This window comes from Lynx rufus, unplaced genomic scaffold, assembly GCF_022079265.1.
Source record: "Lynx rufus isolate CCGP_SWC_20201006 ecotype Redwood Valley unplaced genomic scaffold, mLynRuf1.p SCAF_7, whole genome shotgun sequence".
NCBI classification, from domain to species: Eukaryota; Metazoa; Chordata; class Mammalia; order Carnivora; family Felidae; genus Lynx; species Lynx rufus.
The window spans coordinates 67,359,810-67,893,053 of record NW_025814889.1 but is presented as its reverse complement, the minus strand read 5'-3'; the positions used below and the strand labels follow the sequence as shown (position 1 = coordinate 67,893,053).

The window sequence follows — 533,244 nt, the reverse complement described above, 5'->3', positions numbered from 1 at the left end:
CCGCCTGAGCTCCTTCTGCCCCTCGGAGGGTCTGGAAACTAGAAAAAAAGGAAAATGAAAGCCTCCGCCTATCTCAGATCTAAGAATAGAAATCTGGGCGTTGGGAAAGGAGGACACCGCCCAGTTGGCCCCTTTTAGGAAAACATGTTCCCCCTATAGGGAGATGAGTAATTCTCTACCTCCCCCCCTCCCAGGGATGGAGAGAGATTTTTGCAATCAAAATGAGCCCAACTGAAGACTTTTTTCTATGGTTGTTGTGGCTTTTTGTAGGGAAGGAAATAATCACACACACACACACACACTTATCTAAGCTCTGTTGGCTTAGTAAGTAAGCTCTGTTGGCTTAAGTAAGTCCACTAAACTTTTCAGGAAAATTTCAGTTCGCACTCTGTAGGGTCTTCGTAAACAGGGCACTCCAAAGTAATCAGTCCTCAGCACTATTAAAACTAAAGAGAAACACTGGGGAAATGAAAATAAAAACAGAAAACCAGAAAGGGTGAAACATACAACCCTATACATTGTTCCGTTGGTACTGAAAAACACTTAGTAGTGTCTGTAACCCTAAAGTAGAAAAAGAAAAAATAAAAAGTACCAAAGTAAAGTGTTTTTCAGGAGGAGAAACCTAAGCAAGAAAGCAAGAGCCGGTGTCGACAAGGCTAGACAAAGATGAACTACTGCCTTCAGATGATCTGTCCTGGGGGTCATTCACAGAAGTTAGCTCTGCAGCTTTAGACGGTTTCTTTTGCTTTAGTTGCCTTGTCCCGATGACAATTCTGAAACGGATAAGAGGACTACTTATCCTTCTTGTACTAATGAGGACATTGAGATTTAGAGTTGATAAGATAAGACTATTGTAAGAGTCGCACTCACGGATAGGAAGCTGAGAGCCTTGACCCAGGTAGTTCTCTTAATGCCAAGCTGAAGGTTCTTTACACTCTACCCCTTTAATCAAAATGAGCTAGGTTTCCTAATATGTTAGTAAATTTGCAAATTCTAATTCAATCTCAATATTGTGAATATGCTATGTTGTCATAAAAACTTTTTTATCTTTCACAGACACATGCTAAAATTTCAGTTCAAATGAGAGAACCGCTAGGATTTGCTTCAGAGTAATCCAGGAGTGAAGAAAGGGGTGATATAGATTGAGGTAGAGATGAAATAATACTAACTTTTGAATTGACAGTTGTTGAACATAGGTGGTGGGTTCATGTGGTCTATGGCACTATTTACTCTGTATAAATTTTCCACGATGAAAACAAAACAAAAAACTCTCAACATTGTTATCTTTATCTTACCTGCATTACATCCTTTTCTAATTGGTTTCTGAACTTGTTTCAACTTCTGACTAACCAATCAATATCTCCAACCATTCCTAAAAATTCTCCCTTCCATGCCTTCCTCCCCTTTCCTCTGATTCTGTTTCTCCTCCCCAGTCTGCTGGATATTTTCTTGCAAAAAATCAAAAACTACCTCCCTTCCAAAGAAAAATAAATCTAAATAAAAAAGTGTCTCCTCTTGTCCGCAATTCTTTCATCCACCTCTTGACTATTGAATATTGTGTGTTACCCAGATTGTCGGAGAGGTAATACAGAAACATAAATTCTCTGCTGCAAGCATTCTGTCAAACTACTGCAGTGGTCAGGTAAAGTATCTGCTTAGCTTTCAAAAATGTTAAATTGATTAACTAAAATCCCAAGACACATTAACTCTGCAGATAGTTAATAGGACTGAAAAAGAAGGCTACAGGCAAAAATTCTTGATAGGGGTGGTGTTCAGTGGAGAATAAAATGGTGCTGGAATATTTGGCTAACTTCCTGGGAAGAAAAAAATGAAATACATGGCTAATTACAGCAAACACTAAAACAAATTCCACGTGGATAAAAATGTTAAATGAAAATTATTTTAAAGAGAAAATATAGATAATAGTTATTTAATCAAAATTTTATGGGGAAACATAAAAGCTAAGAAAAAAAGCACAAAAGATTAGTATATGTGACTCCTTAAGAACTTAAATTTTCTACTGTCAAGGAAAAAAAATAGGAGTAAAAAGCAAAGGATAAACTTAAAAAAGGGGACAATACATATAAAAAAAAAACCAATTAGACTTAATCTTTTAAAAGTTCTTACAAATCACTGGGGGAGGGGGTGGCAGTGGGAGGAGGAAAGACACTCCACAGATATCCCAGGAAAAAAATGGGTTAAAGATCTGACCAGGACATTCACTATGAATGGACAATAAAAAAACTATGTTCATAACTATACAAAAAATTGTATTCCTCAACATTAGTAACATACAATGATACAATGTAATCCTCTGTGTATGTGTGTACAATAACAATAGTGAGAAAGTAAGAGAACTTGAGAATAGATGTAACATTTTTTAAATCACTTATGAAGAGGGGCGCCTGGCTGGCTCAGTCCGTTGAGCTTCTGACTTCGGCTTGGGTCTTGATCTCACAGCTCCTGGGTTCGAGCCCCGCGTGGGGCTCTGTGCTAACAGCTCAGAGCCTGGAGCCTGCTTCGGATTCTGTGTCTCCCTTTCTCTCTCTGCCCTTCCCCCACTAGCGCGTGCGTTCTCCTCTCTCAAGAATAAATAAACATAAAAAAATAATAATAAATAAATCCTTATGAAGAAATTATTAAACTATGTTAAAAGGCATTAATAAGGGATAAATAGATGGACCATGTCAATTAATGAGAAGATTAAATATCAAAAGGATGGTAGTTCTCCACAAGGTAATAAAAACAATGCAGGTCTAATGAAAATCTCAGCAAAAAAAAAAAATGTTATAGATTTAAACAAGAATGAAGGACCTAGAATATCCAAGACACTTTTGAAGAAGGACAAAGTGAGAGAATTGCTCAATTAAACATTGAGTCAGGACCTCCATTGCCTTTTGTTAATTTTCCAGAGGAAAAAAAGTACCAGTGATTGGGTGGGATATGGAGCAACCAGAATACTTACACAGAACTGGTAGGGGTGTAAATCAGGACAATCACTTTGGAAACCAATATGACAGTATCTAGTAAAGCTGAAGATGTGTGCATCCTATGACCCAGCACTTTCTCTCCACAGATATCCCATGGGGACACTCACATATGCGCAAGGGAAGTTGTATAAAAATGTTCAGTGCAACGGTGCCTGGGTGGCTCAGTCAGCTGAGCATCTGACTTCAGCTAAGGGCATGATCTTGCTGTCCGTGAGTTCAAGCCCCACATTAGGCTCTGTGTTGACAGCTCTGAACCTGGAGCCAGCTTCAGATTCTGTGTCTCACTCTCTCTCTGCCCCTCCCCTTCTTACTCTCTCTTTCTCTCTCTCTGTCTCTTTTTCTTTCTCTCTCAGAAATAAATAAACATTAAAAAAATTTTTTTAAAAGACTAAAAAAATGTTCAGTGCAACATTTTTGCTTATAATGAAAATGAAAACCACTTGAATGCCCCATCAACACTTACATTGCATATATTTATATAACGGACTTATATAAACCTGTGAAAATTATTGAAGTAGAGCTCCATGTATCAACATGACTAAATAGCACAAAGTATAATACTAGGCTTTTATAAAAGTTACAGTAGGATACATATTCTACTATGATATCAATACTCTAATGTTATAAAACATGCAAAGTTGCATCTACTTTAGGGATATATACATATGTAGTAACAGTACAAAAATTATACATGGGAATAATAAATTCTAGCTAATGGTTATCTCTGGGGAAAGGAAAGTAGAAACACATCCAAGAAGAATTGGAAGCTACAATTATGTCTGTAACCTTTTTCTCTTAAGCTTATTATTGGATACATGAATGTTCATTATATTATTATCTATACTCTATATTTCTAACTTATTTCATAATAAAAACAATCAGATGTATGTGCAACTTCCCTGGTGCTCAAAATAATCAATAAAGCAACAGATTAATTCTTTTTACTCACCAAATTAACTAATAAGTCTTTGAAATTTGTGAGCTTGTACATGACGACATAATAACATAAAAGTATGACATAAATTTATAGAATTTTGATCCAAATTTTGCTAACAAATAATAAAAATGTACCTGCCTAATGAAACTGCTGAAAGTAGATAAGATAAACTCATGTGTAACAGCGGTTCTTGTTAGATGATAGAATTACAAGTGATTTTTATGGTATTTATACTTTTTCTGTGTTTTTCAAGTTCTCCACAGTAAATGTGTATTACAACAAGAAATAGGGCAAAGAAATTTACAAAATACAATTTTTTACCTTAAAAGTAGAAAACTTATTTGGAGAATATGACTTACTGAAGTCCAGTGGACTCATTGGATATGTGCTGTAATTCAAAAGTCTACATAGCCCACAGATGATAACCCAAGTAATGTAGTCTAATTCTCAGAAATATTTCATGGATGTCGTATATTCCACAGAACATCTTGGATTTCGTTCTATACCCACACCCTGACAAAAGAGTCTCTGGAACAGAACAACCCTTCCATGAGTTTCCGGTACTTGGTGGAATAAGTGAATGAATGGCAATGGCAGACCAGAGGAGTAAAATGATCTTCCCAGAGTCATCACTAGAAGGCAGAGCTGAACTGCATCACATTGAGTTCTTAGATTCTGTGTCCAGACTTTTTCCATCACTTTGTTTTTTTTCTTGTTTTTTTTTTTTTTTTTTTAGGTGAGTTTCATTAAGCCAGAGACAGGCTATCTAATCACTGAACCCGCACTTACCCTTTATCATTTGTGCCTTATTTATTCAGAAAGCAACTTTCTTTTCTGGTTTCTGAACTACAGATAAAAATTACAGCTGTGCTCATGATATGATATTTTCCTATCAGTTGAAATAATCTCTCATTAAAGTCAAATCTGATACTCTGAGATTATAACAGCAGAATATCTGTAGTCTTCATGCTTGGTTTGCTCAGGAAAGCAGCCTTCCAAATTTATATGCTGTTATCATATCCTTGTTTAAAACTTTTAGAAGTGCATATATATATTAAGAGTGTCATAGAAAAACAGAAACAAAAGCATAAAAAATTAACCCAATATCTATTTCACCCACAATAGATCATTGTCCATATGATGCTGGGCACCTTATAAGTAATTAAAAATATTTGGGGGATTAAATAAAATAAATTCTTGATCACAGTACTTAACCTCTGCTGGTAAAATAATGCTAAGAATAAAAATAATGAAATGATTAATATTTATTATTACATTCTTTTATAAGAAAAAAAAGCTACTAAAAATTTCATTTTAGGAGAAACATTGTTTTTACCACCTGATAAATAAATGGTATCTTTAGAAAATAGTTTCATGGGGCACCTGGGTGGCTCAGTCGGTTGAGTGTCAGACTTCAGCTCAGGTAATGATTTCATGGTTCATAGGTTCAAGCCATGCATTGGGCTCTGTGCTGACAGCTCAGAGCCTGGAGCCTGCTGCTTGGGATTCTGTGTCTCCTTCTCTCTCCACCCTTACCCCCACCTCTCTCTCTCTCTCTCTCTCTCTCTCTCTCTCAAAAACAAACATTAAAACAAAAAAAAAAAAAAAAACATAGTTTCATATCCCTAACAAAGATAGTTATAATATAAAGGCACATACATACTTGGGTTCCAAATGAAGAGATACATATTAATCTTATCTTCCACCACTAATACTAGTTTCTGGAAAATTTAGATGACTATCCTAAGTGGATGATTTTTTTTTTTTTTTTTTTTTTTTTTAAGTAGACTGCATGATCAGCATTGAGCCCACCGTGGGGCTTAGAACTCACAACCCTGAGATCAAGACCTGAGCTGAGATCAAGAATCAGACACTTAACCAACTGGGCCACTCAGGTGCTCCCTAAGTGAATGATTTTATTTAAATCTGTTGTAAGGAGCATACATCTTTCTACACTATTTAAAAATTTTTATTGTCGAATGAGTTTGCAGTAGTTTTTTGAGATTAGTAAGAAGACAAATTTGGACCATAAACAGAAGAATATTCCCGGATATTCAGTCAGTAAGTCAACAACTACAGTAGGCCCCTTTAATCTGCAGTTTCACTTTCCACAATTTCAGTTACCTATGGTCAGCTGCAGACAGGAAGTAGAGGATCCTCCGTGGGTAGGTCAAAAGCAGCCTAAGGGTACATCACAATGCCTGCCTGAGTCTTTCACTATACTTCATCTAGCCCAGGGGCATTTTATCTTCCACATTAGCACAAGAAGACAGTTGAATACAGTAAAATAAGATATTTTGAGAGAGACCATATTCACATAACTTTTATTACAGTATGCTGTTATAATTGTACTCTTATAGTTAGTATGCTGATTTCTTACTGTACTTAATTTATGAATTAAACTTTACATAGGTGTGTTACCTCAGAGATATTGCAGGTTCAGTTCCAGACCATCACAATAAAGTTAATATTTCAATAAAGTGAGTCAAATTAATATTTTTGTTTCCCAGTGCATATAAAACTTACATTTATCATATACCACAGCCTATTAAGTGTGCAATAGCATAATGTCTAAAAAAATGCACATACTTAATTAAAAAATACTCTATTGCTAAAGTAGGTTTACCATCATCTGAGCTTTCATCAAGTCATAATCACAGATCACCATAACAAATATAATAATAATGAAAAAGTTTGAAATGTTGGAGAATTACGCAAATGTGACATAGAGACACGAAATGAACAAATGCTGTTGGGGAAATGGTGCTGATAGACTTGTCTTTGCAGGGTAGCCAAAAACCTTAATTAAGGGGAAAAAATGTAGAATTTGTGAAGCACAGTAAAACAAGGTATGTCTGAATAGAGGGCTCAGTAGTATTTGCGGTTTTAGCCATTCAGTGAGTCTTGGAACATATCCCCCGCAGATAAGAGAGGACTGCTATATTGTATACCTACCCAGTTTGAGCTCTGCATTGTGTCTTAGGGACCCAAAAGACACAATCTGTACTCTATAGTAGCTCATAGTCTAGTGAGACCAATTTTCAGACAATTGTGAAGCAATACAACACAGTAATTATTCTAATGGAAGAAAGGAAAGGACCAAGACTGCCTAGCAAATGTTTGAGGCTTGACGAAATCACCATGCATGTAAACAGAGGAAGAGAGGGAACCCTGGAATGTGAGGAGTGAAAGAGAAACAAATGGCCCAGGAGGTATACAGTGAGGGAGTGAAAGGAAAAATAGGGGAGAATGGAGGAAAGTATGTGGAAGGGGAAGTGTTTACCAGTAAGGTCAAGAGCAGGAAAGACTTAAAAGTACCCTTTGAATTGGGCAACACCGGAGAACAGTTCTGCACAGTGGTGAAATCTAAAGCTCAATTACAGAGATGGGAATGCATGAGTGTTTTACAAGTGGTGTTAGTCTTCAGGTATTATTTGGATATTACTGAGGTGTTGTTTTTCACATTGTATATGTCTGTAAGACGACTCTAATTCTTGCCTCTGATTATCTCTATGTTGGAATGTTAACCTTTCCCCCAAATTAGCATTTCTTTCCATTTACAAGTAAAACTCCTGCTTAAAAAAAAAACAACAAAAAAACACAAAACCTAAGTTGCCACCAACAGTTGGAAAATTTATTTGTTTTATTGTGAGCTAGAAAAAGAACCAAGAGAGAAAAATATTGACACAGTCCCTTACACCCCAGGGGTATGTTGTTACTGGCAGCCAGAACATGGGAACCAGAGAGGGGAGCTCCCAACCCCCTTAAGAACTTGGGGAAAAATGAGGCACAAAATCAACAAAAGCAGAAAAGACCAAAATAATACATGGAAATCATTTCAGAGAAACACCTTCACCCAGATTAGCAACACTATATTTACCTAATGAAATATATTAACATATCTAAAGAACAAATGTATTTATCTGATTGGTATTGGAGGTCAACTAGGGAAATATAGGTGAAGAACAAAATAGGTAAACTTTAGTGCTCATCCAGGAGAAGTCCTTTTTCGGATAAACTCTGACAGAACAGTGAAGCAAAAGCAGACTGCCCTGTTGGATATCATGTCTTGACCATTAGCTTTTGAACCCTCTGATGAAGTTATGCTATCACCAAGATGAAGGCAGGAAGGCAGAAAGGAAAAAAGGAAGGAACCTATGAATAAATAAATTACTTCAACAGTTGTTTAGTGAGTATCTGTTATGTGCTAGGCATATAACATAACTGTTTAGTTAAAACTAAACATAGAGTTTACAATCTAGGGACGTTACAGTGCTGAGTAGCAAGTACTGTAATGAGGGATGTATAAGTTACTATAAGAATATATTAAAAAGAAAAACTTTTTGGATAGAAAAGTAAGATGACAGAAGGCCAAACAAACCCCCCAAAAGCTCTGGAACTGAGATGGCCCTCAGGGTTTTTGTGAGTTGTGATAATGAGACCAAGTCTTTATTACTCTATGTGGACCAGCCATTGGATAGAGGCAATTTTTGTAGTGGAGAGTGCTGACCTTGTGTAAGAGAATTCTCTTCAGCTAAGATAATTCTGAGAAGGGACTACAGCTGAGGGCTGTCTGCTAACAATAGTCCCTGTAGCTGGCAGAATAAAGCTTTCCAGTCCTCAAGGCAGATCTAGTAGTTTAATCACAGCATGATCACAAGAGAGATGGGAGATAAATCTGGGAAGGTGAGCCAAAACCACATCATGGAGGGCCTTGTAAGTCAGCGACTTCGGACTTAACCTAAGAACAACAGAGTGGGTACTGCAGAGTTTTGCTTAAAATAGTGATGTACAAAGATTTGTGTTTTCGAGTGATCCCTATGGCAGGGTAATGTTTTAGGGTGGAAAAGAGATTGAAGGATCAAACTGGAAGAAAGAAGATTGTGTTTGGAGACTTGTGAAGGAAACCAGGAGAGAGATTATGGTAGCCTGAATAAGGCCATGGCAGTAAGGATGGATTTGATGAAGGATGGATGGATGGATTTAATGGATTTGAAAGAAGTTTTCATCACAGAATAGATTGAATTTGGTTATTAATTTGATGTAAAGGTACAAAGGAGGAAATATGAAACTTTACCAATTAAGTGAGAACAGTGTTGGGGCACCTGGGTGACTCAGCCGGTAGCATACGACTTCAGCTCAGATCATGATCTCACGGTTCCTGAGTTCAAGCCCCAGGTTGGGCTCTGTGCAGACAGCTCAGAGCCTGGAGGCTGCTTGGGATCCTGTGTCTCCCTCTTTCTGTCCCTCCCCTGCTCGTGCTCTTACTCTCTCTCAAAAATAAGTAAACATTATTATTTTTTCTTTAAGTGAGGGCAGTGCTATTTATCAAGCCAACAACCACCAGAAATGGAGCAAGGCCTAGTGCGGAGGAGAAAGGAGGCAGGGAACAAGTTCAGTTTTAGAATCATAGTTGTTGTGTGTCTTTAGCAACATACAAATGGTAAGTGGTTATACCTATGGGTCAGAAGCTAAGAGGAAAAAGTGGGCTATAGATAGGTTTCCTTTCAACTTAAAAATAATAAATGACTCAGAGAAAAAAATGAAATCTTCCAGGAAAAAATAAAAATAAAAAGCTATATAGTAGCAAAGGAGCACTTAAGAAAGGAGGAGTCCAAAAAAGATGATAAGGAGTAGCCAAAGAGTTAGGAGGAACATGCCTGAAGAATGAGGAGTGAGAGACCAGGGAGACAATGAGCTCAAGGGACATGTGTGCCACCATGTGTCTGCATTCATGGCAGGGAGATCAGTGGTTCCCTTCTGAGAGTGATGCCAGGAGAGTGGTGTGGGCTGAAGCCAGACCACAGGGGTCAAGAGTCAGTGAGTTCAACTCAAAATTCAACTCTGGCCAATAAAGCATATATCCTGGAGGTGGTGTTGGGGTGGCCTCAAGGGTAGTGTACTTCAGGGACACCTGGGTGGCTCAGTCAGTTAAGCATTCGAATTCAGCTCAAGCCATGATCTCATGGTTCATGAATTCAAGCCCCTCACTGGGCTCTCTGCTGTCAGCATAGAGCCTGCTTCAGATCCTCTGTCCCCCTCTTTCTCTGCCCCTCCCCTGCTTGTTCTCTCTCCTTCTCTCAAAATACATAAAAATTTAAAAAACATTTTTTTAAAGAGTAAGGCACTTTGTATTTTCTTATGATATAGAAAGTTAGAGCAAAGGGCTGAGGGAATAATCTATTGAACGAACTCCAAGTGGAGGCCCTATGGGCATGCAACTTGGAGTATAAATAACAGGGTTAGAATTGATCTTAGGAAGGTTTTAGAGGAATCTAAAGGAAGGAGGAAGGGGTACCTGTGGAGACAGGTAAGTTTGTAGGTGGAGTAATAGGAAATAAGAGTTCCCACTGCAAAAGTAGGAGATGAATGAGATCACTTGTGAGTATGAAGGATCAGGGAGGGTTTAGAGCTGGTGATTAGAAGAAAGAAAGTTTGAATTTGTGTTGAATGGGAAAACACCTTATGGAGGTAGCCTGTTGCTTCTAAACAAATCACCTACTCATTTTTCTGATTCATGCTCATCAAGCAGCTAGGGTTACACGACTTCCTAGAGTTCTCTGAAAAAATTTTGCTATTCCGGTGCCTGGGTGGCTCAATCACTTGAGCATTAATTACACCCTTGATTTCAGCTCAGGTTAAGATCCCTGGATCATGATCCCTCAAGCAGTATCGAGCCGGCTTAAAATTCTCTCTCTCTCCCCAGGCCTCTCTCCTCTGCTCTCACTCTATAAATTAATTAATTAATTAATTAATTAAAATTTGTTATTGTTATGGTGGTTGTTATTATTGCAGGGAAGAAAATGCCCCATGCAGGATGATATGTGTATTCTGGCACACATAGCCGTTGTATTTCTTACTGTAAATCAGTTTTTGTTTTATACTCCTTGGAAGGAATGATGAGTTTGATTGATGTGAATGTCCTTGAACAAGTTCAATGAGAATGTGTTGACTAGAGAGGGCAAGTATCAGTGCCATCAGGTCCAGGATCACATGGGACAATATCAGGTTTGCCATGCGCCCTGAGGGAGGTGTCTGGGAGGACGGCCAACCAGACTATTCCTTTCTTGACTTTCCTCTGTCTTGAATTTCATATACTGCTCAATGATGGGAAAACCCCAAACCAGAGCCAAACTAGGGTAAATAGAACTGGAAGTATCACAACAAGATACAGAAAACAGTTTAGGTCCATTCCAAAAGCAAAGAATCGCAAAGGGAAAAATTTGGTAGAAAACAGAATAAAATGGCTGATGTAATCACAGTCAAGGCAGCCATCTTCTCTAAAAGGCACATTATAGGGGCACCTGGGTGGCTCAGTTGGTTAAACGTCTGACCTCAGGCCATGGTCTCACAGTTTGTGGGTTCGAGCCCCAAGTCGGGCCCTGTACTAACAGCTCAGAGACTTGACCCTGTTTCAGATTCTGTGTCTCGCTCTCTCTCTGCCTCTCCCCTACTGTCTCTTTCTCAAAAATAAACGTTTAAAAAAAAATTTTTAAGCCACATCAGTTCATCAGTTTATTTTCTCATTCAGTAAGTATCATTGATCACCCACTACCTACTGGGAAGATGGTAGGAGCAAGTAAGATTAGCTCCATTCCCTGCAGCATCTGCTCCAAATATTGCCAAGATCAAAAGTTTGCAGAAGGAATAATAGAATAGGACAGACTAGAAAGGATATCCAACTGCATCTCTCTTACTGACAAAGTTCTGTGACTCAATCCAGTTGCTGAACAATTGACAGAGATTAATGGAAAAGTCTTGTGCCATATTTACCATAGAAAATAACATGAAGGTACTGAAGAATCTTGTAAAAAGGAAATTATGTTGCTTAAAAAGTAAGTTGGATAGGGGCACTTGGGTGGCTCAATCAGTTAAGCATCTGACTTCGGCTCATGTCATGATCTTTCGATTGGTGGGTTCAAACACTGCAACAGGGTCTGTGCTGACAGCTCAGAGCCTGGAGCCTGCTTTGGATTCTGTGTCTCCCTCTCTCTCTGCCCCTCCCCCGCTCATGCTCTGTCTTTGTCTCTCAAAAATAAATAAACATAAAAAAAAGTTGGATAAGGCATCGATGAATTACGGCCTTTATTTTTCTGATGTGAAGAATAGAAGAGAATGATAGAAGACATGTAAATACAATGTTGCAACTGAAAGATAAATCTCAACAAAAATAGTAACAATAATAATAATAAATTAATATAAGCCTCCAGAGTGGGATTTTATCATCAAAATGTATTAACATTCTTTAGGGATATTATAACAAGATCTCTAGCCACAAGGCTAAAAAAGGACTACTAAAAAAGCAAGTAACAAGGGATATAATACTAAAACACACATACCACCATATTCTATAGTAGAGCTCTGGTACCAGTAAGAAATAGAGAAGAAGAAAGAGAAACAGTATTTCTACTAGCTATCAAAACCAAGTCAGGTTTTTTTTTTTTTTATTGCTATGCATTCTACACACACACACACACAGTCTACAATGACCCTAAAGAGGGGTAAAAATTTTTTAAAAGGCTAACATCTTAATGCCCAAAGCACTTGCTACAGCAGAAGTGGAAAGAGAAAGAGAAACCACACCTTGAAAATGTAGAACTATGTGAGAGAGTGACAGTGCTTTCCTAGTATGATATTTCTTCATACTTCATGGACATACTTCATACTTCAAGGACATTATGGAAACATCCTTGGTAAAGCTTAAAGCCATTTTCTTCAATGTTCAGCAATGATTATGTAGGGCAGGAAGGATTTCTTGCTACAGTTTAGATGGCTACATAGAAAATAAAGGGGGATGGGCAGTTGGAAATAAAGGGAAACAAAATTTATTGAGCACCTATGAATACTACTTTACTCAAGACATTTTATATGTATGACGTGTTTAAGCTCAACAACCCTAGGAGGCAGCTGTTATTCCTATTTTTAAAGAAGTAGTGTTTGAGAAGTTATACATTGTCTAAGTACGATACCGGAAGCTGGTACTCAAACACATAACTGTGTAACTTGGAAACAGTTCTCACCATGAAGGACCAGGCCGTATAAGGCCATCACTGTATAGAGACAGAAAGGAAGTACCCAGTGATGTGGCAGGTCTGGGGTCTAGATCATAATTGCAATCAAGATTTGCTTTGGCTGAGAGCATATCAAAACCTTAGATAAGAGTCTCTTTGACTTTAACTCATGACTTAGAGACAACAAAATGAGCTTTATTGTAAAAAATGAGATTGAAATTTGGATTCCTACACAGTTGATTTACGTATCATAAAATGTAACTCACATTTTGTTGGCCACACCAGACTAGGGATCCACAGAAACTCACAGCAGGCAAACAGCAGTTTTCTGGAGCGGTCACCCATATTCTCCCATATATGCCTTGGGTCCCCAAGATATTTATCTCATGTACCCCCCAATGTATTTTTTTTGGCTACCAAGTAGGATTTACCTGTATTTTTTTCTGTTCTTCATTGATTCAACTATAAAGTCCATGATACTCAGTGAGTTTTTTCTCACTCTTGCATCCTCAGAGCTTAGTCAAATTTCTTAATTCATGAAGACAATCCATAAATATTAAGTGAATGGGAACCCCTGTTTCTGACATGGCAAAAGGTAGATGATTAATTCTCACTACATGACTGAGGGCACCATGGCCACTGCTGCCTGAGCCCAGGAGGCCATCTCTAGTCCCTCTGAAACAGCAGGCATGTCCTCTTACTGTGGCCAAATTCTCCTGATACTAAAGCTACAGACACCCTCTGTATGCAGTGAATACCCCACAAATAATATTCATGATACTGTGATTTTAGTTTTTATTTACCTGATTTCTGCAATCCTCTTGTTTTCTGCTTCAGTCTAAAGGCCAGGCCACAGATACTGTGCTATTCTCAGAAAAACCTCACCCTCTAAATTTTGTGCCACTAACTTTGAATAGTGGGACATACCTTTTTCCTCTTAGAATAACCATTCTTAAGTCTATTATAAATGTACTTATTATATATAAGCTTTTAAACACATGCATATATATGTATATATTCATATGTGTCTACAATATAATAACATATGTAGTACCTTTTGCATTTATTTTATTATATATAATATATAACTTATTATTTTTATATTATATATTTATATATTATTCATAATATACCATATTTATATACTTATATATTTATATTAATTTATTTATATATATTTATTATATATATTTATTGATATATTATAGTATGTTATATATTATATACAATATATAATATTATTATAATAACATTATATATTATATATAATACATAATGTTATTATATTATCATGTATATATTATTATATTATAATATACTATATTATATATTATTAATATATATTATATAATATATATCTATTAATATATTTATATTAATATACCATATTTATATTTTATATATTTATAATTCTTATATATATAAGAGAAAAGAGAGAAAACAACTTTAAATACAATACAGTGTGCTTGGGGTTTTAATTTCCAGATATTCCTTTCTAGAAATTGGTGCCCACCTTAGCTTGTACCTGAGGGAAATAGTTCCTATATCTTGCACCTGAGGGAAATAGTTCCTATCGTCTTTGACCATCTGCATTATTGAGTAATCCTGTATCTATTGTTATTTACATCCTGGGTCCCCTGGCCCAAATCATCACCTAGGTGGGTCAAGAGGTAGCAGGATTTTGTAATCGTCATCATTGTTGGAAATTATGTTGGAATTTTGCTCTCAGTATTTTTCCTTCCACTTTCCATTTCTAACTGGTTGTTTATGCTCTTTGTGTTTCTTGCACAAGATTTATGAGCTCAGAGAGAAGATTCCTTCCCAGCTTTCATTATTCTAAGGCTGTCCTCTTTTAAGAGATTAAGCTAAGTGCCAAGGAAAGTGAGGTATTATCTGAGGGGAAAGGGGAAAGGGGAAAGAGTGGGGTAAGTGCAATTTTCCTAAGATTTAAAAGAAATGTCAAAATTGAGGGGTGGGAGAGTGGGGACAGAGGAGGCATGATCAGGCTTCAAAGCAGATTCCTTTTGGGAGTGACTAGGAAAGCTGGGCTCTGGTGTGGGGACTCCTAAAAGCAGCTCGGACTCCTGAATGCCTGTGGAACCCAAGAGCAGGGACCGGCAGGACATCTGTAGGCTAGGACTGGGCAGCCCCAGAAGGACTCCCAGAGCCCTTTCTGCCATTTCCTTGATCACATATAAACCTCCTGATCCTGTGCAACCACAGGGCTGGATCCAGGCCCTAAGTGTCAGAGACTGACTTTTCTGCTATCTTGTAGAACTACAGTTTGGAGTTAGAATTCAGTTGATTTAAAGATAATAAAGACAGTCATAATGTTTGCCCAACCTGAAATCTGATCCTGCTATTATTTGTAAAATTTTAAATGTAAAAATTCTTTAATACATCTGCAATGAATTCACTCATTGAACAAACACTGACTGAAGCACTTCTAAGTGCCAGGCATTTGGGATACAATGGCGAATGGGACAGAGAGGCCAGAGCTTGCAGCCCAGCAGCAGGTAAACCAGTAAATGGAATTCAACACAGTGCGCTAAGAATAATGATAGGGTAAGGTAAGCTAATTAGGGGAGATATAGGAGTCTACTTGAGTCAGGGAGCAGACAAGAGAATGTTCCTTTTGGAATGGGGCGTGCGCAGGAGAGAGTGCGCTGAGTACTGGAGAAGGGGAGATAATCTGGATTTCCAGGTGAGGGTAGTAAGAATGGAGCCCAGAGAAGCCACCAAGTGATTAGTCCAAATTACCAATGGCTTTGAAAGCAATGTGAAGGGACTTGGGCTTTCAAGTGATTGCTCAAACTTGTCATATCTAGGACAAATTTTCTTCAGGTTTCTGAAAGAGGTTTTCTTTCTTCCACTGCATTTTGCACACATAAGTGGCCACAGCTATGGAAGCAACCAGAAGCGCCTTTCTGATTTGCAAATTTCCTAGTTTGTGTCTTCGTTTCACTCAGAGCTGTGCTATGCAGTAAATAAACAGTGAAGGAAGTTTTATGAGTCACAAATGTTTTTAACGAGAAAAGGGCAGTTTGCAATCTGGCTATGACCTGAAAACAGCCCCTCCTTGCACAGGATTCCTTTATCTCTGTTTTGCTTCCTTTGTTGCAACAGCGAACATCCCCAAGATTGCAGCAGCTCGGGTCCGCTTCTGTATGAAATAAGGAAGGGAAAAACTGCTTCTACTTTCAGTTTAGGTTTGTGCCCTCACCTTTTAATATTTCAGTTCTGAAAAACAGCTTGAATTTAAAAACTAACCGGATTAACTGATCTATGCAACTAGGCAGAAGCCTGACGACCCACCCAGAACTACAGAGGCTCAGGCCCCATGGGCTTAGCACTGGTGAGCAGTTTGCTCAAGGGCAGGATAACTAACATACACCCTCCTATGGTAAAAATGTTACATGGTCATATTTGTGTAAATCTTCTTTCAACTATGCCACCAGCACTTGAAAAGTTGAAGATAGCTTAAACATTAACTTTGAAGTCACTGGGTAAAATGCTTAAGAGTGTCGCCTTACCCATCACTAAAAATTTCCATTTTCTGAGGGCTGGAAAGATTCCAATGAATGCTCGACCTGTTCAAGGCAGTTGGATGAACAAGCCGTCATTATTCAGCTGAGTTTATATTCACCGTGCGTCACAGAGTTGCAGCTCAAAGTTTAAAGAAAGTTACAAACATTTGAGAGCAGACAATGGATGCAAAAAGGTATCTCAAACTTTTTTTTTTGTACTTCTGAGTGTCAAGAGGCAAATTGAAAAAAGAAGTCAACCTATACGATAGTATCCTAGCCAGGGAGAGAGTGAAATTAATGTGAAAGGTGATAGGCTTTTGTGTCCATTTAGCTTGAAAACTTATCTAATACTTTGTTATATTTGAACTTTACCAGCATGGGTGAATTCCGTATGGGATTCTTGATGTGGACTGCTAGAGTTTACATAAATACCTTATGTTCCCTGCTCTGTAGTATCCAGCCGTGCCATCCATTAGGTCCTCATGACAAAGGCCTATACTGTGTAACTGTGCCTAATATCCACTAACACATGGTCTGGTCTTCTGTGAGGGGACTAGGCAGCCTGTGTGAGGGGCCTGCGTGGCCATGGACGCTTCACGTGTTTCAAACCTTGAAAGCAGTGAGTTTACAGTTTTGTTGGGGTCACTGACATAACCTAGCAACTCTGATTTCAATTGTGTCGGTGAGGTGGGAGCCATCACACACTCTGGCCATCTTCCAGGATAAGAGACGAGACGGAACACTTGATGCTCACTACTGGGTGGTAAAGAAGCGCAGCTTCCAACCACAGTTGTTCATGACTTCGCTGTGGCTCTCCTAATGGGAGGTCCTTCTAAAGCCAGAGTTTGAGGAAAGTGGTCATTGTGATCTCTTACATTAATAAACAATGGGGAAAAAAGGGGGGGGATCTCTCATTCCAACAAAGTATAAGTTTAGAAACCTCTGGGCGAAACAACTGGAAGCCAGGGGTTTATAGAAATGTAAGCAAAGAAACTGCTAAGTTAGACTTACGTTAGAGTTGAATGCTATACAGAAAGAAATAATTATGTTGGAGTATCATTAGAGTTTTATTAAAAAGGAGCTTTCGGGGCGCCTGGGTGGCGCAGTCGGTTAAGCGTCCGACTTCAGCCAGGTCACAATCTCGCGCTCCGGGAGTTCGAGTCCCGCGTCGGGCTCTGGGCTGATGGCTCAGAGCCTGGAGCCTGTTTCCGATTCTGTGTCTCCCTCTCTCTCTGCCCCTCCCCCGTTCATGCTCTGTCTCTCTCTGTCCCCAAAATAAATAAACGTTGAAAAAAAAAAAATTAAAAAAAAAAAGGAGCTTTCTCTAAAGCTGAGTTAAAATATAGAGCTCTTGAGTAAATCCAACCCAAGAAATTTATTGACACTAGGGATGCACAAAAAGATCACAAAACAATTATTAGTCACAATGCCCATCTCTACTGCATCTGTCTAAAATACATGGGTTTACAGATTTTCATTTACCTGGAAGAGTATGAGTCTTTTGAAGACAGCTTTACAAAAATGGATCTACAGGTGACATTTAAAAAGTAGTTTAAAATCTCAAAATGTGTTCATCACAGTCCTTTAATGAAATTAATAACAATAACAAAAAAATAACATTGGTAAAACACCCAGAATAATATCTAAACTATGCTTAGAATGATGGGGTGCCTGAGTGGCTCAGTCGGTTAAGCATCTGACTTCCGCTCAGATCATGATCTCATGGTTCATGAGTTTGAGCCCCACATCATGACTTCTGCTGTCAGCGCAGATCCTGCTTTGGATCCCTCTCTCTTTGCTCCTCTCCCATGAGCACTCTCTCTCTCTCAAAAATAAATGAAAACATTTCAAAATATGCTTAAAATCGTTGTGGTCATTATTTATTTATTTAAACCTGAAAAACTAATTATATTCCTATGTCATTGGGCAAAGACATATAATCCTTCAATCTATATTAGTATAGATTACATTACTGAAGACTGAATGCATCATGAACAAAGCATACGTGTATTAATAGGTACTTAGTAGATTTCTTTTTATTGGCATAAACTCCTACTGTAAAGTTTATCCTAAAAAAGAACATGCAGATTATCTATATTTTAGTGAATAATTCTCTAATCAGTTCTGGCAATTCCTACTCTTGTAATTAGGAAGCTTTTTCAAAAATATCACTTAAAAAACAAACTCGTAAATTTGGGAATAGAAAGATATACCCTTAATGTGGATCATAATCAATGGGGAAACCTTATAGACATTCCTATTTTTTTTTTAAATTTAAACTTTAAAAACTTTCTTAAAGTTTTTATTTAAATTCCAGTTAGTTAACATCCAGTGTCATCTTAGTTTCAGGCATACAATGTAGAGGTTAAACACTTCTATACATCACCTGGGGCTCATCACAACAAGTGCGCTCCTTAATCCCCATCACCTATTTAACCCATCCCCCCACCCGTCTTCCCTCTGGTAACCATCAGTTTGTTCTCAATAGTTAAGAGTATGTTTCTTGATTTGCCTCTCTCTCTCTTTTTTCCCTTTGCTCACTTGTTTTGTTTCTTAAATTCCACATATGAGTGAAATCATATGGTATTTGTCTTTCTCTGATTTATTTCATTTACCATAATATTCTCTACCTCCATCATGCCATTGCAAATAGCAAGATTTCATTGATTTTTATGGCTAAGCAATATTCCATTATATATAAATATACCACTTCTTCTTTATCCATTCATCAGTGATGGAAACTTGGGCTGTTACATCAAAACAAAATGCTTCTGTACAGTGAAGGAAACAACAAAACTAAACAAAACTAAAAAGCGACCTATGGAATAGGAGAAGATATTTGCAAATGACATATCTGATAAAGGGTTAGTTAGCCAAAATATATAAAGAACCGATACAACTCAACATGCAAAAAAAATGAATAATCCAAATAAAAAATAGGCAGAAGACATAGACATTTTTCCAAAGAAACATACAGATAGCCAACAGACCCATGAAAAGATGCTCAACATCAAACATCATCAGGGAAATGCAAATCAAAATTGTAGTGAGATATCATCTCACATTTGTCAGAACGGCTCAAATCAATGATGCAAGAAACAACAGGTGTTGGCAAAGATGGGGAGAAAGGGGAATCCTTTGGCACTGTTGGTGGGAATGCAAACTGGTGCAACCATTCTGAAAAACAATGTGGAGTTTCCTCAGAAAGTTAAAAATAAAACTACCTTGTAATCAAGCAATCGCATTGCTAGGTATTTAGCCAAAGAGACATACCTATTTAAACAAACTTGTTGATGAAAATTTTTTATAGTGCACCTCTCTTATTCTAGGTGTTGTGATGGGTGCTGAAGCTTAAAAAAAAAAAGCATGAGTTCTTCTCTCAAGGAATTCAGAATCCCTTATTTTTTTTTTTTAAATTTTTTTTTTTTTCAACGTTTATTTATTTTTGGGACAGAGAGAGACAGAGCATGAACGGGGGAGGGGCAGAGAGAGAGGGAGACACAGAATCTGAAACAGGCTCCAGGCTCTGAGCCATCAGCCCAGAGCCCGACGCGGGGCTCGAACTCACGGACCGCGAGATCGTGACCTGGCTGAAGTCGGACGCTTAACCGACTGCGCCACCCAGGCGCCCCCAGAATCCCTTATTATTTGTTATCAGAGGCATACTTCAATGTCTAATGAGGAAAACAGCTAGCATCATTTAGCATTCTTTTGGAAATTTTGGATACAGTGTAGGATAAACAGAAATTACAAAAAAATTAACTATTTACAAGAGTTTCATTATTTGCAAGTAATACATTCACAAGTCTGGAAAACCTAAGTGAATAATTACAAATCTTTTAGAGTTGGTAAGAATTTATTAAAGTGATAGAATTAAAGCTTTATGTTAAAAAATAGTTTGCAATATAACAGCAGTAAAGAGTTTGTATACATAATAGAAAAAAAGAGTTTACATAAATAACAACAAAACAATAAATAGAAAAAATTAAAAAAAAAACCCTAGGGATTTCTCTAACAGATGTGTACAGGGTCTATTAAATACCTAAATACGTATATACACACACATACACACACACAGAAAAGACCCTTAAAATTACTAAAATATATGATGAGATGGAAGTAAATGAATATTTTATGTTTCTGGATAAAAAAAATTAAATAATAAAGATCTGTGAAGATATTAACTCATCCCAAACTAACTTACAAATTTAACATAATCTCAGTCAAAATGTCATTGGTTTTATTCCGTTAGTGGAATTAAATATGATGTTTCTAAAAGTTCAGTAAGCAGGCAACTTTGTGAGAAAAACTAAGAAAATTTTGAAAAGTGGAAATTTTGGGAGATTTGCCCTATTAGACCTGAAAGTATATTATAAGGCAAAAATAATAGAAGAGTAGACAAGCATTGCAAATATTGTTAGACAATGAAACAATTGATCTAAAAGAGAGCTTAGTGTAGATGAGAGTTTAGCAGTGATCAGGGAAACCATGAAAGGATAGGGAAGAAACGAATTATTAAATAGCTCTAAAGAAATTCAAATTACTGAAGGAGGGTATCAAGTTTATTTCTCGCAATGTACATCACAATAAATTCCAGATGGATTATCGGACTAAATGTAAAAACTAAAAATGCAGAACTGCTTTCTAATTGTACATGTTTTTTAATTCTACCATAAAAAGGAATATTACATTTAATTGAATTTAAAATTTTTTAAAATCCTGTACACAAAAATACACTAGAATTTTATTTGGCAAAGGACAGAGGGAATATATTTGTAAAATACGTGGTGGGTAAAAAGTTGATTTCCTTTCTTCTTTTCTTTCCTCCTTTCTCTCCTACAATAAGCATGTATTCAGCTTTGGCCAACAACGAGTAGAAATTGAAAATGCAATGGCAAACAACATAGATTTTGTCCCTGCGACTGCTGCTACCTCAGGGTACCCCAGTGGAAACTGGAGTAAGAGGTGCCCTGTTGGCAAATTGTGGAATTAAGAAGGGCTGGATTTCAGGCTTCACTGGCTTTGCTTGTTGGTGCCCCCAGGGCAAAATACATGTACAGCTCAATCTGAGGACCCTCCACTCGCCCATTCACAGCTAAACAGGCAAAAAGCTCAACTGAACAATTCCAATATAAGGATGCAAGGCAGAAAGGAGTAGGGAGTACTTAACCTGAACGGAAGAGTGTAGGGAGGCTAGCTGGGAGAAGTGGCCATTAAATTGAGAAATGAAGAATGAGCAGATTTACATATAAATACACATGTGCAAAGGCAAGATATTCACTTTATAAAGAACTCTGACAATCAACAACAACAAAAAATTGGCGGTCACAAAATAAAATTAGGCAAAATACACTAAAATTCACAGAATATGAATCAGAGAACATAACAATTGCTCAGCCTCCCAAATCATCAAAGAAATGCAAATTGAACCAGCAGTTGAGATATCAATTTTGTTCTAAAAACTTGACATACTTGACATTTTGTGTTAAAAGCCCTGAAAGAACACATACCCTTGATTCAAGTAATTTTGCTTTTAAAATTCCAGTATTAAAAATAACAATAATAGTAATGCCAAGATCTGAGTGTAAGATGATTTATTTTCAAACATTATGTATACCACCAACTGACAAGTGGATAAACGCAAAGTAGTACATCCAGTGGAATAAAGTTCTAATACATGCTACACCTTAGATGATCCTTGAAAGCATTATACCAATTGAAAGAAGCCAGTCACAGAAGACCAAGTGGAGCATTGGTGGTTGTTTAGGATTGGGGAATGAGATGGTGAACTTTCTTTTATGATGAAAATGTTCTCAAGTTGACTGTGGTGATGGCTGCCCACACTCATAAATATTCTAAAAACCACTGAATTGCACAATTTTTTTTAAGTTTATTTATGTATTTTGAGAGAGATAGAGACAAGGTGAGTTGGCGGAGGCAGAGAGAGAGAGAGAGAGAGAGAGAGAGAGAGAGATTGAGAATCCCAATCAGGCTCTGCAGCACCGTCAGCCCAGTCTGTTGAGGGCTCGAACTCACAAAACCACGCGATCATTACCTAACCCAAAAAAGAAGAGGCTGAGGCTTGACCGACTGAGCCACCCAGGCGCCCTGTATTGCACACTTTAAATGGCTATACTGTATCGTATAGTATTGAGTTATATCTCAATAAAGATTTTAAAAACAGTATGTTTTAAATTTAAATGGTTAGACAAATATCATATTGCAAGTATAAGTTGAAATAGTATAAGTGACACAGTGCATAATATGATGTTGAGGTGTAGAAACAGTATTATTAAATCTACCTATTATCTATTATATAGCATTGACATCTGGTTATTTTTGGATATTGGCATTTGTGAATTATTTTATCTCTTCTGCTTATTGTTGTTGTCATTTATTAAAACTTGTCTGTAGCATAGACATCTCATTATTTCTACAATTAAAGGGTGTGACACATTAGGAAAAAAAGGTTAAAACAGATTTGTAAAATTTAACAGAATGCCCCAAACAAAACTCTGGAAGAAAATATAGGACTTGGAAGTTAGAACATTAAAAGCTAGAAGCTTATTGTGTTTCTTTTCTGTTTGTTCTCTTTTTTGAAAATGCGTGTAATATTTTACACAATTAACTTTATTCCCCACACTTCCGGTAGGGAGCCACAAGCTAGTTAAAGCTTTTTTCTCTCATATTAGTCATTCAGAAGAAAAAGGAAGCTGTTCACAAACGGTATACAGCTCTGAAAATCCTATGTTTTTCTTGCAATTCCAACGTAAAAAAGGCGGGGGGGGGAGTAATTCAATGAATACTTAATAGTAAGATTTCTAAGCTGTTGATTCAGTTAGAAAAGAAAAAAATATTAAAAACTTTTTAAAAATTCTTCAAACCATGATACAACTTTTAGAAGTATTTAAGTTGAACTTTCTCCCAAAGTGTGGAGTTTAAGCAGCTTAGAAGCAATCTTTTCCAAAATCAGCTTCACATTTTCAAAATGGAAAGAACATATTGTGACTATGTACAGTAATATCTATAATTTTATATGTAGGGCTGGAATGACAAAATGTGTATTATTTGCTTTAAAAGACTTAATAGTAAAAGAAGGGAAAATGGATGGACAAAGCATATGTCGCAAAACTTTGATAATTATTAATTTTAAGTTACTGATACATTTAGTCTTACTGTACATTTTGAGAGTTTTAATAATGAAATTTTTACTTTTTTTTAATTTATTTTTTTAGTTTACATCCAAGCTAGTTAGCATACATTTTTGAGATAAAGGGACATTTTAAGTTTCTTAAAAAGAGTATAAATATAACCTAAAGTAAGGGATCAATAAATCACACAAGGCAGAGGAAGCTTACAAATCTTAGTTAATATAAATGTGCTAAAGACACTTAAATTCATCTTGTGATTCCAAACATCAGTAAGTCATGTGAAAAAACAGAAGTCCAACTTCATTTTCAGTTGTAAATTAGAAGAGGGAAGAGACTTTATATTGTCCTGAGAGGTAAAACTCTGACCAGTGGAGATAAACTCAAGGAAGACAAATATTCCAGAGATGGAATAGGTTGCCTTGGGAAGCTGTAATTTACTCACCCCTGGAAATATCAGCTAGACATTCTCTCAGAAAGGCAGTTAGAGGAAGACTTCAGGCATCAGCTGTGGGGCAGGACTAAATAAAAGTCCTTTAAGCTAACTTTGTTATTCAACCAAAGAGTGAGGTATAATAATGAGCTGGTTGCTAGTTCCGTGGCTCTGGGGGCAGTCATGCTAAACCCCTAGGTGCCAATGAAACAGTATCCATCTTTCAGGGTTGTTGTGAGGATGTAATGATAATACATATAGGAAGCATTAGAACAGTGCCTGGCATGTAGTAGGCACTCATCAATATTAAGTTTTATTACTATAATGATTAACATTGGAAGCTCTGGAGTCAAACATCTGCTTTGTAACCCCAGCTTTACTATTTGCTACACTTTGTTTATTTATTTATTTATTTATCAATATCTGGCAGCTTATTCAAGTTTTTAAAAATTCTTTTACACTAAACTTTGGGTAGTAAGTGCTGGAATTGATTAAGTAATGTATATAAGATTGACTTAATAAATGACATTTATCTTATTTTAATGACACATAGTAATTATGTTAAAGTTTTATTTATTTAAGAAATCTCGGGGCGCCTGGGTGGCGCAGTCAGTTAAGCGTCCGACTTCAGCCAGGTCACGATCTCGCGGTCCGTGAGTTCGAGCCCCGCGTCGGGCTCTGGGCTGATGGCTCGGAGCCTAGAGCCTGTTTCCGATTCTGTGTCTCCCTCTCTCTCTGCCCCTCCCCCGTTCATGCTCTGTCTCTCTCTGTCCCAAAAATAAATAAACGTTGGGAAAAAAAAAAAAGAAATCTCTACATCCAAGGTGGGGCTTGAACTCTCAACTTCGAGATCAAGAGCCACATACTCTTCTGACTGAGCCAGCTATATAATAATTAATTAATTAATATTAATTATTATTAATTATTTTAAAATTTCATTTCCAACCATGTTGCTTTTGAACCTACTATGTATTGTCCTTGAAATTACTTTGAGAATGTAAAACTAACTGCAGTCAGCATTTGCTGACAGTCATATTGGCAGCTGGCAGAGCTGAGGAACCCCTTGAGTTTTGTTAGCTGGAACTTCCACCAGAGGCTGCCAATGCCACAACAGACGACTTATTCTTTCCAGTGCATCCACATCTCACCATCAGGAGGCTCTTCCAGAAGTAAAATCTCTTTAGTGTTTATGACTTATTTTAAGATCTTTGGAAGAAAAGAAATGTAAAATATGAGCATCGCAGCACTTTTTAAATAGGCTGTTACAAACTCATCAGCATCTAAGGGGGAAAAAGCTATATTTATCATTCTGACTCCTGATTGCTGTTTGACAACAGTTTAAGATTCACTGCTTTGTTGTCAAAGAAATATTTTCAAATAATGTCTGTATATTTCTCTCTATATCTCCGTAACTAAACAAGGAGTCCAAAACTGAAGGCACTTTGAATCAGTTTTAAATATGAAGCATGAAATTCGGCATCAGCATTTATCATGATGTTCTTCCTATAGTAAGTGCTCAAAACACATGTAGAATATAACTGAAAAAAATTATTGAAAATAAATGCTGTTTGCAATTTAGCGGTATTAAAGATGTATTATGAAAGATGTAAGAAGGCTTAAGCCACTGTATCAAGTAGTTATTTCTAAGTCTGGCAAAAATTGTAATGTATAAAGAAGATCTTAAACATATTACTCATCGGAGTGCCTGGTGGCTCAGTCAGCGAAGGGTCCAACTTCGGCCCAGGTCATGATCTCACAGTCTGTGGGTTTGAACCCTGCACTGCCAGTGTGGAGCCTGTTTGGGATTCTCTCTCTCTCTCTCTCTCTCTCTCTCTCTTTCTCTCTCTCCCACCTCTCCCACTTGCACTCTCTTATCTATCCCAAAATAAATATTTTTTTAAAAAGAATAAAGTTTTATTTATTTTGAGAGACAGAGAGAGAATATGAGCAGGATAGGGGCAGAGAGAGAGGAGGAAAAGGAGAATCCCAAGCAGGCTGTGAACTGCCAGCCAGCTCAGAGCCCAACGTGGAGCTCAAACTTACAAACCATGAGATCGTGACATGAGCGAAAATCAAGAGTCAGACACTTAACTGACTGAGCCACCCAGGTGCCCCACAAAATAAATAAAACTTTAAAAATAACAACAAAATCTTACACATTATTATGTCTGTGCATATTAACTCAGTATTAAAGTAAAAGACAATTGGGGCGCCTGGGTGGCTCAGTCGGTAAGCATCCGACTTCAGCTCAGGTCATATCTCACGGTTTGTGAGTTTGAGCCCCGCATCCAGCTCTATGCTGACAGCTCAGAGCCTGGAGTCAGTTTCAAATTCTGTGTCTCCCTCTCTCTCTGCCCCTCCCCCGTGCTCATGCTCTGTCTCTCTGTCTCTCTCAAAAATAAATAAACAGGGGCGCCTGGGTGGCGCAGTCTGTTAAGCGTCCGACCTCAGCCAGGTCACGATCTCGCGGTCCGTGAGTTCGAGCCCCGCGTCGGGCTCTGGGCTGATGGCTCAGAGCCTGGAGCCTGTTTCCGTTTCTGTGTCTCCCTCTCTCTCTGCCCCTCGCCCGTTCATGCTCTGTCTCTCTCTGTCCCAAAAATAAATAAACATTGAAAAAAAAATTTAAAAAAAAAATAAACAAATAAACATTAAAATTAATAAATAAATAAATAAAGTAAAAGACAATTATGATGTCAATATGTAAACTACAATATCAATCAGGGCCTGTTTTATTAGATTTTTTTTCTAAGGCAAACCATTTTAATTTTAGATGAACATTTTCTCTAAAAGGTTTCTGAATGTAAACATTTTGGATAAAATTAGAGATGAAAATTTCTTGGAAATTTCCTTAAAGTAGAAAGTGTATGTTGAGAGATTAAAATTAATTTTTTTGGTGGACACAACTCAATTAGTATATTATGATTTTATAACATTTTTAATTGTAATCTATCAACTATGTCTTGAAGTTTTAAAGTTTAAATACTCTAAAACATTCTGCAATGTGTCAACCTTTAAGATTTTAGTGAGTGTTAAAGAACCACATAGAATATGGACCCCATCCATACCACAGAGAGGTCAAATCCACAAGTAAAACTCAGCTAGGTCTCCATGATGCCAAAAGCTGACCTGGCTCTCACAGCTAGGCTTTGCTGTTCTGTTGAGCCTAAAATGTTATAGAACATCAACATCAGACAAGGCCACTCTGTGACTATGATAGATCAAGGCAAAAACTAGACCACTCTGTAATCAGGTTTGAACACATACAAAAATATGAACAACTTTGTCCAATTCACAAAAAATGACCCAACGTTCCCTTTCCTGGCTGCTGTAGACTGTTGTGATTCAAATGTTGAAACCTAATCCCAAATGTGACATAGTAGGAGGTGGACCTTTGGAAGGTGATTAGGTCATGAGGGTAGAGCTCTCATGAATGACATCGGAGTCCTTATAAAAGCAACCCTAGACAGTTCCTTTTGCCCACCATATAAGGACCCATCAAGAGGATGCCATCTAAGAACCAGGAAGCAGGCTTTCACCAGACACTGAATCTTGGACTTCTCACCTACCAGAACTCTGAGGAATAAGTTTCTGTTGTTTAAGCCACCCAATCTGTGGTATTCTGTGACAGCAGCCTGAACATAGGAAGACACTGGCTCATAGGAACGATTTCTACTTCTTTATAAATTACATCTTCAACCTAGATTTAGCCTTTTCTTCTAGACAAGATCTATTTAGATATCTAATCATTGAATTACCCCCCACTTCCTAATAGTATTCAACCCAAAGCAAAACCCCTTTCCTTAGACCCTACCCAAATTACCTAATTCAAGCAAAAACTCTGTAAGTATTTTCTACAAGCCTCTTACTACAATCCCCTTAGTTGCTCAAGGTTTGCATTTTCCTTTGTTGCCAAAAGTAATAAATCCAAAGTTTTATCACAGGTGTGTTCCTGGTGGTCTTAGCTGGAGGACAATGACAAATGTAAAACAGTCCCTTTTCTTTCTGGCATTGCCAAAATTTTCATCTTCACCCTCTCCTTGCTCTTAGCATACAAACTTTTAAAATAATAGCAAAATAATTTTACTTTGCTCTGCTGAGTGCTGCTTACGTGTTCTCTCCTCCAGTGTGTAGACTGATAGAGTAGGCACACAGGAACTAAGAGAAAAATGATTGGATGTCAGCTTTTTCATGACACTTCTCCCAACATGGGTGAATGCTGCTGGGTCCCCTACCTCCCATTGTTTACAGGCTTCTCATGTAGGGTATGGCAAGTGGCACTTACTACTTCATAACAGGAAATGGATAAATACTTAAAGCCTTGCAAGGGTGTGTGTGTGTGTGTGTGTGTGTTTGTGCCCGTATGTATGTGTGCACATACATGTGCACAGGTGCACAAGAGCCAAGAGCAAAGAGTGAAAGAAAGAATTACCTTCAAGAATTAAGATAACTTACGGACAATGACCTCTAATACATTAACTTGGCCAGTAAAGAAATTTGGGCCAGTGGATATCTGAGACTCCTGCAATTGTCCCAGTTTTCATTCTATGACAAGAAGGTTAAATTCAAACCACAATGGGAGGGTAAGGAGCCCAGCAGCATTCACCCATGTTGGAAGAATGTCATGAAAAAGCTGACATCCAATCACTTTGCTCTTAATTCCTATTTGCCCACTCTATTAGTCAAGACACTGGAGGAGAGGACAGGTGAGCAATATTCCGTAGAGCAAAATTAAAACTAAAACATCATAGTTTATGTGTTTCTTTGCATCAAGAGAATACAAGTTTCTTCTTATAAGTGCTTTAGGTAATTAAAGACTGCAGAACACCAAAACTATGAGCTTCACATCACTACTGGGCAGAATTCACAGGTGACCACAAAAGCTACACATAATGCAGTGTTTTTCAGTTGTGACCCACAACCCTTTAGTGTGTCAAGAAATCAGCTTAACAGATTATCACAAGGATTTTTGAAAAGCAAAATAGAATATAACAAAATTTCAAACTGCATTGGGATTTTGGGGAGCGAAAGGGACAAAAAAAATCTCAATGTGGTTAATGGTCTTATTAAGATCTTAAAAAATTTACAGGTCTGAAAGTAGGGATTTGAATTCAGACCATCTGAATCCACCATATATGCTTTTGGGTGTACGATGCCTCTCAGTTTTGCTGATTTCCAATAACTTATCTCCTAAATTCCTCAGCCAATTGCTTTCTTAAACATGACCATGGGGATTAAATGCATAGATCTTGGAGTTCAAATCCTAGGCAAGTTACTTTACCTCTCTAAATCTCATCCATGGAGATAATCACTGTACCAACCTCATAGGATTTATTATAGGCTGGACCGTTTTCCCCTGCCAAGTTCATGTGTTAAGGCCCTGACCCTCAGTTCCACAGAATGTGACTGTATCTAGAGATAGGATCTTTAAAGAGGTAATTAAATTAAAAGAGAAACTAAATTTCTGTTATTTAAACTACTTGGGCTGTGGTATTTTGCTATGACAACCCTAGCAAAATGATGTGGGGTTATTATGAAGATTAAAAGTCTCTCTCTCTCTCTCTCTCTCTCTCTCTATATATATATATGTGTGTGTGTGTGTGTGTGTGTGTATTGATATGTATAATATAATATAGTAAATATGAATGATATAATAATCAATATATATATATATATAAAATGATTGGTAATATGAGTTTTCTATTGTTATTGCTTTCTTCAAAGTCAATTTCTCAGGGCGCTGGGTGGCTGTCGGTTGAGCGTCCAGCTTCGGCTCGGGTCATGATCTCACCGTTTGTGAGTTTGAGCCCCGCGTTGGGCCCTGTGCTGACAGCTCAGAGCCTGGAGCCTGTTTCGGATTCTGTGTCTCCCTGTCTCTCTGTTCCTCCCCAGCTCCGTCTCTCTCTGTCTCTCTCTCTCAAAAATAAATAAACATTAAAAAAAATTCAAAGTCAATTTCTCTATATCTTCAATTCTTAAAATTTACTTACTTCCTTCTTATATGTAATTATATTTACTTATTTAACATTTGCTCCTTTGGTTCATTTGTAAGCCCCCCAAAAGAGTAGTTGTTATGTTGGCATGTGCAAATAGAAAATAGTTTAGAACATATTAAGTACTTACTAAATATTTACTAATATTGATGAAGGCCTCATGATCAATGTAGGTGCTCTGCTGAATTATTTTTCTAAAATTTTGTGAATTTATTTGAGAATTTATTTCTTCACACCCATCTCTGTATTCTTGCCTCATATTTTTAAAAAAATATATACTTAAGGGTATAATGCAGGGTACAGACTTAAACCTTATTTTCCTGCTGACCTTACAAAAAGATGTTGAAAGAGGAATAGAGGAAACAGTGACAAAGAGTGTGATGACAGTGCTTCAGTAACCATAGGAAACACATCAAGGAGGCATTATGACTGGCCTCACAAAGTGGAAATCACATTGGCTATAGATACCCCTCCCACTCTCTAGTATGGATAAATTTTACCTCTGTGACAGGAGAACATTCAGGATAAGGACAGGAGTCATCTATGATTCATGACTTTTATGTAGCAATGTCAAAGCCATTGATATAAAATCCCCAGTCCAGTGCCAGAAATGCAGGCACCATTCACTAATCTCACATACATCAGTGTTTAAGCCCTAGAGCTCATAGTGGGGGATAGAATCCTGTTTATGACTCAGGCCCTGTAGAGACTCTGCTGAAGTTTATGTTCCTGAGCATGAAGTAGGAAGAAACAGGAAAAGACACCATTTAGTTTCAGGAAAGGTTTCTATTCTTCTTATTTTCTACTTGAGAACATGGCAGTGCCTAAGAGGTAGCAAAGACAGTATCTGTGGATTGTGCAATATAGCCAGGCATTAAAGGATCAGATAAGATTCAATAGAGACAAAAGCAACATAACCTATTGTGGTAAAAATAAACCCTAGTCTATTAATAGGACAATGACTATGACTCACCCCTTAGTAAAGACAGGAACATCATTAAGCCTTGAAAATATCAGTGTAAGGTGCTATTTGCTCACAAGAGTCAATATACTGCCAGTCATTTTTAGGAAGGAAGCAAACTGTGAAACAGGAAGCTTGCCTTTAGTTTCTTTACTATGCATCTTGTCTCTTAGGCAGTGAAAAGAAGTTTGGGGTCAAGAAACTCTAAAGATAACAAATTTGGTCAAGGTAAGAGAATAACACATAACTAGCATACTATAAGAGGTAAAGCAGCTTCTGTATGTGAAAATACGTATGACTGGTTAGTCTAAAAAGAAGAAAAAAAGGACAAAATCAAAGTTCACAATATGCTGACAGGTTTATATAGGATACATGTAGACTTCTTTCCCAATCACTAAGTGTTAGAATGGGAGAGGACAGACTTGATAGAACATCAGGACCATACAGGAACTTAGAAGTCATTCTAATCCAATCTCCTTATTAAAATTCAGGGAATTGAATTTGGTGAATTTTTCATCCAAGTGAGGTGACTTTCCTGAGAACACACTGATAATAGCTGAGCTGAGACTGGGCCTTATTTCTGTATTCAACCACCTCTTCTGACTCTATTTGGAGGCCTCATAGAGCACTCTGGCTGGTAAATGATGCTTACTATGGAATCTCTTTGAGGCCTGTTCAATTCATTCTCTTTTTGCAGTCCTGAATCAGACAACAGATGAAGTAATTTATTCTAAGGTGAAAAGAGCAATAACTGTATGCCTTATCTCCTCCATGGATTTCTTTTGAGCACTGTTGAAGAGGGAAGGTCATAAACCAAGGAGTCAAATGCCTACCTCAGAAACACTATGATGTGGGAGATAATGAGAGCCAGGGCCACTCTCTTGGACTTTCTAAAGTTACACAACCCAGAGGCCCACCACTAAATCCTGTTAAAAACAAGACAACAGGCTCAAAATGGAGTCACTTATGCTAAAGCCCATGTCATGAAACTGAGAGTTAATTACAGTTTTGATTCTCCCAGAAATGGAATCTTAAATTCATCAATCAGGAATCACCTAATTAGCATTAGTTAGGTAATCAGCCCAACAAATCCTTGCCATCCCCTATCAGGAAAATAACTTTTCAGTAATCAATCTGCCTTTTTGTCTAGTACTACTTCCTTATTCCTCCTTCCTTCTGCCTATAAAATCTCTTAACCTTGTATAGCTTCTCAGAGCTCTTTTCTATCCGCTAGACTGGATGCTGCCTGATTCATGAATCACTTAATAAAGCCAATAAGACCTTTAAAACTTACAGTTGAATTTTATTTTTTAACTGTTTTGGTGGTAGCAGTGGGATCTGAAGTTTCAGAGACCATAAGAAACCTAGGCATCTGTACCCATTTAACACTTTGTGATTTCTCTTTCTCACCATATCAGAGAGCCATACATAAGTTCCTCTTGGATCTGAACTCCTTATTTGTTTTTCATCTGAACTCTCTGCTTTTATCGGGTTTCCAGTCCAAATTTAAGAGGTCAATCTACACTGATGGGAGTCTCTAATAGAGCACCAATCCTTATCAGTCCAGGGCTTAGCAGGTCAGCTTGAGCTAGCAGACTTGGAACTCCAGTCCCCAGCCCTTGCCGAGTCCACAGTGTCATTTCTTTGGTTACTGCTGGTATCCACAGTACCATTTCCTTGGTTATTGTTAGATTCTGCAAATGTGCACATCAAGTAAAGGAATAATAGACCTATTGTTAATGGGAATCCTGGTAGCCCAACTGCAAAATTGATAGGGGCAGGTCAAGCACTTTGAAGCTGTTAGAGCACTGGTCATGTAAACCTACAATTCCCGTCCAAGGATAAGTTGGTCTCACAACAGGTTAGATTGACACTAAATCACAGGCCAGCCTCAAGAAAATTTCCACGTAATGAGGTACACTGTAAAACGCCACAAAATCCCAACTCATATCCCTTTGGGGTATTAATTTGGTTCTGAGAGACCTGAGACTTAACTAAAAAAAATAGGATCCTCAAGTGCCAAAGAATTTAGTCAATGGGCTAAAGAAGTGCACTTGAAAGCAAGCATTCTTAAACAAGGAGAAGAGGATGTCTATTTTAACTGGCATGCAGAAGCATCCCAAAGGCTTCAAGATTCTACACTAGCTTATTGAAGGATTCATTGTAAAAAGCTAGTGAGGGGCGCTTGGGTGGCTCAGTTGGTTAAGGGTCTGACTCTTGGTTTTGGCTCAGGTCATGATCTCACAGTTAGGTGAGTTCAAGCCCTTCATCAGGCTCTGTGCTGGCAGAATGGAGCCTGCTTGGGATTCTCTCTCTTTCCCTCTCTCTCTTTGCCCCTCCCCCACTCACACTGTCTCTGTCTCTCTCAAAATAAATACATAAACTTAAAAAAAAGCTAGTGAAAAATTAAAGATACCAGATGTACCCAAAATGAAAGACTGTAAGACTGATGTAACTCCTATTGTTTTCCTTTATCCTCCTTTATCTGAGTACTATTAGTCCTCTGTCTGAGTTGTCTTTCCACTCTGAAGAGACTACTAAATAGTTACCTTTTAAAATAAGACCATCCAAGACTGCAGGTGATCCCTTTCAGGGAACTTTTACTTTTTGGTCAAAAGCTAAACTAAGGGCTTTATTTACCTAAACCCAGGAAAGAGCCCTAAAAGTTTTCTGAAGAGCTTACAGTCTTCACTGGGACCTATGACCCTGGGCTGGCACTTCTTGCAGCCCAAAAGTAGATGTGGGAAGCAGAATGGCATAACTCCAAGAGTAAAATTTGAGACAGAACAAATATCACAAGAAAACAACTGGTCTTTAAAAAGCTACTCCCAGAGTCTTTCCTTGGCCACACTGATTGGTCTATTATTCAAAACTGCAACTAGAAGAAAGATGAATCTGTAGCAACTTTGAAGCCCGTCTGTAGTTTCTCTTCCGACAGCATGAAGAAAGGGCATGGAAAGGTGGGCAAGGGCAGGCCTCAAGAAAAATATCCTATTTCTCCATTGTAGCTGGGTCTCTTACACTCTTCTTATTGTTGACAAAGCCATTGTAGCCTTGGAAGCAAAAGCTGTCACCATTCTGCCTTTTCCCACAGCGAATGCTTGCCTTTAAATTTCCCTTCATAGGTTCACCCCCTAAGAATGTTACTCTCTGAGACGATCCTGGATTGTTTGGAATGGTACTGTAGAGTAACAGAATTTGCCATCCCAAAATATGTCTCCTTGGCATAAGGATTCCTTTAGGCTGACTTTTTTTTTTAACATTTCAAAAATTTTTAAGTATAAATAACCTGCAGTTTTAGTTTCATGTATACAATATAATGATTCAATAATTCTATATATTTCTCAGGGCTCATCAAGATAAGTGTACTCTTTTTTATAAGTTTGTTTTATTTATTTTGAGAGAGAGAGTGTGAGCAGGGGAGGGGCAGAGAGAGAGAGAGGGAGGGAATCCTAAGCAGGCTCCACCGTGTTATCAGTGCACAGCCTAAGGTGGAGCTGGATCCCAGGAACCGTGAAATCATGAGCCGAAATCAAGAGCCAGACGCTCAATGAACTGATCCACCTAGGTGCCACAGGCAAGTGTACTACCAATCCCCTTTTATCTATTTCACCCTCCCCCTCACCTACCTCCCCTATGGCAATGGTCAGTTTGTTCTCTGTATTTGAGAATACAGATATATATAGATAGATGATACAGATGTAGAGACAGATATAGATATAGATATACATATAGATATACATATACATATACATATACATATACATATACATGATATAGATATAGGTATAGATATATCACCTTATTTACCAATTCATCTATAGATGGATACAGGTTGCTTCCATATCTTGGCCATTGTAAATAATACTGCAATAAATGTAGGGGTGCATATGTCTTTTTAAATTAGTGTTCTTGTTTTCTTTAGTTGAATGCTTAGTAGTGGGATTATTAGATCATATGGTAATTCCATTTTTCATTTTTTGAGGAACCTCCATACTGTTTTCCACAATGGCTGCAACAATTTGCATTCTTACCAACAGAGCCACAAGGGTTCCTTTTTCTCCACATCCTCAGCAACATGTTATTTATTCTGTTTTTAATTCTAGTCATTCTGACAGGTATGAGGTGATATCTCATTGTGGTTTTAATTTACATTTATCTGATGGATTTGTGATGTTGAGTACCTTTTCATGTGTCTATTGGCTGTCTGTATGTCTTCTTTGGAAAAATGTCTATTCAGGTCCACTTTCCCCTTTTTTTTTTAATTTTTTAATGTTTTTATTTATTTTTGAGACAGAGAGAGACAGAGCATGAGCAGGGGAGGGGCAGAGAGAGAGGAAGACACAGAATCTGAAGCAGGCTCCAGGCTCTGAACTGTCAGCAAAGAGCCCGACATGGGGCTCAAACTCACAGACTGCAAGATCATGACCTGAGCTGAAGTCGGACGCTCAACTGACTGAGCCACCCAGGCACCCCCACTTTCCCCTTTTTAATTTTATTATTATTATTATTTTTTTGGTGTTGGGTTGTATAAGTTCTTCTTATATTTTGAATATTAACACCTTATTGAATATATCATGTGCAAAAATACTCTCTCAATCACTAGGTCATCTCTTTTGTTGATGGTTTCCTTCACTGTGTAGAAGCTTTTAATTTTGGTATAGTTCCAATAGTTGAATTTTGCTTTTGTTCCCATAGCCAGAGGAGACATATCTAGAAAAATGTTTCTATGACTGATGTCAAAAAAATTACCACCAATGTTTTCCTCTAGGGATTTTCTGGTTTCAGGTCTTAAATTTAGGTCTTTAACACGTTTCAAGTTTATTTTTGTGTATGGTGTAAGTAGGTGGTCCAGTCCAGCATCTAGCTGTCAAAGTAGCTGTCAAGTTTTCACAGCATCATTTGTTGAAGAGACTTCTTTTACCCAGTGTATATTTTTGCCTCCTTTGTGGTAAATTAATTGACGATAAAAGTGTGGGTTTATTTCTAGACTTCTACTTATGTGAAAAAATGCTATACGTATTTTGATTTACAGTCCTTGTTTTTAAGTCTAGTTTTGTCTGATAGAAATATTACTACACCAGCTTTCTTTATGCCTCCATTTGTATGGTAAATGTTTGTCTGTCATTTTACTTTAAATCTTCATGTGTGTTTAGGTCTGAAGTCAGTCTCCTGTAGGCAGCATGTAGATGGTGTTGCTTTTCTTTTCTTTCTTTTTTTTTTTTTTATCCATTCAGTCATTGTATGTCTTTTGATTGGAACATTTATTCCATTTACATTTACAGTAATTATTGACAGGTATGTACTTTATTGCCATTTTGTTACTTATTTTGTGGTTGTTCTTGTAGTCCTCTGCTGTTCCTTTCTTCTCTTGCTCTTGTCTCACAATTTGGTGCTTTTCTTTAGTGGTATGCTTGGATTCCTTTCTCTTTATGTTTTGTGTATCTACTACAAGTTTTTGATTTGTGTTTGCCATTAGGTTTATACACATAAAGCAGTCTATATTAACTTGATGGTTAGTCAGTTTGAACTCATTCTAAAAGGACACAATTTTTACTCCTCCATTCCACATTTTGTGTATATGATGTCATATTTTACATCATTTTATTTTGTGAATTCCTTGACTGCTTTTTATACATATAATTGATTTTATTGCTTTTGTTCTAATTGATTAACTAACTACATCTATCATGTTTGCAATTTACCTGTAAAATATTGTCCTTTCCTAATTTTCTTGCTCCTGATTAATGTTTCTTGTAAGGATGGTTTGGTGGTGATGAACTTCTCTAACTCTTGTTTGTTTAGGAAATTCTTTATCTCTCCTTCTATTCTGAATGATAGCCTTGCTGGATAGAGTGTTCTTGGTTGCAGGCTTTTTCCTTTCAGCACTTTAAATATACCATCCCACTCCCTTCTGGCTTGCAAAGTTTCTGTTGAAAAATCAGCTGATGGCCTTCTGGGGTTTCCCTTGTAAGTAACTATTTTCTTTTCTCTTGCTGCTTTAAAAACTCTGTCTTTAGCACTACTTTTTGCCGTTTTAATGATTATGTGTCTTGATGTGAACCTCCTTGGGTTGATTTTGTTGGGGGCACTCTATGTATCCTGCATCTGGATTTCTGTTTTCTTCCCCGGATTAGGGACATTTTCAGCTATTATTTCTTCAAATAATTTTTTTGCCCTTTTTTTCTTCTTTTTTTGGTATTCTTATAATGCAAATATTATGCTTGATGATGTTGCTGAGTTCCCTTAACCCAACTTCCTTTTTTATTATTTTTTTCTGTTTGCCATTAAGCTTGGTTGCTTTCCCTTACTCTGTTTTACAGGTGACTGATCCATTCTTCTGCTTCCTTTAATCTGCTACTAATTGCCTCCAGTGTATTTTTACTTTCAGTTATTGAGTTCATCATCTCTGATTTGCTCTATCTCTTTGTTAAAGGTGTCACTGAAATCTTCCACCTTTTTCTCAAATCCAGTAAGTATCTTTATGATCGTTACTTTGAATTATTTATCAGGCATATTGCTTATCTCCATTTTATCTAGCTCTTTTGTTGTGGTTTTGTCCTGTTCTTTCATTTGGGACATATTCCTCTGTTTCCTCATTTTATCTAACATTCTGTGTTTGTTTCTATGTATTAAGAAAGTCAGCTGTCTCTCTTGATCTTCAAAGTAGCAGCCTTATGAAGAGGTCCTGTGGTGCCCTATAGTACAATGTTCTCTGTTCACCAGACACTTCAGGGGTGTCTGCTATGTGGATTCCATGTGCTCTACTGTTGTAAATGAACTGCTTATGCCTTCAGTCCAGTCAGCTTCAATGGCCCACTTTGCCTGTTATTGGTGTATCGGGTGGGGTTTGGTCCCTGCGCTGTTAACTGGTCAATCTAGAAATGCCTTGGGTTTGTAACTGAGTGCGAGCCAATTAATTTTAAGAAACTGCAGACACTGAAGCTCAGAAATCTGAGTAGAAGTTACTTGTTTTGTCTGAGACACTTACATTTATAAAGGAAATCTCCATTTGTAAGAGTTGTACCAGGAAAAGGGGAATGACTCAATCTCAAATTTGTCAATGGAGAAGCAACAACTTAAATCTATATAACAACCTTACTTTTATTTACTGTGTTTTCTTGGTAACTTCCCATAACTGGCTTCCCAATCCTAATATCTTCTTTGTCTTTAGCTGAAGATGGTATTTAAGGTGATGGCTTTGACCATTTTAAGGGGTTACTCAGTTTTCCTGGGTATCTCCCTGTATATAGAAGATACACATGTTATTTAAAATGTTTATTTATTTCTCCTGTTAATCTGTATTAAATCAATTTAATTATATATCATCCAGAAGAACCTAAAAGGGAATAAAAGAAAACTTTTCTACCCCTACAGAAGGAAGGAGAGACGATGGCTCTCATTACTTCTAAAGCAGAGTTTATAATTCAAGCCCTAAAGGGAAAAAATACATAGGATATTCAAACACAAGTTGAAGTATATTCAGTCATTGAGTCTGTGTGATTAAAGAAATGAAAATCTGCAGAGAAATAAGCTCGACAATCCCTGGGACTATTGTTAAAGAGAATCTTGGCAGCCTTTCATTTCATTAAGCAAAACTTGAGGAAATTATCCATTACAGACAAGTTCTTTAAAAATGGTTATTCACCCAAGCTTTACTACAAGATTTCAAGGAAATACCCTTTTTTCTTTAAGAACCCAAAAAGTAGGCAATGATCTCTACACTAATCATTAGTCACCTAAGCACACAGGTTAGAAGTGATTTCAAGGGCTCATCTGATTTATCCTCTCATTTTGAAATCTTCCCAAAGTCAAGAAGATCCCTTTTTAGGGGTGCCTGGGTGGCTCAATGGGTTAGCATCCAAATCTTGATTTCAGCTCAGATCATGATCTTATGGTCATGAAATGGAGCCCCATATTGGGCTCCATGCTTAATGTGGCGCTTGCTTGGAATTCTCTCTCTCCCTCTCTCTCTCTCTCTGGTCTTCCCTCACTCACTCTCTCTCTCTCTCTCTTTCTTTCTATTTCTCTCTCTCTCAAAATAAATAAACATTAAAAAAATTTTAGGGGTGCCTGGGTGGCTCAGTCGGTTAAGTGTCTGACTTCAGCTCAGGTCATCATCTCGCAGTTCATGAGTTTGAGCCCCATGTTGGGCTCTGTGCTGATAGCTTAGAGCCTGGAGCCTGCTTCGGATTGGGAGACACAATCTCTCTCTGCCCCTCCCCTGCTCATGCTCTCTTTCTCTGCCTCTCAAAAATAAATAAACATTAAAAAAAATTTTAAAGTGTTGAAAAGAAGATCCCTTATTTTAAAATATTCTGGGGGCTTTATCAAGAACTTCAAGTGTGAATTTTTTTGAATTGTAGACATGAACATTTTTACTTGCTTAGTTTATAGTTTATAATTAGATGGTGATATTAAAAAATAGTCCAGCAAATAACTGTCCTATAAGAGTTTTGCTAATGCCAGAAAACTTTAAAATCATTAGGAAAAAGTGTGAAATATTACTATCTGTAACAGAAGCAAAGTATGGTTTAGATTGCAATAGAATTTTCAGTAAAATGCATACATGGTATGCTAAGAGCATAAGAAGTGCTCAGAAAATATTTGTTGAGTGAATGATTGATGTTTTGCCTCATGGGGAAAAGTGCCACTTAATGATAAGAATACAATGTTTTAAAGAAGAGAATTGCAGGAACTTGAAGGAACAGCTAAATGCCAAGAAGTTTTGAAATAGTACTATCAAGCATGCAATTGATAGTGTACTTCTTACTTATGATTAGTCAATTAAATAAAGTAATGAACCTGCATTAGATTTTTAGAGAAGCATTCAGATTTTGAAAGCTTTGCTTTTAGGTGAAAGCAGCAGAACTAGTTTATTCTGCTTATTTTGCCGGAGGAGTGTTGGTTTTAATCGGTTTTAATTGGCATTGTCAACTGAGAAAAGGAGGTGAATTGAAAAAGAAACAAAGGCCTTTATTGCAGAGGTCTCAAAATTGCAAATTGGGGAGCACAGATTCTGGCAGCAATCAGGAAGTTTCTTGCCTGTAGAAGGAAAGCAAGAGATTTTTATGAGAGAGAGGAAGAGGGGGAACAAATGCTCGACTTAGAAAAGGAGGAAAAGGAAAAACATTGCCAACTGGTTACTAACATGATGAGCCACCTTTGTTTTTACACTTTTTTTTTTTAATTTTTTTAACGTTTTTTATTTATTTTTGGGACAGAGAGAGACAGAGCATGAACGGGGGAGGGGCAGAGAGAGAGGGAGGCACAGAATCGGAAACAGGCTCCAGGCTCTGAGCCATCAGCCCAGAGCCCGACGCGGGGCTCAAACCCACGGACCGTGAGATCGTGACCTGGCTGAAGTCGGACGCTTAACCGACTGCGCCACCCAGGCGCCCCTGTTTTTACACTTTGATCGACAAACTTATTGGTGTTACGGTTTATTGGTGTACGCATTACTTAACTACTCTGTCTTCAACAGGTTCCCACTGACAGTTTCATGGTCTGGATGCCAGTGGTCCTGTCGATTTTACAAGCAACTGCTTGTAAAACGATTAGCATTTCTGACCCAGTTCAAAAGGTCTTTTCGCCCAATTCAAGAGTTCATTAGTTAGAAAAGAAAATGAAACTGCAAATGGAGACTCTCTTGTTCAGAAGTTTTATATAATTTCACAGCAGAAAGGGCTCTCTTCCAAAGTATCATTGCTTACGCACCTAAAATGAATCTCTTTGCATGAGAAGCAAGTGATATAATGTAAAAAGCACAGAGTTTGGAATCTGACACACTAGCACAAATCAAAGCCCCAACATTTATAGTTGCATGTGACCTAGGGCAAAAAACTTAATGTGTTTGAGCCTCTTTATTTTATCTGAAAAATGGAGACAATAGCATTTACCTTCCAGGATTGTTGTGAGAATTAGTGATAATAAATGTAAAATTCCTAACATATAAATGTTAAATTAAAAATTACTATTATCAGGGTGCTTGGGTAGATCAGTTGGTTAAGTGTCTAACTCTTGATTTTGACTCAGATCATGATCTCGCGGTTCATGAGATTGAGCCCCGTGTTAGGCTCTATGCCGACAGCCAGAACCTGCTTGGGATTCTCTCTCTCTCTTCTTTTCTCTGTGCCCCTCCCCTGCTTGCTCTCTCTCTCTCAAACTAAGTACTTTTAAAAATTATTATCAAAACCATAAAGAATATTCCAAAATGAGAAAATGTTTAAAAATAAGACAAATTATGGAATAATTATTAATTTAAAATTTTTTAACGTTTTTTTTTATTTATTTTTGAGACAGGGAGAGACAGAGCATGAACAGGGGAGGGTCAGAGAGAGGGAGACACAGAATCCGAAACAGGCTCCAGGCTCTGAGCTGTCAGCACAGAGCCTGACGCGGGGCTCCAACTCATGGACCGGGAGATCATGACCTGAGCCGAAGTCGGCCGCTTAACCGACTGAGCCACCCAGGCGCCCCGGAATAATTATTAATTTAAAAATAATAATGTTCAGGCCTACAATTCTAGATAGGCAGCATTAGCCAGAATCTGAAGTATTTTCTTTTTTTTTTCTTTTTTTTTGTTTCAAAATAGTTGACACACGATGTTACGTTAGTTTCAAGTGTACAACGGTAGTGATTCAACAGGACCTGAAGTATTTTCTACTCAGTATGTTATTTTTTAATTCTTTGGTTTGTATCAAAACATTGAAGCTTACATTAAAGTTGAAGACTAGCACCTAGAGCCAACAATTGGACATCCAACGTATTGCCACATTCGCGCTCTCTCTCATTCTATTACACACAAATACGCATACACGCATGTATTTTTTTTACATTTTGAGAAAAAATGAAAAATATCATGACAATTCATTCCTAAATTCTCTAGCATGCTTTTCCTGAGAATGAGGACATTCAACAAGCTAATATATTTTAATGCACCAATCAGGACAAGTAGATGTAAACAAATTGTAACTGTGAAAACCAGAGTCTTTTTCTTGAGTTGGAAATCTCTGCACTTTTCTAGGTACCAGTTTGCACTGGTAACTAGTTTATTACAAAGTTAGAGTTTTATCATCAGTAACCGTATTCATGAAAACGTGCTTTTTTTTTTTTTCTGAATGGCTATAAACACTCTATCAAGTTATTTTAAATGTCAGCATTTATATAAAATAGTTACGTAGAACCTTCAAGTCCCTGGGGTGTAGATATGGTGCGCATGAGCCTGGTTGAACACGAGCTTTAATATACCAATACAGCTGTGGAAAGATACAAATGACTGTGTAGACACACCCAAAGATGTGAAGACCAATTTTTCAAATTTTATAACACACTACTGGGTTTTCTCTAGTCTTTGTTCTACACCTTCTCTGGACAATACTCAGTTGTGCCGGGTTAATATTGTCATGCAATATCCACCCACCACAGAGAACTCTTACAGAAAGGGACTTTCACAATCTTATTCTTTCCCTTCAGTTGTCCCCCTCAGCTCTAGTCAATCTTCTCTGCCTTTATTTATGCACTGTTGAGACAATTCTACCTGAGGCAACTTTTCAATAGGTGAACTCACCTTTGTTAACAAAGCCCTCTCGAATTCCTCTTTTGAAGCTTTCTCTCAATTATCACGTCTCACTCCCTCTCTATATCTTAGCCTTTCTCTTTTCCTTCTCTTTTTTATTATGGACTAATAAAATAATCTCAATCACTATCAATTATCTACTTAACCTTGGGCAAATTACTCAAACCTTCCTGGACCTCAATTTTCCCTCTTGGCAGCCAAGGTTGAGTAAGTTCTACTTGCAAAAGCAGAATTGAGAGTTCTGCTTGAGCGAGATTAGGTGAATTCTGACTTCAACCTGCTTGAGTTCAAATCTCTGCTTCTCAACTACTAGTTTGCTGGCTGTGAATGAGTTATTTAACTTTTCATACCTTGGTGTCCTATTTGTAAGGCAGGCATGTTAATAAGAGTAGCTGCCTCTTAATATAGAGATAATATTTGTAACCAAGGACATTGTAACTGAAAAATGTTAAGAGTGGTGCTGGAATTCATCCACATCAAGAAACAAACATCAGTAGCTCTGAGATCCGTATGGATAATAAAGAACCAATAGAATGAAAGGTCTAAAACTACTGAGCACGTGTCAAACATCCTATCAGAATAAATAACTATAAATCCCTCCCCTTTGCTACCTGCTTTCTTCTCATCCTCTAACCAAACCTATTTGTCATCAAAAAGTCAATTAAAATAAAATTCCTTGACATTATTTTAAAATTGCTTTCATTATAACAGTCTGATTTTCTAAAAGTTAATTGTATATTATACCAGGTACCCTCAGAGGCTAATTATGTAGGATGTGGTTAGGGCTTAACCACAATGTATATTATTTCTAGTTCTCATTAGGTAAAAGTATGAATTTCAAAGAGTTAAAAACAAGGTTCATGAACAGAGCATATGTCAAAGACATTTAACTGCTTAATTAGGGAACAGGCAGAATGATGAAGCTAGTTCCAAAGAGAAAAGGAGAGACCAGTATACACAGAAAGTGGAAGAAAGAACACTGAAAAAGGGTTGCTAAGTTAGCTTTAAAATAGTGATTGCTATGATCTGAATGTTTTTGTGCCTCCCAAATTCATATGTTGAAATCCTAATCTTTGGGAGGTGCTTAAATCAAGAGGTAGATTTCTTATGTAGAGGATTACTGTTTTGTGAAAGAGGCTCCAGAAAAATCCTTGGTCCCTTCTGACATGTGACCTGGAAGGGGGAGTCCTCATCCAACTATGCTGGCACCTTGATCTCTGACTTTTGGCTTCTAAACTGTGAGAAATAAATTCTGTCATTTATAAACCACCGAGTCTGTGATATTTTGTTACAGCAGTGCAAACAGACTAAGACAATGATTAATTTCCTTCCTGGCAATAAACTAGAAAGTTGGGGCTTTCTTTCCTCCTAGAAAAACATTGTTTGCTTCTCTAGCAGAAAAATAATTTGCAATTTAACAATCTTTGTCAAACATCTACCTTTGTATAGTCTGGGCTCAACTAACACCAAGCTATTGACTAAGTCAAACAAAAGTTGCAATCTCTCAATGCCTTTAAGCATGCCTACTGATTAGACAGTACTTTAGTATGATAGTGGAAACACCCTTAGTAATATTTTTGAATTACCTTTAAGTTTGGGGTAATATTGTTTTCAATGGTTTCATTTTACGAGGAAACATTTGCACCACTCTAAATTCTAAGCCATTTATAAGCCATCTGTAAATTGAGTTTTTCGTATACAAAAGAAATAGGCAAGTATGACCTGTGACTTTGGGTTTCATTTACTGAATTTAGGAAGACAGCATATACATGCAGAAATGACTCAAAGATACTTATGAAAATGTTTTTATTTTTTTTTAATTTTTTTTTCAACGTTTGTTTATTTTATTGTTTGGGACAGAGAGAGACAGAGCATGAACGGGGGAGGGGCAGAGAGAGAGGGAGACACAGAATCGGAAACAGGCTCCAGGCTCTGAGCCATCAGCCCAGAGCCTGATGCGGGGCTCGAACTCACGGACTGCGAGATCGTGACCTGGCTGAAGTCGGACGCTTAACCGACTGCGCCACCCAGGCGCCCCTGAAAATGTTTTTAAAAGTTAAACTCAGGGGCACCTGGGTGGCTCTGTCGGTTAAGCCTCTGACTCTTGATTTCAGCTCAGGTCATGATCTTGCGGTCATGAGATCCAGCCCAAGTCAGGCTCTGTGCTGGTCATGGAGTCTGCTTAAGATTCTCTTTCTTCCTCTCCCTCTGCCCTTCCTCCTGCTCACATGCGTGTGCACTCTCTCCCTCTCTCTCAAAAAAAAACTTGTTTTAGGGGCACCTAGGTGGCTCAGTTGGTTAAGCATCTGACTTTAGCTAAGGTCATGACCTCATGGTTTGTGAGTTCCAGCCCCATGCCAGGCTCTGTGCTGACAGCTCAGAGCCTGGAGCCTGCTTCAGATTCTGTGTCACTCTCTCTTTCCCCCTGCTCAAGCTCTGTCTCTCAAAAATAAATAAGTGTTAAAAAAATTTTTTTAAAGAAAAAAATTGTTTTACAGTTTAATTCAATGAATGAATAAGTAGTTGGAATCAGTTCTAGCTTAACGCAGGTAGTCAGAAAACTATAAACATAATCTTTACACTTAAAACAATATACCAACTTTTGAAAGAAATTACATAGCTTCAACATCCATACTATGTACTATACATTTAAAAATTTGTATTTAGTTTATTAACCTGAGAATTCATTCCAAAAATTCTATCAGTTTAAATTCAGTTCTTATACTAAGACAATAATTTTGAAGTCCCCTCTTCTCCTCTGACTCCTGTGTATATATAGGATGGAAACCCAAAAAAAGCCTGGCTTTTTCTATGAAAAGGTCAGATTAGTATGCAGGTACAGTGAAAGAATACATACTCCACAGTAATTTTTTTTTTTTTTTTTTTTTTTAGTTTTACTGAAGGCAATGCCTTTGAAATCACACATCCGATATTATAAAAACATGCAGCTAAAATGAGCAATTCTGGTTTTGGAGAAATTTTCTTTAAAAATTCTTTTCAAAATATCCATGTCTTCTCTTTTGAAAATCCATACTTAAATAAAGAAGAGAATGTCTGAAAGTTTCCAAGAGACTACTATACCTATTGTACCTTACTTCCTTGTAGGAAATGTAATCTTGAGTTAAAACAGTTCTTATTAAAAAAAAAAAAAAACTCATACAAATCAATAAGAAAACACAAAGACACCAATCGATAAGAAGGCTAAAAGTACAAAAAGAAAAGAGAGAGGAACTGCTGCTCAGCAGACTTAAGGGAATATGTTCTTAGTGCTCAAAGGAAGCAAATTAAAGCAAACTATCAATATTCACCTTAATTGGTATATTGGTTTTCTAGGGCTGCCTTCACAAATTACCATGACCTGTATGGCTTAAAACAACAGAAATTTATTCTCTCTCAGTTCTGGAGGCTGGAAATCTGAAATGAAGGTGTTGTCAGGGCCACGAATTCTCTGGAGGCTGTAGGCAAGAATCTTTCCTTGCCTCTTCCTGGCTTCTGCTGGTGGCAGCAACCCTTGCTGTTTCTTGACTTACCATTCCATCTCTCCAATCCCTGCCTCCATCTCCACGTGGCATTCTTCCCCTGCGTGTGCATCTCTGTGTCCGAAGTCCCTCTTCCAGAAGTCATTGGACTAGGGCTCATCCTAATCCACCATGACCACATTGTAACTTGATTGCATCTGTAAAGACCCTCTTTCTGAGTAAGGTCACATTCTGATGTTCCTGATAGGCATGAAGGTGGGGACCATGGGGACACTATTCAACCCAGTACAATTAGCTAAGATTTTTACTTAGTAGTAGGCTCAGTACTTGGAGTCAACAGAGACTGGTCTCCATCTCCCATACCACATCTGATCACTAGCAAGTCTGTTGTTACTTTATGTTTAAAATATCTTCTGGGGGTGACGCCTGGGTGACTCAGTCGGTTAAGCATCCAACTCTTGGTTTCAGTTCAGGTCACGATCTCACAGTTTGTGATTTTGAGCCTGCTTGGGATCCTCTGTCTCCCTCTCTCTCTGCTTCTTCCCTGCTTGCTCTCTATCTCTCTCTCTCAAAAGTAAATCAAAAAAAAAAATTAAAAATATATGTCTTCTGGGGGCACCTGGGTGACTCAATCAGTTCAGGGTCCAATTCTTGATTTCAGCTCAGGTCATGATCTTAGCAGAGAGCCTGAGCATAGAGCCTGCTTGAGATTCTCTTTCCCTCTCCTCACTCGTTCTCTCTCTTTCTAAAAATAATAAAAGAAAAGAAAAGAAAAGAAAAGAAAAGAAGAAAAGAAAAGAAGAAAAGAGTATCTTCTGAATCTGACTTCTCACCATCATCTTTCTATGTAGACTATTGCAGTGGTCACCTACTTGGTTTCCTGTCTCTGCACTTACCCCCCTACATTCTCTTCTCCAGACTGTGCCAGGGTAAGCCTTCAAAACCCCAATCACAGAATGTCGCCTCTTCATTCAAACTCTTCCAGGATCTTTTCATCACAATTAGAATGGAGTACAAAATCTGTCAGGTTGTAAGAGGCCTTATGTACTCCAGACCCGGGAGTCCAGACTTCTCTGGTCTCATTTTTTTTTTTTTTTTTTTTTCAACGTTTATTTATTTTTGGGACAGAGAGAGACAGAGCATGAACGGGGGAGGGGCAGAGAGAGAGGGAAACACAGAATCGGAAGCAGGCTCCAGGCTCTGAGCCATCAGCCCAGAGCCCGACGCGGGGCTCGAACTCGCAGAGCGCGAGATCGTGACCTGGCTGAAGTCGGACGCTTAACCGACTGCGCCACCCAGGCGCCCCTCTGGTCTCATTTTTAACCGTTTCTCCTTGTTTCATGCTTCTCGGGTCACTCCACCCTTCATATAAGGTATCTATGTTCCCACTTGCAGCCATTTGCACGTGTTTTCTCAGTCTGCAGTGGTCTTCCTCAAGATCTTACCATGGTTGACTAATTCACTCTATTCATATCCATTCACTCTATTCATAATAGCTTTGGCTATTCATTGACCTTTAGAGTGAGTACTGAAAGATACGAATTTATTGTCATTATGTTGCTTGTAGAGTTGGAATTTCTGTTAGTGTTCTCTGGTCCTTTCTAGTCTCTGTTGCTTTGGGTCTTTATTTATTTATTGATTTTTTCATCTTTTCTCACCTCAGAGAGTCCCTCGTAAAATTTCTTGCAGGGCTGGTTTAGTGGTCACAAATTCCTTTAATTTTTGTTTTCCTGGGAAACTTTTTATCTCTCCTTCTATTTTGAATGACAGCCTTGCTGGATAAAGAATTCTTGGCTGTATGGTTTTTTGATTCAGCACATTGAATATATCCTGCCACTCCTTTCTGGCCTGCCAAGTTTCTGTGGATAGGTCTGCTACGAACATGATCTGTCTTCCCTTGTACGTTAGGGACTTTTTTTCCCCCTTTCTGCCATCATGATTCTTTCCTTTCCTGAGTATTTTGTGAGTTTGACTATGATATGCCTTGTTGATGGTCGGTTTTTGTTGAATCTAATGGAGGTCCTCTGTGCTTCCTGGATTTGGATGTCTGTGTGTTTCTCCAAGTTAGGAAAATTTTCCACTATGATTTGCTCACATAACCCTTCTACCCCTATTTTTCTCTCTTCCTCTTCTGGGACCCCTATGATTCTGATGTTGTTCCTTTTTTATGAGTCACTGATTTCTCTAATTCTAAGTCATGCTCTTTTGCCTTAATCTCCCTATTTTTTTCTGCTTCATTAATCTCCATAAGTTTGTCCTCTGTATCTTTTTTTCTCTGTTCTGCCTCATCCAACCTTGCCACTGTGACATCCATTGGAGATTGCAGCACAGTTATATCATTTTTTAAATTTCATCCTGACTAGCTTTTACTTCTTTTATCTCTGCAGAAAAGGATTCTAATCTATTTTCAACTCCAGCTAGTATTCTTATTATCGTGAATTCTAAATTCTGGTTCAGACATCTTGGTTAGGTCCCTGGCTGTCGTTTCTTCCTGCTCTTTCTTTTGGGGTAAATTCCTTAGTTTCATCATTTTGAAGGGAGAAAAGGAATTAATGAGGTAAAAAAATTAAAATTAAAAACAATATTAAAATTAAAAAATGAAACACACACACACACACACACACATACACAAATCGAATAAATGATCCTAGATCCTAGGTGTGTTTTGGTGTGTGTGTTGAAAGGGGCTTGATAGATTAGAGAAAAAAGTGGAAAGAAAAAAAAAGGGAAATCATTTGAAAATTTGAAAAAATGAATACACTGAAGTAGAATAAAATGAAATGATGGAAGTAAAATAGAATTGAAAAAATTTACACAAACATATAAAATATAGTAGAAAAAATTAAAGGAAAATATTTTTAATAAAAATTGAAAATAAAAATGAATTTTTAATCTTTCTTTATTCAAAAAAAAGAAAGAAATGAAAAAGAAAAAAGAAAAAAGAAAGAAAATTGAATAGATGGGCCAGCAAACAGACTGAAATACGACTGTAATTAATTTGTTTTCCCTAGAAGTAAAACTATGAAGCACTGTATAATCTATAAACTAAGCAGGCAGAGAGACTTGTATTCCTGAAGAGTGAGGTTGGCCCAATTGGGCGGGGCTTAGTGTAATAACTCTGTTCTCCACTAGGTGGTGCTACTTAGCTTACTGGGGTGGATTGTTGTGGCGCTTGTAGGTGTGTGTGTGCATGCACATGTGCGGGAGCAGTGAAAATGGCATCACCCAGCTACCCAGTCTCTAGTGTCAGAACTCCTCTGATCAGCACCCAGGAATGTTCACAGGACCATGCTGCTGAGACTGCGGCTGCGTGCTAGCCCACCCCAGAAAAAGTTCACGCGATCATGTAACAGCAGCGTTTCAGGGATTATGGCAAATCACAACACGCATCTGGCACCAGGCTTCACCCCCAGGGACCTTGTTCCAGCACCAGTGAATGCAGTTGTTCTCCCAGGTCCACTGCAGCCTTTGCCTTTGGAGGACTCACACAGCCTCTACCAGGTGCCCTCCCAGCAGGGGAACCGGCTCTCCCTGTGTGGCCCAAAGGCCTCCAGGCTTCACTCTGCTCCTGGGGTTTCACCCTCTCACCAGAGCACCACCAGGTATGGAGCTGCAGAGTTTCAGACTCTGCACTCCCCCTGTTTACAGAGTCTTAATGGAATTTAAACTCTCTCATTTCTCCTTTCTCCCTTTTTAGTTCAGTCCCTGTGGCTGTTTATACTTTTCCACTTTCTCTCCAGCTGCTTTTGGTGGGGGGGGTGCTTTTCCCATATTCTCCCCACTGTATCCATCCTCTCTCTGCATGCAAAAGCAGCTCCTTGCCCTCCATGGCTTCTCTCTCCCTCAGTTCACCTCTCCACACCACGTATCTGCTGAACTCTGTGATTCAGGTTGTGCAGATTGTTGTGTTAATCCTCAGATCAGTTTCCTAGGTGTGCAGGATGGTTTAGTGTTGGTCTGGCTGTATTTCATGGACATGAGACAAGAATAAACTTCTATGCTGTTCTTCCATCTTGGCTCCTCCCTCTAGAAGTTTTGTTTTAATATTTTTTTAATGTTTATTTATTTTTGACAGAGAGACAGAGCATGAACGGGGGAGGGGCAGATAGAGAGGAAGACACAGAATCCAAAGCAGGCTCCAGGCTCTGAGCTGTCAGCACAGAGCCTGACGTGGGGCTCGAACTCACAGACCATGAGATCATGACCTGAGCCGAAGTCAGATGCTCAACTGACTGAGCCACCCAGCACCCCTAGAAGTTTTTTTTTTAATGTTTATTTATTTTGAGAGACTGTGCACATGCACATGTGAGTGGGGGAGGGGTAAAGAGAGAAAGAGAGAATCCCAAGCAGGCTCCACATTGTCAATGCAGAGCCTGACACAGGACTCAATCTGATAAACCATGAGATCATGACCTGAACCAAAATCAAGAGTTGGATACTCAACCAACTGAGCCACCCAGGTGCTCCCTTTTAGAAGTATTAAAACCCACATAGGTAAGGCTGACCAAATATACCATGAAATAGACCAGCCTGTTATATTAGAGTTTTTAGCATAGAGATGCTACAGAAATAAGATAGAAACCAGCTTCAGTGAGTTATACATATTGAGTACTGGAACATATACAGGATCAGAACCTAATGGGGAATGAAGTACACCATGATCAAACTAGACAAGCATGCTTTAATCTCTCTAAATTTGGTGCTTCAGGTAAACTGTATTAGAGAATGCCATTCTGGTTTGAAGGTAAGGTAAAGTTTCCTTTTCTCTTCCCTCCTAGTTGAAGGCAGCTGATTCTACAGGGTACACACTCAACCTGAATTGCTCACCCAGGTGCAGGAAAAGTTGTAACTAAGTAAAAGAACAGTGATCCTCTATCACTGTGATAGGTAGGGCTCCCAGATATAAATACTGCTCAGCCAAATGCACAGAAGTCACTTACACCTGGATGAAGAACATAAATGAGCATGGTATATCTTCAAGTCTTAACGTTGAGACAAAAAGAATCTGCCCAATATTAAATGTGCACCAATGAAGCTCAAATTCTAAGTAATTGGAATCACCATCTCCTCATTGAGGGAGCATCATGGTTGAATTGTGTCTCCCCAAAAAGATACCTTCCAGTCCTAACCCTCCCCCACGCCGTTCCCTTGAATGTGATCTTATTTGGCAACAGTGTCTTTGCAGACGTAATTAAATAAAGGTGAAGTCATGATGCATTAGGGTAGGCCCTAATCCAATGACTAGTATCCTTGTAAGAAGAGGGAAATGTTGTCCCAGAGACAAACACCAGAGGGAAGAACACCATGTAAAGATGGAGGCATAGAGGAGAGTTAGAGCAGCTGCAAACCAAGGTGTGCCAGCAGCCACCAGAAGCTAGGAAGAGGCAAGGAAGCATTCTTCCCTAGAGCTGTCAGAAGGGAGCATGGTCCTACCAATACCTGGATTCAGAATTCTGGTCTCCACTGTGAGAGAAAAACCTCCTGTTTTTTTAAACCACTCAGTTGTTTACAGTAGCTCTAAAAAACGAACGCAGGAAGGAATAAGAAATAAGTTGGAGAGAAAGTTTGGAAGTGTTTCTTCCCTTACAACTCTCCCTCAAATGGAAGAAAGAGGCTTTATCCCAATGGAATAAGAGAGGATAAATATTGGAAAGTGAGAACTTTTCTGTTTCTCTCCTGCATTTCTGCTTCTACTGTTTGATAAAAATCTACAAAAGCTTTTCTGCTGTGTTTCCCTTGGCCAGTGAACTGGAAAGTTCAGCAATGAGAGCTAGTGATCTCTGAAATTGGTAGGAATGAGATATTAATTATTTAACTCCACAGACATGGTATGCCCTAAGCCAAAAATTTATTTTCTTTACTATTTCATATTTCAAAATATGCTTAACCACTATTTTTAAAATACTCACCAGAGATTGGTAATAAACTAGAATAGTATCTTTGGCTCCAATTTTGAAAATTAAACTCCTGCTCCCAATATTACTTCCTAATTGAAAATCTTACCTTATATCAATCTCCCCTTTATCACTGATGAAATTCAAGCTAAATTGAATTTTATGTTGACAAAAGCAAATCAGAAAGTATTAGTGTCAAAATATAAAATTAAAATATCAGTCTTTTCACTCATTAAAGAATATAAAATTGTCTCTTAAAAATAAATATGCATTACCAGTAAAATAAATTTACTCTAGGACAAATAATAAACAATTTATATATTAATTTTCTTTTTTAATACAGCTTATATACAAATTAACTTCTGGTGAAGTGACTACAAGGCCATATTCTTAGCTAGTTTCTACTTGTGGTGTTGGGAGTTTTCACATAGAGACAAAAATTGGGGAGAAGTTAATCATTTTTTCTAGATTTGTAATGTACTTATGAATAAATAAGTAAACTTTGGAAAAAATGGCCAGAATGTTAAGATCTAAGATGTCTTTAAGAAACAAATATGTTTACTCTAAAAATAGAAAGGTAAAAGGCCACATTTGTAATACAAGACAATTTAGGCAAATGCTTCAATGTACTTATAAAATCATGCTTTTAAAAAAGAATCATCTCATTTTATTGAGGAAGGAAGTTATCTAAAAAAAAATCTGTCACATATTGAAGGAACATGGATATAAACAAAGAAATAAAGGAAAAGGATTTCTATTTATTTCAATTATTTTATAGCTTTTACATGTTGATTATTTTACTTGAATGAATCCCTGGACTTGAACTGACTTTTTAAAAAATAACAAAAAAGAAGGAAAGAGAGGTGTGATGGGGATAGACTTTTAAGATTGAAGGGAAGGGACTCCTGGGTGGCTCAGTCAGTTATCGATGTGAAATATCATATTGATAGCACAACTATTTTAAATATAAGCTTTGTTTTTAATAGCAACACATGCTGTTTATGGCTTATCTTGTCTCTATTCTACATGACTAACTTTCACATCTGCTTCTTTCAAACTTCTATTTGACCTTTGAGCTTCTTTTTCTCTCTCCCTTCTCCTTCCCTCCCCCTTTCTTTTTTTAGAAAAAGGATGCTGTAACATGCTGATAATAGCGATGAAAAGTAGAAGAAAAAGTGAGATCAGTTGGTAAGTTTTTAGGTCAAAGGGGGTGAAATTTATTCGTTATTGTCTCTGTAGCATAAAATAATTTAAATTCTTATAAATTTAAGCAAGTTTACAATTAACTATATCCTAAAATTATACACAAAAAGGTAGATTTGAAGTTATTTGTGAATGACTTCTTCCATACTCCACACCTTCCCCTATTCTCCAGATTCCTTTAAAGCTAAATTTTTTAAAATATAGAAACAATGTCTTTTCAAAGTTAATTTTTTTAAGTCAAAGATTCAAAAGGTAGAAAATGAAGATCAGTCTTATACAGGCTTAGTTCATTTCACAAAGGCAACCACTCTCAACAGTTTTGTTTTGCTCTTCTTGTGGGTATGGTCATCATTTACCTCAATTCCTTAACTTCCATACAGTTTTTATAAATGATTAACCTACTGAGTGTCTGGGTGGCTTAGTTGGTTAAGCGTCTGAATCTTGGTTTCAGCCCAGGTCATGATCTCATGGTTTGTGGGTTTGAGCCTCCATCAGGCTGTGTGCTGACCGTGTGGAACCTGCTTAGGATTCTCTCTCTCCCCTTCTCTCTCTGCCCCTTCCCTGCCCATGCTCTAAATAAATATATAAATAAATAAATAAATAAATAAATAAATTTATTTTTAAAAAGTAAAATAAACAATTAACCTACTACTTTCATTATGTTTCCATTTACATGTTAATTTTCCTAATTTTCTTACTCCTGATTATGCCCTTTCCTGTCTGTTGAAAGAATTCCCGGGGCGCCTGGATGGCGCAGTCGGTTAAGCTCCGACTTCAGCCAGGTCACGATCTCGCGGTCCAGGAGTTCGAGCCCTGCGTCGGGCTCTGGGCTGATGGCTCAGAGCCTGGAGCCTGTTTCCGATTCTGTGTCTCCCTCTCTCTCTCTGCCCCTCCCCCGTTCATGCTCTGTCTCTCTCTGTCCCAAAAATAAATAAACGTTGAAAAAAAAATTAAAAAAAAAAAAAGAATTCCCTTTAACATATCTTGTAAGGATGGTTTAGTGATAATGAATTTCTTTAACTTTTGTTTGTCTGAGAAACTTAATTGCAGGGTTTTTTGTTTTTCTTTTACCACTTTGAAAATATCATCGCCACTCCCTTCTGGCCTGCAAAGTTTCTGCTGATGGCTTTCTGAGGTTTCCGTTGTAGGTAACTATTTTCTTTTCTTTTGCTGCTTTAAAATTTTGTCTTTGTTACTACTTTTTGCTATTTTAATGATTATGTGTCTTGGTGTGGTACCCCTTGGGTTGACTGTATTGGGGTTGCTGTATATATCTGTATCTGGATTTCTGTTTCCTTTCTCAGATTTGGGAAACTTTCAGCTATTATTTCTTCAAGTTTTTCTGCCCCTTCTCTCTTTCTTCTCCATCTGGGGTACCTATCATGTGCATGTTATTACACTTGATAGTATTTACTGAGTACCCTTAAACTATTCCCAAGGCTCATTATTCTGTGTTCTTTTTGCCATTCATCTCGGTTGCTTTGTATGACTCTGTGTTCCACTTGTTGATTTGTTTTTCTGTCTCCTCTAATCTGCTATCGATTCACTTGACTATGCTTTTACTTTCAGGTATTGAGTACTTCATCTCTGATTTATTCCTTTTTATGTTTGTTTGTTGAAGTTCTCACTAAGTGAAGGATCTCACAAGTCCCATGAATGTCTTTATGATGATTACTTTGGATTCTCTCTCAGGCATATTGCTCATCTCCATTTCATTTAGATCTTTTGCTATGGTTTTTCCTGCTCCTTCATTTGGGACATATTCCTCTGTCTCCTCACTTTATGTAACTCTCTGTGTCTGTTTTTATGCATTAGGAAAGTCAGTTACATCTCCTGATCTTGAAAGTAGTGGACTTATGAAGAGGGTCTTGTAGTGCCCTGTAGTGCAATGTCACCTGTTCCCAGAAACTGTCACTTCAGGGGTGTCTTTTATGTGTTGTGCTCTCCCTACGCTTGTGGTTGTGCCACATTTCCCTTCAGTCCAGTCATCTGCAATGGTCCCCCTTGCTTGTTGTGGCCAGGTTTCAGTCCCTGTGCTGTTAAGAGGCCAGTTTGGGCTGTCCTGGGCTTGAGTTGGGTTAGACCAGATTTTTGCCTGAACTGTGGCAGCTCCAAACTGTAGGGAACTCTCCCTATACTGTCACCTGAGAGGCTTTTTTAAGTGGTCAGGGCCTGTAGCCCAACAAGATGTCTGTCCCCAGTCCATCTGTTTGGGTTGCAGTGACCCTGAACTATGGGAATCCCTCTTTGTTCTGCCCCTTGTAATATTTTTGTTGGTAGGTGAAGTCAGCAGTGAGATCAGATGTCTGCCCCATCTTCCTGCCCAACTTCTAGGACTGCAATGGGACTTGTCTGTGTGTTATCTTCCCTTGTCCTGAAGAGTATCTTTGGAGTGGTGCTGACCACTGTTGGGTCTGCTTTGAATGCCAAGTTGGGCAGGTTGAATGGGGCTATCTGCTGGGAAACAGGGGGTTGGGGGCAGGACACATGGTGTTAGCAAAGTATGCACTTGTCTGCTTACAGGATGGAACCTGGAGCCACATTGGAGGGACTTCTACTAGTGAAGCAAATTGGACAGCGCAATCCACAGGAGAACACAAGGGTGGACAGTGTTAGCAAGCTAGCTTGCAAGTATTCTTACTGGTTCCTGTAGGTGTTCTAATATCCAGGCTAGGAAGTGTGGGAGAGAAATGGTACCCACCAGCTCTTTTGTTCTTGGAGAAATCTCCTAAGGATTTCTGCCCCTCCAGCATACATTCAGAGGTTAGTAAATAAATACCCTTCTTGTGTACCCCAAGCACTTTCAAAATGCTGTTTCTATGCTCTAACTCAGCAGGGCTGTTTGTTGTGCTGTATTTTTTTTAAGTTTATTTAATTATGTTGAGAGACAGAGAGGGTGAGTAGGGGAGGGGCAGAGAGAGAAAGAGAGAGAGAATCCCAAGCAGGCTCCATGCTGTCAGTGCAGAGCCTGATGCAGGACTTGAAATCATGAACTGTGAGATCATGACTTGAGCCAAAACCAAGTCAGATGCTTAACGACTGAGCCACCCAGGCATCCCTGTTGTCCAGTCTTTTTAAGGGAAGAGACTGTTTCCTATTGCCCTCCAGCTCTCCCAAAGCTGAGCTTATTGATGTTTAAACTTTCTTGTGGTAAGCCCTACTAATTGCAAAAACTTGCAAAGTTAAGTCCCTCTGGTTTTCAAAACCAAATGATATGGAGACTTATCTTCCCATTGCAGGTCCCCTGTGTCTGGGTGCCTGGTGTGGAGTCTGTTCCTCTCTCTTCCGCATACTTATGGCATCCCTCCCTTTTGTGGTTGGTCTCCCAGGTTAGTTTGATTGTTGACTACATCTCTGCCCTTCCGTCCATTTTCGATGTGGCCTCTTCTCTACGATGAACTATGAAGAGTCTGTTCTGCCAAGACTCCACATGATTTTCTGGGTTAGTTACGCTGATGTGGGTGTTATCTACCTGTGTTCATGGTCCAAGGTGAGCTTAGGTTCTTCCTATTCTGCCATCTTCTCTGGAAGTTGGCTTTCTCATGAAGATCTTGATCTCTTTGTCTCTCAGGACCAATATTTTTCAATTTTGTTAAGAAAGCCCTGACCTTTCCCTGGATGAAACACAAAGTAAAGTAAAAGCACTGGAATGACTGGTTAGAAATATAAATTAATTAATAACTTGAAAGGAGCCTGATTCCATTTCCCTTAAATCTCCAATGACAACACAGAAAAGCAGATGAAAATCACAATATTACAATCTAATCACGTGGACCACCACGTGCTGGAATTGTGGAGCAAAGTCTGCCAATGGTAAATCTAGTACCAAAGGATTCGTAGAAAATGATTCAAGTTTTGCCTCATAGGTAGGCTTTATTTTATTTAATAATAAGGGAGACAGAGAGTGGGAATTAAAAAAAAACAAAAACAGAATCTAGAAAGTGCTTAACATCTGCCCCTCAGTGTGTAAGATCAGAAGCCAAACTCTATTTCATACTGCTGCTCTGTGACACCACAGAGAAGAGTCAACCCCATCTCCTTCCCTGTTTGTTTCCAATATGTACCCTAAAGCAGAATCTCCCAGCAAGTAGGGGGGGACTTGTGGTAGATCCTTGATTTAAAGACATAGCTGGGGGGGGGGGGGTAGGGGGAAATTATGGTATAAAAATTCTTCAAATACCCCATTAATGAAAAGTATCAACTAAACGGTGAGTTTAGGTTTGAAAACTGCCTCAGAAACCAATAGAAATATTTATTGAAAGCCAGCAAGAAACTGGAAATTAATATCTAAGTATATCCGTCTGCATTTCAGCTAAAGATTTGGAAAGTTTACCAAGAGTGGGACCTTAACCATTTATTCTCTGGTCTTTTGACAAACACTGACTTAGGACTGAATCTCTTTCTGTAGGAATTAGCACAACACACACACAGAAAATACAGGACCTCTGGGAGAAAAGGGAATGAATTTTGCTGTAGAAGAAAGAGTGATAAGGAAATCCTGTGATTTCAACAACATGGATAAACCTTGAGGGTATTATGTTATGAGAAATAAGTCAGACAAAGAAAGACAAATGCCATATGCTCTCACTTGTTTGTAGAATCTAAAACAAAAACAAAAACCACTCTCATAGATACAGAGAACTGACTGGTGGTTACGAGAGGCAGAAGTGAGGGGTGGAGGAAATAGGTGAAGTTGGTCAAAAGATACAATTTTCCAGTTATAAAATAAATAAGTTGTGGATATGTAATATACAGCATGGTGACTATAATTAACAATACTATATTTTGTATTTGAAAGTTGCTAAGAGACATCTTAAAGTCCTTATCGAAAGAAAAACAAATTTCTACATATGGATGGTGATGACCGTTAACTAGACATACTGTGGTGAGTATTTTGCAATACATATCTAATCATTACATAATACATATCTAATCTAATATCTAATCATTATCTTGTACACCTAAAACATGTTATATGCCAATTATATGTCAATAAAAAATGAATGTGTGACAACTAAAATGTTTAGAGAAAAAATTTCTAAACATATAAGATTCTAGAGAATATTTCAATAAGCTGGTATTATCAACAAAGGACTCATGGCTTCTATGAAAAGAGAATCAGAGAAAAATAATAGAGAAACCAAAAAGCAACACTATGAGATGAAGAGGTAATAGAAAGAGAAGAAAGGGAAGGATGAACACATTAAGATGGAAAGGAAAAATGCCGAATTATGGAATGAATGTAACCTCCCCAAAATCATATGTTGGAGTCAAAAATGCAGTGTGGCTCTTTTGGAGACGGGGCCTCTAAGAAAGTAATTAATATTAACTGAGGTCATAAGCATGGGGCCCTAATCCAATAGAATTAATGTCCTTCTAAGAAGAAACATCGAAGAACTAGCTCCCACTCTCTGTTTGTGTACAGAAGAAAGGCCATGTGAGGACAGTGAGAAGGCTACCAGACAAAAGAGAGAGAACTCACCAGAAACCACCATGCTGGGTCCTTGACCTTGGACTTCTAGCCTCTAGAACTGTGAGACAACTAATTTCTGTTGTTTAAGCCACCAGTCTGTGGCATTTTAACTATGGAAGCTTGAGCAGACTAACATGCTGAGATTAGAATGTTTCTATTTAGAAGGAAGCCCAAAATACAATAACTAAATTAAAACCTGCACTAAAGGTTGGAAACAGCAGGATGTATACTGACGAAAATGTAATCAGTGCAGAGTGGGTTTCTCACATTTCAGTGTACATGGGGGGGTCACCTGAGGTTCTGATCAAGTGGGTCTGGGATCTGAGATTGTACACCTCCAACAAGCTCCACCACAGCTGGTCTGAACACACTGGTCTACACCACAGTGGCTGTTGACAAATTCAGAAGGTTCTAGACATGACTGAGGAAACATATAGATGTTCATGTGTCTAAAAGAAAGATCAGTACAGCGGCGCCTGGGTGGCGCAGTCGGTTAAGCGTCCGACTTCAGCCAGGTCACGATCTCGCGGTCCGTGAGTTCGAGCCCCGCGTCGGGCTCTGGGCTGATGGCTCAGAGCCTGGAGCCTGTTTCCGATTCTGTGTCTCCCTCTCTCTCTGCCCCTCGCCCGTTCATGCTGTGTCTCTCTCTGTCCCAAAAATAAATAAACGTTGAAAAAAAAAATTTTAAAAAAAGAAAGATCAGTACAAATGCAACAACAGAATAATTAAAAGTACAATAGAAAGAAATGTTGCTGAGGTCCAGAGGGAACTGAGAGTTCAGAGAAAGGCACTACCATTTTATGTGCAAAATTCAATGAAGCGTTTTGGTACCTCTTCCCCAAACTGAAGAAAAACAAAACAGAACAAAACAAAACCAAAAAAAAAAAAAATACAACTAACATAACCAAAGGGGTAAAAAAGGAAGAAGATGAGACAGATTTATATTTATCATAAATTCATTTGTAATAGAGGAAAATGCAAACAATCTCAATGTCCAATAATAAACTGTTTTAAAATGGTGATATGCTCATAGAGCAGAAACTATGCTACAGGTAAAGTTACATAGCAGAAATATAACCAATAATATTAAAAATGTTGACAATACGTTGTGAAGTGGAAAAGGAAAGTTGCAAAACAGCATATAATTCTGCTCCTATAAAATATGTGAATATATTCATTGAAAAAACTGTAAGGATAAAGGCCTGCTTCCTAATATGTGATTGCAGGTAACATTTATATCCTTTCTTGCTGGTATTGTCTGAATTCTCTATAGTGATGATAAAATAGGTCTAGGAAAAAATGTCTAGAAAATATAAATCACTGAAGCACCTGGGTGGCTCAGTGGGTTAAGCATGATCTCACAGGTCATGATCTCACAGTTCGTGAGTTCGAGCTCCACATCGGGCTCTGAGCTGACAGCATGGATCCTCCTGCTTGAGATTCTCTTTCTCTCTCTCTCTCTCTCTCTCTCTCTGCCCCTCCTCTGCTTTCACTGTCTCTCAAAATAAATAAACTTAAAACATTTTTTAAAAAAGAAAATATAAATCACTACTGATGTTATCACTGGGCACTTTATGTCCAATATCTTATTTCATATTTAACTATAAAGATCTAAATGCTTTTAGAAGGTAAATAGACATTGATTGTATTCAAGGAACATTAATTACTACTTATCTTCGGGAAAATTTTCAAGGAAACCAGGGACAGCATTGCTGTAACTTGACTTCTCTTGTTTGAGAAAATAATTTTCTTGTCCCATTTCTGATTTTCTATCTTAACAAAATTTCAAACATTCAAAAGAGAATAAATAAATGATATTGGAGATGGTTTTATGTTTTCTTAAAATTATTTTTCAAATCAAAATTCACTTCTGTAAAACTAAGAATAGATAGGATTCTCAATTCTACTATAAATGTCATGACAATTATATCTACTGAGCAACAGATTTTTAAAGTAAAAATGAGGGAAAATGGGTGCTAGAGCAGATGTATTTTTATGCCCAAGTGATGATAGAACCTGTGGTTTTTTTTTAGTTAGGAGGAAAAAAAAACGTACTATTTTGGAAATAGATTTTTTTCTTCTTACTGTTTTTCCCTAAATGTACTTTGGTTTTACTTTCTATGGGCACTTCCTAAATCTAACTGCATATTCTGAATCAAAAGTTACAGAGATTTTCCCACATATATCCAATCTGCAAGTTCAACATGATTGCCTATCAAGCACAATGTAGTGGGGAAAACATTAGATTTGAACCACAAGTTGTGTGCTCATATCCCAGATATACTCCCAATTATAAATCTTGAGCAAGTTACTGGAAATTTCTTAAGTCTCCATTTTCTCACTTACACAATGAGATTAGTACCATCTACCTTACAAAATTGCTGGGGAGGGGCACCTGGCTAGTTCAGTCAGTTAAGAGTCTGACTTGATTTCAGCTCACAGCTCGTGAGTTCCAGCCCTATGCGGGGCTCTGAGCGGACAGCGTGGAGCCTACTTAGGATTATCTCTCCCCTCCTTTGCCCCTCCCCTGAAATTTCTCTCTCTCTCTGTCAAGAATAAATAAATAGGGGTGCCTGGGTGGCTCGGTCGGTTAAGCCTCTGACTTCGGCTCAGGTCATGATCTCGCAGTCAGTGAGTTCGAGCCCCGCGTCAGGCTCTGTGCTGACCGCTCAGAGCCTGGAGCCTGTTTCAGATTCTGTGTCTCCCTCTCTTTCTGCCCCTCCCCTGTTCATGCTCTGTCTCTGTCTCAAAAATAAGTAAACGTTAAAAAAAATTTTTTTAAAGAATAAATAAATAAACCTAAAAAAAAAAGATTAAACTTGACAAAGCATTTTTTTTTTTTCAACGTTTATTTATTTTTGGGACAGAGAGAGAGACAGAGCATGAACGGGGGAGGGCCAGAGAGAGAGGGAGACACAGAATGGGAAACAGGCTCCAGGCTCTGAGCCATCAGCCCAGAGCCCGACGCGGGGCTCGAACTCACGGACCGCGAGATCGTGACCTGGCTGAAGTCGGACGCTTAACCGACTGCGCCACCCAGGCGCCCCGACAAAGCATTTTAAATAAGCATAAAGCATACTATACCTTTGTTTCCTTTTTATTTTTTTTCCATCTTCCCTGAAATTTGGTTAAAGCAAATCTTGTTTCAAAGACCCAACATGTGTGTCTCTCTTCCTTGAGGCTAAGGCCATTTCTGGTAAGAGTATGCCCATAGAACTGTGTAATATAAGATGCATATTCTTGTTTTCAGTGGAGACCTTTGTAATTTGTGTCATTTCGCTCTTACGCAAATATTCTCCAACTGTAGATCTCAGACTGTGGCTCTGTCACATGGCATATATCTTCCATGCGCTCGCTGTGTGAGCCCACTTTATCATCCCTGTCATATCCCTACTATGGTAAGGACCTACATAATTAGAAAGTGGTTGCACAGTAACCACATTATCAAGCATCTCATTCCACTTCTGTCTTCTATCTCCAGACAACTAGTGGAGCATTTTTGGTTAATAGTCTTTAACCAGAAAGAGAGAAAGTAAAATTCCAGGTTGCTGATTCAGTTTTTTTTTAAGTTATTTCCCTCTATTTTTATATTCACCAGGCTTGTGTGTGAAACAAGAACTGAAGTGCTCACAGATGAGGCAGCGATTAGCATCCAAACCTACCCCATGCCAAGCAAGAGCTGTTGTTGCTGCGATCCAAAGTTATCTAGGTGATCACTGACAAATAGCTTCCCCCAGAACATGAGAAATCTCCAGCCACCTGCTCTTTCTTGGCTGGTGGAGTGAAACAGATTTCCTAGTCTACTGGCTCTGCTAAACTGTGAGTTCCAGGTGAGCCAAAGCCACTCTTCCAGCCATTGAAAGAAAAAATGACCTCAGTCAGCAGGAGGACTCTCTCCTGCCAGAAGAAAGGAAAAGAGACTTGAGAAATCATTTAACCCAAGACCCTCGTTGTACAGATCAGAATTCAGGTCAAGTGCTATGCCTAAGTCATAAAGCAGTTATTTCATTGCAAAAACAGTATGAGCAAAAACCTCTCTGGTTAAATTAAAGATACTCCCAGGGGGGCATCATGATGTATGTAATGAGCAGAGTACTGGTATTGATTGAGACTCTCTTGGCTTGTATTTTAATTCTTCAATTATATATAAGCTACCAAGGTAACCTTTAGCAACTTCAGTTTCCTTGATGCTATCTTACAGGGTCATTTTGAAGAGTACGTGTGACAATTCACATAATAGTCATGTAATTGCAACATGTAATTGTTATGTAATTGCACATAAATTAAGTACATGCTAGCAATTATTATTATTATTCAGTGGCCCAGGAAATGTAAACCTATCAGCTATCTACTGATATCTTCAAAAGAAGAGGATATCCTACAAGGAACTGTGAAGTCAAATAAATTTCCAAAATTTAAAGCTAAAGTTAAGGGGCGCCTGGGTGGCGCAGTCGGTTAAGCGTCCGACTTCAGCCAGGTCACGATCTCGCAGTCCGTGAGTTCGAGCCCCGCGTCGGGCTCTGGGCTGATGGCTCGGAGCCTGGAGCCTGTTTCCGATTCTGTGTCTCCCTCTCTCTCTGACCCTCCCCCGTTCATGCTCTGTCTCTCTCTGTCCCAAAAATAAATAAACGTTGAAAAAAAAATTTAAAAAAAAATAAAAAATAAAAAAAAAATAAAATAAAGCTAAAGTTAAATAGTTGGTCTAGATCACCAACTATTCAGTCTTTTTAAAATTCTCTCTTCCTTATCTTTGGAATGACTATCCAAAGACTTCAGCAAATGCAACTGGCCCAGAAATGTAACCACATATAATATAGAGCTTAAAAAATAAAGGTTTTTATTTCCATCTAAAACTCTCATTTGAGCCTTTAAACCAGATTCTAGCTCTTTTATAGAAGAGGGGAAAAGCAAACAAACATTTACAAAGTATGAGGAACTCTGCCTAATTTGAGCCTTGAGCCATGGTTTAAACATTGTTTTCAAGAAAACCCTCCATGATTAATTATCACTAATTATATTTTTTTTCTCTAGGAGATCAACAATGAACTAGATAACATCTGGGAGAGTTTATTTTTGGTTAGCCTATTAATCTTAGCCAGAATAATCAGGGGTTGGGAATATGAAAAGATTTCAGGAACTATTTCATCAGAGATCAGGATTTTCAAAAAGGAACAAGGCAGGGTTTTCCCCCCTCCCCCAAACAAACAAACAAACAACAAACAAAACAAACAAAAGACACAGGGGTGAGGTGAGGGTACTTATAGAGCTTACTCCTTTAAGTAGATTCTTTAAAAAAAAATCATTGTGAGTATTACTTTTAGGCCTGGCCATGTTTATTGATATGACTATGGATTTGAGACACCTTTGGGGAGACCCATTCCTTCTTTAACTTCAAAAATCAGTAAATATGAGCATACAGTTTCAAGAAGTCACAAGCTGCCATTTAGCTTACCTCCCTGGTACCAGGTATGTTTTCTCAAATGATTTCCTAGTGTCCTTTTACTACATACATAAAAACAGAAGCCATTGGAAGTGGCTTATTGTCTTGCAATTATGGAAGTTCCCCCAGGGAAAATCTGAAACAAGCCCCATGCACAGGGGAGAAAGGGACGGAAGAAAGAGGCAGGCCACTCCAGATGGGTAGGTGGCAGTTTTAATAAGCAAGGAAATTTGCAAATAACGCTGGTCTTCTTCACCAAGCAGATCCCTGCATCCGCCCACCAAAACCGTGAAAGTTTACACAGAGGCCTTACCTGGGCTCAGTCACGTGCATACAGTACAGAGGGTCTCAACAACACTTGGCTCTCTCACAGCTGTGTTTTTCAAGTTTCTCCGAACTTGAGAAGAATGGGCAAGACATATACTTCAAGACAGGAGAAGGGTTAATACATAGCCTCTGATTGCTGGAGTTAAGCTCAGAGGTCAATCGGCAGCCATGTCCTCTGATGACCTCCTCCAACATGGCGGGATCAAGCAACTGGGGCACCCACATGGAACTTTCAGATGTTTCATATTCCAGGAGTAATTTCTCTGATTCCCTTAAGGAGGTTGCTATGGTATTCTCCGGCCAGCTTCATTACAATATTATAGGCTGCTACTCCAAAAATATTTGTTTCATTTTCTTAATGGTACAGTGGACACTGAAAGACGTTGTAGGTCTTTTTGTTTGATTATTTGTGTGCGTGTTTTGTATTTGGAAACATGAATGCGGAAAAGGAAAATGATAATAATGAAGATCCTATAGTGTTAGAGTTCATTAAGCTGGTTAAAATTTTCCCAGCTGATACTTTCTTCTCTTGTTGTGTGAGGAAACTGACATTTTTTTTGTTTCTTTATTTAAATGGATATAGTATTAGGTGAGAGAGAAAAATCATTTTGAGTATTCCTTCTAGGCCTGGCTGTGCTTATTGATGATAAGCAAAACTTAATCAATTGGGCAAGGCCACCACCCTCCTCCCCCAGCTGTCTTCACTCGAACTGAATCAGGAAGCAATTTTATACGCAATTATGTTTGCTTTTTGGTGCTGTCACTTTATATAAAATTTGCCAGTAAAAAAAAAAAAAAAAAGTTGCCACTATGTTCACCTGCAAATGCGGAATGATAAATCATTTAAATGAGAATTGAAACCTGTAGTAAGGCATGAATTTCTGTGATGAACTTAGTAAAGCAGCTGGTTTGAATTTGACTCACCAAATAATGATGAGTTAGGAAGTTGAGGGATGTGGACAAATGGAGAAAAAAAAATGGATAATAGATCAAAAAAGATCTGGCACAAATATAGAAGTGCCAATAATATAAGCCTTATTTTTTTTATTAAAAAAGATTTTTTTTACATTTACTTATTTTTGATAGAAGAGAGACAGAGCACAAGTGGGGGAAGGGCAGAGAGAGAAGGAGACACAGAATCCAAAGCAGGCTCCAGGCTCCAAGCTGTCAGCACAGAGCCTGACGCCGGGCTCAAACTCACAAACCGCGAGATCATGACCTGAGCTGAAGTCGGATGCTCAACGGACTGTACCACCCAGGCGCTCCTATGAACCTTATTTACTTTCATTTGTTTCCTAAAGATTTGGTCCTTAGTAAGGTTAGAGAAGGATCATCTTAAGAACCATCTGGAACAACATGAATGAACTTTGAAGAATTATGCAAAGGGAAATAAATGAGTCATAAAGAGACAAATACTGTTTAATTCTACCTAAGCGAGGTATCTAGAGTAATCAAAGTCATGGAGACACAATGTCTGATGGATTCCAGAGGCTGTCGAGAGGGGGAAATGAAGCTGTTTAATGGGTACAAAGTTTCAGTCTGGGAAGATGAAAAAGTTCTGGAGATGGATGGTTATGATGGTTGTACAATATGAATATACTTAATGCTACAGAATTGTACACTTTATTTTCTTGAGAACCATAACTGGAGAAAGATAGCAAAGAAAAAGATTGATTACAATGATAAAATTGAAATAGCTGTGGAAAACAAAATATGTGTGTGTGTGTGTGTGTTACCAAATTTCCTTATAAAACCTGGTTTAACCTTAAAATATGTAGAAAAATCTCAGCAAAAGAGTGCCCCCTTGTGGACCTCTGTAAGGTGGCAAAATCCATAAGAATAAGCCTGGCTGTCCCTCTGAAGTCTCTTGAATTATACATTCCAGTTCTTACACGTAACCCCCACACTTACATTCCTTGAGGGCAGAAGAACTCAAACACCTCCCCAAAGTTAATTAAAAATCAGAGACCAAAATACGGATGTTGATATATTTTGGAGAGATTCTTTCTTTCACTGTTTTTGTTGACAGTCAAAAGACAAATTTCTTAAAAGTTTTAAAAGTTGAAGCTCAATTTACATGGTAATTGTAACATAGGGTATTTAAATTCATATTGGGTTTCTGGAAAAAGCCTCTTCAGCAGAAAAAAATATTTGGAGTGAGTTTTTTTGGAGGGGTATGTTTTTGAAGATTAACTTTATTTCATTCATTACTATATTTGGTTCTGTTACTCAGCAGGAACGATTTTGCTGTTATTGGCATCTAATTTTGTTGTTAATAAATAAGAAACTGGAGAAAATAAATCTCTCTTTCATCATCACAAAACGGTATAATGCCCTTCCACAATATTTTTTGCTTTTTGATGATTGCATAATTGTTTCTTTTTTTTAACCTAGAGAATTTCATCAATCTCATTTGGTGGCCAAGGAACATGTTAAATAAAATTTCTCAAGGTCATTGAAAGAATGAGTGGGAAAGCAAGATTAAAATCCTGATGTACTGATTCTGTACACTAATCTTAGCTGATTGCCAATGCTGCTGCTCTAAAAATGCATGTTCTTAAGTGGAAGAAATTTTGAGTTGAGATTTCTCAAGGTAATTCTATGATTTTGAGGGGGAAATAACTTATAGGATTTGATACAAAATTATTTTGTAAGTATAGGTTCTTAACTACAAATATCTTAAGTTGAAGAAGACAGCAGAATGATTAATTGCACCTGCTGGCAGCTTTCACTTGACCTTGTAAAGGTTAGAGTTCTCCAGAAATCTCATTAGACACCCTTTCTACCCTTGGGCTTATTTTTCCTTAGGATCTAGAACCTGAACTAATCTAGTATTAATGAAATAACTGTAAGTAGCTTAAGCTATTTGTAGTTCTGCATCCTGAGATTCTTTGGAGACCATTAATTAAAAGTTCATGATGTCATTATAATATCTCTTTAACGGGCTAGTATCATATCCGATTGTAACTATGTTGGTATTTTTAAAAACGTCTTATTTGGGGATAATTTTAGATTAACAGAAAATTCCAAAGATGGTATAGAGAATCCCCATATACTCTTCACGCAGTTTTCCCTCATGCTACCATCTGACACGACCACGTTAACTGTGTCAATATTTAGAAACTAATATTGGTACGTCAGTATTAACTAAACTCCAAATTTTATTCTCTTTTTATTAATGTTTTTTCTCTATTCCAGATTCCCATCCAGGACATCACATTGCATTTAGTCATCATGTCTCCTTAGTCCTCCGGTCTGTGACAGTTTCTCAAACTTTCCCTGTTTCTCATGACCTTGACAGTTTTGAGGAATATGCATTTTGTAGATTGTCTCCAAATCTGGTTTTGTCTGATATTTTTCTTATGACTAGACTGTAGGGTTTTGTGTGGAATACTAAAAAGATGACAGTAGCCTTCACATCACGTCATATCAGAGACATGATACCACTGCTAAGGTGACCTCAGTCACGAGGTTACAATAGTGCTTGCCAAGTTTTCCACTGTAAAGTTGCTGTTTTTTCCATTTTTTCTTTTCATTGTTTTTTGGAAGGGGATCACTATGTCCAGCCCACACTAAAGGTGGAGGGGGGACTGGTGGTGGAGAATTTTGCTCCACCTGCTGGAGGGGGGAGTATCTGCACACATTGTTTGGAATTTTCCATAAGGAAGACGTATCTCTTCCCCCCACCCCCCACCATCTATTTGTTTATTCAATGGTTTCTTTATATCAGTATGGACCTGTGTATATTTTATACTTTGGATTATAATCCAATACTACTTTACTTTGCTGCCTAACTCATTCCATCTTTCGCCATGGGGATCTCTTTCAAGATTCGTTCCTGTGACCTTTTGCTATGCCCCCATTCTTTTGTTTTCTTAAACACTTCCTTACATTTTAGCATTACAAAATGCTCCAGGTTCCTCTAATATTTACCTTGCACCAGACCTAAAATCCACCATTTTTCCAAGGAGCTCCTATCGCTATTGGCAAATTGTATTTAGAAACCAAGATTTCCACACTTGGTGCACTCATTGCTATTGGTGTCACTGCTTCTCGGCCCTCTTAGCAGATGGAGCTAGGAAACATGTATGTATATTAACCTATGCATACACATATATCTATAATTATCTCTGTATCTCTCCAGCTGTATATAGATCCTGGGTGGATGGATGGATGGATGGAAGGATGGATAGGCAGGTAGGTGGTAGATAGATAGGAATTCATACTGAAGTCTCTGACACCAATCCAGTACCAAAGGATTTGTTCTAGCCTTCTGTGAGAATTTTTTTTTAATTCTTGAATTTTATTTCCTCTTATTAACTGAATTTTTGTAACTTGTTTTATATTCCTGAATAAAATTCCCTTATTCAGCCACTGCCAGTGTACTTTGGTGGCGTAATCATGTTGCCATATCATTCTGTGTAAGTCGAGTAAAAGTTTTTTGACCCAGGTACAGACAGTGCTGGTTGCCTACCTAATATCTATTCATCTCTTCTCTGTTCCCCAAATTTTAGAGGTAGCCCTATATCCAATTTAAAAATTCTCCTCTCCAGACTGTCTTTAAGCTGGAGTTGCTCTATGTAATTTATATTTATAATATACAAGAGGAAGCTCCCTGGGTGGAGCACACAGGAGAGCTATTGTTTTCCCAACAAAATACATCTTTGTTCTTCATTCTACTCTCTCCCTCTCATCTGAGACATGCACGTGACGTCTGGAGATGGAGCAGCCACCTTATGGTCAAGAGGATAAAAGCTATACAGTAAAGATGGCAGAGCCACAAGATAGGAGTTGGTCTCATGAGTTCTCAGACACCTGCACCAGCTTTAGACTGACTACCTCCAGACTTGTTACTTGGGGAAAGTGAGTTCATATTATGCCAGCTACTGCAGTCTGTTATGTGAGGTTGAACACAGTCTCTTTTTTTTAATAATTGATTTATTTTTAAATTTACATCCAAATTACTTAGCATATAGTGCAACAATGATTTTAGGAGTAAATTCCTTAATGCCCCTTATCCACTTAGCCCATGTCCCCTCCCATAATCCCTCTAGTAACCTTCTGTTTGTTCTCTATATTTGAGAGTGTCTTATGTTTTGTCCCCCTCCCTGTTTTTATATTATTTTTGTTTCCCTTCCCTTATATTCATCTGTTTTGTATCTTAAAGTCCTCATATGAGTGAAGTCATATGATATTTTTCCTTCTCTTACTGACTAATTTCACTTAGCATGATACCCTCTAGTTCCATCCACGTAGTTGCAAATGGCAAGATTTCATTCTTTTTGATTGCCGAGAAATACTCTATTGTATATATATACCACATCTTCTTTATCCATTCATCCATCTATGGACATTTGGGCTCTTTCCATACTTGGCCTATTGTTGATAGTGCTGTTATAAACATTGGGGTGCATGTGCCCCTTCGAAACAGCACACCTGTATCCCTTGGATAAATGCCTACTAGTGCAATTGCTGGGTCGTAAGGTATTTCTGTTTTTAAATTTTTTGGGAACCTCCATAACTGTTTTCCAGAGTGGCTGCATCAGTTTGCATTCCCACCAACAAGGCAAAAGAGAATCTCTTTCTCCACATCCTCGCCAACATCTGTTGTTGCCTAGTTGTTAATGTTAGCCATTCTGACCGGTGTAAGGTGATATCTCATTGTGGTTTTGATTTGTATTTCCCTGATGATGAGTGACGTCAAGCATTTTTTCACGTGTCGGTTGGCCATCCGGATGTCTTCTTGGGAGAAGTGTCTATTCATGTCTTTTGCCCATTTCTTCACTGGATCATTTGTTTTTTGGGGGTTGAGTTGGATAAGTTCTTTATAGATTTTGGATACTAACCCTTTATCTGATAATGTCATTTGCAAAGATCTTCTCCCATTCCATCGGTTGCCTTTTGGTTGCTGATTGCTTCTTTCAATGTGCAGAAGATTTTATTTTGATGAGGTCCCAATAGTTCATTTTTGCTTTTGTTTCCCTTTGCCTCCAGAGACGTGTTGAGTAAGAAGTTGCTGCAGCCAGGGTCAAAGATGTTTTTGCCTGCTTTCTCCTCGAGGATTTCAATGGCTTCCTGTCTTACATTTAGGTCTTTCATCCATTTTGTGTTTATTTTTGTGTATGGTGTAAGGAAGTGGTCCAAGTTCATTCTTCTGCATGTCGCTGTCCAGTTTTCCCAGCACCACGTGCTGAAGAGACTATCTTTATTGTACTCGATATTCTTTCCTGCTTTGTCAAGGATTAGTTGGCCATACGTTTGTGGGTCCATTTCAGAGTTCTCTATTCTGTTCCATTGATCTGAGTGCCTGTTTTTGTACCAGTACTATACTGTCTTAATGATTACAGTTTTGTAATACAGCTTGAAGTCTGGGATTGTGATGGCTCCTGCTTTGGTTTTCTTTTAAAGATTGCTTTGGCTATTCAGGGTCTTTTCTGGTTCCATAAAATTTTAGGATTGTTTGTTCTAGCTCTATGAAGATTGCTGGTGTTATTTTGATAGGGATTTCATTGAATATGTAGATTGCTTTGGGCATTATTGACATTTTAACAATATTTGTTCTTCCTATCCAGGAGCATGGAACATATTTCCACTTTTTTGTGCCTTCTTCAATTTCTTTCACAAGCTTTCTGTAGTTTTCAGTGTATAGATTTTCCACCTCTTTGGTTAGATTTATTCCTAGGTATTTTATGGGTTTTGGTGCAAATGTAAATGGAATCAATTCCTTGGTTTCTCTTTCTGTTGCTTCATTGCTGGTGTATAGGAATGCAACCGATTTCTCTGCACTGATTTTATATCCTGCAACTTTGCTGAATTCATGAATCAGTTCTAGCAGTTTTTTGGTGGAATCTTTTGGGTTTTCCACATAGAGAATCATGTCATCTGCAAAGAGTGAAAGTTTGACCTCTCCTCGCTGATTTGGATGCCTTTTATTTCTTTGTGTTGTCTGATTACAGAGGCTAAGACTTCCAATACTATGTGGAATAACAGTGGCGAGAGTGGATATCCCTGTCTGGTTCCTGGCCTTAGGGGGATAGCTCTCCGTTTTCCCCCATTGAGGATGATATTAGCGTTGGGTCTTTCATATATGGCTTTTATGATCTCGAGGTATGCTCCTTTTATCCCTACTTTCTTGAGGGTTTTTATCAAGAAAGGATGCTGCATTTTGTCAAATGCTTTCTCTGCATCTATTGAGAGGATCATATGGTTCTTGTCCTTTCTTTTATTGATGTGATTGTTTTGTGGATATTGAACAAGCCCTGCATCCCAGATATGAATGCCACTTAGTTGTGGTGAATAATTTGTTTAATGTATTGTTGGATCCAGTTGGCTAATATCAAAAATATGGAACGCTTCACGAACCCGAGTGTCATCCTTGCACAGGGGACATGCTAATCTTCTCTGTATCTCCCCAACCTTAGTATATGTGCTGCCAAAGCAAGCACTGTTGTGTCATATTTAGGTGTTGAAAAGTATATTTAGTTTCAAGAGTTAATATACAAAGAATTTAATGGCATTCTTTTTATCATCAGGGCCAGCAAGTTTCAGGATTAAACAAAGCTTCATGTATACATACCGGATAAAAACATACGTTTTAGAAAAACAAGGGACTTGTGTATGGGCCCTCAGATATTCATATCATAAAAAATTGATTTTCAGGATGTGATTTAATATATTAATAATACAGCCCAAAGATTTTTGGGAAGGGAGGAGAAGATACAGTGTAAGGATTGGAAGGATTCAGGGATTGTAAGGTGGGAGAATACGCAGTTTGAAAAAATCATATTAGGGGCGCCTGGGTGGCTTGGTCGGTTAAGCGTCCGACTTTGGCTCAGGTCATGATCTCACGGTCCATGAGTTCAAGCCCCGTGTCGGGCTCTGTCTGTGCTGACAGCTCAGAGCCTGGAGCCTGTTTCAGATTCTGTGTCTCCCTCTCTCTTCCACTCCCCTGTTCATGCTCTGTCTCTCTCTGTCTCAAAAATAAATAAACGTTAAAAAAAAAAAAGAAAAAATCATATTAGAAGTATGACTTTTGATCACTACATTTAATATTCTTTGAAAGTTGATAATAATGATAATAATAATAGATATGTTCTTCTATGTTCCAGCCAAAATGCTGATCAATATAACATTGACTTGCTACAATAATACTTTGCAGTAGCTACTCTTAGTGTCTGCATTTAAAAAATGAGGAAACTCAAATATGGAAATATAAGCTCACATATCAAGTTAGTGCATGGTATTCAAAACCAAGAGCATCTTATTCCAGGTCCTATGTCCCTTCCCACCTCACCAAACTGTTTCCTTGCTAAATAACATTAAAGGAAATTATAGGGTTCCTATCTTATCAGATAGCACTTTACAAAAGGTGTTTTTTAAAAAGTGAAGTGCTACCATTACACTCTGAGTGAAAAATGAAAAGATGTTGGTTTTTTTTTTGTTTTTTTTTTGTTTTTTTTACCTACTGATAGAAGTAAATCACATTGCTAAATCACATACATTTCTAGATGAATATAGCAACTTAAACTGACATTTGATTTGATTTGCAGGGGTCTATGACCTTAGGTCACTGCAGTGTCACTAAGAAATATTTTCTCAATCCAAAGATAAAAAAATGAGATATACTTCTTTCACACAAATTATTTGTGAGAGCAATATGTGTAGTCCTACTGCCTTGCTCATAATTCATTTTTATATGAGTTATTTTGAATTCTGCTAAAAATGACAGGCAGCTTCAACTGTCACTTTGATTTAGGAAATGTCAGGTATGTGTGAACTCACTGACATGCATGACTTACGAAAGATCTTAGCAAGATTTTTGTCATTTTTTTCTATACATATCAAATGCATGTGATTGTATTCTAGAAAAGGATCACTTGTTTAATAAATTAGGAAGTATAAATATGTACCAGAACGAGAAGAAATAACTTCCAACATTTACAGTATAGTCTTTTTAGTAGACATGGTAACTTTTTTGCCCTATTTAGAATAGTCACACTACCTATAATAGATTAGCACAGACACCTCCAACCACAAACTTTTGAAAACAAAGATTTTTGTAAACAGTTTATGGCATGCTTAATACAGCTGCACGGAACTGAATCAATTGTCTCTCAAATGGTAGTTCCCAGCTATTGACAGTCACAGTAACAAAAGCTCGTATCTGGAAGTGGCATCAACAGTAATTCAATTCTAACATCAATATATAGCCTCGTAAATCCTTCTTGATTAAAGAAATAAATGTATCCTCTTTCCTAAAAAAGACTTCTGCATTTATTCATTTGTTTTTTGCTTATCTGAAAAAATAAAAATCAGTATCATTGCAGTAGTAGCCTCTGACAAGGAACACTGCTTGACAAAGTACGAGTTTTATATGCAGCCCAGGTGATGTGTGGGATCCCCAGTCCCCCTACTGTCTGAATCAGATTTCTTCCATCATTCCATTCCATGCCTATGTCAGTATAAAACTTTTCTTCAGTTTTCTAAAAATTACCAAGGTCTAGCATTTTCTTGGTCTTTCTGGCTTCCAACTTTTTGCCCTTTGAATTAGCTTAGCTGATGGCTAACCTTTCCATCTGGCAATATTTCTTGTTACAGGTCGTGTTAACCCAGATATGAAACTCAGTCTTTTGTTATAGTGCCACAAAATAAGAAAACTAATAAAACATATCCGTGTGTGATATAATTTACTAAATTTGGGGGGAAGAGAGGGTTGGGGAGACTTCACATTGAAGGAAGATCAGCATCTTACATCTAATAATAGGCATCCTAGTTATTAAAAAATCCTTCAGGCATCCCATCCACTGTCGGGGATTTTTCACTGCTACCTCACTGCAAATAGAACCCAGCCTCATACTATCTGTTTGGCTCCTTTCTCATCTTCTCATTTCTGTCTCATCTCTTCCCTGCCCTCCCCTTCCCCTTCCTGAATTGCTAAAAAGACCTCCAAATTCAGAAGAAAAAAAATTTCATTTTGTCTTTCCCTGAGTACTCTTAAAAACAGAGCAACAATAAAGAACGCTTCCATGCTTTTTTATCAAGAAGTCAAATTCCAGGGGAACAAGAAGAAGGTAAAAAGGAAAATGAAGCGGGGAGATGAAGAAAGGAAAAGATGAGGCGGTGCATTACTGACCTGGCTGTAGTTTTATAAGGAAACACAACTTAAGTGTCACATGGACTTTTTGCATCTCCAAACAGCCAGAGGATGGAAGGGGGCAGAATATATCTGCAGGACCCTTTCCACCACCTGTCTCTCATTGATGAGTTTCTTTCCAGCTGAGCGTTAACTTCGGGGTACTTGTGGTTTTAAATCCCAGTATTCCTCATCAGATACATGTGTAATAGTATTACTGGATTCCTGGATACACTTAAATGGTAAACTCTGCTTCGGAATTTTACTTAACAATCAAACTCACTGGTACCCATACTCTGTCATTTTCAATAACCTCTTACCAGTGTTGTAAGTTCTTCTACCCTGGTATATCTTTGTCACAACCTGCCAGTAAAAAACCCTAGAACAATGTATCGTCATCGAGTATTACTGCAGAAAATGAAACAACTAGAAATTCTGCCTTTAAATTCAATAACCTTAACTGGAGTCTCAACATTGCCTAACCTGACTGCTCCCTTTGTTATCTTGCTTTCCTGTTAACCACATAGTTGGAACTCTTCATTCTCCTCACACATCAAGCCCCAGGCTTTTCCCCGACTCTCATGAGATGACTTTACCACCCACCTCAGAAAGAAATGGAAGTCTTTACCGAGACATCCATCAAATTCCCATCACCTGATTTTCAAATCTACCTGTATCCCTTGTATCAACAACAGGGCCTGGCAGATAGTAGGTACACAATAAATATCTTCGAAATAAATACACACCCATTCTTACCTCCCTCATCATGAATGAAGAAATGGAAGGTTCCACTTGTCTCTTTTTACTATCAACCTTCCCCTCCTTACTGATGGGCATTTTAATATGATATAGTGTCTCTCTTTTTTGTTAAACTCCCTTCAGCTTATCACACAACCTCCCACAGCTGTATAGTAGTATAAATATCCTATAATTTATTTATCCACTCTACTGTTGGCCATTTGAGTTGTTTCCAGTTTTTTGCTATCACAGTGATTCTACAAAGCTACCTGCACATGTTGTTTGGTGGATATATACTATTTTCCGCAGAAGAATTGCTGAGTCATTGAGTATGCATATCCTCAGTTATACTACATAAGGTCAAATTGTTATCCAAACCGGCCATGCCCTTTAAACATCTGCTAGCCATGTGTAAGCGTTTTCATAGCTCCACATCATAGTGAGTTGATTTTGTCAGATTTTTTAGTTTTTGCAAATCAAATGGATGTGCGATCAAATGGATTGCATCGCACTTTGGCTATAATTTGCACAATCTTTCTTATTGATGAAGTTGACCATATTTTTATGTTCATAAAGCATTCTTTCTTCAGTGAGGAGCTTGCTCAAATATTTTTGTTCATTTTTATTTTGGATTGTTTACCTTTTTTTTTATAAATTTATTTAGTTATTCTTGGGGGGGGGGTGTGGGCAGAGAGAGAAAGGGAGAGACAATCCCAAGCAGGATCCGCACTGTCAGCACAGGATTCAAACTCACAAACCATAAGATCATGACCGGAGCTGAAATCAAGAGTCAGACGCTTAACGGACTGAGCCAATCAGGCACCCCTGGGTTGTTTATCTTCTTAGTATTGGTTTACTGTTCTTTATATATTCTACATATTAATGTTTTAATTACATTTGTTATGATATATTCTATTTGTCATTGTTTTCACTTTCTATATGCTGTCTTTTGATAAATAGAAGTATTTTTTAAAGTTTATTTATTTATTTTAAGAGACAGGGAGTGCGTGCAAGTGGGCGAGGGGCAGAGAGAGAAGAGAGACAGAGAATCCCAAGCAGGCTCCATGCTGCCAGCACAGATCTTGATGTGAGGTTCAATCTCACGAACTGTGAGATCATGACCTGAGCCAAATCAAGAGTTGGATGCTTCACCATCTGAGCCATCCACGTGATCCCAGAAGTCTTATTTTTAATGTAATTGAATTAATCAATCCTGTCTTCTGTTATTTAAGTATTTTTTTCTTGTTTGAGAAATTTTTGCTTTGAGATCATAAATATATTTTCATAGATTGTCTTAGTTTTTTTAATTTTATTTTTTATTTTTTAAAATTTACATCCAAATTAGTTAGCATATAGTGCAACAATGATTTCAGGAGTAGATTCCTTAGTGCCCCTTACCCATTTAGCCCATCCCTTCTCCCACAATCCCTCCAGTAACCCTCAGTTTGGTGTCCATATTTATGAGTCTCTTTTGTTTTTCCCCCTCCCTGTTTTTATATTATTTTTGCTTCCCTTCCCTTATATTCATATGTTTTGTCTCTTAAAGTCCTCATATGAGTGAATTGATATGATTTTTGTCTTTCTCTGACTGACTAATTTCACTTAGCATAACACCCTCCAGTTCCATCCACGTAGTTGCAAATGGTAAGATTTCATTCTTTTTCATTGCCGAGTAATACTCCATTCTATATATATATACAACATCCTTCTTTACCCATTCATCCATCGATGGACATTTGGGCTCTTTCCATACTTGGCCTATTGTTGATAGTGCTGTTATAAACATTGGGGTGCATGTGCCCCTTCGAAACAGCACACCTGTATCCCTTGGATAAATGCCTAGTAGTGCAATTGCTGAGTCATAGGGTAGTTCTGTTTTTAATTTTTTGAGGAACCTCCATAAAATGGAGTTTTCCAGAGTGGCTGCACCAGCTTGCATTCCCACCAACAATGTAAAAGAGATCCTCTTTCTCTGCATCCTCGCCAACATCTGTTGTTGCCTCAGTTGTTAATGTTAGCCATTCTGACCGGTGTAAGGTGATATCTCATTGTGGTTTTGATTTATATTTCCCTGATGATGAGTGACGTTGAGCATTTTTTCATGTGTCGGTTGGCCATCCAGATGTCTTCTTGGGAGAAGTGTCTATTCATGTCTTTTGCCCATTTCTTCACTGGATCATTTGTTTTTTGGGGGTTGAGTTGGATAAGTTCTTTATAGGTTTTGGATACTAACCCTTTATCTGATAATGTCATTTGCAAAGATCTTCTCCCATTCTGTCAGTTGCCTTTTAATTTTGCTGATTGTTCCCTTCACTGTGCAGAAGTTTTTATTTTGATGAGGTCCCAGTAGTTCATTTTTGCTTTTGTTTCCCTTGCCTCCAGAGATGTGTTGAGTAAGAAGTTGCTATGGCCAAGATCAAAGAGGTTTTTGTCTGCTTTCTTCTCGAGAATGTTGATGGCTTCCTGTCTTACATTTAGGTCTTTCATCCATTTTGAGTTTATTTTTGTGTATGGTGTAAGAAAGTGGTCCAGGTTCATTTTTCTGCATGTCACTGTCCAGTTTTCCCATCACCACTTGCTGAAGAGACTGCCTTTATTCCATTGGATATTCTTCCCTGCTTTAATCAGATTAGTTGGCCATATGTTTCTGGGTCCATTTCTGGGTTCTCTGTTATGTTGCCTTGATCTGAGAGTCTGTTCTTGTGCCAGTACCATACTGTCATGATGATTATAGCTTTGTAGTGTAGCTTCAAGTCTGGGATTGTGATGCTTCCTGCTTTGGTTTTCTTTTTCAAGATTGCTTTGGCTATTCGGGTCTTTTCCAGTTCCATACAATTTTAGGATTATTTGTTCTAGCTCTGTGAAGAATGCTGGTGTTATTTTGATAGGGATTGCATTGAATATGTAGATTGCTTTGGGTAATATTGACATTTTAACAATATTTGTTCTTCCTATCCAGGAGCATGGAATCTTTTTCCATTTTTTGTGTCCTCTTCAATTTCTTTCATAAGCTTTCTGTAGTTTTCAGTGTATAGATTTTTCACCCCTTTGGTTAGATTTATTCCTAGGTATTTTATTGTGTTTCCTGCAACTGTAAATGGGATTGATTCCTTGATTTCTCTTTCTGTCGCTTCATTGTTGGTGTGTAGGAATGCAACCGATTTCTCTGCACTAATTTTATATCCTGCAACTTTGCTGAATTCATGAATCAGTTCTAGCAGTTTTTGTGTGTGTGTGTGTGTGTGTGTGTGTGGAATCTTTTGGGTTTTCCATATAGAGAGTCATGTCATCTGTGAAGAGTGAAAGTTTGACCTCCTCCTGGCCGATTTGGATGCCTTTTATTTCTTTGTGTTGTCTGATTACAGAGGCTGAGAACTCCAATACTATGTGGAATAACAGTGGCATGAGTAGACATCCCTGTGTTTTTCCTGACCTTAGGGGGAAACCTCTCAGTTTTTCCCCATTGAGGATGATATTAGCGTTGGGTCTTTCATATATGGCTTTTATATCTCGAGCTGTGCTCCTTCTATCCCTACTTTCTTGAGGGTTTTTATCAAGAAAGGATGCTGCATTTTGTCAAATGCTTTCTCTGCATCTATTGAGAGGATCATATGGTTCTTGTCCTTTCTTTTATTGATGTGATTGTTTTGTGGATATTGAACCAGCCCTGCATCCCATGTATGAATCCCACTGGGTTGTGGTGAGTAATTTTTTTTAATGTATTGTTGGATCCAGTTGGCTAATATCTTGTTGAGGATTTTTGCATCTATGTTCATCAGGGAAGTTGGTCTATAGTTTTAGTGGGGTCTCTGTCTGGTTTTGGAATCAAGGTAATGCTGGCTTCATAGAAAGAGTTTGGAAGTTTTGCTTTCATTTCTATTTTTTGGAACAGTTTCAACAGAATAGGTGTTAACTCTTCCTTAAATGTTTGGTAGAATTACTCTGGAAAGGCATCTGGCCCTGGATCTTGTTTTTTGTAAGATTTTTTATTACTAATTTGATTTCCTACCAGTTATGGGTCTGTTCAAATCTTCTATTTCCTCCTGTTTCAGTTTCAGTAGTGTATACGTTTCTAGGAATTTGTCCATTTCTTCCAGATTGCCCAATTTATTAGCATATAATTGCTCATAATATTTTCTTATTATTGTTTTTATTTCTGCTGTGTTGGTTGTGATCTCTCCTCCTTCATTCTTGCTTTTATTTATTTGGGTCCTTTCCTTTTTCTTTTTGATCAAACTGGCTACTGGTTTATTCATTTTGTTAATTCTTTCAGAGAACCAGCTTCTGGTTTCATTGATCCGTTCTAATGTCTTTTTTTGGTTTCAATAGCATTAATTTCTGCTCTAATCTTTGTTATTTCCTGTCTTCTGCTGGTTTTGCGTTTTATTTGCTGTTCTTTTTCCAGCTCCTTAAGACTAAAGGTTAGGCTGTGTATCTGTGATCTTTCTTCCTTCTTTAGGAAGGCCTGGATTGCTATATACTTTCCTCTTATGACTGCCTTTGCTACATCCCAGAAGTTTTGAGTTGTGGTGTTATCATTTTCATTGACTTCCATATACTTTTTAATTTCCTCTTTAACTGCTTGCTTAGCCCATTCATTCTTTAGTAGCATGTTCTTCAGTCTCCAAGTATTTGTTACCTTTCCAATTTTTTTCTTGTGGTTGATTTCGAGTTTCATAGCATTGTGGTCTGAAAATATGCACAGTATGCTCTCAATCTTTTTGTACTTACTTAGGGCTGATTTGTGTCCCAGTATATAGTCTATTCTGGAGAACGTTCCATGTACACTGGGGAAGAATGTATATTCTGCTGCTTTAGGATGAAATGTTCTAAACATATCTGTTAAGTCCATCAGGTCCAGTGTGTCATTCAGAGTCATTGTTTCCTTGTTGATTTTTTGATTAAATGATCTGTTGATTGCTGTGAGTGGGGTGTTGAAGTCTCCTACTATTATGGTATTATTATCGATGAGTTTCTTTATGTATGTTATTAATTGCTTTATATATTTGGGTGTTCCACATTTGGCGCATAAAATGTTTACAGTTGTTAGGTCTTGGGGGATAGACCCCTTGATTATGATATAATGCCCTTCTGCATCTCTTGATACAGTCTTTATTTTAAAGTCTAGTTTGTCTGATATAAGTATGGCTACCCTGGCTTTCTTTCGTTGACCATTAGCATGATAAATGGTTCTCCATCCCCTTACTTTCAATCTGAAGGTGACTTTAGGTCTAAAGTGGGTCTCTTGTAAACAGCAAAAAGATGGATCTTGTTTTCTTATCTATTCTGTTACCCTATGTTTTTTGTTGAGCATTGAGTCCATTTACGTTTAGAGTGAGTACTGAAAGATAAGAATTTATTGCTATTTTGATTCTTGAGAGTTGGAGTTTCTGGTGGTGTTCTCTGGTCCTTTGTTGCTTTTGGTCTTTTTTTTTTTTTTTTGTCTTTTCTCACCTCAGAGAGTGCCTCTTAAAATTGCAGGGCTGGTTTAGTGGTCACAAACTCCTTTAATTTTTGTTTGTCTGGGAAACTTTTAATCTCTCCTTCTATTTTGAATGACAGCCTGGCTGGATAAAGAATTCTTGGCTGTATGGTTTTCTGATTCAGCACATTGAATATATCCTGTCACTTCTTTCTGGCCTGCCAAGTTTCTGTGGATAGGTCTGCTGCAAACCTGATCTGTCTTCCCTTGTACATTAGGGGCTTTTTTTCCCTTGCTGCTTTCATGATTCTCTCCTTGCCTGAGTATTTTGTGAATTTGACTATAATATGCCTTCCTGATGGTTGGTTTTTGTTGAATCTAATGGGAGTCCTCTGTGCTTCCTGGATTTTGATGTCTGTGTCTTTCCCCAGGTTAGGAAAGTTTTCGGCTATGATATGCTCACATAAACCTTCTACCCCTTTTTCTCTCTTCCTCTTCTGGGACCCCTATGCTTCTCATGTTCCTTTTTAATGAGTCACTGATTTCTCTAATTCTTAAATCACGCTCTTTTGCCTTAGTCTCCCTCTTTTTTTCTGCTTCATTATTCTCTATAAGTTTGTCCTCTGTATCTCTTTTTCTCTGTTCTGCCTCGTCTATCCTTGCCACCACTGCATCCATCCATGATTGCAGCTCAGTTATAACATTTTTAATTTCATTCTGGCTATTTTTCACTTCTTTTATCTCGCAGAAAGGGATTCTAATCTATTTTTGACTCCAGCTGGTGCTCTTATCCTGATTCTAAATTCTGTTTCAGACATCTTGCTTGTATGTGTGTTGGTTAAATCCCTGGCTGTTGTTTCTTCGTGCTCTTTCTTTTGGGGTGAATTTCTTCATTTTGTCATTTTGAAGGGAGAAAAGGAATTAATGAGGTAAAAAATTAAAATTAAAAAAATTAAAATAAAAAAATTAAAATAAAAAAATTAAGTATACACACACACACACACACACACACACAAATCGAATAAATGAAGGTAGATCCTTGGTGAGTTTTGGTCTAGGTTTTGAAAGTGGTTTGACAGATTAAAGAATCAAAGGGAGGAGTAAAAAGGAAAAAAAAGGAAATAATTTGAGAATTTGAAAAATGAGTACACTGAAGTAGACTAAAATGAGGTGATGGGAGTAAAATAGAATTTGAAAAGATTTACACAAAAGTAAAGATACAGTAGAACAAAAATTAAAGAAAAATATTTTTCATAAAAATTAAAAATAAAAATAGCTTTTTTCTCTTTCTGTATTCAAGAAAAAGAAAAGTAATGAAAAATATAAAAAAGAGATAAAAAGGAAATTGAAAATTTGAAAAAGTGAATACTCTGAAGTAGACTAAAATAAAATGATGGAAGTAAAATAGAATTTGAAAAATTTTACATAAAAGCAAAAAGTATAGTAAAAAATTAAAAACAAATATTTCTAATAGAAATTTAAAGTGAAAATTAAGTTTCTGCATTCAAGAAAAAGAAAAGAAACAAGAGAAGAAAGGAAAAGAAAAAAGGAAATCGTTTGAAAATTTGAAAAAGTGAATACACTGAAGTAGATAAAATGATGAAAGTAAAATAGAATTTGAAAAATTTTACATGAAAATAAAAAATATAGTAAAAAATTTAAAGAAAAATATTTTTAGTAAAAATTGAAAATAAAAATGAATTTTTTCTCTTTCTGTATTCAAGAACTAGAAAAGAAATGAAAAAGAGAAAAAAAAGAAAGAAAATTGAATAGATGGACCTGCTAACAGATTGAAGCAGGGCTGAAATTATTTCGTTTTCCCCTAGAAGTCAGTCTATGTGGCACTTTATAGTCCATAAACTAAGCTGGCAGTGGGACTTGTGTTCTTGAAGAGAGAAGTTGACCCAGTTGGGCGGGGCTCAGTGTAACCGCTCCGTTCTCCACTAGATGGCGCTGCTAGCCTCCTGGGGTGAATTGTGGGGCTCATAGGTGCGTATGTGCATGTGTGGGAGCAGTGAAGATGGCATCACCCAGCTCCCCAGTCTCTAGTATCGGAACTCTGTTCTCCCCAATCAGCAGTCGTGCACCAGTGCTCTGTCTTCAGCTTTCTTCCACTTCCCACTTTTTCACTGTGACCAGGCCCCAGGCACTACCTCTTTCCCGAGTTTTGTGTCAGATGCGGCTGTTTTCCCCGGCCCCTTACTTCTGAAGGACGGCAGCTTTGACCTGTTCCACCACTCTGCAGGAGGGTCTCACTGAGTGATGGCCAAATGAGCAATGGCCAAATGTTGGCTGCACCCAAGAACTCTTGCTGGACCCTGCTGCTGCCGGTGCCCTGAGACTGCAGCCAAGTGCCAGCCTGCCCCAGAAAAATTTTGTGAGATAGTGCAGCAGCTGCATTTCAGGGATTATGGAAAATCACAACACACATCTGGCACCATGCTTCACCTTTAACAACCTTGTTCCAGCACCAGCGAATGTGGCCGTTTTCTGGGGTCTGCTGGGACCAGGTGGCTTCACAAGTCTCTACCAAATGTCCTTCCAGCAGAGGAACCGCTTTTCCCTGTGTTGCCCGAGAACCTCCCGGACCCCACTCTGCTCCTGGGGATTCGCCCTTCCCACCAGAGCACCGCCAGGTATTGAGCTGTGGAGTTGCAGCTTTTGTGCTCCCCTTGTTTACAGTCTTAATGGAGTTTAAACCCTCTCCTTTCTCCTTTCTCCTTTCTCCTTTCTCCTTTCTCCCTTTTTAGTTTAGTTCCTGTGGCTGTTTCCAATTTTCCACTTTCTTTCCAGCTGCTTTTGGATAGGGGTGCTTTTTCCATATTCTCCCACCTACCCCGTCTCTGTCCTCTCTCCGCCTGCAAAAGCACCTCCCTTCCCACGGCTTCTCACTCCCCAAGTTCACCTCTCCGTGCCGCATACCTGCTGAATTCTGTGGTTCAGGTTGTACAGATTGTTGTGTTGATCCTCCAATCAGTTTTCTAGGTGTGCAGGATGGTTTAGTGTTGATCTGGCTATATTTCAAGGACGTGAGACACAGAAACAAACTTCCCTGCTGTTCTGCCGTCTTGGCTCCTCCCTCATAGATTGTCTTATAAAAATAGTATAGAATTCTCAAATCTACCTATAATTTGTTTTTTGTATGCGGCAGCCAGCTTCCAAGACAGTCTCCAATAATCCCTGCCTCCTATTCATACTGTTGTGTGTCTCCCACATTGAATAAAGCTAACCTGAGTAGTAAATAGGATACACAGAAATGATGGTATTTGACTTCTGCACGTAGATAATGAAAGGCCTTGAAGTTTCCATTTTGCTCTTTTTCATGTCACTAATTATGATAGTTATGGGAGTCACCAACTGCCATGTTGTGAGAATGCTCAAACAGTCCTATAAGGTAGTTCATGCAGTGCGGAACAGAACCCCCCAACCAAGAGCCAGTGAGGGACTGGTTGACAACAGCCATACTGATAAGCCATCTTAGAAGTGGATCCTCCCCTTTCAGTCATGCTTTCAGAAAACTGTAGCACTTGGCTAACATTTGACTGCAACCCCATGAGAGACTCCGAGGCAGAATCACCAAATAAACTGTTCTTGAATTTCTGACCTGTATTAACTGTGAAATCAATATCTATTTACTGTTTGGAGTCCTACACTTGGGGCTACTTTGGTGCACAGGAACAGATAATTAATACATTATATATGTAAGGTAACATTTCATTTTCAGTATTTTTCATTTGTATAATCAGTTATCCAACATAATTTATTTTAAAAGCCCTTCTTGTCTATAGTTATCTGCAAGAGTAGCTTTGTCATAAATAAAGTTTCCAATTATACATGGATCTGATTCTGGACTCCTTAGTATATTTCATTGGTTGATCTGTTCATCTTGAGTTAACTCTTCATCAATCTTTATAAATAAATGGATGAACATCTACCATTTATTTTTGAAGTGGCAATATGTCTACCTATAATGTACACTTCAGATACCACTCTACCTAGGTGCTCAATATTCTCAAGGAGATTTTTCCTTCATAATAAGAAACATTGATGTTTCTGATTCTTGGCTTAGTATGTCACTGATAGAGGAATATAGGATCTAAAGGAAGAGCTTCAAAGTGGTGGAACATGGCATTTTATATCACCTTGCCTTTCCCTTGTCTCCCTTATAACTTTTGGCGTGTGTAATTGAGCCCTCCTGCTAAGTATATTCAGCTCAACTCATTGTACTTCATTGAGGCTTTCACAAACCTTTTCACGTGTAAGGATAAAACAGAGTTATATCTTTTTTTTAAGTTTATTTTATTGATGTTTTTGTTGTTGTTTTCTTTTCTCAGCTATAAAGATTAGCTTCTTGTTCAATGGAAAATATGACCAACAAAAGTTTTCAGAAATTATATTAGGGCCCCATCATCACTACTATCATCATTATTCCCGTTGTGTATGGAATTTCTAAATATTTCCAAATGCTCAACCCTAAACATCTCCTTTCATTGATATTTTAAGTTTCTTAGGTACCACATCAACTTAATAGCTTCTTTTTGTTCTTTTTTCAAAATCTCAGGAAGAAACTACATGTTGGAATTGAACCAACAGTATGTATTTCTCTCTGTGGATAAGCAAAATTTCATAAGAACTAAAATGATTCAAGCAGATGTTCATCATAGAAAAAGTGCCAGAAAAAGCACTGGGAGTCACAAGAATAAATTCAAACCCACTGTTTAGAAATCTTCCCACCATATTCGAGCATCTTTTGAAGTAGGTATGATTGTTTTTAAGTACTTTTAGAGAACTTTCTAAATTTCATCTAAAAAATACTTTTGAAATCTGGAGTACTGTTCCTGGAAATATATCTTAGGTGGATTTGGGTGGAATGAGAAAGTAGACGTGGATCTTTATTTTGTCTTTTAGTGACTCATTTATAGGAAAACATATAGGGCTCTCCCTCTTATAGCCATTGCTTATTTCTTACCACCTATCTTCAAATCCTCTTCCAATCATGTGAAACTTAACAGCATTTCCTAAAGGATGTCATGCTATTTCACACCTTTGTGACTTTGCTTACATTGTCTATTTTCTCTAGAATGCTCTCCTTAACCCCCACTGCCAAAACCCACTAGGAAAATACATATATGTTTTCAGATTTAGCTCATCACCTCCTGGAAAACCTCTTTTGACTGCCATTCATCTCCTGTAGGCAAAATAACTTACCATCTTTGGTACTCCCTCTCTCCACTCTAGACCTTTCTACATGGTTCCTATAACACTCCACTGGCTTCTTTGAATGTGTGGCTCTCACTCAGCAACCATAAATTATTTGGAGGCAAATTGTGTAGCCCACCTTTGGATTACTAGTACCTAGCATTGCCTGACTCAGTATGAACTCAGTGAAATTATTATAAAGAAATGAGTGAATGAATGAATGACTGCCTGTATCTGTATCAAGTATTTCATACTTGAGTAGTAAAGGTTTTTAATTTTATTCTCCAATATTTTGAGATTTAGTCTTGTGTTAAATGAATTAATTTGCACACATTAGACATTACTTTGTCCTTTTCAGTTGTCCCTAGCACATATGGGGCAAATAATTTCTATAAAGTTTGAGGAAACCTTTTGTAATATATTGTGCCATAGAAAAGGCATCTCTAAAACATCATAGTGCAGACACTGTTTCCAATGTTTTATATAATGCTGGAGTAAAATTTAAAGAATCTTGAAAAGAAGGAATACTTAAAAAATGACATTATTATAATGTGCCATTTATATGCTTGTAACTATACTGTGTTCTTTAAATATTTTACCTCATTTTATTCAATACTCAAAGTAAGCCTTTAAGATTTCTTGATATTTTCCTCATGGGCAGAGAAGGAAATTGAGTCTCAGAGAGATTACATAAAAAATTTCCCAAAGTCACAACAAATGACTTTGGCTCTGGTCTTTCTAACATGAAATCCTATGTTTTTGTGTTTGTTTTCTGACTTTTCCTTTTTCTTTTTTTACTATGCTAAGTACAGTCAACATGAGATCTACCCTTTTAACAAATTTTTAAGTGTGTAGTACAGTATGGTTAACTATAAGCACAGTGGTATAAAGCAGGTCTATAGAACTTCATCATCTTGCGTACATGGAACTTTATACCAGTTGAATAGCAACTCCCCATTTCCCCTTGCTCCTAGACCCCAGAAACACCATTTTATTCTTCACTTTGACAATATGAATACTTCATATAAGTGGGATCATTAAGTATTTGCCCTTCTGAAAGCCTATGCTTTAATTTACTCTTTGAAAAATAATAATAAACTGCATCTGCAATGACGTGGATGCAGCTAGAGAGGTTGGGTGCTAAGTGAGATAGATCAGTCAGAGAAAGACAGATACCATTGGATTTCACTCATATGTGGATTTAAGAAACAAAATAGGTGAGCTTAAGGGAAGGGGGAAAAAAAGGGAGAGGGACTCAAACCATAAGAGGCTCAATGGTAGAGAACAAACCAGGGCTTATCGGAGGGGTGGTGGGTGGGGGGATGAGCTAAATGAGGGATGGGTATTAAGGAGGGCCCTTGTTGTATTGAGCACTGGGTGTTATATGTGAGTGATGAATCACTAAATTCTACTAAAACAAATATTACACTGTGTGTTAACTAACTAGAATTTAAATAAAAATTTGGGGGAAAAAGAAAAATAATAATAAACTATAGTATGTTAACATAAATAACATTTATGAACAAGAAGTATTTTTTCAAAAAATTAGTTTAAAAGAGAGGCCTGGCTAGCTCAGCTGGTTAAGTATCTGAATCTTGATTTCGGCTTAGGTCATGATCTCGTAGTTTGTGGGTTCAAGCCCTGCATCAGGCTCTGCACTGACAGTGTGCAGATTCTTTCTCTTCCTCTCTGTCTGTTCCTCCCCTGCTCCTGCTCTGTCTCTCTCTCTCTCAAAATAAATACATAAATATGAAAAAAATTTAAATATTAAAAAAATGTTTGAACTATTGGGAAGCATCAAATTCATGCTGATGGACACACATTTTCCAAAATTTAGCGTTTCCTTCAAAATCAGAGTTAATTATTGCCAACAATTATTTCAGTTGTCCTCCCTGAAGTAGCAAACTCACGTTGTTCATTTTCAAGAAAGTATTGGCCAAGTCTGAATAGTTCTAGTTTGTCCATCAGTACTCTTTTAATGGTGTTCTGTTCAGTTAAAAAAAAAAAAAAACAGTGGCAAGTTCAACTGGCAACTCATTTGCACAAACACTCTTCTTCAAAACAACCATTATACATTCATAAACAGCAAGAGAGCTCTATGTATACTTCCCATTTCATCACACAGAATTATTACCAAGAATGTTCTCTGGAATTGAGACTTAATCACATTAAGAATATCTACTACTTAAACAAGGATATGCTTAAGTGAAGCAGACTATTTATTATTTACTTATTTTTATGTGAGCTTGTGGAGAACACAATGACTATTCACGGAGTCTCGAGTCATGGTAAGGTACCAGCATGTTACTTATTATTGCTTTTGCTCCATCAGTGCATGAGTCAACACAGTGAAAAAGAAAAACAACATCTTCCTTATCATGAAAATAGTTTTGACTTTGTGAACCCCTGAAAGGTTCTTGGTATTCCCCTGGGGTTCCTTAGACCACACATTGAGAATTACACAACAAGGTTCTTGGTAGGTCTTTACACTCTATACTATAACACCCAGAAGCATAACTTAACATAGTGTTTCCTAAATAAAAGTTCACAGATAGAACTCGGGATATTTGTTAAAGCACAGAATCTAGTCTCCACCCCTAAAGGTTTTGATTCAGTCAGCCTAGGATGAAAAGAGGGAGAATGTATATTTAAAAATTCCCCAGATATTTCCAAAGAACCCTCAGTTTTGGGAACTCCCTTCCTAAGCCGACTTGCTACTGTCTGATGTAAGGCATTAGTAGATACAGGATTTATATAAAAGGCAGCTAGGCAACCTGCTAAATCATCATTCAGATCATTCAGATTTCTAAGGGTCACCATAAGAACACGTAACTGTATAGAAAGGCCACATAACATAGAATGAAACACATATTCTATATTTACTTAAGTATAATATCAATATACAAAAATAAACTGTATTTCTATACATTGGCAATGTTTTACCTGAAATTGAAATTAAGAAGGCGATTCCATTTAGAATAGCATCAAAAAGAATAAAATCCTTAGAAATAAATATAATGAAAAAAGTGTAAGACTTATGTATATTGAAACTACAAAATATAAATAACTGGAAGGACATCCCATGCTCATAGTTAGGAGGACTTAATATTGTTAAGATGGCAGGGTCCTCAAGCTGAGCTACAGGTTTAATCCAATTCCTCTTCAAAACCCCATTTGGTGCTTTTTTTTTTTTTTTTTGCAGAAATTGACAAGCTAATTCTAAAATTCACATAGAAATTTAAGGGACTTAGAAGAGTCAAAATAATTTTGAAAAACAAGAGTTAGTTTTTAAAAAAAAAGACTTTCCACAAATAATAGTAGGACAGCTGGAATGAATTTGGATGTCTTCCTCACAATATACTCAAAAAAACAATTCAAAGTGGATTGTAGCCTACATTTATGAGCTAAAACTATAAGATTCTTAGAATATAGGAGTAAATATAGGAGTAAATCTTCATGGCCTTGGCTTAGTCAAAGTCTTCTTACATATGACACCACAGCACAAATGACAAAAAAAAATTGACTCATCAAATTGGAATTCATCAAAATTAAATGTTTCTTGCTTTAAAAAATACCATCAAAAAAGTGAAAAAAAACAACCCACAGAATGGGGGGACATATCTGCAAGGAACTAGTCTTTCTAGATATAAACAACTATTATAATTCAATAACACAAACAACCCAATTTAAAACTCAAGTGATATAGACATTTCTCCAAAGAAAATAGTCAAATGGCCAGTAAACTTGTGAAAAGATGCTCAAAATCATGAGCCTTCAAAGGTACGCAAATCAAGATCACAATGAGACATCACCTCCAACTGACTAGGATGACTAAAATAAAAAGACAATAACAAGTGTCAGCAAAAATGCGGAGGGGAATTGGGACCCTCTCACATTGCTGGTAGGAATTTAAAATGCCACTCTGAAAAACAATCTGGCAATTCCACAAAAGGTTAAACATAAAGCTATCACCAATTCCATTCCCAGGAAAATGTCCCCCCTCAAAAGGAAAACATATATAAGTGAAAAAACACGTAATTAATATTCACATCAGGATTATCCATAATTACCAAAGAGTAGAAACCACCCAAATGTCCATCAACAGATTCATGGATAAATAAAATGTGGTATACCCATAAAAGGGATATTATTTGGCAATAAAAAGGAATGAAGTACTGATACATGCTACAACACAGATGAACCTTGAAAACATTTTGCTGAGTGAAAGCAGCCAGTCAGACCACATATTATCTGGTCTCATTTGTATGAAATATCAAGAATAGATCTATAAAAAGAGAAAGTAAATAGATGGTTGCCTATGTTGAGTGGGGGCTTAGGGGAGATTGAGTGTAATTGCTAATGGGTCTGCAGTTATGTAACTTGTTTTGGGTCTGTAATAGCAACCTGAATGGTTCAAATCTTTGGTGGCTAAATCCTAAGTGTGTCAAGTGTGTATTCTTGCCAATCGTGTTACCTTCCAAGATAACAAAGAGAGGAAACTTCCAAGGAGATGGATCAGCCCCTTGCTGAATGCCTGTGTTTCCTTTCCTATTTTCCTTGATCAATTTATGAAAAGTTACATTCTTTTTATGAAATATGGCCCTTTGTAGCAACATGGATGGAACTGGAGAGTGTGATGCTAAGTGAAATAAGCCATACAGAGAAAGACAGATACCATATGGTTTCGCTCTTATGTGGATCCTGAGAAACTTAACAGAAACCCATGGGGGAGGGGAAGGAAGAAAAAAAAAAAAGAGGTTAGAGTGGGAGAGAGCCAAAGCATAAGAGACTCTTAAAAACTGAGAACAAACTAAGGGTTGATGGGGGGTGGGAGGGAGGGGAATTTGGGTGATGGGTATTGAGGAGGGCACCTTTTGGGATGAGCACTGGGTGTTGTATGGAAACCAATTTGACAATAAACTTCATATATTGAAAAAAAAGAGTGAAAAAAAAAGAAAAATTACATTCTTTTTAAGTTATACTCCTCATTAGCTATGGAATTTTAAGGGGGAGATAATTTTAAAAATATATTTTCTTAACATATACCAATAGAGGGTAATTGAGGTGGGTAGGGACGTTCATTCTTCTCCGACCTTTCTCTCATATACTCACATACGATTTAACACTCAAATGTCCTTTCATTGCAACATCAAAATATCTAATTCACCATTCCTATTTTATTTTCACAATTAAGTCCAGCCTAAATAATATTAAATTATATAGCAAATGACTTTTTTATTGTAGTAGAATATACATAAAATAGATTTACCATTTAAACATTTTTAAATATATAGTTCAGTGCCATTAAGTTCATTCACATCATTGTGAATCATAGCAAATGACTTTCATAACAACAGTTCAATGAAAAGTTCAAACATGTATTCAAATCTACAAAGTATCTTTTATTATTAAAGTAAAATCATAGTTCGAATAAAGAACACTATCACAAGCCTTCAGATGAACTAGTAACCCCATTAATAAATTCATGACATTATTATTTATGGAACCATATTTAAACTATATTTGTATTTGTAATTTCCTTTTACGACCCAAAGATTTTCATCCAGACTTCATATTGAAAATAAATTCACTGATGCATCAAGAGACAGACTGCATATTAAGTATATTAAATGTCAGGCTTGTTATTCCAATTTCATTTGAAAAACAAACTCTTCCATAAGGCATGGACAGATGTTGATAAGATAACAGCAGCTGTGGCAGAGAATACATTTTCATTAAGTAAAAATGACAATATTTTCTTTAATGGATGAGATTATTAACAGCTCTTTGGAAGTATTAGACAGAAGTTGTTACAAAACATTTTAAGATAATCAATAACCCATCCACTATGTGTCTTATTGTGAGACCAGCTGCTGCTGTATCTTCTCTCTTGACAAGACATCAAAGTTCGACACCATGCCTACCTAACCATATCAGATAAATCAAACATAGCCATCCATTTGACTAAGAGAATTATCCACTTAAGCCAGAATTTCTTCAATTTGTCCTCTCCTTTCATGTCCTTCCGTCTCTGAGCCTGGGTCTTTTGTTGGTGGCCTCTCTGTCCTTAGGGACTTGCTATCAATCATTTTCTCTTCAGTGCCTTTATTTTCAAATTTTATAGGTTCTTTCCCCTCACCATTTTCACACTTTGAAATAAAAAAAAATCAGAAATCAAAATATCTTTTCTTGCCTCTCCTATTCCCACCTTGCTAATGTTTAAGCTGTCTACTGCACTTCATAGCCTGACTTCTTTAAAGAGGACTGACATCCTGTCTTCACTTCTCACCATGACTCCCTCTCTAATCTATTAGAATGTGGCTTCTACTGAAATTGCCCATGCTGAGGCAACTAAAGCCAATGGATACGACTTGTTTTCTTACTTGACCTCTCTCTGCTTGTGATGGTTTTATGGATTCTTACTCTTGAAACTCTCCTGCGGTGTCCCATGTAATACTACACTCTCTCAGTTCTCCACACGTGTCACTCCTTTGCAGTTTCTCTCATGGACTTTTCTTTCTCTGTCCTCTTCATGAGTGTTGATGTTTCCCTCGTATTCAACTTCTTACTAAATATCTATAATTGGACAGCATATCTCAGACTCAATAACAAAATGCAATTCTGTATTTTCTCCCCCAACCTTCCACTCCTTAGATGTTTTCTGTCTTAGTGAAAGGCACCACCATTCATCCAGTTGTCCAAGTCTGAGCATCACCTTTGACTTCTTTTCCTTCCCCTCCTACATAACATCAGCCTCCAAGTTCTCCCCCTAACCCAATTACGACTAGTCTCCCTCAGCATGCTGTGCCTCATGTTCAGAACTCATTTACTGCAATAGCTTCCAACCAGTTGCCCTATTACTCACTTCGAATCTCCACACTGCTCCAGAGTCATCTTTCTAGTTTTTATATACAATCATGTCACACCTTTACTTAAATATCCACAAATGGCTCTCCAAACAGAGTTTAAACTTGCCTCAAGGTTTTCATATTATCTGCTTCCCACTTTCCACTGTATCCTCTACTTCCATTGTTCCCAAAAATCATCCTTCACTCCAGCCAAATGGAATATATTAGATTTCCTCCAATATATAATGCAGTTTTCCTTTTCTTAGAATGCCCTTCTCACTTATCCCTTATCCATTCAAAATAAGCTAGACTACCACTACCCCCATGAAGTGTTCTTTGTTCTTACTTTCCCCCTTGCTCCCCAGGCATAACCTCAGGCCAACTTTGATATCCCCCATTTACTCACCTAAAGCTGCCTCCACATACCTCTTCCTAACTTAGCTCATATCAGAGTAAATTGTAATCCTAGGTGTCCTTTTCTTTCCTCTTCTACTGTCTACTCTTAAAGCAAAGGAATATGCTTCACTTCCCTCCATAGTCCTAGAACCAAGTATAGAATTTGGCTATAGTAGTGAGCAATAAAAAGTTGTTGAATTAATGAATACAGAAATGAATCGAATCAATTAAATTTGTTTTGCCTTAAATATATGGCCAACCATACCATAACATAAGAACCCAGAATTATTGTCCTGCTACTTGAAATGCTCCTTTATAAACTAAACCTACTAAATGCTTGGGTTTGAGTATGGTTAATTCTTAGACAAGAAGGCTTAGTGTACTACAGAAGTCATTTTATTACATTTTAGTTTCATTTTCCTTATTTTTGCAATCTGTCATATATGTATACTCTGATGGAAAAAAAATATTTGTGCTTAACTTAACATTCCGTGGGTATTTGTATGGTTATGAGTATAAAGATCTATGGCCACCAGAATATCTTGATCCAAATAATGAAGCAAAAGGAAAAGAGACTTTAAGGAAAGTTGATTACATGTTATAATGACAGGGGATTCCTGTCAGCAGCTCCCAGGCAAGAACCAAAAGCTATGGTCGGTTTATTTGTTTGCTTCTTTTTTCCTTGCCTCCAGTGCCTGACAATGCTAAGTACAGCGTAAGAGCTTATAATTTTATATATTTATATATCAATTTACATTTTTTTTTAATTTTTTTTTCAACGTTTATTTATTTTTGGGACAGAGAGAGACAGAGCATGAATGGGCGAGGGGCAGAGAGAGAGGGAGACACAGAATCGGAAACAGGCTCCAGGCTCTGAGCCATCAGCCCAGAGCCCGATGCGGGGCTCGAACCCACGGACCGCGAGATCGTGACCTGGCTGAAGTCGGTCGCTTAACTGACTGCGCCACCCAGGCGCCCCTCAATTTACATTTTAAAGGACTTTCAAGTTAATTTTTTCCTTTGAAACTTTTGCTGATATGTTAATTTTATTCAATCCTCCTGAAACTTCAATGGTTCTAATAAGAAAAAAAAGTGTGGGCTCATTTTACTGTGCCTGAAAATTAAAATCTTACTTTGTCTGAATTTTTTGACTGAATATTTGTATCTATTTATTTATTAAAAATCTTTTAATATTTATTTATTTTTGACAGAGAGAGAGAGAGAGAGAGAGAGCACGAGCTGGGGGAGGGGCAGAAAAAGAGGGAGACAGAAGTGGCTCTGTGCTGAGAGCAGAGAGCCCAATGTGGGGCTCAAACTCATGAACCATGAGATCATGACCTGAACCCAAGTCGGACGCGTGACTGACTGAGCCACCCAGGTGCCCCATTGTCTGAACATTTTTTTAAAGTATTTTCATTATGTTTCAGTTTTGTTTTGAATTTTAAAAAATGGTCTGTCGTGTGTTTTATAATGCTTTTAAATGGGCTTTAAATTATTTGCTTTCTATTTAAAGATATAGGCATAATTCAGGGAAATAATTTTGAAGTTCCTCCTTATTCTTGCAATACTGTTATAATATATAAAATATATTTACATATATAAATATAATTTTTTTCTTTAATGGAAAGAAAGCAGTAATTGTTATTTCCAAGCTTTAGAAATAACTTTCTCCCCTGTCTTACCCTTGAACCTGAACTTTGAAACCCTACTGAACTTATTCTTACATGTTCTCTGCTCTCAATGGCTTCTTATTCCCATAGAGTCTTAACCAAGAATGCATACATGATAGAATTTATGTTTTATATTGTCTGTAAGGCTCATGTAGCTTCAGTCAGCCACACATAGAGATTCTGTGATTGGGCATAAATAGTTAAATCATTAGTCAACAACTAGTTTTTGACCCCTCTTAGGCTGGACATGGTGATAAACCCTGGCATACAGTAGTGAACAAACAGTAGTACCATTGATATGTTACAATCACAGAGAATAACCAATACTGTTTTACATACATTAAGTATCCTGGTGCCCATCATTCTGTTCAGAGTGACACCTAAAGTTTTATATCTATTTTTCCTACCTTAGTGTTCCTTTTGCCTTTAATTCCTTACACATTTTTTAAAAATTCTTGATTTGTATGCATATTTTTAGGACACCTCAAATCATTATGCAGTGAGACACGATATAAATAACTAAATTCATCTCAGAGTAACAGTACATTTTCAGCACAATTACAATAAAGAAGTCATTTTCCTCCAAGTCAACAGGAAATGAGGTCTCCTTTGCCTCAGCTCATTAGAGAATGCAAAGTACTCAAGTCGGAAACCAGAAATTCAGCACCAAGGAAGCAGAGATGGAAACCGTTCCCAGGATAATCAGCAGCACACATTTTGCAGAGTAAACTTTTCAGGGATGATACTTACATTTTTCAAAGCGTTGGTATTTAAAGGGAACCTTGAAGAAACAAGCAACCAAAACCAGAATGTGGAAAATTCTACAGGACAAATGATCCAATTTCTTCAACAAGTAAATGGAAAAAAAAGAAAAAGACAGGAAGGAAGGAAGGAAGGAAGGAAGGAAGGAAGGAAGGAAAAGGAATTGTGAGAGGTTAAGAGAGTTATAAGATACAGATTGACCAAATATAATGTACAAAACTATTATAATCTTGACTCCAATAAACTAACTATAAAAAGACATTTATGAGACGAATAGGGAAAACTAAACATATATTAGGCATTAGATAATATTAAGAAAATATTACTTTTAGGAATGTAGTAATGAGATTATCAGTTATATTTTTCAATGGCCTTATATATTAGAGATACATACTAATATAGATGAAATGTGTCAGATATTTGCTTTAAAATAGTCCAGATTTATTTAATGTATTCATGAAATAGACAAGTTTATCTGTTTAAAAGTGAGAAAATTAAAGCATACCTTGAATCACAGGTTTCTAAGAGTTTCAATGAATACAGATTATATTCTTATCTCAGTCCAGGTTCTTCCAAAAGTAGCAACTGATAAAAAAGCATATTTGAGAAATTATTTGGGAATGTGATCCCAGGAAACAGCATTGAAAGTCAGAGAGAGTGGGGGTACCTGGGTTGGTACCCCCAAATCAGTTGGTTAAGCCTCCAAATTTGGTTCAGGTCATGATCTTGCGGTTAGGGTGTTCGAGCCCCGCGTCGGGCTCTGTGTGGACAGCTAGAAGCTTGGAGCCTGCTTCAGATTCTCTCTGAAGCTCCCTCTCTCTCTGCCCCTCTCCCCACTTAAACTCTGTCTCTGTCTCTGTCTTTCTCTCTCTCAAAAATAAGTAAACTTTAAAAAAACTTAAAAAAAATGAAGAGAGTAGAGACGGGAAAGAAGAGAAAGTCAATAGAAGAATGCACATTGAGTTGGGTACCACTTTTAGATAACAGGGACCTCAGTCCTGCAAAGAACATCTGAAATCCTCATGAAATGCATCTCAGAAGCATCCATCCATTAAGGGAAGAAAAAAGAAAGCATTTATCAATCATCTCCTTTGTCCGTTGGTCAAGGGCTGCAGGCCACAGGACACTAACTCCTTTGAACTTTTTAGTTACAGAAGCATGAATGCTGATATAGCTCTGTAATATCTAATGACTAGGCATAATAGAAGCCCTCCAGCAGGAAGTAAGAGGTGTCCAGTGGTGGCCTGAGGCAATGTACTGACAGACTGCACCTGAATGCATCTGAGTTAAGTCTTCTTGGGAACTAGTCTCCACAGCTAAAACGAGAATGAGAGGATTAGAAGAGGTACATAAGCATTGTTCCAATACAGTTCATTCTCTGTGCCTACCACCCATATCTCCTTTTTCCTTCCATTAAGTACAGGTAGTTACATAAAACCCTTTAATATGGTGGTGGGCTGAAATCTGCAAAGACCAAATGTAAGATAGTTACTGAAACAAGCCGAAGTCCCCTCAATGATGCTTCTGATTCCAAGGCCATAATAGGTATTAATTTATCTCCCTTCTCCACTGCCAATTTTAGACTTCACTTACCATAGGCCTGCACCTTGCCTGGGCTGTTTGCCTCCTGGGCTGACCCAAACTTTCATCTCCAAAGGGCCTATGCCCTGGATTTCCTTATGTTTGTCAGGCCGTGGTTGCTTCAATATTCCACGATTTTCACTAGGCATGGTAGCACCAAGAGATATCCAGTGAGCAACCCTTAGACACTCTGTGAGTCTCACATATATATCTCTCTGCCTTCATTTTGTAGCAGGAACCCTAGTTCCTCATGGTAAAAATTAGTATAATTACACTACAGTACAAACTCTTTCTTTGCCTATTAGATTTCAGGACTGAAAGTGCTCAAACGTGACAAAGTATAGGTCACCAATAAGACACTTAGAATGTAACATTGAATATACTAACAGAATCCCGATCGAGGTTACAAATAGTCTAATTATCATTAGCAGGTGACATGTTATTATTTTGTAAACTTGACCCCAACCACCAATCACCTTAAAATAACAAAACAAAATAGAAACAGGAGGGTGAACATGTCTCAAAATACAAGACTAGGTTGTGTGAAATTTTCTTCTCATGAACCATTTTAGAAAACTCTAATTCTTATAATTATTTTTCTATCTAAAATAGTTTATACTTTTTCTCATTTAACAGGAATTTGAAGGGGATGCATTGGCTTAATAATTTTTAGCAAGTGTGGACAAAGTCCTAAGATATTTTGTTTAACAGAAAAGTGGAGTTTTATCTCCCTCCCTGGTTATGCCTTTCTAGATGCATTTGCTTATTCAAATCATAAGCAAATAATACAAACTCTTTCATCTGTCTTGTGCATCTGTTGTGATAGGTTCTTATACGAATTGACCTCAATCTCCACAATAACCCTGTAAGGTAGGAAACTGAGGAGTTAGAGGAAATAATTTATCCCAAACCAAACACCTAAGCTAGAATTCCAATTCAAAACCTATTGCTTTAGGGCCACCTGGGTAGCTCAGTTGGTTAAGTATCTGATTTTAGCTCAGGTCATGATCTCACTGTTTGTGGGTTCGAGCCCCACATTGGGCTCTGTGCTGACAGCTCAGAGCCTAGAACCTGCTTTGGATTCTGTGTCTCCCCCTCTCTCTGCCCCTCCCTTGCTTGCGCTCTGTCTCTCTGTCTTTCTCTCTCTCTCTCTCAAAAATAAATAAACATTAAAAAAACCTGTTGCTTTAGGTCATTTACTAATCTGGAATAGTAAAAGAAATCATTCAATTTACAGTTGTAAATATTGTGGGAAAACTTTAGATTTGCAGTCTTTAGATAGTCATTTTGTGATTCCAAATTAAGAACAGCGGTGTAGTGAGGAACACAGAGATAATTCACAGCCTGTGGCTTTCAAACAGCTGGCTTTTATATTATTCCATCATAGGCAAAGCAGACATAAATAGCTTTTGTAGGTTGTAAATCAAGGTGCCCCGGTCCACCTTAGCCAAGGAGTTGTTATTTGACTTAAATCCAAGGTCACATTTTCTCTCCTGAGATTTTGATGCATGAATGAAGTGATACAACACAGAAAAACAGGTGGAGCATACTTACTTCCTGGGGCAACATTCTCATAACACAATCAAACAGCTCAGGCAGCTTAGCCTTTAGATTATGTCATTTCCATGGGTAGCTCTTTAGTCTTCCTCTAGATTTTGTAAGATATCATGACCTCCTTCCAATAAACTTTCCTTTTCTCTCCATTATGCACAGTTAGTTCCTGTTCACTAGCAATCAAAGAACCCTAAGTTGTATACCATTACAGCCAAGAATGACCATTTATTTCTCCAAATACCTATTGTATTGACTATCCACACCACACAGTTCAACATCAATGTTCTCTAACTCCATGAGAAACGTTGCTTCCGCTTGCATATAACTACTTGGGCATTTCTATTATTCTTTGTGTTCCCTCATATGACCCAGCACAGGACTATATGCTAACTTGATGAATAAATTTTAAAAACAATGGTAATAGATACTGTGGATTCAGTGGTAAGGGGCGGGGTGTTGGGAAAGTCAGGAATAGGAAATGGAACATAAATCCCAGAGAGTGCCAAGATAGAAATCCAAAGCCTTCTCCTTAACTCTTGTGTCAGCCTGCTCATGACGATTGCAAAGAACACAGTTCTCCACTGGACAGCGATCCGGACTAACAATAAGTACATAAAAACAATTTTATTGGGCATATCAGCTTGTGTGTGTGCTCAAACCTACTCTTTCCAAGAGTTGGAATCATTGGATACCAATGACTCATAAACACATTTTTTTTTGCACACATATATAAAAAGTTACACAGAATGGTATTCTCATCTTTCAGCAGCAGTTATGATTGTTGAAAATATTAGGGAAATTACCAGGGTGAAAATATAGTCTCTTAATAGATGCCGTCAAGGTAGTATTTTGAAGAGCATTAAAATTGTAGCAGAACGGCTTATTTTCCTCAGCTGGCAGAGTACAAACAATTTATTTCACACACACACAAAAAAACCTCAATAGGAAAGGGTGATTACTTTTAGTATATTGAATTATTGAAGGAGAGCTTATTCTACTGTTGAAGTCATTCTGAGATATGAATTCAGACCATTTGTTGGTTATTCACAAGGTGTGGCTATTCTTAACCTGAATACGGAGAAAACAAAAAGGAATAAAAACCCGTTAAGAAAAATGTTTAGATTTTTAAAAAATTGTAACTGTTCTGGTTGATTAGTGTAATGTCTAGTCTTTTCTCTTAGCTTTTATCCATATAAATACATGCCTTTTAACAATTACAAAAGGTGACTCCATCTCAGAATGGTCTTATTTACTTTAAGATGAATTAAACATTACCTCACTCTGCCTACAACGCTTTCCTTCATTCCCATAATTTTCTTTGAAATTTATTTTAAAGACATGCTATTATGGTAGAGTACATAAGGGATAACTAAATTAAACATGTGTTTGAAATTTTGCATAGAGAACATTTTCCAAAACCAGCAATTGTCTGTGAAGTCATTCAATTTTGAAGGACATTTGTGAACTCTACCTCCTAAAAATCTGCAAAAAAGTATTTGAAGAGTCAATCCAGGGAGATGTAAAGAAATACAAAAAGGGAAAGCTAGGGTTCAAGAAACAGGGCCAGCAAAGTCTAACCCAGAAAAAAGTGTTTTTAAAAAAAATCTAGAGAGAAATTAAGAATATCATGAGTATAAGATGCTTATAGATTTCCCTTAAAGTAGGAAAATTTAATGATACAGGAGTACATGTACTTCTTTAGGTATTCAACTGCATTACTTGATTCAAAAAGAAAATATCATGTTATACAAACATATATTACTATATGCAATATTGTATTTGCAGTTTATTGGCTTTTGGAATGAATCTACGGAGGATAAGAAACATAATTTTAGTGAACGTTATAAACTTTGATTATCGACACAATAACACAATAGCACAACTATAAAACCAGAAGGTAAATGAGGAAAAGAGAAATTTGTAGGTAGGGTAGGCACGCTTCTGAGTAGGCCATCAATAGACACTGTCTAATGTTGTTGGTAAATCTAAATATGGCAACCCGGGGTGGATTGACTCTAAAACTAATAAAGCTTAAGCTTTGGGAATCTTTACTTCCAAGGCACTGAGAGGAGCACTAGAAATTTTGTAACAGTGTGGGTGTTTTTTTCTTAAAGGTGTATCCTGGCTAAGCTATACATTTTAGGCCCCTCATAACCTGGATCCACTCCAGGACCACTCCCAGGGCTTTGGCAGAGACCTATGCACCTGGAGGATCCTATAAAGTTCCTTTAGCTGCAAGGTAAATGCAAGCTTGATGATAACCACCCAAATAACTAAAAGCAGAAATCATTGACACTCTTAGCTTCTGGGGGATAGTCCTGGTCAAACTGGGGCTGTGAGAAGGGAAGAGGGCTGTTTGTACTTCTCACTTTATAGCAACTAGTGTGGTTTTGTTTTATTTATTAACCCATAGATGTATTGTTTTTTAAATAGCAACAATTAATTTATAATTTATTAGTCAACATGCACTTTTCTCCTTGATGTGTACTAACGCTACAGATTAAAGGTAAAAGATAAGGCTACAATGTATATATGCATATTTAATATATCTTTTCCACATCTGTGGTAACTATCCTTATTTTCTCCTCACATACATATTTATTCTGGGTCCAGTACCACCTTTCAAGTTAGTAGGAATTTCACATGTGAAAGCAGCAGTGTGTGAGATACCAGGAAATAAAAACAGCTGGCATTATATTCTTGTCCTTAGGAAGAGTAACTACAGAGAGCATCAGTGATGGTCTTTTCTTATCAAATAGATGGCATCACCGATGGCACACTTAAAAGTATAGGAACATTTCCTTCTTATAAAGAGTTTTCTCGTGAATGGAATCTTATTCTTTCTCAAGGTACTTTAAAAAAAAGGAATTCATTGGTTTCATCATAAAATCCCTGCAGCATTATAACAGTATTTGGCTCCCATAAATAGTAATATTGTTTAAGGCAGATATACTTAGAGCTTGCAGTAGAGTAAGGAAACAACCAATTTATGGAAATATTTCAAAGTCTAATGAACCACCTTGCCAAGATGAAGTGTTGTTTTTTGCAGATAATTAGACTGTTCTTTACCTGCCACTGAAGGAGTGCAACCGTAAGCAGACGCAAACTCCATGGTAACATGCAGATCAGCATTTTCCTTGTCAGTACCTGGGAAATGTCATTTCTCTGAAATTCTGCTAAGGCATTTCATCTCAGTAACTGACTAGACAACTAACTAGTGACAAAGAAAATATTTAAACATCTTTAAACTGAAAAGCATTATTGGGGTCAGCCAACTACCTAAGCAAGAGAGGACAGTCTTGGCAAATGAAGGAGAATGAGAGAGGAAGGCATATGCCTATATCCTCCCAGTCTGGAGATGAGAGCAGATTGGCTGGAGGATTCCAGCGGGTAACTGGGAAGCCTGACTGCTTTCCCTTCACTCATCTCCTGGACGGCTCGGCAAAGGATGGCAGAGTATGAAAACAGGACCTAATTTAATGACCTGTCTTGTGGCTTCTTTGTCACATTGCTTACTTCCAGTCGAATGGTTAACATTAGCAGTAAGATTTTTATTACTTTATGGATATGAATGTAAATTTGGCATAAAAGACATGCAGCTGACAAGTCTATTTACCTGGGAGTTTAGGGATGATTAATCCTCAGTGTGCGTGTGTGTGTGTGTGTGTGTGTGTGTTTTAAAATGTCTGTTTTCAAGGTTTGCTAAGAAAGCCTCCAGAGACATTTGTAATACAAATTGTAAAGGATCATGAAGAAAAGTTAGGTTATTTTAAATGAAAAGAAATTAAGAAATGGAAGTATTACATTGAGATTATTAAACATTGTATGATGAATAGTAAGTTAAAGGAAACTTATTGGTAAAATGAAGTTTGAAGACTGTAGAATTTCCAAGGTCTACTCAAGTCTATGTTTCTTTGAGCAACAAAACAAGAAAAGACGAATGAGGAACTTCAGAGGTAAAAAAAATAGGGTTCAATTAAAAAAAATTCTAAAGTACTCTTGAAAAATATTTCACTATAATGACATGGTAAACTATTGTGTTTGTGAGGTAAATGGTGAAAACAATGATCTGTTTGTAAGAATGAGCAAAAAATATATGGCTTAGGGAAGTTGTGGAAGCAAAGACAAAATGTAAGAAACCTAGGCAAAAATACCTATGGGTGGAACATCATCAGAGGAATTATGTTAGAAGCAGGCATTTAAAAGCCCCAGAGAAGTTGGTGATGGCAGAATTAACAGTAAAAATAACAATTATCTTGAACTACAAAAATGAATAATGTTAATTTCTATACAATTACAATGTAATAACAAGAACAGAATGTCTTGCAAGAATATTAAAGACTAAATGAATGATATGTCTTATATTCTAGAGTTCAAAAGATCAAGGGAAGAGAAGAAAACATCAAAGAGTATCAATAAAAAATTTATTAGAAGTTTATCAATGAAAGACACTTACTCTACAAGATTCTATAGATCTTGCCCCTCCTATTTCTCCAAAATCATCTCATTCTCCATTACCTCACCCCTCATGCCCTGTGTTCTGGTCACATGGTCTGCTTTTGCTTATGTGAACATGACAAAATCATCCCACCCTCAGGTCCCCTGATTATGCTGTTTTCCTGTGCCACGAATGGTTTTCCTCCTACTGTGCTTGGCTATCTCTTTTCCATCTTTTAGTTTTAGCTTAAAATATTATCGTGGCCCTTTATGTTCCCTGTTAAAGAAAACTCTAAGCATCCCAGTGCTACTCCATGGCTACTGACTGCCGTTGTTTTTCGTGTCAGCTATCCTTGTATTTGTTTTCTACAGAACACATAACAAACTTTGCAATCATTTTATTTCTTAAGACTAGAAGTTAATTTCAAAACTAGAAATTAAGCTGATAAGGGAAGGGACTGTGTCTCTCCTTGTCACTGCTTGAGCCCATGACCTGGCATGGTACTTGGCATATGATAGACACAAGATAAACAGTGATTGGACAAACGGGTCACTTACGATTTGATCAATTGATGGATTAATAAACAAAACATGTAAATAACATGGTGTAAAATACAATGGAATAGAAGGACAAACATCTGTTCTAAGGTTGCCTTTTACAAACATAGCATGTTTTCCCAAGTCTTTATTAAATTCTGGCTTAATTTCAACCATAAACCCACCATGTAGCTGCCAGAGATTATGGAGAACAAGTATTTGGCCTTTTTGGTTATTCTAGAGGCCTCCACCAACAGTGGCATACTAGTAAATTTTCCAAAAGTCAAAGGGGGAGTCAGATACTAAGGAGCCAAAGCCTCCAGAGATATACTCACAAGAGCCAAGAGTCCTCATACTGGGATTAATTGTGTACAAGGTCTAGGGAAGAGCGCTAGTTGAGAAAAACAGGTGAATTCGTTCAGCAGTGATTACTGAACTCCGTTGAGCACCTGTTGAGAAACTACTTTGTGCCAAGCTTACTACCAAGTCCATAGAAGGCAAAGAAGAATAAAGAGCAGTCTCCACTTGCATGAAACTCAGTGTCTAATACAAGAAACATACATGTATACATATATAATTTTCTGCAACCTTAAGAATTACGCTTTTGAAAATTTGAGCAGAGAATTTGTGGCTAAGAATGTAAGAATTTAAGAGACGGTAGGAATGTGGGACAAAGTCCATAATGAAAATAGGAAAGTCTTATTAAATGTGAGATTTTCCTTCCCTTAAGAATGGTTTCTCAGTGCAGAAAAGATCATCTGAGGATTTCCTTTGATATTAAAATCTGAAATACAATTTATCAAGATTCTTCTTTAAAGTTTTAAGTTGAAACAACAAACCTATTTTAAAGTTCAGTAAATTTCAACAGTTTCTGAATAATGTTTGATAGTTACCAAATATTATTTTAAAATATTTTAAACTATATTTATAAATATAAAACATTCAATTTCCTTAAGACTTATATGACTTAAAATTTTCTCAAGTATAAAATTAGTTCTTGTGAAGATATTCAGTTAATCTAAATAATTCGATTCTTCAGTTGTCTTAAATGTTTCAATATATGCACTTAATAAGAGCTTAATTTAAAACCAAAATTCTAAATTAATCACCAAATAGCGAGAACAGGAAGAGATTACTTTTTTATTATTTTTAAATTTTTTTAATGTTTATTTATTTTTCACAGAGAGAGACAGAGCATGAGTGGGGGAGGGGCAGAGAGAGAGGGGGACACAGAATCTGAAGCAGGCTCCAGGTTCTGAGCTGTCAGCACAGAGCTCGACACGGGGCTCAAATGCACAGACTGCGAGATCATGACCTGAGCCGAAGTCAGCTGCTCAACCGACTGAGCCACCCAGGCGCTCCAGGAAGAGATTACTTTTTACTGTAATATGCCATTTACTGCCTGCATGGAGATGGTTGGCATCACACGACATTTTAGGTGGATACCCACAAAACCTGAGCTCACTACAATAGCAACAGGAGGTGGTTGTGAAATTACTAGAGTAGTACAGCATGCACTACAAATGATTTTATGCAGTTATGATTTAATACTGCATCTTTATCTTTGTTTACATTTCTCTTGACTGCCAGTGGCACCATGCATGATTTGTGTTTGTGTGCATAAGTTCTGAAAATTCTGACTTTTTGTAATAGATTTGTGTATATTTTATGGTAGTAAATGATAAAATAGGCTGGCATGTCCAAAAATTTTTCCAATATATCTATTGAAAAAAATCTGCATAAAAGTAGACCTATGCAGCTCAAACCTGTGCTGTCCAAGGGCCAGCTGTATTTAATTCTAAATCTTTTGGGGAACCCGGGTGATTCAGTTGGTTAAGCATCCGACTCTTGATTTCAGCTCAGGTCATGATCTCATGGTTCATCATTTCCAGCCCCATTTCGGGCTGTTTGCTGTCAGCGTGGAGCCTGCTTGGGATCCTCTGTCTCCCCTGTCTTTGCCCACCCCCCATCTTTCAAAACAATCAACATTAAAAAAAAATAAATCTAATAGTTGAGAGATGCTTACTTGATGAGGAAATCACTGTCATCCCCATCAAATTTCAGCATAACCAGCTTTGATTGGTTTCACAACCAGAACTTTGAGCTTTGGTGCTGATTGGCTTCTTGTGAGCAGCTGATGGAACAGGTGAGCATTGCTTGTACTTCTATATCAATGTGCAATTTACAGCTGTGTAAATCACATCACTGGGTTCAATTTATGAGTATCTGATTCTTCTGCCTACTCATAGAAGTCTCATAGCCCTACCTTGCTTATATCACATGATTCATGGTTTGTAAGCACTTGCTACAGGTAAATGTGTTTTTTGGCTATTTTTGATCTAGAAGAAATCCTACATTTAAAATATATACTTCCCATTTCTTAGGACACCTAACTCTTATGCATATTACAACGATGACTCATTTTTTAATGGTTAGCATTACATTTAATGGCTTAGCGTTACTATTCAGGTACCACTTCTGAATCAGTCAAGATTTTAGTTAAACTACTTGAAACCAAAACATAAAAATTAAAAAATCCAAAGATCAGTGGTTTTTTAAAAATTGGCGCTTTTAATTTTCTCATGTATGAGGAATACAGGGCTGGGCGGAAACAGCTGGTATGGCAGCTTCATGATGCTGCTGAAACCCTTTCTATCTTCCTATCTTTCCCCCAACCTTCTCATCCTCATGGACAAAAGATTTTACATGTTTAAAATAATAATAATAATGTCAACATATAAAATAGAAAGAGTAGTTTATGTCTTTTTTGAAAGAAGATACATATTTAAGCTTTTAAAAACAGCTTTATCGAGGTATAATTAACATTCAATACAATGCGTATATTTAAAGTGTCCAATCTGATAAGTCTTGACACATGCAGACGCATGAAAACCCATCCCTACAATCAAAGCAATAAACATAACCATCCATCTCAATGCTTCCTTGAGAGCCTTTGAAATTTCTTCCTCCTGTGTCCCTTTCCCCAATGCCATCCCGAAACAACCAATATTTGCTTTCTTTTATGAGAGATTAATTTGCATTTAATATAACTTTATATAAACGGAACTCTACAGCTTGTACTGTTTTTGTCAGGTTTGTTTCACTCAGCATGACTGTTTTGAGATTCCTCTATATTGTAACAAATCAATAGTTCATTACTTTTTGTTGCTGATTAGTTTTCCATGTACACATATGCCACAGTGTGTCTATTCACCTGTTGATGGACATTTAGGTTGTTTTCATTCTTTGTCCACTACAAGTAAAACTTCTATGAACATTAACAAAACATATGGACATATACTTTCATCTCCATAGAAAATACCTAGAAGTGGGATGGTTCTTTTTAAAGAAAATGCCAGGCTATTTTCAAAAGTGGTTGTATCATTTTACATTCCTGCCAACAGATGAAAGTTCCAGTCTCACCACATTCTTGTCAACACTTGATATGGTCAGTATATTTATTTTTAGCCATTCTGTTAGGTATGTAGAATTACCTCATCACAGGTTTTAATACATTTCCCTAATGACTAATGAATGTTAATCATTTTTATATACGTATTTGCTATCCATATACAGTTTTTGGTGAAGTGTTTTTCTGATTATTTTGCCCATCTTTTAATTGAATTGTTTGCTTAATTATTGAATTTCAAGAGTATTTTATTTATTCTGGATATGGGACTTCTTTCAGATATAAAATTTGCAAATATTTTCTACCAGTCTCTAAGTTGTCTTTTTATTCTTACCTTGCTCAGAATTTTTTCTTTTTTTCTTCTTTTTTTTTTTTTAATTTTTTTTCAACGTTTTTTATTTATTTTTGGGACAGAGAGAGACAGAGCATGAACGGGGGAGGGGCAGAGAGAGAGGGAGACACAGAATCGGAAACAGGCTCCAGGCTCTGAGCCATCAGCCCAGAGCCCGACGCGGGGCTCGAACTCACAGACCTTGAGATCGTGACCTGGCTGAAGTCGGACGCTTAACCGACTGCACCACCCAGGCGCCCCTTTTTCTTCTTTTTTTAAAAGTTTACTTATTTATGGGGCACCTGGGTGGCACAGTCAGTTAAGCGTCCTACTTAGGCTCACGTCATGATCTCATGGTTTGTGAGTTCAAGCGCCACGTTGGGCTCTGTGCTGACAGCTCCCAGACTGGAGCTTGCTTCGGTTTCTGTGTCTCTTTCTCTCTCGGCCCTTCCCCCCCCCCCCATTTTCACTACATCTGTCTGTCCGTCTGTCTGTCTGTCTCTATCAAAAATAAACATTAAAAATTAAAAAAAAATAAAGTTTTATTTGAGAGAGAGAGAGAGAGAGAGAGAGACTAGCTCCAAATCAGGGGAGGGACAGAGAGAGGGAGAGAGAGAATCCCAAGCAGGCTCCATGATGTCAGAGCAGAGCCCAACACGGGGCTCGATCCCACTAACTGTGAATTCATGACCTGAGCTGAAATCAAGAGTCAGACACCTAACCCACTGAGCCATCTAAGCACCCTCAGAACTTTTTTTTCCTTATTCAGAAATGGATGCTGGGGCACCTGGGTGGCTCAGTGGGTTAGACATCTGACTTTGGCTCAGGTCGTGATCTCACAGTTGGTGGGTTTGAGCCCCATGTAGGGCTCTGTGCTGACAACTCAGAGCCTGGAGCTTGCTTCGGATTCTGTCTACCTCTATCTGTGCCCCTCCCCTGCTTGCATTCTGTCTCTCTGTCTCTTTGCAAAAATAAATAAACATTAAAAAAGTTTTTTTAAATATAGAAATGGATGTTGTATTTTTTCTAATTTTTTTCTGCATCTATTGAGATAACCATATGGTTTTGTTAAAATAAGTTTTTAATACTGATGAATTATTCTTTTAATATATTGTTGGCTTTAATTTTCTAAACTTTGTGTAGAAATGTTGCATCTCTGTACATGAAGGTTTTATAGTTTTCTTGTAATGCCTTTGTCTTAGAATTAGGATGTTGAAAGACATCAATTTAGTGCCATTGTGTTATCTATAGATTTCATGTTTATTGTGATGTTTCTGGTCCTTTGTAGTCTTTGTTGCTTTCCACTATCAGAGTCCCCTTTAGGATTTCCTGAAGGGCTGGTTTAGTGGTCATGAACTCCTTTAGTTTTTGTTTGTCTGAGAAAGCGTTTATCTCTCCTTCTATACTGAATGACAGCCTTGCTGAATAAAGGTTTCTTGGCTGCATATTTTTTCCTACTCAGCACATTGAATATCTCCTGCCACTCCCTCTGGCCTGCCAAGTTTCAGTGGACAGGTCTGCTACTACCCTTATGTGTCTCCCGTGGAGGTTAAGGACCGTTTGTCCCTAGCTGCTTTTAGAGTTTTCTTGTTCTCTTTGTATTTTGCCAGTTTCACTATAATATGTCTTGGTGTTGACCTATTTTTGTTGATTTTGAGGGGTGTTCTCTGTGCCTCTTGGACTTTGATGTGTTTCCGTACCCAGTTTAGGGAAGTTCTCAAGTATAATTTGTTCAAGTAAACTTTCTGCCCCTTTCTCTTGCTCTTCTTCTTCTGGAACTCCTATGATATGGATATTGTTTCATTTAATGAAATCATTTAGCTCTCTAATTCTCCCCTCATGATCTAGTAATTTATTTCCCTCAGGATAATGCTGAAGTATTCCCGCCTCTTCAATTTTCTAAAAAAGTTGGTGTGGAATCATACTATCTCTTCCTTAAATGTTTTGTAAACTTTACCAGTGAAGCCAGTGGGACCTGGAATTTTCCTCACAGAAAAGTTTTAAATTACACACGGTTTCTTAGTGGATCTAAGGCTATTTAGATGATCTCTTTCTTTTTGAGTATGTCTATTTTATCAAAATCTTGGCATGAAATGTTTATAATTTTCTCTTATTATTCTTTTAATATTTGTGGAATGTATAGTAATATAAAGTCTCTCATTCTTAATACTGGTAATTTGTGTCTTCTGTCTTTTTTCCTTGATCATTCTAGTGAGAAAATTATCACTTTTATTAATATTTTTAAAGAAACAGCTTCTATTTCATTGATTATTAGTGTTTTCCATTTAACTGATTTCCATTCTGACTTTTATTATTTTCTTCCTTCTACTTCATTGATTTCCACCCTGACCTTTATTATTTCCTTCCTTCTATTTAGTTTCATTTGCTCTCTCTTTTCTTATATCTGAAGTTTGAAGCTGAGGTCATTGATTTGAAATCTATTTCCCTTTCAATTATAGAGGCTTAGTGCTCTCAATTTCTCCTGAGTTATTTAAATGGGATCCCACAAATTTTAATTTGTTGCGCATATATTTTCATTCAGTTCAAAATACTTCCTAATCCCCCTTGTGACTCCGTCTTTGACCTATGGTTTATTTAGAAGTGTGACATTTATTTTTAAAATATTTGGGGGCACCTGGGTGGCTCAGTCAGTTAAGCGTCCACTTTGGATCAGGTCATGATCTCATGGTCCATGAGTTCGAGCCCTGCATCGGGCTCTGTGCTGACTGCTTAGAGTCTGGAACCTGCTTCAGAGTCTGTGTCTCCCTCTCTCTCTGCCCCTCCCCTGCTCGTGCGCTCTATCTCAAAAGTAAAATAAAAAACATTAAAAAAATTTAAAATATTTGGTGATTCTTTAGTATTGATTCTAATTTAATTCCATGTGGTCAGACAATATACTTTCAATGTCATGAGTCATTGTAAATGTATTAGCACTAATTTTGAAGCCCAAGATATGGTCTAACTTTGGTAAATAGTTTCTTATATACTCGAAAGAAATGTGTATTCTACTATTGGTGGTTGGAAATGTTCTTCAAGCATCAATTAGAATAGTATTGTTAATAGTGTTATCCAAATCTTTAATATGCTTATGATATACTAGTTTCTGTATACGAGTTCTATCGATTATTGAGAGAGGGGTATTTAATCCCTGACTGTAATTCCAGTTTTGTCTGTTTTTCTTGCATTTTTATTACATATTTTTAAGCTCTGTTTTTAGATGCCTAAACTTTTAGGATTGTGTAATCTTAATAGATTCCTTTATCATTCTAAAATGATCTTGGTATATTGTTTGCTCTGAAATCTTATTTGTCTGTATTAGTTTAGCCACTCTAGTTTTCTTTTGATGGTGTTAGCATGATGTATCTTTGCCCATCCTTTTATATTTAATACATAAAAATAAATATAATAACCTTTAACATATCATTTACATTTACTGTTTGTTTCTTACAGGCAGCAAATTGTTGAATTCTGTGTTTTATATCCAGCGTGATAATTTTTGTCTTTTAATTGGTGTGCTTACACTACTTACCTTCAGTGTGATTATTGATCTGGTTGGGCTTAAGCTGATCACATTGCTATTTTTCTTTTATTTTTGCCACCTGTTCTTCATTCCCCCTTTCCTCTTTTTCTACCTTTTTTTTGGATCGAGACTATTTTTTCACCTTATCTCCTTTTTTTTTGGCTAATGTACTGTAATCTCTTTTGTATTATTTTGATGACTAAAGCTTTGTTATATATCTCCAATATACATAATATTATATTATTTCACATACAGTCTGAGAATATTACAAGAATGTAGTTAATTTTTTTATTTGAGTATAGTTGACACACAATGTTATATTAGTTTCAAGTGTACAACATAGTGATTCGACATCTCTATACCTTATGCTATGTTCACCACAAGTGTAGCTACAATCTGAAACCATACTATGCTATTACAATGATCATTAACTATATTACCTATGTGTATCTTTTATCCCCATGATTATTTATTCCATAACTGGAACGCTGCATCTCCCACAACCCCTCACCCGTTTTGCCCAGTGCCCCACCCCTGCAAGTGTATACTTTCATTTCCCCTCTCCTAGCATTCGTGCTATGGCTGTCATACATGATATATGTATGAAGTCACAGAGTTTTGCTAGAACCATAGAATCATACATACAGGCTATGCTTCCAACTATATCCTGGCTTCTACAGTGGAGACCCTCTGCTGCTCCTGGGTGAAGGCACTGCAGTTCCTGTTGCCAAATTTGGACGTGGCACATAGCCAATGGGCCTGCCACTGCCACCTTTTCAGGCTGGGTGTAGCCTTCCACCAGCGTCTCCCATCCTTCTAGGATGGACTTCCCGGAGGGCCTCCCTGTTCATGTTATTCTCTTCCAATCAAAGTCTTGTGCAGAGGTGTTGAATTGGCTGAGCCTGGGTCACATACCTGCCTCTAACTCCAAGCGTTGCCGGGGAAAGTGAGCTTCTGGCTTCTATTTTGACAAAGTGAGACTCCTAATACAGGCAGTTTCCCAAATAGAGACTGTCCCAGTGTGTGAGGAGGACACACAGTATGATATAAGTTGGGAGATTTAAAAAAAATGCAGGTGGTATTAGAACATAATTTTGGAAAGAAAGTTTTAAAACAACACAGGCTTTAAAAATAGAAGACATAAAGCAATTTTCTACATACCTACGCTGTAACAGAAACCCGAAGCATTGTTTCTTAATGTCAATAGGGGCTTTAAAAATTATGAGTATATATAGTCGACTGCTTTTCACCCTATCATTCACACTCTGAGTCTCTCATCCATCAGTATGATAATTGGCAGCTGAGTCTACACTTAGCCTGTAGGTCTGTGAGAAATAGCTGTGATTACTCCAGGGCTCCTGCATGGAAATTTCATGGCAATTTTACAAAATAAAGATCATACAGAAGAAATTGACTTTGTTTTCCTTGTCAGTGCAGTATTACATTCTTATTTTCTTACCAAATCACTCCCTGATGAATATCTGTCATCATTAGCCAGTGGCAATAACGTGTTTACTGGATTTTTCTGTATTCATCCAAACATCTCTTAAAACAATTCAATGATTCAGAGAAAATAATGAAATTATCTTAGCTATTCAGCCCAGAAACACATATGTGTTTGTTTTGCAACCTAAGGGATGCTTTTTTGCACTTGGAAGCTTTATTTTTTCCTCTCTCTCTCTCTCTCTCTCTCTTTTGCAGGGGGTGGGGAGTTGAGAAGGGCTGCTAAAATAGTTAATCTCTTTCTTGTTTTCCATAGGGTTGAAAATAATTTTTCAAGATGACAGACCACTGATTGATAAGTATATTGACTTATCTTTCAGCTTCAAAATTATCAAGATTTTCTTTTCAAAGATTTTCAAATTCTACTGTAACAGTTTTGTTTTTTATGTTATTGCTTTGAACTGGGGAAAATAAATACCATTTAATTTTTTCAAAATATTAAACTTCAGTCCATTGATTTCTCCTCTCCTCTCCTTTCAGGTTAACCATGATTTTGTCTTTTTAAATAGTTTGGTGTATAATAATTTATATGATCAGCTTTTTTATACATGGACAGCAGGAAAATACTGGGAAAGAGGACCATGGAGGACAGTGCGAAAGAAAGTGCTTTTCATAAAGTAAATGCTAAGATATTGTATATTTATTTCTATTAAAATCTATATTCTATGCTGTGCATTTCTTAGGAAAAGACATGCTTTAGTAAAATCTGACACTACTTGAGTTACATACAGAGTTGGGGTCAGATGGTATGTTATACAGATACTTCGTATTATTTCAACTTGTTATTTCGTTATATTACGTAGAGATATGGAAAGTGATGACTTATGGCCCCAAGCCAAACAGATTCCATACTGACTGATATCACTCACTCATCCACTCAATTCGTTCATTCAATAAATATTTGAGCCCCTATATGTACCAGCAATGTGTTAGACACGGGAAATAGTGATGAACAAGGCAAACACAAGCCCTGCTCTCATTTACTAAAGCTTTTAGATTGTGAGCTGACTTACAGATACAACTTCTCTAATAACACTTTTAAAGACACATTTTGTAAGAGCCCCTACTTTGAGAAAATCACAGGAAGAGAGTAGTGAATGCTCCTACTTTCACCATAAAGGTTCTCTGTCGCACACCTGTTGACTCACCATCAACATCGGATGAGAGTAATTTCAGCATTACTCAAGTGTCATTTAGTGCATTTGAGATATAAAGATATTCCATGGTATACAGTGTAAAAATCGTGAGAGAGAATCTGGAGGGAAATTATAATAGCATTCTTTGGAAACATTGAGGTTGGCCACTCTGGCTGAAATATTTTTTGCCTTAAGTTAGTTTAATGAGCATATTTTACATGTTCACAGTACTACTGGCTGGGGAAGACAAAGCATCCTTCAAAGCAGTGTTTATGCTATGCAACTTACATGAACAAGGAGTTATACAATTTGTATTCTCAAATTAAAAGTTTGTAGTTCTTTCAAGTTAAGAGGATAGCATAGGAGAGAGGAATTTATTGATTTATCCAAATAACTTCACAAATCAAATATAAAATACAAGTTGATTGTTTCAGATCAATATTTTGCTTAGTTTTAACATGATAAATACACTCAATATGGCAAAGCAGATTCATAATATCACCATGCTTAAAATTTCAGACTGTCACTATTGCAACTGATTTTACAATTTGGATTCCAAATACAAAACAAAACCTATTGAATTGTTTAAAGCAAAGTGATTAGTGAGGAGCTCATCATGTCACAAGATAACATTTGAAAAGTATTCTCCACTACTAAACAAAAGATTGAATTTGGCTGAAGAACCAGCATCACACTAAATAAATCACTTCTCAATTAAAGAAGGTGAGTTCTTGTTAGTTTCATTAGTGATTCCACTTTGAAACAAATACTTCCTTCCCACTGCTCTCATTTCAGATTACTGGATCCTGCTTAGAGTTCTTGAAATGGCAAGCCAAGTTGCTTTCTTTCAACTATTATCATTTGTAGCTACTCATTTGGGTCAATAAGGAATATTTTGACATGTAATCAAAGTGGAGTGCTATTGGAATTTTTGTCTCTAGCAAAAATTTGGTACAATCTGGTTTGTATTGTTAGGTATTTTCATATATGGTCATATGGGTCTCTTACTACTTGGAAGATATTACAGTTCAGGGTAGGGACTAGGCACTACCTTTTTTTTTGTATACATTGGAAAAATATGATACCGGGAAATGTTAGTGCTTTCTTACCACTGTGGGGGAGGCCAGGTGGAGGGCAAAACTAATATGTACACAAAGAATAGTAGAGGGGAGAAAAGGATAGAATTTGGATTTTTGATAACCATGTTTTGAAGACTGATCATACCGTTCCTGATGCTGCCCACCTCTGACATCAAATGTCTGCAACAATGCATTTCTGTAGTGTATAATAACAGAGTTTGAATATGTACTTTCTGTTATTCATAACTGAAACTATGTAAATACTGGTGCAATATTATCATCCCCCTTTTACAGAGAAGAAAATTGAAACTTAGAAAATAAGTTAGGTGGCTGGAGTTCACATAGTCAAGTAAGTAGCAGAGTAGAGATATGAACTTAGGTCTTTCTGTTTACAATATCCAGGTTTACTCTATCCCCCCTTCCCCACCCTATTATTCGCTTAACAGAATCCTTTCCCCATTCTTGTTATTAATACCATGTTCTTTCCTGCTATCCTTTTTTTTTTTTTTTTGCTTGCCTTTTTTTTTCTCAGATGAAGAAGTGGTCCTTCTCCCTATGGCTAGATTAGCCTCTCCCCTAATGATCTTGCTATTATTCTCCTTGCCTTCTTCAGGATTTTGCTTTATCAATCATTCAGGCTCTTGAATTGTCAATTTCTTCTTTTCACTTCAGCATACGAATAAATTGAAGTCATGCCTGACGCCTCCACCCTTACTCTTGGTCCTGATGATAACTCTTTAAGCTAGTCCCTCCTTTATTACATGCACCAAGAAATTTCTAGAAAATGCGGCATTTGTTTGCTATTTTCCTCTTAATTGCAGTTGCTCTCCCAAGAGTCTCTGAGTAGGGAGAGGCGTTGCAACCCTCCCCACCCAAAGGAAAAGGAAATATTACATTGTGTTACAGGTTCTACTACTGGTTGGGTCATGGTTATTAGTGGGCAGGGTCAATGTGTGTTAAAATATCATCCATGACTCATGCTTTGTTTTGGATTTCCTGCCCCCTGTCTCCCTGTAGTAAGCAGCAGATCTAGACAGGGCATTGCTCTAGCGGGGCATGCTGATCATCCATTTTTTCTTACCCTTCCTTCCTCCCTCCCTCCTACTCCTCCTTAGAGCAAGTCAAAAAAACCCGAGATTTTGGGGGACCTCCTAAGCACCTATTTTTATATTCCATAACCATGCCATGGGACTATGATTTACTGTTGTACCTATTAAAATATAATACGTTTATTCTGATGCTGTATTGTCTATTACATGTACAGAAAGGAGGAATGGTCAATAGAGCAGGGTTCTGACATTACTGGGTTTCTGAACATACGACCATCAAACGAACATTCTGATTCTCAGCAGAAATCTTTGACCACCCCCCCGCCCCCAGCCTTACTATGGTATGATTGATAAACAAAAACTATACATATTTAAGGTGTATCATGTGATGTTTTGATATACATTGTGAAATAATGACCACAATCAAGCTAATTAGCATATAGTATATTCATCACCTAACAGTTTTTTTTGCGCGTGAAAACACTTAAGATATACACTATTAGCAAATTTAAAGTGTACAATATATTATTATTAACTATTACCTATAGTCATGGTGGTGTACATTAGATCTTCACCACTGACTTTCTTTTGGCAACATCCAATGAATTCAAAAGAATTTTTATTCTCTTTGATGTCTATGCAATATGTTTGATCCTCTTAGCCAATCTCTCATTCTTGAAATGCTTTACTTGGTTTTTATGCCATGTAATTGTACTAGTTACTCATGGTAACTCAAATCTGTTGATTATATAGTCCAGGATTTCTTTGCTTGTCTTCTGGGAAAATAGTACCCCAGATTTCACAACCTCAGCCATGATTTACTTGCACTCACAGCTCAAGATGTGGGCCCTGATTGGCTCTAATTGGTCAGCAAACAATCTCTCAGTTATGGTAACTGGATCAAGGAGCGGCACATAATTGACAGATCCAATTGGATACTGTACAATAAGTTTTTGAGGACTTCAGAGAAAGAAACCTTTTTTTTTTTTTTTGCCCCTTAGATATAAGTGGATATAGAGTTTGGAGCTTGCTTTAGCCACGTGACCACCACATGGAATTTGAAAATGGCACCAAAGTATCAAGAAGCAAAGTGGAGAGATGAAGCAAAGTCTCTTGGTGACCTCCTGGAGTTTGAGTCCTACATCCAGCTACCTTGAAACCAGCCTATTACAAACTTTTTAGAGACAAGAACCAATAAAGTCTCCCTCTCTCCTATGATTTTGGCTTAAACCTGTTTGGTCTGTTTTTGTTTTTTTTTTTCTCCTTTGCAATCTAAATAATGCAAAAACAAGACAATCTCTCCATTTTATTGTGTACATATAAATACATACATATCAATTCATGAATTCTAGAAAGGTACATTTCAAAGTGCTAGGACTGGTTATCTTTGGGGAAGGGGGGCTATAGTGGCAGGAGGGATGATTGGTAAGAGATTTATGCATTTTTTCTTAGACTGCTTTACAAAAAGGATCAATTACTCATAAAATTAAAAACAAACATCCAATAAACAAAGACAACACTCTGTTACCAGCCCCACCACCCCCTCCCAACAATAACAACATCTATTGAATTACATTAGTGACCAATGTCTTTGATATTCAGGATCTGCAGCAGTGTAACTAAAGCTTCTCTCTTCTTTCCCTCTTCTATGACAGGTCCTTAGTGTTCCTGGAGGTTTGTAAAGCAAATGTACTTAAAATAGAGGCTTTAGAACTTACCTTGCAAACCAATAATGATTCTTATAATTCGTATTTACCCTGCAATGGTAACCAGTTATATCTTAAAATACATTTTCATGCTTACTCTAGTCAATGAGTAGTTGCTGCACCATTTATCTGTTCTGCAAACAATACAAAGCGCAATCTAATCTAGAGGCTTGTCTGAAGTTGCACAGTGAAACAGTGATTGTGATGGGACTCATGCCTTTTGATTCTCTGGTGATGAGTTTTCCATTTCACACAGTCTGCACTTGAGGCAGAGTCCAGGAAACTCCATTTAGGACTTATCTCAGGTGCTAAAATAAACTTGGCTCCTTCCAATGCCAGAGAGAACTCTGCTTAACTTTCTGATGCCTTTTTTTTTTCATGTCATATTTCTTTTTAGATGTAAACTGACCTTAGGTATATAAGTCCACTAATGATACAGAGCAGAACAATTTTAAGTGGTTTAGTGTTCTACGACACAAAATCTGAATCTCCAGCAAGGGATGCTCAGGAGCATTCAGTACACCTGCCTGGAGTGAAAGTTTGTTGCATCTCAGCAAGAGGAACTGTTAACCAGTATCAGATGAATCTCATCTGGGGAGCCTGTCTCTTCAGAAGTGGTGAACCGAATCACCACTAGGGGGCGCAAGCTTACTATAATAGAGGCGGAAAAAGCTAACGCTCTCACCTGAATCTTTCCTCAAGTCTGAATATTAAAGAATTCCTTGCTCCGGAGCTAAAAGCTCTCTTTAACTGATCTCTGGGAATGATGATAGAGCCTTGCTTTAATGCCACACAGTAAGTTTAAGCAGTTAAGTCCTCTGAGCTCATTCATCCGTTTTGTCCTGGTCTCTGGAAAAGAAAGTGTTATATTATGGAGATAATCATGACAGATAATCCAAATGAAAGCAATTTTGACAAATTCTAACATAACTTTTTATTGAAATAGGGATGACAAAATCCTTTTCTCTAAAAGGGAAATCGTTTAGACTTCATGAAAAATAGGTCTCAGGCTAAGGATCTTTTGCTCGAAAAGAGGAAATAAAAGAGATCTGGAACTGTGAGAAATCGAATCCTATCCTGCTTTGCTTCGTGCCCTCAGCCTGAAATGAAAGCAAATTAGAGAGTCAAGGTAATCTTTCTTTCTCTTTTGAAGCGTAACTGTATAAAATGATTTACAAATGATTTGAATCAAAGTGGAGGGAGGGGACTCAACAACTGGCGATGAATTCAACAGTTAAAAAAAATTGGTCACAAATAATGCCATCTTTGCTTTGTTACAAGAAAATAAGGCACATCCTTCTTTCTTTGGTAAGCATGTTGGGGAAGGGAGGTGGATGTTGCCTATTAAATCACAGATTGGATTCTAGGGGTTTACTTTCTACCAGTGGGAACTACCTGGTTATACAAGAATGTATAAATGTAAATCTTCCTTTACACATCAGGGATTCATGGAAGGAACTTTGGGATTCACCTGGGGAGATACATTATGTCTTCAAAGAATTAAGATGCACCATGCCTTTACAATAAGCATAAATTGAGGAAGGACTGGCAATGAGAAGAAACTGCTTATGGAAATGGGAGGATACAGTCCTGAATGCTCCAGAACAAACTCAGTTATGTCACAATATTATAAAAGAAGGAAGGCTTGCCATGTGCCATACCAGGATATATTTTCTAGGCCCTTTCCAGCTCTGGCCAGCCCCAGTTGTTAGAAGGCCTATCAGGATGTTTTGAGGGCTTCTCTCCCTAGCCTCCCATACCGTGCAAGCATTGCAGGCCGTTTCTGCCGTCTGGAAGCCTATTATTTGGCATTCCCACATTGGCCTGCTCCCCAGTTGCGGCCCCCAAGCCAGTGTTCATTCCCTGCAGATGCCAGTCCCCTAAATTAAGGAGCCTTGGTCACAGGTCGCCCTCAACCAGGAGGGTGGGGTTTGGAGGTCCCAGCAGGCTTGAGCCTGGCCCCGCCCAGAGAGGGGGCGGAGCCTCTCCGCGGCCCTGCCCCGCTGGCCCAGGGTGCACGTGACCCGGGGCCCCGCCTCCCGCCCGCTCCGCAGCGCCAGCTCGGCAGGCGCGGGGCGTGAGTCTCGAGTGAGACCCGCCAGCCTCCAACTCCGCAGCGCCGGAGCTCGGCGGGCAGCAACTTTCTCCCCGGAGCGGCCGCGGCGGCGGCTGCGGCCGTGGCAGCCGGAGCGGGAGCCCGGAGGACGAAGGCGGCGGCCGTTGCTCCTGCCCTCTCGGGCTGTCCAGCTCTCCGAGACCGCCGGCCCGCGGAGCCTCGTCCCCCCGGGAAGTCCCGGGCCCCTGCCCTATGTCCCGCAAGGCGAGCGAGAATGTGGAGTACACGCTGCGGAGCCTGAGCAGCCTCATGGGCGAGCGGCGCAGGAAGCAGCAGGAGCCGGACGCGGCGAGCGCGGCCGGGGAGCGCAGCCTCCTGGCGGCCGCCGAGTCGAGCGCCAGCCTGCAGGGCGCGGGCGCGGGCGGCGGCGGCGGCGTCGGGGACCTGGAGCGCGCGGCGCGGCGGCAGTTCCAGCAGGACGAGACCCCCGCCTTCGTGTACGTGGTGGCCGTCTTCTCGGCGCTGGGCGGCTTCCTGTTCGGCTATGACACCGGCGTGGTGTCGGGGGCCATGCTGCTGCTCAAGCGGCAGCTCAGCCTGGACGCGCTGTGGCAGGAGCTGCTCGTGTCCAGCACGGTGGGGGCGGCCGCCGTCTCGGCGCTGGCCGGCGGGGCCCTCAACGGCGTCTTCGGCCGCCGCGCCGCCATCCTGCTGGCCAGTGCCCTCTTCACGGCCGGTTCCGCTGTGCTGGCCGCGGCGAACAACAAGGAGACGCTGCTCGCCGGCCGCTTGGTCGTGGGGCTCGGCATCGGTGAGTTCGCGCTCTTGGAAGGGCGTCCTTGGCCCTGGTCGCTGCATTCCTTTTGCCCCTCCGGGGTTCCCGTCGGGGCTTGCTGGTCCCGAGAATACTCGCTTCTCTTGCTCCTTGAGAGCCCATCTGTCTGTTGCTCCAGCATCAAAGGCTCCCGCGAAGGTTGTGGGGCGGCGGAGGTGGGTGGTGTTCTCTGTGGGCTCCCCTGAGCCCGCGTGGAATTTTCTGTCACTCACGGACAAGTGAATCCGCGTGATTGTTGCATATTTCAGTACTTCTAGGAATTCCACTCATCACCTTGATCCAGCCCTACCTGATGCCCCCCCTAGGGCTTATGAGAGGAAGGTCTCCTTCCTGTAGCGTCTCACTGTATTTTTTTACTGCTAGCCCCTTTCTTTTTCTAGGATTCCAAGCTCTGAACCTATCAGTCTTAAAGTCCCAGTAAGATAATTTCTAAAGTTAATTAAGTGATTCTGGACTCTTTTCTTTGCTACCCCTACTCTTTTCTGATTTAGTTATTTATCTTTAGATGTAGTATTATTTTTCTCTCCTATTGTTTTTACTATTGTATTACCTCTTGCTTTCATGTTTTCCCCAAGTGAATTCCTTCTTTGTTTTTCTAACTTTTTTCTTTAAATCCATATCCACCCATTCTCCTTTTCCCTTTTGCCTCTCTTGCTTTCCTGTTGGGAACCAAATTATCTATTAAAGGTCATGTTCACTTATTAAATTCATTTAGGAGCCACTCCCCCTGTGGATAAATGCCCAGCAAGATAGATGTTTGCAATTACTTTAAAAATGAAAGGATTAGGGTTCCCCTGGCATTGATTTTTCACCCTGGTTGCTGAGCAGGGGAGGTACAATTGGCAAGTTCTTGGCAGACGGAAGCTATTTGGAATGTGCTTGGTATTATTAGAAAGCACTTTTGAGGGAAAGTAGGGGGTTGAGACATAAATCTCACTAGTAATTTTTCTAAGACACACTGCTGATGCTTTATAAATGTTTCATCCCATACTTCAGTTTGTTTCCTTTAGGGTGCTGTTGAAGTATTTTTTTCTCCCTATGACTGGGACTTGAAAGCTCTTGAAACCTAGAACTCCTAAAGATTTGTCCATTCACCACCTTGTTTGACATATTCTGTATTTCACCCCCTTCCTTCCAGTCTTAAGAGGAAGTGAGACCCATTTATATAATTCCACGTTCAGGAACTGTGAGCCTAAACCCCAGCTCACTGCACTTTACATCCAAACTATTTCATTGCTGACCTTTCTTTTGTTTATTGTACTGTTAATTACTGAAGCAGGGCAAGGCTCTCAGTAAAATATTAAGTTGGCACATGAAGGTCCCAAATGACCAGAAAGTACAGCTGAAATGAAACCTGTCTGTAGAGGAACTACCTGTGCCTTCAGGACCCTTCGATATATAACCTGTGGTTAAAGCCAAGTGATCAGGATTCTTTCCTCAGTATTCTCAGCGTTCTCTGCTTGGGACACCTGGACCATGTTTATTGTTTCTTCTGACCTAGAGATAACATAATTGTAGGTCGCAAGATATGTTCAGTGAGACCGAATCTTGTGATTTGGAAACTGAATAATGTTTTACAGAGATCTTTGAATGAAGCATGGCAAGTATTGCGTATTTGGATATTATGTGTACTCTTTTTTATCGGCTGGGAAAATTGAGCCCCTGTTGTCTGTAAGGCCCCCTTGGAGATACTGTGTTGTAAGAGTAGCAGGGTGGGAATAAAGCCAGGTAGGACTTGGGAGGCTCCATAAGAAAGTCTCTCCCCGGAGAGAGGGCTGATGCATTCAAAAAGGGTACAGTTCCCTAACAGAAGCTGGAAGGAAGCGCTTCCTCCTGGAATTGGATTGTTGATGCATGAGTAGTGTTTGGACAGAGATGCGTGAAGGACCTTCTCAGCCAGGGAATGAATAAAGAAAGGAAAGCATAGGGCTTGCTTGGGGAACAAGGTGGATGCGACAAAGAGGATTAAACCCGAGGTAAGATAGGAAGAGTTTGTGTGCAGGAGCCGTAACACCTCTTACCTCAGCCTCATTCTGTGGCACTTGGGCTGCTTGCCTGACGGTGCATCCCAGTTGAGATGTGGTCCTGATCTGGTCCTGGTGTGACCCACCTCCCTTCTCTGAAAGGCACTTCAAATAGAAGCACTGCTACAGAGTACCATAAAAGCTTTCTTATAAAATGAGGAATGTTAAGGTCATAAACACGCTTTGAAATAGGCCACGTTTCGAATTAGGATTGTGCAGAGCATGTTGTACATGTAACATCCTTAAGTCACAAAAATTACCTCCCAAAGGAGAAGTCACAGAATTATTTTTAGCTGCAAGGAAATGGGTCCCTAACATGATTTTTTTTTTAAGGGACTTTAAATCAGTTTTGCTTGTTTAGTACACTAAATCTGGGTTAATTTCATGCTACTTCTTTTTAAGTAGTTAAATTTTATGTGTGGTGAGAATTTTTTTTTATTTTTGTTTTTTGGTCCTTTTCATTCTTAGTAGATGATGAATAAGACAAAATGTGGCTTTTGATATCTTTTCAGACAAGTTTGCAGTGATAATTTCTTTCACAGATTTACCTGTGGTAAATACAAAGCCCATGGGGACACAGCTTTTGTTCATTTTGTTCATGGCTGTATTCCTAGCCTATAGGAGGCACTTGTTGATTAAATGAATAGTGAGCAGAAACATTAAAAAAAAAAAAATAATTCCAGGGGCGCCTGAGTGGCTCAGTCGGTTAAGCATCCGACTTAGACTCAGGTCATGATCTCAGGGTTGGTGGGTTCAAGCCCTGCGTCGGGCTCTGTGCTGACAGCTTGGAGCCTGGAGCCCGCTTCAGATTCTGTCGCCCTCTCTGCCCCTCTGCCGCTTGTACTCTCTCTCGCATTGTCTCAAAAATAAGTAAACGTTAAAAAAAATAATAATTCCATTCTGTTAGGGTACCAGTTTAAAATGGGATTTTTCTTAAAAAAGTGTATTATCAGAATATTTGAAAGGCCATCTAAGGGTTTTAGTTTCTAACAGTTTAAAGAAATCATTCATTTATTCACAAAATGCTAAGTAAGCTGTATTATTGATTCTGTCAGATTTGGAGTAGGCATTAATTAAAAAAAAAAATCTCATCCTGGAGGTGTTCATTCTCTAATAGAAAGATCATTGACAAATGATTAGAATACAACAGAAGTTTCTCTAAGAGCGGGAAACACAGACTAGGCAATGGATTCTTTTGGAGAGAAGTAAATAGAACACATAGGTTTTACAGAAACATTTAAACTGGGGTTTGAAGGGTGAGTAGGAGTTCAGCAGATATAGAGGGAGCTGGGAAAGGAACTAATATGTATTTAGTGCTTTGGTTTCTATTAGGCACCCTGCATTACTTACATATGCTATCTCATTTAATGCTTCTAACTCTGAAATAGATGGGGCACAGGTTCCCCTTTTGCTGGATGTGGAAATAGTTTACAGCAGTTAAATGACAAGGTCACCGGTACAAAGTCAAGATTAAAAAAAACACTCAGAGTCTTTTGCTCTTTATATTACTTTGCTGGGCATTTAAAGTAACATTAACAGCAGATGTAAAGGCACAGAACAATCAAAGCAGTATTTGAAGCATAAAGTGAGTGAAGGGTCGTGATGGGGGTGCTCATTGGGGGGAGGGTTGGACTGATTAGGATTAATTGGCCATGCCTATACAGGGACAGTCATGGGAGGTTTTTAGCTGGAAATGATACAACCAGATTAAACATCCTTTGTATCTGGTCTTCCGCCAGCCCCCAACTTTTCAACTCTTACTTTCTTCCCGAAACCTTCTTGCCTCTTTGAATTTTGTAGTGTTAGAAATCCTTTGCCGAGATGGTTACTGCAGGGTGAGTAAAGCATAGCAAGTGGCCGGGAATTACGGGAATGGGAAGAGTCTGTGGGGCCTTCACCAGAAACCTTTGAAAAAGATAAAGCTGTCAAGCAATAGAGTGTAGTTAATCTGTATTAAATGAGTCACGGTAAAAGAAGCATCAGAAATCTGGTATTAGTGTTTGCTTTAGTTTAAGGGTTCTGTTTTCTTTACAAGTTGCAAAAAAAATCAGCTTACTGAGTGCCTGTTTGAGTAGGGCATTATTTTAGGTTTTTGTTTTCACCAGAGTTTGCTTTGGTTTCTCAGGTTGGTTTCGCTGGTGTCTAGAGTTGGGTTTTGGGACCAGGCTGTCTAATTTAGCCCTTTCCCCACAGTGTTGGCATGTAGTCTACTGTTCGTTATAAGCAATGATTTAGTGCCTGTGTAGGAAATACAGATATTCAGATATTCATCAATATTCAAAACCTTTCCTGGGAATTGACATGTTAATTTACATAGCGCTGGGTTATTGAATCGATCTTAGATCTACATCAGTTTCTCCGGTGTCGCCTCTGTCCCAGTGCTCCCTCTGCTGGAACACAGTTTGTGGCTGCATATTGCTGCTTGGAATCGGTCTCATAACTTGTTGAGTAATATTTTTAACAATATGACTTTTTTTCCCCCAAATAGCACTTTGAATTCTTATTCTTTGATGCAAAGCAAATGTGAAGTCTTGTTGGATCAAAGACTCATTCGTTACTGAGATTAATGTCAATAAAGAATTTCCTGTGAGGTAAGCAAGGTTAGTCAGAATCAACCAGATTTTTAAAGTATCAGCTGATGTACTTTTATTTTTGCTTTTTTGCAATTGTTTTTTTTTTTCTACTCCCTCACCTCCCCCTCCCACCTCCCTCCCCCGCCCCCAGACCAGTTGCCATTTCTTTCAGTTTCATCTCTTAAAGCAGGATTTCTTTGTCGGATTTATGGTCTCTACCAGCATGAAACTGACACGTAAAGTAAAACTTTGTTTCACTTCCTCTGTTTCCTTGTTTCACACACATTATATATGTAACCCCTGCCCCTCCCCACTTTTCTCTCTGGTGGCCTTGACATTGCAGAGTTACAGGGAGGGTTATGACCTAATTATGTTTGCCTAGTAGTGTTGCGGCCACACCCTTCTCGAGTGAGTTACAGTAAGATGACAGAAGTCTGTTCACATGAGTTGTGTGAGTTGTTTAGTGACTTCAGTATAAAACATTCTTTTTCATCCTCATTTCTTTCTATGTTTTAAGCTCAAAGCCAGAACACAGTCTAAGTTGACTGACTTCACTCTGGTGTCTTTGCTTTAACACATCTAATGATCTAGCTCCTGCTGGTAGATCTCAGATAGCAAGCAGTCTTTGCCTTCTTACTGAAAAGTCCAGGAGACTATTTTTTTCGTTTTCTGATCCAGCTTGGTCCCTTGATGCGATCCTACCAGTCTACAGCTCTTTTCATTTCTCTTCACTTTCTTCTTCCTTCGACCTTCAGAGTAGATAGTAGGAACACTTCTGTGGAGAAAACTTTGTCAGGAGGAAAATCTCACCAGAAACCCCAAAACGTGTTTTCTACATTTAAAATGTAATCTCCCTGATAGCCAAGTTTTACAGATACTTCTAAACTTGAGTTGGGAGTACTGCATACTGTATGTTTCGGCCTTTTATTAAATAATAGCACCACTGTTAGGAATGATGCGGTCTGGACTGTGTGTCAGAAGCCACATGGCAAGAATTTCACTTCACAGCAAGACCGCAGTGTCACGGGGGGTCACCAGCATGTGACCAGCGTTCTTCTGTCTCTGATTTCATCATCTCTCTGTCCAGCACTGGGGGAGTCTCAGAAGTCAGTCTTCATGGCAGAATGTGAATAGGCAATCGACTTAGCTCCCAGTGCCCAGGAAACAGCACCTAACGCTTGTCCGGCGCTTACTCTGTGCCAGGTACTTTTCTCAACATTTTGCGTATATTCACAGAAGCCTCATAAGAATCCAGGCAGGTAATATTCTTTTTCTTTTTAAGATGAAGATGTTTAGATGGAAAGAGAGGAAGTGATTTTCTCATGGTCACAAAGCTCCTGAGGGGCGGAACCTGAGTTAGCACCCAAGAAGTCTGGCTTTGGAGTCTGACCGTGCTCAATTGCGCTGTGACAACTGCCACTTCTCTCTGAAACTGGCATTATTATTTTCCACGATATTATGTGGATGTTACTTTTAAAATAGACACTTTTAACATGAGTTAAAAGTACATGAGTTCAAGAGTACAGCCGTGGCACATAAGGAATGTCAGTGAGAAAAGCAGAGCTGGTTAGGACATTTCTTTCTCTCGCTAAGGGCTGTGGACAGCAATGCCTGTAGTCGGGGCTGTTGAGTTGTGCAACGCCAGGGGCTCCATATCCCCCCACCCACCCCCCCCCCCCCGCCCCCCGAGGGGCTGCGTTCATATGGAATACGGTGAAAACTGGGCCCCGGGAGTTGAACAGCACAGAGATACTGCCTGTGGCACAGCAACTAAAATTTTAAAAATGCCTTTTTTGCTTTTCCCTTTAAGCTTCTGATCTCTTCTTGGAATGGGCTTTTCCATTACCTTCTCTCTACCCCTTGTCCCACAGCCATTTTCTGAGTGATGACTTTGTTGAGTGCTAGAGAGACCCAGAGAAAAATAATCCCTGTTCTTAAAAGACCTTACTGGGGAAAGACAAACATGAGAACACAGTAATGTGTTGTTAACTCTAGAATAAAAGTATCTGTAGGATGTTTACTCATTCTGCCAGGTCCAGCGTGATCATGAAAGCTTTCTTAGTAGGCCTCTGCAAAATGTTGATACTTTCTCTGAGCCATGCTCATGGCATTTAACTTGTTGCAATATGTCTTTTTGACCATGACTCCTCTCCACTGGTAGACCAGAAACTCATCGTGTTACCTAAATAAAGTGTGAATAGCATTTGTATTCTCTCACTGCACTTAGTACCGTACTTTAAAAATATTAAGCGCTTAAATATACCAAAGATTGTAGGTAAAAAAAATAGGTGTAGGCCACATATGTAAAGGTAAGGAATGCACGGATATAATCCTCAACAGGACGTTGCTATAGTTGAACACTTAGAAACCTCAGGTGCGTACTCAGTTGCTGCACTGTTAATTCGGAAAGTGGAGAAGCATGGTGAAGCTTGAGGCCTCTGGGCCACACTGGCTGGGCTCACACCCTGGCCGGCCACATACTACCTGGGTGCTAGTGTTAATTCTTGTGCTTCAGTTTCCTCACCTGAAGAATGGGGACAATACCTGCCTTATAGGGTGGTTATGAGGATTGAATGAGTTATCTTGTAAGTTGTTTTTACAGTACCTGGCAAAGTAAAGCCTCACTGTTAGACATTCACATGTAAGCTGTGCAGCCGTTGGCACGTTACCACCATGTGCCTCAGTTTTTGCATCTCTAAAACGAGTGTTATGATAGCACTTAGAAAACAGGTTGTAGTAGAAAGTAAATGAGCTTGTGCACGTGCAGGTAAGTACCTGGCTTTCAGTAAATGGTAGCTCTTGTTATCAGGTGTAACCATCTCTGTCATCACCTTATGAACATTTTATAAGCAAGGGAAATAAAATTATGTAGTTAGATTTTAATGTTGCTCAGAGCTGGTAACAGATGAGTAAAAATTCTGTAATATAAATTGAACAGAAAGAAAGACATAATGAGTAATTTGAAAGTGAGACAGTACTGTCTTTCAAGTGTTCAGTTTACATTATATAAGATTTACTTCTAGCAAGACAGATGAAGTTTTGAGCTGGGTCTCGAAGAAGGTTATAAACATAGGTAGTCTGAGGGAAGGATACTTTTCTGCTGGGGGAAAGGGGGGTGACAAATTTAAAGCATTGAAGAAAGTAGCAGTTTTTCTTGGCTAGGCTAGGTGTAGGGGTTGAATAAGAAAGTGGTAAAAATGTGACCTGTTTGTTAGACTATAATCTTGGCTTATGGTAAGGGACCGGTTGGGGCTGTGATATTAGATATGTCTTATAATGTAGTATTTTATATGCCTGTTTATAGAAAAAATAGTTCAGTTCCTAGTGAAAAAGATGTATCTCCCTTTCAAGAGGCAAATAATGAATAGTTTTAATAACAACTTGAAAGTAATAGCTTTGGAATAAAAAGAATTTTAGTAATGGAAGCTTTCATATAAAACTTCCTTATATTTTTGGGCTTAGTTTATGACTCCATGTCAGGAACTCATTCCCTACAACATAGAGAGGAAATTGGAAACTAAAATTGTGAGCATCCTATTCAAGGACTAAACATTGACCATTTAACGGTTGGTTAGCAATTGCCTGTCATTTCAAAAAGTAAAGTATAATGACTGAAAATGAGTTGCAAACACATCTAACGGTGGACTTCAAAGATTGTTGAAATACAGGCCTCATAATAAATTAAAATCAGGGTGAATCCTGAAGCAGTTGCCGCTGAGTCTACCTAATTCTAATACTTACTATACAATCCTGAAGAAGATGGCTTCTGATACTCCTCCTCCCACCATTTGGGACCAGCAAAGTCACTGTAACATGGCCGTTGGTGATTTTGTAGGTTAAGTGGCATGTATGTCTCAGAGGTCATGCAGGGCCCACAGGCCTCCCCCTGCAAGGAAGTTGGAGAGGCTGGAAAACATGCAGAAAACACAAAACCCTTTGCCATGACTGTTGAAAGCAAGCTTATTGGGAATTCTTCTAAAATCTTTCATTTTATTCACTTCTATGTCAGGAAAATAGGTAGAATTTTTAGTTTACTATTCTTTCTCATACTTGTCTCTTAAATGATTTCTGATGTTAAAATTCATCCAAAGAACCTAGAGTTCTCTTTAAAATGTTTTTTATTTATTTTGAGAGAGAGGGAGAGAGAGCACAAGTGGGGTGGGGGGAGCAGAGAGAGAGAGAGAGAGAGAGAGAGAGAGAGAGAATCCCAAGCAGGCTCTGTGCTGTCAGTGCAGAGCCTGATGCAGGGCTTGGATTCTTGAATCATGACCTGAGCCAAGATCAATAGTCAGATGCTTAACTGGCTGAGCCACCCAGGCTCCCCCAGAGAACCTACAGTAATAACAGTTTGTCATTTTTCCTTGAATACGCTCTGTGCGAAAATCTCTAATCTTCATCTCCTGGGGTGTAATGCACACTTAAGGGCAGCTTATTAGAAATGTAGTAAAAAGTCAAACTATGGTAGACCCTGAAACAACGGCCATCCTTCATGCCTGTGTGTGTATGCATTTTGTGTGTATTCGCTCATTAACCAAAGGTCAATTAATGCAAGTGCAAAGGGGTTAGGTAACTAACTTAGCCCTGTTAGTGCTGAGATTCAGATCCAGGTTTCTGATCAAGCACCTGTGTGTGCCCTACCTCTCCGTTATATGATACATTCAGTTCTTAATTGTGAAAGCTAAAATAGTCACAATGATATTTCCTAGATTAGTAGATGGGTTTAATGTACTTAATATAATTTAATTACATGTATGTAATTTAAATCCCTGTAAGATACTTTATAGAATTTTAAAAATGATTGTCGAAGGAATAGTGATGAGGTTGGGGGAACAGTAATGAATGACTAGATAGAAATTACTTCAAATGTATAATATGTTATTATATGACATAATAATATATTGTGAAAATCAGAAAAGAGATGAATGGAGCAGAATAACAATTTGAGCAATAGATCCAGGTATTTGTAAGGGTCTAGTATTCAACAAATCAGAGAAGACAGCAGGTAAAAGAATTATTAAATAGTTGAGAAAAGGAAATAATATGAGTAAAAACAATGTAAATGAAATTTAGATCTTATACTCTCATTAGTATTGATGTTTAAGAATCTCAAGTTTAGGGGTGCCTGGGTGGCGCAGTCGGTTAAGCGTCCAACTTCAGCCAGGTCACGATCTCGCGGTCCGTGAGTTCGAGCCCCGCGTCAGGCTCTGGGCTGATGGCTCAGAGCCTGGAGCCTGTTTCTGATTCTGTGTCTCCCTCTCTCTCTGCCCCTCCTCCCGTTCATGCTCTGCCTCTCTCTGTCTCAAAAATAAATAAACGTTAAAAAAAAAAAAATTTAAGAATCTCAAGTTTAAAGAAACTAGGAATGGAGTGATTTTCTTCTAGCCTTTATCGGTGACATGGTTCATTATATTATAATTTCTTAAACCTGTAGAGGTTTTAAAAGCAAGGCGACAGATTGGAAAAATATTGTGGTACATTTGTTTAACTAAAGGAAAAAAATATGCTCATAGCATATTAAGTAAACTCTTTACAGCAAGATAAATGCAATTAGTAAATATACTCTTGGAAAAGTGTTAAACGTTGTTAATAATTAGATATGAAAATTAAAGTAACATTATACTAAATTAGCAAGTTGGCAACAACTCAGCACTAGTTGTACCCTAGGAAGAGCCTTTCTGGTTGTAAAATAAATTGGAATAATTTTCTGTACATATTCCAGATAATATCATGGCATGTTTAATATTTTTCATTCTTTTGCTCATTAATTCAACACACCTATTTTGAATAACTTGTATGTATTAGTACCAAATTAAACGCTGCAGTGCAGAAGTTAATATGGTGAGGTCTGTGCTTTTGGAGTTCATTTGTAAACTGCTAATATTCTTTGATTTGGGAATTTCATTTGGATTATAGTATAAGGAAATAAAAGAAACTCATTTTGCATGAAGATATTTATAGATGTACAATATATCATTTGGAAAAAAAAACTGGGGGGAACCTCCAAATGCCTAGTGATTGGGAAATAATTATGTAATGTGGTAGAACATTACATTGCCATTAGAAAGAAAACATGAGCACCTGAGATATATAAATTTGTGATTGGAGGTAGAGTTTGAAAGAAAGCATAACACTGTGTGTGTGTATATATATATATATATATATATATATATATATATATAACATGTGGCAAAATAGTTTTTTAACTTTTGTTACTGTTCCTTTTATATTATTAAAACTTTACCTGGAATTCAGATTTCTGTTTTAAAATACACAGACACATGTGTAACAAGACTTGGGTAAGAAAGTCTCTTTTTTTTTTTTTTTTTTTTTCCAAATGAGATTTTGTCTCTTACTCTGTGGAATGAAGTTTTTGACAAATGGCAAAGATGTTATTAATAATCTAATCATATGAGAAGGTGCCTAAAAGTATTTTCCCCTAACTTTTAACTCCTTGCATGAATTAACAAGACCCCATGGTGTGTGATGTACATTTCTTGGATCTTATTATTTTATATATCACAGGAAGGTTTGTGGCTTACTTTGTCACAGGGAAAAATAGAAACAATCAGAATGAGAACATCCGCAAACTCCGTCATCTCCTCTGCATCCTCACATGTTCCTGCCTGCACCTGCCAGATGCCCTGCCTTCCTCCGGTACCTGCGGATGCACTGTCTGTGCTCCTGCCGAGCGCAGCCTTGCACTCGTGGTTGAGAGCTCCTCTCTCTCCCATTTAAAGCTATTATTCCAGCTGTTTCCGTCTTTTATTGCATACAGTTTCCCCTTCTACTGGATCATTCCCATAAGTGGGCACAAATTGCTGTTTTGCCATCTTTATTTTTTTTATTTATTTTTGGGACAGAGAGAGACAGAGCATGAATGGGGGAGGGGCAGAGAGAGAGGGAGACACAGAATCGGAAACAGGCTCCAGGCTCTGAGCCATCAGCCCAGAGCCCGACGCGGGGCTCGAACTCACGGACCGCGAGATCGTAACCTGGCTGAAGTCGGACGCCCAACCGACTGCGCCACCCAGGCGCCCCTGTTTTGCCATCTTTAAAAAAATCCTTTCTACCTCACTTCATCTTTTAGTTACTGCCTTGTTTATGTCCTTTTCTTTACATGACACAGTTGCATATATTCCTCCTCTTCAGTTCTTCTCTTCCCATTCTTTTGTGACCCCTTTCCAGACAGGTTTTGCCCTTACCAGCTGACCAGTGTTGCTTTTGTCAAGATTACCATGCCCTGTGTTGCTCATCCCAAAGACAGTTGTTGGTCCTAATCCTACTTGACCTGCCGTAGGCTTTGGATGCAGTACATCATGCCTTCCTGGGTTCTTTCTTTGGTTTCAAGGACGCCACCCTCTCCCTCTTTTTCCTTAGGCTGTTCCTTCTCAGTCTCTTTTTGAGATTCTCCTTCATCTTCCAGAACTCTTACCTTTGCCAAGCTCCTCCTTGGAGCTCTCCTGTTTTCTGTTAAAATTGACTCTTTTGGTGTTCTTAACCTGGCTCCTGGCTTAGAATGCCTTGTGTTTGCTGACAGCTGTCTAGAATCTCAGCCCAGATCACTTTCTTCATCTCCAAACTCCTGAGCCCAGCTGCTCACCTAGCTTCCTGCTTTGCCTCCTATCTTCCATGTACCAGGTGAGGGCATCCTTGGTGTTTGAGTCCAAAGCCTCAGAATCCTGCTTGACTATCTCCCATTTCCCACATCAAATCTGCCTGAAAATCTTTGAATCTAGCTTCTAATTGCATGTAGGATCTATTTTTCATCACTTCCACTGCTAAATCTAACATGACATCTCTCACTTGGAGCATTGCAAGTCTCCTAACTGTTCACCCTGCTTCTTCCTTGACACCTGTGCCTTCTTTTCTGCACTCGACAGGCAGAGTGGTTCTTGTAAAATATAAATGAGATCATGCCACCTCAGTGCTGCTCACAGTGCTACCCTCCATAGCTCCCCAGCTCGCTCGGGAAAAACCAGTGCCTGCAAGGCTGTATTATTCTTGCCTCTCCCCACTCCTCTTTGATCTTTCTCTCTACTACTTTCCTTCATTCCTGCTCCAAGCTGCGCTGGCACAAGTTATCCTTCCAGCCCTTTGCACAGTCTCCTTCCGCTGCTGGGAAAGTTCTCCCCATATATCCACATGGTTCCCTCATCTTTGTGTTTCCATGGTTGTCTTAAAGTTGCAGCCTCCCACCACTGGTACTTTCTAGTCTATTTTTATTCTCACTTTTTATTACTTGTTACTTTCTATTTTCTTTCTCCTTGCTTTGTTGTTCTCAGTTCCTTTTTACTAGCTCGTGTTTATGTTGCTTGTTTCTCTCCACTAGAATGTAATCTCCATGAAAGCAGGGTTTGCTTGTTGCATTCCACCAGCACATAGCGTAGCTCGTAACACACAGCAGTCATTCAGTAAATGTTTCATGTGTAGATAAAAACAAAAGCAGTGTAACTCTGGTGAGTAAATTTTGAGCCGAGATTGGATTACGTATGCATCAGAAACGTGGGAAATTTGTGCCGTGGATGGGGCTAATTAAATGTTCTCTAGGGTTACTTCTGATTTATGTCTGTGGTTTCAAACTTTTTAAAGTATTTGAGAAAAAAATAGACATTTTAAGTTCAGTTAAGACATTTAAGTCTAACCTTGTTCTCAGTACCTGGGACAAAAGCAAATCTCTTTCTCAGTCTTGCAAGTCCAAAACATGGAAGTTGACTCATGTTTGAAAAATGATCAGAGACTCTCTTGGATGCACTTAGAGGTAACTATGTTGACACCTGATGCCAGAAGCACCTGGCGTTCAAACTTATTACATGGTACATGTCCTTCTCTCATGCTACTGATGCTCTAATGTCTGTTCTTTCCTGGCAGAGAGGTTTGTGGGCAGAGGGAACTATTATGATTCAGTAGTTGCATGTTTGTATTTGAACTTGGAATTAAAGCAAGGTGGGAGGGGCTTGGAGAGTTCTGTTTCACCCCGACTATAAAGAGGCCTGATCAGTTTTTCCTGACCTTCAGGTCATCTCTGATTTGAGTTTTCAGAATTCAGTGAATCTTTCTCCTGGAGCATGCTATATATGGAATTTGGAATCTCATCTTGTTCTCAGTACTCAATCCACATTGCATATTCTGTAAGAGAATTCATTAAGTAGTTAAATCCTGATAGTTTAAGATTAAAAAAATAAAAGCCGCTGTATTTTCTGTTATGGATCTGGTTGTAAATTTAAAGGACAAAACATATATGTAAGTGTATTATGTGATACGTTTTAAAAGATGGTATTAAATGTATGGAATTTGAAAAGTAAGTATCATGATCTTGAGTTTGCTCTGATCCTTAAATTATTTAGATTTAATTCTGGATATGAAAAGTGAGGTTATGTTTCAAGTGAAGCCAACCTGTAATTCTTCATAGCAATGAAATGGCATGATCACTAGTCCAAACTGTGATAACAATTAAAATAATCAATTTGTGCTACGAACACGTGGCTTAAGCCAGATTTTCCAGTTTACCATTCTATGAGACTTCTAAGTTTGTAAACCCCTTGAACTTTTAATACCTGTGAAACCATCCTTGTCATCCCAGACATGCTTTCTTACGCCTTTCTTTTTACTAGCTATTAACATGTATGGTATTTATCTATCATTGTGTTGCGTATTTTTCTATAGAAAAATACACAAGGCATAGTCATACAGATGAAGTCTGCCTGGAGCTAGTAAGTCAGACCTCACAAAGAACTTCATAGGGTTTTCATGTGGGTCACTTGGTAGTAAGTACTTTGTGTTAAAAGCTTTGTATAGTTCCTAGTACTTAATAAAGGCTTAATAAATATTAGCTTTAATGTTCTTGCTGTAATTGTGTTTTCATATAGCTGTGTTCTCTACCATTCTGTAAGTTTTAAAGGTGCAGAAGCCATGTCTTTTGCCTCCCCCCGCCTTTTTTTTTTTTTTTTTTTTAATCCCTGTGGTCTAGCCCAGTGCCTGATAGACTGCTGGTACCTGTGTTTGATTAAGTGATATGAATTTTTCCTCCCATTTTATCTGTCTTGTAGACAGACATCAACATCTTGAATTGGTGAGCAAAACCAGACTCTAATGAATAAGTTTTCCTGGCATGTTAGTAAGGAAAACCTTCTGTAGAGCTATAATTTGCATGTTATAAGTACAAATGGATGAGTTACGTAGTTTCACATCCATAGTTCCTGGTTAAATGGAGAGAGAAATTATGAAATTTTCATAGGTGATTTTAACCTTGAAATACAAAGAAATGGAATTTACTCCATCAGATTTATGACATGTCCTTATTCTTTGATGTCAGTAGGTGGCCAATTTAAACTTTAGTGGAAGTTCAGGCTATTTTCTGGTATACAAAACCCAACGCAAGATCGTAATAATATGCTGTTATTTTTATATGCTGTTTCCACCTCCTTCTGTGAAATAAATAGGATTAAATAAGTGATACTTTAATAACGTCAGCATAAGTAAACTTTAAAGAATCTAATGATATTCACGAATGAATACATCTTGTCAATATTTACTGCACAAAGTATGATACATAAAGTGGAATTAAGGGATCTTTATTTTATTTTTTTAAAGCTTGTTTATTTATTTTGAGAGAGAGAGAACAAAGGATCTGGAGCATGAAGCAGGCTCTTGGCTGACAGAAGAGATCCTGATGCAGGGCTTGAACTCATAGACTGTGAGATCATGACCTGAGTAGAAGTTAGACACTTAACCAACTGAGCCACCCAGGCGCCCCAGGGATCTTATTTTATATAATACAAAGTTTCTACATGTATACGTCTTTACCAAGAATGTCTTAGTAAAGACTGTGTGGCAGTAACTTGGTTTGCGTTTTTATAAGGTAATATAAAACAGCTACAGATATAAAGGTTGTTATTGTGAAAGAACAGATGTTGAGAATTGGGGAAGAACTCGATTTTTAAAAATGAGTTTTTAACCTGATAGAGAAAAACATGAATGTTGGAAAAGAAACATAATTCTGTGATACTCACTTCGTATTTACACAAACATTTATTAATCTTCATTTGTGTAAGAGATCGTTCTGTTCTGGAGCATTTTCAAAATAATATTTTTCTAAATATAACACCCATTTTCAAATATGCATTTATATGTATTAAGCATTCAGAGTAATAGTTATTAATAAGCATTAAAGCTTTGCATGTACATAGCTGCTACTGTGATTAATAATTAAATTTACTTACTTTAAGTGAATCACTAGCAGACTTAATCCAACTTGGATTAAAGGAATTTGGAGATGTGAATGCAAGGCTATTGTCACAATTTTCTTTTTATTACTGAGTGGTCATGAAGATGAGGTATCCAGAGGTAAGACTTACAGGCAAATGGTGCCTTAATTGTTCAAAAGGGAATGAATTCTAGGAATTAGAGATCAACATTGTCATTGCTAGAAAATTATAAAATATAATTACAGTGAAGATTTGGAAGCATTTAGAAAAGAGTGTGATGTTTACTAAGAGCTTTTTGGGGTTCACCAGGAATATGTCTTATTAAACTAACCTCATGTTTTTTCTTTGAACGAATTCCTGGGTTGGTAGATTAGGGAAATTCTTCAGGTAGGGAATCTGACACATTCTTCTTTCATTTAACATATTTAAAATTTTTTTAATGTTCATTTTTTTGAGAGAGAGAGAGAGAGAGAGAGAGAAAACGAATGTGAGTGGGGGAGGGGCAGAGAGAGGGAGACACAGAATCCGAAACAGGCTCCAGGCTGTGAGCTGTCAGTACAGAGCCCAGTGTGGGGCTTGAACCTACAAACCATGAGATCATGACCTGAGCTGAAGTTGGACGCTTAACCAACTGAGCCACCCAGCTACCCCCCGTTTAACTTATTTAATAGAATATTTACTTTGTACTAGGTGGTAAACAAAACAAAACAGAAAAACAACATAGTATTTCCATGGAGGATAATGACCAAAGTAGTCTCTGAAATCTTGCACAGAAGAAAGGATATGACTTGGTTGGATGCTCTGTCAGGGTTGAAGAGTATGCCCAGAGGGAGGTCTCCAGTCGGTGCAGCCCACAACTCGGTCCTAAATGCTCCATATTTATCAAATCTGGGGGGGCCAGAGCAAGCTAAGTGGCTGTTATGCTTGATAACAGAGACAATACTCAAAATATTTTCAAGATACTAGAAGGCTCTCGAAAATCAAGAAAAAAAGTAACTGGTAATATGTGTACGATGTTTATCTTTTACATTTTAGATATGCTTGCATTATTTCTTTTAACCCATGCTTAGACCTGGGCAATACTGAGACAGACTCCTCCAGTGAATATCCAGTTTTTATAAGTGGGCAGTCTACATATGGCACCGAGACACCTGTCCAGGAGTGAAGGAGAAATCCAAAATATGAAGGGCTTCTTCAGTGATTACAGTGGAGAAATGGTTTTATCAAAGCTACAGGGGAACTTGTCCTCTGAAATGGAATAAATCAGCTGAGATACTCAATATTGCAAACTACCAAAGGGGGTAGGGGCAGTGTCCTTCGTAACTTCCTATTAGTGTTTAGTAAGTGTTGGTTTGATTCACTGACAATGCCCAAGTCATTTTATTACCTTTAGCTCCTTTTAAATTATTAAATTTACTTTCCTCGAATTTAGTTTGAGTCTCTCTTTATGAAGTCAAGGACTTTTTTTATGTTTGTAAAACATGAACAAGGCAACTCTGGAAGCCACATGTCTCTGGCATCCTCTCTAGAGTGCCTCAGTTCTCTTTAAGTGATTGATTCTGCCACTTACCTGAATCCTTTCAAGAAAACGTTATGCAGTATTCTTGAAGTGATTGACTTGCAAATAATGTGCTCCTAAGCACTTTTTTGGTAAATTTACCAATTTCTGGAAACTAGAAATTATTTCACACTTACTCTAGTTGTAATTGAGTTATTTAGATTGGATATTCAGAGATTAATTAGACTCTCAAAACCAGTAGGTGCTGGCACCATAGTACACATTTTATGAAGATGCTAGGATAAACATGCATCTTCACTTTGCTGTTGTTAAAAAATATTTCACCAAAGGAATTCTTGTAAAAAAAAAAAAAAAGCCAGTTTTGTCACATGGCTTTCCTGGAGCTTAGGTTCCCGTCTCTCTCCTCATCCTCTCATCTTTATCTACCTTCCCAACCTTCAACACACTCTGGTGTTTTTATTTTTTAATAAAAAAAAAAAAGATTGCTGTTTTTCAATCTTAAAGTGTGAGTAAAAACACTGTTAGGATTTCTTCAGTATAGTATACTTGCTGTGTCTACACTACTTCAAGACAAAGGCCCCTTGCTCTTCTCCAGACAGGTTAACACCCCCCAGATCCCACCCATCGTGAACTGCTGTTTTGGTAAGACTTACCTTAAAAGGCAGCCGTTGCTGACTATTGGGTTTTCAAAGGTATTCTGAAGAATCTGTGATTTTTCTCCCCAAACAGTGGGATGACTAGTCAGGTGCAATTCCTTCTGTAATTCCTTTTATTGTGTGATGTGGAGGTCAGAAAGATAACAGTTTTATTTATTTTTTTTTTAATTTTTTTTTAACGTTTATTTATTTTTGAGACAGAGAGAGGCAGAGCATGAACAGGGGAGGGGCAGAGAGAGAGGGAGACACAGAATCTGAAACAGGCTCCAGGCTCTGAGCTGTCAGCACAGAGCCCGACGCGGGGCTCGAACTCACGGACCGTGAGATCTTGACCTGAGCCGAAGTCGGACGTTTAACCGACCGAGCCACCCAGGTGCCCCTTGAAAGATAACAGTTTTAAAATAAAGTGGTTTGGTGACGGCAGTGTTTAAATGCCTTCCTTTTCAGTTTTGGTATTTGAAGTCCTGCAAAGGCAGGTTTGTATGTGTGTTTTGAGTAAGAACTGCCTGTACTTTGGGACTCGTTATTTTTAACCGTACCCCTTTTGTGCTTCATGTCCAAAAAGAAATGTTAATTTTTTTTGTTTTTTACTTAATAGATTAAACGTAATTTCAGGCCATTAAAAAATGAGGGGCTTTTTCCCTCCTCCCTTTTCCCCTTCATTTATACAAAAATTTAGTAAAGTACAGTGCAAGAAAAAACTTGGTAAGGAAGAGGTTGTAATATTCTTTCTGCCTAATTTTTATTTTTAAAACTTTAGGGGCACCTGGGGGCTCAGTCTGTTAAGCATTTGACTCTTGATTGTGGCTCAGCTCACAATCCTAGGGCTGTGGGATCGAGTCCCATGTCGGACTCTGCAGTGAGCATGAAGCCTGTGAAACCTGCTTAAGAGATTCTCTCCCTGTGTCTCTCTCTCTCTCCCCCACCCCCATCTCTCCTCCCTCTCTCTCCCTCCCTTCCTTTCCCCTCACCTCTTCTTCTTCTCTCCCCCTGCGCTTTCTCTTTATAAAATAAACAAAAAATCCACAAAACTTTATTGTGGTAAAAGCACTTAACATGAGATCTGCTGTCTTAAATTTTTAAGTGTATGGGGTAGTATTGATAACTAAATGTGCGGTGTTGTACGTCAGAGTTCTAGAACTTCCTCACTGTGCATACCTGAAACTTTATGCCCGGTGAGGAGCAGCTCCCCGTCTCCCCCTCCCCTCAACCCTTTGCAACCACAATTTTACTTTCTACCTCCATGTATTTGACTATATTAGATACCTCATGTAAGTGGAATCATGTCATCTTCTGATTCATCCAAATTGAGCTCTTTCTTCTTTTTGAAATACATTTCTTCCCCTAGGCATTGCATTCTAATGTATTAACTCATTTAATCTTCATACCATACAGTAATGTTATTTTTCATTTCACAAATGGGAGCTTAGGCACAGGGAGATTAAATAACTTACTGAAGGACATATACCCGAAAAGTTGTGGAGGTGCGATTCAAACCCAGTGTTTTATATTAACCCCAGAGTCTGGTCCCTTAACCACTGCACCATGCTGCTTCAAGATGGTGACAAGAACACTTTTCATACAGAGTTGGCTTGAAAAGTAAATGAGGGGCACCTGAGTGGCTCAGTGGGTTAAAGGTCCAACTCTTGATTTCTGCTCAGATCATGATCTCCCGGTTCGTAGATTCAAGTCCTGCTGACAGTGCAGATCCTGCTTTGGATTCTCTCTCTCCCTGTCTCTCGGTCCCTCCCCTGCTCATGCTCTCACCCTCTCTCTCAAAATTAAATAGACATTTTAAAGAAAAGTCAATGAGACAAAGTGTACAAATCTCTTATGACAGTACCTGGCAGATAGTAAATGCATAGTAAATGTTAGTTATTATCATTGCATTTTAATTTTAATGTATCTATTATGTTCAGCCTCAGTGGAATAGTGTAAAGGATATATATATACTGATTGTAATGTAAATTATTTCATGAACTGATATAAATTACTGGCTCCTCTGAGCCCTAGGTTTCTCAGCTTTAATTACAGGGAAAATATTGCCGCATTCATAGTGGGTTTACAAGCATTAAATTACGAAGCATTACGTGAGGGTACCTGGTCTATATAAATGTCTACTAGTGTTAGCTTTGTTCACTTATGAGATATGAGGTCCCTAAGGACAGGGTCATTGTTTTATTATTTCTGTATCCATCTCAGGATCTATCACTGGTCCTGGCACATAATAGACATTTAGTAAATGCTTATAGAATAAATGAATGAGAGCATTGGAAGGAGAAAGAACAGAAGGAAGGACAAATGTGTGGAAATTTTTCTCCTAGAGTGAACTTTCTTTTAGGGAAAAAGGTGGTTTTAAAGCCACATGGATATAAAAAGTTTTTTTTCTAATTTGTAGGTTAATTGTTCTGATATTCTAAAGTATTATGAAACCACCGGTATGGCCATTTGAGTTCTGAAGAATGGGAAAGAAGGAAAGGGAGGATAAGGGGTTTAGTAGGTACTATAGACCTGTTACACTCAAGTAAAACTCAAGTTACACTCCTGAGCAGTGGTTTCAGAGTCTTAGCACTGATGATCAGAAGGCCTTTATTTAAACAAAGTCGTTTACTGTTTGCCTTTGTGTCTTTGAGGGGTCCTTTCTGAATGGAACCACAGCCAAAGGTGGTAGTGAGGGTGTAGAAGGTCGAAGAGGGTGTGTGTGTGTGCGCGCGCACACGCGTGCGTGTGCGTGCACGCCCGCTGCTGGCAACCAGAGCAAACAGCCTGGTATCTGATGAGATCAGTCTGAGCATTGGGTACATATTCTCCATATTCTGTTAGAGGGAAGGCAGCGGTTGGGAGGCACTGCATTTCTAGAATTGGTTGTGATGTCCTATCTCCAGGCCTAATTATGCCTCTTGGGATGAGACAGTGAAACTTAAGTCCCAGGACTGACCTTTGGTAACTGCCTGTGAGAAGTCTAGCCTGACAGGTCATTCCCTCAATTTGGAGATTTCTTCTCAAATGTACTGCAGTGTTAGGTCAAGGGAATAAACCAGGATCTGTCCTTGGCTGTAGAGTTAACACCTAATCACACCACCCATCAGTTGGGTTCTGGCACTTTCCGATGCCTCGTTCTTGTGACAGGTCTTCCTGCTTGTGGACAAGAAACAACAACACGGCATCTATTGTTTCTTCCTCTTAGCTTCTAACAATTTAGCTTTTAAGACTGAATTGTTGGGAATACCTTCTGCTGTTGATGCAATAAGAAAAAAGCCTGTGGTGTTTTTAGCCAGTGGGGAAGACTAAAGTCTTTCTTACCCCGAGGGATGAAACATGAGACCAGACAGGTCCTGTCTCGTTTGAGGGCCTGTCCTGTTTCTCAGCTTGGGCTTCCTTGTTCCCAGTTCCCAGTAGCTGCCAGTTAAGAAAACAAGTGGCCCTGAAGGAAGAGACCGCATTTGGGTTTATGGCAACACGTGTTTGCTCTTGTTTACTTACATAAATGGATTTGAACCAAGCTGTTTTTCCGGAAGGTGATGAGGTGGGAACAAGGAGATTTTTGAAAATCACCTTCCTAGGCCACTTGCATCTTGACTGCCGGTGCATGTGTTGTTGGCACTGGACCAGCACCGCCCAGGGGCCGTCTCTTCAGGACTCTCCCAGTTTTTGCCTCTGTTGAGGAGGCAGCTCGGACTAGTGGAAGGACCTTGGGGTGGGAAATTAGAAATCCTGCCTTACGGACTTGCTTTTGTGTTTTACTTAAAGACATGTTTATTTAAACATGATTCTGGACGGGTCACTCGACCCCTCTGAGCCTGTTTTCCCTTCTGTGAAGCAAGAGAGTTGTGTTAGATTCTGGATAAAGTTTTTCTTTAACAGAGGTACCTAATTGGCCAGGTAAAAGGAAACAACAAGCAGTACTGACTGAGATTTTTATCTCCGCCTACTCAGGCCCCTTCCTCAGTGTGAAATGGAGGAGTCAGGCCTGGAGAGGAGAGAGAGCTCAAACCTAGTCACAAAAAATTATAAGCTGCTAAATAGATAACCTAAGTTCATTATAAAAATGCAGTTTGAAGTCCAGTGCTATCCTATAGTGTATCTTTTTACATTCATCCTAACATTTTAAGTTTTAATAGGCTGCTGTTTTCCTCCATTGGGAGTTGGTGCTCAGTTCTGGGTAGCTCTTCAATCAAATGACCTGACTTGGTTTGAATTTTGTTATTTGAGCCAGCCCTGTGAGCAGACTTGCCTTGCTAGCTATTTGTGTGTTTCTTGTTATTTAAGGCATCTTGTTGAAGCTGGAGAGTACACTCTTTGAATGTGTTTTTTAATGGAAAACTGTTGCATTGAAAAGTGGCTTTGTGTTTTCATAGGCCACACGAGTCTGAGCCAACTGACACGGTTTCCAAGTAGTTATTGCTGGGTAGAGAGCACACTGGTCAGTACTTGAGAGCCTGGTGCCAGTAGTTTGAAGTATTTGTTAAGTATTAATGATGGAGAAGGAAGCATGAACCAAGTCTAGAGTTTCCTGTTGATTATTTTTATAGTATCTTAGAATAGATCAGTGTTTTGCTGTTACCTTGACAGATGCGCACTTCATCTTTAATTAGAAATGTTTAACTATATTACTTAAAGAGCATCTGGTGCAATATCCAGTATTCCGAGCACTTAATTGTTAGTGATATTATTGGAATGCCTTTTACTGGCTCTCAACCCATATTTGTAACTATACCAAATGCTATAAAGGAAAACCATTGCATTTTAAAATGGGAAGAGTGCTGTGTAGTGCTGGTTAAAATGGAGCAAGCAGGTAAGTCCTTTTACATCTTGTCTCTGCACTGAGTATAGCTAAAAATTCTGGAAATAATGCAGAATGTCGCTGAGTATTCTGAAGAGTAAATGATGGCAGGTAGGTTAGGGAGGTAAGCCAAAATTTGAACACTAACTGATACGGCAATGATTTACTGTTTGCTTTTTCTCTTGGCTTTGACTTGTGGAGGGGCTGTGGTTCAGTGAACACCAATATTGAAGAAACTCCAGGAGAAATCTTTTCTTTCTAGCCTGAGGACTGAGACAAAGGACTTGCTGTGAGCTATAGGTATGAAAGGACACCCTCCCCTTTTTTCCCCCTCTTTTCCCTCCTGACCCTACTTTCAGGCCAGCCCCAGTTGCAATACTGCATTGCTGCAGTAGTGGTGGTAAGGGTGTAGGCACAAGATATGCTCAGATAGAGCTCACTCTCTGTATAAAGGAACCAGGAAAGAGGTTCCTGGGGTCTAGACAGCACGTGGAGGCATCGCTGTTATTTTTCTTTGCTTTCTCTTGCCACTTTGTCCCAAGGGTGGTCCCAAATCAGTGGAACAGCAGGACAGTGTAGAACATTAAAGTTCTGAAAGAAATCCTGAACTTCTGGACAGTAGATTGGGTAAAGGGGACCCTGGGAGCTAGAGAGAACTGAAAAAGCTGATCCCCTAAAGTGTGCATAAATTGATACAAGTCCCAAGCTCACTCCTAAGCTGCATGCACAGGCATAGAGGAGACATATAGTGGCTTAGCAAGGTTTTGAGAACTGAACCATAGGGTAAACCGTTCAAGTTCCAGACTGTCCCCTAAAGAACCCAGGTGACACAGACCATGAAAACCTAATTGACAATTGAATTATCTCCTACAGAAGGCAGGACAGAATTTGTGTCCTGAGTCTTAACTAGGTTGGTTGCTTAAACAAACAATAATCAACACTTGCTAACGGATTTTGACAGGACCTAGAGACTCACAACATAGTATTCAACATTTCTGGACTATTACCCAAATTACTTGACATGCAGAGAACCCGGAAAATCTGACCAGTTCTCAAAGGAAAAATTAACAGATGCTGTCACTGTGGGATGATCCAAATAATGGTTTTATCGGACAAAGAATTTAAAGTAGCTTTTGTCACTATGATCAAGAGGTAAAGGTTTTGACGTGAATGAAAAGGTAGAAGTTCTCAGCAGAGTAATAGAAACTTTAAAAAAGAATCAAATGGATATTTTTAAACTGAAAATACAATATCTAAAATTAAAAAAAATTTGGATGGGCTTGAGAGAAGAAGGGAAATAACAGAAGAGTGAGTGAATTTAAGATAGATCATTAGAAATTATTCAAACAATAGAAATTATCCAGAAGAAAAGAAAATTAAAAAGAACGAAAGCCTTAGGAACTTATGGTACAATGTTAGAGAGTCTAAAGTTTGTGGCATTTGAATTCCAGGAGAGGAGGAAAGAGTTGGCTAAAAATATAATTGAAGAAATAATGACTAAAAACTTAAATTTGGCGGAAGACATAAACTTAGAGACTTAAGAAATTCGATGAACTGCAAGCAGTATCAATTCAAAGAAAACCATGCTTAGATGCATTATAATAAAACTGTTGAAAATCAAAGATAAAAAAACTTGAAAGTGGTGAGAAAAAAAACATAGTATACACAGGGACCAATGACAAATGATTGTCAGTTTTTTGTCTGAAGTCATGGAGGGTAGAAGAGAGTGGAAGAAAACCTTTAATGTGCTGGAAAAAAGGGGGGAAAATATATTGACCCAGAATTTTGTATCTCTTTTAGCAATGAAGGCAAAGAAGGGCATTCTCAGTAAAGGAAAGCTACAAGTATTTGTTGCTAGCCGCTCTGCTTTACAATACTAAAGGAAGTTTTTTTCATACTCAGGGGAATACTCGGGGATACCAAAAGGAATCTTAGAACCTCAGGAATGAAGAACAACAAATAGTTGCATTGAAATAACTATAATAGTCTTTTTCTCCTCTACAGTTCTTTAATATATGTATGATGTTGAAAGCATAATTTATGAACGTGTCTAATGGTTTTTCAGTGCGTGTAGATGTATTATATGTGACATCTATACCAAAGGGAGAGGTAAAGGGATCTTTATTGTGAGCAGTGTGTATTTCACTGAAAGTGGTAAAATATTCTAGGTAGATAATAACCCAATATTCTAAGTAGAATATTTTACCACTGCAAGTTGGAGATGTATGTTGTAATCTCTAGAGCAAGCACTAGATAGTTAATACAAAGTGACTGCCAAATGGCCTAATACATAAATAGAATATTGGAAATATTTAAAAAGTCCAAAACAAGTTGGTAAAGAGGAACAGAAGAACAAAAAGCAAAGGGTACAAGCAGAAAACAAATAATATACCAATTAAATAATTATGTGAAACATAAATGGTCTACACACAGCAATTAAAAGACACAGATTATTAGATTGATTTAAAAACAAAAAGCCTGGGGCCCCTGGGTGGCTCAGTCGGTTAAGCGGCCGACTTCGGCTCAGGTCATGATCTCGCGGTCCGTGAGTTCGAGCCCCGCGTCGGGCTCTGTGCTGACAGCTCAGAGCCTGGAGCCTGTTTCAGATTCTGTGTCTCCCTCTCTCTGACCCTCCCCCGTTCATGCTTTGTCTCTCTGTCTCAAAAATAAATAAACGTTAAAAAAAATAATAAAAACAAAAAGCCTAATGTATACTTTTTACCAGAAAGTGACTTTAAATATAATAGTAAAGACATGTTAGAAGCTAAAAGGATGAGAAAATATAATACCATGCTAACACTAAGTAAAAGAAAATTGAGTGTTTGTTAATATGGGATAAAGTAGGTTCAAAACATGGAAAATTTCCAGATTTCCTTCAATAAGTGAATGGATAAACTGGTGCATCCATATAATCCAAAGATGTTATTCAGTGCTAAAAAGAAATGAGCTATCAAGCTATAAAAACAAAAAAACAAACAAAACAAAACAAAACAAAAAAAAACCCTGGAGGAACCTGAAATGGATATTACTGAGTGAACGAATCCAATCTGAAAAGGCTATATATATACTGTATGACTCCAACTGTATAACATCTAGAAAAGCCAAAGCTTTGGGTATAGTAAAATGGTTAGTGGTTGCCAGGAGTTTTGGGGGAAGGAAAAAGGGAGGAATGAAGAGGTGGGGCACAGGACATTTTCAGGGCTGTGAAACTGTGCTGTGTGCTGCTTCTAGTGGTGGTTGCATATCATTGTACATTTGTAAAAACTCAGAATATACAACACAAAAAGTGAACCCTATGTAACTATATGTAAACTGTGGACTTTAGTCAGTAATAGTGTATAAATATTGGCATATCAATTGTATCAAATATACCACACTAATCTGTTAATAGATGGGAGGTGCTAGGGCTTAAGGGAATGCTGTACTTTCTGCCCAGTTTCAGTAAGCCTAAAACTGCCCTAAAAAATCGCTATTAATCTTTAAAAGATGTTGAATATCATTATTTGAGAATGGCAAATTAAAGCCACACTGGATACCGCTACATACCTATGAGAACAGCTAAAATCGGAAATCTGACAATACCAAGTTCAGATGAGTATGGAGTGCAACTGGAATTCTTATACATTGCTGTTGTAAATGTAACATGGTATAGCCACTTTGAAAGCAGCCTGACAGTTCACTCTAATTTAAATATACACTTACTGTACAATCCGTCTGGCCCACTAGTAGGTATTATACAAGGGAAATGAAAACTTATGTTCACACATAAGTTTTTATGCAAATGTGTATAGCACCCTTTATTCATAATCACCAAGACCTGGCGACAGCTGAAATGTCTTCCAATGGCAAATGGATAAGTGAACTGTGGTACAGCCATACAATGGAATACTGTCTCTTCAATAAAAAAGGATAAAGTATCGATACATGCACCAACATACATGAATCTCAGATGTGGTAAGTGAATAATCCAGATTCAAAGATTGCATATTGTGTTACATTTATATGTAGAGAAGGAACTATAGGGATGGTGAACACTTAAGTCCCTAGTTGTGGGATTGCAGCTTGACTCAAATGGACAGCACGAGGGAAGACTTTATGGTGATAGAAATGTTCTGCATCTTGATTTTGGTGGTGGTTACATGACTCTACATTTGTTAAAATTCATAGAACTGTACACCAAAAGGAGAAACTTTTATGTAAGCTTAAAAATCAAGTTTATTCTCTTTTATACAAATGAAGGAACTGAAACTTGGAGATGTTAAATAAATTATCTGAGCTAGTCCATGGCAGGGACAAGATTCATTCATTCCTCCTATCTCTCCTAACCCAGGATTTCTCAACCTTGGCGGTGTTGCTTTATTTGGCTGCATAATTCTTTGTTTTAAGGAGCTTGTGCATTGTAGGATAATTAGCAACATCTCTGACCTGCATCCACTTGATGCCAGTAGCAAGTCTGTCCCCAGTGTGACAAACGGAATTTCTTCAGATATTATCAGATCTCCCTGCAGTTGTTGACGGTGGAAGAGCTGTCCCCACCTGAGAACCACTGGGCTAACCCAGTGGTTACATGCAGAGATTCAACCATGACCATGTTGGGTCATTGGTTCCCTTATATGAAAATGGGCCAATCACTGGCCCTGCCTGTTTCAGAAGGTGGTCTTAAGCATCAAGTGAGATTATAATGTGTAAGTGCTTTGTCAAATGTAAAACTCCACATAGATTTTATTATTTTAGATTGGTAGGAATAAGAAAGAAAACCAAGGAGGTGGGGAGGATGCTCAGAGGAGAAGGGAGATACCTACTATCATCACAACTGAAGAAAAAATATTTTTGAACAGAGATTGAGAAGATTGACATTTAAGGAAGGTGTAGAATGGCTGTTCAAACAGGACCTCATTGGATGGTATATATAAGTGAGGCCACTAAAGTCTAGGTGCTGACCCTCAGTTTTCACATGTATAGAGTTGATTTTGATCTCCAGTTTTTGCTGATTTGGTTAGGTTTAGGGGTGCTGATTCCCACAAACCCAGCCAAAAGCAGATGGAGGAAAATCCAGAATGCCTTTTGTAAAGGAGAAGAGTAGGTGCCAGTGGATTGCAGTGCCCAGTTGAGCTGGTCAGGGCTTGGGGTTTTTTGTTCTGTGTCTCCTCCAAGCCACTCCCTCTCACCGAAGGTCGCTTGGCAAATATGCAGGACAAAGAGAACTAGTAGTATACCTGGAATATAGTTTGGTGATTGATGACCATTCATTTTTCTTCTGTTTATTTGTAATATAGAGAAAAACTTAGCAAACCAAGTACATTTCACTCGTTTGTAGGGGAGCTCTTTACCCTTTCAGTTGGCAGAGACACATTAACTTGTCTTTCTCTGTGACTTTTTTTTCCACCCTAGAGTTTGTACAGACCAGCAACATACTTGTTCAAACTAATAATAACATGACTGACTAACTTACGTTATATTCCATTCATGACTTTCTGAGAGCATGTTCCTACTACCTTGATTTGTAATAGCTTTGGTGTTTGGAAACCTTCAATCAAGAATTTGTTTATAAACCTTCTCTTAGAGGAGAGAACCATAGTAATAATAGCTCTCTTACAGTGATTACAAGTTACTCTTAAACTGATGATTGTACTTAAGAAATAATGAGCAATATAAAATTAGGTGTTCATAATAATGATTTAATGTGAAACATATTGATGAAATCCAAAATTTTAAAAATTAGCTGGTGCTGGTGTCTGGGGAAGAAAAAAAAAAGTTTAAATGGCAAATGATTAAGAGATTTAAAAAATGGACTGTTGGTTAAATGGATAAGTGAACTGTTGAAAGACACTACTTCCTGGAGAGGGTAGGCACCATTCTCTGTTCTTTTCACCACAACTCTAATTAATTCATATATAATGTATTCCCATGGTAGCAAGAAACCTCTCTAGATGCTTCTAACTTAATAGTAGCTAATGGGTTAAAATGAAATGCACTATTTACAGAAATGTCAGCAGTTATGTTGGACACCACAGTCTAGGACACTCTGTTTTCTCTGGCTTCACTTCTTCATATTGCTTGACACATCATTTACAAAGTTAATATTTCATCTTATTGAGTGGATACAATCAGTAATTAACTTTATTTTTGAATACCATCAAAAGGATTGTTTAGAAACATTTAATGAGTAAGTATAATATGCAGTTTCTTTGATTAAGCTGTATACACTTTTTTGAATACTTAGAGTTCTAGTTAAATTTTGTTTTTTTTCTTTTTTCCCTCCCTCTTCCCTTTAACAGATACTAAGTAACTAATACTTGCAAACTTATATTAGGTTCTCCTTATACTTTGTTTTTGTGACTATTGTATGCGTATGAAATATATAATTAGCTTATCCATTAGGCATACATCAGAAACATCAATGTATAAAAAGACCATGTTCCTCTACCCATTTTATGTCTAGACATCCCTCAACATGGCTGGTCAGTGAGTTGTTTGTTCACCAGGGCCCCCATTCCTTGCAGGTGAGCACTGTGGTCAGTGCTTGGTTGTTCAGATTCTTCTTAGTCTTTGCTTAGCCCCTTCTTCTTAGTCTTTGTGCCATTTCATTTGGAGAAAAAAACCTTGTAATTATTTTTAAGTTTATGAAAAGTAAATTTCAGAAGGTTAAACTTTGTATAAAATGAAATACTTGCTCATCAAAAGAATAATTTTCACTAGAAGCAGCCTGTGTATGAGGCTAAACAGTGAAAAAGGTGAAAGTAAATGAAAAAAAATGGTATTTATGACAAATATTCTTTGAGCAGGTAATAGAAGGGTTGAGGAGAGAAGAGAAAGCTATTTGCTTTAATATTGTTAGTGTTTCTTCAGTTGTACATATCACCAGCAACCTGTTAGTGATCTGAGTGCACATGTAATAGATTAGTAAATACTAATTATATGTTAGGAGAAAATTATATGTTAGGAGAGGTAGTAGGATATTAGGAAGTCACCAATTCTATAGAGTTAGTACTTCTGCATAAATAAAGCTGGTGAAAGGATTTTGAGAATATTACCCATGTTTATCATATTTAAATAACAGACACAGTTCATTATTAAAGTCTTTCAAAGAAATGGTTTTTAGATAAAAACAAAAGCTTATTTAATTTAGACTAAGAACTTTATATTAAGTTTTTATTTATTTGTTTTGAGAGAAAGAGGGAGAAGGGGGGAGGCGGAGAGAGAGAGAATTCCAAGCAGGCACTGCACTGTCAGCGTGGAGGCTGACACAGGGCTCGAACTCACAAACCCTGAGATCATGACCTGAGCTGAAACCAAGAGCCAGATGCTCATCTGCCTGAGCCACCCAGGCGCCCCAACTAAGAATTTGATTTTAAAGAATTTAGATAATAAAATTAACACCTATAGTTTCCTCCAGTATATTGTCTAATTGAATCGTAAGGCTTCTTGAGTTAGTATTATCACCCCTGTTTTATAGATGAATAAACAGGATAGGTTAAATAATTTGCCCATAGTTACATACAAAGTGTAAGGGGCAGAGCTGCAAATTAAAGATTGCCTATTACTGAAATCCAAAACTTTGTTCTCTTCATGCCACTTAGAATATGTGGTTTGCTTCAGTAGTTTAAATTTCCCTAGGAATGTTAAAACTTAAGTCTTTAGGATTTTTAAATATCATGATTCTAGAAAAAAGCTTTTTCCCCCCAGCTTTTGGATTTAGCTTTTGGCAGTTATGTGGCTGTGGAAACTATTAGGATATAATAATTTTGCTTTCATTAATGCACAGCCTTTGTACTCCCAAGTCTGGTTCTTCCATGAAGCTGCCTGACAAACTGAGAGTGATCTTCCTCTCCTATGAATTCAGAAGAACTTCTTATATTATTTCACGCTTATATTGTTATGCATTATTAATTGATTGTATTCTTGTGCCTCTGGCTATGCTAAGGGTTCCCTGTATTTTGTATATTTTTATGTGCAGGCATAGTATCTTATGGCATATTTTAAATAGTTTTTGAATGATTAATGCTCATTTACATCTTAGTTCTACTTCTAGAACATGATGAGGCATCTCATGGTGAATTTTCATTAAGTGGAGTTTGTGGGAGCTGGAAGCCTTTGCTACTCTGATTTTGTAAAAAAAAAAAAAAAAAAAAAAAAAGGAACTTCATGTTGTTTCTTTGACCAGACACTCATGTAATAAAGTCAGTTTTCCCTTAGAGTGGTTAGATTTTAGGTAAGTAAGATTAAAAGAGACATCTATGGGGCGCCTGGGTGGCGCAGTCGGTTAAGCGTCCGACTTCAGCCAGGTCATGATCTCGCGGTCCGTGAGTTCGAGCCCCGCATCGGGCTCTGGGCTGATGGCTCAGAGCCTGGAGCCTGTTTCCGATTCTGTGTCTCCCTCTCTCTCTGCCCCTCCCCCGTTCATGCTCTGTCTCTCTCTGTCCCAAAAATAAATAAACGTTGAAAAAAAAAATTAAAAAAAAAAAAAAGAGACATCTATGGGTTTGTTTGATTGCTGGCTTTGGAGCCACTAACAGTTATACCCAGTATGGCTACCTTTGCACTCACTGCTTTATAAAGCATGAGATACAGGTCTAAAACTTCCTGGCCCCACTTCTTTACTTGGGGACTCTTGTTCTAGGGACATACAGTTAATTTAATCTCAGATGTCAAAAATTGAGTTACAAACATTAGACAGCTCCATTTAATTTTGTATGTGTGTATGCCTGAGTGCTTTCTTAAATTGTTTTTAATGTGTTAAGTTTCCTAAAACCCTTTTGGAAAAGTGGGCCAAATACAAATACTTTTAGAGAAACTGGCTAAAACATGGATATTCAGATCAGACAGTCTTGCCACTTAATAGCTGTGTGGCTTTGGGTATTTTCTTCAACTCATTTATGCTTCTGATTCTTTAGCCTGTTGTAAATGGAACTCATAATACCTATTGCAAAGTATAGTTGTGAAAATTAAAAAGGAAGCATATATGTAAAACCTGGCCCACAGTAGGTATAAATAAATTATTATCCATCTCCTCATTCACTTTGTTTCCATTGTAGTTAAATTTTGCAATATAGTATCAGGATCAAATATTCATATCCTCTTAAAATAATAGGGCTCTTTGAGTCCCTTTAGGTTGCCATGGGGAAGTTATAAGGTGTCTGTGCCATATAGAACTCTTAAAGAATCCTAGCAGATAGGTGGTATATATTTTATTTATTTTTTTTGAGAGAGACTGAGTGTAAGGGAGGGAGGGTCAGAGAGGCACAGAATCTGAAACAGGCTCCAGGCTCTGAGCTGTTAGCACAGAGCCCTACGCTGGGCTCGAACCTGTGAACCACGAGATCATGACCTGAGCCCAAGTCGGACACTTAACTGACTAAGCCACCCAGGCACCCCGATAAGTGATATTTTTGAGGAGATATTTTTTTAATTTTTTGTTTATTTTTATTTTGATTTTTTAAATTTACATCCACATTAGTTAGCATATAGTGCAACAATGATTTCAGGAGTAGATTGCTTAATGCCCCTTGCCCATTTAGCCCATCCCCCCTCCCACAATCCCTCCAGTAACCCTCTGCTTGTTCTCCATACTTAAGAGTCTCTTATGTTTTGCCCCCCTCTCTGTTTTGATATTATTTCTACTTCCAATCTGTTCATCTATTCTGTGTCTTAAAGTCCTCATATGAGTGAATTTGAGGAGATACTTTGAGATCTGAATAAGTTAATAGCCAGAAGGATATGTAATTGTATAATCTCAGCAATTTATTTTCCTGTTGAGAATTCTGTTTATATAGCCTACTGTAGACTAGAGTTGCCTTAATTATTTTTTTTTATCTCTCACTTAAATATTAAAGCTCCATTTATTTGTTTTCTAGTAGCTAGATTTTTAAGCTTTTCAAGACTGAGTATTAAAAACTTCCTGGTATTGTCAATATAGACCATATGTGATATTTGTCAAATGAATTATAAATAAAAAATAGGGGGTTGTTTTGTTGTATTGATTAGCTATAATGAAGTGACTTTAGTTTTTGAGGTTTTTTTTTTTTTTTAATTTTTTTTTTTCAACGTTTATTTATTTTTGGGACAGAGAGAGACAGAGCATGAACGGGGGAGGGGCAGAGAGAGAGGGAGACACAGAATCGGAAACAGGCTCCAGGCTCCGAGCCATCAGCCCAGAGCCTGACGCGGGGCTCGAACTCACGGACCGCGAGATCGTGACCTGGCTGAAGTCAGACGCTTAACCGACTGCGCCACCCAGGCGCCCCAGTTTTTGAGGTTTTTATTCATTTTTTAAGTTTATTTACTTAGAGCGAGCTAGTGGAGGGAGGGGCAGAGAGAGAGAATGGCAAGCAGGCTCCCTGCTGTAGAGCAGGAGTGTAGAGCCTGGCACAGGGCTTGATTCCACAAATTGTGAGATCATGACTTGAGCCAAAATCAAGAGTTGGACCCTTAACCAACTGAGCCAAACAGGTGCCCCAAAGTTTTCATTTTATTCAGTATTTGGTTTTAGCAAAAAAGTCTAGTTTTTTGTGGAAATAATTTTTATATTGATGTTTACGAGTTTTGATTTGAATAACCATCAGAGTACAGGCTTTTAAATGACTTCTAGTAATATTGTTAATGATTCACCATTATTTCTCCTATTGTTTCTTACCATTAACACTTTCGTATTTTAGGATAGTCTTGAATAGCATCCTTGATAGAATTATTGATAGTCTTGATTAAATTTTTTTTTGTGTTTATTGTGATGGAAACTTAATATACTGAGACATCACTGAGATATTACTGGCTTGTAATGGGTTCCAATTTCGGTAATTTTAATAAGGCAGAAAGCCGTAGGACACTTGGAGTGAGAGTCTCTAGATCATGAATAGAAATTTCTTGCTCTGTGGGAGTCCATTAGTCTTTTTTAGAAATATTGTCATTTTTATTCTTTCCTTCTTTCATCAATAAATAATTACTCTGCACTGGGTATTTTTATTTAGGTTGCAACATATAAAAATAACATTTATTATTTATTTTTGAAACTTCTTTGTTAACAACACAAGACAACTCAGTTGTAAGAAACGGACCTGATATTTTAAACTACATTTATCATTGATACTGAAGATTATTCTACAAACAGTCCACTGGAGAAAATAACCCAATGTTTGAAAAATGTGGTGTAAACACTGATGTTTGGTTTTAACAAAATGGGAAAAACAGCTTATAAAATAACATAGTCATTAGTTTTCTAAGGTTAGATGAAGAAAACAAACTGAAGTTAAGTCTTTAACATTTTTGAAGTTACACACCTTAATCTGTCCTCTATGACTTTCTTATTGGAGCCATTCTTCCAGTTATAAATAGTCCAGGCTTGGAAGTCCAAATGAATGTGTGTGGCTATTGTCATTTCATTGCTATGGCAATTCTACAATTAGTTTGGAAGTTGTTGGCAAGCTCCTGGGTGAAGTTTTTGATGTACTGACTTGGAAATGGAAGAATAAAACCTTTTTCACAGCTGCTGTGTGATTCTAAAAGAGACACAGCAGCTGCTTTTTTTTTTCTTCAGTTTTATACTAATTCAGATATAGACATTATGCTTCAATGAATTGTTAGCAGAAATACCTCCTTATTCTCCTATCAAAAGGAAAACAAATTTAGGTTTCAAGTAAATATTGGGGCAAGTTGTTTGTGAAAATTCTAGAAAGTAGTGCTAGAATGGAGTTTTCTATCTTTTGTCTTTAAAATTGAAATGCCACAAATGATGAATAATCATTAATCTGCAAAACTTCATTAGATTTTTTAGTTTCTGCAATGTATAGATTTATCCCATTTCTTGGGATTAAAAGAAATTCAGAGGGATTATCTATATAAAACAATTTATAAAATAGATAATGGAAATAATAGTTATATATGCATGTAGCTAGTTGGCAGTTAACTCTTTTGCTAAATGTCATTTTAAAAATGAGATATAATGAAAAGGCATTTGACAAAGTACAACATCCGTTCATGGTAAAATCTTTCTACAGAGTAGATTTAGAGGGCACATACCTCAACATAATAAAGACCATATATGAAAAACCTACAGCTAATATCCTCAATAGGGAAGAATGGAGAGCCTTTCCCCTGAGGTCAGGAACAAGACAAGGATGTCCCCCCTCACCACTTTTATTCAACATACTGCTGGAAGTCCTAGCCACAGCAATCAGACAACAAAAAGAAGTAAAAGCCATCTAAATTGGTAAGGAAAAAGTAAAACTATCACTGTTTGCATTAGACATGATACTATATATAGAAAACCCAAGACTCCATCAAAAAACTACTAGAACTGATAAATGAATTCAGTAAAGTCATGGGATACAAAATCAGTCTACAGAAATCTGTTGCATTTCCATACACCAATAGTGAAGCAACAGAAAGAGAAATTAAGAAAACAGTCTCACAATTGTGCCCATAAAATAATAAGATACCTAGGAATAAACCTAACCAAAGAGGTGACAGACCTGTACTCTGACAACTATAAAATACTGATGAAAGAAACTGAGGACAACACAAAGAAACGGAAAGACATTGCATGCTTATGGATTAGAAAAACAAATATTGTTAAAATGTCTATTCTATCCAAATCAGTCTATACATTTAGTGCAATTCCTATCAAAATACCAACAGCATTTTTATGGAACTAGAACAAAGAATCCTAGCATTTGTATGGAACCATAAAAGACCTGGAATAGCCAAAGTAAACTTAAAAAAGAAAAGCAAAGTTGAAAGCATCACGATTCCAGACTTCAAGTTATATTACAAGGCTGTAGTAATCAAAACAGTATGGTATTGGTATACAAATAGACATGTAGATCAATGGAACAGAATACAAAATCCAGAAATAAACCCATGACTGTATGGTCAGTTAATCTTCGATGAAGCAGGGAAGAATATCCAGTGGGGAAAAAGACAGTCTCTTCAACAAATGGTGTTGGGAAAACTGGACCACTTTCTTCTACCATACACACAAATAAATTGAAAATGGATGAAAGTCCTAAATGTGAGACTTGAAACCATAAAAATCCTAGAAAAGAGCACAGACAGTAATTTCTGACGTTGGCTGTAGCAACTTTTTTCTAGATAGGTCCCCTGATGAAAGGGGACCAAAAATAAGCTATTGGAACTAATAAAAAAAAAAAAAACCCAAAAAACAAACAACAACAACAAACCTTCTTCAAAGTGAAGGAAACAGTCAACAAAACTAAAAGGCAACCTTTGGAATGGAAGAATATATTTGCAAAAAATATATCCAATAAAGGGTTAGTATCCAAAATATATAAAGAACACAACACCTAAAAAACAATCCAATTTAAAACTGGGCAGAAGACATGAACAGATGTTTTTCCAAAGAAGGTATCCAGATGGGCAATAGACACATGAAAAGATGTTCATCATCATTTATTATTAGGGAAATGCAAATCAAAACCACAATGAGATCCCACCTCACATCTGTCAGAATGGCGGAAATCAACACAAGAAACAACAGATACTGGCGAGGATGTGGAGAAAAAGGAATCCTCATGCATTGTTGGTGGGAATGCAGACTGGTGCAGCCACTATGGAAAACAGCCACCTTATGGAGATTCCTCAAAAAGTTAAAAATAGAACCACCTTACCATCCAGCAATCAAACTACTGGGTATTTACCCAAGGAATACAGAAACATTAATTCAAGGGATACATGTACCCTTATGTTTATAGCAGCATTATTTACAATAGCCAAGATATGGTAGCAATCCAAGTGTCCACCAATAGACACTAGAAAAGAGGTGATACATATAATATATGTACGTACAATGGAATATTATTTAGCCATAAGAAATCTTGCCATTTGCAACGACATGGATAGAGCTAGAGAGTATAATGATAGGTAAAATAAATCAGAGGAAGACAAATACCATATAATCTCACTCATGGGTGGAATTTATTTATTTATTTATTTATTTTTTTTAAACATTTTATTTATTTTTGAGACAGGGAGAGACAGAGCATGAGCAGGGGAGGAGCAGAGAGAGAGGGAGACACAGAATCTGAAACAGGCTCCAGGCTCTGAGCTGTCAGCACAGAGCCCGACGCGGGGCTCGAACTCACGGACCGCGAGATCATGACCTGAGCCGAAGTCGGCCGCTTAACCGACTGAGCCACCCAGGCGCCCCATCATGGGTGGAATTTAAAAAAAGAAAAGAAATGGGCAAAGTGGAAAAAAATAAACAGAGACAAACCAAGAAACAAACTCTTAATTATAGGAACAAACTGATGGTTGCCAGAAGGGAGGTCAGTGGGGAGGTAAGTGAAATAGTGATGGGGATTAAGGAGTGTATTTGTTATGATCAGCACTGGGTGATTAAAATAAAAACTTAAAAAAGGCGTAATGGCTTCTAATGCTTGCATCACCAAATCTCTTTAGGTAAAGCAGGATAAATAATTCAAGCTTTAAAAAGGAAGAATTTTATCTAAATGTGTAGATAATTGTTAATGTTACCCTCAAAGATTTTAGGAAAATTTTTTCCTATTTAAGATAAATCTGAATATTTAAATTATTTAAATTTGTTGTTCCCAACAAATAAGTACTTTTTATTATTTAAAAGAAAATTTTTTTAATATTTATTTTTTAGAGAGAGAGGCAGAGCGTGAGCAGGGGAGGGGTAGAGAGAGAAAGAGACACAGAATATGAAGCCGGCTTCAGGCTCTGAGTTGTCAGCACAGAGCCCGATGTGGGGCTAGAACCCACGAAATGTGAGACCATGACCTGAACTGAAGTCGGACATTTAACCGACTGAGCTACCCAGGTGCCCCCAAATTAGTACTTTTTTAAAACATGGAAATCCAGTGTAATTTTTTTTCTAAGAATATGGAAGATTATGCAGTAAAATTTAGTTTAGCCATTGGTTTCTATTCTAAAAGTACCCCTAAGATAATTTAGAGTTGACTTTCTAATTTTATTTTTAATTACAAATATCTTTTCATTTGTTTCTGAAAATCCTCAAATGTATGAAATCAGATGTCTTTTTTTTCCCATTCTGTTGTGTATGTCTTGTCTATGTTCACAAACTATGGATGTTTAGCTTTTTCTTTCTGAAGCCTCAAAAATAAGAAAATAAGAAATTTAGTGTTTTTGTGACTCTGTTCTGTGATAATCTTATATTCTGGTCATGGCACTGCCCTCTATTATCAATTAGGGAAGGTTAAATTGAAGATTTATAGACTTTCTTATTGCAAAACCATAACTTCTGAAGACCACCTCTTTGGTCTTCTAAAAACTTCATAGGTTTACTTTGGGTATGTATTTCTCTCTTTGTATCTTTTCTCTTTAACTCAGTTACATTTGTGAATAATGATTTTTTTTTTTTCTAAATCTCACACATATTTTCTTACTGCATTGGCTGGAACCTCTTGTGTTGAATGGAAGTCTACTAAACTTCATATAAAATTCTTTAATCATTTTCTCATTGAGTATATGTTTGCTATGGATTTTTTCTTTACCCTTTATCAAGTTAATGTAGTCCTTACTTATTTTTAGTTTTCTTTTCCTTTTTATTTTTAATTATTAATGGATGTTTAATGTCATCTGATACGTTTTCTAGATCTATTTGTTTCTATTTCTTCTTCTTTAGTCCCTTAATAAATACATTAATTGATACTGTATTGAAAAGATAATCTTGTGTTTCTGGGATATCATGATGTATTTATATGTAGTGTTGGATTGCTAGATTTAGTTTTATATTTTTAGTATATTTTTTTCATCTGCTCATTTGTGGTGTATGATGTGTGCTGACCTTTTTAGATTTGAGCATGTCAGGAACTATGAAAGGTGTGAGGTTTTATCCTACTTTTAAGATAAAAGTTAATCTTTCATAGTTTTATGGATTCTGGTAGAAGACACAAGATTCCTGGGTCAGAGATGAAGGATAGCTTTTTATGTCCAATAGTACCCAAAGAATTGCCGATTTTGCACCTGTTCCTTGAGCCCCACTTCCTACATGGTCTATGAAGAAGACTAGATAACATTTCACACATAGTGGATTATGATGTAGAAGAGGATCCATGAACTTCAGGAATCCAAACTTTGTAATGGGCAGTAGGCATGCCTGCTTTATGCTCTGGAGGGAGAGATTTATCTTTATTTTCAAGACTATCTCCAAAACCTATCCTTTGTTCCAGAGGGATACACTATTTCTCTTTTACTAAATTAGTTTGCTGTACTAAACCTCCTTGAAAAGATAGTATGGAACAAAGACCAGTCAGTGCCTACTTGTAAGACATGAAGAAGCACAAGATATCTGAATTGTCTCCCAGTACAACAAACATATTTCTAGCCCATAAAATTAGTTACAAAATACTACTTTTTATTTGTTTACATTTTTTTAAATGTTCATTTCTTTTTGAGAGAGATATAGAGCGTGACTCGGGGAGGGGTAGAGAGAGAGAGAGAGAGACATAGAATCTGAAGCAGGCTCCAAGCTCTGAGCTGTCAGCACAGAACCTGAGGTGGGACTTGAACCCATGAACCACAAAATCATGACCTGAGCTAAAGTCGGACACTTAACCAACTGAGCCACCGACGCACCTTGTTTATTTGTTTAATACTGCTTTTTTCTAATATTATAGAATATTTTGTGTAAGAGTAGTTTATTTCTTGAAAGTTTGTTGGAACTAAAGCCATCTAGATTTGAAGTTTTCCTCATGGGAATTTTTTTTAAAAGTTTATTTTCAGAGAGAAAGAGTATGGGGGAAGGGCCGAGTGGGAAGGGAGAGAGAATCCCAAGCAGTCTCCACACTGTCAACACAGAGCCCTTATATGGGGCTCGATCCCAACTATGAGATCATGACCTGAGCCGAAATCAAGAGTCAGACGCTTAACTGACTTGGCACCCAGGAATATTTTTTTTTGACCATCAGTCCAATATCCTTAATGGTTATAGGAGTATTCAGGTTTTCCAATTTTTCCTGAATAAATTATTTTTCTGGGAATGTGTTCATTTCATCTAAGTTTTCAAATTTATGTAAATAATGTTCATATTGGCTCTCTTTTTTATGTGTCCAGGTTTTGTAGTTTTTCTTAATTTTTCATTCTTGATGTTGGTTATTTAAGCTTTCTTTTTCTTGACCAGTTCTTCCAGATATTTGTGAAAATTTTTACTTTAGAAGAACCAACTTTTGGCTTTTGAATCCCCTCTGTGTTTTCTATTTCATTAGTTTTTGTTACTTAGTATTTCCTTGTGCTTTTTAAAGTTAATTTTTTTTCCCTAAATTCTTTGGATAGACATAGATGATTTATTTTCAGTGCCTCTTGTCATTTAAATATTTCTTTTGATGAATCACACAACTATTAATATGGAGTATTTGTTATTTTTATTCACTTTCAAAAATATTAAATTTCCAATATGATTTCTTTGACCTGTGGATTATTTGAAAGCATATTTTTAATTCTCAAACATATGGCTGATTTGTTTTGGCTGATTATCTTTTTTATTTTTAATTTGTTTTCTGTGATACTGCTTTCAGGTGCTCCATATTACTTTGATATTGGTGACGACTGCTTTATGGACAAATGGCCAGTTTTTATAAATACTTTTTTGTGCTTGTAACAGTAATGGATGTGTCACTGTTATTATGGATTTGTGTATTTTTTGTATTTCTGTCATTTGTTTTCTGTATTTTCCAACCACGTAATAAGGTCATATATAATTTAACTGTTCTCTCTTGCTTTTGAATTGAACCCTTTATGCATATTACATGTTATACTTTCGGTCTTTAGTTTTTGCTTTATTCTCTGTTTTAACTGAATGAATATGGCTGCCTCGGCTTCCTTTGTTTTGTTTTTTAAAAATATTTTTCAGCTTTTGTTTAGACTTTTTTTTTATTCTTTTTCTTTCAATTTTGTTAATGTTCTTTTAATTTGTGGGCTTATTTTTGTACAAAAATAAAGTGTAGATTTTAAATTTTATTTTTTTTCAACGTTTATTTATTTTTGGGACAGAGAGAGACAGAGCATGAACGGGGGAGGGGCAGAGAGAGAGGGAGACACAGAATCGGAAGCAGGCTCCAGGCTCTGAGCCATCAGCCCAGAGCCCGACGCGGGGCTCGAACTCCCGGACCGCGAGATCGTGACCTGGCTGAAGTCGGACGCTTAACCGACTGCGCCACCCAGGTGCCCCTAAAGTGTAGATTTTAAATCCAGAGAGATTGCCTTAACTCCATATGGATTGCTCTTCTTTTTACTTAATTCATTTGATCCTTTTATACATATTATAATTATTGATATAATTCAATTTATAACTGTCTTTGCACCCCCCAAAATTATTTGTGCTGCTTTTTCTCTCTTTTTGAATTGCCCTGTATATATAAATTTTTCTCATGCAAATTTCTTTCAACTAGTTTGGAAGTTAGATTTTGTTTACATATATTTTTTGGTAGTTGCCATTTAAATTGTACCCATATTTAACATAATGAAGTCTGAAGTTAAAAAAATGTCAACCTTCCTTCTGAATAATACAAGCAAATTATAGCACATTAACTCCCTTTTATCTCCTCCCAACTTTAATTCTATTGTCTTGTGTTTTGATTGTCTTAAGTTTGCATGTGTATGTCCTGAAATCTTGCTAATGGAGTTTTGTTTAGTTTTAGTTTTTAGATGTTCGTATGTATTTATCACTTTTTCTACGCTCTTCATTCTTTCTTGCATCTTTATTCTATTGCACCATCCATTTGGGATCCGTGATTATCTGAAATGCTGTGATTTTACGAAATAATGTATTTGGTCTTAATCCATAGTTCCTGGCTTATAGCTCCCAAAACCCTTGGAATTTCCTAAGTGCAGAGAGTGATAAATGTGACTTTTGTTAAGCACCTAAAGATGGGGGCTGGTTGCCAGGGGCGTCAACCCTGTGATTAGAAGGTTGGAACTTTCAGTCTCATCCCCTGCTCTCAGGGAGAAGGAAGAGGGCCTGGAGGTTGAAGGTCAGCGAAATCCCCATTAAAACCCAAAAGGGATGGAGTTAGGAAGGCTTCCGGTTGGTGGAGATTCGGGAAGAGTGGCACACTGGAGCAGGCATGGAAGCTCTGTGCCCTTTACCGCAAACCTTGCCCTATGCATTTCTCCCATCTGGCTGTTTCTGAGCTCTGTTGATAACAAACCAACAATGTAGTAAGTACAATTGATGCTTCAGCAACATGGGCTTGAACTGTGTGGGTCCATTTATGTGCTGATTTTTTTCAGTAAATACAGTGTAGTACTGTAGCAAGAGCATCTGGCTGCGGGGTTCCCAAACAGACCACATTCTGCCACTCGCCACCGACAAAATCCAAAGGTGGAGAAATGAGTTATCGTGAAACCAGAGAGGGATTTATTTCAGTGAGGCCAACACCAGGAAGACCATGGACCAATCTCTCAAAGGCTGTCTCCAAAATATTGGAAATACTGGTTTATCTAAGGCAAATGTGGGACCAAGGTCGGTTGGTAATGTGGAAGTGGGCAGAGAAGGTCAAATCTATTATTGTCATGGGATCTGTTACTCAGGGTCTTGCTAGCTCAGGGCAGTCCTCATGGCTTGAGGGGATAGGTTCTGTTCCCATTAGGAGATGTTTTGTCCCGTCTTTTGCCTGTGTTAAGAGATAAGCTGGAAAGAACTTAATTATAAAGTTTGAGGTCAAAATGGGGGTAGTTGAGTCTTATTTCAGCTATAAATGTATTTTCTTTATGATTTGTTTTTTAAACCATACAGGTATTTTTTTTCCTTTTTTTTTTTTTTTTTTTTTTTTTACAGTTTGAGAGAGCATGCACGTGCATCTTGTGTGTGTGGAGGGGGGCAGAGAGAGAGGGAGAGAATCCCAAGCAGGCAGAGCCTGACATGGGGAGCAAACTCATGAACTGTGAGTTCATGACTTCAGGGTCATGAGGTCATGAATTCATGAACTCAAGGGTTGGACGCTTAACTGACTGAGCCACCACTTTAGGTGCCCCTTTATGATTTTCTTAATAACATTTTATTTAGCTTCTGTAATTGTAGGAAAACAGTATATAATACATATAACTGTGTACTAAAACTGTAGTAGGTGACTGATGTCCACCTTCTGTGATAATCTCAAGTGACCTCAAGGAGATATCAAAAATAGAACTGGAAAATGAGTTAAGTGCAGGTATGCAGGCAATAGTTTAATCAACCAGATATGTTAGAAGCAATGCATTAAGATGATCTAAGCGTCTTTCACATGTGTTGTATGGAAATCACTAAACCTTAATTTTTACAACTGAAAAAATAATACCTTGTGATGTGCAGGTATTTGGAGAGCTGCTTGTAACACATATAACCTTTTTTGCATTTAATGCCCTGTAAGCTAATAGGTTTCAGGGCAGTTCTTCAGAGCAATCTGAAATACTGTCTCCCGGGCTGTAGTCCTCAGTAAGAATGAATAAGGCGTTTACTAACCTACTTTGAGGTTGGCTTTTTTCAGTTAACATAATACGCAAAATATGTGTTATTTGACTGCTTATATTATGCTAAGGCCTCTGGTTAACAGCAGACTATTAGTAGCTAAGTTTTGGGGGAATCAAAAGATATGTCCAGATTTTCGAATGTGTGCGTGGGGTTGGCACTTGTAACCCATGTGTTCAAGGGTCAGCTGTAAAATGTTTCTGAATTCCGTGAGCTGCTGTAGCAGATTAATTGAATCTGAGGAGGAGATTGTGGTTATCTCTGGTTTGTAGCCCACTGGTCAACGACTTGAACTTGGCAGTTGCATCCTGAGTTGTAGGGGGGGTCATTGGAACTGTTAGTTTGTAGGCAGTTGGTCAGAAGCACAGGTGACAACCTGGGCCTGGGGTTGGCATCTGAAGTGGGGGCAGTGGCACAGTTTTGTAGAAGTCAGCCCTCAGCCTGTGGCTTATGATGCTATCTCTGGGTAGATCATATCAGAATTGAGTTGAATTCTTGAATCTCCTGTCCATGTCCAAGAAATGGTTTTTGGTATCAGGGGAACCCTCCTCCCCCCACACATTGCAGTTGGGTCCAGAAAGCCAAAAGAAAATAGACTTCTAGAATTTACTTATTTAGGAATTTTGCTTTTGTTCTTGAAAGAGACTTTTTTCTGTTGGGTTAGAAACCTAGATTGATGGTTATTTTCTCTTAGCACAAGGGAAGTACCATTTTACTGTCCTCTGAGTTCCATTGTTCCTGCCGAGAAGTCCGCTGTCATTTAACAGAGAAATTCTAACGGCACTAAGAAGATGGGAGATGGTCAAGATACCATCTTGAAGTGGTTATCTTTGCCTACTTTTGTATTTTCACAGAAACTAGTCATATGTGGGCCTTTCTTCTCTTGTTTGTGATCCCCTCCCATAAATATGAAGATAAACACAAGCTTCCAGCTAGGATATATGTGAAGAACGGAATCCTCAGGGTTTGGGGGATCCTTTCCAACCTGACAAGAGAAACATTAAGAGAAGGACGTTTTAATGTTTTTGCATTTAAAACTACCTATTTAAGAGTTTTCATCAAGTTGAAATTAGTACTTTGAAAATGAATATAAGTGATTTTTAACTGTATCTCTACCATCTATTATTTGTCATCTCTTCAGTGTCCTCCCACATCTGTCTGTCATCTGCCTTTCTGCCTCCTGTCTCCTCCTGAGTAGGAAATTGACTTCGTATAAATAAAAGCCTGTTGAAATATGCCATTGGCATTATTGTAGATGGATATTTTGCAAAATATTATTCAAAAAGGGTGAGACGAGCTAGGTATTTTTACAATTAAATCACTAAGGGAAAATGTGAATAGCAGCAGTGATAAAAGTCATTTTACCTCGACATTTGTTAAAGCATTAGAAGTCACTACTTTTATTCTGGCTGTGTTAGTGTCTCAAAGCTGCTGGAGCAGAAATAAGAGATAATGCCAGCGAATTTCTGCCAAAACTAGGCTCTGTTGACTGAGTCAGAGCTGCCCCTAGATCTGCAAGCAGAGTGAAAAGATGTTCATAAGCCATGGAGAGTAGTAATACAAGGGTTCATTTTAATAATCTCTTTCTAAAGCCAGCTTAAGAGAGATCATACTGCCCTTTTCACAGTCACCCATATCGTTCATTATTTGTCATTTCACTTGGAGTCTATTTCTAAGAGTGTTACTAAGCTACAGGTATGGCATCTTGCTTTTCACCTTTCATAAATGTTAAAGATCTGGTATATTCTTTTAGACACTACAAGAAAAAAGAAACAGCATTGATAAATGTTTCGCTGTGCTGGTGCCTACCAGTTCAGAGAATCACCTAAACAGTCTTTGAATTGTGTATACATTCTTGGTATACTAAAGAACAAGATATAGAGTTGGTTATGTCTATTAAAACAATTTTAACTCTATGCTAGGGAGAACCTAAAGATCTCTCCCTCTCTTTCACTCCATTCTCTTTTATCGCTAGTGAGGTTTAGCTTTCTTAAAGCCAGCTGATACACAACTAGAGCTCCTAAGAGTAGACATTTTGTTTAACTTTAGTGTGGCTCTGATGCTTACCATTGTTCTTTAACAAACCTTTCCATTTTCTATTTCTGAAGTATCTTGGATGATAAATGCAAAAACTGTACGTGTAGAACATCATTCCCCATTCTGTGGTAATAAATTAAGAGGCAGTGAAAGCTAACGTGGCTTTGTTCCTCATCAAACATCTAAAAATTTATTACAGATAGGATTCTGTGATTACTGGGGATATTAGTGAAGAATCTGGGAAAGTAGGTTGTGTGTCATTGTAGATGTTAAAAAATGTGCCTTTTTCCTCTGCATATTTACTTTAAGATTTTATTACTTATATTGCTTTTTCTTTAAGTGTAAGAAGCATAGGGATATTCATATAGATGGAAAGATAATATTAGAAGAAGCTGGAGAAAAAATATCTAATGATGGGTAGTTTACATGATTTTCACCACCTTAAAACTCAAAGGCTAGGGTCATTCAGTGTACTTTTTAGAGACATAGGAAATCACTAAGAGACTTTTGGTAATGAAGATAGACATTACCTTGCTGTACAGATCTTTGCCTTTTTGGACATTAAAGAAATAGAAATTTTTATTTAATAATTATTTAGGCATAACGTTCTAACCAAGTAAAATGTTTAGCCATTGCTACCAGGTGCTGGAACAGAAAAAAAAAAAAAGTTAATGCTTTAGAGTGGTTTTCAGACAAGCCAAGAAATTCTATCTGTGCAGCTCAAGAAATGTTACTTAGAACTGAGAAAAGAGAGGAGCCATATGAAGAAGGGTTGAGTGAACACTCAGTGGTCTACTTACTCAGAAGATTTCTGTAGTCCAGACTAAATGAGAGGCAGATCCTCTGAGCTGTTTATACTGAAACTTCCCTATCCTTAAGGTTTTTGCTAATCTTGGGGTTGGTTTAGAGGTTGTTCCAAAAATAGTAAATGGGTGGTTTTATCAGAGAAGTTTGCTACTTGAGAATGTCTTTCACATTCTCACGCCTGAACGACAAGTTGGCAAGATCTAAAATACTTGAATTACATTTCCTCCTTAAATATCTGTGGTCCTTGCTGGCATTCCATATTGCCGGGTTAGGTGGGTGAACTGTTTTTTTCTTTTGCTGTATACATAAAAGATTTGATCAATTTTTGTTAACTTTGCAAATCACAAAATTTTCCAGAGTGTGTTTTGCTGTTGCTACCTATCTATAGGCCCATTTATTTATTTATTTATTTAATGATGGTTTATCTTTCAATGATATCTTTTGTCATTTGAATTTCCTTTGCTTTCCATTCTCAGAGAGCATCTCAAATTGATGTTCCATACTGATTCACATTTCACGCAGCCTCCAATATGGTGTTTACTTCTGTAATTATTTACATATTCTATTAATTTTTTAGTGTTTCTTACCCTACCCATTTCCTTGTTTAATTTAATTCTTTTGTCGGTAAGCTGATTCTCTCCTCATGGCTCTCTGCTCCTGATTTTTAGGCAAGGCCAGATCTTATATTGAAGAACAGATAAAAAATTTGGGGGGATGGGTGTTCAGTTATTACTTTGCTACTCTAATATTTAATATCTTCTTCTGTTTTACTTCTTAGCCCTTTATATCTGTTGCATGAATATTTCTACAACCAGATTCTAGCCCTGGGCTTATCTTACTCTGTACACATTTCTTTTGTATTTTGTCTATGCCTATTCAATTACAATCTGCATTCAGGTGATTCACAGCCTTGAGCTGCTGTTTAGGTCCACATTGTTTGCTGTACTAGAGCATTTACCTCTAGATGTCACATAGAGCTAAATATGACAAAGCACCACTTAAGTTCCTGTTTGCTAAATTCACTGCCTCGAGGAAAATGTATTGATTTCTTATTAACCTTTGTGTATTCCATTTGTCGGGTGTAAAAGCATACTGCTTCCACTTTTGTTGCCATTTCCCACAGTTATCTTTCTCTTATAACCTCTGCTCTGTTTTAGGACATTTCTTACATATGCGTTGATTTCATTATTTTCCATCTCTCCCCGTTAAAAAATTCTTTCCTTCTCTGTTCTTTTCTTGCCTGCTTCCATCTGGGTGTTCTAGGAACACTTCTTTCTTCTCTTTATCTGAATGCTGGAATATTATACCATTACTTGAAATGATCTTGTCCTACAAGGGTGACAAACCAGACTCCAGATGGTTGTATAGGGCTACACAGGGATTTGTTTTGTTTGGCTGTTTTCTTTGGCCTGCAGAGTGTGTTGTACCTTCTATGTCTCACTCATTTGGCTTCTATATTTATCATACCTGACTCGCTTCTGAAAGAAGTTTGAGGTGTTTTTTTTTTTTTTTGAGAAAAGAATAGTTATAAAGAGAAGGAAGGTGTTTGAAATGTAATGAGTTAAAGCTACAGAATTATGTAAAAAGTACTCCAAATTATAACCAAATTTTAATAGTGGTTATGTGTGGGTGGTGTGATTAGAGGTGATGTTTATTGACTTCTGACCTGTGACCTCCAAATTTTCCCTAATGAATAATATATTTAGTGTAAAACCAATCAGTTGGCAGTAATTTTAAAGGATATGGTTTTCTACATGCATCCCAAAGTAATAGTCAACGGTTAAGCCAAGGTCTGTGCTTGACACTTAGGCAAGTTATAGTACAGAAGGTAGGTGAGTTATAATCATTCCATTAAAGGGCTTGTAGTTGGGCTTGGAGAAACAGCATGATCCAGATTTTACTGAGATGTTACTGGTAAAAAAGAACATGAACAGGTCAATATTGTATTCGTAAGTAGTATGAAAGGAGAGGTCATTTAGGCCGTTAAGAGATGGCACTGGCTTTAAATGATGGTGACATGTTTATAATGCCTTGTGAAGAGCTTTTTAACATTATAGAACACTAATTCTGCTAGTTATCTCCATGGATAGAATCTCACCCATAACCTGGCTCCTTTGTTCTAGCAGTATTTTGTGTTGTATATATTTTAATATATAAATAATTTGGGGCTTACAGCTCTTTGAAGTTGCCTAGCAGTGTTTGTGAAAGTCTTAGCCTCCTTAGTATAAACTAAAAGATAAATTCTAGGGTGTTAACAACCTGGTAAAGGTAGCTCTTTGACTCTTCAGCAGAATGCAAACAGCAGTTGGGGCAAGACAGCCAAACTGAAACAACTTTAGTAAGGGGCACTTTTTAAGACAAATTCCTTCTTTTTATTAAAATTATTCCTTTAGAGATCATAGGGCAGTAGTTTGCAAAATGAAGTTAGGACTTCATAATCCTTCTTGTTTAGGAAGCATTATTATTAAAAGGTAGATTCATGTGCTTCTTTCTGAGAAGCTAATTAGTTGCTGCCTGGCTTGTGCTGAGAGGCTACTGTGGTTCATGGGTATTTACCCATCGCAACAGGATTTTCTAATGCTGTTTGTTTATGAAATTATTTATACTTCTGACTCAGAGCTTTAAAAGGGCTTCCAGCAGTTTTTGAAAGCCAGCTTCTACACTCAAGAGCGTTCTGTGCTGCTGATGGTGCTTCAGCTTGGCAGCATGAGAGTGTGAATCCGGTTGCACTGTGGTGTCTGAGGTGCAGTTTTCTGGTGAAACTCCTCAAGGCCAAGCATGATAATGAGTTTTCATTGAGGTAGACCTCTTTATTTATTTTGTAAGAAATCAAACTTTCTAACAATATTCAGAAACAATACCAACACAGATATTTGTGGTTGTGTTTAAGCCAATAAGCTGTTAACAGGACCTTGTATCACTCCGTTGCTTATGTTAATTTCCAGTCATCAGTTTAGTGTGGACTATTAAGAATTTGTTCTTTACCAGACATTTATTTTGATTAATGTTTGGAACAGGGAATAAGTCCAAAGTTCTTCATAGAACTCTCCTAAACTTTATTATTTTTTATATGAAATTTATTGTCAAATTGGTTTCCATACAACACCCAGTGCTCATCCCAACAGGTGCCCTCCTCAATGCCCATCACCCACCCTCCCCTCCTTCCCACCCCCCATCAGCCCTCAGTTTGTTCTCAGTTTTTAAGAGTTTCTTATGTTTTGGCTCTCTCCCTTTCTAACCTCTTTTTTCTCCTAAACTTTAAATGTCATTAATCCCACTTATGAAATACTTTTTTTTTTCTTTTTTGAGAGAGAGAGAGTGTGTGTGTGCACGCGTGCGCATATTGAGGAAGAGCAGAGGTGAGGTGTTGGGGAGAGAGAAAGGATCTTTTTTTTTTTAATTTTTTTTAATGTTTATTTATTTTTGAGACAGAGAGAGACAGAGCATGAATGGGGGAGGGGCAGAGAGAGAGGGAGACACAGAACCCGAAGCAGGCTTCAGGCTCTGAGCTGTCAGCACAGAGCCCGATGCGGGGCTCGAACCCACGGACCATGAGATGACGACCTGAGCCGAAGTCGGACGCTGAACTGACTGAGCCACCCAGGTGCCCCAAGAGAGAGAAAGGATCTTAAGCAGGCTCCACTCTCAGCACTGAGCCCAATGCAGGATTCAAACCCATGATCCTGGGATCATGACCTGAGCTGAAATCAAGAGTCAGTGTCAATCGACTAAGCCACCCAGGTACCCCTGAAGTACTTCTTAATTTAGGGGATTTCATACAGTATTACTTAACTGCCCTTCATTGGAACAGTGACCTTTGTCTAGAGATAGAATTCCATTTGTTTCCCCAAAGTAGAAAAGAGGGGTGATAGAACCTTAATGACCCAGGTTTGTCAAAACTTGACACCATGTTTAGAAATCTGTAAGTTATAGTTTGCATGGCTATTTTATTAATAGCAAGGTGAGCTAGCGATAGTGAATGTGGAGTTTTCTCCTCTCCCTGAACACCATCATCTTTTTTATAGTTCTCTATTGTGGGTTTACACTTTTCTAGCTGGAAATTATACAGTGAATCATATTCAATTCACTAGTTAGCTTGAGCTCTTTAACATGACACCTGATATTAGTATGTCACAGCAGCTGGTAGTAGGGGGCAGAGAAAAGACCCGCCTGTCCACTAGAAGTTCACGTGTGCTAGCTAAGGTAATAGGTCCAAAAAGAAAATGTGTCTGAGGAATTGCTGAAGGATCACATTCTAATCAGAGGCACAGTCCTTGGTCCTTGAGTGACACATAACAGAGATTAGGGAACCTGAATCTGTGAGACTCACTTTGACATTAACCTGCTTTTGTGACTTTCTGAAAATCTCTTCCTGTCTGTCTTTGATGCTGGGTTACTTTACCTTTCCTGGAGGGATAATGAATGATACCTGTCCCACCTCCCTATTGATAAGGTGACCTGATACATGATAATACAAAATGGTAACATAAAAAAAAGACTTTAGAAAAATCTTTGTTGCTGCTTCATACTTTCTTCATCTAACAGTTCCATAACTACTGGAATTTTTCAGGACTCCATTCTATGCATTCTTTTCCTCTTCCATTCTGGGAGCTCTTATCCATTCCCATGGTTCCCATTTTATGTGCCATCCACACAGAATTATCTTCTGAGCTTCAGAGATTTGTGTAACTTCCAAGCCCCACTGGACCTAGTCTCATCTTGAAGTTGCATTTAAATATATATAGTCTAGTAACTAAAAAGCAATTGGATAGTAATATTGTCTTTTGTGTCTTGAAGAATATAGTAACATGTAGGTTATAACTCAGCAACATTTCTTAAAATCTCTATTATCTACCCCTCTGTCCCCTCGTCTCAAATCAGGCCTCAGTCAGTCCCTGAGTTGTAGGCTCCCATTTTTTTCCATACTGACCCTGAGCTCCTCAGAACTGTCTCCAGGCTTTTTTTTTCATTTGCACTTCTCTCCATAAACTAGATCTTTGGTCCATGTTTTCTTCTCCATCCTTTTTTTTGCCTAGCATGATAATGGCTCAAGAACTAGGGTGACAAATACCAGACTCTAGAGGATGAGCGAGGAAGGAAAGGTTGGTTATTTTGACAGAGTTACTGGGTGGGAGAAATGAGGCAGGCTGGGAACACTCACATGTAAATAATCTGTTATTTCCAACATACCCAGGGAATGTTCTACTTGCTGTCTACTTGTATGTTTCACAGAGCCCCTCTGGCTCAACCTGGCTAAAATTTGACCTTATCGTCTTCGGTCCACACTTGCTACTCTCGTGTCCTTTATGTTTGTACAAAGTACCTATCATGCTCCTACTTGCTCTTTCCGGACATCTGACCATCATCCTTGAGTCCCTCCTCTCTTCATCCTTCATGTTCCATCCCAATTCCTGCTAGCCTAGGTACTAAATACATACTTCTGGAATCTCTCCTTTTTACTCCATTGCCTCTACTGTACCCGTTACTCCCTTGCAATTGGTTTTCCATACTCCAACAAGAAGGACTCTTTTAAACATGATTCTAATTGTGCCTTTTCTTCCATTATACTATTTAAAGGCTTCTGAATACCTAGTCCTCAATACGTCCACTAAGATCTTATATAGTCAGGTTGGTCTCTGTGTCTCTAGAAGTAGTCTCCCTTATTGGGGCTCCTGGATGGCTCATTTGGTTAAGCGTCTGACTTTAGCTCAGGTCATGATCTCACAGTTCATGACTTTGAGCCCCCCTCTGTGCTGTCAGCACAGAGCCTGCTTCAGATCCCCTGTCTCCCTCCCTCTCTCTCTCTGCCCCTTTCCTGCTGGTTCTATCCTTCTGTCTCAAAATAAATAAATAAACTTAAAAAAAAATAGTCCCCCTTCTCTAGCAGGATGCATCTCCTTTTGCCTCAAGGCCTTTGTCTAAGCTGGTCTGATCATTTAAAGTGTGTGTCACCTTTCCCACAGTATCATCAAGCTCTAACTTACTCATTCACCTAATCTCTGCTTAAATGTGAACTTCTCATCCAAGAACTCTCAGACTCCTCAAGCTGGAGTCCTTTTGCTATTAGTCCTTCGTCATCCCTTTGCTATGAGCTCATGTTCCTCACACTTGCCCTTTGGTGAGACCCATCACATTTGACATCTAATTACTTGTTCAAACACATTTTGCCTGGCAGATGCTAAGCTCCATGAGGACGGAGGACATGTCTCTCTTACAGCACTGTGTCCCCAGTGCTTAGCACAGTGCCCAGCTCAGATCAAATATGCGATGAGTGTATCCAAGTGATGGGTACTTGCTTCTGTGATTTGGGCTCTCTCAGCCTCTCCTCTCCACAAATACTCTGCTTCACATCTTTTGTTTACCTCTGAGAAAATCCCATGTCATTTCATATTTATTTTAAGCCCATGCCCTTCTCTGTAGAATTGTCTACCCAGCCTCTCTGAGCTGGCATCCAATCATTGTTAGCATACAGCAGTTGTCAGCATCACAGGATGGAGCCCAGTGTGTCACTGTACTGTGACCCTTACCATGGTATTTGGAAATTATTATCTGATTGGCCGTTTATATGAGTAGGGTTTGTGTGCAGCTTCTTTTATAACAGAGACCCTGTTTTGTGGACTTACATTCATCCTGATAATGTTAGCACCTAAAACAAGTCAAACTAAATCAAAAAAGTTAGAATGCCTCACAACTAGCGGTATAGTAATCATAGAAATAATTGCTAACATTATGGACTACTTTCTTCAAAAAAAATTTTTTTAACATTTATTTTTGAGAGAAAGAGAGACTGAGAGCACGAGGTAGGGGAGGGGCAGAGAGAGGGAGACACAGAATCTGAAGCCAGCTCCAGGCTCTGAGCTGCCAGCACAGAGCCGATGCGGGGCTCGAACTCACGAACAGTGAGATGGCCTGAGCCGAAGTCAGATACTTAACCAACTGAGCCACCCAGGCACCCCCATGAGGGACTACTTTCTATATGGTATGTACGATTTTAAGTGCTTTGACTGTGAATTCATTAAATCTCAACTCCTGTGAAAGAATTGCTTTTATTCTTCCCATTATATGGATAAGCTGGAGACCAAAAAGGTTAGTTTGTCCAGACTTAACCAGCTGGCGAGTGGCAAAGCTAAAATTTAAACCCACTGGTTCCAGAGCCTACCCTCATCTGTTGTGGCCAGACAGTAGAGTCTAGAGCTTTCAAAATTGGGTTCTGGAATGTCTGTCTGCTTGAAATTCTGGTTCCTCCACTTATTCATCATGTGACCTGGGTAAGGTCCTTCTTTGCAAAATGGGGATAATCATATGTCTTTTAGAAAGGTGTTCTGAGGATTAAATAAAATAACCAGTCCTCGTAAAATATTGAACGTAGGCTGTTCTAACACTGGTTAAGTCAATGTGAACACTCCTTGGACACATCTTTTGGGGTTCTTTTCAATTGTAAATCCAGTGAGTCTGTCTTTTTATAGTTCCTCAGTCTTTTCTTTTTGCCAGTTCCTGTTACTTTTCAAGGTTCTAGTGTTTATTTTTAATAATAAACCTTTATAAGGGCCTGAGGACATCCTTGCATTTCTATCAAGTAAAATCTGTGGGCTATTTGACAAGCATGTGCTGCCTAAAACCACAGTCCTGATTTCCCATGCTTAAATGTGCAGGTTACATGGTTGAGTGAAGATGTCTGTCTGAAGAGAGCAACAGAATTCCTGTTTACAGCCAGACCAAAGCCGGAAAAGAAGTCCGGACAATTAAGTTTATTGAGATGTTCTAATTGTAAAAGAACTAAAAAGAATATACAATTAACTTGTCAACATGTGCATCAGATGTTTCCTCTTTCCAAGTTAGATGAAAGCCAATTTAGTATGATTTGTGTTATTAAATTGATTAGCAGTCAGATGGAAACTTTCAGCTGTTTAGGTGATGATTTAATTGTAAAGACTATACTTTATCTACTGACACATGCTTATTTTATGAAACTCTTAAAATCTTAAGGTTCTTTTCGTGTATATTTATGTATGTTGACAGATGCTACAGCAGCAAATAATACTGGTGGAAACTACAGAGTGTACAGTTCAGAGATTTAATCGTCTGACTTGTGTGCAGACTTATTAGTAGTTTTTCAGTAGTACGGAAGCAGATATATTACTTAAATCTTGTCTGTTTGTTTATTTGCTTGGGTCAAAGATGGAACAAAGCAAATAAAAATGTGGTAAAACATATGTTTAAAATAGGTGGAAATTGAGACAGTGGTGGCATCAGGAGGGAATTGAGCTCACAGAACAAATACCATCAAGTCCAAAACGCTTGGTAGAGGTGGGCCTCTGTGACTGCCTAAAGAGGGAAATAAAAGACAACTGTGTGGTTTATGGTGCCCATAAACACAGGTCAGTTGTTGAGAGGCACAACTATTGTAGTCACTGAGACTGGAGACAGATGTCTCCCATTATCTGGAATGTGGTAGATAACACCTTCAGCAGCCCTTGTACAGAAAACACGGCAACAGGTTTTTTGGTACTGCTACCTTTAATATAGGCTATTTTGTTGGCATTGTAATGATTCATTCATGAAAAGCAGTTTCTTCTTAGGGCGCCTGGGTGGCTCAGTTGGTTAAGTGTCCGACTTTGGCCCAGGTCATGATCTCACAGTTCGTGAGTTCGAGCCCTGTGTCGGGTTCTGTGCTGACAGCTGAGCCTGGAGCCTGCTTCAGATTCTGTGTCTCCCTCTCTATCTGCTTTCCCCCACTCATGCGCGCGCTCTCTCTCTCTCTCTCTCTCTCTCTCTCAAAAATAAATAAACATTAAAAAAAAAAAAGGCAGTTTCTTCTTCATGGGTGTGTTATGCAACCCATTGGTGTTCTGGTTTAATCTAGAGGTCAACTTATAGTATCTATAGATATAAAAATGATCATATTTTCTTAGATAATCCTTTTTGATTGTTTTTAACTTTCGTGAATATCGATTAGATGAATATTGATTAGTTTGGGGTTAATTAATCAGACATACCTAGAAATTGGAAGTGCCACTGGGAAGTGAGCTAGATACGGCCAAGAGTACCAAGATTTTCTTTTAGGTAATAATTCTGGATTAGCTCAAATTTGGATTAGCTCACCTGATGGTGTGTATCAGGAATGCTTGGAAGATTTTTAAAAGACAGATCCAGGTGCCTGGGTGGCTTGGTTGCATGTTTGACTCTGGATTTTGGCTTAGGGCATGATTCTAGGGTTGTGGGATCAAGCCCTGCATTGGGATCAGTGCTGAGCATGGATCCTACTTGAGATTCTCTCCACCCTCCCCCTTTCCCCAACTCACTCTCTCTCTAGAAAAATAAAATAAAAATTAAAAAAAACTAAAGTCATAAAAAGACCCATCTCTCATCTCTGTAGTTTTTTATTTAGTAGGTCTAGGATGGGTGAGGTGAGAGCATCTTCATCTTCATTAAAAAAGAGAGAGAGATAGAGAGAGAGATGGCCACATAAGTGATTTAGTGATCAGTGAAGTTCTAGAACTACTACCATAGATTATGCTGCATTAATTTTAGATAGAAACAGATTTTAAGCACATACAGCTAAATACACCTTAGCCATACAGCCATCTATTTTATGGTTAAGATATATGTTCTTGAGGACTGTAAATTTCCATAGTATTGTCCATTATAATCTACTTCAGAATTCTCTACTGAGCCAATTGAATAGGGTGATTTAATGTATGGATTTCTTATTAGTAAACCAATTAACAGTTTTGGTGTGTGTCTACTGGAACTGATGACTTTGAACAGTTAATATGATTCTGGGGTAATTTTTATTCTCACCATTGTCTGATTAGATTTCTGTATAGACTAAAAATATTTTGATAACTATATTCTATCTAGAGAGCATTTTCTTATTTTTCATCCACAAAACTTATAAAGTGTGCTTTATATGCGTTGTAAAGTTATCAGATAGCTCTAGAGGTAGTTTTTGTTTGTAGGCATTTACATGATAATATGAAAAATGATATTCAGAGATCGGTATCTCCACATATGTCTTTACTTATCTGTGGTAGTCACTAGTTACAGACAGAATCTTTAAGTATCTGGTGAATCTTGGTTTAAAGTAGAAAACCAAGGCTGTGTATGTGTGTCTTTGTCTAGCATCAGTATTTACAACAGAAATCTTGAGTAAATGTCCTCTGTTGACTTTCCATTGTTTCTTTACAGGCATTGCCTCCATGACGGTGCCAGTGTACATCGCTGAAGTCTCACCGCCCAATTTAAGAGGTCGATTAGTCACCATTAACACTCTCTTCATCACTGGAGGCCAGTTCTTTGCAAGTGTTGTGGATGGAGCCTTCAGTTATCTCCAAAAGGATGGATGGAGGTCTGTAAATTGTCCTTACAGTTAATTTTCAAATCATCTTTTTATGGAATGGGAGAAAAATTGAGAAATGATAGGAAAATATAACTGGGTATTTTGGATCATTATAACTAATTTATAAGTGGGTGGCATTCAGCAAAATTGAAAGTGGACAAGAAGCTGATATTTATTTTAATGATAGACAAGGAACCTACCATTATGAATTGATATTTACAGACTTTTTAGCATTTAGGTGACATTTCTCACACTGTGTGTAATCTTTTGCAATATTTGTTTAAAAATGAATGCAGCAATAAATATGTATGGAGTTCTTGAATTGTATCAGTGATTGACAAGGTGTTTATGAACTGCAGATATAACTAACATCCTTTTTGGATTGAAGAATCTACATTCTGACCTGAGTGAAAGAAAACCCACTCTTTAAAGATACAGATTTAGCTATATAAAAATATGTTATTATATACATAAATTTAAAATACACAAATTGTTCTTTAATCACTATTTGGCTTATTTTGAATCAAAAGAGATGAGAAAAATGTTTTTAAAACTGTTCTAAAATATTTTCAAACTGACTGTCATAGAAACAAACTAATCTTCTGTTAAAGCTTAAAGATATTATAGGCTCTGGATTTTGATATCATACTTCATAGTATTCAAAACAACAGATTGATGTAACTGCTTCAGGGAAATTTTATTAAAAACCTGTGGCAGGTTACACAATATTCTCTAAGTTATTTTCTTGCCACCATGTATTACAACAAATGTTTATTGACCATCTACTCTGTATGAGTGCTGGGGATAGAATGTTGAACAAGACAGACTCTAGTCCTTATATAAATGCATGGTGCTTACAGTGTTGAAGTGAATTCTTAACAGCTGAAGAAAAAAGGGTTTGATGTGGTGCGGATGTAGGCAATCAAGCTTCTATGTGAAAAGCACAGTAAATCATGTGCCTTGATGAGCCATTAAAGACTGAGCCTGATGAAGTTTTATTAAAAGTTATGTGAGAAAACTCATTGATGCCAATTAGGGCCTACATTTGTCAGGACATTAAAGAGAGGACACAGTTCTTAAAAGCATTAGCTCTTTCTGCAGATGTTGCTAAACCACTTTCTACCTTTGAAAGAATGAATCTCTGCCAAACTGAGAAATTACTGGAAAATTGAAGAAACAGGAAATTTCATCATTCTTTTCCACTCTGTAGATGAGCAGAAAGACAGATAACTGTTACTAGTGTAAAGTGATATTTTGAGTTTTTCTTGGAAACTCAGTGCAAGTCAGTTTTCAACCCATGTCTTTAAACAGATCTAAATCATTTGCATTAAGTTAAAAAACTTATTATGTAACTAATATATATATGCTTTTATTAAAAGTCTATTTTTTGGGTTTTAAGTTTGCAAAGAGACCTTAACTGATAAAAATCTGTTTTTAAATGAAAACATATAAAGTGCATAAGCCATATTTTTTTCACTTAAGTATAGTAATGTAGGTATCTTTGTACTGGTTAGAAAAAAGAGAAAGATCATACAGTATTGAAAATTATTTATGAATGTGGTGTCCCTCTATAGCAGTGGGAGACTTGCTTGGGTCAGGCATTAGAACACTTTCAGAGGCAGAGTGATATAGTTATAGACAAACTTGGATTCAGATCTGCTTTCTGCCTCTCGTTAGCTTCAAACCTTGGACAAGTTACTTAGCTCCCTGAATTTTACTCTTGTATTGTAAAAAATGGGACCAAAAATACTTGTCTTGTTTGATTATTGTGGGATCTAAATTATTATAGGTGAAGTTTTCAGCCCACTGCTTCACATACGGGAAATGATCAATAAACACTGAATCACATAGTTATTTATTCTGATGAATGAATAAAAGGATGGTGCTCTTATAGGTAAGTTGTGAGGTTGAAGGAAAAGCCATCCTATGGCTTGTATTTTCTTTATCAGATGAGGCTTGGAGGTGATAGGGAAGATGCCTAGGGAAGATAACTGTTAAATGCTTATAGCTTCTGTAGAAAATATAAAAGACTAGAGACAAAAACGATTTTCCACATATCCATGGGATCCCAGGTGAAATTGGGGCTATATACTTGTAGTGCATTTTCCCCACAATACTAGAGAACTGAGGGGTAAAAAAAAAAAAAAAAAAAAAAAAAATATATATATATATATATATATATATACGTATATATATATACACGTGTATATATATATATATATATATATTTTATATATATATATATAAAACTACCTCAACATCAACTTTAGAATTGTCAGCAATACTAACTTATTTAAAATTATAGCAATTGGGTAACCTGGGTGGCTCAGTCGGTTGAATGTGCAACTCTTGATTTCAGCTCAGGTCAGGATGTCATAGTTCATGACGTGGTTCACTGACAGTGTGGAGCTTGCTTGGGTTTCTCTCTCTCTCCCTCTGTCTCTGTGCCTCTCCCCTGCTCGTGCTCTGACTCTAAATAAACAGTAAGAAAAATAAAATTATAACAATAAATAATTCATCCTTTTTGTGGCAGTATATTTCAAAAACCCTAATTAAAATGTGGGTGTAAATGTTAAGTACAGCATTTTTTTCATACTCATATTTTTGTATATTACGAAGTAAGATGTCCCCTATTTTACAAGAGTTTTGATATTTTAACATTGTTTCTTTTTTACTCCTTTTTGACTTTTATTGCCTCTGAAACTACTTCAAGCTACTAAACATTTTAAATATTTGGTCGGGGCCAGATGGCTGTTAACAGAGTAGACTTTAAAGCCAGTTCTTCCTACTTGAAATGTAACCTCTTTCTTCCTCCTTCTCCTTCCAACAGTTTATAATCTAAAATGTGGTTACTGAAATTTTCTACACTAGTGATCAGATTAAAACATATAGAAGATGAAACTGATTAATCAGATAGAAAAACTTCTTAGCTTTTGATGTTCTTGAAAGAATAACCCATGTTTTCTGCCAGATGGGTCAAACCTACTGTTCTTTTATTGTTTGGATGTCATAGAAATAAATTATTTTCTGCTGAACGACTAGAAGATGAGTTTTTCTAGAAAAGAGCATTGCCAGTAGAAAATTGAATGCTAGTATTTTTAAAGCACTCTAGTGTTATCAGACCTTCTTTTCTGGGAAAAAAAAATGTCATCTGGCTTCATGAGGAATAAGGATTTTGAAGAGATCATTAAAAATTAGAATTCTGTAAAATCAACTTTAATGAGATACATACCATTCAGTTTACCCATTTAAAATATAATTCATTGGCTTTTAGTGTATTCACAGAACTGTGCTGCCGTTACTGTAATCAAATTTAGAATATTTTCATTATCCCAGAAAGAAACTCTGTACCCCTTAGCTGCCACCCTTCAACCTTCCAGCTCCTCCAAGCTCTAGGCAATCAATTTACTTTTTGTCTGTATGGATTGGCTAATTTTGGATATTTCATGTAACAATATGTGGTCCTTTGTTGACTGGCTTCCTTCACTTAAAATATTTTCAAGGTTCATTCATGTTGTTAAATGTGTAAGTATTTTATTTCTTTTTATTGGCAAATAGTATGGATAAAACCACTGTCTGTTTATCCATTTGTCAGTTGATGGACATTTCCGTTTTTTGGCTATTATAAAAATGCTGTGAACATTACAGTTTTCAGGGTGGACATGTTTCCTTGTCTCTTGGGTATATACCTAGGAGTGGAATTGCTAGGTCATATGGTAACTATGTTTAGCCTTTTGAGAAATGGGCAGACTATTCTACAGGGTACTGTGCTATTTTACATTTCTACTTAGCGTTGTAGGAGGATGCCAGTTTTTCTACACAGTAATAAATAATTATCTTTTGATTATAATCATCATAGGTGGGGGTGAGATGGCATCTCATTGTAGTTTTGATTTGCATTTCCCTGATGACTCATGACGTTTGGAAAAAATTTATTTTTACCTAATGTATTATAGTGCTTCTAAAGATGGCAGAGGTGTTTCAGTAGTTAGCATTAATGATACCAGGTTTTATCACTTTGCCATTTTCTGTGCTGATATTTTTTTAATCTTGCTTATTTGAACATAGATTTACTCATTACACTTCAAGCAAATGAAGACTTTCTCTTTTTAATTGCTGAGTTAAAGCCTGGCATGCGGCAGGCCTTTGGTAAATATATAACAGAGTAAATTTAACAAGTGTCACCATGATTGTGTAAAACACTTACTTGGACGTGCCACTGCTTAAATATTTCAAGTCCTCTCCATTTCCCATAGGAAAAAAACAAAAACAAAAGCAAAACAGTGGTTTGTGGTGTCTTCCGTTGTCCAGTCTCTGCCTGCTTTTCTAGATGGTAGAACTTAGCGTTGCCTCCCTCCCTCCTCCTCTATACAACCATGCTGTATATCCTATACACCAATTGCATCTTGCGTTTTTTTCTTCCTTCTGCTCACTTCACCTCTAATGCTTTCCTAACCTGTTCTGCTTTACTCGTCCACCTGTTGTTCCTCCTTTAAATCTCTGCTTTGTGTATCATGTGAAACTGGTTTTGTCCCTTTGTCCTTTCATTAGACTTTATACATAGCTTCACTGTTTTATACTTCTGTTATATTGAACTAGTTACTTTTTTGTCTGTCTTCTCTAATTCACTTTGGAGCTCCTGAGTGTCATTGACTTTGTACTCATTTTTAGATCTAGGAAAGGGCCTGGAACATAGAAAATGCTCAATTAATGTTTATCGAACAGAGCTGAATTGATTTGGCTCTAGGGAAGGGACTCTTACCTAAAGTGAAATGGTATTGATTTTTAAACCAAAATACCAATTCATTAATGTATGTTGAGGAATACATTTACTTCATAGATAGCTTAAAAACTAAATTATTAATCATAAGTGTTTCTTACTTAAGGATAAAAATCAGAGAATGAAAATTAGTTTCTGAGCCCATGTAACTTTCCATCTCTCAAAATAATATGCCTCCCTGGCCCCAGAACACTTTTTGTTCCTCTCTCTTGGCCAGAGCTGGTTTCCAAATGAGTATTCCTCTATTTATAATTACATAAATTACCATGTGACTTAGAGTAATAAGACTGGTTTATCTATAGAGAGGCTAAGTCATACTCTTTTGTGTTGATTTTTCTTCATTCTCAGATTTAATTTTTTAAAATTACAGTTAATTCACTAATCCATGGACAGTTGTTTGTGAAGTGTTTGAGTGTGCTAGATATTTTCACATGTATGTGCTAGATAAATTCATCATTTATGTGATGCTTTTTGTCTGTGTGCTAAAGAAATAGAATTTGAGGAAATGTACGTGTTGAATGAGAAGCACAAAATATTAGTGTTAGCAACATCTGTATGAGAGATTTCTCTGGAATATCTTCAAGCTAATTCATGGACAGTGTGACATTGTTCTGAGTTCTTTGAAGAATTTGTGGACAGAGGTGGAAACTGGGACAGAGTATAGGCTAGCTGACGGTAGGATCAGAAGGCTCAAAACCGAGGTGATGAGGAACATGAAAGAGGGGAGCCAGATTCTAGAGGTTTGTGAATTCTAGGCTTCAGAGATTTTGAACTTCCATCTATAGGCAAAGGGAAGCTATTATTTTTTGAGCAGAGCATGCTATAATGTGAGTCAAAGATTAACATGAGAGCAATGCCCAGAATTGATTGGAACACTTGGCTGTTGGATGGATGCAAAGAAAATATTTATGAGGCTCCCGCCAGAATGTAGGTGTGAGATAGTGAGGTGTAACACTTGCAGACTTCAATTAGTATGGAAATCATTCAGTCGTTAAAAAAAATTTGGGGGGCACTTCCTGTAAACCACTGTTGTGGTTGGGACTAGAGATAGACCAATAAGAAACATACCTGTTCTCAGCCACCTCACAGACTAATGGAGAGACTTTTTCATCAGTATGTTAATTAAATGGTGGATAGTGTTATGGAAGCTCTTAGGGTGTGTGAATAACTTAGCTTTATGATGGAAAGATATTTGAACTGAGTCTTTTTGAATAAGTTCCAGGCTCAGTGAGGGAGAAAGAAATTCTAGGTGGCATGTAATTTTCAAAAACCCCCTGGTATGAAAGGACCAGTCATGTGTGGGCAATAGTGAGAAGTTTTATTTATTTATTTAATTTTTATTTTTTTCCCCTTTAAGTGTTTTCTTTTTAATTAATTATTTTATTATTTTTTTTAATATATGAAATTTATTGTCAAATTGGTTTCCATACAATACCCAGTGCTCATCCCAAAAGGAGCCCTCCTCAATATCCATCACCCACGCTCCCCTCTCTCCCACCCCCCATCAACCCTCAGTTTGTTCTCAGTTTTTAAGAGTCTCTTATGGTTTGGCTCTCTCCCTCTCTAACTTTTTTTTTTCCTTTCCCTCCCCCATGGGTTTCTGTTAAGTTTCTCAGGATCCACATAAGAGTGAAACCATATGGTCTCTGTCTTTCTCTGTATGACTTATTTCTGTTAGCATCACACTCTCCAGTTCCATCCACGTTGCTACAAAGGGCCATATTTCATTCTTTCTCATTGCCACGTAGTACTCCATTGTGTATATAAACCACAATTTCTTTATCCATTCATCAGTTGATGGACCTTTAGGCCCTTTCCATAATTTGGCTATTGTTGAGAGTGCTGCTATAAACATTAGGGTACAAGTGCCCCTATGCATCAGTACTCCTGTATCCAATAGTGAGAAGTTTTAAAGCAGCTGGTTGGAGGGCTGTGATTACTGCTGGGAAATTTGAGGGTGACATAGAAAGGCTGTCTTCAGTAGGTATGAGTAGAACTTTAAATCCCTTGCATTCTCTTTAGCAGTACATTGAATTTATTTTGCTTATTCAAAGTACTGAAAATAATTTCCAAAATAATACCACTTTGTGATGAAAAATTAGCCTCTCCATAATATTTTACAACTTAAATCATGTCAATAATATGCTTTTCAGAATATTTCAAAAAGGGTGACATTTCTAAACAAATTGGTGCTGGGGAAAGTGTTATAATTTAGTACTAATAGATCATTCGTGTTTGGCTCCATACAAAATACAGGATATAAAGGTGTCTTAAAAATCTAATTGTGTTGGGGCGCCTGGGTGGCTCAGTTGTTTAAGCGTCCGACTTCAGCTCAGGTCATGATCTCGCAGTCCGTGAGTTCAAGCCCCGCATCGGGCTCTGTGCTGACCGCTCAGAGCCTGGAGCCTGTTTCGGATTCTGTGTCTCCCTCTCTCTCTGACCCTCCCCCATTCATGCTCTGTCTCTCTCTGTCTCAAAAATAAATAAACGTTAAAAAAAATTAAAAAAAAAATCTAATTGTGCAGGGGTGCCTGGGTGGCTCAGTCGGTTAAGTGCCCGACTTTGGCTCAGGTCATGATCTTGTGGTTCATGAGTACCGGCCCCAGGTCGGGCTCTGTGCTGGCAGCTCAGAGCCTGGAGCCTGCTTTGGATTCTGTGTCTCCCTCTTTCTCTGCCCCTCCCCCGCTCATGCTCTGTCTCTCAAAAATAAATAAACATTTAAAAAAATTCGGTGCAGTGGCCATTTTAAGGAAGATGGATTTGGCTAACAGCTTGATTACAAGTTAATATCTTAATGCTGAGGATATTAGTAATTTTGTCATTGACAAAATTAGGATACAAGACTATTTATTATAAAGGTATCATAGTGTTGTGGGAGGAAAAGATTTAAGACTTGCTTTCACAACACATTAATTTACCTGAGTTCTAATATCCTCATGTAGCTAATGTTTTAGCAGTTGTACAGTGTTATTAGGATCACATGAGTTAATGATGGCCAACATATTTACAAACTCGTAAGCTATTGTTTGCTGTTATCTCCAGAAAGTCTTAGGTTAATTTTCTATCTTATATCTAAATATGGCAATAAAAATATCCCTCATATTCAGGTATCTGAATTTTCCAGGTAAAAAGTGAATATAGTTTGCTAATGAGAGTGGTTTGTATAAGACTAATCTTCCCTGAAGATGACCGTTATAAACCACAGAAAGAATGTTAAAACTGTTTAAGGCATTGGAAAACACCATCTCCAAAGGTGGGTTGGAACTGAAGGGGTTTTGATTCTCAAAGTCTACATTTATGACTTTTTACTTGAGGACAGCCCTTAATCTATACTGGACAGCTGTAACTTAAGTAGAAAACTACAGCTTTATTGGCTTACAGTGTCAATGGCTAGAGTTTGGGGTGGGCAGAGTGGGATGGAATTTGAAGGTGAAAATCCAGGAAAAGAATGACTCATATAGGAGGAAATCCCCCAAATCTGAATATTAATTTACTGCAAATATTTACTGACCTCAGAACTATGAATACACAGGAGAGATTCCTTGGAGCCTGTGGAAAACAATAATTACAATATGATAAAAACTGGGAGAGATTTTATTTCTTGCCCATGGGAGGAGTGACATATTTGGATTTTGAAACTTGAGGCTGCAGCGTAGGTTTTCTAATAGAACTGCAGAAGGATCATGACTTAGAAATAAAGACTTTGTTGCATGACTAAGGATTTGCCCCAAGACCAAGCCAAAACTGAAACAGATTCACACTAACCCAAGTATAAAACCAAAGCTCCCCAAACTCAAGGAGGCTGATAGGAAAAAGTCAGCATTATTTGGGAGAAGAGAACAAAATCTAAGAGTCTTTATAGTTTATCATTCACGATACTCACAACACAAAAAATTATTAGACATGTGAATAAACAGAACTTATGATACATAATTAAAAGAAAATTGGCCAATATAGACACACCTCAAGATGATGCAAATGTTGGAATTAACAGAAAAAGACTTTAAAGCAGCTATTATTAATGTGGTGAAGGACTTAGCAAACAAGATAGTCATGTTGAGTGACCAGATGGTGAATCTCTGCAAAGAAATGTAAACTATAAAAAGAGAACCAAGTATAAATTCTAATACTATAAGTACAATGTCTGAAATTATAAATTAAATTAAAACTTAAAAAATCCATTGGATGGGCTTAACAAATTGAAGATGACAGAAGATAGGGTCTGGAGACTTGAAGGCAGATCCATTGATATCATCTAATATGAAAATGAGAAAATAAAAAAGTTGAAAAAGAAAAAAGCCTCAGTGACCTAGGGTACAATGTTGAATATTCTTATATACCTCTAATTAATTCTAAGTAGTCTAATATACATTAGACTTTTGTCTACATTTGTTGAGGTCCAACAAAAAGAGAATGAGGGAAAAATGTGTTAAAAAAAAAAAAAAGAGGGGCGCCTGGGTGGCTCAGTCGGTTAAGTGTCTGACTTCAGCTCAGGGCGTGATCTCACGGTCCATGAGTTTGAGCCCCACGTCGGGCTCTGTGCTGACAGCTTGGGGGCTGGAGCCTGCTTCAGATTCTGTGTCTCCCACTCTCTCTGACCCTCCCCCATTCATGCTCTGTCTCTCTCTGTCTCAAAAATAAATAAACATTAAAAAAAATTTAAAAAGAAAGAGAAAGCAAAAAAAAAAAGCGGCCAACTCCCAAAATTTGGTTGAAACACTAATTACTGATTCCAGACCATAGTGAATCCCAAGTATGATAAATATAAAGATGAGCAAACACAAGCATATCATAATCACACGGCTGACAACAGAAGGTCCAGAGAAAATTAGGATCCCAGAAAAAAAAAAAAAAAAGACACATTACAGGAACAGCAATAGAAATGATGGCCAACTTTACAAGAGGAACATTAGAAGGTCCGGAGACAATGGCATGTCGTCATTAAAATACAGGTGACTTTTGAACAATGTGGATTTGAACAGATTTTTTTTTTGATAAATATGGTATAGTATTATAGATGTATTCTCTCTTATGATTTTTCTTCTCTCCAGCTTTTCTATTGTAAGAATACAGTACATAATACATATCACATACAAAATACGTGTTAATTAACTTAATTGAATTTTATTGGTAAGGCTTCCAGTTAACAGTAGGTTAAGGTTTTAGGGGAGTCAGAAGCTATTTTTAGATTTTTGACTGCACAGGGTGGGTGCCCTCACTCCCATGTTGCTCAGGGGTCAACTGTACTGAAAGAAAAAATGTCAGTCTGGTAGGAGAATATCCTTCAAAATATAGATAAAATAAAAATGTTTTCAGATAAAGTAGAATTAAGAAAATCTCACCACCAGACCAACTGTATTGTAAGAAGTTCTTCAGACTGAGGGAGATGATCCTAGATAAAAGCTCATCTACAGTAAGGAAGAATACCAACTATCATAATAGGAGGCTAAATATAAAGGACATTATCTGTTTTTTTTTTTTTTGTTTGTTTTTGCCTCAAACTTTTCAAAGACCTGTGACTTTACATTTAAATGTAATGCATAGAGCTATAGAATATATGATGACAATAGTAAAAAAGTTGAGGGGAGTAAATGGAAATTCTACATGTTTCTGAAGAGTTATAATATTATCTTTAAATAGTAATGATGCATGTTTTTATCCTCAGAACAACCACCAGAATACATTATACAAAATACATAGCTAAGAAGCCATTATAAGAATTAAGATGGAATATTTAAAATACTTGGATAAGCTAAACAAAGGCTAGAAAAGGAAGAACACAGGTAAAAACAATGGATGGAACAAATGGAAGGCAAATAGTGAATGGTAGACTTAAAACCCAATTATTACAACAATTATAAAGGGTAAAAATTTTCATTGTGCACAAAAAGCATGACACAAGCCTATGTTGTCTAAAAGTGACACAATTTAGGCATTATGGCATATGGCATTATAGCCATAGATAGGTTAATAGTAAGAGATCTATGCGAACAGTTAAGTATAAGAAAGCTAGTGTGGTTATGTTAATAATCACACAAAGTAAGACTTTAAGATAAGCGGTATTACCAGTGATAAAAGGGGATATTTCATAATGATAATACAATGAACTAATCAGAAATAATAATGATAAAAAATGTATAGTTTCTTTAGAGAGCTTTCAAGATGCATAAACACAAATTAGCCGATGGTAGTTGCACGATATTGTGAATGGACTTAATGTTAATAGATCTTTACACCTAAAAATGATCAAGAGGTAAGCTTTATTTTATTTATATTTCACTACAATAAAATAAAAAAGCTTTGCAGAACTAAAGGAAAAAATAGATCAATCCAGGCTCATATTTGGAGAACTTGAAACTTTTTGCAACTGATAAAAACAACCAGACAACAAGTTAGATTATAGGAAAACCAGACAACACTGTTAACTGCCTCTTTCAGATTGACATTAGACATTCTCTAAAACTGACCATATCCTGGACCATAAAATAAATGTTAATAAATTTTAAAAATGAATCTTAACAGCATATGGCTTCTGACCATACCAGAATTAAATTAAATATTAGTAAGATAGCCAGAAAATCTTCAAAAGCCAGCATGTTCTAAATAACTTAAGAATCTAAGGAGAAATCAGAAGGAAAAATTAGAAAATAGTTTTAAATGGAAAGAAAATGCAGTATGTCAAAATGGGTGGAATTCAGCCTCAGCCGTGTTTAGGGCTGAGTGATTATATTAGAGGAGGAAAAATCAGATGGTCTAAGTTTCATGTAAGGCTAGAAAAATATGGGCATGTTAAACCCAGAGAGAACAGAAGAAAATAATAAAGACTGGAAGTCAATGTGATAGAAAGCAGATAAGCAATAGAAAAAATTAACAATGTTGATTCTTTGGAAAGGTTAGTAAAATTGATAAACTGATTATGACTTATTAAACTGGTTAAGAAGAAAAAGCTAAAGCACAATTTATCAGTATCAGGAGTAAAAGAGAGCACATCATTGTAGTGGACGTTATTAGGATAATGAGGGAACACTTTGAACAACTTTGTGCCAATAACTTCAACAACTTAGAGGAGATGGGCATATTGCTTAAAAATCACAGCACTACCAAAAACTGGGCGCAGATAAAATGGAAAAGTAAAGTAAAGGATCTAGAATTGCCAAAACCATCTTGAAGAACAAAGTTGGGAGAGTTTTGCCTGATTTCAAGACTTAGCATAAAGCTAAAGTAATCAAGACAGACTGGTAAGGATAGATAATCAATTAGTGAAATAGAACAACATGGATGTATCTCAAAAACATTATGATTGAAAGAAGCTAGATGCAAGAGAGTAGAGTCTCCATAATTCCATATGAAGTTCATTAACCTGCAAAATAAGCTATGGGGACAGAAATTCAGTCATTGGTTGTCTGGGGCAGTGGAGATTGACTGGAAAGCAGATGGGTATAGAGAATTTCCTGGATGATGGAAATGTTCTGTTTTTTTATTTGGATGGTTATAAGGATACACACACACACACACACACACACACACACTCTCATATATATATATATATTTTTTTTTTTTCTCAAACTCTTAGAATGGTACACCTTGGAACTCTTTATTCTATGCAAAATTTCCCTAAAAAATGTTAACCTGCACCTTCTGTCAGCTCCCTCCATTATATCCCTTTTCTGCATTGGCCAGTGACTAATATAAATGTTGTTTTTGCCATGACACTTTTTCTAACTATCTTTGTTGAAATAACTTTTGTCCTTTATTCCTAGACTATGCCCAAACTTCAGTCATAGCAATTAAATGTAATCCTGTTTTGTTCGATGATTACTAGTGTATAAGTTCCTTGAAGCAAAGGATGTCTGTGAATCATTGTATCTCCAAAATCCCTAGCGCAGAGCTTTGGATATAAAGCTCTGAAAAAAAAAAAAAAAAAAACTGAGTGGAAAAAAAAAAAAAGACAATATGTGTGTAGATGTGATTGTGTGTGCTTTATTTCTAGCACTAGTACTGTGCATTTTGTGCAAGTCCCTATATTTTGCCATGTAGTTTAAAACTACTTAATATCTGTGCAAAATACATTCATTTGTTTAATATCCCATCTTATTCTGTCAAAGTAAGCATATCTTGCCGCTTTTAATATAATCACAACTCTCTAAATAACCTTGGTCAAACTACCTATCTCATATACCAATATCAAATTACTTCGAGGTGTTTCCCCTATCTACGTAGAATTAACATTTTCTTATGTTTGCATATTTGGCAAGATTTTTTGTTAACACAGAATCTTTCACCAGGTAACACAAAATTTGCTCATTTGCTGGTCATATATTGTCTGCTTTTTACTTGAAAGATTCCAACGGGGACATGCTGATTTTTTTTTTTCTTATGTACTTTCAGCCTTGGTCTCTTGTTTACTCTCTGCTGCCATCCGGTTATCAGATATGTCAGTCATCAGTGTTGATGTTCTACATGGTCCTTAAAGGCAAAGGAGAATTAATTTACCAGCCTGGAATCTCAATTTTCAGTGTTTTATTATTTTAATTTTTTATCTGTTAAAATGGAGTTGTGAGTCTTGCACTAAATTTGAAAAATATGTTATCAAGTGAGTTGTAATTACAGCAGGTGGCTAGATTCAGTATTATCTTTTTGTATCTAAAACTTGCCTGAAGTAGAAACATATTACATATGTTATAATTGATCTTTGGTGATTATCATGTAAATATCTTGTGATTAATATATGATGGTGAGCATTTCTTTTGTAAATCCAAGAATAGTGATCTTTTAGTAAATATATCACTCACATGATTATTAAGTATATGAGAAGTCTGTGAAAAAACTCAACATCCATAGGAACATTGAAGTCAGGTAGCTCAAGATGTAGTGGTGAAGGAGCAGTGTTTTTGAATGTGTTTTGAAAGGGTTGGACTATGCCTTTTTAAGGGGAAAATATTTCACTACCCTAAACAGGGCACAGTGATATATATCAGAAAGTTCCAGCTTGGGGGGATGTTTTTGGATTGACACAGCACTACACTGTCTCTGGTTTTAAGTGCATTCATGATGCTTAAGGATTGGTGTAGAGTTTGGCATTTAATGTACATTAAAGGTGATGTTTGCTGGGTAAACAGTTCAGAGTAGCAACTCAGAAAGATCATAGGAATTCAGCCTTAGCTTTCCAAGCAAATAAAGCAAATCTTCATTAGGTATCACTTTCAAAGAATGTACTGATTGTAACTGCTGACCCTTTTTATTTTCAATGAACTGTTTCAAGAGAAAAAAAAAAAGGTGTAGTTTATTTCATAGTTCTGTGTAAAAGGATGCTCGTTGGAAACGGTAGAGTTTTAAAGAATAAGGCTTAGTATCTTAATAGTTATGACATTCCTCTTCTGCATGCTATGCAGAAAAGGGCTAACATAAACCAGATTTGTAAATCAATAGGAAATAGATATAAACAGAATGCAAGCTAGAAGACAGAGGATGGAAATAAAACTATTGGAATTATATATATAGTTTTGTCACCCTTTTTTGGTGTATTCTAAGACAGTATTGGATATTAGAGAATATTGCTACAAATCCTTACTATCTCAGGGACAAACTTCAGAGATTGTCACTGAGCTAATCTAAGTGTTTTGAAAAATAACAAGATTCTCTGTGACTAGAGTATAAGGTGGAGATTTGGTTTAAAAATACATACTTTTAACAGTGTGAGGTTGAGCGACAAGGAAGTGATTATTGAACTGTACCTTAATGCTCTCATGGCCTATTAGAATAATTGGTTAAATGACTGCAGTGTCCAAAAAACCTTTATATGCTTCTCAGAGTGAAGTGTCTTCCCTTAGTAGAATTCAAGACCTATAAAAACAATTGCATACAATTTGTTTTAAATATAACATATTGTAATACAACTTCCTTAGCCATGATAGTTTTTCTATAATAGCTTGACTTATAATTAAAACCATAAATCATTCAGCTCTTCTATCATAAGGCATTTGCAACCTTTTTTACACTGGGAATTTAAGGAAGAAAAACAGGAGAAGAGAAATGAACAGAACGTGGATGCAGGGTGCAGTTCCTCACTCCTGCACAATTCATTTTGGAAAGGGAGAGGCTTGGAGAGGCTTTTGAGAAGGAGAGATTGAAAAAACAAAGTGTTATGGAAAGCAGGGTTAGATCTGTCATGCCCCTTATGTAATATATTTTAAAAGGATCAAATCAAAAAGACAATTTTCTGTTCCCAGTCATCTTTTAAAACTATCTCCTGCCATGTATGTTACTTATATTTTTCCTACATGAAAAATGTATGTGTATGTTAAAGAAAAAAGATACTCAAATTCAGTTTGGTGCAGTGTTCAAAGCGAGCAGTACAAGTTTACCCTCACAAATGAGATATTTTCTTTTAATTAATAGCTGATTATTTTTATAGTGACACTCTGGTGTTGAGAATAATAAGATATTCGTTTGACACCAGCAGGTCTTTGTTGTTAAATTTGCACTTCCCCTGCTCCCTATGACTGGGGGTGGACTGTTCCCAGGTAGCCCCTTTGCCAGGTTATTCTGCAGTGCTTTAATATATTTGACAGATGTGAGTGAACAATGAAACTTATAAAGGTTATCCTTGAAAGTCTTTAAACATGAAGTTAAAGTAAATTAATGTTCTGTTTTATGATTTCTGCAGAATTGTTAACTAATCATTAAACATTTATTATAGCTTGACTTACAATAAATATATTTATTATAGGAGCCAAATTGCCTAGATTTTAATCCTAGTTCCACTGCATACTGGTTCTGTATCTAATTTGTACCTGGTTTCTTTGTCTTTAAAATGGGGATAATAGGGGTGCCTGGGTGGTTCAGTGGGTTAAGCATCCGACTTCAGCTCAGGGCATGATCTCCCGGTTTGTGGGTTTAAGCCCCCGCGTGGGGTGCTGTGCTGACTGCTTGCTCAGAGCCTGGAGCCTGCTTTGGATTCTGTGTCTCCCTCTCTGTCTCTCCCCTGCCCCGCTCACACTGTCTACCTCTCTCTCTAAAATAAATAAATGGTAATAAATAAATAAATAAATAGGAGATAATCATGATACCCACCTAATAGGGTTGTTGTGAAGACAAATGAATTAAGGTTTCTTAAGCCCTTTGAATAGTGCTTGGCACATACTAACTAGTGCTATGCATTAGCTCTTACTGTTGGCTGCTGTTAAGTGGTGACATGAATAAGCTACATTCAAGTAGATTTTTTTCATGTATTTGGAACATAATCATTACCTTGTGGAACTACTGGAGAATAAGTAATGTGTTCATCATGTTATCAGTAGACCAGATTATCAGATAACCATGTTGTTATCATGAGAGAAGTGGGACAATTATGAACTACACAGCTCTGTGTCTTAAATAGCCATCTATTAGAGCATATTTGCCTTCAGTTTTGTAGATGGGAGCAGCATGATTCCTTTAAGACAATAATGGTGGTGAATGCACAGTACAACGCAGGACCTCTTTGGTTTTGTGTGAGGTACCTGAGTCTGCTCGGCCACCATGGGAAGGACTGTCACCAGGGAATGCAGAATCTTTGGTTCACAGAGCTTCAGCTCTTGGCACTGGGAAGAAGGCTTAATAGGTGAGGTGAAATAGCTGGGCTTGTCTCCTTTGGTGCTAGCTGGCCCAGACACACCATTTGAAAGCATTGCTTACCATTTGAGGGCCCATCCTTAGTTTTCTGGTAGGCAGGTGCTGGTGTGGCTAGTTGGGCCAGAAACTATCTCATTTGTTAACTTCAATTGAGAAAGTTAAAAAAGATAGCTCAGTGAGTGAGCAGGATGCCACAGGAGATTCTAAAGAATTTTAGAATTTCTGAAAACATGGCAGTTTTGCTCGAGTCCACCTACTTTCCCTTCCTGTCAGCTTGGTGTGCCTCTAGAAGATAAATAGCTTTTGCCTTAAAGTGTGGACCTTGGGTGCTCATTGTTTACTTTCACCCCTTGAGTTTTTAAAAACAGAGTGGTGGTTCTCAGTCCTGACTGCACATTAGTACCACCTGGGGAGCTTTTACTAAAGCAGAATTTTCTGGGCTTGGAGCCCAGGCCAGTTAATCAAAATCCTGGGTCGGTAGGGCCTGGACACTGTAATGTTTTAAAAGTACCTCCCACCTCCATTCTATTGTGAAACTAGGGTTTAGAACCCTTGATTTAACTCACGATGATGAGCTCTTCCATATCAATAGGTAACTACTTGTTTGGGGATTGACTGCCCTGGTTTATCAGTAGACTGTCTTATTGGTACACTCTCTATCATTTATCTGGTTCCCTATTCCCTTGGATTTAGAGGACTCATGGTGAGTTCTGAATACATACTTCCTTAACTGAGCCTAGAGAGTTCCTGCTTTTTTAATCTCATAAAATTTTTATCAGTAACACAGCAAAAGCAATCCCTTATTTTTCCTATTCTCCAGTGTGCACATCAACAGAGCAACAGTTTTCCTCAGGAAAGAAATTGGTTAGTTCTACCTACTGGATATTTGTGTGGATGATACAGCCAGGAAAGACAAGTTACATTGAATTGATTGAGAGGTGAGGGAGTCAGGGAGGTAAATTTCTTTATGTATCTATCTCTATATCTATCTCTGTATCGATCCATCTATAGATCTATTGATCTATCTATATAGATCAATTTGTCTATCTAGATCAAAAAAAAATTTTTTTTTTTTTTGCTGAGATTCTTCACCATTCTAGGTACCATCTGTATAATTTCACTTAATTATCCCAGATGTCCTATGAAATAGACGCTGTTACCTGTGCATTAAAATACTAAATAATTTGACCAGGGTTTTGTGGTTAGTATGTCCAGAACTGAATGCAACCCAGGTCTGTTCCTATGCTCTTTCCATCATAAACAACAGCTACCTGCCCCCCCCCCCCCCACACACATTTTGTATTTGGTCTCTACAAAGCTTTGGAAATTTATTACTATCAAAATACTTTTGTCAGTGTTTGGGAGGAAAAAATTTCCTCAGACCTTCTGAGTTCTTCTGCCTGGTTAAGAATTAAATTCATGTGAGACCACTTAACAAGAGAAAAACAAAAGTTTAATGACCTGTACTTCCTGTATGTATGGGAGAGACCCAGGTAAAACTGAGTAACTCCTTGAAATGGCCAAAGCCATCACTCTAAATACCATCTTCATCTAAAGACAAAAGATGATGTTGGGTGGAGATGGGAAGTCAGTTTAGACAGGTTATCAGGAAAACAGCATGAACAGGGGTAAGTTTGTAATGCAGATTTAAGTTTTGCCTTCTCCACTGATGAGAATTCTGGAGACTGAATCATCCGCCTCTTATTGGCACAGAGGGAGACACCCTTACAAGTAGAGATTGTAAATGTAAATGTCTCCTACAAAAGGGTGACTTCTGTATGGTTTTCAAAGCTTTCTCTGTGCTTGCAATTTGTTAAAAATAATCAGTCCAAGATAATCCTTATGCCAGAGAGACCCATTTTGGGGGGCAAATTCTATTCCTCTACATCATGAAAGATAAAATATAGTAAAATAATCTCCTTCGTTTTACTTCTAGAAGAGAAGTGTTAGGTTGTACATGTATAAAAAATGTTTTATTTTGCCTAGTCTCTGGAACCAACCAGGCTTTAATATCCTTCAAAAGTTGGCAGATGAGTGCCACCCACCTTAGTGTTAGGGCATTGAAATGTATATTTCAGATCATAACCCTTATATTTTAAAGGACTGGAGAGCCCAAGTATTCTGTCTTCTGTAGCTTGGTTTAGAAACATAGGCTAATATGTATGTTTGCAATTTTCTTTTTGTGTTTTCTGTTTTCTTTCCTTCTCTTTTTCCTTTCAGTTTTTAAAAATACTGTGTCCTAGGATTAAATAGTGAGTAGTAAAATGCACAGTATTCTGTGAGCATCTTTGGGCCTGAAAATGGTTGTTTCTATATTCATTTCAAGGGCTGCTTTGAAGTATTCTCTGTAGCTCTGTAATCTTAATGCATCATTAAGGAGTTTGGAGAAAAGAAGGAAAACTCATGAAAGGTGTAGACAAATGACACATGAAGGCTTCCATTTTGAGGATTTTTAAATTTATTTCCTAATCCAATATATTGTGTTTGCCTTTTATTGCTTTTCTTTTATGTAATTGGCAGTAATTGGCAATACAATTGTGTATAAATTTTTCTTCAAGAGAGAACACAAGCAAATAAAAATGTCATTCATTTACAGCAATAAAACATACATTAGAATAACAGATTTGGTTATAAAAGGTAACTTCTAAGGGGAAGCTGCCACAAGTACACATTTGTGTAAACTGATCTCAGCGCTCATCTGAAGACTCTTCAGAAGTCTTCTTCAAATGAGACGTCTTCTTCAGAAAAGGTCTGATTGTATCTGGAATAACAAAAAGGTTCATTGGAAGGAATTACTGTGCAACTAAGTTTACAGAGCTAACCGATCCAGAATTGCTACATGAACTTCTATGCGAATGTGAACTATACTTATTTTCTGTCTAGTTAATACAGAAAGTTTAGATGAATAGCTGTTTTTGTAACATTTCACAAAATATTTACTAAGTGCCTACTGTGTGCAAGATATTTTATTAGGTGCTTTATCGAATGCAAAGTTAAATACACAATCAGGTGGGACTGGCAAATAATTTATTATAAAACAAGGTACAGAGACATAAATGGATGTTAAAACACTGTGTTCTGTAGGTTACCATAGTAAGGAATGATGAAATGTTGGTATAATTATCACAGCCCATGGATTAAAATAAGATTAATGGATTAATAAGATTTTATTTAATACTGAAGGCCAAGTGATTCATTAGTCATTATAAAAACTTTGTTTACTTTAAAAAATCTTAAAAGTTTTCTCATTCCGTGTGTAGTTTTAGCTGCTGTTTGGAATGAGAGATGTTTTTTGTTTTGTTTCAAGTTGTTATTTAAATATTAATATAAAGTGTAATATTAGTTTCAGTGATTCATTTACACACAACACCCAGTCCTCATCACAAATGCCCTCCTTAATACACATCACCCATTTAACCTACCCCCCACTCACCTCCTCTCCAGCAAACCTCAGTTTGTTCTCTTTGTTAAGTCTGTTTCATGGTTTGCTTCTCTCTTTTTCCCACTGTGTTCATCTGTTTTGTTTCTTAAATTTCACATATTTGAAATCATATGGTATTTGTCTTTCCCTGAATTATTTCACTTAGCATAATACACGCTAGCTCCACCCATATCATTCAAATGGAAAGATTTCATTCCTTTTAATGACTGAGTACTATTCCTTTGTATATGTATATATTTTTATCTATCAGTTGATGGACATTTGGACTCTTGCTGTAATTTGGCTGTTGTTGATAATGGTGCTGTAGATACTGGGGTGCATGTGTCCCTTTGAATCAATATTTTTGTATCCTTTGGGTAAATACCTAGTAGTGTGATTGCTACGTTGTAGGGTAGTTCTATTTTTAACTTTTTGAGGAGCCACTGTACTATTCCAGAGTAGCTGCACCAGATTGCATTCCCACCAACAGTGTAAGAGGGTTCCCCTTTCTCTGCATCCTTGCCAACAACTGTTGTTTCCTGTGTTTTTAATTTTAGCCTTTCTGACAGGTATGAGGTGGTATCTCATTGTAGTTTTGATTTGTATTTCCATGATAATGAGTGATGTTCAGCATCTTTGATGTGTCTGTTAGCCATCTGAATGTATGTCTTCTTTGGAAGAATGTTTCGTCATGTTTTCTGCCCATTTCTTAACTGGGTTGTTTGTGTTAGGGGTGTTGAGTTTGATAAGTTCTTTATAAACTTTGGATACCCATCCTTTATCAGGTATGTCATTTGCAAATATCTTGGAGGGAGAGGTATTCTTAACACCCATGTGACAATTATATTTTTTTCTCTGCTGTTTGTGGAATTAAAATGAATTTGTTTGAAAAGTAATGGACTTATTTCACAAAGATATACTACTAGAGGCATCAAGGCTTGCTTACTCCACTTTGGATTTAACACAGCTTAAAAGTTGGAATAGCTTTGAAAACTGTATTGAGTCAAATGACTTCTAATTGATTTATGATAATCTGATTGATTATCAGTGGGTATGGTTGTTATGTAATCACAATTGGCCCTCTGAGCTCTACCGTCATGAATCTGCCATGAAATATACCCAGGGAATTTGGATCAACAGAAAACATAACACCTGTTGTAGATTCATAGAAGTTTCCATTTGAAGACCTTGAAGTTTATCTAATCTAACCCCTCCATTCAAAAAGATTGAGGTCCAACATCAAAGAGATAATAGGAGATCAGTCTAGTGGTCAGAATAATTTTGGAGATATCTTTGATATTGATGTACTCATATTGCTATTTTTGTTATTTCCCTGATGGATTTAAACTGATCTGCTTATTTACTATATTTCTGTCATCTTAATAATAATTATTTGCTTCTGACTTTTTTTCTGCTATAGGCTTCTCCTTAATTAATGAAGGTGAACATGAAGCTTGATGGCAAAATGAAATCATTACTCATCATTCACAGAGCAAAAATAAATAAATAAATTCGGGCATTTTAAAAAATGAAACGTGTATCTTTTTAAATAGATTATCAGGATTTTGTTTTAGCTCCTTTTTCTATTGTAAAATGCAGAATCATATATATTAGTGTTAGAAAGGGATTGTGATCATGGTGCTTTGCATGATGTGTTTGGTTCACAGTGCATATATATAATTATTGTGACTTTTGCCCATTTTTTAATTGTAATTTTTGTGAGAGAGAAGAATCAGATTTTTCTCATTTTTCAGCTTCTCACTACAGCATAAAAATATCCTTTTTTTTTTCTAATCACACACACACACACAAACACAAAAGATCATTCTAATTTAATATTAGATCCTGTTTCCAATGTGGTGAACACAAACCTTTTTTTCATACTCCGTGCTAGTGTAAGTCCAAATTTTACAGTAATATGTGGATTTCTTATTACAGGTACATGTTGGGGCTTGCAGCAATTCCAGCAGCTATACAGTTTTTTGGCTTTCTCTTTTTACCTGAAAGCCCTCGATGGCTGATTCAGAAAGGACAGACTCAGAAGGCCCGTAGAATCTTATCTCAGATGCGTGGCAACCAGACCATTGATGAGGAATATGACAGCATCAAAAACAACATTGAAGAAGAAGAAAAAGAGGTTGGCTCAGGTATGTAGATTTTATACTTACACAAATCTTAAAACTGCATAGTGGTGTTACCTAGAAACTATATTCTTTTGCTATTATTTAATACCTCTAAATGATATAGTGGTTTTATGTGTATAAACAAATCAAAATAAATATACTTTAATTTAATTTTAAAAGTAATATAATAGTGTTATAAAAGAAAGAAATATGTTCCAATACTACCACTGTTCTCACATAATTACTATTTTTATTTTTGTGTAGTCTCTTTTATTGTTTCAAAATTGGATATGCTTGACATGGTTGTCATCATTGTGTGTGCAGGCGGTAATTTTTGAACTATATGTATATTTTATATATATATGCATATTGACCTTTTCATATTAACTAAAAAGTCATAGTGTGAACTATTGTCAAAATCACTTTAGTAAAAATACCTTATTTACGTGAGTTACATTAATTTCCATATCGTTGTTTTTTTTTTTTTTACGTTTATTTATTTTGAGAGAGAGAGAGAGAGAGAGAGAGGGAGAGAGGGAGAATATCCCTAGCAGGCCCCATGCTGTCAGCGCAAAGCCTGACGCGGGTCTAAGTTCCACAACCTGGGATCATCATCTGAGCCGAAACCAAGAGTTGGACACTTAATTGACTGAGGCACCCAGGCTCCAGTTTAGTTTTCATAGAGAATAAGAATACCTTCAGACCCTAGTTGTGGAATCATTTTGTGTTTCCCTGTTTTCATTAAAATGTTTAATTAACTATGTAATCAAAATTTCACCATGTTGGAAAAGCAAAAAAAAAAAAAAAAAAAAAGAAGTTTTTAGTCAATTTATGTTGATGAATTTCTTTCCAGAGAAGAAATCATGTAGAGTTTTTGCAAAATTCTCAGGCAGGATCTCTAATCTTGACAGTCTGATTTGGGGAAGTGATTTGCAGAATGTACATGATGGGAAAAGGTAGACACTTTATAATCAGTTTCTCAACAGTAATCATTGCCCTGGTAGATTCACATTTCCCAAAATTGTCTCATTTTCTCTTGACCTTCCTTTTGCCCCTACATTAATTGGTAATCCGAGCAGAGATGCTGACTGGTGTCAGATTATTTTCCATACTTGAGAAAATGCAGACGTCCACACTGCTATATTGATATATGTGTCACACAGGTCTTGGAAGGTCTGTCCTCTCTCCTTCTCCTACTATTATTTTTGGTAAAACTGAAAGCTGTACTTTCCTGAAACAATAGAATAAACACAGCTCATCACTGTGTTAGCCACACTCGGTTTTCTCACTTTTATATGTATGTAATGCAGTTGTGTGATGCTGTTGTCTGCTCAGGTCAAAGCCCCAGTGACCTGTGAGCTGATTCTGAGTGAAGGTCATTTTTAACAAACAAGTTTCTGGGCATATACCATGTGCCGGGCACTGCTAGCATCTCCAGAGTCAGATGTTAGTGCAAGTATCAAAGAGAACTCGGCTTTAACAAAACAATTCGCCGTTACTGAGTTGAACATTGCGTTGATTTTTAAAATACTATTTCAAATGTCCATTTAAATTACAAATACCTTCATTTATGCTCCTCTCTGAATTTCCCTCAGCCATGGCTTAAATGAAACATGAGCTTGGTTTTATAGTAATCAGTATGCTTGAAGCCCATGTACTAATGTGTGGAGAAATAACCTTTCAGAGCATTGAGTTCTATTAAATATTATCTAGAACTTAAATTTTTATCATGTAAAGGACAAGTCAACAATGTAATTGAAAAAGCCTTCCCATTTAGGGGTCGGGATACCACTGATTGTACTACGAAGCATTGACGATGTAGCTGGATTTTGACTACATAAAAATTTGTCCAACTGGTATAGCCGTGCAACTGTTGACGGTGCACACTGTTTGAGTTTCATGACTATTTGAAATACATAACCGGGGCGCCTGGGTGGCTCAATTGGTTGAGCATCTGACTTCAGGTCATGATCTCACTGTTCCTGGGTTCGAGCCCTGCGTGAGGCTCTGTGCTGACAGCTCCAAGCCCGGAGCCTGTTTGGATTCTGTCTCTCTCTCTGTCTCTCTCTGCCCCTCCCCTGCTCATGTTCGTTCTCTCTCTCTCTCTCTCTCTCACTCATTCACTCAAAAATAAACATTAAAAGATTTTGAAATGTATAACCAAAGTTTTTGTTTGTTTTAAGAAACTTGAGATAAAGATATTGCAGTTATCTGCATGTGCTTTAGTTTTTATGAGAAGTCTTTGGGAGTTAACCAAGGCACTTTTTCTTGGGTAAAGATAAAATATTAAGCCATTTACCTGTTTCTCAATATTGCTTTATATACACACTTGGCATGGTTTTTTTTGTTTTTTTGTTTTTTCTTAAATACTGTTACCTACTGAATCCTAATAATATTTATCCCATGCTTGGGTAGATATTTTAAACTTTGTAACTAATAGGATTGATAATTTATCCATTTCTAGATTTATACTATTTGGGTACTATCATCATTAGTTTTAAAGTTAATCTCGTGTTCTTTTTCAAAGTACAGAATTAAGAGTTTTATGTGATGAATTCATAAGGGAGATTTGTCAGTCTTAAATAGCACCAGTAATTTTGGGGCCTAATTTTTACAATTGAGAAATTTGGCCAGAGAAAAACCTGTTCTGCACAAGTGTGGGTTTTATTTCAGCAGTTGTCATGTCCAGGAGCAAGACTCTGTCAGTGCAGTTGGAAAATAGAGATCAGTGGTAGGTCTTGTGTTAAACCGACAGGGTCCTGGCTCTCCGTCACCTTTCATTCGCAAATGATAGGCTAGGTGGACAAATACACATGAAGAAACAGCTAACTTCAAAATAATAAAAACGCCCTGGTCCAGAGAAGACAAGTCAGCCATTGTGTTGCAGGGTTAGAGAGTGGCCTGGGTTCATCTGTGCGTGGATCCTGACAAGGTAAGTTTTGAACCCCGACTTCCAGCTTGGGAACTCCAGGCAGTGGAGTATAGCTGCATGGAGGGAGGAGCTTTGGCCTAGCCACGGCAAAATATTCTGATATTTCGGGAGGTTAGAAAGAAGTGGTATGTAATCCCTGTGTTTTCCTAAGGAGAAGGGTTTTCTTGTCAGATGTGGTGTTACCTGCTACCTGCCTGTGAGCTTACTAAATGAGCTTACTGATTGCAGATCAATGAGTCTTCATGTCCTTCTCTGGGAGTTTCCAGTGACTTCCCACTGTTATGGTACTTGCTTCTGTGACTCTTCTCTTTTCATAGGATTTTTTTTTCTTGGTCACTTGAGCTTAAATTTGACTTCATCGAGGAAAATAGGCCTAGCTACTGAAGTATGTATTAGTTAATTTATTTTCTGGATGTGTGAGGTATCCGTGCATATGGGATTTACTTCTCCTGGTTTCACATACACTTTGTGACCTTCTGTAGTGAATATGGTGGCTCCTCTGGCTGTGTCAGCAGCAGAGGCACGGCTCACAGGCCATGTCGTAGAACAGGATTGGATTGTCATGGTATTCCATCTCTTCTACACATGGCACAAAGGTCAACCTCCGTAGCATGTGGTTTCTCCACTGTAGTGGGCAAAAGAAAAAAGGGCATTTGATGGAAAAAGAAGCAAATAATTGTTTTTCATGTGTATTCAACACTGTTTATACATCCTGCAGGACTCATAAAGTAAGCCTGGAAGTAACAGCTTGGTTTGGAAAGCTCCCTTCTGTGGGAGCCAGGGAGGAGAAAGACTTGTCCTGGCTTCACCTTTACCTGGTAATCCTGAAAAGATTTTCGGGGAGTTGCCGAACCTCACTTTGTTTCTTGGTTTGTAAGAAAAGAGAGCCAGATTATAATAGCTCCACAATCTTTTTTTTTTTTTTTAGAGTTTTAAAAATCTTTGAGATATGCCTGTTTCTTTATTTTTAAATACCATGCATCAGCCTTTCACTGAAAAATATTTGTTGAGTGACACTCAGTAGAATTGGGGTTGTGACAATAAGTAAAACAGACAAGGTTCTAGTCCATTCTGCTGGAAAGAAGCACACAAATGATAAAGAGTAAATAGTTACTGGATAACTACAAATTGTGATAATGACTTTGAAGGAAACAAACAAGATAATAACATTTATAGAGGGACTGAAGGGGGATGGTCAGGAAAGGCTTCTCTGAAGAGGTGAGTGTGAAGCCTGAGAAGGAATCAGTAGTGTAGAGAACTGACGGGAAGAGTGTTCCAGGCAGAGGGAACAGCAAGTGCAAAATTATGTGTATCATTAAGTGGACCAGGTTAATTTTCTTGGAAGTTATAAAGTGTACATGTGCCTGATTTTTAAAACATTGCAGTAAGAACTAACTATTCATCTTTATTTATGCTTAGGTTTATTTATGCCTAAGCTTTGAATTAGTGGGGACACAGTTACTGCTTTTAGAATTAAAAGTAAATGTACATATCATTTCTGTCATTTTGTTGCTTATCTCTTACAGATTATTGCCTTAGTTTATTATATGCTGCATAGATATGTAATAGCCTCCTACCTTTTATGTACAACAGAGGTATAAACTGGAGAGAGGCCTAGGTAGTCACTTAAGGCAATGATTCTCGAACTTTGCCACTTCCCTTCAAAGGTGAGTGGAGAGAGGCTGGCCTCTTGAGGCCTGGGTTCCATAGCAAAAGGCTACTGCACTAAGCCCAACATTTACTTGAATTTTTATGCTTTATCCTAGTAATTAACAAAAGTTCGTGCTCTGCTTCATAACATAATTGTTTACTTAACTTTAAAAGTGTTTTCTCAGTATATCTAAAGTGTTTATCCATTGACTTTATGTGTTCCATCACTCTGTCGTGTACATTCCCTGGGACAGGTGTCCCGCAGTTTGACAAACATGACCTTAAAGCATTTGGGAGCTCCTCTCTTGGGCAAACGCATTAGGCGGGGTAGGAAAAGTTGGAGCGGCCTATATTACTAGAAGCAAGTGTTCATCTTATCATTTACTGAGCATATTGAAGACTAGAGAATCTTTGTCAGAAGCTTTAGTTTATAACAGTAATTGTCTCATAACAAAAGAAGTAAAATTAGTCACCAAGAGAGACAGGACACTTCTGAAGGCAATCTTAGGAAAGACTATAGAAATGAACGTTGTGTATTATTTGCTTTATAACACCTTGTTGGACAGCACTCTCTAATGATGTATTCAGTTTTTTCTTAATTGATACATAGTTGACATGTAACTCCTATAATCCTAGTTGATATACAAGTTCCAGGTGTATGACGTAATGGTGCAGTATGTGTATATACTGCAGAATGATCACCACAGTAAATCTCGTTAACAGGCATCACCACACATAGTTACAAAAATTGTTTTTTCTTGATGTCTTCAATTTCTTATCCTGCACCAGAGGACAAGAAGTAGATTCCTGGGATGAGGTGAAAGGAAAGCAGAGGCTGCTGTCAACATGCCCAAGCAGAAGCAGCCCTATAGGCAGGGCTTAGGGAAAAAAGTCTCACACATTCTGCACCTTGCTGCTACTCCCTGCTCTGCTCTGCCCTGGGGTGTTAAGACAGGATCCTTGGAAGGAAAATGTAAACCAGGAAATGTTTCTGACCCTAGAGAAATGTGCAAATATTGACGTAGAACCAGTACAAAAAAAAAAAAAAAAGCAGGGGGAAGGAAGCAGTGTTTGGGGAGAATGCAGTCGTTAGGGAAGCTTCGTGCAACAGCAGGAGTAAAAGGAGCAAAGCAGGGGAGAAACTGAGTGCACATCTTGAGGCAGTGGAGAGCAGCCTCCTGCAAAGTGTTTGTTTATAGCACGGGGCGAGTCCAGGGAACTTGAAAATGTATATGGCCTTTTCTTTTTTATTTTTTTTTACTTTATTTTTTTTTAAATGTTTTATTATTTATTTTTGAGACAGAGACAGAGCATCAACGGGGGAGGGTCAGAGAGAGAGGGAGACACAGAATCTGAAGTATGCTCCAGGCTCCGAGCTGTCAGCACAGAGCACGACACGGGGCTCGAACTCACAGACCATGAAATCATGACCTGAGCCGAAGTCGGATGCTCAACCGACTGAGCCACCCAGGCGCCCCTGGCCTTTTCTTTTTTAAAGGAAAATAGTATTTTTGTTCATCCTGTCTTTTAAAAATTATAGGTAAAATTTTTTTACAGTTAATATTACTTTGGTCACCGAGATCCATAGATGCTTTCAAAATAGATTTATTGAACAGAAGAATATCAGTGAGAATGTTGGTCTTGGCTATTTTTTCACTAAAATCTTAATCTGCATATGTGAGAAGTATCAACCCACAGGCACTATCAAATGCTTCAGACAAATTAGATTCAGGCCCAGTGGTTGCTGTTATAGGGCGTTCAGGTTACCTGCGCAGTGTGTAATCTCGCAAAAAAAAAAAAAAATCTCACCCACAAGATTTGCATTGTTACATTTTATCAACTAATCACCTCAGTAACTAGGCAAGTACCGTTCTGTGTTTTGCCTGTCAGGTAGTTGGATCTCCAGCCTGAAGAGGAAGAACCATGTAGGGAGGGGAATTTATTCAAGACCCTATCGTGAGCTCAGTTTGAAACCTGTTTTGATTTACGTCCAGCTCTTAGGGGGTCGCGTCTATCCTATACAGGAAGGGACAGCTGCATGCACTCTTTTTTTTTTTTTTTCCCCTACAGTGATTTTGCAATTGGGTCATCAAATCTTATCTTCTCATAAGTCATTTTCTTTTCTTCTGAATTGATATTGCCTGTGGCTATTTCAGCAAAGCATGTTCTGCAGAGAGGTCAGAGAGGGTAGATATTTATCATATTTTGGTAGAAATCATTCCAAAAATTCTTTAGAAATCTAATTCCAGCATGACATTGCAGTAGAATGCTCATTGCCATTGCCATCTGTTGCACTTAGAGGAAAGTAGTCATTTCCCCCAGTATTTCTGGTAGTTTTTGCTTATATTTTCTTCCTATGGTAGCGCAGTGTTGTCTGACCCAAAGTAAAGTAGGTTTGTTATTTACTGGATGAACCTGAAATGGGTATTGACAAATTGTTTTTCAGCAAGATGGCCCCTAATTTTATGAATATAGGTGAAGAAAACGTTTCTGTATCAAATATTCTCAAGGTTGTTGTAAAACTGCTAAAATTGTCCAAATGTGAGGCTATTATCGTACCTCTCTCTTATGGCAAACAGATTAAAACAAAAGGTCAAGTAAAAAGCTGCTGTAAATCTATATCCTTGTGTTAACAAGCTGTAAGCTGGACCACTAAAACAATATGCAGTTCTATTCAGTTTTTAGTATAACTTATTATTTTAAGTATGATGACTTATTTAAAAGAAACTGTTTAATTCAACATAGCTTTTACTAAAGGTTGCCTTTGATTTTCTAAACCCCAGAGTACGTTTAAGATCTTAAGTAGAATTGGAATAGTTCTTAGGTATTACATTAAAATGTCATTGACTCACCTTTTACATGGGATAAAGAATAGCACAGAGCCTACTCATGGGAGAAGGAAACGTTTTTCATATTATACCTGTAGGCTTTCAAGCCATTTTCCTTGATTTATATTGGAAATCCAGATTGTCTTATAACTTGATAGGTAATACTTGAAGGCTCATCTTTCTGCTTTCTTACTAAGATGTACTTAAATCCATATTTCATTAAAAAAAAATCCATGCTGTGAAGGAGTTTTGACTGCCTCAGAGTTTTCTTTTAACCCCCAACACATTGTGAAGTTCATCCTGTTACACATTTTTTTTAAGTTTATTTATTTACTTTGAGATAGAGAGAGAGAGAGAGCACATTGGGGGGGGGGGGCGGTGAACAGAGAGAGAATCCCAAGCAGGCTCCACCCTGTCAGGGGGCCTGACATGAAGCTCGAACTCACGAACCATGAAATCCTGACCACAGCCAAAACCAAGAGTTGGATGCTTAACCTACTGAGCCATCCAGGTGTCCCTCATCCAGTTTTGTAATGCTCTGTATTTAATACAGTGAAACAGGAGGAAAATACCCAACTAGGTAGACATTTCAAAAAGAATGTAGTTCCTTAGTTGCTGCTTCAGGGCAGTTCATTTTCACCTAAACAGTGAACCCACCATTCAGCACAGGTGGTAGTCTGCTTTGTAAATAAAACCATACTCGGGAGATTTTTTTTTCCTTGAGATAAGACAAATTGCTGTGCCCTTTAAAGGTTACCTTGTCTTTGGAGAAGGTTAAAGGAAGATCCTGAAGAAAACCCTGTTTTTCTATCTCAAAGTGGAGGGCATATGTATGAGCCACTCTCTAGCATTGGGACTTTTCAGTGGTCACGGGACAGTCCCAATGAGGAGCTCTGGAATCAGAATATTAATAGCCATGGCGTGTGCTATTTGAAGAAACTTGCCTGTTTACAAATTTCAGGAGAGATTTTCTAGAATGTTTCTCAAAAACCAAAGGAATTACTCTTATTTTGTTTTTCGAATATTTTAAATTCACTTTATATTTGGGGGATAGGGTGGTCAGATAACATTATTTTTCTGCTTCGTTTTCTACCCTACCATAGGCACTCTAAATCCTCTTATCTACCCATTGAGCAATGTTTGTAATCATTACCTTACTAACACTACCAAAGATGTACATTTCGGTTAATTTCTCAGCATCTGTATCGCTTGAAACATAGTAACCTTCAGTTAAGAGAAGTATATATTTGGCAGGATAGATTGAGGAGAAAATTACTAGGTTTATGAAGCTAGAACAACATTAAAGTGCTGTGTAAGTGTCTCACATTTTCAGTATGGTTTCCCTCCCTGAACTCTTTTAAGATATTTCCTTGAAAATGACTCCCACTGCACATCTTTTAGAATAAAGTAAAGCTTCAAAATAAATTTCTTTAGAGAATGAAATCCGATAACTGCTTTTTCCTGAGGGGTGGGTGGGCAGATACTTTTAAAAACAACTTTCTATGAAAGCAAAGGCCTTTTGTAGGGTTGTCTTAACATTCATCATTCATATTTGCATAATACTAGTGTAAAAATGCTAGTAGCAATTACTTTTTTTTAATGTTTGTTTACTTTTGAGAGAGAGAGAGACCGAGTGCGAGCGGGGGAGGGGCAGAGAGAGAAGGAGACACAGAATCTGAAGCAGGCTCCAGGCTCCGAGCTGTCAGCACAGAGCCCAACAGGGGGCTTGAACTCACTGACCGCGAGGTCATGACCTGAGCTGAAGTCAAATGCTTAACCGACTGAGCCACCCAGGTACCCCTAGTAACAATTACTCTTCACTGAATGCCTGTTTATGTAAATGTGTGTGTGCACATACATGTTTCTCTCTGTCTCTGTGTCTCTGTTGAAACAACACTAAAAATTATGCAGTATGATCCATATTGCACTGGGAAAAGGAGAGCTGGGAAGGTTGAACAGCAAAGAAATGAAAGAGGCAAGATCTGAGCCCCACTCTGCTGCCTCTCATGTCTCTCCTGCTTCCACCTGGCCCACTCTGCATCTCATGCCACCTCCGTGCCCTCCAGTTCAGATGTAGACCCTGAAAAAGACATAGGGTTGTGGTCCTTGTTCACAGGGAGCTGAGAACCTATCAGATTTCCTTAAGAAGGTCCTCCATCTCTGAAAGGGAAGAATATAAAATATAACTACAAAATAGAAACAACAAGACAATAAACGTTCAAAGTCAGTTGACTAATTGAGTTCAGTTGCTTCCACCTTGGGGGTGTATTTCCTATCTGTTTCCTCTTTCCCACTCTTGCTGTCATTGCCTGGGTTAGGTCTCTGGTGTTCACTCCCCCATAGTGTCTTCTATGTTGTCCTTCATTCTGGTATCTTCCCTCTCTGTCTATATTCCCTATGGCCTCCAGAATTACCATCCGAACACACAGACAGGATCAGTCCCTCTCCTCAGAAACAAGTTCCTTAACTTGTTATCAGTTCCTTTAGAATCTGGTTTAAATTGACATTTCCAGTTCGTTTTGCTAGAGCCAAAACTCCATCGTCATTCCAAGAAAGAAAAGAAGAGGCACTCTAATTGACTGCATGCCTCCTGACTCTCAGGGCAGAGAGGGGACATGGGTGGAAGCTGAGGGGGTACGGCAGAGTCAGCAGTTCCTGAGCTTGGCTGTTTAGTCCGAACTGAACTCTGCAAAGAAAATGTAAAAATCATCTCGCACAAAGAATATATTACATTTGAGAACTGGTAGGTATTAGGGATTTTCTGTGTTAAGTCCTTTTGATAACTCATCATTAGCAAATTTAACACAGTTCAGTGTTCAGTTTACTTTTAGGACCTTTTTGAAAAAGACTGAAGTAGAAATGTTTAAGTGTTTCTTCCTGGTCAGTTCAGTAGATGCTGGTATTTTATTGTGTTGCATGAGAGTACAGGGTCTACAAAGTGTAAAATGATGTTTCATCTGAAAGAACCAGTGAGAAGGTAGTAATAAGAATGTTCTAATTTTGCTTTTAATAGGTTTGGGGCTATTCCTCTTTTTAGTAAAAAGGAATTTCAGTGCTTGATTCCAAGAGTTGACACACTTTTTCTGTAAAGGGCCAGATATTAAGTACACGTACTTGGCTTTGTGGCCACGTGGTCTCTGTTGCAACTCCTCAGCTCTCCATTGTAGCTTGAAAACAGGGATGGACAGCATGTAAAGGAATGAATGTGGCTTTGTGCCAGTAAAAACAAAAGCTCATTTTTTTGTGCCCGTTAGGTTTTATTACTTACAAAAATAGGAAGTCGACTAAATGTGGCCTGTGGGCTGGCTTGCTGATCCCTTCTTTAATTAGTCATTGTGTCTACTTTATCAGTTGCTTCGGTTTTTACTCTTAGGACTAATTTGGGATGCTGTTCATTTTTTTTCTGAAAAATGTGCATTGAAGCCTCTTCAACCTAGTGTTCGCTAATAGGTTGTCCCTGTTGATTTCTGTGCAGATGGTAAATCATGCAGACGTGTCTGGCGTGTGTATAAGTGTGCACATGGTGTGGTGTCACAGAAAAACCTAAAAAGCAGTGTTGCAGAGAAGCCTCTGGATAATTGAAGCAATAAGCTTTTATGAGACCACTGCTCAGAGTATGTGGCTTTCTTAAAGGCTGAGCCACAGCCTAACGGGTCCATCAGGACATACAGTGTCACCTTTGATCTAATGGGACTGGAGAAGCAAGGTTCAGTGGTGAGGGCTGGGTCTCATCTGATGCTGTGGCTGGCTGCCCTATCACAAGGGTTTGACCCCATTGTTAGTTCACACATGAACAGAAATTGTTGCTCCCTTTATTTGGATTACAGTCAAAGCAAGATGATATACCCTCCATGGAAGACAAAATGCATTGACAAAGAGGGAGGCGATTTTATTCAGGCTGTTGCAGTAGGTGGTAGGTTCATTAACGAGGAGCTCCTCAAAGAAGAGGGAGCACACCTGGCATTTCCTAAAGCAGGCAAACAAGCCCTCCTTCCACCCTCCTCAGAACTCCCTTATCTCTGAGCGCACAGGGCTGGTGCCCGCCTTCTCTTGCTGCCAGCACCTCGGTAATGCATCTCTGTGGCACTCAGCATTTGATTTTCACGTTCCTGTCCCACTAATGACTCAGTGTTCCTTATCTTTGCATCCCTACCACCAGATACAGTCCCTGCTTTACATCAACAAAGTACTTACTAAATGTTTCTCCAGCTGCCTTTCTGTTCCTGTGGGAGAAGTGGACGGTGAGGTCTGACCTTTGATCCCTGAGATTTAGAGGAGGAAATGGAGTGTTTACAGCATGAGAACCCTTCCTTGTGTGGGACTTGGTTATCCCAAAAGCCCCTGGGACCCCCAAGTGGTTGGTGAGGAGATGTTATTCAATTCAAAATGATTATTTTTGAATGACCCACTTTCCAAGGGTAGATGGATATGTTTAGAATCTTTGTGGATTTTACCAAGACTATTTGGAATTTATTTGTGTATCAGGAGTTATTATTATTTTCTCTTGGTCTCATACATGTTGGACCCAATTTAAAGTTTTGAGGTAAAGCATTTATGAGGACAATGAAATTTAAAATAAGAGTTATAAAACATTAGGGTGTCAGGGTGGCTCAGTCGGTCAAGTGTCCCGATTTCCGATATCGGCTCTGGTTGTGATCTCGCAGTCGTGTGATTGAGCCCTGGATAGGTCTCCATGCTGAGCGGAGCCTGCTTGGGATCCTCTCTCAGTCTCTCTGCCCCTCTCTCGCTTGTGCATGCTCTCACTTTCTCTGTCTCAAAATAAATAAACCTTAAAAAAAGTTATAAAATATTATGTGATTTATTATCATTTCAGAATTTTAAAGCATACCCTTGCTGATGTCTAGAAAATACCACTTAAGCATGAGTGGATTAGGTTTTTGTTTATAATTATGGATTATAATTATAATTAGATTATAATTCAGAGTAGGCCTGTATTGCAGGTGTGCACACCTCAAATGTGGTAAAATCTTCTGTTATGAAAGGTGAATCTAATGAAACCCAAACATATTTCACCAGCCTTGGCTGCAGTGGCTTTGGTACTCCTAAAACAAATGGTAGTCTTGTCTGGACAGTAGTCCGAACCATAGATGTGAAATTTGTTGTTTTTGTTTGTGTTCTCATAAGCTGGTGTATATTTAGATATATCTACTTCAGGAAGTAAGTGGAAACTCCTATTTCTTAAAACTATTCTGTAATAAATGTTTTAATTTTACTGTTTGAAATCAACAGCCTATCAGGTTCTCTGTTCATTTCACAAGAATTACTTGGGGCGCCTGGGTGGCTCAGTCGGTTGAGCGTCTGACTTTGGCTCAGGTCATGATCTCACGGTTTGTGGGCTTGAGCCCCGCGTCCGACTCTGTGCTGACCACTCAGAGCCTTAGAGCCTGGAGCCTGCTTCAAATTCTGTGTCTCCTTCTCTCTCTGCCCCTTCTCTGCTCATGCTCTGTCTCTCTCTGTCTCTCAATAGTAAATAAATGGTAAGGAAAAAAAATTAAAAAAAAAGAATTACTAAAATACACTGTGCCTCATTCTTTTCTCTTCTCTTCTCTTCTCTTCTCTTCTCTTCTCTTCTCTTCTCTTCTCTTCTCTTCTCTTCTCTTTTCTTTTCTTTCAAGTTTATTTTTGAGAGGGAGAGTAAGAGCACAAGTAGGGAAGGGCCAGAGAGAGAGAGGGAGACAAAGGATCTGAAGTGGGTTCTAAGTTGTCAGCACAGGGCCTAAGGTGGGGCTCAAACTCATGACAACCATGAGATCATGACCTGAGCCGAAGTCAGACGCTCTACCAACTGAGCCACCCAGGCGCCCCTGTAGGTTTTTCTATCTCATGCTTAATAGTCTTGCTGAACATTTATCCAACTTTTTAGAGTAGTGGTTTGTTTTTTTTTTTTCTGAAAAGTATGTTTTAGAATACAAGTCTGCTTACTTATGCAGGTGACATTTCTGGTGGCAAAGGGAGAACAATGGAAATTTGAAAAACAATCATGATTTGTAAACATTTTAATTTATCAGCAGTTTGTTTGAAATTATAAAAGAGAATGATCATTTTTAGGGGCATTTACATTTACTTTGTGCATAGCACTTTCCGTGGTATTATTGTATCTTTGAATTCCACAACTCTGTGAAGTGGTTTGAGAGGAGAAAAATGAGGCCCAGAAAAGAGTTCTTCCTGCCTGATACATGGCAAAAGTCAGAACTCAAGCCTGTTTTGATTCAGATACATTTTCTTAATCGTTCATTATCCTGTATTTAGATGTATTTTAAGATTTTTGCATTAGAAAAAATATTAATATTACCATGCTTTAAACTTGTCTTCAAAATGGATTTTATTACAGTTTCATGCACGTATACTGTATTTGTTTATATAGAAACACATGCTGTTCCATTTCTTTGGCACTTTTTCTTGAACTGTACCATATCACATCATTTTAATAGTTGGAATTGATCAAAATGATGCTCTCTTCTATGGTTAGTATCAGTTCATTTGTTTATAGTTCCTGCCATGTTAAAATGAGTTCCCAAAGAGAAATATTCAACCTTTTTCTGACTCAAGTCAGAGAAGTTTTATTTATCTCAAATAAAAGCTAATCAGACTTTATTGATTGACTATCAGCCATAATAGGGGAGAGGCAGTTAATAACTCAGACTGGAGTTTATAAGGCTAAGATCATTCATTCATCCACAGGCATTGTTTGGCTGGTTACCATGTGTCAGGCCCTGTGCCTGTTGCTGGAATACAGGACTTTGCAAGGATGATGGCTAACATTTGTTGGGCACTTTATGTGCCAAGTATTCTATTAATGTGTCTCACCAATATAATTTTCACAGCAACAGAAGTCCATACTCTTAGGATCCCCATTTCATAAATGAAGACATAGACTGAGGGGAATTAAGTAATCTGCCAAAGATCACACAGCTGATCAGTGTCAGAGCCAGGATTTGATCAAAGTAAGGGTCTCTTAACCACCATTCTCTACAGCCTCTTGCACTGAACAAAATGGGCAAGATCCCTGTTCTGTCTGGTGGGGCTTCTTTCTAGCTCAAGGAAACAGCCAGTAACAAAATAAATAAACAAGGTACTGTCAACTGCTGTCAATAAAAATTGAACTTGTTCTGGGGAGGAATGGGAGGGACTAGTCTAGGTTGGATGGTGACAGAAATGACTCACAGAGATAAGTGCAGGCAACAGTGGGCAGTGATACAAGGGAATCAGTATTCTTAAAATTTTTATTATATAAAGTGTTCAGTAATGCTAGCTGTTAATGTTACATTTAGCATAGCCCTTGAATCAGTGATGATAGGCTATCATGTGATATATTTTTATTTCTTTCAATGATTCCTTTAAGCAATGAAGAGTATGTAGTCAATAAATCCAAAGGTTTTTAAGAAGGAAAGAAGGGTTTGTGCGCTACATTTCCTTATTCCAAACCTGGTGTGTCCCTTGAAAACTTGAAATAAGTGAGTTTAGGGCATTTAATCATTTTCCAAAAGGAGGTACAGCTTTCACAAATAGATTTAATAATAATATCACAAAATATAATTTACCAAAAGATACATGCTATCAAAATTCTTAGTGACTTCTGTAAAAAAAAAATATATGACTCTTTTAAACTTAGTTTACTTCCTATTATTTTAAAGTTTGGAAAATTGATGAAATGACCATACAGTCTATGGTAAGTGACAAACTTGTATATCCATTGACAGAAGAACTTTTATTCCATTCATTAATTTATTCATTTAACAAAATTTAGGCACTTACCAAATTCCAGACTCTGTTCTCACTGCTGAGGTTACAACAGTTCCCATAGCACAGACTCTGCCTTCACGGACCTTCATTTGGTGAGAGAACACAGTGAAGGAATATATAACATACCAATGAGTGGTAAGTGTGATGGGGAAGGTAAAGTGATGGGGGAAGAGGGGGTTAGGTGCCTGGGAGTGAGGAAGGTAAGGAGCAGCCTCTTTGATGAAGTGCCCTCTGACTAGACCTGAGGAAGTAAGGGAACGGGTCATGCACATGTGTCCAGTAAATGGTCCAGGAGGGGGACCAGCCGGGAGAAGATCCCTGGGTTGAAACTGTACTTGGTATGTTCAAGGAAGCTAGTGCTGCTGGCATAGAGTGAAGGAGGGGAGAATAGAAGGAAATGAGTTTTGAAAGGTGGTTGAGGAGCAGATCATGGAAATGGTCTATATTATTTAAATCATTATTCACCTTAATATACCCAAAGCCTAGGTAAAGAGCCTGAAGCTCACTAATTATTTGAGGGACGCGTTTAATTTTAGGAGGTGACATTAACCAGGACAATTTGGAATTATATTTTGGAAGCACAACTCAAAGTAGCTTGAAGTTAAAAAGGAGGGACAGGGTAGCCTTATGTGAGTTACATAAGCTTCCTTCTAGTCTGTATGTATGAATATGTAGGCTTTCTTCACAGCTTGGCTCTTCCTATATGTTAACAAAGGTGCCTGTTAGATGTCTTGTTTTATCTTAAGTTTACTCCTGAGGAACACTGATGTCAGTGTAGAACTCCTCTCCTGATATCTCCCACAGAAATTTCAGAGAAGGTTCGTACTGGCCCGTGATTTATGTGCCCACCCCTGAACCAATCCATGTGACCAGGGCTTTTGTGGCTGATTAGTCATACCTGTTCCAAACAATATAGATTGAGAATTGGGGAGGGATAATTCTCCAAACAAGTGCTGTCAGGTAAAAAAAAAAAAAAATATGTGCGAGTAGAAGAATAAGAAATAGAATTCTAAATTGTACGGAACCCAGAACTATGGTTGCCTTTAGTTTTATTCAAAGGGCAAATTGGTCTGAGCAGCTCTGCCTGCCAAGGAAAATAATAAGCTGCCCAGGGACACTGGCCAGAGACCTCATTATTGAGAAGATGTGGGTGTTCATGACTTCCTCTAAGAGCAGAAAGGTGCTATTTTCAAAGTCAGAATTAGCCTCTCATTGACAAAAAACAAAGGCAAAGTCTATAAGCCACATGAAGACAGGCATTCTGATTTGTCTTTTCATTATTTCTCTAGCAGCTTAGCACTACACTTTGAAAATATTATATTGATATCTACTAAATGATGGAAATCTGTGATAAACAGCAAGTAGGGAGCCAAGCCAGAGGGTAACCTTCCCTTTGGGTTAAAGTGTTCTCTTTCGGGGCGCCTGGGTGGCGCAGTCCGTTAAGCGTCCGACTTCAGCCAGGTCACGATCTTGCGGTCCGTGAGTTCGAGCCCCGCGTCGGGTTCTGGGCTGATGGCTCAGAGCTTGGGGCCTGTTTCAGATTCTGTGTCTCCCTCTCTCTCTGCCCCTCCCCCGTTCATGCTCTGTCTCTCTCTGTCCCAAAAATAAATAAACGTTGAAAAAAAAAAAAAAAAAAGAAAAAAAAATTAAAAAAAAAAAAATAAAGTGTTCTCTTTCTTTTAAATCTTCATGCAAATTGTTGTTCCAGTTCATGCACTAATTAGCCATGGTACCTTATTTATATGACATAGCCATTTGGGGCTTCGGTTTCTCCAACTATAAATTAAAAGAGAGTGTTGCATATTGATGGCTTGGTGTTGGGATCTTTTTTTTTTTTTTTTAATATATGTCCATTCCTCTTGTCCTATCATCTGTCACGTACACGTGTGTTCACATACACACACTGATACCCACCCATGTACATACATTCTCTGTAAACCTACCGGGACAGGTACAGTGTTCTATACATCTTTCCTAGTGTTGACTTCTCAGTACATATTTACTGAACTGTTGAACTGAACTTTTCCCCCTCTAAAAATCTTATAACTCTTAGTATTTGTGTTTTACTTTTAATAAAAGCTAGTTTATAGATTATTGTTTAAGTTTGGTTTTATTGACATATTTTAAATGAAAGGTTAGGTATTCACCCCTTTTTAAGTGTCAGATCTTGTAGAGAAGTACAAGACTTGTACATTGAAAACAACAGAGCATTGTTGAAAGAAATGAAAGTATACCTAAATGAAAGGAAAGAAAGCCACCCCCGTGTTTATGGATTGGAAGACCTAATCATTAAGATACCATCATTAGGATGACAGTACTTCTCAGCTGGCCTGCAAATTCAGTGCAGTTGAGAATTTCAGAAGCTCATGAAAATTATACGTGTCCTTTTCTCAGAAATTGACAAGCTGACCCTAAATATCATGTTGAAGTGCAGAGGACCCAGAGTAGCTAAAACAGTCTTGAAAAAAAGCAAAGCTGGAGGACTTAACACTTCCTGATGTGAACAGTTGTCCCAAAGCTACAGTAATTAAAAACATTGTGGTACTGGCATTAGGCTAGACCTGTATATCAGTGGAATAGAACTGAGAATCTGGAAATAAACCCACAAATCTGTGGTCAGATGATTTTTAACAAGGGTGTCAGGATCATTCAGGGGGGAAAGAATATCCTTTTTAAGAAATGGTGCTGGGGCAACTGGATACTCTACATACCAAAGAATGGAGTATGACCTTTACTTTATACCATATATAATCATTAGCTTAAAAAAAGAATTCAAGACCTTTAAGAGCTAAAACTATAAACTTTTAGAAGAAAACATAGAGGAAAATCTTCCTGTAGACATTGGATTTGGCAGTGATTTCTTTGCTGCACAGGCAGCAAAAGAAAAAGATAAACTGGGGTTTGTCAAAATTTAAAATTGTTATGTGTCAAAGGACACTATCCAAAAAATGTAATGGCAACTTACAGGATGGGAGAAAATACTTGCAAATCATAATATCTTTTAAGGATCTGATATCCAGAATGCATACAGAATGCTTACAGCTGGAAAATAAAAAGACAAAAAAAAAAAAGTGGGCAGAGGATTTACATAGATATTTTTCTGGGGGCCTGGGTAGCTTTCCGTTGGTTGGGCATCCAACTCTTTGTTTCAGCTCAGGTCATGATCTAGCAGTTCGTGGGTTCAAGCCCTGTGCCGGGATCTGCACTGATAGCGTGGAGCCTGCTTATGATATTCTCTCTCTCTCTCTCTCTCTCTCTCTCTCTCTCTCTCTCTCCTCCTACCCCTCTTGCTTTCTCTCTCTCTCAAAATAAATAAACTTTAAAATAAATAAATATACAAATAGGCATGTTTTCAAATAAAACATAGAGATGGCCAGTAAACACGTGAAAAGATGGTCAGTATATTAATCATTAGGGAAATGCAAGTCAGAACTGTGAGATAACCATTTCACACCACCAAGTTTGGCTAGAATTAAAAAAAAAAAAAACAGACAAAAAACACGGATAGCGTTGATGAGGATGTGGAGAGAGATTGGAACCCTCATACACTGCCGGAGACCATGTAAAATGGTTCACTTGCTATGGAAACCAATATGGTAGCTCCTCAGAAAGTGAAGTACCAAGTTACCATAGGCATACCAGAGATACCTCTAATATATATCCAAGGGAATTAAAAACCTATGCTAACATAAAAACTTGTATACAGGTGTTCATAGCATTATTATTCATAGTACAAAAAAAATGGAAATAACCCAAACATGTATCAGGTGATGAATGGATAAATTAAATATAGCTTATTGATACAACAGACTATTTTTCAATTATAGAAAGGACTGAAATACTGCTATGTGGTACAACATGTATGAACCATGAAAAGATTATTTTAGGTCAAAAGAAACCAGGCACTAAAAGGCCACAGATTGTATGATGCCATTTAAATTGTCCAGAATAGGCTAATCAGTAGTTCTTTGGTTGGCTGGGGCTTGAATGAGGAGTGATAACTAATGGGTATGGAATTTCTATTTGGGGTAATGAAAATGTTCTGTAGTTAGTGGTGATTTTGCACAGCCTTGTGAATATACTAAAACCAATGAAGTGTGGACTTTCAGGTGGTGAATTTTATGCATGGTATGGTAGGTGTCAGTAATTTTTAAAAACTATGCTTGTCCACTGGGGTGGTAGCACATTAGGGTCTAAGAGAAAGTAGTCAGATGCAAAATTTTCTTTAACTTTATTGTTTTACTGGAGATAGATTTCTCAGCTTTTAAGACCTTTTCATTCTCTGGTGTCAGACCTATAAGATATTGGGTAAGATGAAGGTTTGTTCCTGGTAGTGAGAAGCCTAACGTTTCACTAGTGATTCAGAAATATTAATATGTGCGCTACTTATAAAATAGTCATCATGTTGATTTGGCATCACTATGTTTTTTGTCTGTGGCTATAAGATATTTTTACTTTATTCAGTTTACTCAAAATAAATTTTATCAAAGAGATGAGATTCTAATATGAATGAACAGGTTGAGCTTAACCATTTAATGCCAGAATTAACTATTTTTTTTTTAATAATCTGTGAGTTGTATTGGAAAATGTTTCCCCTCTTGTGTGGGACAAATACACCTTTTGTTCTAATATTCTTAAGTACCCAGATAAGAATAAATTACAAGTATTAAGTAGACTTATAAATAATCTGAGAAATATCTTTCAGATGCTTCATTACTTGTTAATTTAGCCCAGCAGCAATACAGACATTTCCCTATAAGATGTTTACTTAGTAGAGTTTTGGAGTTTTTATCAAGTATTTAATTCGGTTATCTTAGAGAGTCCTTCTTCCCAAAGTAGTCATTTGCATCAAATTTTTTATTATTATAATCTGTGAGGAAAAAAATGGCTGGATCTAGTATAGTTTTGTAATACTAATTTTATACAGGAAGGTGATAATTCAGGAATATCTTTTGTAAACTGGGATGAGTCTAATACTTGATTTTTAAATTTTTTTTTTTTTTTTTTTTTTTTTAATTTTTTTTTCAACGTTTATTTATTTTTGGGACAGAGAGAGACAGAGCATGAACGGGGGAGGGGCAGAGAGAGAGGGAGACACAGAATCGGAAACAGGCTCCAGGCTCTGAGCCATCAGCCCAGAGCCCGACGCGGGGCTCGAACTCACGGACCGCGAGATCGTGACCTGGCTGAAGTCGGACGCTTAACCGACTGCGCCACCCAGGCGCCCCTGATTTTTAAATTATTTAAATGGAGTCTTTTAATGGAATTCTTAGATGGATTTTCTCTCAAGTTGGTGTTTTGGTGTGTTAGTTTACTCGGCTGTAGAATCCTCCCCTTTTACAAAAGGGATAAACAGTTTTTAGGCAAATTTCTGGGAGCTAGAGATGTCCACAGAAGTTAGCAATTTGCTCTTCGCACTTCACTGGCATGCCAGACACATTAGTTCTTCGGTGACTTTTGCTGATCTCTAGTCAGACGTGCATGTTAATCCATTATTTGACACATACTTATGAGGGGTTTACGACTGGCATGTTAAGGTACTAAATGCCATGTAGTATATACGAAGTTTTTAAAAAAGTTTCCAGTCTCTAGGAGCTTTTATAATCTAGACAGATAAAATCAAACACCTGAAGAAGGAGACAGGAAATTGTGTTATATGATGTTTGAGTATAGATATGTTCTAGATACGTATGCTTGTGTCTCAGTAGACTGCATTTTCTCTTGAACTTATATGTTTTTGTTTAAATACAAGCCTGTGTAACCATAAGCAAGTTACTTAATTTTTGTCCTAAGTCTTAAGTCTCTTAAGTCATAAAGTCAGGTACTGAAGTTGGAGTTGGCCCCACATATTATAAGGCGTGAACAGGACAGTGTGTACAATATCTGGTGCTGTGGGGCTATAGACAATAAGAGCTCATCAAAAGTGAATTCCTTATCCTTTCTTTGGCACATTAGTGAAGTAAGCCCCATTGAACATGCCCACAGTTAAGTGATATTTTCATTTTCAAGTTTTCATTGTACAATTATATATATATGTATATATGAATAAAATGTCTGAGTGGCTTACTGTTACAGGTTTAGGAAAAAGACTTTTTATATAATATAGTGGGATCAGCTTTGCAAAAAAAGACAGACTTGAGTGGGCTTAAGGCCAGGCTGTGATGCTGTGTGCCTGTGGGTAAGTCACTTAACATATCTGAACTCATTATTATCCCTAAGATGGAGATAATGGTATCCCAGAAGGCAGTTGTAAGATATAAAGGCTCCTGGCAATTGCTGAATTAATATCTTCATCTGTAATAACCTCCTGGTCCATTTTTTAAGACATATACTTTGCAGTTGTACATATTTACAGGGTTTCTCGCCTAGGTATTGGCTCTAATTCCAGTATTTTTGTCTGGAAAGCTGCCTGCTTTAATTTCTGTCGGAGTCGATAGTGGCTTTAAGGACCTAGGTAGCAGTTATTAAGAGAAATTTGGGGAAATACAGCTACCATTGTAGCTATTTCAGGAAGACCCTCACTGCTTTTCTTAATTTCATAAGGGTTAAACATAAAACATGAAAACATTTCCGTTAAACATCATATTTCCATATAATACTCTCTTTTGTTACATACTCTGAATGTGTAAGCAAGTCTCCAGACACCAGATAGGCTGAGAGGGAGGAGAGATCAACTGTCTCTCCTGATGTACTTATTGGGAAGTACCAGAGGGTTCTGGAATTGCCTCACTCTTTGTTTACAGTGGCCACTTTCAAAGAATATGCTGCATTTTCTATGTTGCTCCGTGCTGACAGCAAGTCTCCAGACACCAGGTAGGCTGAGAGGGAGGAGAGATCAACTGTCTCTCCTGATGTACTTATTGGGAAGTACCAGAGGGTTCTGGAATTGCCTCACTCTTTGTTTACAGTGGCCACTTTCAAAGAATATGCTGCATTTCTATGTTGCTCCGTGCTGACAGTGCAGAGACTGCTTGGGATTCTATCTCTCCCTCTCTCTCAACCCTTTCTCTCATTCTCTCTCTCTCTAAATGCGGTGCAAAATGGTCTGTGAATTAGGGCTGAGGAGAAGATGCCCACATTTCTGCTACAATTCCTTTACGGATAGTTTGGGGAAGACTGTTTAAAAGATAAGTGAAAAGAAGCAAAAGAAATCATGGACTATAATAAAACAAACAAAAGCTCCTTAACCTTTCCTGTATATTGAAAATATAAACCATTTGTCTTGTTTTGCTATAAATTGGGCAAAGGACAACCTTATACTTTATTGGCAGCATAAAAAAGAGTTTAATCCTCCCCTAGATTTGTGAAATTATGACATACTCATTGTAAGAATAGAAAGGCAATGCTTTTCATCATATAGTCTTTTATCCTGTAGTTTTCTTTATACTTTTGGCACAGGAAGGAGGTTAAGAACAAGAACTCTGGAAACGGACTGCCTTGGTTTTAATCACAACTGTGCAACTTTAGGCATTTTAGTTGACCTCCTTGTGCTTCAGTCTCCTATCCTGTAACATGAAGATATTTATCATATGTGTCTCCAAGAAGTATTTTGAAGATAGATTTAATGTGTAAAGCTAGGAGAAAGTGCCTGGCACATTATAAGCTCTTATGAAAGTATTAGTTGTTATCATGGTTAGCATACAAACGAAGCAACAAAGGGTGTGCTAAAAGTAATTAACTTGAACACTTACTGTGTTTCTAAAAGTAGGTTTCATATAAGGAATGAGAAGTCAGATTCTAATCCACTGTGTGCCAATTTATTCTGCATTTCTTAAGAAGCATCTTCTTTTCCTTCATATTATTTGAGGTGATAACTGATTTCATTCACTCAATAAGTTATTTCTTGATTGCCTACGGCATTCTAAGCATGGGGGAGAGGGTGGTAAACAGGATTCTCTGCTCCAAAAGCATTAATCCATCCCTTTTCCACTCTGTGGTAAAGTGTAGCCCCCACTTAGCCTTTGTAGAACAGTTCATTTTACCCACTTTTGTTTCCCCATTATTTAGTAAAATCACTTGATGATTTGGGATACCCTCTTTGCAAACAGTTTCTTAGAAGCTATCCTTTGTGTATATCTTTTGATTGTGTAAATTAAAAAAAAAAATTTTTTTACTGTACCTACCATTCCATATTATGTTAGTATCTCCTTATGTTGAAGGATCATAGATATCTCTTTAGAGGGGATTTTTCTTACCAACACCTTTGAACTTAGAAACTGGAAAGCACAGGATTAGAAACGACATCTTCTGTCAAACGTTTCCCAGAAAATGCTTCTAATAACATTGTCATTCAGCCCCAGTCTCAGATGTGCACTGACTTTGACTACTGAAAAGTGACTTCCTGTAGCACTCTGTATTCTGGGATAGTAAAATTGGATTCCAAACACTTGTTGGGAAGCTTGTGATTTGTTGCTTTGAACATTATTGAACTAAAGTACTAACCAACTACCTGTGTTCAGGAGCAACCTTATCTGTCATGTCACATTACCTTGCCTGTTTACGTTTGGAAGAATGTTATGAAAGACAAAGGGAAAGAAATTAAAGGTAGACTCAAGTATGTCTACTACCTTTAGCAGGTAAGACCAAACTGATGATATTAGAGCCAGGTGTGCTCACACACCTGCAATAGAAAAATATAGACATTACTTCTGTAAGGAACACATGTTCTGACGTCTTATACTAAGTGGTTATATCTCCCTTGATTACAGTGTAAACACAATGCTAATTTCCACACCTGGAGTCAAAAAACTTGCCAAATGGCAAGGATGATTTAAAGAATCCATTGCCAAAGATAATTTTTGAGGAAAGAGTATCTGTCTGTTCCCAAATGGCAAAAGAACATCATCAATATCTTCTTTAGCATTCAAGACAGGAGACAGATGCTACTAATAAAATATAACAAGCTCCTCATGGTTTTGTTTTTAATAAAACACAAATGATTTCATGGTCCTATAATTTGAACTGTCAGTCTAATGTAGTAAGTTTGTATTGAAAATTTGATTTTTTAAAAACTGGAGTGAGAAGTTAATTCACTGTTATATGCAACATTTTTTCTGTGCATAGGGAATATTAGTGAAAAAAATGTGATAAAGAACAATTAGACACCTGAAATATTAAAACCTTCTGACTCACTGAGATGCAATAGATATTAAAGTGCCTCTGAATTTAGTAGAAAGAGCACCTGGAATCTTGGGTTATTATTACTCCTTCCCTGCCCGTGACCCGGTACCGTTGGCAGAGTGGCTTCGTGGATGTGTGCCTTCTGCAGTAGCTCAGGTCACTCTGCTTGGTTTAGTGCTCTGCTGTCACTGTCTTAAAATTCTTAGTGATTTTTTAATGAGGATTCCACATTTTCATTACGCCCTTGGCCCTGTGTATCATGGAGCCAGTTCTATCCATTGACAGGTTACTTCTCTGAATTTCAGACAAGGCAAAAAAGATCTTGATAGACCCAAAACTGTGGAATTCTGTGAGTCCTAACAAAGTTCACGAGGTGTTGAAAGGTCCTGCTCCACCTTAATGCAGTGCTTCTCAACCAGGAGCAATTTTGCCCCCTAGTGGGCATTCCACAAGGTCTGAAGACTGTTCCTTGTCCCAGCTCAGGAGAAGGTGTTACAGGCATCTAGAGGGTAGTAGGATGTTTGACCCTACAATGCAGAGGATAGCCCCCACAACAAAGAATTTGGGGACCCTAAATTTCAACACTGCTGTTGTTGAGAAATCCTGCACAACCCATTATTTGTGTCTCCAACACTTGGCACTAGCCCCGGGAAATTACTCAGTGCTCGTTGAACCAGTGGGTGCAGCCTGGATCTCAGGTTGTTGTATTCCTTATCGTATGCAGACTGAAGAACAAATCTGGTGATTACTCAATGTAATGTAATATTTGTGTGAGGTGTGATGCAGAGATGCTTTCCTTAATGCTCTTGCACTTCTCACATTTACCCAATTAACTGGCAGGCCCCTTACTCTCTTAAAACCTTCTCTAAAGCATACCACACTGACAGTTGATGGATGGCTTTCCATCATGCCCTTGTACATCTGACACCTGTTGTGCTGTCTGTCGGTGTACCAAGTCATTTGGGTTTGTTCCGAAATCTGTTTATGCCATTGTGTTGGTTGCTATAATTATGCATTGTAATCAACTCTTACGGAAATGCAGGACAAGAAAAACACTAAAAAGTAGAGAGATTTCAGTGAAAGTCTAAGTTGAATGCTTTGGAAAGATTCAATAAAGGTGTCACTAAAGAAAACTAATCTTGAATTAACTGTAGGCAAGAAGATTCTAAAGGATTTGGGAGGGAACCATTAAAATTAGATTCTGTGTTGGCTTTGCATAACTCTCCTAGGTTTTCTGTTATTTATGGAGATTATAGACAATTACAGCTGTGATTTTTGCAAGAAAGACAATACTTTAGCTAGCTGATCCATGCTCAGAGAAAGGGCCTTGTCCTACATTATAGGATTGCAGAATGAATATTTATATATTTTAGGATGATACAAATTGTTAGATTTAGGAATGTAAGTTTAGAGAACTTCCTTAATAGTGCATCAGACAGCAGGGCTTCTACTGTATTTTCTGGTGAGAAACAAAAAAGAAGAACATAATTAGATATTCTGCTTTTGTCACTTCTGGAGCCAAACAGCTCTCGGCTCAGGGAAGTCTGTGAATAATTTTCCTTGCTTAACACCACCTTATATCTTAAGAAGATACTCCTTTAGTTCTTGATTCCACAAACACCAACATAAGGTCTGTCTCTTGCCAGATTCAGTACTGAAGTGTTGAAGAGTAATTTGCTTCCTTTTTAGTTCACATATTTTCTCCCTTGCATTTTCCATGTGGCTATATACATTAGAGGTAATGTGTCACAGTCTTTCAGAATTAAGTAAGTAAAAATAGAGTATATCAGAAGTGTAGTTGAATCACTTATTTTCAGAATTCTGTTAGAGCTGAAGTAAGAGACTTTTGTCAGTCTGGATGATTGCAGGATGACTTTTCATTATCTTTGCCCTGAGTCAGACATGAGAGCTGACTGGTGGGGCTTTGAATCCTGAGCTTAGGGGGAAAAAAAAAAAAAAAAAAAAAGAGTGACTATCTCTTGAATATGAATTAACCCTTGCTATTTTTTTGTTAATTTTCATAAATACTTTATATGTTTTATTTCCATTTTCCGTCACAGTGTTGCAGATAGTACCCCAACAATTTATGGCCGTAAACATCTTACTTGGCTAGTAAAAGAAAGGATTAAATGTTTATGATGGAAGACATCATGCTCTCTTCTTTCTTTTTAAAGTGTCTCAACAAGTAATACAGAAGTACTGCCTCCCCTGAAAAGATTACAGCATTACAGATGAAGCTAAATTCCTCTTTGTCCATCTCATGTGACTAGTAATGTATCCTTCCAGACACACATACAGAGCTCAATAGAATTTTTATTGTTGTGGTATCACACTGCATGTCTTGTTTAGTTACTTGTTTGCTTTCTTTAGTCAAGTTGAGTCCATTTGAATCAGATCTTCTATAAATTGACTTCATCTTTTCAGTTGCTATATGATATTCCAGGTATGAATAGTGTATAATATAGGTACATTATAATGACTCTTGCACGTATGCTTCTTCTCCTTTTATTTAGGTCCTAGAAGTAGAATTGGAGACCATTCGTATACAAGCATTGCATTGATGTCTTGGTTCATTTGTTTCCATGGTGGGTTCTTTCTACACTACGTGGTGTGGGGGACAGAAGTCACAGAATCAATGCTTTTTCGACATTGAAGGTGTCTTAGATGTCACCATATGATGTGAAGGATTGATTTGTTTCTCTGTACTCTTAATATTTAATATTTTTCCCTGGAGCTTCCTCTGTAACCTCTCCTGCTTTTGCTACCTTAGGAAAATCCTTTTGGCTCCTCTGTTGCTTCTACTTGAGTAACAAAGTTTCAAACTAAACGTGTTATCTCCTAAGGAATCATTTTAGCAGGTATGTTAGTATATTCAGTCTAAAATTAAAAAAAAAAACCACTTCATTAACTACTTTCTTGAAATGTTTTGAGTGACTGATTCTTTTAGAATTATATCTATGTTGGATATAATTTTAGAATTATATCTATATTAATGCTTTAGATCTTTGAATATTGTTTAATTACCTGACAAGTGGAAAGGGCTTAGATTTAAAATCTAGGTTTTCCTGTAAATCCCACTGTGTGTCATAAATGTAGAATCGGTAAGGCACACTTGTATGTAGAAAACTTTAGGAGTGATCATCTCTTTCCTATCTTCCTTATCTGGATGGTATTTCTTTGCTTGAATAATTATACCCTGCTCATTTAATGGCTTCTGTGTGTGGGGTGTTGTACCCATGATTTTTTCCTCTAATATTTATTAGCAAGAGTAAGAAATCAATATTATTCTCATTTTATAGTTGTAAAAATTGATAGAGAAGGTAAGTAACTTTCCCAATGATTACCCTGTTAAGAAGTAAGAGAGCTAAGAATTCAAAACAAAGCTTAACCTCTTTAGAACCATATATACTCTTCAACATGCTATGTTAACATAATCTCTTTCCCACCATCATTTAAAAATCATGTGAGTCTCCTTTATGGAGGTATGCTTAATTTTAATAATTCTTAAAAAAATTTTTCATTTGCTTTCAGGCATAATTGTAGATAAAATAGTTTTGTGGCAGACAATCACAGTTAATTTTGTATGCTTTTTTTAAGTAATCAAAAGAGCTTACCAAGCTTCAGAACACTTATACTTTTATTTTCATTTATTCACAAACTGTCTCTTGACTTTTTGTTTTCCAAATTTTTCACATTTTTAAAGTAATACATCCTTATCATAGAAAGTTTGAAGAGTAACCTAAATTATTAAGAAAGTGAAAACTACCAGTGGTTCTATCAGCTCTGTTTCTAATAGCAAATGAGCAAATGACTGCTCTCCTCCCAAGACCCCAGCATGTGCTTGTGAACCTGCACAGTGGCCACTTGTCAGCTGCATCATGGGGATGGGAGTGGTGTGGTAGTTTCAAGAAATTCATATGCTCAGTCAGGTTTAGCAAAAATAAAGTAAATGAAGAGTTGGACACACATGTCCATTTACTCATTAGAAGATTTGGCTCATCTTCCTTATGAATTAATGACGCACTGCTGCAGGCTTGAAAATTCAGAAGTACATGCACGTCTGATCACGTTACAGATGCTCAGTTGGGGATTTCTTTTCATTATCAGTGATTAACTTAATGAAGAAATTAAGAATACGATCTCGATGTCTAAGAGAGTAAGAATTTGTTATCCACGTTTGAGACCACAATATGGGAATGAGTTTTATAACTCTTGCCAAGTACTTTTCTTAAGAGTGAACAGGTGATTGCTCCACTTACAGAGTAAGGGGTGGGGTGGGGGAGCTGTGAATGTGATGTCTATACCTACTTGCTTCCTACACATTAGCTATGGAGAACTTCCCCTACATTCTCAGTATTGCTATCTTGATACATTATTTTTTTTCCTTAGCTTTTAATTACTTTTTTTCTTAGCTTAGAATATCAGAAAGACATTTTACCAAACTCCTAGAATTTACTCATTGTTCTGTTACTGTATTTTCATTTTAATGCGATTTTCTTCTTACTAATAAGTCTACACTTATTGAGCATAAGCTATGTGCCAATTACTATGCTAAGTGCTTTACATGCTTTATTTAGATTTTCCATCTTTTTGATACAGGTTCATAATATTGACTGTTTTACAAATGAGAAATGGAGGCTTAGGAAGGAAAAAAGAAATTAGCCAAAATGTTAGAGCTGATAGATGACAGAACCAAAAACTCTCACCCACGTGTACCTGAGTTGCAAAGTCTATTTTCTTACCGCTCTGTTATAACTTATATATTTCCAAATTTCTTTATGGAAAAAATAATTTTTCATTTAATTTCTCTCTTTAGACTTGTCTAAAATCTTTTAGTTTTATCATAATCCTGGGTTACTAATTTCAACTTTAAATTTCCCCTAAGTGTTAGTTGACTCTGTGGTTATTTGAGTTATTAATATATGTTTATTAGGCAGGAAGTTGAATATTTTTAGGCTTAAAACATTTATATACTGTTTTTCCTTCCGAAATTTTTACCCCTGTTTGAGTGACGTTATAAAATTATTTAAAAACCTGTTTCTCCACCCTGACTTAACATTGTGGAATACAAAGAATCTAAACTAATATTTTAAATAAGCAAAATCTATTAAATCAGACCTTGTGAGCTGGGACCTGACCTCAGAAGCTTCTAGTGCTGCTAATGCGCATCCAGCGTACAGAAACAGAGACTTAAAATGCAGCTTTTGGTGGTAACATGTCACTGAGTGTCCTTTAGAGCAGTGGATCTCAATTAGTATGCATCAGAATCCCGTGCATGGAGAGCTCCTTAAAGCACAGATTGCTGGGCCCAGTGCCCTGAGATCTGAGGTGGACCCAGGAATTTGCATTTCGAACAGGTTTTCAGGTGATGCTGACACTGCTTTTTCTGGCTGTCTTTTGAGAACCACTTCAGATCTACATGTTACTCTTTGAGGATCACTGATTTAGGGTCTCCCTTTCTGAGTTTTTTTTTTTTTTTTTTTTTTTTAGAAGTGATCACCATACCTACCCACCCTTCCAGCTGCTTACCCACATAGACTTTTGAAACTGTCTTCAGGATTACTAGGAGGCCTCAAATGCTCATTACCAATGTTGAAGTTCAGTCATATCTCCAGAAGAATTTGTTTTTGTCCACATGGAAGAACCTCAGATGAATTTGACTCTGCCCTTTCATCTGTTCTTTCAACTATAAAGCAGAGTACTTCAATTTAGAGATCTCTTCATACCAGAGCTATAGGGCTTTTTTTAAAGTCCTTTGGTGATTTTTTTTAAGTTTACTTATTTCTTTTGAGAGAGAGGGAGGGAGGGAAGAGCAGAGAGAGAGGGAGAGAGAGAATCCCAAACAGGCTTTGTGCTGTCAGCACGGAGCCTCCCATGGAGTTTGATCCCATGAGCTGTGAGATCATGACCTGAGCCAAAATCAGGAGTTGACCCTTAACCAACTGAGCCACCCAGGTGCCCTGATTTTTTAAAATCTCAAAAGGCAAACATTTTGCCTAATTTCGAATTCCAATTTGTTTCTGGCAAAAGAGTGTCTTTGTCAACTATGTTAAGTGATTTCAGATAAATTAGGGTTAACCAAAATTTACCAAAGGATCACTGAACTTGGAAAGTTGGAATTAAATTTTTTTCCCATTATGGTAAAAAAGACAACATAAAATTTACATTTTAAATGTTACAATTCAGTACTATCAACTACATTCATAATATTTATGCTATCATCACCACCTCTAGCTCCAGAGCTCTTCATTTTGCATAACTGGAACTCTCTATCCATTAAATAGTAACTTCCCATTCATTCTTCCCCCCAGCCCCTGGCAACCACCATTCACTTTCTGTGTTTATGAATTTGACTATTGTAGATATTGCATATAAGTGGAATCATACAATATTTGTCTTTTGTGACTAGCTCATTTTACTTAGTATAGTGTTGTTGAGGTTCATACATGTTGTAGCATGTTAGAATTTAATTTCTAAAAAAGGGCTGAATAATACTGTTTTGTGTGTGTGTGGGTGTGTGTGTGTGTGTATTATATATAATTACTACATTTGCTTAATCATTCATCTTTCCATCAACACTTGGGTTACTTCCACCTTTTGGCTATTGTGAATAATGCTGCTGTGAAAACAGGTGTGCAGATACCTATATTTGAGTTCCTACTTTCATTTCTTTTGGGCATATACGCAGAAGTGACATTCCTGGGTCATGTGGTAATTCTTTTTCATTTTTGATGAACTGTAAATGGAAGAGAAAAGAACAGATAAAACCTTGTTATTCAACTTTTAAGTTGTCAGTATCTCTGTATAAACTACAGATTGCTTGTATAAGCATGATAGATTTGGGCAGAGACAATTTCCATTTTAAAATTGAAATTAACAATTCCATGTTCAATCTGTTGTTTAATAAAATTATCTACAAGATTTTCTGTGAGAGGAGATAATTTAGATGCATACCGTATCAACTACACATATTTCTAGGGCCATTGACATAAGTCCTATAAAATAACATCAAAAATCTCAAATTCATTCCTTTATGGGTGGTCCAAGATACCAGTTAGAACTGTCTTCTTTATGTTGACTTTAACTGGGAAAGGATAGGTGGAAGGTAGAAGAATTAAGAGTAACAAATTCCTTTTGGCAAGAAGTTCTTCAGTTATAAGAAAAATTATGTCATCCCTTAGTTACAATACCTGCAGTTCATTGTTTCCTGTAGTACAGTGATACTGTTTTCTACACAACCACATGAAAAGGTTTAACATAAAGGCAAGCACATGAACTCTGAACTCATGCAGACAGGTTTCTCTTTCTGATTCTGCTACTGAATAGAAAAATATTTAATCTTGCTGTAGGTTATAAATCAATTTACTCAACCCATTTTTTTCTTTTTCTTATTAAAAATTTTATCTTTACTTTAAGAACTATGAGAGCAGCAGATGCCCAAAGTTTTGTTTGTTTTATTTTTTAAATAAGTAGTTCAAAAGACTTATAATACAAAAAGATCAGTGTCCAAGCTATCTCATCTCCCATTATCTTGTTGCACAGAGCAAACCCTTTTACGCTCTTAGGAGATACTCACCTTCAAATATAAAGTAATATGTTTATATGGTTATTTCTTACTGATTTTAGGCAGTATCTATTATGACTATGGAAAATGAGGATTGGCTGATAAATATGGATTTATCTTATGCTTTACTATAACTTTCACATACCTACTTCCACCATCACAATATAGATCTATTACTTATGAATTTATAATCACTATTTACATTATTGTAATTTGGTAACTTTGATTTACTACAGAAATACAAGTAGTATACTGTGATGACATTTCTTATAAAGCCTCTCTTCTAGGAGTTATCAGTTGTCTTAAAAATTAAACTATTTTTAGAATAGTTTTAAATTTATACAAAAATTGCAAAGATAGTACAAAGAATTCTGTATGCCCCACACCCCATTTTCCGTATCCTTTGTTGGTATGGTACTTTTGCTCAGTTGATGAACTGATATAATTATTTTTAATTACACCTCATACTTTATCCATATTTCATTAGTTTTACCTAATGGCCTTTTTTCTCTTCCAGTGATCCATCTAAGATCTCACATTACATTTAGTCATCATTACCTAGGCTCCTCTAGACCATGACCATTTCTCAGACCTTCGTTGATTTTGATGACCCTTGTAGGTGTTAAGAAGACTGGTCAGATATTTTTCAGAAGCGTCCTCAGTTGGGATTTACCTTATTTTTTTCTCATGAACTGGAGTTATGAGTTTTGGGAAGACCACAAAGATAGACTGCCATTGTCATTACATCACATCAAGGGTACATATTATCAACATGACTTACCACTGCTCATGTTGACTTTGATCCTATTAGGTTGCTCCATGGTAAAGTCACTTTTCATCACTTCTCTTCTGTACTGTACTTTTTGGAAATGAGTCACACACAGCCCTTAGTTAAGGTGCGGAAATTACACTCCCCCTCTTTGAGGACAATGATCTACATACATTATTTGTAATTATTCTACATGAGAGATTTGTCTGTTCTCTTCCATTTATGTATTATGTCACATGTGACTCATGGATATTTACTTTATAACTCAAGCTATACTCCAGTATATTTTGTTGCATAAATTGTTCAGGCTTGGACACTGGAAGCTCTTTTAGTTGGCCCTTATATCCCTTTGACATACTTCCATCATTGTGGGTTTTTTTGTGTGTGTTTTTTAAAGCGTTTCCTTACTTTCTGGCACTGCAGAATGCTCTAGAGTTATGTCTTATATCTTCTGCCCCAGTTCTAGAATTAGCAATTTTTTCAAGTTCCTTTTATTGGAGAAAAGTAGAAACCAAGATCTAGCACTCCATGTGTTCATTGCTGTTTGGGTGTTAACTGCTTCTAGGCCCTTTGAACTGAGCAAGGAAATGTCTGTGTTTACAATTCCATGTAGATACAAATGTCTATAAGTAACTCTATATGTAACCATCTGTGTCTTTATTAAGCCAAACATGAGTTTATTCTGCTATTTCTAAGTAGGACTGCTAATGTATATGCAGTAAGGATAGGAGAGAAGAGACAGGACAGCTGAGAAAGAGAAGAGAGGAAGAGAATGGATAGTACAAACTACTGGATATAAGGATGTAACCCTAATTTCTGTCAATGTTTCTCTGTCTCTCCAAAAGGCAATTTTGAAAATTTATTCATTTAAGAAGATTTAAAAAAATATATATATATATGTAATTTAATCAAAAGATGATAAACTAAAGAATACCAATATTTGTGATTAATTGTTCTGAAGATGGTGTATCATAACATTACCCAAAGGATTTTTACTTTTTACATACTTTTTCTTTTTTTATGTTTTAAATGGGACTGTATATTGAAATGCAGGGAGAGACATAGGGGCTGTAAAGTGAGAAGTAGAAAGGATGACAGAAAGAGAGGCGAATTGATTGATGGAATAGTATTGCCACCTCATAGCCTTTCAGGATTTCTACTAAAGTATTTTGCATATGAATGAGGATAAATCATCTTGGTTATGGTCTCTATACAGAGATGGATCAGCTTTTCAGTAAGAGCTCTTATTACCTGGGTAAAATAGGGCAAGTTTCTCAACTTCTCTCTTAATGTTTTGATTGAAAAAAATGGGAATAGCAATGCCTATTTTACTGAGTTGTGAGGATTACATGAGATGAAGTTTCTAAAGGACCAACCATGGTGATTGGTGTAGAATAGAGAATTACCGGATACAGCTCCTGGTCTAATTTGTGTGCCAAATGGCACTGAAAGGACCAGGGCTTTTCAGCATTTTTCTAGTATGTGTGTGGGAGGCTGGATTAATTCTAGGACTTGTCAAAGTTTGGGTGTGACTTATGTATCACCACCATATGTGCTTCAAACTTACTGCCCAAGTGAAAAAAAAAAAAAAGATGTTTGATTTGATGTAGTTTTACCGCATTTTAAGGAGATTTTATGAATGAGAAACTGAGCTTATATACATTTCAACACTAGAATTGTTTTAATGAGTTACCATTATACATTTAAAATTATTTGACTTGCTTTACAATCTCATAATTACAAACCAGGTCACATTATTTTATTCAATTTTTTTTTGTTTTTGCAAATAAAGTTTTTTTTTTATTTGTCACCATTAAAAGTCTGAATTTTAAACAGATTCTTAGAGTGGTAGTTCACATCTTATACCTCATTCGACTTTAACACCTGTCCCATCCCCAGTAGCATTTCCAAAACTATTACTTTCACTGGGAAGCTCCCTGAATTTTCCCAATTCAAACTGTGCTTCTTGAGCATTTTTACCTTTCTAATGACAGCATCACAGAGAAAATCGATTGGCAAGCCTTTTCTGGATCTTTCCCCGTGCTATCTGTAGTCCATTTATTGACTGCTTCTTTCAAATCATTTGCATCTCTCAGGTCATGATCTCCATTGTCTCGATTTGGTGGTGAGCATAAGAGGTCTTCAGACTCTGATTGTTATGTTTTTTAGGTAAAACTAACCCCCGTTGAAACAAATAACCATCTGTCATCTTGACATCATCAACATGAGCTTGAGTCATGATCTGCCATTTTTTTTTTTGACCGTGGAGCATTTTTGTCATGGTTCATGCAGTGAACATTCCAGTAATTAGGTTGAATTTTCTAAATGCAAACTTATCATTTTGCAGATTAGCAAGGCTCAGTTCAGAAACCTTTGAGGCCATCCCATCCATTTTGATCCCCTGGAGTCTCGTGACTAGTATTTTTCTGAAATTTCTTAAATTGACAAAGCTGGTGCTTTCGCATGAAACCACTCTTTGTTAGAAAATGGATCTAACTTTATTCTTGGTCCATTTTTTGCCACTTCTCATAAGGTGCTTTGCACTCCCCCCCCCCCCCGCCCCAGCACCCCCAACTGCCATGGTGCTGCTCAGAGAGCAAAAAGGGCGCATTGTTTAAATTTATTCTTTAGGTCAAGTCACTTAAACCCTTACTTGTCTGTTTATCACCACGTTGAGAATTATCCCTAAACTTCACCTCATTGTGTTAATTGAATATTCTGGAAAATCTGGGGCTATACTCAGACTGTAGAGTGGGGGTGGGGTGGGAACTGGCATTACATTGGCGCACTCCTGTGGTGGAATTCATTGCCAACAATGGGCTTTTTGGTTCCTGTCCAGGTTGCAAAGATGTTCCACCTGGCTACTAATACGTATTAGTTTCCTGTAGTATGGAAACAAATTGCCACAAATCTACGATGGCTCAGTTCTGTAGGTCAGGAGTGTAGGTTGTCTTGTCTGATTCCTCTTGTGTCTTAACAAGAGCAAGGTGTTTGCCAGTCTGGACTCTTTTCTGGAGCTTCTGGAGGGAAATGTGCTTCCAGGCTCATTCAGGTTGTTGGCAGAATTCATTTCCATGTGGCTTTAGATTGAGATCCTCCTTTCCTTGCTGCAGTTCATCCTCAGCTCCTAGGGGCTGCCTGCATTCCATGGTTTGGGATCCCCTGCTTTAGAGGCAGCCAGAGCGTCCTGAGTCCTTCTCACCCTTCAAGTCTGTCCAACCTCTCCTTCTGCCGCATCTCTCAGACTCTTCTGCCTCCTTCTTCTTTAAGGGCTTACGTGATTATTAGGTTGAGTGCACCCAGATAATGCAAGACAATTTCCCTATTTTAAGATCCAAAACCTTAATCACATCTGGAAGTCTCTTTGGCCATGTAATGTAACGAAAAGATGATAAATGATAGATAATGAGAATAAAGAATGCCATATGTGTGAAGGTTCTAGAGATGAGGGAGTAGAAAGTAGGTTGTTTTGTTTGTTTTTTCTTTCTTTCCTTTTTTGTTTGTTTGTTTGTTTGTTTTGTGGTGGTGGTGGTGGGAGGCACCTTCCTTTGCCTACAACACCAGATTACAACTTTTTTTTGGTTCAATAAACCTAGACTCCACTGTTGGCCCCTAAAGTACAGCACCTCCCAGTCCAGAGGCATACCTGGCAATAGTCATATGTTCTGCTATATTGAGCTTTCTGTCTCCACAAGCCCTCAAATCCTGGTGTGGGACACAGGTCACCAGCCTGGGTGCTCTCCTTCCTCAGCGTATATATTTTTATTTCAGAGATCTTGTTTTATATCCCTGCCACTAAGCTGCTGTCAGGAGGCCTCCTGGTTTGCTGTGAAAACATGTCCCTGGATACATTTTTCTAACTTCACTATTAAAGGAGTTGAGAAAGGGGTCTTGATCTCCTGCCCCCCAGAAGCCTCCTGCCTTTTTATGCAGATTTATTTACTTCTTCTGTAGAATCAGCTTTGAAGGACAGGGATGGAAACTCTCTTAGAGTTGATAAATGGATTAAATGAACCAGTATTCAGGAAGCAGAATGGTGAGGTGGTTCTGAGCATAAGCTCAGAAGTAAGAGCGCCTGGCTTCAGAGCCCATCTCTGTTGTTAAGGAGCTGGGTGACCTTTATATGTTGCATAACCTCTCCTTACCTCAGTTTCCTCATCTGTAAACTTCACTGGATTGTGGTGAGAATTAAATTAGTACATCTAAAATGGCACTAGACACATAAAAATCACATAAAGATGTTTATTGTTATAATTATTATTTGCATAAATACAAGGAGCAGAATAAGTGACAGTTAGAATATTGCTCTGGAATTAGGCTGCCTGAGCTTTCCTCCAACCTGTAGCTGTTACTAGCTTTGTGTCTTTGGATATCTAAAAGTTACTAAAACTTTCTATACCTCAGATTCTTCATCTATAAAATGGGAACAATAATTGCTCTCATTTTGTGGTATTTTTGTTGGTGGTATTATGAGAAAATGAAAAAAAATTGTAAGAGCTCAATAAATTGTAGATTCAGTGCATGTGTTAAAATTGAAAAACAATACTTATTGTGGGTTTCATTTATTTGGGGAGGACTTGTTTTTTTATACCAGGGGTTAAGGCATAATAGGGATTTGGGATTTTTAGCCCCTTCAATAATCCACCTTACTAAGAGTCTCAGAATTTGCTGTCCCACTGTGTAGCATGCCCAAGGTTTACACTTAAGGATTCAAGAGTACTTACAGGTATTTGCCTAACTCTAACTTTTAAGTTTGGTTTTTGCTGTCAGCTCCCATTTATTATTTGGTTAAATGTTGTTTTTGTATCTCATCTTCATTGGTCTTTGGAGATACCCATTATTTTCTTAGGAAGCTAGCACTGTTATAAAAATCATATGTATTGAAATTTATCTAAGACCGTAGTTACTAGAATAATTAATATACTGTTCTGCTTAAAGCAGAAGTTGAGGCTAACATAATTTATAAGTCCTTCTCAATAGGTATTACTTTTTTTAGAAATTATTTCTATTCCTGATTACATAACTTGATTTACAAAATTGTATTTGGTGAACTATATATACTTTTCCATTTCTAAATAGTTCTGAAACATTTCTGCCTGTTCTGCCCCCATTATTCTTCACTGGGGGGATCCCATCATTCTTCACTGGGGGAGAAGGTAAAGGTGGAAAATAGAATAGGGTGGTAAGATTCATTAAGTGAGTATCCCTTTCTCATACATCACAGGTTTAAATTATTCATAGTTTGTGTTTTGAATTATTAATCATACTTACCTGTAGATCACAATCTCATGTGGTGTATTTTTTGCTCTGCTCAATTCCAGTTTTGAGGAAAAACTTTTTTTTCTGTCAAATTATTGTTTTTTGTGGTGGTGGTAGTGGGTGGCACCTGCCTTTGCCTACAACCACCATATAAACATAGTGTGTCACCACAGTTGATCAAATTTATGTTGAGGCATGTAGTTTTTGGAAATTTTCTCAAGGTACTTTTGATTTTTCCCCTGATAACTATAACCTACAGAGACCAGGAATTAGACAAATACTGATGTGAGAAGTTGCAGAATGAATAAATTCTAACTTGTATCAAGTCGAGCAGCCATCTTTGGAGAACAATTTCAGAGTATCTGTAATATGAGCCACACAAGAAAGAAATAGCTTTAACCCCTTGCAAAAAGCCTTTTCCATTCAGGTACTCTGTGTTTTTTGATTAGAGAGTTTAGTCCATTTACATTTAAAGTAATTATTGATAGGTGTGTACTTATTGCTGTTTTGTTCATTGTTTACTTGTTTTTATAGTTTCTCTGTTCCTTTTTTCTTCTCTTATTCTCTTCCTTTGTGGTTTGATGACTTCCTTTAGTGGTATACTTAACATTCTTTTCTCTTTATTGGTTATGTATTTATTATAGGTTTTTGCTTTATGATTAGTTACCATGAGGTTTACACACACCACTTATTTCTATAATAGTCTGTTACCAGTTGTTAACAACTTAAGATTGCTCCCAGTCTAAACCTCAATATTTCTCCCTCCCTCTGTATTTTACAATTTCAGTGTCACATTTTACTTGTGTATCCCAAGTAATTAATCCACTATCTTTACTGTATTTTTACTTTTGTAGTGAGATTTATTCTCTTGTAGGTTTTATTGTAAGTAGTGTGCTTCTTTTTTAACCTAAAGAAGTCCCTTTAACTTTTCTTGTGAAGCCTGTTTAGTGGTTGTGAGCTCCTTTAGCTTTTGCTTATCTAAAAATATCTTTATCTCTTCTTCAGATCCATTCTTCAGAATGGTAACTTTCCTGGGTAGAGTATTTTTTATTGGGATTTTCTTTTCTTTAAGCACTTTGAATATGTCATGTGACTCCTTTCTGGTCTATAAGTTTCTGCTGAAAGCTCTGCTGATAGTCTTATGGGGATTCCCTTGTACATAACAAGTTGTTTTCCCTTACGGCATTCAATATTCTCTGCTTGTCTTTAAATTTTGACATTTTAATTACTGTGTGTCTCTGAGTCTCTTTGGGTTCATTGTGTTTGGAACTTCCTGGACTTTCTGCATCTGGCTGTTGGTTTCCTTCTCCAGGTTAGGGAAATTTTTAGCCATTATTTCTTAAAACAAGATTTTTGTGCCTTTCCCTCTCTCTTCTTCTGGGACCTCTAATATGAATGTAGTCCATGTAATTTTGTCCTATAAGCCCAAGTGACTGATCCTTTCTTCTGTTTCATCTAGTCTGCTGGTGAACCCCTCTAATGTATTTTTCAGTTCAGTTAATTTTACGGTATTCTTTAGCTCTGTGACATTTGTTTGGTACTTTCCTATATTTTTTATCTCGTTTTTGAAGTTCTCATTGTGTTCATCTGTTCTCCTCCACAGTCTGATGAGCATCTTTGTGACCATTATGTTGAACTCTTTATCAGTAAATTCTGTTTCATTAAGGTTTTTTTCCTGAAGTTTTATCTTCTTTCATTTAGAATATATTTCTCTGTTTTTTTCAGTTTGCTGTTCAATTCTTGAAGGAGTGGCCTTGTGTAGGGAACAAACCTTGTCTTTCAGCTGTGCCCTAAATCTTTGTCTTATCTCAAACTTTTGTGCTTGTCCAAGCAGACTTTTATATGTTTAAATTTTTTTTTAACGTTTATTTATTTTTAAGACAGAGAGAAAGCATGAACGGGGGAGGATCAGAGAGAGGGAGACACAGAATCTGAAACAGGCTCCAGGCTGTGAGCTGTCAGCACAGAGCCCAACGCGGGGCTCGAACTCACGGACCGTGAGATCATGACCTGAGCCGAAGTTGGCTGCTTAACCGACTGAGCCACCCAGGCACCCCTGTTTAAATTTTTTTTTTTAACATTTATTAATTTTGAGAGAGAGAGTGCACACACACACAAGCAGGGCAGAGAGAGAGGGAGACACAATTTGAAGTAGGCTCTAGGCTCTGAGCTGTCAGCACAGAGCCCGACACAGGGCTCAAACTCACGAACCATGAGATCATGACCTGAGCCAAAGTCAAGCACTGAGCCAGCCAGGTGCCCTGACCTTTTATATTTTTAATGGCTCTCAGTAGTTGAGGATATGCCAGGACCTGTCAGTGTCTTTAAGGGGAAGTTCTCAGCACCTAGATTCAGACTAACTGGAAGCCAGGTCATCAGGCAACAGTTTTTAAAGTGTGCAGATACATACAGTCCTGTGGGACTATAAACCTAAATCCCATTATGGTGGCAGTTATAGAAATTGGGGTTCTAGACAAGTGTAAGCTCTTTTATGGAAGATACTGGTGAGCTGCAGGAAGGCAGAGTACCAAGATAGCCTCTGTAATCTGAGTTTCTTAGAAATCTCTCTAAAGTCCACCAGGTATATGCCAAACCTGCCCCTCAGGCCAAAGCTTCAGGACAAACAGAGGCTTCCTTCACTGAAAATCAGGGGTGTGTGTGAATCTGCTATCTTTGTAGTGCCCTGAGTGTGGCGGCCTGCCAACAACTATTTATCTGATTGCCACAATATCATAGGACCTAGAAAGGCAAGCTCCCCTGGCCACCAGAGCCTGGAAGTCAAGGGATGTCCACTGGGCAGTGACTGTAAAAACCATGGAGCCAGATGTAAAAACTAGGACACCAGCTCTGTGTAGAGCTTTTCCCCAACCCGCAAAGGAGACATTGGCACTCTGGAGCACAGCAGATACAGTTAACAAAGGTAGCTCCTGCCCTCCAAGGTCTCTGGAAAGGATTCGAATCAGCCCTTAGATGCTGCATGTTTAATTAGACGCCTGTACCTTAGGTCACAGCCACAATGATTACCTAATAGGCCCTATTCACAGAAAGACTGAGCTCCTGGGTCTGGTGCCTTTTGCTGTGCACTGGGGGAGGTAACTGTTTAAGAACTCTTTCTCTGTTGGTTGGAGTCTTGTGGGACTTAAAATCATAAACCCATGTGTTTGCTACCTACAACAGACTCACTTTACATGTAAGGACACACCCAGACTGAAAGTGAAGGGATGGAATAAGATATACTATGTCAATGGAAACCAACAGAAAGCTGGAGTAGTTACATCATACATACTGAACTTTAAAGCAAAGACTGTAATAGACAAATGGGTGTTACATAATGATAAAGGGCTCAATCCAGCAGGAGGATATAACATTTGTAACTTTAACAAATGTAACTCTAACATTTGTAACTATTTATGTACCCAGCATAGAAGCACTAAATATACAAAAGCAAATATTAATAGACTTAAAGGGAGAGATAGGCAGCATTACATACTAATGAGTTTAATACCCCATTGACATTAGTGGATAAATCATCCAGACAGGAAAAACAAGAAAACATTGCCCTGATATTAAAACCAGACAGGGGTGCCACAGGAAGAGAAATTACCGGCCAATATCCCTGAAGAACATAGATGCAAAAGTCCTCAACAATATATCAGCAAACTGAATTCAACAGTGCATTAAAAGGGATTATGTACCATGATAAAGTGGGATATTTATTCCAGGGATGCCAGGATGGTTCAACATCTGTAAATGAACTAGTGTGATACACCACATTAACAAATGGTAGGATAAAAATTATATGATCATCTCAAAATGCAGAAAAAGCATTTGAGAAAATTCACCTTCCATTTATGATTAAAAACTCTTAACAAAATGGGTATAGAGGGAATGTACCTTCATACAATAAGGACATATATGACAAAGCCACACTAATACTGTTCTTTCAGGAACAAGACAAGGATGCCCATTCTTGTCACTGCTATTCAGCATAGTATTGGAAGTCCTCACTAGAATAATTAGGCAAGAAAAGGAAATAAAGGCATCTGAATTGAAAAGGAATTAACAAAACTGTCACTATTTGCAAATAGCATGATGTATTTGGAAAATCCTAAAGACTCCATCAAAAACCTATTAGTACTAATAAATGAATTAAGTTTCAGGATACAAAATCAGTACACAAAAATTCTGTTTGTTGTGTTTCAATACACTGATAATAAATTTTCAGACAAAGAAAATAATCCCATTTACATATTCATCAAAAATAATAAATTTCCTTGGATAAATTTAGTCAAGTAAGTGAAATATCTGTATGCTGAAAACTGTAAGATATTAATGAAAGAAATTGAAGAAGACAGAAATAAATGGAAAGATATACTCTGCTTATAGATTGGAAGACTCAATATTGTTAAAATGTCCATGCCAACCAAAGCAATCTATAGAATCTGTGCAATCTCTATCAAAATTCCAATGACATTTTTCAAAGAAATACAACACATAATCCTAAAATTTATATGTAACCACACACACACACACACACACACACACACACACACACAATCCCAAAATAGCCAAAGCAATTTTGAGATAGAATAAAACTGGAGGCATCATGCTCCCTGATTCAGACTGACAAAACTATAGTAAGTAAAACTGTATGGTATTGGCATAAAAACAGACCCATAAATCAAAGGAAAAGAATAAAGAGCCCAGAAATAAACACACCAATATATGGTCAATTAATTTACAGCAAAGGAGCTAAGAATATATTATTTGGAAAGGATAGTGTCTTCAATAAATGGTGTTGGGAAAACTGCACAGCCACATGCAAAGGAATGAAACTCGACCACCATTCTATAGCATACTCACAATTGAAACAAATTGAAGACTTGAATATAAGACCTGCAATCAGGAAGCTCTTAGAAGACAACATAAGGTGTAAGCTCCTTGACATAGGTCTTGGCAGTGATTATTATTGTTTTTAATCTGACACCAAAAGCCAAAGCAACAGGAAAAAATAAGTCAAGTGGGACTACATAATACTTAAAAACTTCTCCATAGCAAAGGAAACCATCAAGAAAATGAAAAGGCATCTTAATGGGATTAAATGTTTGCAAATCATAAATCTGATAAGGGGCTGATTCCAACATATATAAAGACCTCAAAAAAACCCTCAATAGTGAAAAACCAAACAATCGATTTAAAATGGGGGGGGGGTGTTGAATCTGAATAGATATTTTTTTTCAAAGATTTACAAATAGCCAACAGGTACTTGAAAAAAAGCTGAACATAATTAGTCATTATGACTATGCAAATCAAAACCACAATGAGATACCACCTTATATCTATTAGAATGACTATTAAAAGGACAAGAAATAGCAAGTGTTAGCACGGATTTGGAAATATAAATAGTTTCTCCACTATGGAAACCAGTATGGAGTTTCCTCAAAAAGTTTAAAGTAGAATTACCATTAACCCAGCAATTACATTTTTGGGTATTTATCCAAAGAAGACAAAAACACTAACTCAAAAAGATATGTACACCCCATGCTTGTTGCAGCATTATTTGCAATAGCCAAGATATTGAAACAACCTTAGTATCCATCGGTGAATGAATGGATAAACAAACTATTTTACACACACACAGATAATGGGATATTTCCACCCGTATAAAAGAATGAACTCTTGCCATTTGTGACAACACATATGGACCTTCAGGGCATTATACTTTGTGAAATAGGTCAGACAGATAAAGACAAATACCATGTGATCTCTCTAATTAAATAATAATAATAATAGGGGTGCCTGGGTTGCTCAGTGGGTGAAGCACCTGACTTTGGCTTAGGTCATGATCTCACAGTTTGTGAGTTCGAGCCCCATGTGGGGCTGTGTTGACAGCTCAGAGACTGGAGCCTGCTTCAGATTCTGTGTCTACCTCTCTGTCTCTGCCCCTCCTCCACTTGGGTGTGTTCTCTCTCTCAAAAATAAACATTAAAAAAACATTTTTTTTAAGTAAAAAAACCCCTCACAGATAGATTAGTTGTTGCTAGAGGTAGAGCGGATTAATGGGTAAAGAAATGGGCAAAGGAGATATAAATTTATTTTAAAAATAAAAAGCCTTTTTGTGTACTACTGATTTGTATTCATAACTTGAAATTGTTCATTGTAAAATACTTCCTTTGCCCAATTTTCAGATAAAATATTCTTATATATAAAGTGATAGAATAAGCAAATATTTAATTTGCAAGCCAGAAATGTATTAACTGCTTCAATTCTCCTTGTCTTTTTAAGTACAGGAAGGTAGAAATACTAACAAAAAGAAACTGCATAATAATCACTACAAATAATAAAAAAACTTATAACTTTCTTTGCTTAGCAGTTTGTTACTGAAAAACTTCCAGAAATTTTACTCTTGAAATTGCTAAAATACTTTTACTTTTTGATGATGTCACTCCACAGTAAGAATCATTATGATTTGTATGATTGACTATCTCATAAAAAATGTGAATTCTTTATATTTGACAGCTATTTCAAGTATTCCAACTCAAAATAAATTTAAAAAAATTCAATGTTCATTTATTTTTGAGAGAGAGAGTGGGGGAGGGGCAGAGAGAGAGGGAGACAGAGGATCTGAAGCAGGCTCCTCACTGACTGCACAGAGCCAGATGCAGGGCTCAGACCCACAAACAGAGAGATCATGACCTGAGCTGAAGTGGAATGCTTAGCCAGCTGAGCCACCCAGATGCCCCCAACTCAAAATTAATAGGGGAGACTCATCCCACAATCCTGGGGTTTATTTAGTGTGAAAGGAATATTTCTGATTGTTGGTTAGTAAGATGGAGTAAGGCAGATAAATAACTATTATCCTACACATTGTTTCACATTGAGAGTGTTTCAGTGTTCAAATTGTTCGAAATATATTTTCACCTGAAAATTTCTTACTTTGAGGAAAGAGTATGAACTGAAGGTAGGTGAGTGAATAGATGTGAACAAGATGATTTTAAAGTAAGTAGTTTCAATTATCTATGAAAAGTTTAATTTTTTTTTGTTTTGCTTTGCTTTTTGTTTAAAAAAAATTTTTTTTTAACGTTTATTTTGAGACAGAGACAGAGCATGAACGGGGGAGGGGCAGAGAGAGAGGGAGACACAGAACCGGAAGCAGGCTCCAGGCTCTGAGCCATCCCCCCAGAGCCCGACGCGGGGCTCAAACTCACGGAACGTGAGATCGTGACCTGAGCTGAAGTCGGACGCTTAACCGACTGAGCCACCCAGGCGCCCCATGCTTTTTGTTTTTAAATATCATCTATAACATTCAGACAAGGCAGTACATAAATATTAGAAATAACCTATTTCTGTTTATATATTGCAGTATATACAGAATTTAAATCCTATATAAAGATATGAATTTGCAACTGGAGCCTCAATAGATAGAAAAATGCAAAAATATTGAGCATCACTAACAAATACACATGTATTTCTGTTTTCAGTAACAGTACTTGTTCAGGATAATGCAATAATAGATCTTTTATCTATTTTATCTTAATAAAAGCATTTTAATGAACTTTGGAAATTGAAACATTTCAATATCTGAACTTTCTCCCTTTCTGGTTCCCCTGGTCCAAGAATGAGACTCTGACTGGGCCCAACAGCCCCCTCAACTGAGGTTAGCAACATTGAGGGGATGTGTTACTATAGATGGTTTCCATGTCCCAAGAGGTGCTCTTGTCTTCTGTCACTCTGTTGATAGCCACACCTGTATAGCTAAAAGGTCTGCCATGACCAACTCTGGATATAGTTTTCTTTTTTGGTGGGGAAGTCATGGTTGATGGCTGAAGCAGTCTGCTTCACATCAGTTTGTGTCCATGTCAAGAAAAATGACAAGTTCAGTGTGTGGAGGGGGAGACAGGAGGACTGAGGCATATATGTAGGCAGTCAGAGGTCAAAAGGAAACATCACCTTACCCCAAAGACCTTGGGCATTCCAGATTTTATCCCAGGTTTCTATGTTTCTGGGGGTTGGAAGTCACTAGTTGCACCTTGTAGAGAGGCTCACCTTTGAAGAACACGCCAGGTAACATCTATGAGTGATCAAATGGGCATTTTGTGTTAAAGGACTGTAATGTGCTTGTGTGGGCATTATTGGAAGGTCACTAACATAACATTCTATTATCTTATCTGCAAGCTTATGTAATTCTTTTAGAAACTCTTACCGGTTTCATTATTTCTTCTTATGTATTGCTAACCTGCTGCGTCATTTAGCCACGAGACTTGAAGAACCAGAGTCTCTAACTCATGTTTCATCATGTAATGTTTTGTTGGGGTTATTTGTATTTGCTTTTTATGTTTCTAAAAAAAGCCTCTTTCAATTCTTGTATGTGTATAATAGGGTAGGTATAAAGAAATTTAAATGTCACTTTATAAAAAAAGCTAATAGCCAGGGGAAAGAGGGTGACATGATCACTTATTACATTTGTGATGCTCATTTGATAAAAATTATCATTTGTTTCCAAGAGGTGCAGCTTTTCCTGGTTTTGAAACATAAGCTCCAGTTTGCTCCATTAGTCCTTATGGGACAGACATTGTGATGTAGTAGGGTCAGCTCATCAACAGATTCTGTAAAACAGTATAACTTGATTTCTTTCTTTCACATTATGATTAAAGGCCAGTTTCAAAAAAAATTTTTTGTGTGTGTAACATTCTGAAGGATATACAATTAATTCTCCTTTAAAATTTTTTGAGATCTAAAATTGACCTTACAGTACTATACCATAAGATTGACCTTCACTTACTATTTAGATAGTAGAAATTTTCACTTTGGATCAAGGCTGTCTGTCAGAAAGTTGTGTATTCCACATAACTTTGGCCCATCAGCAATTTGCCTTTTCTCAACTAACAGAATATTACTACATCACTGGTTTGCAAGGAGAATGAAAAATAGCTTTATGATACCCTTTCCTAAAGCAGTTGTGTAATCCTAATCTATGCTATTACCATTATTAATACCTTTTAAAGTCTCTCCTATGTTTATCTTCCTTAGAAAACTTCAAACCCTCCAAGGCAAGGGATTGTGTTATGTTCTAGAAGTTTTGAGAACCTAGGAGAGTGCCTGGTTTGTGGCATGTGCTCAACAATTCTGTTGTGTAATAGAATAAATTAATGAAGGTAATTCTTTGAAAACTTTTACATGAAATTCCATAATCCCATTCATTCATTCTGTTTAACAGTGCATGCTATTTGGAAATTTTATTTTTGTTACTCTTTTGGCCCATTTCATCACCTGTATTCATTTGTGATAGGCAATATCTGATTCTTTATGTTCGAAATCAAGCAGTAGAGTGATGGACAGTTCAGGCTTTGGAGTCAGATGGGGGGGTGAGTTGTAGCTCTGCCGCATTTTAAATATGGATTATTGAATATATTAACCTCACTTTTATTCCTGCATTTGTAGAATGGGTGTGAGGTAGAACCCACTTCACAAAGTGGTTTGTGAAGATTGACCATGTAAATAAAGTACTTAGCCTGGCACATAATTAGTGCTCGATGAAACAAGTTTTATCATAGTTGATATTCAGATAGTTGACTTTCCCTTCATGCTAAATAAGCCTACTTTCTTTAACCTGATTAATCAAAGTCTAGTTATCCAGTAGTTCAGTTCTCCTTAATTTTAGTTAGTTGAAGAAATGTTTATAGCCTAGGGAAAATGCAAGTAGTAGACTACTATCATCTAGTTAATAATGCCATCTGGTTGCTAGGTTAAATTGTGCCTTGTATTATTAATTATGGGAATTCCTGTTTTTTTTTTTTTTTTTTTTTTTTTGCTTTGATATCTTTAAAATGTTACACTTGTTGAAGAAATCAGATTTCTTTTTATTTCAGATTAAATTCATTTTGTGGTCATATGCAGAATTTCAGCAAATTTTATTTATAGACCTTTACATCCCCGTGGAGCTAAAATAAACAAAGTGAATTTTGCCAGATTGTGGTTTCAATACCCTGAATGTCATTAAGTCCCAAAAATAAAGAGTGCTGGCTTAGATGTCAGAAGTCCTTCATTCTTATTTTTATTCCCTTGGTTATTAATTTGTGACCTTGGGCAAGCCATTTAACTTCACTCTTATTCATTTTTCTCATCTTTTCCTGCCTTCTCTACCTCACAGAATCTTCATGAGGCTGAAATGAGAAAATATTTGAGGATGGTAAAAACTGTAGAAATCTATGGTTCTTTTGTGTTAAGGCAGTGTTTTGTGATGTTAATTTTATACACAAGATCATAACGTAGTCTGAGGCAATGAAAACGTGTCTGTTCACCTGACTTTTTATACCAGATCAATGTCAGAAATATTCAGGAACTGCATTTAATGATTTTTTTTATAGTTTCCTTTGAAAGAAAACTTGCAGAGTCATCACATAATAGCTTGTTATTTGTGTCCCCTCCACAGAGTTTGCTGCTACTCAAGCATTGTGGTTCTTTTAGATGAAGGCCCAGCCTAAGTAAACGGGAAAGTCAGCAGATAGAGCTGCAGGAACTTTTTGAAAACAGCTGAACATACCAGTGTTTGTCCTTTTAGTCTGTGAGCCCAAAAGACCTCTGTTTCCTCAGCCGTGTTGATATTTACGTATGTTAACATAATTACTCCTAAATGGCCATGCAATGGCTGCATTGTTTCCTTTCTTGACAAGGACCTGGAGATTTTGAACCTTGAAGAATGCATTGCAGCCTGCGTATGGAGCTGTTTTCCTTTTAGCATTTCTTAGTTCTTAGGGTTCCACTGAGATCAAGTGGACGTGGAGTGTTATGAGCTAAATTTTGTGTCCCTCCAAAATTTGTATGTTCACTTCTTAACCTCTACGACCTGAGAATATGATTACATTTGGAGATAGGGCAGAGGTAACTAAGGGCCACCCATGTGGGGGGTGGTACTCCACTCTGACTGATGTCCTGAGGAGAAGAGGATGAGATCTAGGGATGAGCTTGCACAGATGAAAGACCATGTGGAGACACTCAGAGAGGAGGCAGCCACCAACAAGTCAAGGAGAGAGGCCTCCAGAGATGCCAAGCCTACGACACCTTGATCTTGGACTTCCGGCCTTCAGAACAGTGAGAAAATTCTGTTGTGGAAGCCTCCCAGTCTGTGGTATTTTGTTGTGGCAGCTCTAGCAAACAAACAGATCCTGGATGCTGGGCGTTCTCCACTGGGAGTGTAAGAAACTCTACTAGGAGCCTTAAAAAGCCTCCATAATCCACGTATAAATAGAGTTTGAATTTGAATGTAGTAGAGGTTCACAGATTTTACAGTTTGTAAATTCATTTTTTTAAAAGGTAGAAGTGATGGCAAAGCTGCTTTTAGGCATAGAAAAGACAAAGAGGACAGTATTTGATATGGTTTACTTGAAAGCTTACTTTTAGGGGCACCTGGGTGGCTCAGTTGGTTGAGCATCCAACTTGGTATCAGCTCATGTGGTGATCTCATGGTTTCATGGGTTCAAACCCCGTGTCAGGCCCTGGGCAGTGACTACATGGAGTGTGCTTCAGATTCTCTTTATCTCCTGCTCTCTCTGCCCCTCCCCTGCTTGCACTCTCTCTCTCAAAATAAATAAATAAACTTCAAGAAAAAAATGCTTTTACGCTTGGGATGCCTGGATGGCTCAGTCGGTTAAGCGTCCGACTTCGGCTCAGGTCGTGATCTCACGGTCTGTGAGTTCAAGCCCGGTGTCAGGCTCTGTGCTGACAGCTCAGAGCCTGGAGCCTGCTTTGGATTCTGTCTCCCTCTGTCTCTGCCCCTCCCGTGCTTGTGCTGTCTCTCCTCTCTCTCTCTCTTAAAAATAAACCTTAAAAAATTAAAAAAAGCTTTTACTTCTTTCATAGTTTGATATACTTTTTTACTTTAAAATTATAGAGGAATTGATACACATGGCTTAACATTTCTTTAAGAAACATACCAAAGGTAAGTTCTTTTGGTGGTTTTTTGTTGATTTTAAATCCTTACATTTCCCATATTAGCAACTGAAAACAAGTGTTTTGATGTTAATATAAATGAAATGCTCTAAATTACATCTGAAATTTTGGTGTGGGGGGGGGAATTCTCCACTTCCTTCATTAATGATTTATACTTGGCTTAATTTTGATTTTCAAATATTGAATCCTATTCATATACCTGTTCACTGAAATGGCCATTTTTAAAATACAATATTGATACTGTCTTTACACACACAGTGCTGTACAATTTTAAAATGCTTGCACATGCACAGCATCATCCAGTCCTCCAAAAATCTTTTGGGGTTAGCATTACTCTGTTAATTTTCCAGGAAATGATTCCCAGAGAGGTTAGGATACTTTCTCAGAGTCACACAGTGATTTCACATATCCCATATTTTCTGAGTCCCCATCCAGAGTTCTTCCTCTGTTTCTTAGACACGGGGACACCAAGCCCCATGGACTGAGAGATGCATTTTATGTGTGTGTGCACATGCGCCTGTTGTTTGTGTGTATTTCCCTTGTTTCTAGCTCTTCCCTTTGCTCTTCTGATACTTTTGTGGCAAGTATTTTACTATGTAGTGGTGATGTGCATGTTTTTTCTTTTGGTACTTGTATGCACATGTTCACATGTGTGTGTATGTTCAGTGATATCAAAATATAACTTGAAGCAGTGGAAAGATTTGTCATCTATAAGCTTGGCTAGTAGGATGGGTGCAACTTCTGGCTGAAAGAAAAAAAAAAAAGATTTTAAGATGTCCATGGCTGTTACTTCATATTTTAGTGGATACCAGAATCTGTTTATAATAGTTAAAGGCTAGGTCTCAAAATTTGTTTCTCTGGAAACACATCATTTGTAATCTTTAGCTCCTAAGGTAGACAACCTTTATGAGGGTTATGTGTTAGTATTCAGATCATTATTAAGCTAGCTCATTGTTCCTCAGGCCTAACACGAAATCCCTGTCTTTTCACGTTTCCTAGCAACTGACTCACACGTGGAGGATGCAGAAAGAAAGCCATCAGGGACTTGCTCTGCATTTCTCAAACAGCCTCTGAGAAATAGTACCCAGACTACATTGTTTCTCTTCATTGTTTCTAGTAAAAGCTTGCCTTTTATGTTCATTAGATTCTAAGAGAGAATAGTCATAGAGGATGAACATGAAAAATTGAGTAGTGATGATGAAATGTCAAAGCCAGATTATTGGAAATTTTCATCATTAGTAATATTTTTTTATAGCCATTGCTATTTATGTGTATCTTGAAATGCTGGTTACTAAGGTAAGGAGATGAAATCAGTTCTGTTTTATACTTGAGAATTAAGGTAGTTATTATTATAAAGTTACTCCTCTTAGATGCCTAATAAGTACTTGTTCATAATTGTGAAATAAAATGCATCTTCAGTTTTTGATTTCCTTAAAGGAAGGGAGGACAGTGTACCCTAAATTTATTATATATTTATGTGTATGTAACTCTTTGTACACACACCTGTGTATTTTAAACCTTTAGACTGACAAATTGAAAAATGCTTTCTGAACTAAATGATACATTTCATTACATTTAAACAAAATGAACAAATAACTTCATCCCAATTTCTCTGTATGGAAATTGATAGTAATTTGGTGTTGAAGTTTTAGCACGTTTAAAATAGAAACTATGATTTTTATACTTTATTGTATTTTTATTTTCTTTTAATCTTACCATTTAATTTGGGTGGCCTAAAATGTAAAATACAATGACATTTACCTGTTAATAATACTAAGACATGTCTACTAGAAAAAAAGTGTCTTTCAGATGACAAGAATCTGAAGTTATGTCTCTTCTCTTAACTGTCCTTGTGCTGTTTGCTGTAACTGACCCTAGGAAAGGGGGCTGTGGAAGGAAAAGAGTGATGAGGGAAGAGAAAGCAAGAGGAAAATGGAAGGAAAGATGAAGCATAAGTTAAAAAAAAAAAAATGGTTGTGAGGGCACCTGGGTGGCTCCGTCAGTTAAGCATCTGACTTCAGCTCAGGTCATGATCTCATAGTCCATGAGTTCGAGCCCCATGTCAGGCTCTGTGCTGACAGCTCAGAGCCTGGAGCCTGTTTCGGATTCTGTGTCTCCCTCTTTCTCTGCCCCTCCCCTGCTCATGCTCTGTCTCTCTCTGTCTCAAAAATAGATAAAAACATTTAAAAAAATTAAAAATAAATGGTTGTGACTAGTGAACGGTGGGGCAGTGGGACTGAGTGGAGCTGCTACGTCTTTCTCCCTACCACCTCTGTGAAAGTAGTGTTCTGCTGTTACTTTGCCAGGAATGAGCGTGTTTACCAGCCAGCACCCGCCAGGGTGCACTGGTGCTCTCCGTGCAATACCCAGCATGAAGGTAGAAAACATAATCGTGTGGGTCCTTGAGCATGAGTTGAGCACATTGTTTTCATGTCAAATGAAGACTTGGGCTAGATCAGTTCTTTCCTAAAAGCCAGTCTGGGGGCCTGTGCTGATCCATAGAGTTTTCTTGGGTTTTTAGCCAGCTTAAAAAACTAAGTATTTTATAGTTGGTTCATAATTTAGTCTTCATGGGGTTCAGACTTTTTAAATTTTTATTTTTTTTAATATTAAAAAAAATTATGTTTATTTATTTATTTATTTATTTTGAGAGAGAGTGTGTGTGTATAAGCAGGGAAGGGGCAGAGAGAAAGACAGAATCCCAAGCAGGCTCTGCACCATCAGCACAGAGCATGATGTGGGGCTTTAACTCATGAACTGTGAGATCATGACCTGAGCCAGGATCAAGAGTCACATGCTTAACTGTGCCACCCAGGTACCCCTAAATTCTTTTTTCTGTTTTTTTTTCCTACTCACTGAATCCAACTGTACTGTGTACATCTGCTCTTTCTCATGGGAAAGCAGAGTTCTCAAATTCTGTTCCCCACTTAAAAAAATTTTTTTGTCATGTTTTCATTATTTTTTGAGAGAGAGAGAGAGGGAGAGAAGGAGAGAGAGTGGGAGAGAGAGAGAGAGAGAGAGAGAGAGAAAGCAGAGTTCTCAAATTCTGTTCCCCACTTAAAAAATTTTTTTTGTCGTGTTTTCATTATTTTTTGAGAGAGAGGGAGAGAGAGAGAGAGGGAGAGAAGGAGAGAGAGTGAAGGAAAGAAAGCGAGGGTGGGGCAGAGAGGGAGACAGAGGATCCAAAGTGGGCTTGGCGCTGATAGGCTGACAGCACTGAGCCCAGTATGGGACTCGGATGCTAAACCAACTAAGCCACCCAGGCACCTACCCCCCTCCATTTTTTACGTCAGTTTCATATCTGAATTAAGACTTCGCCCTTCACCTCAGATGAGCTAAGTGGCATTGTTGTCCAGCCAAATGATAGCTGTTTATGTCACTTGGTTGCTTTGCCTTACCCGTACCCTCTTCCATTTCCCACCTTTCAATCCCACGGCCCTTAAGTCTCCACTTCTCCCTATTTCCTGCTTAAATATACACAGGGGGCTGGTTAGTAAGGATACTTCATAAATGCATGCCTAGCTAGGTAGACAATGAGATGTTGGCCTTTTCCATTCATGCGGGTACCTCCTATCTTTATGGGTGATTTTCCTGATCCCTATCTGTAGCCTTGAAATCTGAGGAGAGCCACCCCTGTCTTCTCACATGCACTTCTCTAAAATATATGTTACTTTATTGCTCCTTGGTCCACCACTGCTTTGGACACAGTTCAGGGACAAAAAAGAAATGTCCTACTCGCTATGATACTAGTTTTCACACATGAAAAAATTAGGCTGCCTAATATTCATTCTTTGTAAGTACTGCTCCTTAGAGTAAAATCTTACTGCTCTAAATTCCCCCCCCCTTTTTTTTAATGAAATGGTCACAGTAGATGATAGTTGGTTTATTTTTGTTTCTGATGGAAAAAAAAAATGAAAACTGCTAGTGTCTTATAGCTCACAATACTGACTTGGTAAGTCCAAATATTCTTTAGACATCATTTTCCTCTTTGGTTTTGATTTTGCTTAAGATCTGAATGAGGTACATCCACTATTACCTTAATGGTGATTTTAAAAGGAGAGAAACAACAATTGTGGCAGGGATTACAGCTTTATCTAAAACACTGACCGTCACTGAGCTTCCCAGGTGTCTGGCTTGTCTAGCTTCCAGCCTCAGCAGTGGAAACATTTGTGACCTTGTTCAGGGCCGGCTAGTATGGGGAGCGGAGCAGAGGGAGGGAGACAGGCCTTTGTGTGGGTGGGGAAGGCAGTGGCGAAGCACCCTTCCTTCACAAAGCTAGTAAGGGAGCTGCTGTTGCCTGAAGAACCCGAACCTGAGGGGAGAGAGGGTTCCATCTAGAATTACGCAGCATTCTTCATACCTACCTGCAGCGATTGGCAGGGAATCAAAACAGGTTGTAGTTCCTTAGCCAGTGAAACAGTATTTTACAATGTTATAAACACAGAAAAGGGGTTGTTGAATGATGCTGACAGCTGTTTATGAAATGTATAGCTAAACAAATGCATAAATGAATGAAAGAATGAGTGAATTTTACGGGTGAGAGACGGAAGGTGGGATGGGGGGAGGGAGAAGTGAAAGGATGTTGCAATGATGAGAAAAGAGAAAAGACTTGGACCTCTATGCCTAGGTTTGTAAATTTAATACAGTTGAGACTAATTTGAGTGTGTGTGGAGTTTGGGTGTTTAAGAAGCACTAGTATTTTGGAATTTACTACAGCTTTTATTATAGAGACATTTGGCATTGCTTAAAGTCTGTAAACTGATCGTGCAATGCCTGCAAGAAATGTGGATGAGGATGTAATAAAGTATTCCTCGCACAGCTGCCACTAGGGAGCGACGTAAAGCCCAGTGTCACTTGTTGGCATATTGCGGGTATCTCTCTGCCTTCTTTGCCCTGTTTCTTGTAGCACTGGATCATCACAGCTACCATTTCCCAGACTTCATGCTTCTCTGGCATGTGCTGAAATACTTTTCCTAGAATATGCTAAAACCAGACATGAGAATAATGACACAATTCAACTTGTACTTTTGATACTGTTGAGAACTCAATCAGAGAGGGGGCGTCTGAGTGGCTCACTTGGTTAAGCACCGACTTCGGCTCAGGTCATGATCTTGTGGTTCATGAGTTCAAGCCCCATGTCAGGCTCTGTGCTGACCCCTCAGAGCCTGGAGCCTGTTTCAGATTCTGTGTCTCCCAGCCTCTCTGTCCCTCCCCTGCTTGCTCTCTGTCTCTCTCTCAAAAATGAATAAACATTAAAAAATATTTATAAAAGAAAAAGAACTCAGGGAGAAATGCACTGCTAAAAACAGGTGCCAGAAGTTAAAGTCTTAACTCCTTATGAAAAATAATCATTTATTTATAATTTGAATTTTATTTATACATTCATTGAGCATTTATTGGGTGCTCTGAGTGCTTGGACCTATCAGACCCTAGGGATACTATGGAGAAAAGAGGTAAAGTCTCTTCTCTTTTCACTTTTTAATGGGATTTCAGTTTTTAATGGGAAGGTGAGAAATCTACAAGAAAATTAATATAGGTAAGACAATTTCAGATAGTGAAAGATAATATTTGAGAAATATTCCAGAATGGCCATAGTCCATTGAATATTCCATGGAACTCTGAAGTTCTAGATGTTGAAAACTGTTTTTTTCTCTTTGGTTATCTTTTTAAAATCAGAGCATTGTCTTCAAGAAACAACAACAAAAAAGAACTATCCTATGATTCAACAATTGCACTATTAAGTATTTACCCAAAAGATAACAGAAATACAGATTTGAAGGGATACATGCACCCCAGTGTTTATAACAGCATTATCAACAATAGTCAATTTATGGAGAGAACGCCAAGGTCTATCAAAGAAGATGTGATACACACACACACACACACACACACACACACACACACACACACAATGGAATATTACTTAGCCATTAAAAAGAATGAGAACTTGCCATTTGCCATGATATGGATGGAGCTATAATGTGTTATGCTAAGTGAAATAAGTCAATTAGAGAAAGACAAATAGCATGTGATTTCAGTCACATGTGGAATTTAAGAAACAAAACAGATGAACATATTAGAATTAGGGGGGAGAGAAGAGAGGGAAACAAACCACAAGAGACTCTTAATGATAGAGAACAAGCTATGGGTTGAAGGAGGGAAGACGGAGGGAGATGGGCTAGGTGGGTGATGGGGACTAAGCACTTGTGATGATGAGCACTGGGTGTTGTATGTAAGTGATGAATCACTGAATTCTACTCCTGAAACCAGTATTGCACTGTATATTAACTAAAATTTAAATAAAAAAATGAAATTTTTAAAATTTTAAAATGCTTAAAAATAAAATTAGAGCTCTAGTCCCATCATATAAGGACAATACTAGGAGAATGAAATGGAACACTTGTGGCAAAAAAAAAAAAATAGTCAAGGAAACAATAAACAGGTTACTGAGAGCAAGTTTACCTTATTTAGAGCTTAATGTATTTTGTGGTAATTTTTCATCTGTAAAATTTTATGAGGACTATGGAAATTTTCTTATATTTTTTAAATTAAAAAAGTGTTTTTATTCTTTATTTTTGAGAGAGAAAGAGCACGAGCAGAGGAGAGGCAGAGAGAGGGACACACAGAATCGGAAGCAAGCTCCAGGCTCTGAGCTGTCAGTACAGAACCTGTACAGGTTTTGAACCCACAAACACAAGATCATGACCTGAGCTGAAGTCAGATGCTTAACCGACTAAACCACCCAGGAGCCCCAATTTTCTTATGGTTAATCCATACCCTGACCTTTTTCTGAATCTTGGGGAGTAATTTCTTTTGGGGGGAATTTTCTCAGCTAGCAAGTTAATAGTCTCCCTTATGATTATTATTTTTTTTTTTAAGAGAGACAGGGAGAGAGAGAATCCCAAGCAGGCTCAGTGCTGTCAGCGCAGAGACTGACACGGCGCTTGAACTTACAGACCATGACACCACAACCTGAGCAGAAATCAGGAGTCGGATACTTAATTGACTGAGCCCCCCAGGTGCCCCCATCCGTATAATGTATTCTTGTGCTTCAAGATTTTGTGGAAAATGTGCATATGGCAGTGATATTTTTAGTCTTTTCCATGTCAGACAATCCTGAGTCTTCTTTCAAGACCTAGTTTCAATGTCATCTGTTTTGTGTAAATGCATCTCTGGCACTTCCTATAACCAGCCAGATCATGACATCCGTCTTTGATCATTCATTCATTCAGAAAATATTTTTGATTGGCCATTACTTATGAGGCACAGTTCGGGGCCCTGAAGATTTAGCAGTCAATGAAAGGAGGTCCTCTTAAAGTTTTCTTTCTCGTGAGGAGAGGTGCCAAATGAACACATAAACTGATGAGTGACAGGTGGTGTTAAGGTTAATGAATAACGGTGATAAAAATTAATGAGCAGATGAGAGCTGGTAGATGGCAGTGGGACAGAGGGCTTATACTCTTACCAGTTGATCCAGGAAGGTCAGAGAGGTGGTACGTCTAACATAAGTGAGGAGAGTAAAAGCAGGCAGCATAGCTAAAGCGGAATTGCTTGGGCAACTTTAGGAGGTAAGGTCAGAAGGGCGGGTTAGGTTGGGACTGAAAGGGCTTAGGCTTTAAAGCCACTGGAAGTTTGTGAGCAGAGGACCCACCTGGCAGAGTTGGGTTTATAAAGGCTCCTCTGGCTCCTTTGCTGAGAATAGACTTAAGCGAGACAGTGGTTGGATCAGGTCCCTTAAATTGGGGGCTGTGAGAATAATCCAGGAACAAGAGGCCTAGGCCTACATGATGGCCATGGGGAGAGTGACAAGTGGTAGAGTGTATTGTTGACATGCTTACTTATGCATTGGAAGTGAGGTACATGAGAAACTGAGGAATTGAAGGTGACCTGTGGTTTTTGCCTTGAGCATCCGGAAGGTTGGGGTAGCTGTTAATTGAGAAACACTGTGGGAGAAGCAGGTGATGCTTTTGGGCAAGGAAGTTAGGAGTTTGTACCTGGTGTGAGATGCCCACAGATGTACAGGTGGAGAAATTGCGGACAGTTGGATGAGCAGATTTTTGGTTCAGGAGACAGGGTGTATTTAGAAATGTGAATTTGGGAATCATTGGTGTATGGATGGTATTTGAGACCATGACCTTTTATACATGTGTCGATTATAGCACTTCATTTTATCATTGTTGATATATCTGTCTGTCTGGGTTAAGATCTTTCAGTACAGAGACTGAATTTTACTTGACATTTTAATATTTTGTTCATGGCAGCCTGGCCGTGGTATGAAGCTGGAGATTTTCGTTGGGGGTGTGAGCAACTGGGTTTACTTACAGCCTTATCCAGGGAAAGACATTTTTACTAAAACTAAAAAAGCTATTGAAGTGGGAAATCAGGTTGTTAAATGTACAGTTTATGGTCAAAGCTTAAAGATTTTATCATCTTGAAGTATCTTGCTCTCAATTGCAGTTACCCTTGTGCCTCTAAGAAATACGTTCCTTTGGGTAGCCCAACTCAGTACAGTCATAACATAGGTTTAAGGGGCAGCTTTAATCCAGACTGGTGCCCTGGAGAAATAAACCTCCTGTAAACTTAGACCTATAACCTGTTGGCTAGTTCCATAGATAAGCCTGAGATTTATGCTTTTTGAAATTGGTTGGCTTGGTGATTATGACCTGACCTGGTGTCGCCCCTTCTTTTTTTTTTTTTTTCTTTTTTTTTGTCCGCTGTGAATTAAATAAAGAAATTGAGAGTATTTAGAAACTTTGGGGTACCTGGGTGACTCAGGTAGTTAAGCGTCCGACTTCAGCTCAGGTCATGATCTCACGGGCTGTGAGTTTGAGCCCCGTGTCGGGCTCTGTGTTGCGATCTCTGTGTGTTGTGTTGCGGCTCAGGTTGCGATCTCACGGTTTGTGAGTTTGAGCCCCGCGTCGGGCTCTGTACTGACAGCTCACAGCCTAGAGCCTGCTTCAGATTCTGTGTCGCCCTCTCTTTCTGCCCCTCTCCTACTTGCTCTCACGCTTGCTTGCTCTCACTAAAAATGAAACATTAAAAAAATAAAAACTCGTATAGCAGTGGACAGTAATTTTATGTCTATTGAATCTCATTAAACATGCTTGTATTTTTTCATTTTATTTTTCTAGTAATTCATTTTATTGTATTTGACAAAATATCAGTCTGCAACAAACTGAATTTTTTTAAAAAAATCAGTCCATCACACATAGTTTGAGGAACAGCATACATCTTCATTATATCAGAAGGCATTTCACTAATTGAGGACTCAGCTAAATCAGTAATTCTCACAGGAGGCGGAGTGGATCAAAATGTAGCCAGCAGGCATGATTAGTATTTCTAGAAAATGTGTGTACTTTGAAAAAAATTCGCTCCATTTTTCATGTCATGACTTATTGATGGGAATATGATATGCCAGCATGAAAAGTGGTAAAGAACCACTTACTATATACCCCGACAAGGAACATAAAAGAATTAGGGATTTCTTTCATATTTTGTTGATCTCAAGTCTGACATTTTGGTGGGTAGATTATGAGATAAACAACCACTGCCTGGTTTTGTAAATATTTCCTTTTAGCATCCAAACTTTAGGTGTGTCTTCATATGTCAGTATGTTGTTTTATGGTTTTCTAGAAGCAATCTGATCTGCAGCCTATCTATGCACCAAATACTTAACTTTGTTTCTTAGCTTCTGGAACATTTTTACTCCTTTCATTTATCTTTTTTGACACTTCAGAAGGAAGTTATCAGGAGACACACTGTGAATGAATAATCATTTTGATCCATTCCTTAATATTCTTCTTAACCAGTATTACCTTCCATGAATAATTTCATTTCATTTTTATTAAATAAGTGATGGTAATATGCCTCAGAGGATGCAATTAATGGCTAACATGGTGATTTCAGAAAAAGAAAATGAACGGATATGAGGAATAGAAGTAAAGGGAAGCCCTAGGAATTGTATCAAACCACATGACACTGAGAAACAGCAGGATGAGTAAAGCACAGTAGAGCCCTGGGAAGACCACAGTTGGAGTGGCTTCTTCTAGGTTGTAAGTTTTGAGATGGTCTCCCCTTGCTGTTTATTATCTTGGAACTTCCTAGATTACCAACATTAACTGCATATTGTTATTACTATTATTATAGAAATTTGTTTACATATAGCCCTACCCTAAACATGGAAGTATGGTCAGATAAGCAAGTTGGTGCATTTGGTATTCTGGTTTTGATGTTCTTGGTTTTGAAGAGCTTAAAGATTCCTGTCAAACTCTTTCTTCTCGGTGATTTCCCCAGTGACTGGCTATAGATTCCTTCTTTGGTCTTTGTAAAGCTGTATGGCAGCAAATCTCTGCCAGTTAATGAGCACGTGAAAAGCTGTTTATCTAAGGGCTGTTTGTTTTATTACTTACAAAGCCGTAAAGATGTCAAGAAAAATCTCTCAATCCCTGTAGAATACTTCCAATTTTAGCAAACAAGGGCATTAGCCACTTAAAAAATTAAGTGAGAGAAACTATTGGCTGGCTACCTTTTATGAAACATTACCAAAAAAGTGTTTTGACTAAAAAACAATCACTCCAAAAAATAGTGAATGGAGGGGCGCCTGGGTGGCGCAGTCGGTTAAGCGTCCGACTTCAGCCAGGTCACGATCTCGCGGTCCGTGAGTTCGAGCCCCGCGTCGGGCTCTGGGCTGATGGCTCAGAGCCTGGCGCCTGCTTCCCATTCTGTGTCTCCCTCTCTCTCTCTGCCCCTCCCCCGTTCATGCTCTGTCTCTCTCTGTCCCAAAAAATAAATAAACGTTGAAAAAAAAATTAAAAAAAAAATAGTGAATGGAATATATTCACTGGATGTTAATAATCCAGAATTTTTGCATTAAGCCTTCATAATTACTGGTAGTAATGATTTTCTAATAATTTACTGTGTATACAGTGTAGCATAATGTATACTAGCTTCAGTACCAGAAATTTACATTTGAAATGGGCAGAAACAAAAGGTAAATCAAAAAAACTACTTTTGTATCCTTTTTTTTCCATTAAGCCCTGTGTTTATAAAAAGGTTACATTTATTATTGCTCTGTTGTCCTGTTTTGTAAACATCTTATTAAACAGAAAGTGTGACTGTAAAAGTAAAAGTTTCTTAACCAACCAAGAAGAATTTGCCCATTCTCTCATTTGGGGCAGGGGCACTGTAGTTTAGAGATGCTGCTATTTATTGCTCAGAGTACTTCTAATTTTACTAGAATTGCCTCAAGAGCCAGTTCTTGAGTCACAAAGCATTACGTTCCATTCACTCACTCAACAAAAATTTATTGAATGCTTACTTACGTCAGTTCTCTCTAGATGCCAGATACATGGTGGTGACAAAACTGTTAAAAACTCAGCCTTGTTACTTTGTAACCACTCTTAATGAGAATTAGAAAAGGCCTGTTTTTAGAGAAGCCTAGTCCACTGTTTTTTCTTGTAGAGAAAGTGGAGACTGAGACAAAATAATCTCTGTAATCATGAATGAAGTTCTCTTTGGCTCAGTTGCTTGTTCCATGTCTGAATGAAAGTAGAGAAATAGTTTGATATGTAGAAAGATCAGGGACTATTTTGGACTTTGAATTCAGGTAAGCACTGACCTTAGCATGTCCTTAGCTGTTTGATCTTTGGAAACTTACTTGGCCTTTCTGAGCCTTTGTTTTCTAATCTGCCAGATGAGATTAATACTACCAATTTCTTTGGTGGCAGTGCAGATTAATTTACATACAGCTTGAATCTAGTAGGTGTCACATATTATTAGCTCATGCCAACCTTGCTCTCTCCAGTCCCTTCAAACCCCACTTTACCGCAGATGTCCAACCTAGTGAAATCCTGTCATGATCTTAAAATACACATGTTGTTTTCATACTTTCCTTTTTGGTTTTTTAAAATTTAATATTGAGTGGGAAAACATGTTAATGTATTACACGAGATAGCAGTGGAAGAGTTAGGGTCAGAAAAAGACAACATATTTGAGGTTTTCGAGAAGGATATTTTATTCTCCATCTAATGATAAGGCCAGAAAGCTTCAAGAGATCTAAGTGTGTAGAAGGTGGGAGTTTGGGTTTGGTAGTTACAAAGTATTCAGTGAAAAAGTCTTACATAAAATATTTCATAAGGTAGGTCAGTTCGGTTTCTCACATTCAAATGATACATTTCCCATCAAAAGTTAAAACATTATTATAAGTAGAAACACCAGAAATTACATTAATGAATCCAGCATTGTAACTTGGAATGAATCATGGAACTAATAAGTGTGTCCAAATATAGTCTTCTTCAACTATCTATGTCTTTCCTGTTCTCAGCTCTCAGTCATTAATTCACCCTTCGTGGCTCTTAACCATTGTCTGCCATGGTAACTGCCATCCATAGCATAAGCTTCTTGAGGGCAAGGACCATGTCTCATTTATCTTTGGACCTGCCACTTTGTATAGAGTTTTCTCTGGTGATGACAATAAATTGCATTTGATGGTTACTAGAAGGAACTTACTTTAGTGCTGTCATAATAGGTGTCTAAGATGATTATCTTAGGGATTATCTAAGGGAACAGCTATCTTAAGGTCTTTTTTTTTTTTTTTAGTGTTATTAGAATACAAGAAGCTGAAGTCCTGGGCAAGGCTCACACCCAGTGACAGCCATGCCTTCTCTGTGAGTCACATTTTTGAATGACATTGTCACTGTTGCAATGTATGAGTTGTTATATTTAGAAACATAGCTTAGAAGGGAGTGCTACTAGTCTGTTAGTATATACATAATTATTTAGAGTGTTCAAATTTAAGACTGTGGTTTGACATTTATTTACGTCTTGTGATTTATAAACAAATATGCATTATTGAACATTGGTATATTTTGACTCTTTAGAGTTGCTCTATCCATTTGTGATGCATGTTAACTAAAGTGAAATAAAAACAGTTGCATTTAAAGAGCTACATCTGTTCTGTGCATGGGTTGTTTGAAGTTTGGAAAGCTATTCTGATCAAATGAATAAATCTTCATCCAGACAGGTGGCTTACTTGAATACTTATAACTTATTTTCAGATACCCTCCTGGGAAATCTTACATTTGGCTACAATCTCTAAGCTGTTTTATCTGCCAAGGATAGGCTGGGAATGGGAAGTTTCAATTAAAATTAATGGGACTTGTCATGGAGAAATTTAGAGAATTTCCACTGCTCTTGAGTGACACCATTATATAAAAATGTAGGCATTATCCAAGCAGTCACTTGAAGAAAGCTATTACATGGACTTATTTTTGTATGGGAATTCAGAATGCAGATAGATTATATTTTTTTAATTTACTTTTTATTTAAAAATTTTTTTTAAACATTTATTCATTTTTGAGAGACAGAGAGAGACAGAGCATGAGCGGGAAAGGGGCAGAGAGAGAGGGAGACACAGAATCTGAACCAGGCTCCAGGCTCTGAGCAGTCAACACAGAGCCCGATGTAGGGCTCGAACTCACGAACTGCGAGATCATGACCTGAGCCAAAGTTGGACACTCAACCAACTGAGCCACCCAGGCACCCTGCAGATAGATTATCTTTAAAACGATGTATGTGGGGCGCCTGGGTGGCGCAGTCGGTTAAGCATCCGACTTCAGCCAGGTCATGATCTCGCGGTCCGTGAGTTCGAGCCCCGCGTCGGGCTCTGGGCTGATGGCTCGGAGCCTGGAGCCTGCTTCCGATTCTGTGTCTCCCTCTCTCTCTGCGCCTCCCCCATTCATGCTCTGTCTCTCTCTGTCCCAAAAATAAATAAACGTTGAAAAAAAAATTAAAAAAAAATAAAAAAAATAAAATGATGTATGTAGTTAAAATTACTATGTTGGTTTAATATTATTAAGGAGTACATATTTTTCTCAGTCCCCTCCCTGGGCATTATTTTCTTCCTGTTCCATAGCAAAGTAACAAAGGGTAAGCCAGATGGGAGGAAGGTGAATTTGTTTTTCTCTCCCTCAGTTTTCTAAAATTAGTATTTAACAGAAAGTATACAGTTTGCCTAAGTGAAATTTGCTCTCCAAGTCTGTAAATATTTGTCTCTCTAAACTGGAGGCATTTGTAGGAAGAATCACTGTAGTGAGTAGCAGTTAAGCCCTTTCTAGGCCTAGCAAAGCATTTGGTCATGTGACACAATGGATAAATCTTGGAGAGAAAGAATATATTCTTTTTTTTTTTTTTTTAAGTAGATATAAGGGATTTAATTCTATCATCCCAAAGCAGATTTTCTCCTTTGATTCCAGTTTCATTCCTCTCCTTTCTCCTTAAAATACATTAGGGAAGGTTCACTTATGACATGCAAGGTGAACAAAGGACAATCAGGAATTCACCAACTTTAGAAAGCATAGGCAGTCTTGGGCAAAGGCAAGTGCAAAGGACCTGGGGCAACAAAGAGCGTTTCCAATAAATAAATTTTTCGTAACACCATATAGAAAAACACTTAACAGGAAATGACAGGGAAAACAATTCAGTGGGAACCAGAATGCTTTAAACAATCTTTTTAAGTAATAGGCTTCAAAGGGAAGTTCTTTATCCTAAAAACATAGCTACTTAAGACTTGATACAATTACAAGTACTCAATTTTCCGTGCTTAAATGCAATTTCAACAGATAACCTTTCATTTGTTTTTAAAAAATCTTTTTTCTTAGTGATTTAGAGGAACTATTTTCAAACTACTATAAAATATGTTATAGGTCCTATCTGGCAGTTCCTAATCTATTGAGTATATTGTACAATAAACCACTTCACATCTTTCAGCAAAAACAAAACAAACAAAAACCCCATCATATTTTAATGTTTATTTTTGAGACTCTAGAGAGAACACAAGCAGGGGAGGGCAGAGAGAGAGGGAGACACAGAATCCAAAGCAGGATCCAGGCTCTGAGCTGTCAGCCCAGAGCCTGACGCGGGGCTCAAACTCATGGACTGCAAGATCATGACCTGACCCGAAGTCGGATGCTTAACTGAGTCATCCAGGTGCCTCAAAACCCACAAAATTTGAATAAAACCATCCCCCACTGAATTTGGATATAAAGTTTGCTTTAAATACTTCTTTGGGGAAGACAATACCGCGCTGCTACTCAATTAAAAGAAACATTTTTACAGTCTTGACGTCTTTTATTTTTTTTACATTTATCACGCCATGAATTCATAGGGAATGGGTTCCAACAGCTCAGGCTCCTTTCCATTGGTTCTCACAAAGTGTGCTTCTCTGGGTGGGGCAGGCTGGCGCTTCAGTTGAACCCAAGTACCTTTCTCCTTGGCTTCCTTCTTTTTCTGATCATTTTCCTTCACACGCTTCAGGAAGCTGTCTCGGCTCTTTGAGTGCTTAATGTGCTCAATACGTACATTAATTCTCTTAGCAAGAATCTTGCCCTTAACTTGTTTGTTTACAACAATGCCAACAGCATGCTGGGCAACATTGTAGACTCTTCCAGTTTTGCCGTGGTAACATTTGTGGGGCATTCCTTTTTGAACAGTGCCCATTCCCTTGATGTCCACAATATCACCTTTCTTGTAGATTCGCATGTATGTTGCCAAAGGAACAACTCCATGTTTTCTAAAAGGCCTAGAGAACATATAGCGAGTACCTCTCCTTTTTCCCTTTGTGTTGGTCATTTTGGCGAATTACTGGAAGATGGCGGTTCCGGCCGAAAGGAAGCGAATATATTCTTTTTGATGCTAGTATGAATTTTTAAGATTTCTGAATGGTAGAATAAAATTGAGTTATAATTCAGTTAGAACATATAAAAGTACCCGAACACAAAACATTTGATTAATTCAACATTGAGGAAATGTTGACAAAAGAAATGAATTTTGTTTAAGTGTTCTGTGGAAAATTATGTAAAACGCTACAAAGAAAATTTATAGTGTAATCACATTATAAGGGGAATAGGAATTATTTGTCACAATTCATAATGTAAAACTTCTCAGTTTATAGGCAATGATATTCAGGGATAGTCATCATTTTTCTATGCTATTTTTCTAAAATTGTACAAATTGTTATATAATGATACTTTAATAAATATGAATATGTCTTGAAAATCTGTAGCATTTACATTTAGATTCTCAATTTGAATTCTCAATTCAAATATACTGGAATATAATACAGAGACTAGGGAAAACTTCAGGACGCAATGTGAAACTTTTAAAAATGTAGTCACATGCATGTAAATGTTAGAACTCAGGACAGGGAGCTAGAAGCTGTTGAGTGCACTCATCATCTCATTCTGTGTGATCATCACTGTGCTTTATAGATGATGGCACTGATGTCATCAGCATCATTAGTAAGAACATGAGTTGAGGCCAGATGTGGCCTTGAGTCCTCTTTGCGCCATTCATAGCTCCACGGGAGACCTTGGGCAAGTTGTTGAACTGGAGCTGAAGGAGAATATATTGGTTAAGAGGAGAGGCTTTGGGAGCAGGTCCTGAACTAAGTCCTTGCTCTACCAGCTAGCAGTTGTGTGATGGGTGAAACAGGGATAATAACACTTGCCCCATATGTCTTGTTACAATTTAACAACATGTATAAAGAAGTTGACATACTTTGTGGAGTATACTGAGTGCTGAATAAATGATGTCAATGATGAGGATAATGCTTCTGGCAGGGGTGTGGGAGGGCAGAGCTCATAAAGAAACCCAGGCACGTTTAATGCCAGAACACTTGCTTTTTCCACTGACTCTGATTCTGAAAGAGATCAGAAAGAATGGTATGGAAATGTGCCTGGAATCCAAAGCGGTTGTAGGTTTTGAAGCTAAAGAATTCTTTTAACACATATGCAAGGCACGGAATGTCCTAGGGATAGGCATTAGAGTCCAGAACCCCAGCTGCATAGAAATTCATCTAGTGAGGGAGATAAACAGTAAACAAGAAAACAAGTAAATACATAACCTGGCTTTCGATCAGATAGCTATGTGTGCCTTGAAGAAAAGGCAGCTTGAGTGGATAGATTTAACTGACAGGTGTGAGAATAAGAAGACTCTAGTTGCTGAAGCAGCTGGATGAATGGAGATTTTATTTTGTGCAAAGGGGAATGCTCAAGAAGTGAATTGCTGGGGAGTCGAGTACGGTTTTGGGTAGCACATTTTGCGATGTCAAATATTCAAGTGCAGATGTGAAGTCAGAAATTGGGTTTGTGGGTCTGGAACTCAGAGGTGGGGTTGGCATGGCAATGTCTTGGGAGTCATGGGGGTTGGAGGAGATCAATGGGGAATACATACATGCAGAAAAAAGGAGAGATCTGGGCCCCAGGGCATTCCAAAGTTTGGAGGTCAGCTGGAGGAGCAGCAAAGGATCCAGCAAAGGAGATTGAGCAGGGGCATCTAGTGATGTAGGAGTAAAACCAGGAGAAAGTGATTTCTGGAAGCTGGTGATGGAAGTGTTTCAAGAAGGAAGGAAAGAAAGAAGGAAGGAAAAAAAACTATTTCTTGATGTTGCTGATAGTTTAGGTTTGATGATTGAATTTGCAAAGTGGAGATAGTTGGAAGCCTTTACAGGACGATAGTGGATAGGTGGGGATGAAAGCCTACTTAGAATGGGAATGAGGTGATAATAGGAGGTAGCGAAGTGGAGATATAAAGTCTAAATGGTTCATAGGGAAATTATCTGTGAACTAGGGTGGAAAAATTAGGTATAAACTACAAGGTGATGTGGTTTCTTTAAAAGTTGATTTTTCAGTTTTATTTTATAGATGATACTACATCAGGGTTATATGCTAATGGAAAAGATCCAATAAATAGAGGAGACTGACACTGGGATAGAGGGAAGGATAATTATAGGAGCAGTGTTCTCCACAGGCTCAAAGGGATAGAATTCAGATCAAAAGTACAGACGTTAGCCTTGTACCAGGGGGTATGGCAGAGCATATGGGTCAAGATACATGGAGATTGCTGTTGTGGTGAGAAGATGAATTAGTTCTCTTCTAATTGCTTCTGTTTTCTCAGTGAAATAAGAACTGAGGTCATTAGCAAGTGCAATATAATGGATGAGTCATGTTAATTAACAGCATCTGCATAAACCACATTCTTGGGCAGCAGGCTCTTGGGAGATATGTTTCCCAACAGAAGATCTTTGGGCTTTGTGGGCTGTGTTCCCTGCCCTACTTTAGCTATAAATGCTATTCCTGTGTTTTTACCATGTGATTCTTACAGATTTCAGTTGAGCAGTGAAGTGTGAGTGAAAGGAAGAAGAGCCTACTTTATATCTTAAGTTTTTCACTATGTTTTATCAGATAGTTTCCTAAGAAGTAGGCCATCACAGTCAGTCTGTATGCATACGGTGTTTTCATTTTTCATTGTAGGCATGTGCATTGCTCTAAACTCCAATATAATGATTTGTAACTATAAACAGTATTTATAGTGAGTCAGAAGGTCATGAGAGGAATCACCTATGAATTTATTCACTACCATAAAGAAACTATAGCATAGGAATTTTCATGCAGCCACAGATGCTGACATGACCCAAGCCACTTCTGAAATGATGGAAATAAGTTATGCTTGATAAACTTCTTGTACCTTTTGACAAAGATGGTAACATTTCAAATTATTTGTTAATACCAGATCTTAAAGAAATGTTTATTAGGTGAAAAATGTTTAAAGGAGAGATTTTGTATCAACCAAATTATTTTTAATTCAGTTTGATAATTGATCAGTGAGCATTACCTGAAAGCCACAGTGAGGAAACAAACATATGTATAACACATGGACTCAACCAGAAGGGACTTAAACTAACCTAATGGTAGATAAAGAAATGTGTAAAAATAGTCATTGTACAAGTTAAAATAAAGTGATGTAAGATGAGTGTGAAAAATAGGAGCAAGCTAATAATTCTGACATTTGAGTCAGGTTAGGGAAGACCCCGAGGATAAGATATTATTTGAGCTGGACCTCAAAGGATGGTTAGAACTTTGGAAGAGAGATTTAGGACTGGTTTAAACATTCCAGAAATGTGAAGAACTTGAAATAGGGCACAGAGATATGGCAGTGTATGTGTGTCTCTGAGTGGTGACAAGTTCACTGTGTTATTATGGGAGATTTGAAACTGGATACCAGACTACTTTGGGCGCCATAATAAGAAGTCTTTAAGTATTGGGGCAACCTTGAAATTGTGACTTGAAGAAAGGAGTGAAATGATTATGACTGCTTATTAGTTTGATTATTCGTCACCAAGCATGGGCTGGAAGTAAGGGATAATCTGAAGACATTTGACAAGTGTATTTGTTGATCAACCCAAAGTAGGATATACAGGGCAAAGAGAAAACAAAACAAAGCTGGTATTCCTAGAAAGAATTTTGTTTACACCTTTTCCAAAAAAAGAGACATAGAGCAGGGATATCATATTTATTTTTATGTGTATAACTGGGATTTAATGATTTGATTCTGAATTTGTTGAGTCCCTACAGTTCTACATTATTTGTTTGCTTGGTTGTTTGGTTATATCTTGGCTTATTTCCTATATGATTTTAGGAAACTTACAGAAAATACATTCAGGAAAGTGGAACTAAAATAAAAATCAAAACATAATGATATGGGAAATTAAGAATTAGAAGAGAAAGTCAACGCCAGGGGAGGACTAAGATGTAGATATATACTATTGACCATAGAGGTGTAGACAACTTAGCGACAATTGGTTGCATATTTGACTTGAGCCTCCTGTCCGCCATAACTGCAAGGATAATGCAATCAATTGCATGATTCTCATTGTCTATGAGGGGAGAAAATGAAATAATATTTATACTGTTATTTACGTATTTTCTTACATGAGATTTCCTACAGGGGATACCCTGTGTGGATAGTGAAAAATGCCCTCCATGCTAGCAGATTGATAAAATTAGTTGTTGAAGCATCAGGACACACAGTTTGATGATCAAGAAACAGGACAGGATTATATTTAAAAATTGTGTGTATATGTGCATGCTTTTTGTTGCATTTTTTAAAATGAAAAGATGGAATTTTGGAAGTAAAAGAGACTACAATAGAATTTAAAGGACTTGGGGTAGAATCTTAGAGAATGCCTACAATTAAGGATAACAGAAGAAAAGGATCCAGCAAAGGTCACCGAAATGTAACAAAAAAATGTTAGAGATATAAAATTCTCTAGTATCAGAGAAGGCAGGGAATGAGCTTTACAAAGGAATTGCCCATAGCGTGAAATGTAAGGAGATAAAGAGAATGACTACTCACTCTTGGTATTAGCAATTAGAATTTCATTAATGACATTTTGTTGAGTGTGAGACTTTCAATACAGTGGTGGAAGACTGGGAAGGGGAGGGTGCTTATATCATAAACATGGTGGAAATTGAAAAAAGTGTATGTAGACCTATTCTTCCAGGAGGTTTACAGATGATGGAATTGTTGTTTGGTATGATCGGGGTGGAGGGACTGCTTAAAAGGGAAGATCCCAGAGGAGGAAGAAGATAGTAAGATGGGGCACAGAAATAGGGAGTCAGAGAGGAAAGAGTTGCTTTCACTGAGCTGAAAGAGGATAAGTTACAGGAACTTACATCAGATGACTTCGGAATTGGTTTAAGATTTGAGGTAATTTGCAGAGTGAGGTGAAAGTACATTGGGATAGGGAATCTATTTAGGTCATCACTTGTTAGGTCAGAATACCATTTTACAGCAGACTTTTTGTGGTTATTTAAATGCCATTTTCTGGTTTTAAATATGCCAGTTCTTTGTCTCATTAGAAAGAATTGAGCTTGCCTTGCCCCTTCACAACCATTCAGCACTCACACAGATGTATTTCTTTTTCATTAAAAGACCAAATGGATATATAACAACAAAGTGAAAGAGCTTTATACCAATTGTCTAAATAGAATATTTATGAATAGTACTTTTTAGAAAAGTGCTGGAAAAATGGTTTTTCACTATTTTCCTATAACATTTATAGTAACTTGATGAATAATGAATGGGAATAATTTATAAAAGCTATATTCTTCACTCAAATAGAACATTTGTTTATACTCCTACATAACAGGTACATCATGGCTATATTTCACATAAAGAGCCATATATTTTTAACGTAAATGTTGCTAAATTAGTTTCATTCAACAGAGTCATAGAATCTTGGTGTTTTAAGGGACCTCAAAGGACAGGATGTTCTAGGACATCCCTGAGAAGCATGCAGCTACACACTGCTTCACTTCTATTTAAATTGTACATTCAGATGATCATGAGCCATACTAGAATATAGTCTAAGAAATGAACAAGTTGAGTAGCAGGATTAGAACCATTTCCACATCTCAGTGTGCTTTGTATATATGCATACCCGAAAATATGTAGAAATGAATTTTATTTTGTAATTGAATTTTGCAGTACAGCGGGCAGATTGCATTTTTAAAAGACTAACCTTCAGCATTCAGAAAAAAGTAGATGGATGAAAGCATTTCTAAGGAGAAACTCAAGTTTCAGTCAGTATTTTAAATAGACACATCCTGACTCCCTTCACAGATTGCCATTGACCATATGGTAACTGCAGACATGCCTCAAAATAAAACAGCCATATGTAGATTTTCAAATACTGACCTCATCCCTAGAGAGCCATATTTATCTAGAAGAGCATTTCAAACCATATCAAGTAAAATTACGGTTTGTGTCATGTTAGAAAAGTAGGAGAATCTGCCTAATGAAAAACAACCACAAATTAAAACCAAAGATGCCAAGGAAATAAGGTTAGATACCCACAGACATCTAAAAGCTAAGGAATCTGGAGAAATGTCTTTCAAATTCTCCTTGTCTGGTCGTTATATGCAGTAGGGTAATACATAGAAGAATCATTAAAAGCTCTCTTGTGTCTGGATGTGAACATAGATTGAATGAAATTGCTTAGGGATGATTAGTTGGAGTGCTGTTCTCAGGCTCGCAGGCACTGAATGCAAATAGTGGTCTACTATACTGGTATTTTTCTGGTTCCTGCCATACAATTTCTTGAGTGGGACATACGGAATTCACTTCTCCATTTCCTCTAACAATTGTTTTCTGTTGAAATTCTGCCACAGTTTTTCAGAACTCTTAGATTTGTAGGCATGTGCCTATGCATTACATAGAAACATGGAAGTAGGAACAGAATTATTGTAGCAGTTAGAAAAAAACGTACTTATATCTTCAACGATATCTCATTTTCTTCAAGTAGGCGTGGAGAAGAGGTCAGAAAGGGGGATGAGCAACTAAAGGTCTGCAAATAATGAGATTCTATAATGGTGATCATTGTAACTATAAAACATCTTTTTTCTCTGTGTGTGTGTGTGTGTGTATGTATACATATATACATATGTACACATATTTTATAGATATATACACGTGTGTGTATGTACGTGCGCATACGAGAAAAAGGAACATGTTAACACCCTCATAGTATACAGGCAAGCCCAGTTCCCATAGGCGTTGTGTTATTCTAGCAGATCTCTCATGTCCCAAGTTTTATTTAAATCTGTGGGCTCAGGGATATGCTCTGTGCCTCAAGTTAATAAAATAATATTAATGTTTCTAAATGTTCATTGAGTTTTCCTTTTCCTTTGCTTTCCTTTTGATGTAGTAGTATTTTATTGGGTTTCATTGAGTGATGAGTTGTGTTCTAGGTGTAATGCTATCCTTCAGGTTTATCTTAAATTAAAATTGTAATCCTAAAGGAAATTACCCTCATAATGAGCCAGAAACTCTGAAAATTGCACTTTGCCATAAAAAAGGTCACTGATCTTCCGAACTGATCTTTATAACACATTAATCAACGTAAACCACGTCTTTTATACAGCTGAGTCCCTAGCTTATGTATCACTGGACCTATAAGTAGATATTTGTGAAAATTTGTCACAACCAGACACAAGAGAGCTTTTAATACTTCTTCTATGTATTATCCTACTGCATATAACGACCAGGCAAGGAGAATTTGAAAGACATTTCTCCAGATGCCTTAGCTTTTAGATGTCATATTTTTATTTCTGATAAGTTAAAAGATATGCTATTCTGAGCCAGATTTATGAGTAGTTTTTGGAAGTTATTTCAACTTAGATTTATCAATCTCTCCTACCTTTCCAGGTTACCTCATTTTGTTCTTTTTCAGATTTGCTATGAGTAACAAGATGAGCCTTTAAAAGTAAAAGCTTAAAATTTTATCTTCAGTAAAAGTGATCAATTCCGTGTGGAAATCCAATAGCTTTTTTTTTTAATTAAAATTAATGTACCAGCTTGTTAATGGACATAAATTTCCTTTTCAGTATTTATTTTAGGTATTGATCTGAGGTTGGGGTATTTAGTTAGCTGCTTTAGTCCATAAAATATTTTGGGCAAAAGAAAAGAGATTGTTTTGGTACTGTGTTGTTCCTAGCACATCTTTCTAGAATAAATGAAGCAGTGTTTATGCCAGTTAACCGGTCTTCCTATTAAGTTGTATTTGATTGGGAAATACAGTGATTATATTTTGTCATTTGTGTTTTACATTTTATTGATGTATATTTTCTTCTGAATTTTGTAGATTAAAACAAGAAGATTAAAGGACATATCTAATGAAGTTTTTTGTTGTTGTTGTTGTTTTTGTTTTTTTGGTTTTTTTTTTTTTTTTTTTTTTTTTTCATTAAAAATCCAGGCTTTTGTTCATCCTTGCTGTGTAGGTCAACCTTTCTGCTAAGGTCTTCGGAAGTGACTGGTGTTTTTTTTGTTAACTCAAAGCAAGCTCTGCAGCCACACAAAACTTTTTTGGAAAGACCTTAATTGCCAAGAGAGCCAGTGTATAAAGCAGCCCTAAGTGAGATTTTATTTATATGCTGATGTAGGATACTTTTGGATTGCAGCCCTGAGCCAAATAGATTCTTGAATCCCTCTTCCACCCTGTGGCCTCCAGGGTCCAGTGCACCAGCTCTCTTGGATTCAGCGACCAATGTTTATAGAGCTCCCTTGCAAGCTTTGTGTGTTGTGTTCATGGCTTAGTACAGACATTTTAAATCTCACATGTCTTAGTGTATCTGAACAAATGGAAGATGCAGTTATTATCCTGTTCCCTTTTTCCACAGCATTTACATTCTGCCATAAGTGTTATTTATTTTTGGAGTTAAACCTTTATAAGTGAAAGATGTGAGTCTTGGAAAAATCCATATTTTGAATCAGCTCTTCATTTCCGTGAACCCAGTACTCTACTTCCTACCCTATTTTGGAGAACTTAGTACTAAATTCTTTTTATAGAATATCTTTATTTCTTATTCTATATTTTATGACTAACATGGATTTTTTTAAACACATAGGAGACCAAAATCTCTCCTTCCCATCGCCTTTTTTTTGTTGTTGTTGCTGCTGGTGGTAATTGGAGAGTGGGCAAAGAGATAAGAGTGTGGGGTAGGAGAACTACTTTAGAATTAGCGAATACATTTACAGCCTCATATGTTTGGTTCATTTTTAAATCTAGTTCTTGGCTATTTTTGGAATAATGATGAGTTTTTGAAAACCATGCTGACAGAAATCAGTCTATTTTCTTTAAGATGTTATATTTCAAGGTACCACCTATGTTTGCAACAATTATGCTTCCAGGATCTGGCAGGACATTTGTAATTTTTCAACATTCTGCCCTACTGTAAAATTATGAGCTATTTAATTCAGCCTGATTTTTATCTTTTTGGTATCTCCATTCATGGTGACTATCAGGTATAAAACCAAATAGAAAAAGAAAGAACACTAAAAAATGCATGAATCCTGATTAGATTTTCACCTTTATTCTCAGTGGTACTTATTTGTTGAATGCTTAAATCTAAAAACAGAAAAATGCTAATAGAATATTATTCAAATATTCATATAAAATTTAAATATCCATATGAATACACAGTTTTTAAACCAAGGAAAGTATTACTGTTTAGAGTTATCCTTTATATATTTTAAAAAATGTTCTGATGTAATAGAGATATAGGAATATTTAAATTCTCAGGAGTCTACACATGATCTAAAATGAAGACAGGCAATGGGATAATTCTAATTTTTTTGTGGTTGTATGAATAGTTTGGCAGCATATGCCATTGAATTTGATAGAACTGCCATTCATTATAAGTGTCTGTGGCATAGGTATTATTGATTTATCACCTAGTGGTTTATTAGTAATCTGTATAGGAATGTTCTGTTTATTATAAAAAAAATAGAAATTATAAGTGTATCATTTATTTTTTATGTTAATGGAGCTCTTTGAATTGTATTTTTGTGGAATCTTAAAAGTAAAGATACTGTATTTGTTTATCTAGAAAGAAAACCCATGTGATTTATCAACAATTTTTCATTTAAAACTTTCTACTTCTATTCATCTACGGAGAAATTCTAGAGAGCTGATAAATGAAATAATAGCTTCATTATTTGAGTTTTGGTGCAATACTTCACATGCATTACCACTTTTAATCATCACCATATAACTGTGAAGTACATGTTATCATATATGTGGCATGTGAGGCTCAGAGAGAGTAAGGAACCTGCCCAAGGTCACACAGCTTCAACAAAGCTAAGCTAAATTCAGATCTAGCTGATTTGACTCCCTGATTTGGAGACTCTTGGTCCCTGTGCTATCCAGCATTACTTATGGTTGCAGAATCCTTCAGTAGATGCAAGTTATACATAGTCCTAGATCTTAGTGTGTAATAGAAAATTTGGGTAGGTGAGAGACTTTTTATATCACTAAGAATGACAACTTGTTATGAAAATACTGAAAAAGACCATTAGGTTAAGAGTATATATATTCTTTCACTTAAAAATTGCTTTGTCCAAAGACAGTATTGTTAAGAATATAGTTTAAGAAAACTGTTCACTTATTTTTAAAAAAGGATATCTCCCTTAGCTCAAGAAAGACTGTCTAATGTAGTAATTTTTAATATTTTTTTCCTCAGCAACATACCATATTCCCATGGCTGTTAGGAACTTCAGAGGTCTTGTTTGAGAATTGCTGGGCTAGATGGTGCGTTTTGTGATTGCCATCATTTATGTAGATACCTTTAATGAAAGAAATATTTTAGAATTAAGATAAAAACCAAAGTTTTGGGGGAAAACCAGGATTTTAGTAGTATAAAGCCCCATTATTATCTCCTCTTGTAAATAGGAAAAAAGTCTTTGCTTTAGCAACCTAGAATAATAATGACTGGATTAACACAGTCATTGCATATAGGCCTTAATGTACCATGATCAGCTCATAAGCACGCATCTATAGACAACTAGCCCAACACAACATCTTGGCAAATTGATTGCCTTAGAAGGATCTCAGAATGTATTGGCATAAATGCCAGACTGTGAAGGAATGATTGAGCCACATGGGGTTGAATTTATCAGTAGCAGCAGTCCATTCTTCCAAACAAAACATGTGCCAAGCACCAGCTTGTAATCACAAACATCATCTGCCGCATATTGAAGAGGAAAACAGCATAGATATGCTCAGGATCTTAGTGATGGTTTATAATTAATCACAACATTGTTTAGCAACTCGCAGTGTATTCAGATTGCTTTATTCTTGAGTTCTCAATTACCATTATTTGCTCTGGTTCTTTCTCCTTCCTTCCCTTCCCTCCTTTTCCCTCATATTCATTAAACATATATTTATTGAATTTTTTCTGTTTGCATGACCTTAGGCTAAGTACAGTGGGAAGCAAAATGATAAAGTAGAGAGGAAACCTGAGCCATTCACCCCACCCCATGTAATTCAGTGTGGAAGAAACATCAGCTACCTACCCTGCAAAACAAATTAGCCAGCAGTGAGAGCATAAGAGAGGTATAAAACTGACAGCATGATTCAGATGACAGAATATCCTCTTTTGGGAACAGGGGTGACCTCATAGAACAGGAACATTGTAAGAGACAGAGATGTAAAAATATGAGGCTTCTTTCTGTAAAACGGGTTACCCCAAGATTGTTGAAATATATAGCGTATTAGAGAAGAAGTATTGTGAGATAAATCTAGAAAGATAGTCTGGGACAGGTGTGTGCCCTTTATCAGATAGGCCCTAGTGGGTCTGTTACAGAAGATTTTGAGCAGGTAAGTGAAGTAAGTGATCGGTGGTATGCGTTAGGGTGATGGCAGAGTGGAGAGGCTGAACTGATCCAGTGGAGACCATATATAAGGCTTTGTCACTGAATACAGAATGTATTTCTTAGTCAGTGTTAGTGTTCTTCAAAAAACAGAACCAATAGGAGAACTGTGGGGGAGGGGAGAGTGCGGGGAGGAAGATTGATTTATTATAAGGAATGGACCTCACATGGTTATGGAGGCTGAGAAGGTATCATCATCTGCCCACTGCAAGCTGCAGACCCAGGAGAGTGATGGTGTAAGTCCCCGCCTGAGGGCAGAAGACCAATGTGCCAACTCAAATAGGTGGACTGAGAGAACAGACTCTGTTCTCTTTTTGTCTTTTTGTTCTATTTAGACCCTCAGTGGATTGGATGATGCCCTTCCACATTGGGGAGGGCAGTGTGCTTTCCTCAGTGTACCCATTCAGATGTTCATCTTATTCAGAAACACCCTCATAGAAACACCCAGAAATATTGTTTAACTAAATATCTGGTCACTCTGTGACCCAGTCAAGTTGACATATAAAATTAACACCTGCTGTATGCCAGGAAGTTTATTATCTCTAATCCTGATAATGGCCAGTGCCACTACTATACCCACGTAGCTGAAGAGAAGATAGAGGCTTAGTGAGGTTGAGTAACCTGCTGAAAAGCTCCCAGTGGCCAAGCAGTGGAGTTGTAATTTCAGCCCTGGTCTGTGGATTCACTGCCATCCTCTGCCCTGTGCTGTCTCACCTATGAGCTGGCTGAGAGTCCAGCTGGGGCAGCAGAGAGCTGGGGAGCCACAGACAGCACAGATACCAAAACCAAAGAAAAATTTCTGATGTTTTGTGGAAAGAAAAGAGGCACACATACATTCATTTTCATTAGAATTTAGCAACTTGTTGGCTCTGGAAAGTAGGAAGAGGGAATGAATAGCCAAGTGCCAAGTTTTTAATCTTCATTAATAGCACATAAGGTAAAGAACAAGTTTGAGGTGAGAAATGATGACCTCTGTTTTATATGTACTTGAGCTGGCATGCCTTTTCTGGGTCCTTCCCTAGGCCTGAATCCTTACTTTATATGTACCTCCGTTAGAGCATTTAAGCTATTGTGGAGTAACTTATTTTATTTCTGTTGGTGACTCCCTCCCCACCCCGATATTAGGAGCTCCTCTGAGACTCCTGGTGTTCCTGTACCTAGCACAGAGTAGGCTCACAGAATGTGCTTCACGCATGTTATGTAGGCTAGGAGCATTTGGTCACAGAGGCAGGAGGGAACAGTGGAAGTCCAAGGAAGAAGACCTTTTGAAATGCATGTTGTGAAACTATAACTTGGACCCAACTAGAGATGAATGAAAGACTTCCCCAGCAGCACGGAGGGCCTGCTTCACAGACACACTGAATTTATCATGAAACAAGTGTGTCCATTTTCCTAATTATTTGCAAATGATGCTCACCTCCCTGGAGATGGGAATGGTGGAGGGAGTAGAGTAAAATGAATGTTCTGAAACCAGTTAACTCTGGAGTTAAGGCTTGAGACTGTGGCAAGTGAGGCTATGAAAAAGAGAAAAAGAGGAGGTTGAGGGATTAGAGTCTTGAGCACAGACCATGTTTATTACTGCAGCTTCAAAGTGCTTCAGTTCTGTTTTGTTATACTGTTCACAATTGATTTTTTTATGCTAAGGAAAATCAGCTTAAGTATGCATATAAAACTTCCTGTCATTTATGGATGAACAAGAAGGTAGCTCAACTCCTAGCTCTACATGCTTACTGGTTTGTCACCTTCGGAAATCACGTGATCCCTTTGTGCTTCCTTTGCTCATTAACACCAAATGCTCTCACCTACTTATGGCTCTTCTGATGATGAAAATTGGTTCATAAGACATGAAGAGCTATTGAAATACTAGAAAACCCATTGGGATTTGAGCAGATGCCTTGAAATCCTCATTGATCTGTTGGTGTCACTGTGGTTGGCACATGTCCTCCCTTCCCGAAGGCCTGTGGAGCGTGAGAACTGCGTCCTCTAGTTGTATCAGGAGAGGTCTGTGGTGTTGGGTTCTTACTGAGCTTGTTTGCAGCCCAGTCATGGAGCCCCAAATTGGGGAGCAGGGAGGGTGCTATCTGAAGCCGAGCAGTGATTCTTTTGCTCCCACTGAGGGCCCTGCTTGTCTCCACAGAGCATCTTCCCTTTGACAAATAATTTAGTCTGTGAAGACTCAGCAGTGGAGAAGCCGCCTACAGTTTGCGTCTTGGAATTCATTAGTCATCATGTGTTCTACTTCTTTTTTAAGTTTTCTTTAGTACATGGCAAAATCCACAAACAAAAACAAAAGGAAAGGGAAGAATAAGAGCAAGGAAAATCTTGAAGAGATTCCAAGGGTCCTGCATCCTCGACAGTTCTCACTTGATAATCTTGCAGCTGATTGCATCAGTCCAGTTTAATCAAATATTGTTGTTGCATCTAATTAATAACTCCTTTGTGCCCTTATTTCAGCGAAGGTTATGGTCTTCGAATGTTTGAATTTTCTCCTTCCCAATCATTTCACTGTGTCAGCCCTATTGACATAGTTTATTTATTTGTAAAGGTGTGTGTGTGTGTGTTTGTTTGTGTTATGTTTTAGTATATCCAGTGAGGTATAATTTACATATAATAAATGGTACATAGTTAAGGTTTATATGTTGGTACATTTTGACAGATGTGTACACTGTGAAACCCTCACCACTGTCATGATGGTGACCATGTCCTTGCTCCTTCAAAACTTTCTTTTGTGCTCCTTTTTAACTGTTCCCTGTACAAGCAACTGCTAATCTGCTTTCTTTTGTAAAAAAAAAAAAAATTTTTTTAATGTGTTTTTGAGAGAGAGTGGAGGAGGGGAAGAGAACGAAAGGAAGAGAGAGAATCCCAAGCCAGTTCTGCACTGTAAGCACAGAGCCCAGCATGGGGCTTGGTCTCACAAATTCGTGAGATCATGACCTGAGCTGAAATCGGGAGTTGGACACTTAACTGACTGGGCCACCTGGGTGCCCCTGACCTATTTTATTTTCTGTCAAAGCATTAAGACTTGGAGGAAAGTTTTTAACTGCAAACTCATTATTTTAAAATAGCTTATAGTATATTCAGGCTATTTTTTGAGTTCGCTTTGGAAGATTCTGTCTTTTAGAGAATTTGCCTATTACATCTAAGATGTTGAATTTGATGCCGTGAAGTTTTTCATAATACCCCTTTATTATTTTTTAATTATCTGTAGAATCTGTATCGATGACACTTCTCTGATCCATGATAACAACTTGTATGTTCTCTTTCTTTTTTCCTGATTGTTCTGTGTAATATCTTCCTATGGCTGTTGTAAAAAATCACTAAAACTTGGTAGCTTAAAACAGTAGAAATTTATTCTCACTGTCTGGTGGCCTCACATTTGAAATTCGTTTCACTAGGTTAAAATCAAGGTGTTGGCAGGGTCATGCTCCCTCTAGAGGCTCTAAGGGGACAATTTGTTTTTTGCTTTTCCAGCTTCTGGTGGAACTGGCATTTCTTGGCTTATGGCTGCATCAGTCCAGTCTCAGTGTTCATGGCCACATTGCTTTCTCCCATCCTGTCCTGATTCTCCCATCCTGTCCTGATTCTCCCTTTTCCATGTCAGAATCCTTAATTACATCTGCAAAGTTCTTTTATGCCATCTAAGGTAACATTAACAAGTTTCAAGGATTAGTTCATATGCATATCTTTTGAGGGGCTATTATTCAGCCTACCACAGTGTGGCTCAAAATTTATCAATATTATTTATATTACAAAGAACTAACTGGCTTTTGGTTTCATTGATTTTTTTCCCCTCAACTGTCTTTTTATCTATTTCCTGGATTTCTATTCTACTCTTTATTATTCTTTTTATCTTGTTTATTTTGGGTTTCATTTGTCCCTCTTTCCCTGGTTTTGTAAAGTGGAAGCCATGGTCACTGCTGTAAATTTTCCTCTGTTTTACATTAGCTGCATTCCACGATATTTCATTTGTTGTGTTTTCATATTCTTTCAGCTCAAATACTTTCTGATTTCCCTTTATTTCTCTTTTCCATGGAAATGTATTGTTTAGTGTCCAATAAGGAGGGAATTTTCCAGTTCAGTTATTGATTTCTGCATTAATTTCTTTATGGTACAAGAACATTCTTTGTGTGACTTAAATACCTTTAAATTAATTAAGACTGGTTTTAGAGCTGAGAATATAATCTCTCTTGCTAAGTATTCCGTGACATTTACCATTCATTTACTGTTGGAAAGAATGTGTATTCTGCTCTTGGTCAGTAGAATGTTGTTTAAATGTCAGCTCAAGTTTGTTGATCATGTTGTTGAAATCGTCTGTATCTTTGCAAATTTTCAGCCTGCTTAATTGTATGAGTTATTGAAAAGAGAATGATGAAATATTTGAGTATGACTTTGGGTTTCTCTATTTCCCCTTGCTGTTGTATCAATTTTTGTTTCATATGTTTTGAAACTCTTATTAAGTGCCTCAACATTTAGGATTGTTATGTCCTCCTGATGAATTAGTCCCTTTGCTGTTACAGGTTGTACTTTCCTGCCTTTTTGCATGTCTGATAATTTTTTATTGTATGCTAGACATTATAAATTTTATCTTACTGTTGAACTTTGTTCTCAGATGCTATTCAATTCCTTGGAAGCAGGGGGGTCTTGATTTTTAAACTCTTTTGGATGGTACCCAAGCAGTGTTTAATCTGGGTACTTTTGATTACTCTTCCTTACACTCTAGATCTTTCCCTCTGATTGGTACAAACAAGTCCTGGAGTGGAATTCTTTAATCCCTTCCTGCAGCTCTTAATCCTGCCTTGAGTAGTTTCCTCACACATACCCACTCAATGGAGGAATACCCAAGGGGTACTGCAGATCTCCATTGTCCCCTGTCTGTGAATTTCTCTCCACTCTGGCAAGCCTAGCTGCTTTGGCATCCCTGCATTCTGAGCTGCATCCTTTCAATTCAGGGAGACCACCAGGGTCTGCCTAGCTTCCCCTCTTTGTATTGTGTCCTGGAAACTTTTTTTGAGGCATTAAGCTTGGGCAGTCTTTGTTGGGTTCACTTCTTTTGTGTCCTGAATCTCAGAGGTCACTACCCTTTGTTGCCTGTTACCCATTATCATGAGAACTATTGTCCAATACATTTTTCGTGACTTTTAGTTGGTTTCAAGTTGAAGGCAAATCTGGTAACCATCACTCCCATCTTGTGTGGAAGTGGAAATCAGGAGCTGGATTTTATTCAGAGTGAGTTCTAGTGCATTTTTAATTACACCTGGAGAAACATCTGTAGGCTTGGCTCATAGACAGCCATTAACAGGAATGGCTACACTTGTAGGACTGTCCTTTTCATCCTTGCCACTGGAGTACCTGCCACACTTGGACAGCCATTGTGAATATTAGTATGAAATGTTCAGAATGGAGGAAAAGGTGAACCTATGTTTGGTTCTTTCATCTGGTGTTTTAGTGTATGTTATATTTTGAGTCCAGTAGGTTTTATTGTGTGGGAATTTGTGTCCAAAGACAAATAACTTTTTAAAAATTGTAAAATGTTTGTATACACTAAATGTTTTTAATTATAAAAATCAAATATAATAAGTAGAGCATGACATTTTAAATTTTCACTTACAAACATTCAACCAATTAATATGTTTGATCTTTTTCTTCTGCTTCATATCTTCTGTGATACAAAAATTAATGATAGTTTGCATTTAAGTCAATTTTATTGCCTAATAAAGCTGGTTTATAATTTTAATGAAAGGAAATTATTTCCTTTTATTTATGCATAATCAGATGTGCACTGCTGTGACCAGAATTTATCTGTATATTAAAGCCATTCTAATAACAGAACAGCTATTGTTTATTTTTAGCAGGAAATCAAAACCAAGAAAAAGCTAAAAATCTCAGAATTTTAAAAACTAGGAAATAAATATGTGACATTTATACAATAGTATATATCTTGTTATTTATACAAGTCAAACTTTAATCCTAATTTGTCCTAATTTTCTCTTTATTTTTCTGTCTCCTAAAATCATTATTACCTAGTCTGTCCATCAAATCATGGAACAGTTTAATAGTGAAAGTAGGCACAGCTCCCCACAGATTATAATAGATTCCTTGCAAAACACCGGTTTCTCATCTATGGAGGTTTAGTACTAAAAGCTGAAAAAGGGGTTTTATTTTTGTGTTGTCGTCGTTGTTTTAAATTTTCCATGGTATACAAAGTAAGTGATAATATTTTTCACTTAATTTTTTTTTTATTTATGGAAATTGGTGTATCATTTTATGATGCTGTGTGTGTGTTTTTCATGTTGTGGCTCATTTACAGATAGCTGAATTTGCAGGCGAACCTGCTACCTTTCAGTCAACTGATCCAGATGTATTTCATTATTGTCACAGTAAAGCTTTGAAAATCTACCTATTTCAGCTTTTCTGATACACTAGGTTTAAAACTGCTTTACTTTAATTTTTTTTTTTCAACGTTTATTTATTTTTGGGACAGAGAGAGACAGAGCATGAACGGGGGAGGGGCAGAGAGAGAGGGAGACACAGAATCGGAAGCAGGCTCCAGGCTCTGAGCCATCAGCCCAGAGCCTGACGCGGGGCTCGAACTCACGGACCGCGAGATCGTGACCTGGCTGAAGTCGGACGCTTAACCGACTGCGCCACCCAGGCGCCCCAAAACTGCTTTACTTTAAACTAAAACATTTGACATTAAAATACTTTCACCCTCCTTTCTAAAGGGGTTGTCACTGCATTAAGCTTTGAATGACCATAAATGCTTCTCTGTCCGTATCCTGTCTTACCATTTCAGGACAAAATCATTTGCAGTAAATCAAGTTTTTCATGTGGTTTTAATCACATGCATGTAGAGATGAATATTCTCACTCTGATAATGTTCAGTTCTAATTAATACCCTGGCTCAACATCCCATGTTAACTTTTATTGCCAAGACAACAGCATATTTTATTCCATTTTTGTGAACTGGGATATTAGATTTCCTAAAGGTTGCTGAAATGGTAAAATTTCCTTGGATTTTGAACTTGACTTGGTTTAGGGTTTACTAATGAAACTTGGCCTCCAGGAAGAATTCCTCTAATTAAGCAATTAACATTCCAGTGATCCTAGGCCATCTCTTCTAACAGCGGGAATACCATAGGTCCTGGGAGTCAACCCTGGCCCCATGAGAACACTGTATAGAATGCCTCTTCAAGCTAAGGTAAAGGTGTGCTTGAAGTACTTCTGGGACTAGAAGGGGCAGTTTTAATAATTATGCCCAGACCATAGACGTCAATAAGGTTAGTTATCTTACATATGACCTCTGTGGTTCATATCTGCAGCTTTCCAAAATTGATCTAGTGTTCTGACATAGAGACCAACGCATCTGTGCCATTTTGAAAGCCCATTTGTATTTTAAAAAGATCACTGAATGCCCCTTAGGGAACTATTCAAAATCTAGAAAAAAATATATTTATATATATTTATTTATAATCCTATGTAATTTTTTTCTTTTATTATCTTTTGGGTAGCATTTATTAATAGTATACACCATATAAACCATAACCAAGTCTGATACCTTGCCCAAATTTCTTAACTTTAATTGAATAGGTTGGAAAGAATTTTGTTACTTAAGTCAGATAAATTGGAATGAATTCTGTTCCTTGTTTAATTGTTTTTAATGAATGCCATTCTTTTGTTCGATTAAAGCAATTTGCCAGTGACTTTGTAAGTAGTCCCACATTGAATGGATTTTTAAATAATAATTGCCAAGAAAGTGGAAAAATGAAGAGTAGTTAATGCAGTTTGTAGGGATTTAAGGAAGAATAATTTCTGACAGTTCCAATTATGTAGGTCTTCCTAGAACCCATAAATTGCTTTAACTTCAGTTGTTCCTTGTTGCTTTTACAGTTTAAACTCAAGTATATACTAAATCTGTTTTAGAAAATACATCGTGCCCAGATTTCTGTAAAAGTATATACGTTCTATTTTATAATGCCCAGTTATGTTGACTTCACAGAGATTTGGGGAAATTAATCCTAATGGGAACAATGACTGTGGGAGCTGAAAATAATAGATGTGTCCTTCTTTTTCTTTCTTTTTTAAAAAAGCTGGACCTGTGATCTGCAGAATGCTGAGTTATCCCCCAACTCGCCGAGCTTTAATTGTGGGTTGTGGTCTGCAAATGTTCCAACAGCTCTCAGGCATTAACACCATCATGTATGTATTTCTTTCCTGGCTTTTTACTGAAAAGGAATTGTGAAGGAATTATTTTACATGGAAAAAAAAAAAAAAAGAATAGGACTTTTGGTGTTTTGTTGTATGAATTGTGTAGGATCCTCCTTTTGGAAGATACTTTGCATTTTTTAATCCTGTCGATGTGTGGTTTAGAAGGAGGTGATTTATATTGTTATATTTTATTGCCTTATTTGATATCATAAATTTCTTCTTGTACATCATCTGATACTTCCTTGTATTCTGAGCTAATGAATGTATCATTTTCATAAGCCATTACTTGATGCTGGTTAGAAAGTGAAACAAAAGGGAATCATCTGGCCTTGCCAGGGATTAATGGGCACTCAGATAACTAGTTTGTTTCTTTTGGGAGCAGTTACAATACAATGTGATGAAAACATTAATAGAAGATGTTTATTACTATCAGAATGGGAAGACACAAAAGTTTCATATTGTCTAGTTTCAGATTAATCCCCAAAGTTGTATGGGTTTGGGAGGTGGAGCAGGATGAATAGGTTGTAGCATGTTTCATTCATTCAACATTAAACACATTTTTTAATGGCCTATTTTATACGAGACACACAGGAATGAGTAAAGTAGACATGAATAAATTCACAGTTTAATATAGAATTTCAAATTGTGATAAGGGCTGGGCAGGACTATTCCAGTCCTCCACAGAAAAGACTTTTAAGATCCTAGGTAATACAACATGGGTTAGAGGAAAGTCATGAGTTTTGCCAAGAAATTAGTTGTTGGGTGAAAACCTGCTAAATCTTGGAAAATTCTCCCCCACAACCTATTGGCTGAAATTATTCACCAAAAAATGCAAATCATGTAAAATTCAAATTTGCTTGGTAAACCATTTGTATTTAGGACTCTTGACATTTTCCTTTGAAGTTACTTGGGATTATGTTTGTTTTCTGGATGAGGTGCACCACAATGGTTCTGTGTCTACCATCCTAAGTGTGGTGATGGAACAGAATTGTAATGAGGCTCATACTTTCAAATAATGCAGTGCAATGATATCCTATGTGAATATCTATTTTATCAACCTCACTTAAAATATATTCTCTGTTTCTGTTGTTTGTTCTGCCCTTTTCTAGGCATTTAAATTTGACAAAGTAAATTTTTGTTCTGCTTTATTGTATTCCTAGAAAACATCATCAACAGAGCCAACTCTTATTGATGGGTAGTGGCTGAGGCCAGTGTGTTCCTAGTTGAAATGGCTGTCATAGTCCATTCACAGATATCTAGTGTAAACCATGCTGATTAAGGTTTTTAATTTTTTAAAGTTTATTTTATTTTGAGAGAGAGTGAGAGAGATAGTGAGTGGGGGAGGGGCAGAGAGAGAGGGAGACAGAATCCCAAGCAAGCTCCGTGCTGCCAGAATAGAGCCCCATGTAGGGCTCCCACTCACGAATCATGAGCATGCCCTGAGCCGAAATCAAGAGTAGAATGCTTAACTGGCTGAGCCATCCAGGCACCCCAGGGTTTTCAGATTTTAATAAGGCATTTATTTCTCCAAATACTCAGTCTTTTCACAGTGAGATCAAGTGATATGAGTCTAAGAATCCTGATATTCCTTAAGATTTATGGTAGTCATTATGTGCTTTGCTTATCACAAACTGTACATAATAGAGGTAGCATTGTCAAACAGCTTTTGCTTGCAGTTGAGTATTAATCCTGGAAAGTAGGAAGAATAAAATAAGGTAAATGATGGCTCAATTTAGATTGCTTCTACGTGATGCAAAACAGATGGCCAACTCCCTGAAGAAATTAATACGACATTTTAATGTCTGGAGGTTAGAGGGTTAGACACTTAAATGAAAGATGCCTATGATAAATAACTGCTGGTTATTCATAATACACAGTTTCAAACATTCATATTTTAAGCCCATAAAACTTAATGCAAATCTTTCATTATAACAGACTGCACTACTGTCATCATCTGGATGGAAGATGACTAATCTGGGAGTCATTCCTATAGTGTGTTATCCTTTACTCTTTCTAGTCTGTATTGGTGTGTGTGTCTTTCTCCATTCTTAAGATTCAGTAAATACTATCGTAAGTTTTGTTGCTTCTAATTTAAAATAATTTCTTAACTGGAATCTGGTAGTTTATGTTTTGTTTTTAGTAGAAAATATTAATTACGTATTTTTCTTATTTTAAAAAATGTCATTTTGTTAATTTGGAGTTCTGTTTTTATGGATATTCCATTATGTGTATTTCATTACTTTTTCTTTCCAGCTTTTTTCCTGCTAAGTGGGAAATAAAGTAGGCAGTGCTCTTCAGTATTCACAGCCCAAACCTAATAATCTGTAGAAGTTGAAATCTTTTTACAAAGTCTGTCTTTCACCTGGAAGTTTGTGTGAAACTGAAATATGAGGTATTTTGTATTCTGTCTCTCACCAAGAAAAGTTCATAGGAAGATCATATGGAAAGATCCTGAAAGATAAATCATTCTTCCAGTTGCATTATATATCTTACCATGTTTAGTTTTGTCTGTTTTCCCTCATAGAATTTTTGTTTCTATCTCCTTGACCTATTTAGTATCCTACCTCAGTCAAGGAAATAGATTTTCTTCTCGTAATATTTAATTTTCACATCCTCTCCAATGAAAAAAAAATATTTTGTGTGTGTGTATGTCTAAGTATTTCTTATTCGTATAACTCACATTTATATCCTAACCTATACCTTATCTGCTATCCTGTCAAACAGTGAGCTTCGAGTTCTTAAAAGCATTACATACTTTAGACACTACATTAAACTCTTAGAAGAAGCAATTTTCTAATAAGACTTTAATCACTTAATTTCAAAACATGTTGAATAGATTATTTTCTTTTCACAGTAGAGAAAGAACAGAGTACATGGAGTACTAGCTTTCCTAATATAAAAGTGTTGATATTATTGCACTATATCTCACAGACCAATAAAATATTTCCACATGTGTTAAAAAGGAGAGGAGTAATAGATGAAGTTGATGATGATTAATGTGGAGGAAACTTTCTTAAGAAACTCTCATTGTGATCTCTTCTAAGCTCTACTTATAAAGTCAAGAAAATTTCCATTTCCTATCTAACAAATTTTATCTGGATGACTACTGATACTTGAACCCTTCCCACATTGTTATTACTACAGCCAAAATGTGTGTATATGTGGGAGGGAAAGAAGGAGAAAAAGTAAGAAAAATAAGGAAAACACCTGGCTGTTTAGAGGTTTGATAGCATGTTGCTTCTTTTGAGCAACTTATAAGCTGTATCTTGATACATTCTTATGAACATGTAATCAGTCCATCTTAGACGGGTGGGAGTTAACAGATTTTTACCTGGGAAGACCACCAAGTGGTTAAATGGCTCACTTTAAGGTTACACAGAAGATCAGTAGTAAAGAGGAGAAGGAAATCCAGAAATTTAAGCTTCTGAGTCAGCTTCAGGTAAAAACCATTGTGAGAGAATAGATTTCTTTTGGGTACTCTGTGTCAGTACTCTGCTTTTAACCTATTCTTCTTTTAGATTAAGGTTCCAAGATTTCTCTCTTCCTACTCTTCCCTGTTCTACTAACTCAAAGTGGGAGTGGGAAATAGGCATTTATATTGGATGGGCAGTGATTCTTACTTCTGTAGCTGCATTCCCTTAATCCCCAGGTGATCTCTTCTTCTCTCATATTTACAAGAGATAATAAAGGATTTTGGAAAATATGCCCTTATAGTAATAATGTTAAGGGCTATCCTTCACTGAACATTAAATACCAGATATTCCTGTAGCATGCATTAACTCACTTAAATATTCACAGAAAATGAAAAAAAAATAGGACAAAACTGCTAGCCCCTCTAATGGTATAATTATGTATTATGATCATGATAATAAACGTTTTTACCATGTTACATGTGTAACACTATAAAGTATTTTTATAGACACGATCTTTCCAGATGTTCATAAAAATCCTGTCAAGTAGAGCCAGTTCTTCCGTTTATTCTGTAGCTGAGGCTAGGGCTTAACAAGTTAAATGACTTATTCATTGTCATCCAGTTAATAAGTTTTAGCAGTGAGGGTGGAACCCTGATTTTCTGACTCCAGATCACATGAACCACTCTAGTTTTAGAACACCTGAAATGCCCAGGGCTGACTGTTTAAAGCTTGTTTGGGGGTAATATAAGGTAAGAAATCAAAGTTAGTGGAACTCATTACCATCCAAGGATTAAAAAAGAATGTGGAATGATTGTGTGTATCCATCTCAAGAATCATAAAGCTCATTACATTCTTTAATCTCCTGGTACCCAGTTAAGTAAAGCCTTTGCTTTCTACCCTTATCTAGAGTTCCTGGACAAGCCAGCCCAATCAATGACTGGGTGAGGCATTTATATTTGTTAATCATTTTCATTAATTTCATAAGGGCAGTATTTCTGTATCTGTTCCATTCTCATATTTTATCCTCAACAAACTCTCCTAGTATAAAAAATGATCATGCAGTCAGGAAACATGGTACAGCAAGCAGGCATGGGCAGATGGTGGTAAATGAAGAGACAAATAAAAGTGACAAGAAATAAGAGGAAAACAATAAGGATTTATGCATTCTCCTGTTGTAAATCGGAGCCAGAGGTGAGGTTTTGCTCTCGGAGATCTTCAGCAGGCAGGATGCATGGACCAAAGCATCTGCTCACTAATGTGAACATTCTTCTCTCTCCACCACCTCAGTAGGACTCTGAACATAATCCAGAAAAGCTGTTGAATGATAACATGCTTACCCCATTGAAATGCTTCAGGATGAGTGTATTTGTAGTCAGTTGTGTTCATTAGATGAAAGTGATTAAACAGATGAGAAATAGTGAAGGTTCAGGGTTCACTCCTTTGCAAGATGAGTTTAATGTGTTGGGAAGAATATTGGCCCAGGAATCAGGAGAGAATTAGTTTCAAAATCTGTCTCCACAGTGGGACTTTAGGCATGCCAGTTACTTGACTTCATTCTAATTACCTGTCAAGTGAAGTAGATGAGCTTTAATGTACATTTGATGAGGAAAAATGGGGTTTCAAAAATGGAAGCTAAAACATTTGTGTTTGAAACACTTTAAACCTTTCTTGTTTGGAAAGTTATCAGACTGCAGGAGATCATTTTTAATCTAAAAAGAGAAAATGTATTTGGTAGACATAGTTTTTGAAAGATTGGTTAAATGCTTGTCATTGTCCTAGATACTTAGCACCTTATTTGTTAAGACCACACTTTTATTTCCAAAGCATATCTTTTTTAGAAGCACGATCTTGGTTATAGTTGACAGTGCTTTGCCCCAAGATTGTGTAGCAAGCCTGATGTGCGAGAACATGGCTTCCATAATGTTGTAAGGGTAGGCTCAAGCTGAGTGAACTTCACTGGCCTCTCAAATCATGTACAAGGGAAAGGATGCAACTTCCACCTTTGGAGTCTAAGGCCATTTTTCATGACAGATCACTGTCAGTGTTTTAATGTGCAAAACAAAGCATTCTCATCAGAGAAGCTCTAAACCCTCTAAACAGAAGGGCTTTCTAGTGTGTCTGTTTGCTTTCCATTTCCCTCTGTATATGTTGCACACCTGTCTTAGTTTGAGTTCTCCAAAACAGGCTCTAAGATCAAGAATTGGATGCAGGTGATTTGGGGGGGGGGATGCTACCAAGAAGCATGAGTAAGAGAGCAGGGAAAGTGTGGTAGGGTCTGGGATGCAGTGAAGCATCTCAGCTGATCTCAGTAAGCAGAGTTCAAATCCTGCTGAGGAATAGTGTAGAATGTGATTCAGCACTATTCCAGGAATACTTCTTCACCATCCCCAGTCCCTCAAGGTAGTGTCATGCCTACAGTCATTCTTTGGTTCCCTGAGCAATCTCTCCTGGAGCCAGAGTTCTCAGGACCTAAGAAGAGAGACACAGTTTAACTAGAAATTGTCAGATTCTAGAGTGAGTTTCCATAACTAGAGGACATTCAGAGAGGGGCCAAGAGCATATGGGGCAGGGCATTAAGAGCATCTGTTTAAAATCTTGCTGTGTCTTCAAATATGTATAAAAATAAGTTCACACAATATGGATACGGACTTTCTTAGTGTCTTTCCACGGTTATAGCAAATTTATTTTTAGTGAAAAAAAGTCACTAACCATACAAAAAGTAAGTAATAAAAGTTTCATAAGAAATGATGAGAATATATTTCCTTGAATATTATTATTTTTTGGAGGTTTTTTATATAATTCATGAATAATTTTGTCTCGTCATAGGAATCTTAAAACTAAAGTATTCATTTATTCCTTCAACCAGCATTTCCTATATTATTGATAGAGCTTCAAACATAATTCTTGTCATTGAGAAATCTTTATTCTACCAGCAGTTAGACACAAATACTTACCACACAGCATTATAAAAGCCACGTTAATATGTTGTTAGGAACACTGTATATGGAAAGACTAGTTTTACCTGGAACATGAAGAGGACATATATAAGTGATTTTTTTGATACATTTTTAAAATTTCTTTACATGCATTTGTTTTCTGGCCAGAAACGTGATGTATCAAATATGAACACAACGTTTGGTGTTCGATCTGAATTTGAATCCAAACCTGGTACACTTGCTGTGTAAGCACTACATGCTGTTTTAATTTCTCAGAGTCTCAGTGATCTGGAAATCCAGAATAATACTTTTATGATGATTAAATGAAAATAGTATGTATGGTTCAGGCCCATGGGAGGCACTGGGTCCATGCAAGCTTCATTTCTGCTCAGCATGTATTGCATTTTGTAAATTCCAGGGAATTTGTGGAAAGCAGGGACATCCCGCAGTTAATGCATCCTCTTTGGCCCATGCCCATTAATCCAGGATTTAAGCCATCCTCTGTAGATAGAAAATTGTTATAATATTCTTTCATTCATGTCTCTGTTTTCAGAATATAGAAAGAAATCATAGTAGTGTTTTTCTTGTAACTCACAGATACGTTAGGAGTGTTGTCCACTTCAGTATTAGGGGTGTTCTTTTTATCTGAAGTTTAAGTCAGGGAGAAAAGACCTCAGTGACCTTTGAGTGATCAGAGCTAATATACCTCACGTGGCCTGACTTGTGGTTTACATCAAAAGATGGTCATATCCTTTTGCATGCTTTCTGAATCAGATGTGAGTTTTAAGGTTCTGTGGCAATTAATGGAAATTTATCTCCATGGTTTGTTAACGTATCAACAACTAAGATTCTGGGTTCCCCAGGACATCTTCAGTAATATAAAAACATGAGTTCTTTGCCTACCCTTTCTCTGACTACTGCTTTGCTGAAAGTTAAGTAGATGAAATCGAGATGCTGTTAATAAGTTGAAATAACAACATGAAATCCAGGGCTGTACCCTAAGAAATAGGCTTGCTGTGTCCATAAAGTGAAACCTTGCTCCCCCCCCCCCAAATCATAGGTAAATTTGAGAGTAACTAGTCTGGGTAATTCCAGGTAGACTATTAAAAACTTGTAGAGATGTTCACTTCTTTCTTCATTCTTTAAACAAGTAGGCAGAAGGCACTCTGCTAGGGACTAGAGACACACAGTAGGACTTAGCCCATCCCCAGGGACCTTTGGTCTTTTCCCCCTCATCCTTAAAAGAATATGCTGCCACCTGTCTTGTAAAGTTCATTTGAAGATGAAAGGAGGCAGCAAAATGACTGCCATAGGAGATAGTCAGATGGTGTTGGGGGGTTTGATTCTCCTTTCCACACTTGTATTTGTTGTCCACTCGGTAAGTGAGCTGTCTAGGCTCTCCTCACTTGGTCATGGTTCTTTTAAAATGTTTCCTTTGTTGGCACATCACAGCATGATATCTTGAGTCTCCTTCATGACTTTGCCTGCTTGCTTTGTTCCTTAATGTGGGTGCTCCCCAGACCTTGGTTTATAGATCTGCTGGAGATTTCATTCTCTCTCATGGTTTTGATGACCATCTACATGTGATGGTCATCACATGTAGATGGATGGACCATCTACATGTGATGGATGACCCGAATCCACATTTCTACATCAGAACTGCTCTGAGATACACAATTATATCCAACTACTGGACATTTTTACTTGGATATCCTACTCTCACCAGTGTCCATATGTACAAAACCAAGTGCCTATAATTTCTCTCCAGTTTTCCCTTTCCTGTAATCCCCATTGCAGTGAGGTGGGTGCCCAAGACACTATATGGGAGCTCACCCTTGTAAATACAACAATTGCAATTTCCTTCACTTTTACTTCCTGAACATCTCTTCTATCCTTTCTATTTGCTTTATTTTCATTATATGTCTGAGTTCAGGCTCTGCTTTAGTCAGGGTTCATTGTATTTGCAAACACCAGAATCCCATTCAAATCTAGCTTAAGGAAAATAAGGGAGTTTGCAGTAAGAATTAGAGACTAAAGGCAGGAAATGTAGCTGGGCCTACAAAGGGGCTAAATCCAGAAACTAGAGAGTCACTTGCTCAGCCTCTGTGTCCACATGGTACTTTGTCCTTGCTTTTCTCTGGCTGAATGCATCCTCTTCCTCCTTTCTTTTTGAGATCTTCCTCTGGGTTTTTTTGTTGTTGTTGTTGTTCATATTTGGTCACACCCTGCCACATAACTTTAAATGTACTTCTGAGTTCAAGAATCCACAATTAATTGACTGGAGTTGTCTCAATTCTTAATTCCTAACAGAGAAAAATCAAGGTAGACCTACCCTAGCTCATGTATGTGAGGCCAGGGGCTGGGCAACACTGTAGGAAGAGACTCAGAGGATTTTTCTGCCTTAACTCTCACCTCCTTCAGTCTGTCCTTATCTCTGCCTGTGAATTTTCTGAAACAAAGTCAAATCCTATCCCTTCTTGACTTAAAAATCATTAGTAGTTCCCACCGCTTTCAGCTCAAAGTCTAGAGCCTTTCATGTCCTGACTTTTGTCCGTCTTTGCATGCCCTGTGTCCAGCCACTTCCCACACACTATACCTCCTGCTATACTGAATATCCTGTACCTCTGGTGATGCTTAAAACGAATCCAGGCCTCAGTGCCTTCGTACATACCATTCTCCCAGGCCTAAATATCCAGCTTACCCTAAAAGAAGTTAAACTCAGGTTACATGCCATCTGCCTGCCTCCCTCGGCTGATTTATATGATCCTGTATAGCACTCTGAGTAGATAATTGTCATAACAGCTATTATGCTTTATTATAACTGCAGATTTATTTTTCCCTAAGGAGCATACAGACAGTGAAATTTCCCTCCTTGAAGTACTCCCCAGGGAGAGCCAGCTAGATTTTAGTTACTACTTTTTTTTTTTTTCCTTCATTCTGTTTGTAGTCAGGGTCATAGCCTAGTGTTACGATTGGATCTATTTTGGCCTATGTGAAAATCTTTGTAACTTCTGGTTTTCATGTGTTGCAGTTATGGTCTTAGGAGAACCACAGCTACAGCACTCAAGATTTGAGAACAGGATCTTCCAAAACCACTGCCAAATGAGTCCTGACCTTTAGAATCAGTGACAAACTGCAACAGCATTACTAGTGATTTGTAGTACTAGATGAATACTCTTTAAGTTTAGTTTGGGTTTCAACAGTGAAAATCCATGGCAACAATTCTGCAAGTTAGATGTCTTGGTTCCTTCTTTCTTAGGGCAACGGGAAAGCTAAGTTAGTGACTGCTATCCAAGTTTGTGATTATGCTTCCTGTGACTGATAGAATTGCAGGATTTCAAATGCTATTAAGCTGCTCAATGCAGAGACGGATAGTCTGATGACATGTCATTTGTGGCAGGGAGAAAAATGAACAGTGTCTCTTGATGGAACATCTTCATTTATTTTGATAAGATTATTTTGTACTGGGCAGATTAAAATATACAGAACTAAATATAAGGTGCTCCTATTTCCATTTCTGGAAAAACGCACAGTACCAGAAAACACAAAATGTATAAAGTAGATTTAACTATGCAGTTTTAACTTTAGTTTCCTACACAGAAGTAACAGCCTCCTCACGGATTCTTCTAGTGAGCTTCTTCACCTTCCTTAAGGCTCTCTTCTCAGCCATTTATCATAAATATGTTTAAGGAATTTAATCACGTATCTAAGACTGTTTGCAAGAACTAAACTTGGCCCCGAGGTATGTTTTCTTAGGAAAGTGCAGAGTTTTTGCACTTGTTACATTTTACGTTGAGGTCCAGATTTCAGGGGACCATTTTGCCTCGTGGAGTGTATGTGTTCTCTGTCCACATTCCCTGCCACTCCCCACAGCCAGGCCCCATCAAGGCTTTTGAGGTGGTGCCACCTGCCCTAAGGAATCAACATTCAGCTAATATTCTGCTTAGAACTTTCCCCATACATATCCTGTTCAGGGCTGGGCCAGGATGAGGGCAGACAATTAGACTGGTTTAATTTTAGGAATAGAAATACAGTGCAGTCATTACAACAGTAGCTGTGGACATTAGTAAAATGTTCAGCCTCATTTTTTGCCCCCAAGACCTTTATTTCACATTACAAAAAAAAAAGAAAGAAAGAAGAGAAAAATTTTGAGGCTAAGTGATGAGACTGCCATTTGCCAACACCTTCCTGTCACTTTTATCAGCTAAGAGGGAGTATGTTATAGCTGACTTTGGAATCAGACACTCCAACATATTTAATAATATGGTTAGGTAAATGAGATGCCATATTTAAGGTACTCCAATGTGACTAACTCATAGCAGTTTATTATTTATTACATTATTATTTTATTTAGCATCAGTCAGACCTGGAGTCAGATTTTGTTAGATTTCCTGACCTATTGTTCTGCGTTCAGTGACTTACAGCTACTCTGAATCTCAGCTTCCTTATGTACAAACGGGATATAACCTGCCATTCAGGGTGGTTTTGGTTTCCCTCATTCATACCCATCTCTTGAGTGGCACTGCTAAGTTGTTCCAAAGTATAGGAATCCTCTCTGGTTTTCTTTCTTCTTGCTCCCCACATCCTGTCCTCTAGGGAGTAAGCTCCAAACCATGATTCCCAAACTGTAACAGAGGCACGAGACACTTCTCACAGGGGGATCCAGGAGATATTTTAAATTTGTGAGGGAAACACAGACATGCTCAGACCACTACTGTTAGGTAGTCTGTACCTTAATAAGCCGAACCATTAGGTATTTCTTTTGGCTTATGGGTGAAAAAAATTACTGAGATATGAAGGGTTCCATGAAGCAAGAAAGACTAGGAACTTCAGCTCTTAGATCTATCCTTCCCCTTAACTTCATTTTCCCTACTACCAGTCATCCTTGCCATCATGGCCTCTTACTCATGTATTGCTATAGACCATCTCCTAACTGGTCTTCCATTGCCATGTATACCCTCCATAAGTCAGTCTCCACAGAACAGCAAGAATGGCATTTGAAAAATAAAAAGATCTTAACGCTCCATTACTCAAAAACTTCTAATAGCTTTCTACCACACTTCAATTCAACCTAGCTCTTTGCCATGGTCCACAGACTGCCCATCTGGCTCCCGTTTTGTCCACCGTCCTCATCTCCTGTCCCTCTCCCCACCCCAGTCACTAGGTTTCAGCCGCACCAGCTTTTTTTCTTTTCTTTCATCTGTTTCTCAAACTCTACAAGTTTGTTGCCATCATAGAGACTTTGTGGTTGCTTTTATTCTGGCTGGAAAGATCTTCTTCCAGATCTTCCCTGTGGCTGATTCCTTCTCAATTGTGTCTAAATTTAAATGTCACCACCTCAACATAGGCCTTGACCCTGTTCTAAAATAGCCCCCTCCTTTTCATCTGTATCACTGCATTTTCTTCTTTATAGTATTTATGATGGCGTAAAATTATCTTCTTTTACTTCATTATGTTCTGTGAGAGGAGAGCCCTCATCGATCTTGTTCCTTTTTTTTTTTTAATGTTTATTTATTTTTGAGAGAAAGAGACACAGAATGTGAGCAGGAGAGGGTCAGAGAGAGAGGGAGACACAGAATCAATGCAAGCTCCAGACTCTGAACTGTCAGCACAAAGCCTGATGCGGGGCTCTAACCCACATTAACTGACTGAGCCACCCAGGCACTGCCAATCTTGTTCCTTTTGAAGTGTGCCCAGCACATAATTGCCCTCAGAAAATATTGGAGATGCAAACAAATGCTTGTTGTGTTTCCCTTCTTCAGAACCAGAAGATGTCATTGATGATTATGTGCACATTGCTGCTTTTTTATCATGAAGTCTTGCTGAAATTTTGAAAGATGAAGGGGGTTATTTTAAGCCTTGGATCATTTATTAATCTTTCTTCAGCAGTCAGCAAAAGAAATGTAGTCCTACTGTACTTTACGTTTATCTGAAGTGCCTGACTTTTCCTAATCCTTAGTAAAACATTAAAAAATGGAGAGAAAAAAATCCCTTTTCTATTTCCTTCTTAATCTGAGTCTCTGTAGATTCTCACAGTTGGAGAAATCAGAATCATCCTTGTAATACCACTCATTTCATTAAAACTCAGAACTGAAACCAGCATGGAAGAAAGGAGTTGATACAGCCTTTGGGTTTTTCCTTTCACCTGTAACAGGAAATGAATGAACTAGATTGTCAAATTATATTGTTCAGGGTCTGTTTGTAGTTCAGCTGGATGAAACTTTTTTGGTAAAGGAAAGAAAAGGATAGCTACTTGATTAATAGAATGAGGACGCTACTCATTAACCTCAGTAAAATGGCAATATTGTAATAGAGTATTTTATACAATAAACTGAAACTGTAGGAATATTTTCATTATTAGGACAGTGCAAACAAGTAAATTTGGATAAGCATATATAATTGTAGATGTTTATATTCCAGCTGTTTGTTTTGTGAGTGTGTCTCTCCTTGACTCTTTACAGAGTCTACTTCTAACTTACTCATTGTCTGTTTGCTAAGAATATAAAGTTGAGTTGAAAAATTGTGAGTCATTTCCTAGTAGAAACAGTATGTTAAGCTGGTACACAAATTTCTTTATGCCTTATCGTATCTGAAATACTGGAACAATCTTATCATTGCTGTTATGGGAAAACTTCCAAGTTACAACTCAAGATTCCAAGTATGTTCTCCCTCAGCCCCAGAATTCCCAGGTGGGAGTGGAATGAAACTGCAGAGATGCTCAGGGGACCCAGGGTTCTCAAGGTGCAGCTGTGGGTATGTGTAGGTGCCAGACCCTGCTGGGAGGTGAATGGGCTCAGGAGAGATGGGGTGGCAACCGCCAAGGCATCAGCAAGGGCAGCTGTAGTGATAAGAACTCCGGTCATACTAGAGTGTTCATTTCTCCCCTGGTAGGGGCAGAAGGAAGTACAGATGGCATGGTGGTCCTGACATTGACTGTCAGAGATGGAGGTGGCGAAAGATCATTCCTATATATGAGCTGTTTGTACGTTGCATGTTTGTACATAAGTAAATGTTCCTAATATGGATTTATTAATTGATAATTCAGATGATTTCTAAAATCAGAAAAGCTTAAATAGCTAGTGCTTCTCAGTATGAATCAGAGTAATACAGTATTTGTTTCCACATGTTCATTAGAAACCCAATTTGTGTGTTAATTTGGTGATTAAAATTACATTGCAACTTCTGTTGCATGTTTTTAATGTTTCAACAACCAGAAAAAAAAATGTTGGTTAGCTGGTTATTTTGATGGTAGAATATGAATCCAATGGCTTGCCAGATGTGAAGATTGATCTATTCAGCACAGTAAAGCAGGTTTTTATATTTTGCTATTTTTAACTTGTTTTTCCCCCTTCAATAAACAATGGGCTATACACTTGAAGTTGAGTCATTCATGTGGGTTAAAAAAGTCACTGACTTGTTTTAAGGTATTGATATTTTTAATTTCAGTTTTTGTATTATGTATACAAAAGTCAAGGTATTATACAGTTTATCAGTACAAGCCATAGTCCCTGCTACTCCCTTCCTCTACCTAAAGTTTTGCTCTACAGAGGCAGTTACTTTACTTTGTTTAGGTATTTCCTTTTGTAATAACATCTGTATTTCTAAATAACTAATATGTAATTTTTTATTGACTTTGATTTTTGAAATTCTGAGTGACTTTACATTATGGAAGATGAAATACTTCTTCCAACCACTGCCCCTCACCATTCACATTCACAACCCCCCCCCATAATTATATCTCAAGTTTGTGGATTAACTAATATTTATCGTTTTCATCATTATGACTACATAAGTAGGGTTTCCAACTGAGCGACTCAGCATTCTGCGATTACATGGACTTGACATTTGTGCCGCACATCTTCTGCTTGCTACTCTGGTGACATCCTCCACCCTTCACCTTAGCCTGTGCCCTGGAGCCAGACCCCAGGCACTAAATACATTTCTAGCAACAGTTGTTTCTCCTCTCTAGTAAATAATTGCCTCCTTCTTTAATTTGCTCAGTGTTCAATGTACCCCTCATTAATGCTTTCCACACACTCCTCAGTGGAACTGTAAAACCCTAGTGAGAAACATCAGGAAATCCATCCTTGTTCCCCTCCCCTCGTCTTTCTTGCAGCCCTTCCTCCTGCAGCATCTATTATCCTGCTCCCTTCTGATCTGGACGCTCTCTGTACCTGGCTGTAGAACGCTCTTTACTTCTCTTCTGGTTAACTTCCCCGTTTGCTGGATCCCATGTCCTCTTGTTAGCCTCACTCCTTTTTTTTTTTTTTTTTTTGGTGGTTCTTATTCTACAGTAGTTGCCTGTGAAAAGCTCAGTGGGGAGTAAAAAAAATTGAGACCGCGACATCTTTTTTTCTGTCCTTAGACTTGATTGTTGTTCTCCCTCAGAAGGTTTAAGGCCATCGACTTTCATTTTCAGATTGTGCCTTCCAGCTGGCCTTCACTGTGCCTGCTGTCCTCAAACCTTGCTTGTTCACTGTCTCTGCACAGTAAATGTCCTCTCCGTTCCAGGTGTTGGATGGGTAAGAGCGCTGGGAGGGAGACAAGGGTTCTGACTGACTGTTGCAGAGATTTTCAACCAGTCCTCTTGTTTTTAGTCCCTGAGATACCTAGTACCTCCAGTTCTTGAACCTTTGTGGAGTTTTGTCATGTAAATTATCTTGCTTCTTGCTGGCTTCCTCCATTTGCTCTGCTGTTTTAGGCAAGTTACCCCTTGTCTATCCTTGTTCCATTGTTCAAAACTTTTATCCTTGCATGCTTTAAAAATGTTTAATTTTTTGATAGTTATTTGATGAAGAGGGTGAGAAAATTAAAGCTGCTGAGTTTAACTGGACATCTTTCATAAGCTATTTAAAAATATTAAGAGGCAAAATATAGTCAAGTTTGCAATTAAAATGCTTGTTTGAAATAAAAAAGTTTTTTAACTAAATTAATTTTTTTTATTTTAATTTTTAAATTGCATCTGTACAGTGGAGAATCTAGCATTTTGGCTCTGTTTTATCTATTCCTCATTGATTAAAAGAAGCACTCTTGGTTCCACCAATCACACAGAATAATGCAAGCAGAGCCTGAGTGGAGGATTGACAGGTTCTCAAATTAAACCAGTAAATTTACATATTAGAAGTAACATGGATTTACTGTGTGGACTCCTCTAATAGGAGAAAGAGTAAGATTTTTCACCCAATCTAACAAGCCTAAGTTGGGTCAAAGCCTACCAAATACTAGTGCTTTGAAATTAAATATTTTTCTGATATATGAAATATCTAGCATTTTTTTGATTTTTGAAATGGAAAAAGATTTTATTTGGACAAAACATGTTTTCCTTTATAGAGATAACATTGCTATAGAAAAGAATCTAAATGAAGGGACATAAGTAACAAATTCTTAAATGCCTACCAGGCTCTTGTTACTAGAAATTTAATTCATTTTCAGTAACACATGCATTTGATACTAAGCCTACAGTTACACATATGATTTAATTTCTACTATTATTTAATGGTTTTGTGTTCAGTTTACTCAAAGTGATTCATTTAATCATGTGTGTTTCAGGGACTTGAAGAGTATGTACTGTTTATCTCTGTATTCCACATTTCCATAGAAGTTCAATAAATGTTGAAATAAAGCAGCCACATTTTATATATCTAGCATAGTGGTTTGAACATATTGAAGCTTAATAAATTTGTCAGATTAATCAAAGATTATCCTTAACTTTTCTAAATGTCCCTTAAAGTCTTTGAATATGAAATAGACTAGGCTTAGCCAAGTTACTATAGCATTATATAAACACTTCTTGATTTTAAAAAGCAGTTTTTAGGGTAATGATAGCAAATGAATGTTTTCTTGTTTTAAAAAGATAAATTCTAACAATGTAGGCTGCATATAATGAATATACTATTTGAAGTATTTAACATTTTATTAAATTTAATAGAGCATGAAATCCTGAACTAACTTGTATTATTTCATATTTAGCGGTGTGTGTGTGTGTGTGTGTGTAAGAGAGCAAGCACCCATGCACATAGAGAAAGGGCAAAGGGAGAGAAAGTGAGCGAGAATCTTAAGGCTCTTCGTTCAGCATGGAGTGGGACACTGGCCTTGATCCCCAAACCCTGGGATCATGACCTGATCTGAAATCAAGAGTTGGGTGCTCAACTGACTGAGTCACCCCCGTAGGGTTTTATATTTTAAATGACAGGAGGGGAAGCCAGGGTTATGCTTTGATTAATGTATTTATGCTCTTTCCAGATACATTTTAATTCATAGGACTCCAGTTTCCAATAATTAACTTTGTATTTAATTGTTATTCTATAGCTAAATGAAAAATCTTAAACTTCGCAAGTATTTGAGGGCTAGGGATCAAAGGTAGCGGTAAAGTTGTGAAATTTAAGATTTTAAAAATTCTCATGGGGCGCCTGGGTGGCTCAGTCGGTTAAGCGGCCGATTTTGGCTCAGGTCATGATCTCGCGGTCCGTGAGTTCGAGCCCCGCGTCGGGCTCTGTGCTGACAGCTCAGAGCCTGGAGCCTGTTTCAGATCTGTGTCTCCCTGTCTCTGACCCTCCCCTGTTCATGCTCTGTCTCTCCCTGTCTCAAAAATAAATAAAACGTTAAAAAAATTAAAAAAAAGATTTTAAAAATTCTGTAAAATGCACAAAATGTAGTGGAGCATTTCATAAGGACATTGGGAGGGAAACATTATTACTGGACCCACTAGACCATTTGATTTTGATACATAAACTAAAGACTTTTGGCCGACAAGAATCTTACCTGTTTAAAATGCTTAGTGCAGAGTCTGTTACGGTTCCATTAATGTGTGAACAAACTAAATGCTTTGGTTCTGAAGGTACTATTCATTATGTAATGACACCTTGATGGCTGTATCAGCCAAGCAGCTTTTCTCCATTATATAGCATCAGGAAGAGTTGTTTCTGTATAAATGAAACCTCTAAAAAAAACTTCATGTTTAAAGTTAGAGCTATATTTAGTTTATAAAACTGTAAGGATAGTTGTATTATCTATTGAATTAATGACCTGGTTGTTAAAATACTGGTGAGAGATCTGCCAAAATACTAAAAGCAGTTTATAGAACAGTGTTACATGTCTTATTCATTGAGGATGCTGACCATGCAATTCATATTTCTGCTCCCATTTCTGTAAATGTCAGAACCATATAAATGTTTTTGGGTTTTTAAAATTCCTCATAATAAGATTTTCTATATTGTTTCCTGCTAGCGCTTCTTATAGCCATATGCCTGTGAACCTCAAGCCTCTAAACCTGAGTCTTACGTGTAGGATGGTCTTAAAAACTGATTTAAAGGAATATTAATCACTTCCTCAGAGTACTTATCAGTTACTCTTTTATAAAATATCATTAAATATAAATTTAATATTTATAAAATATTTAAAAGTAAATATAAAATGCTAAATACTAAAAGGACAATTTAAATACAAAGGATTATTATATACATACTTTAATAATTGAGGAAAATTTATCATGCTCTGAGGGACATTTTCTTTCTCACTGTTTTAATGTTCTCAACAGTATTTGAGTTTTCTTCAACAAATACCGAACAACCCACTCTTGAGTATTTTAAGTGTTTAATCAAGCAAATAAAGAAGTTCACCAAATCTATGCCCAGATGAAATAATAGGCTTCATTTTTATTTTGGAATCTGTTCTTTTCATGAAGGATTACATAGGATATTCCAATAATTGGGGGAAAGCCACTAAGAAATTAATACAGGTAACTTAAATAAAACAGGAAAATTATTTACTTTATATTAAACTCTGTACTACTAAGAAAGATTGGTAAATATTGATAACTGACTTAAATGTGATATTAGCTGATTCAGTTTTAAATGCTTTAAACAGACTTTTCACATTCAATTTAATTTACCATTCATTTTTCTATGTAATATAACTGAAGGATATTCTGAAAGAATAAATATGCATTTGACTTTATTAAATCATTGAATCCTCCATGATAAGAATCTAATTAAAATGCAGCTTTTCTTTTTTTTTTTTTTTTTTTTTTTTCAACGTTTTTGGGACAGAGAGAGACAGAGCATGAACGGGGGAGGGGCAGAGAGAGAAGGAGACACAGAATCGGAAACAGGCTCCAGGCTCCGAGCCATCAGCCCAGAGCCTGACGCGGGGCTCGAACTCACGGACCGCGAGATCGTGACCTGGCTGAAGTCGGACGCTTAACCGACTGCGCCACCCAGGCGCCCCAAAATGCAGCTTTTCTAAAGTAATGGTTTTGGGTTTTTTTTTCATTAATTAATATTTGGTAGACCAAATGATCCATCACCGGAATGATCCAGATGTTGGAGTTATTACATAATTTTAAATTTTAAATTTTAATTTAAAGCACCTATTAAAACTGTTCCTAGAGAGATGTACAATAATATGTTTGTAATGAGTGAAAAGACTGGGAATCTCAAGAAAGAAATAGGAACTATGAAGAAGAACTGAATGTATAGTTTGCAACTGAAAAATACAGTATCAGAAGTAAAAAAAAAAAAAAAAAATACTGGCTGGGCTTAAGCAGCCAGTAATGAAATAGCAGAATGAAGACGATAAAAAATCATCCAATCTGAAGAAGAGAGAGAAAAACTTCTTTTTTTAAAGTGAAGAGAGCTTCAGATCATGGGATACAATTTCAAAATGTCTAACTCATGGATAAATGGAATCTGGGTGGAAAAGAGTGGAGCAGGAAAAGCAAGTTGAAGAAATAATGGCAGAAAAACCTATCAAATTAGAAGACACAAATTTGCAGATTTATAGTTTCAACAGTCTCAATAACCTGTTTGGTTTGTATGTTATTGAGTTTTAAGGTAACTGTATATATTCTGGATATTAATCTCTTATCAGATATATGATTTGCAAGTATTTTCTTGCATTCTGTGGGTTGTCTTTTTACTTTATTAATATATTCATGATACACAAAATTTTAAAGTTTTATGGAGCCCAGTTTATTTACTTTTTCTTTTGTTGCTTGTGTCTTTGGTGTCATATCTAAGAAATCATCACCAGATACAGTGTCATGAAGCTTTTGCCTTCTTTTCTCCTATAAGTTTTATAGGTTTAGGTGTTACATGTAGGGCTTTGATCCATTTTGAGTTCATTTTTTTGTACAGTTTTAGGTAAGAATCCAATTTTATTCTTTTGCATGTGGGTATCCAGTTTTTCCAGCACCATTTGTTGAGAAGACTGTCAAGGTTCCATATGAATCTTAAGAAGTTTCTATTTCTGCAAAATACATCATTGAGATTTTGATAGGAATTTCAGTGAATCTGTAGATCACTTTGGGTAGTGTTGATGTCTTAACAATATTAAGTCTTCCAATCCATGAACATGAGATGTTTCCATTTATTTATGTCTTCTTTAATTTCTTTTAGAAAAAAAAATGTAGTTTCCATTGTAAGTCTTTGGTTAAGTTAGTTCCTAAATATTTTGTTCTTTTTGATGCTGTTGTACATGGATATTTTTGTAATTTCCCTTCAGATTGTTCATTTTCGATATATAGAAATGCAGTGATTTTTGTTCATTAGCTTTATATACTGCTATTTAGCTGAACTCATTTATTAGTTCTAAAAGAGTTTTTGTGAAAATCTGTAGGGTTTTCTACATGTCATCTTTGAAGAAAGATCATTTTATTTATTTATTTCCAATTTGTATGCTTTTATTTCTTTTTCTTGTCTAATTGCTTTGACTAGAATTTTCAGTACTGTGTTGAATAGGACAGAAAGCAAGCATCCTTGCCTTCTTCCTTATTTTATAGGAAAAGCTTTTTGTCTTTCACTGTTGAGTATGATGTTCACCGTAGGGTTTTCTATAGTTTTTATTATCTTAAGATAGTTTTCTTTTTCTAGTTTTTGAGTGCTTTTATCATGAAATATTGGTGAATTTTCTCAAATGCTTTTCCTACATCAGTTGAGATGATTGTTTTTTTTCTTTTCATTTTGTTTATATGGCATATTACTTTGATTTCCATAAATTGAAACATTCTTACATTTCAGTAATAAGTCTTCTTGTTCACGGAGTATAATCCTTTTAATATGCTGCTGATTTTGGTTTGCCAGTATTTTGTTGAGGATTTTTGCCTTTATGTTCATAAAGAATATTAGTCTTCAGTTTTCTTATAGTTTGTCTGGCTTTAGCATATGGGTAGTGGTGGCCTTATAGGACGTATTAGAATATATTTCCTCCTTTTCAGTTTATGCTGAACTTTGAGATGGATATGTATCAGTTTTTTAATTTGTTGGTAGAATTCACCAGTGAAGCCATTGAGTCTTGGGCTTGTCTTAGACAAGAGATTTTTTTTCATTACTGCTTCCATCATCTTGCTAGTTATAAGTCTATTCAGATACTCTATTTCTTCGAGATTTAGTCTTCCTAGGTTTTGTGATTCTGGGACTTGTTTATTTCGTCTGGGTTATCTAGTTTGTTGGCATAGAACTGTTCATAATACTCTGTTATAATGTTTTACTTCTGTAGTACTGGTAGTAATGTCCCCACTTTTGTTTCTGATTTCAGTAATTTGAGTTTTCTCTTTCTCTTAGTCCATGTCAGTTTTGTTGATCTTTTTGAAGAACTAAATTTTAGTTTCATTGAGTTTTTTCTGTTGTTTTTTCTGCTCTCTACTTTCCCTCTGTTCTAATCTCAATTATTTCCCTTCCTCTGCTAGCTTTTGATTTACTTCTTTTTCTAGTTCCAAAGATTTGGAATCTTTCTTGTTTTTTTTTACTGCAAGTATTTATAGCTCTAAATTTCCTTTTTAACACTGCTTTTGCTGTGTCCCATATGTTTTGGTATGTATGTTGTATCTTCCTTTTTGTTTTTAAGTAGTTTCTAATTTCTCGTTTGGTTTCTTCACTGATCTATTGGTTGCCTAAGAATGTGTTGTTTAATTTCTACAAATGTGTGAATTTTCCACTTTTATTTCTGTTATTGTTTTTTTTTAATTTTTTTTAACGCTTATTTTATTTTTGAGACAGAGAGAGACAGAGCATGAATGGGGGAGGGTCAGAGAGAGAGGGAGACACAGAATCCGAAACAGGCTCCAGGCTCTGAGCTGTCAGCACAGAGCCCGACACGGGGCTCGAACTCACGGACCGTGAGATTGTGACCTGAGCTGAAGCCGGTGCTCAACCGACTGAGCCACCCAGGCGCCCCTGTTATTGTTTTTTAAAATTCATCCTGTTGAGGTCATAGAAGATACTTTGTATAATATTTATTTTTAAATCAGTTGAGACTTACTTGGTGCCCTATCATGTGGTCTGTCCTGTAAAACGTCCTTTGTACACATGAGAAGAATATATATTCTATGTTGGATAAAGTGTTTTGTATATGTCTGTTAGGTCTAGTTGGTTTATTGTGTCTTTTTTCCTTACTTACCTTCTGTCTGTTCCATTATTAAAGGAAAGCGTCGAAGTCTCCAGATTGAGGTATAGCTATGTCTGTCAAGGGTATTCTTGAGGAAGATGAAAATAATGAAAATTCTTTTTTTTAAGTTTATTTATTCTGACAGAGAGAGAGAGAGCATGAGCAGGGGAGGGGTGGAAAGAGAGGGAGAGAGAAAATTCCCAGCTGACAGCACAGAGCCTGATGTGAGGCTCAATCCCACAAACTGTGAGATCAAATCAAGAGTCAGATGCTCACCTGACTGAACCACCAGAAAATAATGAGATTTTTAATGAGTGAGGGTTATGATTTTAGATGAGTGGTAAAAAATTTGAGGCTGAGTTCGTGACAGTACATAGGATAGTAAGCAAAGTAGGCAGTCATTCTCTGTGTGGGTGGGGATGATTGTGCAGGAAAGGGATAGTAATAATAGTGGAATATAAGACAAAGCTGCCAATAGCTTTGACATGTTTGAAGTATTGGAAACATTGAATAGTGACATAACTCAAATTACAATATAACAGTATTGGGAGGATGAGCAGGGTGCTTATGTGAGTAGTGGCAGAGGGCAGGGAGCTAAATCTGTACTTTTAAAGACAAGTAATTAATAGGAGTAGCTGAAAGCTTTTTATCAAAAAGCATCAAAATATAGACAAATAAATAGCAAATGAAAGTAGAGCGGCAATGACCATAGAAATGGGTGAGAAGTGACATAGGGGACCAGTATTATTAGATATTTATATAACCTTTTTAAGAATGAAAACCACAATAATTTGTATAAAAGTGATTAAGCCATGAAAATTATTATTTTCTGACCCATAACTTATAGGCTTTTGAATATTTCCCTTCATTAAAAAAGATAGTTCTTGTATTTAATATTTTTAAAGCTATACAGATGAAAAAGTGTGAATGTATTGTCGTTATATATACTCAGCTGGTACAAGTAAATGCAGTCATTGAGATGTGTTATTGCAGCTACTTTAATAAAGGAATGACAGTGGTAAAAGATAAATGACAGAGATCGAGAGATTTAATTAAAATACATTCTTTCAGCTCATCTTATTATTTCCTGACTTGTTTTAGATAGATACCATAAATGCATCAAAACTAATCTGTATACATAGGACAGCTGACCTTTATGATATATATCCTTAATATGTATGGTGATAATAAATGTCAGGGGCGCCTGGATGGCTCTGTTGGTTAAGCGCCCAACTCTTGATCTCATGGTTTGTGAGTTCAGGCGCCACGTCGGGCCTGCTGCTGTCAGTATACAGTCTGCATGCGATTCTTTCCTTCTCTCTCTGCCCCTCCTTTGCTTATGCTCGTGCTCTCTCTCTCTCTGAAAATAAATAAACTTTAAAAATAATAAATGTTGAAAAATGGTTTTAGAGTAATTGTCGTTGGCAGATTTTTTACAACGTACTCATAAAGACAAAGAAACTTCTTCTCCATCATTAGTATCTATGTGGAGCCAGGAAATGGTGAAGGCTTTTTAACTTGCAAAATGACTAATCTAGCGTCCCGCATATTTTCCTGATGATGGATGGATGGATGGATGTCTGTTAAGCTTGAATTTGGTAAAGGTATTCATTTGAGCGAGTTTAGTAATTTTCTCTTCAAGAATATTTTAGGCTTTCTGACAGTCAGAATTGTAGGACATTTTGTGCAAACATCATTTATATTTATTTAAGAATGTATGTTATTAATATGCTCAGAAGAAAAATGAAAGTCATTTAACGTAACACTTTTTCACTTTGTTTTGTTTTTGCTATTTACCTTGATAACCTATATTCAATAAAAGCAATTTTGGAGCTTAAATAAAAGCCTTCAAAAAATAGAATTATTATAACTTTAGTGGAGAAATGAAAATCAGTAGCGTGGTTTGGCTTTAATTGTTCTCCCACATTTGTATAAAAAAAAAAGCTTATATGTCTGAAGTTTTTACAAAAAGGATGTAGATGTGCATATTTTACCTTATAACGGTGCTTTGAGTGAAGCACGATGGATGATGAGATTCTAAGAAGTTTGGAAAGGTTTTTTGTTTGTAGTTTTTCCATATTTTTCTTCATTTATTATTTTGTAGTAAAATATACGTCACAACATTTGAGGTTTTTATTTTAAATGGACAATTCAGTGGCATTAATTACACTTACTGTGTTGTACAGCCATCATCAGTTCAGCTATATTTCAGAACTTTACCCCAAACAGAAACTCTGTACACATAAAGCAATAACTCCCCATCACTTCTTCCTCGCCGCCCCCGATAAGTCTAATTCATTTTCTCTTTTTATCAATTTGTATATTCTAGGTATTTCATATAAGTGGAATCATATACTATATGTCCTTTTGTGTCTGGCTTATTTGACTTGGTGTAATACATTCAAGGTTCATCCTTACGGTAGCATGTATCAGAAATTCACTCCTTTTATTTTTCTTTCTTTTTTAAAGTGAGCTCTGCACCCAGCCTGGGGCCTGAATTCATAACCCCAAGATCAAGAGCTGCATATTCCACTGACTGAGCCAGTCTAGTGCCCCTAGAACTTCATTCCTTCTTTATGGCCGAATGGTATTCCATTGTTTGTTTATCCCACAGTTTGTTTATCCATTCTTCTCTTGGACACGTGAGTTGTTTCCACCTTTGGAAACTTTGGTGGTGAACTTTGGTGTAAAAATATCTATTTGAGCGTCTGTGTTCACTTCTTCCTTTTTTTATAATATTTTTGTAATTTTTTATAATATTTTTGAAGACAGTGACAACAGAATAGAGGGAGTATTGGGGGAAAATACTGTAGAAAAAAGATTGGCAAGCTAAAATGCAATAGGCTTGACTGTTTTGTGTGACAGAAAGCTAACTCAAGGAAAAACTGCAAGGAATTTATCATCCTGTATTTAAGTGCAAAGTTCTGGAATATCTTGATTCTCCGGGACTCTGGTTTTCCATCTCTAGGCTGTCCTTCCTTTACCTTACCTCAGAAACAATACCTTGCGAGTTCAGTAACTGTTCACCAATAGAGCAACAAATCTTAATCCTCATCTGACTAGGGGTATAGGCCAGTGCCAGACACACATCTCTTTTGAGACATGGTACTCCTGACTGATGTGACTTGGGCCATATGCCTACCCCAGGAGGCAGGGTTGGGGAAGATTAGCCCTAGTAGAACCACAGGATAAGAGTGGCAAACAATAGAGGCTCTGTCAGTAAGGGTTACACTACACGATGAAAAATCCTTCCTGTCAAAATCAATAGATTGAAAAGATTCTGTTAAAAATATGGTTATCTGGGGTTCTATTTGATTTTTATTTTCAACTCAGCTAATATAGAGAATAATGGGGTTTTAAAAATATTTGTAAACATTAACAGTATAGGCCTTACAGACATGAAGAAGACATGTTCCTGATCTTAAAAGTTCTCATCTCAAGGGGCGCCTAGGTGGCTCATTTAGTTATTCAACTCTTGGTCTCAGCTCAGGTCTTGATCTCAGGGTCACGAGGTTAACCCCCACATTGGGCTCCACACTGAGTGTGAAGCCTACTTAAAAAAAAAAAAAAAGTTCTTACCACAAGAAAAAACAATTGCAACTATACTGATGATGATGTTAGACTTATGTAGCAATAGTTTCACAATATATACAAGTATCATTATGTTGTACCTCTAAAACTAATATTATGTTATGTCAGTTATACCTTAGTTTTTTAAAAAAGAAAATCTTGAAATTACTCTAAAAAAAAAAATTTCACAGCTGCTAATGAGCAAAACTAAGATATAGTCCCAGATCTCTCTGACTCCAAACTGTGTATTTGTAACTGCTGTGATCTAATTTACTCCGAAACACAATAAACTCTGTATGTCTTCACTAGAGCAATCAGAAAAATGACTAATTTCATACTCATTTCTAGAAAGGACACTTGGGAAACTTGCCCAGCAAATTCCTGGCCCAGACTTCACCAAGGGCACAACGGTCCTTATAGCTGCTAGTGGTAACCTCACAGCAAGGTATATTTTGCATAAATGAAAGAGCTGATACTTCAGGTATATCCCTATTCCTTTATAATCTCAATAAAGAATATTGTGTGGGAAAAAGAAAAAAGGACCTGTTCTATGATATAAACTTTAAGAAGACATGAAAAATTTGAGAAGTATCTGTTATCCTTATAAACGTCAGTCAATCAAGATAACATTGGAGCTTAAACTACAGTTGACCTTTCAACAACACGGGTTTGAACTGTGCCAATCCACTTACATGCGGATTTTTTTTTTATAAATACAGCACTATGGATGTATTTTCTCTTCCTTACGATTTTCTTTTTTTTTTAATTTTTTTTTTTCAACGTTTATTTATTTTTTTTGGGACAGAGAGAGACAGAGCATGAACAGGGTAGGGGCAGAGAGAGAGGGAGACACAGAATCGGAAACAGGCTCCAGGCTCCGAGCCATCAGCCCAGAGCCCGACGCGGGGCTCGAACTCCCGGACCGCGAGATCGTGACCTGGCTGAAGTCGGACGCTTAACCGACTGCGCCACCCAGGCGCCCCATCTTACGATTTTCTTAATAACATTTTCTTTTCTCTAGCTTCCTTTGTTGTAAGAATACAGGATGTAACATGTGTAACATACAGAATATGTGTTAGTTGACTATGTTATTGGTGAGGTTTCTGGTCAACTGTAAGCTCTTAGTAGTTGAGCTTTTGGGGGAGTCAAAGGTTATACACAAATTTTTCAACTGGGTGGAGGTCAGTGCCACCAAAGTTTGCATTATTCAAGGGTCAGCTGTAGTTGTGTCCCTGCATACCTTGATACTTCTGATTTGACCTTTTTATTTGTTAGCACTTTTGTTTGATTTCTATGCAGTGGTTATTTAAGTGGCTTTACCCTGTTGAAAAGTTTATTTCACCATTGTTTTAGCTGTGTAACTGTTACTTGAATTAGTGTTGTTGGCACATCAAATTGTACCTGAATTATTATTATGTAGTTTAACTTTAGTTTTCCTTTTTCCTTGTCTAGAATGTTTAAAACACACATGCAGGGATTACTAACATATTTAATATGCTCAGTCAGGGTTACCTTAATGCAGGTGTATGACTCTTAAATCTTGCCTCCTGGCCAAATCAGAATTGTGAATTGCCAAATTAAAATATAAAAATATGTAATACTTATGCTCTGCACTGACACCCTTTGGAGAATAGTTTGTTGTTCATCAGTCATGGACTGTATAAACAGTAATGTCTATCACTTGGAAACACTTTACTCATATACAAGCAATAGAGGTGTTGGAAGCTACCATGGTTTTTCTGTGCAGGCATGGCTGGGACACATTCCTGCATACTTAAACACACTGAAGAGTCCTGAATTGGAAAAAACAGGACAGTTAAGGCAGGAGAGAGCTCCCTTTCTTTATCATTGGCTTCTTTCAACTAAAGGGAACTTCAGCTTCAGAAAGATTCTCCAAACTGTTACTTGTAACTGAAGATCATCATTTTCCAGGAACAGAAGGAGGGAAATTCATGAACCTGAAAGCAAGCTAATCTCTCACAGCAAATGCCAGATCATGAGCACAAGTCAATTCCTACCCTTAAAAATAACTCCCTTTGCAGCTCCATTTAGGCAATCCCAGTGTTAAAATCCCAATTAGAAACCCTATGCATAAGACCAAAATTGATTGGTTATGTTCTATATTTTGTTTCCTATTTCAGAATCACCTTTAGTGTTCTCTCAGGCTTATGATTTTCTGTATTTGAACTATTCTTTGTGAAAATTTTATACAAAACGCTCGAGTGCTTAGTACTAATGTTTTTTTTAGGCCTGCTTCTTAGTTATGCCATCTAATGAGAGCAGGGACTAGGTTTCCTTTCATTATTTGTCACTGGCTTTTGGCATAGTGCCTGGCATTTAGTAGGCATTCTGTCTAATGATAGCTGCGGTCTGTTGCGTTTGTGTGTCAGAATGTTATGCACAGTTGACTTTATTTAACCCTCACAATATCTTTATGTGGTTGATTTGATTCCTATGTTTTTAAAAATCAGGAATCTGAACTTAGTGAAGTATTTTGCTCCCAGGACATAGAGCAGTGATCAGTATAGTCGGGATTTAGAGCCTGGACTTCACCGCAGCGCTCTTAACTGTTCCGCTGTACTGTGTTTATGAATGGTTCAATAAAGAAAGGAACCAGGGTATATTCTACTGTGTATATTCACTTTTCAGCCTTATACCCCAGTTTTCATCAGGATGGAGGTTAAGAAATAAAGTGATACTTCTGGCACAGTTCTTTTTACTACTAGCTAACCCTTCTGTCCTAACTTGCCTCTTGCCATACCATATGCCAGTAACCAGTCAGAGGAATTCATTTTGAGTCAACATTTGGTTAAGCATGTGGTCAGAACAATATGTTGGGTCTTCTGGGAGATGATTAATATGTGGAAATTCACAGCTGCTTGTTACCTACCTATATACATGTTGGGTGTGGCTGATTCTAGTTAAGTATGGGAAAAAAGTTTAAAAAAATGTAAATAAACCCTGTGAGTATAGGAGGAGCTTAATTTTAAATATGGTGGGGTAGGAGCATCTTAGACTGTGTCTTGCATGATGAGGAATGAATGTGTGCTTGGTGAGCACAGGCCAGACAGGACTCTTTCTACCAGAGATTAGTTTGTGAGTATTTTACAGCTGTACTCCTCAGTAACAGTGCTCATTAAAATAATATTATTCAAAGATAAATGTATCAAGGTGCCAAATTTGGTTTAGGGAAAATCATTTAAAATTTAATACAGAAGCTTTGGGAAATGCAAAACAACACTGAAGTGAGCAGTGTAGACCTTTCCATGTATAATCATTATCACAAAATATTTATGTATGTATGAAGAATTCTCCTTAAGTAAATAAAGTATTATTAAAGCAGTGATGACCTTCATTAATATATGACTGTCAGAAAAAGTAAAAATTTGCTGATTTTTCATGAATTTCTTCAAATATTAGGTACTTGCAGATTTTCTTTGTTATATGTTAAATGTGTGCTTCCTTTTAAGCCTTTCTGCTATAGTCTAAAACATCATTATTTATATTATATAGTTTTAATAACCTGTTAAGATAACTATGCTTCAAACCTATGGGTTGAAAGATTTTTTTAAAGTTACTGTGTTAATTATATACCGTATAGAAATTTTAGACTCCTATGAGTAAACATTCTTGAAAAACAAAAGAATAATGTAATATATAATCAGAACTATCATCTCATCTTGATTATTTCCATTTTACAATGTACCTTTTTATACCTTAGCATAAAACACGATATAAAGACTTGAGAGTTATTTTGCCATCTGTAATGTAGCTATCCATAATTATAGTTATTTTTTAAATGTTAAAATACTAAGATTTCTTTTTAAAAGTGGCATCTTATTTAAGCATTAGCCAAGGTGAATATTTACCACATACACAGTTCATATTTTTTATATTGAAATATTCGTGATCTCCGAACATCTAGAAACTTCAAGTCTAATTATAATGAAAAAGTTCTTTAACTCTTCCTGAAACTGTGCATATGAGCAAGCGCTCAGCATCCATCCCATTTAGCACATAGGTATAAAGTATGGTAAAAATAACTTCATAGTTCTTTTTGATGAATGATGAGTTACTGCACCTTGGAGACAGCTTTCTGATATTTACAGTCTTGCTCAGTATGGAGAAGGTGTCAATGGTTGAATGCAGTCTTCTCTGACCTTATTAAGCACTGTCTATAAAATCTGCAGGGTTGGGGAGATTAATGTCTGCTGCACAATTATTTTATTTGAATTGAATTCTTTGTTTTAGAGGTTGAGGTGTGAAAATAAAAATTGTACTAATTAGGAAAGGCTTCTAATTAGGTAACTTTTATGTAGGAAAGCCAGGGGAAAAGCAATGGTAACTATGTAAAGTGATAGATATGTAAATTACCTTGACTGTAATGATCTTTTCACAATGTATACATATATCGAAACATCAAGCTTTATACTTGATGCAAATTTTGTCAATTATAACTCCATAAAGCTGTTTTTTTTTAAAAAAAACAAAAAAGGATTGAAGGATGAACGAATGAATAGAAAGCTAGGGTTGCAGTATAGTGGAGTGGTTCAGAGTACAGCATCTGAGGTAAACTATGTGAGTTAAATACCATTAAGATAATTTTCAGTGTTTTCAATTTAGTGAATAATTTACTTCTCCAATTTAATTAATTAATGCATACAGAATAGATAGTACCATATAAATAACAGCAAAATATAATAAGATCCTTCCAATTAAAGTACATCACATATTTTTGAGCATCTACCATGTGTTAGGTAGTGTTCTAGGCACTGGGGATTCTTTGGGAACAAAACAATTATTTGCAGCCTTCATGGAATTTAAATTCTAGTGGAAGACAGATGATAAATATAAAGAAATTATATATTTTAGAAGGCAGTAAATGCTGTAGTGGGAAACAAAAGGTAGAGATTACATGAGAAGACTGGAATGAGGAATGGTTGAATTCCCTTTTCTTTTCTTTTCTTTTCCTTCTTTTTTCCTTCTTTTCCTTCCTATTTTCCTTTCCTCATGCCCAACATGGGGCTGGAACTCACAACCCTGAGATCAAGACCTGAGCTGAGATCAAGAGTGGGACAGTTAACCACCTGAGCTATCCAGGTACCTCAAGAGGGGGTTCAATTTTAAATAATATTCGGGGGAAGCCTCACTGGGAAGGTAACATTTGAAAATAAGTTCTGAAAGAACTGAGAGAATAGGCCATGAGTATATCTGGGGAAAGAGTATTTAAAGTAGAAGAGAGAGAATATACCAAGGCTCTATGAAATGCCTGGTATGTTCACACCAAGGAAGCCGGTAAAACTGGCCGTGAGTGAGTGAGGGATCAGAGAGGTAAAGAATATTGGGGTATAAGAGCTGAAAGGCAGAAGACTCTGGACAGAGTTGGGTTTGGGGAGGATGAGTTCAGTTTTTCACACATTAAGTTTGAATAACCTATATATTGATGTTTAAATGGGGAGAGGAGTTTAGGGAAGCCATCCAGACTGGGGATATGAACCTAGAAGTCAGCAATGGGTAGATGATGGTATTTAAAGCAAGATACTGAGTGGAATCAGCAAGGAAGTTAAGAAAAATGAAGAGATCCAAGGATGTCCTTGAGGTACTCTGCATGAAGTAGATCCAGTCAGGGAGAAAGAACAGCATAGAAAGTGCCCTGTCATGCAAACCGAGTGGGAAAATAGCTGGTTTTAGGAAGGAGGGAGTGATTAGCTGTGTCAGATGTTGCTGATAATCCAAGTGATGGAAGAACTAAGAATTGTCCATTACGTTTAACAACGTGGAGGACATTGGTGACCTTGAGATATAGTGGTGCAGTCAAAAACCTAATTAGAAGAATAAGAGAAGAGTAACAGTGAGTACAGCCAAGTCTTTGGAGTTGCTTTTTTTATTTAAAGGGGAAATGGGGCCAAGAAAGTTGTATGTGTTTTTAAGTTTTTGTTGGTTGATGGGAATGTTCCAGTAGAGAGAAAACAAATGATGCAGGGGAAAGAAGGAAGATTGCCGGAGTGGTGCCCTTGAGTAGGTGAAGTGTTGTCATATGAGCAGAAGAGCATGAGTCAAGTTTCAGACAGAAACACATTTTGTTTAAGAGTGAGTGAAAACTGCAAAGTTCATGTGAGAATCACAAATAGGTTGTAAAATGTCTAGAATATGATACTAAAGAGAACCAAACTGTATTTTGTAGGTAGTGGGGATGCTGTTATAGGGTTCTGAATAAGACACTGACAAAATACTCATTTGAGACAATTGGTCTGGCACAAGTGGGCAACGTAAATAGGAAGTGGAGAGACTGTGTAAGGAGACAAAGTGGAAGGACACTGCAAGTGTTCAGTTTGAATGATGAGAAAATACCAAGAATGCTTAGGGCCTTAAGAGTATAAAAACTGTTGGGGCGCCTGGGTGGCGCAGTCGGTTAAGCGTCCGACTTCAGCCAGGTCACGATCTCGCGGCCCGTGAGTTCGAGCCCCGCGTCGGGCTCTGGGCTGACAGCTCAGAGCCTGGAGCCTGTTTCCGATTCTGTGTCTCCCTCTCTCTCTGCCCCTCCCCCGTTCATGCTCTGTCTCTCTCTGTCCCAAAAATAAATAAATAAACGTTGAAAAAAAAATTAAAAAAAAAAAAAATCTGGAGGGGCGCCTAGGTGGCTCAGTTGGTTGAGTGTCCGACTTCAGCTCAGGTCATGATCTTGCAGTCTGTGAGTTCATGCCCCGCATCAGGCTCTGTGCTGACAGCTGAGAGCCTGGAGCCTGCTTTGGATTCTGTCTCCCTATCTGTGCCCCTCCCCTGCGCATTCTCGGTCTCTCTCTCTCTCTCTCTGTCAAAAATAAAATAAACATTAAAAAAAGATTTTAAAAAAACCTTGGAAATACGTGGACTACTGCGGTAAAAATGAACCAGAGGTGCCTGAGTTTTCCATCCTGGTGATTGATAAATAAATGGTGGATTGGTCACAGGTAAAGAATATTTGTAATAAGGAATAACCCTTTCTTAATGTTTTTTATGTGTATTCTAGTTATCAAGGCTAATTAAGAATATAAAATATTAATTACCCATTATGTCAGTAAACACTTAAGGCCTAGTTAACAGTTATTAAGATCTGTTGAAGTCTCAGCACTCAATGTGACTGTACTTAGAAATAGGACCTTTGAGGAGGTACTTAAGTTTAAATGAGGTCATAAAGGTAGGATCTAATTTAATAGCACTGATGTTCTTAAAAGAAAAGGAAGAGGTTCCATAGGGCTTTCCCTCACACATGCGCAGAAAAAGGTTATGTGAGGACACAGTGAGAAGTTGGCCATCTGCAAACCAGGAGGAGAGATCTCACCAGACACCAACCCCCCTGGTGACTTTGCTTTGGATTTTCAGCCTCCAGAACTATGAGAAAATAAATGTCTGTTGTTTAAGTCACGTAGCCTATGATACTTCATTATGGCAGCTCAAGCAAACCAGTGGAGAGGTGAGGGAGGGGTGTTTGTTTCTGTGTGTGTGTGTGTGTGTGTGTGTGTGTGTGTGTGTGTTTGTTTTAAGTGGTAAATCTAGGTGAAGAGTTGGCAAGCTTTTTCCATAGAGAGCCAGATAGTAAATATTTCAGGTTTTGTGGGCCTTATGAGTCACAACTACTCAACTTGACCATTTCAACAAGAAAGTAGCCACAGATGTAAACAAATGGGCATGGTTGTGTTCCAGGAACCCTTATTAATGGACACTGAAATTGGAATTTCATACAACTTTCATATGTCAAGAAATTTTATTTTCTTTTGATTGTTTTTAACATTTAAAAAATGTAAAAGCCATGTGGGCTAAACAAAAACATGTAGCAGACCAGATTGGCTGCTGGGCCATAATTTGTAACCCCTGATCTAGTTCAAGAGTGAGTAGATGTTAATTGTGTTATACTTTAAACTTTTCTGTGGAATTATGAAAATTCTTACAGTAAGAAGGTGGAGGAAAGTGAATAACCTTAAAAAAATTTCAAATTTACTAATTAGTCTTCACTACTGGAACAAAAGGGTAATAAATTTCTTGAGTGAATATATTTCTTCCTTAAACTTGGCTTTAGTGAAGAGAGAGAGCAGTGGTTACATAAAGTATGAGTGGGATAACCGTAATTTATCCAAACAGGAACACTTGTGAGAATGAAAAGGGGCACCAGTGGTAATATGACCAGGACATCAGAGACAAATCAAAATGTGTGGTCATTTTCTAGGGCTACCAAAACAAAGTACCACAAAGAAGGTAGCTTAAAACAATAGAAATTGATTCTCTCACAGTTCTGAAGTCTTGAGGCCTAAAATCGAGGGCTAAAATCAAGGTGTCTACTATATCATGCTCCCTCTGAAGACTCTTAAAGAAGAGTCCTTCCTTGCCATTTCCAACTTGTGGTTGCCAACCATCCTTGGCATCCATCTCTAGGCTTCTAGACACTCCACTTCCTGTCTCTGTTGTCATGTGCGCTTTTTTCCTCTGTGTTTCTCTGTGTCTAAATCATCCTTTCATTTTTTTTAATGTTTATTTATTTTAGAGACAGGAGGGGCAGAGAGAGAGAGAGAGAGAGAGAGAGAGAGAGAGAGAGAGAGAGACAAAATCTGAAGCAGGCTCCAGGCTACAAGCTGTCAGCAGAGAGCCCAACACAGGGCTCAAACCCACGAGCTGTGAGATCATGACCTGAGCTGAAGTTGTATACCTAACCAACTCAGCCACCCCGGCACTCTTCCCTTTCATTTTTTTTTATAAAGCCACCAATTAGTGGATTTAGAGCCCACCATAGTCCATTATGGCCTCATCTTAGCTAAATACATCTATTTCCAGATAGATACCTATTTCCAAATAAGGTCACGTTCTGAGATTCTGTGAGGACACTGTTCAACCCTATACAAAGTTTTATTTGGTTCGTGGTTTTAGCTGGTTTTGTTGTAAAACAGGAGAGCCTTTGATATGCTTAAGGAATGGGAAGTAGCTAACATAATAAAGGAGGCAGAGATGATTTTCCAGGCACGTCTTTGATTTGTGTTGAACAAAACCCACTTAAACTCTGTCAAGTAAAAAGAAAGTCACCAAAAGACAACAACAAAGTTGTATAGCATCCACCCACTGAGAATGATGTGCATCTTGCCAAGAGAGTGGGGGTCTTAGGGGAGATCCTAGAACTTGGTATCAGAACTGAGATACTTCCTCTCTTTTAAGCTGTGTCATCTTCTCCCTTCAGCCCCTTCATTTTCTGCCTTCTCACTGCAGGAGGAGGAAGGGATTGGTGTGTGTATGCTGATAGTAATGGGAAAGTGGAGAGGGTACAGGCCTCAGTCAAGTAGGATCTGAGATTATTTACTCAGTGGATTGGGTACAGAATAGTTTTACCTCACAGGTATTTATTATGTTTTCAACATGCAGCATGTTTTATTGTCCTCTTTGCATATCAAGAAGATCCTTCCATGCTTTTCCACAGAAGATAATGTCAGTGTAGAGTCATTAATACCCCAATCTCGTCTGAAGTAGTTCTCCATGAAGACTCTTGTGTATACCCTATACACAGAAAAAATTGGAATCTTCTGTGCTGTTACTATGTATGTTTATTTTAATTTTCTCCCCTTCCCCCAGAAACAGGAGTTCCATGAGAGCTCAAGTAAGATGTGGCCTCTTAACTCTTGGAGTTTTATACTGCCTAGGATAAGGTTGTTATCCTGGGGGTGTGCACATCCTTATACCCTGGATATGTGAGTGTCATAATATGGGAAGCATGGCTGTAATCTATGTCATTATTATTTACATGCACAAGGACAGTGACTAGTTTTCTGAATCCTAAGGGCTTTGCGTAGAAGGTACACAATGAGTGTTTAAATTCATTTCTCTTTTTGGCACCTTTCCTCATTGACACTTAGATGACAGGTTTTTTGTACTTGAAATAATTTTTTAACCTTTGGAATGATTGAAAAATGGGAAACTGAAATTAGGGAAGAAGGGAAATTGAGATAAAATGAATAATTGAGAAAGAGGAGAGGGAAAGGAGAAGGTTGCTTTGCTTTTGTCATGGATCTAAATACACTTCATCCTACCACTGATCTTTGCACATGCTGTGTCTTCTGGATACATATCCTTCCTTTCCCTTTTTTCTGAGCTAATTCTGAAAAACTGTATTTAATCATTCCTTCATCAGGATAGACTCTTCTGACCACCCTGATTAGGTCATATTTTCAAAGCTCCATATGTTTCTCCTTTTTATTACATTCTAGTTTTAGATTTATTTGTATATATTTGATTGATGTGTGCATTTTTCCCTAGAGCAGAACCTCTGAGAAGAGAGGGACCATGTTTGGTTTTGCTAACAGCGTAGTGGATGACCCATTGCAGGTGCTCAGTAACTATTTGTTAAATAAATATGTAGAAGTGTGACATGCTTCACTGGTGTAATTAGAGGAGAGAATTCTTGTAATCTCATGAGATCATCTAAGGTGGAGAAGGAATAAAGCTGTGTTTTTCTGTGCTATAAGCTAAGGAAGATAATGGAATTGTTAGTACCTATGCATACCCCAGTGAGGAAGAATAACACACGGTCTGTGTTTCCACCTTGATTATTTACATTATACTTTTTTTTAATTAAAAAAAAAATTTAATGTTTATTCATTTTTGAGAGAGAGAGAGACACAGGGTGTGAGTAGGGAGGGGCAGAGAGAGAGGGAGACACAGAATCCGAAGCAGGCTCCAGACTCCAAGCTGTCCACACAGAGCCCGACGCGGGGCTCAAACTCAAGGACCGTGAGATCATGACCTGAGCCGAAGTCAGATGCTCAACCGACTGAGCCACCCAGGCACCCCACATTCTACTTTTTCCCCAGGACCATGACTACTGAATCAGGTGGCAAATGGTACTAAGTTCATTAGCTACTTAAACACAAGAACTCATATTTTTTTTGTAGAGGTCAGGTTTATTGCTGTGCTTTTGATAAATGTTTTTTAATATAAAAGGATGTTTTGGGCCAAAGCTGACCCAGCTGCCTGGTGAAGTATGGTCTATGTTCCAAGGGGACATTTATGGAAAACATGATTAGTTTTGGACGTATTTTGCTCCTCACATGAAAAAAGAAAGTAATTAACCTTTATTGTTCATACCATTTCATTTTAGAATGCCAGTGTATATGAAATTGGATATGTGTGTATATAATTAAGCTAGCAGCTAAGGTTTCCATTTTCAAAATTAAGATTTTAGCAGTAGCAGAAAGAAATTAGTTTTGACTCTTACTTTCACTTTACTTAGCAGTGAGACCTATGTTTATTATTTTTATAAAGGAAAGCACTGCTGGCCTTAATTTCTCAGAAAATTTCCTCCAGGCAACCGAGGGCAAAGAAAAAATTCAATACATTTTGGTGCCTGATTATGTTCAGTTATAGTCTTTATTATGCACTGCCCTCCTTGAGGTGTGTCTGTGCCATAATGGAACTTAAAAATCATACATAATTCATACTTCTTAAATGAACGTTGTCTCTTCATAGTAGTAACATTAGGAATCTAGGCACATTCTGAAGATGGTGGTTTTCAAAGTTTTCTTTTTTAATTTGCTTTTCAATTCCTACGGCAAGTTCTTTTGAATATTCTCAGTTGTAGTAGATCTTTGTCCTTTGAGGAGGATGATTTGATTCTTGGAAATAGACAGGAATAAAACAGTTAGGAAGCATTCTCTGTGCTTTGAATTAAGGTACATGATCAAGCCTTCTTGATTACTTTTCTTTTTTTAACTTTTTCATAGAAAATATGAATCAGAGATTTGAAATGAGCCAGTTAGTCCTTGAGCTCTGTACGTTACATATACTCTTAAATTTCAGACTTTCTTTATGATGACTCTGATTAATGTTTGTACTCGTGAAATTTGGCAGGCTACAGTTATTTTTAAGTCAGCAATGTCCTCAGTTGTCATTTTGATGAACCAGCTTGGTCTTGATATTTTTAACCCTAGAAAATTTTGTGTTTTCTTTCTATGTAATGCTCAAAAATCCTGTTTCATCACTGGCTATTTTTAAGCTCTCTGTGAAAGATGACAATAAATGTCATGTCCTTTATTCACTGAAAATCAATGGGCTAATTTTTTTAAAAAGTTTCTCTATGTGTAAGTTTCCTTTCAGAAGGAGTCTATATACTTCTAATTCCTCAGCCATGATTTCTTTCTGGAACAGAACCAGGTATCTGACTTTGCTCTATAAACATTTTACCTCCTCTTGAGGGTGCATGTGTGACTGTCTTACGCATCATTATTATTGTCTGCCCAGTTAAAACCTTGCTCTTGACTTTGCTTCACTGTTTTCATGTTACTGTTATTAATTTACTTGTCAATAGGAACTCTACTGAAAATTTTATATTAGCTCTTACTCATTTTTATGCCAATATAAAACATACTAAGGTCCTATCCTACTTTTTCTGTATTTTCGTTGCTATTCCATACATGACTCTTCATTATTCATTCATTAGGCACCCCCTAATCCCTTCTCCATAGGAATTCAACATACCTAGGTATTTAATATTCAGTGTATTTAATGTATATTCTTCCAGTATACTAAATGCCTGGCTTAATTTTGTTTTTTGGTATTATCCTAGAAATCTTGTTCTCTAACTTTTCCCCTTAATATTAGCTTGTTATATGCACCTTTAATTATTTTAACTGTATTTTATACTAACATTTATATAATACATTTAATGTATTCATTTTTGTCCTAGTGAATCTAGATACCTCTCAACTCTGAGCTTTTGTAGATAGTTCTACAATGAGCATCCTCTTACATATCTCCATATGAACCTCTCTGAGGGTAACTCTGGGGTATGTCCCCAGCCATGGAATTTCAGGGTTCTAGGATATTATTTAATATTGTGCTATTTGACCAGGTCTTTTCAGATTATTCTCAAAAGTGGCCTCATCCATTTTCATTCTAAGTATTTGTGTGTAAAGGTTCCCATTCCTAACTCCCCCTACCCCAACACTGTATATTTTACAACTTTATACCGTGTGGCAATCTGGTGGGTGGATATTGTTATCTAGTATTTTGGATTTGCCTTACTCTGATTATTAAACATATTAGCAATTGAGAATTACTTTTCCATCTATATCCATCCATATGCTTTACCCATTTCTTTCTTTCTTGGTTTTCCTGGCTTTTTCTGGCTGATATGAAGGTATATCTTGCGTGTTACATATATCAATTCCTTTCAGTCTAATCCAAGTGAAGAAAATATCTAATCCATGTCTGTCACCTACCTGTTACCTCTTTGTGGATGTAGTCAAAAATTTTTTTCTTCATAATTTCTGCATTTTAGATCTTTAAGATGTTCTGTTTTACACTGAAATCACAGATGTATTCATGTTCCTATTAGTTTATAGCTTGGTCTTACACATGTAGGGTTTACGTTATTTTGGATTTTTTTATGATGTAAAATAGAACTCTTTGGGCTTCCTGGAGTTTCATATCTTTTTTTTTTCCCCAGGTCAGGGAAGTTTTCAACCATTATGTATTTGAATAATTTTTTTCTCCTCTCTTCCCCTCTCATTTTGGATCCCTAGGATGCATATATTGATATCCTTGATGGTGTTCTGTAGTCCCTCTCTTCACTCTTTTTTATTCTTTTTTCACTCCTAGTTGCATAAAATTCACTGTCCTGTCTTTTGAGTTCTCTGATCCTTTCTTTCAGTTGATCTAGTTTCATTGTTGAATCCCTCTGAATTTTTCAGTTTACTTATTGTGTTCTTCAGCTCTCCTGTTTCTGTTTAATACTTATTTATGTTTTCTGTCTCTTTGTTGAAATTCTTACTTGGTTCATACATTGCTTTCCTGACCTCATTGAATCTCTTTATTACCATTATTTTGAAATCTCTATTGGGAAATCACATATCTCCATTTTATTAATATCAGTTTCTGGCAATGTTTCTTGTTCTTTTGTTTGGAATATATTTCTGTTCCTTCATTTTCCTTGATACTCTGTTTTGGTTGTTGAACATTAGATAAAACAGTCACTTCTTCTAGTCTTGGCAGAATGGTCTCATATAAGAGATATAGTTCACTGATCATCCCAGCATGAGGGTCTTGCTTCCTTTCAAATCTTTTTGATTGTCCAAACCATCATCATTGTTCTTAGTGTCTCCCAGTAGTTGAAGCTGTGCCAAGACTTGTCATTGTCCCAAAGAGAGGATGGCAGTAAGCACCTAGATGCAGGCTGACTCTAGGCCCTGAAGCAGCAGCTGATAATGTTGTCAGACTCCTTCCAGGGAAAGACTGGGAGTGGGCATTTTTGCCCACTCTCTCTATGCTGCACCCTGGGAGGACAGCCAAGGCAAATGCTCATGCATTCATTAACAACTGATTCTTGTTGGCTGTAGTCATGTGGGACTTGTGAATGCAAGCGCAATTGCCCTTCAGAGCTAGGCCATTTGGAGGTCTGTCACCTGGGTGGCATCCTTAAAAGTTGGGGCACTAGATGTGTGGTCCACACTCTTTGCTTCTCAAGGAGAAGCTGGGAGCTGAGGGTTCCTCCTTAATTGTATGGTTTCTGTGTCAGGGGAGGAGTTTATGGTGAAAGTGTTTTCCAGCCTTTCCTATTTTGATGTTGGTATTTTCTCATTCACCTGTTGTGTAGGAGACATTCAGCTTGTTGTTGGATTTCTCTCAAAGGAAATTGCTCTATTTGTAGCTATACATTTGGTATGTCCATGAGAGGAGGGCAGTTCAGACCAGTTCTTGGTCTGGGCTCCTGTACTATGACATTCTTGCTCTAGAATATTGGTTCAGCTATCCATACATCTCTTTAGGTAAAAATTTGTCCAAATATTATGCCCTTATTTTATTACATTGTATAAGTTGTATTAAGAGTTTTTATATATTCCTGATCAGCGATAAGGCCATTTCTCAAGGTCATATTTGCAGAAAACAACCTTAAGAGATAGGTCAACACTTTTCCACTAGATAGCAAGCAAGCTTGATCCCACATCTTTAAAATTATGTTTACCTCCTATAAGGTAACCCCATGCATGTGCAGGCATTCATATGGATACTTGTCTTGTGCCCAACATACGTAAAGGTTGAGGGAGAGCCATTGCCAACTATATGATATTCATGCTCTGGCTTCAGTAAAGTCCTGTATCTCTGACCCAGGAGTCTGTGTCTTCTGCTGTGGCATCCACGAAAACAAAAATAGGCTACCTTTTAGCATACAAGTAGGGTAAAATCTTAGACCCTTCACAGATCCTAACAGGACATGATTCACTTACTTGGAATTAGTATGATCCTTTCGAGGCATGCTTTAATTTTTTTTTCAATGTTTATTTATTTTTTTGGGGACAGAGAGAGACAGAGCATGAATGGGCGAGGGGCACAGAGAGAGGGAGACAGAATCGGAAACAGGCTCCAGGCTCTGAGCCATCAGCCCAGAGCCTGACGCGGGGCTCGAACTCACGGACCGCGAGATTGTGACCTGGCTGAAATCGGACGCTTAACCGACTGCGCCACTCAGGCGCCCCTCGAGGCATGCTTTAAAGCTTTGTCAGGGCAGTTCCAGAACTAGTTTCAATCTTGTTCCACTACTGAGGCAGTACCTAGCTAAGGACTTTACTCAGTGCCTTTGTGTGTCCATTCTTTCTGGTGGGTACAGAAACTATTCTTGGGTCCATGTAAGCTTTGGGAGCTCACCTGCTCATTTGGTGGTTCTTTCTCTAGCCTCAGTATTTTCTTCACACACATGCACCAAGCTTTACTCAGCAAAGACTCTGGAAGGATGGATGTAGACCTCTGGACACCCTCCCTCTGTGCCATCCTCCTTTTCAGTCCTTTGAGTTCCCTCTCCGTGGGCTACAACCTGAAAACTAGTGTGGCTATTTATGCAGCTTTGCCCATTGTCTCCTCTTCTCTCAGAGTTCTCTGACCTGTGCTGCTTATTGTCCAAAGTCTGACAAACCCTATTTCTTACATTTCACCTGATTTTCTGCTTGTTTAAGGTATCAAGGTAAATTCCATACCTGTGACTCCACCATTGTAGGCAGACAGCCCGTTTCTTAATTCCTCATGTAGATTGCTTAGCTTGTCTGTTTTCATTCTTTCATTTAATGTGAAAAACCTATTCAGAGCTCTGCGTTTCACCCTACTGCCTCAGATGCATCTCACACAGCCTTTGACATGTAGAACTTTCTGTAGTTCAGCTTTTAGTGTTCTTCAATTTGTCTTGTTACTTCCACTTCATTTAACTATGAATTCATTTAACTATTTAGTTTACTGACCTTTTTATTATTATTACTGATATGAAGTTTTACTGATTTTTATGTAGAGATTATGGTGCATAGGTTGATTTTTTGGAATTTGTTGAGATGTCCTTTGTAGTCTAATACATAAAACATCCATACATTCTTGAAAAAGTGAGCATTCACTATATGTTTATAAGGTTTATATAATATATATTTAGATTGTGGTTGTTAATGGTGTAATTCACATTTACTATGTATTTGTTTATATTTCCAGTCAGTCCATTTCTAAGAGAGTTGTATTAAAATTTCTAAGGAAAGATTGTACCTGTTTCTCATCATAGTACTGTCAGTGGCTATATACTAGGTGGATATATATTTATGAACATTATATCTTATGGATATCATTATATATCATCTATATTTATATATTGCTTTTTATGAGCTAATTATGTATCTTTTTAAATTGCTTGCTCTAATATTTAATATTTAATTTTTCATTTGGTTAACATTTACCTCATATATATTTTTCCCCATCTCCTCCACCTATCTTTTTTGTTTTTTGTGGACTATTTAATGCTAGATATTTTGTAAATCTGATCTGAGTCTATCAGTCACTGAATTTGACAAACATATTCTTACTGTACTTGTTGTTTGTAGGCTTTATTTCTGCCATTCTTTTAAACTGAAGTATAGTTGACACACAATGTTATGTTAGTTTCTGGTGCACAACATGGTGATTCAACAACTCTATACATTATGCTGTGCTCACCACAAGTATAGCTACCATCTGTCATCATACAACACTATTATAGTACCATTGACTGTATTCCATGTGCTGGGTTCCTTTCATCCTTGTGACTTATTCATCACCACTTATTTCTGCCATCTTGTTTCATGTTGTTATTCATCATGCTCCTGTTTTTTCTCCTCTTCTGCTTTCTGTTATTTACAACTCCAGCTTTATTCTTTTTCTTTGAAAAGTACAAGTTCTGTCTTTTTTTTCCTTTTGACTGATATCTCTAATTTGTTAAGATTGATTCTATTCATTTTTCCCTTCTAATATGTAAACCTTAGTATCTTGGTCTTCCCCCTCTCTAGTAATCTTTTCAGTCTTTGAACTCACCTCTCTACTATGACCTCCCTTCTTTTCATGTTGGCATCATCTGGAATTTTTGTTCTGTATTTTTTATTCTTATTCATGTAACAATAAATTTGCCAAGTTATTACTTGCCATTGATTTACTTGTTTGGTCTGGAATTCATTTCTCTTCTTGTTGGAATACATCCTGCAAGATATTTTTCAAAGAGGATCTGTCATTTTGTGGTACATTTTGAGACTGGTACCTCTTCTTAGGCTGTGCATCTGTGGACACACCCAGAAACACTTCCATTTTTCTTCACTCTTTCATTCAGCAGCTGCTCAGTGGTTACCTATTATGTACCAGGTATTACCCTAGGTCTGAGGAAGGAAAACCAACAAAAATCTCTGCCCTCTGGAGTTTACAGAGGGTGCAGAAGAGAGCAGCAGAGAACGCTTAGGCCTGAATCCAATCTTTAGTAAATCTGAGTTCCAGCAGAATTCCAGAGCTGCCATGATGTTACCTTGTTATTTCTGGACGGTTCTCAGCAGGAGGGGCAGCTTTTTTATCACATCATGATGACTGGGCAAGTGATGTTTTAATCAGGGAATTCTGGGAGAGAAAAAAGCCCAGCTAGTGAGCCCTTCCCAGTCCATCTCCATTCTGTGGGCTATTGATTCTGCCTCTTTATGTTTGATGTTTGCCATCCACTTTAGAATAACTTCTTCCTGCTCCCCTGGGGTTTCTTGTCTGTTGATATTTTTGTTGTTATAGTTGTTGTTTGTATTTGCTAATAAGTAAGGTTCTGAAAACCACCAAGACTCAGTATTATCTGTAGTATCTCTGGGATTTGGTAGCAAAAGGAGTCCAGCACCCTGTGGTAGTTCTTCATCTTGTCCAAAATTGGTAGTCCTAGTACAATGAATTATTATTTATTATTATTAATTACCATTATTATGGCAGGAAGATGCAAATGACAGTCAAGGCTAAGAGAGTTTTCACAGATGCTGATCAAACATATCCTTAATTTGAAAGAGAAAAATTATGAAATTTAATTATGTATTTTGACCGAGCCTAGAAGTTATCAGAACCTTGGGGAAGTTTTATCTGCTTAACGCCTTAGGGAAGTTAACCATGTGGGGAGAAGCTGAGGCTCTCTGAGTGGCCCTCTCCCCATGGTTCCAGGAGGCTGGACCAGCTCCTCCTTCCAGCTCATCACAGGAGTCAGGAATGAGTGAGCACCCTGTGGTCAGAGTGTCAGTAGCAGCCTTAAATTTTCAAAGAAGCAGAGGCAGCTACGTGTGACTAAACTGTGTTGTCCATCTGCCAGCAACCTGGCAGTGTGTCTTTCTTACCCTAAATCATTTACTGCTCCTACCTGTGAAGTCCTAATTTTTGGACACACCCTCACTGCCCTTGCCTTTTTTTTTTTTTTTAATTTTTAGGCAAAGGATTTAATTTTGGATTTCATCTTAGTTTATGGCTCAGTAGTTTCCTTGATATTCAGAAACCTGTTTCTGGGAAGGATGCCAACACTGCAGAAGGCAGTGGAAATGGACCTTTGTCTAAAAGTAACCAGAAAAAAAAGAAAAAAGCAATGTAAATTTTGGGTACTGATTTTACGTTGAAAAACAATATGAGTTGGAGGCTGGAGCAAATGCCAAGAAAGTGTGAAGGCTGTAGAAAATCCCTCTTTTATAATTCCACTTGTACTTTTTTCTTTTGCTCCCTCATTTGTATTAAATGTGATTATAACAGAGGACAACAGGATGAGGTAATTGTATCCTAAAAGAACAACAAAACAGGTTGCGTACCTAAAACAATAGTTATATTTAGTGACCTAACAAAGTCATTGACGTTAGAATAACGTCAATAAGTGAAAGAAAGCATTAGGACAATGGTGATGTTCTAATGTAAATTAAAAAAAAAAAAAAACGGGCATTAATAAAAGACAGTTTTATTGTTATTTTAAGCTAAATTTAGTCACGATGAGAATGCCCCTGCCAAGGTGAGGTTTTGAACATAAGCACTCTGCCATGCACTCTAGCCATCTAGTAGGAGCACATAATAGAAAACTGTTCATCTTAAGCTAATGAAATGCCAATTGTGATTAAAATTAAAAATTTGAGGCATGTTCTTCTTCCTTTAGCTAAACTAATTAAACCACACACACACACACACACACACACGTAACTCTCTCCCTCTCCCTCCCTCCCTCCTTCCCCCCTTCCCCCACCCCCTCAGGCTCACACACACTAACATATAAACCCACTAGGTTGTAGTAGAAACTGTTTTTCCTGTCAGAGAGTCTTCGTGAATCATAATTTGTTGAACTGAGAATCTGAGTCCTGCAGCTGTCAGACGTGTTCTGTGGGTTCCCAGGGTTGTTGATTTCCTCTGCCATAGCAGATGGAGTGCAAGAGAACAGAAGAGAATATCCATTTAACTAACAGGAGGCAGGCATATTAGTATTCTAAATGTATTCGTATATTGAAGACAGACACTGGCTATGTCTGAAAAAAGTACCATAGAGTTATCAAAATATCATCGATAATACATTGGTAGTTTGACAGTGGTTATATCCTTTTAAAAAATCACTTGAGGTTTATCCTGGTATTAACTATACCATATAGGTGGGTAGAGCATAAATACATAGTGTACCTACTAAAAGACATTTGCTTCAAAGAAATGGTTGAATTATAAAAATGCAGATATATTTATTACAGTGCAGCAATTATTAAAAGATATTAAAAATTATAATATCACTAGGATTGCTAATATGTTTGAAATTTAATTATTCAAGAAGGAAATTTATTTGCATATTACACAGTAGACAGTACTGCACAAAAAGGCAGGTAACCAGGTCCTAGTCCCTTTTCTAAGGTCTCTAAGGCACATCTCTTAAAAAGGAAGAAAGAGTACCATAACTATTGCAGACAGAGGAAGGTCAGAATTCCTTCCTTCCCTTTCCCCCCATTTTTTTTTGTGGTAAAGGCCAGAGTTCAATTTAACTTGCCTTTTATTTCAAACATCAATGACTTGTTTGTTACTGTAACCTGGGGTCATAAAAAGGGAGGAAGGAAAAAACTATACATTTATGGATTCCCTGTGTATCTAGGGAGCCACTTTCTATGTTATTTACCCTCATTCTCCCCATCTCCCCCCCAAAAATGAAAGAGAAATAAGAGAACTGATATTCCTTGAGTACCCACGTGGGTACATTACCTATATTTTTTGCATTTACTTCCAAATGAAATTCCATAAGTATATTTTATTGCCACCATTTCAACAATTTAGACTCAGATTAAATAAATTACCCAACACAACACAGTTAAAGATGGAGCCTGAATTTAAAATTAGGCCTCCTTTAAATTTTTTTTAATGTTTATTTATTTATTTTTGAGAGAGAGAGAGAGTGCGTGTGAGCAGGTTAGGGGCAGAGAGAGCGGGAGACAGAGCATCCAAAGCAGGCTCTGCGCTGACAGCAGTGAGTTCGATGGAGGGCTTGAACTCACAAACCAGGAGGAGATCATGCCCTGAGCCGAAGTCACTTAACTGACTGAGCCACCCAGGTGACCCTTCAATCCTCCTTGACCACCTTGACTTCACAGCTGAAGCCCTTCAAACTCACCTTCTAAATATTCATTGTTTCTTACCTTCAAATCTTTATTTCTACACAAAGACTTGAATTTATTCATAGAGTCTACGTTGTGTTTTGATTTTTTGTTTTGGGAGGGTTTTGGCTACTTTGGATGTGTTTATATCAATGTCTCTAAGTATGTCATGAGTATTCAGCAATATCATGGCAATAAATTAAAGCTTAAGACTTCCTTCTGAAATATTCATGGTAGGCAAAACAAAAAGTATGGAATCCAAAAAATTGAATGGTGACTTTTTTTTTTTTGCCACATTATTGACAGATACAAGCTGTTCACATTTTGTTATTGGGTAAATTTGTTAGTCCTGTTGTAAATGCCATCCTTCTCATCTTGCAAAGCTAATTTCAGAAAAGAAAAGCATTTTTAAAATAGAATTTGGTAATTAGAAGAGACTTATCAAGGAATCACATGGTTGGAATTTTTATATGTTTGGACCTCACAGCTAGTATATGACAGAAAGGTTTTAGTAATTTTTATTTGAAAATGGATGAATACAAACTATTAATTTTCTTATGTTACACTGTATCCTAGTAGTTTCTAAACATGGGAAATATATGTATACCAGAGATTACCTGTGAGCCTTACTTGTCCCTACCCCTATGGGTAACCTCTTTTTGAATATAATAAAATTAACATTTTTTTGTTTAGTTTTTTGAAAGTTGGTTGAAAATACAGATTCCCAGGGAAGGCAAGAGCACCTGGGCTGGAGTAGATGCAGATTCAGTGGAGAAAGAATCACATGTAAAAGAGAAATTATTCTCAGGACAAGTGTCCAGTCCACATACTTTTCAGACCTTAAGAGCTTTCTGTTTCACAGGCAAGAGGGCTTTCTATAGAAGGGTGATTAGTGAGACGGGTCTGATTCTATTTCCAAGATAATGTGTGGGGGATATATAACCATAGTACTCAACACTGGTCACTTAAGACACTTTCCTGTTAAAATATTACTCCCAATTGTGGACAGGTTCTATCCTATTAGTGGTATCTATCAGGTACATTATGGATTTATTAGAGTGTTTTGAGAGCCCTGGACCTCCAGCTTCCTTTTTTCTTTTTTTTGTTAAAAAAAATTTTTTTTAATGTTTATTATTGGGAGAGAGACAGAGACAGAGCGCAAGCAGTTAAGAGCAGAGAGAGAGAGGGAGACACAGAATCTGAAGCAGGTTCCAGGCTCTGAGCTGTCAACACAGAGCTCCACATGGAGGTTGAACTCACGAGCCTTGAGATTATGGCCTGAGCTGAATTTGGACGCTGAACCGACTAAGCCCCCAGCTTCCTTTTTTCTATGGGGAAATTCACACCGAGTGCCACCATTAAATTCTTGGAATCTTAAAAAGTAGCTTGTAAAGTCAGTGAACAAAAATTTCATTTCTCAAATGAGACATTAAATAAGGAAATCAGCATATACAATTTAAGTTTGCTCACTAGGTCTATAAATAATACACGTGTGTTCTCTTTTATTGTTTTGTATATTGATGGATTTTTATGACTATATAAATATTTGAAAGACTAAATACATACCCTTACTTAATAAAAGCCAATAAAATAAAATGGCTTTCCTATTTAGAAGGTTTATGTATTAACTTTAATTACAAAAAAAATAAAGGAAATTGTAGAGGAATACTGAATGCAATAAAAACAACTAGTTGAGCATTAATATGATAGCATATCAATATAGTAAACCTCTATTCATTTACCTTGATTTAGGTGTTAATTTGCTCAGTTTCTTCCTGTAGTCAGTTCATTTTATACAGTGAAAGAAATCTAAATGAGACAAAAATCAAAGCATTTTACTCCCTAACAGATGTTGCAAAATAATTTTATCTACTTTGTCTTCCCTCATAATTGTTTCACCGACTTTTGTACTTCAGGGGAAGCGGGGAAATCATCATTGCAGTCATCTCCATATCATGAACCTCTGTGAAAAAAATCACAGAACACATAGGAACTCCCTACATTTTAGTAGCTGTCACTTGTATAAGAATTTTAGTAATTGATTTAATATTTTCTTGGCCTGAATAATGCAACTGAAATTCCATGCCACCACCCCATCCTCATTCTCTTGGTTGCTCGGCAACATAGAACAAAGCAGAGACCCAACAGAACAAAAAAGCAGGTTTAACTGTCACAGAAATGAAACGTTTTCTTTCAGATCAGAGGAAATGCCAGAAGTTATCTGTTGATATATATATCTAATATGTGTGAGTATGCATGTATGTACCTAGAAATTTAATTCTCATAAGCAGTAGGAGTAGAGGCAGTTGCTGCTGATGAAATTTAGTCAACAAGCTTACTTAGTTATTCAAATAGAGATTCAGTAGTAATTAAGGTAGTAGTTTGCCCATAGCCTGGATTTCTTTCCTTAAGATAGGAAATGAGGATTGAAGTTAACTGACTTCAGGGATGGAGGACTGGGGGGTATAAAAGCTAATAGAAAGGCGTGCCTTGCAAAGTTAGTCACAGTTGAAACCAAACAGTTGTTCTTGTATGCAAGGATTAGAGCGTATCTAATATAGGTGAATGTAATCACAAACAAGTTTGTCTATGGTTATAAAGTTTTAAGTGTTCTCAGAGTTTAGGATGCCTTTCAGATGATAAGAATCGTTTTAATCAGATGTTTGATTTCACTTGAGAAGTAAAATTGTGAGTATACTTCTTATGCCAGATGTAATTTAACTTAACAGAAATGATTATTCATCACAGCCGAAGAGATCTTGATTAAAAATTCCAAAGGATATCTCATCTATGAGAGGCAGTGCAATGAGTTACCAATAGAAGTATGAACCGTTTTTTTCTAGGCATTTTCTTAAAAGCCTAGCGCCATATCAACTTCTGTTTGAATTTGTAGCAGGGCCTTTTTTCTTTAGGTTAAAAGGATGTGATACACATGATCGCTTCCTGAAATTTCTCTTGGTGTGTGATTCTGCAGTGTGCTTGAAAATATTGATATTTATAGTCATCAGATTTTTTTTAACATTTATTCATTTTTGAGAGGGAGAGAGACAGAGCATGAGCAGGGGAGGGGCAGAGAGAGAGAGGGAGACACAGAATCGGAAGCAGGCTCCAGGCTCTGAGCCGTCAGCCCAGAGCCCGACGCAGGGCTCGAACTCACGGACCGCGAGATTGTAACCTGAGTCGAAGTCGGACACTTAACTGACTGAGCCATCCAGATGTCCTAATATAGTTATCAGATGTTTTAAAGGGTAGCTTCCTATATTAAAATCGGCAACATTTGTAAGACTTTAGTGGAGGAAGCTTTACTCGTAGACATCTACTGTACTTTTATTCAGAATGGCTTATTAAAGAGAGTACAGTTGACTCTTGGGCAACACAAGACTTAGGGGCACCAACCCTGGGTGCATTTGAAAAGTTTGTGTATAACTTCTCATCCCCCCAAAATCTTAACTACTGATAGCTTACTGCTGACGGGAAGCTTTATCAGTATCATAAGCAATCAACTAATACATACTTTGCATGTTATATGTGTTATATACTCTACTTTTACAATAAACTTAGAGAAAAGAAAATCATAAGGAAGAGAAAATACATTTGTTGTACTGTATTTATGGAAAAAATCCATGTAGAAGTGGACACATGAAGTTGAAACCTGTGTCGTTTAAGGGTCACTGTATTCTTAGACTGTGTTCATAAATTTGAGAGGTGGGGAATATGCCACAAAATGAAGCACCTCCTCCAGACACTTAGTTTAAATCATGACGATATAGTCAGCCTGGAGCTTAGTTTTATTTTCAACTAGTCATCTGCAGCCAGGCTTCCCACAGAGGGAGGTTTCCATATACACAGTGCACCATGCAACTTGGATGAACAGCATTAGAGGCTACTTACGAGCATGTTATATCTGGGATCTACAGAGAGCAGCTAGAGCAGCAAGACAAAAGTGCTGATCGCAGGGTATTTTCTATGTAGGTTTCCTGCCCACCTGATGCTCACCACTTTTCTTCAGTACAGACTATAGTGGAAAAAAAAATATGTTTCTAACTTGATTGTTTTTCTGATAAATCCAGCAAGTTTTTCTGATTTTTCCGTTATTGTTCATAAGGACACAGTTACATTCTACAGACATATTTGTGTTTTTCAAGGTAATTTAGTGACTTACAGCTGAGGCGGTAAACTGGGGTGGCCACTGTAATGCTAATGAGACTTGGTGAATTTGCCCACTCGTGTCAGAAAGTGGTGTGCCTTACATAAGCAGGTGTACATATGTTCAGAGGAGCAAATACACAACAATAAAGCAGTGCAGATGGTCCATTAGTAGAGGAGCATGGCAGGCTTACATCTTAGGATGTAAGTGTTCAACAGATACATCGTGAAGAAGTAAGATGCAGTAAGAACTCTGGACACAAAAATAAGTAGAACATTGCCTTGTCCTCCAGTGGCTTGTAGTCTAATTTACTTGGCTACAGCAGAACAGGGCACATAAAGACAGACTGGAGCTTGAGGTCCATCCTTCTGTCAGAAGAGGAAAGATGGCAGAACATTGAATTCATCTGCATTATCTGTGATATCCAGTCTATAAACAAGAACACTGTCCACAAATTGTGGTAGTTGGCAGTTAGGAGAGGGACTGCCCTAACTTGAAGTCCTGAAGTATCCTAAAAGAAAGGTAGTGTGCAGAGAAGAGTTAGCATGCCAGGCCTGAGATTGATATCCTTACAAAGGCTGGTTTGTAAGGTTGGCCTTTGGCTGGTGTTTGGGAACAGGAATGATAAACAGTTGCCTAGTGATTTAAAACGTCCTCTAAATGGCAGGAGTGGCTTGCAGCGTACTGTGTCTAAACTATTTTTACAAGCAGTATGGTTTATACTGAACATTTATTTTCCCTGCAGGAGACTGAATTTTTATTTGTGCTAGGCAGAGAATGCCTATGTGACTAGCCCCCAGTAAAAACACCAGGCACTGATGCTTTAATGAACTTTGCAGGTAGACAACATTTCACAGATGTTGTCACAACTCTGTGCTGAAGAAATTAAGTGCATCCTGTGTAACTCCACTGGTAGACTCTTGGAAGCATATGCATGGTTTCCTACAGACTTCATACTGAGAGAGCCTTTTCCTGGACTGACTTTATTTTGAGTCCTTCTGCTGTAATATGTAACCATCATAAATACAACAACTTCTGCATCCTGTGAGACCCTCTAGTGAATCACTGAGACTGAGGGTTGGTCGTGGGCTCTCCCAACAAAGGCAGAATCTGAATTTCAAACCACTATGTAGCAGCACAGAATTTGATGGAGAGCAGTAGCTTTTCTGTTGTTCTTAAGTCCACATATGAGACTCCAAGAGCTTTTGGTCCAGTTTGCAATGTCTCTTCTTCACTCCTCCTGACAGTTATAAGAGGCATTCAATCTACTCTGCTTTTCCCACCTCCCCACCTATTGGTTTTGAGTGATGGGAAAGTCAAGCTAAATGTGAATTTATTGATCCCCATAACTCAACAATCTTGGGATAGAGCTTGCTTCAGTTTGAGGCTCAGCTCCAATGATGCATCCATTTCTGGGTTCTGCTGCTGCTTTGCAGATTACCTTCTCCAGCCAGCTCTATCCTTATTGACACAAGGTGGCTGTTGCAACTCCAGTGTCAGATTCTTTCTTGGAACAAGAAAAAGCCAAAGGTGAAAGTTAAAGCTCATGAATTCAGTTTTTATTATGTGCCCACATGAACCACATGCTCAGCACTCCCCCGACCACCACCCAAGGAGTCGGCATGAGCCTCCCCTACCCCTAAAAAAAATCAGGACAAAGAATATTTTCCAGAAGCGGAGTGAGTAGATACTGAGAGGCCACAATCACAATCAGTGTTTACTAGCTCTACCATCCCCACCACTTAAAGAGCATTGATCTCTCAGATACAGAAAAAGCATTTGACAAAATTCAACATTTATTCATGGTAAAAACTTGCAACAAAAGGGTATAGAAGGAATGTATGCAATATAACAAAGGCCATGTATAACAAGCCTCCAGCTGATATAATCAATGGTGAAAAGTTGAAAGCTTTTCCTCTAAGATCAGGAAAAAAAATGCCTGCTCTCAACACTTCGATTCAACATAATTAATACTGGAAGTCCTAGCCAGAGCAGTCAGTCAGGCAAGAAAGAGAAATAAAAGGCAGTCAAATCAGGAGTAAGACGTAAAACTGTTTGCAGATAGCATATTGTTATATATAAAAAAAATCCTAAAGATTCCACCAAAAAAACTATTGGAACTAATAAGTTCAATAAAATTGCAGAAGACAAAATTAACAGAAAAAAAAATCAGTTTTATTTCTATACAATGACAGTGAATTACCTGAAAAAGAAAGAAAATAATCTCATTTATAATGACATCAGAAAGAAGAAAATATTTAGGTATGAATTTAACCAAGTAAGTGTGAAAGATCCGTATACTAAAAAGTCTAAGACGATGAGGAAAAAAACTGAAGAAAACACAATTAAAAGGAAAGATATCTGATGTTCATGGGTTAGAAAAGTTAATGTTGTTAAAGTGGTGATACTACTCAAATCCATGCTTAGATTCAGTGCATTCGCTATCAAGATTCTAATGGTATTTTTTACAGAAAAAGGGGGAAAAAACACCAAAATTCATATGGAGCAACAACAATAAAAAAAAAAAAAAGACCCTGAATAGCCAAAACAGTCTTGAGAAAGCAAACAAAGCTGGAGGTATCACACCTCCTGATTTCAAACTATATTAATAAAATAGTATGTTACTGGCATTAAAAACAGACACATAGACAAATAAAACAGAATCAAGAGCCCAGGAAAAAAACCCATACATATACAGTCAATGAATGTTTGACAAGGGAGCCTGGAATACTTAATGGAGAAAAGATAGTCTCTTCAATGAGTGCTGCTAGAAAATTGGATATTCACATGCAAAATAATGAAAGTGGACCCATACCTTACACCACTCACCAAAATCACCTCAGAGCAGATTGAAGACTTAAGTGTTAGACCTGAAACCATAAAACTCCTAGAAGAAAACATTGGTATCTTTGACATTGGTATTGACAATGATTTTATGGATATGACACCAGAAGCGTAACAATAAAAGCAAAAAGAAACAAGTGGGACTACATCAAACTGAAAAGTTCCAATCAGCTGAAAAGAAACAATCAGCAAAATGAAAAGGCAGCCTTTCAAACCATATATCTGATAAACTGTTAATATCTAAAATATATAAAGAACTACAACTTCAAAGCAAAAATAAAAATAATAATAATGTGGTATAAAAATCGGCAAAGGACCTGAATAGACACATTTCCCAAGAAGATATACAAATGGCCAACAGGAGCATGAAGGGGTGCTCAACAATAATGAATATTATCAGGGAAATGCAAATCAAAACCACAATGAGATGATCACTTCACACTTGGTAGAATGGTTACTATCAAAAAGACAAGATAAGTGCTGGTGAGGATGTATAGAGTAAAGGAAATCCTTATATGTGCTTGGTGGGAATGTAAATTAGTACAACCACTATGGAAACAGTATGGCGTTTCCTCAAAAAATTAAAAAAAGAACTACCTTATGATCTCCCAGTTCCTCTTCTGGACATATTTCCAAAGGAAATGTAATCATTATCTGGAAGAGATATGTGCACTTTAATGTTCATTGCAACATTGTTTACAATAGCCAGGACATGGAAACAGCCTGTCTTTACATCAGCATGAATGACCTTTAAGGGTATTATGCTAAGTGAAATAAGACAGAGAAAGACAAATACTTTATGATCTCAGTTATGTGTGGAATCTAAAAGAAACCAAATTAATAGAAGCAGGGCAGATTGGTGGTTGCCAACGGTGAGGGAAATGGGTGAAGGTGGTCAAAGGGTACAAACTTCCAGTTATATACAGCATATAATAACATGGTGACTATAGTTAACACTTAGGTAGTACTGTATTGTGTATTTGAAATTTGCTGAGAGTAGGTCTTAAAAGTTCTCACCACACACACACACGCACACACACATACACACACAGAGTTGTAACTATGTGAGGTGATAGATGTGTTAACAGTATTTTACAATACGTAGGTATATCAAACTAAAAATCACTGGCACACCTGGTGAATTTTATAGCTTTGTTTTCAGTTTTTGTTGCTTTCAGAGAAATTCAGCCCCAAATAGCTCATCTATCTTTTACAGTATTTTGATTAAAGGACTGATCACATAGTTTAGTGCCCACTTCTGGAATCTTTTTGTATTTCAGTTAAGTCCTGTACCTTAATTAATGGGATAAATATCACAGTTTCCAGATATTGTTCAAACTTTCTGTAAGTAATTGAGCCCATGCCTATCAGATCAATTTAGATTTTTCACCTTAGTTTTCTATCTGGCTTTGCTAATTGGACTCGAAATTATTACTGTATTCCTGTGGCCTTTTAATTCTGTCTCTTCCCCTTATTGACTTGTCTCATAAGCACAGTAATTTAACTTTCCATCGCCTTGAAAGGAAATGAGCTTTTTATGAACAAATGTTTCTTGGAATGTGGTCGACCTTTTATATGAAATACAATAGGGAATAAGATGCAGAGTAAGGCACTGAATTCTTAAGAGAATTCATTTCCCATTTACTTATTTCTTTTGAGTTTGGACATGAAGCTGCTGTGGCATTTACCTCACTCACAGTAGATAACTAAAATTATATAAGTGATATGAATATTTAACTCTCATTTATATCCCATTATATTTAAATCCCATTGTCTCTTTTTCTTCCTATTAGCCAATAAGGTAAATGAAGATGACTCAAATAGGGTACACCAGTTCCAAGGCAATGCAGGAAAATGCTAACCTCAGTAAAACGTTGAGCCTACTTTAGACATACCTTCTTCTAGATTTCACTTGGGTAAAGAAAAGGAATATTCCTTCCCATTTGTGATTTTAAGTACACCTGGCAGAACCTAAAAACAACATGGATCTTCCATGGTGCCTCCTGGGGATGAACCACTTTTTATTACAAGCAGTATGAACAGAACATTGAAATAATACTGCACATTGGCAGGGAGAGAGGAGACACATTTCAGGTTTAAAAATAACTCTCCCATGTGCATACACACATTTTTTCACTCTTCAGTTCTTTTCTTTCTCCCTTTTTTTTTCCATCTTTCATGTTCTATACAAAAATATAGAACCTGTTAAATATCCTATAAAGTAACCCCATTTGCACATTTAATTTGTTTATGCTGAAAGAGAGAACAATCCAGAGAGATATAAATAGTGTGGGTGACTGTGGTTCCATTCCATGCACATATGTCCTAGACTGAGCAGTAAAGTGGGAAATTGCAGTCTGCTGTTTTTTCGTGAGGTCTCAATTCCCAGTGTATCTCACAGTGTGAATATAATGCTGACTTGAGTGTGATGCCTTAATTTAAAGATACATATTTTATGTGTAAAATAGCCCTGTAGACAAACCAGCCAGTTTCCCTAGTATTTAACTGGAGAATCGTAATCTGTTCAGTGATGGAAAAAAAGCCTAGCTACCATGGAGCTCTTGAGTGGCAGAATGTAGTATGTCTGCCTCCAAACGGACACATAAGTACTGTTTACTGTAATTTGAGGGTAAGCCGAAGGATTTTTTAGGGTAATTGTGAGATCTTTGTAATCCAGTCATCAGCACTGTATCATCGTCCTCACCATCATCTCTTTTCCCTAATGATTTGGGTATCGGGGTTGTAAGGTTTCTCTTATATTTTCAAAAGAGTTTTGTCTTTTCATGGGTTCTTTTCTGTGTAGCAATTCGATAATAGTCTTCCACAGTCTGAAAAAAGAGACATTTGACCCATCAAATCCAATTCTAGAAATTTATCCTAAAGGAATATCCCTACAAATGGAACAAATAGATGTACAAATATGTTCACTGCAGGGTTTTTTATAAGAATAAAAATAGGAACAAAAACCTAAATTCCCAACAGTGATGGACTATTTAATAATGCCACTATGGTATAGTGTTGTACTGAGCAGCCATTAATAATAATGACTGAAGTCTATCAAAGGTTTATTGTATTAATGTAGATAATTCTTAACAGTCATAGGATTTTGTAGATGTGTCTTAAAAATGTCTAATATAATGTATTTGTATGTATTTAGTTCATGTATGCATGCTTACATTTTTTAATTTATGAATATATTTAGTATATCAGAAAAAAATCTGGAAGAATATAACAAAAATGTAAGTAATGATAGCTGAAGGAGGAGAAAGTGATTTTAAAAAAAAAATCTTGTATTTTCTAATTTTTCTAAATTGGAGATACTACTTCATTTGGACCATTAATTACAGATTCTCTAACTTTGTGCTGTCAGTAGAGTAACCGCTGACCATGTGACTATTCAAATAAAAAGTTATTGAAATTAAATAAAATTTAAAATTCAGTTTCTCACTAGGACTTGCTACCTTTCCAGCTCTCATAATGGACACAGCAGAGACAAAAGATTTCTGTCGTCACACACGGTTCTGTTGGACAGTGCTGCCTGACTCTTGAACTAAAAGTTGTAGTCCAGCAACAATTCCTTGTAGAAACTTTAAAACATTTCCACCCTACTACATACAGCGATGTAATCGCTGCATCTCTCTTACTACATACGTGCAGCAGGCAGTTGAGAATTGTTACAACAGCTGTCTGTTAGAAGAGATTGTGAAATCGGAAGCTGCATTAGGGTTTACCTTCCAGATAGGCTGTGGCGGCTGGTAGCAGCAAAACCATGGACTTGTGTAGTTTTTGATCTCTTCTAACATCTGCTATCATACAAATATCAATTGTCACCATCTTCTTTTTTAATGGATGGAAAGATTGAATCTCAGAAAGGCTGTTCAAAAGGCATAATACGTCTCTTACTCCAGAGGTCTCTTAATTCACAGGAATACTGAAGAAATAACTTACTAGTATCAGTGGCTTGCCCTAAGGACAGTAAACACTGAATGAAGGGTTAGAGTTTGTCTCTTCTTGAGTATGTATGTTAGGGTTTTTGTTTGTTTGTTTGTTTTTTCCGTTTTGTTTGTTTCTCTACTGCACCTCCATCTTGGTGGTAAAAATTAGAAAAGTGAGGACATACCATTACATTTCCGTACCTCTTCCACACATTTTAACTCTCACAAGTTGATACTCCAGTAAATGAGAAAAGGACAAGTTTTTCCCATGCATGTAACTTGATTGCTATAACTATAAATACTGTAAATATTTTTAGCTCACTATTGGCAAAATCATTTGTTTCTCAGTAAAAGCATATATAAGCTTTGTTTATGTGAAAAATTGCAATAAATATGATGGCAAGATGTTTTACTAGGATATACTATAAAATACTGGAAGTTTGGTTTATTTTAATTTTTTAAATTTCAGTTAGTTAACTTGATGTCTTAATTTCTGAGAAAAATTGGGATATATTTAACCCCCACTGAACATTGTTTCCTCCTTTTAGAAACTACAGCTTTCTTTGAAAGGTAACTTCTGCAGTTTGGTCACATCCTGAGGTACATCCAGGGGTGGTTGACTTCTTGCCTGTTACTTAGCGTTCTGCTCTTGGTGGTTGTGCCTCCTCCTTCCTGCAGGACTTAGGTCATGGTCTGAGGTACTTCTTAAGTGCTGGCCTGGTGGGGTCTGCTCACCAGCTTTCCTTGTGGCAGTAGTTAGGGCAGTTCTTGTTAGTACCCTGTGGCTTCATCTCCATTTCTTTTCTTTTGTCTCCTTTCCTCTCTCCCTTTTTTCTTCCTTTCCTTCTCCTATTTTTGTGGCATTATTCCCTACTCTCTACATCTGCTTTACTCCTGTTTTTTCTTTCCACCCAAGGCCAGCATTCTCCGATGAGTCGAGCTAGCCTGTTAGAGTCACCTTGAACTTAATGATTATTGAGGTCTGCTTTAGTTTTTTGCCCTCACTTAAAAAGGTGTACATATGAAGGGTATCTGGGTGGTTCAGTCGGTTGAGCATCAGGCTCTTGATTTTGGCCCAGGTCATGAACTCACGGTTCATGGGTTCAAGCCCCGCCTTGGGCTCTGAGCCTATTTAGGATCCTGTTTCTTCCTCTTTCTCTGCCCCTCCCCACCCCCTGCTTGTGCATGCTTGCACTCTCTCAAGTAAATATTAAAAAGTAAATAAGTAAAATATGTACATATGAGATAGCCTAAAAAAATCCGTTTAATTTTATTATCCTCATTAATCACTTCAGTGTTAGAATTTTTAATCAGTCTCAAATATGGTCTGGGTTTAGCCACTCCGATATCCAGGCTAAATCATCTCAGCAGGACAAATTATTTTTGTAGACCTGAAGGTTAATTTTATCCTTTCTTGAAATTCTTTTCTTACATCAAGCACATCTTTTCCTTAAAGGTTTAGTAGCTTACTTATCTGAATATTGATTATGGATCAGAGAAAAAACTCAACCAAAAATATTACTGCTGTCATCTACTTTTATTCATCACTTTTGTGAATGTTCTGTTAATCAGATTCAACATGTGCATAACCAGTATTTGGTGAATTAAAATAGAAGAAAGTATGGCCATATTTTTTTCACCGGTAACAACTGCGGATACTTCAAGACTTTCAGTCCTTCATTTTCAATTTAGTTATTAAGAGTTGCTAGTGTTTGCAAAGACTTAATATATAGCTAGAATGCTGTGTTTACTACTTGCTTGCAAAAACATTTATTGAAATGTACTAAATATTTACTATAATGTACTAATGGTCTACCAAACTTACTAAAATGTTTAAAAATATATTGCCATTTGAAATATTGTACATCTGAAATATTGTACATTTCACAATTTTTTCAACATTTATGTTACTCCCTACTAACACGTTAGTTGTAAAAATTAATTTATTGTTTAAGAAAAAGAATGGGTTTACTTTTCAGTTCCATATTATGAGTTTAAAAATTGAAACTTCAAATTATGAACAGAATCTGAAGATCCTTTGGGGGCTTTAATAAATTTCAGAAAATATATTTCTTCACAACTTAGTTAATAAATGACTTGAAAATGAAGTATTTAAAACCAAGTCTAGGATTCTTTCCGGACAAACACTCTTCACTCCCCAAAAAGCACATATTAGTTTATTACACAAAAGTTCAGTTTTTCATGTTGAAATATGCTTCATTTAAATTAAACTTACATTTTCTTTTTCTTAGAAAGAGTGGGGAAAATTTCAAAAAAATGTATTATATTCTATAAAATAGACATAGATAAAATAAATTATTGGAAAAAAAACTTTCCACTTAAAATTACACTAAACATTTTCCTAGAAAATTGGACAACCTAATTTAAATGACAATATGGTTTTGCATTCTTATTCTTGATAACTGTCATTGGTTCCTCTCATTTACTATTTGTGGACTCTCTTTCTCAGTCGAAGACATGCAAAGACTCCATTATTGTGGTTTTCATCTTAGTAATATGGACATGTCTTAATTGAATTTACAGTAACTTGAATCAGATTGTAGTATCAAAATTAAAATCTGATTAAATTTTTAAATTTTATATTTTGATTTTGAGGTTTGGTAAATTATCAGTGTAAATGCCAGAATTTGTATTCCTTTTTCTTTGCTAATATGACATTGTTGCTCTATGACTTTGGATGATTTTACCCCTCTGCTTTTCATCATATGTCTGTATCCTCATTTGAAGAGAAATTTTTATCCCCTCCTTCGGAGAGAGCTTTTCTGTCACCAGTTTGGGACAAATATATTTCTTGTGTGTTTTTAAAGAAAATTAGGTCAGTATTAATTTCCCAGGATAATATTTACATTTATAAATTTCTGTTTTCTGTGGTGGAGGTGAAAGGCAGATTCATGAGAAATAAGTTTATTGTTTAATGTCAGTAAACAAGTAAATTTGTCAGTAAAAACAAGAAAGTAATGAAAATAAAAATTAAGACAGCAATAGAAAAAAAAGTTGTCTTTCTCTTTACAGAAGTTTAAGTCTCAACAGTACTATAGATCAAGTCAGTGATAAAGTCATATGTAGTCCAGTGCTCATCCAGTGAAATCTGCTACAGTGTGGTACAATCATGGGTCCTGTAGCCAAGCCAGATTGTTTTGTAGGTCTCTTTGGGAAGTAAAGACATGCGTGAGCCAGCATATCCGTCTCTGTGACTCAAACAAATGAAAGGCTGAATAATGGTGGCCTTGCCAACCTGCTGCAAAACATGCAGATTAATGAAATAGACACTGGTAAGAGACAGCCTTATTAATTACAGAAGTGTAACCATGGCCTTCTGTCAGTTCAGGCTCTTTTACTTATAGTATAAATCACTATGTGGAGTACAAGTGGAATCTAAACTGTAATGTGGTGCGTGCTCTTTGGTGATTTGCAAACTTTTGAGGACAGAATTTACCTAATATCTAATAATTTACCTCTTTTCCACAGGACAGTAGAATTAATGTACGAATTAGCAGACTTGAGTAATCCTACTAGCAAACCTATATTCATTATTGAGATAAACAGATTTCCCAAGATAAGGATTATTTTCCTCCTATGGTATCTACAAACTTATTAAAAGCAAAACAAACCCAGAACCATAGACTGTTAATGATTTTGATTAGACCACTTATAAAAATGGAGAGAGACCACTTACAATAAAGGAGAGAGATGTTCTCAACTGAATATCTAGAAAGGCTGTAGGTAAATGTCTAGCCCGTATAGATTTAGTCAGTCATGTGATTTAGGGAATGAGCCCTGATCTGAGCCCATCCCTACCACTAACTTCAGGCAAGTTCTTAACCTCTCTGAGTTTCTAATATGTAGAATTGCTCTAATACATACTCTTAAGGAGTTTTGGTGGCAAAATAGGTCTGTAGAAGATGATACCTATTATTTCCAAGTTCTTGTCTTAATCCTCACTACAGAACTCGTGAAGCAACATATTTTCATTGCTCCTATAATTCATTAACTTAAGAGGCAGTAAGGTTGAAAAAATATAGAGGTTTTTGCATGCTTCTTAAAATAAGTTATAAACAAGAGTGACACATTTATTACTTAATGACTGGGGTTATTTTACAGATTGCAGAGTTCCTGCTCACCTGAGCAATTTTAAGTGAATTTACTATGTAGAAACAATACATTGGCCACAAAAAAGTGGGAAGTGGAAGTTGATAAAGATATGAAGAATTATCCTTATTTCTCAGCTGAAATAATCATATGGGGTTTTTGTAACATGTGGAATAAGAACAAATGAGGTTTTAGACAAAATAAAATGCCATACACCACTAAAGCATGAACTCTGCCTCACACTAAGAGGACAGTAGTGTATGAGTACCCTACATAGATTTATACTGGAATAATTTAAAAATATAGAGTAACTTGTTAGAGTGTAAGACTGTCCATACTTGTGTTACTGTACCTTAGGATTTCTCATTTAATGTAAATCTCAATGCAAACACATGAAATGCTGAGAGAAATTTATAACATCCTGAGAGAATAAAGCAATAATTTAGAAATACATAATGAAAAATTTAACAACAGATAGGAGGTTGAGAATTCAAATTTGGTTTCGAATTGGTGATATATAAATGATCCACAGAAAGGAGAATAGGCCTTTTTAGCACTTTAGAATGAAGTGTGTGGTATGATAACATGCGCAGACATCTGGTTTGCTTTTAGCAAAAATAAGAGCACTTCCTTCATCTGGTGTATGTTTGTACATACTTCGAAAACCAGAGTATCACAGCTAAGTTATGTTACTCAGTTTTCATTTTAATTAATCCCTATTTGTGCTTTTGAAAAGTAAACATTTTAAACTATTTAGAAAAAAATATGTCAGTATTTATGGTATTGGAAATCCTGGAATAATTTTAATTTTTTATTTTTTAGATAGATCAGAACTGTATGAGTCAGGATTTAAATTTAAGTGTCATCAGTTATTAGTATCATAAAATTTTGATTCCAGGAATTCTAAATAAAAAAAAAAATACTGTACCTTCAAGAGGCTCTCTATGATGACTAACTTCTGTGCTGGGATGTTCTGTAAACATCATCCTAAGTGTGAGCAAAGAATGATCTCCAACAGTTAGTTCCGTATCCTCTAGCAATTCTGTGCTGTCTGGGAAAGGGGAAATATCCAAAAACAGGGTAAGTTTTGCACATCTTCACGAATTACAAGTACCTTAGTAAGCCATATGTTTTAAGTAAAAACAAACAAAAAAAAAACAAAAAAAAAAAAACTAGAATGGTTAAATACATAAGCATTTTCTCCCATGAATTGGACAAGCAGCAGCACTTGGGCTTTGAGGCAGCTGGGCTGGATGGCTCTGTGACTTCCCCAAAACAACATGGGTACTCCAGGGGTTTTTGCTAAATCAACCCAATCAGTTCATCACTGGCCAGATCAGGCCAATAGAATTTCTAAGCATTCTGTCGCAAGACAGTGAGTGGGGCACGAATATAGAGTACAAAGAGGAGCAAACTAGTTTGGGGAGGTTCCTGAAGTTAGAAGGAATAGAGTTGTTGATCACCCGTCTTTTCACACCACTGCCTTCCAGCTTCTGCCTTATTTAATCAGTAAGGGGAAGGAGCAACAGACGGGCCTCTTTTAGGGACAAGAATAAATACTATTTCTTGGCTCCAAATATATGCTCTTTCCTCTCTAAACGAGTGTGTCTTCTTCTAAACTTCTGTGTCTTCCTTGCCAAGTAGAAAGAACTTCTAGAAATAAAAAAATAAAAAGATTTCGTTTCAAACGTAACAATGGGCTTCTCAACAGAATCATAGGTTATTTTCTGAGGAAACTGGGATAAGTAACCAGGGCCTCAGCTATTGTTTTCTTGGTGACCTCATCCAACACTCCAGCCTTTGTGACCCACTTTTACAACCTCACATACCCCACTCCTTCTCAGTATGCCCTGAGTGGTCAGCAAGGGGTTTCATTAGCATGGAGGCGCTTATTCTATGCTTTCTGTCTGCATTGGAGGTAGACGCCACAGTGACAATATGGGCTCGTGCAAAAGAAAGCATAGGTTAGGACGGTAATTCCCCAAATCAGTGATGTTTTCTAGCAAGAGCCCCATGATCCAAAACATTGATTTATTAAGTTCCCTAGGCTGGGGATCAGATTAGGGCATTCATTTGTATCCTCATGTGATTTAATAAAGATGACACATTGGCAGGCTTACCAGGAGTGAGCACAGAACATTCTTTTTGGATAATGGCACACACGAGTGCCTCCTTGCAAGGCAGTAATAATGTCTGAGGCCACCCTATTTTGGAAGACAGCTTTTCTCATTAAAGAAATTTCAGTGTTCAGTAAGGATAGGATTTGTTAGCTATCATTTAAGGCTTGGTGGATAAACATAATGGCTTCTATGTGTGCTATAATATCCAAAAGGCCAGTGAAGGGGACAAAGACAGTGGCCAAATAATTGTACTAGTGGAATACAAAATGTGCCCATCTCACCTTGAGGAGAGGGTGATCGGTAGTTGTTACCATGAGGCAAATTCTCCCCTGTGCAGGGAAAACCCATAATGCAGTGGCCCAGCCACCCAGGTGGAAGTCATGACCAGAGATTGGTGCCACATGGCAATGGGTCCCATTTGGGGCCATCCAGTAAATACCTGGGTGGCAAGATGGGTCAGTGTCATTGAAACACTGAAATTTCTCTAATGAGAAAATAGGACAGAATGACTACATAGCTGCAGTGATATCCATCATATATTCCTGGTATAACTGGGTTGGTTCTGTTTAGAGTGGTTTTTCCATTCCCATCATAGGGTTGCCCAGGTGCTCAAATGTCCATAACCCAGGATAAGCCACATAAACCCATCCCAAGTCAGAGCGTAGCCATCCATAACTCCACTAGTGGTATTTTTAGGATCGTTCTAGTCAGCAGTTTGACTGAAAAAGAATACCCAAGCCTCATGTTGTTGATAGTGTGTGCCACAGGCCAGGCCTCAGGATCAATATTGGTAATATTAGATGAATTAAGAATATTAGTCTGAGCTTGTTCTTCCATAATGTACTATTTTAGGGCTTTTCAGTCCCCTTACAGGAGTTGTAATGCCCAGCATGGCAATCATGATGAGCTAGAGAAGGGCAGCCCACACACTCAAGAGTTGGATTGATTTCTTTGTCAGACAAATGAGTGGGCTCACTACAGAAAGGTATTTCCATTAGGTGCCCATTCCATGACCAGGACCACAGGAGCAGCAGAATTTTAAGGCCATAAAGACAGATATTTAATAGGAACTTATACGGGGAGTTCTTCCTCTTCATTTAATGGCCTGATCCCTAGATGTTGATGTGGCTGCAGCTTTAGGAATTTGACCAGTCCCTGAGCACTATACATGTTGCCTGGGGGAGGCAGCACGGTTAGGCATGAGATGGAGAAGGGGTGGGGTATGCCAGACCAGCACCCCCACCTTCTGTGGGAAGAGGTCATCAAGATGTGACGGTCCTTGGACCCAGGAGCTGGACACTGGCACCTGGAGGCTCTCCACCCGCTCCCCGGTGCTTAGAATGTGCATTCTGCTTGCCTTTCCCACTCTCAGAAGCTGCCCCAAGGATACACTCTTGAGATAGAAATGTGGTATTGAGGCTGTCTGGACTGGGTACATGACTGAACCCAGTTAGGCCTCTGTATAAGTTTTCAAGATTGTGGTGGGCATGTGTGGAAAACCAGTCATCTGGCAGCCACCCAAGACAGGCCCCGTAAGTTCCCATGTTCACTAAAACAGCCACCTACCAATTTGGAATGGTCTGCCTCTGTCTGTTGACTCTCCTGCTCTCTACATAGGGAGCGCAGTTTCACGTTACACCCAGGAAGCCCTACAACAATTTGTAAAGATGCTCTTTTTGTTATTTATATTCCCCTGTAAGTCTGCTCTTTAAGTTTATTTTAATCGATTCTAGAGCTCTCCGTAGAGAGGAGAGTTTAGTTGGCTTTGAGCCTATGAGTCAGGTTAGTGCTCTGTATCCCCCTTAAGGGACACCACACTTCTGAGATTTCTTTTTTAACAGGCCGACTGCCCTTCTGTCAGGCCACCTCTGGAGGTTTCCTCCTAACTAAATGCAATTTTATGATTTTTATATTTTGTGAATTTCACTCTTAGTGACAAGTTATTAAGCTGCAAAAGTGCTATACTAGACAAAGGACTTTAGCTATAGAGAATGAAAATACTTTTTTATGTATTTTATGTAGGGGAAGAAATGTGAAATGGTAAGTGTTGAGTAAGGGTTGATGTTTTGCCCTGTATGCAGACGGAATAACCACGTAGGAATTTCTGTAATGGTTTATTTGGGATCCTGAGTATGTGTGAGAATGAAATGTAGAGCTTTTATGCTGAGTTCATTATACTCTAAAAATGCTTAGCATTAACTTTTATCAAGTTTTCATTTTCATAAGGTGTTTGTAATGATTAATATGAGCAAAGTGTATATGGACACCTCTTAGCATATAGTAATTACTCTACAGATGGTATTTCTGCATTCCTCTTCCATCAGTACAGAGTTCTGCCGTCAGTTCCAACTCTCAAATTGAGTTTCACACGCTCAATAAATTTTAGCCATTACCCTTGTTTTTCTATCCTGTATTTTCTTATAAAGCAGCCTTTGGTTTTCATCATAAGAAACAAAAAGTGAAAGGGGTATTTTAGGAATGTAATTCTATACACATAAAGGACAATAGAGAATTAAGACAATGCAGCCAATTCAAACAAAAACATTTAACTCAAACTATTTCCTAATTCTCCTGGTTTTTCACAATTAGCAAGATAATTCAATGCTTCTGTGTAGTAGCTGAGAATTAACATGAATGTCTTTCATGTAGTACTCCCTCAACAAATGTATGTGGACTCATTGGTAATTGCTTTCCTTCTTGAAGTCATACATCACATGTACACATAGAATTTGTTTTTTTGTCATGTGTGAAATGTCCTGCAGTTACACTGAAAATTGAGCAAGTATGTTATGGGTGTCGCATGCGTGCGCTTGAAATGAACCAAGGGTAGGTTTTAGGGGTTTCCGTTTGAACATCAAAGGACATGGTGCTGTTCATGTGCCTGCATCAAGTCAGCAGCCTAATTTACTATTAATAATACATTGGTGTGGCAGGCTTCTCTTTGCAGTCTTTTTTGCTCAAGGCTGTTAACAGCTCAACTTGTTCCTCTACTGTTAAAAAATTGATCAGCTTTCTTTCCCAGACATTTGGAAAAGGAAAAATAAGATGTATTCATACTCTTTCGAAAGTCTTTATTCACTTCAACTCTTCCTTCTCCAGAAACAGTTTGAGGGCTTAAACATACAGAGAGGAAATAGATACAATACACTCTAAGGTTAGTGATTTAATGGGGGCACCTGGGTGGCTCAGTCAGTTTAGCGTTCAACTCTTGACATCTGCTCGGGTCATGATCTCATGGTTTGTGGGTTCGAGCCCCACATCGGGCTCTGCACTGACAGTTTGGAACCAGCTTGGGATATTCTCTCTCTCTCTCCCTCCCTCCCTCCCTCCCTCCCCCTGCCCTCCCCACACACACTGTGCTCTCTCTCTCTCTCTCAAACTTTAAAAAGCATTTTTTTTAAGTTAGTGATAGAAGAAACAGAACAAAGTAGGAAAAGATAAGATGACTCAGGCACAAGGAACTTGAATCTAGTAGTGTCTATATGAACTAGGTCACAAAGCCTTTTTGAAAGTGGTCACAGCACCCCTTACATTAGTATCTCTTGAACTGACTCAGAGCCCTGGCTAGGGGTGGCTGGATGGGGCTGAGTGGGTAGGGGCGAGCAGAGGGCATGGATACGTGGGAGTATTGCATTTGTTACAGTCTCTGAATGATTCTTAGTCATACTAAAGTTTGAGAATCCTGTTGCTCCTAAAGTTTTTGCAGCCAGTGAAAAAAGGCAGACATGTCATGTTACATGAGTCACAGCGTCCCTAAGAAAAAAACTAATCAGTTGCCTCAGAGAAGCAAAAGAATTCCTCCTTACTAAGACCAGAGAGAATTCCTTTCTGGGTGCTTTGGTGGTAATGTAATACCCATCCATATTAATCTACCATTTCATAGTAAGTTAGTTATAATAACCTAAACTCATTAGTATTGGTTTTGATATCTATAACAGTTAAGCAATGCCATACAATTTCTTCATCTATCACGGGAGACAGGGCAAAAAGAATTATCTTTATACTTCTTCTCTCTAGATGATGCAATCAAGTGGGTTACTTTGGCACCTTGCCCAGGGTAGCATTCTATTTCCCTGCTTATTCTTGTTCTGCAAGCCCCCTCTTTGCTTCAGGAGATGAAATCATCATTTTAGAGAGTCAGAGAATGAGCATATTTGGGAAATTCAAGTATGATCAGTCTGTGTGAAACCTGAACGATTCTGTTGACCTTTATGGCATCCTTCCCTTCGCTGTGCTCTCTTGTCCTCATGCGTGCCAGTGGATGGAGCTCCTTTTCCACTATCATGGATCCCCTGCATCAAAGGCAGGCCCTGAATATAGTCACAAATCATTGCCATCTCCTATGAAATCAAAATCTAGAGTTTCCTTCCTGGTCATAACCTCCATCTCTGCCACTACAGTTTTTCTAGTCAGTGAACCGAGCAGGTATTTGTCATCCTGATGTTAACTTACAGTCCCTCAAGTCCTTTTCAATTCTTTTTGTGCCTGATCCTTGGGCTGTTTTTAAATACTCTCCCTGATTAAACCCTGTGTAACTAGCAGCCTAAAGTGCTTGCACCTTTGTATTTTTTTCAATTCTGGAATATGAGCAGTAGTGATATAGTCAGTTGGAATCGCTGATATACTGTTGAGACTGTTAAGTGGAGTTAATCACTGTCTTGATGTTCCAGTAACACTTTACTCTTACTAGTCTCATAGAACTTGGCTCATTGAGGTGTAATTTTTTGTGGACGGTGGTCTCCTTCAGTGCAGGTAGACACCCCACCCTCCCTAGACAGTCCCAGATATTATTTGTCTTTTTATCTCCTACTGCATCTGGCACATAGGCCCCAAATGAATGTATTTTAATTGCATATAATTGAGATATTTGGCCAGTATATACTAATTTTTTCATTAAAATACATATTACTATTACCGTGTCTAAATATATAGTTTTAAGTTTATTTATTTTGAGAGAGAGTGAGTGAGCAGGGGGAGGGGGACAGAGAGAGCGGGAGACAGAGAATCCCAAACAGGCTTCCTACTGTCAGTACAGAGCCCCATATGGGGCTAGAACTCACAACTCGAACTCATAAACTGAAATCATGACCTAAACTAAAATCAAGAGTCGGATGCTTAACCCACTGAGGTACCCAGGTACCCCTAAATATTTTTTGAATTGAGAAAGTAAACCAGGTATTTATTAGCAATCAGTGTATTAGTTGTAGTGTTTTGAGCACCAAGAAATAAAAGGCATGGATTATTTCATTTAAGAAAATACTAAGTTTGGCACCAAAAAAAACCATCTTTTTCTAAAGAAAAACACAGATATATTAGTTGCTCGTGATTATTATTTCATGTTTATTTTACTTAATAGTATTGAATTTAGCTCATAGAACTGGAGGTTTATGGTGCCTGAATATATGACATATTCAGTGTACTAAAATTTAACACTTTAAACAAAACTTTTATTATTTTTTTCTCTCAGTGTTTATTTATTTTTGAGAGAGAGAGAAAGAGACAGAGTGTGAGCAGAGGAGGGGCAGAGAGAGAGGAAGACACAGAAATCCAAAGCAGGCTCCAGGCTCTGAGCTGTCAGCACAGAGCCCGCCGTGGGGCTTGAACCCACAGACTGCGAGATCATGACCCAAGTCGAAGTTGGACGCTTACCTGACTGAGCCACCCAGGTGCCCCTAAACAAAACTTTTAAGTCACAAATGCTGATTATAGAAAATTGGAAACATATAAGGAAGAAAAGGCACCTAAAATCTCACCCCCTGATAATAGTATATGTTAACATTTTGGTGTATTCATTTGTCTTACTTTTCTATAATTTTTCAATAGTTGACTTTCTAGCCTCTAAATAATTTTGCATCTTGCTTTTCACTTCATCTTATATGCTCTTGGTCTGTTTTCCCAGTCTTTATTCCACAGAGATTCAGAGTTATAAATAATGTGCATAAAACTACAGATCTTTGCATAATCACAGTTTTGTGTGGTCATGCTCTAAAATGTTGCTTTTATATAGATTAAAAGTTCTTGCAAACTTTTACTTACAAACCTTGGAATCCATTGCAGCTTAAGATAAAGTACTGTTTTGGGGCACGTGGGTGGCTCAGTCAGTTAAGCGTCCGACTTCAGCTCAGGTCATGATCTCACGGTTTGTGGGTTCAAGCCCTGTGTTGGACTCTGTGCTGACAGCCCAGAACCTGGGGCCTGCTTCAGATTCTGTGTCTTCTCCTCTCTCTGCCCCACCCCTGCTTGTGCTCTCTCTCTCTCTCTCTCTCTGTGTCCCTCAAAAAGGAATAAATGTTAAAAAAAAAAAAAAGTTAAAGTACTGTTTTGTTCCTTTTTGGTAGTGCCAAGAGCAGTGTTTTTCATAAAGTAAATGCTATGGCCTGCCCTTTTTTCTCATTCAGACTCTTAAGCCTCCTGAGAGGAATGTTAAGTAGACCATTACCTTCTCGCCTCTTGTTACTTTAATGAGGTGTTAGATGAGCACAATTTGGAGATAAGAAGTGATGGAAAGACTAGTTTGTATCAATGTTTGAGTTGAAAAAGCTCATAAATCACATAAGTCCATTTTTAATATTCTCTTCCCTAGCCATGAGGGTACATAGGAACTCAGTACTGGCCAGTAAGGTAGGAAGGATTGTAGCTGAATCAGGAAAGCATGCTGGGGTGGAATATGTTGAAACTAAACCATTCAAGGCGCAATCTTCTAACCTTCCCCTCACCTTACCCCAAGGACTTTTTTTTTTATTTCTTTAAACCCTCTGGATTTTTAAAATACTTTATTATGAATATGAATTATTGTAATTATTTAAGAGATTAAAATTTAGTTGTAGATATACTAAAAGCCACTGAACTATATACTTTTAAAAGATTGTGATTTTTACGAATTATATCTCAATATAAATCTTAAAATAAAGCAAAAAAAAAAGGCAATAAAAGGCCACTCCATCCATTCACTCGTTTAAATAAGCACTTAATCAGTGTCTCAAAGGAAATAGCCATAAGCCTGCTTTGGCAGTTGCAGAGGTGTAAATCACATGCAAACTGTTCTTTGGGGAGTTTTTAGTCTAATAGAGGAAATAAAATGTGCATTTAAGTAAGTCTCATAGCAGAAGGAACGTTGTGCATTGTAAGAGAAGTGCTGACAAATTGCTGAGGAAAAGCAGAAGATTAATAACAAATTATTGTGGAATTGATCAGGTAGGTTGGTAGATTTGACGGTGGTGAAATAAGGGAGTAGCTCCCTGATTGCTCCCAGTTTCTCAGTGAATATTAGGCAAGATTTCACCTGAGGCTGGATAGATTGGGACAGTAGAAGGAAAGGAGGTGCTATGGTTGTCTCCTGCAGAGCTGTTGCCTGTATGTCTTAGGGGTTTCCAGGTGAGTGCAATTTGTGTGTTTGTCTTTCAGCTGCTAGGTGGAAATGCAGAGTGGAAGAGTAACTGGGTATAAGTGGGCAGAGTTGGCATTTATGGCATGAATATGACAAAGGGGGGTCAAGCCAGAGAATTTGAGAATGGCAAAAAGAACATGACTGTAATAATGATTTGGGAAAGTATATTTTCAAGGCAGTGTCAACATTGCCTGGGATCTTAGTGAAAATGCAGCTTCTCAGTCCTAGACCTGCTGAATCAGAAACTCAGAGTGGGGCCCAGCAGTCTGTTTTTACAGGTCCATCAGGTGATTCTGTAGCACATCAGTACCTGAGAAGCGCTGGGGATTGGGAAATCGAAACGGATGGAGGCAGTATGTACAGTTATGGAAAAAGGGCAGAAATGGGCGATGATGGATAACTAAAAAGAGGAAAGTGTATATACGGCTCAATGTATATACATGAAATTCATCCATGAAAGTGGAAAAATTCAAGTGAGCCGTGAGGGTGAGGAGTGCTGGTCAGAGACTAGGATACTTGAAGGATTTCAGAAGTGGAGCTGTTAGGAAACTCAATATCTGGATGGTCCTTGTCAAGGCTATTCTCACGAAGAATCACAACACAGAGTAGAAGTGGAGGAGAAAACTGTCAGGCAGGCGTGGGAGTCACCATTGAATGAGGAGTGACCAGCAAAGTAGGTGGCATTAAAGAAGGAAGGTTAGAGGATAGTTGAGCTCACTTCTTTCCCCTTATCCTCTTCAGCTCCTCAGGCCTCGTCCAGTATATAGGAGTGAGACAAAACAAGCTGTAAAAAGTGATCCCCCTAGTTCACAGGGCACAAGGAGAGGGGATGAGAGGAAGATTGAGTAAATGAGTGAATGTACAGGTTAGTGGGGAAGTAAATGACCAGGTGGAAACAGGTGACCTGAAAGTCTTGGACTCTTGCATGATGCTAAAATGAGCAGGTATGTGAGACATGATGGAACAAGGTGAAAGCCCTTGTTCCTGATGTGATTAGGGTCGGCACTTGATTGGTTAACTGAGAAAGACAGTTAATCAAAGAAAGGTCCCAAGGCTCGGACCTTCCCAACCCTGTCAGACCGGCAAGACAGAAATGACAACTGGTTCAGGACTCTTGCCACCCTCTAGAGAAATCCTGGAATAGGCAGCTCTTAGACATTAATACCCTGCACAGATCGAGAATATCATGGTCTCGAAGATTCTCAAACCAATGGATTTCTCTTCCACCAACATGTTCTCAACCTCAGCCACGAAGTGACCAAGCCGCACGTACTAAGGGTTTGAATCAAAGAGATGTACAGGGTATTAAACATATACCAAGGGAACAGTGACCTTGGATACAAGGTCAAGATCAGCAACAAGTTCTACAATCCAGTGCTGACATCAGATACAAGCTTCAAGGATTGTATCATTTCTTTTTTTTTTAAAAAATTTTTTTTTTCAACGTTTATTTATTTTTGGGACAGAGAGAGACAGAGCATGAACGGGGGAGGGGCAGAGAGAGAGGGAGACACAGAATCGGAAACAGGCTCCAGGCTCCGAGCCATCAGCCCAGAGCCTGACGCGGGGCTCGAACTCACGGACTGCGAGATCGTGACCTGGCTGAAGTCGGACGCTTAACCGACTGCGCCACCCAGGCGCCCCTGTATCATTTCTTAATCAAAGAAATGATGCATATATATCTTCAGTATTTTATTTTTAGTTGTACAGTAATTATTTATATCCACTGCTTGAACTTCCACATTGTTTTTCTTGCATAAATCACACTCAATATTATCATCTGTGAATTCCAGCTTTAGTTTCTTTCAAATAGAACAAGAACTGAAAGATACTTGAGAAGAAACCAAAGGGCAAAATCTTCCAGACTTTAACATTTTATCCCCAATTGTTCACAGTTGTGTGGCCCATACAGTTTTTGGGTTTTTGTTTTGCTTTGTTTTGTTTTAATGAGTCACCTTTATTCACCCTTTCCAAAGCATATAATTTTGTCTTTAATGTAGCCTTTTTTTTATCATCTTATGTTCTATTGCTTTTTATATTATTTGATTACCTAACTATAATGATGACCATAAACAGGATGGGGACGGGGGAGAAACACCTGATTTAATATACATACAGTTCAACAGATGGGAGATGCAAGCCTGTATGAAGTCCCAAATGTTCATTTTCCTGTGGGCATATGTTTTATGGAAAGATTTAACAGGTTAATCTGGCAAGTTGGTGAATTGCATGTCAAATTAGAGAGCTTCTATCATTGTTCTTAGTGTTGCTTAGCTTAGAGCAAGGTCAGTGATCTGGCTGAGTTGGGTGGGTGAGACATGAGGACATCTCTCTTGAGGTTTCCAGAGGTTTGAAGCCAGGTTAAAGGGACTGGTCTCTGAGGCGGAGAGGAGGTCACACTGGGAACACTGAAGGTCTGTAGAATCTCTTTTAATTTCCTTTGACACATTAATTTGTTCTTCGCCAAAGACTAATGAAATCATTTAAATTATGAAAATTGTTTTGTAAAATAATAAATGTGATTAATAATGATGCTTTCTGAGGATTACTATATTTGGATTATTTTTTGATTTAAACCTAGTATAAGTAGTGTGTTAGCTCAAAATATATGCATGATATACATGAAATCCTAATTTCTGCCTTTCTAACTTATATATTTTGCATTACAGCTTGCACCTAATAACACAGAAAGCAAATTTTTTTTTACTGTTTAAAATACATAAAATTGGTTTAAACATCTTAATCATTTTTTTTTTTAAAGTTTGTTTTGAGAGAGGCGGGGAGAGAGCGTGAGCCAGGGAGGGGCAGAGAGAGAGGGAAAGAGAGAATCTCAAGCAGGCTCTGCACTGTCAGCACTGAGCCCAGCACAGGGCTCAATCTCACAAACCATGAGATCATGACCTGAGCTGAAATCAAGAGCTGGACACTCAACCGAACTACCCATCAAGGTCCCCAAAAAACTTAGTCATTTTTTAAATAATTTTTAAGATTTTTGTATTTGGGTGAAACATTTTTTCTTAAATCTATTGATTTTTTTTTCATAGTTATCCATGCTTTTGATTGTATAAACACCACCCCAGTGGGAAAATATAATTTTTTCACTTAAAAAACCATCTTTTATTAGAATGACATTTAAAATTCTGTAGTCAGTGTACTTTACCATATGATACAAATAAATGTATTTATGATAATAGGAACTAAAAGAGACAAACAATTTAACTGGGATAATGGGAATCTTTTAGGGCTTATAGTCAGTCAGCTATGCTCTATAAGTTCTCATCTTCTCATTTAACTTGGTCTTTATACCAAGTATGAAAGTAACCCATAAGATTGTTGAATAAGACAAAGTTCGTAGATAACTAAATTTGGAAGCTATCTGCAGCATTGCTAGAATACATTAGAAAGATATAGTCCATATCTGTTTTATTCAGGAACTTGAAGTCTTTACAGTTTTATACCAGAAGAAGTTTGTCTTTATTATGAACCTATACATTTTGTTTTGTCAGACCGTTAAAATTATCATTTACTATTTTTTTTGGCAGCCAGGCATTTTAGAGCTAACTTGTAGTTATTATGTGACCAAAGTTTTTATATAATCATCTTCATCTTCTACCTCTCTTACTAGTCTTTTTGTTTTAGTGGCCCTATCATGTGATTTTTATTACGAATATCCTTAATTCCCTTTTGAAAGTTGGTGGTAGATAAATTCAATAAATTCAACAACTATTGAGTACCTACTTCTTCTGTTAAGTTAAATCTGTTGTCCTGGCGATAGTGAAAAAGACAGGTATGGCTTCAAGGAGTTAAAAAAAATACCTTTTTCAGAAATGACTAGAAAATGCTTTGTTCAAATATAGAACAAAGGAAAGTAATATATATATATATATGTATACATATATACTTATATATATTGCTAAGCATGTAAAATACACATACTCATTTTATTGGTAGTTTAACATCATCATTAGGATAGATTGCCGTTATCAAAGCCTAGATGTTTTCTAGAGCTGTTTTGTTTTATTCAGATTAAAGATTCAGAACTGGAAGCTGGATCTCGAATAATCTCTGACTTAGCAATGCACATATAGTCTGGCCATTGTGTTCTTAAATGTCCACACAGAGTTGTGAAGCTGGTCTTCTCTGAGAGCCCACTGCCCTCAGGACTTTCAACTTCACTCTGGGGAAGAGCTGGCATGTGTGAGATGACCAAAGGTTGCCCAGGGAGTCTTTGAAAAAGATGATAGGCCCTCTGATAGGTACTATAAAATGATTTTGAAAAGAGAAGGAAGGCATCCCTACTTTAGTCTAAAAAAGAAAGAAAGCCTTTTTTCACTTGTTCATATTGTTCTTTTATGAAGAAGACTCTTATGCTTTCTGCAACTTTTAAACAAATACCCAGTCCCTTGAACATTCAGACTACTACATAAAGGCTTAGAAGGTTGCAAATACAGTGGTAGTCCATTCTATAAATGGTTGGCCGATAGCATCATTTCCAAAAACATTGGAATTCACACACTTTAAAATGTAAATTCAGTGTATCTTTTCACCATGAGCTGACTAAAAAACTAGGCTCATGAATTATTCTGCCCTAAATATGTCATCCCCTGCCTTATGAAAGAGAATATAGTTATTGCCTGAATTTTTCTGAAGCTGATTGCCCTTTAAGTGAATGTCCTTGTCTTTTCCTTCTAACTGTTGGCGTTTTGCTTATTTTACTGCTTAATAACATTTTTACTGGATAGGCAGAATAATGCCCTCCCCCCACAACCAAAGATGTGCCTATCCTAATCCCCACAACCTATGAATATGTTACAATACATGTAACAAAGGGAGATTAGGTTGCAGATTGAATTAAATCTGTTCATCATTTTACCTTAAACCCAGAGATTATCGTGGGTTATCAGAGCTGCCCCAGTTTATTCACAAAGGTCCTTAAATATAGAAGAGGACATCAGAGTGAAGTGATATGAGAGGCACTTGACCATTTTTGCTGGTTTTGAGATTGAGGAGGGGACCCCAGGAGACTACAAACATGGAGACTTCTAAAGCCTGGGAAAGACAAAGAAACCTGTTTTCCCTTGAGCTTCCAAAAAAGAATGCCTCCTGACACCCAGTGAAACTCACATCAGATTTCTGACCTACAGAACTGTTAGATAATACATTGCTGTTCATTAAAGCTACTAACCTTGTAGTTTCTTGTTATGGCAACAGTAAAAACTAATACATTTACCCATGTTCCAAGAAAGGAAGAACGAAGATGAAACTTGAGGTACTTCCATCCAGAAGAAGATCTAGTGTGTGCTGAAGTTACAGTGCTTGTTGACAAGGAGATAAAAGGCCATCCATGAATTTCAGCACCCTGCTGTCACAGCAATCTACAGGTGCCTGTTCCCGGTGTAATGACCTAAAATACACTTCAAAACAATATACCTTTGTTTCATTCAGCCTCCAGTCTGCCTACTTGGCTGTCATTGGAGTGAGCTTTCCATAGAACAGATCTAATTGTGTTATTTCTCTTTAAAGCCCACTTTATGATTTTCCATTGTCTAGAGAAAAAAAACCCACACATGTGGGCTGGCAGTCAAGGCCCTGCAACAATAGACTCTTCTGTAGCCTATGTCATACTTCTCTTTCTTGTGTACCTTGTGTTAGCCAAGGTAAGGTAACGACGTTCTGTGAGTCCAGCAATGTGCTTTGCACTTTTCTTCTTTGTACATTTCGTTTCCTCTACCACCAGTGTCCTCCCAGATGTTCACACCTGCTGGCAGTCCCCTATGAATTCCCTGAGACTCAACTCAAACATTAAATTCCCTGGAAAATCAAAGAACATACCACATCAAATAAAATTGTTTGGTCTATCCTTTATGCCACATTGTGACTAAAATTTTTTGTGATATTAAATTTATTTCAATTTCATTCTGTTTCATTCTGTGAGTTTCTTGAAGGTAGCAAGTGGGTCTCAATAATATATTTGTGGGATTTTAGTAACTCACGTAGCTTATACAGTAGATACTCATAAATATTAAAAGAACAAATGATAATGTTTCCTGACCTGGCCAATCTACCACAAGATTCCATTTTAAAGGGAGGTTTCTGATTCCCAGGCCACTATTTGGTTGCATTCTGCCTCTAAAAGTTAAGTATTGTAAAAGAAATTTTCTTACATACCTAGGGAACATTTTCATTGTAAGTAAAATTTTGACGCTGACCAGTTTACTTTGTTTGATGCCATTTCCCTTTTTAACGCTTGGAATTTCATGGATTTTATTGTATCAAAATGAAAACATCAAAATAATCTGTGTTCTTTTCATGGGTCTGTTTGCGAGAATTATTTGTGTGATGTATTTGTTTTTATTTTTTAAATATCAAGACGACTCTGAAATGTAATAGAATAACATAGCAAGTATCAAATTCTTTGACTTTAAATACTTGAATTTTCTCTCAGTGCTTCTATTTTCTGCCTTTCTAGATTTGTTATTGATGTTAATTTCTCAGCGGTTTTACATAGGTCTGACCTTGCTGCACAAGTCTTTACGAAAATGAGAATGTATATGGTAGAACTTGGAAACTGTGAAACAGTATTCAGATGGAATGAGTTATTTTCATAACTTTTATTATCACTTTACACTGTGACTGCAAAATGTTCACAATTTTCATGATGATGGAAGTAATTCCACTGGGAATATCTCTTTTTTACAACTGCTGTCAGAACTCAAAATCTTAAAATGGTTGGCATAATTTTTAGTGTGATCAGCAAACACATCCTTCATGTTGCATAATTACTTATAAGTTCGGTTTACTACTTTTAAAAAGGAAAATTTTTATTAAGATGAATGTTTAATGTTAATGTTTTGTTAATGTTTTACATAAGAATATGATCATTGGGGCGCCTGGGTGGCGCAGTCGGTTAAGCCTCCGACTTCAGCCAGGTCACGATCTCGCGGTCCGTGAGTTCGAGCCCCGCGTCAGGCTCTAGGCTGATGGCTCGGAGCCTGGAGCCTGTTTCCGATTCTGTGTCTCCCTCTCTCTCTGCCCCTCCCCCGTTCATGCTCTCTCTCTCTGTCCCAAAAATAAATAAAGAATATGATCATTAACTTGAGAAAATAGTAGAAGGAAACCATTGAAAATCATTGAAACATAAATATATTTAAAACAGATTGTATTTTTGAAATACTATGAAACTGTTGATAAATATCTGGAAACTGTAGGTTGTAATTGTAGAAATATCTAGCATGGATACCCACTATCTGGTTTGGGTAAAGATTTGAATTCTGTCACTTTTCATAGGTGATTCACCAGGAATATTTTGCTTCCTTTGTTTTAAGGATAGCTTTATTTTTTTAATTTTTTTTTAATGTTTTTATTTATTTTTGAGACAGAGAGAGACAGAGCATGAGCAGGGGAGGGGCAGAGAGAGGCGAAGACACAGAATCTGAAGCAGGCTCCAGGCTCTGGGCTGTCAGCACAGAGCCCAACGCAGGGCTCAAACTCACAGACCGTGAGATCGTGACCTGAGCCGAAGTCGGACACGTAACCAACTGAGCCACCCAGGCTCCCCTTTAGGATAGCTTTAAAGTAATCTTCTGATTTAACTACTGATACTTTCATCAGAAAAGGAATATAAAAAACCTGACTTCTTTAAATGTACCAGAGGTATCTCCTATTGTGCATTATGGCTTATTAGAGCTGGTCTCCAGTAAATTCATTTAGAATAAAATTAGTCTATAGAGCCTAATCATGTAGATCGTGCTAGAGACTTCCCTCACCAAAGATTATACCTTTCTAGAAACCACAAAACCATTCTCATGTATGTCATGTCAGTGTCTCATCTCCTTACAAAATGCCAAATAAATTGACACATTCTTCTTGTGTCTTTAAGGATATTCCTCTACCAGATTTCTGCCATTACATCACACTTTACGTATTATATGCAACAAGTCTATCCTTTTTAAGTACATAAGTTTATAATGTATGATGACTTCTAATTCATTCCATGGACTTGGAGTTATCCTTGATTAGCATTTTAGTCATAATGAAACTACCAGTTGCCACTGCCCCTAGTTTTGGAGTATATTTCACTTTTAAAGCCTTCAACTCTCTCTGTCCTTTTTTTAAATTTTTTTTTATTTATTTTGAGAGAGAGAGAGTGCATGCATGCATACCTGGATGTGTGCAAGCAGGGGAGGGGCAGAAGGAGAGGGAGAGAGAGAAGACTCCATACTCAGCTCTGAGCCTGATGCAGGGCTCGATCCCATGACCATGAAATCATAACGAGCCAAAATCAAGAGTCAGACACTTAACTGACTAAGCCACCCAGGTGTCCCACCCTCTGTCCTCTTGCTTGAGTATCTTTTCTTGATTATACAAAGTTCAAGATAAATTTATCTTAGCAGAATCTCTGTCCTGTGATCCTTTAAACACTTTGCATGGATTCCCATGTTAACTTGATGGTATTACTATAGCTCTTAATGGTCTTTTTTAGATCTACTATATTATTCTATGTGAATAATTGTTTCTTTGAATAACTATCAGCAACAATTGTTTTATTCTTTCCTCACAGGTACTACAGTGCAACCATTCTGCAGATGTCTGGTGTTGAAGATGATAGACTTGCGATATGGCTGGCTTCAGTTACAGCCTTCACAAATTTCATTTTCACGCTCGTGGGAGTCTGGCTTGTTGAGAAAGTGGGCCGCAGGAAGCTTACCTTTGGGAGCTTAGCAGGTAGGTGACTGGATGAAGAATTCAATTACAAACTTTTCTCTAATGATGGCAAGCTCACCTTCCAAAATACAATACCAATGCTACTTATGATCTTGTTCTCGTAGCCAAATGATAGAGTTTTTTACACAAAAAGTTTTTTTTTTTTTTATTTTTTTTTTTAATTTTTTTTTAAAATTTTTTTTCAACGTTTTTTATTTATTTTTGGGACAGAGAGAGACAGAGCATGAACGGGGGAGGGGCAGAGAGAGAGGGAGACACAGAATCGGAAACAGGCTCAGGCTCCGAGCCATCAGCCCAGAGCCTGACGCGGGGCTCGAACTCACAGACCGCGAGATCGTGACCTGGCTGAAGTCGGACGCTCAACCGACTGCGCCACCCAGGCGCCCCTTAAAGAACTTAATGTTATGATATGTAACTAGAATGTGACTAGAAACTTGAATTGTAAGAACAATTTGAGTCTACAGGGGTAACATTCTGCTGCTGTTATTTTTGAGTTCTGTCAAAGGTACAAAAGTGAAAAGAATAATTGTGCTTTTTTGTTCTTCTTTGAACAATTTGATATTCATAAACTCCCTTTTAAACATGTTTTATTTTTAAGTTTGGTATAATATGGAAGTAAATTTGGAGGTTTTTTTTTTTTTTCAAGGCTCTTTCAGCAATATAGTGTTAGAACCATATAATTTCTTCACAAAGCAGGGGCAGACTTTTTGTGTTTGAATCAGGCTCAAATTCTAAGGTAAATTCTGGTTGGTTAAGTGTGTTTTCTGTAACACCTAAGTAAGACAAAGCCTTTCTCATTTCAAGTATCTTTTGTCTTTGAATTCTGTACATTTCATTATTTATTTCTTTGTTAACACAAAGGCTGTTTCATTTGACAGGATGAGACCCATCTTTGCCAATGTCTTCTCTTGTTGCATCATATACTTTTCTTATTTTTTTCATACATACAGATTGCTAATTATCAATTATCTGTCCTCCAGTAACTCCTTTATAAGTTTATTAGAGTAAGAAAAGATTTTTTCATTAAAATGTGAAGTTTCCAGGCCAGCATGAGCTAACTTCTATTTTAACCAAATTATACCTTTAAACACTGATCTAATAGCACTGCTTCAGGCACTCATCCCAGATTTTAATGAGAAAATACATTCTGAGCTGCAACCTCAGCTATTAGGAACTTGTAGTCTCTGCCATCCCTGCCTCCAGAAGGAAGAGTGGAATGCTTCTACCCTCTGTTCTTGCCTAACCAGTGGGAGGACTTGGGTCTGTCATGTAAGTTGAACTGAGAGGAAGGTGAACAAAAATGGTCTGATTAAGAGGCAAAGGTAATCACAACAGCCCAGGTACACAGGGAAGCAGAAGGGCAAGTGAGGAAAGGTGAAGGACAAGGAGGCTAAAAACCATCCATTCATAAACTTGTCAAACACTTATGTGTTCATAAACACATAAACCAGAAATGTTTAGTCTGGAAAAAAGACTAAAGGGAGACCTAAGAGATATGTTATTCTTTTTTTTTTTTTTTTTAATATTTGTTTACTTTTGAGAGAGAGAGAGGGACAGAGTGTGAGCAGGGGAGGGGCAGAGAGAGAGGGAGACACAGAATCTGAAGCAGGCTCCAGGCTCTGAGCTGTCAGCAACAGAGCCCAACACAGGGCTCGAACCCACGAACCATGCGATCGTGACTTGAGCCAAAGTTGGCCGCTCAACTGACTGAGCCACCCAGGTGCCCTGAGAGGAATCTTATTTTTGCAGATGATAGATGTTATAAGGGCATAATTTTTATTTGATATGAGAAAAATATTCTTTTTTTTTTTAATTTTCAACGTTTATTTATTTTTGGGACAGAGAGAGACAGAGCATGAACGGGGGAGGGGCAGAGAGAGAGGGAGACACAGAATTGGAAACAGGCTCCAGGCTCCGAGCCATCAGCCCAGAGCCCGACGCGGGGCTCGAACTCCCGGACCGCGAGATCGTGACCTGGCTGAAGTCGGACGCTTAACCAACTGCGCCACCCAGGCGCCCCGAGAAAAATATTCTTAATAGAGCTTTCCAATAATGAATTTGGCTGCCTCATTAGGATGATAAACTCTGAACAGAAGGATAGATGACCATCAGATAGTGATGTGCTAAAAATAAATTCCTACAGTTGATTAGAAATTGGGTTTGCTGACTTCTGAGGTTCAGATCAACCCTAAGAAGAGGTAAAAGCTACTTTAAACATTTTTAAATAGATACCTACCCTTCCTTTTCAGCAAGGCCTCCATTAACTGCTACTTCAAGAGGTCTATTTTTTAAATAGAATTTCTGATTAAATTTGGCTTTTGAGATCTGGGGAAAACTGCTGGTTTTGAGATCAGGGAAAAACATTTTTTCTGGTAGCCTTGGTCCCTTTATTTCTTGTATTCCAGTGAGACATTTTCTCATCAGTTGAGGTTTTTCAGGCTTTGTAGATCTAAAGCCATTCTGCTTAGGTTGGAATTTTATGACTTTGGGCAAGTTTCCATTTTCTCATAGGTAAAATGCAATTAATTATAGTCCCTACTTCATAGGGTTTTAATCAGAACTGAACACATTTATACACGTATGGCATTTGAAACTCTTCTTGACACAGTAAGGTGCCTAGCACATCTTAGCTATCACAGCATTATTATTGACAGAGTGATTCTTTGTTGTTTTAACCATAATGTGAGACCAATATGCATCGTCAGAATCCAGGAGCTTTCCTGAAGCCTTCTAGCTGATGTCATGTTTCACCTCTCAGTGTAGGTACTCTGCTCCAAGGATTTCCAGAGCCCATCCCTGGCTATTAAGAGGAAGTATTAAGACCATTAACTGGGGGGACAATACCAAGAGATTTCAAGTACTGGTTTTTATGAGCAACCCATAGGCACTTTTCTTTCCTGCCTTGATTTCTTTTCAGCCAAAACCACCAACACCCCAGCTCTGCACATTACTAAAACCATGCACTGATTGATCTGGCATGAAAGAGATATTACATCAAGTAAACACCTGATTTCCTTGTTATGTTGCCAATTAAAGTGATGATGTAGATATTACAGTGGATTAGGAGGTAAAAGGCCTAGTTTTTGTTTTTTTTAAGTTTATTTATTTCAAGAGAGAGAGAGCAAAAGAGAGCAAGAAAATGCCAGCAAGAGAGGGGCCGAGAGAGAGAATCACAAGTAGCCTCCACTCTGTCAGCACAGAGCCCAAACAGGGCTCAAACTCATGCGCCATGAGATCATGACCTGAGCCGGAGTCAAGAGTAGGATGCTTACCCGATGACTGAGCCACCCAGGTGCCCCAGAAGGCCTAGTTTCTTGTCATAGGTCTCCCCTTTTACCTGTACATATACATGTAAATAGGACTGTTTCATGCAGTTCTGGTTTTTAACTGATTTAATAGGTCCCAGTAGAACCTAATGACAAATGGGAGTTTACACATTCAGAAGAAAACTTGCTGTTTCACAGCCTTGCTAGTGGATTAGTATTACTCCAGTGTGACCCTTCCAGTAGATGCTCATTTCACTTCCTGAGACCAATTGATTCTTATATACTTATTTCAGTGTTATTGATATATACTTACACTTATAAGTTATATACTTATTTAAATGTTTTATTTTCATTTTTGTGTAGGTATAAATATTCTTATAGTGCTAACTATTAGAATACTGTTTTATTTAAAATTTTCTAAAATTAGCCTAGAATTTTTAAATCTTTGATTTGATTTTGTCCCCTGTCTTGCATTTTTATATGATCTATTTTTCTAAGTTTGCTTATTTTGAGAAAGAGAGAGCAGGGGAGGGGCAGAGAGAGACGGACAGAGAGAGAATCCCAAGTAGGCTTCACGCTGTCAGCACAGAGCCCAAAGCTATTGAAATCATGACCTGAGCCAAAAGCAAGAGTCAGATGCTTAACTGACTGAGCTACCCAGGTACCCCTGATTTATTTTATCATATTGGGTTAAAAATAGTGGGAAAAGTTAAATCAAAATAATTTTTAAATAGGCACTCATTCATTAAAAATTACAACAAATAAACTATGGATATCTAGACCTGGACAAAAGAACTCTTTATACAAAGAAATATAAAATATAGAGTCCATGAGTAATTTTAAATGGAGGACATTTTATGGTATTCTTACCTTAGAGCTTGGTCAGAGAAGTAGTCTTTCTTGTAAATACTACAGATTTAAAGACAACCTCTTGATTCTTTTAATAAAAGGTCTATATCTATGTAGCTTTACTGTAGTTAATCAGAAAACCAGAAACACTGTTATTTTTCCCCAAGGATCTTGCTAGTAGAATATTTCTGAAAACATCACTCAGAGGCTGTCTCCATCAAAATTACCAGAGGTACTTATTTTGAAATATGCATTCATGGACCTTATCCCAGATTTATTAAATTAGGATCTCTGAAGACAGGGTCTGGAGCATGTACTTTATTTTTTTTTAATATAATTTATTGTCAAATTGGCTTACATATAACACCCAGTGCTCATCCCAACAAGTGCCCTCCTCAATGCTTATCACCCATTTCCGCCTCTCCCTCACCCCTATCAACCCTCAGTTTGTTCTCTGTATTCAAGAGTCTATTATGGTTTGCCTCCCCTGGAGCATGTACTTTAAACAGGTTCCCCAGGGGCACCTGGGTGGCTCAGATGGTTAAGCATCCAACTCTTGGCTTCGGCTCAGGTCATGATCTCATGTTTTGTGAGATCAAGGCCCATGTTAGTCTCTGTGCTGACAGCACTGAGCCTGCTTGTAATTCTCTCTCTTGCTCTTTTTCTCTGACCCTCCCCTGCTTGTAATCTCTCTTTCTCTCAAAATAAATAAATAAATAAATAAATAAATAAATAAATAAATAAATAAATAAATAAATAAATAAAACACAGGTTCCCCAGGAGATACCTGTGTACACAAAGTGTGCTTTATTAGAGTCATGGGAAGGGGAATTACTATTTTTCTAAGTATTTATTAATTATCCAGCCTTGCATCAGGTAGTTAATGTAACTTATAACATCTGATATTTTTGAGCATGTTATTTATCCAACACACTTCACTTTCTGTGAAGAACATCTTTATTAGGAAAATTATATCAGAATCGCAAAAATTCACAGTATACTTAGTTAAGAGAAACTCTTCTTTTAAAATATAAAGAATATGCCCAATGTGCACAGAACACTGGAGAATATCTAAGGCCTTCCTTAATTGGACTTAAATCTGGGTTGGAGTGATGATTCATCAGGCAATAACTATAATTTGAATACTGGCAAGTGGCTGATAAGGTATCTGTAAGTTATTAAATGAAAGGAAATAGATAATTCAAGTAGTTTTAAGCCTTAAAGGTATATGAATGAATATATGACAGGAGTAGGTGATCGTTTTAAAATTTATTCCATAAATGAAGTCGTTTAAGATACCATTTCCTTCCCTTAAGGAGGTTATCATCTTGAAAGTTTATTTTACAAGTCATATATGTGATATATCAATGATATATGTGATATATCACATATATGTATAAAATAATTTATGCCCAAACATATGTGATGCCAGTAACCTGGAGATCTATTTAAAACTCAAATGTTTGATCCCCATTTTCTGAAGACTGATTCAGAGGTTTATGTACATCCCAAGCATTTGCTTCCGATAAGAAATCAGAACTGAGAAACACTGCTATATGTAATAAAGAATGGAAAGGTATAATATTGATTTTAAAAAATATTGTCATCCAAAATGCATTAAGATAAAATTAAATTTGCACTTAAGAAGGGTTAAACCTTCAGCTCTTTAGGAATTTTGTGTATCTAGAATGGTCCATTCACCATATTTGCAGGTAAGTTGGACCTTTTCAGGCATAGATACAAGAGATATGTGGTACATATTGCAGAACTCCTGACTCAAATATGTACCATATTAACCCTGTGACCTCATAGATAGTCTGAAGATTTTGTTTTCTTCAAAAATACTCAATATTGCAAAAGTCTGTGGCACTATGGTCCCTTCATTCAACCAATACTTGTAGGGATCTGCGGTGTGCTAGGCATTAGAGTTGGAAGTACGTGAGTCTGTGGTAGGTACACCATCTTAGAGTTTACATTTCATTTGTAAATTATTTGATTATTTGATAAACACGATGAAAGAAAAGTATCCTGTTTCCTTACAATGTTAAAGTATCGAAGTTTCCAGGTTGAAAAAAACACTTAAGGACCTAGGTTCTTTGATAGAGAAATTTACAGTAAAATTCATGGTTTGTCTTATTTGAAGAGAGAGGGATGATTTTCATAATAGACCCAGTATATCTCCTCTCTTTCCAAAAGACCTCTTTTCATTTTCCTAGTTCAGGGCTCTGATAGTCTTTTCAGAAAAGAAACTCCTAAAACTATTCCTAGTTCTGAGTTTAAGCCAACAAGGGGAAAACAAACTATGATTTTAGGTTCATGGCATTTTTTGGCCCAATATGGCAAAATGGACTTCCTATCTCCCCTTCAGGCCTCCCCTTCCTTCAACTTTTTTCTACAGTTTTGAGTGTGTGTTGCTGCTGCTTCTTATGACATAGTATTACCAAATACATGGTATAGCATTACCAAAATCTTTCAAGTTGAGTATGGTATTTAAAATTCACTGCAGTTCTGCAAGGTTAAGTATTTTCACTAAGCCCCATTTTATAGAAGACAAAATTGATCTTGGGCCTTGCCCAAGATCACAAGAGTCAAGAAACGGCAGAGCTGGAAATTAACCACAGATTTAATTTGACCCATCCCCTGTATCTTAAACACATACACCCCAGCCATTATATACTCCCATTGCATTCCACAGTGCTCCCTAACGTTCTTCTTTTATCCATTCGTTTAATAGGATTTGGGGTCATATCTTAAATTATCTCCCAGTTTAATCAGTAAAAACTTTACTACTATGTAAATACTCTCCCTAAATTCCATATTTTAAACTCATTGCGCCACTCCAATTAATTGTCCAAATTACTGCAATCATATTTTCTTTCTTCTTCCTTTTTGTGACTCTTTTTTGTTTATCCTCACAGTGACTAGAACAATAGTCAAATATGAAAACTTTGTTTTTTACTGTCAGGATGTCTCTAAGGGTCTCCAAAGTGAGCCTTTTAAGTGATGCACTTAATCACTCATTCTACAACTTAAAATCAAAGATTCTACTTCCAAATACCAACAGGAAAGACAAATTAATGCATGTGATATATCATCTCTGGAACCTTAAAGTCATGAAAAAAGAAAGCTCCTCTTCCTTGAAAAGAAATGTTCTTTCAGCTGCTTTTGAATTGTTCAGCATGTTTTTAGTTTACTGATTTGGGGTCTTACATGAGAGAATGTCATTAGAACAATTTTCTTGGCAATGAAAGCAACGTGGTGCGAATCTATTGCCTTTCATTTTTCTGACATCTTGGGCACGTAGTAATGCTGGTCGTGTTAATTGATTTTGAGACTGTCAAAAATCCAATGTTTTCTGGTTTTTGGTTATTTAAGAAAATTATCACCAGTCTACTGCTTGGCTAGCAAATATATTTGCTTTGAATTTCACTGTTTTCTTATTTCACAGTGAATGTGCTAGTGAGTTTTTCTGATAATCTGTATATTTACTAGGAACATTTTTTTAAATACTCCAATGAAGATAAAGGTGTTTTTTCAGAGATATGTCTTGGAAAACCCAGTCTGGTTTGAAATAATGTTGCCAACTATTCTCTGATGTAAAACTTGTTTGTTTTTTTTTTTAAAGGTACCACTGTGGCACTCATTATTCTTGCCTTGGGATTTCTGCTATCAGCCCAGGTTTCCCCACGCATCACGTTTAAACCAGTAGCTCCATCAGGACAGAACACTACTTGCACAAGATACAGGTGAGTTTTCAGAATGGTCCCTTAACCTAACTCTAGTACCTTCTAGTACCTTTTTGTTTAATTTTAACTTTTCTACAATTTGAGAGATAAGTAGAAGCTTGCATACAGAGGAAGGTAAGGGTGGGAAAGGTGACAGGGAGGGACCACCAGAAGGAGGAATAGCATTTGCAAAGACACGAGGGTAAAATGGTTAAGGAAAAAGGGAGTTTGACACAATGTTGATGATGTTTTTCTGGAAATTAAAAGTTGGGATTGTTATGCAATCTAAGCAGAAATACTGTGAAACCATTTTAGATTATATACGACTCAGTGGCGTCTACATTCCAGGTAAAATAAATAACTTTAGTGAGCAATTAAACTCTTCTATGATATACATGTCTGATATAGTAGATTATAATCTGCATATTCTAACAGTCTTCACAGAGTTCCACAGGTATCCCCTCATTCATGTAAGCAGAAAAGGAAGTTTTCTTTCACTGCTGGGGTTCTTCTAGAGCATTAGAAAGTAGAAAGAGATGGTGGAAGAAAGTGAAATATATTCTGATGGCCAACTGCAGATGTAGGGGCTCCAATGTTAAGTCTAATGATAGACACACTGTGTGATTAGAAGTTGGAGAGATGGATGGATAGACAAGTGGACTGAAGAATGAACAAACAAATTAATTAGAGATTGAGCAGAACAATTATCTAGCAGCAGAGTTTCAAAGTTTATAACTTCTTTTTAGTGGTTGAAAAGGCTAGCAGCCCCTTTAAAATATATGGCTAGAACAAGACCTAGCTTTAAAAACAAAATATGATATTCCGTCAGCCTCAGTTAGATGGACACAGTCAATAGGTGAATGATTTGTTAATTTATTAACTTTTAGTCAGATACTCCTGTATGAAATTAAAACATTACATGGATATACTGAATTCCACTTGGGATCCACTTACAAGTTCTTATTGAGCAGGTATTATATTTATGGTGGAATTCTCATTACAATAATGAGGAAGCTATATATTGCTATGCCTTCCTGGTCAAAAATTCTGATACTCACTTTCCTTTAGAGATAAATGGTTATACTCCTTCTTTCTCTTACTAATAAGGTTACTTATTCATTGGCTTACTGATTTTTTTAGTAGTCTTTATCTTGTTCTAAAGAAGACTTAAAGATAAAAGAAGTTAACTTTAGAATAGACCATTCCTAGATGTAGTGATGTTTACTTTCTTTGGACATCCCACATCAACTGCTAGATGATAGAGCCATTACCAGAATTCTGCGTGCTCTACTTTTTTTCTTTTTTCTTTTTTTTTATGTTTATTTTATTTTTGAGAGAGAGGGCAAGCGAGCGGGGGAGGGGCAGAGAGGGAGACACAGAATCCAAAGCAGGCTCCAGGCTGTCAGCTGACAGCACAGAGCCCACTGTGGGGCTCAAACTCAGGAGCCAGGAGATCATGACCTGAGCCAAAGTTGGCAACTGACTGATCCACCCAGGTGCCCCTTCTTTTGTTTTTCTTGATGGATATTTTAAGTAAAATGTTTTCAGCAGTTACTTCTGACAAATTATTTAAAAAATCACTGTTGTTTGAGCAACAACTCTAGTATGATATCTGATTTAGATGGAGTAATTTAGATTCAGAGTAAGACTGATAACATGCATGGTCAAATCACCTAAAGATAGAAAGTCAGCTGGAGTATGAGAAAAGTTTTATGAGCTTCTGATACACAAAAAGAATAAATAACTTTTGAATGATTTTCATAATAAATTAGTTTTCTTGACATCAACTTTTAAAGTTTAAATAAAAATACTTATTACCCTAATATAGTTTGCATAGAAGTTTATGGTTATCAACCTATTAATCCTTCTGTTCCTTCTAAGTTGTCATCTACCTAATATCTCAACACCAAGGTATAATGGAATAGGAGAAGTGATTCAGCCTACTTTTATTCTCATCACAAAAATGGGCAGCAGTTTTTAAAGCGGAACCAAATTTTTGATGTCCTTTGGGAGTTGGTAAATGTGAAAAACGGTTATATATTTTGTGCCTTCTTTCAGGGTAACATATTAGCCTTTGTGGGTATTTGACAGTGTGTATATATAGTCTGAGTGATTTTATAAAATAGGCCTGCATTCCCCTTACTTATTTTATTCTGTTATCCTTACTGATTTTGTTGTTTTTGTTAAGACTATGTATACATTTTCCCATTTAAGATAAACATGAAAGTCATGTTTGTAATACAGTACCATAGGATGAGTAATGTTTAGGCTGTAAATGTAGGTGCTGTGCTTTTCCCATGGAATTGAGCAAATAAGACAGATTTAAAAGGGAAATTGATTTAATATCTATATTAAAAATATTGTATACTATTGATGGAAGTGTAAATATTTTTTCTTCATTTCGGAAAGAATACAGTTCTGCCTAATAAAAATTAAATGCCTATGCCCACTGACTTAATACTTCTATTTGTAGAGATCTGTAGACTGTAGTGATGAGTATGTAATCCATTCCAATTAGAGTCCAGTAGATGATTTACAAAAATGAATGGTTCAAGAATGGTGGTTCTTTTTTAGTTTGATAAATATTCATTATGTGGCAGGCATTAATGTAGATTTGGGCCCATAATATTGTAGGTTGAGGGTCACTAAGTATTTGAACCCAAGAGATTGACGATTCTAAATATTTTCCAGTGTGAACTTCCCATTTTTGGATTGTTTTGATTTTTTTTGTTGAAGTGTAATTACCATGCAGTGCTATATTAGTTTCAGGTATACCTTTCACATTGGTGACTTATTTTATAACTGTGAGTCTGTACTTCTTCATTCCCTTCACCTATTTCTCCTATTCCTCCATCCACCTCCAATCTGGTAACCACCTTTTGTTATCTATATTTAAGAGTCTGTTTGGGCTTTTTGTTGTTTCTTCGTTTTGTTTTTTAGATTCTACACATAAGTGGAATCGTATAATATTTGTCTTTCTCTGTCTGACTTAATTTCATTTGGCATAATGCCCTCTAGGTCCATCCATGTTGTTGCAAATATTAAGATACCATTCTTTCTTATGGCTGCATAATATATAAATACTGTATATTCTTTGTCCATTCATTTACTGGTGGACACTTAGGTTGTTTCATACCTTGACCATATGTATAATAAACATAGGGGTGCATATATCTTTTTAAATTAGTGTTTTTGTTTTCTTTGGGTGAATAACCAATAGTAGAATTATTGGATCACCTGATATTTCTATTTTTAATTTTTTGAGGAACCTCCTTCCTGTTTCCTGCAGTTGTTGCACCAATTTACTTCCTGCCAACAGTGCAGGAGGATTCCCTTTTCTCCATATCCTTGCCAACACTTGTTATTTCTTGTCTTTTTATTTCTAACCATTCTAACAGGTATTAAGGTGATTCCTAGCTGTGGTTTTGGTATGCATTTTCCTGATGATTAGTGATGTTGAGCATCTTTTCATGTGTCTTTTGGCCATCTGTATACCTTTTTAAAAAAATATGTATATTCCGGTTTTCTGTGCATTTTTTGATCAGATTGTTTTTCTTTAGTGTTGACTTGTATAATAAGTTCTTTATATATTTTGAATATGAATACCTTCTGGGACATGTCATTTGCAAATATCTTCTCCATTCACTGGGTTACCCTTTTGTTTTGTGGGTGGTTTCCTTTGCTGCATAAAGGCTTTTTATTTTGATGTAACCCCAATAGTTTATTTTTGCTTTTGTTTTTCTTGACTGAAGAGACATACATAAATATGCTGCTAAGGGTGGTGTCCAAGAGATTACTACCTATGTTTTCTTCTAGGGGTGTTTGGGTTCCAAGTCTTACATTTAGGTCTTTAATCCATCTACAGTTTATTTTTGTGTATGGTGTAAGAAAGTGGTCCAGTTTCATTTTTTTTAATGTAGCTGTACAGTTTTCCCAACACTATTTATGGAAAAGACAGTCTTATCCCTTATTGTGCATTCTTCCCTCCATTGTCATTAGATGATTGACCATATAAGTGAAGGTTTCTTAGTGGATTCTTTTTTTTTTTTTTAAACTGTTTATTTGAGAGAGAGAGAGAGAGAGAGAGAGAGAGTGCGAGAGTGTGCACACACTGCAGAGGAAGAACAGAAAGAGAGGGAGACACAAAATCTGAAGCAGGCTCCAGCACAGAGCCCAGCACGGGGCTTGAACCCACAAATTGTGAGATAGTGACCTGAGCCAAAATCAGATGCTCAACCTGCTGAGCCACCCAGGTGCCCCAAGGACTCTCTGTTTTGTTCCACTGATATATGTGTCTGTTTTTGTGCTAGGACCACACTGTTTTAATTACAATAGCTTTGTAGTATATCTTGAAACCTAGGATTGTGATACGTCCAGCTTTGCTCTTCTTTCTCAGGAAAGCTTTGACTAGGTCTTTTGTGGTTCTAATACAAATTTAGAATTATTTGTTCAATTTATGTGAAAAATGCTGTTGGTATTTTGATAGCATTGCATCAGATCTGTAGATTGCTTGGGGTAGTATGAACATTTTAATGATATTAATTCTTCCAGTGTATGAACATGGTGTAACTTTCCATTTGTGTTGTCTTTAATTTCTTTCATCAATGTCTTATCACCTTCAGTATAGGCCTTCCACCTCCTTTGTTAAATTTATCCCTAGGTATTTTATTCTTTTTGGTACAATTGTAAATAGAACTGTTTTTTTAATTCTCCTTTTGCTACTTCATTATTAGTATACAGAAAATGCAAGAGATTTCAATATATTACTTTTGCATCCTGCAACTTTTCTGAATTCATTCAGTTGTAATGGTTTTTGGTGGAGTCTTTAAAGTTTTCTGTATGTAGTACCATGTCATCTGCAAGTAGTGATGGTTTTATTTCTTCCTTACCAATTTGGATGCCCTTTATTTCTTTTTCTTGTGTGATCACTGCCATAGGATTTCCAGTACTATGTTGAGTAAAAGTGGTAAGAGTGGACATCTGTGTCTTATTACTGAACTCACTGGAAAATCTTTCAGTTTTTTACCATTCTTAACCATTTTTTTACCATTAATATGATGTTAGCTGTGGGTTTTTCATATATATGGCTTTTATTATGTTGACATATGTTCCCTCTAAATCCACTTTATTGAAAGTTTTTACCGTTAATGGATGTTACATTTTGTCAGATGTTTTTTCTGCATCTATTGAGATGATCATTTGGTTTTTATCCTTCCTCTTGTTAATGTGACATATCACTCTGATTGATTTGTGAATATTGAACCACCCTTGGATCCCTGGAATAAATCCCACTTGATTATGGTGAATGATTTTTTAAAATGTATTGTCGAATTCAGTTTGCTAATATCTTTTTTTAGGATTTTTGCATTTGTGTTCATCAAAGATACTGGCCTGTAGTTTTCATTTTTTGTAGTGTCCTTGGTTTTGGTATCCGTGTAGTACTGGCCCAAGTTTTCCTTCCTCTTCTATTTTTTGGAATAGTTTGAGAAGAATAAATATGAACTATTCTTTGTTTGGTAGAATTCACCTGTGAAGCCATCTGGTCCTGAACTTTTGTTTGTTGGGAGTTTTTTGATTACTGATTCAACTTCATGACTAATAATTGTTCAGTTCATATTTTCTGTTTCTTCCTGATTCAGTTTTGGAAAATTGTATGTTTCTAGGAATTTATCCATTTTTTTCTAGGTTGTCCAATTTTTTGGCATATAATTCTTCATAATATTCTCTTATAATCCCTCTGTATTTCCTTGGTATCAGTTGTTATTTCTTATCCTTCATTTCTGATTGTATGTATTCATGTCCTCTCCCTTTTTTTTGTTGATGAGTCTGACTAAAGGTTTATTATTTTTATCTTTTAAAAGAACTGGGTCTTGGTTTCATTCCTCTTTTCTATTTTTTTTTTTTAGTCTTTATTTCATTTATTTCCACTTGAATCTCTATTATTTCCTTCCTTCCACTTGCTATGAGATTTAATCATCTTTTCCTAGCTCTTGTAGGTGTAGAACCAGGTTTTTGAAATTTTTTTTGTTTCTTGAAGCTGGCTTGTATCACTGTAAACTTACCTTTTGTAACTGCTTTTGCTGTGTCCCAAAGATTTTGGACAGTGTATTTTCATTTTCATTTTTCTCTGTATTTTTTGATTTCCACTTCTATTTCTTACTTGACCCATTTATTGTTTAGTCTCCATGTGTTTGTGTGTGTTCCAGAGTTTTTTCTTGTAATTTATTTCTAGTTTCATACCATTATGGTTTTCATACCTACCATTATGGTACGAAAAGACGCTTGATAAGATTTCAGCCTTCTTAAATTTATTGAGAATTATTGTGTGACCCAACATATGATCTGTGCAGTTGAAAAGAATGTGTATTCTGTTGTTTTTGGATGGAATGTTCTGTATGTATCTGTTAGGTTCACCTGGTCTAATGTGTCTTCAAAGCCACACTTTTCTTATTGATTTTTCTGTCTGGATAATCTATTTATTGATGTAAATGGGGTGGTAAAGTTCCCTACTCTGATTGTATTACTCTCAATTTCTCCCTTTATGTCTGTTAATATTCATTTTATTTTGGTGCTCCAATCTTGGGTACATAGATATTTACAATTGTTATATCCTCTTGTTAGGTCAATCCCTTTATGTCTCTTGCTACAGTGTTTTTAAGTCAGTTTTGTGTGTTGTAAGTATTGGTACCTTGGCTTCTTTTTGCACCTCCATTTTCGTGAAATATGTTTTCTGTCTCTTCGTTTTCGTTCTGTGTCTTTAGGTCTGAAGTGAATCTTATGTAGGCAGCATATAGATGGGTCTGATTTTTCATTTATTCTGTCACCATATGTTTTTTGATTGGATCATTAAGCTCATTACACTTAAAGTTATATTTGATAGGTGTTTCCTGATTGCCATTTTGTTCATTGTTTTCTGGTTATTTGTACTTATCTGTTCCTTCGTTTTTACTCTATCCCCCTTATAGTTTGATGGTTTTCTTTGGAGTTATGCTTGGGTGCCTTTCTCTTTCAATTTTCTGTATCTCTTATAGGTTTTTGATTTGTGGTTACCATTGGTCTCATATATATCTGGTGTGTATAGCAGTCTGTATTAAGTTGATTGTCACTTAAGTTCAAACACATTCTAAAAGTATTAATTCTTTACTCCCCCTCAATGTCTTATGTATATGAAGTCATATTCTGCATCCTTTTATTTTGTGTATCCTTTGACTAATTTTTGTAGGTATAATTGATTTTACTTCTTTTGTGTTTTCATCTCCATACTGGCTTTATAAGTGATTAATCTACTTCCTACCTTTACTGTATGTTTGCTTTTTTTTTCTTTCAGAATTTTCTTATTTCTCATTATTTCCACTTAAAGAATTCCCTTTAAGGTTTCTTGTAAGGTTGGTTTAGTGGTGATGAACTCCTTAACTTTTGTCTGGGAAACTCTGTATCTCTCCTTCTATTCTGAATGATAACATTACTGGGTATTCTTGTTTATAGGCTCTTTCCTTTTAGCACTTTCAATATATCATGCCAGTCCCTTCTTGCCTGCAAAATTTCTGCTAAAAAATGTTGTTAGTTGCATGGTGTTTCCCTTGTATGTAATGGTGTTCTTTTCTCTCATTTTTTTCTTTGCATGCATAATTTATATTTATTGATTTCCTGGCTTTCATTAGCCTATGGATAACAGCAAAAATGCATTACGGAAGAAAACGAATAGTGTGAGAGCGAACCTTGGCATAATGGATAGATCAACACATGCTTGGGGTAAATATAAAGCTTTGTTAATTATCATAAGCAGTTACAATTGATGAGTGATATTTCACTACGTATCTTTCAGCTGATTAATGGCATTTTTAGAGTCATTTTAATGGGAAGCTGATAAGTTGGCTACATTTACATTTTTTTTTTTTTCAACATTTTTATTTATTTTTGGGACAAAGAGAGACAGAGCATGAACGGGGGAGGGGCAGAGAGAGAGGGAGACACAGAATCGGAAACAGGCTCCAGGCTCTGAGCCATCAGCCCAGAGCCTGACGCGGGGCTCGAACTCACGGACCGCGAGATCGTGACCTGGCTGAAGTCGGACGCTTAACCAACTGCGCCACCCAGGCGCCCCTACATTTACATTTTAATCAGAGTATTTATGATAGAGGCAGCCCCAGAAACTCATTGGCAGATGATCAGGCAACATTCCCTGAGGGATTGGGGCAGGGAGCCAGCTTTGGAATATGGCCACTCACCTATTACTTCTGTTATTTATCCAAAAGTGTCTGTATGGGGAAGGGGATGAGAACTCTAATGGCCTCCTCACCACTGGCCACACTCCTACACTCCAGTTAATCTCCAGGAGAAAGGGCCAGATGCTTGTCATGCCCAGAGAATGGAACCCCGGTCACACTTGCATGTCCTCTGTCACTGGGTGTCACATGCCAGTGCCATGGGCAGTAGTAGCAGCTCCTAAGCTTCCTCACCAAGGATTCCACATATGAGGGAGAGATCTTGGCCTGAGGAAAGACAATACTCTTGGGGCCTGCTTCCCCTATTTCCTAACTGGGTTGACAGCCAACTCAACAAGCTCCAAGGAGAGCACAGAAGAGACCACAGCTCAGATCCAGAGGAGCATCTACTCACATATATTACTCAACAGCTCCCATTTTAAACCTAGAAGCAGGGCCTGCACCTGAGTTGTAAGCCATTAAACTCTGGTTCTATTAAACAAGAACAGGAGTTAGGATGTGGAACAGAGAAAAGTTCTTGAAAGGAAGTAAAGAAGTAAATTCTCATGTAGCCATACCTTTCTGCTCCCTTTGGAGGAGAGGGGAGGATCCCTCCTCTAGAATTTCCATTAGGAGAAGAATAATATGGAAGCTTCCATTATCCTCCTGAGCAATTACATGTTCAGAAGTCAGGAAGAGGCAAAAGCTGTCTCCTAAGCTAATACTTTGTTTCCTTTTTTTATTTTTCATTACTTAAAACCTCTCCCTTTATCATTACTTTTTGTCATTTTAATGGCTGTGTCCTTTGGTGTGGACCTCCTTGGGTTCAACTTGTTAGGGACTCTCTTCGCTTCCTATACTTTGATGTCTGTTTCCTTGCCCAGATTAGGGGAGCTTTCAGCTGTTATTTCTGCAAATAAGTTTTCTGTCCTCTTCTCTCTCTTCTTCTTCTGGGATCCCTATGATATGAATGTGTTACTGATTATTTTTTATATTTTTTTCTCTTTGTTGAAGTTCTCACTGAGCTAATTCACTCTTAAGTCTAGTGAGTATCTTTGTGGTCATTACTTTGAATTCTTTATCAGGCATACTGCTTATCTCTGCTTCATTTAACTTTTTTGCTGTGATTTTGTTTATTTTTTCATTTGGAACATATTCCTCTGTCTCCTCGTTTTGTCTAACTCTTTATGTTTGTTTATGTGTATTAGAAAAGTCAGCCACATCTCCTGATCTTGAAAGTAGTGACCTTGTATAGAAGAGGTCCTGTGGTGCCCTGTAGTGCAGTCCTTTGTGGTCAGTATAACCAGGTCTCAAGAGGTGTCCCTTGTGTGGGCTGCATATTCCTTCACGTTGTGACTAAGTCTTGATTGATTTCAGCATGGCCAGTTGTAATGACCCACTTTGCCTGGTGTAGGCACACTGGGCCAGTAATGATCCCTAGGCTGTTAAGAGGCCAGTCTGTGGCAGCTATGGGCTTTTTGGTGGGTAGGGCCAGCATCCAGATGAGCTGTCTGCAGTTAGCCCTCACTGAAAGGCAGTGCTTGCTCCCTTGCGCCTTGCTCCCAGGCTCTTACTGGTGGTCGGAGCCAGCAGTTAGCCTGGTTCTTGGCAGTTAACAAGCTCTGCCATAGCTGCAGGTGCACCAAAGGGCAGCAGCTAAGAAGCTCAGCTGCTGGAACTGCAGATACTCTGGTGTGTGGGGTTATATCTCCTGATTCCTCATGGTGGGAGTAACTTGGATGTAGCACCAGTCTTTGCCCAGGTTGCTTGCAGGGTCTGGTGGAGCAGGAGACAGTTTGGAGAGAAGCCAAGGTGGGCAGGTTGTATGGGGTCCACAGAAAAGTGCTGGGGTGGGGCACACGGTGCTAGCAGAGTAGATGGAGAGTATTAGAACTGGGTCCTCATGCATCCAGCTATCTAGGCTGGGGGATGGGGAAGAGAAATGGTACCTGCAAGCGCTTTTGTTCCCGAGAAATTTCCTGAAGGCCCCCGAAATTTCCTGAAATTACCTCTTCAGCACATGTTCTAAGATAAGCCAGTAAATCTTCACATACACCTCTAGGTGCTTTTCAAACTGCTGCTTTGGTTGTGTGTCTCAGATATAATTATTTTGCTGACTCTTTCAGCGAAGGGACTCAGTTTCCTACCACCTTCTGCTCTCTTGGAGGTAAGCCTGTTGATTGTTAAAGTTCCCAGAATCAAACCCTGCTTATTTTTTTTAATGTTTATTTATTTTACGAGAGAGAGTGAGAGCATGCAAGCGTGTTGGGGAGGGGTAGAGAGAGGGAGAAAGAGGATCCCAGGCAGGCTGTGCGCTCATGAACCATGAGATCATGACCTGATCCAAAATCAAGAGTCTGACGCTCAGCCAGCTGAGCCACCCAGGTGCCCTAAGCCCTGCTTATTTTTAAAGCTCCCCAAGTTAAGACCACAGCTGGGTGTAATGGGGACTCACATTCACAGTGAGGGTCCCAGGGACAGGTGTGGCTAGTGTGGTGTCTGATCCTCTCCATTCTCCATGCTTCTGGTATTCCTTCCATTTTTTTGTTTTTAACGCTTACTCATTTTTGAGAGACAGCAAGTGATCAGGGGAGGGGCAGAGAGGGGGGGGGGGACACGAAATCTGAAGCAGGCTCCAGGCTCTGAGCTGTGAGCACAGAGCCCGTTGTGGGGCTCAAACCCACGAACCATGAGATCAGGACCATGAGATCTGAGCCAAAGTCAGATGCTTAACCAACTGAGCCACTTAGGCACCCCTCCTTCCATTTGTGATTAGTCTCACTAGTAGGCTTGATTTCCAACATTCATCCCTCTTATGCTTTTTGATGTGGCCTTCTCTGTATGAGTAGCTGGACAGTCCCTTCTGCCAGTCCTCGGGTTGTCTTTAGTTAGTTGCAAAGATGTAGCTGTTATCTCAGTGTGTCCATAGGGCAAGGTGAGTGCAAGATTCTCCTACTCTATCATTTTTCTCCAAACTCCAGAATATTTCAATTTTTTAAATTATTGGTATTTTATTCCAAGACCTGGTTCTATTTGTGTGAAGTGAATTTAAAAGACATCTTTCAGATCTTCTTTTTACTGTACAGAGATGGAGATAGAAGCAAGTTGTTGTAGTCAGATATTCAGCCAACTGAATAAAAGCTCTCACAGGGTACTAACCATGACTGGGAGAAGTAACTCCTTTGTGGGTATCATCTAAATCCTATATCTGTATAAGAATGTACATACATATACTGCCAATACGGCCTTTGGCTTCATACTCTCATATTACTAATGTACTATTTCTTCTGTATCTAATTAAACATATTTTCTTATGAGAGCTATCGAAGCTTTGAAGATTCATACTTTTGCTAAGTAACACTTTCATTGAATCTTTGACAGTTTATTATTTTCAAGTGTGGTTTCAGTATATGTAAATCACTATCATAAAATCCTTCAAAGTAGACAGATATTTCCTAAACTACATTTTGTAGAATTTCAAGGTACCCTTGCCCTAGGATTTTCATCTCATTCATTCATTCATGTATTCATGCATTTACTTAAAAATAGTTATGGAACACCTCCTTATAAGGTTATAGTAAGGGTGAATTAATATAAGAAGATGGTGTCTGGCACATAATAAGCATTCAGTAAATGTTATAGAATTGTTACAATGAGTAAAACTTATAATTGGAGATGACTTTGGGATAATGGGTCGTCTTTCAGAAAAGATTACCCTGTGGATAGGATGTTTGAACTGAGCTCTGAAAGGGGGAGAGGAGCATGCCTAGCAGAAGAAACAGCAGATGCAAAGGTCATGCAAGGCACAGGGAACTTGGCAAGTGCAAGGAACTGAAAGAATGCTAATGCAGTCAGAGAAGCATAAGAAAACACTGGTAAAGTAGGTGGAGCCAGATAATGCAGGACCTCAGAAGTCATGTGAGCTACTCTGATCTTCAGTCTAGGAACATGAACCCATTGAGAAGTTTCAAGCAGGGTAGTGGGTTCACCAGATTTTCACTTCTAAGCTTTCTCTCTGGGAGTGGGGTGCACAGAGGGCAGGCATGTGCTCATGTAGGGAGATTGGTTATTAGGGTTGTCTATGAGAGAGATAATGGTTGCCTGGACTATAGTGGCAATATTGAAGATAAACAGAGTAATTCTAGATAGACTTAGGAGAGAAAAATCAAGAGGAATTAAATAGTAATTGATTAACTATGAGCAACTAGGTAGAAGAGATCATGGAAATAAAGTGGGGTTATTGGGTGAGACAATCACTATATTTTAGTAGGAATTTACAAAAGAGAATGGGCCTTTGATTCATTTTTATTTTATCTTTTAAAATTTCCTATTTGAGAGTCTTACTTAGAATCATCTAAGGAAGTGTTTAAGCTACCCATCCCTCATTCCCATGGATCTCCCTCACCAGAATAGTGGAGGATATGTTAGAAATTCTCCCTCAGGTGATTCGAGTACATCTTCCATTAAAAACCACATACCATAATGCTTCAATTTTTTTAAATGCCAGCTTCTTTTCTTTTTTTACTCCCTTGAACATTGTTAAAGCAATAGTACAAAAATAATCAATGTGGTCCTTTTTCTGTGGCATACTATTTTCATGTTTTCCTGTCCAGATGAAGTTTACAAGCATTGAAATTGACAAACTGTTGCTTCATTATAGGCCTCCCTACGGTGATGACGCTAGTTTTGAGAAACTGTATACGCCTAACTAATTAGCTCCTCAAGGTTTATTTACAGTAAAGACATTTTTGCATTCCCTACATTTTTCCTTCTCCTTTCACCAGCCTTGTGTGATTTAGCATACATTGTTGGCATGACACTACAAAACTATTAGATTCAATCATAAAATTTAGAAATGTGCAGAAACCCCAGTAGCCCCTAATTTTTTTTCTCAGCATTTAGCATCCTGGTGAAGATGTGTTTGTATCCAGTAATTCTTAGCAACTTGACAATGAATGTAGTATTACACTATAAATTGAAACATTCTATTTTGGTCAAATTTTGTTTCCCGCCTAGTGATTTCCTTTAAAATTAATCTACTTTAATTTTTTTTGGCCTGGTTATACAGGCTAATATGCTTTGAAGTTACAGAAGAAAATATGTCTGTTGAATAATATCCATAGACCTACTTCAGATGAAGATAAATGTACATAAAGGGAAAATAAGCATTGAACTAGAAAGCCCATCATATACCCTTATCTCCAAATAGTTATACATGTCTTTTGGTAACATTTAAATACCCAGGCATGAATTTGACACCTGGATGAGAATTGTGCAAGAGATTCTTGGAAGTAGTTGGCCACTTACGGGACATTTTCATTTTCTTCATGACCTTTTTATCTTCATGCCTTGGCACTTGGCCAAGGACCTACAAAGCCCCCACAATAGCAGGATCCTGTGTTCAAACTTGTGTTTTCCACAGTCAAGCAGTGTTTCTTGGGAAACCAGAAAGACAAAAAGGAGGACTCTAGTTTAGCTGTGCAGAGCAGGGAAACAATATCGCAGGAAGAAGGAGCATCATGTGGACAGGCCCTCCCTAGGGAGGGCTTCTTCAAGGAGTGTACCAGGGAGGTGAGGCATAGCAGGTCAGCAGTAGAATGGCCCAGAGATAGACTGGATGGCAGGCCAGTGACAGACTGTTCTGGGGCCTCGTAAACCATGAGAATTCAGAACATTGTGTTAGATTACTGAGATGTCTTTGAAGGGTGTTGAGGTGAAATAATCTGATTTGTGTTTTTAAAAGCTCGCTCTGGCTGCAGAGTAGATAACTGATAGAGAAGGACCAAGGGGGCTAGAGGGAGATGAAGTAAAAGAGCTCAGTAGCCTAGGCAGGAAGTAATGCAGGGTTGACACTGACTATGAAGACATAGAGACTCAGTAGGTTGGAGGGGAGTGACAGGGCTGGGTGCTCAGGTAGATGACATGCAAGGACAAAAGCTTTACACACAGTTAGAATCATACTCAGGTGAGAGGAGCCCAGGGATCTGAAACTTGACTCTCGTCCACCTCTCAGAAGCAATGTTCCAGGGGTGTAGGTCTGCAGACTTCCTCGTACTTGCCTATTAAATATAGCAATAACATAGTAAGAACAGTACTTAGTATTTGTTGACACTTCTATTCTTCTATTTTCATTCCTTCTGGAATTCAGAAGACTCTTTGAGAAAAGCTCTTCTGAACTTGTCCATTTAGGTTTGAAGTAACAGAAAAAGGTAAAGGGAAAAACATGTATCTCTGATAACCCATAAGGACCCTTTGTCTCATTAAAGAGCTCTGGTCGTTGTAATGAATAAATAAAATCAACCTGGAAGAGTTCTGTTCACATTTCAAGCCAACCTACCTTAGATTATCATCCCTACTTTGTTCTGTGTAAACAAAAGGAATGCACCATCCAGTACTGTGACAGCAATAGACTACACCATAACCACTGGGGTATTTCCCTATAATAAAGGCCAAGGGCACTGCAAATAAAATGAGTACTAAATGGAGTTTCCAAAAAACTTAACTATTCTCCAATTAAGTTTAAATAAAATAAGATCACCTTCTTATAGATTATGATATTGAACGAGTGATGAAAACAGTTCAGGGATTAACATTTAAACCTTCTGGTTTGTTGAATTGCAGCATTTCCATCACAGTGTAAAAGCATGTTACATACACCCTACTATCTATGTTTTCCCTTTATGTGAGGTAGGGAAATACCTTTTGCAGTGGGCCATTCTTTTATTTTGTTTTTTAACCTTATTTATTTTGAGAGAGAGCATGTACACAAGCAGGGAAGAGGCAGAGAGAGAAAGGTAGAGAGAGAATCTCAAGCAGGCTCTGTACTGTCAGCACAGAGCCTGACACGGGGCTTGAACTCATGAACTGTGAGACCATGACCTGAGCCAAAGCCAAGAGCTGGCCACTTAACTGACTCAGCCACCCAGGCGCCCCTGTTTTATTTTTTAATACAAAGCATAACAATCTGGTTTAAAGACTCTTTTTAGTGAATGTAACTTGAGAAACTATTTTGGTTAACCGGGTGGTTGGTTGGTTGGTTGGTTGGCTGGCTGGCCAAGAGAGGGGTTGGCTGGCTGGCTGGAGTTGGAAGAAGGTAGGTGACACTGACTAAAGGAAGTTTCATGTATAGTTTCATAATCCTGGAATTTAGGTATATTTGGTAGAAAATTTGGTAACACATTGTCGCTATAAAATAGTTGTTAATGTAGGAAGCTTCCAAGCCTTTGTCTCTTCCAATCCTGTCTACAGCATATTTAGTGATTCATTTGTAGGCATGCCAGCAGACATAACAGTTGAGATGGGATGATCTCTGGGCACACAACAAGTCACGCACTTGGTCAGGCAATGCTTCAATGAGTTTTTGACACTGTTTCTTGGTAATAACAAGAGAATGTTATCCTAATACTAATGAGTAAATAGTGAAACAAGATAGTATGACACATGCCTCTTGGACTATAACATCAAGGTTATATGGTGAATACATTGGAAGACTAGAAAAATGAAATCTTGTATCCTAAGCAGCCTGGTTTTAGAAAGCAGACATCCAGCAATTGATCATTGCATGATTTCATACACTTTAGCAAATCAAAGAATGCCACACTTCAGAAAAAAAATATTTATATACTTTTGGAATCAGTTCATTGTTTAATAAACATTTTTGAGAGTGGCAATAGGTCAGGGGATATTGAGATTAAAAGGAAAAAAGGAAGCCTTACTCCACATTCAAAGCTAGAAGGGAGAAAGATGCGAATAAATAACTTCAAAGTAGTGTGGTAAAGGCTGACAGATGTAGCAGAGCCTGTCCTTGCATAATTCACTTCTCCTAGGGCTGTCGTAGAAGGCTTCACACGGTTCTTAACCTTAACATTATTCTAGATGCCTTCATAGAGTAATGTTTCCAGCCGCGTAAAATCAATTATATAAGAGTACAAAGGAAATCAAGTATATTGAAATACAGTTGCCAAAGTATTTTGCTAAATAAATTTGTTAACATAGTGATGTGTGTAGTTCCTCACGAACATTGAGTAATAGATCTGGCTGCAGAGCTAATGCCAAAGTTTCAAGACCATAGTGAATGTAAATGGTTTTTGAGATTTCTATAGCTACTATAATGGGATATGAAAATATACATGATTTCTATTATCGTAGTTTATTGCCTACATTCATAATTGAAGGAAAGGCTAAATTTTAGTGAAAGGCTAATGAAATAGAGGTGAATTTTTTTTTTCTCATCCAAGTTCACAGGCCCTGTATTAAGTCCTCACATAGGAGTGAGCTTGATCTAATTCTCCAAGGGTGAGTAAGAGTTTCTCAGACCAGGGAAGTAGAGAAAGCCCCCAGGTCAAACAGGTTAGCTCTTCATGGAATTCTAAAGTTTGATAGTGCTGGAGAAAGGGACACCAGTCAGGAGATGAGGTGGAAGGAAGGGCAGGGCTTTATATACTAAATCAAGATGTGTAATAGATGAGAGCCATTCAATGGCATGGGGCAAGGAAGTAACATAATCAAATCTGAGCTTCAGAAACAGTTTTCTGTATGAATTTTGGAGGGCCTCTTGAAGGCGAGGACAAAAACTTCTGGAAAGAAATAACAAGAGTCTGAAGTTATTGCATGATAGTGAGCTTGAGGACAAAGGTATCTTTGGAGATATGATTGAGAATAGACTGGTTAGTCTCCAAACAGTAGACTGTTTGAATAGTTCAATATTATGGATATTCAATTGGGGATTAAGTGACCCCAGGGGTCAAGGCCTTGGGGCTGCTCACCCCAAAAACCCAGCATGTGGGCAAGGGGTGAGGAAAGAGAAGGGCTCGCCCGGAACCACTGCTGGAAAGGAATTAACTCTCCAAAGGTCTCCCCTGCTCCCTGCCTAGGTCAGGCCTTCATGGTTTCTGCTCTGAGCCCCCCATGAGCAGGCATCAAGGGGGTACTTTGGGAAGGGGCGGACCCCAGAGGAAAGCAAAGGGCTTCTCAGGGAACCCCCCACATTCTCTCACTGAAGTTTCCCACCAGGATGGTCCCATGGCCAGAGCCCCTTGGCATCCCCGAGCCCCCAAGCCCCCTTCAAAGGAAAAAGAGGCTCAGGGTCTGACTTCATGAACAGTGAGTGACCTGGCTGGCATGGCAGGGCTGAGGCCCACTTACCTGTTGTTGGCCCCCCCTCTATGTCCCTCACCCCAGGTCTGAGGCTGGGGACCTAAGCTCTCTTCCCCATCACAGTTCCTATCCCTGAAAACCCCTTTGGAGAGTTAATTGTCTGTGTGAGGTGCTTAACCTATTAGCCCTGAGAACACAAAGCAATAATCTTTGTTACTGAGATGCGCGGCTGTTCGTGGTTGTTTTTTTTTTTTTTTTTTTTTTAATGTTTCCTAATAAAAGAGAAGCTGCATTTAAAAGAAATATATACCTAGGAAAATATATGGACCATAATTTCAGGCATGCTTTTTATTTTAAAATAATAATAGTTTTGTTTTTTAATTTTTATTTTATTTTAGAGAGTGAGGGGGGAGAGGGACTGGTGGGGGGGTGGGGAAGGGGGAGAGAGATTGAATCTCAAGCAGACTCCATGGTTAGCACAGAGCCCGGCTTAGGGCTTGATCCCACAACTCTGGAATCATGAACTGAGCTGACATCAAGAGTCAGACACTCAACCATCTGAGCCACCTGGTGCCCCCAAATAATAATAGTTTCTGTGTTAATTAATTCTTACTATATGCAGGCATCATTCCACATGAATATTAGTTCAATTACCTTTTAAGTTTCCCTAAGTGGGAGATGTTGTCATTACTTAATTTTATGGATAAGTGTATATAACTTGCTGAGGGTGGTGGAACTGGTAAGTTGCAGGGCCCCCTTGTTCTCTCCACCACCACGCCCTTTGGTCAGACTAATGGCCTTTCTCTGAACATGTGTTATGACTACTCATCTATGAGTATTAAAGAAACTAAAGAAACTCTTAAGTCTCTATTACCTGAGAAGCAAAGGGAAGGGCTTTAAATTCCACATGTTTAACAGCCAGGTATTCAAATACTAAGTTTTTATTTAACAAAATGATTCCCTGAAAATCAAGTATCAAATGATGAAAATAATTAAAACAACAACATAATTAAATTTTATCATCACTTAATGTGCCTTTTAATTGAACTAACATTAAAACTCTTTAAAATCACTGCCAGTCATTTCACCTTTTCAGCAGCTCTGATCTTGCCAAAATAAGGTATACCATGATAAATACCATGCTTTTGTGGCCTGAACAAAGTCCTTACTGACTTCTAGGAGAATCATTTATGAAAAGAAAATGATGCCCAGCATAGAGGTATTAAGGACTAGGTTTATAAACCCCTGCCTCTGGACCTTATCACAATTAGAGATGACTCCCTTCATCCTCTGAAGCTTGCTTTTGATTCTTTTTTAAAAGAAAGAAGTCAGAAGTTTTGGGACACTGACCAAGAAACCAGTCATAGAGACAACGTAGTATAAGCACGGTTCTCTTTCCAAAATAATGCCAAACAACATTTCGATACCACCCACACGGGTTCAGCCTTCTTCTGGTGAGGTGAAATTTCCAAATTTTCCAAAAAGAATGTCTAGCCCTGGACCCCCACAGAGGGAGCACAGTAGACACCGAGGCAGTTGCTTGCAGTTCAGCTCCATTCTTTATGTATCCAACTGAGCAGTTGCTTCAAGTGGACAAAACAGTCTAACCCTTTTTAAATATTTTTTTTAATGTTTATTCATTTTTGAAAGATAGAGACAGAGCACAAATGGGGGAGGGTCAGAGAGGGAGACACAGAATCTGAGGCAGGCTCCAGGCTCTGAGCTGTCAGCACAGAGCCCGACGTGGAGCTCAAACCCACGAACTGTGAGATCATGACCTGAGCCGAAGTCGGATGCTTAACCGACTGAGCCACCTGGGCGCCCAAGTCTAACCGTTTTTATTACCTTCTCCTAGAGAATGATTGGCAGCAGTGGTCAGCCATTGGTCCCTAATCTTCTTTGAGGCACATTCATTGGACAAGTCCTCTTTTTTTCTCTAAAGCAGCACTGAAACATTGAACAGGACAATAACTTCTTGACACAAAATTTTCACAGGCATTGTATAGCATTTTATGTTCTATTTGTTGCACTGTGGAAAATGCATGTGAATTTTGGGCTTACTCAAGAGCAATCGATTATAATCACAGTTTGTACTGTCATGTTAACAGGGCCTTAAGCCCATAAAGGGAACTTTGACCAGAATATCCCCCAACAATTCCAGAAACTGATTCATTATTATTACTTCCCAATGGACTTAGTTATTTCTCATGAAAGAACTAACCTATATGAATGAATGAATGATGAAAAAAGCATGACTTACCAAGCTACTTATTTTATATAAAATTTGTAACAAGTAGTATTAGAATCATTAATAACCACTTTATGCACCTTAATGTACCGAAAACCACACACTCCTGTGTTGTAGTCCTTTATAAACCATACTATCCCTTGCAATTGAAAACAGATTCTATAACATCTGTCAATACTCTCTTGTTCTGAGATGTCAGGGGACAAGAGATATATTGAATCAATATATCAATTTATATCCTTAGGGAAATTTGCATTTGTAGAAGAGAAAGATGCTTTTACCCAACTGCCTATAATCTGTATTTTAACAGAAGAGTAAGGAATATCATTCTTTCTGATTGTCAACATCATGAAATAGATAATTCTATCATTTTTGGAAGGCAAACTGAAAATTTACTTCAGACTGTGTAGGAGTACTTAATTTGCAGTGATAAACTCAAAGCTTAGCATGTCTTGAGTATTGTATATTATTAGATATTTGATGATACAAATCTGTTTTTCATTCCACTGCTTTTTACTTGATACATCTAGTATAACTGGTAGTTTTCTCCACATGCGTCTATATTTCATAGTTACCCAGTTTTGTGGAAAACTGTTACATTTTGTCATTAGCATTGGTGATTATGTCCGTTTCGTGGTAATTTCATCTTAGAACAATTGAAATGATGTACATTAGGACCAGCTTGTCAGTAGATTAATGAAGGCTGTAACTTCCACAGAGGCTTAAAAAATGCACGACTCATTTTTACACTTTATCAGTGTCATAAAGTCATTGCCAGTAGCCTAGTTGAAAATAAGAGTTTAACTTTTTCAGCTACTTTTCTTTTGTTTGATTTTAACCTTTATATCATAAATCCATGCTGATTAGTCTTGGGAAATCAGTAATAAAAGTTGTTTCATAAAACTTGTAAGGATTTTTTAATATTATCAGTTTTGAAAGCAAAGAAAAATCTTTATGATAATTGATTAATATTTATACAAATGTTTAACATTGTATATTAACTCTGGTACTAAATACTGAACTTACTGATTTTTCATTTTTGTCTTTGTGTGATTAATATGCAACTGTCATGCATATCTTCACAAAAGCTTAGTGTAAAATAATAAACATTTGAAATTGAAGATAATAATTCAAACAACAAATATTGGTTAAGGTAATCAAATTCGGCAAGGATGTGTATTATCCTCATTCATATATGCTATACAATTATGTATTGCACTGTGAATCAACAAAGACTTAATGAGTGGCAATTGGCATGTACTAATGTTGACACGGTTATAATTCTTTGTTAATTTTCTTTTCATCTTTCACATTGTGTGTCGGGGGGGGAAGGTGTTGGTTTACTGTATAGGATAAGAATAAACTTCAGAAATCTGAACATGCTAAATTAATATTCCTGTTCTTTGTACTTAGAATTCCAATGTGTATACCAAAGTGGTCTCTTATTCTTACATGCACTGACAGTGTTATTTCAGTTCAACTTCAGAAGAATTATAAGAGGAGTTAGTATTGTACTTTTTTTATATCTATTCTATTATTATCTGTAGGCTACCTTATTTTACTTAATACCTAGATTGTTGAGAACCATATATGTGCAATAGAGGAACTCTGTATTTTAAAGAGCCATTTGTCTAATTATATTTTAAAATAATAACTTTTTGGTTCCAGTAACTACCCATTGCCAGATCTGTTGACTCTCAGGATAATATGAAAGGTTTCCCAAAGTTGGGCAGACAGCATTCCAGATTAGGGAGTAGGATGTGTGCAGAAACAAGAGGAAGCTTAATATTTTCTAGAAACTGCAAGTACAGGATATTTTCTAGTTTCAAGTACACAATTTCACAGAATCCACTTTTTTCTTTCATTAAACTATGTGCCTTATATATCTAATTTTTTGGAAATGACCTGAGAAGCAGTAATTTAAGCTCTGTCATTTGGGGGCAGAGTGGGGTGGGGTAGGGGGAGCCACTGGCACTAAAAATGTGTACACCATGGAACGGGGCCCGAGAGTTCTTAAAAATGTTTAGGTGTGCTTAGCAGAGCTGCACTGATTCTATAATTCTGATGGGTCTAAAACTGTGTCCTATCCCTTTCTCTTTCTCCCTGTTTCAGGCATAGGGAGCTTACTGGCATGTCAGGGTCAGTTATCGTCAGTGAGCATCCTTTCCCATGGCCTGACCCAATCACCTTCCCCATCTCCTGCTTCCATTAGACAGATGGACACGTGCCCAGCTTTGCTGGGAGTCATCTGAGTTTGTAGAAGAGAACAGCTAAGGCCCTGCCCCAGCAGTGGCCTTTGCTGTGGTGTCTGGGGAAGATAGAGACTCTCCCCACCCCCCAATCCCCCCAGTACCCTTTCCATAGCCCTACTCCAGGTGTCTGTCATAGGCCAGTTCACAAATTTGAAGAGCTTGGTTTTTCTAGTCATCTTTCCAGTTCATGTGGCAGAGGGGCAGAAACCTCTGGAAAGAAGACACTGTCAATGCCCCTAGATCCTAGGGAAGGCTTCTATGGTAGTTCTTCTGTTGGCAGATGTCTCTCATACTACCAGGCATTGAATTTCAGACAGATTTTCAAAAAATGGACAATGCCTATCAATCCATTCTGGAAACGTGGAGTGGGCTTTAAACAAAGGTAGGAAATAGGGAGAAATATACCTGAAGAGCCTGTTGGGAACTTAAATTGTAAGAAGTCATATGTACTAGAAATAAGGATTTTGAACTCATATTAAAAAACCTATATGAAACTATATTAGTAAGAATGTTATTATGAGATTTGTATTTTACAAAGATCTTCCTAGCAGCAAAGTAGAAATGGCAAAATAACAAAGTTTTAAGAGCCTAAACTAAGACCCACAGTGAAGGGATGAGATTATTGTCAGATCTTGGTGATGGAATGACTTATAATGTTATTTGTTAATGCTTTTTAAATGTCCAGTTTTGGGGCGCCTGGGTGGCGCAGTCGGTTAAGCGTCCGACTTCAGCCAGGTCATGATCTCGCGGTCAGTCCGGGAGTTCGAGCCCCGCGTCGGGCTCTGGGCTGATGGCTCAGAGCCTGGAGCCTGTTTCCGGTTCTGTGTCTCCCTCTCTCTCTGCCCCTCCCCCATTCGTGCTCTGTCTCTCTCTGTCCCAAAAATAAATAAACGTTGAAAAAAAAAATTAAAAAAAAAAAATGTCCAGTTTTTATGGCTTGCCTTCCCAGATAGAAAGAAAGTTGTAACTTGAAAGCAGAAAGTATGTTTCTTCTCTTTTTCCCCCCTCTTTGTTTCCTTTCTTAAAAATACCTAGCAACTAACATAAGGTACTTCTACTTGTTACTAAACTAACCAAGTACTGAGACCTGAAGTATGCATGACTGTGGTGTTAACTTGTATGTTTCCCTCTGTGACTGCAATAATTACATAAACTGATTTGGAAATCCAGTAAGATATTTTTCTGTCAATCTGATTACTGCCTCAGCAAATTGAAGGTTCTCCAGCAAGTTCTTTGCAGTACCCTATAAAGCCTGGATTTGCACTGATAATCCTTACTCTTCAATTGATTAGATTCTTGCATTTAGCTTTCAGCACTTGCCTGTTTTGTTCTGATAAACTCAGTGGAAAGACATGAGAATCTAAAGATTTTAAACTGAAAGAATAAAGTAAAATTATATATACCAATAACAAAAAGAAAATAAAAAATAATACCCCCCAGAGAGAATATTTTTTTCTAAAAACTCAACAGAAACTTGATATCTAACCAGGAAAACAAAAAGAAGGGAACAGCTATATAATTCTGAAAGTAACTTAAGATCTAAAGCAACTTAAGACAAAAGCAACAAATTGAACATACACTAGAACAAGCTAAGAAATTTACACATAAACTAAACTCAAATAGACATGAATCTCTGAGACTCCAAGAGAGAGAAACTTAGTAATTATCCTGTCAGAGAGAAATTGGAGCAACAGAAATTGAGCACTAAAAAAAGAAGTTTAACTGCGCATTTACCCTGTTAGGAAGAGTCACAAAGGAACAATTTACCACCTAACTCAGAGAAGTGCTAAGGTAAGATAGTTATGAGCACCTCAAAAAAAAAAAAAAACAGAATCACAAAGAAAAGTAACCCTGGTAAGCTAGCACACTCACCATCATCATCATGACAAAGCTCAAGTTTCACAAATAAGAGTAGTCCCCAGCCATAGAGGCTCAGCTGTTCTTGGGTGAGTGAAATTAATGGAGTGAGGCATCAACTCTTGAGATTTTTTTAGGTCCCCTTTCCTAGTGTCCAAGTAGCTTGAAAGAACCAGCTTGCTTACTAAATGCCCTCCTCATTGTAATTGAGGCACTGGGGAAGATCAGCATTACTGATTTACAGTCATGTGCACACACACTATTATGGGCTTTTTCCCACTTTTCATTCTTTCACTTGACCTACATTGCTGAATACTATTTACCAATTATTATGCCACCTGTTAAGGAAACCAAGCCCTTGTCAGGAGTTGGCAATATCTTAGATTGGCTTTTATTTACACTTTGAACCCATACTCAAGTTTCACATTTAAAAAATTTTTTTAATGTTTTTATTTATTTTTGAGACAGAGAGAGACAGAGCATGAGCAGGGGAGGGGCAGAGAGAGGGGGAGATACAGAATCCGAAGCGGGCTCCAGGCTCTGAGCTGTCAGCACAGAGCCCAACGTGAGGCTTGAACTCACGGAGTGTGAGACCATGACCTGAGCTGAAGTCGGACACTCAACTGACTGAGCCACCCAGGTGCCCTTCAAGTTTCACATTTTTAGAGAAATGTGGGGACTTCAGTAGAAGCTGATATGTCAGAATATATTTAGAAGTGAGCAAATATTTGCATTTAAGCTTTGAAAAAATACTTTGACATTAAATTGTATTTGGCTGTATATAACAGAAGAACTCAAAATAACCATCTTAAACAAGAAAGAAATTTCTTTCACTCTTATGTAAAATAAATTCAAAGGTAGGGATTTTGGAGAAAATGTACTAGACCTAGTATCATCAGGGATCCAGGCTCCTGTCTTTTTGCTTTACCTACTACACAAGTATTCTTCACAAGTTCACAAGGATGGTCCAAAATGACTCCAGGAGCTCTGGGCTTGAAGGAAAAAATATAGAAGGAATAGTGCTTCCCAGCTGAATCAACTCGCCTTGACTTCTTCCAGAAAATCCCACACAGTGCTTCTCACAAGCCAGAATGAGTCCTTGACCATTTTTTAGTTGTAATGAAGACTGGGGAATGTATTATTTTATTCAGCAGTTGGAAGAGGAAGGGGGGGGCCACAGTGTTCCCAGTCAAGAATCAGATTCTCCTACGAAGGAAGAAACAAAGAATGGATGTAGGGATAGACTACTAGCATGTTTTGATACAGCAGCAGAGAGAGAGAGAGAGGGAGGGAGGGAGACAGAGACCATATTTATGAGTGGTTTTGCTTGACAGCAGAAAAAATGGATTAATTAACCAAATAGGGTTCTACCCATTTTCATGGTTTAGTTCTCTTTATGGTGATTAGAAGTCTTAAGGTTAACTTTACAGGTGTCAAGAAAAATGGCTGTCTTCAGTAACTTACCTCCAGCTTTGCAAGAAAGAATCATTAAAATCTCTCATTTGTTTTATTTCTTTGTTCTTGTAAGCCAGTCAGATAGCTGTCCTTTGTCATGTTTGTTCAAAATACATGATTTGAGTATTTTGTTCATCTATTCAAAAGCAGTGGTCATGGCAGCCACTATTTACTATACAGTCATCATTACGTCAGCTACTGTGCTAAGGGCTTTACATGGAAACTCTTTTCTATCCTTTAGCAAAACTGAGGTAGATGCTGTTATTTCCCCCATTTTGCCAATTACACTGAGGCTTAGGGAAGTTAAGGGAACATTAGAAGATCATATGGGTTAGCAGACACTAGAACTGGGCTTTAAGAACACAGCTCTTAACCACTACACTATTCATTCTGAAATTACCAATTAAGCAGTGGGATACTCTTGTCCAGAGAGTATGTCACATACCCTTTGGGAAGTGAATAATAATTCCTTATGATCAAAGGCCAGTAGGTTTAAAAATTGCTGTGTTTTCACTCATTCACTGAAATTGAGATGACTTTTCTGAGAAATCTTTTTTGTGAGTTGTAGTCTAAAGTTTTTTTTTTTAATTTTGTTTACCTATTTCATTTACCTGTACTTATTCAGCTCAGAAAATTTTTTTTCTGCTGTTTTAAGGATTATCATAGAATGTCTTTGGTATAAAAATAAGTGCTTAAGTTAAAGTAAAATCATTCTAAAATATTTTAAACATTTCAACCACCTTGGGTTCCCTTAGAGCAGATATCTGAGATACAAAGTTTTGAATATACGTATCTGATCCAAGTTGTAGTTTTTATTTTGTTTGGATGAGTGTTGTTACACAAATAGATAAATATGGAAAAAGTAATTTAGAAGCAATTATAGATGAGATGCACTTACAAAGAAATACCCTTTAGACAAATTAGACTGTGTCTGTACATTCAGATGAGAAAATGAAGGCCATGAAAGCCGTTCTCTTCCTTGTTTCTTCCTCTAGTTATGGAGACGAATTACACAAGAGAACCTGAATATTTTTCTTAAGGAGAATATTTCATGAAGAGTATATTTTTACCTCTTATCCCCAACATCACTTAACTGATTCCTATTGGTTTCATCCATCTTCACTTCTTCATAATTTTGTGAAAGTTCTGTTAGTGCGGCAGGCTCTACTTTTAAGAGCACTTGAGTACACTAAATGGAATTGCAGACATCAGAAGACATGATGATATCCAGGGAGATGACTGCAGGGCTATCTTATTTCATCTCTATCACACAGCACAGTTTTCAAATCAAACATCATTCTGGGACTCTGAGAGCTGATTCTTTCTCTCACTCTGCAAGCAAAACTCTCATTGTCCTTGACATTCAAACATATCATTTACTATAAAATAAAAAAACAAATGACCATGGAAGAACTGATAAGCAAATCCATATAAGCCAGAATATATTTGTCCTTTTGATTTTGTTGTCTCTGTATGAAGCACTTACAGTATGATAAGCTTAGTGCCAAGTGTTGTAGTATTTGATGAAAAAAAGCAAAACAGACGTCATTGTGTTTTTTAGTGCGTTAGGAGATACTTGGGTAGTACTTAAAAACAGAACCATCAATTAAAGCAAACAAATGGACAAATATGGGGCACCAAAAGAGAGGCAGTTTTAAGAAGTGTTTGCACAGATAGGTTAAAAAAAAAATTAAGTGCTCACGATAAAACAACCTATTTATTGTGTTCACAAAAAGAAAATATATTAAAGCCAGTGTGATCATGCATTCACAAAGAATGCAGATACTGTATACTGAAATTTCAGTTTGTTATACTTAAAATAGTGAAAGTTAATAGGTTCAGAATAAAAATTGATTTCCCTTTTCCAAACTTGTAATCTATAAATCATTTGTAATTACTTATCAGGTGTGTTGGATTAATTTTTCTTTTTGATTTTAAAAGTCACAAATTTACATAACTGCATATGAAAAACCCGCATCATTGGAGGAAGTTAGGAAGACCCTCAGTTCACCTCCTCGCATGGAAACACCAAATCCACACCTACATGTAGAGCAATTTCTCTTGAAGAACTAAGGGCTGATCGATCAGCTTCTGCACAACAAACGATAGAGGGACCTTATAGAGAAGGGTAGTAGAGACGGAGACAGACTGTTGCAAACAACACTGCAAACTGTAGCAGGGAGGGATATCACTGAGTGGCCCGTGTGCAGATTTAATCACTCTGGGGCATAGCAAAGAAAAACACAAACAGTGATTTAAAAGGCAACTAGACTATAAGTGAAGAAACTCCATGTACTAACTGTAGAGCATTCACCAAATGGGTGGGGAAGTGCTAGAACTCTCTCTAGGGTCAGAGTTGCTGGTGAGAGCCATTTTTGTATTTCCCTTCCAACTTGAAGAGCATGCAGGAGAAGGGTCCAGGCCCTCTAGCTGACCTGCTAGGACTTCCCCTTGGGCCCCACCTTGGGCTTCTCCACTGCAAGCAGTGGAGCCTGCTTAAGATTCTCTCTCTCTTCCTCCCCTCTGCCCCTCCTCACCCTCTCTCTCAAAGTAAATAAATAACATTTAAAATGGCATCCCAGACCCCTAGCCCACACCAGCTCCAGTCATCCTGCCAAGGCAGTGCCAGATAGTATACTTTGGCAGGCCCCCTGGCCTGCACTTGATCCAGCCATCCCACCAAGGTGGCCCCAATATGGCACACTTCAGGACCCACGTACTCCAGCCCCCACTGTCTCACCAAGGCAGCCCTGTCAAAGTTCATACCAGGATACCCTACCGCATTCTCATTCCCCTTGTCTCCCATCAAGGCAGTCCCAGAAAGGTATGCCCCAAGATCCTTAGCCCTTGCCCACTTGAGGTCCAGCAGCTTGACAAAGCTTCCAAACTACACACAGTCTATGCAGGTATCATTTCTATACCAGTCCTTTTTCAATACTGGGAGAGGTAACTGTTCTGCCTCATAAAAACACAGAAAGTCAAACAAAATGAGGAGATAGGAATGTATTCCAAACAAAAGAACAAGGTAAAACCCCCTATAGGGGTGGGGGTGGGATGGGGGGGACCCTAATGAAATAGAAATAAGTAACTTACTTGATAAAGAGTTCAAAGTAATGGTTACAAAGATGCTCACCAAGCTTAGGAAAAGAATGAAAAAGCAGAATGGGAACTTCTGAATCACTATGAATGAATCACCAGCAGATGAAATGTTAGAGAAGAATGGATCAGCAATCTGGAAAACAGAGTAGCGGAAATCACCCATTCAAAACAGGACAAAGAAAAAAGAATTTTTAAAAGTAAGATAGGTTAAAGGACCTTTGGGGCAACATCTAGCACACTAACATTCATATTATCGGTGTCCCAGAGGAGAAGAGAGAGAAAGGGGCAGAAAACTCATGTGAGGAAATAGTGGCTGAGAACTTCCCTAACCTGAAAAGGAAATAGAAATCCACATTCAGGAAGCCCAGAGGTTCCCAAACAAGTTGGACTCAAAGAGATCCACCAAGACATACAATTAAAATGGCAAAAGTTAGGGGTGCCTGGGGGGCTCAATTGGTTAAGCGTCTGACTTGATTTTGGCTCAGGTCATGATCTCACTGCTGGTGAGTTCGGGCCCCACCTTGGGCTTCTCCACTGCAAGCAATGGAGCCTGCTTGGGATTCTGTCTCTCTTCCTCCCCCTCTGCCCTTCTTCACCTTCTCTCTCTCTCAAAATAAATAAATAACATTTAAAATGGCAAAAGTTGGGGCGCCTGGGTGGCTCAGTCGGTTAAGTGGCTGACTTCGGCTCAGGTCATGATCTCACGGTCCGTGAGTTCGAGCCCCGTGTCGGGCTCTGTGCTGACAGCTCAGAGCCTGGAGCCTGCTTCAGATTCTGTGTCTCCCTCTCTCTCTGCCCCTCCCTGTTCATGCTCTGTCTCTCTCTGTCTCAAAAATAAATAAAACATTAAAAAAAATTTTTTTAATGGCAAAAGTTAAAAATGGAGAATCTTAATGGCAGCAAAAGAAAAACAAATAGTCACATAGGAAGGAAAACCCCATAACTTATCAGCTGGGTTTTCAGCAGGAACTTTATAAGCCAGAGGAAGTAGCAGGATATATTTAAAGTGATGAAAGGAAAAACTTATAAACAAGAATATTCTGCCAGTAAGGTTATCATTCAGAATTGAAGGAGAGATAAAAGAGTTTTCCAGACAAGCAAAATCTAGAGGAGCTTATGACCACTAAACCAGCCTTAGGAGAAATGTTAAAGAGCCTTCTTTAAGTGCAAGAGAAAAGGCCATAACTAGAAATAAGAAAATATATTCAAGAAATAAATCTCACTGGTGAAGGCAAATATATAGTAAAAGCAGTGGATTAGCCTCTTAAGCTAGAGTTAAGGTTAAAAGACAAAAATAGAAATATCAGCTGTAACTGCAATAAATAAATGATGGATACACAAAATAAAAGGTGTAAAATATGACATCAAAAATATAAAATGTGGTAGGGGAGAGTAAAAGTGTAGTGCTTTTATTTGTTTATTTTTTTAAGTAGGCTCCATGGCTTGAAATCAACTCACGACCCTGAGATCAAGAGTTGGATGCACTACCAACTGAGCGAGCCACGTGCCCTGCAGTGAAGTGCTTTTAGAACCTGCACAACTATCAGCTTAAAATAGACTTGAATATATATGTTAGTGTATATGAATCTCATGGTAACAGCAAACCAAAACCTGCATTAGATACACAAAAAATAAAGAGAAGACAGTCCAAACATAACAATAAAAGGGGGGGGGGCAGAGTGCAAGATGAGAAGAAAGGAAAAGAGAAGAACTACAAAAACAACAAGAAAACAAGTAACAAAATCGCAATATCAGGAATTACTTTAAATGTAAATGGACTAAATCCTCCAATCAAAAGACATAGGGTGGCTGAATGGATTTAAAAACAAACAACCCCCCCCCAAACAACATCTATTTAAATGCTGCCTGCAAGAGACTCACTTCAGATCCAAAGACATAGACTGAAAATGAACGGATGGAAAAAGATATTCCATGCAAATGGAAATGAAAAGAAAGCTGAAGTAGCAATATTCATATTAGACAAAACAGACTTCGTAACAAAAGACAAAGAAGGACAGTACATAATAAAAGGATTATTATGAGAAGATTTAACATTTGTCAATATTTATGCAGCAAACATAGGGACACCTAAATATATAAAACAAATAGACATAAAGGGAGAAATTGATAATAATACAGTTATAGTAGGGGACTATAATACCCCACTTACATCAATGGATAGATAATCCAGACAAACTCAGTAAGGAAACATTGGGTTTAAACAACACATAGACCAAATGGACTTAATAGATATATACAGAACATTTCATCTAAAACCTGCAGATTGCACAACCTTTTTTTTTTTTACTTTTTTTTTAATTCTAGTATTAACATATAGTCCTTTATTAATTTCAGGTGTACAATATAGTGATTCAAAAATTCTATACATTACTCAGTGCTCATCATCATAAGTGTACTCTTTAATCCCCATCACCTATCCCACCTACCTCCCCTGTGATAACCAAGAGTTCTCTAGTTTTGTCTCTCTCTCTTCCTGTCTGTCTTTTCCTCTGTTCATTTGTTTCTTAAATTCCACATATGAGTGAAATCATATGGTATTTGTCTTTTCTGACTTATTTCACTTAGCATTATACTATCTAGCTCCATCTGTGTTGTTGCAAATGGCAAGATTTCATTCTTTTTATGGCTGAGTAATATTCTGTGTGTGTGTGTGTGTGTACACACACACATACATACCACCTCTTCTTTATCCATTCATCAATCAAGGGACACTTGAGCTGCTTCCATAATTTGGCGATTGTAAATAATGCTATAGTAAACATAAGGGGTGTGTGTATCCCTTTGAGTTATTGTTTTTGTATTTTTTTGGTAAATACCCAGCAGTGCAATTACTGGATCATAGGGTAGTAGAAAAATTCCCAATAAACAATCTAACTTTACACCTAAATGAACTGGAAATAACAAACAAAGCCCAAAGTTAGTAGAAGGAAGGAAATAAAGATCAGAGTAGAAATAAATAAAATAGAAACTTTAAAAAACAACAAACAAAAGATCAACAAAACTAAGCACTGATTCTTTGAAAAGATAAACAAAATCAATAAACCTTTATCCATACTTCTCAAGAAAAAAAGAGAAGGTTTAAATAAATAAAATCAGAAATCAAAGAGGAGAAATTGCAACTAATGCCACAGAAATGCAAAGAATCCTAATACTTTATAAACAATTATATACCAACAAATTAGACAACCTCAAAGAAATGGGTAAATTTGTAAAAATATACAATCTTGCAAGATTGAATCATGAAAACATAGAAAACATGAACACACCAATTACTAGTAGTAAAATTGATTCAGTATTTTAAAGCCTCCCAACAAACTAAAGTCACGTCCAGTGGCTTCACGGTGATTTCTACTGAACATTTAAAGAGTTAATACCTGGAGCACCTGGGTGGCTTAGTTGGTTAAACATCTGACTTCAGCTCAGGTCATGATCTCACGGTTTGTGAATTTGAGCCCCACGTAGGGTTCTGTGCTGACAGCCTGGAGGCTGCTTCAGATTCTGTGTCTCCTCCTCTCTCTGCCCCTCCCATGCTCATGCTCTGTCTCTCAATAAAAAATAAGTGTTAAAAAAATTTTTTAATAGTGAATACCTGTCGTCCTCAAGTCATTCCAAAAAAATTGAAGAGGAAGGAACACTTCAAAACTCATTTTATGAAACCAGTATTATGGTGATACCAAAGCAGACACACTACAAAACAAAACAAACTACGGGCCAATATTACCCATAAACATAGATGTAAAAATCCTTAACAAAATATTAGCAAATCAGATTTTAAAATAACATTAAAAGGATCATATTCATCAAGTGAAGTGGAATCTATTTCAGGATAATAGAATATTGTATGTTAACCATACTTTATTTAAAAGAAAAGAAAAAAGAACAATTAGCATAGCCTTTCAATTCCATTGTTCTGAGAAATATTTCTAAAGCTTATTTTGATGAAGTCTCCCCATAATATTTCAAGGAAAAATTAACTACATAAAAAAATAAGTAAAATTTTCCTTCATTTTAACCTGTCAAATGAAGAAAGAATGTAATTTCCAAAATCCATCAGACTCACACCCAGAACTGAGTTTACACCTCCCATGCCTATCTCAGTACATTAGTCTCCCCCTTTCCACTATAGATGTATTCCAAAACCCACAGAGGGTGGCTGAAACTGCAGATAGTACTGTATTCTATGTGTACTGTGTCTATTTTCTTATATAGACAGCACAGTAAGAGATGAACAATTACTGATAATAAAACAGAACAGTTAAAACAGTACATTGTAATAAAAGTTACATGAATGTGGTGTTTCTCTCAAAATACCTTATTGCACCACACTCCCCCTTCTTGTGATGATATAACATGAAATGCCTGTGTGATGAGACAACATGAAGTGAATGCCATAGGCATTGTGATACAGCATTAGGCTACTGTTGAGCCTCTGACCATACATCAGAAAGAGGATCATCTGTTTCCAGGCCATGGTTGATGACAGGTAATTGAAACCACAGAATGTGAAACCACAGACAAGGGGGTCTAGTGCTCTTGAAACACCACCGAAAACTGGGTACATGACAGAATCCAAATGTGTTTATACAAGTGTTTGGTCTTCATGGATACTGAATATAACATCCCTCAGTAACAGATACCTTGCTTTTTTCAGTACGTAATGTGTATTTTATATGTTAAACAAAAGAATGTTATTTCTTCTATTTTTAAGTTTTTTTTAATTTTTCTTAATGTTTATTTTTAAGAGAGAGACGGAGAGTGGAGGGGTGGGGGCAGAGAGAGAAGGAGGCACAGAATCCAAAGGAGGCTCCAGGCTCTGAGATGTCAGCACAGAGCCCGACATGGGGCTTGAACCCACAGACCACAAGATCATGACCTGAGCTGAAGTCAGGCGCTCAACCAACTGAGCACCCAGATGCCTCTTTTAAGTTTTTTTTAAACCAACTTTAGTGGAGCGCCTGGGTGGCTCAGTCGGTTAAGCGTCCGACTTCGGCTCAGGTCATGATCTCACGGTCCGTGAGTTCAAGCCCCGCGTCGGGCTCTGTGCTGACAGCTCAGGGCCAGGAGCCCGCTTCGGATTCTGTGTCTCCCTCTCTCTCTGCCCCTCCCCCATTCATGCTCTGTCTCTCTCTGTCTCAAAAATAAATAAACGTTAAAAAAAAAAAAATTTAAACCAACTTTAGTGAGATGTAATTTACATACCATGCAATTCACTCATTTAAATTGTACAATTCAATAGTTTTTGTATGTTACAAATTGTCTTTTTTTATGTTTCAAGTTTTTATTTAAATTCTAGTTAGTTAACATATAGTATAATATTTGTTTCAGGAGTAGAATTAATGACTCATCACTTACATATAACACCCAGTGCTCTTCATGTCAAGTACCCCCCTTAATACCCATCACCCATTTAGCCCATCCCCCCACCCACTTCCCTCCAGCAATCCTTAGTTCTCTATAGTTAAGAGCATTTTTCATAGTTTACCTCCTCCTTTTTTTTTCTTTCCCCTATGTTCATCTGTTTTATTAAGTTCCTCATTTGAGTGAAATCCTATGGTTATGTCTTTCTCTGACTGACTCATTTTACTTAACATAATACACTCTAGCTCCATGTTGTTGCAAATGGTAAGATTTCGTTCTTTGTGATGGCTGAGTAATATTCCATTGTGTGTGTGTGTCTGTGTGTGCATGTATATACATATATGTGTTAGTAAATGGTAAGATTTCATTCTTTGTGATGGCTGAGTAATATTCCATTGTGTGTGTGTCTGTGTGTGCATGTATATACGTATATGTGTTAGTACATACATATATGTACATACATATACATGTACACACAGACACACACACACACCACATCTTCTTTATCCATTCATCAGTTGGTAGACATTTGGGCTTTTTCCATAATTTGTCTGCTGTTGATAATGCAGTTATAAACATCAGGGTGCATGTGACCTTTTGAATCAGTAGTTTTATATTCTTTGGGTAAATACCGAGTTGTACAATTGCTGGGTCATAGGGTAGTTCTATTTTTAACTTTTTGAGGGACCTCCATACTGTTTTCCAGAGCAGCTGCACCAGTTTGCATTCCCACCAACAGTGTAAGAGGGTTCCCCTTTCTCCTCATCCTCACCAACATCTGTTGTTTCTTCTGTTGTTAATTTTATCCATTCTGACAGGTGTGAGGTGATATCTCATTGTAGTTTTGATTTGTATTTCCCTGATGATGAGTGATGTTGAACATCTTTTCATGTGTCTGTTAGCCATCTGAATTTCTTTAGAAAAATGCCTATTTCTAAAAAAAAAAAAAAAAAAAAGAAAAATGCCTATTTCTGTCTTGTGCCCATTTCTTCACTGGATTATTTGTTTTTTGGGTGATAAGTTTGATATGTTCTTTCTAGCTTTTGGATGCTAATCCTTTATCACATATGTCATTTGCAGATATCTCTTCCCATTCTGAAGGTTGCCTTTTAGTTTTGTTGACTGTTCCTTCACTGTGCAGAAGCTTTTATCTTAATGACCTCCCAGTAGTTCATTTTTACTTTTGTTTCCCTTGCCTACAGAAACATGTCTGGTAAGAAGTTGCTATAGCCAGTGTTAAAGAGGTTGCTGCCTGTGTTCTATTCCAGGATTTTTATGGTTTCCTGTCTCAATTTAGGTCTTTTATCCATTTTGTACTTATTTGTGTGTATGGTGTGAGAAAGGGTCCAGTTTCATTCTTCTGCACATTGCTATCCAGTCTTCCCAACGCTTTTGTTGAAGAGACTTTTTTCCATTGGATATTCTTTCTTGCATTGTCAAAGATTAGTTGACCATAGTGTTGTGGGTCCATTTCTGTGTTTCCCCTGTTATGTTGATCTACATGTCTATTTTTTGTGTTAGTAGCATACTGTCTTGATGACTGCAGCTTTGTAATATAGCTTGAAGTCCAGGATTGTGATGCCTCCAGCTTTGCTTTTCTTTTTAAAGATTACTTTGGTTATTCAGGGTCTTTTGTGGTTCCATACAAATTTTAAAATTGTTTGTTCTAGCTCTGTGAAAAATGCTGGTGGTATTTTGATAGGGATTGCATTAAATGTGTAGATTGTGGGGCACTTGGGTGGCTCAGTCAGTCAAGCGTCCGACTTCAGCTCAGGTCATGATCTCACATGGGCTCTGTGCTTACAGCTCGGAGCCTGGAGCCTGCTTCAGATTCTGTGTCTCCCTCTATCTCTGCCCCTAACCACTCGAATTCTGTCTCTCTCTCTCTCTCAAAAATAAATAAACATTTAAAATAAATAAATGTGTAGATTGTTTGAGTACAGGATATAAAATCAATGTACAGAAGTCTGTTGCATTTCTATATACCAATAATGAAATAGCAGAAAGAGAAATCAAGGAATGTTATATCTTCCAAAAGGGATACCTTTACTTGCTTTTAAATTTTCATTTTTCTGGGGTGCCTGGGTGGCTCAGTCGGTTGAGCGGTTGACTTCGGCTCAGGTCATGATCTCGTGGTTTGTGAGTTCGAGCCCCGCGTCGGGCTCTGTGCTGACAGCTCAGAGCCTGGAGCCTGCTTCGGATTCTGTGTCTCCCTCTCTCTGACCCTCCCCCGTTCATGCTCTGTCTCTCTCTGTCTCAAAAATAAATAAACATTAAATTTTTTTAATAAATTTTCATTTTCTAATTCTAAAAAGTTTCAGAAGAGAGAATATATATGACCATGGTTTCTATGGATGGAAAGGTATTTTTGAGGTGCTCAGAATTAAGAATTTTACTATTATATTTAAAAATAGTACAATGCTGGGCACCTGGGTGGCTCAGTCTGTTGAGCATCCAATTCCTGATTTGGGCTCAGGTCATGAGCCCAAGGTCATGAGATTTAGCCTACATCAGGCTCTGTGCTGAACATAGGGCTTGCTTGAGATTTCTCTCTCTCTCTCTCTCTCTCTCTCTCTCTCTCTCTCTCTCTCTCCCCCCCCTCACCCCTCCCTCTCTCCTTTCCCTCCCCTTCCCCTCCCTTTCTCCTGTTACCACCTCTTCTCTCCCTCCTCCTTTCTCTCCCTCTTTCCCTATCCCTGAATCATGTGCTCTCTGTCTAAAAAAATGTTTTAATAACAAATAGAAATAGTAAAATGCTAATTAAAAGAAATTATCCCTCAGTTTAGTGCTCTTGTAGTTGTCACTATGATCCAAATTGCAAGGTTAACGAGGAGCCCTCTACCCACCATATGCCTTGAAATATCAGCAAGTTCTTAATAAGTAAAAGAGGTAGTGTTAGGAGCACAATGCAGAAATCAGCAGCTCCCATCAGGTAAGTGTGACTGGTGAAATGTAGATTGCAGTAGGAGTGTGTATTACACACTCATAAGCACCATCAGTGCTTATACAAATATGATCACAAAGACATAAAATAAGGCTTATATAAAAAGAGTTTTCAAATGGTGGTGATGATAAATAAAATACAAAATAAAACTGTGGGGGCACCGGGGTGGCTCAGTTGGTTGAGGGTCCAACTTCGGCTCAAGTCATGATCTTGCAGTTAGCAGTTCAAGCCCCACATCAGGCTCTGTGCTGAGAGGTTAGGGCCTGGAGCCTGCTTCAGATTCTGTGTCTCCCTTTCTCTCTGCCCCTCCCCCACTTGCTCTCTCTCTCTCAAAAAAATAAATAAATAAACATAAAAAAAACTGTGTTTTTACTCTCAATGTATTTACTGAAAAAGTTGTATATAAATGTCTTTGTATGGTTGTTCATATACTACACACATTTACCTAATACATGTACATTTACAAACATGCATATACATGCCATTTTATATGCGCAAAGCTACAGTTGAGATTTATGTTTTTAACTATGTTGACCAAAGGTTCCTATAGTAGAATAGGAAAATACTTAGCCCTATTGAAGGTGACAGTCTTGGCAAATAGAGCTCTCTTCTTTTTACCACCCCTTTAGAGAGTTTATTGTGCACTTTTCTGCAATAAGATGGGAGATCCAGTCCAAAAATTCATAAAATATTAGACAGTCACAAGAAAGTAGGGCCTGAAGTACCAGTAAATGTTAAAAAGGAAGGAAAGAAGGGAGGGATGAAACCCACTCTGACAAATAGGCTGAATTTGCCCTATTTAATAGTATATCGAAGAACCAGCGCCTGTGACTGCTTTTAATCTGCAGGCCTTACTGCTGTGAATCATTTTTTTACACCTAGCTCAGGAATCTGTTATATTCTTAGGCTCAGTTTCTAAGGGAAGAGATAAGAAATCAGACTGTGTTCCAGACATTTGGAAATATGACCATGTTCCAAAGTCCATTTGTGTATGGATTTGATCAGAAAGCCATGAATTCTAAGGAACAATTCATAGCTTGATGCAAGGCTCAATCCTGTGACCTTGTGGCTCAAGATGTGGGGAATAAGGTATAACTTCTCTAATAGAACTACAGAGAGAACTACTAAATCTGCTGTCAATATAAGTGACACTCATTCTTCACTTTACTTATTCAGCAAGTATTTCTTGAACCCTTATGTATCAGGTAACATGGAAATCACTAGGAATAAAAGATGTACCAGAAAAAAATCTCTACCTTGAGTAGGTCACAGTGCAGTAGAGGAAGGAAAACACATTATAAACCCTTAGACATATAATGAGATGGGAAGTAACGATAGTAGGCTTTTGTTATCCTCTGACAGCATAGTGATCTGATTTTGCTACAGTCAAGATTTACAGAGGAGATGATGCCGAATGTGAATCTTGATGCCTGTGTGTAGGAAAATGAAGGTGGAAAGTAACAGTCTAGACAGAGACAATAATATGGGAAAAGCATAAGAGCATGTCCTACTCTGACCCTGCATTTCTTGTGGACTGGCCCATGGCACGTGGGGAGAAATAGCAAGAAAAGGTTGCCATGATCAGAAGGGGTAGAACATGCCACAGTAAGGAGTTTGATCTTCATTGTACAGACAGTGGGAAGCTATTGCAGCATTTAAATAGGGGAGAGATCCGATTAGGTGAGATTTCAGACAGTAGAGAAGATGGAGTGGAACTTGGCTGGGGGCAGGAGGACGTGTTAGAAGACTGTCAGAAGAGTTCAGATGAGAGGTGGTAAGGGTGGAGGGTGTAGGAACTGCACATACTTGGAGGACAGACTTGAGGGACTTGTGGCTATTTAAATGTGGGTGTTCTGGATCACACTCAGGTTTTTAATTATGAGACACAAAAGAACACTAGGCTTGACAGGAAACCCAGAGATTAAACTCTAGGTGTGTTCAGTTTGATGTACTTATGAAGCATGCAGAAAATTGGGCATTTGGAAGTATGGGTCTGGCTACAAACTGGAGAAACAGGTCACAGAGTCTTTGCATATCAGTGATAGTAAAGGTCACATAGGGTGATGCTTCCCCGCAAAAGTGTGGAGTAATGAAGGACCATTGCCAAGAACAGAAACAAAGGAGAAAGGACCAAGAGGAGAAAGAAAAGACTAAGGACCACCAGTCTGGGAAAAGGAGGAAACATAAAGGGAGTAGTGTCAAGGGATAAGGAAATGCCAGGAAAAAGGGAAACATTTTTAGTAAATTTTACCACAGAACAATAAATTAATACTAGAAAAGCACCCAGAATTAACAACAAGACGACCACTGGCAGTCTCTCTGAGAGCAGCTTTAGTGGAGTGGTGAGGCATGACTTGCCTCATGAAGTCAGTGCCAGTAGGTCCCCAGCTTTTTAAAATTCATTTACAACCATTTACTTAAGTCCTCCAGCACTTTTTTTTTTTTTTTACATTCACACAAGTTCCCTACTTACACAGTCCAAATAAGACAGAGGGGTCACCTGACATCCACACTGTGGCCAAGAAAGAAGGCAGGTGTCCTAGAGTTCTCTTTGTAGTGTTCATGGGGAAACCCAGTCGTGCAGAGGGCTACAAGCAAGGCAGGTTGTTGTCCCCTCACCTCCCAGTTAGGGTAGTCTCTGGTCAATTTGGTTCCAAGTCACCTGCTGAAAGCAGCAGGGCAGTAAACAGTGAGAAGGGGATGGTAGGGAAAGTCTAGAGTAGTTGTCATGGGGCACATAGTGACATTAGTGCACAAAGTAGGGTGTTAAATTCATGCACGAGGAACAAGCGAATGAACACAGTTTCCCACAGAGAGTGGAAGTGGGCCTGTACCAGCAGATTACCGTCACAGCTGCAGTTGCCATCGCCAGATTGTCTGAAAGTTAGGCCACACCAGCGAGAGGCATTTTAAGACCAAACACTGTTCTTAATGCTCCATCTCATTGGGCTTAATGACACATACTTAAAAACAAATGGACCATTCTCTACAGGGCTGAGTTCACACTTGACTTCACAGAGTAGAAACTAAAAATGTTCTGAATTAACCCAAATCAATTTTTTAAAGATTTGCTGAGGAGAGAGGAAAGGGCACCTTTGGTTGAGACCCTGGCGCCATATGAAACATGTAAACACTTGATTAAATGAAAATAGGCCATCCCTTCTCTCCTTTAGACACTAAGCTTTTATCCTGCTCTTTTTTTTTTACTTTAATTGGAAACATTTTAAAGTTTCAGAACCAGTTTTGTTCTAAATAAGTGAACACATTTTTCTCCCTTTCTAAAAACGTCAGAGATTGCAAGCGTAAATCTTTCTTCTCTTCAACTATCAAGTAATGAACTGTTTGGTTCCAATTGTAATTATTATCTAGATTATATATTTTCCCATGTGTTGTTGGAATGTCTAATATGCTCTGCATTCAGTTCCCCTAGCAGTTTCTAGAAGAAGAACATCATTGGCCATCGTATAACTTCCCCAGGTGAAAGTATCCACAGCCAAGAACAATAGCATGAATTCTAGGCACGTTTATTTACCACACATTGTCTCCAAATATCATAATGTCCCATTAAGAAATTTTGCAGGATGTGATTTAAAAGAGGGCCCTCTCAGCACCTGTTGGGATGTTGTATGGAAACTAATTTGACAATAAATTTCATATTAAAAAAATAATAAAAATAAAATAAGAGAGGGCCTTCTCTTACTGTGGCTCTTTTCTTTAGGCTTCAAGGAAATTAGCCCTTCTAGCTGGTGTTTCTGAAAGTGAGTTATCAAAATTTTCTAACCAATTTCATTTGGGTTGTGGCCTGAATGTTTGCAAATGTCAGCTTTAGCCTCTGGCAGTTTAAAAGCCGAGCTCAGCTTAAGGTATCCTCTAGCAATTAGGTTTACCTTCTTTTTATTTCATTCTCATCATGACTCAGATATTCACTTCACTCCACCCACCCCTCCCCAAATTATTCTCCAGAAATGGGCAGAACAGGCTAATGAACCTACAGTAATGCCTTGATTTATAGAGTTGTCATGCTGATTTATTCAATATACATGTATTGAGAAACCAGCCTACAATGGGGTGTAGCAGATGAGAGTTGATAAACATGGTCTTTTTTCCCTTGGGATACAGTCTTCACAGTCTATTTGTAAACCAGTCGGTAAAGAACATTGGAGTTCTGTGATGGAGATGTGCACAGTGCACAGAAGTGGGCCATCTCTTCATCAACTGTACTACATATTGATTTGTAAAATAGCGTGTATCAGTAGGGAGGAATCCCCATTTTGTTTAATTCACGTGGCAATTCCTTTTATAAAGCACAGTCCTTTTGCAAATACCTTCTTAGTTCATTTCTCTTATAAATCTAGAGCATCTTAAAGTAGGGCACACTTATAACTCTTGTCCTTGAAATCAGCATGCAAGAGTAAATATTTGTTAGATGTCACAGCATTGTAATCTGTTTTAAACTGTTAAAGTTTGTGTGAATTAAGAGTTAGCATATATGTATTTCATTTTCTTTCATGTAGAATCTTGCAGCTGGGTAGTTTCTTAGAGATCATATGCTCTTGAGATGGAAAACTTGAAGCCCAGAATTTAGGACTCACTGCAGTCCACAGTGTGAAAGAAGATAAGTGGGGCCTAATTTGCCAGTTTGCTTTTCACACAAAAATGTTTTCATCTGTGTTTAGAGTATTCTTAGGAGCATGGATCTAGCACCAATATATTTAAGTTCTCAGCTTTTATATGTATAAAACATGACATAAATTCATCAGGTCATGTTCAAGAAAGCCTTACAGAATAAATTGTGAATTAAAAATTAGATGTTATTCTCTTTTCATGCCATTTGTTAGAGCCACAGTTATGATACATGCTCTCTAAAAGGTCAATTAGCAGATTCCTCAGGATATTTAAAGTTTTGTGTCACCTTCTAAATGTCATGTTGAAGATAGAAATATTGTTACATTTGGGAGAATTTTTTTGCCATAAAATAGCCTATATGATGAAAAAAATTCAGGTCAAGAATGAGGGAGTGGTAGGGAATTTTATCTTGCTTCTGGAAGCCTGAGTGTCTCTAAGTCCAGATGACTGTCTGTCGTGGCAAGGAAATGGAATACTGTTTAATATTTGGCCTCTTTTCCCTGACTGACCCACATGAACCAGTATGGAGGACAAGTATGGAGAGTAGAGAGGACAGCTTCTCGAGTTTTTCTCAACAAGGGAAGGGCTGCACATTAACTGTGGTGTATTCTAGAAGAGGTTGGAAAATAGAAAGAGAAGAAAATAACCAATGGAACAGGGTGTTCATGCTGGTGAAGAGATCGAGATGCAAAGCCCTGGCGGAGGGATGACCTTTTGCAGAGCCTGGAAGAAAAGAGGTGAAGATAGACCTGGCTGTCGAGATCTTTGTTATGTCTGGATTTAAAGCTGAGAATGTTCCTGTCTCATCCCTTCAGTTTTCACTTCAAGCCAGGCAAAGCCATCTTCTAAGAGATGTGGGGAGTGTGGGGGGGGATAGGTTTGGGGTCAGAGGAGAGTTGGTGTTTGGGGCATCAGTTTTGGAAGTGGGGAAAGGCACTGACTGACAGGTAAAAGTTCCCTGGTAGCAGTGAGGATCCAGCTGTGGTTGGCTGAATACTATGAATGTGTACTTTTATCAGTGTGCCTGGATGTGTTAATTCTCCATCAGTATGGAACAACCTAGATATAGAAGGAAAAGAACAAAGATGGCTGGAAAGTGTCAAACATTACAGTGTATAGAGCAATGTATAGAAGGACCAAAATACAAAGATTTGGAGGGTCTGGTGAGAGTGGTAACAAAATTCACCATGAAAGTTTTGACAGATGAGGACAAAAAGCCATGGAGTGAGTGAAAGATCAGAAAGAAGGGGGTGTAGAAGGTCTCTGAGGTAGCAAAGCAGTTGTCTTAGAGTAAGGAAGTGAGATCTTTAAGGAAAGGAATGAGAAATATGCATGTGGGGTCAGAGTATGTGTTCCAGATCAGGGATCAGCAAACTTCCTATAAAAGGTCAGATAGTAAATATTTGTGGCTTTGCAGGCCACATGAATTCTTGGCTCTGCTGTTGAAGCTTGAGAGCCATCATAGACAGTAAGCAAACAAATGGGCATGGCTGTGTTCTAGTAAAACTTTATTTGCAAAAACAGGTGGTGGTAGTGGTCTCATTTGTCTCAAGGACTGTAGTTTGCTGACCTCTAGATTATGACAATTTCCAGTATGTGGGCAGAGTTAAGTAGAAGTGCATACTATTAGAAAACAGGGGGCTAAGGTGCTTCAAGATTAGTTTATTGACTACAAACCATCCAGATCGAACAGACATTTAGAGAAAACTCCACTACCAACAGAATATATACTCCTTAAGTGCACAAGGAACGTTCTCCAGGATAGATCACAGGCCAGGCCAGAAAACAAGCCTCAATAAATTTTAAAAATATGAAATCATACTGGGTGTATTTTCCATTAGCATTGGAGTGAAATTGGAGGGGTGCATGAGTGGCTCAGTCGGTTGAGCATCCAACTTTGGCTCACGTCATGATCTCATAGTTCGTGGGTTTGAGCCCCATGTCAGGTTCTGTGCTAACAGCCCAGAGCCTGGAGCTGGCCTCAGATTTTGTGTCTCCCTCTCTCTCTACCCCTTCCCTACTTACAGTCTGTCTCAAAAATAAACATTAAAACAATTTTAAAAGAAATTAGAAATCACTAACAGAAAGAAATATGGGGAATTCACCAAGATGTGAAAATTAAATAATACTTCTTAATCTGGTGGGTCAAAGAAGTCACAAGGGACATTAGAAAATTCTTTGAAATGAATGAAAATGAAGACCAAACATACCGAATATGGGATGCAGTGTTCAGAATGAAATTCATAGCTATAACTTCCTACATTAAGAAAGAAGAAAGCTGTCAAATCAAAAAGCTAATCTTCCATCTTAAGACAGTAGACGTGTAAGAAAAAGGAACAGTAATCAAAAGGGTCTGAAATGGGCTAAGGAGATGGAATAGAAATAAAGCCCAGATAGAGGAGAAAAACAACTTCTCTGTAATGGGAACAGAGGGAAAGTAGGATGGTTTCTGTGTTTGCTGTAAGTGTATAAAGTTCCCATCTTTACCATTTTCATCTGTTTGTGAAGCTGGATATGAAGTGACAAAAAGGCACAGAGCTTTGGAGATTTGAAGAATACTCCTTGTGTTGTATGGTTGAAAAAGTCCTTGTATGGATGGAATTGACTAGAGGGAATTATTAAGAATGTCAGGCCATTGAGGATCCTTTTGAGGCTGGCAGCAGTGTATTAGAGAGGAACTACTGATCTACCCTGTTGTGTGATGCCCTCAGCTGCACTTGAGTATACTGGGGAAGGCACAGAAAAGGCAAATGTTGGCACTCATATATGGCCAGGATTTTTGCTTGTCAGCGGAGTTAGAAAGATATGGGCAGGGAAAATTAGGATGGTCAATAAGCTAGAGAAGGATGGAACTAAAAGTAAAAAGCTAATGAATAGGGAGCAAGTAGAGGGGTCAATTAAGTGGAGATCATATAGGCAAACCAGCTCCTCCTCGAGGGTAGGGAATCTGTTTTGTTTACTAATGTGCCCCAGCCCTCAGAATATTGGCTGGCACATAAGTGGAAAATACTTGTACTGAATGAATCACCATGGCAGAGCGAGAATCATTTATCAGCAAGCTGGAAGAACAGTAGGTTGTGGTCAGGGTCAGAAGCTTGAATGGAGAGTCAGATGGAGGAGGTAAAGTGTCATGAATGAACATCTTGTATGTCTGACATGCACATGTAGTAGGTTTTTGGTAACTGTTAACCTTTATCATTACTTTCTTTGGCCTGTTACAGGAATTATGTTTAAAGAAATAAAGTAGAGTCGTTTCTCTACAATTGGATGAGTTGACCTTTCCCAAATAACTATCACTTAAAGCATTGAAACAATCAGGGTTGTTAGATTCTACTTTACCTGGGTGGAATCAACCAACCAAATACTAGTAGGAATTACCATCCTTTTGTAATCAGCCTTCTAGCTATGAAGGCCAGAAGCCCAGAGTATTTCGAATGCTACCTGTTGTTCTATTTAGTCTATCACAAGTGTGGACACTTTTATATTTATAGTGCTGTATCACCTTCCTAAAGTTATGTTGACCTTTCAGTGGGCTTTGAAAGGCCTTTTTTTCCCTTGATTTTAGTACTGGCATAGCTTACTTTCATGAGTTTTTGCTTTATTGCATTTCACAGAATACTGTGTTTTTTACAAATTGAAGTTTTGTGGCAACCCCACATTAAGCAGGTCTGTCGGCACTATTTTTCCAGCAGCATTTGCTCCCTTTGTATTTGTCATATTTTGGTAATTCTCAAGATACTTCAGACTTTTTCATCAGTATCCTAGAACCAAATCTTCAGTACTTCCAAGCTATGCCTGAAGGAGTCTGAAATCTCATTTAAAATTAGGGATGGCTGTTTGCAAAGGAAAAGTTTACAGAAGGAGGCTGAAATGATAATCTTGTTTTTAAACAATGCTGTTGTTTTTCCATTTAGCTTAATTAGTCAAAGAAGTATTTTGATTTTGAGAATTCACATCTTTTCTGAATAACTTGCCGTAGTTCTTACCCGGCACCCAGTAGTATAATTACTCATACACAGTAAAAAAGTCTGTACTGACTGATCTTTAATTGTAAAATAAGCAGTCCTCTGAAATGCTCTTCTCTCTACTTCTTTGCCTGGTAAATTTCTTTTATGATCTACCTCAAATATCTCCTCTCACATTATCTCCAGTGCTTAACAGACAAATGAACAGGATTCAGTCCTTCGAGTCATTCACACTAATTTCTATTACACTGCCATTATTTATTTGTCTATCTGTTCCTGTCCTTGCCTTTTATTTACCAAGGAGTGGGGACTTAGTTTTATTCATCTGAGTGTCTCCAGTGCCTGTGTGTGCCTGCCATGCAGGACATACTCCAGAATTGTCTGGCAAATGAGTTTGACAGCAAGAAAACACATTTACAAGTACTTTGCAGACTTGGGTTGGAAAACCTTGCCCTCTAAAGGATTTTGCCTCTTTAGGATTTTCTGCAATTAGGATACTGCTGTTAGGTGAGTGGTGATTAATTGATTATGGCTCAGTGATGCAACCAGTAGATGTAATTAACTTAGAGAAAAGTTAGCCTTTTATTCCTATACCAGCTTATTTTAAGTTAAGCATAACACACACTTGATACTCAGTGTAGGTTTGTTGAAAGTACAGACATCTACCAAGACATTAACAAGGAACCATTATTGGTGTGGTGTTTTTTAACTTTTTTCTTTATATTTTTTTCACTCTTTTTATTTTCTATTTCAGTATATATATTGGGAAATATATTTTCCATTTTTTTTTTTAATTTTTTTTTTCAACGTTTATTCATTTTTGGGACAGAAAGAGACAGAGCATGAACGGGGGAGGGGCAGAGAGAGAGGGAGACACAGAATCAGAAACAGGCTCCAGGCTCCGAGCCATCAGCCCAGAGCCTGACGCGGGGCTCGAACTCACGGAGCGCGAGATCGTGACCTGGCTGAAGTCGGACGCTTAACCGACTGCGCCACCCAGGCGCCCCTATTTTCCATTTTTAAAAGATATGGTACGTAATAGAGACAAGAAATAAATGCTTTGGTACATTTTGGAACCAATCAGCTGGGTCAAATTGGGCCAGTCCATAATGCTTTGGCAACAAATCTCAGTGGCTTAGAAAAGCAAAAGTTTGTTTCCTGAGGGACAGCTGGAGTTCTTTTACACCCAGTGTCTCAGATCCAAGCTTCCTCCACCTCTAAGTGGCTTCCAAAGTTGCTGCAGCCAGGGGAGGGACAGATGGAGGAGACTTGCCAGCTCTCACGAGCCTCAGCACACGTCACTTTGCCGTGGCTAAGACGAGTCACATGGCCCCAAGCTTCCTGCAAAGTACAGTAGAAAATGTAGAAGAATACCAATTGTCTCTAACATGCTATTTGTCACATTTTGGTAATTCTCACAGTATTTCAAGCTTTTTCATTTTATTTTACAGTTACTGTAATGAATGTATGTTGGATCCAGACTGTGGTTTTTGCTACAAGATGAACAGATCAACTGTCATTGACTCTTCCTGTGTTCCAGTTAATAAAGCATCGACAAATGAGGCAGCATGGGGCAGGTATGTCATTTATTATATACCATAAGAACATGAAATAAGCTTTCAGAATGAAACCTTTTTATTACTATATTCCCTATGCTATACATTTCATCTTTGTGACTTATTTATTTTATAACTGGAAGTTTATACCTTTTAATCCCTTTCACATTTCACTCATCCCCTCCAACCAAACTCCCCTCAGGCAACCACCAGTTTGTTCTCTGTATTTGAGAGTCTGTATTTTTGTTAGTTTTTTTCATTTGTTTGGTTTTTAGATTCTACATATAAATGAAATCAAATGGTATTTGTGTTTCTTCATCTGACTTACTTCACCTAGTCTGATTCCCACGAGGGCCACTCTTGTTGTCACAGATGCAAGATCTCATTTTTTTTAATATTTGAGTAATATTCCATTGTGTATATATGCCACATCTTTATCCATTAATCTGTTGTTGGACACTTGGGTTGCTTTCATATCTAAACTATTGTAAATAACGCTGCAGTAAACATAGGGGTGCATATATCTTTTGAAATTAGTGTTTTTATTTTCTTTGGGTAAATACCTCATAGAGGAATAACTGGATCACATGGTAGTTCTATTTTTAATTTTTTGAGGAAACTCCATGTTTATCATAGTGGGCCGCGCCAATTTACATTCCCACCAACGGTGCACGAAGGTTCCCTTTTCTCCACATCTTTGTGAACACTTGTTAGATCTTGTCTTTTTGATTCTATCCAATCTGACAGGTGTGAGGTGCTATCTCATTGTGTTTTGATTTGCATTTCCCTGATGATTATTGATGTTGAGCATCTTTTCATGTGTCTCTTGGCCATCTGTATGTCTTCTCTGGAAAAATGTCTGTTTTGATATTGTGCCCATTTTTTTTTTTACATCACATTGGTTTTTGAGTATTGAGTTTTATAAATTCTTTATATATCTTGGATGTTAACCCCTTTATCAGATATATATCACTTGTAGATATCTGCTCCCATTCACTAGGTTGGCTTTTTGTTTTGTCGGCGGTTTCCTTTGCTATGCAAAAGCTTTTATCTCAGGGATGCAAGTGTGGTTTAATACTCATAAACCATTCATTGTGATATATCACATTAAAAAGAGGAAGGACAAAAACCATATGATTATTTCAGTAGATGCGGAAAAAGCATTTGACAAAATACGTTTGTTCATGATAAAAAAAAAAAAAAACTTTAAACAAAGTGGGTTTAGAAGGAGCATACCTCAAACTAATAAAATCCATATATGAAAAACCCAGAGCTAACACCATACTCAGTGGTGGAAAACTGAAAGCTTCTCCTCTAAATTCAGGAACAAAAATGTCCACTCTCACCACTTTTACTCAACACAGTACTAGAAATCCAAATTAAAGTAATCACACGAGAAAAAGAAAAGGCATCCAACTTGGTAAGGAAGAAAACTGCCACTATTTGCAGATGACATGATACTATAAAGATTCCACGAAGTAACTATTAAAACTGAAAAATGAATTCAGTAAAGTTGTAGGATGTAAAATTGATATGCATTTTATACCCTAATAACAAAGCAGCAGAAAAAGAAGAAAACAATTCTATATTCAGTTGCCCCCAAAGAACAAAAGCCTCAAAATAAATTTTACCAAGCAGATAAAAGACCCGTACTCCGGGGGCGCCTGAGTGGCTCACTTGGTTAGATGTCCGACTTCAGCCCAGGTCACGATCTCCTGGTCCGTGAGTTCAAGCCCCACGTTGGGCTCTGGGCTGATGGCTCAGACCCTGGAGCCTGCTTCTGATTCTATGTCTCCCTCTCTCTCTGCCCCTCCCCTGTTCATGCTCTGTCTCTCTCTGTCTCAAAAATAAACGTTAAAAAAATAAAATAAAATAAATAAAAATAAAAAAAAGAAAGACCCGTACTCCGAAAACTGAGAGACAATGATGAAAGAAATCAAAGATGACATAGACAAAATAGAAAGTTATACCATGCTCATGGATTGAAAGAATTAATATCATTAAAATGTCTATACTACCCAAAGCAATCTGTAGATTCATTGCAATCCCTATCAAAATACCAATTGCATTTCTCACAGAACCGGAACAAATAATCCTAAAATTTGTATTCCTAAAATTTGTATGGAATAAAAAAAGACTTCAAATAGTCAAAGAAATCTTTATAAAAAAGAACATAGCTGGAGGTATCACAATCCCAGATTTCGACAAAGTTGGTCCTGGCACAAAAATACACAGATCATTGGAACAGAACAGAAAGTCCAGAAATAAATCCACGTTTTTCTGGTCAATTAATCTATGACAAAGGAGGTAGGAATATACAATGGGGAAAGAGTCTCTTCAACAAATAGTGTTGGGAAAGCTTGAAAGCTGTATGCAAAAGAATGAAACTGGATCGCTTTCATACACCATACACAAAAATAAACTTATAATGGATTAGACACCTCCTAAATGTGAGACCTAAAATCATAAAATTCCTAGAAGAAAACATAGGCAGTAATCTGATATGAGCCTTAGCACTATTTATGGCTATGTCTCCTCAGGCAAGGGATACAAGCAAAAATAAACTATTGGGAGTACACTAAAATAATAAGATTTTACCCAGCAAAGGAATAGGTCTTATTTTTTTGTTGTTTATTTCTTTATTTTTATTTATTTTATTTATTTATTTATTTTGAGAAGAGAGAGAGCATGAGCAAAGGAGGGGCAGAGAGAAAGGGAGAGAGAGAATTCCAAGCAAGCTCTGTGCTGTCAGCACAGAAACATATGCAGGGCTGGATCTCACGAACTGTGACATCATGACCTAAATCAAAATCAAGAGTTGGACGCTCAACCAACTGAACCTTCTAGGCACCCAGGAACAATTCTTACTTTTATTTATTTTTATTTCTTAACAGACTTTTTCTTTTTTTAGTTTTATTTTATTTATTTGTTTTGAGAGAGAGAGAGTGAGTGACTGAGGGGAAGAGAGAGAAGGAGACAGGGGGTGGGGGGCAGGGGAGGGGAGGGGAATCCCAAGCAGGCTCTGCACTGACAACACAGAGCCCAATGTGGGGCTTGAACTCACAAACCACTGAGATCAAGACCAGAGCCAGAGTCAGACGCTTAACCAACTGAGGCAAGTCTTATTTTTTAAACTTACAGAATGAGTATGTTTATAATCAGTGACTTCAATGACTGCAGTTCTTTTAAACTAATCTTTTGAACAATCTTTTAAACTGATTTTCATAACAGTATTACTTTCCAGTGTATACTGGTGACAGAAGGGCATGAAACACTGCAGTTGTATGTTACACAAACTTAGAGTAGAAAGCACTCAAGCCTAGACTCCAGGAAATCCAGATTCCAGACCCAACTCTGTCCTAAGCTGTAGGAGTTTGTCTCTTGAGACAAATGTTCCTACATATTCCAAGGTGATTTCTCCCACTGCACATTGTTTAACTGCACCAGTAATTTTCAAACTCTGAAACTTAAGTAAAAGAGAATTTTGAAGTCAACATGAATATCACTTTAAATTCTTCCATGGAACTGTTGTTTTCTTTGAGTACTTTCCTGGAGTTTAGTGAAATTAAGCAATGTAATGATAAAAGTTGGCAGTCATTGGCATGTAATCAGTCTAGAAAGCTATAAACCTTTCTCTTTTTCACAGATTACATTGTGGTAGGCACATAAATGAAATATTTGTATAGAAGAAATATTCCCCACATTTATGAACTAATACATATATCTATGCATGCAGAAAATATGTAAATATTCTTTGATATGGCTTTAACTTCTTATATGTTCTAAATTCCCATAAAAAGAATAATATGCTCTTTTCCTGTCTGCCTCATAGAACTGAAGAAGGCAATGAAATCTGTAAAGTACTTATAGCTCCTCAAAGCTGTAAAGTATAATGTATCATTATTAATCATAATGCTGTTGTCATTAATCATTTTATTAGGGAATTACTTCAGAGAAGAAGTAAATTATACAGTATTTGACTCAAAATCCAGACCACATTTTAAATATACTAATTACAAAGAAATATGTAAAAGAAATGCAATTATTACTTAAAATCAGAGCTTGAAAAGAGCTTCTTTTAAAAATACCCAGTGTATAATTTTCATCAGCCAAGCTTCATTAGTGAGTTAATTGATTAAATATTTCTGGATGTAATACTTCACAGTTTTAACCCTTATGATTCTTTTTTCAATAGACAAAAACTGAAAGTTTGCTTGTCTAAAATTATGAATATGTCATGAAATTTATCTATGTCATTTCCTGTACTTTGCAGAATTAACTTTAAAACATATTAGAAATGTATACTAATGATAAAGGAGCACTAAAATTAGGCATTTCTCCTGTCCTCAGTAGAAGGTCTTGAGATCAGAGGCCTCAAAAGAGTAGTTTTGTTCTCACTATTGGCACATAACAGATTGTATGGGTTCTTAATAGAAATGTATATTATTTCTTTTATGTTAACTTATTCTTACGTGTTATTTATATAATTAGACCATTATTCCTTGATTGCACTCACTACTAGAGAAAAGTGAGGCACAGATTATACGTAGGGAAAAATACAAATAGTTAAACAGTGTGTACAGAGAACTTTTAGGTTTGTAGAATATTCTTAGAATGATCTCAAACTCTCTACCACTCCCCTTCAAAAAAAAGAACAGGCTTTCTCACTCTTCTCTGTGTTGAGTGACAGGCCTCTTCTAGCTTAGCCACTGTGATTGGCTGCTTCAATCTGTGCTAGGAAAAAGGCAGTTACCTTGAAAAATTCCTACAACAGATTTTCCATTTATAGGTAAATGACATTCATTATATTTTTGTTGGTTGATATCTTTTATACAGTGCCTTGGGGTAGAATTCTCAGGGCAAAGTCTACCATTGTCTTGTATTTGCATCTGAGATATACTGTTTATAGATATTTCGGGGTCAAGAATTGGGGAAATTCAGAGCCATATATCCTGATCTCTAACTGTAGCTATTTCCTGAACAGACACCAGCTGGAATAGTAATACCACTCATGATGGAGATAGTATGATGATTTTGGTGAACTCAGAATTGTCTCAAAATAACGAAAACCATTTGCCTATGTAATCAACTATAATAAGCTGTAGGGGTGCCTGGGTAGCTCAGTCGGTTAAGTGTCCGACTCTCAGATTCGGCTCAGGTCGTGATCTCATGGTTCATGAGTTCGAGTCCCGCATCAGGCTCTGCACTGATGGCACTGAGCCTGCTTGAGATTGTCTCTCTCCTAATTTCTCTGCCCCTCCCTGGCTTGTGCTTACACTCTCACTCACTCTCTCTCTCTCTCTCTCTCTCTCTGTCTCTCAAAATAAATAACTTAAAAAAATAAGTTGGAAATAAAACTTTAAGTCAGCTGGCATGCTTTTCTAATATCTATGTTGTTAAATTTCAATAGAAAGTTTTTATTTAATCAGTTGTCTAAAGAAGATACATAATTGGCCAATAGGCACATATAAAACTGCTCAACATGGCACAAAAACAGACACACAGACCAATGGAATAGAATAGAAACCCCAGAACTAGACCCACAAACATATGGCCAACTCATCTTTGACAAAGCAGGAAAGAACATCCAATGGAAAAAAGACAGCCTCTTTAACAAATGGTGCTGGGAGAACTGGACAGCAACATGCAGAAGGTTGAAACTAGACCACTTTCTCACACCATTTACAAAAATAAACTCAAAATGGATAAAGGACCTAAATGTGAGACAGGAAACCATCAGAACCTTAGAGGAGAAAGCAGGAAAAGACCTCTCTGACCTCAGCCGTAGCAATCTCTTACTCGACACATCCCCAAAGGCAAGGGAATTAAAAGCAAAAGTGAATTACTGGGACCTTATGAAGATAAAAAGCTTCTGCACAGCAAAGGAAACAACCAACAAAACTAAAAGGCAACCAACGGAATGGGAAAAGATATTTGCAAATGACATATCGGACAAAGGGCTAGTATCTAAAATCTATAAAGAGCTTACCAAACTCCACACCCGAAAAACAAATAACCCAGTGAAGAAATGGGCAGAAAACATGAATAGACACTTCTCTAAAGAAGACATCCAGATGGCCAACAGGCACATGAAAAGATGTTCAGCATCGCTCCTTATCAGGGAAATACAAATCAAAACCACACTCAGGTATCACCTCACGCCAGTCAGAGTGGCCAAAATGAACAAATCAGGAGACTATAGATGCTGGAGAGGATGTGGAGAAACGGGAACCCTCTTGCACTGTTGGTGGGAATGCAAATTGGTGCAGCCGCTCTGGAAAGCAGTGTGGAGGTTCCTCAGAAAATTAAAAATAGACCTACCCTATGACCCAGCAATAGCGCTGCTAGGAATCTACCCAAGGGATACAGGAGTACTGATGCACAGGGGCACTTGTACCCCAATGTTCATAGCAGCACTCTCAACAATAGCCAAATTATGGAAAGAGCCTAAATGTCCATCAACTGATGAATGGATAAAGAAATTGTGGTTTATATACACAATGGAATACTACGTGGCAATGAGAAAAAATGAAATATGGCCTTTTGTAGCAACGTGGATGGAACTGGAGAGTGTGATGCTAAGTGAAATAAGCCATACAGAGAAAGACAGATACCATATGGTTTCACTCTTATGTGGATCCTGAGAAACTTAACAGGAACCCATGGGGGAGGGGAAGGAAAAAAAAAAAAAAAGACGTTAGAGTGGGAGAGAGCCAAAGCATAAGAGACTGTTAAAAACTGAGAACAAACTGAGGGTTGATGGGGGGTGGGAGGGAGGGGCGGGTGGGTGATGGGTATTGAGGAGGGCACCTTTTGGGATGAGCACTGGGTGTTGTATGGAAACCAATTTGTCAATAAACTTCATATAAAAAAAAAAAATAAAACTGCTCAACATCACTAATCATTAAGAAAATGCAAATCAAAACTATAATAGATACTATTTTATACCCATTAGGGTGGCCACTATCAAAAACATTGTTGTGGAGGATGTGGAGAAAATGGAAACTGGTACACTGTTGATGGAAATGTAAATTGATGCAGCCACTATGGAAAACAGTGCAGTGGTTTCATGAAATTTTAAAAAAGAGAATTCTATATCATCTGACAATTCCATTTATGAATATACATCGAAATGAATTGAAGGAAAGGTCCTAAAGAAATATTTGAATGCCTATGTTCATGGCAGAATTATTCATAAAAGCCAAAGATGGAAGCAATGCAAGTGACAGGTGACAGATGCATGGAAAAAGAAAATGTGGCCTATACATTCAATGATGTGTCATTCACTTAAGGAAATTATGGCACATAGTACAACATGGATGAATCTTGAAGTCATAAGATAAGTGAAATGAGCCAGTCACAAAAATACATATGGCTCCACTAATATGTGGTACCCAGAGTAGTCAACAGAAAGAAGAATGGTCATTGGCACAGGCAGGGGGAAGTGGTGAATAGTGTGTTGTCGTTTAATGGGTGTGGGCTTTCAGTTTTGCAAAATGAAAGGGGTTTTGGAGATTGCTTCATACATCAAGATGAATATACTTAACACTACTAAACCGTACCATTTAAAATGGTTACAATTTGGAGCACCTGCATGGCTTAGTTGGTTAAGTGTCCGACTTCGGCTCAGGTCATGATCTCACAGTTGTGAGTTCGAGCCCCTTATCAGGCTCTGTGCTGACAGCTCGGAGCCTGGAGCCTGCTTCTCTGTCCCTCCCCGCTCGTACTCTGTCTCTCCCTCAAAATAAATAAACGCTAAAAAAATTTTAATAAATGAATAAATAAATAAAATGGTTAAAATTTTATTTATTTTTTTTTTAATTTTTTTTTTCAACGTTTATTTATTTTTGGGACAGAGAGAGACAGAGCATGAATGGGCGAGGGGCAGAGAGAGAGGGAGACACAGAATCGGAAACAGGCTCCAGGCTCTGAGCCATGAGCCCAGAGCCTGACGCGGGGCTCGAACTCCCGGACCGCGAGATCGTGACCTGGCTGAAGTCGGACGCTTAACCGACTGCGCCACCCAGGCGCCCCTAAAATTTTAAATGGCAAATTAAGATGCTAAGTTTTTGGGGCATCTGGGTGGCCCAGTCGGTTAAGCATCTGACTTCCACTTGGGTCATGATCTCGCGGTTACTGAGTTTGAACCCCTTATCAGGCTCTATGCTGACAGCTTGGAGCCTGGAGCCTGCTCCAGATTCTGTGTCCCCCGTCTCTCTATCCCTCCCCCGCTCATGCTCTGTCTCTTTCTCTCCCAAAAATAAATAAACATTAAAAAAAAATTTTAATGCTAAGTTTTATGTTAATGTGTATTTTACCACAATTAAAAATAAAAAAGTAAAACCCATAAAAAATTATTTAGCATACTTCTAGAAAATACACTGAATTGATGGAAAACATTCTCACCCTATCATCTCTTACACTGCCATATGCATCCCCTACACATGCAAATACAAGTTTCATGCACAGGTGAATTTGAGGGAGATCCCCAGGTGCCACAAATAAGAGCAAGAGCAGCAGCCACAGGGAAATCCGGGAGCCCAGGGAATATCAGAAGGGAAGCAAACCTTGAGAGTGAGAGGCCAGCATTTTAGCTGCTGAGGGAGATGGAGCCCCAGGCTTTGTCTGTGGAGCTATGCAGTGCTGTACAGGCTCTGAAATAGGGACAAGAAAATGTGTCAGGCTGGGCTGGGCTGGGTAAGCTGTAAACCTCTCTGCTGCAGGACCTTGATTAGAAATAGTGTCACACAGGAGAAAGGAAAGCCAAGAGCCATTACTATGAGGAAATACAGGTTCTCATGTCACAGTGCCTATCCATAGAGCCACCTCAGAAATAAACATGCAGTGGTCAGAACCCAGGACTTCCATGGAAGGCAATTCAGTAAATGTGAGAGGACCATCAGAAGTTACAAACTACATCAATTAATGAGGGAAAGAAGCCAAGTATGACAGAACGGAGAATCAATACCTAAAGAAGCTTGCATTACAAAAAAGATATGAAATTTTAAAATCTGTTTGAAGAAATAAAGGAAATAGTATAATTTTGTCAGTTATACTGACAGTTGCACACTTGATGTGTGCAGTGTATGTATATGTGCATGTATATGTGTATACACATATATAACAAATGTCATACTTATGCAAATTTTGCTAAAAATAAAAATAAACCTTGGAAAGCTAAAATTCTAGATAAATAACATAGAATGGGGTATGGGAACTTTTAGAAAAAAAATCCATGTACATTCCTTTGTTTGCAGAAGGAAATGGAGATTATAATTAAGGTTTTTAGCTTGTTAATTATAAGTGTCAAAAATGTGAGTGTAGTCTCTTAAAAATATGTACTAGTGCGGGGGGGGAAAATAAAATCAAGCAAACTACTAAGATAAGAAAAGAGGAAAAACTATAGTTAAGGGAAATCACCAAAAAAATCAAAATTAAATATAAATGCAATGGTTATTATAATAAAAATAAACCAATTAAACAACCTATGAAAGGCAAATATTCTCATACTGGATTTTTTTTAAATGTAATGCTATTTACAAGAGATAATCTTAGAAAGGTTGGAAATATAGTGAAACAAATCAGGTGTTAGTCAAGAAGACACAAAAAATACAGATTAGAGAATTTGGAAAACTAACTAATAAACTTAATGTAACAGAAATAATGAACCTCATATAAAGAAAATTGTATCATTTTCAAGCAAACATTGAATACTTAAAAAGAGTTACCATAAAAGAATAGGGGCACCTGGATTGCTTAGTCAGTTAAGAGCCCAACTTTGGCTCAGGTCATGATCTCACCGTTAGTGAGTTGGAGCCCCACATCAGGTTCTGTGCTGACAGCTCAGAGCCTGGAGCCTGTTTTCAATTCTGTGTCTCCCTCTCTCACTGCCCTCCCCCACTCATGCTGTCCCTCCCTCCCTCTCTCTCTCTCTCTCTCTCTCTCTCTCTCAAAAATAAATGAACATTAAAAATTTTTTTGAAAAAAGTATAAGTTTAATGAGTTTGTATAAATACATATATAGTCTAATAAATTCTAAGTAAATTCAGATAATTGGTATGTAAAATATATTTTCTGAGCAAAGTGCTCTAATACTGCAATGCAACATAAACATATTTATTGCCCTTTCTGCTTTTCTTCAGAAACTTTAGGAAAATGATCTTAAAATCAATTAATTGGTTAAGAAGAAATCATAGTGAAAAATAGGACATTAAAAGTAATAAATGAAAAATCCACAAGAAGTTAGAACTTGAATAGAAAATTAGCATGTAGAGTAAGCAGAGATGGAAAATAAGAGAAAGAAAATAACAGAACGCAGAAAAATACTAGAAAGGATCAAAAAACAAAAGTTGGTTCTTAGAGAAGACTAATATAATGGAGACATCTCTGGCATTTCTGGTAGAGGAGAGGGAAGGCACAGAGAAGCGATACTTAGAATGAATAAAAAAGGTATATAACAACAGATAATAAAAATGTAAAAATCATGTGCAGTGCGTTTGAAATAATGTGCAGTGCATTTGAAAACAGATAAACTGGACAGCTTTCTAGGGAAAAATACAACTTTCCAAAACCAAATCAACATCTCTGTGAAGTGTAATTTTCATTCTCATTAAACAGATGAAGACAGTGGAACTTAGAGGGTCTCAGTGACTTTCTCAAAATTAAAAGCCAGCCAGTAAGTCCACCACTTTTAGGGGAGCAAAAATGGGTAGTAGGAAAATACACATTTTAGAGTCAGGTAGATTCTAATTTCAGCCTTTATCATTTACTTCGTAAGTGGCACCTGGACAGTCTGGGCTCCTCTGAGCCCTATTTCTCATCTATACAATGGGAATAATACAGTTGCTGTGTTGAACAATATGGCTTTTATAACGATCAAGTAAGAGTCTATCTGAAGACATTTTTAAATGTAGCAGTAACCTGTGCAACTGTTAGTAGTAAGTATCCTGTACTAATTTTTTTTTCTTAGATTCTTAGAATGCAATTTTTTTCTTAGATTCTTAGATTCAATAACACTTTTTCTAAATTAGAATAAATACTTCCTAACAGGTAAGTACATTAAAATGCTTTCTATTTATTTCTGCGTCTCTTCATCCACCTCCCTATCTCCTGGCTCTCTATATACACAGAACCATAAATAATCTCTTCTGGAACTTCAGACATCCTGACTCTTTAAAAGTATTGCTAATGAGGCATACTTAATGTGCTGATTCAGTATTTGTTTCCTATAATACAACATTTTCGCTCTGTAATTAGCACACTAAAATAGCTAGATAGAGCCCCTATTTGGCAGTTCATTGTTCTGACTCACACTGAATGCCTGGTTTATTGTGTTCATTCAGCAGAGATACTTTTCTCAAAGCTGCACTCTGATACAACACCCAGACTTATTTTTCCCAGCATCCACCCCACTCCCACATGGAAGTCTCATCAACTGAAACCCTTGCTATTACCCTAATAGCCACTGTGATTTCCTACCTCTATGCCTGTCCTCAGGCTGTGCTTTCTGCCTAGAATTGACCCTCCTTCTCCCTCTTTTTGATCTCAGCCTAACTTCTAACCATTATATTTTGCCCAGATCAGATGTCATTTTTTTCCTTGCAGTCTCTCTGATTAGCCCCAGGAAACAATGCTTGTTATATCCTCTGCTTGGTCTCCAGCACTTCTCTGTTAACTTACATGATCATTATACTGTCTTATATGTTAGTGATTTGGGTTTGGATATAGCTTCGCTTCTAGATTATAAATTCCAATGTCTGTATCCTGCTCTGTTTTTAATCCCTTGGTGCCTTGTACATTCAGGCATTCGACAATAACTGTTCACTGACAGAATGGAAAAGGCTGCCATCACTGGAAAATAGATAAGGGTTTCAAAGTACTGCAGTTCCAAATGAAAGCTATGGTGTTCCAACTGTAGTGAAATCTTCTACATTCATACTTATTTCCAGGAAAGAGAATCTCTGAAGGAAAAACGAGTGATGCTATTTTAATGAACAGTATTAAAGGTTTACCTGGTAGTAATTAAAACACTAAAAAAGTTTAAAAAATAAAACTCCACCACTTGCTTCAGGGATGCATCCTCTATATTGCATGTCGTCACACTACATGAAAAATAATTTTTAAAAATTATTGGAAGAAATATTCAGCACACTTCCTCCGGATAGTCACTAGTATGCAGGGGAAGCAGTGTGTATCTATGTGAGAGTATAGGATCAAGTGGTATTAGGAAGCCAGGCCAGATAGCCAAAAACAGGATTTTCCCTTCATCACCTCTTTTTTTTTTTTTTTTAATTTTTAAAGGAACATATGGGTACCTTTAAAGGTACATATAAAGGTACTATTTTGCATTTATAAAGAGAAATTTATTTTATAATAAACTATATCAGTATCAATATATTCATGTAGAAGATTGATGTTTTTATTAGTTATTAATATTAAGAATTTAAAATCCTCAGGTTGTGCTTCTAAATCAATGATCGCATAGTTCACAATTAATTTTTGCTAGCATACACTAAGCGAAGTAGAGAATCTAATATAGAATATTTTAATCCATTTTACTTTTTAAATTACACTTTTCTTCATATCTTTGCTTAAATAGACATCAGTATGCTAGATACTGCCTTTAAGATCTGTAACTCTACACTATGTATTTGTAAGTTTCATCTATCCATAAGTAATTCACAGGCCTCTGGATTCTTCTTTTTTCAAGCCCAGAAACTTAGCCTATCTTGGATTTAGTGACCTTATTACACAGAATGATGCTGTTTATGTGCAAAGTATACAATCAGAAAAGCAAAACATTTCTGAATAATTTATCTCCCTCTCCATGTTAATTTATCCAATTTCTTTTTTTTTAATTTTTTTTAATGATTTTATTTTTGAAAGAGAGAGGGAGAGAGAACGCAAGCTGGGAGGGGCAAAGAGAGAGGGAGATACAGAATCTGGAGCAGGCTTCAGACTCTGAGCTGTTAGCACAGAGCTCAGGCCAACCTTGAACTCGTGAACCGCTAGATCATGACCTGAGTTGAAGTCAGACACTCAACCGACTGAGCCACCCAGGCGCCCCTAATTTATCCAGTTTCTTAGCTGACATTTAATTGTAATGATAAGCACATTTTAACAGTTTTATCCAAGTAGTAATACTTACAATGTATTTGACTACACTTCATCTTAGGCCAAAACTTTACATTTCTAGTCCAGTCCTTGTTCTGTGTATGTTTTTAGTATTATTCTTCAGTTCGTACTTCATTTGTAAAGGAGTCTGACAGTTATTTCTCACTAAAAAAGACTAAAGAAGACTGTGAGACTCAAGGCCAAGAACTGAATTGCACGTGCTTGGTAAATATAAAATACCAATGGCAGGTCTCGGTTCAGCAAATAATGGTGCATTTAAGCAGAAGATGTGCTGCTGCAGAGATGAAGTCTGGGGAGGTTGGGATTTGCCAAAAAAGGGGGTCAGGGAACAGTGGGAACAAGAGGAAGAAAAATGCATGGCTGGAGCTGATACTGGATATGTGAGTGTGAATTCAACTGTTAGCCTTATTTAGGAATTTTAACTTGATATTTATAGGTATGTTTTATAGCTGTGGAAAGCATACTGGCAATTGTTTTAGGTAAATGACTTTATGTCATACCTGAATGTGGATACGAAATGTTATCACATAGTGAGAGAGAGTTCTTTTCCAAATATTCTGAATAAATTAAGAAGAAAATCGGTTGGCACTAGTGTGATTTTAATGCTTGGCAGGAAACATTATCTAACTAGAAATTAATAGCATTGTGGGTTTTTTTTACATAACTATCTTCTATTCTTGGCAAGTGCGGTGGATTGTATTATTGTTCAGAATATCTGCTGCACTAGCTAGGGAAGGATTAGATTTTTTGGGCCCATTAAGTCTTATCCACATGACTTGCTCTGGCCAAAGAAGTGAGAGTGGAACCAATCCATGCCACATTTTTTTTTTTTAAGAGAGAGAAAGAAAGAGAGATGGTGGGGAGGGGCAGAGAGAGAGAGGGAGAGGGAGAGTCCTAGGCAGGCTCCCTTCTCCTCGTGGAGCCTACATGGGGGTCAGTCCCACAACCCTGGGATAATGACCTAAGCCGAAATCAAGAGTTGCACACTCAACCAACCGACTGAGTCACCCAGGCACCCCCAATCCATGCCACTTCTAAACTGAAGTTTTAAGAGCAAGGATTTCTCATGTCCTCTTTTTCTTCTGCAGTATAGTTGGCAATGTCCCAGAAGGGGACTATGCCCTAGTAGGTGTTCCATTAGTTTTGGTCACAGAGTAGAGAAAATGTGGAGTGGAAGTGTAACTGACCTCAGATGGACCTGTCTGTAGCATACAACATTTTAGCCCCAATTATGGCACTGGGATTTGGGGTTCTTTTCTTACCTCCGTATAACTTCTCTTCTGACTGAGAAAGCCGGATCAGCTGTACATCACAGTGGAAGAGGCATAAATTTTTTTATATAAGTTTTAAAAGGAAGCTCATTTCCACACACACACACACACACAAACTGTTAAATAACAGTACAGGAAAACAGTAAATATGGGAAACAATCACAAGGGGATTACAAATGCCTTCAGTTTGGGGAATACCTCTATAGGGGTAGAGGGTTGGTAAAGTTCTTAAGGAGGGACTAATGTAAATGGCTTTGGGTTTAAAAGATAAAATCCTGATAGAAAGGGAAGGAAGAATTTTAAAGAACAGGTGGAAGGAGGGTAAGGCTTTAATATAAGGGGTGTGGAAGGATGGTATCTGCATTTTAAAATGTATTATATATTTTAATAAAGACATTTAACAGATTATACATGTTGCTATGATACAGAAAGAAGAACAGCATTTGAAATCCAAATACTTTCAGAAAGTTTCCTGCCAGAGAGCACGTGTGAACTAAAATCCAGGTTTTCAAGTACTGTGGTCCTTCCTACACTCATGATTTCAGCAGTGGCTTTAAAAGAAATCAACAAAATTATTTTTCCACTTCTTTTTTTTTTTTTTTAATTTTTTTTTTCAACGTTTTTTTTATTTATTGTTGGGACAGAGAGAGACAGAGCATGAACGGGGGAGGGGCAGAGAGAGAGGGAGACACAGAATCGGAAACAGGCTCCAGGCTCCGAGCCATCAGCCCAGAGCCGGACACGGGGCTCGAACTCACGGACCGCGAGATCGTGACCTGGCTGAAGTCGGACGCTTAACCGACTGCGCCACCCAGGCGCCCCGTATTTTTCCACTTCTAAATCTGGGCTTGCAACACGTACCATTTGTACAGCCATGTCATAGCATTTGGAATTCGCATAGACATACATGAAGCAGCACCCTTTGGAATTCCTGCTGCTGCAAAACAGTGCCAGAGGGGCACCTATAAACTGTCGGAACACAGTACTCTGTACTGGGATTTTTAGGAAGAGTTCTCTGTAACGCCCTTCACTATATTATCACTTGTCCTCTCCTATGAGAAGTGCTGTCTTGTTTTATCTAAGAATATTATTTTTAATTTTTTTTTATTTGAGAAAGAGCACATGCAAGTGGGGGAGAGGGGCAGAGACAGAGAAAGTCTCCTAAGCAGGCTCCACACTCAGCGCAGAACCAGACGCGGGGCTCAGTCCCACAACCCTGGGATCATGACCTGAGTCGAAATCAAGAGTCAGGTGCTTAACTGACTTAGCCACCCAGGAGCCCCAGAGAGTATTGTTTTTAAAATAAAGAGTTCCCAGTGTTAGCCAGCTTTACTTTCAATTTCAGAGGTGCATGTGTCCTGGAACCCTCTGAAAAATAAAACAGGGGCGCCTGGGTGGCGCAGTCGGTTAAGCGTCCGACTTCAGCCAGGTCACGATCTCGCGGTCCGTGAGTTCGAGCCCCGCGTCGGGCTCTGGGCTGATGGCTCAGAGCCTGGAGCCTGTTTCCGATTCTGTGTCTCCCTCTCTCTCTGCCCCTCCCCCGTTCATGCTCTGTCTCTCTCTCTGTCCCAAAAATAAAAAACGTTGAAAAAAAAAATTTAAAAAATAAAACAGATAAAAATTTATTTTAACTTTTGTTGTTTATTTGATGTGTGAGTTTTGGGGTAAAGGTTGGATATAGACCTGCATGAAAGAAAACTCGTAACTATGAATATTCTTGTGTTTAATTATTGGTATGTTGAATTTTATAACAGAATTCAAATTCGGTCCACATTTGTATGGCCTCTAGGTGGAACTACAGAGAGGCTTTTTGTGCATTCATTTTATAATATTAATATTTGATATCGTGCTACATGCTATTAGAAATGTATTAAAAATACACAGAGGTTACTTCAAGGTTTATAATCCAGGACAGATAGATAGCAACTTTTAAACAAGTTTACTTTAAAGTTACTGTAAAGAAACTAATGTTTCTTTTACAAATACATAAAGAAAAATATTTACCAAGTATACTGCTTAGGGTCAGTCGCATTTAAGGAGAGGAGGTTTATGAAAATGAGTTGTAGAATCTGCAACATTTTAAAACTCAATCCTGGCTTTTAGGAATCTCAGATAATGGAAAGCTTGAGGAATAAAAGTTTGTGGCAAACTGTAGGGCAGAGTATTTCACATACAAAATATAGACTGTAGATATTTACAAAATTATGTGTTCCTTCCTTAGAAAATATTTTTAAATAGTGTGGAATCCCCTCTCTCACAATGGCTTACTTGAACTGCCCGTGACATAACTGAGGAAAAAGTATCCAAACTATAAATTCACTTATAAATCATTAATTTATGAGCTTTTAAAGCTCATGAAAATGCATTAACATTTTTAGTTTTATTGAGGTATGAATAACAAAAATGGTATATATTTAGGGTGTACAACATGATTTTTTTAGGTGTCTAACATGATTTAATATATGTATACATTTACATTTAATATATGTATACATTGTGTACCATCAAGTTAACACATCCAGCACCTCACGCAGGTACTGTATGTATGTGGTGAGAATATTCAAGATTTACTCTCTTAGAAAATGTCAAGTATTCATTACAGCATTATTAACTATAACCACCATGCTGTACATTCCATCCCAGAATTTATTCATCTCGTAACTGAAAGTTTGTGCCCTTTGATCAGACTCGCATTTCCCCACCTCTCAGCCCCTGGCAACTACCATTCATTCTACTTCCTGGTTCTGTGAGCTTGACTGTTTTAGATTCCACATATAAGTGGATCACATGGTATTTGTCTTTCTGCATGTGATTTTTTTTAAGTTTATTTATTTTGAGAAAGAGAGAGACTGAGAGCATAGTGGGGGAGGGGCAGAGAGAGAGGGAGACAGAATTGGAAGCAAGCCGCATACTGACAGTACGGAGCCTGATGTGGGGCTCAAACTCCCAAACCACAAGATCATGACCTCAGCCAAAGTCGGACGCTTGACCGACTGAACCATCCAGGCACCCCTTTCTGCATCTCATTTATTTTACTTAGCATAATGACCTTCTGGTTCATCCATTTTGTCACAAATGGTAGGACTTCCTTCTTTTTATGTTTGAATAACACTGCATTGTGTACACATGCCCATTGACACACACGATACTTTTTTTATCCATCTACCTGTGGACGCTTAGGTTGCTTCCATATCTTGGCTCTTGTGAATAATGCTTCAATAAAGTTATTTTTCTTGACAAAAATTTCATTGGAAGCTAAAAAATGAGATTGATATGTGATTCATGGATACCCATTACTCAAGCCATCAAAACTTCTGAAGCATCAGGGATATGAAACTATTGTTCATGTAACTATAATGTTTTGTCTTCTGTGGGTGCAGACTGGCTGACTGGGAATGGAAAATCACATTTATTTTAATATTGAGCTTTTAGGAAGTTCTTGATTATGCAGACCTATTGTTATTTTTTAATTATCTGGCTTAGGAAGTAGGTGATCAGAATTCTCAGGAGAATCAAGGGATGTGAGGAAGGGGCAGAGCAAAGTAAAAAAAACAAAAATTAATGTTTATTTTTGAGAGAGAGTGAGTGAGGGAGGAGCAGAGAGAGAGGGAGACAAGAATCCCAAGCAGGCTCCACTCTGTCAGTGCAGAGCCTGATGCAGGGCTTGAACTCACAAGTGAGATCATGACCTGAGCCGAAATCCAGAGTCAGCCACTCAGGTGCCCTGCAAAGTCAACGTTTTGTATGTCAGTAACATCTGAAACTTTTCTACATCTGTGTGTTCAAACTGTAGTTATCATCTGGGAGAAAATGTGTATGAAACTTAACATCTACATTTATTCTGCACATTTAATTATTCAACATTGACTGAACTGCTTATAATCTAAAATAGGATTGTAAAACTTGGTGTTTGTAAAAACTTGGAGGAGGTCAACCAGAATAGATACATGCAAAAAAAGAATTCCAAAGGTTTCTACAAAGCAGAGAAATGCCCTTGCCCTGGGCAGTATTACACAGCTACATTTAGTAACACCAAAGTTAAACAAAGCATGCATTTGTCCAGAACATCTTCTTCCCTGTAATTGAGCTATTATTGTCAGTTCTTCATTGATTCATAAGATATCTGATACTTGGTAGCAGTGAACATTTTAGCAAATAGTTCTTGATCTGTTATTACCACTCTGCTCCTTTAATAGAAGTTAGGAAGGTACATAGAAATATTTCATGTCTCTTACAGTTAAAGCAGGAAACATATTTAGTAGTACTGCTGCTCAGTTAAGTCTGAGAACTTTAAAGTGATTACTTCTGTCTGCTCTAAGCCAGAAAGGAGGCAAGCTCTAGGGTACGACATGTGAATGTAAAGGAAGAATGTTTTTTCTCTACACATCTTCGGTTCTGGGCTGGGTTCTAGAATAAGACATTTTAACAAGGGAAAACAGAAGCTTGTCAGCCTGTGTGTATCATATATATGAGAGAAACTCAGGAACAAGTAACTCAAAGACATGACTTAGGATTCAGGTTTATGTAGCATCTTCAACAAAGAACAATAAATTATTAGAGAAGTGACAAGACAGAGGAAAGGACCTTGAGTCTCAAGAGGTGGTGAATTGTAGGAAGGCAAATACATGGGAAAGGAGTGGGAGATAAAAGCTAGTTTAGTAAAGTTGGTTGTATAGATGTCTCTGGTGCCATGTCCATGCTGATGGGGATCTAAAGTTGCTCTGTGATTAAGTTTTGTCCTTCCAGGTAGGGAAGGAGGGACACCTTTGTAAATTTATATCCTGCTTTTAGGCACATAGGGTGAGGGCAGACAGCTTTCCCTGCATTTACTCTTCTTACTTGCCTTCAGCTCAGAATCTCAAAGGCATATTTTGGCGAGACATATTCCGGTTACCTTCATTTGGCAAAACTGGGAAGAGAAGGGGGATCACACACCCAGGGATGTCACTTGGATCAGAGTGGTGACCCAAGGAACCTCTCCAGCAGAGTAGGAATGCAGTCAATTAAGAGACATTGGTAGATGAATAAAGAGACAGCAACTGTTATCACAAAGGTATCCAAATTGGAAAGGCAGAGAAGAAACTAGAGGAAAATAGAATTAAGATAAAATGAGACAAGCCTAGAGAAGTTCAAGGAACGTGTATCTTGAAGCCATCTCAGAAAACACTGTGAGAACATAATCAGCCTTCCCTGTAATGAGTGTTCTTTGCAGATCTCTCTGGACTGGGCAAGGAACTGACTTTGAAGTAAATAGAATTACCCCAGGCGTATTGACAAAGTCCTAATAAGACTGACAGCTTTGAGTTTTTCATATTGGAATCTATATACCCTGGAATATTTAATATATATATAAAAAGCTGAAGATAAAATGGTGTATATAGCGTTAAATGTTACTATCTACTGTGTACAAATAACTCTTCTACTAATGTGCGTGCGGGGTGCTGTATCTGTGATTGATTAAACCCCTGAGCCGTCATCAGTTGCTTTCCTCAACTGGCTTCTATAAATATTTCATGTCCTGTAGTGCAACAGTTCTGTTTCAGGGAAGGCATTGTTTTCTGCATTAAGTGAGGAGCTAATTTATGCTTATAAATTATTGAATATTCTGTATCTGTGGAGCAGATGATCCACAACCAGAAGCTGGCAGAGCCCATCCTAAACGGAAAGAGGGATGGAGCTGACCATCCTGTCTGTGGCTTTACTTGTGACTGTAGCAGCCCTGTGACCTTGGCTAGCAACCTCCTCATCCCGCCCCAACACATACAGACACCACCTCCAGTATAAAAACATACAACCCCCTGATCGTGAGTTAGTATCATTCTTTAAAAAGAGACTTTCTGGCCCTCTGAATTTGTTCTGAGTACTCCAGAGATGTTCAAAGAACTTTGTTTTCCCAAATTTAGAGAACTCGTTTGTCTTAAAGATCAAAGATTAGATGACATGTTCTGTGCGTGCTGCTGTTTTAAAACAAGAAGGATAAAGTCACTCACTACCTATATATTCTTTTATTATATTTTTTCCCTCAACACGTTTGTGGGTCTTGGCTTTCTGAAATTGGGAATGAGCTAAACCATATCAGAATAATAATATGCTTGCCCCAAATATAATAAATGATCAAGCATACCTAGTATATTAGATATAAAACAAATTCAAAACACATGATCCTCTAAACATTTTTATTAAAGTCTTGTAAACTCTCAAAAATAGTAATATTCACAATTCTGAACTCAGTAGAGCATTGCTTTTCACCAGCTTAACCAACCCCTAGAGCGTTAGTAGAATAAAGGCAAATGGGTAGAAGTTCTGGCAGCTTAGCCCAGAGAGACCCATGAAAAGGCAGGTTTATTTGTTTTTTAATGTAGTACTTTTTAAATTTAGATGAATTTTCTTTTACATTCTAAAATAAAGCCATGGCAGTTTAGTATTTCTGGACAGCCCTAGCCCATTATGTCTCATCTCCTCCTTCACCCTCTGAGCAAAGAAAAAACGTTTTTTTTTAATTGAAGTATAATTAACATACACTTCTATTATTTTAGGTGTACAACATACAATTCTATACATTGCTCAGAACGCACCACAGTAAGTGTAACCACCATCTCCTAGCACTTAATGTTACTATATTCCTTATGCTGTATTTTTCACCTCTGTGACTTACTTTATTACAACTGGAAGTTTATACCTCTTAATTGCCTTTATTTATTTCACACATCATGCCACCCACCTCCCTTCTGGCAACTACCGGTTTGTTCTCTGTACTTAAATGTCTGAGATTTCCGACTTGTGTCTACATTAGTTTGTTTTGTTTCTCCGTCCACCTATTAGTGAAATCTTATGGTATTCATCTTTGTCTGACTTATTTTACTTAGCATTATACCTTCTAAGTCCATATTGTCACAAATGACAAAACTCGTGTGTGTGGTTTTTTTTATGGCTGAGTAATATTTCTTTGCGCACGTGCGCGCACACACACACACATCTTCTTTATCCATTCATCTATCAGTGGACACTTAGGTTGTTTCCATATATTACCTTTGTAAATAATGCTGCAGTAAGCATACGGACGCATATATCTTTTTGCATTAGTGTTTTTGTTTTCTCTGGGTAAATACACAGTAGTAGAATTGCTGTATCACATGGTATTTCCGCTTTTAATTTTTTGAGGAACTTCAATACTATTTTCCACAGTGGCTGTACCAATTTACATTCCCACAAGCAGTATATGAGGGTTCCCTTTTCTCACATCCTCATCACCACTTGTTTCTTGTCTTTTTTATTCTAACCATTCAAACTGAATAGGAAGTAATATCTCATTGTGGTTTTGACTTGCATTTCCCTGGTGATTAGTGACATTGAGCATCTTTTCATATGTCCATTGACCACCTATATATCTCCTTTGGAAAAATGTCTATTCAGGTCTTCTGCCTATTTCTTAATCAAATTGCTTGGAGGTTTTTTGTTTATGGAGCAATTTTAATCAAATTGCTTGGAGGTTTATGTTCTTACAGATTTTTGGATATGAGCTGCTTATCAGATATATCATTTATAAATATCTTCTCCCATACAGTAGGTTGCATTTTGGTTTTGTGGATTGTTTCTTGGCTGTGCAAAAGGTTTTTTTTGTTTATTTTGGCATATTCCCAAAGGTTTATTTTTGCTTTTGTTCCCCCTTTTCGTGAGGAGACATATCCGTTAATTGGTTGCTAAAGATGATGGGCAACAGGATTACTGCTTGTGCTCTCTTCTAGGGTTTTTATGGTTTCAGGTCTCACATTTAGGTCTTTAATCCATTATGAGTTTTTTTTTTTTTTTATGGTGTGAGAACATGGTCCAGTTTCATTGTTTTGCATGTAGCTTTCCAGTTTCCCTAACATAATTTATTGAAAAGAATGTCTTTCCCCATTGTATATTCTTGATTCCATTGTAGCAAATTAATAGATCATATACATATGGGTTTATTTCTGGGTTCTCTTATTCTTTTGATCTACGTGTCTGTTTTTGTGACAGTACTCTGCGGCTTTGATTACTATAGCTTTACAGTATATCTTGAAATCTGTGTTTGTGATACCTCCAGCTGTGTTCTTTTTTCTCAAGATTGCTGTGGCTGTTTCAGGTCTTCTGCGATTTCATAGAAATTTTAGGATTATTCTGTGAAAAATGCTGTTGGTATTTTGATAGGGATTGCATTGAATCTTTAGATTTCTTTGAGTAATATAAACATTTTAACAATATTAATTTTTCTAATCCGTGGGAATATTTTCCCATTTGGGTCATCTATTTCCTTCATCAGTGTCTTATCATTTTTGGAGTATATAGGTCTTTCACCTTTTCTCGTTTAATTTATTTCTAGGTATTGTATTCTTTTTGGTGTAATTGTAAATGGGATTGTTTTCTCAATTTCTCTTTCTACTACTTTGTTATTGGTGTGTAGATACTCAACAGATTTTGGTATATTGGTTTTGTATCCTGCAACTTTTTCAAATTTATCAATTCTTAATAGTTTTTTGGTGGAGTCTTTAGGGTTGTCTATAAATATATTATTAGGGCATCTGCAAAAAGTGGTAGTTTTACTTCTCCCTCACCAATTTGGACGCTTTTTACTTTTTTTTTTCCCTTATCTGATTGCTGCAGCTAGCTCTTCCAGTGCTGTATTGAATAAAAGTGGTGAGTGTGGACATCCTTGTCTTATTCTTGATCTTAGAGGAAAAGCTTTCAGTTTTTCACCACTGCATATGATCTTGAGGGTTTTTCATATATGGCCTTTATAATCTATGTTCCCTCTAAATCCACATCATTGAAAGTTTTTTTTTACCATTAACGAATGTTGTATTTTGTCAGATGCTTTTCCTGAATCTATTAAGATGATCTTAGGGTTTTTTATCCTGCCTCTTGTTAATGTGATGTATCACACTGATTTATTTGTGACTATTGAACCACACTTACATCATCAGAATAAATCCCATTTGATTGTGGTGAATAATTTTTTTAATGTAGTATTGAATTCCATTTGCTAATACTTTGTTGAGGATTTTTGCATCTGTGTTCATCAGAGATAGTGGCCTGTAGTTTTCATTGTTTGTAGTATCTTTGTGTGCCTTTGAAATCAGGGTAATGCTGGTCTCATAGTAGAATTTGGAAATTTTCCTTCCTCTTCTATTTTTTGGAGTAGTTTGAGAATACAATACACCTTTGAAGCCATCTGGTTCTGGACTTCTGTTTGTTGGAAATTTTTTGATTACTGATTCAATTTCATTACTAAAAATCATCAGTCTGTTGAGATTTTCTGTTTCTTCCCAATTCAGTTTTGGAAGACTGTATGTTTCTAGGAATTCATCCATTTCTTCTAGGTTGTCCAATTTGTTGGCATATAATTTTTCATAATATTCTCATAATCCTTTGTATTTCTGTGATTGCAATTATCTCTCCTCCTCCTTCATTTCTAATTTATTTATTTATGTCTTCTCTTTTTTTTAATGAGTCTAGCTAAAGGTGTATCAATTTTGTTTATCTTTTCAAAAATGAGCTCTTGTTTTCTCTGATCTTTTTATTGTTCTTTCAGTCTCTATTTTGTTTATTCCTACTCTAATTTTTTATTACTTTCTTCTTCAACTAGCTTTGGGATTTGTTCTTTTTCTAGCTTCTTTAGGTGTAGGGTTGGTTAGGTTGTTTTTGTGAGATTTTCTCATTTCTTTAGGTAGCATTGTGTTACTATAAACTTCCCTCATAAAATTGCTATTGTTTGTCCCAAGGATTTTGGACCATTGTGTTTTCGTTTTCATTTCTCTCCATGTGAATTTTTTTATTTCCTCTTTGATTCTTTGACACATTCATTGTTTGGTAGCATATTGTTTAGCCTTCACATTTTTGTGTTTCTTCCAGATTTTTTCTATTAATTGATTTCTAGATTCATACCATTGTGGTCATAAAAGGTGCTTGATATGATTTCAGTCTTCTTTAACATATTGACACTTATTTTGAGGCCTAACATGTAATCTATCCCAGAGAATGTTCCATGTGCACTTGAAAAAATGTGAATCGTTCTGTCCTTGTATGGAATGTTCTGTGTCTATCTGTTAGGTCCATCTCATCTAATGTGGTGTTTAAAGCCCTGTTTTCTTGTTGATTTTCTGTCTGGATTATCTATTGACTGATGTAAGTGAGGTGTTAAAGTCCCCTACTATTATTGTATTACTGTCAATTTCTCCCTTTATGTCTGTTAATGTTTGCTTTATGTATTTAGGTACTCAAATCCTGGGTGCATATATATTTACAGTTCTTATATCCTCTTGTTGGGTTGATTGCTTTATCATTATGTAGCACCCTTCTTTGTCTCTTGCTACAGTGTTTGATTTAAAATGTTTTGTCTGATGTAAGTATTCGTACCCTGGCTTCTTTTTTTGCTTCAGTTTACATGGTATATGTTTTTCCATTCCTTGATTTTCAGTCTGCCTCTCTTTGGGTTTGAAGTGAGTCTTCTATAGGCAGCATATAGATGGGTCTTGGGTTTTTTGTTGTTTTTTTTTTTTTTAATCCATTGAGTCATCCTGTGCCTTTTGATTGGATCATTTAGTCCATTTACATTTAAAGTAATTATTGATAGATACGCACCTATTGCAATTTTGTTAATTGTTTTCCAGTTAGTTATAGTTCTCTGTTACTTTCTTCTTCTCTTGATCTCTTCCCTCGTAGTTTTATGCCTTTATTACTGTTATGCTTGGATTCCTTTCCCTTTTTCTATATCTGTTACAGGTTTTTGATTTGTGCTTACGATTGGGTTCATATATAACATCTAATAGTATAGCAATCTATATTGACAATCCCTTGTCCTAACACATTATAAAGACACTAAATGTTTATTCCCCCGTGTGTGTCTTATATATTTGATGTCATATTTTATGTCTTTTTTATTTGTGTATGCTTTGGCTAATTTTTGTAGATAAAACTTATTTTACTACTTTTGCATTTAAACCTCCTTACTAGCTTTGTAAGTGATTAATCTACTTCTATTATATGTTTGCTTTTTTTGCTTTTTATTTATTTTTATTTTTTTAGAGAAAGAGAGTATATACAAGCAGAGGAGGGTGCAGAGGGAGAATATTAAGCAGATCCATGCTCAGCACACAACCCGACATGGGGCTCGATCCCATGACCCTGGGATCGTGACCTGACCCAAAATCAAGAGTTGGATGCTAAACCAACTAAGCCACCCAGGCACCCCACTATATGTTTGCTTTTATGGGAAATTTTTCTTTCTGTAATTTTCTTCTCATTGTGACCTTTACTTTCCACTTAAGGAATTCCCTTTAAATTTTCTTGTAATGCTGGTTTAGTGGTAATGAACTTTTAAAACTTTTGTTGGAGGAGCTTTTTATCTCACCTATTCTGAATGATAACCCTGTCAAATAGAATATTCTTGATTATAGGTTTTTCCCTCCCTCTTAGCACTTTGATATACCATGTACCACTCCCTTCTTGCCTGCAAATTTCTGCTGAAACATCAGTGATAGCCTTTATGGGGTTTCCTTTGTATGTAACTATTTTCTTTTTTCTTGTTAAAAATTCTCTCTTTGGGGCGCCTGGGTGGCTCAGTCAGTTAAGCGTCCAACTTCAACTCAGGTCACGATCTCACGGTCCATGAGTTCAAGCCCCGCATCGGGCTCTGGGCTGATGGCTCAGAGCCTGGAGCCTGCTTCCGATTCTGTGTCTCCCTTTCTCTCTGCCCCTCCCCCGTTCATGCTCTGTCTCTCTCTGTCTCAAAAATAAATGTTAAAAAAAAAATTCTCTCTTTACCATTACTTTCCGTCATTTTAATAATTATGTGTCTTGGTGTGGACCTCCATGGATTCATCTTGTTAGGGGCTCTCTGTACTTCTTGTATCTGAATATCTGTTTCCTTACTCAGATTAGTGAAGTTTTCTGCTGTTATTTATTCACATAAGTTTTTTGCCCCATCATCTCTCTGTTCTTCTGGGATCCCTATAATGTGAATGTTATTACACTTGATGATGTTGCTGAATTCCCTTTAACGTATTTTCAGTTAATACTATTCTTTTTTCTTTCTGTGTTCACCTTTGTTGCTTTCCATTACCCCATCTTCCAGATCACTGATTTGTTCTTCTGCATTATATAATCTGCTGTTGTTTCCCTCTGGTGTATTTTTCCTTTCAGTTATTGAATTATTCAGGTTTGGTTGTTTCTTTTGTTATATTTCCTAACTGTTTTTTGCAGTTCTCACTGACATCATCCACTCTTTTCTCAAGTCCAGTGAGTATCTTTATTACTATTACTTTGAATTCTTTATCAAGCATATTGCTTATTTCTATTTCATTTAGCTCTTTTACTGTGATATTTTCGTATTCTTTCATTCGGAACATATCCCTTTGTCTCCGTATTTTGTCTAAGTCTCTGTTTTTGTTTTTATGTATTAGATAGGTCAGCTACCTCTCTTGGTCTCGAAAGCACTAGCCTTGTGTCAGAGAGGCCCTGTGGTGCTCTGTAGCACAATCCCTGTCATCACCAGAACCCCAGGTGCTCCAGAGGTATCCCCGTGTGGGCTGCATGGGCTCTCCTCTTTTTTGGCTGAGCTGTGATTGCCTTCAGCCCAGCGGGCTACAATGACCTGCTTTGCCTAGAGTAGGCGCACTGGGCAGGGTTGGTCTCTGCACTGTTGGGAAGCTTGTCTGAGGCTGCTGGGGACTCGTCAGTGGGGAGGGCTGGCATTCAGGCTTACTGTGTGCAGCGATCCTCTCTGCCACAGTTGGGGATGCACAGAGGACAGGTCTTGCTCCCTGGGTAGCCAGCTAAGAGGCTGGGCTGCTGGAACTTGCAGTGCACTGGTGTGTGAGGGTATCTTCCCTGCCTCCCTTGGGTAGGAGTTAGTTTGGAGTGGCGCCAGTCCCTGCCAGGGCTTCCTATAATCTGTGGTGGGACAGGAGTCACTTTGGAGAGATACCTGTCAAGGTGGGTGGGTTGATTAGGTCACATCCGCAGGAGAACGTGGGGTCAGGACTTATGGTTTTAGCAAGGTAGATAGAGAGTATTAGCCCTGCCTCCTGCAGGTGTCTGGCTATCTAGTGTGGGGAAGGAGGTAAGAAATGCCACCTCCCAAAAAGTGGAAACACTTTTGTTTCCAGACAAATATGAAGATCCCTGCCCCTCCAGTACACTTTCTGAGATTAGTAAATACATCCCCTTCATGTATACCCCAGCTGCTTTCCAAACTGCTGCTTCTACACTGTGTCTAGGGCAAGTTACCTAATATGCTGCCTCTTTAAGGGTGGAGGGACTCAGTTTCCAGTCATTCTCCCAGACTTCAGCTGTGCTGATTTTAAAGCTCCTAAATTTAAGCCCTGTTGGTTTTCAAAGACAGTTGTTTTAGAGACTTGTCTTATCAGTACCGGGTGCCCAGTGTCAAAGGTGCCTGGGGTGGGGTCTGATCCCCTTCCTTCTCTGTGCTTGTGATGTCCCTCCCCTTTGTGGTTAGTCCTGCTGGAGGTTTGGTTCTTCCCATGTCTCTGCTGGGCTCCTCTCTATAATGAATGGTGGAAGGTTTCTTCTGGCAGCCTTCAGGTCAATTTCAGAGTTAGATGCATAGATGTAGCTGCTATCTTGATGTGTCTGTGGGACAGAGTTAGCTTAGAATCCTCTTATTCTGCCATCTTAGCCCATCCCTCAGGGAAACCTTTATTTCTAGAAAATATGCTATTCTATTTTGTAGCACATCAGTACATATTCTAATTTGAGAAGCATACAATAAAGCATGGACCCAGAAACAAACCCCTAGTTCACAAAAATTAAGAAGTAGAGAAATTCTAGTGAAACTGTTTTAAACCTCAGTTCAGTATCAGTCTAAGATATATTATATGCCTCATAGATTTAATTGTTACAGTTAGGATTACAAACACTGTAGGGTCTATAGTGTAGTTAATTGAATAAGACTTGAACATCAAATTGAATTTCTCGTGCAAAAATAGGCTCAGAGCGGAAGGGAAAATACTTTAGAAATCTACGTCTTCATAATATCACCAACTGATTCTGAAACATAAATATTAACAGATTATTTTACTTCTGCAGTTTTATTGCTACATTTATTTGACATCAGCTCTCTTTTATAGAATGGTGGATTGTGATATAACTTAGCTAAAATAATGGCTAATTATTCTTCCCAGACTGGAAATGTAAGAAGTTATTTCACTGTAGCTAGGGTATATTAAGATTCTTTTTAGTTATTACTCCCAAAATACTATATGCTTACACACGGAAGCACAACTACTATTTTAGTACTTTGTATATAAGCTTTAATTATTTTCTTTTATTATTTATGGCCATACCTATTTGCTTCTAACTGTCCCCAACTGGAAACTTCTCATGGACAAAGTTGGGATAGTATTGTTCTCTCTGTTGGGCATGATGCCTGGCATATAGAAACATCTCAGTACATGTCAATATTATTGAAAGAATAGTAATAAGGAAAAAGAGAGTGCTCCAACCTCCAGTCTTCTAGATGTTTCATCAATGAATCTCTTGGTTTTATTCTTCTGGATGATTTTGTGTCCTTGGAGAAGGCCAGATGCTCTTGAGAAACCTGTAGTGGAAATGGCGATAGTTAACAATAAAGGACAGACCATCACCATATCAGATACAGCTCACAGTTTTCCCTGCCTTATTCCATTTCCTCCATTTATATTTCTGACTTAAAGTTAGGTATATGGTTTTCAGGAAATTTCTTTCAGAAAATCTGAAATCAATGTGCAGCTTAGCTCTTTTGTATAACAGAGAGTCAGAAAACTTTGATATGTGTCTGGACTCACTAACTGACCAGAGCATCACCTTAGGTCATTTATTTTACTGCTCTGAACCTCACTTTGCTGATTTTTAAAATAGAAAACAGTAATAGCACTGGTTCTTGCTTGCCATATGTGATCATTAAGGAAGTGAAATGAAAATACATGTGGAAAGGATTTCCACTTAACTAAATAGAAAACCCACCTGATTATAAATCTTATTTCTACAGTCTGTTATATCTTTCTGACTTAACCAGCTGTATAAATTGACAGGGATTGAATATCTAATTGGCAAAGGTAAAATTAAAACTTTCATTCTAAAGTATGCTAGCATTTAAGGATAAAGGAGGAGTTCGTTTTCCTTCAAATGCATTGTTAAGTTTGTAAAAACATTCATCAATACATTGTCATTAAGTTTTAAACAATTAAAGTGAGGCATAATACTACCAGAATTTTGATTAAATTTCTTTTGTGAGTCAGTATGTTATTTGACATAATAAAATCCGCTCAAGCCTCCTTGTGTTTTTCTTAAAGTAATAGATGTTTCCACTTTTTCCTCTATTTGTAAAAAGTTTAGGCTGGTTAAAAAAAATACAGTGCTGGAGCCCCTGGGTGGCTCGGTCAGTTGAGCATTTGACTTCAGCTCAGGTCATGATCTCACGGTTCATGGGTTTGAGCCCCACATTGGGTTCTGTGCTGGCAGCTCAGAGCCTGGAGCCTGCTTTAGATTCTATGTCTCCCTCTCTCTGCTTCTTCCATACTTGTGCTCTCTCTTTCTCTCTCTCTCTCAAAAATAAGTAAATGTTAAAAAAATTTTAAGTACGATGAGGAAATTATGAATAATTCATTAAATGTCTTTTATAAACTTATTCCTTAAAAACTATCCATTGCTATTTACATCTGTAGCTCTTTTCCTTAGGAGATAAAATAATGACATTAAAATTCCAGTATTACAATCTACATCAAAATGGTGATTAATTTTTTATTAAATTTTTTTGAAGCCTAATCCCTAGTCTTCACCTTTGAAGTTAATTTAACTCCTAATTGTCATAAAGGAATAACACAATGCAGACAGAATTTAAGAGGATGTTCATCTGCATGTTTTCTCCTTTTGGAAGATGTGATCATGGCTTTAAAGAATTTGGCAATATAATATTAATGAAGCAATGGGAAAATACTCATATTAGAAATTGTCCCAATTGAAGATTTCAGTATAGGCATCAGAGAATTTCCAAGAATGACACTCTTCAATATAAAACAGCAACTCCAATTTTAAAATGCATGTAGTAACAGGAGCTCTGTTTAATTAATATGCCAAATTAAATATTTTTACTTACCATTTTTAATTTTAAATCAAATGAAAGTCATATTGGGATTAGAAATGCTGGTAGCAGCAGCAGTGTTTTTAAATTTCCCTGAATCTCTTCATCCTCAGCACTCCAATAAAAATAAATAATAATAACTAATGATCTTATTTGAATATTAATTCAAACAAACTGTGGAAAAATCTTCTAAAAATATGACAGAAAAATCTGAACAATGATTGGCTATTTAATGCTCTGAAGAAATTACTGTTAATTTTTTAATTGAAGTAATTATATTGTTTTTGTATTTTAAAAAGTTCTTTACAGAGGGGCACCTGGATGGCTTAGTCAGTTAAGCTACAGACTCTTGATTTAGGCTCAGGTCATGATTGAGCCTCCTAGGATTGAGCCTCCCATTAGGCTCTGCGCTGGGCCTGGAGTCTGCTTGGGATTCTCTTTCTTTCCCTGTCTCTGTATCTCTCTCTCTCTCAAAAATTTAAAATTAAAATTTTTTAAAGTCCTTACGGAGATACTTACTGAAATAGTTACTGATGAATTAATATATTTGGAATTTGCATCAAAATAATTTAGGAGAGGTGAGCGAGTTTAGATGGCATCAACAGCATTGGCCATGTTTTTATAGTAGTTGAAGCTTTGTTATGGGTTTAGGTTGTCTTTTTGATAAACTTGAATGCATTTGTAATAAAAGAAAGTTTTAATGTTATATCAAAATAAATGCTGGCCTCCATCTATGACTAAAAATTAAAACAAAAAAAATGATAGCTAAAAAGCAAATAGAAGAAACAAAATGGAATGTGAAAATATATGCAGTTAAGGCAACAAATCCTAAAAAAAAAATAACAAATGTCAGATGGGATAAATGTAAAAGAAACAGATGGTAGATTTAAACCACTCTACTGATAAATTACATTAAATGTAAATCAACTAGAAACTCCAAATAAAAAGCAGAAATTGTCCAAGTGTATTTTTTAAAAAGCAGAACTTAACTATTTGCTGTCGGGAGTTGGAAGTAACTTAAATATTAAGACATGTATGGGTTAGAAGTAACGAGATAGAAACCGACATACCTTACAAATATGAATCTTATGAAAGATGGAGTGGTTTAGTTAATATTAGGTAAAGAAGACTGCAAAATGAGGAATGTTATCAGAGATAAAGGACACATCATAATAAAAGGGCCAATTCATCAAGAAGACATGAAATCTTAAAAGTATATTTCTTGGGATGCTTGGGTGGCTCAGTCAGTTAGGCATCCAACTCTTGGTTTTGGCACAGGTCATGATCTCACAGTTCACAGGTTCGAGCCCTGCGTCAGGCTCCATGCTAATGGTGTTGAGCCTGCTTGGGATTCTTTCTCTCTTCCTATCTCTCTGCCCCTCCCCAACTTGCCTGAGCCCTCTCTCTCTCACATAAATAAACATTTAATTTAAAAAGGTGTATTTTGGGGCACCTGGGTAGCTTAGTCAGTAAAACGTCCAGGTCATGATTTCATGGTTTGTGAGTTTGAGCCCCACCTCAGGCTCTGTGCTGACAGCTCAGAGCCTGAAACCTGCTTCAAATTCTGTCTGCATCTTTCTCTGCTTCTCCCCTGCTTACGCACACATGCTCTCTCTTTCTCATTAATGATATTAATGTTATTATATAATAAACATTATTTAATGTTAAAATAAACATTAAAAATTAATAAGTTAAAAACACAAAATTTAAAAACTTCAAAATAATAAAGCAAAAACTAAATCCATAATTATCATTGGAAAGGTTTTCACTGGTTTCTCAGAACCAATATAACACAAAAAAGCAAAGACGTAGAAGACTTTTAACAGCACTGTCAACCAACTACAGAATACATACTCTTTTCAAATGAACATGGAACGTTACTAAGATCTACAGAATACTGGGCTATAAAACAAGTCTCAACAAATCTTAAACAATTTAATTCGTACAAAATACATTCTCTACCATGGTAAAATTAACTTAGAAAACAGTTTTTTAAAAAACTTGAAACAATTCCCAAATATTTAGAAATTAAGTAGCACACTTCTAAGTAACCAGTGGTGTCAAGAAGAAATCATAAGGTGAATTAGGAAATATTTTGAACCCAGTGAAAATGAAAGTATATAAAAAATGTTGGAACTCAGCTGAAAGTAATGCTTAGGGCAAATGTATAGTTAAAGATAAGTATATTAGAAAATAAGAAAGGTCTAAAATCAGTGATCTAAACTTCTATTTATGAATCTAGAAAATGAAGAGCAAATAAAACCCAAAAAGTAAGTAAAAGAAAAGACATAATATAGAGTAGAAAGCAATAAAATAAAAATGGAAATGCAGGGGCACCTGGGTGGCTTAGTCATTTGAGCATCTGACTTCAGCTCAGGGCATGATCTCATGGGTTGTGATCCGGAGCCCCACATCAGGCTCACTGCTGTCAGCACAGAGCCCACTTCAGATCCTCTGCCCCCCCTTCCCCTCCCCTGTTCGTGCTGTCTCAAAAATAAATTAAAAAAAAAAAAAAGGAAATGCAGTACATATGAAATCAAAAGCTGTTTTTTTAAAAAGATAAGTAAAGTTGATTAAGTTATACCTAGACACATTGAAGGATAAAAGAGAGAAGACAGAGTTTACCGCTATTAGAATTAAAAGAAACTACTGGCTGTCTCAGTAGTTGAGCTTTTGACTCTTGATTTAGGCTCAGGTAATACTCTCTCAGTTGATGAGATTGACCCCTGTGTCAGTTCGAGGTGACAGCACCAAGCCTACGTGGGATTCTCTCTCCTCTCTCTGCTCCTCCCCTGCTTTACTTCTTCCTCTCTCTCTTTCTCTCTCTCTCTCTCAATACATAAGTAAATAAACAAACAAACTGTAAAAGAGAGGACTTACCAGGAAATGGACAAAATCTTTGAAGACATAAATTTTCTAAAACTGACACACAGAAACACAGAAAACCTAAATCATCACATATCTACTTTTAATCAAATTTTTAATTAAAAACCTCCATACAAAGAAAATCAAATACTCAAGTGACTTCCATGATGAAGTACAACACATATTTAAAAAAGAAATAATGCCAATCTGCACAGCGAAGGAAACAACCAACAAAATTAAAGGCAACCTTCAGAATGGGGGAAGATAATTGCAAATGACGTATTGGATAAATGATTAGTATCCAAAATCTATAAAGAACTTACAAACTCCACACCAGAAAACAAATAAACTAGTGAAGAAGTGAGCAAGAAAACATGAACAGACAACTGACACTTTTCCAAAGAAGACTTCCAGATGGCTAACAGACACATGAAAAGATGCACAATATCACTCATCACCAGGGAATACAAATCAAAACCACAATGAAACCAATCAAAACCACATGTGTCGGAATAGCTGAAATTAACAGCTCAGGAAACAATAGGTGTTGGTGAGGATGCAGAGAAAGGGGAACCCTTTTAAACTGTTGGTGGGAATGCAAACTGGTGCAGCCACTCTGAAAAACAGTATATGGAGGTTCCTCAAAAAATTAAAAATAGATCTACCCTATGAACCACCAATTCCACTACTAGGTATTTCTCCAAAGGATACAGAAATGCTGATTTGAAGGGGCACATTCACCCTAAGGTTTATAACAGCGTTATCAACAATAGCCAAATTATGGAAAGAGCCCAAATGTCCATCGACTGATGAATGGTTAAAGATTCGGGGGGGGGGGGGGGGGGAATATTACTCTGCAATAAAAAAGAATGAAATCTTGCCAATTCAACAACATGGATGGAACCTAGAATGTATTAAGCTGAGCAAAATAAGTCAGAGAAAGACGAATACATGATTTCATTCATATGTGGAATTTAAGAAACAAAAGAGATGAACATACGGGAAGAGAAGGAAAAATAAGATAAAAACAGAGATGAAGGCAAACATGAGAGACTCTTAAATACAGAGAACCAACTGAGGGTTGCTGGAGGGGTTTTGGTGGGATGATGGGCTAAATGGATGATGGGCATTAAGGAGGGCACTTAATTGGTATGACCACTAGGTGTTATATGTAAGTGATGAATCACTAAATTCTACTCCTGAAACCATTATTATATGTTAAGTAACTTGGATTTGAATTTAAAAAAAATATATAGAAAGATCACTACACTAAGCCCTACAAAATATTCCTATGAATGAAATTGAAGAACTAAATAGAGAGGTATACCAAGCTAGTGAATTAGACTATTTAACACTGTTAAGATGTCAGTTTTCTCCAAGTTGATCTATATGTTCAAATAACCCCAGTCAAAATCCTAATAAGTTATTCTTTAAAAAAAAAAATGGCGAGCTGGTTCTAAGATTTATGTGGAAATGCAAAAGAGCTGGATTGACAAAACATTTTTGAAAAAGAAAAACAAGATTTGGCTTAAATGATTTCTATAAAGTTACAGGAATCAAGACAATTGGTATTGGTAGAACAGACATACACATAAGTGAAACAGAACAGATTTCACAAATGGATCCATACAGATAGGGCAGATTGATTTTTAACAAAGATGCAAAGTTAATTCAGTGTGAAAAGGATATTTTCCATAAGTGGTGCCAGAACAATTGGCTGTCTGTATCAGGAGAAAATGGACCACAAGTCTTATCTCCATAAACAAAAGATAACTCCAAATAGACCTAAATGTAAAAGCTAAAATTATAAAACTTCTATAAGAAAAGATAGAAGGAAATCTTTGTGACGTCAGCATTGGGCAAATAATTTTTCAATAGGACTCAAGAAGCACAAACAATAAAAGAAAGAAATGATATATTGGAATTGATCAAATTAAAATCATTTACTCTTTGAAAGACACTGTAAGAGAATGAAAAGCCTACCAACTAGAAGTAAATATTTACAGACCAGAAGTAAATATTGGCAATATGTATATCTGACAAATAATTTTATGAATAAAGAATTTTTACAACTTAACAAACAAAGCAACAAATAACTCCCCCCACCCCCCCAAATAAACAGCCCAAAAGATTTGAACAAAAGACTTAATAAAATGCAATATAGTACGAGATGGCAAATAAGCAAATAAAGTGATGTTCAGCATCACTAGTCATCAGAGAAATGCAAATAAAAATCACAGTGACATGCCGCAGCATACCTACTAGAATAGCTAAAACAAGAAACACTGATAAATGCTGTATTAGTGAGGTTGTGAAGCATGGTGTTGGGAATGTAAGAAGTTGGTACAAACCATTTAGAAATCAGCTTTGAGGGGCGCCTGGGAGGTTTAGTCGGTTAAGCATCTGACACTTGATTTCAGCTCAGGTCATGCTCTTATAGCTAAACCCCGCATTGGGCTCTATAATGACAGTGCAGAGCCTGCTTGGGACTCTCTCTCTCTCTGCCACTCCCCAGCTTGTGCTCTGTCTCAAAATGATAAAGTTTAAAAAAAAAATCAGTTTTGAAGTTTCTTAAAAAATTTCTCCTGTTTTCTGTACAACCCAGTAATTTAGTACATATTTGCTCAAGTGCAACACAACATGCATCTAACAAAGTCTTATATGCTCTTGTTTGTAGCAGCCTTATTTCCAGCAGGCAAAACTGAAAACTACTCCAAATGTTACTTCAATAGGCAGTTGGATAAACAAATGAACATACAGTTAAATACCACCCAAAAATAAACAAAATGAATGACTGATATGTCCAGTAACCTGGTAGAATTTCAGAAACATGCTGGGCAGAAGAATCTAGACACAAAAGAATACGTAATGTACAGTTGTCTTTATGTGAAATTCTGGAAATGCATAACTAGTCATTAGTGACCTAAAGCAGATCAGTTACTGACAAGGGCTGGATATTAAGGAACTTTTTGGAATTATGGAAATATACAATATTTTATTTTTAGTGGTGGTAGTTAAATTCTCAACTCATTGATTTATATATCTTAAATGAGTTTTTTATTATGTATATTATGCATCAATAGGTAGTTGTATTTCTGTATTATTTGGCTTCTAAAAATTACTCCTAACATACAAAATTATATTTTTCTGGCTATTTTCAAAAGGTAGAACAATTCTGTTTTTAGCAGGCAGCATTTGGTGACACCATTAGCCACTGCAAGATTCTCTTGGTACTGTTATTAAAAGCCAAATTCTGAAAAGTTTTATCAGCTCATTTTTTGAAAGTGAGCAAGTAGCCAAGCTGATACACCTCCCAAGTCTTCTAGCCACCCTTTCCTTTTTTAAACTAAATTATTTATTTTTAAGTAATTCTAGAGTCATATGCAGTTTTGAAAAATGACGGAGATACCATGTACTTTCTGTTCAATTTCTATGGTAACATCTTTCATAACTGTACTACAGTATCCCATTATAATCCACCAGCACAGTCTCCATCCACTTCCATCACCACAAGGGTCCCTGGTGTTGCTGTGTTACAACCACCCCCTCCTTCCTTCCACTCCACTTCCCCCAAATGGCTCCACCCATGTCCTTAACCCCTGACAACCACTAATACATTTTCTGCTTCAATAATTTTGTCATTTCAGGAATGTTTAATCAATGGAATTATACAGTATGTAACCTTTGGGGATTGGGTTTTTTCCTAGCATAATTCTTGAGATTTATGTTGATGTATCAATAGTTCTTTTTTATTTCTTTTTTTTTAAGCTTATTTATTTTATTTGGCGGGGGAAAGGGGGGTGTGGGGAGGAGAGAGAATCCCAAGCAGGCTCTAGGCTCCAGGCTCCATACTGTCAGCCCAGAGCCCGACATGGGGCTTAAAATCGCGAACCATGAGACCACGACCTGAGCTGAAGAGTCAGAAGCTTAACTGACTGAGCTGCTCAAGTGCCCCTTTTCCTTTTTATTTCTGACTAGTATTGCATAATATTGGGTGTCCCACTATTTAAGCATTCACCTATTGAAGGACATCCAGGCTGTCTCCAGTTAACTTCTAAAAAGGTCATTTCCAAACATCTTGATTTTATTACTACATGATAAAACTTATAGCTGTTAAATTATGTTTCCTATATATAATATAATAGGGAGAATTTTCAAATAGTACAATATTTACTTTTTGTGAAGTGTCTAAAGAACCTTAATTTTTTTTTTCCCCTTGAGTCTGTTTAACTACAAGGAGGTTTGCTTGAAGAAATTACATCTGTTCACATTGGTGTTTCATTTGTGTAGCACCTAAATCTACCTTGGATTAGATTTTATCACAACTGAGAACATGCCTTTTTGTGGATGTTTTATAATTTGCAGGTAATGATAAATGCAATCAGCATCCTGTGAAGCCTCTAATTAGAGCCTAGGGGAAAATGTCACCAGCAGCATTTAGGAGAAAGGGACAGAACACTATTTTATCCTGAGAAAGGGTCATTCATCAGGCATCTAGGGTCAGTTTTTTATGCTCTTGAACAAGACCTTAACAATTTGTTGGGCAAAGGTTTGGTTCTGACATATCCTTCATTCTTTTTTCAAGTGGACTGAAAGCTTTTGGTCTGATTTTTCAGCTTCAGAGGTTTCAGGCAAGATCAGAAAGTCAACTCTGAAATATGAACTTGTCAGAAATTTTTTTCTTAATTTTTAATTTGTGAAATCACATTCTCGAGAGCCCTTGTGAAACTGTCACACCTTCGTACATGGATTGGTTTGTGATTCTGTATGACTTGTTGTACTGTAGTTAAGACTTTGCCACTCTACACTTTCTCAGACAGCAGTCCATATCAGAAAGATGGCTATAAACACTGTAGGGAACCTGCTGGTGGTGAGGAAAGTGTTTGATGAAGACAAGGAGCCATTAATTGTCTCTTGCTGGTTTGTCCAATTACCTTGAAACTAGGCAAATCCAGGCCACAGCTTCCTGCTCTCTGCCTGTGTTTCAAAAATAGCCATTCAGCCATACTTACTTCTTCTGTTCAGCAAACAAGAATGGAGAAAGACCAGGGGTGCCTAGGTGGCTCAGTCAGTTGGGTGTCTGGACTTCGGCTCAGGTCATGATCTCACGGTCCGTGAGTTCCAGCCCCACATAGGGCTCTGTGCTGACAGCTCAGAGCCCGGAGCCTGCTTCAGATTCTGTGTCTCCTCCTCTCTTCCCCTCCCATGCTCATGCTCTGTCTCTCAATAATAAATGTTGAAAAAAAAATTAAAAAAAGAAAAGAATGGCGAAAGGCCACATAACTCCTCTTTCTCGGTCATTCATCTAAGACCTTGATTCTGACTTGCCCACTCAGATCCAGTTTCCTTGGTGCCTAAGTTACTGAGGAGGTGTCTCGGGACTCCCCAGTCCCTTCAATTCCCTTTGTCTTTTAATGAACATTTAATGCAAAATGTTTTTTTAAAAGAGGGCTCACAGCAGTATTACAACCTCAGAGCTATTGTTTTTAAGCACATCACAATAGATCTGTTTTTAAATTTAGTTGTTTCTGATCAATAGCCTTTGGGAATAAGGACTCTTTTTGAAAAGAAAAACAAACCAGAGGCATTAGGAACTTTCCAGAAAGAGTGTAAGGGGTGGCTGCTGCTGCCTGTAAAGACTCATCATCTATCCTATGGGCCCTCTTCATTGTAGTAGAATTTCTCCTCCTTCTCTGCTCTGTCTTCACCTTAGTATGGCGCCCTTACCTGAAAGCACTGTGAAAATAGCCAACTACCTCCACCTGACTCTAGTCTTACTCTTCTTTTTTTTGTATTTGTATGTTTATATTTAACATGTAACATACACATCTTTGTATGTTTATGTTTTTTACGTGTGCCCATGTAGAATGTAAATTCCGTGAGGGAAGAGACCTTTTTTGTGTTTTGTACTGTGACACTGTCAACTAGAGCAGAGCCCAGAGCCTGGGACTCACGTAGTAGTAAATACTTGTTGAGTACGTTAGTTAATTCACCAATCTGCATCCCCTTCATTTCTTGCTGCATTAGCAGAAGAGGCAGAATAAGCTAAGCGCAGAGGAATTAGGGAATACTAAAGCTACTTAGTAGGCATAACAGGAGTAGGGTAAATACATTGCTTTTGGCAGATCAGTAGTTAGGAGTAGTAGGAAGAGTAATTGGAGTAGTGCTAGTAACCTACTAGCTGTTTCCGAGAGTGAACGTTAAATTCTACCATCATGATTCTGAAGTTGTCGCATTTTCTTTGAAATCCTGCAGCGTTGCCTTCCACAGCTGGAAGTATATTGAATCAAGTGTTTGAAAGATTAGAATATTCTATCTCTCTGGTGAAATGAAGCTTTTATTATGTATATATCATTTATCATTTATCCTTGGTGACTATTTTTGCCTTAAAATCTATCCTGTCCATTGTGTAGTTTTGCCAGCTTTCTTGTTGTTACCATTTGTTTGTTATATCTTTTTTCCTCATAAATATTTCAGCTGTCTGTGTCCGTCTGTTTAGGCGTGTGTCTTCTAAACATAGTGTTTTTCCCACCGTGCTAACCAGCTGTCGTTTCCCCACTTTACAGCGTGTTTACATTTGCTCACGTGTGCACCAGGTTTTTATTCATATTTCTTCTTCCTCTTCTGTATCCTGCAGAAGCATTTTCTGCAGGAGAATTAGCAGTAGACTCTCCTAAGCTTTGTCTGAAAGCTTACTTGTTTTCCTATCACTTAGGGTAGTAACCTGAACATAGAAATCTAGATTCACAAACTTCTCTCAATACAGTACTTTAGAAATGTTAGTCCTATCTTCTGAGCGACAAGTCTACCACCAAAGTAGTTACTTTTTTTTTTTTTTTTGAGAGACAGAGAGAGAAGAAACAGAGGCAGAAGGAGAGAGAGAGAGAGAGAGAGAAAGAATCCCAAGCAGGCTCCATGCTCGGGGTGGAGCCCGATGTGGGGCTTTATCCCACAACCCTGGGCCAAAATTAAGAGTCAGATGCTCAATCAACTGAGCCACCCAGGCACCCCTAGTTACTCCTTTCTAAGTAGTCTCTGCTTTCTTTGGATGGTTAAGCCCTTGTCTTTAGAATTTTATATTCACAAGGATGGACCTCTATGTGAATTTAATTTTATTGACCTTGCTAAGAGGTTATTGTTCTTTCTGAATTGTTTTTTATCAGTTGTGAAAAATTCTTTAAATATTGTCCCCCCAAATTCTCTCTCTTCTGTCCTTCTGGAATTCCCATGAGATGCATGTTAACCATCACATGCTACCCTCTCTCTTATTTCTTTTCTTTCCTTGTGCCATGTCCTGGGGAATTTGCTTAGATCACTCATCAGTTTCTCTGATTTCCTTCACTGAGGTCTAATCTGCTGTTTGGTGCATCTATTGAAGGATTTTTTTCTATGACAACATTTTTTAAGTTGTATTTGATTCTTTTTCAAATCTGAATATTTTGTAGTGTTTTATTTTTTCATATTTTAGATATCTTGAAATCATTTAATCATGCTTGGGTTTTTTGGGTTTTCCTGTTGTTTTTGTTTGTTTATTTTTAAATGAGTTTACAGTCTAAACTTTTTGCTGCTGTAATTCTGCTATTTGTCATTGTCTCCTACTACCTTGTGGGGATTGATCACAGTAGATTGTTTCTTTATGTGTTCTATATAATCGTAATGGGTTCATTTTCAGCATGTGGTTTTTTTTGCGGCAGTCCTGTACAGCCTGAGTTAAGAGCTTGTCCTTCCAGAGAGTTTTTGCATTTGCTTCTGTTAGGTAATGCAGGGTTGTCACTAACCTGCAGGCTGGTCCCTTAAAAGGGCACCTAATGTGGCTGCCCTGTGCCCTGTACTTTAGATGAGGGTCCACGGGTGGCTGTACCTTACTCTTCTCTTCTGAACATCACTACAAATAAATTTAGAAATTTATGTCTTTTTAGTATCCCAGGGGGCTCATGGAAAATTCCTAGAGTGAGGTTTATTTTCAAATGTCATTACCTTACATAACTCCAAGGACATCTTCTAGTGGGTTTTACTGTCCTAGGACATATTTTTTGGTTTTTTTCCTCTAATTGGACATTTGTAGATTATTCAATATACAATGAAAAATCTCAATCCGATATGATATTTGGGCTATGGATATATATTCACAGGAGATATAAACGTATGTATATACTCATGTATATATATACGCACGTATACTCACAGCAGGCACACGCACACATACACACACAGAATGTATGTTGTTTCAACCAGAGTTTATACCAAAACATACAAATTTTCCATGTCCCTCTGAGCTTTACTTATGAACTTAAGCAGGTTTTACTACCTTGAAAATGTCAGTGATACTGAAATTTATCATGAATATATTCTCTTGTGGCTAGATTTCCCCCATACCCTTGATCCAAGGATAATCAATCCACTATGATCAGATAACTTAGTGCTAAACCTAATAAGATATAATGCATTTGAATTTGTTAATTTCTGTGGTGCCTCATATTATTTTATAACTTCATCAGAAGGTATTTTAAGATATTTTTAATTAATTTATAATTCTTCTAAATTAACATGATTTAAATTGTTTGTAATTTGTTGTTTACTTAATGTACATGTTAAACTTAAGTTTTTGTTGATTCATAGCACTTGAGAATTAGGTTAATGATCTCCCCAGCAACAGCGGCAATACTACTGATTAAAAATGTGGCAATTGCCAGCTGTATTTCTTACTGCATTTTCTTTTCAAATTTAGGTTGTAAAGCCTATAACAGCTTTTTAAATGCTCCTCTGTTTAGAATTTTACAATGATGTGACAGACAAAGTAGAAGGAGTTTTAATGAAGAACTTGATGTTATACCTGTGACAGTTCAGTATTGCTTGAGGCCTATGAAATGCAAAGCCATGTTTTCATCATGATCTAGGAGTTTTATCTATGCAACTTAGTGCCTACCATTAAATGTACCTCGTTTTTTAATTGAACATCAATTGCTTTGATAAAGCCATTGTTACCTACTCAAATTAACAGCCTTTCACAATAAAGAATTTTCTTTCTCTTCATTACTAGCTCTTTATATTTCCTATAAATGTGTAGCTTTGTTGAATTACCCCGTCAAGGGGTTTTCTAGTTAGTTATGTTCAATGTAAATGATAGAATGTTATAGTGTGTAAGTGCCCTTAAAGATGATCGAGTCCAAGGATAACAACTATGCACTTCTGCTTCCATTCCTCTACCATGCCTTGACCTAGTTGATTACCATCTTCTTTCGTAGTGGGTCTCCAAGCAGCCTGAAAAGCTTCCTCAACACAATACTGATTTTGCACAAACTAGTAAATATTAGATTTAGTCCAGTCCTTTCATGATACAGATGAGGAAACTGAATCCCAAGCATTTTAAATGATTCACTAAAACTCACAAAAACCTATTAATAATAGCTGGGCTAGGACAAGAAAATTGCTGACACCAAATGAAATATTGTTTTTTTAAGCATGAGTACCCTTGATGAAATTTCCTACTTTGGTAATCTTTTTATGCAATTACTCGGCTTTTGAAATAATCTTAAAATGGAATATGACCACTTTTGAATTGTACTTTTGTGCCAAGTGGAAGTAGCCTGGGCAAAAAGTCAGCCCTCTCAACTGGACTGCCATCATCTGCGGGGTGCAGGGTGGGGGGGGGGGCTTCAGGTTATGTAGGACTCTGCTACCCTCAGCAGCCCCAGTTCTTCCAAGCCCCCTCTTGGAAATAGCCCTGTCAAATCTTACTCAACATAAATTGCATTCCTATTTATAGCATTCTCAGAAGAGATTTTAGGCACAAATTTTTCTTCTGTTTACAGTTTTCATCCAAAGCATGTCAGTACTAATTACTTTTCTGCAGAAATCCCAAGAATTTGAAGATGTGAGACTGGTTTGAGAAGCTCAATGGCAGGCTTAGAGTTGCCCTGATTTTCTCATGTACTAAGATCGTAATAGGGCTGAAGAAATAACACGTCAAATATCGTATATAAGCTTTTCCAGCCAAGATTGGTTTTCCATGGAACTGCAGAAAAAGCTGGGCATCAGTCTTCATCATATATTTTGTACATATCAACTGCTCCACTGCAGATCAGGAGTTCTTATTCTGAGAATTCTGACAGGTTATAAATTATGCTGATATAAATTTGATTCTCTCTCAACCAATGAGCTGAAGTTCTACCAAGTTTCTTTCTGAGTCAGTGTGAACTCATGGTCTAACCAGCCCTCCACTGTTGTCAGACTTGAGTAATGTGAAGGTATTATTCCTTTTTGTCCCTAAGCATGGTTTTGTTAATAGTCCTTACTATAAGAAGCACTCAATTGCTGCATTTCAATCACATGTGTTCTTCATCTTTTAAATTTCTCTAGTTGAACAGACCAATTTGTAACTTTGATTTTTCCAACCTTTTTGACCCAGCTGCTAGCTAACCTCAGATTTTTTTTTTTTTTGAGCTGTCATACATGTTTCCTTTATTTGGTTTACTCTGCCAATGGCAGTGCAAATGAGGCTTATTTTTGATGTTGTTTTGGAGATTAGTCTGAGTAGGTTCCTATAAAAGTGTACCGTGAACGTGGTAATGTTCAAAATTAAAGAACATGACTTGCCAGGTAGTTCTACCTTTCCTCAAATGAGAATAGCAGGTAAGGGTTGTAGGATTGCATGTAGTTTGAAGGTAGGTGGTACCTTTATTTCATTACCTGACTTCTTTGGGGGACCATTAATAAAGTATTTTGAGCCTTATTTAGTACTTAAAGGAGTGTGAGAGATTTTTACGATTAGACAAAGGTATCATGAGAAGTGTCCTGAAAGCTTAGGAAAGCCTGGAATGGAGGTGATGTATCCCAATAGTCTCCCCTTTACCTTAGCACAAGCCTGGAGGAATCCTGGGAGGTGTATGTACATGCCTTATTAAGGAGGCTGAAACGTGAGGCTTTAAGGCCTCTTCAGGAGAGAAGCACCGGCTTTACAGTTAGAAAAAGTTAAAGGGCTCTTCTTACATGTAAAAGGTGTGGTGTATGTTTTTGATGAGTTAAAAGTTACTTGGGAATATAGATTTTAATTTTCTAGTAAGGTTTATTCTCTTGCTTTCAGATTCTTATTTTACTAATACAAAGCTATTGCTTTGTAACAAATAGTCCCAAAAACTCAGCAGCTTCAAACAATAAACATTTATCATGCTATATAGTTTTCTATGGGTCACGAATCTAAAAATAGCTTAGCTGAGAGTTTCTGTCTCAGGTTCATTCACAGATCATTATCATCTGAAGGCTTGACTGGAGCTGGAGGATCTGCTTCCAAGGTGATTCCCCTAATGTGCCTGGCAAGCTAATGCTGGTTATTGTCAGGCCTTAATTTCTCTTCACATGAAGCTCTCCAACACGCTGCTTGGTAGTCCTCATGAGATGGCAGTTGGCTTTTCCCAGAGCAGGTGTTCCAAGAGAGAAGCAGGCAGAAGTCATAATATCTTGCATTAACTGGCTTTGGAGGTCATACTCCATCTTTCCACAATAATAGTTACACAGGTTAACCCTATCCAGTGGGAGCTACACAAGGGCCTGAATACTAGGAGATGGGATCACTGGGGGACATCTTGCATCCTGACTCCCACAGCCCTGAATAAAAATCATATTTGAAGTAGATTGAATCAAAACAATAGCTTTTATATTCAAATGGCTGGGGTATATGAATTGAGTCATGACAGGTTTTCATCATGTGTCTGTGTATGTCTGTGTTTACCATAACTGGCATATAACATGTATCTGTTAACTTTTCTTTTTGTTTTAAAGTACACATGTGTCTTGGACTATGATTAGATTATCTGAGGTTTATCATTTTCACAGAATAAAAGCTACCAATTTGAGACAACAAAACTTAGGGATGCAGTTGTCCTTCCTCATCATTTATGTGAGACTAATTGAAATATTTAGGAACTTTACAAGAGATGAGTTATTGGATTAGCTCCTCTTTGTATGTTAAATCTCCACTTACATATTTTTCACATATTGCTGATGTTTGTGAAAACAGAAAATAGAACTACAATACAAATGAGAAAATATTAAGCTGAAATGGGAAAATAACATAATTATAGCTCAGGAAATGCAAGTCAGAAATCCAAAATAAGTTAAATATATGCTGAAAATGTTAGCATTTTTTAATGTACTTAAAGATAATTATATTGCAAACATAATACAATTTTTACTATTGTTTCCCAGTTGAAGGGCAAAGAGATGCTTGCATGCTTACTTTAAATCACTTGAAGAGATATGTGTTGTTTTCTTAGCATCAGATCTTATACAAACAATAAGATCAACAGTTTCGCTATTGATTACTTACTATTATTTACTGTAGGCAAGTTATCAAAAACACACTTTTTAGGTTTTTTTTTAAGTTTTGAAACTGAGCAAAAAGCACTCTTCACTGATATCAAGAGTAAAGCATTTTTCTAAGTGGAAATTTGCCAATATATATCAAGAGGCTTCATAATATCCACACCCTGTAATTAGCAACTGCACTTCTAAAAATGTGTTATAAGAAAAATTTGGAGAGGAAGCCAAAAATAGATATGTTTGTGGCAACATTATGACTATTAAAAACATTGGAATAAAATCCAGTAGGCAAATGATAAAATAAATGATGTTGTATTCTAATTATGTTAGCATACAGGCTAAACTGCTATCATAAGACCTGTTTAAACAAAGATGTTTATTTCAGCATATTTCAGTATTTCAGAGATACTAACCCTTGTGTCAGTGCACCACAAAATGGGCAGGGACCTAGATCTCTATTTGAAGAATTATACGTTCTACAGAGTTTTAGCCAAGACCTTGTGCCAGTCCACGGGAATGAGAAAGAGGAGAAAGTGGGCAAGAAACCTTTCTTTAAAAAAAAAAAACTAGAAGTCCTATGCCTTGTCTCTGCTCACATTTCAGTGGCCCCAGTCATGTAAAGTTAAAAAGTCAAGGGCTACACCTGGCATTATGAAGAGTAAATGAAATATGAAAGTTGCCATGAATAACCTTGAAAACATTATGTTAATTAAAACAGGCCACTTATAAAAGGCCACCTATTATAAGATTGCATTTATATGAAATGTCCAGAATAGGCAAATCCATAGAGACTGAAAGTAGATTAGTGGTTGTCAGAGGCTAAGAAGAGGAAGGATGGGGAAATGATTGTTAACGGGGATGGGGTTTGTTTGGAGGTGATGAAAATCTTCTAAAATTTTATGGCATGTGAATTATATCTCAGTAAAGCTATTATAAAAGAAAGAAAAATGTTCCAGTGAAGAAGGGACACATAGGAAATTTTCCTTTCTCAACCCGGGCATGGATAGAGGGGAAACCACTGTCCCCCAAGAATTTAAAACACGAAGTCAGCCCTTGTGTGTGTGTCAGCCCGAATTCATGCTCCCTGTGTCTGTAAAACCCTCCAGGTGTCTAGCAGAAGCACATGTAAATCCTCTGGAAATATCCAGCCTCTGTCAAAGCCTCAAACCATTCTGCAGATAAAACTGCAAGGAAAACAAGCAGTTCACAGTCCAAATCACAAAATACACAAGGGTATCAGGCACCATGAATGGAAATCGTTAACACATAAGACAGCAGTGATGGCCCTGTGGAGATTTCAGGTATTAGATTTGTTCATCAAATCTAAAATAACCACAATTAATATGTTTTAAAAATAAAAGAGAATCTTAAAAATATGACCAAAGAATGGGAAGATTTGGGAAATAACTATTCTAGAAAAGAAATATGTGATAAATTAGTTTAAAATTTGGCTATATAGATTTACCAGCAGAATTGACATATATAATCAATGTACTGGAAGACAGATATGAAAATGTTATCCTGAATGAAGCCTAAGGAAACATAAAGATGAAAACTATGAGAAAGCAATCAGGATAGAAGAGGGGGTTGGGATAAGAAGTATGATGGACATACTTCACATCAGATTTTTAGAAGGAGAAAATAGAGGAAATGGGGAAGAGGCAGTATTTAAAACTACGCTGAGATTATTCCAGAATATTTGAATGCACAATTTTAAGAAGCCCAAAGCATCCTAAGCAGTAGAAGTAAGACCATATCCACACTAAACATATTAATGTGAAATTGCTGAACAACAAAGAGAGGGTGGACATCTTAAAAGCAGCTGAAGAAGGTGGGAAAAGAAATCATCTTCAAGGCAAGAGCAGTTAGACTGACCGCTTATTTCTCAACAGAATCTGGAAGAGAATTGAGTTCTATCTTCAATGTGCTGAAAGAATATACACATCAACTTATAGTTCAATGCCCACTGAAAATCTCCCTCCGGAATGAGAGTAAAAGTCTGTCAGTTTCTCAGAAATTCTCCAAGCCTCCAAATGCAACAGAAAGACTTTATTCAAGCAGTCGCAATAGGGAGAACACCAAAGGAGGGGTTACTCTGAACATGAAGGAGGTTTTATGGAGAAAGGAGACAAAAGCTGCTGAGTGCCAGCAGCAGGGTTGGCGGGTGTTGGTCAGGCAGGTTGTTGCAGTCTTGTAGAAAGTTGTTTTCCTTGCAGTTTGGCTCTTCCAGGCCATTACATCCTGTTCTAGGAATTGTTGGCTCAAATGGGGCATTTAGAGTGACTGGGTTAGTTTCTCAGTACCAGAGAACAGGGGAGTTGGTGTTAATTCAGAACAGAAAATGTTTATCATCCTCCACAGCACCTTCTCCTGGAACAAGGCACACCGAATCCAGTGTCTGCCAACCGTAACAGATCTGTTGGAGATAAAGGGAAAATCACAAGAATGGGGGTCCATTTTCAGGGTTAAATTTTTCTTTTGCTTCTGCCCTGAGATCATGTTCTGGGAACATTTGTTTTCAAAGCATGTTGCAGCTCACCTGAAAGACCCTACAAATTATACTTGTAATGAGAGGGATTCCTCCCAAGAAGGAAAGTAGGTGAATGAACAACCTTTGGAGGAATGTTCTGAGTGAAGACAGGATTTCTTTCAGGAATATCTGAAATAAAACGGAGGATATTTTGGTTGGCTTTACATAAGAGGGGTTCTGAGGCATGGAGCAGTCATCTGTACAAGAACCCTTCCTCTGGAGGCTACGATGGAGGCAAAGTTGTCTGGGCTCTTTAGCTCCCCTGCAATTCCATATGAATTTTAAAATCCATTTGTCAATTAGAAAAAAAAAATGCCTGCTGGGATTTTGATTGGGTTGTGTTGACTGTATAGATCAGTTTGGGGGGGAAATTGATTATTTTTAACAATAAACCTGTAAACAAGGTGTATCTGCATTGATTTAGTTTTATTTTCTGCAGTATTTTCTAGTTTTTAGGTTACAGATCGTGTGTATCTTCCATCACATTCGTGGTATTTCATATTTTGATGCTGTTGTTAATAGAATATTTCTTAATTTCTCATGGTTTGTTTTAGAATGTAAAATGCAGTAAGTTGTTTTTAGAGTACAAAATTTATTTAAATTCAAGTTAGTTAATATACAGTGTAGTATTGGTTTTAGGAGTAGAAGCCAGTGACTTATCACTTATATACAATACCCAGCAGTCATCCCAACAAGTGCCCTCCTTAATGCCCATCACCTATTTAGCCTACTCCCCCCTACACACACCTCCTCTCAGCAACCTTTCATTTGTTCTCTATATTTCAGAGTCTCTTATATTTGTCTCCATCTGTTTTCATCGTATTTTTCCTTCCCATACCCTGTGTTCATCTGTTTTGTTTCTTAAATTCCACATGTAAGTGAAATCATATGGTATTTGTCGTTCTCTGCCTGGCTTACTTTGCCTAGCATAATACACTCTAGTTCCATCCACTGCAAATGGCAAGATTTCATTCTTTTTGAGCACCAAGTAATATTCCATGGTATAGGTGTGTGTGTGTGTATTTGGGTTCTTTCCATAATTTGGCTATTGTCGATAGTGCAGGTATAAACATTGGCATGCATGTGCCCCTTCAAATCAGCATTTTTGTATCCTTTGGAGAAACACCTAGGAATGCAATTGCTGGATCATAGGATAGCTCTATTTTTAATTTTTTGAGGAACCTCCATACTGTTTTCCAGAGTGGCTGAACCAGTTTACATTATCACCGATAGTGCAAAAGGGTTCCCATTTCTCCACATCCTCGCCAGCATCTGTTGTTTCCTGAGTTGTTAATTTTAGCCCCTCTTACTGGTGTGAGGTGGTATCTCATTGTGGTTTTGATTTGTATTTCCCTGATGAGTGATGTTGAGCATCTTTTCATGTGTCTGTTAGACATCTGGATGTCTTCTTTGGAAAAGTATCTGTTCTTGTCTTCTGTTCATTTCTTCACTGGATTATTTGTTTTTTGGGTGTTAAGTTTGGTAAGTTGTTTATAAATTTTGGATACTAACCCTTTATCCAGTATGCATTTGCCAGATACCTTCTCCCATTCTATCAGTTGCTTTTGGTTTTGTTGACTGTTTCCCTCATTGTGAAGAAGTTCTTTATCTTGATGAGGTCCCAATAGTTTATTTTTGCTTTTATTTCCCTTGCCTATAGAGACAAGTCTAATAAGAAGTCTCTGCAGCCAAGGTTGAAGAGGTTGCTGCCTGTTTTCTCCTGTAGGATTTTGATGGTTTCGTGTCTCACATTTATGTCTTTCGTCCACTTTGAATTTATTTTTGTGTATGGTGTAAGAAAGTGGTCCAGTTTCATTCTTCATGTCACTGTGCAGTTTTCCCAGCATCATTTGCTAAAGAGACTGTCTTTTTTCCACTGTATACTCTTTCCCACTTTGTCAAAGGTTAGTTGGCTGTATATTTGTGGGTCCACTTCTGTGTTCTCTGCTCTGTTCCATTGATCTGTTCCATTGTCTGTTTTTGTGCCAGTACCCTACTGTGTTGATGATTACAGCTTTGTTATACAGCTCAAAGTCCGGAGTTATGATGCCTCAAGCTTTGGTTTTCTTTTTCAAAATTACCTTGGCTATTTGAGGTCTTTTCTGATTCCATACAAATTTTAGGATTGTTTTTCTAGTTCTGTGAAGAATGTTGGTGTTATTTTGATAACGATTGCACTGCATGTGTAGATTGCTTTGAGTAGTATAGACTTGTTGACAATATTTGTTCTTCTAATCGATGAGCATTGAATGTTTTTTTTTTCCATTTCTTTGTGTCTTCTTCATATTCTTTCATAAGCTTTCTATAGTTTTCAGTGTATAGATCTTTTACCTCTTTGGTTAGATTTATTCCTAGGTATCTTATGGGTTTTGGTGCAGTTGTAATTAGGATCGATTCCTTGATTTCTCTTTATGTTGCTTCATTATTGGTATATAGAAATGCAACAGATTTCTTCACATTAATTTTATATCCTGCAATTTTGCTGAATTCATGTATCAGTTCTAGCAGATTTTGGTGGAGTCTTTCAGGTTTTCTTTTTTTTTTTTTTTAATATATGAAATTTATTGTCCAATTGGTTTCCATACAACACCCAGTGCTCATCCCAAAAGGTGCCCTCCTCAATACCCATCACCCACCCTCCCCTCCCTCCCACCCCCCATCAACCCTCAGTTTGTTCTCAGTTTTTAACAGTCTCTTATGCTTTGGCTCTCTCCCACTCTTAACCTCTTTTTTTTTTTTTCCTTCCCCTCCCCCATGGGTTCCCGTTAAGTTTCTCAGGATCCACATAAGAGTGAAACCATATGGTATCTGTCTTTCTCTGTATGGCTTATTTCACTTAGCATCACACTCTCCAGTTCCATCCACGTTGCTACAAAAGGCCATATTTCATTTTTTCTCATTGCCACGTAGTACTCCATTGTGTATATAAACCACAATTTCTTTATCCATTCATCAGTTGATGGACATTTAGGCTCTTTCCATAATTTGGCTATTGTTGAGAGTGCTTCTTTCAGGTTTTCCATGTAGAGTATCATATCATCTGTGAAGAGTGTAAGTTTGACTTCTTTTTTACCAATTAAATGCCTTTCATTTCTTTTTGTTGTCTGATTGCGGAAGCTAGGACTTCCAGTACTATGAGGAACAACAGTGGTGAGAGTGGACATCCCTGTTGTGTTCCTGACGTTAGGGGGAAAGCTCTCAGTTTTTCCCCATTGAGGAAGATATTAGCTATGGATCTTTCATATATGGCCTTTATGATGTTGAGGTATGTTCCTTCTGTCCCTACTTTCTTGAGGGTTTTTATCAAGAAAGGATGCTGTATTCTGTCAAATGGTTTTTCTGCATCTATTGACAGGATCATATGGTTCTTACCCTTTGGTTTATTAACGTGGTGTATCATGTTGATTGATTTGTGAATATTGAACCAGCCCTGCAGCCCAGGAATAATAGCCACTTGATCATGGTGAATAATTCTCTTCATGTACTGTTCAATTAAATTTCCTAATATCTTGTTAAGAGTTTGTACATCCAGGTCCATCAGGAATATTGGTCTGTAGTTCTCCTTTTTTTAGTGGGGTCTTTGTCTTGTTTTGGAATCAAGGTAATACTAGCTTCATAGAATGAGTTTGGAGGCTTTCCTTCCATTTCTGTTTATTGGAACAGTTTGAGAAGAACAGGTATTAACTCTTCTTTAAATGTCCGGTAGAATTCCTTGGGGAAGCTATCTGGCCCAGGATTCTTGTTTGTTGGGAGATTTTTGATAACTGATTCTATTTCTTTGCTGGTAATGAGCCTGTTCAAATTTTATATTTCTTCTTGTTTCAGTTTTGGTAGTGTGTGAGTTTCTAGGAATTTGTCCATTTTTTCCAGATTGCCCGGGTTATTGGCATACAATTTTTCTTAGTATTCTCTTATAATTGCTTGTATTTCTGTGGTATTTGTTGTGATCTCTTCTCTTGTCATTCATAATTTTATCTATTTGGGTCCTCTCTCTTTTCTTTCTAATAAGTCTGGCTAGGGGGTTATCATTGATTCTTTCAAAGAACCAGCATTTCGTTTCTATTCTGTTTTTGTGTTTATTTGTTTGTTTCTGTATCATTTATTTCTGCTCTAATCTTTATTATTTCCCTTCTGCTGGTTTTAGGCTTTATTTTCTCTTTTCTAAGCTCCTTTAGGTGTATACAAGGTTAGGTTGTATATTTGGGACCTTTTTTACTTCTTGAGATTGGCCTGAATTGCAATGTATTTTCCTCTTAGGACTGCCTTTGCTGCATCCCAGAGGTTTTGGACTACCATGTTTTCATTTTCATTCACTTCCATGTACTTTTTTCTTTCTTCTTTAATTTCCTGGTTAACCCATTTGTTCTTTAGTAGGATATTATTTAACCTCCATGTATTTGAGGACTTTCCAAATATTTTCTTGTGGTTGATTTCAAGTTTCATAGCATTGTGTTCTGAAAATATGCATGGAATTATCTCAATCTTTTCTGTACCTGGTGAGGGCTGATTTGTAACCCAGTGTGTGATCTGTTCTGGAGAATGTTCCTTGTGCACTCAAGAACAATGTGTATTCTGCTTCCGCAGGATGAAATGTTCTGAATGTATCTGTTAATTCCATCTGGTCCAGTGTGTCATTCAGAGCCATTGTTTCCTTGTTGATTTTCTGCGTAGATGATCTGTCCATTGCTATAAATTTAGTATTAAAATTTCCTACCGTTATGGTGTTATTATCAATGAGTTTCTTTATACTTGTGATTAATCGATTTCTATATTTGGGTGATTCAAGATGGGGGCATAAATATTTACAATTGTTAGATCTTCTTGATGGATATACCCCTTAATTATGATATAATGCCCTTCTTCATCTCTTCTGACAGTCTTTATTTTAAAATCTAGTCTAAGTATGGCTACTCCAGTTTTCCTTTAACCTCCTTTAGCATGGATACATGGTTCTCCATCCCCTCACTTTCAATATGCAGGTGTCTTTAGGTCTAAAATGAGTCTCTTGTAGGTAGCATATAGTTGGATCTTGGTTTTTTATCCCTTCTGATACCCTGTGTCTTTTGATTGAAGCATTTAGTCCATTTACATTCAGAGTGATTATTGAAAGATATGAATTTAATGCCATTGTGTTACCTGTAGAATTGGTGTTTCTGGTCATGTTCTCTGGTCCTTTGTAATCTTTGTTGCCTTGGTCGTCTTTTTTTTTCCTTCCACTCAGAGAGTCTCCCTTAAAATTTCTCGTAGGGCTGATTTAGTGCTCATGAACTCCTTTAGTTTTTGTTTGTCTGAAAAACTCTTTATCTCTCTATTCTAAATGACAGCCATGCTGGATAAAGAATTCTTGGCTGCATATTTTTCCCATTCAGCACATTGAAAATTTCATGCCATTCCATTCTGGCCTGCCAAGTTTCAGTGGACAGGTCTGTTGCTAACCTTATGTGTCTACCTTAGATTAAGGATCTAATCTGAGAACCTAACCTACATAGGTTAAGGACGTTTTGTCCCTACCTGCTTTCAGAATTCTCTCTTTATCTTTGTATTTTACCAGTTTCACTATGATATATCATGGTGTTGACCTGTTTTGTTTGTTTGCTTGTTTGTTTCTTTGGAGGAGTTTTCTGTGCCTCTTGGACTTGAATCCCTGTTTCCTTCCCGAGGTTAGGGAAGTTCTCAGCTATAATTTGTTCAAATAAACCTTCTGCCCCTTCTTCCTGCTCTTCTTCTGGGACTTCTATGATATGGATATTGTTTAGTTTCATGGAATCACTTAGTTCTCTAACTCTCCCCTCATGATCTAGTAATTTCCTTTCCCTGTTTTCAGCTTCATGATTTTCCATAATTTTATCTTCTGTTTCACCTATTCTCTCCTCTACTTCTTCAGTCCTCATTGTCACTGTATCCAGTTTGTTTTGTATTTCAGTTAAAGCATTTTTTATTTCATCCTGACTAGGTTTTAGATCTTTGATCTCTGTAACAAGTGTTTCTCTGGTGTCTTCTATGCTTGTTTCGAGCACAGCTAGCAGTCTTATGACTGTTGTTCTAAATTCTTGTGCAGATAAATTGCTTTTATCTGTTTTGAGCAAGTCCCTGGCTATGATTTCTTCTTGACCTTTCTTTTGAAGAGAATTACTCCATCTTGTCATTTTGGCAGTTTCTGTCTTTTGTGTGTTTTAAATGCTTGTTGTTTTTCCTGCACCTGAGAGTACTACTGTATTAAAGAGGGGTCATACACTGTCCAGGGTCTGCCACTTCAGGTAGTGTTTCTGGTGTGTGCTGTGTGCACTCTGCTGCTGCGTTTTGGCTTCTCTTTCTCTCTTGTCAGTCCTTGTAGAGCTCTTCTTGCTTACGCTGGTAGAATGTTTCGATCTGTAACTCGGTGTGCTTTGATTTGTTTGTTGAAGTAACTACCCCTAGAAAAAAAAGGGGTGGGGGGTGAGCATGTGCCCCAAAAAAGAAAAAGGGAATGACAACAAAACAAAACAGAGAATCAAAGACTATAAGGCTGATTTCAAAGAAAAAACAATGGAAAAAAAGGAAGAAAAGAAAAAGGAAGGAAAAGAAAAGAACCAAAAAGCCTGATTCCGAAAGAAACAAGGAAAAAACTGTAGGTGTCATTTTGAAGCACTTGATTTTCAGTGTACTTGGTGCATGGGGGAGCTGGCTGTGCTGGTCTGGAGGAGAGGCCAGCTGCGTTGGCAGAGTCAGTCCTGCCCCAGTAAATAAGCAATTGCCAGGCACAGAGAGGCAGGGTTTGGTGTAAGCAGGTCCACTGGGGGCCGCTGTGCTGCTCTCTGAGTCCCACCATGTTGGTGTTGGAGGGAAAATGGCACCATTCCAATCCCTCATCCCTGGACCAAGAATCTCACACCCGTGTTGTTCAGACAGCCACCACAGAATAGCAAGGGCTGCACCACAATTCTCCTGCATTTTTCCTCTGGCGGGCGGCTAGGATTCAAAACCCAAAGTAGGATTCAAAACCCAAAGTCTTAAAGGACTTGGCACTGCATGGATCTGCTCCCCTCCTCTGGAGTAGAGCCTCTCCACACCGTGTGAAGTCCTCTGGCCCTGAGAAATAGCCCCATGCCTGCACAGTACCCAGAATCTATAGTGTAGCACCTCTAAAAGCAGCAAAGATTATATTCGCTCTGGTTGCACCTCTGTCCCCTGCTGATGAAAGGCCTTTGGCTGGCACCTGCAGGGTCTTTTGTCCTTGGGGAGGCAATAAACCCTCTTCCAAAAGTACTCCAGGAAGGGAACTGTTCTCTCCCTATGCACCCTGAGTTCCCCACACCATGTTATGCACTCCAGGGTCAGCTCCTTCCTCCCCAGGAGTGTGTGCCACAGCTCTGCTCCAGAGAAAGTCATGTACTTCCCAAACCTCAGAGTTTGAGCTCCAAAACAAAAAAAAAGGGGGGGGGTAACACTCAGTACTTCTTGCCCCCCCAGTCCGTGGTCCAGAGAGGTTCTCCTTTTGTACGAAGTTGATACCATACTTTCTCCACCCCTCTCTTTCTTTCCCTTTTGTCTCTCCACAGAAAGGGGGTTCACTCCTCTCCATTGCACCACCATACTCCTCTCTCCCAGTTCACTTCCACACACCTCACACCTTCTAATGTGTCTCCCTCCAACTGTGGAGATCCTTCTGCCATGCCACAGATCGATTTCCTGGGTGTTCCAAGTAACCTAACCTCAATACAGCTGTGTTAGATGGACGAGGAAAGCCTAAGATCCCCCTACTTCTCCACCATCTTCACTCCCACAGTCAATTTTTATGTATTGATTTTGAAAAAAGCAACCTTACTATAAATTCACTTTTTCTAGTAACTGTTACTGTTGGTTTCATTGCATTTTCTACATATATGGCCATCTTATTTGTGAACTGTATAATTTTAAACATACAATATAGCTGTATATCTTTATGACCTAGGGGAAGTGAAGGATTTTTTTAAAGAAACCAGTCAGAATATGAAGACCATACAGGAAGTTATGGATACATCTGACTACTTAAATTTCAGAATTTTGATTTGTGAAAAGATACTTTAAAGAAATTGAAAGAAGCCCCACGTTGATAGAAAATATTTCTAGTATATATACCTGGCAAAAGCTTAGTATCTACAATTATGCTGCCCACTGGAGTTAGCCACAAGCCACTGTGGCTTTTGAGCATTTGAAATATGGCTTGTCTCACTATTGATATGTACTGTAAGTGTAAAATACACACCAGACTCCAAAGACTTAGTGCAAACAATATATTCTTAATAATGTTTATATTGAATACATGTTGAAATGAAAATATTTTAAATTCATTGGGTTAAATATATTACTAAAATTGATTTCATTTGTTTCCTTTCACTTATTGAATGTGGCTACTAGCAAATTTTTACCTGTGTATGTGGCTCACACTGTATTTCTGTTGGACAATCTTGATCTACAATATACCTAAATGTTTCTGTGAGCCAATGAGAAAAAAAAAACAGTCCAGTTGGAAAATGCAAAACCTTAAACACAAATATTCAAATGGCCAATAAACATAGAAAGAGGAGGCTCAAGGTCTTGGATGATCAAGAAAACGCAAATTAAAACAACAATGGAGTACCGTTTTCATCTACCAAATTAGCAGATATTTTAAAAATAAATAAAACTGGCAAGGTTGGAGTGCAACATTATCTCTTTATCTTCTGATGAGAAGAATCTAAATGGACCCAGACTGTCCTTAGGACAGTTTGTGTTATCTAGAAAGTTGACTGTGCGTGTAACCTGTGACCCAACAATTCCATTTCTTTATATTTAACAGAGAAATCCTTACACACACACACCAAGAGACATATTAAAAATAGGTTCATAGCAGCATTATATGTAGGTTTTAAAAACTGTAAACAATAGAATAAACTGTTATATTCATACAAGTATATACCATAGTGCACTGAAAATGAGAAGTATAGCTAAAGACATCAGCATGGATGAATCTCAAAAGCATAATTTTCAGGAATGAAGCAAGTCCTGAAAAAAAGCATACAGTGTTCCATTATGTAAAATTCAATATCAGGCATAATCAAGCTATCGATTTTTTAGGAATGCATACATAAATTACATCACAATACAGAAAGATAATAGTTAACACAATTAATGATGGTGATCATCTGTGGGGCCAGGAGAGGCATGCAATTAGAAAGTGAACTGTAAACAGCTTCTAAAGTCTAATAGTAATGTAGTTTTTAAACAGGTTGGTGAGAATAGGGGTAATTATCTTACTATTGTTGTTTATAGTGTACATATTTTATAAATTGTTTATATGTCTGACAAATTTTAATAAAACAGGCTATAAAACAATTATGTCATGAACCTAATTTTATTTGCACACACACAGAAACTTTGTTTTTAAATATGTACAAAGAAGGCACTCTGTGCTAAAATATTTATTCTATGATGATAGGATACATGTAGATGAGGAGTTGGAATTTGTAAATTTAGGTTGCAGGGCAGTTTGATCATCAGCTACTTTCTAATGTCAGTGTTCTGTTAATTGTGCGTATCAAGAATATAAGCAGCATTATAACATAATTAGAAAAGTAAAAGTTACTTTACAGGCAAAAAAAATGGGTTTATTTAGAATAACAGAATTTAAATTCGGGACAAACAAGCTACGGCAAAACCACAGGCCAGTCTATCAGAGGAGAAGAATGTTATTTTGAGGAGGAGGAAGTTGGGAGGGGTTGTTTTGAATGAAAGTCCATTCAAGATGGAGAAAAGCAAGAATTCAGGGTGACTGATGACAGTTTTTCATTGACTGAGTTGTAGTGGTTGATTTCTTGTAGAATATTTGAGGCATCTTTTCCTGTTGGGGCCTGTAGTTGACGCTTCTTCCTGTAATTGATGTTGAATGGTATGGCTCCCCCTTCTGGCCCCCTACTACACTTAAGTGAAGTTTCCCTTCATTAAACAGGATTTTTATTTATTTTTTTTTTATTTTTTTTATATGAAGTTTATTGACAAATTGGTTTCCATACAACACCCAGTGCTCATCCCAAAAGGTGCCCTCCTCAATACCCATCACCCACCCGCCCCTCCCTCCCACCCCCCATCAACCCTCAGTTTGTTCTCAGTTTTTAACAGTCTCTTATGCTTTGGCTCTCTCCCACTCTAACGTCCTTTTTTTTTTTTTTTTTTTTCCTTCCCCTCCCCCATGGGTTCCTGTTAATTTTCTCAGGATCCACATAAGAGTGAAACCATATGGTATCTGTCTTTCTCTGTATGGCTTATTTCACTTAGCATCACACTCTCCAGTTCTATCCACGTTGCTACAAAAGGCCATATTTCATTTTTTCTCATTGCCACGTAGTATTCCATTGTGTTTATAAACCACAATTTCTTTATCCATTCATCAGTTGATGGACATTTAGGCTCTTTCCATAATTTGGCTATTGTTGAGAGTGCTGCTATGAACATTGGGGTACAAGTGCCCCTATGCATCAGTACTCCTGTATCCCTTGGGTAAATTCCTAGCAGTGCTATTGCTGGGTCATAGGGTAGGTCTATTTTTAATTTTCTGAGGAACCTCCACACTGCTTTCCAGAGCGGCTGCACCAATTTGCATTCCCACCAACAGTGCAAGAGGGTTCCCTAAACAGGATTTTTAGAAAGGCTTTAGATAGTTCTTAATTCTTTTACACATACAGAAAGTCATAATTAGTCTATTTGAAAGTACATAAGCCTCCTTAGGAGTAGAATATTTTTGTATATGTACTCCAGCAAATATGCATAATTGAATATTATTTTTATTACTATGCAGTTTTTAGGCTAGATTCTCCTTCTTGGACCAGATTTCTTTGATGGAATTAAGAGTATCATGTGTATTATATTAGTACCAGTAAAACTTGTATTGTGCATTTTTAGCTCTTGATGGATCTATGGCTAGCAAATTGTAATTTATCATCCATAAGCTTGGTGCATTTGCCCTTTTTGATTTTTAGACAGTGAGGAAACGTCAACTAAGTCTCCCAACTGTTTCCATTCACCTTGCATCATGATTTATTCATTCATTCACAGGCCACTTTCTCTTGTCTCGTATCTCTTACACCTTGCTATTTATTCATTTTCATTCAAAAAATGTATAATATTCCAAAAGGTACTTATATATTATTGCATAGAAATAAGAATACACTTATTCATGATTGCATGAAAAGAAAATTTGTTTCAGTGAAGGCTAAAGAAGAAGCCAAGAAAGTATATCAAAATGCAATTAAATGATTAACAGAAAAGCTCTGACTGGGATAAGTAAATGAGCTGAGAAGGAACAAAAAAAATATCCTAGGAATCCGGATGATGTTATTTCATTTCTTCTGTAGGAAACACATCATATCCACAAGGGAATATTGTAATGTATAGAACATTATACAAGAAAAAAAAATTCCTTTCTGTCTCTGGGGCCCAGGCCTGCAGAATACATGTGTTTTATTAATTAAACAATTAATTAAATAATTACTGTTGTTTTCATAATAATAGTTTATTACCTGCTAAGCATTTTTAAACGAAGATAGGAAGCCTCAGGTAGCTTAAATAACTTCCTTAAGGTCCTTGGTGGAAGCTAGTAAGTGGTTGACCAGAATTCAAATCCAGGTCTTTTGAAGCTTGTGCTGTTAACCTTTGTATAAAACTGGCCCTTTACCCATTCCAACTCCTTTTCTTCTGAAGATTTGACCAGACTGAGTAACTCCAGATATATGGATCAGAGATTCACAACATCTAGGTTGATTTCACTGTTTTACTACATTACAATTTTATCTTTTTTTAAAGAAAACATTTGCAGAAAATTTATTTGTGGCTATGATTCTATTCATATAAAAATGTTCTAGCTATTATAGGCACCATGCCAAGAACAAAGGCAAGTGGGACCAAAAAAAGCTCAAAGTAGGCCATTTACTGAAATCTCAAATTTGATCAGCACTTTCTTCCAGGGAAAATATTCTTTGTACCTATTACCAGAGAGAGAGGATTTAGATAACGTTTTTAACCCTCGGATCCATCCCACACTCCACAGAGGGTAAAGACAGTAAAAAGGATGATCACTCACCAAAGTTGAGTCCAGATATAATACTCTCTGTTTGAAGTTTTCCCAACTCCTAAAATTTCATGACTCTGGGTTTTCTCTGTTGTGATTAGGGCAGCCAGACTGATCTAACATAACAATCCCTGAGGACCCACCTCTGAATTATATGTTCCTCTCTATATGCCAGTATCTGCCTACAATATGCATTTCAGATGCTTCAGGACCCACCTTTCCTTTAAAGGGGTAGAACTTTGAGGCATATATATTATCAACTCCAGGTACCCTCAGGGAAAACTTCTACCCAAGGTAAACACGAGGTTTTTTTAATTTACTTTACAATAAAAGTATAGCAAGCCTTCCTTAAATTAGAGTATTTTTCCCTAAGATTTTTCTTCAGTCTCCTAAGACCTTGACCTTATTTGTTTTTTTTTATTTTTTTTAAAAAAAATTTTTTTTCAACGTTTATTTATTTTTGGGACAGAGAGAGACAGAGCATGAACGGGCGAGGGGCAGAGAGAGAGGGAGACACAGAATCGGAAGCAGGCTCCAGGCTCTGAGCCATCAGCCCAGAGCCTGACGCGGGGCTCGAACTCACGGACCGCGAGATCGTGACCTGGCTGAAGTCGGACGCTTAACCGACTGCACCACCCAGGCGCCCCGACCTTGACCTTATTTGAAGCATAGTTCCAGGACCATGGTTATCTTTTTTTTTTTTATGTTTTTTTTTAATTTGTTTTATTTTTATTTTTTTTTAATTTACATCCAAATTAGTTAGCATATAGTGCAACAATGATTCCATGAGTAGATTCCTTAGTGCCCCTTACCCATTTAGCCCATCCCCCCTCCCACAACCCCTCCAGTAACCCTCCACTTGTTCTCCATATTTATGAGTCTCTTCTGTTTTGTCCCCCTCCGTGTTTTTATAGTTTTGTTTCCCTTCCCTTTTGTTCATCTGTTTTGTCTCTTAAAGAGGACCATGGCTATCTTAACCCCACAGAGTACAAGTTCATCTAGGATCCAAGATAGAGCCTAAACAGTGAACCATCCATAATCAAAGGTTGCCTGTGGCTTGTTCACATGTTCTGAATAGTCTTCATTACCAGGTGTTAGAGCTGATCTCCTGGACAACTCTAAACCACAGGACATGTGCTAAGCTCCCTCTTTCAGGATATGTCAGGGTCTAACAGAAGACTACGCACCCACTTTGTCCATAACTACCATCCCTTTTCTCTCTCTTTGTGAAGAAAAAGGCCACAGATTCCATAATACCTCTTCTGCGGCTATGGGTGTTTGTGTGTGTGTAAAGAAATATAAAAATTTCTTACCTGCTAATAATACAACAAACATTTATTTGTTGAAATAGTAAGTTAATTCAAGGAGTGATTACTTGGAGTTAAAAGTCTATGTAACTGTACCTGCTATAAGGTAAAAAATCATAAAAATTCATCTGACAAATATCACACTAATTCGTTCTCTCCTTACACAAAATTGCTTTAGAAATAAAGGAATTTCAGAATCGTGAGGCAGTATTTTGTTACATCGTCAAATGGTGAAAGTGACTGATTCATTTAACGTACTTATTGAGCACCAACTGTGTGTTTGTCACCGTGCTGGCCCGTGGGAGCAGGGGTGAGGATGGTAAGTGAGGTGGAGGGAGTGAAGGATGAGGCTGGAGCAGGGGACAGACCCTGCAGTGTGAAGCCAGTTTTTAGGATGGTGAGCCTGAGGGTGGGTGTGACACCATTTGCTTTGCTCCAGTACCAGGAACACAGTAGAAGGAAGGACAGGGTGGACGGTAAAGGACCCATTAAGCTACTCATTCACCCAAATGGCAGAAAAAACATCTTCGATTTAGAAAGATCGCGACACATCTCTGTGGTACAGTTTTGTTTCATTCCCGGCGATCAGTAAGGTGTTTCAGACATTTCTATACAAATCAGAAAGTGAGAAAAAAGGCAATTGCAGTCAAAATGCTTAATTTATGAAGCTATTACATTTTCACTTTAGCAGCAATTTGAGATAAAATAATGTGAAACTGCCTTACAGTTTATAGTTTTATAATAATGAGTCCATCTCTTCACTATTTACAAAATTCTTATGTCAATAACTAATGGCACAATTTCTTTTTTAAGTAATCTGTGAGACATTCCATGTGTATTTTCATCCTTGTAAGCAACTTTCTGGGGACACCTTTTTTTTAATTTCCTTAATGACAGCTATATCAGAAAAAATCATTATGTAGCTGTGTTTTAGAATGTGTATTATTTAAAGCCTGATTAACACTGCCATCTTGTTGCATTGGAATGATTGTTCTCCTTGTAATACATCTGTGGTGTTTACATCACTGCCCTCAAATGACTTATCTAGCTATTGAAATTGTTATGTGACATTTTAACTGCTAGCTCATATAAGCATCATTTCTATTCTGATTGTTGGTTTGTGCTTTGGGCAACATGGATATTGAGTCAAAAGAGAATGTATAAGACACAGAGGCTCAGATCTGCCAAGGTGCTGCTCATTTTAATTCCTAATGCTCTTTGGGAAGCATTTTATTCTACTCATTTTGGATAGAGATTTAGTACTTACTTCAGTAGTGACCTTAAGGAAGAAAACTGGGTGGGTGCCTGTGTGGCTCAGTCAGTTAAGCATCTGACTCTTGATTTCAGCTCAGGTCATGATCCCAGGGTCATGGGATCGACCCCCACATCTCTCTTCCTCTGCCCCTCTCCCCCGCTCACATGTGCTCTCCCTCTAAGATAAAAAAAAAAAAAATTAATATTCATTAAAATTTTTTTTTAATTTTTATTTAAAAAAAAAAGAACACTGACTTAGGGGAGATTTCAAACAGAGATTTCATCTCCTCTTTTTCCATTTATATTCCATAAAAGATCAGGCACCTGGGTGGCTCAGTCGGTTGGGCTTCAGACTCTTGCTTTTGGCTCAAGTCATGATCTCATGGTTCTTATGTTCCAGCCCTGCATCAGGCTCCACACTAATAACACAGAGCCTGCTTGAGATTCTTTCTCCCTCTCTCTCTGCCCTTCCTCTGATTGCACCATCTCTTTCTCAAAATAAACAAATAAACCTCAAAAAAAAAATAAGGCACCTTAAGAAAGAGGTTTTCATATATATATGAATGGGTAGGACTATCATGTTGAAGGAGAAAGAAACTGAGAAGACTGAGTTTCAAATGCTGCCCCTCCTGTGTAATCTGGGGAATGTTACTGTATTTTCAAAAGACTTGTCTCATATGCAAAATGAAACTATCGATGCTCCCTTACTTTGGATTATTATGGGATTTAAATTAGTTAATGTATATTAAGGTGTTTTGTGTATGGTAAAACTCCATACAAATATTAGTCAACTCCCTCAAGTGAAGATATACTGCTACTCAAGGACATTTCTGTTGGGAGCACAGCTTTCATAAAGAAGCCGTGGGACTCACATTTGATGGAAGGCAGCTGTAAAACGGATTGAAAAGAATCCAAGAAACAAATTATGCCATTGTGTGCATCAAGATAGCCAACAGCGATAAATCAGCTACATTCATTCCCGTGCACCTGCAAATAAAAATGAGCGGGGTGGATCCTGTGCAGGAACTCTCACGGTGGAAAGAAAATCAGCCCGGAGCAGTGTTATGAAGCTCTCACGGCTTCGGATGATACAGGCAGATTTCACGATGCTTATGTAAGGAAATATGTCTGTCTTGTATCACCACAGGCAATAACTTTTTAAATTAAGTAGAGATAAATTCTTATAATTTAAAATGTTTAATGCCAAATATATGTCTTCTCTAATACTTATAGTATAGTGGACAGACTGGTATTAGATGACCAAATGTCCACTTAAAATTGATAAAAGTATGTTTATTTTTTTGTTTAAAAAGCATGGAGCATTGCTTACGTATAAAATGTACTAAGTGTACTAGCCTATGAAGCCCCAGGGAAGGAAGAGGAAAGAGAGAAGTACTGTGTCCTTACTGGAGAAAAGTCCCCAAGAAATGCAGGAGAGTAAAAGAAGTCAGGGAAGAGAGCAAACCCTGATGTGTGGGAAAACCTCAGGTCTCTGAATTGAAACTTGAGAAGGATGGTATCTTTCACATCATGAGACCTTTATCATAGCATCGTCACATGGGAGCCTCTCATAGTCCTGCCCCATTATAAACTGCATTATTAATTTCATTTACTTTAGTATTGTCTTATTTGAAAAAGTAGTTTTTCATTATTAAATAGTTCTTATACTAAAGTATTAAATCCATAGCAATCAGCAAAATCGATTCTATTGAAATTAAGCCTTTTCTTCATTTGTTTACTAATTTATTTAACAAATAAGCCTATACATTGTGCCAGGTATTAAACATAATCCAAGATCTCACAAGTGGCTTTCAATTTAAATACCATTGATGGGAGCAGTGTGCTTGCAGCACAACCCCATTTAGCAACATCCACATATTTCTCTAGAGCGCATGACAAACAACTGAACTTATTCTGTTTGTTGCTATTATTTCAGTTACACAGTTTCCTCACGTCTACTCCATTTGGTTCAGTCTCTTTTTCGTACCAAATACTTCAGGCTTCCTCATATGATTGGCTCATAATGGCAAGAAATAAAAAAAGGAGGAAGAGAGTTTGTCTTGAGTGACAAAGAAGTAGATTCTGAATATGATCCAAAAGAAACTCCAGAAAATATATGAGCAACAGAGTACAGCATAGTTGGAATAAGAGTAGCATCTCCCACAGTGCCTATACGGGGAAGAGTTATCTTCATATTGTATACCATATTTTCAGTATTTAAAAAAACATTGTTGCAAGAACAGAGCTGTGTGGCCATTGTGATACACTCTCTGAGGACCTGTGGGATTTTACAGATTGAAAATCAGCATCAGTACTCTATCTTAGAACATAGCCATCATTTTGTTAGAACTTTTCATTTTGAGAAGAACAGAGACACAAGATTTCCTGGTTAATGGAAGTTTTATGGTAAAGTTACCCAGGAAAGTAAGAGAACAAAATAGAAAGAAAGAAAGAAGATCTAGAATACTGTGCATCGGATTGGTGGTAGTCTGCTCTTTGCCTCTCTCTTCTGCACTCCCCCATCACTAACAACGATATGATCCTTCTCATGGCCTCTGCTTACCTTCTCTGAGTCTTTCCACTTCTGTATTGCTCTATTCACTTCAAGTTGGTCGTATTCTGACCTCCTGAGAGAGAGAATATAAATTCTTTGTCAAGCCATTCTCTGGTATGAAGCATCTACCCTATGCCACGGCTGCTGGTGCCAAACATAGTGTTAGCCAGGCAGGCAGTTTGTGCAGCACAGCACTACCATTTGCACGTGGGGCAGTCCTGAGCTATGGACAGAGGCAGGCACTGTGAGACTCCTAAGAAGGGAAGCAGTGTGCTAATAGAAGAATGTAAATACGGAAACGAGAGCTTTGAGGCCTTTGGGGTGATACGAAGGAACAGCATACTGGAGGAGGTTTGTAATTCAAAGGCAAGAGTTCCCTTACTTCTGGTGCCAGTTGAAGCAGGAGAATGGCTAATAACATTAGCTCTAATGCTTGCCTTTACAATAGGAAAAAATTAAGAGTGAAACAAAACAATGGAAAAAGAGGCGCAAGAATAGTTGTCCATGAGTTGTTAAAGTTGCTCCCATCTTGTCAAAGTGACATTATCACAACTATAAATTCAAAAGTGAAAGTAGTCATCATCATAACAGATTTTTCTTTCCTCCTAGTTTTCCATATTCCCATTTATTCTTATTCATATAACTGATAGCTCCCGCACTGCCAAGTTCATTGGTATTTTCCATGTTTCCAGGTAATCTTTACAAAGTAGACCATGACCACTTGCTGTCGGTGTAATAATGCAGTAGGAAAAAGAATGCTGAAGTATTTTCTTACAAAGTAAGAAAGTGGGAAATTTTTCTTACACAGAAATGGGGTTGAAACTTGAACGCTAATGTAGACTCTCCCCATGGCGGAGTTCAGGGCTCTTCTGACCTGGCAGGTTCTCTACATCGGCCACAGAACTTCAGGGCACAAGTCTGGGAGGAACCAGAGAGCCAACTGGGGACCACATCCACTTATTTCTGTTTTTGATTGTGCAGACATTCATTGTACTGTTTGTTTGCCAATTTGGTATCAAAACGAAAGTAACCTACGTTAGATCTAAGACTTAATCTTCAAACCCACCTTTGTAATTTAGCTCAGCTTACTTTTAATAGTTATTTTAATGCCTACATTATTCTCTACAGTCACGTTGTACCTTAATTGACTTAACTACCCTTCATTGCAAATATTTTTGTTGTTTCTAATTACTTATCTGTGTTAAGCTCCTGGTAAATAAAAGTATAGTGAAGTATCTTTCAGCATGTATTTCCATTTAGAAAATTTCCTAAGAGGGGCACCTGGGTGGCTCAGTCGGTTAAGCGTCCGACTTCAGCTCAGGTCACGATCTCGCGGTTTGTGAGTTCGAGCCCCACGTCGGGCTCTGGGCTGATGGCTCAGAGCAGCCTGGAGCCTGCTTCCGATTCTGTGTTTCCCTCTCTCTCTGCCCCTCCCCCGTTCATGCTGTGTCTCTCTCTGTCTCAAAAATAAATAAAACGTTAAAAAAAAATTTTTTTAAAGAAAATTTCCTAAGAATATTTCATTCCAGATTTCATTCCAAAAGGAAATTATATCAATTTAAATTCTTACTAGAATTAGAGACTACACCAATGTCACTGCATCTGTATGACTTTAAATATTATTTTCATTTGGTAACACTCTTATTCTGTCCATCTGTTTCCCATACTTAGGGTATATAAGCTAGCCAACATACTGGTAAAATGGTTTAGATACCATGTTTTATATACAAATAAAACTTTACTAATTCATTTAAAAAGAGACTTTGAGCTCCAAATATCTAATGCTATTGAAATTTTCCCATATCTGTGATTCATCTCAATAAGTTTAAAGGTTTTCTTTTCATCAGAAAATGATAACAAAAGAAAATCGATTATTTTTTTCAACTTGCCTTTATGTGACAGTCCTCTGCAGGAAAATTGTGAAACAAAAACAGGAAAAATAAAAGGCTAGACAATGGAAAATCATGTAAGGCCAAGATCTTCAACCTGGTCTACATACTGCAAGCTAGGGAACCATACTTTTCTAAAATTACTCAACTATATGTGTGTTAGAATTTAAATGCTATGTTGCCACCCTTAACAGAAGTTTATTTCATATTGGATTATTATGTAGGAATTATGCTAGTACACAAAAATGAAAGTGAAAAGTAATGAGTCAAGTTTTTAACAGTAAGTTTTCCTGTTGCTTTGGTGGGATGCCTGAAAGTTAAAATTTCTCACGGGTTGGGTTGCTTGTAAACTGACATCATCCTGGCCCTCTGAGTGATTGGCATTGTGTTTATTTCTCCTCAGACAAGAGCGAAGGGGAGATACTCCGTCCTTTTCTAGGTACCCTTGTACCACCATGCTCAGACTATCCCTGTAGAACCAGATTATAAATTCCTATAAAAAACTATTCATGTTAACTCTCAGGGTTGTCCACTTTGTTTTGAGATGATAGCTTAATGATGTTCTTCAAAGAAATCACAGACCTACATCAGGAACTGGAGACGGCATCATGCTTCTTCACTCCCACTGCTCAGTAGTGAACCAGCAAGGAAAGCATGTGTGATAAACCCTGTAGAAGAATGGTAGATGTGTCAAGGCAAACCACAGTGAGCTTTTGCTTCTCTTCTCCAAAATCCTACATCTTTTAGTAAAATCTGGGAGGGAGACAAAGTTCTCTAGGTTTCTCAGTGATTAGGATTGGATAAAAAGATTTGAAGTTTTGTGATTCAAATACAGGTTTGTATTTTCTCGCATCCCCCATGTGTGAACATGAAGCAGTTCATTTCATCACAGTGAATAAAGGAGCAATACAGAAAGAGTGTGCTGTAGAGAAAGCATGGAATGAGTTGCTTATGGTTAACTGTGGCAAAGCAGTTGCACCACTTAGTTCCTTTGGTTATTTCTTTGGATATCTGATGGAGAGGCAACATACACACACAAAACAGGCAGAAGTAGCTCTATACATCTGAACTGGTTTTAGAGTGGGTGTCGAGTAGGCAAGGGAGAATTGTTCTACCTTCCAAGAGAGCTGTCATTTCTAGATGCGTCATTAAAGGAAGCACTGTGGGTTCGATGGCTGGAACAGCGAACCCATCGTTTATGCGGTCTAGGTATCAGGTGTCAGTCTAGTCATGCTCTTGGTACCAGTTAGTTCTCAGAGTCTGGCAAAGTCAGACCTGTTTCACCTGCTCACAGGATTCTGCTGCTCTGTCCACTGCAGTGGCCTCTGCGCAGCTCCTGTTATTGTAGTCCATTTCCTGGTTTTGCTGTAGAATGTGGTGAGGTGTCCCATCAGAGTGCATGACTCTTTCTAATCCCAACCCACACACTGATGTCAAAGTATTTTTTGTTCTTTCTCTGGAGCATTATGTTCTTCCACCGGCACTCGCTCAGCCAGGAAAACATGAGGGTATTTTGCAATAGCATTTGGAATATACATTTTTATCTTTTAGTTGGGATTTCTAGTGTTTGTATTTTAAAGGTCAGATGATGTCACAGTCTTAGTCATTAGCTGTCTACGTATTGCTGAGTGTGTAACTGCCAAGTCAGAGCCTGCAGTGGTTTCCTAAAATCAGCACCAGGATTACAGGGAGTCACTCGCCTTTTTACGCACATACACAAGCACGGCCAAATGGTGAAAAGCTACATCAGACCTTGCACAGAGCCCACCCTAAATTTGCTACTGCCCATTGTTCCAGAAAAATAGATCATGCAAGTAACTTTGATAATAATGGATGAAATCGTGAATAGAATTTTTCAGTGATTTTTAGTGATTTGAGTATTTGTAAGCATTTCCCTCCCCGGCAACCTGCATGCTTATCTTTTCTCCTTTCCTCTCTCTCCTCATCCCCTCTCTTATTTTCTCATTTTAAGATCTTCAGAACTCAAAAGACTATTGGTGGGAAATGAAGGTGAAGGATTATTGATCAGGAGATCTCTACTGCTGTTTTCTACTCAGAGTTTAATGCAAAGGCTTCGTTTATGTCCATAGATAATACTAATATGAACTAGAGGTTGGGATTTAAAAAAACAGGGGTGGGGGGTACAAAACTGGCTATTCTTTTGGCAAACGCTTAAATCACTTTCTTTGTGCCACGCAGTTATCAATTGTGTGTAATCTTCATAACAAGTTTCTTAGGGACTTTTATTTTACAGATTAGAAAACTGAGGTACAAAGAGGCTAAGCAACTTGCCCAGGGTTATACACCTGGTAAGTAACAGAACTGAGGTACAAAACCATGCGGCCTGACTCTAGACCCTGTGCCCTTAACCTTTGCGCTGCGCTGCCTCGGAGGAGAGTCCAGGACAGTAAAAAAGAGAGGCTCTTCAGATAGGACAACATAGAGCCCTTCTGTGATAATGACGTAAATGAGGAAAATGAAAATGCATTGAGAAGAAAGAATTTCAGACAGGTGAACGGGTGGCATCTGTACCTGCAAGAGAGGGAGAGACTTCAGCAAAGCAGCACTGTCCTTACATATTAGTCACATGTGTCCTGTCACTTTTGGCACATTCTGTTAGAAAGAAGTCACAGGTCACTCCCACACTGAGAGAGGACTGGAGGAGTGCATGAACATCAGGAAACAGATCATGGGGAGGCCACTCTAGAGTCTGCTGTAGAGACACATGCAGGTGAGGAGACACACACTCAGAGTCTGAATTAGGGTGGTCTTGATGCAAATAGAAAAGAAGAGTCAGATTCAAGAAACCATGTCTAGGAGCATAATCGTGAATTCTTACCCATACCACGTGAAGGTCTTTGAATCCATTACCTCAGGTAAGCCTCAAAATAACTATTTGAGGTGGCTGTCAGGAGAATCCTTATTTCACAGATGAGGACACAGGCTTTTAAAAGTTAAGTTCCTAGCTCACATACATCCCAGCTTCAAATCTGGGTGTCCCAACTTAGGTTTGAACATAGGATGCCAGTCTCAGAGCTCATTGTCTTCGCCACTCTTCTTTACTTGGACTTCACAGCATAGAGGATTTAAAGAGAGATGGGGAAGAAAACATCGAAGATTAACTGCAAGAGTTTAACCCTTTCAACTCAAAGGATGGTGGTATTATCGAAAACAGGCATGTCATGAGAGGCACCAGCATACACTGCCTGCCACGCAGTGTGCTAAGCCCTCAGTATGCATCATCACATTGAATGTTCCAACAGCCTGCAAGAAGAGTGGATATTCAGCAGATACCCAGATTCCAATAGTGGAGACAAAAGTTAGTGCTAGAATAACCTATCAGGGAACATCATATGGAGATCATAAATCTCTAAGATGAGAGGGTGTGAGGGTGATCTGGCAGTGACATCTGTTACCCCATTGGTCACCAGGGTTGATTTGGCTGATCTGGCTGGCTAGGCGATATCCCCTTCCTCCCTCATTGCTCTGTGTGCACCCCTCCTATAGTGCACTCAAAGAGGGTGACCTTTCCGGATAGAGGAGGGCTGTTCTTCCATCAAGGGTATATGGGAATTGCGCACCTGTTAGAAACTCTGAACAACCTGTCAAGGCCCATTCATAGGAGAATGTAGGGTAGTCAAGATTCCAAGACTCCACACACATCCAAATGAGGCACTGCATGTGGCAATCTGCATTTCTTTTAAAAAATAATTAAAATAAAATTAGATGAGATGTTTAAGAGAGAAAGGACAGGCCCCACAAGAGGACCTTAGAAAACACCTATATTGAGCGGTTGAGGGAGGAAGATACAGTTGAAAAAGCAATGAAGACCTATACATCAGAGAGATAAGATGGAGAGATGGAGATATAACTGTAAAAGCAAAGGGGAAGGAGAAGAAAAAGGGTTGTCAGCAAATACCACCAGAGAGTAATCAAAGAACCTCATAATCAAGGCAGGATAAAGGAATTTGGAGGTTAGGACGGAGGAAGGGACTGACTGAGGGTCAGACTTTTGGGTGAGTAGATTCAGGAAAACAGAGCCTAGCAGGAGTCCGCTGGCATAGAGGTGGATGGGCCAGCTGGGCTGTGAAGATAAGAGTGGGGAGTGAGGATGTAGAATTCACCAGTATAAACTTCTCTATAATTGCAGATGAACTAGTAGTAATATGAGAGGGTTTGAACAAGTGAGTAGCAGTGATCTTGTGTGTTGTAAATAGAAGGGAAGGTTCAAGTCAGAAGAAACTGAAAATGGTGGAAAGAGACTGCTGATGGAACGTGACCCCAGAGGAGACAGAAGGCAAAGAAGAAGAAGGTGCAGGTCCTTAGAAAAGGGAAGAGACATGTTACCAATGGAGTTGGGAGAAGAACTGAAAGAAACTGAAAGAAAATATAGAAAAACAGAGGTTCAATAGGTTCAGTTTTCTTCTTAAAGAAGGACCCAAATTCATAGTGGGAAAGCAGAGGAAAAGATGTCAGTACTAGAAGATAGCACTAAATAATTAATGGAAGCAACAGTTGACCAAAGTTTATTGAATGTCTACTCTAAAGCACAGAATTCAGTAGAGAAGACTTTAAAAGATGTTTATTTTTGAGACAGAGAGGGAGAGACAGAGGGTGAGCAGGGGATGGGCAAAAAGAGAGGGAGACACAGAAACCAAAGCATGCTCCAGGCTCTGAGCTGCCAGCACGGAGCCCGATGCAGGGCTCGAACCCACAAACCATGAGATCATGACCTGAGCTGAAGTCCAGTGCTTAACCGACTGAGCCACCCAGGCGCCCCTGGCATGAACTTTTAATAGAACCAAGCAGTGTGGTTCCATAATTTTGCCCAGTGTTTTTTTTTGTTTGTTTGTTTGTTTACCGTTTTTATTTATTTTTGAGACAGAGACAGAGCATGAACGGGGGAGGGGCAGAGAGAGAGGGAGACACAGAATCGGAAGCAGGCTCCAGGCTCTGAGCCATCAGCCCAGAGCCCGACGCGGGGCTCGAACTCACGGACCGCGAGATCGTGACCTGAGCTAATGTCGGCCACTTAACCGACTGAGCCACCCAGGCGCCCCTGCCCCGTGGTTATTGAAGGCAGTTAAATTCCCACTGCACAGGGCTGGAAACTGAAATAGAATGGCAGGTAAGCATGGATGAAAGAAAGATGGATTCTAGAGGCCAACAAAGAGTATCTGCATGGTCTCTACCCACCCAGTGATGAAGGTAAGTGAATACTAAGAAGAGTTTAAAATCTATTGGGGTGCCTGGGTGGCGCAGTCGGTTAAGCGTCCGACTTCAGCCAGGTCACGATCTCACGGTCCGTGAGTTCGAGCCCCGCGTCGGGCTCTGGGCTGATGGCTCAGAGCCTGGAGCCTGTTTCCAATTCTGTGTCTCCCTCTCTCTCTGCCCCTCCCCCGTTCATGCTCTGTCTCTCTCTGTCCCAAAAAATAAATAAATAAACGTTGAAAAAAAAATTTTTTTTAAATCTAAAGATTTTTTGGGGGGTGTGGAGGAAATTACAGGAAATGAGGAAACAAAATGCTTGTTATCAGAAAAGGAATGCTGTGAGACCTTAAAGTAAAATAGTTCCAAATCAAGCAAACTACAGAGTGCTCTCTCTGCAGTTTCAGAGGCTAAAGAACTATGAAGCCAAAGTATTATATGGGCCAGAAGTAAAAATAAATGATTGTGGCAGAGGAGGTGAGAGGGTGGAGAATATGACTGACCAGGCACCCAAATCATGAAGACAAGGTGGAGGGTTATGACAGAGGTCAGGGTTATGACAGCAAGGACAGGGCTTAGATGTTAAGGTTCAAACACAGAGGTCAATAGAGGTGGAATACTAGTCTAAAAATGACAATGGAAGCAAGAATGTTTTTGAGACTAGTTATGTCTTTTTGGGAAATTCCAGTTTTAATTAAGTTGAACTTACCACTCTTTACCTTGGGAGTCAGTCTAAGACCAGCGGAGACTTTGCTTCACAATAGAAGTAGGAGGCAAAGTCATCAGGGAGTGACTGAGACATAAGTAAGGGCACCTAGCAGGAAGGGAAAGTGTTAGTTGGAATCAGATGTAAGCATTGTTCTCTGCTCACATCTATGCTATCACTTCCTTACAAATGACCCTTCTGATCCTTAAAATTACCTGTAAGGCATTATCCCCATTTTATAAAAAAAAAAAAAAAAAAAAGAATCTGGTTGGCTCAGTCGGTCTGACTCTTGATCCTGACTCAGGTCCCGATCTCATGGTCGTGGGATCAAGCCCCATGTTGGGCATTTTTTCCCTGGCAGCATGGAACCTGCTTGGGATTCTCTCTTCCTCTCTCTCCCCTCCCCCACTCACACTTGTTTGGTTTTTTTGTTTGTTTCTTTTTTTCCCCCCTCTCTCTTTTTCTATTTTTTAAAAAAAAATATCTGGTTTCAAGATTTGAATCTTGTCCTGACTGCAAACTCTAAGGTCTTTCTACCACAACTTACTGACACTCAGTCTTAAAGTGTTACTATGGCTTTCAAGAACTAACTAGAAATCATGTCTGACTTCTATGAAGTGGGTATAAAATACAATGTGTTTTTTAATTGAGGTATATTTGACCTATAACTTACTAGTTTCAGGTGTACAACATGATTTGGTATTAAACATCCGTCACCTTATATTATTTGCCAATGTCTGTTGTCATGAGAACCTTTAAGACCTACTCTCTTAGCTTTCAGACATGTGGTACAGTATTAACTATAGTCGCCATGCTGTATATTATATCTGATGACTTATTTTGTAACTGTAGATTTGTACCTTTTGACCCATTGCAACACCCCAAACTCTGTGCCCCTACAAGCGCAGATCTGTTCTCTGTACCTATGAGCTCAGGTTTTTTTTGTTTTGATCGTACATATAAGATCATATGGTATTTGTCTTTCTCTGACTTATTAGGTTAGGATAATGCCCTCAGGGTCCATTTATGTGATTACAAATGGCAAAAATCCCTTCTGTTTTAATGCTGAATCATATTCCTCTATGTGTGGTGTGTTTGCACACACCATGTTTTCTGTCTCCATTCATCCATCAGTGGGCACTTAGGTTGCTTTCATGTCCTGACTGTTGTAAATAATGCCACAGTGAACATGCAGGCACATGTGTTTTTTCAAGTTAGTGTTTTTGTTTTCTTTAGATAAATACACAGAAGTTGGATTGTCAAATCATACGGTAGTTTTAATTTTTTGAGGAACCTCCATCCCGTTGTGTAAAGTGGCTTCACCAGTTTACATTCCACCAATAGTGCACAAATGTTTTCTCTTTTCTCCACATCCCCACCAGCACTTGTTATTTCTTATCGTTTTGATGGTAGCCATTCTGACAAGGGGGGGGGGTGATGCCTCATTTTGGTTTCAACTTCCTTGATTATGGATTTGTAGTTCCCTGATGATTAGTGATGTTGAACACCTTTTCATATACCTGTCGGCCAACTATGTATCTCTTTTAGGAAAATGTCTGTTTAGATCCTCTGATCATTTTTTAATTAGACAATTTTTTTTTGCTGTTGAGCTGTACACACAGCTTTTTCTCTTGAATTATATTCAGATCTAAAATATTCTGTGTGAGCCTCACAGGTAATCCTGTATATTTAAATCTTAATTTGTTTTTCAAGAAAAACATCGTGGACCCTTTTCCTTAATGAAATTAAGGAACTTCCAAAACATTCAAGATGAGCACATTGAATTTCTGCGACTATACCCTAAAACATTAAGTTAATACTTAATATTTCATTATTTTTCAGGTGTGAGAATGAAACCAAATTCAAAACGGAAGAAGTATTTTGGGCTTACAATTTCTGCCCTACGCCATACTCCTGGACTGCACTTCTGGGCCTTATTTTATATCTTGTTTTCTTCGCACCTGGTAAACAAAGGCTTTGTGTTTCTGTGTTAAAGTTATCTCTTTTTAAAGGAGACAAACTACTCTTTTTCAAATTTCTTATAAACTACCTTACTGAAAATGTTAATTTTTCTCAGGAATGGGACCAATGCCTTGGACGGTGAATTCCGAAATATATCCCCTTTGGGCAAGAAGTACAGGAAATGCATGTTCATCTGGAATAAATTGGATGTTCAACGTTTTGGTTTCACTGACATTTTTACACACAGCAGAGTACCTCACATATTATGGTAAGAGAATATTTTTTCCATCTATAGTTTCATTTTTATTTTTCCTATTCTTTTTATATGTACTATCATTTGGGTTTAACAGAGTAGATGGTTATATTTTTGCTATACTCAGTATGTCTACGTGGCTTTCTCATTCCCCAAAGGCCTTGGAAATGAACCTAGGGAAAGAGAAGAGTAATTCTTTACTAAGCAGCATGGCTGCTCATCCCTCAGTGCTTTATAGCCCTCACCCCATACAACTCAAACATCTCCTAGCTATCGCCCCAGTTGGAAATCTTCACCGCAGGCTTTTATTTTAATGAAGAAACATAAATAACAGAAGATGGTAGAAATGATGCAGGCAGGGAATCTAAGGGGTAATGTTGAAGATGTCTCATGATGGAGCAGTCATGTCCAGGTAGCTCCCCCAAAGGTCGTGCTGTGATGTATGCCTTCCACTAGATTATCTATGCTGTTCAGGCCACCGCGTGGTAATTTCAGTGTCGGCCCGGACCAGCACTTACCACTACCAAAAGCATAAACCTGACAGAAGTGTTTATGTGAAAATGTGTGGACCATAACTCAAAACAATATTAGGACGTGGCTGAGTCAGGAAAAAAGCTTTGGGAAGCTACTTCAAGTCCATTTTTAACTAAAGTGAAAAGATTTTCTCTTTAGCGAGAGAATTTCTTCACTCTCTATGAGCCAGTAGTTTGTAATTGGATTCTAAACGATGGACTATCCCAAGATAGTCCCTGTAAGTCTCTGTATGTATATGGAGTGTCTGTTGCTTAGACCATTCTCTGACCCCTTCCCCATCATTCACCCCACCGCATCCCATGCTCTGGGCATGTACATTCCTTTTTGCAAGAACAGACACACACACATCCCACAGTTGGACCATAAATCACTGGAGCTTAGGCCAGGACTTAGGCCTGGTTTGCCATTATATTCCCAGTATCTTCCAGGGCCTCCTTTTCACTTGATAAGCCCTCAGAAGTGTTTGTCAAATTAATAAATACACAGATGAATTTTGAATATGAGGAAACATACAAATCTATTCTTCCTGTTTCCTGAACATACTGTATTAGTATTAGCTCCTATTATCTTTATAAAACTCTTGTCTCTCCCAGTGAACATTTAGAAATTTAGAAACATATTAAAAAAAGGAAATGCAGGGGCGCCTGGGTGGCGCAGTCGGTTAAGCGTCCGACTTCAGCCAGGTCACGATCTCGCGGTCCGTGAGTTCGAGCCCCGCGTCGGGCTCTGGGCTGATGGCTCGGAGCCTGGGGCCTGTTTCGGATTCTGTGTCTCCCTCTCTCTCTGCCCCTCCCCCGTTCATGCTCTGTCTCTCTCTGTCCCAAAAATAAATAAAACATTGAAAAAAAAAATTTAAAAAAAAAAAGGAAATGCATTGGCATTTTAAAATGGATATACATATTTCATATATTCAATTTTATCCCATTGGCAATTAAAGTTTTTTACATAAATTCAGAAACTTATCTTTCTGACACTATAGGTACTTATACAATAAATATTTACCCATATTTGCTAGTTCTTGAGAATGCTTAATTTTTTTGTTTGTTTTAGGGAATTCTTAAAGACCTAAATATAGGCTAATATCCCAAGGAAGTATTTTTGTTTGTTTATTTTTGAGAAAGAGAGAGGGAAACCGAGGATCCGAAGTGGGCTCTGTGCTGACCACAGAGAGCCCGATGTGGGACTCAAGCTCATGAGCCTGCAAGTTCATGACCTGAGCCAAAGTTGGTCACTTAGCCAACTGAACCACGCAGGGAGGCACCCCACGGAAGTATTCTTTTTATTAAGTTGTAGACCAAATACTAAAAGTCTACATGGCAAGACTTTTGTTAGCAAAGCTCCTCCTTCAGTTTATGCAGCCTCAACAACAGGAGGCAACAGAAATAAAATTTAAATAGGGCATACACAGCCATGCTTCTTTCAGAAATATTCAGTTAGAACCAATTGGCAGTTGCCAGAGGGGAAGGAGGGTGAGGGTTGGGCAAATATGGGTGAAGGGTGGTAGGAGGTACAGGCTTCCAGTTACAGATGAGTGAGCCACGGAGATGAAGAGTACAGCACAGGGCACATGGTCAATGGTATTGTAATAGTGATACGTGGTGACAGATGGTAGCTACACGTGTGAGTATGGCATAATGTACATAGTTGTCTAATCAGTATGTTGTACACCGGAAGCTAATGTGAATTGTGTCAACCCTACTTCCATTTGAATATATACAGTTTATATTGTAGTATATATATATGGCTTATATATAATAAAATATATATATTGTTTATATATTAGTTAGAAGTTTTTTGCTTTGCATTAAGCCAGGCTTCTGGTATGTCAACACACTGGTCCATTAGGTCTACTGCTTGCTAAGTTTTTTCTCTGTTTTTGGACCTAAATTTTAATCTACATGTTACTGATTTATGTAAGACACATGTTTCTATAGATGATTTAACAAACATACTCCATAACAATGTATTTCTCTTTAAATTTCCATGTCTTCTTTTATTGCCTCCTCCTTATTGCATAAAACCTCAAATTTTGTTTTCTTCCTGAACTATACTGCTTAGACAAGTCTGCCTTGGCCCCCATTCAGTAACGTTTATTACTAAAAATTATCATTAAAATGTCAGGACTATACCATTTTATGTATAGCACTTGTGACTACTAAATACTAAATCTACTAAATAGATCCCTTGAAAAGCATTGTATCAAAGTTCCTGTACTGAGGTACTGAAATTCAGTCAGACATGGTCTTTGATTCCTCATCCTGTATAATTCAATTAAATATTTGTTTAAATCTGAAACTTCATATAGGATTCTTCATAAGATTGATTTCCTTCAGAATAAAACTGAGGAATATCTGCACTTAACAATCCTGACAGACTCATTACAGATTTTTGGGGTTTTTTTCTACCTGCATTCCAAGGAGAAATAAGAAAATGAGTCACATAACTGACTTGGCCATTATTTGGAGGAGGCCACAGCCTTCCTGGCTGGCCCATGCCTCTGTGGCTTAACCATAGGTCTCACCACTTGGGCAGTTTTGGTATTGCCTGCTTTAGATTCTGTAAAAGGATCTTGTATTTTATCTTTTATTTGTTTGTTTATTTTTGAGAAAGAGAGAAACAGATCATGGGGAGGGGAGGGGCAGAGATAGAGGGAGACTGAGGATCTGAAGCAGGCTGCAGGCTCTGAGCTGTCATCACAGAGCCCTGCGGGGTCTCAAACGCACAAACCGTGAGAGCATGACCTGAGCCTGAGCATGACCCGAGCCTAAGCCAGATGCTCAACCAACTAAGCCACCCAAGCGCCCCAAGGGTCTTTCATTTTAGAATTTCTTTGATGTTATTTGGATGGGGAATCTGGGTCACAAGCAAGAAACTATATGGCCTTTAAGAATCTTCCTATTCCATCTAATTGTTTTTAACCATAATGGTGGAGCACTGACAGATTTGATTTATTTCTGTTCATGCCACTGTTGCTAAATTGCGAAACATGATGAATGTTTCCTCAACATTATATTTTATAAAGCCAAACGTAGTTTGCTCTGTTAGAGATTCTGGAGTTTAGCAGCCTGATTTAGTCTAAAATGTTTTACCATCTGCACTTATTTTTTCTATATTGTCATCATGATTACCATCCTTTCTTTGTCCCTCCCTGCTAATGATTCCATTTCTCTTCCACCACAAGTTTTACTTATCTGAAATCAAACACAGGACCTCATCTGCTTTTTTTTTTCCTCCAAAACCCAGCATCATCCAAGAGCTAGCTTTTCAGCATCACCCTTTTCATGAAAACATTCCCAGTTTTTAAGTCCTACTAATCTTGTTCTATTCTATCTCTAATAGCAACCCTTCTTCCATAGTCATTTAGATGCATTTGGTAATGCTACCACTTTTTTTTGGCAGCTAACCTCCAGAATTCTAGTAGGCATGTAACATACATTTTTTTCTGTTCTTTGCAGTTTGGCAGGGCAGCAGTTTTTTCCCCATTAGACAGATGAGGAAAGCAGGGTCAAGAGAATTTAAGAAACTGCCCCAGGAGTCTGCCTGCATCACTTTGTGACTTTCAGATCCACACTGTCTACAGAGCCACGGAACCTTCCTGTCACTGTAGCACTCAGCCATGCATCCCAGATGACCTAGTAGTATTTTCTGATTATTTACTAAGTATAAGACATAAAAAATACATATACGCTTGTATGAAATGTTTAACATGAATCAAACAAATGAAATAAAGGACGCCTGTATTTGTGTTTTTAAACAAAGAGCATCTCTCTTACACAAGTCCAGCTCCTTGACTTAATCTAGCAAACTATGCCATGATTTAGTCAACCCTTTCGTATTTTTTCTAAATCTTGTAATTTACCTCTTTTTCCCTGAAGTTCTCTCATGACTCCTCGTCCCACCAAGCAGATTCTTTCAGGTGGACAATTCAGCAGCATTTTTCTTCCAGTTTTCCTTGAACCTTCCCAAGAATGTTTCTGTATTTATTCCTGGAATGGTTACTTATGTCTTTTAAAAAGTAGTCTTCATAATGTCTTTCCCATTCTGTAATGATTCATCAGAAAGGGAAAATATTATTCAGTTCTTTAACTGCTTGCTACACTATTTTGCTTACAGCTTGATTTTGAAATATGTCTTTGTCTAGTTTAGCCCTTTATTTCAGATCTGCTTGCAGTCAACAAGAGCACATTTATTTCTAGATGCTCCATTGTGTCAGGCACCATATTAAGCATTGAGAACCCAAATACAAACAAGCCATAGACTCAGTCCTTAAGGAGACCAGTTTTGACACTGAAACAGGAGAGCACATCTCCCTCTCAAGCATCTCATAACCATCTCTCCTATGCCTGCTCCTGATTGGGGTTGTAAAATTTATAGAATTATAAACTAAAATAGGAGCTGAGTGGAGCACCTAACCTAGATGGCTCAGTCGGTTGGTTGAGCATCTGACTTTGGCTCGGGTCATGATCTCAACAGTTGGTGAGTTCAAGCCCCACTGCTGTCCAGTGCAGAGATCCTCTGTCCCCCTCTCTCTGCCCCCCCTCTTTTTCTCTCTCAAAAATAAATAAATATGTAAAATAGCTGAGAAACCATCTTTTTTTTTTTTACTTGATATGGAAACTGAGGCACAGAGAGGAGGTTAAATGACTGGAAGTCACACAACAAGATTTAAACCTAGATTTTCCAACTCCCAATCTGATATCCTTTCTGCCATTTGTCACATTAGTTTATCATCTTCCATTACCAGGATGATCTCAATTGAACACCTTAAATTAGGCAGGAACTCCACTGTGGTAAGGTTCTTATATTTAAATTGAGAATTATATAAGAAAGACCATCTTGGAAATATGTAGAGAGTATACACAAGTCACATATGTCGCATCCATCTAGACTTGCTGTATTTACACTTAGAATTGTAACACAACCAGGTACTATTTAGGTCTTTGTGTTTATACTGCATTGGCATGCATAGTCTTAGGGGAAAGCAGAATTCTCTGATCTCATGGAACTTATATTCTAGTTGGGGAAAACAAAACAAATTAGTAAGCTTTATAGTATGCCAGATGGTGAGAAGCGCTATGGACCAAAACAAGTGGACCTTGGTGGTCTAAGAGAAGGAACAAGGGGACTAGGTAAGAGACCACTGTGATAGTGCAGATGAGAAGATTGCCTTTAGATCAGAGATACCAGTGGAATGGCGAGAAGTGGTCATATTTGGATTGTATTTTGAAGTAGATCCAACAGAATTTCCTAACAGATTGGATGTTGGTTGCGAGGGTAAGGAAACAGTCAAGGTTGACTTCTCAACTTTGGGCATGAGAGATTGGAAAGATAAGTTGCCATGTACTCCACTGAATCATGAACTCAGAAATGGCATCATGTATGTGATTCTAGAAGTACAAGATAAATGAGAAAGAAATTGCTCCCTCAAAGTGCCTCCATTCTAGTAGACAAGACAGACGCAAATGCATGCACATAATACTTCTTGGTTGTTATGACGGTGGCTTCAGCAAAGTGCTGTAAAAGTACACAGGAGAGAGAACAGTGATCTCTAGCCAAGGAAGTGAAGAAAGACTTCAAAGCAGAAGTTACATCTGAACTCAGTTTATCATTCTTCTTGAGTTGGGCATTGTATAACTTGAGCTTAGAAAGGTAAATTGTATTATGTTCATAGAGCTAGAATAGTAAGAGTAAAGCAGACCAGTAGTTATTTTTTGCCTCCATGTAAGACCACAGTTATGTATGATTGACCAGAAGGAAAAATCAAAATCAAGTACACTTTCCAACCTAGGACTATTCATATACATACGTATTATTTTCCATTGCAGGAGCCTTTTTCCTCTATGCTGGATTCGCTGCTGTGGGACTCCTTTTCATCTATGGCTGTCTTCCTGAGACCAAAGGGAAAAAATTAGAGGAAATTGAATCACTCTTTGACAACAGGTTATGTACATGTGGCGCTTCAGATTCTGATGAAGGGAGATATATTGAATATATTCGGGTGAAGGGAAGTAACTATCATCTTTCTGACAACGATGCTTCTGATGTGGAATAATTTTCAGCTGCTGAAATATTTAGGTATTTAAACAAACTTGGGGAACAAAAGCAGCAATTGGTGACCTCACTGCCCTGCTTTTAATCTGGTTCTTTCCAGTCTAGTTTTGAATGACCTCATATTCTAGAATATTTGATTAGGAGGAAGATACAACCATGATGACATTTTTTTTTTCACAAGCAGAAATGTGAAACAATATTTAGAGATTTTAAATTAATAATTATTGAACAAATGTATGTAAATCCTTCCTGAGATAGTCTAAAATGAATATTGTATCCAGTGACTTCAGTGGTATCCTTTTTTCCTAAGACCATATATAATTATTAGTGGCAATAGAGTCAGTGCTAAACTAGCTGAATCGTATATGTATGATACACTTATGAAGAAGGATTCTGGGATATGATCCAAGGATGTTTTCTGTCAAAACATGGCCTGTTGGCCCTAAATTTCCCTAAGGACAAGTAGCTTATCTGTGATCAACTATTAGAAAGTAAATTCCATTTAAGCTTTCAGCAGATTCAATAGTGCCTCCAGAGAGGCATGGTTGTCCTTATCTCCTTTGGATTCCACATTTTGATCTCTCTCTCCAAGTCAGATCTTGAGAGCTCTTGAGAAACTGACTCTGCACAGGACCTTTGGAACATAATGAAAAGCAGGTCTTTAAGGGTTTATTTTCATACGTATTTTTTTGCATCAGTGATAAGTATACATTTGCACAGATAAGCTGGCAAGTTTTGATAAGTATATTTTATTGCTAGAAAGTAAGAAAGAAAAAATTTTTATGGATCCCTGATCGAGTTAGTCACTTAAGTATGCACCTATAAACGCAAAACAGTGCCGTGTCTTCAAGTGTATTTCAGGGTTTCTGTTCATGCCAAAATCACCTGATACTCACCACGCCTTCACTCATCGACTCTAGAGCCCTACTATTTGTGCCTTCATTTTTGTTCTAAATAGCTGCTAGCAGACTATTTTCCCCTTTTAATCAAATAATTTCAGAAACAAAAAAGAAAGGAAGAAAATCAGTGACAGAGAATGCTGCTGTTATATTGATGTTTAAGTAAATAGTGGGACTTACGTTTTCCTTAACTTTTTATTAATTCTTCATAAGGGAATCATGACATTTCGTTAATTAATAGTACTTGTCTTTTTTTACTTTAAGAGCACAAATTTGTTTTTATTTTGCACACCCTTTTCTCATTTTCCCTGACAGTTTACCAAAAAAGAAAAGATACATAGATTTGTCTGCGGGTGTTTCCTTTTTCTCATACTTGGCTTGGATTTCTTTCCTTGTCTAAAAATTGAGATTTTCTATTGGAACAGATTGATGTTTCTAATATAGCATACATTTCTGCAGTGTCTTTGCAAAGTGTTCATTGGTTCTTATGCTCATTCATCAATGATCCCTATTTTTTGTTCTTAAGAACTTCACAGGATATACAAAATTACTTGCAAGTTCCAGTGAAAATATGAATGAATCTTAAGTTTGATGCATTTTAATATGGCTCTAAACATCTAATAAGGCACTCTTTGGACTGAAAAGATAGCTATCTCTAAATTCATTGTTTCTGCCAGTCTCCCAAAGGTGTTTTGCTCTTCGCTGGAAGTCTGGCTTATTCCTGTCACTATTATCAAAACTGCAAATGTAGCCAAGGAGGTTTATTCTCTTAGCCACCAGGGGTATGATAAGCGTGCTTTTAAAATGTCACTTTACTGGCCTAAAAAATCCTTCAGCCAAAAAAAAAAAAAAAAAAAAAAAAAGCTCCCTTTGATCATTTCATACAGTAAAAAAATTTATTTTAGAGAGTTTTTTTCCCTGAATTAGGTGCTTTTACAATTGATTTCTAAGGGGATACTAGTATTGATTTTTTCCCCCAGAAAAGCAGATGTGATTTAATAGAAAAAGTTATTCATATTTCTTATCCCATAAGAAATTTCTTATCTGTGTAATACTTCACACAGGGAAAGTGAAATGGAAAATGAGCTATTATGTGGCAAAATCAGAATATGGGGAGAAAAAGCATTTGGACCAATTAAAGTGCTCTCTAAAAATGTATTTTTCTGATTCATCCAAATAATTGCCTCAATTCTTCTCTTTATTGTATACATAGCCTTAATTATATGCTTATATACTCAGCTGGGCTGAATGCACAGTAACCTTATTATTAAAGGAGCGACTGGACTTTTATTATCTCCTAATGCAGAACATGGCCTGTTCTCCCTGATGTGAGCAAATGGCACTTTGAACTTTATATCCATAAATGCACATAAAAACAGGGAAAATTAGCCACAGTCCTCCTCCCCTAGTCTCCTCAAACTCTCCTTTAAAGAACTATTTGTTATTTATATAGTGATAAAGACAGTATTCCATATCTTGGAAGTATAAGACAGAATGGCATAGTATAAAGATTATTTATAATTTTTTTAAAAACAACTACTTAAAAAGAAACCTTATACAACTAGGGTGTTGTTTTTAGATTCAGTGAACATTTATAGAATATTAAAAATTAAGTATTTGAACTTTTCAGGTTTTTTTATATGTACCTTTTAAGTTCCTAGCATCTTTGGCTACCACTATCAACTTGAAAACATTACGTTTGAAATATCATCAAATATATATATTTTTAGGACAATTTATATATGGTATGATTTGACCTACCATATTAAAACAGACTGAGCATCATGCTTTTAACTGAAATTATAGGTGTCCTTCTAAGCATGCTGCAAATTCAATAGACATGTATTATGTTTCAGGAATACATTGCAGAGCAAGTCATAACTCCTAGTTGAGGCTTAGCTTGGTGGCTGATGAGATCTGCTCTAAAGAGAATAGAACCCTCCATCTGCACCTGAACACAGGGCTGAACGTGAAGTCAGATAAATTGTAAAGATCAGGCATTAATAATTTTCTTCAATACAAACATTCTTAATAATTTTGACTGTTGCACCTTAGTCAGTAATTACCCAAAACATGATTTTTAATGTATTTGTAAAAGATCCAAATGAAAACTAAATTTTAAAGGTAATATTTTCATTTGAAATTTTGTTCCCAGCCATATGCAGTAATTAGTTCCCTGATGGAAAATACTATGATGGTAATGGCTATCATCAAGTGCTTTTTCATAATAATATTTTACCACTGAACTACATTTTCATGTAGAAGATTCTAAATATTATTTTTTAGGTTATTCACCCTAAAATGAGAATTCCACTAAAGAATTTAGAAGTTGTTTACTATAGTTTCAAAATCCATTATCCAGAGGGAGAATGAACAGGAAAAATGTAAGTGACAACCTACGCTTTTGCTTTTTATTGGAAAGTAAAATTGATATGTATTACAATCCTAGATCCTTGGGGGAGAATATTCTACAAAATACTATCCATGTGTTCTCTAAGAAAGTCTCACAACTTAATGACACTAACCATTTATAAGTACTGTAATACAGTAAGGAGGAGTGGAAGGATTGTTTTATCTCATCAGCATAGTTCAGAACAATAAAATTATTGAGATGTTTTGTAATAATCAGATTTTTTTAATCATTCTCCTGGTTATAAAATCTCAAATTACACTAGCACCTAAAAACCTACATTTACACAGTTGTTGCAACAAGTTTTCAAGTACCAAATTTAGATCTTTTCCTAACTACAAATGAAAAAAAAAAAAATCAGGCCACTAGCAAAGAATTCATAACAACGTGCTTTATAGCAAAATGCATTAAATAGCGGGTAAAAATTTATAGCTTATGTGTAGCTGCTGACAATGACAAGACTCAGAATTATTCTCTAGATTAATTTTAATGTCCTGTTTTCTGTCACTTTCTATCAATTTCCTTAGCCTCGTGCACAGTAATGTTAAGCTAATTTGATCAAGTGATCAGTGGTAGCACTGTATCTGTTATCAGTACATTCCCTTCTTCTGGGTGAGAAATATTGCTATTTTCCACAAATAGCAATCATTTTAAAAACAACTAACTGCTACCAACTTTTACATTATCTTTTACATTATCTTTTAGAGAAGGAAATATTTGTGTGCCAATAATCATCAAAGAGATACTTTGTAAGTGTGCTAATGATGTTCAGAAGTACATGACAGCATTTTATCCTCATAACTTGCTTGTGAGTGAGTGTAAAACAATATAATTCCTATAAATCTTTACTTTGGATGTATAAAACAGTCTGTTGCACTGAGTGATTTGGTCTATGAAATGTTCAGTAACTACCTTCAGTTAGCAGTAATATTCAGATTTTTATTTCACACTCTTAAGTTCATGTGTTTGATTTTGTCATATCAGTATGAGAAAAAGGAATGCAGCTTACAAGTACTTAAAAACCAATTTTTGTAAAGTTTTAAAATTTTAGTAAATTTAACATCATTCCATCTCATTTGAAAGGTTAAAAAGATGAGACTTAACTCTAGCCAAAGTAGAAATTTATATTCTACATGTCCAAACTGGTTCCTAGCGGCTTTTGGACTATATCTTATTTGATGTTATAGTATCTTTATTTGTAATAAATGTTCAAATTTCTATTTAGAAGCTCTAATGTACATCTAGATTAAATCAAAAGTTTTATGCTTTTAAAATATGTATTTCAAAATGTATATTTTAATTTGAGTGCATGTTATATAGTATTTAATACTTCACATGTCTTAGAAAATTCAGTATAAATATTTATTCTTACATATGTGACATATGGGATGTCTCAAAAATTATGAATATGTATCATTTCCTTCAAAGTCATTCTAGACTATAGCTGTATCAAAAGTATTGTATATTTTATGGAAATTTAGTGATGTATATGTAAATTTTTTAAGTTATTTTATCGAAGTTCAATCTTTACATAAAATTAAAATCTTTTTTTAAAAAAAGTGTCAGTGCCAGAACTGTAAATGAAAATAATCAAATAAAAGTTAAGACAATTCATTACTCATTTATCTCCCTTGCACTTTTGTATTTTCTTTAATTCTCTTCCTTGGATTTTAGGATCTAGACATAGCAAAGGCATCTACAAAGCTCCACATATTGAATAATACTTTTTTATCTCTTTTGATCATGGGTAAACTCGATCTTTAAAAAAATATTTTATAATACCTAAAATTTGTTCCAAGGAATAATTCTAAATAGTAAATATAGAATGTAAAACGAAGTGCTTAGGAGCCCTTGAAATATTATTTGTTGCTAAAACAAGTTGTAACATAAACCATTATGTCAGGTTGACAAAAATTGTATTTGCTCTGTATGTGAAAACAAAATACCTGCCGGGTGGCCTGATGACAGTTCCTTTTGGCACTGTATAGCTCTCCATTGCCATTTTTCCCCAACTGAAGCTTTTAATTATTTTTTTTTAAATAGTAAGAATTATCTATTGTTTGATCTGGGCAGCTGTTCGAATTATCTCCATAGTTAGGGTGTGTCATCCTGAGCCCAACTATAGAAACAGCCTGAAGAGATCCCCTGAAAACACTAGATCAATCCAGAGGCTTACTCTCCTCTCTGTGTGCCTTCTCTATGCACAAAAAATTACATTTGATTTTCTCCTGTTAAAAAAAAAAAAAAAAAAAAAAAGCCTTACAGTGGAGTTGCATTTAACCAAAGATTCTGATGTCAGCAGGTAAGGTAAAAATCCTGCAGTCAAAATGACCCAGGAAAATCCCCTAAACATGCATAAAGGATCCACTCACCAGAGCACCTAAATAATGCAGTACATATCTGTGTCAGTGGCCAAAGTCTTCATTTAACTGTCCAGTCCTGTGGGGTAATCGTCATAGTGCTTTTATGGGTACTGAACATAAAATTCAGAACATTTTGATGACTTACCCAAGATCACACACTAAAAAGTGATACAAGACCTCTGCATGGACTACACCAATATTCTTCCTCTCTTGGTCATCATTTGGAATGTCTTCTAGTCAGACCCAGGCAGATTTCCTGTGTTGCAACTTAAAAGGCATGCGGAGAAAGAATCAGATACTTCATTTTAACCTGGACTACAGACAACTTTTGATTTGGGGATTTTTCTCCAAATATGAAGCCCTATATAGTACATTATTTAAGGAGTCAGCATGAACACACATTCTCCAGTTTTGAATCCCAGCCTTTTCTACTTACTGCCTGGTGACTCAAATTACTGAGTTACTCTTTGCTCCACTTCTTGACTATAAAGTGGATGTGTGACTACCTCATACATGTATTGTGAAGGTTCATCGATCAATCATGTAAAGCATGTAGACCAATAGTATACAGTAAGTGCTGGATAACTATTGACTGTTCTTAGTGTCGTCATCCACATGCTATCCCTGATGCTGCCAAAGCCACACTGTGCAAAGCACAATGTGTTTATAAATTCTCTTCCTGTGAACAACTAAGAACAGGAGCATGTGAGCTTCTTTGACATATGTCATACAGGCTGTTTGCAGCAGGCAAGCTTCTGCCAACCAGAATGGTTTGAGCAGATATGGCTGGTTAGCCTGATGTCCTTCTTGCTTTCTCCGAGACTCCTTCCCGTGGACATTCTCCTGAAGGGCACAGTTGAAAAACACAACATTCTCATAGTCTCCAGATTAACAAGACTACACAATTTCTGTATATGTGATCTCTGAATCCAGAAACAATCTTAGAATATCTCTCAGTAATCTATCATTTATATCCAGCATTTAAAAAAATTTTTGAGGGATGCCTGGGTGGTTCAGCCAGTTGTCCAACTCTTGATCTCATTTCAGTTCTTCATCTCAGGGTCATGAGTTCAGGCCCCGCATTGGGTGCCATGCCCAGCCTTAAAAATAATGTATTTTTTAATGTTTTTACTTTTGAGACAGAGACAGAGCATGAGCAGGGGAGGGGCAGAGAGAGAGGGAGACACAGAATCTGAAGCAGGCTTTCAGGCTCTGGGCTGTCAGCACAGAGCCTGACACAGGGCTGGAACTCACGGACTGTGAGATCATGACCTGAGCCAAAGTCGGATACCCAACCGACTGAACCACCAAGGCGCCCCAAAGTAATAATTATTGTTGAACTTCTCTCCAAATGAGAAATGACATTAATTAAATAAAAATAATTATTTTTGAAATCTCCAAATGAAAAATGACATTAATACTTCACTAAGAGGCTATGTTGAAATTAAGCTATTATACTAAATGCTATGAATTCAGTCGAAACATTGAGAGTATTTTTTTACCTTTAATTCATGCATTTTTCAACTACACTTACAAAAACTAATTTCAGGGGCGCCTGGATGGCTCAGTCGGTTAAGCATCTGACTTCAGCTCAGGTCATGATCTCACGTTCCTTGAGTTCGAGCCCCGCGTCGGGCTCTGGGCTGATGGCTCAGAGCCTGGAGCCTGTTTTCCGATTCTGTGTCTCCCTCTCTCTCTGCCCCTCCCCCGTTCATGCTCTGTCTCTCTCTGTCTCAAAAATAAACGTTAAAAAAAAATTTAAAAAAAACTAATTTCAGATGATCAGCAGAGTTTTTACATGAAAGAAAGTATTGGCATACTAGCAATGGATATTAATGTTTATTTTGGACAGAGCGTGAGCAGGAGAGGGGCAGAGAGAGAGGGAGACACAGAATCCAAAGCAGTCTCCAGGGTCTGAGCTGTCAGCACAGAGCCTGACACGGGACTCAAACTCATGAACCCCAAGATCATGACCTGAGCCGAAGTCAGACGTTTAACTCAGCCAGGAGCCCCCAACAAATGGATATTAAACTCAAAACAGATTTGTTATAACAGTGGTTCTCAAAATGTCCTCAAACCAGAAGCACTGACGTCACCTGTGAGTTTGTTATAAATGCAAATCTGTGGGCTTCACCTGACATACTGAATCAGATATCTGGGGATATACATAGTCCAGGAAACTATTTTTTAATTGAAATATAATTGACATATAACACTGTATAAGGTATACAAAGTGTTTGTTGATTTGATGCATATATTGCAATATGATTACCACCACAGTGTTAGCTAACACTTCTCCCATGTCACATAATTACCATTTCTTTTTTGTGGTGAACAATCCCATCTTTTAGCTACTCTGAAGATTATTAGTACAGTATTGTCTATAATCACTATGCTGTACATTAGCTCTCCAGGACTTGTCTCCTAGTTCTAAGTCTGTACCCTTAAACAACATCCCCCCTTCTCCAGACTGTGGTAACTACCATTCTACTGATTTCACAAATTCAGCTTTTGATCAGGGAACTTAACAAATCGCCAGGTAATTCTTAAGCACACCATGGTGTGGGTTACCACTGCAATAGATTTTTGAAATCATCACTTTAAAAAGGAATCAGCTAACAAAGAAAGAAAAAATACATAAATAGGAATCAGCTCCATGTTCTTCCAAATGGTGAGCTCATCTAGTAAATAATAAACAGTGGATTTATATGCAAGTTGCTTAGGAATTCATCAAGCTAAGTCATTTCCACCTCAGGGACTTTGCATGGTATGCCTGTTGCCCCAGTCTTTGTGTCTGGTTCCTTCTTGTCATTCAGCTTTCAGCTCAAAACCATCTCCTCTGAGAGCTTGTCTTGACTCCCTTACTTCCTACTACATCACATAACCTTGCTTTATTTTCTTCCAAGTATTTATCACTGAAGAGTTTTTTTCTTATTTGTTGTCTGTCTCTCCCACCAGAATATACACTGCATGAGAGCAGGGAATTTTCATTATCCACTACTGACTCTCCAGCACCTCTTACAGTGCCTACCTAACATGTAGCATGTGCTCAGTAAGTAAAGAATAAATGCATGCATGCATTTCAGATGCTCCTACAAAGGAGCATGGATAAAGAAGCAAAGAATAAATGGATGCATGCATTTCAGACGTAGCCTACAAAGGAGCAATGGGAAGTTTTAACTGGACTGGAAAGAAATAAAATGATACCAAGGCACCAGGCCAATGTCAAAGAGCATGTTTTATAGATCGATCTCTATAGCAAAGCTGTTTTAATCAAACAGCAAACTCCATATGCTGTATGAATGCATGTGTATTCACATAAACACATTTGGATGACAAATTTGGTTTCTTATGATTCCTATTAAAGGAGGGGGAAATCTGGGGCACCTGGGTGGCTAAGTGTCCAACTCGATTTCAGCTCAGGTCATGATCTCATCATGGTCATGGGATTGAGCCCCACATCCAGCTCCAACTAAGTATGGAGCCTGCTTATGATTCACTCTCCCTCTCTCTCTCTGCCCCTCCCCCGCTTATGTGCCTGCACATATTCTCACTCTCTTAAAAAAATAAACATTTTTAAAAAGGGAAAAATATAATAACAAAAATCATTAAATACTAGGATAGCAAGATTGGGGTGGAATTTGCATGTTTTATAATACACTATTTCTATATCCTCTTTATATAATAGTAACACTTATATGCTACATACTTTATATATATTATCCTATCCTCACAAAACCCTATATAAAAAGTACATTACCATTATTGTATTGATGAGAAAGTAATTGAGTCACAGGAAGTAAAGTAACTTCTATTAAGGTAGAACAAACAGGTAAGTTTGTTCCAAGGTCCTTTTTTTAACAACTACTATATATATTTTTTATAATGAACTTTATCATGGAAAATTTTATAATGGCCTCTACCTAAAAATTTCTATTTTTTTTTCCCCTGCAGGGTCACTGGTTATGGACTTAGAAACTAAAACATAACTACTGGATAAAACTGATAAATAACATGTAGAGGTAAATGTGTAAGGGTTGGAATTTAAAGTTTAAAATAATCAGTAATTTCCAAAAACATGCCCAAATTTACATTTATGAATTAATCCACGGAATCCTAATAAGCTTCCTTGCTCTGAAGTCTGCTGAAATTAATGGAACTACTCCAACCTTCTTTTGATTAATATTAGCATGGTATATCCTTCTCCATCCCTTTACTTTTAATCTGCATGCATCTTTATATTTAAAGTGGGTTTCTTGAAGACAACATATAATTGGGTCTTATTTTTGATCCAATGACAATCTGGTTTTTATTTGTGTATTTAGACCACTGATATTTAAGCTGATGAAATATCTACCATATTTGTTACAGTTTTCTATTTGTTGCCTTTGTTCTCTATTCCTATTTTTGTTTTCTACTTTTGCCACCTTTTGTGGTTTTCATTGAGCATATTATACTCCATTCCTCTCTTAGCATATCAATTATACTTCTTTCACTTTTTTTAGTGGTTGCCCTAGAATTTGCAATGTACATATACAACTAATTCAAGTCCACTTTCAATTTTTTTGAACATTTATTTTTGAGAGACAGAGACAGAGTGTAAGCAGGTAAGAGGCAGAGAGAGAGGGAGACACAGAATCCAAAGCAGGTTCCACGCTCTGAGCTGTCAGCACAAAGCCCAACACAGGGCTCGAACCCAGGACCATGAAATCATGACCGGAGCCGAAGTCAGATGCTTAACAGAATGAGCCACCCAGATGCCCCCAAGTCCACTTTCAAATAACTCCACTCCCTCACAGGTGATGCAAGTACATTAGAATGTCAAATATTCCTAATTCTTTCCTTCTGTCGCTGTGTCACCGGTGTCATTCATTTCACTTGTACATAAGCCATACATTGAATACATTGTTGCTTTTGCTATTATTATTTTGAGCAAAATGTTATCTGTTCAGTCAATAAAGAATCAGAAAAATAAAAGTTTTTCCTATACATTCATTCCTTCTCTACTGCTCTTCTTTTCTTTATGCAGATCCAACTTTCTCACCTGTATCACTTTATCCTGAAAAACTTTTCTTCTTTTAACATTGCTTGCAAGGCAGGTCTAACTGGCAACAAACTCCCTCAATTTTTGTCTGAGAAGAGTCTTTACTTCTTCACTTTAGAAGGATAATTTTGCAGCATCCAGAATTCAAGGTCGGTGGGTTTTTTTTCTCCCAACATTTTAAATATTTCACTCCACTCTCGTCTTGCTTACTTGGTTTCTGAGAAGTCAGATGCAGTGTTCATCTTCACTCCTTTGTAAGTAAGGTGTTTTTTTTCTTCCAGCTTACTGCAAGATTTTTCATCTTTCATTTTCCAGCTTGAAAATGACATGCCTGGGTGTTTTTCGTTTGTTTTGTATTGTTGTTGTTGGCATTTATCTGGGCTTCCTAGATCCTTGGTTTGTTATATGACATTAATTGGTGAAATTCTCAGTCCTTATGACTTCCAAAATTTCTTCTATTCCTTTCCCTTTCTTATTCTAATATTCCCCTTACAAGTATGTTATAACTTTTGTAGTTGTCCCTCAGTTCTTGGATACTCTGTTCAATTTTGTATTCTTTTTTCTCCTTGCTTTTCAGTTTCAAAACTTTTACTAACATATTGTCAAGTTCAGAGATTATTTCCTGAACTATGTCCTGTCTACTAATGAACCCATCAAAGGCATGCTTTGTTACTGTTACAATGTTTTTATCTCTAGCATTTTTAAAATTCTTTCATAGAATTTCTGCCTCTCTGCTTACATTACCCATCTGTTCTTGCATGTTGTCTACTTTTTCTATTAGAGCCTTTAATATATTGGTCATAGTTGTTTAAAGTCTCAGTCTGAATATTTCAACATTCTTACTATATCTGAGTCCAGTTTTGATTCTTGCTGTTCTTCAAACTGTTTTTTACCTTTTAGTTTGCTTTGTAAGTTTTTCTTGAAACCTGGACATGATGTACTGGGGAAGAGAAACTCCAGTAAAAAGGATGTTTAACGGTGATGTAGTGTTAAGGTGTGGGAGGAGGGTAATTGTTCCATTATCCTATCAGTAGGTCTCAGTCTTTTGGAGAGCCTGTGCTGCTGGGATATAAACTTCACAAGTGCTTTTCAGTTTTTTTCTTCCCCTTAGATGAGACAGGATGGCTAGAGAGAGCTGGAGTTGGGTAGTTCCCTTCCCCAGGTCTGTTAGGCTCTGATAAAGCCCAGATCACATTAGGCTCTGGTGACAAAGTTTCTCTTGAAGGCAGGCCTTGTTAAAAAGAACAGCTTGCAAGGGATGCCTGGGAGGCTCAGTTGCTTAAGCATCCAGTTTGGCTCATGATCTCGTGATTCATGAGTTCGAGCCCCTCATCAGGCCGTGTGCTGACAGCTCAGACCCTGGAGCCTGCTTAGGATTCTGTGTCTCCCTCTTTCTCTGCCCCTCCCCTGCTCATGCTGTCTCCTTCTCTCAAAAATAAATAAAAACATTAAAAAAAAAAAAAACTTCAAAAGAACAACTTGCTCTGGCCTATTTAAAATTGATTCCTTTTCCCCCTCCTCCTGCCAGAAGCCTGAGAGAATCTTTCTCCAATCTTCACTGTTAGAATCTGGGAGAGCTCTTGGAACTAAAATGCAAAAAAAGTGTAAGGGAGCCTCACTATGACTGCACCTTCTGGAATTTTTAGCTCTCAGACTTGTCCACATGGAGCTTGTAGCAACCCATCAATTAATTTAGGTTTCCTACCTTGGCAGTGGTTCCCATGGAAGTGTCTGCTCTTGACTTCCTACTTAGGTAAGTTGAGATTCTCTGTGTCTTCCTCTCTGTCTCCAATTTTAGGGGCAGTGATTTGCCCTGTGACCTCACTTTTCGTGTGGAAGAGTTGTTGATTTTCAGTTTGTTCACCTTTTTACTTGATGTTAGGATAGAGTATGACCTTCCAAGCCCCTCACATACTGAGTGGAAACCTAGTAAGCTTCTACAACTTTGTAAAATACAATTTTTAAAACTCCAGGTGAGACAGACACAGTACCTTTTTATGGGCTTTAAGAAGCCTTTTCCTACCATAAGGAACAACTGGGCAAGTGACCGGAAGACAATGAAGTCTTGTCAAGAGGTGTTCACCACAGGCATGAAAATCCTGGAGCTCCGAGACAGCTGTACCTTTAGAAACCAAAAACAAAACAAAACAAATTACCTTTATTTGTGGGTTTGCTCAGAAATCTCAGGGAACCTGCAGGTGCCAATAGGGAAGCCTTCAAGTTGCTAGATAGTAGAGTTCATTTATCAACACACTTAAACATATGTACCACTGGTGCTTACCGGGCTTCTTCCTCCCTCCAAAAAACAAAAAAAGAAAGAAAGAAAAAAGGATGTTTAACTGTGGAGAGGAACCTGACAAACTGGCCTTTTAAAAAAGCCATCCACACCTCTAGGGAAGATGGCAGCGTAGGGAGATCCTGAGCTCACCTCATCCCACAGACACAACCAGATAACACTCACATCAGTGTAAATAACCCAGAAAACCACCTTGAAGACTGGTAGAACAAACTCTCCATTGCTAAATGTAGAGAAGATGCCACCTCAAAGAGGGTAGGAAGGGCAGAGACACAGCCCAGAGCTAATGGAAACCACCAGACTATCCACTGGAGAGAGGGACACCACAGGTGCAGAGAGGGGAGTGAAACATTCACACCAGGGATCCCACAAGGGAAAAAAAGGATCCCTATAACATTTGGCTTTGTAAACCAGAGGGACTGAACTGTGTGAGTTCTTACCACCAAGCAGGTCTGAAAACTTAGAACTTTAAAAATCAGTGGGCTTGGCTCAAGGAGAGCTGGGAGGGCAAGGGGAAACTGAGTCTCTGCCCTAAAAGAGCACACAAAACAGCCCCATAGAAAGCACAGAAGAAGCAGTTCAAAAACCCCCTGTGGTATATAGGAGGGATATTTGTTTACTGGTCTCAGAGCATGTTCCATAGAGGCAGGGACACTTGGGAGGCTTCTCCAAAAACAAATGAGCCATTTCTGTCCTCAGCCCCCTAACAGGACCTACCAACACTCCCTACCTAACTTGCTACCACCGCCCCCCACCCCTGCATTCTGCAGACATGCCCCCTCCGGCCAGGCCTCTGCTTCAGGTTTCCCTTCTATAGCAGACCCGCATAAACCTTGCAGCCAGCTGGTGCGGATCTGCCCCCTCCAAACACTCTTGGCCCGATCCACCTAAAGCAGTGCCCCAAGCCTGGCAGTGTGAAAGCAGCCATCCCAAAGTGGCTCCTGCCCCAGGGACAGGGATAGATAACTTCACGCACCAGTCAGACTGTGGCTCCTGCAAAGAGCTGGGGACAGACGGCTGGCCTGACTGCAGGCTCAGCTCACTAATGAAAGCCTCTCATTAGAGGAAAAAGGAAGAGCCCTGCAGTTCCGTGCTACTGCATCCCTGGCAAACACCTGGCCTGACACAGCTCAAGCACAAGGAGTCCCCAGACTAGCCCACTGACAGCACAGGAACCAAACACTGCCCACAGCAAGCAAAGAGACCCACTGGACATGACTAAACTGAACGCAACATCAGCTCAGCAACAACAGCAGGGCACACACAACATATGGGAGACACCCCTGAAGTGCCAAGTACTGGTACCTCTTCTTAATAAGGCCACTATTTTCAAGAGCAAGACATGTAGCTGAGTTTCCTAACACACAGAAAAAGACAAAGGGAGTTAGATAAAATGAGGAGACAGAGGCATATGTCCCAAATGAAAGAACAGGACAAAACCATGGCAAGAAGCCTAAGCAAACTGTAGGTAAATAACATGCCTGATAGAGGATTTAAAACATTGATCATAGAGATAACTCACTGGACCCAAGAAAAGAGTGGAGGACCTCAGTGAGACTCTTTGCAATGAGATAGAAAACATAAAAGAACCTATCAGAGATGAAGAAATCAATAACAAAAGTACACTGAAGGGAATAAATAGATTAGATGAAGCAGAAGAAGAGATCGATTGACAGAGTAATGGAAAGCATTGGAGAATGGGAAAAATGATACAAAATGGAAATAGGGAACCCAGGGACACCATTAACTATAATAACATTCTCATTACAGGGATCTCAGAAGAAGAGAAAGTAAAGGGGACAGAACATTTATTTAAAGGAATAATAGTGGAAAACTTCCTGAAACTGGAGAAGAAAACAGAAATCCAGATCCAGGAAGCACAGAGAGTCGACAACAAAATAAACCCAAGGAGGTCCACACCAAGACATGCAGTAATTAAAATGGCAAAGAGTAGTTATAAGGAAGAATTTTAAGTGCAACAAGAGAGTGTCCGGGTGGGTCAGTAAGTTAAGTATACTAACTCTTGATTTCAGTTCAGGTCATGATCTCATGGTTCATGGGATCAAGCCACAGCCATGGAGCCTGCTTGGGATTTGCTCCCTCTCTCTCTGCCCATCCCCCCCCCCATGAGCAATTTTTTAATTAAAAAAAAATAATAAAACAAGAGAAAGATGTTTGGTACAAGGGAAATCCCGTAAGTTCGTCAGCTAATATTTCAGCACAAACTTCACAGGCCTGAAGGGAGTAGCATGATATTTTCATTAAAAATGCTACAATCAAAAGACATATGATAACGGAATGGATAAAAAGCAAGACCCGTCCGTATGCTGCCTTCAAGAGACAGCTGAAATGATTCAGACCTAAAGACACATGCAGACTGAAAATGAAGGGATGGTGAAACATTTAACACGCAAACAGATGTGGGGGGGGGGGGGGGAGAGGGAATCCAGAGTAGCAATACTTATATCAAATAAGATAGACTTTAAACCAAAGACTGTAACAACAAGACACAAAGCAGGACACTGTATAACCATTCAGGGAACAATCCAATAAGAAGATATGACAATTGTAAATATTTACTCACCAAACCTGGAAGCAGCCAAATACATGAAGCTGTTAATAACAAACATAAGGAAGTAACTGATAGTAATACAATGATAGGAAAGGACTTTAACACCCCACTTACATCAATGGAAAAGTCATCCAAACAGAAATACAAAGAAACAGTGGCTTTGAATGATACAGTAGAGCAGATGTGTCTAATATATAAATTCAGAACATTCCATTCTAAAACAGAAGAATACATATTCTTTTAAAGCGCACATGAAGCATTCTCCAGAAGAGATCCCCTATTAGGCCACAAATTAAGTCTTAACAAATTCAAAAAGATCGAAGTCATACTGTGCATCTTATCCAACCACAACACTATGAAAACAGAGATCAACCACAAGAAAAAAACCTGGAAAGGACACAAATGCATGGAAATTAAATGGCAAGTTAGTAAACAATGAATGGGTCAACCAAGAAATCAAAAAGGAAATCAAAAAATACATGGAGACAAATGAAAATGGAAAAGCAATGATCCAAAATCCTTGGGACGCAGCAAAAGCTATTCTATGAAGGAAGTTTATAACAATACAGGCCTACTTCAAGGAGAAAATTCTCAAGTGAAGAACCTAACCAGACACCTAAAGGAGCTAGAAAAAGAACGAACAAAACCCAAAAGCAGTAGAAGGAAGGAAATAATATAAAGATTAGAGCAGAAAGAAACAAAATGGATACTTAAACAATAAAACACATCAACGAAACCAGGAGATGGTTCTTTGAAAAGATCAACAAAATTGATAAGCCTTTAGCTAGACTCATCAAAAAATAAGTTTTAACAATGAATTTTTTTATTTTTATTTTTATTTTTTTTAATGTTTATTTTTGAGAGAGCGAGCACGAGCAGCGGAGGGGCAGAGAAAGGTGGGTAGAGGATCCGAAGCAGGCTGACAGCAGAGAACCTGATGTGGGGCTAAAACTCATGGACCACGAGATCATGACCTGAGCTGAAGTCAGACACTTAACCGACTGAGACACCCAGGTGCCTCAAACATTAAAAAAAGTTTTTTAAAGAGAGAGAAGCTTAAAATAAACCAGAAATGAAAGAAGAGGAAAAAAAATACAACACCATAGAAATACAAAGGATTATAAGAGAATATTTTGAAAAGTTATATGCCAACAAATTGGACAACCTCGACAAAATGAATAAATTCCTAGAAACATACAACCTCCCACAACTGACTCAGGAACAAATAGAAAATTTTAACAGGCCAATTACCAGCAATGAAATTGAATCAGTAATCAAAAAATTCCCAAAAACAACAGTCCAGGACCAGATGGTATCACAGGTCAATCCTACTGAACATTTTTTTTTAATGTTTTTATTTATTTTTGAGACAGAGAGAGACAGAGCATGAGCAGGGGAGGGGGCAGAGAGAGAGGGAGACACAGAATCTGAAGCAGGCTCCAGGCTCTGAGCTGTCAGCACAGAGCCCGACGCGGGGTTCGAACTCACAGACTGTGAGATCATGACCTGAGCTGAAGTCGGATGCTAACCGACTGAGCCACCCGGGTGCCCCAATCCTACTGAACATTTAAAGAAGAGTCAATACCAATTAATACCAATTAATACCAATTCTCAAACTATTCCAAAAAATAGAAGAGGAAGGAAAGCTTTCAAATCCATTCTATGACTCCCACATTACTCTATACCAAAACGAGATAAAGACACTGTCAAAAAAAAAAAAAAAAAAGAACTATAGGCCAATATCTCTGATGAATTAATTGCAAAAATCCTCAACAAAACATTAACAAACTGCATCCAGTAACACACACACACACACACACACACACACACACACACACACAATTCACCACAATCAAGATTTATTCCTGGGATGCAAGGGTGGTTCGGTATTCACAAATCAATGTGATAAATCACATCAATAAATCAAAGGACAAAAACCATATGATCATTTTAATAGATGCAGAAAAAGCATCCATTCAAGTACACAAAGTACAGAATCCATTCAAGATAAAAACCCTCAACAAAGTAGGTTTAGAGGGAACATAACATAATAAAGGCCATATATAGAAAGCCCACAGCTAACATCATACTTCAGTGGTGAAAAACAGAGCTTTTTCCTAAGGTCAGTAACAAGACAAGGATGTCCACTCTCACCATTTTCATTCAACATAAAACTGGAAGCCTAGCCAGCAATCAAAGAAAAGGAATAAAAGGTATCCAAACTGGTAAGGAAGAAGGAAACCTTTCACTATTTGCAGATGACATGAGACCACATACAGAAAACCTAAAGACTCCACCAAAAAAGCACTAGAACTGATACATGAATTCAAATAAGGTCACAGGATACAAAATCAATATACAGGTATCTTGTTGCATTTCTACACACTAATAATGAAGCAGCAGAAAGAGAAATTAAGAAAACAACCACATTTATACCTGCACCAAAAATAAACAAAGTATCTGTGAATAAACTTAACCAAAGAGGTGAAAGACCTATACTCTGAAAACTATAAAACACTAATGAAAGAAATTGAAGATGACACCAACATTTGGAAAGATATTCCATACTGATGATTAGGAGAACAAATATTTTTTTTAATGTTTTTTAAAATTTATTTTTGAGAGAGAGAGAGACAGAGTGTGAGTAGGGGAGAGGCAAAGAGGGAGAGAGATGCAGAATCTGAACAGGCTCCAAGCTGTCAGCACAGCCCCGATGGCGGGGCTCAAACCCACGAACCACAATATCATAACCTGAGCCAAAGCCAGATGCTTAACCAACTGAGCCACCCAGGTGCCCCAAATAAATATTTTTTAAATGCCTGTACTAACCAAAGCAATCTACAGATTTAATGTAATGCCATCAAAATACCACCAGCATTTTTCCAAGAACTAGAACAAATAACCCTAAAATTTGTATGGAACCACAAAAAACCCTGAATAGTCAAAACAATCTTGAAAAAGAAAAATGAAACTGGAAGAATCACAATTCCAGATTTGAAGTTATGCTACAAAGGAGTAGTAATCAAAAGAGTATGGTACTGGCACAAAAATAGACACACAGATAATGAAACAGAGAGCCCAGAAATAAACCCCAAGCTGATAAGGTCAATTAATCTTCAATGAAGGAAAGAAGAATATGCAATGGGGAAAAGACAGTTTCTTCAAAAAATGTTGGCTAAACTGGACAGTTAGATGCAAAAGAATGAAACTGACCACTTTCTTACACCATACCCAAAAATAAAATCAAAATGGATTAAAGACCTGAATGTCAGACACGAAACCATAAAAATCCTACAAAAGAGCACAGGCAGTAATCTCTCTGGCCAAAGCAATGTTTTTCTAGCTATGTGTCCTGAGATAAGGGAAACAAAAACAAAATAAACTATTGGGATTTCATCAAAATAAAAAGCTTCTGCACAACAAAGGAGTCAATCAACAAAACTAAAAGACAACCTATTGAATGGAAGAAGTTATTTGCAATGACATATCTGATAAAGAGTTAGTATCCAAAATATGTAAAGAACTTATACAACTCAACACTAGAAAAAGTAATCCAATTAAAAATGGGCAGAAGACAGGGCACCTGGGTGGCTCAGTCAGTTAAGCATCCGACTTTGGCTCAGGTAATGATCTTGGATTTCATGAGTTTGAGCCCCACATCAGGCCCTATGCTGACAGCTCGGAGCCTGGAGCCTGCTTCGGGTTTTGTTTCTCCCTCTCTCTCTCTGCCCCTGCCCAGCTTGCAATCTGTCTCTCTCTCCTCTCTCAAAAATAAATAATGTTAAAAAGAATTTTTTTAATGGGCAGAAGACATAAACAGGCATTTCTCCAAAGAATACATACAGATGGCCGACAGACACATGAAAAGATGCTCAACATCACACATCATCAAGGAAATGCAAATCAAAACCACAATAAGCTATCACCTTACCTATCAGATGTCTAAAATCAAAACCACAAGAAACAATTAGTGTTAGTATGGAGGTTCCTAAAAATATTAAAAATAGAATCACCATATGATCCAGTTATTGCAACACTAGGTATTTACCCCCAAAATACAAAAACAGTAATTCTAAAAGATATATACAACCCTATGTTTATTGCAGCATTATTTACAAAAGCCAAAATATGGAAGCAACCCAAGTGTCCACAGACAGATTAATGGATAAAGAAGTGGTATATACATACAATGGAATATTATTCAGCCATAGAAAAGAATGAAATCCTGTCATTTGCAACAACATGGATGGACCTAAAGGGTATAAAGCTAAGTGCAGTAAGTCAGTCAGATAAAGACAAATACTATATGATTTCACTCATATGTGGAATTTAAGGAACAAAAACAAATAACAAGAAGAGAAATAAAAAAAAAAGACTCTTAACTACAGAAAACTAACTGATGATTACCAGGGGGGATAGGTGAAGGGAATTAAATGTATATTTATCTTTATGAAAACTGAGTAAAGAATTGTTGAATTACTATATTGTCCTACTGAAACATATGATAACTATATTGGAAAAATTTTTTTAATTTAAAAAGCAATATGCCACATCTAAAAAATAATTTACAGTAATATAACCTCGCTATCATCATGAATAAGCAATTATAGAATGTGAAATGATACATATAAATTATTAACAATTAAATTATTTTGGTCTGTGTTTAACTTGGTCTCATTTTTATTTTAGTTATTTATTATTTATTTATTATTTTTTAATATGAAATTTATTGTCAAATTGGTTTCCAAACAACACCCAGTGCTCATCCCAACAGGTGCCCTCCTCAATGCCCATCACCACCGTCCCCTCCCTCCACCCCCCATCAATCCTCAGTTTATTCTCAGTTTTTAAGAGTCTCTTATGGTTTGCCTCCTTCCCTCTCTGTAACTTTGTTTTCCCCTTCCCTCCCCCAAAGTCTTCTGTTAAGTTTCTCAGGATCCACATAAGAGTGAAAACATATGGTATCTGTCTTTCTCTGCCTGACTTATTTCACTTAGCATCACACTCCCCAGTTCCATCCACGTTGCTACAAAAGGCCATATTTCATTCTTTCTCATTGCCACGTAGTATTTCATTGTGTATATAAACCACAATTTCTTTATCCATTCATCAGTTGATGGACATTTAGGCTCTTTCCATAATTTGGCTATTGTTGAAAGTGCTGTTGTAAACGTTGGGGTACAAGTGCCCCTATGCATCAGGACTCCTGTATCCCTTGGGTAAATTCCTAGCAGTGCTATTGCTGGGTCATAGGGTAGATCTATTTTTAATTTTTTGAGGAACCTCCACACTGTTTTCCAGAGTGGCTGCACCAGTTTGCATTCCCACCAACAGTGCAAGAGGGTTGCCATTTCTCCACATCCTCGCCAGCATCTACAGTCTCCTGATTTGTTCATTTTAGCCACTCTGACTGGCGTGAGATGTTATCTCAGTGTAGTTTTGATTTGTATTTCCCTGATGAGGAGTGACGTTGAGCATCTTTTCATGTGCCTGTTGGCCATCTGGATGTCTTCTTTAGACAAGTGTCTATTCATGTCTTCATTTCTGCCCATTTCTTCACTGGATTATTTATTTTTTGGGTGTGGAGTTTGGTGAGTTCCTTATATATTTTGGATACTAGCCCTTTGTCCAATATGTCATTTGCAAATATCTTTCCCCATTCCATCAGTTGCCTTTTAGTTTTGTTGATTGTTTCCTTTGCAGTGCAGAAGCTTTTTATCTTGATGAGGTCCCAATAGTTCATTTTTGCTTTTAATTCCCTTGCCTTTGGGGATGTGTCAAGTAAGAAATTTCTGTAGCTGAGATCAGAGAGGTTTTTTTCTGCTTTCTCCTCTAGGGTTTTGATGGTTTCCTGTCTCACATTCAGGTCCTTCATCCATTTTGAGTTTATTTTTGTGAATCGTGTAAGAAAGTGGTCTAGTTTCATTCTCTTGCATGTTGCTGTCCAGTTCTCCCAGCACCATTTGCTAAAGAGACTCTTTTCCATTGGATATTCTTTCCTGCTTTGTTAAAGATTGGTTGGCCTTAATCTTTGTGGGTCCAATTCTGGAGTCTCTATTCTATTCCATTGGTCTATGTGTCTGTTTTTGTGCCAATACCATGCTGTCTTCATGATTACAACGTTGTGGTAGAGGCTAAAGTCTGGGATTGTGATGCCTCCTGCTTTGGTTTTCTTCTTCAAAATTACTTTGGCTATTCAGGGTCTTTTGTGGTTCCATACAAATTTTAGGATTGTTTGTTCTAGCTTCAAGAAGAATGCTGGTGCCATTTTGATTGGGATTGCATTGAATGTGTAGATTACTTTGGGTAGTAGTGATATTTTAACAATATTTATTCTTCCAATCCATGAGCATGGAATGTTTTTCCATTTCTTTGTATCTTCTTCAATTTCCTTCATAAGCTTTCTATAGTTTTCAGCATACAGATCTTTTACATCTTTGGTTAGATTTATTCCTAGGTATTTTATGATTCTTGGTGCAATTGTGAATGGGATCAGTTACTTTATTTGTCTTTCTGTTGCTTCATTATTAGTGTATAAGAATGCAACTGATTTCTGTACATTGATTTTGTATCCTGCTACTTTGCTAAATTCATGTATCGGTTCTAGCAGACTTTTTGTGGAGTCTATCAGGTTTTCCATGTAGAGTATCATGTCATCTACAAAAAGTGAAAGCTTGACTTCATCTTTGCCAATTTTGATGCCTTTAATTTCCTTTGGTTGTCTGATTCCTGATGCTAGAACTTCCAACACTATGTTAAACAACAGCAGTGAGAGTGGACATCCCTGTCGTGTTCCTGATCTCAGGGGGAAAGAGCTACGTTTTCCCCCACTGAGGATGATATTAGCTGTGGGCTTTTCATAAATGGCTTTTATGGTGTTTAAGTATGTTCCTTCTATCCTGACTTTCTTGAGGGTTTTTATTAAGAAAACTGAATTTTGTCAAATGCTTTTTCTGCATCTATTAATGGGATTATATGGTTCTTATCTTTTCTTTTATTAATGTGATGTATCACATTGATTGATTTGCGAATGTTGAACCATCCCTGCAGCCCAGGAATTAATCCCACTTGATCATGGTGAATAATTCTTTTTATATGCTGTTGAATTTGATTTGCTAGTATCTTGTTGAGAATTTTTGCATCCATGTTCATCAGGGATATTGGCCTTTATTCTCCTTTTCTGTGGGGTCTCTGACTGGTTTGGGAATCAAAGTAATGCTGGCTTCATAGAATGAGTCTGGAAGTTTTCCTTCCGTTTCTATTTTTTTGGAACCACTTGAGGAGGATAGGTGTTATCTCTGCTTTAAATGTGTGGTAGAATTCCCCAGGGAAGCCATCTGGTCCAGGACTCTTATGTGTTGGGAGATTTTTGATAACTGATTCAATTTCTTTACTGGTTATGGGTCTGTTCACATTTTCTATTTCCTCCTATTTGAGCTTTGGAAGTATATGGATGCTTAGGAATTTGTCCAATTCTTCCAGGTTGTCCAGTTTGTTGGCATATAATTTTTCATAGTATTCCCTGATAATTGCTTGTATTTCTGAGGGACTGGTTGTAATAATTCCATTTTCATTCGTGATTTTATGTATTTGGGTCCTCTCCCTTTTCTTTTTGAGAAGCCTGGCTAGAGGTCTATCAATTTTATTTTTTCAAAAAACCAACTTTTGGTTTCATTGATCTGCTCTACTGTTTTAGATTCTATATTGTTTATTTCTGCTCTGATCTTTATTATTTCTCTTCTTCTGTTGGGTTTGGGGTGTCTTTGCTGCTCTGCTTCTATTTCCTTTCCGTGTGCTGTTAGATTTTGTATTTGGGATTTTTCTTGTTTCTTGAGCTAGACCTGGATCGCAATGTATTTTCCTCTCAGGACTGCCTTCACTGCATCCCAAAGCGTTTGGATTGTTGTATTTTCATTTTCATTTGTTTCCATATATTTTTAAATTTCTTCTCTAATTGCCTGGTTGACCCATTGATTCTTTAGTAGGGTGTTCTTTAAGCTCCACGCTTTTGGAGGTTTTGCAGACTTTTTCCTGTGGTTGATTTCAAGTTTCATAGCATTGTGGTCTAAAATTGTGCATGGTATGATCTCAGTTCTTTTATACTTATGAAGGGTTGTTTTGTGACCCAGTATGTGATCTATCTTGGAGAATGTTCCATGTGCACTCGAGAAGAAAGTATATTCTGTTGCTTTGTGATGCAGAGTTCTAAGTATATCTGTCAAGTCCATCTGATCCAATATATCGTTCAGGGCCCTTGTTTATTTATTCTCTGTCTAGATGTTCTATCCATTTCTGTAAGTGGAGTATTAAAGTCCTCTGCAATTATCACATTCTTACCAATAAAGTTGCTTATGTTTGTGATTGTTTTATGTACTTGGGGGCTCCTGTATTCAGCACATAGACATTTATAATTGTTAGCTCTTACTGGTGGATAGACCCTGTAATTATTATATAATGCCCTTCTTCATCTCTTGTTACAGCCTTTAACTTAAAGTCTAGTTTGTCTGATGTAAGTATGGCTACTCTAGGTTTTTTTTGACTTCCAGTGCATGATAGATAGTTCTCCATCCCCTCACTCTCAATCTGAAGGTATCCTCAGGTCTAAAAAGAGTCTCTTGAAGACAGCAAATAGATGGGTCTTGTTTTTTTTATCCATTCTGATACCCTATGTCTTTTGGTTGAAGCATCTTGTTCATTTACATTGTTATTATAGAAAGATATGGGTTTAGAGTCATTGTGATATCTGTAGGTTTCATGCTTGTAGTGATGTCTCTGGTACTTTGTGGTCCTAGCAACATTTCACTCACAGAGTCCCCCTTAGTATCTCTTGTAGAGCTGGTTTAATAGTGATGAATTCCTTCATTTTTTGTTTGGGAAAACCTTTATCTCTCCTTCTATTCTGAATGACAGACTTTCTGGGTAAAGGATTCTCAGCTGCATGTTTTTTCTGTTCATCACATTGAAGGTTTCCTGCCATTCCTTTCTGGCCTGCCAAGTTTCAGTAGATAGGTCTGCTACTACCCTTATGTGTCTACCTTTTTGTGTTAGGGCCAGTTTATCCCTAGCTGCTTTCAGAATTTTCTCTTTATCCTTATATTTTGCCAGTTTCACTATGATATGTCATGCAGAAGATCGATTCAAGTTATGTCTGTAGGGAGTTCTTTGTGCCTCTTGGATTTCAATGCCTTTTTCCTTATCCAGATCAGGGAAGTTCTCAGCTATGATTTCTTCAAGTACACCTTCAGCACCTTTCTCTCTCTCTTCTTCTTCTAAAATCCCTATTATATGGATATTGTTCCGTTTGATTGCATCACTTAGTTCTCTAATTCTCCCCTCATACTCCTGGATTTTTTTTATCTTTTTCTCAGTTTCCTCTTTTTCCATAATTTTATCTTCTAATTCACCTACTCTCTCCTCTGCCTCTTCAATCCGAGCTGTGGTCACCTCCATTTTATTTTCCATCTCATTTATTGCACTTTTCAGCTCCTCATGACTATTTCTTAGTCCCTTGATCTCTGTAGCAATAGATTCTCTGCTGTCCTCTATGCTTTTTTCAAGCCCAGTGATTAATGTCATGACTATTATTCTAAATTATTGTTCCATTATGTAGCTTAAATCAGTTTTGATTGATTCGTTAGCTGTCACTACTTCCTGGAGTTTCTTTTCAGGAGAATTCTTCCATTTTGTCATTTTGGCTAGTCCCTGTGATAGCTCCAAACTGCAGGGCACTTCCCGTGCTGTCCAAAGAAACTTGTGTTGGTTGGTGGGGCTGCAGTCAGACCGGATGTCTGCCCCCAGCCCATGACTGGGGCCACAGTGAGACTGGTGTGTACCTTATCTTCCCCTCTCCCAGGGGCAGGACTCACTGTGGAGTGGTGTGGCCCTTGTCTGGGCTACTTGCACGCTGCCAGGCTTGTGGTGTTGTTTTGATGGGAATTGGCCAAGGGCGGATTAGATGGATTGTATCTGCAAGGTGTTCAGGAGTGGGAGGGGCAGGCTTAGCTAGTTTGCCATCTGTGGTCTCCTGTGGGAGGGCCCCTGCAGCACCTGGAGGGAGGCAGGCCCGTTGGAGGGATGGATCCACGGAAGCACAGTGTTGGGCGTTTGTGTGGTGCAAGCAAGTTCGGTAATGGAAACTGGTTCCCTTTGGAATTTTGGCCGGGAGATGGGAGAAGGAGATGGCGTTTGCCAGCACCTTTGTTCCCCAGCTGAGCTGAGTTCTGTCTTCCGGGGCTCAACAACTCTCCCTCCCATTGTCCTCTTGCCCTCCCCACTCTCTGAGAGCAGAGCTGTTGACTTTTAAAATTCCACATGTTAAGTCCCGCTGGCTGTCAGAACTCATGCAGCCTAGCCCCTCCGCTTTTGCAAGCCAGACTTCGGGGGCTCTGCCTTGCCGGTGGGGGGGGGGGGGCTGCCCCTCCACTGCCCCAGCTCACTCCTGCCAGTCCATGTAGTGTGCACTGCCTCTCCACCCTTCCTACCCTCTTCCGTGGGCCTCTTGTCTAGCTTGGCTCTGTAGAATCCATTCTGCTAGTCTTCTGGTGGTTTTCTGGGTTATTTAGGCAGATGTGTGTGGAATCTAAGCGATCAGCAGGATGAGGTGAGCTCAGCGTCCTCCTACACCGCCACCTTTGACAATTATTTTAAAACCTTAAAAAAAAAAAACCCTCAAGTCAGGAAACATTAATAGTCACTGTACTGTCTGCCACCTCTACATCCAGCCATACCCCAAGCCCTGTGAATCTAATCATGTAATAAAAGTCTTCTGTCCTCGCTCTGTCTCTGTCTCAAAAATAAATAAACATTAAAAAAAGAAAAAAATTTTTAAATGGGGTGCCTGGGTGGCACTCCATTCGGTTAAGCATCCGACTTCAGCTCAGGTTATGATCTCGCAATTCGTGAGTTCGAGCCCCGCATCAGGCTCTGTGCTGACAGCTCAGAGCCTGGAGCCTGCTTTGGATTCTGTGTCTCCCTCTCCCTCTCTGCTCCCCCCCTGCTCATGTTCTGTCTGTCTCAAAAATAAATAAACATTAAAAAAATATATTAAAAAAAAAAGTCTTCTGTCCTCAGTTATACTGATCCTCCTCAGCAAAAAACATTCTCATCATATTCTCTGGTAAGATGAAGACCAGGCTACTTGAATTCTACTGATAGGTTTTTATGTCCCCGGGATTATGGTAGATCTCATCTAAGCTAATTTTAAAAAAGGTAAGGTCATTGACCATGAGAAGTTCAAAGTCCATTTGGAATGACAAAATAAGATTTAAATTTAATAAAAATTCTAAAGGCATAACAAAATAATTTTTTCCAAAGACAAATATATATCTCAGTTTTGGGAAAGCAAGAAATAAGTTGAGATGAGAAAATATAACTTTCTAAAAAAAAATCAAGCAAATTGCATTTTCTGAACAGGTATAGTTGTTTGGACTCCAAAACTCACACTCTTTCTCCTTCACTATATTATTTCTTTAACTACAGGAAAGCAAAGGTCTCACTGAGTCCCTCTGGTGACATTGTAAGTGATCCCAAGATGTAAACTGAAGAAAACCTTAATATCAGTTTTACTTACCAAAGGGGGCCTCCCCAAATCAAATCATACAAGCAAAGACATTAAGAAATTATGCCACATTGTTTTAGTGAAAATGAATACCTATTTCCTATTTTTTTGATACAAACTTTTTGGAAATCAATATAATACATGCATATTGTAAATCCTAACTCCATGTCTGTGACAAGGAATCTGCCATAGGAATTCACCACAAAAGAAAATTGGCTTGCTAAAAAAATTTCCAGAAGTATGTACACCATAAAAAATGGTATTAAGGGCTTGGTAATTACAACACAACTACATGCACTTTCACTTACTAACTCTGCTACATCAGCTATTTTTTGCTATGTAAAGAAAATAAAATAAAATACAAACAAAAAAACACACTCAAACGCAGGGGCTTCAACTCCACAAATATTTATTTAGCTCACAATTTGGTGGGCTCACAATTCGGACTGTACCCAAGTGATTTGTTCCTGGGGTCACTGCTGAGCTCACCGATGCATGAGATAGGTGGGGTGATAGATGTTCAAGATGGCCTCAGCTGGGATGGCTCATCTCTCTTCTATGTGGTCCCTCATCTTTCAGCTGGCTTGTCCAGATTTTCATCACAGCTGAGCATCCTTTAAGAAAGAAAGCCTAAGTATGCAGGTCTCTTGAGGCCTAGGGTCACAACTGACACAAAGTCACATGTGCTATATTTTACAGGCAAAATCAACCTACCCAAATTTCAGGGGTAGAGAAATAGATTCCATCTCTTAACTGAAGAACATACAATATCCTATCGTACCAGTTGTGAAGATCGGGAGGGATAGAGAATCATGACCATTTTAGCAATCTTCAGTACTACATTTGGTTTCTGCTCCTCTTAGACTCATTCTGTTCAAAAATGAAGATGCTCAGCATTTACTTCATATAGAGACTTGGAATATTTGTAAGTATATCTTCCATATTTGGCCCTGGCCAAAAGTGATATATTTTAAGCTCTATTTCTATAAATAATTCAATCATGATATTCTTTATCTTCTTTAGTGTAGCTCCCATTAGACTATGAGTTTTATGTGACTAAGGATCAATCTATCTTGTTTTCTTCTAATGTATAGTCATTGCTTTTGCACTGAGTAGGTGTGAATGAATAAAGGAATTAATCCTTTATTAAACCAAAAACTAAGAAAGGACCTATCTCAATTAATTTCTATCTCCCATAAACTCTAGGTTTTTGCACATACATATTTAAGTCCTCTAAAAAGAATTGTTAACTAAATTTTTGTACGAAGTGCAGAAGGAGGACTTACTTACAGGTTAAGAATGCTGAAAAATATGTATACTTTCTTTATCCCACAGGATTTTTTAATGTGTGCAGGCTGCATATTTAAAAATATGTGTAGCCATCCCAGTGACATTTGAAACTTAACTAGCTGTCTGGAAATGTGTGCAACAGGCTGTAAACACTGACCTCACCACCTTGCAGGGTAGAGGGAAAAAAAAAGATAAATATGACCTTATGTCTTCAAATACAACATATTATAGTGATTCTGCAATAACACCCCTACCCCAACGCCACAGTTAGTTGTAAACCGTGCTGCAACTCTGGGTCTCAGTTCAATATCATTATTTCATCAGCCGTTTTATTTATGATAGTCATCTTTTTACCTCCTGTTATAAAAATATGAAGGTTAATGCCCCTAAAGAACCTTTAATAATGGATCTATTAGAGTTTAATAGAATCTGTTAGCTTTAAATAAAAAAGCCTAGTTTCTTTATGCTACATTGTGGGTTCCAATACCATAGAATTCAGAGGAATTCAATATTCTCTCTCTTAGGCTACAAATACTCACTTCAATCGATAATATTATGGGATGATTAGCCAAAGATGACATATGCTGTGTAGAATATAAATTGGTTATTGCTCTTAAGGCTAATAAGCTGAGAAGGAAGTAGGCTTGGTGTGATAGCAAGGAAGGAACTGTTGGTGACATAAGGCCTTAAGTGTTAGATGGCTTGTGAAACTCTAAAAAGCCTAATTCCTGTTCAAGCCAGACCAAATGGTAAACAAAACCAAGTCTAGGCCATCTTAAAAACATCTCCATTTCTGGGGCACCTGGGTGGCTCAGTCGGTTAAGCGTCTGACTTCAACTCAGGTCATGATCTCACAGTTTATAAGTTTAAGCCCCGCATCAAGCTCTGTGCTGTCAGCTTTGTGCCTGGAGCCCACTTCGAGTTCTGTGTCTCTCCTTCTCTCTCTCTGCCTCACCCCTGCCCAACTGTCTCTCTCTCTCAAAAATAAACATTAAAAAAAATTTTTGTTATTAAAAAAATCTCCATTTCTGTCATTCCAGAGATTGCAGAGTGACCAATGTACCCTAAGAGAGTCTCTTCCTTCAACAAAAATCTAATAAGTACCTTTTGTAAGATACACACTATTCTAGGCATTGTATACAACATGGCAAAAACTATCCTAATATTGCAGTGAAATTCAGAAAAGATTTGTAGATTAAGATATATACTGAAATATGTTACCTTCATGGGTATTGAACAAAGAACTTGGAGCCATTATGAAGTAATTTAGAAAATGCCAATTAGCAATTTGGGGAGGAAGGAGGTTGTAGTATATAAAGTCAGATGACATTATTTCTAAGTAAAAGCAGTCATAGACAATACTGACCTTTGGATCCAATCTTATATAAAATGAAGTAGTGCCCCATTATCAACTATTAAAGACAGACTACAATTGACTAATATCAAACCTAATAATAAAGTTTCAGTATACAATGGACCCTTGAACAATACAGGCTTGAATTGCAAGGGGTCCACTTATACTTGGATTTTTTACAGTAGTATTAATGTATTTCACTTCCTCATGATTTTTTTATTATTTTTTAAAATGTTTATTTATTTTTTGAGAGAAAGGGAGAGAAGTAGGGAGAGAGGGAGAGAGAAAGACCAAGAAAGCACACAGGGAAGGGGAAGAGAGAAAAGCGGACAGAGGTTTCAAAGCAGACTCTGTGCTGTCAGTGCAGAGGCTGATCCGGGGCTCAAACTGATGAACCGTGAGATCAAGACCTGAGCTGAAGTCAAACGTTTAACCTATGAAGCCACCCAGTTACCCCCCTTCCTTATAATTTTCTTAGTAACATTTTCTTTTCTCTAGCTTACTTTATTTAAGAACACAGTTTATAATGCATATAAATACAAAATATGTTCATTGACTGTTTAGATTATTGGTAAGGCTTCCAGTCAACAGGTTATTAGTAGATAAGTTTTTAGGGAATCAAAAGTTATCTATGGCTTTTCAACTGCAAAGAGTTGGCACCACTAACACCAGTGTTGTTCAAGGGTCAACTGTAATTAAGTTATGATAGGAAAATTATATCTTTGCACTTCATTGTACTTTGATTTTTCAAATGTTGCTAAATACTCTTTTGGTCTGCCTTGTTAATCACTCTCAATTTTTATACTTCACCTTTTCTTTAACTGATAAATAACATTTCAACAAAAATCCTTAAAACAACAAATAAGAGGCAAATATTGTTCACATACAATATGTTCAGTGACATTGAAAGTATTATTGAGAACCAAATAATTTGGCTGAGAAACCAATGGCCAATAGCAGCCAAAAGAATGAACTATTATGCCAATATGCAATACAAAAATAGACTTTGGAATGTGAATGTTTTTACCTTAATAGGGAAAAAAAAGTACTGGTATATGAATAAGACTTAAATGTCTAATTCTAAAAACTGAAATCTAACATCAGAAAGAACTGCCATAAGTCTTACCCATTCATTCTTACAAGTCTTATTTTTTTAAGCATGGAGATAATTCAATGGCTCCAGTGAATATAATGTTTTTAAAAAAAAAGTTATTCCCCCATTACTGAAATACAACTTAGTTCTGATTTTTTTGTGTATGCCTAATTACATTTTTAATGGTAGATTCTTTCCATGGATCTCCAAATTTGAGCAATAGGATAGAATGCAGCAACACACAAATGAGAGGCAAATAAGACAATTGCAAATCAAATAAAGGGTATGAGCAAAGTCAATGGTCAACAACTAGAAACCTATGTTAACATCAAAATGAGATAAAGCAGTCATTAAAAGCATGGCTTTAGAGTGAGAAAGATCTTTGATTTGAATCTTGTCTCTACTGACTGAATGACTTAGGAAAGTCACTTCACTAAAGTTCAATTTCCTTATTCTACAAAATGGGGTTAATATTCATAGTGTTGTGAGAATTAAAAGAGGTAGTGTATATAAATCACTTCAGTGTCTTTCACAAAGTTAAGGTCAATCAACAAATTATTACAAATTTTTTGTATGTACTTGACATTCTTTCCAGGGGATACTGTGGCTCTTAAGCTATAAAACTTACATAGAACTCAATATATTTTAATGGTTATTATCATTATCAGGTGAGATAACAGAAGTTAGGTTAAGGAGTCAAAATCAAGATGAAGTATAAGAGATATATAAAGATTATGAACTAGAGCCAAATTCAGAAAGTAACTAAGTAAACAAAGCAACAAGGACAAAGTTTCAAAGGAGAAATGAGAAGTGATACAGCTATAGTGCTAGAATGAAGCTGATTTAAAAGAGCTAGGTACACTTAAAAGCATCAACTAGATGTATTGAGTGCTCCCTGTATGAAAAGCACTATTTTGGGCCATATACATTAAAAAAATATATTACAAAACAGGCTTCTGGCCCTCATCAATTGTTGTAGCAGTGAGAAGAATAAGACCTGTAAATATGAACTCAGTTATCTAATGCCGCATAACAGGTTACTTCAAACGTTTTAGTAGCTTAAAATAACCTATTTTAACCACAGATTTTCAACATGAGCATGGCTAGCAGGGACAGCCTATGTCTATACACTTTTGGATGGACTACTTAAAAGCATGGGGATGGTTCATTTACTCAGACATCCGGTGCCCAGGCAGAAAAGACCCAAAAGATTGGGGCTCCTCAGGCATCTTACTCTATCTCTATATGGTCTTTCCACATGGTCCCTCCAGCATGGAGGTTTAGCAGCAACAAGACTTCATAAATGGCAGCTCAGGGCAGCAAAGGTACATGACATGAAAGAGGAAAAAAGAGAGCACCAGCTGGAAAATATATCACATTTTATGATATGGTCTTGGAATTCATGCAGTGTCACTTCTACCTCATTCTGTTTATTAGACCTAAGTCATCAAGGCTCACCCATACCAAGAAAAGAGCAATTAGACCCCACTGTTTGTGGAAAGGGAGTCAAACTACAAACATATCCTTTGGCCTCAAAGTATTTGTAATCTTTCTGCATGTAAAATACACTCCCCCCCCTTCCCAAGACAACCCAATCTCTGCAAAAGTCTCACCTATTACAGCACCAGGTATAGGTTCAAAGTCCAGAATCTCATCCAAGTGTGTATGAGACTCTTCAGATGCTATTTATCAAGCACAGCTCCTCAGGTGTAGCTATCCTCAATTTGAAGATATGGTGAACTACAGAGACAAATTATATGCCCTCTACATACCAACATATAATGGTGTAAAGGCATAAGAATCATTATAGGCTTTTCCATTGAAAAGGGGTGAAAGAGAGGCAAACTAGAGTTATCAGTCAATAAGAATTCTGAAATCCAATTAGGCATGTACTGATGGTTTCTTGACACAGGCCTGCTGCCTGGGAATGCAGCACAGCATGTCTATATATCTTAACTCTACCCTTTGAGCTCATGGTTTAACCCCCTTTGTCATCTTTTCCATAAAGAACTGCTTATGTTTGCAGCTCAGTAGTTTCATCAGTTGGCTTCCTGAAAGTAGCATGTCAGAAGTCCAAAGGTCTCTTTTTATGTTTTACTGTCTCTGTCCCTTTCAGTCCAAGCTGGCAGTGTTTCTGCAAGTACACCTCTCTTAAAACTTTGTAGATCTCTTATGAATATTACTAGGGTTTACCCCATCAGACAAAAGCTACACCCACAAAACTCATCAAGATAAGGCATTCTCTATCTTTGGCTTGCTGTTCTTGATACTCTTGAAAGCCCTATTGTTGAATAGAGACAATGTGGAGTTCATGTCCTTTAAGATCCTTAAAGATATTTATCTGAGATACCACCTCGAATCTGAGGTCTTTGCAAAGAGTTTTAGAATAACACCTTAGACATCACCTTTATTCCCTATTTTCCTGACATTGTCCTTCAACTGACCTTGTTCAAAAGCCTTTTCATAATTTTAATATTGTTTGCTATCTGAAGAAACTGGAATGAGAAAGTTTTATTTTTGATTCCAGCAACTCCAAGCTTCATTATATATGAAAGTATTTCTTTTACTTAACACTCTCATCTTGCATTTTACTACAGACAGCTAGAAGCTATTTCAATAATTTGAAATCTCCTTAATTTTTTAGTTTTATTTTCTGCATTACTACAGATCGTAATGTTGCTTAACTTTTTGTC

General features: G+C 37.6%; 2 protein-coding genes, 2 non-coding genes and 1 pseudogene across 4 annotated transcripts; 1 reads left to right on the top strand and 4 right to left on the bottom strand.

The window, feature by feature from the left end:
- Positions 1–71,729: 71,729 nt before the first annotated feature.
- Positions 71,730–71,836, bottom strand: LOC124502739 (U6 spliceosomal RNA). The gene has a single exon (XR_006960003.1). It is a non-coding gene; the product is annotated as a U6 spliceosomal RNA (small nuclear RNA).
- Positions 71,837–119,520: 47,684 nt separating this feature from the next.
- On the top strand, positions 119,521–500,879 carry SLC2A13 (solute carrier family 2 member 13). Its single transcript, XM_047066543.1, has 10 exons — positions 119,521–120,267; positions 176,520–176,679; positions 198,423–198,631; positions 283,575–283,683; positions 362,990–363,153; positions 370,894–371,014; positions 417,570–417,695; positions 492,716–492,837; positions 492,951–493,103; positions 499,448–500,879. Exons 1-10 carry the CDS (start codon positions 119,709–119,711, stop codon positions 499,672–499,674), a joined length of 1,950 nt encoding a protein of 649 aa, XP_046922499.1. The 5' UTR covers positions 119,521–119,708; the 3' UTR covers positions 499,675–500,879.
- LOC124501176 (40S ribosomal protein S3a-like) lies at positions 233,102–233,764 on the bottom strand (annotated as a pseudogene).
- On the bottom strand, positions 244,408–244,546 carry LOC124502797 (small nucleolar RNA SNORA67). Its single transcript, XR_006960046.1, has one exon. It is a non-coding gene; the product is annotated as a small nucleolar RNA SNORA67 (small nucleolar RNA).
- Positions 263,544–264,108, bottom strand: LOC124502087 (60S ribosomal protein L21-like). Its single transcript, XM_047066542.1, has one exon. It carries the CDS (start codon positions 264,067–264,069, stop codon positions 263,587–263,589), a length of 483 nt encoding a protein of 160 aa, XP_046922498.1. The 5' UTR covers positions 264,070–264,108; the 3' UTR covers positions 263,544–263,586.
- Positions 500,880–533,244: the final 32,365 nt, after the last annotated feature.

What these genes read in the sequence shown, in the direction of transcription:
- SLC2A13 (XM_047066543.1), top strand. Translation starts at nt 119,709, where the DNA reads ATGTCCCGCAAGGCGAGCGAGAATGTGGAGTACACGCTGCGGAGCCTG. An exon ending in CTCCAAAAGGATGGATGGAG is followed by an intron (nt 176,680 to 198,422) that starts GTCTGTAAATTG and finishes TTCTTATTACAG; the next exon opens with GTACATGTTGGGGCTTGCAG. An exon ending in TCAGGCATTAACACCATCAT is followed by an intron (nt 283,684 to 362,989) that starts GTATGTATTTCT and finishes CTTTCCTCACAG; the next exon opens with GTACTACAGTGCAACCATTC.
- LOC124502087 (XM_047066542.1), bottom strand. Translation starts at nt 264,069, where the DNA reads ATGACCAACACAAAGGGAAAAAGGAGAGGTACTCGCTATATGTTCTCT.